The following is a 576,716-nucleotide window of genomic DNA, read 5'->3' on the forward strand; positions in this document are numbered from 1 at the left end:
CTAAGAGTTCCTTTACCTTAAGCTCTCTAATAAATTCTGGTTCATTGCACAACACCCAATCCAGAATAACTAATCCCTGAGAGGGCTGAACCTTGAGCTGCTCTAAAAAGCCATCTCATAGTCATTCTACAAATTCCTGCAGCAACCTAATTTTCCCAATGTACCTGATATTGAAATCCCCTGTGACTATCGTAACATTGCCCTTTTGATATGCATTTTCTGTCTCCCTTTGTAATTTGTAGACCACATCTTAGCTACTATTTGGACATTGAGCTCCCAACTATAATTTTCTTTTAGCCACGATTCAGTGCTGCCCACGTCATACATGTCAAGATGCAACTGTGCTACAAGTTCATCTACCTTATCCCGTATAAGTGTGCACTCAAATTTAGTGCATTCAGTACTGTATTCATCACCCTTATTGATTTTGCCCCCCTTTTACATTGCGACATCCCGTTCACTGCAATTTTGCTCTTTCATCAGCCTGTCCTTGCTAGCAGTCACATTACACGCTGCCTCTGTTTGTAAAGCAACCCTCCCCCATCCTCAGCCTATCACGTGAGTTCCCATCCTCATGCCAAATTAGATTAAATCCTTCTGAACAGCTCTAGAGACCTGCCTGCATGGATATCGGTCCCCTTCGGGTTCAGGTGTAACCCATCCCTTTTGTACATGTCATACCTTCCCCAAAAGAGATCCCAATGATCAAGAAATCCGAACCCCTGCCCACTGCACCAGTTCCTCAGCCATGCAATTATCTGCCAAATCATCCTATTCTTACCCTCACTGGTGCATGGCACAGGCAGCGATCCAGAGATCACTACATGGTGTCCTGCTTCTCAGCTTTCTAGATTATGAGAACACTCAGTCCTCTTTTCATTGTCATTTAGAAATGCATACATGCATTAAGAAATGATACAATGTTTCTCCGGAGTGATAGCACAGAAAACAGGACAAACCAAAGACTAGCACTGACAGAACCACATAATTATAACATATAGTTACAGGAGTGCAAAGCAATACCATAATTTGATGAAGAACAAACCATGAGCATGGTAAAAAAAAATCTCAAAGTCCCCGAGTCGATCGACTCCCGAGTCCCTGATAGCAGGCGGCAAAAGGGAGAAACTCCCTGCCATAAACCTCCAGGCACTGTCAACTTGCCAATGCCTTGGAAGCAGCCGACCACAGCCGGCACTGAGTCCATCCGCCCGAGAACTTCGAGCTTCCGAACAGCTTCCTGAGCGCCATCCTCTGCCGAGCGCCTTCGACCTCGCCCCGGCCGCTGAAACAAGCAAAGCCGAGGATTCGGGGCCTTCTGCTCCGGAGATTCTGGTCACCACACAGTAGCAGCGGCAGTGAAGCGGGCATTTCAGAAGTTTTCGTGATGTTCCTCTGTACTCTCACGTCCGTCTCCATCAAATCAGAATTGTGCACGATCCCCTACTTGACAGATTACAGACATCACCACCGAAGTGGCCGCGCGCGCTGCCGTCGCGCCGCCATCTTCTCCTCCTCCTCCTGCTGAGCTCCCTAAAATCTCTTCAGGACTCCCCCACTTTTCATGCCTGTGTCATTGATGCCAAGATGTACCAAGACTTCTGGCTGCTCGCCCTGCTCATTTAGAATGCCATGGACCTGATCTGAGACATCCCTGACCCTGGCCCCTGGGAGGCAGTAAACCATTCTAGGTGTCTCTATCGCATCCACAGAATCTCATATCTATTCCTCTATGGATTCTCCTATCACTACTGCAGTTCTCTTCACCTCTCTTCTCTTCGGAGCCACGGCACCGGACGCAGTGCCAGAGACCTGGTCGCTACAATTCCTCCCTCGTAGGTCATCACCCTCAACAGTATCGAAAGTGGAATACTTATTATTGAAGGGGCGGTCAACAGGGGTACTCTACACTGGCTGCCCATTTCCCTTCTTTCTCCTGACAATCACCCAGGTACCTGCTTCCTGAAACTGAGTGGTGACTACCTCCCTGTAGCTCCTATCTATCACTTCCTCAGTTTCCTGTATGACCCGAAAGCTATCGAGCTGCAGCTCCAGTTCCTTAACATGTTCTCTGAGAAGCTGCAGCTCAGAGCACCTGGTGCAGGTGTGGTTATCCATGAGGCTGGTGGTCTCCCAGAATTCCCAACGTCTCACACAGAGAACAAAACACAGTCCCAGTTTGTGCATTCCCATTCGCACTGCACTAACTATGCCATAACAGACGAGGGATGAAGAATAAAGAAGAAGAAACTTACCAGGTACTTACTTCGCTCAAGCCTGATGAGCCAAAGCCACTCCAAAACTGGCCCACTCACACAATGGCCACTCCATTTGCTCCTGCTTTATTTTTATTCACTCTTTCTAATTAATCACTTAAACTGATTGAACGTAGTGTAAAATTCTAAAATCTACTATGAAGCGCTGCCTTTTTTAAACTTCAGCAACGGGGTAAAGTGAAACTCAAACAACAAATGAAGCCACACTCAGGTTGGAGGAACAACACCTTATATTCCATCTGGGTAGCCTCCAACCTGATGTCATGAACATTGACTTCTTTAACTTCCGCTAATGCCCCACCTCCCCCTCATACCCCATCCGTTATTTATTTTTATACACACATTCTTTCTCTCACTCTTCTTTTTCTCCCTCTGTCCCTCTGACTATACCCCTTGCCCATCCTCTGGGTTTCCCCCCTCCCCCTTTTCCTTCTCCCTGGGCCTCCTGTCCCATGATCCTCTCATATCCCCTTTGCCAATCACCTGTCCAGCTCTTGGCTCCATCCCTCCCCCTCCTGTCTTCTCCTATCATTTTGGATCTCCCCCTCCCCCTCCCACTTTCAAATCTCTTACTAGCTCTTCCTTCAGTTAGTCCTGACGAAGGGTCTCGGCCCGAAACGTCAACTGTACCTCTTCCTAAAGATGCTGCCTGGCCTGCTGCGTTCACCAGCAACTTTGATGTGTGTTGCGTAAAGTGAAATTACCACTTCTTCTCATGCTGCCACTCACTGACTTGGCATAGTCTAACTCCCACTTCTAGTGTCTGCATGACTCGGTGGTAGAGAAGACCAGGCAGTTATTAATATTTCTGAGAGTTTTGTTTACCATTTACACTGAAATTTGCTTTACATACTTCAGCATTGCCTGTAAAATAATGGATATTCTGTGTATGTCATCTTATGAATCTTCCTGGGAAAAGATCAAGTCAAATTGACAATCTTTTGGAGAATAAGAGATGCTAGAGTCTGTGAAATTTTATTAATACAAGACTGTTGGAAGATACACAATGGGTGTGATGGAAAATATCTAAACAGAGCAAACTGTGGGCAAGTCAGACAGAAAAGTTATAAAAGGAAACTGTCTAACAATTGAAGGGAAGAACAATTGAAACTTTGCATGCAGCTCTGATGGGAATCATTAAATCTTCACCATTTAGTGCTATTGCTGAAATCTAGTCACAGCCATGGGTACTTCAGTAAACATTATTGTTTTAAAACTTTTTAAAAAATCTATCAATACTAAGAAAAAAAAATTCCCGGACTATAGATTCAGATTGTGAGTATAGATCCCCTTTAGAAAACGGAAGCAGGGACAGCATGCTGGTTTACAGGTACAATTGAAACGCTGAAGCCTTAGACCCTCACTCCTATTTATCCTACTGGCAAATGTACAGTCTCAGAAAAATAAAATTTAAAACCTCAGTGCAGGATTGCTGTACCAGAAGAACATTAGGGACTGCTGTGTACTTTACTTCACAGAAACATGGCTGCTCCCCGCCATTTCAGACAAAATACTGCAGCCCGACGGCTTCACTATTCTCTGCAAAGAATAGCTCAGTCCTTTAAAGAGAGAGGAGGTGGAGTATGCTTTATGATTAACTCATCATGGTGCACAGATGAGACAGTTTTGTCTCAGTCCTGCTCACCTGACATGGAACATCTAGTGGTCAAATATCATCTTTTTTATCTGCCACGGGAGTTTTACACCGTCATCCTGGTAGCAGTGTACATTCCAGCTCAGGCCGTCGTCAGGTAGGCACTGGAGAAGCTGAGCAATGTAATCAACAGCCCATTGACCTCCCTATCATTGCGTGAAATTTCAACCAGGCTAGGTTGAAGAAATCTCTGAACAACTACCACCAACATATCACCTGTGGAACCAGAGGAGCCAGTACACTTGACCACTGTTATACCAACATCAAGAACACTTACTGTACCATCCCACACCCACACTTTGGAAAATCCGATCATGAGGCCGTACTTCTTCCAGCGTATAGACAGGAACTAAAGACCACAGCACCAGTGGTGAGGACCAAGAAGGTACGGTCAAAGGAGGTGGAGGAGTGCTTATAGGACTGCGTTGAATCGGTGGACCGGACAATATTCAAGGGGATTCATATTCGAATCTGAATGAATACAACACAGTTGCCATTGACTTCATCAAGACCAGTGTGGATGAGTGTGTGCTTTTGAGAACATACCAGGCATACCCAAGCCAAAAGGTGTGGATGAACCAGGAGATTCATAGTCTGCTGAGGTCTAGATCTGTGGCCTTCAAGACTGGTGATCCAGAAGTACAGGTACGACCTACAGGAAGGCTATTTTATGAGTAAAAGAAAGAAACATTTCCAAACGTGGTTAGAGTTTGAATCAGATGCACATCAGGTCCAGCAGGTGCTCAAGGCCATTACTTCCTACAAAGCAAAACCTAATAATGTCACAAATGGCTGTGATGCCGCACTCCCAGAACAGCTCAACACCTTTCATGCACGCTTTGAAAGGGAGAATAAAACGACACCTGTGTGAATGCCTGCAGTATTTGGTGACCCTGTGATCTCTGTCTCAGAGGGCAACATCAGGACATCTTTCGAGAGGGTGAGCTCTCACTAGGCATCCAGCCCCGATGGTGTCCCTGATAGGGCTTGGAAACCCTGTGCTAACCAACTGGCAGGCGTGGTCAAGGACATCTTCAATCACACATAGCTGCATTGGATGTTTCCACCTGCTTCAAAAGGGCGACAAATTCAACCATACCAGTGCCCAAGACAGTAGGGTGAGTTGCCTGGACTGACGTCAACTGGGACAAGGTGCTTTGAGAAGTTGGTCATGGCCAAAATCAGCTCTTGCCTAAACAAGGACCTGGATCCGCTGCGTTTTGCCTATTGCAACAATTGGACTACTGTGGATGGAATCTCACTGACTCTCCATTGAGCTTTGGGTCACCTGGACAATAGTAATACCTACTACTTAATGATTGACCAGCTCAGCACACAACACAATCATACCCCCAGTTCTAATCAACAAGCCTCAAAACCTGGGTCTCTGTACCTCCCTCTGCAATTGGATCCTTGACTTCCTCACCGAGAGACCACTCTGTCTGTGCAGATCAGAAATAACTTTTCCTCCTCACTGACAATCAAATCTGTTGCCCCTCAAGGATACTTGGTTAGCTCACTTAGCCTACTCTCTCTACACACACGACTGTGTGGCTAGGCACAGCTCAAATGCCATCTATAGCTTTGCTGACAACACAACTATAGTTGATAGAATATCATATGGTGACAAGGGGGCATACAGGAGCAAGGTAGATCAGCTGGTTGAGTGGTGTCGCAACAACTTTGCACTCAATGTCAGTAAGACTGTGACGAAGGTCTGTCACGTGGCGCACTCGGTAAAACACTCATCCCCAGCAGTAATAGTGACTGGGTCTGAACCAGAACTGCTGCATGGAGCTGTCTCAGAAAGAGGCAGCAGCAACCTGCACAGGTGTGCCGATGGTGGAGGATACCATCTTTAATTGGATAATTGAGTTAATTAGCTTTTGGTTGCTCTGGGGTAGGGGCTTGGCAGTTATAAGCCTCAGGTTACCAAGGCTTTGAGGTGAGTTTCCTTTTGTGTTTAGTCTGAGGGTGGTTTTATATATATATTGTTTTTTTTTCCAATTTTTGTCTTGCTTTGAGGTAAATAAAAGCACCTCAATCTATTTTTGCGACTCAAGTCATCTGGTTATTTTTCTTGAACAATTGACCCACAGTTTTTTGTGACGAAGACTAAAGAATTGATTCAGGAAGTAGAAGTCAAGGGTCCACTTTGAGGGATGAGCGGTTTCATGTTCCTGGGTGTCAGTGTTTCTGAAGATCTATCCTGGGCCCAACATATTGATACAATTACACAGAAGGCACGATAGTGGCTATTGTTTCATGAGGAGCTTGAGGAGACTTGATATGTCACCAAAGAGACTCACAAATTTCTACAGATGTATAGTGAAGAGGATTCCTACTGGTTGCATCACTGTCTGGTGTGGTGGGGCTACCGCACAGGATCAAAATAAGCCGGCCGGCTCCTTCGTGGAAACTAGCTTCCCCAGCAACCAGTACACCTTCAAATGGCGATGCCTCAAAAAGGCAGCATCCATCATCAAGGACCCCCATCACCCAGGACATGCCCTCTTCTTATTGCTGCTTTCAAAGAGATGGTACACGAACCTGAAGAAACACACTTGACGTTTCATAAGCAGCTTCTTCCCCTCTGGATTCAGATTTCTGAATGTACATTGGATCTGTGGACAGTACCTCAATTTTTTCTGCTTTTTTTTTGCTCTGCTTATTTAAATTATATATATATTTATTGTAATTTATAGTTTATTGAAATTATTATGTACGGTGGATTCTGGTTCATTGGGACCAGTACACGTTGGCCCAATCAAACGGTTGCCCCAATTAACCAAAGGGGAGTTTGATTCATCTCTTCCATTTACAAGAAACACCAGGCAGGGTGAGCACATTGATTTTTGAGGATTTGGCATTTTTCTGATGGTTGGTATTTACTTTGAATGTATTATCTTGAGAGTAGCACATTTAAATCTTGACATATGTGGCAACTGCAAGAGGTTTTATATCCTGAATGTGCAGACGGACCAATTGATCATCATGATGGCAACTGCACGTCACTAGTTTTATTTACTGACTTCAGACTGTTGTGCCTACCATCACAGACTGGACGACACCTACTTTGAGATGTTGTACATCAGTGTAGGGTGTGCCTTCAGAAAGAGCCATGCGCTGCCCACAACCTTACTAAGCAGACTGTTAGCTTCCTCTAGAAATGAGCATCTGCTGCCCGAACCATTCTATTAGTGACTTCAGCTCTGATTTGCCTCACAATAGGAAGGACACTTACCAGAATACTATCTGGATTGGAGGGCATCTTTTATGACAATGGGTTGAGCCAGCTAGAGCTTTTCTCTTTGGAGTGAAGTTGGATGAGGGCGACTTGATAGAAGTGTACAAGGTGATAAGAGGTATAGATTGAGTGGTCAGCCAGAGACACTTTCCTGGGGCTAATAGAAGGGGGCATTACTTTTCAGGTGATTGGAGGAAAATATAGGGGGGGGATGTCAGAAGAAAGTTTTTTTTATATGAACAAAGAGGTGGAATGCACTGCCAGAGGTAATGGTCAAGGCAGGTACATTATGGACATTTAAGAGACTCTTAGACACATGGATAATTGAAAAATGGAAGGCAATGTGGAAGGGTTGGATGCTGTTAGTTATCTACCTGAGGTTACAAGGTTGACACAATATTGTGGGTCAAAGGACCTGTACTGTGCTGTAATGCTCTTTTTCTATGTCCTGCTGTATGACTTGTATACAACAGGATCCAAGTTCACAGTTAATGGCTGCATCCTCCACAAAACCTGGCAATATGTGGAGTCTATCTTCGCCAGTACTTACTGAGGAGGGGTGGTGGGGGGGGGGGGGTGGCGGGGAGGAAAGCGACAAAGTTGAGGGCCTTTCCTCTCTTCGGGATTTTGAAGTCACTTGTTCAGGCTTGTTCTCTACTCCAACACTTTTGGTGATTATTGTAATGTTCGGTAAAAAACAATAACAGAATCAAACATGTCATTCAAAACTATGTTAACGTTAACTGATCAGCCTTAAGAATGGAACAAATAGGCCTTTCAGGATTTCTAGTATCACCTCCAGTGATGATGAAAAACTTGTGATATATTTCAAAGTCACGATGGTGGGTGTCTTGTAAGGAAACTTGCAAATGCTGGTGCACTTGTTCTACTTGGTGATAGAAGTTGAGTTTGTGAGATGCTGTTAGAGTTACCTAACTAAGAACTTGCACTGTTTTTCAAGAATGGTACGTACTGCAACCATATCGTGCTGGAAGTAGAAGGAATGACTTTTCAGACTGGTGAATACATGCCAATTAAGCATGATGTTTCCTCCTAATATTTTTCTCTTGAGTGTGGTAGGGCAGCATATACCTGGGCATTGTGAGAGTATTTCATCACACTATGTCTTGTGTCTTATAGACGATGGAAGGGCTTTAAGGTGACAAGTGACAAGTCACTTTCTGCAAGAGATCCAACTCTGTTATTCACTCCACTTCAGTTTCTGGTCAGTGGTGACCCTGGATGCTGTAGTGGAAAATATAGGGATGGTAATGCCTTTGAACACCAAGGGTAAGTGGTTAGAAGCTCTCTTGTTAGATATAGGCATTGCCCCACACTTCTGTGGATGGAATTTTTTTAAACTTGCTCATTTTTGGGGGGATTTGGGTGTCACTAACAGGGTAAGCATTTATTTCCCTTCCCTAAGTGCACCTCATAAAATATAATTGAGTCAACTTTTTGTTCACTGTTATCCTTTTGGGGGAGCTACTTGACCAGTGGCATTGAAGAGAGAGTGCCAGGAAATAGACACTGCAACAATGTGATATATTTCCAAGTCAGGATGGTGTATGATTTGTAGGAGAGCCTGGAACATGGTGTTTCCATGTACCTGCTACCTCCTCTTGTTAGTTTAGGACAAAGAGTTGGGAGGTGCTTTGGAGTAGCCAATGCAAATAACTACAGTTGTCACTTAATAGACAATACCCAGAACTTGTCAAGGTAGTTGCTTTTTTTGTTGGAGACTTTTTCCTAGGGTGGAGATGGCTAATACAAGGTGGCATTATTATTAATGTTTGTTGGAGTTGCAAATAGAATTGAACATGAAACTCTCAGTAAACATCTCCACTTCCCATCTTATGGTGAAAGAAAGATCATTGACAAAGCAATCAAGATGTTGAGCCTCAGACACTACCCTGAGGAACTCGTGCAGTAATGTCCTGGTGCCGGAATGACTGGACTCCACAACCAGAGTCATTTTTGTAAGGCAATACTCCAGCCATTGGAGCTTTTCCCACTGATGTACATTAACTAGGACTCCATGATGCCATGTGCATCAAATGCTTCCTTCCGTGTTATCAAAGACAGCCACCCTCACCTTCTCACTGGATTAGAACTGTTTGGTCTATTTTGCCTTAGTGAAACTTAATTTGCTTTCCTGAGGACGTTCCTCGTGCTCACCCAATTCAATTTCGCATTCCGATGTGTCAGTCCATTGCCTCCTCTACTGCCATGATGAGGTTAAACTCAGGCTGGAGGCACAACACCTCATATTCCATCTGGGTAACCTCCATCCTGAAGGTAAGAACATTGATTTCTCTTCTGGTAATTTTTCCTTTCTCTCTCCTGTTGTTTTCTGTTCCCCATTCTGGTTACACCCTCATCCTTCTCCTCACCTCTGGTTCTCCTTCCATTCTCCCACGGTCCCCTGACTTCTCAGCCCGTTATCTCTTCCACCTACTACAAACCAGATTCTTACTCCATCCCACTCCCCCACCCACCAACCCACCTTCCCCATCATCTGATTTCACCTGTCAGCAGCCAGATTATGCTCCTTTCCCCCCCCTCCACCTTCTCACTCTGGTTTCTGTTCTCTTCCTTTCCAGTCTTGGTGATGGGTCTCATCCCAAAACATCGACTATTTATTCCCCTCTGTTGGCCAGAAAGAATGGCAGTCTACAGATCAGTGAATTTGAATGAATCAGGGACATTGGAAGCAGACAGACTAATTGTCTTCATTCTTGCCATGTTCTTGGAGATGGACACTGCCATTTTGTGAGGACACTTTGTTCTCCATTTTGTGAGCTTGACATACTTGGCTTGATCAAGGTTTTAAAAGTCACAATGATACTTCAGGTAATCTGCTGGACTAGAGATAATTTTCAAATAAGAAGTTATTTGTGAGATATTCTTTGGTTGGATATAACATGCAGGTTTGTGAATGTTGGGGTTAGTGCCTGCCTGGAATGGTTCAAGCTCGTTGCTGATTGTGAACAAAGAACCATGAATTATCGACTGTCACTTGATGGGAAGAGAGCAATAAATGGATGCTGGCTTGAAGCAGAGCCAATAACAAGGTGTTAAAGGTCAGACACATGACCTGTGGTCAATGACTCTGGAATGCAATATTTGAATTGATAAGGAATGGATATAAGATGGGATGCTTCGTGTGCTGGCAGCGGTAACTTTGAAGAATAACCATCATGCGTGAGCGACCCTGCGTGAAACATGTGGCGATTGAACTGGGACCACGAGGAACGCCTGGCCAGTGTAGACTTCTTTGCCCGGCTAACACCTTTGCTATTCTTTGACTATTCAGGAGAGTCAGGGATACTTAGCAGATGTAAACACAGTAGTAGAGCTACTAGGACTTGATGTTTCAATCCCTATGGTAAGTCACCACTCCCGATGTTGGCAGTGGGCTTGGAGAGGTGCCAAGGAGGGAGGGTAGGTACGTCATTGGGGTCACCAGGTGGGCACCCTCCTTCTTTGACATTTCGTTGATAAGCCCACGCCGTCTCCAGAGGGCTCAACAGTGCTACCTGGCGTCCCAGATACACCCCACTCAGTTCCATACCCTCCTGTCTTCATCTTGCAGCCCAGTTGTTGTCTTTCCTTTTAATACAAATCCAATTGCTGCTTGCTTCTGCTGTGTTTGACAAGGACTTGATTGCTTGTTGGAGGGAGTGACCCCTCACCCCCATCTTCTTCAATAGACTGCTCGTAGATGTAGCAACAAATCCCCTGCATCCCACTTCTACAGGGAAAATCTTGGTCTTCCAGCCATTCTGGGCAGCTTTTTAGTGGATGAATTCATGTACTTGTTAGTTTAAACAATGAAGGTACTTGTTAGTAAATACAGATCCCTCTGTGCCTCACTGGGCATTATTATAGAAGGTAAATCTTAGAACACCTCCACAGATACTGCCTGATTTGCGGTGTTCCTCCAGAATTTTGTGTGTTACTATTGATGACTCTTTTCTTTCCTGGGTAACAATTGAGATCTATTCATTTAATAATGATTAGCTAAATCAGATTTGCCCTGACCAGAAGATACCTAGCCAATTTTCCACATTTATTATGTGGACACCAATGGTGCTACTATACTAGAACAGCTTGGATAGGAGCAGGGCTAGTTCTGGCGTTTAACCCTGCTACTGCTGTAATATTGTTGGGTTCCAAAATCCTTCCTACAAACCCTTCGAAATGATTGGCTGAAGATTGGTTTCTGTATAATGTTAATCTGAAAGCATGTCAAGGTAGATGATCGATTTGATTCTTCCGGCTGAGGATGCTTGCCAATGAATCTACCTTGTTTCTAGCATTCTAATGATGGTCTTCATCACAGTTGAGGCTGGCAGTGATTTTTGCAGCCTCTCTCCTGTCAGTTAATTTTATGTCAGCGTTAGCTACCAGATACAGCAGGACTGGCAGTCTTTGTTCAGAGCTTTAGGTTGTAAGATGGCCTAGCTCTGTCTATTGCTTGGTGTTTGTCACCTGTCCTGCAGTTTACTAGAGTTGGACCCGTCTGGTGCAATGCCTGGCACTGCTCCAAGAGTAGCACCAGGCACGAGGTCCAAGTCCTTCTACACTCTTTAAACCATGGTCGATCCCCGGTTTGATTGTAACGCTAGAGTGAAGGATGTGCTTGCCATGTTATAAATCGCACTTGACTTTCTACCATCAGGCAGGAGACTCTGATGCATAAAGACAAGAATGGTCAAGATGTGAAACAGCTTTATCGCTCAGACCGTTATGCTCCTAAACTCCCTGCTGCACTGTATTTGAAGTGTCACCAGATAATTTGTACTGTGCCCTACAATATCTATTTTATGCATTTTACTTTGTGTGTAATTTATAGATTTAATACTAACTTACCCAAGTTAATGTGTGTTATGTGTACTGCTGTGCATTATACCCTGGACCAGAGAAACGTCATCTCATTTGATGGTATACATGTATATAGTTAAATGACAATTGACTTGATGGTGTACTTGCTTGGTGGAAAACTCTATTTCCTACTGAATGCAGAACAGTCCTGAAGGGTTAACAACCATGAATAGAAATCATGATAAAATAATCCATCATGATGGAACAATCAGAGGTGGACTGTGGGTAATATCAAAACTATGCAGCTAAATAGGAGGAACTTGAGCTAAAGGCAAACCCAAGAAACTTGACGAAGGGTCTCGGCCTGAAACGACGACTGTACCTCTTCCTAGAGATGCTGCCTGGCCTGCTGCGTTCACCAGCAACTTTGACGTGTGTTGCTTGAATTTCCAGCATCTGCAGAATTCCTGTTGTTTGCCCAAGAAACTTGTTCTAGGACATTAGTGAGGGATCCAAAATATGTCTGCTTCTACGTGGCTTTAGCATTAATGACCAACAATATGATCAATAGAGACATCACATGGCAAATTAAATTCAATGCAGTGTACATATAGATTCACATGGTGCAATATACTTCTGTTGACAAAAAATAAAATCATTAGATGATAAGGATGTTACTGTGCAACCAGTCAGTTCAGAAAGATGTTAAAGCAGGAGTAATTGAAAATACCAGGCAAATAAAGAAGCAGATTCAGTTTAGATAAGTTTGAAGCATTTGCAGTAAGTATAGATTGTGTATAGCATGTTTAGTAAACCTAACTAAACCAGAAAAACAAGAACGTTTTTATAAATGATACTCGGAAAGATCAGGATTTAAATTCTAATCCCAATGAAGAGTGAACCAATACAACAATGCATCATTATAATTCAAGTTAGATTATTGTTGTGATTGTGGATAGCTGTCCACAGAAAAGCTAAATAACAAAAAACCTGCAAATGCTGGGAGTTTGAAAAACTTCTCTCCCAACAAAAGATGCCTATGTCGACTATTTCCAGTATTTCCTTCATAAATATAAGTTGTCCATTCCTAGCTGCCTGAGAAGATAGTGGTAAACTATTTTAGTCACCCACCAGCCAACTGGTGTAATCAACCTGACCGAAGAAAATATTTAATTATATTCTCCTTGACCAGTTGTCAATGAGAAAATGCTATTTGGTTACAAACATTGCCATATATATTTACTTAACAATGGACATCACGTAATAATTGTAAAGCATTCAACAAACATAAAACACTCCTTTCTGACTTAGCATTTTACCAAAGTTCACATGCAAATGTATACCTAGATCACATGCACAAGAACTTCTTTCAACTCACAAGTCCATGGGGTGTGGATATCGCTGGCAATATTCACCACCAATTGTCCTTCTACTATGCAGGCAGTCATTTTGTATAGTCATTTTATTCCACTGAAGCTGAATTTAAGAATCAAGTGCTGAAATTATCTCAAATGACAATCCCTTGAATGAAAAAGTGGTGTTATAAAGTAGCTTTCACTGCTCTAAAATGTTAACAGTTAGTTTGAACCTTGCAACGTTCCACAATTATCAAGAAATATGGCTCTAAATTTTGGGAGAGATGCAGGTCAATGGGACTTTCTTTGAATGAATATTTACCTGACAGGCAAACTAAACTGATAAGAACAGAAAATGCTGGTAAATTCTCGGCAGCTGAAGCAGTACCTGTGGAACGAGAAATAGTCATAGTCATACTTTATTGATCCTGGGGGAAATTTGTTTTCATTACACTTGCACCATAAATAATTAAATAGTAATAAAACTATAAATAAGTAAATAGTAATATGTAAATTGTGCCAGGAAATAAGTCCAGGACCAGCCTATCGGCTCAGGGTGTCTGACCCTCCAAGGGAGGAGTTGTAAAGTTTGATGGCCACAGGTAGGAAAGATTTCCTATGACAGTCAGTGTTGCATCTCAGTGGAATGAGTCTCAAGGCTGAATGTACTCCTGTGCCCAACCAGTACATTACGTAGTGGATGGGAGACATTGTCCAAGATGGCATGCAACTTGGACAGCATCCTCTTTTCAGACACCACCGTCAGAGAGTCCAGTTCCATCCCCACAACATCACTGGCCTTACGAATGAGTTTGTTGATTCTGTTGGTGTCTGCTACCATCAGCCTGTTGCCCCCCAGCACACAACAGCAAACATGATCGCACTGGCCACCACAGACTCGTAGAACATCCTCAGCATCGTCCGGCAGATGTTAAAGGACCTCAGTCTCCTCAGGAAATAGAGACGGCTCTGCACTTTCTTGTAGACAGCCTCAGTGTTCTTTGACCAGTCCAGTTTATTGTCAATTTGTATCCCCAGGTATTTGTAATCCTCTACCATGTCCACACTGACTCCCTGGATGGAAACAGGCGTCACCGGTACCTTAGCTCTCTTCAGGTCTACCATCAGCTCCTTAGTCTTTTTCACATTAAGCTGCAGATAATTCTGCTCACACCATGTGACAAAGTTTCCTACTGTAGCCCTGTACTCAGCCTCATCTCCCTTGCTGATGCATCCAACTATGGCAGAGTCATCCGAAAACTTCTGAAGATGACAAGACTCTGTGCAGTAGTTGAAGTCTGAGGTGTAAATGGTGAAGAGAAAGGGAGACAAGACAGTCCCCTGTGGAACCCCGGTGCTGCTGATCACTCTGTCGGACTACATAAGGCTAACATTGCAGACACTCCCCACCCTACAAACTGCCTTTTCCGAAAGCTCCCTTCTGCAAAGTGCTAAAGGACTATTAAAACAAAAACCACGCATTCTTAAAAAGTTTCTTCCCCCAGGCAGTTAATCTGATCAACCATTTTAATCAAACCCCATCTCCCCCATCTATTAACCCTGTCACTGCACTGTAAATATTTTAAACCACTTTTTTTTATAAATAAATACATTGTGATACATACTGGTATTTATGTATTTATACACAGTTTATTCCATATCCATACTTTAACCTCTAACTTTTTTAATAATTCTTAGTAATTGTTGAATATTTTGCTTTTTGCTGCATACCACACCACAACAAATTCCTAATGCATATAAAAATATACGGCAAATAAAGTTGATACTTGATTTCATATCACTAGAGAAAGCCTTGCTCCCGTAAAGCTTATACTTTCCCCATGTGGCTGCTGATTTGACCTCCAAATGGTTCTATCCATCAATGTGCAGTCTGGATGGTAAATGTTTACATCGGAATGTTTTACAAAGCAAAGCACACAAACTGCTGGAGGAACTCAGTAAGCCAGGCAGCATCAAAGGAAAAACAGTAAACAGTTGATGTTTTGGGCTGAGATCCTTCATCAGGACTGGAGAAAAAGAAGTTGAAGAGTCAGATCTGAAAGGTGGGGAGAGGAGAGGAAGAAGCACAGGGTGATAGGCGAAACTGGAGGGGGAAGGGGTGAAGTAAAGAGCTCGAAAGTTGATTGGTGAAAGATCGAGGGCTGGAGAAGGGGGAATTTGATACGAGATTTCAGAAAGTCATGGAAGTAAGAAAAGCAGAAGGAACGCCAGAGAGAGCTGTTGAGCAGGTAAGGACACAAGGTGAGAGAGGGAAATGGGAAGGGGTATTGGTGAAGTGAAGGGGGGTATTGTCGGAAGTTCTGGGAAATTGATATTGGTGCCATCAGGTTGGAGGCTACTCAGACGGAATATAAGGTGTTGCTCCTCCAACCTGAGTGTGACTTCATCGTGACAATAGAGGCGGCCATGGACTGACACGTCAGAATGGGAAATGGGAAATAGAATTAAAGTCGGTGGCCACTGGGAGATCCCGCTCGTTCTGGTGGACGGAGCGTAGGTGCTCGGCGAAGTGGTTTCCCATTCTACGTCGGATCTCATCGATATACAGGAGGCCACATCAGGAGCACCGGATACAGTAGATGCCCCAATAGACTCACGGTGAAGTGTCAGCTCACCTGGAAGGATTGGCGGTGAGGAAGGAGGTGTAGGGGCAGGTGTAGCACTTGTTCCACTTGCAAGGATAAGTGCCAGGAGGGAGATCAGCGTGGAGGGACGATTGGACAAGGGAGTCACGTAGGGAGCAATCCCTGCAGAAAGCAGAAAGTAGGGAGGAGAGGGGAAGAAAAGATATGCTTGGTGGTGGGATCCCGTTGGAGATAGCTGAAGTTGTGGAGAATTATGTGCTGGACGCAGAGGCTGGTGGGGCGGTAGGTGAAGACAAGAAGAACTTTCTCCTTAATGGGATGGCGGGAGGATGGAGTGAGGACAGATGTGCGTGAAATGGAAAAGGTGCAGTTGATGGCAGTGTTGATAGTGGAGGAAGGGAAGCCCTTTTCTTTGAAGAAGAACATCTCCTTCATTTTGGAATGAAAAGCCTCATCCTGAGAGCAGATGTGGCAGAGACGGAGGAATTGTGAGAAGGGAATGGCATTTTTACAAGTAACAATGAGGGAAGAGGCATAGTCCAGGTAGCTGTAAGAGTCAGTAGGTTTATAGTAGCTTATCTACTGATGTCTGTCTCCAGAGACAGAGAAGTCGAGAAGGGGGCGGGAGGTGTTGGAAATGGACCAGGTAAATTTGAGGCCAGGGTGGAAGTTCGAGGCAAAGTATATGAAGTTGATGAGCTCTGCATGGGTGCAGGAAGCAGCACCAATGCAATTGTCGATGTAGCGTAGGAAAAATTGGGGAGTGATACCGGTGTAGGCTTGGAGCATGGACCTTTCCACTTAGCCGACAAAAAGGCAGGCATAGCTGGCACCCATGTGAGTGCCCACAGCTACACCTTTTGTTTGAGGAAAGTGGAAGGAGCCAAAGGAGAAATGATTGAGAATGAGGATGTTCCACCAGACCGAGGAGAGTGGTGGTGGAGGGGAACTGGTTGGGTCTGTTGTCCAGAAAGAACCGGAGAGCTCTGAGGCCTTCCTGGTGGGGCATGGAGGTGTATAGGGACTGGGCATCCATAGTGAAAACAGGATGCTCGGGGCTAGAGAACTTGAAACATTGAAAAAAATAATTGAGAGCATGTGGAGTGCCACGGATGTAGGCAGGAAGGGACTGAACTGGGGGGAATAAAACTAAGTCAAGGTATGCAGATATGAGCTCAGTGGGGCAGGAACAAGCTGAGACAATGGGTCTACCTGGACAGGCAGGTTTATGGATCTTGGGGAGGAGGTAGAAACAGGAGGTGCAGGGTGAGGGAGCTATGAGGTTGGTGGCAGTGGATGGGAGATCTCCAGAGTTAATAAGATTGGTGATGATGTGGGAGACAATGGCCCAGTGCACCTTAGTGGGATCCTGTCTGAGGGGTAAGAAAAAGGTGTCTGACAGTTGTTGAGCCTCCGCAAAGTGGAGGTCGATCCACCAGACCACTGTTTTAGTAGCTGAGCTCTGCTGATAAACTATTTTTTAAACTGTACTCCATATAACTCAATAAGATCACAGGCTGTTTTTCTTCTGTATGCTTTCAGGGAGAAAGAAAAAATTAGCAATCAGTTCATTTGCCAAAGGACTTACCTTTAACAATTTCCATGTCTGCAACTCTTTCAAGTTCCCTGTATTCCTTCAATTATGGCCTTATGCGCATCCCCATTTATGCATTGTTCCACAATAGGTCACATCCCACTCAGTCAATCAGGTGTAAAGCACTGGATTTCTTTCCCCTTTCATCGCATTACGTAACAGTTTAAAGTATAATTGACCAAGTTAGTTCTTTTGTATCCATAATGTTGCTTAGTATCAAACTGAATGTTCTCATTACGAGCCTTAGGGGGCATTTTAATGTTAAGAGAGCATATTATTGCATATTCTTGTTCATTTTATGTAAGACTATACGATATAGGAGCAGAATTAGAACCATTTGGCTCATCAAGTCTGCTCCACCATTTCGTTATGGCTGATCCATTTCCCAATCAGCCTGAATCTCCTGAATTGTCTCCATATCCCTTCATGGCCTGATTAATGAAGAATCTATTAACTTCTGATTTAAATATACCGAATGACTTGGCCTCCACTGCCTGTGGCAACGAATTCCACAGATTCATTATTCTCTGGCTAAAGAAATTCCTCATCTCCATTCTAAAAGGAAGCCCCTCTACTCTGAGGTTATGTGCTTTGGTTTTACACTCCCACACCATAGGAAACAACCTCACACATCCCCTCTATCAAGGCCTTTCAACATTCAATAGGTTTCAATGAGATCCCTCCCCCACCCACCCCTCTGCATTCTTCTGAATTCCAGTGAGTACAGGCCCAGAGCCCTCAAATGCTCCTCATATGATATCCTTTTAATCATGGAATCATTTTTGTGAATATCCTTTGAAGCCTCTCCAATGTCAGCACATCCTTTCTTAGAAAATGGCTCACAATACTTTAAATGAGCCTTCATCAATGCCTTATTAACCCCTTATAAAGGGGTTTCTGTGGCAGCAGGCGAGATTTAAGGATGGTGTGTTGCCTCCCTGGTGCCGGGATCCAGGATGTCACGGACCGATTGCAGGGAACCCTCAAGAGTGAAGGTGAGCATCTGGAAGTGGTGGTGCATGTTGGCACAAATGACGTGGGGAAGAAGAGGAAAGACATTCTACAGCGTGACTTCAGAGAACTCGGAAGAAGGCTAAAAAGCAGGACTTCGAGGGTGGTTATCTCCGGTTTGCTTCCAGTTCCTCATGCTGGAGTGGTCAAGAACAGGGAGGTAATGGATCTGAATGTGTGGTTGAGGAACTGGTGCAGGAAGCAAGGATTTACATTCTTGGACTACTGGGGTATGTTTTGGGGTAAGGATGAATTGCACAAAAGGGACAGGTTGCACCTTAATAAGCGGGGCACCAGCATTCTGGCAGCCAGGTTTGCCTCTGCAACACGGGTGTGTTTAAACTAAGTAGTGGGGGGGGGGGATGAACTGGAAACATAAGGATGTAGATAAAGGGAAAGTGAGAATAAGAAAAGTTAAGAAAGACAACAGAATCAACAGAGCAGAAAGCTCAAGAAGGGATCGTACAGTATGGCCAAGTGAAATAGGAATTGACATGGGAGGTGAGGGGAGTAATGAATTAAAAGTATTGTATATGAATGCACAGAGTATAAGAAATAAAGTGGACGAGCTTGAGGCACAGTTGGAAATTGGTAAGTGTGATGTTGTGGGAATAACAGACATGTCTTCAAGTGGACAGGGCCTGCGAAATGAATATTCAAGGTATATGTCTTATCGAAAGGACAGACTGATGGGCTGAGAGGGTGGGGTGGCTCTGTTGGTGAGGAATGATATTCAGTCCCTTGCGAGGGGGGACATAGAATCAGGAGACGTAGAGTCAGTATGGATAGAACTGAGAAATTCTAAGGGTAGAAAGACCCTAATGGGGGTTATCTACAGGCCCCCAAACAGTAGCCTGGGTGTAGGGTGTAAGTTGAATCAAGAGGTAAAATTGGCATGTCACAAAGGTAATGCTACAGTTGTTATGGGGGATTTCAACATGCAGGTAGACTGGAGGAATCAGGTTGGTACTGGACCCCAAGAAAGGGCGTTTGTGGAGTCCCTCCAAGATGGATTCTTAGAACAGCCTGTACTGGAGCCTACCAGAGAGAATGCAATTCTAGATTTAGTGTTGTGCAATGAACCGGATTTGATCAGGGACCTCGAGGTAAAGGAGCCATTAGGAGGTAGTGATCGTAATATGATAAGTTTTAATCTACAATTTGAGAGGGAGAAGGGAAACTCAGAAGTGTCAGTATTACAGTTGAACAAAGGGAACTATGGTGCTATGTTGGAGGAGCTGGCCAAAGTTCAATGGAACAATACCCTAGCAGGGATGACAGTGGAACAGCAATGGTAAATGTTTCTGGGAATAATGCAGAAGGTGCAGGATCAGTTCGTTCCAAAGAGTAAGAAAGATCCTAAGGGGAATAAGGGGAGGCCGTGGCTGACAAGGGAAGTAATGGACAGTATAAAAATAAAAGAGAAGAAGTCTGGCATAGCGGAGACGAGTGGGAAGCCGGAGGATTGGGAAACTTTTAAAGAGCAACAGAAGGTAACTAAAAAGGCAAAATGCGGAGAAAAAAATGAGCTATGAAGGTAAACTAGCCAAGAATATAAAGGAGGATAGTAAAATTAAACGCAAACAACAGGAATTCTGCAGATACTGGAAATTCAAGCAACACACATCAAAGTTGCTGGTGAACGCAGCAGGCCAGGCAGCATCTCCAGGAAGAGGCACAGTCCACGTCTCAGGCCGAGACCCTTCGTCAGGACTAAGGGTATCAGCCTGAGACGTCGACTGTGCCTCTTCCTGGAGATGCTGCCTGGCCTGCTGCGTTCACCAGCAACTTTGATGTGTATTGTGAGGATAGTAAAAGTTTCTTTAGATATGTGAAAAGGAAAAAATTAGTTAAGACCAAAATTGGGCCCTTGAAGACAGAAGCAGGTGAATTTATTATGGAGAACAAGGAAATGGCAGACAAGTTGAGCAGGTACTTTGGATCTGTCTTTACTAGGGAAGACACAAACAATCTCCCAGATGTAATAGTGGCCAAAGGACCTAGGGTAATGGATGAATTGAAGGAAATTTATATTAGGCAGGAAATGGTGTTGGATAGGCTGTTGGGTCTGAAGGCTGATAGGTCCCCGGGACCTGATGGTCTGCATCCCAGGGTACTTAACGAGGTGGCTTTAGAAATCGTGGACGCATTGGTAATCATTTTCCAATGTTCTATAGATTCAGGATCAGTTCCTGTGGATTGGAGGGTGGCTAATGTTGTCCCTCTCTTCAAGAAGGGAGGAAGAGAGAAAACATGGAATTGTAGACCGGTTAGCCTGACGTCGGTGATGGGAAAGATGCTGGAGTCAATTATAAAAGAAGAAATTACGACACATCTGGATAGCAGTAACAAGATTGGTCCAAGTCAGCATGGATTTACGAAGGGGAAATCGTGCTTGACTAATCTTCTGGAATTTTTTGAGGACATAACTATGAAAATGGACAAGGGAGACCCAGTGGATGTAGTGTATCTGGACTTTCAGAAAGCCTTTGATAAAGTCCCACATAGGGGATTAGGGGGCAAAATTAGGGCACATGGTATTGGGGGCAGAGTACTGACATGGATTGAAAATTGGCTGGCTGACAGAAAACAAAGAGTAGCGATTAATGGGTCCCTTTTGGAATGGCAGGCAGTGACCAGTGGGGTACCACAGGGTTCAGTGCTGAGACCGCAGCTGTTTACAATATATATTAATGATTTAGATGAGGGAATTAAAAGTAACATTAGCAAATTTGCTGATGACACAAAGTTGGGTGGCAGTGTGAAATGTGAGGAGGATGGTATGAGAATGCAGGGTGACTTGGACAGGCTGGGTGAGTGGACAGATGCATGGCAGATGCAGTTTAATGTGGACAAATGTGAGGTTATCCACTTTGGTGGTAAGAACAGGAAGGCAGATTATCTAAATGGAGTCAAGTTAGGAAAAGGGGAAGCACAACGAGATCTAGGTGTTCTTGTACATCAGTCACTGAAAGCAAGCATGCAAGTACAGCAGACAGTGAAGAAAGCTAATGGCATGCTGGCCTTCATAAGGGGAATTGAGTATAAGAGCAAGGAGGTCCTTCTGCAGCTGTACAGGGCCCTGGTGAGACCACACCTGGAGTACTGTGTGCGGTTTCGGTCTCCAAATTTAAGGAAGGACTTTCTTGCTATTGAGGGAGTGTAGCATAGGTTCACAAGGTTAATTACCGGGATGGCGGGACTGTCATATGTCGAAAGATTGGAGCGACTGGGCTTGTATACTCTGGAATTTAGAAGGCTGAGAGGGATCTTATTGAAACATATAAGATTATTAAGGGATTAGACATGCTGGAGGCAGGACGCATGTTCCCGCTGATGGGTGAGTCCAGAACCAGAGGACACAGTTTAAGAATAAGGGGTAGGCCATTTAGAATGGAGTTGAGGAAAAACTTTTTCATCCAGAGAGTGGTGGATGTACGGAATGCTCTGCCCCAGAAGGCTGTGGAGGCCAAGTCTCTGGATGCTTTCAAGAAAGAGATGGATAGAGCTCTTAAAGATAGTGGAATCAAAGGTTATGGGGATAAGGCAGGAACTGGATACTGATTGTGGATGATCAGCCATGATCACAGTGAATGGCAGTGCTGGCTCGAAGAGCTGAATGGCCTATTCCTGCACCTATTGTCTATTGCCTCAACATAACATCCTTGGTTTTATATTCTAGTTCTCTTGAAATGAATGCTAACATTGTATTTGCCTTCATCACCACTGAATCAACCTGCAAATTAACCTTCAGGGAAACCTTGAGTTTTCTTACATTTAGAAAATAGTCTCCACTTTTATTTCATCTATCGAAGTACATGCCCATACACTTCCTGACATTGTATTCCATCTGCCACTTTGCCCATTCCCCTAATTCAAGTCCTCTTACAGCCTCTCTGCTTCCTCAAAACTACCTGCCCCTCCACCTGTCTCTGTATTGTCTGCAAATCTAGCCACAAAGCCATCAATTCCGTCATCCAAATCATTGACATATAACATAAAAAAAGCGATCCCAACACAGAACTCCATGGAACACCATGAGTCACTGGCAGCCAACCAGAAAATGCTCCCTTCATTCCCACTCTTTGCCTCCTGCCAATCAGCCGATGCTCTATCCATGCTAGATCATTTTTGTGATACCATGGGCTCTTATCTTGTTAAGCAGCCTCATGTGTGGCACCTTGTCAAAGGCCTTCTGAAAATCCAAGTACACAACATCCACTGATTCTTTGTCTATCCTGTTTATTTTTTCCAAAGAATTTGTCGGATGTTAGGCAAGACTTTCCTTTGTGGAAACCATGTTGACTATGGCCTATTTTATCATGTACCTCCAAGTACCCTGAAATGACATGCTTAACAATTGACCCCAACATCTTCCCTACACTGACGTTCAACTAATTGGCCTAGTTTCCTTTTTTCTGCCCCCGAACACTCTTGAACTTCTGGCATACTGCCAGCGTCTTCCACAACAAAGAGCAATCAATAATACTTATTCAGTTCATCCGCCGTTTCCTTGTCCCCCATTCCTACCTCTCCAGCATCATTTTTTCAGCGTTCTGATGTCTAATTTCACCTCTTTCACACTTAATATATCTGAAGGAACTTTTCATATCCTCTTTAATTTTATTGGCTAGCTTACTTTCATATTCCATCTTTTGCTTATGGCTTAGTTGCCTTCTGCTGGTTTTTAAACACTTCCCAACCTTCCCACTAATTTTGCACTATTATATGCCTTCTCTTTGGATTTTACGTTGGTTTTGACTTCTTGTCAGCCACAGTTGCATCATCCTGCCTTTAGAATACTTGGTCTTTAGGAGGAGTGTATGGATTGTCCAGGGAGGGGTAGCACTCTGGCATAGGGACTTGTGTCCATTCTGGGGCAGCTCACTCACCTTTGGTCCCCACCAGATACCCAGCTCTCACCTGCAGCTCAAATTAGCTGTTTGCAAGCATCAGCAGCTACATCCTGGTATATTATTTCAACTGGCAGGCTAAACCAGCTGAAGGTAGCCAGCGGCCCCATACCCAGGTGAGCTAGGGACATACCTGTCCCAGCACGCAAAATCAGCTCTGGTTGACTGGGTGGATGAGACCTACAGTGAGGTCCAACGGCCAGGAAGGCAGTACTGCAAAGTTCCATGGAGAGCAAAGGCACAGATGTCATGGTCATCCACTGCTCTTGTTGGTACCACTCAATGGACTTCTGAGATGGATAGAATGGAATTGCCCCAGTGCAATAGTTTTTGCACTTTAACAATTCTCCCATACAGGTTTCCTGTCACCATCAGACAACCACCACCACACCTTCCTTGGGATACATCTATCCTGCACCTTCTGAATTGCTCCCAGAAATTCCAGCCATTGCTGCTCTACCATCATCCCTGCTAATGTTCCCTCCAATCAATTTTGGCCAGCTCCTCTCTCATGTCTCTGTAATTTTCTTTACTCCGCTGTAGTATTGATACATCTGACTTTAGCATCTCCTTCTCAAGTTGCTGCGTGAATTCCATCATATTATGATCACTTTCTCCAAAGAGTTCCTTTACATTAAGCTCTCTAATCACTTCTGGTTCATTGCACAATACCCAATCCAGAATAGCTGATCCCCTGCTGGGCTCAACCACAAGCTACTCTAAGAAGCATCTCATAGGCATTGTGCAAATTCCCCCTCTTGGGATCCAGCACCAACCTGATTTTCCCCAATCTACCTGCATTTTGAAATCCCCCATGACCGTCGTAACTGTCCTGAACAAGTTCATCTACTTTATTCCGTATACTGCGTGCATTCAAATATAACACCTGCAGTCCTATATTCATCACCCTTATTGATTTTGCCCCTTTTACATTGTAATTCATCCTGTAGCTATAATTTTGCAGTATCATCAGCCTCTCCCTGCTAGCAGTTGTACTACATGACCCCATCCTCAGTCCTATCACTCCTGTCCCAACCCTCCTGCCAAATTAGCTTAAACCCTCCCAAACAGCTCTAGAAGACCTACCTGTGAAGATATTGGTCCCCCTCAGGTTCAGGTGTAACCCATCCCTTTTGTGCAGGCTGTACCTTCCCCAGAGAATTCTGAACCCCTACCCACTGCACCAGTTCCTCAGTCATGCATTTATCTGCCAAATCATCTTATTCTTACCCTCACTGGTGTGTGGCACAAGCAGCAATCCAGAGATTACTACCCTGGAGGTCCTACTTTTCAGCTTTCTGCCTTGCTCCTTAAAATCTCTCTTCAGGACCTCCCTACTTTTTACCTATGTCATTGTTGCCATTATGTACCAAGATTTCTGGCTGCTCACCCTCCTCCTTGAGAATGCTGTGGACCCTGTCCAAGACATCCCTGGCCCTGGCACATGGGAAACAACATACCGTCTGGGTGTTGCTATCACATTCACAGAATCCTGTCTCTATTCCTCTAAATATGGAACCTCATCGCTATTGCAGTCCTCTTCACCTCTCTTCTATTCTGAACCACAGCGCTAGACTAAGTGCAGGAGACATGGTGACAGTGACACCTCCCCCCCCCCCTCAGTAGGTCAACCCACTCAACAGCATCCAGTGGCATACTTAGTACAAGAGAAATGGCCACAGGGGTACTCTGCACTGGCTGCCCATTTCCTTCTCTCGATAGTCACCCAGTGATCTGACTCCTGCAACCTAGGGGTGACTACCTCCCTGTTGCTCCTATTTATCACTTCCTCATTCTTGCGTGAGAGCCAAAGGTCATCAAGCTGTGGTTCCATTTCTTTAACACACCCTTTGAGGAGCTGCAGCTCAATGCACCTGGTGCAGATGTGGTTATCTAGGAGACTGGAGGTTTCTTAGAATTCCCACATTTCATACAAGGCACTGCCCCGCAGCCATTTTCATCGCACTAACTGTGCCTTAACAGACGAGGAATGAAAAATAAAGGAGAAGGGGAAACTTACCAGACACTTACCTTGCCCAAGCCTGATGAGCCAAAACCACTCCAGCACTGGCCCACTCCCACAATGGCCATTCTGCTTGCCCCACCTTAATTTTTATTCATCTTTCCTAATGAATCACATTCAGTCCAACTCCAAAAACTGCCACGAAGCGCTGATTTTTAAAAACTTCACCCGTGGATCTAAATGAAAGTACTGCTTCTTCTTGTGTTCCAGCTCACTGATTGGATGCAGTTAAGGGGGTATATAAATGCAAATTCTTGTTTAGCCAAATAAAGTTAACATGCACTGCTTGAAGAGTAGGAATTGATTTAATGCAGGAGGACAAACATGATGGTCTACCTACAAAATGATAATGACTCAGAAGTTAGGCTACCTCATTCAACAGATTGGGAGATTCAACACTAACATCAACTCGACAACTATTTTGGTTTGACTATCCTTTATCGTCTTCTATGCCAGCATTTCTTCCTCCATCAGTGGTAACTGCTGATGTACAACAGATCCATTTTTCAACATGAGTTTAAGAGTCTATTCTAGCTGTGCAACATCTAATTCTCATTAGATTTCATTTAGGTTTTTTTTAAACCAGTAGGGTAGTTTGAAACTGGGAGTGGGGCGAAGGTCCTGGGTCCATTCATCATGGCCACAGGTGTGGTAGCGTAATCCTATTTCACCATGTCAGCTCTTGACACTGGCTACAGAGAAGGTTTATAATTTTAAAGTGGTACAGATCTCCTCTATCCCTGTGAGTTGTTCAATTGTCCAATGGTCACACTGACCCCAGTCTTCAAATGTGTAAACCGTATCTGTCAGAGATCCTCCTAGGTGGTAGCAAGGGTGATCATGCCTACCAGTGTTGTAACGTGAAACCCAGACCAACTGTCATTGTCTATAACAGTGAACGAAGATAACCAGACAGCAACCCACTTGTTTTCTTCCACATACCATTTCATCCACTCCAATCTCCATCATAATCCCCGAGTCCCAGCTAACTGTAGGCCTCCTTTGATGACTCTGTTAATGTCACTGTGTGGATCAGAACAGTGCATAGTCTTCTGAAACAATTCTCAAGAACAAGCAGATACTCCCTCATCAGCATAGGAACAGGCTCTTTGGCCACAGTTGTTCTGTTGAAGATGGTGACAAATGGCTGCACATCAGTGAATTTTTAGATTACAAGTCTTCATACTCGAGAATTTCTACTGATGTACCGTGAAGAGCATTTTAACTGGCTAACTGTATTACCGGCTAGTATGGCGGTGGGGGGGTGGGGGTGGTGGGAGAGGGGCGATGGTGCTACTGCATAGGATCGAAGTAAGTTCCAGGGTGTTTTAAAATTAGTCAGCTTCATCATGAGCACTAGCTACCACGTATCCACGGTATCTTCAAGGAGCAGTGCCTCAAAAAGGTGGCACCCATCATTAGCGACCCCCACCACCCAGGACATGCCCTCTTCTCATTGTTACCATCAGGAAGGGGGTACAGAAGCCTGAAAGCACACACTCAGCGATTCAGGAACAGCTTTTTCCCCCCTGCCATCTAATTCCTAAATGGACATTGAACCCATGAACAGTACCATTACTTTTTATTTCTATTTTTTTTTCCACTACCTATTTAATTTAATTATTTAATATATATATATTTACTATAATTCACAGTAGTTTTTCCTGTATATTGCCATGTATTTTATCATTCTGCTGTCACAAAGTTAACAAATTTTGTGACATATGCTGGTGATTTTAAAGCCAATTCTGATTTACATTTCAAATGTAGAAGCAATATACAACATTCTCCAAATGAACCTTTGCCTTATGACATATTTGAGATGCAAGAAATAAAACAGCAAGAGAAAATGACAAATGTAAGTAATTTTACTAGATTCAAAATCAATTAAAAAATTGCTCCACTTTTTTTGCAACTGCACAGTTACCTGTCAAGCAGAGAATCTTGCTGATTACAATTTCATTCTGGAAATCCATTAATCTTTAAGCTCACCACCATTGTTTTATCTGACACGTGATACACCACTTGCCTCCCTCAATTTTGAAATTCCACTGGCAGTGTATGACTAAAAAAATTGCATTGTAGATTTAATAAAAGCAAAATACAATACAAAAAAATCTATTTTAAGATAAAAAGCAAAGCCTTTTTGGAGATTAAGAGAAAGGGAGTTATGTAATTTTTTTCTTTTTTCTAAAAAAAATCTTAACAGCATAGAATTCTGTAAAAATATTGGTGTGGATAATACTAGACTGCCAAATGTCCCATTGACTTTGCTTTATATTTGTTTCTGTGCAAGTTAATACAGTAAAAAAAATGAACACCTAATAACCGCAATTTAATTTGCAGTGACCTTCCTCATGTCCTCTTTACGCATTATCTATCCTTTCCATCCAGGTATCCATTTACTGATAAAAGGTAACAGCAAGCGGTCAACGGATGGAAGATCTTAAGAACTTAACTTTGCACCAGCCAGTCCAAACAGAGGATAAGCTCTCAAACTCTCCACTTCCTTCACCAGTCATAACTGTACTGGCGTGCCTCTCTTTCTTTTGACAGTAGCTTTTCAGGAATGCAGCAGAACTTGCTTCATTGCATGTTGTATTTCACTAGTTGCACCTTATAACTGAGGCGTGGAAGGTTACAATGGACTAAGGCAGGTGGTCAGAATGGCTGATCGAGATGTTGGCTGCCTCAAAATTATCATCCCATTGTTTCTTCCTTCAACTGATCAACAGTATTTGGATCCTTCAGTTATCATTTTGAAACATTTCAGCCTAAAAGAGCAAGTTACTATCCCTCTCTGCTGGTGCTTTTACAGCATTGGTTTAAGTACTTGTATATCAAAAAAATGAGGTAAAACAAGTGTGAGAGGAAGATCAGTATATTGAATTGTCCATGTTTCCACTCCTCTGCCTCTCTAATCTCCCTTCAACAGAGCAACTTTCCAGTCTAATTTTCCAGTTTCTTGCTGTTTGCAACCTCAGTCAGCCAATATACTGAAAAAGCATAGGCTTGACCTTGAAGGCATTAATCAACCTGGTTTACATAATGGAACCCCCTGAATGCACAATATAATGATTAAAGACACATGATAGACATTTTGAAGCGATTAGGTGAGGAAGTGGAGCAGAAGAGAGAACACCGAATGCTGTTGCTTCAAGCTTTCTTCAGACAAGCAGTACCTTTAAGCAGAGTTACCTCGGCTGATTTCTGGATTTAGTTTTTAAAGAAAGGTGCTTGAACACTGCACCATTCTGCCTGGTTGGTGATGGCATGAGGTGTGGCCTCACAAAAGGGGAAAAAAGGAGAACAATAAAAAATACAAGAGTCAGGAGGAGCCCTGATTTGAAATTCTAAAGCTGCAAAGCTCCGAGAATCACCAGCTACCCTTTCAAAAAGCTTGATGACTTCAAATTCTCTTACTCAGCTGCTAAGGACAACTACATGTTTTCAAGCTATTACCTGTTCTGCTGGCTACACTTCCAGAAAGCAACCGTATTTTATACGTAAGAGTTACTACAAACCCAAAGGGAGACAAAAAAAAGAACAATTAGAATTTGACCCAATACATCAAAATATCCTTACACTTCATAAATGATCACCACATGGGCTGTTCATTCAGCCAAGTGACCAATTCCTTTTCTAAAGACACACACATTAACTGAATGACATCTTTTAAAATGGCAATTGCACTGTAATTTGTAACATTCTAGTTCCATTGCACAACATGGTTGGTCAAAGTTTCTGAGAGCTTAGGAAAAAGTGGGAGAAGGCAGAGCAGAAAGAAGTTAACCGGAGAGTCAGTCCTCAAATTTCGTGAGACCACACCTTGCACTTTTTATATCCTGCACATTGACATTAAGCCTCTTTTATGTTGCTTTAAGCACTTTGCATTTCTTGACCAATCCTGTAGCTCATGATCTTGTTCCAATCGACTTTTGTGCGGGTTACTGGCAAGCTCCTGCGTAAGGCTTTGAAGGTGGTATCAGACATGGCATTGTAATTCTCACAGATGGCAGTCTGAAACAAGAAATAAGTGTTAAAACTCACTGGAATAACCTCAGTAGGAAAATATTTAAAAAGTGCAGAGAAAAAAAAATCATTAATCCCCTTCGCAGCAGTGCTAAAACTTTGGCAAAATCCACTGTATTTAAATGTTCACATCTTAATTTAGCCAAAACAAAATTCTATCTGTTTCTTCCAATTTATTCCTATGTCCCTGAAAAGCTTCCTTCACAGTTCCATCATCTTCCAAGTGAGTTAAAGAGATATTGCCTCATCAGAGCTTCAGCCATTTATGTAGATTATAGTACTTCTCATAATTAACCAAGGCTCATTTTCTATCGATCTTAGAACACAAGTACATAAGAAATAGGAGCAGGAGTAGGCCATCTGGCTCATCGAGCCTGCTCCACCATTCAATAAGATCATGGCTGATCTGGCCATGGACTCACCTCTACTTATCTGCCTTTTCCCCATAACTCTTATTTCCCCTACCACGCAAAAATTTATCTATCTTAATTTTTAAAAATTATTTGTCTTAAATAGATTTACTGAGGGAGCCTCCACTGCTTCAGTGGGCAGAGAATTCCACAGATTCACCACTCTCTGAGAAAAGCAGTTCTTCCTCATCTCCGTCCTAAATCTACTCCTCCGAATACTGAGGTTAAGTTCCCTAGTTCAAGTCTCACCTACCAGTGAAAATAACTTCCCTGCTTCTATTTTATCTATCCCTTTCATAATTTCACATGTTTCTATAAGATCTTCCATTCCCCGGAATTTCAGCGAGTACAGTCCCAGGCAACTCATTCTCTCCTCATGGTCTAAATGCCTCATCTCTGGAATCAAGCTGGTTGAACCTCCTCTGCACCTCCTCCAAAGCTAGCATATCCTTCCTCAAGTAAGGAGACCAGAAATGCACACAGTACTACAAGTGCAGCCTCACCACTACCCTATACAGTTGCAGCATAACCTCCCTGCTCTTAAATTCAATCCCTCTAGCAATGAAGGCCAATGTTTCATTTGCCTTCTCAATAGCCTGCTGCACCTGCAAACCAACTTCTTGTGATTCATGCACGAGCACTCCCAAGTCCCTCTGCACAGCAGCATGCCGCAATTTTTTTTACCATTTAAATAATCTGCTCTTTCATTTTTCCTTCCAAAGTGGATGACCTTACATTTACCAACATTGTATTCCATCTGCCAGACCCTTAACCATTCACCTAATCTATCTAGATCTCTCTGCAGACTCTCTGTATCTTCTGCACAATTTGCTTTTCCACTCAATTTAGTATCATCAGCAAACTTCAATTCACCACTGATTGCCAACCAGAGTAACACCCATGTATCCCATATACATGGGCCAGGAAACAAAAGTCAATAAAAAAGCTATTGGGTATGTTTAAATTTATTTCGATACTAATTTTAATGCTACATTAACAGCTAGGATTAAGTGCCATTATACTATTGACCTTGAAGTTGATGATTTTTTTTGTACCACGTAATCCATGGCACTGAAGTTTCACCAATTCTGAACTTCAAAGTTTTGATCCAAATATGATGAAATAGCCAATGTATTTCAAAGTCAGGGTGGTTTGTGACATAGAGCAAGACCTGGAGGTGGTGGTGTTTCCACATCTTTGCAGCCCTTGTCCTTGCATGTCATGTGTTGAGTGCTGTCGAAGCAGCTATGCTGAACTGCTGCAGATCATGGTGTAGGTAGCACACTACTTTTGGACAAATGAATGCTTAAGGTAATTATAGAGGATGCATTAGTGTACACTGGAGATGGGGAAGATAAAATTGTTATATTTGATCATGTTTATGCAAACAAAGCACACACCGAATAGAATCAGTTTGATCCTGACCCATTCTTACACAGAGGGCTATGGGGCAAAACACTGGTGGATGGGACGAGCTCGCTGGGCAACACAGCTGGCATGGATTACTCGGCCTGAAGCAGCGCTGGTTCCATGCCACCTGACTTTAGACTCTCATCTCAATAGACTTTACATGTTGCTAACGTGTCCACTTCAGCTAGAGCTCATTCCAAATACACACCATCTTTTGTGTGAAGAAGCTGTTCCTTTCAAATCCCTCGCCTCTCATCTTAAACCTATATCCTCCTGTTTTGAGCAAACCCTCTCCAGGAAAAAGACTACATGCTTTCATCCTGACTCTGCCCCTCATGATCTTATATACCCCTATTAGGTCACCCTTCACTCTCTTACATTTGAAGAATAAAGTCCCAGTCTGCATAACCTCTCTGGGTAACTTAGGTCCTCAAGTCCACACAACATCCTGGCAAATCTTTATTTCACTCTTTCTGGTTTAATAACAACTTTTCTACAACAAAGTGACCAAAACTGTATAGAATGCTCCAAAAGTGACCCAGCATAGCTTTTAGACCTTCATGAGGTCTCCATTGACTTGTGTTCTTCCATTATAAACCCTTTCACATTACATAACTGTGGTAAAGACTGCTCAGTGTTAGATTAGTTCCTTTTCCCTCTTTAAACTAACTGGCTGTTAGTTAAACTGATAGCACTTTATTCCCTGGAGCATATTAAAATGAGGCGAGATTTGGTGAAGGTATATAAAATTTTTGAGTGACATATATAGGGTATATGCAAGCATGCTTTTTCCTCTCAGGTTGGGCAAGACCAGAACTAGAGGTCATGGGATAAGGGTGAAAGGTGAAATGTTTATGGGGAAGAAAGGGGGAACTTCTTCACTCAGAGGGTGGTATGAGCATGGAATGAGTTCAAGTTTATTGGCATCTAACTTTACAAGTATACAACCAAATGAAACAGTGCTTCTCCGGACCATGATGCACCTACAAAACATATTATACACAGCATTTGAACCAAAATATTATACTATACAGTAAAAAGTTAATAAAATATAATTCAAAATGCATGTGGTAAAGCACAGCAAATGTAAACAGCTTGTTGTCCTTGTGACGAGACCTCAGTAGTGGTGACAGGGTGTTCATTAGTCTCACAGCCTGAGAGAAGAAACTGTTGATGCTTCTCTACCTCCTTTCTGACAGTTGTGTGTCACAAGAGATTGTGGGATGGGCTGCACCGATCCTCAACAATGCTCTGGGCCCTTTGTCTGCAACTCTCCTCATAACTGTCAGAAATAGTGAGCAGAGAGACCCTGATGATCCTTTTGGTGGTTTTTACTGTCCTCTGTAAGGTCCTGCGGCCTGGTACCTTGCAGCTTCTGTGCCACACAATAACACACCCAGATATGACACTCTCGATGGTGGTATAATGAGGCAGAGAGCCTTGCACAGCTCAGTCTCCTCAGAATGTGTAGATGTTGCTGTGTTTTTTTGACAAGTGAGGTGGTATTGTGGGTCCTGGTTAGGTTATTCGATGTGTGCACACCAAGGAACTTTGGGCTCTTCACTCCCTCTGCAGCAGAACCATTGATATGCAACGGAGAGCGGTTGATCTGTGCCTTCCTGAAGTCCACAATCATCTCTTTGGTCCACCCTGAACTCAGGTTGTTGTTCTCACACCATTTGACAAGGCTCTCTACCTTCTCACTGTATGATAACTCACCATTGTTGCTGAGGAGGCCAACCACTGTAGTATCATCAACAAACGATGATGTGGTTTGAACTGAATCTGGCTGTGCAAACATGAATCAGCAGCGGACTGATCACACAACCTTGGGGGGCACCAGTGCTCAGCATGATGAAGCTTGAGATGTTATTGCCAACTCAGACTGACTGGGCTCAAGAGGTCCAGGGTGCTGGGTCCCAATGAAGACAGTTTACCTGCCAGCCTCTGTGGGATGATCATGTTAAAGACCGAGCTGAAGTGGATGAGCAACATCCTGATGTATGAGACATCATTTTACAGGTGGGATAGGATGAAGTGATGGCCCAAGGCTATAGGAAAGTACATTGAGGTGCTTCTGTGATTAAACACTGCCAGGGAAAACCAGAAACCATGGCTGACTGCAGAGGTCCATGCACTGCTAAGGGATCAGGGTGTTGCCTTCAGATTAGGGGATAATTTTATACAATCCATTACCAGCCACTCAAAGCACTTAATGTTTGTTGAAGTCAGTACCACTGAGCAGTAATCATTTAGGCTAGTCATCATTGCTCCTTTGGGCACTGGAATGACACTGACTGCCTTGAAGCAGGGACAGTGGACCATTTCAGAGAGATTATCTGTTAAAACCTCTGCTAGCTGGGTTGCAGAGCCCATCAACACCTGACCAGGTATATTGTCCGGCCCTGCAACTTTGCATGGTTTCCCCCTGGCTAGGGTCCTTTTCACTTTGGCTGTGGCCAGACAGGGTGCTTGTTCCTCAGGAAGAGAGGGGGCTTTCCTCAATATCACATCATTCAATTGGTCAAATCGTGTATAGAAAGCATTCAGCCCATCAGGAAGGGAGGTGGCACTGTCACTGATGCACAAGGTGGACATAATCGGTTATGGTTGCATACCTTGCCACATGCGCTACATGTCCCTGGTGTCACAACAATGTCTGTGGATTCTCTGTGCATACTCACACTTTGCCTCCCTAACAGGAGAGCGTCGCTCTTGCTGTCCTAAGATTCGTCCTGTCCCCTGATCTGAAGACAACAAATGCCCTGCTCTCTAAGGCGTGCACGAACCTCTGCATTGAGCCATGGTTTCTGGTTTTCCCTGGCAGTGCAGTGTTTAATCATGGAAATGTCTTCAATGTATTTCCCTAAATGGCCAATCACCGATCGAGCATATTCATCAATGTTAACATGATGACCGTGGGTTACCACCTGCTTGAATATGCTCTAGTCCATGCTTTTGAAGCAGTTCAGCAGCATTGAGGTGGCACCTTGTGGCCAGGTCCTGATCTCCCTGTGAACTGATTTGACTTGTTCAGCCAGTGGTCTGTGTGCAGGGATTAGGAAAACGGATTTGCCAGCTAAAGTGGTGGATGTGGGTTTGATCTCAATACTTAAGTGAAGCTTTGATAAGTACATGGATGGGAGGGGTATGGAGAGCTATGGTCCAGGTACAGGTCAATGGAACCGGCAGATAGCTTGGCACAGACTAGATGAGCATAAGGGTTTGTTTCTGTGCTATGCTATGACTCTATGCTGAGAGGTATGTATACTAAATGGATCAATCATTTACTAGGAAAGGAGGTGAAATTTCTTCAGACGACTGAATATGATGTTTCCTTTGCACTGTGGGGGGGGGGGGAGAACCAAAATTTATTAAAAAAAAAAAAAGAAGCCAGCTACATACCTGGTAACCACTCTCAGCCACTTCAATCAGTTTCACAAGCTCCTTTGCAGTTTGGGACTCATTCTATAAATATGAAAAAAAAGAAAGGATTATAAAAATATTTTGAATAGCATTACATCAAACATAAATATTAGGAATAAATAATAATAATTTTCTTTATAGAGCACTTTTCATACAGATGATGCAGTTTAAAGTGCTTTACAATGGGATAAAAGTACAAACATGAAAATAAAATTTAAAAAAATATAAAAATAAGACAAAAAGACTTTAGTTAAAAGCAAGGTTAGATAAATAGGTTTTGAGCTGGCGTTTAGAATTGTCAACTGATCAGTTGTCAATTGTCATCTGCATCCCTTATAGTTTTAGGAATTGAATTCCACAGTTTAGGAGCATAGTTCAAAAAGTTGACTTGCCAATTATCTTTTGAGGGAAATTGCTTAAATTGAAGAGACAAGTGGAAGAAGGCCTGAGAACTCAAGGATTATAAATACACAGGTATTAGATTGCACACAGAGCTGATATCACACACCTACTCAAAAAATTACATGAATTGAACTGTTTTGGTAACTAAAAATAAACTTGGAATAAACATACACTTTGCCCAAATCAGCAAAGTTAGACAAAAAAAAATCTTGAGCTCTCTTATCCACTATGTTCACACTTATCCATGCAGAGACTTAATCCATAACCTAGTCAACAAACCCACTACTTACTGCATTGTACAGGACTTCCCAGTCATAACTGGCATCACGAACAAAGCCTGCCTACAGAAATGTTTTGATAGCTGGTTAAGCCCTGTTTCCAAGTAACACCAGCATTCAAAGCTGTCAACTAAATATCTTGTTTAACTTGCTCCCATTTACCAGGTACAGTTGTAAGATTCCCTGGTGCAACTGAAAATAGATACTCCATATCTGCACCCTGTAAGGATTCTAGCATTAGTCAGGACATTACTAGTGATCTGCTGGGGAGGTAAAGACCTTTCACATGCACATATGCAAAAGCAGAATCCAGAATTTTCCACTGGTTAAAGAGAGATATGCAAAAGGGCCTAGTGTTTTCCCAGTGTACATGACGAATAAACTGTTCTTGGGCTTCCAGCCAGGTACAGGTGTTGTGTTTAACTGACGTTTCGATGACAAACTCTGTCATTTTCATCAGAGATGATGCCTGGGCATGTTCGGTCCGTTGGTATTTATACCCACGCCCTTCCCTCCAGATTGATTAGTCCTCATCCAATCAGGTTTCCATTGTTCCATCTTGTTTACAATCAAATTCCAGTTCTCACATAGAATTTTAACAAAAGTAGAACAGCAGAAACTTAATTGGATGAGGACTAATCATTCAGGAGGGACAGATAACAGGGGTACGAATACCACCAGATTAGACATAACCAGGTATAATCCCTGATGAAGATGGCAGAGTTTGTCATCGAAATGTCAGTTAAAATTGATACCTGTACCCAGGTGGAAACCCAAGAAGAGTTTATTCAAAAGAAATGCACATGGAATTTTTTTTGGGGGGGGGGGAATTCATGCTGTAAATTCTGGGACCTCCAAACTGTAATTCTGCATATCCTGCCACTTTACCTACCTCTTATATTCAAGTTTGAGGACTACTCAACTGTATTTTGATTCACCTTCTTTGGAAGTTTGCTGGCATCATCTTTCATTTAAGATGCTTCCAATCTCTCCTGTAAATTTTATGTTTTGCTTGGGAAAGAAATAAATAAATGGTGGTGTGCTCAGATGCAGCAGCCACTCTGGGTCCAAACGTGTATTTGTTCATTCTTTTTTTTTAAGTCACTGCTGGACACTAAGAACATCAAGCAGGAGTATCCCATCAGCAAGTTGCCCTATAGCAATGGAGTTGGTCTGTTGGCATACTGTTGTGCCTTGACAGTGCAAGTGATGGTCTTGGACACTTCTGTTAGAATTGCAAGAACCTGGTGGACAATAGTAATGTAGTGTTCTGCAAGTCCGGTTCACTGGTGAGACTGACAGCGGGTACCGGTGTCGTGTCGTGGATTCTGCTTTTGCATATGTGCACATGAAAGGTCTTTACCTTCCCAGCAGATCACTAGTAATGCCCTAATGCTGAAATCCTCACATGGTCAGTTGTGATGCGGACTAGGCTGAAGCCACTGGCTAGCCTGTTGCAGCGGCCTAGTAGATGAGATGCCAAGGCGGTGTCGGAAAGCCTCTGTGGGTGTGCTGGAATCTACTGGGTTGGAGCTGGTGTCTCCCATCAGTACTGCTCTATGGCGTTCACTCGAGAGAAAAACAAGCTGGACCAGAGTTACAGTCGTGCCACTCAGGGACTTGAGCTATATTATTTCTTGTGACTTTTTTTCCTGAAATCATACCATATGTCCTATTTGTGCTATGTGTTGTTGGCAATGTGTGTTGCACCTTGGCCCTGGAGGAACACTATTTCATGTATGGGTGAATGATAATTAAACTTGAACTTGAAAAGGTGTTAATTTCCAGTATAATGTGGAAATCCAGATATAAAATTGAGGGAGAGTCTCCTCACTTCTTACTTCATTGGAACAATGCTGAGCTCCATATTATACCTATTGGTTCAAAATCCAGGAACTTACCATGCAATCGTGTTTTGATGGAGCCATTACAAAGATCTGCAGCTACTTCCAAATAACTTAATATCACCTCAATGAAATTTAGGGATGGGTGTTAAATTTTTCTCTTTCCAGCAATGCTCACATTCCACGAAAGGACTGGACAGATATAACAAACACAAGAAAATCTGCAGATGCTGGAAATCCAAAGCAACACACACAAGATGCTGAAGGAACTCAGCAGGCCAGACAGCATCTACGGAAAAGAGTAAACTGTTGATGTTTTGGGCCGAGACCCTTCACCTGCCCTGATGAAGGATCTGGTCAGATATAATAATCTTTCAGCTACATTTTCACTGATCATGGATGCAGACAGGCACCTCCTTGCAGTTTTTGTTTATATTTCAAGTTACAGTAGACAACAGATGAATCGAGAGCTGAACATTACAAAAAAGTACTATTCAATCTCAGTTAAAACCAGTAACTTTTTCGCATCATTCTGAGAATGTGCATTAATCTTAAATAAACTTTGACTTACTGTGATTGGCAAGGATTCCTGGATGTCTTTATGACTCATCAGTTGAACATTACCATCTTCATAATAATGAACCTTGAAAGACATTACATGTTTAATACAATGTGTTTGTTATAATTGAATTTGTACAAATACAATAACAGCAAGACACACCTGAATCTTCAGTACTCCAGTAAGCTGAGCTGATGGAGGAGTAATTGTGAACTTCCACTCTGATCGCCAACGTCCGTTCCTTTAATAAGTGGATTTTAGAAATGTACATCATTTAGTAACTAAAAAAATAGACTTGGAACAAACATTCACTGAGTCCAAATTGGCAAAGCAAGGCAAAGAAAAGTATAAAGAAACAGAAAATACAGATGGGAGCAAATTAGAAAATAGTATCAAAATAGTTTATACACCTGTTGGCACTCAAAGGAAGAGAAGGGCTAATGTAAGTATTGATCCCATGAAGATACACTGAGGAACTAAATATGAGAAAAAAAGAAATGACAGATATTCTAACACTTCCAGTGATCCTTCATGATAGCTAACACTAAAAGCTCAGATGGGCACCATAGTAGTGTACTGGTTAGCATCACACTATTACAGCTTGGGGAGTCAGAGCTCAGAGTTCAATTCTGGCGTCCTATGAAAGAAAGCTTGTACATTCTTCCCGTGTAGGCCTGCGTTTCCTTCAAGTACTCTGGTTTCCTCCCACAGTTCAAAGACGTACTGGTTAGTAGGTTAAATGGTCATTTTAAACTGCCCTGTAATTAGGTGAAGGTTAAATTGGTGGGTTTCTGGGTGCTGTGGCTCATGGGCCAGAAGGGCCTGTTCTGCACTGTATCTCTAAATAATTAATTCAAAAGTTTTCAGGCAAGAACTTAAAACAAGCTTAACATGCCTCGGTAAACTGATAAGGTGAAGACCAACAGTGCTATGCTGTTCTGTGTTCTACGTTCTACCAGTCCCTCAGATCTGAAAGCCTGCATCCTGGAGTTTAAAAGTAAATGGTTGCAGAGAATAACATACATGTTGGTTGTAATCTGATAAAATTCTTTGAATTCTACAGAATTCTCAAAGGATTAAAAAACCACAAACATAACATATTTCAGGAAAGAAGGAAAACTGAAAGCAAGATACTACCAGTCACATAGGCTAACATAAGTAATTGGAGAAATGCTGCAATACATTGTTGAAGTTAAAGCAGGACATTTGAGAATTGTAAGCCAAATCAACATGATTTACTTGGAATTCTTTGATGATATAACAAACAGAATGAATAAAGTCAAATCAAAACTTGGATTTCTGTTAAGAATCAGGTGTCACATAAAAGGTAACAGCATGGGATAACAGCACATGGGGATGGGGTAATATATTAGTATCTACTCCTGATTCTTGTGTTCTTATGCAAATCAGAAAATTAAACACTGCTCTATCATTTTATTGCTCTGAATAGTCTGCAAATTTTCTATCTAACTTCCATAACTAACACCTTTTCACCACATTCAACTGCCCAATGAAATGGCGTTAACTTCTGGAGTCATGTCAGGTACTTTGCAAACATAACTTTCATTCCTCCTTGCAACTGCGAATAAGTTCAAGGTTATGGGCGAAATATAAAATAAAACAGTCTTAAGGAGTCAATAGTTTAAAAAGTATCAGTCTGATTGGACCTTTATTCTCAAAAAAAACCTGTCAATTTACAAGCAGCACTGTGAATAAAATCTTATGATTTACTTTTGATGTGTTGATTGATGGATAAATAATTTCAACGACACCAGACAGAATTCCTTTGTTTTTTTGGTTAAAACAATAAGGAAATTGCTTCAGATGAGAGTCAACCCAGATTACACACTTGAACCCACAGCCTAGCTCAAAGATGAATGTACCACTCAAAGTAGCAAGGATTAAACACAATTTCCTCCCATCTTCTTGGTACCAATTCTCCCACTGGTTCATTATTCCACTGGCATGTCTTTCAATGTTCATTCTTCATCATTAAGGATCCCCATCACCCAGGATGTACTCTGTTTTATTACTACCAGAGAGTGCAGAAGCCTGAAGACACGCACTCAACATTTTAAGACAACTTCTACCCTTCCGCCATCAGATTTCTGAACAGACAATGAACCTATGAACAATGCCTCACTGTTTTTTCATTACCTATTTAATTTAATTCATTTTTTAAATTTAATTCAGGGGTTCCCAACGAACTCCTTGCTTAATGATATTGATCCCTGGTACAAAAAAAAAAGGATGGGAACTCCTGATTTCATTCAATTAATTTTTTATATATTTCCTATTGTAATTCATAGTATTTATGTACAGTATTACACTGTAATGCTGCTGTAAAATAACAAATTTCAACACATCAGTAATATTAAATCTTATTCTGATTCAATATTCCATTCACAGAGAAACCCCCAGCAGGCATCAATATACAACTTAACCTATCCCTAACTACCAATGCATAAACACATATCGTCCAGCAGACAAAAGTTATCAGCAGCAAGAAAACTGCCTGAACCTCTACTTCCATATTGTCCTCATTTGAGATTCAAAATACATACAACATTGTCACTAGGTTTGTGACAGGGCTAACCATAAAACAGGTGTTGAAGACGTGACCTCACTCTGCAGAAACAGCCAGACTTGCAACTAAAACCATAAGACATAGTTGCAGAATTAGGCCATTTGGCCCAGAGTCTGCTCCACTATTCCAAAGAAAAGACTAATTATTAACTTCAGGAGAGGGAAAGCAGAGGTCCATGAGCCAGTGATCATTAACTTTAAATTCCTGGATGTCACTATCTTAGAGGACCTGTCCTGGACCCATCACATAAATATCACTGTGAAGAAAGCATGGCAGCACCTCTGCTTCCTCAGGGGTCTGTGGAGGTTCGGCATGTCACTGAAAACCTCAGCTACCTTCTATAGAAGTGTGATGAAAGAATGCTAACTGGCTGCATTATGGCCTGGTATGGGAACACCAATGCCTTTGTGTGAAAAATGCTACCAAAGGTAGTAGATTTGGCCCAGTACATCACAGGAAAAAACCCTCCCAACCACTGAGCACATCTACATGAAACGGTGCTGTAGAAAAGCAGCATTCAAAGACCCTCATCACCCAGGCCATGCTCTTTTCTCACTGCTACCATCAGGTAGAAGGTACAGGTACGTCAGGACTCACACCATCAGGTTCAAGAACAGTTACTACCCCTTAACTATCAGGCTCCTGAACAAAAGGGGATAGCTACACTCGTTTAAGGGCTGTTATATTGTTATTTCATGCTTGTTATTTATTGCTATATTTATTTATATCTGCAATACACAGTTTGTTTACAGTTTATAGTTACTGATGTTTACAGTTTATAGTTACTGTTCTATAGATTGCCAAGTATGTCCGCAGAAAAAGAATCCCAGGGTTGTATGTAGTGTCAACTATGTAATCTGATAATAGATTTTACATTGAACTTTGAAAATACAAAGAAAAAAAAGACATCAGGAATGCTCCATATTGCAACATCTGCACAATTGACATGTGACTGAAATAACAAGCTTAAGTTCAGACATGACATTTCACATTGGAACTCTATTTGTTCACCTATTTTTTTGTTGTGATTTTGTCCTGTGAAATCATCACTGAAGAGGATGCTTTTTTTAATGTTTGAACTGACCGAAATAAAGTTCATTCATTCATTAAGAAAAACACTTACCAAAAATTATTTGGCTGAAACTGATGGTTTTCAATGCAAGCTATAATAGTCTGCTGGCCATTAAGCGTCTTACCATATATCTGCAAAAAAAAAGCAGGGCAGAAAAAAGACTGTCAGGTTTCTGTCACAATTGATTTTGGTCTATTTCTTGTATTAGTGTCTTGTACTAGGCATTTAATTAGCTTCCACTTGTTCAGGAAAGCAAACTATATTTTGTGTCTTTATTTATCATTGTTCTAAAATTGTGCAGTGGCAGAATGGAAAGATACTTTTTCCATAAACATATATCAGAACATGCCAGTACCTGTAGGGGAAAAAGAATGATGTTTTATGATGTATGTGAAAATAATGAAAGCTGATTTTTCTTACAGATACTAATCTCACCAATGCATAATACTCCCACATATTTGCAGCTTGCTATTACAGTGGAAGAACAGGAAAGGAGATAAAGCTATCCCAGTATCACGTCTGAACACATTCAAGCAGTGCTTTACCATGCAGAAATAGGGGAGAGGGATCTGAATAACTTGGGCATAAGGAAACAAGCTAAGGTTGGACAAGCAAAGTTCATTTGGGAGGAAGGGAGGAGATATTCATTTATAGATGCTCCATTTCGACATTATCTGTGTTGTATACAAATACATCTGAACCAAAGAGTGGATCAACAGGTAAACAGCTGATAAAACAACAGTGACACTGGCTTCAGTGTACAGGTGTTACAGTGATTCCCCCCCTCTCCAGAATTACCTATTCTGAAATATAATAAACATGAGCGTGCTAGCTGAAAGGCCCCCTGAACCAGCCAAACTATTTGATAGGTATAGCTCTGAATTTGACCTCAACTACACTTTCTTGATTTTCATAAGTCTGGATTCCCCCATAGTCTAAAAACCACAACCAGTTCTCTCTTTGAACACTCTGACCACGTGTCCCTCTCTCATCTGATGCTTGCGGACAAAGTCAACTGATTGTCTTGAGCAATAAACAGCCCATAAAACAATGATAGATTGGAAACAGGTCCTCCAGTGACTTTCTGTTGGAAAATGGAAGTTAACAAGGAAGAACAGGGCTGAGTGGCACTACACAGCACTTTCGTAGAACCAGCACAGTGGTTTGACCAGTTTCCTTCATGTGATTTAGTTTGTGATGTTTGCCGTGAGCCATATAAATGTCATCCTTGTTAAATATTTTATTAATGCAAATATCCTTTTTTTTTAAATCAAGGGCCCATTCCTCACCCATCTCCTTTTGCAAATCCTGATTTAATCATTATCTCTAATTTCCAACTCCCAAGTTTAAATGGCATTTGACATCCTAATGAAAGTAACTATCAATGTCCTAACTGACTACAAAAGTTGCCCCCAGATAGCCTTGATTTAAAAAACCAAAACTGCTGGAGGAATTCATTGGGTACACATCTGTGTTAGGAAATGGAGAGCTAGCATTTTGGGTTGAGATCTATTAGCTGGACTGAAAGATTGAGGGGGGATCTTATTGAAACGTATAAAATTCTAAAGGGATTGGACAGGCTAGATGCAGGAAGATTGTTCCCGATGTTGGAGAAGTCCAGAACGAGGGGTCACAGTTTAAGGATAAAGGGGAAGCCTTTTAGGACCGAGATGAGGAAAAACTTCTTCACACAGAGAGTGGTGAATCTATGGAATTCTCTGCCACAGGAAACAGTTGAGGCCAGATCATTGGCTATATTTAAAAGGGAGTTAGATATGGTCCTTGTGGCTAAAGGGATCAGGGGGTATGGAGAGGAGGCAGGTATAGGGTTCTGAGTTGGATGATCAGCCATGATCATATTGAATGGCGGTGCAGGTTCGAAGGGCCGAATGGCCTACTCCTGCACCTATTTTTTATGTTTCTATGTTTCTATTAGAGAGGACGTATAAAGGTTTGAACAGAATGGCATCTCACTTTCTGTCGGGGTACTCTGCAGTCTGGCAGCATAAACATCAAGTTCTTCATTTTCAGATTATCTGCTTCTCTATCCCTTTCTCTTCTTCTTTACAAGTCAGTCCCTGCCCTTCATTTTCTTTCTCCTCCCCCACCTACTGATTCTGCACATCACCTACACAGTCCACCCACTGGCTCTCTTCCTCCAAAACGCTTCCATCTGCCCACTATGCCACGCTTATTTGGTTCTCCCTCACCTTTCATTCTTATGAGATTCCATAACCCAGTTTCTTAGTGATAGTCTTTAGCTATCACTTGTCAGCCTCTGTTGCTATCTCCACCCTTTTCTTCTCCCCAATCTGACCCATCTGCCAATCAACCTGTTCTCAACTTGTTTCAAAGTTTGCTCCACTCCTCATTCTAATCTCTTTCTACGAGCTATCCCTCCCTCCATTCTTCCAGTCCAGATGATGAGTCACAATCTGAAATATCAACTGTCCATTTTCCTCCACAGACGTTGCTTGACCCGATGAGTTCCTTCAGAAGATTATTTTTGCTCCAGCCTCTGTATTTTATACTCGATGTCCTTTCTTTTATCCTTATTCTCTGGATTTCAACTGCATATTAAACGCGAGTTTTGATATTGTATGCATTGTTTTCAGTTGATGGATCAAGCCCATCCTTAATCTCACAGTTCATATGCATGTACACAGCAGGTTAATAACATATAGTAGGAACCCTACAGCCAGTTATCATCTCACGTGCATATACAAATCCAATGAAGTATTAACTAACAGATGTGAATTCTGCACTTGGTGGTTACCACCAGCAAAAATTCAGTCACACAAATTGCATTGAATTTTCAAAAGAACTTAACAGTGCAGATGCCGCAGGGATAGTGGTTTTTTATGTATGCGCGCACAGCGGTGTCACAGGCACTCCGCCATGATTCTATTGCAGCCTCGCCTGCCGTGGGCTGGATATCACTGCTTTCTTTCCTCATGTGATCATATTTGAAGGAGATTTGATTCTTTGGGTCTGCAAATCTTCCATTACCCAGATCGCCATGCTCTGTAATCAGGACCTATAATACAAAATCCCACACTTTAATACTTGTAATGTTTAAGAATAAATAGATGCATTTGTATTTAAGTACACGGATTATAAATAACTTATCTTTATACCATCCCTGTTAAAAATCATATTTTCAATCAGTATGTATATCCATGGGCTCTGCTAAGGCACTATATTTTAGCATAGTGTAAAGTACAGCAGAATATATTAAATAGGAAGAGGAGTCGCCCATCTGGCACATCAAGCCTGCTCTGCCATTCAACGACATTGGCTGATCTGGCTGTGAACTCAGTTCCACCTACCTGCCTTTTCCCAATATCCCCTATTTCCCCTGAGATGCAAAAATCAATCTAACTGTGTCTTAAGTATATTTAATGAGGCAGTCTGTACAGCTTCCCTGGACAGAGAATTCCATTTTTACTCCTCTCTGGGAAAAGCAGCTTTTCTTCATCACCATCCTTTATCCAATGCCTGCTCCAGACTTCATGCCTGTGCACTTTCGTTCTGAAGGCTATTGCTTACTTTTATTGGTTGCACGATGTGTTTTCTCCCCCTCTGTACATTGGGTGTTAGATGGTGTTCTTTTGAGGGGACAGAAGCTTTGGGGTTCTGACATTTCAGGTATTCATTCTTTGGATTTTTTTTCTCTATTTTGTGGATGTCTGAGAACAGTGTTTTCAGGTCGATACTGTACATATTCTCTGATATTAAACTGAACCCTTGAATCAAACTTTCTGTCTGTGGCCATCTGCACCATTATACAAGACCCAATGAAGGCTTGAGGAACAATAATACATCTTGTCTAGGGTCACAGCACCTTCTGAAACAGCTATTAAATTCTCTAAATCTTGGCAGTTCACTCTTTCTACCTGTTTCAGAACTGAGCATTTCTATCTGACATAATGTTGGTATTTCTTCCTTTCCTCTGCTCATGGAATCTGGCCTACTGGAAACATCCCACAGCCCCGCCATCTTCAATACATTGCAGACAAAGTAGCTTAATGCACCGGTAAGTGCTCCCACTAAGTAATTTGAACTTGCCCAGCGATATTCCCTCTTTTTAAAAAAAACATATCCTCCTACACCTTCTCTCTTACTGAAAAGTAACTTGAAAATACCCTCAGTTCTGATAAAATGCCTGTGCCTAAAATGTTAATAATTTCTTGTTCCACAGACGATACCAATATTATTGAGCATTTCCAGCATTCTCTGATCTTGATGAAAAAAACATATAGCTATCACTCTTCTGTCTATAGATTGGATATTCACAGAATTTCATTGAAACTGGTACATTGCCAACATACTTAGTCATTACTCTTGATGCACCACCTACCCTGGGGTACAGTTTCACCAACACCAACTGTCTTCTACTACCATGGTTACTCCACCAAAGCAAACTGTCCATTTATTTGCAATTAATTTTTTTTACAATCCTCAGCCCCACTCCAACAGTTATCAAGTTACCTGCTCCTCGTAGCCTTCCAGTTTCACAGGAGCGAACTGGTCCATGTTATACTGGGCAAAGGCACTGTGAGAAGAAAAGGCAGTTTATTTTTTTATTTCAGAGATACAGCACAGTAACAGACCCTTCCAGTCCAATGAGCCTGCACTGCCCAGTTACACCCATGTGACCAATTAACTTACTAACCCATACGTCTTTGTAATGTGGGAGGAAACCCATAAGATCACAGGGAGAATATACAAACTGTTTACCAGTAGTGGTGGAATTGAACCCAAGTTGTTGGCACTCTAATAGTTAGCCAATGACAATCTGCCTTTTATCATTACTTTTTACTTTGATTACAATTATCCTGGATGCACGACCATCTTAAGCAGAATGCTGATCGATATTTTCTAACATTCACAGTGATTATTCTTTGAACTACAAAGAGATACAGCACAGAAAGAGGCCCTTCAGCCCACTGAGTCCAATCTGATGATCAAAAATCAGTCAGGTTTATATTCACCAGCATGTGTCCTGAAATTTGTTAATTTAGCAGCAGCAGTATAATGCAATACCTAATAATATATAAAAAGATCAATTACAGTAAGTATTTGTTTAAAATAGTTACATTAAAATAGTGCAAAGTAGTTTGTGGTTTCAATGTTCATTTAGGAATTGTATGGTGGATGGGAAGAAGCTGTTCCTGAATCACTGAGTGTGCCCCTTCAGGCTTCTGTACCTCTTTCCCAATGGTAACAATGAAAAGAGGGCATGTCCTAGGTGATGGGGGTCTTAATGATGGACACCGCCTTTCTGAGGCACCACTGCTTAAAGATGTCTTGGATACTACAGAGGCCATTACCCAAGATGGAGCCGACTAATTTTACAACTTTCTGTTAATCTTTCGGTCCTGTGCAGTAGCCCACTCCTCTCCCCGCGCCCACCCCACATATCAGACAGTGATGTGGCCTGTCAGAATGCTCTCCACAATACATCTATACATGTTTGAATGTTTTAGGTGACGTACCAAATCTCTTCAAACTCCTAATGAAATATAGCCACTGTCTTGCCTTTATAGCTGCATCGATATGTTGGGACCAGGTTCGATCCTCAGAGATCTTCACACCCAGGAACCTGAGATTGCTCACTCTCTCCACTTCTGATCCCTCTATGAGGATTGATTCACATACCCTCGTCTTACCCTTCCCAAAGTCCACAATCAGCTCTCTCATCTTACTGACATTGACTGCAAGGCTGTTGGTACGACACCACTCAACTAGCAAGTTTATCTAGCTCCTGTACCCCCTCTCATCTCCATCTGAGATTCTACCAACAATGGTTGTAGCATCAGCAAATATATAGCCAGCATTTGCTATTACTAGCCACACAGTCATGAACATACAGGGAGAAGAATAGTGCGCTAAGCACACACCTGAGGTGTGCCAGTGTTGATTGCTAATGAGGAGATATCACAAAATGCACAGATTGTGGTCTTCTAGTTAGCAAGTCAAGGATCCAATTGCACAGGGAGCTACAGAGGCCCAGATTCTGTAGTTTATAAATCAGAAGTGTGGGAATGATGGTGTTAAACACTGAGCTATAGTCAACAAGTAGCATCCTGACATAGGTGTTTGTGTTGTCCAGGTGATCTAAAGCCATGTGAAGAGCCATTGAGATTGCATCTGCCGTTGACCTATTGTGGCGATAGATAAGTTGCAGTGGGAGTAAACCACCCATTTACAGTAATAAGAAACACAAGTAGTATCAGGAGTAGGCCATTTGGCCAATCAAGCCTGCTCTGCCATTTAATATGATCATGGCTGATCTGGTCTTGGACTCAACTCCGCCTACCTGGCATTTCCCTATAACTATTAATTCACCCACTGTGCAAAAATCTATGTTGTGTCTTAAATATATTTAATGAGATAGCGTCTACTGCTTCCTTGGGAATTAATCATTCGTTAATCTCGTTCTCCTTACATTCTATGAAACACAGTGTTGGGAAATGTATGATAGAAACAATAGTGCCAACTATCATCTAAATGGGGAGAAGGTTCAAACATCAGAGATGCAGAGGGACTTGGGAGTCTTCGTGCAAGACTCCTAGAAGGTTAATTTATAGTTGGGTCTGTGATAAAGGCGGCAAATGCAATGTTAGCATTTATTTCAAGGGGAATAGAATATAAAAGCAATGAGATAATGCTGAGCCATTATAAGACACTAGTCAGGCTGCACTTGGAGTATTGTCAACAGTTTTGGTCCCCATATCTCAGAAAGGATGTGTTGTCATTGGAGAGAGTCCAGAGGAGGTTCAGGAGGACGATTCTGGGAATGAAGAGGTTATTGCATGAGGAAAGTTTGGCAGCTTTGGGCCTGTACTCACTAGAATTCAGAAGAATGCAAGGGGTATCTCATTGAAACCTACCAAATGTTGAAAGGACTAGATAGGGTGGATGTGGAGAGGAGGTTTCCTATGGTGGGGGCATCCAGAACTAAAGGGCAGAGCCTAAAAGTTGAGGGGCAACCCTTTAGTACAGAGGTAAGGAGGAATATTATTAGCCAGGGAGTAGTGAATCTGTGGAATGCTCTGCCACAGACTACGGTGGAGGCCAAGTCCAGGGGGATACTTAAGGTGGAAGTCGATAGATTCCTGACCGGTCAGGGCATTAAAGGATATGGTGAGAAGGCAGGTGTATGGGCTTGAGTCGGATCCAAGATCAGCCATGATGGAATGGCGGAGCAGACTCGACGGGCTGAATGGCCTAATTCTGCTCCTATATCGTATGGTCTTATCAACTGTCCCCAGATTCTATCATTCACTTGCACACCAGAGCAACTTACTGTGAACAATTAACCTACCCATCCACACAGGTTCAGGCTGTAGGAGGAAACTGGATCCTCAGGAGAAACTCACACAGCTACGGAAACATGTGGACTCCCCAACAAGCAGTGCCGAGGTCTGGACTGAACCCAGGCCTCTGGCGCTGTGAGGCAGCAGCTCTGTTAACTGGGCCACTGTGCTTAAGAGACATTAACATTCCTCTAACCCTTCAAGGTCAGAGGAGCTAATGATTACTGAAACACAAATGCCTGTTTGTGATGGGGATGGGGGTTGGGTGAGATAACAATAATGGTTAATATCATACTTAGTGGCCACTTGTACACTTGCTCATTGATGTAGGACCTGGAAGTTCTTGTGCAGGATTTCCTAAAGGTTAATTTGCAGGTTGTGTTGGAGGTAAGGAAAGCAAATGTAATGTTAGCATTCATTTCAAGAGGACTAGAATATAAAATCAAGAATGCAATATTGAGGCTATATAAAGCACTGGTGGGGCCTCACTTAGAGTATTGAGAGCAGTTTTGGGCCCCCTTTTCTAAGGAAGGATGTGCTGACTTTGGAGAGGGTTCGGAGGAGGTTCACAAAATTGATTCTGAGATTCAAAGGCTTGTTATATGAAAAGCGTTTGATGGCTCTGGGACTGTATTCACTGGAATTCAGAAGAGTGAGTGGTGACCTCATTAACTCATTGAATGTTGAAGGGCCTCAATAGAGTGGACGTAGAAAGGATGTTTCCTACGGTGGGCAAGTCTAGGACCAGAGGGGACAGTCTCAGAATAGAGGGATGACTTTTTAGAATGGAGATGAAAAGGAACTTCTTTAGCCAGATGGTGGTGATTCTACGGAATTTATTGCCACATGTGGCACTGGAGGCCAAATCACTGGGTATATTTAAGGCAGAGTTAATAGATTCTTGATTAGTCAGGATGTGAAGGGATAGGGAAAGGTGGCAGGAGATTGGGGTTGAGAGGGAAAATGGATCAGCCATGATGAAATGGTGCAGCAGACCCCTTGGGCCAAATGGCCTAATTCTGCTCCTATATCTCATGGTCTTATATCTGATCAGCTAATCATGTGGCAGCACTCAATGCATAAAAGCATGCAGACGTGGTCATGAGGCTTAGCTGTTGTTCAGACCAAAATCAGAATGGGGAAGAAACATGATCTTAGTGACTTTGACTGGGAAATGATTGTTGGTGCCACACATCATGGTTTGAGTATCTCAAAAACTGCTGATCTCCTGGGATTTTCATGCACAACAGTTTATAGACGATGGTGTGAGGAACAAGAAACATCTAGTGAGTGGCAGTTCTGTGGGTGGAAATGTCTTGTGAATGAGAGAGGCCAGAGGAGTATGGGCAGACTGGTTCAAGCTGATCTAAAGGTGACAGTAACCCCAAATCCACACATTACAACAATGGTGGGCAGAAGAGCCGATCGAGCCGCTGACCTTGAAGTGGATGGGCTACAACAGAGGACAATGAACATACACAGTGGCCACTGGTTATACATCCCTCATTATATAATTTGTTGGGATAATCAGTGAAGAATCTGCTCTGACAAACGTTGAGGCATCAATCAAGTTTATTTTTGTTAAGCAAAAAGTAGACAATTTAACCACACTTTCCTCAGAATTATTTCTTCATATTTCAGGTACAAATCTTGCCTTCTTTTAAAAAACACAAACTGACAGCAGGGTTAGCAATGCAGATATTCAAGAAATGACAATGATAAAGGAGATCAGCAAATCTGTGAGCAGTCTTGGTTACAACAATTGTCTGAGCACAAACATTGATAAGGATGAAGGCACAGAGAATGTTTTGAGTTATAATTTTTACCAACATTCCTGCTGGGTGCAAACCATTTTGTATTTGACACTTATTTAGTCTATTCTCCAAAGTTGAAGGAAAAAGTACTGTTGTTATCCTCTTCCCATCTCTAACTCCTATAAGAGCAGCCACCCTTTGTGGGGATCTAATTCAAATCATTACTACTCTTGAATCTAATAAATAAAAGCAGAATTACATGATTCAGCTCCTTATGCTTGATCCACCACTCAATATGATCATGGCAAATACTCAGCAACCACACAAAATGCTGGAGGAACTCAGCAGACCAGGCAGCATTTATGGAAAAGAGTATAGTTGACATTTCTGGCCGAGACCCTTCACCAGGACTGCTTCCCCAGAACACTGTTACTTTCCTACCTCTTGTTATTCTCATTGCTAATCAGGAAAGAGGTACAGAAGCCTGAAGGCACACACTCAGCGATTCAGGAACAGCTTCTTCCCCTCTGCCATCCAATTTCTAAACGGATATTGAACCCATGAATACTACCTCACTACATTTTTATTTCTGGTTTTTTTGCACTTATTTTAACTTAACTACTTAATAGACACACACACACACACACGCATGCATACATACACACATGCACACACACATTTAGATTTATATAAAGAGAGATATTTATACTAACTGTAATTCAGGTTTTTTTTCCCTATATTTATCATTTATTCCATGTACTGCTGCCACAAATTTAACAAAATTTCAAGACATTTGCCGATGATATTAACCCAATACTGATCCAAAAATATCCTGTTTTATTACCTTTTCCACCAAATTAGACATCTCCACATTTCTTAGCAGATGATATTTTACCTGCCATTCATTTCATATATCTATATCGCTCCAATGCAGGGGTTCCCAACCATTCTCGTGCCAGGGACCCCTACTATTAACTGAGGGGTTTGTGGACTCCAGGTTGGGAAGCCTAACTCTAAAGTCTTCCTGCATCCTGCTCACAACACTGCTACCTGACTCCACATCACCAGCAAACTTGAAATATTACAACTGGTCCTTACTCCTAGACTTAAATTCTTTACAAAAATTCAGAATGAGCTTTTTTAAAAGCAATGGCATTTAAGAGGTGCAAAGATGACAAGAACACGTGGAGCTAAAAGAAAAAAGGGACAGAGCAACTAATGTAATGTAGTTAAAATGTCGCTATAGCTCTTATCAACTTTTCTCACTTGGCAATCTCATGCCTATATTTATGACAAAGCCTACCTGTTAAAGCATTACATTGTGATTATATCCTTTAACTTGTGATGGAGTTACTATTGCTCAATTTTATTCCTCCCCGCTCTGAAAAAAATTCAAGATTTTTTTTTAACCCAGGAACCAACTCCAGTTCTCTGCTTGGTTATGCATCAAACAAGGGAAGCATGCAACTCAAAATTGGAGATTAATTTATATTGCACATCCTGAATCAATCAACTGAAATGACTCCTACATAAAAGCAGACTTGAATTGAAATATTGTGACGAGCAACCAACTCCTCATTTGCAAAGGTTTCCACTGAGACACAAAGCTTTCCCCAAATCAAAGTAATGCAAAATGAAGCTCCTGACATAAAAAAGCTGCCCATTGTACATACAGCATAGAACTTAAATAGGGTTTTTATTCACAACTATCTATACTCCTCCAAGAGGACCACACCATAGGGCTTGGAGGCTTGCGTGCTGGAGTTAGGGTTGTAAGCTTTGGCTCTTGGTAGGGTCTACTGAGGAATTGAGGATATATATAAAAAAATCATTTTGAACCTCTGGCTAAAAGAATAATTGGGACTGAATAGGAATTTTTGAACTGAAGTAAACTCTGTCTTCAGCGGTTAGCTAGGACAGGTTCATTATCAGTTCTTTTTGGCTTGCAGAGAGACATTAGGAGGTTGGTAACATTATATATTATACATTGTAGCCTTGTTTGATTAGGGAGGAGAGGAAGACTCGCTGATAAGGCCAGCAATGAATATCTGTCTGTAATTAAGTCAGGGCCTTGCAAAGGGAATAACTGATAAGGACAGGACAGTACATCCATCTGTAATTAAAATCTTGATTTAGTGGACTCTCTTATCTATGTAATTAAGTTTTGCACCAACAGACTTGGTGGGCGTACTAGTTCAAATAACATCTTGCAACAGTAATGTTTGGGGCTTACTATGTATAAATATACAGCCGTAACCTGACTAAGTCAGTCTATTTGTCAGAAGGTGGCAGTGCTTACGTGCCTTCCCTTTGACAATTGGGTCTCAAACTCCTGCAGGAGAGTGCGCAATAAACTGTGGTGACGATGAGAAGCTGGTCTCCCGAGTTTTACTCAGATTCAACTTTAACACTTCCATGCCAAACAGGTCAAAAGGTAGAAAACAGACTAAGCTCAGGGCTAACAACCCTGACTAGAAAAACAAAACTGTTAAGGAAACAGTAATGAAGAATCCTTCTACATCTGAGTGTGATGGTATTCCTGAGTCTCCACCCGGGACTTGCACAAATGACAGTTGTGAAAACTTAGCGGAAACTACTGACACAAACTACTGAACACCACCAGAAATGGAGAAGCTTCAGTGCTGCCTTAAACACCAGTGGTGTAAGAGGCAGTAAGGCCAAGTTAAGCTCTATACTTCTACCAGCTGGAAAACAAAGATGTGCCTCATGATGTTGATACTACGCCCCACAAATTAAAGCACAGTTGGCCCATCACCTTGCCTTGGAAATGTTTTGATCTGAACAACTAGTGATAAAGTTCTCCAATAAAATAAATAAATGGAATCACCACCATTGGACAGTAGAAATACCTGAAGATTGGCAATATACACGAACCATTCAACCACCAAAAATAAAAGATATTGCAAATGACACGTAAAAAAATAGAAAAGAGCAACAAGTATATCAGTGCCATCCCACACGCCAATGCCAACATTTCATCTGAAAAATATGAAAAAGCTTAAGACTTACTTTGCAGTTGCTTCCTTGAGAAGGCTGTCATTATTCATTAGCACACGTACATCTGAAAATTGAAAATATTTTTTTTCAAACCATAACTGGTAATTTAAGCCAAATTATTTTAATCTCAAAATAGTTAGTGCTGAATGTAACAATTAAGATTATGAATACAGTCAATACATGTTAATACAAAAGTGTCTAATATAAATTTGTATGTTTTAAGTATCAAGGATGCTTTGAACTAACAGGAACAGACTCTGATGTTGCCATTGCAAACTAATCTGTTGGAAATCTGAAGGAAAAGGGGGAATGGATCTATTTACAAGTTTTAACTCTGAGATTCTTAAACATTGCTACCTGAACAACCCACAGTATGCCAAAGTTAAGAATACTGATTATTTAGCACTGCATAATTCAGAGTGATATTAAGGCACAAATAGTGTAGTAAGATGACTATAAAAATGTCAATTAAATATTCATTAAATCCAGCACAATATCTTAACGATAAATATGTCACTATTGGTCAAAAAGGATAGAATTTGCACACATAAGATGTACTTGTGTTCAGTTTATATTCATATGCAAGTGGGTCGAGTTTAGATGGCACCAATGGCTGCCTCTTCAAGGTCATCTGCGTAAACAGCTTAAATTCCTCTCTTTTAATGTTTCTTTTTCTCTTTTCACGGTTGTTGGGGTTCCATCAACATCACTCACACTGTAGTTTTTCCTGCTCCTGGAGCTCACCGACCGGCCATTTTCCGGCATTCCCCAGGTGTGGCATGGAAGCGCACCTCCAGGGTGTGGCCCCACGCGACCTTGTGGGCAACTGATTCCAGGCCGGTGCCACCAACTGAGGCATCGCAGGAGAAGGAACATCAGGATTTTGTGGCAGCGGATACGGCAGGCGGAGGTCTCTGTACTCGAGTGAGCACTCCCTCTCACTTTCATTTTCTCGATGGTGGGGAAAGATGGCTGTCAATTCTCAAGTCAGAGAATCTGGTCACCCCTTTCACTGTGAAATAGGTGAGACCTCTCTCTACCTTGTTAGTGAGAGACAGCCAGTAGCATGTTCAACTGTCAGGTAAACAATAACTTTTGTTGACTGCAGATCATTTGGGTGCTTTGCTATTGCTTGCTTGGTGGATGGTGGGCACATATGATTTTTGCTGGAATGGGTAGGGGGAGAGGGGGTTCGAGCAGTTTCTCTGTCGTTCATTCTTTTGGGGTCTTTCTGTTTTTCATGGATGGCTGCGAAGACTAATTTCAGGTTGTATACTGCATACATGCTCTGATAATAAATGGAAACATTTAATATATTTCTCTCAAAACAATAACCAGATGAAGCTTATTGTGATGCAATTAAATTGCAAGACAGCTCTATTAACATCATTAAGTCTTCATAAAGCACCTGTCTATTAAATGTCCCAAGGTGATTTGCAAGTGGGAAATCAGGCAAAAATTAATACCAAACCATCTAAAGATATGCAGTGAATTCTGGTTAATTGGTCCATTGGTTAATCAGTGGCAGCCACTTAACTGGGACAACTCTTAAAGAACAAAAATTAATTTAGAAAATAGGTGGGTTATTTGTAACACTATGTTGCTTAATTGGGACAGGGAACTATTATCGAACAATTTCTAATTAGCATGACTCCCGTGAACTTGCGTGGCTGTTAGACACTGTACCGTACTTAGAGCAAACAGTTTAAAAAGTAGCTGTAGTTGCATGTGTTGAGTTCAAAAAGCATTCATTTTTGTCACTGTTAGTTGGTGAGAAATAAGCAAGATAATTTAGAATTATTTTGCACACTGCGTTTTCAAGCATTCAGACTTGGAGGTGCCAGAAACAGCTGAGAGTGAAAAGGAAATTATTTTACTACTTCAACAAGTTAGGAACTATGAAGAATTTGAATATCGACAATCATCTTGAATGTTACAATGGTAAAGAAGATCTAGAAGATGCAATGATTGAAAGCATTGTATGAAGGGAGTCCATTATCTACACTAGGCGTCTGTGCTAATTTTGTTCATTTACAGTCACTCAAAAGAACTTGGCAGCATGTTGGTTGTCTATTGCATCCTGATGATGACAGTGAAAACTATGCAGGAGAGTTTTTAAAGTGGAAAAGCCATTACACTGAGACAGTTCCAATCTCTTGGCCTCAATAGTCCAGGTCCATAGTATGAGTAGTCATCACAAACTGGGGTTTTCCTTGGCTGCAGTGAATAATCATGATTTCTTCTGTGCCATATCATGCCCTTCACTCCCCATGAAGCATGGCAGAACCGCCTTCTTGGTCATTGGATCTCACTGTTCACTTCATCCGCCCAGTCCGCCAGAGCTGATTTCACGTGGAAGGGCAGGCATATTTCACCAGGATACAAGGTCCGCCGGCTAACCTGTCTGTCAAAGTGGTGTACTGGAGCGTGGCTGCTGTCGCATGCAAACAGCTACTTGGAGCCACAGATGCGAGCTGTGTGTCCAGTGGGGACCAAAGGTGAATGAGTCGGTCCAGAAAAGACAGGACAAGCCCTTCACTGAATTGTTATCCCTGGGCACCCCACACATGACAACATACTTGGATGAATTCCTCTGTCAATAACTACAGGTTTCCCCCGCCATCCAAAGGTAGAGCGTTCCTATGAAACGGTTCGTAAGCCGAAATGTCGTAAGGCGAAGAAGCAATTACCATTTATTTATATGGGAAAATTTTGTGAGCGTTCGCAGACCCAAAAATGACCTACCAAATCATGCCAAATAACACATAGAACCTAAAATAACAGTAACATATAGTAAAAGCAGGAATGATATGATAAATACACAGCCTATATGAAGTAGAAATACTTCTCTACAATGACTGCCTGCACAGATCTCTGTAGAGAAAATCTCACGCAAGCGCTCTCGGCAGAAAATCTCACGCAAGCGCTGTTGGCATAAACGTGCTCTCCAGTAACCTTTAAACTATGAAGCCGCCAAATCTACCAAATAACATATTAAAATACACAGCCTATATAAAGTAGAAATAATGTATGTACAGTGTAGTATCACTTACGGGAATTGGGAAGACATCGAGCACACTGATGATGGTGTGTTAGACTGCATCGTCACAGGCTGGGTGATGCAGTGGCCCCCACCCTCCGGGCCACCGACCGGATACATTGCCGCGAAGCATGCAGGGGTAGCCGGGAGGCACACAGCACATTGTTAAGAAAAAAGCCGAAATAAGCATGCTAATTAATTAGATGCTGCCCAGCACGGCACTGATCTGGGCCGACAATTATGTGCTAGGTGGCACCTAATTAATTAGCATGTTTATTTCGGCTTTTTTCTTAAAGATGTGCTGTGTGCCTCTCGGCTACTCCCACATTCTCCGCAAATGGGTACAGTATAAGTCCGGGGCCCAGGGGTTGGGGCGGTGGGACACGGGGGCGTCATCTCATCGTCGATCAGGGCAGGCAGCTCATCTTCTCCTATGACTGCCCGCCTCGATGTTGAAGATCGAGGTTCGTCGTCTGCTGTGGCTGATGTGGAAGGCTTGCTAGACTGAGCCTCAAGCATTTTTATATCACACAGTTGTTTGTAAACATCCTCCAAATATCCCCTAAACCTACGTACCCTTTCAAAATTAAAGTCATACTTTATCATTGCAAGGAAAATTTCACACAGTTGCTTCACCTTCTGCATTCGGTTGAATTCGGTTTCGATTGTTATCCTTCCCTCTTCCAATTGCATCAGCTCTTCTTCTATCAGTTCTTGGTCATGGGATGCCAAAACCTCTTCAACATCATCCTCATCAGCTTCCACAAGCCAAACTCACTTTGTCCTTGCTTCATTCACCACGATCGAAATGCTTAATTATGTCTAGTTTTACACTAAGTGTAACACCCTTACGAGCTCTTTCCGGCTTTTCCGACACCTTAGAACTTATCTTGCAAATGTCTGCTCACAGGCTCGTGTTTAAGCAATGCCGTCCCAAATCCGGGGGCGAGCAGCTGCTCGGGGTGCATGCTGCCTTTTATCGCTCGCTGATTTTTTCGCACGCCGATTTTTTATCGCACGCTGCCTTTCTTCGTAACAGTGAAAACACCTTCTGAAAGCGAAAACAGGGTACTAATGTAGGTCTTTCGTAACAGTGAGGTTTCATAAAGCGAACGTTCGAAAAGCGGGGGACACCTGTATTAGGAACTAGTTGTTTTATAGAGCTGCCCCTCCCTTGGCTTTGTTGTGCTCCACCGAGGGGCAGCTCATCCACCTTTAGTTCACATCTGCTCCCAGCTCTCACCAATGGCTCCAAGTAACTGTTTGCTTGTGACAGTGGCCACACCCCAGTACACTGTTCGTCAGGCGGGATAAACCAGGAGAGGGCAGCCCAGAACCTCCGATCCTGCTGAACCCAGCATGCAAAGTCAGTTCCGGTGGACTGGGAGGACGAGATCAACTACAAGATCCAACGACCAAGGCAGACAAGGCACAGCCGTCATGGCTATCCACTGCACCCAAGGAAGTCTGCAGTTTCTCATACCACTGGACCAAGGTTTTTGAGGCCAAGAGAGTGGGACTGCCCCAGTGCAATGGCTTTTCACTGTGGAACTCCTCCCCGCACAGGTTATATCATAGTAGGAAACAACAGACAACCAACACACTGTAGCAGTATTGGTAGTGTTCTAATTTGTTCTGTAATATGGCGGCTATATTTCATTAGGAGTTTGAGGAGTTTTGGAACGTTACCTAAAACACTTGAACAGTTCTGCAGATGTATTGTGGAGAGTATTCTAATTGGCTACATCACCGTCTCGTATGGCGGGGGTGGGGGAGGGGGGTTACTGCAAAGGATCAAAGTAAGCTGCAGAAAGTTGTAAAACTAGTCAGCTCCATCATGGGTACTAATCAACATAGTATCCAACTCAACTTCAAGAAGCGGTGCCTCAAAAAGGCGGTGTCCATCCATTAAGGAGCCCCACCACCCAGTACATGTCTTCTTCACACCAGTTACCATTACAAAGGAGGTACAGAAACCTGAAGGCACACACTCAGCTATTCAGGAACAGCTTATTTCCCTCTGCCACCCGATTTCCGAATGGATATTGAAACAACGAACCCTACCTCACTACATTTTTTCATTTATGTTTTTGCACTACTAATTTAACTATTTGATATACATATACATTTACTTTAATTCAGTTTTTCCTGTATTATCATGTATTGCATTGTACTGCTGCTGCAAAGTTAAATTTCATAACATATGCTGGTGATATTAAACCCAATTCTAATTGATTGAAATACATAATTTGTTACTCAGCTAAATGATAGTTTGTCTATATATATTTACATCTTTTTAAACTATTCCCAACAGCTTCTGCTAATTAGGGCATGCTTAATTAGGCCAAAATGTACTGGTCTCAATGTGTCCCAATTAACCGGAATCCACTGTATTTGTGCAAAATACCTGGGCTATTACAAAGTTCTAAGAGAGAAACTAAGTTTAGAAAATTCCAAATGGAATCAGTGCCATGCAGTCGAAGGCATAGACAGCAAAGGAAGAACAAATAAATCAGCTAAATTTAGGAAGCAGTTGTTGAAGTTGGGTATCATACCGGGTTGTCAGGATGAAGGACAGTAAATGCTGAGGCCACTGATGGATTTGAAAACAAGGATAATGATTTAAAATACAGTTAACTGTGGTGCATATCAGATAATAGAGCTTTTATTGTTCTTTAGGAGCTTCTCTTGTGCAGAAAAGCACAGCAACCAACGTGCATGCAAAAAGGCTGCATAAACAGGAAATAAATGAATCCCCAGACACTGCGATTCAAGAAGCATTCAAGAGGAGGAAACTAATGAGGGCACCAACATAACTTAGTTGCTTTCCATAAAGAAACAAATAAGATATTTGGTCTAAAAATGAAAAAAACAATTCCAGGACCTTGTTTGAATGTTTCACGTGTCTCTAACAGTGCACCCTTCCAAAGATGACAGTGTCAATCTAATAATTATAATTCATAACCTTTTGTTTTTTAAAGAATCACTTTGCTTGCAACATAGTTCCTAAGTTAAATCTAGCAAAGCAATTTAGTAACTGCCAGTACAGCATTGCAATCCTGAGAATTAAAAAATAGAGTTTTTGACCGTGACAAGTATAGACAGTGTTCCGTTTGCTGAAACAGAACAGGAAGTGATCCTGAAACTTCCTCTTGAGATGATTACTCTGTCTAAAATATTTGAACTCCTAAGTGTACAGGACGATAGGGCTTGGAGTACAAAAGCAGTAACATCTTACCACAACCATACAAGGCAACAGTAGAATTTTAGTCCACAATTGATTATCATTGTAGATAGAGGAGCTTCACCATGATGATCCTGGATATGAAGGATTATATTGAGGAAAGGATATGAAGGATTATATTGAGGAAAGGATAAACAGGGTTTGGATGCATTTGAGCTTAGAAGTACGACCAACCTAATGAAACAAGAATGATCGGGTAAACAATGGGAGGCCATTTCCATTCCTGGAAGGACTGGGAAGGACAGTCACAAAATAAGGGGGAACAAATTTAAGACTGAAAAAAGGAAGAATTTCTTCTTTCAATTAAATAAACAATCTTTGGAATTCCTTACCCCAGAAAGCCATGGGGGCAGAATCCAAGAATGCATTCTAATAGAAATACACGAGATGTTTAACTTTAAGGGTTTGATGGTAATGAAATGGGGTGGGAAGATGGATTAGACATTATGTTATGGAATGGTGGAGCAGGTTTGAGCAGTGGAATGGCTGACTACTAACCCTGTTTCTTCCACTTTTCAGCTACTACTTTATATGTTTTGCACTTCTTGCAATTACAGTTTTACTTTTTAAACATTGTGGCAAAAATTCATGGCTTTCCCACTTGAGGTTGACCATACACATATACCATCAGCCAACTTTGGTTGCTAAATTCCACAATGTTCAAAAACACCTGGAAAGTCACACTTTCAACAGAACATCCGATTAGTATATAACAGGCTTAAGGTCACTCACATAATGGGATTACAGTAAATAAATCTGCTTTCACATATACAAGATATTACTTTATAAATAAGCATGAACTTGAGAAGCTACAGAGCATGCACAAATCTTCTAAACTGGAAGGAAGCTTGATATTTGTGAGTTAATCTGTTGTTTACAAAAATGACAACTAGACTGCACGAGTATGACTGGATAAATCAGATGAATTAGAGGAGGCACACTCACAACTTTAAAAATGGAGGAGAGGAATTGGAGGTGGTCATCTGTGCCAAGTATCAGAAGGGTGTGGGATAGTGCACAATGTGGTTATAATCACATTGTGCTGTTGGTAATTCAACGTTAGCAGCAGGAGCAGCAGTCTATCCAAGGAGATGTGAAGACAGATTTGGAGAAAACACTGGCACGTATTGATAACAACATTAACCAAAATGGGCAGGGTAGATTCTTTGAAACAAAGACGTGAATAACCAGGTGGCTTAGTTTTAAGGTTAAAAAAAAGAGAAAAATAGCTTTTTCATTTTAAGAGTATTTGCAGGTCTGTAGCATATTGCATGAAAGGGGTGTTTTCAGGGAGAATTCCTGATCAAGTTCAAAAGTCAAAAGTGCTTAGATGAAACACTTAATGATCCATGAGATACAAGGTTATGCATCGAAAGCTGGAAAATGGCATTATTTTGAACAGCTTTATTCTTGGATAGCACAAAATCAATGGGTTATATGACCACCACCTGCTATAACTTTCTATGCTTTAGGATGAGCTAATTAATTCGAGTTCTGGGAAGAAAGATTGTAAATGGGCGAATAGTTAACTGGGACACAAAGGTAAAGTGAGTTTGATGAATCGTTGATGTCAGCACAACTGAAAGCAAGGAAAGGAACAGAAGGGACACCCAATGGTGTGGAATAGAGTCAAGACTGGAATAGTGTCATGAGAACGAGAGGTGGGTGTCAGGTAAGCCTGTAGAGTAGTGAACTGTTTCACAAAAGATAGGATTGCTTCCTGACTGAACACTAACATTCAAAAGAGAATTTGATAAATACTTGACGGCAGTAGACTTGCAAGCCTATAACATCAGCGAGGACTGACTGGGCAAGCTTACAGAGGAAACAGAATCAGTTTTAATATCACAGGTACATGAAACTAGTTATTTTGTGGCTGCAGTACATTGTAACACATCATAATTTGAAAAAAACTAAGTTACAATGAATATATGTATAAAAATTAAATTAATTAAGTAGTGCAAAAAGAGAGTGGGAAAAAAAGTAAGGTAATGTTTCTGGGTTCAATGTCCATTTAGAAATCTGATGGAGCAATGGGAAGATGACAAACATTTATTTATTGAGATACAGCATGGAATAGGCCCTTCTGGCCACACCGCCCAGCATCTCCGATTTAATCCAAGCCTAATCACAGTACAATTTACAATGGCCAATTAACCTACTAACCAGCACATCTTTGGACAGTAGGAAAAATCCAGAGTACCAGCAGGAGACCCACGCAGTCATGGGGAGAACTTAAAACTCCTTATGGACAAAGGAGGGAATTGACCCGAGCTACTGGTACTGTAAAACATTGTGCTGACTACTACGTTACCATGCCATCCCCAGGGTCACGGGGTTCCTTAATGATGGATGCAGCCTTTTTGAGGCATCACCTTTTGAAGATGTCCTGGATGCTGGGAAGGCTAGAGGCTATGATGGAGATGGTTAGTGTTTACAACTTCCTGTAGTTTTTTCTGATCCTGTGCAGTGGCCCTCCGCACCAGACGGTGATACCAGCCAGTTAAAATGCTCTCCTTGATACATACCAAGTCTCCTCAAACTCCTAATGGAAAATAGCCGCTTTCGTGCCCTCTTTGTGATTGCATCAATATGTTGGGCCCAGGATAGATCTTCCGAGATGCTGATATCCAGGAACTTGAAACTGCTCACCCTTTCCATTACTGATTCTTCAAAGACGACTGGTGTGTGTTCCCTTGACTTCCACATCCTGAAGTGCACAATCAATTCCTTGGTCTCACTGATGTTGAGTTCAAGGTTGTTGTTATGAGATCACTCAACCAGCAAATCTATCTCACTCTTGTAAGCCTCATCACCATCTGAAATTCTGCCAACAACAGTTATGTCATCGGCAAATTTAAAGAATGGAGCTTGAGCTGTGCTTCACCACACAATCTTGTATGCAGAGAAGAGTATAGCAGTAAGGAGGAGATGTTATTTCCGCAGACTGTGATCTCCCAGTGAGGGAGTCAAGGATCCAGATGCAGAGACCCAGGTTTTGGAGCTAGTCAACTGTGTTGAACATAACCAATAAACAGCAGCCTGAAGTAGGTATTACTATTGTCCAGGTGATCCAAGGCCAAGTGGAGAGCCAGTGAGATTCCGTCTGCTACGGACCTATTGGGTTGTTGGGCAAATTGCACGTCCATGCAGCAGGAGTTGATTCTAACCATGATCAACCTCTCAAAGCACTTCATCACAGTAGATGCGAGTGCCACTGGCCGATAGTTGTTAAATGCAATTCTCGCACTCTGGTATGTTTGTTGCCCTTTTGAAGCAGGTGGGAACTACCAACTGCAGTCATGAGAGATTGAAGATGTCCTTGAACACTCCCACCAGTTGGTCTGCACAGGTTTTCATGGCCCTACCAGGTACACCATCAGGGCCTGACATCCTAATACTGGCTTCCGAGACAGAGATTACAGGGTCTCCAGATGCTCCAGGGATTTGCACAGGTGTAGTTTTATTCTCCCTTTCAAAGTGTGCATAAAAAGGCTTTGAACTTATCTGTAGTGAAACATCATAGCCATTCATGATGTTAGTAGAACCACAAAGTTTTTTTTCTAAAACAGTGATTTGTAAAGATCTGAAAAGCACAGGCAGGGGTTATAGTGGAGACAGATTAAATTGTAGCATTCAAAAATGAGCTGGAAAATAATTTGCAGAGCTAGGGGGAGAAGGCGGGGGCTAGGGGTGTGGAACTAGCTGGAATGGTATTGCACAGAGCCTGTACAGAGTGGACCGAACAGCCTCTTACCATGCTGCAATTCAATGGCTCAATGAGCCTCCTACGGTGATAACCCCATGCACCTCATATGTCATCAGTGCTCGAGATAATGGGAATGGTGACTTAACAGCATGGATTACTCTAATTCAGACTTTAAAAGCAGCTTAAATTGTACTGTAGATTATACGTATTCTGCCTTTTATGTAGCAAGACATTTGGTTGATTCTTGTTTCAGGCTACTAGTCTGCTGAATAAGGTCAACTAATTCAATATAAGCCACAGATCTCGGTCATTAAGTTACTGACAAGTGCATTTTTGGTCATCTGAACTGTTAATCATGGTCTGTTGGTACCAATGGCAATCCAAGAAACACGAGCCTATTTCTCTTCAAATGATTTGGCTGAAGACATCCTGAAACTGCCTGCTTAATGAACAAAATCAATAGGCCAGCTGAAGAACGTAATGAATAAAAACATTTGTTCCAAATTCCACAGTAAGCAACCCTTCAGCACTGGACTAATGAAGAATTCTTACAGTTCACACTGCCAAAGGCACACAGAATATATGTACAACTGTATGTATCTTACAATCAAACTAGCAATTTAAAGGTTACAAAACAAAAAACAAGTATATTTTCATTGACTTACCATTAAATACTTCATTGAACTCTCCTGGTGGTGCATGAGTGATGAAATTGGTGGCAATTTGCACCTAAAATCAAACCAGAAATATATGTCATTAGTAATTCTACTTCATACAAGATGACAATTAACTCAAATTTTGTTTTGAAACCTTCTTCCCAACATCGTAGCCTAGCTATAAAAGCCGAAAATGCTGAAAATACTCTGCAGGATGAATAAGTTTCATCTTTGACTTGAAACATTAATGCTGTTCATCTGCACATAGATGCTGCCAGACCTACAGAATGTACACAATATTTTCTATATTTATTTCAGACTTTCAGCATCTGCACATTTCTGATTTTCATCATTCAAGTCAACAAGTTGTAGCATACAATTCTGCACTATGTTTCTCAGTGTCTATTATTGAATTTGTTCGTCATCTCTCTCATCAGCCTCTCACTAGGCGATTTCTCTCTCTGCAAGAGTCTGGCTAGTAAGTGGCATGGTGACAAGTTTATCAATCAGTTGTCACTGATATGCACCAGATACGTTTATGGCTCACCTTCCATTCCCTTGAAATAACACAAAGCTTTGTAATCAATAAATTACTTCAGCAATGCACTCTACTGTAGACAAATTGATTAGTAAATTAATAAATATATATTTAGTCTCAGCATTCAATCACCAATCTCATTCTAAAAACTGGCACAAGACATTGATACTTTATTAGATGGCATGTGATTACAGAACACAGTCCCAAAATGAATCAAGGAAAAGTGTTGTGGATCATATCCAGTCGAAATCAGATTAATAAAATGAATTCCCTGTGATAGGTTGAAAATTGGACTAAATGTCGCAGGTACAGACTAGTTAATTTGACAATGGCAGTGGAAGGAGATTATATGAATGGCTAACCATGTCATCATTTTCAGGGAACTAGAAATCTGTACTACTAATGTCTCCCTGTTGAATAACACTTCCCAGGGCATTGTCATTAATTTTTTAAAGTGCTGCCCTGGTTTAACTACCGAAAAAACATCATATTGCACTCGTCTATTCCTTTTTCCATTTTCCTAGTTAACCTAGATCCTGTTGTGACCTTAGATGACCTTCTACATCAGGGAATCCCAACCTGGGGTCCCTAGGTTGGGGATCCCTGGAATCACAATACCACTCATTTTGGTGTCATCCGCAAACACACTAATTCAGCCACCTACGTTCTCATCCAAATTGTTGACAAAAGGTGGACTCGGCACACAAACCTGCTGCACACCATTGGTCACAGGTCTCCAGTGTGATAAACATCCCTCCCAATCACTGCGTCCGTGGGTTGGTACTGGACATGCTAAGTCAATGCTGGAGGCCAGCAGCGGATGCTTCATGTGTCAATGGCCGCTAGGTCCCATTGTTTCTATGGGGCATGATAGAAACAGGAAACAACACTGCTGATCTTGTTGCAGTGAAATCACCGGGAAGATCAATGCAGTCAGAGGGGGGCAGAGAGAATAGTTAGCAGTGTGCAGTGCTGAGAGACAGCATAAGACTCAGGTGGTTTATCAACACACTGACCTGCTGCAGGTTAAGCTTAAAACATAAGAGTACAATTAGGTTGTTAGAGTGAGTTTTTCTGGGTAGGTGATTCATTTACACTTAAATGACTTTGGCCAGCAGACAAAGTACTATGGATGAGTCCACAACAATACACTTCTTAAAAAGGTGTGAATACCAGATGCTTCTGACGCCATAGTTTGACCAGATGCTGTAGTTTCAAAGACAGTATTATTTATACTTTATAAATATTAATTGTCTTCTACGTTAGCACATAAAATTCCAAATAAATGTATGGTGGATTTAACTTGCAATCCTAAAGGCTGTGGATACCAACCCAGACACGTTGGCGTCAGAAGCAAAAGATGAAGTCAGAAGATGTGATGTTTGTATGTAGCTTCAAAAGGAAGCATTGTCTGTAACTTTTTAAGTAGCGATTGCCTTTGTGTTTAGCATATAAATATCGAGCCCACATTGGGCTAGCAGACCTTTCTACCGAAAGTGTCTCCGCCTGTACCTTGTTGGGTTGAATAAAGAAGTTGCTTTGTATCTACCAGTGACAGTCTCTCCGGTGATTTCATCCACGCCACAACATTTGGTGTCAGAAGTGGGATACTTTGTGACCCGTCGTGTGGCCAGCGTTCCTAGCAGTCTAAGCTGGTGAGTATTTTTCTAAAATAACACTCACACTTGGATCTGTTCGGTCGGTGGTGCACGGGACACCAGGTATCACGAACGTGGAGAGTTGAACTGGTAGTTATAAAAGTAGTGTGTGCATGTGTGTTTATGTAAGTTATGAATCTTTGCATGTTAACTTGGTCAGACTTGGACCACCGGTTGCAAAAGGCAGTAACCAACGGTACCGTTCGAGATGCCAGAGTAGGGGCGTGTATTCTCATTTGGGGAGCTGCATTTTAGTGTATGCGTTTGCAAGTGTGATGCAAAGGAATACAGCAGGCACCATGAGTTCAGGTACTCAAAAGCGGCAGGTTGTGGAATACATACTCTGCGGTTTTAAGTATGTACTGTTTAACTGCTACCCGTCTTTGATATTTTGCGTAGTGTGGGAATTAGTGTGGGGATATCTCAGGGAGAGGATTTACCCAAACAGATCTACCAGAATGGCACCTACTGAGGTCAGGCAACGTCAGGTTGAGAACCCTGATGATCCGAGCCAGCCTTTGACCTTGATTACGACTACTCATAAGCCCTTCACGCCCGGGGAGAAACAGAGCATTTTGTCAGAGTTGCCCTCACTTAAAGTCGCCTGTGGGAATTCAGAATTCTGGCGTAAGCTCGAGGAAATGGTTGAAATTCACCAGATGCACCCTAAAGATATACACGCATTGGTAAAAGTGAAGTGCCCGAGGAATATGTGGGACAGGATGGCCCGGGGGGTGCGGGATGGTACATGGGCAACTACCGGGAGCACCAGTAATGAAGAAAGATATCGCTCTTTTAAAGGGGAAGTGAGGCAGCAGCTATTGGGAGGCGAGAGTAGCTGGGGAACAATAATGGCAGTGACCCAGAGGGCTGACGAGACAGCCATGGATTATGGTGAACGTAATTATCGAGCATACAAGGAGTATTCAGGGTTGGACAATCCAGGGAGGGATGACCCAGTCTTCCTAAAAATGCTGAAGGCAGGCCTGAGCTCAGCCCACCAGGAAGTTTTAGATTAAAGCATAACGGTAGGGTCCAACTACTCTGCAATAATTTCGTGGGCCAGTGAGATAGACCAAAGAAAAGGCAAGAGAAATCGTAAAGTGAGTATAGTGGAGGCAGCTGCTGTGATGTCCCGGAGAGTTTGTTTTACCTGCCGGCAGCCAGGGCACCTAGCAAAGGACTGCTGGACCAGGTACAAGACAGTGAAGGAGTTGATATGCTGCAGCTGTGGCCTATTGGGACATGGCTGGAGACAGTGTCCAAAAGGAAGTGGGGAAAACCCAGGCGAAGGTCACAGCAGACACCCAGCCACTCACCCCATCAGCAACCAGTCTCACTGTTGATCAGATCAAAGAGCTAGTAACGGCGCCTCTTAGGGCAGAAAAGGATGTGGCAGCAGGCTCCACTGCCAGTGCTGGTGACCCGCAGATGTACACAACGACATTGTTGTGGGGGGCGGGGTGGCAATGCAATGTATTAGTGGACACAGGGGCATCAGTATCGACAACAGGCTTACCTTACCAACAACCGGACAGGCTAGTTATATCAGGGGTGTAGGAGGAAAAACAGTAAAAGCAGAAAGAAGATAAATACTAGAAATCAGGGGAGTGCAGCTTCCAGTGTATTTTTGGGTATGTCCAAATAATGAGGACACAAGCTTTGGAATAGACATCCTAAGGAAAGCAGGAGCTGTTATAGATTCGGGAAAGGGAGAAATAATATGGACGAGTCAGGGGCAGCGAAAGCATACAAACAGCAGAATACACAACCTGCCTAGCACAGTTGCAGCTGCCCCAATCATAGGAGACTGCGGCCCGGATGGGGTCTATGGGTTACCTTGTCAGCAGTTCCCAGCAGTGTGGGTTACACACAAGCAAGATTGTGGTCGAGTAAAGATAAACCCAGTTAAGATAGAGCAGGATCTGTATAAACCCCCTAAGCAGGACCCTATACAAACTGACACACTGACCGCTGTTCAGGGTATAGCGAAGGAACAAAAACAAAATACAAAAATACTCAGAGAGACTGCGGCCACTCCAGAATATAAAGTTTTCCCAGTTCCTCCGAGGGCAGACATCACTGTGAATAAGGCAGCAGGGGAACAAGAGGCAACTGAAATTGCAAGTGTGCAGGAGGAAATGACAGAAGCCAGCTTAGTGAAATTATATGAAGAGGTAGAGGCAGAAGAAAAGGAAAAATGGAGGAGAAAAGGAGCAAAGGAGGGACCAGATGGGTGCTGGACACATGGGGAGGAAAGAGTCGCAGTGGCCCCACCCTGTATTAGACAGATACTACTAAAGTTATATCACGCAGTGATGCATCAGGGAAGGCACAGCATGATCACAACCCTCCAGTAGGACTGGTAGTGGCCAGGGATGGGTGGGGATGTAGAGAAATTTTGCCGCCGTTGTATCATTTGTACCCAGTATAACCCTGGTAAGGGCAGAAAGCTACAGCTGGCGAATCAGCCTCAGCCGAGGGGACCCTGGGAAAACATTCAGATAGACTTCTCAGGGCCCCTGCTAAAAACCAGGGGGAAAAGCTACTGTCTAGTAATTATGGATAATTTCACCCAATGGGTAGAGGCTTTCCCAACAAGGGACTGCACTGCCCGCACCGCTGCATGGATCCTAGTTTAGGAAATCCTCCCAAGGTGGGGAACCCCAGTTCAGGTGGATTCAGATCAGGGAGCACATTTCACGGGGAAAGTGATGAAGGAAATGTGCCGGTTGCTAGGGATTGGACAGCAGTTCCACGTACCCTACCACCCCCAGAGTTCAGGGATGGTAGAAAGGATGAACTGAACAATCAAGAATGCATTAGCCAAAGCTACAGCTGAGACAGGAAAGACATGGGTTGATGTATTACCAGGAACCCTGATGAGATTGCGTGCAACCCCGAACCACACGTTGGGTCTCAGCCCCTACGAATTATTGATGGGGAGAGCAATGCAACTCCCCTATGGGGTAATTACGGGTTGCGGGGAGCCTGGGGCTTAAAGGGATAGAATGCACAATATGTGAAAGACCTTTGTAACCAACTTAAAGTATTAAAGGACCGAGTGAAACAACAGCGAATCGCTGATCAGAGAGAGCTGGGGGAAAGGGGATAGTCCTTCCACAGCCCGGCGACCAAGTTATGGTGAGGGTGCTGCCGGAAAGGCCGGGGTTTGCCCCCATGTGGATAAGACCACAGATGGTACTCTTAACCAATGATACACGTGTCTGTGTACAGACTCGGCAAGGCAGCCAGTGGAAACACTGGACTCACCCTTTTGTTGCTCCCACAGACAGAGTGGGGAACCAAGTGTACCCAGTAACCATGTAATAACAGAGAACCTAAGAGAGGAACACCAGCCAGCCATTCCAGACCTGGCCACAGCTGATGAAAACATATCCAGACGAAACGCAAAGGCAGAAAGTGCCGAAAAAGTGGCAGAAGACACTGAGGACATGTTGGAAAACCATGAATAGCCTGCTAAAGTGTGATGATGACGGTACTCTGTAAAGAAGGCTGGTTGCTGAAGGTAGATGATTAATTTTATAGCATAGTATAGAAATTTATCGGGAAATAGATGGGGAGGGATTTTTGAGTTAAAGCAGAGACAGCAAGTTCCACCACTTCGATGGCATTTCAGACTGCACATGGCATCTGAAAGCAGTCACCCCGAGTCTGAGGAGCTGGGCCCTTTTCAGCAGTTGGGCCAGTGATCAACCGAACAGTTCAGAAGGGGGTGCCACTGGGGAGAGGTCCTTGCACACATTTACATAGAGGCCACCCCAACCCCTTCCTGTACATCGATGAGAGAGCCTGTGGGTGCTCCTGTAGGGAGAGTTTCAGCGGCCGGAGGATAAAGGGCTGAAGACAAAGGAACTTAACTAAGCTGCAGGGAAAGAGCTGACAGGCACACGAAAGGAGCCATATTTCTGAATACTTGGAACAGCCTCCCTGCTTAACATTTGGTAGGTAGTGATTAGGTAATGCTAGGATAGATACTGAGGTACATGAAATTGGGGGGGAATTTTGAGACAGGGCATTTTTGTGGCCCTATTTGAGCAGAGCCTCCCTCCTAGGTTGGCCTTTCCTGATACAAATTAAGTTTTTATCCAGCAGGGCCAAGAGGAGGGACTCTTAGAGTGAGTTTTTGAGTAGATGATTTGTTTACACTTAAATATCTTTGGACACCAAACTTCTATTTGACAAAGTACTGTGGATTGAGTCCACAACAATGCACTTCCTAAAAGGGTGTGAATACCAGATGCTTCTGGTGCCGTAGTTTGACCAAATGCTGTAGTTTCAAGGACAGTATTAACTATACTTTATAAATATTAATTGTCTTCTATGTTAGCATGTAAAATGCCAAATAAACATATTGTGGATTTAACTTGCAATCCTAAAGGCTGTGGATACCAACCCAGACATGTTGGCGTCGGAAGGAAAGGATGAAGTCAGAAGGTGTGATGTTTGTATGTAGCTTCAAAAGGAAGCATTGTCTGTAACTTTTTGAGTAGCGATTGCCTTTGTGCTTAGCATATAAATATCGAGCCCACATTGGGCTAGCAGACCTTTCTACCGAAAGCGTCTCCGCCTGTACTTTGTTGTGTGGAATAAAGAAGCTGCTTTTATATCTACCAGTGACTCTGTCTCTCCGGTGATTTCATCCACGCTACAACAAGATTATTCAGCCCATCAAGTTTGTTCTGGCATTCATGACCAATTTATTTTCCCTTTCAACCCCATTCCTTTTGAGGCTCTTACTAATCAAGAACCTATCAACCTTCACTTTAGATATACGCAAAGATTTGGCCTCCACTGCCGCCTGCGACAATGAATATCATCACCCTCTGGCTAAAAAAAATCCTCACCTCTGTTCTAAAGGGACGGCATTCTACTCTGAGGCTGTGTCGGGAATCCCCAGGAATGGCTGCCTCCAAGAATGCAGCCGGGCCCTGCATCACAATGCTGAGCAGCTGCTTGGCTTGCCCAAGCCTGCCCTCACCAGTGGTCCCAGCATGTTCCTCAGTGGTTTATTCCTCACTGAGTCATGCAGAGACGAGATCAAAACTGAAGGTGTGTCATTGGAGGTCAGGAATTCCTGGCACAACAACACGCAGTAGCAGCCAGTGTCTTTTTTTCAAGCAAGGCGGGTGTGCATCCATAAGAGATTTGACTCCAGTACTAAATGATGAATCAACACTGAGTCCACTAAGTATGATACACGTGTATATCAGCATGACAATTTTCAAAAGTTCACTTTATTGTCAAAACATGCATGTACGATACAACTCTGACATTTGTCAGACAGCTGGTAAATACAGAAACGCCATGGGTGTTGATGGAAGACATCAATTATCAACACCCCGCCTCCCAAAGCACGAAAAGGGACAAAACTTGCAGACCCAAAAATTCCTCCTTCCCACAATAACAAAAACAGCAACAAGAACCCCCACACTCTTTTATTGTTGTATAACTTGCATTGCAAAATGGCACTTTTTTCATAAATACAAAAGATTCTGCAGATGCTGGAAATCCAGGGTAACATCACATCATGACACACATGCATACATACGCTGGAGGAATTTGGGCAGCATCTATGGAAAGGAATCAACAGTCAATATTTTGGACTGAGACCAATCATCAGTCCTGACCTGTTGAGTTCCTCCAGCATTTTGTATGTGTTACTCAGCATTTTACATAGGTTACATTCATTCAGTATGAATTGTTGCAAAGAAATGAATCTGTGGAGGAAGGGCAAATGGGGAGTGGGGGGGGGAGAGGGAGGGTTGTGTCGAGTTTGGGGCATGGGAACCACAGGTGGGGAGATGAAGAGCAAATAGTAGAACAGAGGAAATGGAGGGAAATTTTGTTGGAAAATTTTCAGTATTCAAAACACAGATTGACAGATTGATTAGATTTCTTGAGTTAGATCTTGTTGAACACCACAGCATGGCTTGGGAGGCTACATGACCTACTCCCACAGTTACATTTTTTTTTGAAGTGGATATAAAAGCTTTAAGGCACTATTTTGATGAAGAGCAAAGGAATATTATTCCAGATTCTCACTAACCTTCCAAGAGGACCATGACCTTGTTGTGTTTAGAAGCTTGTGTGCCTCAATGACCGAGACAGCTGTGTTGGCTGGAGTCAGGGCTTTATGCTTCAGCTCTTAGTAGGATCACCCATGCCAAACAGGTCAAAGGGTACAGGCCAGACTAAGTGTCCACCAGTCCTCCAGATTCCGGGGGGGGGGGTCAGATCAGAGCTATCAACCCTGACTGGCAAAACAAAATTGCTGTAGAAACAGCAATGAAGAATCCTTCTACACCTGAGTGTGATGATACTCCTGCATATCCATTCAGAACTGGTGTGACTGACAGTAGTGAAAACCAAGGAAGCTATTGACATGATGAAGGATACCCTGAACACTGCCAGACAAGGAAGACCTTCATTGCTGCCCTAAATACCAGTGGCGTAATGGGCAGTAAGTTATCCTCACTAACAGCATATGCCTCAAAGTTACCACAAAAGAAGCAAAAGTTACTATTGTATTACTTGTTGGACTTTGCCATAGCTGAAGTTGCTATTGCATTTCCTCCATTAAAACAGTGACCATACTCCAAGAGTGTCTTCTTTGGCTCTAAAAAAATTTTAATCATGTCACAGTCAAGAAAGGCACTGCTTAGAGTTCTCCCCCTGCTTCATTTAATAATCCCACAGTATCCAGAATATTTACATTGAAATTTTAAGTGAACATTTCACAATGTTCATTCCCACCAAACCTTGAAAAAGTTAGGAATGCCCCTGCAAGCTTTACGTAAAAGATAAGAGTATCAGGTACCTTCTGCTGTGCAAAACACCAGCACAACAACTTGTCGTGGAACTGTCGCTTCCCCAGTCAACTAAAATAACCACAAGTTATTTGGATTGGTTTATAATTGTTCAGAGAATGCACCGTTAAAATTAACAGTGCAGTGTGCAGGATGTGGTTGGACACCCAACAGTATTCAGAATCCACTATATTGGTTGGTTGCTGTTGGTCATTTTGCAAAATTGACAGATTTAGTTTTGGGTTAAGATTCAGAACTAAACCACAAGCTGGTAGAAAAGCTCAGAAAACTAGGAATCTATTGCATTGGCAGAGTACAAGGGTGTAGGGGAACTATCTTCACTGCCACTTAATATAAAATAGTTTCCCAATATTACTACACATTGATTACATCATTTTGGTTAAGCCCTTACCATAGATATGATTAAATTATTACCTCTCTGGACATGCTACCAGACCTACAGAGTATTTCCACATTTTTTCTTTTTTTTTTTGCAGCATTTAGATAAATATACAACTAAAAAGTCACCTCTCAGTCCTGTATTGTGAGAAATGTCTACAACTCAGCATTCAACACTAATCACCCCCTCAAAATTCATCACTAAACTCCAAGACCTGGGCCTCAATACCTCCCTATACAACTGGATCTTCCATTTCCTCACTGAAAGACCCAACTTAGTACAGACTGGTGACAACATCTCCTTCACACTTATCATTGGCACAGGTGCACCAGAGCTGTGTGCTTAGCCTCTGGCTCTACTCACTTTGTACTTACGAGTGTGGCCAGTCCAGCTCCAATGCTATATTTAAGTTTGCTGATAGCACCTCTGTTGTTGGATGAACCAAAGGTGGTGATAAATTGGTATATAAGAGGGAGACTGAAAATTTGGCTTAATTGTGCCATAACAACCATCAAACACAACACCAGCAAAATCAAAGAACGACAGGAGGAAGAAGCCGGAGATCCAGGAGCCCGAGTTCATCAGGGGAATGGAGGTGGAGTCACTCCATAGCTTTCCTTCTTTTTTGGTGTTAACCTATCAAAGAATCTGTCTGGGAACCTGCACTTAAGTGTCATCAGAAAGATGGCATGACAGCTTTCTTAGAAGTTTGCATAGATTTGGCAGGTCACCAAAAACTGACAAATCTCTATAGCTACAAAGTAGAGAGTATCCTAACCGGTTGTACCATGGCCTGGTATGGAAACATCAATGCCCAAGAATGCAGTCTAAGGGAAGTGTTGAATATAGCCCAGTCCATCACAGCAAAGCCCACCCTACCATTCAACGGATTTACAAGAAGTTCTGCCACAAGAAAGCAGCATCCGTCAAAGACCCCCAACTTCAGCCATGCCCTTTTCTCACTACAAATGTCGGACAGGAGGTACAGAAGCCTCAAGTCTCACATCACCAGGTTCAGGAACAGCCATCACAAACATCAGGCTCCTGAATTGGCATGGATAACATTATTCACCATTATTCTGGACCCACCGACTCATTTTCAACGACTCCTTACAACTCATGTTCTCAGTATTATTTTCATTTGCACAATTTGTCTTCTTTTGCACATTGGCTGTCAATCTTTGTCTATGTACCGATTTTCATAATATTCTATTCTATTTCTTTTTTCCTGCAAATGCCAGCAAGAAAATGAATCTGAAGGTAGTATATAGCAACACATATGTAATTTGATAATAAATTTACTTTGAACTTTGAAGTATAACACTGTCAATTAAACACTTGTGCTTCCCACTGCCTGTTCAGATGGCAGTACCCAGAATCACTCTATGATAACAATTCTCTTCCATCAATAAATAAAAACTTGCATTTTTCTCAATTATATTTCTATGCAAAATCATGCTAAAGAATATATCTTGGAACACACATGGGCATTGCAAACACATTACTTGCATTTCTTCTTAATTTTGCAATATAATGACTCACTGAACAAGAAAGACAGGTTACTTTTCAAAGGGTGACCATTACTGAGGTTTATCACAGAAAGTCTGAATACTGAAATCAGAGGAAGGGATATAGATTTAGTAACACTGGTTATGAAATGATTAAACTAAGCACGGGCTCTGTAATCCTTTCGAACTGATGTGGTTAACTGAGGTTCAGACAATGCAGTGTTAACCTGAAGGAAAGAGTCTGAATTCACTTGACTCAACTTCTAATTGCATTACTCAGCTTTTCAGTCTCACCAAGTCTTAAAGGTACCGATGTTCTTTCAAAATAGAAAACTGAATTTACAGGGGATCCTTTTAGCATTTGCTTTGCAGTCAGAATATGACAATACTCTACTCTCTGATGGTAATTTAATACAACTGAGAGAGCTGGTGCACAACTTTAATAGCCATTTTGTAACCATTTTCACATCAAATGCTGCTCCAGACAGTTATCGATAGCAAATTTCATTTCACAGTTTGTTAGTGAAACAGCTGGATATTTACAGTACTTGAATGGCTTCACAATCACTTACTGTTTATCAATAAAGATTCAATTTCTTCAAGTGGTATCATGGGGATCTAACTTTACACCTTCACATTACCAGCTCTGGCTTCAAGATTATAAATTCTCCAAGTCAATAACAAATACCTGGTTCAGAATTTGCACAAGTCTTTGAAGAACATAATGGTGCTTAAAATGCTGAATTTGGTTACACGGCCATTTCCAGCTGACAACTGCACATTTGCTTCCCCAAATAGCAGCTTTCATATCGGTCAAGCTCTATCTGAATGGGGACCTCACCCAAAAGTTGCATTCTCCTTTTGTAAATGGTACAACTGCAAAATTTTATTTTAATCATGGTGGGGTGGGGGGGGGGGGGGGTGTAGACCAGGTATAAAAAGAGCCAGGGTACAAGTTCAGCTACAATGACAAAGACAGCAGATTAAATAATGTCAGATTCCCTGTGGCATAGTCACATATCAGTCTCTTCTGCGAGTTACTTGCACAGGCATATTGTGAATGCCAAAAACAATCTGGTATTCATTGAGCTTCTAATCCTGTCCTGACATGACTTTCACCCCAAAGTGAATGCACGGTTCGAGCTAAATGATGCTAAAAAAAACCACCCATAATTAAACACCCATATGAGGCAAAATGACTGACAAGAAAAAATTCATTCATATTGTATCTACTGTTGAAACCCGGGTTTGGGCATTGTTCACAGTTGGACTGTTTAATTCCTTATCTTGTCTATTTCATTTAGGGTTGGGGATATGCACCATAGTGCACAGGTTCCAAAGCAGAGTGAGCTTTAGAATTGCTCATTTAATCCAGGTGAAGGTGGTGGTGGAGGCTAGACCACTGAAATGAAGATTGCAGACCAGTTCATTCTTGACAAAAACAGTTCCATGAAGACAGTGTTTTGCTGCAGTTTGCAGTAGCAGAATAAAAAGCAGACATATCACTCCATTCATTGAGCTGGCCATCTCTTCCTCATCATCTCCCACTTAGGGTGGCCATGTCAGCATCAACCCTTCTGAGTTTGTGGGCCATGGCATCAAAGTGATGTTCAAGCCCATCAAGATTTTGAGTTCTTCCTGAAAGGGTGCTGATATTTCTGGTCCAAAGCTCCATTTCAAGTAACAGGAGATATTTGTGGCAATTTCTTTTAACAAGATGGACACTAGACATCAATCGCCACACAATCTTGACAGACCAGGGTTTGGTCCATTAACAAGGAGGTCCATATCAGAGACCAGGCTCTGCTGCAGGAACCAACATACATGCCCATTTACACTCTAAACATATGATGAAAGACTGTCATCATGCACACAGTCTTTACTCTGCTCGTTCCCCTCTCTCTTTTCCCTTTCCCCAATCCATCCTTAAACCTTTACCCATTTTTTCCTTCTCCAATCCTCTGCTCTCACTGTTCATGGTGCCATCACCCCACACCCCATTCTATCTCATTTTCTAGCTACCTGCTATTTACATGCTCATTTCCGCTTTCGGAGTGATACTCCCATCTCTGCCCATCACCCTTCTCTCTGCTCCCTGCAGCCAATGCTACTTGATTATCTTTCCTTTACAAGTCCATACTGATGATTTTACACTAACAAAAAGTTATTTGTCATACTTAGCCCACTTAGTCTAGGAACATTTTGTAGTGCTGTGCTTCTGTTTAATTTGCTGTTAATACCATTAGTAATGTGATAATCCTTACAGCTACAGGACATTGAACTGCTTGTAAGGGCATACTTTGGAGTTGGGTTGTATAGCAAAATGTTAACTTCAGCAACCAATCTTTAAGACCTGAATGTGGATTGTAGATTAAATTAAAAATGCTGCCCTGGAAATAGTTTCCTGGAGCTGTTAATTGAAAACTAGACAATGCTGATTAACATTCACTTTGGGTGTCTGGACGCAAAGTCAGGAGCAAAGGAGGAGGTGTGAAAATCATGTTATTCAAAGGAAGCATTGTAGTTACATTGTAACCATAGAATTGTCCTTCGATCTTTAGCATATGGGGCAGAGCAAAGTCAAGATGGCGCTAAACGACGACTCTGTTGCTTGCATCTTTGAAAACACTATTTCTATCTTCGATATCTTTTTTTTCCCTTTTCAAGGTTCTTTTGAAGACCCTGACCTGAAGTTACACTCTGAATGGGACCTGCTCTCAGGGCCTAATGACCGACCGCCTTTTGATATCCCAAGGACGCGGCCTGTAAGACAAGCGCGCCTTCAGGATGCTGGATTTCCATTGCTCTGGGGACGGGCTGATTCAAGGCCGGTGCTCCTGACTGAGATGTTCTGGGAGAATATGAAACATCAGGAGCAGCAGGTTGACTGCCAGCTGTGCGACCAGACACCTGAGCCTTCCCGGGGCCAAGTCTCTGGGCACAGAGCTCAGCAAAAGTGACACAACAGACCTTTAACATCAGTGAGTTGTGTGTTATGTCTCCTCTCTTGCTGTGAAATGGAGACATCTCTTTTTCCCAAAAGACAGCAAGAGATAGAGCAAGAGCGTGCCTGTGGTACGTCATTACCAGGTGAATGAGCAGTCTTTGGGGTACTGCAAGTCTGTGTCTTTATTAGTACTTTGCTGCATGCTTGAGTGCTCAGTGGAGGGCGCCAATTTTTTTGCTGGTAGGGGACAACAGGGTGGGGGTCGCTGCCTTGCTGCTGCTTGTGCGTGGGAGGGGAGAGCTCGGGGGGTGGGGGCTTTGGGGTTCTAATGTTTAACTGTCATTCATTCTTTGGGGCACTTTTTTTCGTGGATGTTTGCGAAGGAAAACTATTTCAGAGTGTATATTGTATACAGTTCTCTGACATTAAATGTGCCGACTGATAAAATGTCATGCAATGTTGGGTTGAAAAGGCCTCTTCCACCAAGAGTGCCTCATTTTGTTGAGTAAAACACTTCAATATCCACTAGCTACAGCATCTCTCTGGTGACTTTCTCAGTGCAACACTGCTTACACCTCCTGGTTAAGGCTATTGCACAGAGCAGATCCCTTCAGACTCTCTGCCCCAGTCAGTAGGTCAGTGAGAGGGTGACACTAATTGGGACGTCTAGGAATCTCTTTATAAGTACAGTGACACAAATTTCAGTCAAAATACGTTTTTTTGTTCAAGTAGCGTTGAGTACTTTTTATAGGTGGCATGCTGTACACTTCCAATTTACATGAAAAATTGCATGACTCACGACCCTAAATAGCCCCTTTAAAAAAATCGTACCCGCCTACACCGAAGTTGTGAATAATCAATCCACAGTAAATTTTCCTTTCCTTCTCAAAGCACTCAGAGACAGTATTAATTCCAAAATCTATGGCTGCATTTTCTGCAAATCCCTGTATGGGTTTTTACATTTTCCAAGGCTGTGAAACTAAATCAAAGTCACAAATTTTCTTGATAATCACAAAAGCTCATTTAAACATTCTCAACATTACACAAGAACAAACAATTTAGGAACAGAAGTAGGTCACTTGGCCTTTAAGATGTCGCCGTTATTCAACATGATCGTGGTTAACCCACCCCAGGCTTCAAATCTTCGGCCAGTTTGCCTTAACCTTTAATTCCCTGATTTTTCAAAAATTATCTAACACCACTTTAAATACTGTACTTCCATTGATCTAGCCTCCACGCCCCTCCAGGGTAGAAAATTCCGAACATTCACAACCCTCTGCAAACCTCTGGTTGAAATGACCAGTACCTTACCTTGTAAACATGTCTCCTCAATTCAGACTTTCCCAGTAGTGAAAACCACTCTACGTCTGATCAATCATGCCCCTCAGGATTCTGTACATCTCAATGAGATCACCTCTCTCTTGAAAACCCCAAACAGTACAGACCCTAACTGTTTAACCTCTCAAGCAGGTTTGGGATCTTTGATCCACAGTCAATAGACATGCTCCTGCTTTTGAAAATTAGTGATAACTTGTTGATTGTTGCAGGTTTCAATAAGATGTGACATCGATGTATTTCACAGATTACACTCTTGTTGCTGAACATAAATGGTACAGACTGGTGGCATTTTAAGCAATCTGTACCCAATGTGCACAACACAACATACAATCAGCATTGCCGGTTTCCACTCATCTAAGAGTTTTGCACAGACAGTACTTGATGATTGTTGGAACTGTACTGCAAAGTGCAGCAAGGTCTGAAAGCATCTAGGTTTGTGATGGTTAAGTGGTAACAATATTTGTGCCCACACAATTGACCTTAGTTGTTTTTATTGAATTTTCCATCTGCCCACCCATTCAATTTGAAGGGAGTTAATGATTTCAATTACCCTCTATCAACACAGGCTTTTTCAAAACACCCCAATAGTCAGGGTATTGAAAAATTGCATAACTCACCAGCCTAAAAACCCTTTAAAAGAATCTTACCCATCTACACAGAAGGTGTGAGGGTTGGTGGGGGGGGGGGCAGGGGGTGTGGACCAGGATTAGTTTTAGGGTTAGAGTGTAATTATGTGAGCAGTGGGAAAATTATCCCTTGTGTTTCTTGATCACTTTGCAGAAGATTCAATGTCATTTGACCCTGCCACTTTGATCTGGCCCACGCCTCTCACTAACCTCGTTCAACACCACCTGGCTTTATTAAGCTGGCATGCACTGAGACACAGTGTTGTAACCTTGGGTCTTGGGTGTTTCAGGTCTTTAAACAGAAGACACCATCACCTAGGTGACCCAGCAAGAATTGATCACGCCCCAACCTGTGTTTTTCAATGGAGTAAGATAATGAAAGGCACGTCACTTCATGGGTTAGGGTTAGGATATTTTAGACCTCATTGTTTGGTTTGAAGTGATAGATTTTTTCTGGACTCACTCAATGGAGAAAGTCTCAATCTTAGCACCTTTTCAAGTATGTAAAATGACCTCTTAATTCTATAAATTTAAGTTGCTATAGGATTAAGTCCAACAAATATTAATTGAATCAAGAAAAAAATAATTATAGGCCTTATACTACAAAGCTCTAAGCAGTAAGAACAGAGATACAGAGGTATGGATCCATGGGAAAACATGCAAATTTGAGTAAAATGAAAAAAAAACAAAATGATTTAAAAATTCCAGCCATATGGGTTTTGTTAAGTGGTTACATAAACAGATGTTATACAAGTTCTGCTCACTCAAACACATTTCACCATCTAAAATGATTTGACACTAGTGAACTTCCTGCCATCTCTGCTGAAGCATTTGAATATGACCATTTCAGGTAACAAATGCAGCACACAGCAGAACTCAACTTCCTTATTCATTCATGCAACTGACTTATTGCATTACTTGACTGAAACTTCACAAGCAACTGACAGTGGAAAAAAATCTAGCAGCCATTATACCAAAGTCATAGAACAATGAAACTCAGAAAATGGCCATTTTCTCTTTTGTTCCAGTTTTGTTTTTAAAAAAGAAAAATGTCATATTCATTTTCTGCTAGTTCCCCATTAACACTACAAGTTCTTATCAAAACAGCTTCCCCTTATTCTGTCAAACCCCTTTACATTTTCAGTACTATTATTAAATTTTCTCTTAATTTTCCATGCTCTGATAGCAATGCTATTTACATATGAAATAGTTGGAAATATTTAAAAATTATTTTAATTTAAGTGGTCATTGAGCATGCCAGAATATGATGAACTTTCTAAATGTTGTACAGAATTTTAAGGTTAAATGTTTTTAGCCAAAGTATTTCATTAATGAAATCTGCAAATACAATGTAAACAATCTACACCTCCAGAGCAACACACTCAGAATTCTGGAAGAATTCAGCAGGTCAGGCAGCACCTATGGAAACGAGTAAACAGTTCATGTTTCAGGCTGAGACCCTTCTCTAGAACTGAGAAGGAGGGGAGAAGATGCCAGTTCCTCCAGCGTTTTGTGTGCTGCTTTGGATCTTCAGCATCTGCAGAAATTCTTGTGTTTATAATCATCTATAACTTTTCTTTCTACACATATAATTGTCCTGTGATAAGCAAATCTCTGAAAAGGGACTCAAATTTCCAGAAAAAGGTGAATGTAAATGCCTGAGCTTATTTCCTACAAAAAAAACACGTGGAAACTTTTATCCAAACAGGGGAGATGTATATTCATTATAATTACCTAATATCTCCCAACAATTATAGTCAAAAGGATTAATTTAAAATTTTCCTATTTCTGTGTCTGAGGCGGAGTGAAGTTATCTTCTCGGTTCAAGATCGTGACGGTTGAAGAGTAATAACTGCTCCAGAACCTGGTGGTGTAGGTCCCCCCTTATCAAAACGACAAGGCCTGCCATATTTCCCTCATTACATTGCAGTCTGTAAACACAAAGCCAAGAGACTCTACAGATGCTGGAAATCCAGAGCAACGCATGTCAAATGCTGGAGGAACTCAGCAGGCAAGGTAAGACCTGATGAAGGGTCTCAACCTGACATGTTGTGTTTATTCCTCACCACAGATGATGCTTGACCTGCAAATATGGATACCAATTCTTAGCTTTTTCAATAATTGAATTAATCTGATCTGAAATGTATAAAGAGAGTACAACCTTTTAATGCTAATAGCTTTACTGATTCATCAACCGATTACAAAAACCATTATGAATTAGCAGGATTCTCACATTATAACTGGCAGTCACTCCTCCAAACAACCCCATGCCATAAAAAGGTATCGTCTTTCAAAACACAGCATCTTAATGAAGATCAAACATAGACGAGCATTAATTCATAAATTGAAATAAATTTAATGTGCCCTTTTATCAATTCAACGTTCCACTAGATGCCACCAACCATGTAACAGAACCACCTTAGTACTGTTTTGAAAAAGCTCACCTAGACTCTGAGCTCTTCAGTGGAGCATAAACACACAGCTACCCCATTCAGAAACAAAATCCAACTATTCATCAAACCATGGTTTAGTAAGCAGCCAAATAACATGGAGCACGTCCAAACTCTGGTTGGTCATGGTAAGTACTATTACATACGGGAACACAGCTAGTTTGAAATATCCTTACTACTAAATAGCCAGCTGACTCTTGCTATCAAAACTTATAGTAAATTTTATTATCAAAGGACATATATGTCACTGAGATTCACCTTCTTGTGGGCATACTCAACAAACCTACAGAATAGTAACAATATCAGGATCAATGAAAGATCAACCACAGTGCAGAAGAAAACAAACTGTGCAAATGTAAATAAATAGCAATAAATAATGAAAACATGAGATAATGAGATAGAGTCCTCAAAGTGAGATCATTGGTAAAGTGTACTTTATTCAAGTGCCTGATGGTAGAGGGGTAGTGACTGTTCTTGAACTTAGTGGTGCAAGTCCTGAGGCTCTTGTTACCTTCTACCTGATGGCAGCAACAGGAAAAGAGCATGACCTGGGTGGTGGGGATCTCTGCTTTCCTATGACAGCATTTCATGTAGATGTGCATTAATGACTGCCATTTGAGTAACAAAATCTAGTGCATCTGGAATCCTATGTAGCAACTTTAACACCTTAGGAACAGATGGCCATAGTTATAAAAGTTATGGTTGAAATAGCTGCCCCTTATATTATCATCAATGTTATGGCTTTTTTTTTTGAACATGATGAACAGTAATTCGTCAGATAATAGAAGCTTGAACAATATTAATCTTTTTTCAAGATTCTATTCCATTGCAGTTTAGAGACACAAGAAATTCTGCACATGCAGGAAATCTTGAGCAACATACCCAAAATGCTGGAGGAACTCAGCAAGTCAAGCGGCATCTACAGAGGGTTAAACATTTCAGGCCTAGACCTTTCATCACAGTCAAAAAAAGGGGGTGGAAGCCAGGGTAAGGTGGGGAGGGAGGGCTGAGGAGTACAAGCTGGCAGATGATAGGTTTATTTCCATCTATAGATGCTGCTTGACTTGCTAAGTTTTCCATTACAGTTTGTATAGCATATTAACATATGGAAACTTTCTCAGACACTTGCGCAAAGATTTACCCTGTGCTAAAGAAGAAATGTTAGCAGGGCTGGGGGGGAAGGTAAAGAGGGAAGGTGAGAGTGAAATTTGAGTCTATAATGAATTGTAGGAACATTTTAAACATGAACAGAGAGATGGAGAATTTTGGGAATGAAATGTACAATATATTTGGAAATTATTAGAACCTAATAATTAGAAAGAGCTACTGAAGTCATCGGGAAACAAAACTGTTTGTTAAATTACTCTGCATGAATATATAAAAGCAAGGATGTAATGCTGAGGCTGTATAAAGCTCTAGTGAGGCCCCACTTGGAATATTGTGAGCACCTTTGGGGCCCTTATCAGAATCACATCAAAGGCATGTCATGAAATTTGCTAACTTTGTAATAGCAGTACAATGTAATACATTACAAATATATTTAAAAACTGAATATGTATAATAAAAAGTTAAATCAGTACAAAAACAGAAATAAAAAAGTAGTGGTGCAAACACGAGGAAATCTGCAGATGCTGGAAATTCAAGCAACACACACAAAATGCTGGTGGAACCAGCAGGCCAGGCAGCATCCACAGGAAGCACAGTCGACATTTCACGCCAAGACCCTTCATCAGGACGAACTGAAAGAAGAGATAGCAAGAGATTTGAAAGTGGGAGGGGAAGGGGGAGATCCGAAATGATAGGAGAAGACAGGAAGGGAAGGGATAGAGATAAGAGCTGGAAAGTTGATTGGCAAAAGGGATACAAGGCTGGAGAAGGGAGAGGATCATGGGACAGGAGGCCTTGGGAGAAAGAAAGGGGGAGGGGAGCACCAGTGGAAGGTGGAGAGCAGGCAAGGAGTTCTTGTGAGGGACAGAGAAAGGAAAAAATAAAAAATAATAAATAAGTGATGGGATGAGAACAGGAGGAGGGGCATTAGCATCTCCCAGTGACCACACATTTTAATTCCACGTCCCATTCCCATTCTGATATGTCTATCCATGGCCTCCTCTACTGTCAAGATGAAGCCACACTCAGGTTGGAGGAACAACATCTTATATTCCGTCTGGGTAGCCTCCAACCTGATGGCATGAACATTGACTTCTCTAACTTCCGTTAATGCCCCTCCACCCGTTCTCACTCTATTATTTTTTATTTTTTCCTTTTTTTCTCTCTCTGTCCCTCTCACAATAACTCCTTGCCTTCTCTCCATCTTTCTCTGGCACTCCCCTCCTCCTTTCTTTCTCCCTAGGCCTCCTGTCCCATGATCATCTCCCTTCTCCAGCCTTGTATCCCTTTTGCCAATCAACTTTCCAGCTCTTAGCTCTATCCCTCCCCCTCCTGTCTTCTCCTATCATTTCGGATTTCCCCCTCCACCTCCCCCTTTCAAATCTCTTACTAACTCTTCTTTCAGTTAGTCCTGACGAAGGGTCTCGGCCTGAAACGTCAACTGTGTTTCTTCCTATAGATTCTGCCTGGCCTGCTGCATTCCAACAGCATTTTGTGTGTGTTGCTTAAAAAAGGAGTGGGGTAGTGTTCCTGGGTTCAATGTCCATTTAGATGGCAGAGAGGAAGAAGCTGTTTCTGAATCACTGAGTGTGTGCCTTCAAGCTTCTGTACCTCCTTCCTGATGGCAACAATAAGAAGAGGACATGGTCCTGGGTGATGGAGTCCTTCATGATGGACACCACCTTTCTGAGGCTTCCTTATTGAAGAAATGATGTGCTGACATTGGAGAGGGCTCAGAGAAGGTTCACGAGAATTATTCCGGGAATGAAAGGGTGAAAGGGTTATCATATGAGCAGCAATTGAATGCTCTAGGCTTGTACTTGCTTGAATTTAGAAGAATTGGGGGCGGTGGGGGGGGGGGGGGGAGTTATCTCACTTAAACCTATTGAATGTTGAAAGGCCTCGAACAAAGTGCATGTGAAAAGGATGTTTCCTTTGGTGGTTGAGTCTCGGGCCAGAGGGCACAGCCTCAGAATAGAGGGACATCCATTTAGAACAGAGATGAGGAGGAACTTCTTTGGCCAGAGGGTGGTGAATTGGTGGAATTCGCTGCCACAGGTGGCTGTGGAAGCCAAGTCACTGGGTGCATTTAAGGTGAAGGCTGATAGTTTCTTGTTTAGCCAGGGTGTGAATGATTATGGGGAGAATGAGGGTGAGAGGGAAATGGATCAGCCATGATGAAATGGCACAGCAAACTTGACAGGCTGACTTGCCAACTTCCGCTCCCATCTTCCATCCCATTATTGGGTATATGGCAGTAGGAATGGATACAATAAATAGTACATGACAGAAAGGACAACGAACGAAGTGCCAAGACAGTGAAATAGGCAGGCAGAGGAGTAACAGAGAAAAACAAGAGCTATACAATAATAATGATTACACAACTGGCAACCAGTGTATTTTTGGAATCCATCTCCCATCAAATTGTAACTAAATGCATCAAAACTTTTTTTCTACTTTAATTATGTAGCAGAAAGTCCTGGCTGGCAAGGGGCACTTTAATCCAGGTATTTATAAAGTGCTTTTGACAGCAAAATATCCCAAGGCCCTTCACCAAAAACAATTAAGCAAATTTGATATGTCTTGAAGGGAACTTCTGGGGAAAGCAACAAGGAATCAGTGAGAGACAGGTTTAACAAAACATCTAGTAGGGGGAGAGAGAAAAAGAAGCAAACATAAGGGAGTTGCTTTAGTTCCAGTCTTTTGAAGATAAGGCTACCAAGGGCAGAGGAGCTCAAGGAAAACGAACAAGAGATGAGAACTCGAAATGCATAGGGATCAAAGGAATGTGGAGGAGGAGGAGGATACAACGACAGGGAACTGCAAGGCCATGAAACAAGTTTAAACGAAGACTGATAAATTTATAAAACAAAGGTACGAGAGCCAAAATTGTACAACAAAAACACAAGTAGTCAGTAAATATGACTTCGTGTGACACAGAACAGTCCATGTAAATAAAAAGTCAAAATTAGAGGCCAGTCAGGAAAGTACAGGAAAATTGATTTCTAACCGTAATAAGTTTTGAGACGTAAAAAGACCTGAAATGCACAAAGCTATCAATCAAATGAAGCCACATCCTCTTAACAATAACTTTCTAAGTCACAGTAAAAGGCTCCATTTTCCGCTCACGACAGCTCATTGAGGCACCACTACGGGATGATGTAAAACTATGGTGCTATAACACAGTTTTTTTTAAACCACAATTATTTTATTTAAAAGTCTACTCAAAACTACACTGTTGAAGAACAGTTTACTAAAACGAATGGACAGGGAACCCACAAAAGGAGCATGAGCTATGTTTCTAAGTTTTAAAAATTTGTTCTGAAAGGACTGGATTACTTTCAAAGCTCTGCTGCTCACTGACAAAAGCAGAAGTAATCGTATCTGTATCACCACTCCCTGGACAACATTACTTGGTAGCTTTCAGTGTCCTGATTCCATTTTACAATACAAGGAAGTAAAGTGTTACACTGGAACTCTGAAAAAATCCAAAAGACGAAATTTGTCACCACCCTGCAAGGCGATGAGCAGACAGTTCCAGTTGCTTTCTCAAACAGAAGTCACTAGATTGAGGCGAGCCTACTATAACATATGAAGTTAGATAGTAATGAGGGAAAAGAATTGACAGCAATGTTACAATAAAAATACCATCTTTCACATTATGCATAACTTTTCAATACTCCATACTTATATCCATATCATGCAACATAAAGCATGCACGTTACCAATTATCAATTGTTGTCACGAACATCTCAATACAGTATGCTGGCCCAGGATTGAGCAAGTAGGGAGAGAGAATTTTGTGCCCTCTGGATGTCTGAAACCACATACATACATTTTCACAGCTCTGTGATAGTACTGAATGTCACATAGAAGCTCAATGGCCTTGCTCTGGTCAGTTTCCCCCAATCTCCAACCAAACATTCAGAGTCTCACAAATTTTGAATCATTCAAGACAAGGATAAATCAAGTTTATATCCGCAGAGGATACAATACAGTTTCAAGTAAAGTCAAATGTAACAGAAGTATAAAGAAGTCATGTTAATCTTCTAGTTCAGTTTAAAAGCAGATTAATACAGCAAAAGGAGTGGATATAGCAGAGAAAGAATAGGGTACATGTGGCCCCAGTAACCAGTTCCTGGTTCTCACCAACTATCCCAAACACTATCCTAATCCAATTAGCTATTAGGGAGCGGCAGAAACTTATCAGAGGAACTGACTGCACTACCATGTGTCTGATATAAAAACCCACAAATGCTGTAGTGTTTTCTTCTAGGGGGAGAGCAGATATAAACCCTTGGCAGAAGGGAAACAGGGCTTCTACCCAGGGACAACCTTGCACCAGTACTGAGATGTGAGCAATGAAGCCTGTCAGTGCACAAAGTCTTCCAAATTAAAGAACCTACAGTATGTGCCTTGATGTCTGCTGAGTACACACAATGCTCTTACCCTTGGCTAAATCTGAGTAGAGAGTGAGCACTGTCCCCTGGACGCACGCAAGCAATGAGCATGCACCCATTCTGGGTTGTTTAAGAAGCAACCATACATGGTGCCATCAATGTGAATACATTGTCCTCAGGTAGACTGCAAGAACTGTGTGGCCCCTGGCTATTTGTGAACAACTTGTGGCATTACAGCAACAAGTGTGCACCATCCCCTAACTTTAAGAGCAACATGTGCAGTATCTCTGGCCTTAACATGAGAAACAAGTGTAAGCTGTCTTGGGTTAAGAAACAAGTGCAGAATTCCCCAGGCCAAACGTCCAACAACCCCATTGTGAATGCAAGCTGAGTGTGTGCACTGTCTTGCAATGCAATGAGTTTGCACTGTCTTTGGGCTGATTACAAGCAGTCAGTGTGAACTGCCCTGAGCTGTGGACGAGAAATGTGCATGCACTATTAACAGACCAAGCATGAACAAGTGTGCACTATTAACAGACCGAGCATGAGCAACAAGTGTGCACTATTAACAGGCTGAGCATGAGCAACAAGTGTGCACTATCCCCACACCAAGCATGAGCAATGAGTGTGCAGTGCCCTAAATTAAGGGGGAACAAGCATGCACTGTCACTGAGTACAGGGTGAACAATGAGTGTGAAATGCGTGAGCAACACATGTTCACTGTATCCAGCCTGAGTGCAAGAAGCAAGTTTGTACTGCGAGCTAGTTAGGCGTGAGCAATGTGTCCCCACTGTTCCTGGGCTGAGGCTGAGAGTGAGCAGAGTGTGCAGGTTGAATGTGAGCAGTGAGTGAGCACTGAGCTTGCACTGTCCCTGGGATGCAAGTAATGAATTCACTATCCCTAGTCCAAATACAAGCAAAGTGTGTATTATCTCTGTACACTATGCCCAGGTTGTATGGGAGCAATAAGTGTGTGGCCAAAGAACAAGTGTTTGTTGTCAGGCTAAGTGCTTACAATATCAAATGAATGAGAATAATGAGTGTGCTCACACTAGGCCTCGAGGCTGTGTACTGCCCTCAAACTCAATATGAACATTGAGAATGCACCTTTGGGGACAATGGTTGTGCAATGTCCCCAGGCTGGGTGTGACCATTAAAACCACACTATCCCTGCCTAGAAGGCAAGAAACAGGGGTGAGCTGGGCAGAAGGGGAAGAACAAGTCCCTGGTCCAAGTGCAAACAAATATCCAACTGAGTGAGAGGAACAAGTGTGCACTGTCACCGTATGGGTGTGTGACTAACAAAACTGCACAGAACCAGGCCAAAGGATGAAGAACAAGTGTATACTGTCCCTGAACTGAGCATGAATGAGTGTGACCAATGAAACTGCACTGTCCCTGGCCAGAAGGGCGAGGGACCGGTGGGCACCGTCCCTGGGCAGAGGGGCGAGGGACCGGGGGGCACCGTCCCTGGGCAGAGGGGCGAGGGACCGGGGGGGGCACCGTCCCTGGGCAGAGGGGCGAGGGACCGGGGGGGGCACCGTCCCTGGGCAGAGGGGCGAGGGACCGGGGGGGGGCACCGTCCCTGGGCAGAGGGGCGAGGGACCGGGGGGGGGCACCGTCCCTGGGCAGAGGGGCGAGGGACCGGGGGGGGGCACCGTCCCTGGGCAGAGGGGCGAGGGACCGGGGGGGGCACCGTCCCTGGGCAGAGGGGCGAGGGACCGGGGGGGGGGCACCGTCCCTGGGCAGAGGGGCGAGGGACCGGGGGGGGGCACCGTCCCTGGGCAGAGGGGCGAGGGACCGGGGGGCACCGTCCCTGGGCAGAGGGGCGAGGGACCGGGGGGCACCGTCCCTGGGCAGAGGGGCGAGGGACCGGGGGGCACCGTCCCTGGGCAGAGGGGCGAGGGACCGGGGGGCACCGTCCCTGGGCAGAGGGGCGAGGGACCGGGGGGCACCGTCCCTGGGCAGAGGGGCGAGGGACCGGGGGGCACCGTCCCTGGGCAGAGGGGCGAGGGACCGGGGGGCACCGTCCCTGGGCAGAGGGGCGAGGGACCGGGGGGCACCGTCCCTGGGCAGAGGGGCGAGGGACCGGGGGGCACCGTCCCTGGGCAGAGGGGCGAGGGACCGGGGGGCACCGTCCCTGGGCAGAGGGGCGAGGGACCGGGGGGCACCGTCCCTGGGCAGAGGGGCGAGGGACCGGGGGGCACCGTCCCTGGGCAGAGGGGCGAGGGACGAGCTGCGTGTGAGCCACGAGCCTGCCTTGACCACCGCTCGAGGGGGAGTACCAGGGAAGTTCTGCTTACAACGGGACAGGAAGTTGGCGAAGGGTTCGAAGTTTAAGGCGGAGGCCCTGGAGAACTCGGGAACACCAGGGCAAAGCTCGGGCTGTGACGGACCGGGGACCACCCTCCCAGGCTGGGCCGGCCGGCCGGGACAGCAGGAGGATTACTGAAGCTCGAGCAGCCTACAGCGGGCCACGGGCCCTCCTTCCCCGCGCTCCACGCCTGTCGGCACCAGCACCATTCGGTGTCAGCAATGCCGGCAGCTCCAAAGGTGCAGCCCGCCGTTCATTCTCACCTTCTCCCTGTCGGACACCTGCTCTTCATAATCGCCCATCTTCAATCCGGCCCTTCACCACCAAGCGCGCAGCATGCCGGGAGCAGCGCGCTACTGCAGCTCTCTCTCATACCTGCGCTCTTCGGCGCCCCCTAGGCTCAGGGATGACTTGTCTTTCCTGTCCGGTCGGTCAGAGAAACGAAATCGAGTTCGTTCGCATATGCGCAAGTACGTATATATACAGATGCAATGAAAAACTTTCTTACGGCAGCATCAGAGGGGCATAGCGTCATGTAAGCAGCAGTCACGAGAAAAAACATAAATTATAAACACTTTTTACAAGAAACAAAGAGTTTGATAGGTGCAAGGTGTTTGGAAGTTGAGTTCGTTTGAGTGGAAATTTAAAATATATATATACAGTTGATGCTGAAATTCTGAAATAAAAGCATATACCAAGTTAGAAAAGAGATTAAAATCATTGGGGACTTGTTACTTCCAACAAAGGAGCACTACAGACCACCTCCTGCGCTACCATGGGCTGCCTTGTTTTTCCACATATGTCTTGTTTGTACAATCTTTGTTTAACATTGTCTTGTATTATTCATTCAGTGTGTCATTGTCTGACTCTGTGAGCCTGTGATGCTGTTGCAAGTTTTTCATTGTACCTGTACCTCACTGTACTGCTGCACCCAACAATAAACCGGGCTTGCTATGTGCTCCCATTGTACAAATTTTCTTCGTGAGAATTTCTGCAGTCAACAATCAAAATTCTGTGAGTTTTTTTTCAGGGAGCTAAAACAATGTCCTTTAATATTTTCCAGTATTTTCCCTGTACTCTGCAGACATTTTCCATGACAGAGCATGGGTACAATACTTGTCTTGGGAGTCTCATCTCAGGCATGAGAAGATGTTGCTTGCCCATCAGAGGGAGATTGGTTTCTCACTGCTGGGCTGTTCGACTGGCAGAGGACATAGACATCACTAATTTATTTGTTTATTTATTGAGATACAGTGCAGAATAAGCCCTTCTGGCCCTTCAAGCTGTGCTGCCCAGCAATCCCTCAGTTTAATCCTAGCCTAATCACAGGACAATTCACAATGACCAATTAACCTACCAGCCAGTATATTTTTGGACTGTAGGAGGAAACCAGAGCACCCGGAGGAAACCCACGCAGTCATGGGGAGAACATACAAAATCCTTGCAAGCAGTGGCAGGAATTGAATCTGGGTTGCCGGTACTGTAAAGCGTTGTGCTAATCGTTTATTTATCCTGCTAATAATGGATTTGGAGGATTTCATAGAGACAACCTGAATGATTCTTCTCCAATTACTTTGCAGTGTCCACCACAAGATGTCCATGTCTCCTTCACATGCAGGGGGGTGAGAGATCTTCATTATTCAGTAGACCATGTGCATACTGCTGGAATAGAGCCTTTGAACACTCAAATGAAGCCACTGTCAGTGCATTGGAAACAGTGATGAATTTTGGTGATATATGTCTGGATTCCTGATTATGGAAAAAGAGCATATTTTCTAGGTCCTCATCATAGATATTGATGGTCAGGGACAAGTTACTAGTATGAAGTCTTCCAGAACTTTATTATGGAGCTCAACTTTCAAGCACCAGTGAATGAGTTACTAATGACTTGGAGTTTGGTTTTTAAATGTGCACCTGTGGAACATTGCCACTCAATGCTGTTGTGAGCATGAGTGGACATGGCAAAACTTGAACAGCTTCTTGTTCCTGTGGATTAATTCCACTCCAGCTGGGAGCTTGTTGAAAACCGCAGTATTAATATGAGGAAGATTGAGAAAAGAGCTGGTGCGATGCCACAACTTTGCTTGACCCCTGCCTGCGTCGGACTGGTTCCAAGATAAACCTTTTGATTAAGATCATGATCCACACGTCATCATGTGGAAGACTGAGATTGCATCAAATGTCTGAGAGCAGTTGCAGCAGATAACATGCTATGGAATATGTTGAGAATACTAGCGTTAAAGAGATAGTTTTATTTGAGGAGATCTTTGAAATGGGACTCAGGAGACTGCACATACTGGATATATGGAGCAACACATAAAATCTGGAAAAATAATAGTGGGTTGGGCAGTATCTGTGGAGGAACTGGATGGTCAACATTTCAGGTCAATACCCTTGATTGCTTCCTTCAGTGGAGACTGACTGACTTCTATCCTTCGTTATCTCTCCTATGTTTTTGGCTCTTAGTGAAATAGGTCTTTGCTGTTTTGCATCTTTTATCATTTAACAACCGAAGAATGTGCTTTTTCCACTCACCCATTGTATTTAGGGTGCAGGCTTTCTGGTGGACTTTGGCCTTCAGAAGTGTGTCGATCTTTCTCCCTTGACACATGATGATGCTTCCAATTCAAGAATGCCTTGCAGTTACAATTAATTTTCCACCGGGTCACCTGAAACTAGTTTTGGGTATTATTGATAAAGAAGCCAAGAGAATGTCACAGGGTCTAACCATACCATGTGGGCATTGTGGGTACTCCATGGCTGTGTTGGCTGGAAGGCATCACGCTGTGATGTAAAGTTTTCTTTGCAGGGTCCTTCAACATTGATTTTCTTGTGAGAGTCTTTCCATTCCTGTGGCTGCTGAGAAATTCAGGTTGATGGAGATGGCAGAATGGATTAGGCAGCAGTTGTCAGCACTGTCATCACCTGTGCAGGGGACCACTTTCTTCCCTCAAAGGATGGGCTACCAATTGGATTGAGGGTGTTGACACCCTCATTTCATAAGGTGTAGGCACCTTATTTCTTTGACTAAACAAAGTGTTCGTTGTGAGTCTCACCAAGCCCTCCTCCTGAAAAGTTCTTGCAAATAGTGTTTGACTTCAGTAAAGATGATTTGTCCTTCTACCTGCATACAGGCAGAGGCTAAAGAGCAAAGTTCCAAAGGTAAGGACAACAAAGAGGTGGTTGTGGGAGGCAGAGAAGCGGCTATGGGATTGCTTAGAGTCAGTGAACTGGGCCGTTTTCAGGTACTCATCAGAGGATCTGAATGAATACATCATGGTCCTCAAGGATTTTACAAAATCAGTTATAGAGGAGTGTGTCCCCACAAAACCATTCAGCATCTTCCCCAACCAGAGCCATGGATGAGACATACAATGTGCTAAGGGCCGGATCAGTGGCATTCAGGCTTGATGACAATAAGGTCCAGGTATGATCTCCAGAAAGCCATCACACGGGCAAAGTGGCAATTCTCGACCAAACATGAAACACTGAAGGATGTTCAGCAGCTGAAGCAGGGCCTGAATGCTATTACTGCTTTCAAAGTGAAACCAGGCAACAAGGCTTCAACTCCCAGATGAGCTCAATGCCTTTTATGTTTGCATTGATCATTAAAACTTGAAAGAGCATTCACAAGCTCCCACAGCCCCTGATGACCCAGTGATTTCAGTCTCTGATGCCAATGTGAGAGCATCCTTCAGGAGGGTGAACCCACAGAAAGCATCTGGCTGAGATGCGGAACCTGGCCAAGTACTAAAGACCAGTGCTGATCCGCTGGCTAGAGTGTCCGCCAATATCTTTAACATCATGCTTTGGCAGTCTGAGGTCCCCACCTGCTTCAAGCAAACTTTCAATTATACTGATGCCTAAGAAGAATGTGGTAACCTCCTTAGATTTTTGTCCAGTAGCAGTTACATCCACTGTGATGAAGTGTTGTGAAAGTTTGGTGATGAAGCATATCAACTCCTGCCTAAGAAACAATTTGGATCCTCTCCAGTTTTCTCACCAGAGCAACAAGTCCATGGCAGATGCCATTTCATTGGCTCCCCACTCACCCCTGGAACCTTTGGACTGCAAAGATGCCTACATCGGGAATCTCTTTATCAACTACTCCTCAGTATTTAATAATGTCATCCCCTCTAAACTAATCAACAAGCTTCAAGACCTTGGGCTCAATACCTCCTTGTGCAATTGGATCCTCAATTTCTTCACTTGCAGACCCCAGTCATTTTTGATTGGCAATAACATCTCCTTCACAATCTCCATCAGCATAGGTGCACCACAAGGCTGCGTGCTTAGCGCCCTGCTCTACCTGCTTTACTGTTATGACTGACTGTGGGGCTAGACATGTCTCCAATGCTCAAAGATGGTGACGAGTCAGTATATAGGAGTGAGCTGATTATTGACTTCAGCGGGAGGAAACCAGAGATCCATCAGCCAGTCCTCATTGGGGGAGGGGGGGGGGTCAGAGGTGGAGAATGTTTTGTATTTAATATTTCAGTAATATTGTAAATATATTGTTTGATGAAGCATTCTTTGTTGTTTACATAATGCACTTCTGGTTTTATGTAAAAGTACATAAATGGCTTCTGTCATGATGCTATGTCATACATGCGCAACTTGCTTAAAGTAAAAAAAAAGTTGCATTCCTGGCTCCTTTGTTTTCTTTTCAATTAGTTCTTGTATTTTGGAGTTATAAAATATAACAATGGCTATGGGAAAGTTTTAATTGAGCCCAAGAGGACTACCTACCGATTAAAGCACAGCGAAATGTTAGACTTTATGAAAAGCACAGCAGGGTGTTTGAATTAAAAAAACAGCAGCAAAGCACAAGTTCTTCAGCAGGGAAGACGGTCAGGTTTTTAAAAAAAAGCAGAAATAAAACAAATTCACAAATGGTTTCATAAACATTAAATACTGGCTGATAATAATAAATTTTTAAAAAGCAGAAATGGCTGGCTACAGCAAAAAATTGATGCATTCAATTGTGCAACAGACAACTGGAATTTGTATACTGAGAGAATTGAGCAGTGTTCTACAAGCAAGTGGAACAGCCAATGAGAAGCAGGTACCAGTTTTGCTGAATGCATTGGTTTTAAAGGCATACGGTATTGCGTAGACATCTAACGGATCCAACTAAACCAGCCGAAATGAGCTTTGCTGATGGATTTTATATACTGAGAGAATTGTACAGTGTTTTAAAGGAAGTGGAATAGCCAATGAGAAGTGGGTGCCAGTTTGTTGAATGTGTTGGGTTTAAAGGCATACAGTTTGCTTAGACCGTCAACTGCTTCAACCAAACCAGCTGAAATGAGCTTTGGTAATATTATGATATAATGCAGGAACATTTAGAGCCGAAGCTATTGTTGATTGCAAAACCCTTTAGGTTTCATAAGCAGAATCAAAAGGAAGGGGAGTCCATTTCAGCATATGTGGCTGAAGTGAAGAGATTGTCTGAGCACTGTAAGACTATTTAGTAATAAATATCCAGAGCATGAGATGAAGAGACCTTTAAAGTGAGTCTATTGGTTGTAGGAACATTTCAATGATGGGGCAAGTGAAGTTATCCCCATTGGTCCAAGACCCTGATGGTTGAGGGGTAGTAACTGTTCCAGAACCTGGTGCTGTGAGTCCTGAGGCTCTTGTATCTTCTTCCTGATGGCAGCAGTGAAGAGAGAGCATGTCCTAGGTGGTGGTGGTCTCTGACGATGGATGCGGCTTTCCTGTGATAGTGGTTCATGTAGATGAATGGGAGGGCTTTGCCCTTGATGGACTGGGCCATGTCACTTACCTTTTGTAGTATTTTCTATCCAAAGGCGTTGATGTTTCCATACCTGGCTGTGATGCAGCCAGTCATTATACTCTCCACTACACATCTATCTAAGTTTATCAAAGCTTTAGATGTCATGCTGAATCTCCACAAACTCCTATGGAAGTAGAGGTGCTGTCATGCTTCTTTCATAAATGCACTTGTGTGCTGGGCCCAGGACAGATCCTCTGGAATAATAACACTGTTGAATTTAAAGTTTCTGACCCTCTCCATCTCTGGTCGCCTGGTGAAGACTGGCTGATGGATCTCTGATTTCCTTCTCCTGAACTCTATAATCAGTTCCTTGGTCTTGCTGCCATTGAGTGAAAGATTGTTGTTGTGGCACCACCCAACGAGATTTTCAATTTCCCTCCTTTATGTTGATTCATCACCATCTTTGAGTTGACCCATGACAGTGATGTCATCAGAAAACTTGAAAATGGCATTGGAGCTGTGCCTAACCACACAGTCGTAAGTGCAAAGTGAGTAGAGCAGGAGACTAAGCACACATTGTGCACCTGTGCTGATGGAGACAATGGAGGTGATGTTGTTGCCAATCCAAATTGACAGGGATCTGCAAGTGAGTAAATCCAGCATCTATTGCATAAGGAGGTGCTGATGCCAAGGTCTTGGAGCTTATTGATTAGTTTTAAGGGGATGATGGTATTGAATGCCGGGATGTAGTTGATAAAGGGTATCCTGATGTATACAGTTCTGCTGTCCAGATCATTTACTTTGTGCAATCTTACAAGAAGGCTTTCAAAAACAGCTCCTAACTGAAATAGAACTTACATTTAAAAGAGCTATGTCAATGGAAACAGCAGACAGAGATACCATTGAGTTGCAGTCAGGAATGAAAGTGAAGATGAACAAAATTTCAACATCTAAACAGAAACCGGACTGGCTAATCAAATTGTGTTACTGTTGTGGCAGGGGCTCACACACACCAGACCAAGCCACGTTTAAAGGTGAAACTTGCAGAAAATGCCACAAAGTAGGACACATATAAAGAGCATGTTGGCAGGGAAAATAAATGAACTGTACAGGAAAGAGAAAAAGATAAAAAGTCAAGTTGCAGTTTCAAAAAGAGCACTGATTTGCTGTTGTTGATGAAAAATCTGACAATGATAAGAGTGACACAGGATTGGGTAGCCTTAAGATTTACAATGTGAAAAGTTACAGGGGACAAGCGACACACATAAAATACTGGAGGAACTCAGCAGGCCAGGCAGCATCTATGGAAAAGAGCACAGTCGATGCTGAAGGGTCTCAGTCCAAAGTGTCGACTGTACTCTTTTCCATAGATGCTGTCTGGCTTGCTGAGTTCCTCTACCATTTTGTGTGTGTTGCTTGGATTTCCAGTATCTGCAAATTTTCTCTTGTTTGTGAGGAGACAAGCGATATGGCTTGCAGCAGAAGTGAACGGGCAAATTAATTAAAATGGAATTGGACACTGGTTCAGCTGTTTTAGTTGTTCCACAAAATGAGTTTGAATAGCATTTCAAAGACACTGAACTGAAGCCTGCAGATATCCAACTAAGAACTTATAGTAGGGAAAAGATAACTCCTCTGGGAATGACATTCATACCAGTGAAATACAACAACCAACAAGCCACATTGATCTTGTACGTTTTAAAAACAGGAGAGCCATTATTGTGGGGTCTTGAGTGGCTGAAATAACTACAACTTGTTTGGAAAACCATCCACAATTTGCATGCCATATTCCTTTCAAAAGGGTCCACTGAATGCGAATTAAGAAAGGTACTTGAAGATGCCACAGCAGTGTTTAAGGATGACATTGGAAAACTCAAACACAGACATCCCACCTCTCCCGGAAGTTGTGGGAGTCTCTCGCATATGAATAGTGGCTCCCTGATGCCCGCAAATTATATACAATTTCACGGAAATCAACTTTTTTTGAGAGCGAACAAACGAGAGAAAGCAAGAGAGAGCGCGAGAGCAGCCACGAGAGAGAGAGAGCACGCGTGAGAGAGAGCGAGAGCGGGCAAGCGCGCGAGTGAGAGAGCGAGAGATCACAAGAGAGAGAGAGAGCGCAATGGCGCACGCCATGGCAAAGTGTTCCAAAAAAATACGTACGTCACCCAAGACTACACTAAAGTGTACCCCTGCCTAATAGGGGTCAAAAATAATGACAGTGTTGCTCGCTGCACTGTTTGCAACAGTGACTTTTCTATTGTCCATGGTGGGTTAAGACTGTAAAAGACATGTTGAGGTGAGTTTAACAGGTGTCATTTGTTCATTAGCATAGCTAACATTATTTAAGCTAGCTGGCTAGCTGCTAAGGAGCTACTCTATTGCAGACATCCCACCTCTCCCGGAAGTTCTGGGAGTCTCCAGCAAATTGATGGTGCTACCTCCCTGAAATGAGTTTTTGCAGGGTGGGATGTCTGCAAACATATTAAGGGTAAAATAGTGTTAAATGAAAATGCCACACCCAGGTTTTGCAAAGCCCATCTGGTTCCTTATAATATCTGTGATAAAGTAACCAGTGAGCTGGATTGCACGGGGGCTGAAGGAACTCTTTCCAAGGTTGAGTGGAGCTCATGGGCAATGCTAGTGGTCCCAGTAACCAAGAAGAATGGGTCTATTAGGATCTGTGGTGATTTTAAAGTCACCATTAACCCAACACTGAAAGTTGATTAATACCCTCTGCCCAGGATAAAGGATATTTTTGCAAATCTTTCAGGAGGAAAAAACTTCATCAAAGTGGACTTAGCCAAGGCCTACCAACAGATGGAAATGGAAGAACAGTCCAAAGTATTTCTCCTGATAAACACTCAGAAAGGGCTTTATCACCGTAATATTATTTTGCACTCTGGCAGAAAGCTATGAATTAGGTGCTGCAAAGCTACCCAGGTACTCAGTGTGTTACCTGGATGACATCATTATTAATGGTAAGGATGACAAAGAACATCTCCAAAATCTCAAGGTAGTGTTAAAAAGATTGGAAGATTATGGGCTCAGAGCACGATGTAACAAGTGTGATGCTATGGTGGATGCCCCAAGGTCAAAGGACATGTTAAAGTTGTGGTCCTTTTCATGTTTCTTCAACTGCCATAACAGGTTCCTGCCAAATCTGACTACTGTGCTCCACCCCTTGAACTCATTACTACAGATCAGGGAGAAATGGCAATGACCAAAGCAGTGTGAGGTGACTTTCCAAAAGGTAAAGGAAATTGTGATGTGAGACACTGTACTCACACATTATAATCCACATTGCCCAGTGAAGCTTGCTTGCCATGCACTGTTCAGATGCCAACACATCCAGCAGAAATGTACCCAGAGCTGTCAGAACCACTTCCTGCAGTCAGAACCACTGTTAACTCCTACAACCACCATGGAGGAAGCCCCAGAACCTGAGATTGTTTCACAGCCAGAAGTCTCACCTCCTAAGCAGAGTGATACTCCTTGTCAGGAAAGACATTATTCCACAAGAGTAAGAAATCCTCCACGGCGATTAAATCATTTGGCTTGAATGAAACAATTTAAAATGTACTATGCCGAGTATGTCTTTACAGTGGTTGTATTATATACAGTAATATATTAGCTGAGATGCATTCCTGTTGTTTACATAATTCATTACAGGTTATATGTAAAAGTATACCAAGCCACCACGTCACTAAAGTTAGAGTTGCATTCCTGGCACCCTTGTTTTCCTTTCAATTTTTTTTTTTTGTTTAGGATTAAAAAACAAAACAGAGAGAGTCAGCAACTTTAAATTCCCCAATGTTATCATTTCAGAGGATCGATCCTGGTCCCAGCCATTATGAAGAAAGCGCAGCAGCACCTTTACTTCCTTAGAAGTCTGCAAAGATTCAGCATGATATCTAAAACTTTGATAAACTTCTTTATTTGTGTGCTGGAGAGTGTAATGACTGGCTGTATCATAGCCTGGTATGGAAGCACCTATATCCTTAAAAGGGAAATCCTACAAAAGGTAGTGGATACAACCCAGTTCTTTACAGGTAAAGCCCTCCCCACCATTGAGCACATCTACATGGAGTACTGTCGCAGGAAGAGAGCATCCACCACCAGGGACTCCCACCATCTTGGCCTTGCTCTCTTCTCACTGCCAGCATTGGGAAGAAGGTACAGAAGCCTCAGGACCCACAACACCAGGTTCAGGAACAGTCATTATTCCTCAACTTTCAGGCTCTTCAATCACAGATTATAACTTCACTTAACTTCGCTCACCCCAATACTAAACTGTTCCACCATATACTGAACCAATCATAAACTATGGACTAACACTCAAAGAGTCTTCAACTCACGTCTTTGATATTTATTGCTTATTTATTTCTTTCTTCTTTTATATTTGCACTGTTTCTTCTCTTTTGCACATTGGCTGTTTGTCCATCCAGTAGGGCACGGTCTTCCATTGATTGTATGGTGTTTCTTAGTTATACTGTGTATGCCCACAGAAAATGAATCCCAGGGTTGTATCTGGAGACATATATTGACTTTGATAATACATTTGCTTTGAACTTTGAACTTGTACAAACATATCTTTGAAAGGATTCAGATGGAGTTAGCTTTCCCTACCTTTACTTTGCCAATGACAACTTCTGAATGTTTGCGTCATCACTGCCATTGGTTAAGGATTATCCTGTGTCCTGTTGGGATTCAGACTGGGTGTAGAGTTCCTCCTTAGCTTCATCTGTTGCTTCCATGTTGTGGCTTGTGCATAGATGACCACTGAGTGTTGGTTTATGTTGGGTGATTACATACCAATTCAACAAAGGCCTGGTAAACAATTTTTGGGGCGTTATCTGAGGAAAGATGTACTGTCTTAATGTATGAAGGGCGCTTCATGGCTCTGGGCCTGTACTCAATAGAGTTGAGAAAGATGAGGGTGGACCTGTTGAATGCTAAAAAGCCCGGATACTGCAGATGCAGAGAGGATGTTTCCATTCAGCGAAGAGTCCAGGATCCTGGGAAACCTACTCAGAAAAAAGGGACATCCTTTTAAAGCCGAGGTGAGAGAGAGTTTCTTCTGCCAGAGGGCGTTAAATCTGTGGAATTTGTCGGTGGAGTCCAGGTCATTTGGCGTATTTAAGGCAACGATTGATAAGTTCCTGATTGGTAAAGGGGTTACGGGTTATAAGAAGAAGGCAGGAAAGGAGGGTTGTTAAAAAAATTAGCCACCAATGGGCCAAGAGGCCTGATTCTGCTCCTGTATCTTATGGTCCCATGCTCACAGGAAACTTGATCAGCAACAGAACTAGACGTAACGAGAGGAAGCAGTATTTTACACGGTGAGCTGCAATCTACTATACACCGTTGGTGGCGTGTTTCCAGTGCTTTGGGATGCCTGCTACAGGTAGTGCAGGAATAGGATGACTGGAATGGTTCAAAGAGCCAGTTCAGGTTAGATAGGGCAAATGCCTTCATTCTATGCCATTTTTTGTGATTTAGTATTGGGTCACGAGTTCAAGCAATTCCCTTTAAGAGAACCAAAGTTCATCATTTCAAATTATATTTATTATCGAAGTACCTATATGTCACCATATACTATCCTGAGATTCATTTTCTTGTGGGCATTCACAACAGAACAAAGAAATATAATAGAATCAATGACAAACTGCACACAAAAAAGACTGACAAGCAACCAATGTGAAAAAGAAGACAAAATGTGCAAATACAAAAAAAGAAATGATATTAATAACATTATTAAATAAATAGTACTGAGAAAGAGTAGTAGAATTTTGAAAGTGAGTCCATAGGTTGTGGAACCAGTTCAGAGTCGAGGTGAGTGAAGTTGACTATGCTGGTTCAGGAGCCTGATGGTTGAAGGGTAATAACTGCTCCCAAACCTGGTAACATGGGACCTGAGGCAACTGCACCTCCTTCTCGATGGCAGCATTGAGATGAGAGCATGGCCTGGATGTTAGGGTGGGGGGAGTCCTCGATGATGGATGTTGCTTTCTTGCGGCAGCGCTGCTTGTAGATGAAGTCAATGATGTGGGTTGTTTTTCTTATGATGGTCTAGACTCTATACCTGTCCAATTGTGACAGAAATTCCACCCCAAGAAAAGAACTGCATTTTTATGTGATTATATACCAGCAAAAAGCACCTTTTCTAACTGCAAATCGGATATCCACCAACACACTCATGGAACCCAGCTCCACAAACCTGCCTCAAAGTGGAATTTTAAATAAATTCCAAAGTTCTCTTGACAAACAGTGGAAAGCAAATAACCAAGAAGATTTGCTTTTCATTTATTGTTAAACCTAATTATAATCAAAGCTCAAATAACACTAACAAACCTTGCCAAATGTAACATCTAAAAGCCTAGTCTAAAAGAATGTATGAGAATATGTGCGAGTTTGCAAGCAACTGTTAAGTAAGGTTTCTTCCACTTTAAATAAGGAAGTTTGCTCTCTTTTTTTTACTTCCACAATGTCCAAAGTAAATTTTTGTTTCAGTGTTGGTCACTAGTTTGTTAGGAAGCTGTTACACTTCCCCATATGAAGGGTGGTTCAGATCTGCCTTCAAGACTTGAATCCCATTCAACATAAGGGAATGCTGCATTTTTGGAGATGATATCTTTTAGATAAGATGTTCATCTCTCAACTGAGCACAGCAGAATCTATGGCTCTTTTTCAAAGGAGGGTATGTGTTTTTACAGAATGTCCTGGCCAGTATTTTTCCTTCATCTCGGATCACAGAAAAACATTGCCTTATCTTTATTACAGTGCTGTTGTGACGGGAGTCCTAGACGAGGATGATTAGGACCCAATTGCTGAAGTATCTGAGACTGGAATCGAGACATGATACACGACTTAAACGAAGAGAGTGTTCCAAACTAGATGCTAGATGAGAATCCAAAATTGAGCTGACGATTGAGCACTGAACCTCAGTTCAGGTGCTCTTTTAATATTAAATCCTGGCGCCAAAACATGGCTGCCAATTAGTGGGGCGGCCTGAATCTTTAAAGGGGGCGTGCCACCTATCCATATTCAGGAAAGTTCGAGCTTCTGAAACCCAGAAGCTGGCGCAGTTGGGTACGTGTCATAGCAGCACCCCCCTCCCCTACGACCGACTCCTGACGACCCTGCTGCTTGGAGAGATGGTGATGGTGGTCATGGATGAGAGCCGGATCCAACACCTCCCTTTTCAGGAACTGAGCACCCTTTCTCGGGTCCGAATCCTTCCCAAGGAACCGCCAAACATCCTGAACAGTTCACGAATACAAAGTCCTACTCATGGTGAAGACCTGCTCCCCATTGACATACCTGGGTGGCAGTGGGATCTGCTGGTGGATGGTTGAGCATGTAACAAAACACATTGATGAAGGTAGAGCAGTGGATGTAGTGTATATAGATTTCAGTAAGGCATTTGATTAAGGTACCCCATGCAAGGCTCCTTAAGAAAATGAGGAGGCATGTGATCCAAGGAGACCTTGCTTTGTGGATCCAGAATTGGCTTTCCCACAGAAGGCAAAGGGTGGTTGTAGATGGTTCGTATTCAGCATGGAGGTCGGTGACCAGTGGTATTCCGCCAGGATCTGTTCTGGGACCCCTACTCTTCGTGATTTTTATAAATGACCTGAATGAAGAAGTAGAAGGGTGAGTTAGTAAGTTTGCTGATGACACAAGGGGGGTATTGTGGATAGTCTGTAGGATTGTCAGAGGTTACAGCGGGATATTGATAGGATGCAGAACTGGGCTGAGAAGTGGCATATGGAGTTCAACCCAGATAGATGTGAAGTGGCTCATTTTGGTAGGTCCAATTTGAAGACAGAATATAATATAAATGGTAAGACTCTTTGCAGTGTGGAGGATCAGTGAGATCTTGGGGTCCGAGTCGATAGGACACTCAATGTTGTTAAGAAGGCGTGTGGTGTGTTGGCATTCATCAACCATGGATTTGAGTTCAAGAGCCATGAGGTAATGTTACAGCTATATAAGACCTTGGTCAGATCCCACTGGGTAAACTGTGTTTAGTTCTGGTCACCTCACTACAGGAAGGATGTGGGTACTATAGGGAGAGTGCAGAGGAGATCTACAAGGATGTTGCCTGGATTGGAGGGCGTACCTTATGAGAATAAGTTGAGTGTACTTGGCCTTTTCTTGTTGGAGCGACGGAGGATGAGAGATTACCTGATAGAGGTGTATAAGATGATGAGGGGCATTGATCATGTGGATAGCTAGCCAGAGGGTATTTTCCAGGGCTGAAATGGCTAACACAAGGGGGCACAGTTTTAAGGTGCTTAGAAATAGGTACCAACGGGATGTCAGGAGTAAGTTTTTCACACGGAGAGTGGAGGCGTGTGGAATGCACTTCCGGCGACGGTGGTGAAAGTGGATAAAATAGGGCCTTTTAAGAGCCTCTTAGACAGGTACATGGAGCTCAGAAAAATAGAGGGCTATGTGCTAGGGAAATTCTAGGCAGTCTCTAGAGTAGGTTACATGGTCAGCACAACATTGTGGAGTGAAGGGCCTGTAATGTGCTGTAGATTTCTACGTTCCATGTTCTATGACTAAAGGGCTGGTGTTCACAGATTTTAATTTGGAAATGTGGAAAGTGGAATTTGGGAAGCTGCAAGGTGTGAGCCACTGGGTTTTGTTTCTTGAGAATCTTGAAGAATCCAATGAACTTGTGCGCCAATTACCTAGACTTCACTGTGAGAGGCAAATCCTTTGTTGACAGCCAGACAGTGTTGTCCAGGGTGAAAAACTGGTCCCTGTCTCCTCTCAGGATGAGGCTTTTCATTCCAGGACGAGGGAGATGTCCTCCTTTTTTAAAGAACGGGGCTTCCCTTCCTCCACTATCAACTCTGCTCTCAAACGCATCTCCCCCATTTCACGGACATCTGCTCTCACTCCATCCTCCTGCCACCCCACTAGGAATAGGGTTCCCCTGGTCCTCACCTACCACCCCACTAGCCTCCGGGTCCGACATATTATTCTCCGTAACTTCTGCCACCTCCAACGGGATCCCACCACTAAGCACATCTTTCCCTCCCCCCCCCCCGCTTTCCGCAGGGATCGCTCCCTACACGACTCCCTTGTCCATTCGTCCCCCCCATCCCTCCCCACTGATCTCCCTCCTGGCACTTATCCTTGTAAGCGGAACAAGTGCTACACATGCCCTTACACTTCCTCCCTTACCACCATTCAGGGCCCCAGACAGTCCTTCCAGGTGAGGCGACACTTCACCTGTGAGTCGGCTGGGGTGATATACTGCGTCCGGTGCTCCCAATGTGGCCTTCTATATATTGGCGAGACCCGACGTAGACTGGGAGACAGCTTTGCTGAACACCTACATTCTGTCCACCAGAGAAAGCAGGATCTCCCAGTGGCCACACATTTTAATTCCACAACCCATTCCTATTCTGACATGTCTATCCACGGTCTCCTCTACTGTAAAGATGAAGCCACACTCATGTTGGAGGAACAACACCTTATATTCCGTCTGGGTAGCCTCCAACCTGATGGCATGAACATTGACTTCTCTAACTTCCGCTAATGCCCCACCTCCCTGTCATACCCCATCCGTTATTTATTTTTATACACACATTCTTTCTCTCACTCTCCTTTTTCTCCCTCTGTCCCTCTGACTATACCCCTTGCCCATCCTCTGGTTCCCCCCCCACTTGTCTTTCTCCCCGGACCTCCTGTCCCATGATCCTCTCATATCCCCTTTGCCAATCATCTGTCCAGCTCTTGGTTCCATCCCTCCCCCTCCTGTCTTCTCCTATCATTTTGGATCTCCCCTCCCCCTCCCACTTCCAAATCTCTTACTAGCTCTTCCTTCAGTTAGTCCTGATGAAGGGTCTCGGCCTGAAACGTCGACTGTACCTCTTTCTAGAGATGCTGCCTGGCCTGCTGCGTTCACCAGCAACTTTGATGTGTGTTCCCTGTCTTCTCTTATAGTTAGCCTTTATGTCAACCTTGCAGGTAGAAGCTAACAAAATCTCCCTTGTCCCAATTCATTTCTCCTTGAAGCATTGGACAAGACCTTTGGCTGCTGGAGCCCAAACCTCTGCCTCCTGCTCAGGGAACAGTGGCCGAGAATACCCAAACTGGCATTCAAAAGGGGACATTCCATGTGTCAAATGCCATAAAGTGTTGTGGGCGACCTCTGTTCACATCAAATACACATCCAGTCTTTCAAAGGCCAGGCATCTTAGGGTTTGTTCCAAATCTTGGTTTATCTGCTCCATTTGGCCATTGGACTTCAGGTGAAATCCAGAGGAAAGAGTTGTTGTTCCTTCAGTCAGCTTGCAGAATGCCCTCCAAAAGCGTGATGCAAATTCTGGACTGTGATCCCATACAATGTCCATTGGAAAACCATGAATACTGATGACCTGGTGCAGGACAATTTCAGCCATCTCTGCTGCAGATGATAGTCTGTCCAAGATGAGATATTTGCATTCACAATTACCATGATAACAATCTTCTCCTTGGAAGGAGGAAGGCCTGTGACAAAGTCCATGGAGATGTGCGCCCCTGGTCTTTCTGGAACAGGCAGAGGGTGAAGGAGCCCTTGAGGTTGGGTGCAGGACTCCTTGTTCCAGGCGCACAGCACGCATGCCTGCACGTAATGATGGACCTCCCTCACCATTCCAGGCCACCAATATCTTCCCTTAATGAACAGGAGTGGCCTGGCAATCCCTGGGTGAGTGGTCATTCTTGATACATGTTCCCATTGAAGAATCTGAGACGGGGTGGAACTAGGAACAAGCAGCTGATCTGGAGGGCCATTCTGAGGAATCTCCTCTCGCACCTGGGTCTTGCAAAAAAGTGTGCTGATTCCCCAACAAATTGGCACTATCATCTTGGCTTGGGGAAAAATGACGGGACAAGGCATCTGGTTTCTGCTTCTTTGATCCTGGACGATAAATCAGGATGAAGTGAAAGAGGTTAAAGAAAAGAGACTACCTGGCCTGCCTGGAATCCAGTCTCTTGGCCTCATGAATATGAGCCAGGTTCTTGTGGTCTGTCCGTACGATAAAAGGGTTCTTGGCCCCCTCAACCAGTGACGCCATTCCTCCAGTGCCAACTTGAATGCGAGCAGCTTTCTATTTCCAACGTTGTACTTTACCTCTGCCAAGGATAGCTACCCGGAAAAGAATACACATGAGTGCAGTTTGTTGTCCAAAAGTGTCCGTTGAGACAACACTGCACCCACTCTGACGTCCGAGGTGTCCTCCTCCATGATGAAGGGAAGGTCTGGGTTAGGTGCAACCAAAATGGGTGACGTCCTGAACCGCCATTTGAGATCTGCAAATGCAGCCTCCGCTTTGGTAGTCCAAACAAAAGGGCCCATGGATCACTTAGTTAGCGCTGTCAGCAGAACCACCACTGTGCTGAAGCTTCTGATGATCTTTCGGTACCAGGAATCATTTGACTTTTTTCACACTGGATGGTTGTGACCAGTCTCCGACTGCCTGTTTCTTATTCGGGCCCATCTTGAAATTGCCATTAGAGATGGTGAAGAAGCCCAAAAATGAAATGGTGGTTCTATGAAATCTGGGCTTTTCCAGCTTGATGTAAAGTCCATGAATAGAAGCCTCTTTTGGATATCTCTGACGTGAGCGACGTGTTTCTCCACGGACTTCGAGAAAATTAGGATGTTGTCCAAGTAGACGAAGGTGTACTATGAAGAGCATCCTGGAACATGTAATTTATAAAGGCCTGGAAAACTGCTGGCAAGGCCAAAGAGCATGACCAAGTACTCACTGTGCCCTGTCAGTGAGTTGAATGCTGTCTTTTGCTCATCAGCCTCCTTATGGGAAGGAGGTTGTACACACTCTGCAAGTCTAGCTTTGAGGAAACTTGCCCTTGGAGAAGCTCTAAGGCAGTGTTCATGAGCAGAAGAGGGTAACGATTCTTCACCATTATGCAATTAGGCCTTCTATAATCAATGCATGGTCACAGGCTCCCGTCCTTTTTCTGTATGATGAAGAAGCCAGCGCCAGCTGGAGAGGTGGAGAGCCGATTGAATCCCAGGTCAGAGCCTCCTTTATATACTTCTCCATATCGCCTCTGACAGGTCCTGAGAGTGTGTATAATTGACCCCACGGAGGACAAGTACCAGGCAGTAGAGTCGTAGGGTTGGTATGGTGGAAGAGTTAAGTTCTTTCCCTTGCTGAAAACCTCTTCCAAATTCTTGTAGATGGAAGGGATTTCTCCACGCTTGGGTGCTGCAATTACCCTCGAACCTTCCTCCGAGGATGAATCCTGAGGCTCCTATGTTAGCGGTGGTGAGTCGGCAGACCCCAGAGTCTCCTCCATAGGTTTACAAGAGTCTTTAGTGAAAACAGAGGCCAAATCAAAGTCCAAGTCCTTGCCTGTATCCTCAGACATCAACAGCGAGGCCAGCTACTGGTTCTTATGCTCCTGGGACTAGGTGCCAAGGGTCTCCATTTTGGAGCCTTTTCCTTAGACGGGACCTGGCAACTGGAGATCTTTGGCCTAGCTGCTGGAGTTCCAGACTGCTTGGGCCTCTCTTTGGCTTGCTCCTGAGCTAGAGATCTAGTTCCAGCGAACTCCTGAGTGGACAGGGTCAGGACTCGCACAGACCTATTGGCTGGAGCCGGCTTGTTTGCCCTCAAAGGCAGGGCTGGGTTTCCTGAAGGCTTCAAGTTACCCCGAAGAGAAGTCTGCCCCCGCCACCCTTGTCGGCTGCTGTTCTCAGGAGAGTCTGGGGGTCGGAACACCAAGCCACAAACATGCCTACTTGCAGCGACTGGACTGTGATATGATCCTTCATTCCTTCAAGTTCACCGAAGGGTTATGCTGGGACAGCCAAAGGTCCCCAAGGATCAGGGGTATGTGAGGAGATCAATGACATAGAAACTAATGTCCTCTGCATGATCCTCTATCCTCATCTGCAAGACCAAGGTCTGCTGCAGGATCTGCTCGCAGCCAAGTGGTTGGCCATTAGGACAATTGTGGACATGGGCTGTCTCAACCCCCGCAGTGGAATGTTGAGCTGACGGGCAGTCCCCAAGTCCAGGAAATTTCCAGCTGCCCCAGAGTCCGAAAAAAGCCATTCATCTCCTGTCAGTTTTTACCCCTGGAGGTCTCTTCTCTCAGCGTGACACCAAAATCTTGTCAGGTTGGGAGTAGTGGCAGCTACTGTCACTGTCCTCCCGATACTGGATGGCCTTAACAGTTCTTCCAACAGCCGAAGCTTCGGACATCTGGCCCACAGGTGACCTGCTTCCCCGCAGTAATAGGAGCAACCTCATCTCTGACACCGGAACCTCTCATCGGCGGAGATTCTTATGCGGCAGATTTGCACGGGCTCCACAAGATCCTGTGGAGGAGACAGGCTGGTCATTGTCCGAGGTTGGGGGCAATAAGTGATGCATTGAGGCCGGGCTTGGGCTAGCCCCCTTTGACCTCTTGAGGAATTCCCACTCTTGCTCCACCTGGTGATTATCAAGGCAAATAGACTGAGCAATCTGAGGCTCTAAGTCTTCTACCAGCTGCCCAAGACAAGGGCATCCTTTAGTTCGCCTCAGAGTCAGTGGCAGTATAGGGTGACCAAGGCCTCCCCGTTCCAGCCATTCTCCTGGGCCAAAGTCCAAAACTCAATGGCGTAGTCAGCTGCCGACCAACTGCCCCGATGCACCTTCATCAGATGGCCTGAGGCTCGGTTAGCTCCATTGGGATGATGGAACACTCCCCTCGTGGTGGCCATGCACCCCTTTGAATCCGAGCAAATCTCTGACCTTTGCTTCCAATGCATGGTGACCCAGGCCAAGTTTTCCAGCCAAGAGAGAGATCATGAAGGCCACCTTCCAGGCCGGCTGGAGCTCAAATACCAATGACCATTGAGTAAGGAAGCCGCAGCAAGAGCTCAGGTCACCGCCGAATCTCTTGGGGGTCGGAAGGTAGACAGGCGCAGCAGAGTGACAGACAGCCTCACCCGAGTGACTCTGGCTTCCTCCCTGCGATCACTGGCACATGGCGACCTGGAGGCCATGCATCTACAGTCTTGAAACTTTCTCCCCGCTGGGTCCATGTTGGCTCAATTATACTGTGACGAGAGTCTTGGGTGAGGAAGGGGTAAGACCCAAGCACTGGGGTATCCAAGACCAGAGTGGAGGCACGATACTAGACTGAAATGACAAAGACAGGGCCCTAAACTAGATGCTAGGTGGAAATCCAAAACTGAGCTGACAATTGAGCACTGAACCTCAGTTCAGGTGCTCTTTAAATATTAAATCCTAGTGCCAAAACATGGCTGCTAATTAGTGGGGCGGCCTGAATCTTTAATAGGGCCATGCCAACTATCCATACTCCAGAGAGGTAGAACGTCTAAACCCTGGAAGCTGACACAGTTGCGTGCGTGTTGTAACAGCTGTTGAGAAACCCTGCCGAGCTCTACATTTCCCATGATACAACACTGACCACACAATTGTTTTGTGATGTGTTAAAGTCATGAAAGTAGCCAAACATAAACATTGGCCTTGCAAGAGGGAAGAAACATTGAGTAGTCATATGCGTATTCGGTTTTGAGCAGGAGATGTGCCTTATGAACTTGGTACAGTTATGAAGAGATAGAAAAGAAAGATATGTGTTTAAGTTTTAGGCAGTGAGGTGGTAATCCTGGGCTTGATGGAGAATGAAGGGGTGTTGTAAAGGCAACTGAATGGGTTGTTAACCTTAATGCTAATTGTTTGTGAGCTTTTTATCTTATTGCGAATGTTGAGGGTGGAGAGGGATTTTAAGGAGGTAGACTATATTGAGAAGAAAAGCCAAGAATTATCATTTCATGTTAGGATAATTAAACTTGAGTCTTCTTGTTCTGACGGATTCAATACTCTGTTTTTGTTAGGCAGTCTCTTTGAAGAATTGAAGAAAGCTTGTTGCCACTCCAGTTAGGATTCATAAGCGACTGTAAGGCCTAGCACGATCAGCTGCTTCTGCCACCGGTGTGAGTGGGGCTGGTCAGGTGGTTAGTTGGTTTGGGAGATTCTGTTCTCCCTCTGCCATTTCTGCTTGGCCTTGTCACAGAGACTTGAGATGCTCAGTTGCTTTCTCCACCTTCTCCATTATGAGTGGCCTGGAGGTTCCCATGAGATGGTGAAGCAGTTGTATTTTTTAACAGAGGCTTCAAGAAAATCTTCGAGGCATGTTTCATTCTCCTGGAAATGTGTTACAGTGCCTGCTTTGGAAAGCTAGTGTCGGGTATGCAAACAATGTGGCGTGCCAATCGAAGTTTGTTAGAGCCTCGCCGGGGGGGGGGGGGGGTTGATGTTTGTTTTCCTGCCAATGTTTACCTCTCCAGTGTTTTGGGGTTCTGCTGTAAGAAGTTCATTTCTTCAAAGGATGCAGGAGGGCAGGATGACTGTTGCCAAGGAGATTGAACCTGGAACAAGGTATGAGGTCCTGATCTTCAAACTCTCTTCTTCTCCGACAACCAAAATCTGTACCGGTACAGTGGTGGTGAGTTTTGCAGTAAACATCGGCCTTCATTGGCAGGTTTCCAAGGTATGAATTGTAACCTACATTTTTTTCCTCAGTCTCTTTATGGATTTTTATTTCATTGTTGTGTAGTGGGTGTTGATTGGAGGAGGAGCTTTGTCAAGTGGTCATTTAATGTCGTGTAGTTCAGTGAAGGAGTCAATGTTGACATGCATATATGCAAGCACTGTGTATTACACTTTAATGAATCACGTTGGAGGGACTTTGGCTCCAGAGAGGAGATGCGTGAAGATTGAACAGTTTCCCATTTATCCTGTAGATCAGCAGTCCCCAACCACCGAGCCGCGGACCGGTACCTGGCCCCAAAGCACGTGCTACCGGGCCTTGAGGAATCGATATGAGTCAGCTGCACCTTTCCTCATTCCCTGTCACGCACTGTTGAACTTGAACATAGGATTGCCAACTGTCTCGTATTTGCCAGGACATCCCCTATATTGGGCTAAATTGGTTTGTCCCGTATTTCCCCAGCTAAGATAGAGCATTCCTATGAAACCTTTCGTGCCGAAATGGCGCGAAGCAAAGAAGCAATTACCATTAATTTATATGGGAAAATTTTTTGAGCGTTCCCAGACCCAAAAAATAACCTAACAAATCATACCAAATAACACATAAAAATGAAAATAAATAACACTAACCATAGTAAAAGCAGGAATGATATGATAAATACACAGCCTATATAAAGTAGCAATAATGTATGTACAGTATAGTCGGGAAGATGAAGGCAAAACCGATTTGTAGGTGAAAAAATCGGCCCGTACACGTGCGCACACAGGTGCCTGCTCAAGGCTTCATGGTCATGGTAGTCTTCCCTGGGGTAAAGTGTCCCAGGATTTGACTGCTACTTTTGTCCCTTATTTGGGAGTAAGTAAGTTGGCAACCCTAACTGTAAAAGACATGTTGAGGTGAGTTTAACCCTACTTGAACACCACCCCCCGGTCGGCCGGTCCACAAGAATATTGTCAATATTAAACTGGTCCGCGGTGCAAAAATGGTTGGGGACCCCTGCTGTAGATTAGCTCCACTGAAGTGGGGAGCTTGTTAAAGCGCAACATTTTCACAAGAAGATAGAAGGTTTGGACAGGAAGAAAATCTTGTTTGATATCAGTCTGTACTGGGATTTGGCTTTGGTGGTCCTGTTGGCTAAAATCATGCTTTTTGTTTCATCATCAAGCAAATAACAAAAGAAGCAATGTCTCTGATTGCAGCCAAATCTGAGAAGGATTTTCCATAACCCCCAGCTTTGAGTACATTTACATGGGGCGCTGCCACAAGAAAGCAGCATCCATCATCAGGAACCTCCACTATCCAGACCACGCTCTCTTCTCACTACAAATTTTGAACAGGAGGTACAGCAGCCTTCGGTGCCACACCACTAGTTTCAGGAACAGTTATTACCCCTACAACTATCAGGCTCCTGAACCAGTGTGTATAACTTCATCCACCACTACTCTGAACTGATTTCACAACCTATGAACTCACTTTCAAAGACTCTACAGCTCATGTTCTCAAATTTATCGTCTATCCACTGTATCTATAAACCAAGATTTGCACAATTTGTCTTTTGGACATTGGTTGTCTTTGTTTTTGTATGGTTTTACATAAATTCTATTGTATATCTTTATTTTCCTGTAACTGCTGCAAGAAAATGAATCTCAAGTTAGTATATGGTGTCATAAATGCACTTTAATGATACATTTACTGATTTGACTTTTAGTTGACAAAAAACGATAGAAAGATTAACTTTATTTGTCACAAGTATATCAAAACATACAGGGAAAGGAGTTGTTTGTGTCAAAGACCAACACAGTCTGAGAATCTGCTCTGGACAGCCCACAAGTGTTGTCATGCTCTCAGTGCCAGCTGCCCACTAGTTACCAACCCATGAGCCATACGTCTTTAGAAGGTGGGAGGAAACTGGAATCAGAATCAGGTCAATCTCACTGGCATATGTGGTGAAATTTGTTGTCTCTGCGGCAGCAGTACAATGCAATACATAATAATGGAAGAAAATGTGAATTATAGTCAGAGTATATATTTTAGATAGTTAAATTAAATAAGTGGTGCAAAAATAAAAAGAAATAGTGAGAGTGAGGTACTGTTCAATGTCCATGGAGAAATTGGATGGCAGAGAGGAAGAATCTGTTTGGGAATCGTTGAGTGTGTGCCTTCAGGCTTCTGTACCTCCTTCCTGTGGTAGCAATGAGAACCTGCGTGATGGGAATCCTTAATGATGGATGCCACCTTTTTGAGGCATCGCTCCTTGAAGGTGTCTTGGATACTCTGGAGGCTAATCCTCACAATGGAGCTGACTGAGTTTACAACTCTGCAGCTTATTTCGATCCTGTGCAGTAGCACCCCTCCCCATAACAGACGGTGATGGAGCTAGTTAAAATGCTCTCTGCGGTACATCTGTAGAAATTTGTGTCTTTGGTGACATACCAAATCTCCTCAAACTCCTAATGCAAATATAACCCCTGTCGTGCCTTCTTTGTAGCTGCATCGATATGTTGCGTCCAGGTTAAATCCTCAGCGATATTGATAACCAGGAACTTGAGATTGCTCTCTCTTTCTACTTCTGATCTCTCTCTGAGGACTGGTGTGAGTTCTCTCATCTTATCCTTTCTGAAGTTCAAGATCAGTTCTTTGACCTTACTGATGTTCAGTGCAAGGGAACATCCAGAGGAAATGCACATGGTCACAGAGAGAATTTCCAAACTCCTTACAGACAGTGATGGGAATTGAAACCTGATTGCGGATCGCTTGCTAGGCTATGTTGCGTTCTGCATTTTTTATTAGTTCCAGCAAAAACAGTTACAAATTAGATTTTCTAGCAGAGAGTGTTAAATTTGACCTTGCTTCCTGGACTGCAAACTTTTTTCTTTAACCATGTCAGACTTTAGTGCCACATGGTTTACACAGGAACACAGCAGGTAGTTCTTTGAGAAAATCAGGGAAGTGGTTTTCTAACTAGCTGCTAACTATGTAAGAATCACATTCAAAGAATACCATCCATTCTCCCAATCATCAAACTAGAAATCAGTATTATTATTGACTTATTAATTATTTGCATGATTTGTGTTCTCCTGCACATTGGTTGTTTGTCAATCTTTGTAATTTACAGTTTTTCATAAGTTCTATTGTAATTCTTTATTTCTGTACATGCCAGTGAGAAAATGAATCTAAGTGGTGACATATATGTACTTTGATAATAAATTTACTTTGAACTTTTGAGTGCAAGGCCTTCTTCAAAAAAATAGTCATTACAAACTTGTTAAGAGCATTCTGGGATGATATGCTGCTACAAATTGCACGAAATGATAATTTTCCTGTATGAGGTCTGAAACTCAGAAGTATAATCGGACACTGAAATATTTGTCTAACTGGTCATCTAAACTACTAGTGGTCGTGCTTCATGACAAAGAAATGTGCATCAGCAACCTCAATCAGGTGACTTGCCAAGGCACATGCATTTCCCAGGAAAATAAAGTTGTTTCTTCCCCAGAAAAAACTGCACTGAATGATATTTTATCTTTAACTCGTCTTATGGAGGTTTACACGTATATGGGGGCAGAAGTAACTCCCGAGTCAAAGGAGAGACTATAGGGGTGATTGCTTAAAACAACACATTGAGAAAAATGAAAGGGAAAGAGAGTCAGAAGCTCAGTAATTTCCTTATAACGTACTTTCTCCCCCATTTTAAGTACTTGCAAAAACTAGCTCTTCGGCGAAGTTTTCAGATCTTTCTCCATTCTGATGCAATATTAATTGTTTACTTATTCTCGTGAGAAGAATCTTGAGACACAATATATTCTTATGTATACAATCTCAGGAATCTTTTATTGTATGTTTTCCGTCAAGGTCGCAGTGTCATCATACAGGAAGCATGAAGCCTGGAGGGAGAAGGATCTGACTTACTGCACTCTGCTGGAAAATCCAGGTTTTATTGCTGGAACTAGTCTAAATAAGAGGAGGTTGGGGTTAATATTCCCGTAAATGATCCCTAGGACAACAGGGTCTCGGCTCGAAATGTTGACTGTGCTCCTTCCTATAGATGCTGCCTGGCCTGCTGCGTTTCACCAGCATTTTGTGTGTGTTCCACGACGCTAAAGTTTGTTTTCAAATGAAAATGGCAATAGTGCTTCGATTGTTCCCTCTAGTGGCCATGTGATGCAATGGAAGCACAGGGATAAGTCATTGGTTCCTGAGCCAGCAAAATCAGGTGTATAATTCAGAATAAAAATCAGGTTTACTATCACCAGCATATGTCGTGAAACTTGTTAACTTTGCAGCAGCAGAACCATGCAATACATAATAACCAAGAGAAAAAAAACTGTGAGTTACAGTAAATATATATTAAATAGTTAAATTAAGTAAGTAGTGCAAAAACAAATAAAGTAGTGAGGTAGTGTTCACGGGTTCAATGTCCATTCAGAAATCTGATGGCAGAGGGGAAGAAGCTGTTCCTGAATCACTGTGTGTGTGCCTTCAGGCTTCTGTACCTCCTACCCGATGGTACCATGCCCTGGGTGGTGGGTGTCCTTAAAGATGGACGCTGCCTTTTTGAGGCATTGCTCCTTGAAGGTGTCCTGGGTACTTCAGAGGCCAGTGCCCATGATAGAGCTGACTAAGTTTACAACTCTCTGCAGCTTATTTCGATCTGGTGCAGTAGCCCCCTGCGCCCCCACCCCCCATACCAGAAGGTGATGCATTCAGTTAGAATGCTCTCCATGGTACATCTGTACATTTGCAAGTGTCACTGACGTATGTCGTGAAATCTGTTGTTTTGAGGCAGTGGTAGAGTGCAAGGCACATAGAAAGAAATACTATGAGTTACAATAAATAAATAGAGCAAGAGAGACATAGTGAGGTAGTGTTCGTGGCTTTAAGGAAGAAATGGAAACCTGATGCCGGAGGGGAAGAAGCTGTTCCTGAATCATTGAGTGCGCACCTCCTCCTTGATGGTAGTAATGAGCAAAGGGCATGTCCCAGATGCTGTGAGTCCTTAATGATGGATGCCTCCTTTTTGAGGCATTGCCTTTTGAAGTTGCTGGGAGGACTGTGCCCGTGATAGAGACAGCTGAGACCACAACTGGCTGCAGCCTCTTTCAATCCTGTGCATCAGAGATTCCATGCCAGGAAGTGACGTGGTCAGAATGCTCTCAACCAGACCGCTGCAGAAATTTGCAAGCGTCTTTGGTGACGTACAAAACAATGAGTGGCAGCTTCACAATGAGGCAATGGAATTGAAATTACGTGTGGCTGAGCCTGTTAATTGATCTGTTCATGAGCTATAGTATCAGTCTGTGCAAGTAGGTCCCGCTCTGTCTCAAGAAAAGCAAAAAATATATATATATACCTTCACAGTTGAGCTTATACACCACACAGCTCATTTTCTACAAATATAATCATTATACATTTGTAGTTCTCCCCTCTGACATCCAGATGAGAAGGAACAAATTATTTACGTGCGAGCATCAAGTTACAGAGGTACATGTGAACCTGACAGGGTCTGAGGAAAAGGAGTTCAATCTGGGGAAGTGTGAACTCATCCAATTTAGGATTCAAAGAAATTGGTATATTTGGAAAATAATGATCAATGCATAGCTTCAAAGTTCAAAGTAAGCTTATAATCAAAGTATATGTATACTGTTAGCCTCCGTTGGTCAGAGTGAACCATGGATATTGTGTCGTAGCTGTCTAGATAAGCAAGCCTGGGCAGTACAATATGGACAGCAAGCTGTTGCCCATGTAATAAGCTTCCCCTCTCCACGCTTCTGATGAACCCAAAGGAACAGCGGAGACCAATGTAGTTTGGTACCAGCAGCGTCGCAGGAGTTGATAGTCAGCATTTAACTCAATGTAGGATTGTCTTTAGGACTCCAGTTCCGGATTATTCCCTTGGGGTTTACTCCCAAAGCCTTCCCCATGTGTGGGTATAGCCACAAGGCAGCGGAGGTTTGAGATCAGAGTTTTCCCTTTCCTAGGTGAGCTGCCAACCATGGCTGAAGAGCCCCATTTGCCCAGAGCAACTGGTTTTAAGGCACCAGTAACCTGCATTTGCCCCTTCTCTGGTTCTGCTGGGCCTAGTAGCTAAGCCACACGTGATGGCCAGGAGATGGGCTTGGTTGTCAGAGGCTACTTGAAGTGTACACCATTGGGAGCATTTAATAGGTAGTGGGAGCTGGTCCCCATTACCACCTCCAGCTATAGCAACCTTAAGGAAGCATATATACTGTATGTCACCATATACAAAGCTGAGATTAATTTTTTGTGGGCATACTCAATAAATCAAAAATAGACTAATAAGTATAATAGAATCATAAAAAACTATACCTAGTTGGGCATTCAACCAGTGTGCAAAAGACAAACTGTGCATATACAAAAGGAGACAAATAATAATAATAAATAAGTAAGCAATTAATATTGAAACCTGATTCTAATGAGACAAAGAGTCCTTGAAAGTGAGTCTATAGGTTGTGGGAAGATTTCAATGATGGGGCAAGTGCAGTTGAGTGAAGTTATCCCCTTTGGTTCAAGATGGCTGAGGGGCAATAACTGCTTCTGAACCTGGTGGTGTGAGTCCTGAGGCTCCTGTTCCTTCTTCCTGATGGCAGCAGTGGGGAGGGAGCATGGCCTTGGCGGTGGGGGACCCTGATGATGGATACTGCTTTCCTGTGACAATGTCTATAGAGGTTTGTCAATGTAGCTGGTTGATCAGCACAGGTTGGGCAGGTACCCCTCCTGGGCCAAATGCTGCTCGTGGGTTCACCCTCCTGAAGCATTTCAGCCTCATAGACTGAAATCACAGGATCATCAGGTGCTACAGGAGTTTGTGATAGTTCCCCCATGTTTTGATGGTCAAAGTGAGCATAAAAGGCTTGAGCTCATCTGGAAGCAAAGCCCTGGTGTTGTCCATGTCGCTTGATTTTACTTTATAAGAGGTGCTAGCCCTTCCACAACTGTCAAGCATCTTCAGTTGATTCAAGTCTAGTTTAGAATTGGCATTTCGCCTGTGAGATGGCTTTCAGAAGATTGTACCTGGACATCCTATAACTTTCTTGGTCATGGGATGAGAATGCCTATGACCTGACCTTTGGACGAACAAAGATATTTGGTTTCATTGGTACAGAAATAAGCATAGAGTATAGGAACAAAATGGAATAATCGGATGCTGAATTTAAACTGGGTTGGAATACTGAGGTCATACTTCAGTAATTTACTGCCTTTAAAAGATTCCATTTGAAGTTCGGTTCAGTGTATCACATATCAGCAATATTGTGAAGGATCCCACCCACTCTGCTCTTGAATTGTTTGTCACACTTCCATCAAGGAAGAGGCTACACAACATCCATGCCAGAACGACTGGACTCAAAACAGTCTATGTATTTCACAGTTACTTGTGTATTGTGCTTTATGCAATTGCTTTGATATTTATATTTATGGTGTGTGTTTTTGTGTTCTTTATGCTTATTGCATTTATCATGCTGTATCAGATCCAGGATAACAATCACTTTGTTCTCCTTTACATTAGTGTACTGAAGAATGACAATAAACAATCTTGAATCTTGATTTTTTAAAATAAGTTACAATGCTCATTTACCAGAATTAGAACTTTGGACACATTTCTTCCATTTTGAGAACATTGAATGATCATGTATTTAACATTTAAAATATTAATAGAGAGTTAGGAAGAAAAATAGGACAATCTTATAATTAGAGCTGTATAATTCAGTAATAAAATCAATCAGCACTTTTCCCACTTAGTATGTTGGAGCAGCATTAAACATTCCCCAGAAGATTTACCTATTGCAGCCAGTATTGCTCTCGATCTGATTATTCTACATGGATCGATACAGTGCCAGAGCAGGGCTCTTTATAGAATTCATATCTGAATATTATTCATCTCTCTCACTGTATTTTATTTTGGCAAGAGGAACTCTTATTCCAAATCCACCCCCAAGAAAAACACTTAAGCAGCAGTGTTCACATTCCATGAATCCCCAGGCTTCCGCCTTCTTGAAAGGGTGGAAAGATTGATGGTAACAATGTCAGGGGCTGAGGATTGACATCAAGGATCAATGTTATTCGCTATATACATTTACAGTACGTGGTTAGGAATTTGCTGTGTTGTATTGCGACATGCAAGGAAAACATTCAACAATTATAAAGAATAAAGAATTATATAGAGTTAGCATGTATTTACAACATAAACAGCGTTATAAAAAGTGGTTTAAAGTGCAGATAGAGAGGAGTGGGGGGCTAACTAAAATGGCTGATCAGATTAAATGCCCGGGGGAAGAAACTTTTAAGATGGTGTGGGTTTTGTTTTGATAGCTCTAAAGCACTTTCCAGGAGGGAACTTTTGGAAAAGTCACTTTATAAGATGGTTAGTATCCACAGTGATTTTTCCTGCCTGCTTCTTTGTCTTGGACGCATACAGTGATTGTAGACTGAGACTGTAGCCAATGACCTTTCCTGCTGATCTGACAGTTTGCTGTAGTTTTTGTACATTGTGAGCGGATAAGGACCAAACCAGACAGTCTTCAGTAAAGAATAATAAATTGATAAAACAGGGCAGAAGGATATTTACTGTAGCTCATTGTCTGGTAGCACTTACCAATCAACCCTCCAGCTCGTTCCATATAGGAAAGGTGGCTCAGTTAGTAGCATGCTCACCTCTCGGTTTTTCTTACTCCAGACACTTCTCTTTGGAATTAAAGGTTTGGTCTATTGTGCCATTAACATTTAGAACATAGAACATTACTGTATAGTACAGGCCCTTTAGCCCACGATGTTGTGCTGACCTTTTCTAACCTAATCTAATCCTTCCCTCCCACATAACCCTTCTTTTTTTCTATCATCCATGTGCCTATCTATGCAAGAGTTTTTTTATATGTCCCTAATGTATTTGCTGCTCCACTCCCCTTGGCAGAGCATTCAAAGTACCACTACTTTGTGTAAAGAACTTACCTTTGACATCTCCTCTATACTTTCTTCCAATCTCCTTAAAATTATGCCCCCTTGTAATCGCCATTCCTGCCCTGGGAAAAAGTTTCTGGTTATGCACTTGATCTATGCCTCTTATCATCTTGCATTCCTCTATCAAGTCACCTCTCATCCTCCTTCGCTCCAAAGAGAAAAGTCCTAGCTCAGTCAACTTATTTTCATAAAGACACGCCCTTTATTCTAGGCAGCATCCTGGTGAATCTCCTCTGCACCCGCTCAAAAGCTTCCACATCCTTCATATAATGAGGCGACCAGAACTGAGCACAATATTCCGAGTGTGGTCTAACCAGGTGGGTGTATCCATCAGCAGGTGGATAAGGCTGGACACAGATGAATCTATAATCTGTGACATCACAAGCTATTTCTGCTGGAGTTTCTCAATTCAACAACTTTCATAATATTATTTCCTCAATCATAACATCAATCGCAGGAATGTTCACAGCTATTTACGGTGTTCAGTTCTATTCATAGTTCCTCAAATAGTGAAGCAAATCACGTTGACAATGAGCAGCTTTCATGCAACAGAGATTAGAGGCAACAACCTCCTCCAATCTATGAATGTGACCAGTGGTCATTGACACTCAAATGCAATACCATCACAGCAACCAATTAACATCCTAGGAGTGAGTCCCCATTGATCAGAGATTAAAGCAGACCAGGCACATAAGTGCTGAGGTGACAAAGCAAGGAAGTCGCTGACCTAAGCCACAAAGTTCTTTGCATGATCTAAATGAGATATGACGAGATACTGTCCAATGGCCGGAATGAGTGCTACTTCCAGAACGCTCTCAAAGCTCAACCCCATCCAGAAAGAAGCAGGTCATAAACACAAGAGATTCTGCAGATCCAGAATAAAACACACAAAATACTGGAGGAACTCAATAGGTCAGGCAGCATCTTTGGAAATGAACAAACAGTCAATGTTTTTGATGGAGGAACGTAAACGTTCCTTCATCAGGACCCATGTCAACCCATGAGTACTGTATCTCTCAATCTGAAACTTCCACAATATCGACCACTGGATACCTTGGCTGCAGTTTGTTCCACATGCAAGATACATTGCGGAATTTGCCAAGGGTTCTTCAAAAGTAGCAAGGTCAAATCAAATGCTACCGTTTAAAGTTTCCCTCCATGTTGCAATCATCTTGACTTGGAGTTGGATCACTCTTCCTCTTCATTGCTAGTCAGTTTCCTGGAACAAGAACTACAGGGCATAGGTTTAAGGTGAGACAAAAAGGATTTAAGAGGAACTTGAAGAACAACTTGTGTTATCCAGAGCGTGGAATGTACTGTATGTAGGATGTGCTGCCTGATGAAGTAGTTGAGGCAGGTACAATAACACCTTTTAAAAGACAGTTGGACAGGTATATGGATTAGAAAGCTTTACAGAATTATGGGCAAAACACTGGCATTAGGGACTAGTTTGGATGGAACATGGACCATTTAAGCCAAAGGGTCTGTTTCTGTGTTGTATGGCTCCATGTCTCTATGCCTCTATTTAAAGGCACTGTGGAAGCATCTTTACCTCATGAAATATATTAGCCCCAGAAGTTTGCTCACCCAGGGTGTTCAATGAATACTGTGAAAATTTTGGTATCTGATAAGTTAAGACCATAAGATATAGGAGCAGAATTAGGCCATTTGGCCCATTGAATCTACTTTACCATTTCATCAAGGCTGATCCAATTCCCTCTCAGCCCCAGTCTCATGCCTTCTCCTCGTATCCCTTCATGCCCTGAACAATCAGGAATCTATCAAACTTTACCTTAAATATACATAAGGACTTGGCTTCCATAGCTGCATGTGGCAAAGAATTCCACAGATTCACCACTCTCTGGCTAAAGAAGAATGAGTTACTAATGTTAAGTGAGATGATTTATGTCATGGGTCTTATTGTTAACCAAATTTTCAAGGAATACAATTTCAAAAAGAATAATCTTCTCAACTGTAATTTGTGATTATCAATAAATAAATTATCAATCAATAAATATGTACCTTGCCAGCAAAGCCCACTTCCGATGAACAAAGCCAAAGACTGAAGGAAACTCTTGTTGTGTTTTTAGTAATGAGTTAATTAAACCAGAGCACAATTCCATTGCTAGATATAGCGCTCACGAACAATTTTATTGGGAAAAGATAATTGTATCTTACTTTTAGCAAGTAGTTGTTTTAGCATTTCTGTTAAAAGAAAATCCCATAATGGAAGTTATATATCATGAATTTCACATACAAACTTTGTACATTTCTAATAGTTATGCCTCTTACTTGTGACTAAACTGGCAAACCATTGTACATTAGGACCTCATCTACTGTCTTATGATCCACAGATTTGTGTTCTTGTGAATCAGCTGTATATTTCTGGGTGTGTTGCTAAATACAATGCATTCCTCCAGAGCTCTCTCCTTTGATAATTGGTAATTCCTGTTGCAAGAAGTGACTAACATTCATGTCTTGCACAGGCAGATAGTAAAACATGAATTGGTGGCATGCAGTACACAAAATGCTGGGCAAACTCAGTAGATTTGGGAACAGCTTCTTTCCAACTGTGATAAGACTGCTGAACGGACTCTGACCTGGATCCGGGCCATACCCTCCAAATATCCGGACCTGCCTCTCGTTTTTTTTGCACTATCTTACTTTCCCTTTTCTAATTTCTATTTATGGTTTATAATTTAAATTTTTAATATTTACTATCGATTTGTACTCCAGGGAGTGTGAAGTGCAGAATCAAATATCGCTGTGATGATTGTACGTTCTAGTATGGATTGTCTGGCGACAATAAAGTATAAGGTGGATGAGGCAGCACCTATGGAGGGAAACAGACAGTCAACTTTTCAGACCGAGACCCATCATCAAGACTGGAAAGAAAGGACATAGAACAGGACAGTATGGGCCTTTCAACCCACAATATTGTGCTGACCTACAGTACATAAACCTACTCCTCATCAATCTAACTTTTTCCTCCTAAACTGCCACAATGCTCCATTTTTCTTATATTGTTGCACCTATCTAAGAGTCTTTTAAATGCCTCTATTGTATCAGCTTCCGTGCAAAAAAAACCTATTTCTGACATCTTTCATATACTCTCCTCTGCTCACCTTAAACAGATATTCTCTGGCATTAGCCATTGCTGCCCTAGGGAAAAGGTGCTGGCTATCCACTCTATCTATGTTCCTCATATATTTATACATAAATCATCTCTCATTCTCTGTTGCTCCAAAGAGAAAAACCCTCGTTTGCTCAATCTTTCCTCTAATCCAGCAGCATCCTGGTGAATCTCCTCTGCACCCTCTCTAAAGTCTCCACATCCTTCCTATAATGAGGCAGAAAAGAACACAAAAGGACACACTACTAAGAATGATACTCTGAGGTCAAAACAAAGTTATAAAAGTTGCATTATAAGGTTGCAACGTTACCTTACAACACTTGAAATCAATTCCCTGACTAAGTAAGGCCAACACACCATACATCTTAATCACTCTATCAACTCTGTGAGACCCATGGACATCTAAAGATCCCTCTGTTCCTCCATGAACCCTGTACTCTGCCTTCTACTTTCTAAAATGTATTACTTCACACTTTTCCAGATTGAATACCATTTGTCCAAATCTGCATCTTGCCTATATTCCATTGTAACCTATGACAAAATTCTTCACTATTCACAACACTGCAACTTTTGAGGATCTGCCAACTTGCTAACCCAATCTCCCACTTACTCATCCAAACTATTTATAAAAATTGCAAAGAGCAGGAGTCCTAGAGCAGATCCCTGCAAACCACTAGTCACGGACATCGAGGGAAAATAAGCTCTCTTTACTACCACTATCTGCCTTCTGTGGGCAAGCCAATTCCAAATCCATCTAGCCAAATTTCCATGGATCCCATGGCTCATTACTTTCTGAATGAGCCTACCAGGGAGAACCTTGTCAAACACCTTACTAAAATCCATATACACTGCATCCACCACTCTACCTGCCTCAATGTGTTTTGTCACCTCCTCAAGAAACTCAATTAGCCTTGTAAGGCACAGCCTGCCCCTCACAAAGCCATGCTGACTATCCCTAATAAGGCTATGCTTCTCCAAATGTTCTTAAATCCTGTTCCTAAGAATCATCTCCAATAACTTGCCCACCACTGACATAAGACTCATTGGTCTATAATTCCCAGAATTATTCCTGTTACCTTCCTTGAACAATGTAACATTAGCCATCCTCCAATCCTCTGATATCATTCCTATGGTCAAGAAGGACACAAAGATCATTATCTATGCTCCAGAAATCTTTTCCCTCACTTCTCCTAATGACTTGGGGTACATCCTATCCAGCCCTGGGGACTTGTTGATCCTAATGTTTTTCAGAAGCTCCAACACTACCTCTTTCATAAGCTCAATATGCTCCAGCACATTAGTGTGTTCTACACTGGCTTCACATTCATCAAAGTGCCTATCCCTAGTGAACACTGAAGCAAAGTATTCATGAAGGCCTTCCCTTCCCTCCTCCGCTTCAGGTACATTTCCTTATTTATCACCCAGCAGTCCTACCCTCATTATAGTCTTCCTCCTGTTCTTCACGTACATGTAGGATACCTTGGGGTTTTGCTTAGTTGACTCAAAAAGGTTTCCTCATGTTCCATGCTAGTTCTCCTAAGTCCATTTTCTCATAAGAGTGCTTTCTGATTTTTGCTTCCTAAACCTTAAGTATACTTCCTTTTTCCTCTTGATTAAATGTTCTACTTCTCTTGTCAATCGTAGTTCCTTTATCCTACTATCTTTTATCTGTCTCAGTGGGACAAACCTATCCAGAATCCCATGTAAGAGGTTCAAAGAGTGGAGATAGCCAGCATTAAAAGGTTGGGGAGGGGGGGAAGAGACTGGTGGAGCAAGAGCTGACGTGTAATAGGTAGGTCCACATTCAGATGAGACCACACTCAGGTTGGAGGAACAACACCTTGTATTCCTTCTGGTTAGCCTCCAACTTGAAGGCATGAACATTGATTTCTCAAACTTCTGGTAACTGCTGTCCCTTTAACATTTCTCATTTCTGTTTCCCTCTGTTACCTGCCCACCACCTCCCCCGGTGCTCCTCCCCCTTCCCTTTCTTCCATGGACTTTGATCTTCTCCTATCAGATTCCCTCTCCTCCAGTCCTTTATCTCTTTCACCAATCAGCTTTCCAGCTCTTTACTACACCCCTCCTCCCTCCCAGTTTCACCTATCACCTACCACCTTGTACTGCTTCCTCCCTTGCCCCATCCTGATTGCTTTTACTTCTCCACTCTCTTTCCAAACCTGATGAAGGGTCTTGGCCCGAAATGTTGACTGTACCATATCAGGCAGCATGTTCCAGGCATCTATAACTCTCTGAGTAAAAAACTTATCCCTCACATTCCCCTTGAACCTACCCCTCTCACCTTCAAAGCACGCCCTCTGGTATTATGGATTTCAACCCTGGGAAACAGATACTCCCTGTCTACTCTGTCTATGCTTCTCATAGTCTTGTAAACCTCTATCAGATCTCCCCTCAGCCTCTGGTGCTCCAGAGAAAACAACCCAAGTTTATCCAGTCTCTCGTGAGAGCACATGTCCTCTAAACGAGGCAGCATTCTGGTAAACCTCTTCTGCACACTCTCTAAAACCTCAACATCCTGCCTAGGGCAACCAGAACTGTATGCAGTACTCCAAATGTGGCCTAACCAGAGTCTTACAAACTTGCAACATAACCTCCTGACTTTTGAACTCAATGCCTTAACTAATAAAAGCAAGCATTCCATAAGCCTTTTTAACTACCTTATCAACCTGTGTAGCCACTTTCAAGGAGCTATGAACTTGGACCCCAAGATCTTTCTGCTCAGCAACACTGTTAATGATCTTACCCTTAATAGTGTTATGTCTGCATGCATTTGTCCTACTGAGGTGCATCACCCCACAATTATCTGGGTCATCTGCCATTTCTCAGTCCATATCTGCAACTGATGTATATCATGCCGTATTTTTTGCCAGTCTTCTACACTATCCACAATTCCAACAATCTTGGTATCATCAGCAAATTTACTAACCCACCCATCTACATTTTCACCCAGCTCATTTATATACATCAGAAACAGCAGAGGTCCCAGCATAGGTCCCTGCGGAACACCACTAATTACAGATCTTCAGTTCAAATAAGTCCCTTTAACCACTAATCTCTGTCTTCTATGCACAAGCCTGTTCTAAATCCAAGCAGACAATTCACTGTGGACACCGTGCATCTTAATCTTCTGAATTAGCCTCCTGTGAGGGACTTTGTCAAACACCTTATTAAAATCTATGCAGATAACATTCACTGCCTTACTCTCATCAATCTCTCTTGTCACCTTTTCAAAATTTGGTAAGGCATGACCTGCCATGCACAAAGCCATGCTGGCTCTTCTTAATTAGGCCATGGGTTTCCAAATGCTCATATATGCTGTCCCTAAGAATTTTCTCCAGCAATTTTCCTACAACAGACTTGACACTCACCAGTCTCTGGTTCCCAGGATTTTCCCTTGTTCCCTTCTTAAATAGAGGTAGAATATTAGCCAGTCACCAGTCCTCTGGGACCTTACTTGTGGCAAGAGAGGACACAAAGATACTGGTCAAAGGCTCAGCAATCTTGTCTTTTGTCTTCTTCAATAACCTGCTGAAAATCCCATCAGGCCCTGGGAACTTACCCACTTAAGTCATTAGGAGGCACAACACTTCTTCTTCCTTGACCTCTAAATGCCCTAACATATTAATACACTGAGCACTGATCTCCTGGTCCTTCATATCCTTTTCCTTGGTAAATACTGAAGCAAAGTACTCATTAAGTATCTCACTCACGTTATCTGCATCCAATCAAATGTTCCCCCTTTTATCCCCAGTTATCTTCTTGCTCTTGACATACATATAGAATGCCTTGGAATACACCTTAATCCTACTTGCCAAAGACTTTTCATAGCCCTTCCTGATTCCCTTCTTTAATTCTCCTCTGACTTACTTATACTCTTCATGTGCTTTGTTTGATCTTAACTTCTGAAGATTTACATACTTTTCCTTTTTCTTCTTGACTAAATTCATCACCTCTCTGGACATCCAAGGTTCTCTTATCTTTCCATCCCCATCCTTCCTTCTAACAGGAACATACCTTTCCTGCACTCTGTGCAATTGATCTTTAAACACCCACCACATGTCTGATGTGGACTTGCCAGAGAAAAGATTATCCCAATTAATGCTTCTTAGTTTCTGCCTAATGTCCTCATAATTTGCCCTACTCCAATTTAAAATTCTCTCACATGAACCATACCTATCCTTATCTATTGCTCTCCTGCAAGTTAAGGAATTGTGGACACTGTTCCTTAACTGTTCACCCACGGGGAAGTCAGTCACCTTTCCAGGTTCATTATCCAACGCAAGGTCCAGTTCAGCCCCTCCTCTTGTTGGACCATTGATTTAGTAAACCTTCCTGGATACATTTATTAAATTCTGCCCTATCTAACCCCTTACATTAAGAAGGCCCCAGTTTATATTAAGGAAGTTGAAATCCCCCCAATGACAAAAACCTTATTATTTTTACACATTTCCTTAATCTGATTACATACCTGGTGCTCAATATTCCGGTGGGTATTAGGGGGTTTGTAGTACAATCCCATCAGTGTGATTGCACCCTTCCTATTCCTGAGTTCCATCAAATGGACTCAGTGTCTGACCCCTCCATTATGTATCCCATGAATGCAGCTGTGATAGTTTCTCTGATTAGTAGTGCAATTCCCTCTCCCTTTTACCTTCTCCTCTCTCTTTTCTAAAACATCAAACAGCTGGTATATTAATCACCCATTCCTGCCCCTCTCTCAACCAAGTTTAAATGGAAGGAGGTGAAGAGGGGAACCAGAAGGATATGCATGGGTGATGGGCAGATTGGGAAGATAGGGTGGGGAAAGAGAAGGGGCGATGGGCTAAAATTCAAAATTCGAAGTAAACTTACTATCAAAGTACGCATATGTCACCATATACAATGCTGAGATTTATTTTCTTGCAGGCATACTAAGTAAATCCAGGAAACATAATAAGATCAATGAAAGACCACACCCAACAGGATTGACAACAACCATGGTGCCAAAGAAAACAAACTCAAATACTAAAGAAAAAAAGAAATAATAGTAATAATAATAATAATAATAATAAATAAGCGATACATATGAAGAACATGAGATGAAGAGTCCTTGAAAGTGAGTCCAAATGTTGTAGGAACATTTCAGTTTTGGGGTGAATGAATTTATTCCCTCTGGTTCAAGAGCCTGATGGTTGAGTGATAATAACTGCTCTTGAATCTGGTTGTGCGGGTATTATCTTCCTGATGGCAGTAGCAAGAAGAGAGTATGGCCTGAGTAGTGGATGTCCTTGATGATGGATGCTGTTTTCCTGTGATAGCACTCCATTTAAATGTGCTCAGAGGTGGGGAGGGCTTTATCCATGGTCTGTTTCCACTACTTTTTGTAGGATATTCCATTCAAAGGCATTGGTGTTTCCATACCAGTTCATGATGCAACCAGTCAACATACTTGCCACTACACATCTAAAGAGGTTTGTCAAAGTTTTAGATGTCATGCGAACTTCTAAAGAGGTAGAGGTACTGCCGTGCTTTCTTCATGATTGCATTTATGAGTTGGGCCCAGGACAGATCCTCTGAAATAATAACACTAAGGAATTTACAGTTGCTGACTCTGTGTATGTCTGATCTGCTAATGAGAACTGGCTCATGCACCTCTGGTTTCCTCCTCCTCAAGTCAATAATCAGCTCCTTGGTCTTGCTGACATTGAGTTGTTGTGGCACCACTCAGCCAGATTTTCATTCTCCTTCCTAAAAGCTGATTCATCATCACCGCTGATTCATCCAATGACAGTGGTGGCATCAGCAAACTTAAATATGGCATTGGAACTGTACTTAGCCTCAGTCATAAGTATAAAGTGAGCAGAGCAGGGGGCTAAGCACACAGCCTTATGGTGCACCTGTGCTGATGGAGATTGTGGAGGAGATGTTGTTGGCAATCCAAACTGACAGGAGTCTGCAAGAGAGGAAATCAAGGATCCAATTGCACAAGGAAGTATTGAGGCCATGTTCTTGAAGCTTGTTGATTAGTTTTAAGGGGGTGATGGTATTGCATGCCGAGCTGTATGCCTCTTTGCTGTCCAGATGTTCCCAGGATGGAGTGAAGAGCCAATGAAATGGCTGCTGTAGACCTGGTGTGTCAGTAGGTGAATTGGAGCAGATCCAATATACTTCTCAAGCAGGAGTTGATATATTTCATTAACAACCTTTCAAAGCACTTCATTAGAGTAAAGATGTAAGTGCTTTGGACGATAGTCATTGAGGCTGGTTACCACATTCTGCTTAGGCACTGGTATAAATGAAACCTGCTTGAAGCGGGTGGGTCTCTCAGTCTGTTCCCCCACCAACCTTTTAACACTGGGTGGTGGTATAAGAGAAGAAAAAGGGTTTAGAGGGGAGTAAATACTAGAAATTAGAGAAATTTATGTTTGTGTCATCGGGTTGGAGACCACAAGGTGGAATATGAGGTGCTGTTTCTCTAATCTGTGTCTATCCTCAGTTTAGCACTTGATGAGGTCATGGCATTGTGGGAATGGGAAGTGACATTAAAATGGCTGAGAATTGGGAGATCCTGTCTTTTAATAGAGAGTGTAAAGTGCTTGACAAAGTGATTTCCCAGTCTGCCTTCGATCTAACAATGTAGAGGAGGCACTGGTTACATCGGATGTAATAAATGGCACCAAAAGTTTCACACCTACAGTCAAAGGCAAGTTGACGACACAATGCAAGGTGTGTGTTAAGTCATCATGTTTATTTTTCACAAATCTGTAAATTTACCCATATCTTATGTGTTATTTTCGTATATGTGTCTCCTCAAGTCACTGTAATAAGTTAAAGCGACTCGGAGACACAAGACACAAGAGGCATCTGCAGCAACAAAGAGCTGGAAGAACTCTGTAGATTGAGCAGCATCCACGGAGGGAAATGGACGGTTAATGTTTCCGGTTGAGACTCTTCATCTGGACTGAAAGGTAAAGGAGAAATCATCATCACCATTATGTGCCGTGTCCTATGATGTGGGCGATCATGATCTATTACCATGATTGTTCCTGGCAAATTTTCCTACAGAAGTGGTTTGCCATTACCTTCCTCTGGACAGTGTCTTTACAAGATGAATGGCCTCAGCTATGATCAATACTCTTCAGAGATTGTCTGCCTGGCGTCAGTGGTCGCATAACCAGGACTTGTGATATGCACCGGCTACTCAGACGACCATCCGCCACCTGCTCCCATGGCTTCACATCACCCTGATCAGGGGGCTAAGTAGGTGCTAGACCTCGCCCAAGGGTGATCTGCAGGTTAGTGGAGGGAACGAACGCCTTTCACTTCCTTTGTAGAGATATATCTCCACCCAGCCGGTAAAAAAGGCGCCGGGAAGGGGTTGACAAAGGGCTGGAGATGAAGTTAAAGTTATAGTCACATTGCAGAATGATTAATAATGCAGCCAAAGACTGGGTCGAGATAGCTTGGGTCGGATGTATTGAGAATTTTGCTGCAGACCACTTCGGTTGTAACCAGCAGCTGCTCTGAATGGCGAGGAGTCTCAACCTCTTCACATCAAAGCTGCAGTAAATCAAAACGCACAAGAGTAAACTTGCATAGACAATGTTGCATCCATGGAGAAGTTGGCCGCTGTGTGAAATTGCAGTCCCCTGTGTCATTGCTCCTGGCCTTTGTGGTAACCGTGAATCTTGTCCATGGAAGGTCTGTATCCAGCTTCTCACAGATACATCTTGTCCATGGAAGGTCTGTATCCAGCTTCTCACAGATACATCTTGTCCATGGAAGGTCTGTATCCAGCTTCTCACAGATACATCTTGTCCATGGGAGGTTTGTATGAGGAGTCGGATACAGACCTCCCATGGACAAGATGTATCTGATAAACAGTGTAGCGAATTGGCCCCCAAACTGCTGAAAGGTCATCAACCCCTTAAACATTGGCTGTTTCTCACGGTATCTGCTCTAGTTTTTTTTTGTTTTTATTTTGGTCTTAGATAAGGAGTCGACATAACTCTGGCAGAGAAGAGCAGGATCAGATAAACAGTAGAACAACTTTGGGTGCGACAGAGAAGAAATTCTTGGCCGTAAACCACATCCCTCGAATAAGTAAAAGATAAAAAAAAGCAAAAGATAATTCCTACAAAAAAAAACACAACTCAAATCGGAAAGCATGGAAGGGGAACAACACAGCGTTCTACAGACCCGAATCAACAAGTGGTTTCAATACTAACACGTTCCCTTAATCAAACAGTTAGAACACGCGAACCGGTTAAATCTATAAATCTGAGGTGAATAACTCTATTCAAAAAGGGTAAATAGCAGTGTATTTAAATATATAGCGTATGCACTCGCGCGGGTTAGCGCTTATTAAACAAAATAATGTTAGCAGTTCTCTACGATTCCCAATACACAATTACAAGTAAAGCCTGTATCCATACATGGTACCTAGCAGTAAACACGTTTCATTTGTTCTTTCTAGAATACTAAACTATATTGTGAGATAGCTAAGATCCGACAGGGGAGATTCAATTTTAATATTCTCATCCTCAAGAAAACACTTCCCCCAAACGTGTCACGACAAGAATCCAAATTCGAAGGTTGCTTCCATCAGCTCGGGCTTAAACCTATATTCTCAGAGAAGTCAAGACAGTCGAAATAGAGCGAAATTAATTCAGCTTTAGTAGCTGGAACTAGTACAGGAGCAGTAGTCAGAAGGAAGTTGCTCAAGTTGTGCTGCGTTCAGATCAGGTACTGTATTACTTTGAAATCCTGAGCCTGAATTTCCTAACTGCAATTCAGCCCTTTAAAACTTTAAATACCAGAAAGATCTAAAAGACGCATTTTGTCTGAAAGTACATGATCAGGACATTTGTCAAAGGATAGTGTTCTCCCACACCCATCAAGACAGCGTGGAAGTTTACCGCTGCCTGTTGTGGAGGACTCCTCCTGCATCCCACAATCCTTTAGGCTAATCGGATAAATATGGCGGAAGGGGGGTCGGCTGGGTTTGTTGAGCGACTGAAGCGATGCGTCAGTTGGTCTTGGACCTATTTGTGGGCACTCTGGTTTGTTTTGGTGTTTGGCCTTCTCTACATCCTGCGGGCACCGCTCAAACTGCACGAGAATCTCAGCGCAGGTAAGCGGCTGGCCACATCCCCACTCCTGTCCCGTCCTCCCCGCCGCAGTTCACACAGACAGAGCCATCCGGCACCGGCACTCCTGTCCGCCCGCTTGTTGCGTCGGGGACCGGTCTCCCAATCCAGCGGCTGACAGCCCTGATGCGTCCATTGTCTCACCCACCCCGGAAATCTAGGCAAGTTGTGCTAAACACTGTCACTGGGATGCTGGCCGGCACGAGTACACATGGCTACTGACTCCTCAATGAGCAACCAGTAGCACACACTGTCACAGGGATCTGGTATACAATGACACACACTCTGGGATAAGCGCAGGCACTGGCATATGCTATCACTGAGATCTGGGAACGTATTAGCACATTCTCTATGATCTGAGTGAGTACTGGCACACTGTTGCAGGGATTAGATGGGCATTGGCACATGTTGATACAGACTCATGAAAGCACCATCCCTTGCTATCAAAGAGATTTAGGCAGCCACGGGCTAATACTGTTCTGTGCATGCACAGGCACTTGCTTTCGCAGGGACATGTGTGCATGCTACCACTGTAATCTGGATGCATGCTGTCATAGGGATCTGAACAGGCATTGGCAATATGCTGTCATTGGCATTTGTTCTCTCCAGGATCTCAGTAGCCACTGGCACTTGCTGTCATTGGATTAAAAGCTGACATGGTGCACAAGTGCAATATAATATAGACATCTGCAGTGCACAGGGTCATTGTAATATTGAAACAGTGTACACTAACTTAAACTCACTGGCCCACTTAGTGACTGAGCATTGAAAATGACTTACTCACCTATGTCTATGTGCTCTGAGGTGGCTAAAGGCACCAAAGTGGGTCTGCAGTGTTTGTCACAGGTTTTGCAATACTTGCTGATGCATTGGGTAAATGGAAAGTTTGGGTGGTGGTGAGGACCATCTGTTGTTTATGTAGGGTGTTTGTGCATTCCCAACAAATGGACTTGGATTCTCAGAGAATCTATGATTCGTCCAGCTACTACTTCATCCAGCAGTTCATTCCACAAACCCATCCATGTGCTTACCCAGATTTGATACCACAGCCATGTGTCCTTCTCTGACTCTGTCTCTGTCGCTGTCTTGTTCCACATGGCTTCCAGCTCCATTTTTTAGGCCACCAGTTTTGACGCACTGAGCCACTCCTTCCCTATCTTTTCCTTCTATCACCTGCCAGCTTTTCACTTCATCCTCCATCCCCCACCCAGCTACTTTCCTCCTCACCTGGCTTCACCTATAACCTGCCAGCTTGTACTCCATCGCCCCTCCCCCATTCTTATTCTGCCGCCTTCCTTCTTCCTTTTCAGTCCTGATGAACGGTCTTTGTGTGAAACATGGACACTGTATTCCTCGCAATAAATGCTCCCTGACCTGCTGAGCTCCTCCAGCATTTGGTGTGTGTTACCCTATCAGGTCTTCTTTAAATCTTTCCCCTCTCACTTTAAACCTAGGTCCAACCCTTCCCAAATGCTTGTCCTTTATTTTGAGCAGACATGAGCCAGGGATTCCCACAGGTCAGTTTGGATATTACATATTTTCAAGCAGGCTTTTAGAACATCCTTGAATTGTTCTCCTTGGTCATCTAGTAATCTATTTCCAGCCTCACTGCAGTTTGATTGTTAGTTGTTAGGTATGCAAACAACATGGAATGGACACTAGGACCAGTTGAGTGTAATTGCAGCATCATTGACCCCAACATCCTTATCCTGCCAATGGGTTTTGTTGAGGTAGTGCTATTGATACCACTCCTCTTCAATGAGGTGCCTCCAGTGGTCTTAAAGCATTAGGAAAGCAGGGATCACAGCAGCCTGATAGCTGATAAGCTTTATGCAAGGTTTAAGGAAATCATTTTGAAACACATTTTCCTTTGGAAGGCTATGGGACACATTGGAAGGACTGATGATTTTCATCATCTACATTTTCATTGTGGCATGGCTGCCAAGGTTTAGAAACTGATCTTGTCATCGACTTTATTGTTGGAGGATGATGGCAGGTTGGCAGTAGGAATTTTGTGGATTTTAATAGGAAGGCAATTCCTCTCAAATGCCTCAGTAAAGAAGTGGATGTTAATTTGGTATTTGGCCTCTAAGCGTGCATGTACTGCAGTGCATTGACTTTAGTTATGGCAGTCTTGGTTCACGTATGGAGGAAAAATAGGTTGAAGCCTACCATTTGTCCTGTAGATTAGTTCCAGCCCAGCAGGAATATCTTTGGAGTTGAGCTGCATAATTGGGAGAAAGATTGAGGAAAATATTAATATTGATACTAACTTGCAGAACACTTTTCATATAGATGATGTAGTTCGAAGTGCATTACAATGGGGTTAAGTGCAAAAATGAAAATAAAAGGCAAAAAAAATTGTTATTAAAAGGAAAATTAAATAAATAGGTTTTCAGCTGGTGTTTAAGTGTCGACTGAGTCTGCATTCCTTATAGTTTTAGGTATTGAGTTCCACCGTTTAGGGAGTGTAATTCAAAAAATGCTGGCCTGTCAATTAATTTTTGGAGGAAGACTGTTTAAATTTAAGAGACTGGCAGAGGAAGACCTGAGAACTTGAGCAGAATTATAAAACGAAAATGATTCTGTGATGTACTTCTGTCCCAGACCATAGAGAGCTTGAAAAACAAGTAAGAGAACTTTAAAGTCAATTCTAAAAGAATTGCGATATTGATGCAGTCTTGATCTACACTAACCTACACTGTTTGAGTCTACTGTGGACCTGTTGGTGAAGATCACATCACATCTTGAAGCAGATGTAAAGTGGAAACAAATTTATGTGAACTGCCAATTTGTGAAGGATTGTTGAAATCAAAAGTTTTAATGATCCACAATTAGTCATTGATACTGTTCCTGCATTTCTGTTGGAGTTTAAATTTATTGTGTTGTCTCAGCACAATTCAGAGAGCAGAGTCACCGTTCTGCCATGAGGACAGATGATTGAAGAAGATCCTCATGATACTTTCTCTATCATGGGCCACATAAAGAGCCTTTTGCAATTGCAATGATTATGTTTGTCTCTTTTCTTGAAGACAGTCAAGATGATGCCCTTCTAAGATATGAAGAAGATGTTGTGAATTTGTGACTTTAATTTGTTTCTGTCAGATTTTAGAACTTCAGTAGTGAAACTGCTTGTTCTTAGTTGGCCTGTAGCCTTAATGAATTCTGATCACGTGTCAGAGATGCTGGACAAGATATTTGCTTTGGAATAGAATCAAGGGCATTTATTCAAAGATGAGGTATTTTTCAAGTGTATGCTGACTGCCTCTCTGTCCTTCATGCATTCACTTCTATTCTCTTCTATAATGTAAGTGGCTCCCCAGGTGTATGAATTATTATTGCTCTTAGCACTGAAGCATCTGCACGTGCTATGGATGTAAACAAGTTGCAGGATCTCCAGTGCACTTTCCACCCATTGTCTGTTCTTTGGGTTGTGGGTCTTCTTTTGGACCTATAGAGCTGTTACTTTCCTCTTGAGACATAATGAAGCTTCCAATCCAAGAATACTATGTGGCAATCAGCTAGTTTAAGGTCAATTAACCTTTGGATCTCTTACTCATTCTCATGTAGCCAGTCTGACACATGAATAAAGACAGACACACTCACACACTGAAACTACTAAGACAGACACTAGCTGACTGCCACAAAAACATGGGCAGGCAGTTCCACATGTTGTCACTGGAAGATGGGAAGATACTGGTGAACATTGTCATTGGGATGTAGTCAGGCATTGGCATGCATTGTCATAGAAGTATTGAAACATCTGTACGCTATCACTAGAGTATAAGTAGTCACTGGTCCAACTTGTATAGATTAAAGCTTGCTGGAGTATGTGGGGCTGTTGTACACACTGCTTCTAAAAATACAGCTAGGTAATTGGGTGCAATGTCACTGGATCATGGGTGGGCACTGGCACACAATATTACTGGAATAAAGGCAGATTGAGATACATTGTCATGAGGCAGACTGCATACTTATTGGAAAATGGATGTGCTGTTGCTCTAACTTAAAATACCGCCATCTGTATTTTATCTCAATGACCTGTAGTATGTAGTTAGAGTTTTATTGTCATTGCTGAAGACGATAACATGCAGTGCAAAGCTGGCAATTCAATTACTAAAGGAGCAATGACTAAGTTTAAAATAATATCTGAGTTATTTAGAATGACTGAATTAAAAACAAACATGTCTAAAATTAAAAGCAACAGTGGCTGCCCCATTCAAGTATTGCACACGCCCATGTCATAAAATACAATTACTAAATGTGAAATAGCATCAAGAATTGAAGCTGGGACTTTCCCTATGATCATGGAGGTGTTGGTGGTCAAGGAGCTCCTTTATGATGTTCACTCTCGAGAACTTAAAGCTGGAGATCCTTTCTACTGCTTCACCATTTATAAGTAGTGGATCTTGTTCATGCCACCTTATTTTCCTGAAGTCCATAATAATTTCCTTGGTTTTTTGCTGTTGAGTGAAAGGATATGGTTATTGTACCATTCATACAGTTTCTACATCTCCTCTCTCTATGCTGTTTCATTGTTGTTTGTGACTAATCCAATCACTGTGGTTTCATCTGCAAATTTGATATAGAGTTGGTGGCACAGGAGGGGCACAGTCATGGGTGAAAAGAGTGTAAAGGAGTGGGTTCGGTACACATCTCTGCAGTGCACTGGTGTTCAGGGTTAGGGAGGTTGATATGCACTTGCCTGTTCTGACTGTCTAGGTGCGATTAGTAAGAAAGTCCAGAATCCAGTTGCAAATTGATGTACTGAGTCCCAGATTGTGTTGCTAATGGTCAACTTTTGGAGTATGGCATTTAAGGCAGAACTGTAGTCAATAAAAAGCAAACTCCCGAAGTTGTTTGAAAACTGTTGGGTGTTAAAATTTTTGATCTCAGCAACTTTTTCTTTCCTTTTGCTTGGACACCGAGGATGTGGGTGAAGTCCTTAATGAATACTTTACATCAGTATTTACTAAGGAGAAGGATGTGGGGGATAGAGAGATCAGTGCTGAACATATTGATATGCTAGGGCATTTCGAGGTAAAAGAGGAGATAGTGTTGGGTCTCTTAAAGAGCGTTAAGGTGGATAATTCACAAAGTACTCCGCAGATGCTGGGGTCAAAGCAACACTCACAACACCCACCTTCTTTATAGGGCCTCTGCCCCTTCTCTCTACAGTCCTGACGAAGGGTTCCGGCCCGAAACGTCGCCGATCTTTTCCACGAATGCTGCCGGACATGCTGAGTTCCTCCAGCGTGTTGTGAATGTGGATAATTCCTAAGGCTTGTTGGGGTATACCCCAGGTTGTTAGGAGAGGCAAGGGATGAGATTGCTGGGGCCTTGGCCAATATGTTTGTGTCCTCTCTAGCCACAGTTGAGGCCCTGGTGGACTGGTGAGTAGCTAATTTTGTTCATTATTCAAAACTGGAACCAGATATACTCCTGGAAACCATAGACCAATGAGTCTCATGTCAGTGGCAGGGAAGTTACTGGAGAGTATTCTGAGGAATGGGGTTTGTGAGCATTTGGGAAACCATGGCCTTGCGAGTGAGAACCAGCATGGCTTTGTGTGGGACAAGTTGTGTCTTACTAACTTGATTGAACGAGGATGATTGATGACAGTAGAGCTGTGGATGTTGTCTACTTGGATTTTAGTAAGGTGTTTGACGAGGTTCTTTATGGGAGGCTCATCCAGAAGATTAAACTGCGTGGTATCCATGGTGAATTGGCCATTTAGATAAAGAATTGGCTTGCCTGTAGAAGACAGGGCAATGGTCAAAGAGACCTATTCTAACTGCAGGTCTGTGATCAGTGGTGTTCCAAAGGGATAAGTACTGGGAACTCTGCTGTTTGTGATGTATATAAACTTCACCAGGCCGTGAAACTAACGAACTCCCTGCCACCATACAGGTCTCATCACTTATGAAGTGCATTATAGTATTTTTTTTAACTTGTGTTGTAAATGCACTTTATGCTAAATGTTAATCTTCTGGAACACTTTCGTTAATTTATTTATGGTAATATTACTTTGTGTGAGTTATATATACTGTGCTGTGCACCTTGGCCCAGAGCAACGTTGTTTCATTTGGCTATACAGGTTTCCCCCGCCATCCGAAGGTAGAGCGTTCCTATGAAACGGTTCGTAAGCTGGAATGTCATAAAGCGAAGAAGCAATTACCATTTATTTATATGGAAAAAATTTGTGAGCGTTCGCAGACCCAAAAATAACCTACCAAATCATGCCAAATAACACATTAAACCTAAAATAACAGTAACATATAGTAAAAGCAGGAATGATATGATAAATACACAGCCTATATAAAGTAGAAATACTTCTCTACAATGATTGCCTGCACAGATCTCCGTAGCGAAAATCTCACACAAGCGCTCTCGGCAGAAAATCTCACGCAAACGCTGTTGGCATAAACGCGCTCTCCAGTAACCCTTAAACTATGAAGCTGCCAAATCTACCAAATAACACGTAAAAATACACAGCCGATATAAAGTAGAAATATTGTATGTACAGTGTAGTATCACTTACCAGAATTGGGAAAACAGCGCCGAGCACACTGATGATGGTGTGCTAGACTGAGTCGTCGCAGGCTGGGTGGTGCAGTGGCCCCCACCCTCCGGGCCGCCGACCTGATACATTGCCGCGAAGAACGCAGCGGTTTGCCGATTGCATCGCCTCTGATCTGGGCCGACAATTACGTGCTAGGCGGCACCTAATTAATTAGCATGTTTATTTCAGCTTTTTTCTTAAAGATGTGCTGTGTGCCTCCCGGCTACCACTGCGTTCTTTGCGAATCAGTAGAGTATCGTCCGGGGCCCGGGTGTTGGGGTGGTAGGACACGGGGGTGTCATCTCATCGTCGATCAGGGCAGGCAGCTCATCTTCTCCTATGACTGCCCGCCTCGATATCGAAAGTTGAGGTTCGTCGGCTGATGTGGAAGGCTTGCTTGACTGCTGAGCCTCGCGCATTTTTCTATCATACAGTTGTTTGTAAGCACTGAAACCATCCTGCAAATATCCCCTAAACCTACATACTCTTTCAAAATTAAAGTCGTACTTTATCATTGCAGCGAAAATCTCATGCAGTTGCTTCACTTTCTGCATTCAGTTTCAATTGTTATCCTTCCCTCTTCCAATTGCATCAGCTCTTCATCTATCAGTTCTTGGTCATGGGATGCCAAAACCTCTTCAACATCATCTTCGTCAACTTCCACAAGCCTAACTCACTTTGTCCTTGCTTCGTTCACCACGATAGAAATGCTTAATTATGTCTAGTTTTATGCTAAGTGTAACACCCTTACTCTTTCAGGCTTTTCCAACACCTTAGAACTCATCTTGCTAACGGCCGCTCAATGCAACGTGTTTCAGCAATACCGTTCCGAATCTGGGGCAGAGCGGCTGCTCGGGGTGCGCGCTGCCTTTTATCGTGCTGATTTTTTATCGTGAGCTGCCTCTCTTCGTAATAGTGAAATCACCTTCTGAAAGTGAAAACAGGGTACTAATGTGGGTCTTTCATAACAGTGAGGTTTCGTAAAGCGAACGTTCGAAAAGCGGGGTTGTGGATGGTATCAAAGACTGGCAAAGAATATAGTGGGATATTGATCAGTTGTAGATATCCTGGCTGCTGAAAATGTGAGTAATGCTGTCTTGGGTTTTAATTATTTATTTCTTCTTGTAAGTAGAAACTTGTCATACAATGATACTAGTTTGTATCCATAACAATAGAATGTTACAAGCAGATTCTGAATCGCTAAAGCAAGTCAAGCAATTATAGTAGAACATATGGACATAGACAAAAAGTGACCAACTTGGAATAAATAACAACTCATTTGTGTTAATGGGCTAAATGGCATCTTCCCATGTTGTATGATTCTATGAAATGGCATTAACAATGTAGAAATACAAAGCTCACAGTGATGTATTAAAATGTCCCAGTTTTGCATAAATACCATCAATCTGTTTTTGAAATCCATCGTACAAGGTACTTTCTTACATGAGATATATTATGTTGGAAAATATTTCAGAGCTTTGAGCCCAGGTAGCTGAAGCAGGGCCACTGCTGACAGAAAAATTTAAAGTAGGAATTTGTCAGAAGCCAGAATTGGGCAATTGCAGAGACCATAGAGGATTGTCAAGAAAATCTGATTATTATTTGGAAGTTTGTTTCTGATAGGATATTAAAATCAAAAATATTAGCGATTCGTGGTTCAGTAATGATAAATTAAGAAAGTGTTTATTTTCTTCATTGAATGACAAGATAGGACCAGATGGCCTTTCGACCTTGGGTTGCAATTGAATCAAGGGGAGCCAAATCACACAGCAGTCACTGCTGAGGGTGGTGATGGTGGTTGGGAGGAATGAAGAGGCCAAGGTGTGGTAGGGATGGGGGCACCAGTGGGGAAGGGAACAGAAGAGTAGGGGATTGTTGTCTGGAGCAGGTGGATGTGAATTTAGGGAGAAGGGAAGAGAGCAGTGGGGGTGGATTTGAGTGTGGGGACTGAGAGGTGGAGAAAGCATTTAGAATGTGGTGGAAAGAGAGGGATATAGGATGGCTGAGAGGTGAGTTGTATTTCTTGTATCTTTGAGAATTTGATTGAAAACTTTTAAGGTATTCAAGGAACTTAAAGGAATATTATGGAAATTACTGTTTTTGTTGGCTGGAAAGGAATCTATACACTACTTCTACTTCCAGGTTTTTTGTCTGAAGCATTATAGGTTCAAACTTTGCAAGTTCTTTTTGCCTTTTTCGCATTGTTTTCAGACTCCTACGTTACAATCCTTTAGTACTGAGATATTTAAATATCCACTACACTAAGTTGTGAAGTATTTTTTTTCTCTAATTCTTCTGTTATTTGACTTGCCTCTGTTTATCAAATAATATCCAAGTAAAATGGGTACCTTGTCTAGCCATGTTACACACAATTAAACCAACCTGGTCTTTCCTGGTAACTATAACTCTCCAGCCCTTGCAATATATCTGTGGTCTTACTATTGTTCTGTCATGTTTTGTCTGTGTTTTCTTCCATGTCTCAGTTGGTAATGACAGGTATTCCATATTCACTTTGTTCCATTTATCTTTAGGGATCTTCCAACATGCATTCCAAAATAACATCATTCTTACAACACACACAAAATGCATTCCTGAAGAAGGGTCTTGCCCCAAAACATTAATTGTGTACTCTTTTCCATAGATGCTGCCTAACCTGCTGAGTTCCTCTAGTCAGTAGAGTCTAGTGTTTTGTTTATGTTGCTTTGAATTTTCAGCATCTGCAGACTTTTTTGTGTTTGTAACATTATTCTTAGATGCTCTTTAGCATCCTGCCATTTATTGTGCATTTCTTTGACATGTTTGCCCTCTTCACATACATTAGATGAAAATTCTCCCCTTGAATTTATTACCTCATCCTCTCGTAAACAGTGTGGAAATCCCCCACCCCCATCCATTAGCCTCATTGCCAGTTTTGCAATCACAGCCCCCACCAAAATGTATATGACGAAAAGTAAGCTTGGCTAAGAAGTACGCAGTAAATATTGTCCTAAAAACTATCAGTACCAGGCCTTGTAGCAAATGTCTCTATACAAAGTGGGTGATAGAAATGTGGATTGTTGATTATAATTTGGAGTTTTTTGTATTAATCCTAGTATTAAAGCAGACAAAGATTTATATAAGGGGTTAGGTTGCAGTCAGCCTTATTGGCGGAACACTGCTGCTCTTGTGAATTTTAGTTACTTTCTGACAAATCTTGTGGTTGATTATTTCATTGACTTGATTATTTTGTATCTCTTGGCACATAGGATATTCAAAAATCCTGATGCAAGTTTTTGACCTGAAATGTCAACCATCCCTTTGCCTCCTTGACCCATTAAGGTCCTCCGCAGCTTGTTTCTTGTTCTGAAATATTCATAAGATGCATGCATGATTCATTCAGTTTCATGCACACTTATTTCTTCTCTGGCATGGTATGCTCTTTAATATTTAATTATCTGACCAGCTCCATGAAATATTTCTCAGAAGACATTATAACACACTGGAACTGAAGGTAGTGTAATACAGTATATAATTGTTTCACACACACAGTGGATTCTCGTTAATTGGGCCATCGGTTAGTTAATGCGGCTGTTTATTTGGGATGACTTAAAGAACAAAAACGAATGGAGAAAATAGCTGGAGTCCCTTCATTTATGTGGGACACTGCGCTGCTTAATTGGGGCAGGAGACTGTTGCCAAACAGTTTCTAACTAGTGTCAGTCACTTGCTTGGCCATTAGACACAAGACCATGCTTTGAATGAACAGTTTTTAAATAGTATTAATTTCTATAGATATTGATTAGGACCATATTATAAAATTTGTTTATGCCTATATTTGAGTTCCAGCAAATTAAATTTTGTGCAAACCTCTTGCTATGAGCAACTTTAGAGAAATGTTTCACAGAAGGAAATTTGGTCTGTCCCCTAAAACCCTCACTAATTTTTATAGATGCACCATAGAGAGCATTCTTCTGGGGTGCATCACAACCTGGTATGGAAGTTGTCCTGCCCAAGACCAGAAGAAGCTGCAGAAGATCGTGAACACAGCCCAGCACATCACACAAACCAATCTTCCATCCTTGGACTCACTTTACACCGCACGCTATCGGAGTAGTGCTGCCAGGATAATCAAGGACACGACCCACTTAGCCAACACACTTTTCGTCCCTCTTCTCTCTGGGAGAAGGCTCAGGAGCTTGAAGACTCGTACGGCCAGATTTGGGAACAGCTTCTTTCCAACTATGATAAGACTGCTGAACAGATCCTGACCCGGATCTGAGCCATACCCTCCAAATAGCCGGACCTGCCTCTTGGTTTTTTTTGCACTACCTTACTTCCCCTTTTCTGTTTTCTATTTATGATTTATAATTTAAATTTTTAATATTTACTATCGATTTGTACTCCAGGGAGCAAGAAGAGCAGAATCAAGTATTGCTGTGATGATTGTATGCTCTAGTATCAATTGTTTGGCGACAATAAAGTATAAAGACCAAGGAACAACACAAGTATTGATTCTGGATTCTCCATGAAGAAAGAAGAAAGCCCTTAACTCTGAGTGGAGTCATCGGGATGCCGTCATGAAGGCGTATTTTTAGCAGGCTTTCTTATTTGTATGAGGTAGAGTTGCTAGCTCGACGCTCAACCTAGCACAGATGGAAAACGTGCAAGGAAGCCGGCTGGATTCAAACTCGAGAGTCTTCGCTCTGAAGTCCGGTGCTGATGCCACTACACCACCAGCCGGCTAGGATTCTCCATACTGCAGAGAATTTAATTTAACTAGTCTTGATTTTTGTTGTGGTCATTATCTAAACCAGCCTTTCTCAATCTTTTTGCCCTGGGGGAACCCTTGAAATATTTTTCAGGTCTCAAGGAAGCCCTGTGCAGTATATGTTTAATCTACTACTAATATATTTATTATATCTACAGTTCACGGTATGTTAGCACAGTCAGTAAGTTGTGGATATAATAATACAAACATAATTGTCAATGCTCTTTTGAGTAGAGAATGAATTTTTAGCCAACCTTTCTTGCGGGCGTTGGGGGGTGGGGAATCACGTAGTTAAACTTATCTTTCCTTTCTTGAAATTAATCTTTCTTTCCCTTTCATAAATTTTAAAAATGCACAAGGCAAACATAGTAAATTTCTGGCTTTAGCCACAATGGGATTTAATTTTTCTAAAGTTAGGCTCATTGGATTTAATTTAAATAAAGGTTGTAAATTTATTTTGATTAATGCTATTTACTACATGAAAATTTACTGACAATGTTTAATAGTAAAGTTACTAAAAAATGTAAGCAATGCAGTATGAATGAAAATATAGCTAAGACACAACTTTATACAAGACTTTGAAAAGACGTTTTCTTACTAATTGACATGATCACTTGTATAGACCTAGCACGTGAAACGTGTTCGTTTTTGCTGCACAAATACTCTATTCTGTGTCAGACTTGGGATAAGCACACATGGATTTCACCTTCAACTGAAATGAGATGATTTCTATCCTTGCTGTTGGTGCTTGTTAAACAAGAAAACACTTGCTCACACATGTAAGAAGTTGAAAACTGCCACAAAATGTTCATTGCTTTCTTATGAATGGCAGGATACCCTTCTTTCACAGAAATCCAGAACTTGTCCAGCAGCAGATCAGTAAGGAGTGCCCAATCAGTCTACATCTCACTAAGTTCTTCCTCTTCTCTCAAAGTCAAGTTCTCAAGCTGAGCAGAAGATTCAGAGAAAGGGTCCCTCACCCAGTTATACACTTGTGTTGAAGGAGAGGAAAAATACTGTTCAATTTTGTTCTGCAGTTCTTCTACATGGTTTTCAATAAGACTCGAAACTTTTTGATCCTTCCTCACTCTCAAGCCCAAGCAGTGGTGGAAGCATTTCAAGATTTCCTTTTGCAATGTGTTTTTTTTTCCTCCAAATATTGAGTTTCCTTTAAAATCCAAGAATTTTGTCACTTCACGTCAAAACATTTTCTCCAGGGCCTTGCAGAGACTTGTTCAACTGGTTTATATGATGAAAAATGTTTGCTAATTAAGCTAGTTTCTGCAGCCATTCTTCATCTTCAAAGCACTCAGCAAAATCTGGCCTACTATTTTCTTGAATATACTCCTACAATTTACCTTTCAGCTCAGACATCCTGTTGAGAACTCTTTCTCTGCTAAGCCACTGGATTTCTATGTGTAGCAGTAGGTTGGTGTGCTCTTTGTCCAGGTTTACAGTTTTTAAAACATTCTCAAGTGAACTGGTCTTTGTTTATTAAAGTTAACCATTTTTATTGCATCATCCAGAACTTTTTTCATTTAATCTCCAAGAATTTTTGACATCAGCACCACTCTGTGAAGAAAGCAGTGTCTTGTGACACTGTCAGGATTTTTTTTTTAAACAAGAGAAACGAAACCTCTCATGGCATCAACCATTGATGGGGCACCATCAGTTCAGATGCCAACACAGTTCCTCCAAGACAGACCTTTTGTTTCCAGATATGAAGACGAAACATTAAATATATCTTGGCCTTTGCTTGTTTCAGGCAGCTCTTTGCAACAGAAAAAGTTTTCTTGAATTTCACCATTATTTACAAATCTTACAAATGTTACAACATGACATTTATTAGTGAAATCTGTGGACTCGTCAACCTGGATAGAGAAGTTGTTGTTTTTCAGTTTATCAAACAAAACCTCTTCGGCATCATATGGCATGTCATCAATATGTTGACTTGCACACTGTTTGAGACTGGCTGCCTTTTCACCCGAACAAAAACCATGCAAGAGCCTGTTCTCGAGCTGCTATATGCAGATGACTGTGCTCTTCTCACACACATAGAGGACACACTACAGGCTGCAGTCACAGTTTGCCAAGGCTGCAAGGGCTTTCAGGTAACGGTCAGTCTGAAGAAAACAACGATCCTCCATCAGAAGCCCCCTTGTGGTGTTTACAGCCCACCTTGGATCACCATTGATAACCACCGTCTCACCATGGTTGAACAGTTCACCTACCTGGGCAACATCATCTCCGATGACTCCACGATAGTAAAAGATGTTGACAATGGTCTTGCCAAAGCTAACAATGCCCTCAGGCATCTCCAGAACTGTGTGGAAGAACCACCAGCTGCGTCTGTCCACAAAAATCCAGGTATACGGGGCTTCTGTCATCACAACACTGCTATACGGCTCAAAAGCCTGGGTCTTGTACTGCAAACAAATCCAGTTGCTGGTGCGCTTCCATCAACACTGCCTCCGCTCCATCATGGGTATCAGCTGGCAGAATCGCGTCTCCAACAATGAGGTGCTAGAGAAGGCTCAGCTTCCAAGCACTGAAGCCACTTTGCTGCTCAGGCAGCTCTGCTGGCCAGGCCACCTGTCTCACATGTACAACTCCAGGTTAACGAAAGCAGTACTCTATGGAGAACTGTCAGAGCAAGAGAGATTGTGATGCCCTGTGCAAGAAGTACAGAGACCAACATAAGCAGCAGCTTTCTCAGTCAAATGACACAAAGGAAAGATGGTTGTGGTGGTTGGAGGTCAATCATCTCATCCTCAGGACATCACTGCAGGACTTCCTCAGCGAGGTGTCCTTGGACCAACCATCTTCAGCTGCTTCATCAATGACCCTCCTTCCGTCATAAGGGCAGAAGTGGGGATGTTCGCAAATGACTGCACAATGCTCTGCACCATTCATGACTTCTCAGATTATGAAGCAGTTCATACCAAGTGCAGCAGGACCTGAACAATATCCAGGCCTGGGCTGACAACTGGCAAGTAACATTCGAGCCACGCAAGTGCCAGGCAATGATCATCTCCAACAAGAGAAGCTCTAACCATTGTTTCTTGACATCCAGTGGCATCACCATCACTGAGCCCCCTACTATCAAAATGCTGGGGGTTACCATTGACACGAAACTGAACTGGTCTAGCCATATAAACACTGTGGCTACCAGAACAGGTCAAAGGCTAGGAATCCTGCGGTTTGCAACTCACCTCCTGACTCCCCAAAGCCTGACCGCTATCTACAAGGCTCGGGTCAGGAGTGTACTGGAATACTTACCACTCGCCTGGATGAGTGCAGCTCCATGAGCACTCAAGAAGTTTGACACCATCCAGTACAAGGCAGCCCATTTGATGGTACCCCTTCGATAAGCATCTAATCCCTCCACCATTGACAAATAGTTGCAGCAGTGTGTACTATCTACAAGATGCATTGCAACAACACATCAAAGTTCCTAAGGCAGCACCTTCCAGACCCACGACCACTACCATCTAGGAGGATGAGAAGAGCAGATACCCGAGAACACCTGGGAACACCACCACTTGGAAATCCCCCTCTAAGTCACTCACCATCCTGACTTGGGTGGCAGTGTTAGCTGTGAGGAGGATGCTAAGAGGATGCAGGGTGACTTGGATAGGTTGGGTGAGTGGGCAAATTCATGGCAGATGCAATTTAATGTGGATAAATGTGAAGTTATCCACTTTGGTGGCAAAAATAGGAAAACAGATTATTATCTGAATGGTGGCCAATTAGGAAAAGGGGAGGTGCAACGAGACCTGGGTGTCATTATACACCAGTCATTGAAAGTGGGCATGCAGGTACAGCAGGCGGTGAAAAAGGCGAATGGTATGCTGGCATTTATAGCGAGAGGATTCGAGTACAGGAGCAGGGAGGTACTACTGCAGTTGTACAAGGCCTTGGTGAGACCACACCTGGAGTATTGTGTGCAGTTTTGGTCCCCTAATCTGAGGAAAGACATCCTTGCCATAGAGGGAGTACAAAGAAGGTTCACCAGATTGATTCCTGGGATGGCAGGACTTTCATATGAAGAAAGACTGGATGAACTGGGCTTGTACTCGTTGGAATTTAGAAGATTAAGGGGGGATCTAATTGAAATGTATAAGATCCTAAAGGGATTGGACAGGCTAGATGCAGGAAGATTGTTCCCAATGTTGGGGAACCAGAACGAGGGGTCACAGTTTGAGGATAGAGGGGAAGCCTTTTAGGACCGAGATGAGGAAAAACTTCTTTGCACAGAGAGTGGTGAATCTGTGGAATTCTCTGCCACAGGAAACAGTTGAGGCCAGTTCATTGGCTATATTTAAGAGGGAGTTAGATATGGCCCTTGTGGCTACGGGGGTCAGGGGGTATGGAGGGAAGGCTGGGGCGGGGTTCTGAGTTGGATGATCAGCCATGATCATAATAAATGGCGGTGCAGGCTCGAAGGGCCAAATGGCCTACTCCTGCACCTATTTTCTATGTTTCTATATCGCCATTCCTTCATTATTGATGGGTTAAAATCATGGAATTCCCAATTCCACCCCCCCCCCCAAAAGCACTGTGGGTGTACCTACACCTCAGGGACTGCAGCAGTTCAAGAAGGCAGCTCATCACCACCTTCTCGAGGGCAACTAGGGATGGGCAATAAATGCTGACTTAGCTGGCAATGCCCACATCAGGTAAAATGAATACATTTTTTAAAATATCGAGGTCAATGAGTGGCAACAGCTGGCTAGTGACGGACACTGCTGGAAAACGTTGATCCATGGCAAATAAGCAATAAACCAATTTACAGTTTATTATTCTATATGTAGATTTTGGACATTAGTAAATTCATTGACTGCTTGAGAAAGCCAAGCTTTCTTGAGATCATTTGAAATGCTGAGGCCAGTTGTTTCTCGATGCAAATATCTAATCAGCCAATCATGGCAGTAATTAAGTGCATAAAAGCATGCAGACATGGTCAAGAAATCAGTTGTTGTTCAGAGCAAACAGAATGGAGAAGTATTGTGATCGAAGTGACTTTGACTGTGGAATGATTGTTGGTGTTGGATGGGGTAGTTTGAGTATATCAAAAACTGCTGATCTCCTGGGATTTACACACTCAGCGGTCTCTAGAGTTTACAGAGAATGGTGTGAGAAACTAAAAAAGCATTTAGTCCAGCTCTGTGGGTGAAAATGCCTTGTTAATGAGAGATGTCAGCGGAGAATGTCAAGCTGACAGGAAGGTGACAGTAACTCAAGTAACCACAGGTTACTGCAGTGGTGTGCAAAAGAGCATCTCCGAACATATAACATGTTGAACCTTGAAGTGGATGGGCTACAGCAGCAGAAGACCATGAGTGTACACTCAGTGGCCACTTTATTAGTACAGGTACTGTACATGAGGTGCCTAATAAAGTGACCACTGAGAAAGGTAATTGGATTCAGAAAGAATATATTTTTATCATTTTGTTGTACATTAATATCTTCCATAATTGCTTTTGTAAAAAAAAAAGGATAGCAATGTACTGCAATGTATGGGTGTGTTACTTAAAGGTAGAGATCACTGTACCTTTAGGTAGTCAGAATAGGTCATTTTGAAGTTAACTGAGGGCTAATGAGATCACATTTGAAAAATTAGGTTCATATTAAAAAATCTACATTCTCTCAATCATGAACCTGTCCTGGTTCTCCCATTGTAATGTGAATTACTTTGCCCATTGGCTTAAATCCTTATACATGCCTTTATTATTTCCAGCTTGTGTTATTCCTGGCCAATTTCTGGCCTTTCAACTCAGCTGATTTTGAATCCATTCAAAACTTTGAAAGAAGACAATGGATCACCATCTTCTCAGGATGCTCAAGAAATGGCAATAAATAGTGTCCCAAGAATAATAAAAAAAAAGTCCACTTTTTATTCCTACTGTGTCTCATACTAAAACCTTATCCAGTTATATTTTTCCCCTCCTTCACCACGCTCTTTCAGACTCATGCTTGCCATATTATAACAACTTATGATGTCAGATTTTGTTTGTTGATGCTTTTGTGGAGCTCCTCTGGACATTTTATTATGCTGAAAGTACTAAGATTCTTGTCTTTCAAACATTTCCTTTATCCCTCTGGTTTTCTTTTTATCATACATATTTTTGTGGCCTTCTGTACTTTGTCCTTTCTCAACTTTGTATGTTTTTTTTAATGTCACATCTCTTACTTAAGGGAGTACTTGGGAAGAGAAGCAAACAGAAAAAGTGAGATCTTTTGAGATTTGTGTGGAGGAAGCTCTCAGTTTTAAAGTGCCTATACCTAGGAAAAGAAACAGTTTGAATTTTTGACCAAATACAAAATTTTACTTGATAACAAAGAGAACCAACTTAGAGTGGTTCCCAGGTGGGAATAACTTGTACTCTGGCTGTTTTGAAAATAAAACTGAAATGCAATGTTGAGTTTTGTGCAGCTAAGGGAGCATATCTATGAAGGAAATTAAATGGAGTATGCTAATATAATTTCTAAGACTATCTGTTGAGCATTGTGATTCCTTAATATAATTGCTAAGTTGGGGTAAATGATAGACATTAGGAATCTTTGCAATAATAAAGCTTTGAAAAGCAATATAAAAAGGTGGGCGGGATCAGATTATGGAGGCAGACAGTATAAGATTCCTTTTGAGCCCGACAAAATACTAGTATGCCATTATGGTGCATGGATGAAAATATCATTTTCTTTTGGAAGGAATGTTAAAGATTCAATGACACTATTTGTGAGGGAAACATCAAAGAATTTTTCCATTCTCCTGGCCACCAAAATAATTAAAGGTCATCCATCTGATTTGTGTTTATCAGACCTCTTGGACAAATTGTAGCTGTGTTTGCACATGCCAGCTATAAACTTACTTCATGCAGTTGGCAGTGAGCCAAATTCTTGTGCTTAAAATAAGATGGGTGCAATGTAAATGCAGATAACTCCAGTTTTGATATAGATCAATTGAATAGAGGCCAAAAGTGGGCAAGGTTTCTCTGATCTGTTTTCGTTAGCTACTTAAGTCCGCAAGTTTGTTTACCAATGAAAGGTCATCTAACAAGGTAAGTAAACACAGAGTACAATGTGGTAGTTGGTCAATAAATATACTTTTGTTTTCAGAAAATACTGGAAACATCGCCAAGTAGCAACTGTGGATAGAGAAACAGTTAATGTTTTAGGTCAAAGACCTTTCATTGAAATTGAGAAAGAAAAATCAAGTTAGTTGTCATTATGGATAAGACTGGCATGGATAGCTATGACAAAGGGGAATATTGGTGATTAGGTCAGGCTTAAGTTGATTGCGATTGTCATGGGACAAGGAGAGGTCAATGGTTAAAGATGGCTGTTACAGAATGATAATGCAGATAAAGGGAAGTAGACTGTTGCAAAATGCCCAACAGGTCAGACTATGCTGTTAGGCAAAGAAAAATTAAGCTAATATCTCATAAAGGTGGATGATGTACAATGGAAATGGCTAGTTTGAGAGAGAAGGTGAGTTACCTGAAATTTTGTATTATGAAACTGAATCTGGGAGGCTGCAACACACACAAGTGGAGAATGAAGTCGTATTTCTCAAGCGTGCACTAAGTCTTGTAACTGTCCCAATTGATAGTAATAGACCTTAGAACACGTGCAGGGGAGCACAGAACATCAGCATCAATAGATACAGAAATATAGGGTGCATTTGGAAGGAGCAACAAGGTAGCATTCTTCTGAGAAGATCAGGCTGGAGGAATGGAGAAGGAAACAGAATGAAAAATTTCTGGCAACTTTTGGTATAGATGTTTGAAAGACTGTATTTTGCAAAATTAAATATTAGGGTTAGGGACTGACTAAAGGTTATTCTTGGGGATATTATTGAAGGCTAGAAGAGATGGTCAAGGTAAAGAAAATAGAAAGAACTTCAGAGAACAATGGTGGAAGCTTGTAATGAAAGCGGAAGCATCCATGGTAATCCATTTTATTCCTTGGAGGGATGTCTTAAAATTGTAAGAACTTGGATTATGTTTTGGGAGAAAAAGTGCAAACAAATTGTGATTAGCGAGTCTTGAGATGTCGATCAAATCTCAGTCTGGACTCAAGCAGGTATAATTTGAATGGGCACTGGACAATTGATATCAAATAGTAAGAAATGTATGAACATAAATTCACTAACAGAAGTTTGATAGATATAAATCTGGGCAATGTTTTGGACAGGAAAGTAGAAGGATCTTGCTGATGGAGTGGATATTAGATTTGCTGCTTACTTGTATGGAGGAAGGGCATTAAGTTTACACACTGTTGGTGAGGGTGATGATGAGCAATGGTCATGTGAAGTCCAGCCTGAACGCTTTGTCCTGTTGTGTTCAATATTGGCATACATAAATTTTATGTCCCAATCCTGGATTTATTTCAACATGATATGAGATTTTGTATCCCTCAGTCAGATCATGATTAATGCTAACAACTATAAACATATCACACAAACATCTGTATAACTGCATGTTGGTTTAATCCTGGGGTTAGCAATTTAGACTATCATAAATGTTCTACTTGCATTCCATTTTTAAAACAAATTCTTAATTATTTTAATTTTAAACTTGATCATGGAATGAATGTGGGTAGATTTTTGAGATGGAGGGGTAATATTAACAATTTCAAATTGTGGACAATAAGGAATTGAAATAAATCCAATATGCCACAAGGAATAATGAGTGCCGCGAATGTTGCATATTTTTTAAAAAAAATTATATTTGGAGGAAATCAGGTTGCAGGACATCTAGACTGAGAGTACAATAGAGAGGTCAATGCAATGAGTCAGCTTGTTCCAGTAGATGGTCTGACGGATGCCCTGCACGTATAAGTTTGTGGTTCCATGATCAGCTCTACATGTGAAATTAACAGTCACCACTAATTCTAAATTTAATTAACTTTATTGCTTCAAGTAAAGCAGCCACTGCTGAGGAGCCATTGATGTGTCCAATTACAGGGTTTGAATGCATTTAAAAATTCAAGTAGATTGTACTTTGTGGGTCTATTTAAAAATTGCTGGTTCTTGGTAATCTGTTGTACGTTATCTTCTAGAACATTATCAGTATCTGTGTCACAGTAACCAAAATCTGTGGGTCAGATCATGCATTAACTAATTGGTTTTCCTTTTGCTGTCAGCTGTCTATCATGAAATCAACAGCTGCAAAAGAAGATAATTTTAGGAGATGTTTCTAACTGTCTATCTAAGTGATACTTTTAAATTTAAGTAAACAAAATGGGATTGGTTCATTTCCTTCAAATTTTATTTTCTCCTTCCTTTTGCAATGATAATGATGTTGGTAAATGACTTTCCAAATGTTGCCTGCCTATGTGGATATTCTTTGTGTATGAACACAGATGTACCATATGGACTGACTATTCCTACTTCAGGAGTGTGGCAGCTCAGCCTGTAGTATGTCCCATCAGGAAATATTCCCATGTGTTTTCTTGGTGATTATCAGCAGTGCTTTGTTTTTTCATAGGAAGGGCCAAATTTACAATTCTAATTTCCTATGAGGGCCACTCATGAGAAGCATGCTTTATTTTAAGTACATAACCAGACACTGACATTTTAAAGACATGCCATAGTTCTTGCTGTTCACCTCCAGTGCTCCTCTATAGTTTTCCAATCATGCAGCTAGCAATGTCATATTCTGGTCTGTACAATATCTGATTTTGGCTCACCTGTGCAGGACACCTGGGCCTTGAGCTGGATATGGACCTGGATCTGGTCTGGGGCACCAGAAGTGTAGATTGGACCTGAAGGTTTCTCATCCTAATGTATCTCATTCCTGCATCTGAGATGTATAGTCATTGTCAAATTCTGGTATTGATTGTGCCCTGAGGCCCAGTGCCAAGTGGATCTCAAGAGCAGCAAGGATGGCAAATGCAGGCTTTCTTAATGAAGTCTGTGGGATGCATGTTGTACATCAGGAATGTATACTGATAGATTTTAGAATCTTTACTGATAATATCCAAGATCTAGTCTAGGTGCCAGTGTAGTACTGTCAAAACCACAATTTGGTGTTCCCAGATTTTAAAAAAAATTCTAGGAGAGATAGAGATTGAGATTTAACAGAACTGTATCTCAGATGAGAGACTTCACTTATTTTCAGAGATGGGATGTTTGTAGATTGGAGAATATGGCAGGGACATTTAATTTTTAAGAAGTTTTTAAATTATAGGATTTTTCCAGTTGATTACTCTGTCAAGGAATTGTATAGCATGGAAAAAAGGCCCTTTGTTCCAACTGCTCCATGCTGACCAGGACACCCCTCTAAGTTAGCCCTATTTGCCTGGATTTTGCTCATATCCCTTGAAATCTTTCCTATCAATTTACTTGTCCAAGTGTTATTTAAATGTTTTTAGTGTACCTGTCTTAACAACGTCATCTGGCAGCAGATTCCATACATGACCATCTTCTGGGTGGAAAAAGTTGCTATTTGGGTTCCTATAAAATCTCTCCCTGCTCACCATAAACCATGTCCTCTAGTTCTGGATTGTACAAATCTGGGAAAAGACTGAGTGCCACCTTATCAATACCACTCTTGATTTTATACCCCTTTAAAATATCGCCCTTCATTCTCCGATGCCCCAATGTACAAAGCCCTGGTCTGCTCAACTTCTCTTCGTAACTCAGTCCCTTACATCTCAGCAACATTCTCCTAAACATATTATTCCTATAATAGGGTGGTCAAACTTGAATACAGTGTTCAGAATGTGGCCTCATCAGCATCCTGTGCAAGTTATTAAATGAGGGGAATTTGACCAGTTGAGCATTTGTCTGGCTAGTCTAGGGCATCTCCAAGTATGACTCGTAGTTTGGAATCCTAGTATTTGAGAGGGTCTGTTTAATCAGCATTAGCAATTCTAAGAGACAGACTGCTATTCGTGTGATAGATTCACACAGTAAATGTGGCCCCGGCGTCCTTTCCTCCCGCTTGTGTGTTTTAATGTCATGGGCTTGCCTACACAACACTCTTTGCCTTTCTGTATCAGATAATGCTTCGCTATACGTGTCACTGCCTTGGCTTGCTTTGCCAGACACTTTTTTTTTCTCTCTCTCTCTCGCAGCGAGGTTAGACGGAGTCTCTGAACTTTTGGCTCTGCCTCTTGAAGAGTGGGATGGCAAAGCAGTCATCTCTTTCCCTCCCTCTCTCGCAGTCTTTGTCCAATCTCGCTCGGTTTTCTTACATTGCTATTCAGAAGTGTGACGCCAGAGTCCTATTCCTGCGTGAAAGATCTGGAGGCTTCTGTGGCACAGAAAGAAGGTGTCTCGCATAAAGGCGATTTTTTTCCCTTCTCTCCCCTCGGTTGTAGCTTCCGGCCGGATGGTTTTTGAAAAGTGAAAGACGTCCCTGATCCAGACATGTTCAACGCTGATTCTTCCTGTACGTATTGGCCGTCGAATACGGAGCCTTTCCTTTATATTCGTTTAATGCAGTTTTATTTTATTAAGTGAGCAATCTCAGCGACTGAAGGCATATATTAAATAAATGAGTTGTGTAATATTCATTTGTACACAGCGGCGTCTATTTCAAAATGGGCTCATTTTGAGCTGACCGAAATAGAACCAGGAAAATGTGCAAGCCATGTGCTTATCTCTTGTACAGCTCCGACAGAGTGTTTTAGCCTCGAACCGTCCACATCCATGGCCGAATAGCTTCCATTTTGTGGCAAACCATTAAGGTTTAAAGAAATTTAAACCGGGGTTGGCAGTTATCTGGTTAAACGCTGGTCTCGCAAGTTGCCGATCTTTGTTCCCTCCCTTCGAAAGCTTGGCAGAAACGAATGGAAATAATGCAGGGTGTCTGCTGCAGTGTGGCAAAAGGATTTCTATAAAAGGAGTAAGGTCACTTATTGGACTGCTTCTTGAAGGGGAAAAAGAATAGCGAGATCAGAAGGGGGAAAAGTGCAAAATTTACAAAAGGGGAGGTTGTTGATTTATTATCATTTATTTTTACTTCTGTATTACTATTTTGTTATCTCCTTACATTAATGACAATACTTGTGTAAAAGTACTTGATTGGCTTTAAACCTGAAATTAAAAAAAACCTGCTGTGCTAAAAAATTGCTGGTATACCCTGCGGACTAGAAGAACATGGTTACAAATATAAGTTTGTTCTTTTTAGATAGGGAAACATTGCGTAGTGATCTGATCACCACCTTGAAAATGATCAACACCAAGGTATTTTTTTTTATCTTTGTGTTGTATCTTGAAATTTTATCCCCATTGACGTGCGTTGATGAAGGTAGAGAAGTGAACATGATATATATGGATTTTAGTAAGGTGTTTGACAATGTTTCTCATGGTAGGTTCATTCTGAAAGTCTGGGGGCTTGCGATCCAGGGAAACTTGGCTGTGTGGATTCAGAATTGGCTCACCCACAGAAGGCTGAGGGTGATAGTAGATGGAGCATATTCTGCCTGGAGGTCGGTGACCAGTGGATGTGTTCTGTAATTTTTATAAATGACTAGGATGCTGAAATGGATGAATGGGTTAGTAAGTTTGCGGATAAAACGAAGGATGGTGGCATTGTGGATAGTTTAGATGGTGGTTGTAGGTTACAACAGGACATTGACAGGATTCAGAGCTGGGCTGAGAAGTGGCAGATGGAGTTTAATCCGGAAAAGTGTGAAGTGATGCACTTTGAAAGGTCAAACTTGAAGGCAGAGTTTAGGGTTAATGGCAGGATTCTTAGTAGTGTGGAGGGATGTAACGATGGAGTCAACGTCCATAGATCCCTCAAAGTTGTTGCGCAAATTAATAAGAGTGTTTAAGAAGGCTTAAAGGTGTGTTGGTCTTCATTAGTCAGGGATCGAGCTCAAGGCCATGAGGAAATGTTGCAGGTCTATAAAACCCTAGTGAGACTACATTTGGAATATGTGTTCAGTTCTGGTTGCCTCATCATAGCAAGGATGTGGAAGCTTTATGGAGGGTGCAGTGGAGATTGACCAGGATGCTTCCTGGATTAGAGATAGTGTCTTGTGAGGAAAGGTTGACCAAGAGAGGGTGTTTCTCTTTGAAGAGAAGAAGAATGAGGGGTGACTTATTAGAGGTGTAGAATATGATAAGAGGCACTGATAGAGTGGACAGTCAGTGTCTTTTTCTTAGAGTGGAAATGGCATAATTTTAAGATGATTGGAGGGAAGTATAGGGGAATGTCAGAGTTGTTTTTTTTTTAGAGTGGTGGGCAGGTGAATTGCAGTGCCAGAGTGGTAGTAGAGGCAAATACATTAGGGACATTTAAGAGACTCCGAGATAAGCATATGGATGAGAGTAAAATGGAAGGGGTTGCGGAGGAAAGCGTTAGATTGATCTGGGAATAGGTTAAAAGGTCGACACAATATGGTTGGCCAAAGGGCCTGTACAGTGTTCTATGTTCTACATGAAAAACGGTTTCTTGAGATGAGAATTACATGTAATTGATGACACTGGAAGTTATCTGTTTGCAAGAATTTCAGAGGGAGAGCCAAGCATACTGGCAGGAAAAATAGATACACAGTTCCCTCCATAAAGTCTGTAAAACTGCTGTTGACCCCTGCAGTGACATGTAAGAGAACTGATATTCATATGAAGTTACTTGCTTTTTTTTAATAGTGGCTCCAGTCTCTTGTTTAGGTTGTTCTGAAATTGAACATTTTCTTCCATTTTGAAGACAGATGGCATGTGATACCATGAAACGCATAACGTATGTTTGTGATTTATGGTACCTCATGGGATCTGTCTTTAAAATTTGTCTGTACACATACACCTTCAAGACTTGATGAAATTTGTAAGTTTGTTTCTTAACATTTAATGCATGATGGTATTACTATATAATATTGTGTAAACTGTTAAATGATAGTACTGTCAAAGTATCAACTGATGGTGTAGTACACCCAGTGGGACTGTCATGGATGAAGGTTTAAAAATTGTTGCAGAAAATTAGTGGACTGTATAACATTGCAGCATGCCTTGGAATTTTATCTAACTGATTTTATCCACTATGTTTTTCCATTAAATTTAAGAAATCACTTTCTTAATACTATTTAGTCAGGCCACAGTTTAAAATGTGTATGCAAACTTGGGGGTGGGGGTTGGGCTGTTGGGGGCAGGATGGGGTGTGAAATCATTTATAGCCAATTACGCTTTATTCTATTGTAATATATTATTCCTGATGAAAGATGTTTTACTCATTCCAAATGCAGAACAGTTAATGACGGTTGCAGCAACTGATACTTTTGATATGATTGAGCGCATGCAAGACTTTTTCCCAGTATTTTGTTTGGCATATCATTATTAAGCCGTATCTGTTCAATTCAGAGTTATGAATAAAAATGAACTTTGTTTACTAAAGGAGAATTTGTAATGATGACAATTAGTTTTGCTTTGCGAAATGATTGCAGAGTTGTCGTTATAAATATGTGTGAGAATGAGCTTTTTCTGTGATCACACATTTGTGTTTCTAGCTGGCAATCATGTATTGTTGAAAGTTTTACTTCCCCTTTTCTGTTGGTTGTTACCAACCTCTGTTGCACAGGATTTTGGCGGTTTCCGAGCTGATGCTGGAATAAAATCTTCTCATTAAGGATTAAGGGTTCAACAAGATTAAAGAAAACAATGGTTTATATGAAAGGGAATAAAAGGTAAATCTTTTCAATTCCATGAGCCAGCCTCTTCACCTGCCAACTACAGCCATGAGTTAGGATAAAGAGTATCACCCAGTGTTAATGACCAGGATAAAGGATGTCTCAGTCCAGATATTAAATTAGCATAATCTTTCTGAATAGGTGCAACAGTAGTCTGTTTTTAACAATTTTTTTTTACAGCATTTTTTCCAAAGGTGTAATTACATAATAACATTTTGGCACGGATTAGAAGGGCCGAGATGGCCTGTTTCCGTGCTGTAATTGTTATATGTTATAATGCTGGAGAAAGATGATGCAGTTATTGAAGAGATTTTTCAAAGAGGAACAAGGGGCAGAAAAGTTCCAGCTGTTAGGTTCTTGGTCGTTGCTGGTATAAGTATATCAAAAGAGTTCCTGAGGACGAACTATGCCTCTTCATTTTCTTGGTTTATATAATAGTTAATCTTGTATGATGTTAAGAATGGAGCAGGATTGGACATTATAAAATGACTGTGATTTTAAATTCAATTCTGTCTTAAATCTTTGCGCTTAAATTGACCTGTGATATGACTTCCACAAGAGGTGACATTTCATCACCTGCTGGGGAAGAGGAAGGAGTGCAGTTATAGTGTGTCAAGTTTATATGGGAAGTGTTCATGATAAGTGTGAACATAAAATTGATAATACAAATATTGGTAGTTTATGTGTTTGGCTGCCATAGTTAAAGTCACACAGTGTGGAAACAGGCCCTTCCAACCCAACTTGTCCATGCTGATCACGATTCCCATCTGAGCTAGTTCCACTTGCCTGTGTTTGGTCCATATTCCTCTAAACCTTTCTTATCCACATCTGTCCAAGTGCCTTTTAAATGGCTGTATGGGATGTCCAGGGAGGGGTAGCACCAATGGTGAAGGGGCTTGTCATGTCCATTCCAGGGCAGTTTACTCACCTTTGATCCCTGCTGGACACTCTTCTCTCATCAGTGGCTCCAAGTAATTGTTCAAAGTTAAAAGTAAATTTATTATCAAAATTTACACATGTCAATATATTTACATCTCTTCCAAGGAAGAGGGAGTGATGAAAGAATTCTTGGCATAGTATTTCGATGATTGAACGTTGTTCATGTAATTCTCTTGAACAAAGTGATCCCAATTTATTACTAAAGATGGCTCCTTTAAGAGTCTGGCAAGTCTTAAATTGAAGCATGAGATACAGAGGTTCCCAACATTTTTTAATACCATGGACCAATAGCATTAAGCAAGGAGTCCATGGACTATAGGATGGGAACCCCTGTACTAGAAGATGAGGTGTTGATGCACATTAGAGAAATGCTAATTTTGTCTATATCTTGATTGTATTTAAGTGTTTCAGGATGCAGTACATTGACTTGGCTCATTTGCATGATTCACCTTGTTGCACTTGACAAAACTGTAGAATTGAAAGTTTTTCCACTTTGTATCCACTGTTCTTTGCATTATGTTAGGCAAAATAATAAAATGCAGTTTTCAGTTGGCAGCAGGAGTTGATGGCTTAATATCACTGGATTGTTTGCTGGGAGTATAAAATTGTACATGGTGTCATTGGAACGGTTGTAGAGTTTAGAGTTTTGAGATTCTGTATACATATTCAAAGCCCTTAAATTAATTGAGGGATTTTGTATATTAGTTATTTGGTGCTCAGTTAGAAGTTTTAAAATTTATCATCAAAAAGGAGAAATGATAATAACATGCTTGAATGAGATATCCAATTAGCTGACTTAAAGTGTATTGGGGGAAATCCCCTTTCTTCCCCAACCCACCTCCCCACATGATACGAAACATTAATCAGGTCTTTTTTGACTGCTTGTGTTTTTCATCAGAGAAGAATGGAATTGAGGAATTGAATGGTACCTTTAGTGGAAAAGTTCTACTAAAGGGGAAGATAGCATGTTGAGAACAAAATGGGATTTATGTAAGATTAATATAAATAGGTGTTTTTTAACGCAAACAACAGGAATTCTGCAGATGCTGGAAATTCAAGTAACACACATAAAAGTTGCTGGTGAACGCAGCAGGCCAGGCAGCATCTCTAGGAAGAGGTACAGTCGACGTTTCAAGCCGAGACCCTTCGACTGTACCTCTTCCTAGAGATGCTGCCTGGCCTGCTGTGTTCACCAGCAACTTTTATGTGTGTTACCTAAATAGGTGTTTGATGGTTAGCGCAGACCCTTATAACTTTCTTTGCTTTAGAGTTAAAAGGTCACAGTTTCAATTCCCACTCCTGTGTCTGCCACAGTAGCAGAGCAGTTAGTGCAATGCTGTTACAGCTTGGAGCATTCCAGAGTTTGGAATTGAATCCTGGCACCATTCTGTACGGAGCCCCTGTAGGTCTTTCCCGTGGAATACTTGTGTTTTCTTTGGTTCCTTCGGTGTCCTCCCACAATCGAAAGATGTACCTGGTAGGTTAATTGGTCATTGTAAATTGTCCGTTGATTAGGTTAGGGTCAATAGGGTTTGTTGCGTGCTGCTGGGGCAGCATGGCTCAAAGGGCTGGAACATACTCTGCGCTGTATCGCTAAATATAAATGAACACTGGAGAACAAAAATAAACGTGGTTGGCTGGTGGTGCAGTGAGATCAGCGCCGGGCTTGAGAACGGAGGTTCCCCAGTTCGATCCAGTGACAGCGCTCCTGAGCACGTGCTCCATCTGTGCCAGGTTGATGTCGAGCTGGCAACTCGACCTTGTTTAAAAAAAAAACACTGCCACCTCCAATTTAAATTCCCACATGGAATATTGTGGAGGATCAAATACCCAAATCCAAATGTGTCCATTGTGAAACTTCCAGATGTGTCCTCTTTCTTGTGGACTGTTAAATGACAATTCTGTGTATTCTCATAGGTGGATGTAGAAAAAAAAACCATGGTAGCGTTATAAAGAGGGCCATAAAATTCCTTCTGATATCAAATAACAAGCTGTCTGGTCATTGTCAGTTTTCTGTTTGTCTGAGTTCAGTGTGCAGGTTAGCTCCCATATTCATGACCTACACTATGAAAATCTTTAACCATAAAGCATGTTAAGATGTCCCAAGGTTTGAGAAGGTGCAATGGAGATACAAGTTTCTTTTCTATTATTGTCATAGACTACAGGTACTTAATCATCATCAGAGCTTGTCACACTAGACAGCCAGCCACTCTAGTGTTTGGTTGATGTTGAGCAGGTCAGTGTCAGCTAAATCAGGTGAGAGTGGGCAGTTGCACAGAACGTGTTCAATGTTCTGCACCCTTTCGCCACACTCACAGGATTCGCTGGTCTTTAAACCCCACTTCACCATATTGTCTCCCATCCTACAAACTCCCGCTCTCGCTCTGTTGAGAGTGCACCACTTCCGTCTGTCAAGCAGTGCCCCGTCTGGCAACATTTCTGTGGGGTCTTGCACTGTATTGTTTGGTGGGGTTCTGGCTTCTGTTTGTTGCCAGAGGTGAATTCTGTATGTTTGGGGGGATGTTCCGTGCGGTAGTTCCTCCACTGTAGCAAAGCTTTTCCTCGATTTGAGGCGGTTGGAAACTGGCACATGATGATGTAGTGGGTGCTGTGGATCCGAGTTCTATTTACCTTTTTCAATTTTTGTTGTAGTCTGTCTTCGGATTGCTGGGGGAGCATTGCCTGCAAGTCTGTAAATGATGTTAATGGGTGTGGGGCGCAGTGTGGCCGTGATTATTCGGCAGGCTTCGTTAAGCAACGGGTCTGTTTTCTTCGCATGGGCTGATCTGCCCCGCACAGGTGCACAGTATTCTTCAGTTCGGGTATCAATCAGGACCTTGACCTCTAAGAGTGAGATTCATGTTTTCTGTACTTGATTTTGTTGATCTCCCAAAACACTGCATTGCCTTCCTCAATAGAAAAATAACTTCATTGAGCAGCAAGGAGTTTTGCAATTAATATCATTACCAGTGGTGCTGGTGAACCACAGTGGCGTGTTGCGAGCAGTTTAGAAAACTTCTAAATATATTCTTCTGAACCGCTCTCACTGCAATCTACAGCCTGTAATTTTCTTTTAAGTAAGTAGAATACTTACGAACCATCTTAATGAACTAGCAATTTCATAAACTTCTCAAGGATTTGGTGGAATTGACTCTCAACCATGCAGGTAGAGCCTCTTTAAGCGGATGAAGGTACACCAATGTGTCTGAAAGAGGGAGGAGAGGAGGACCCCAAGTCAGACTGACATGCTGGGGAATGAAAGTTCCTCTACCCAGCATCTTTTTAAGCAAATGTTCAGTTGCTGGAGAACAAGATTGAAGACCTAAGGGCAAGATTGTTGTATCAGAGGAAAATAAGGAATTGCTGCCTTCTATGTTTCTCGTAGACGTAGCTCACTCTGGACATTATGGATTTGGTGATCAGACCAGAGGACTTTTTGATACACTGAGCTGACTGGAGAAGGCAAAAGGTGGGTGGTCTGTGTTTCATGATAAATTCTTTGTGGTGCTCGGACACAGTGGTTTTGTCATACTCTGGTTCCCCAGACCTGGAATATGTAATAATTAAGTGCCAATCATTTTACTTACCTAAAGAGTTCTCTTCTGTGATCTTGACCACAGTTTATATTGCCAACAAAGGCCGATACTAAGCAGGCACTTGAGGTACTGACTGCTGCCACCAGCAAACAAGAAACATCCTATTCTGACACCTTTCAAATCATTGTCTGGGACCTCAACCCAGCTTGTCTGGAAAAAAATCTCTGCCCAGTTATTATCAGCAGCACTGAGGATCTCAACATACTCAACCGCTGCTATACTACGATTAGGAATGCCTACCATTTTGGGAATCTGATCACTTGGCTGTATTCCTCCTACCTGCACAGGCAGAGGCTAAAGAGCAGGGCTCCAGAGATGTAGACAACAAAGAGGTGGTTATGGGAGTAGAGGAGTGGCTATGGGATTGCTTCGATTTGGTGGACTGAACCGTGTTCAATGACTCATTGGAGGATCTGAATGAATCCACCATGGTTGTCACAGACTTTATAAAAACAATTGTAGGTGGGTGTCCCCCCACAAAATCATTTAGCGTCTTCCTCAGTTATTAGTGCAGGATGAACCAAGAGATGGCACAGTCTGCTGATCAGTGTTCAGGTCTGGCAACCAAGCAAAATATAGGAGGTCCAAGTACAATCTCCAGAAAACCATGTCGCATGCAGAGTGACAGTTCCGGACCAAACTTGAATCACTGAAGGGTGCTTGACAGCTGTGGCAGGGCTTGAATGGCAGGCCTCCTATAAAGTGAAACCAAGCGACAGGGGTGACAATAAGCCTTTGCTCCCAGATAAGCTCAATGCCTGTTGTACTCCATTGACCGTGAAAAGATGGAGACCCCTTCATGAACTCCACAGCCCCCAGATGACCCTGTGATATCAGTTTCTGAGGCTGATGTGAGAGAATCCTATAGGAGGGTGAACCCGTGTAAAGTATCTGGCCCAGATGGGGTACCTAGCCAAATACTAAAGACCTGGGCTGATCAACTGGCTGGAGTGTTCACCGATATCTTTAACTCTCCTTTCAGCAGTTTGAGATGCGCACCTGCTTCAAGCAGGCTTCAGTTATATCAGTGCCTAAGAAGAACTTGGTAACCTGCCTCAATGACTATCCCTCAGTGTGAGTGTACGGTTGTGTGTGTGTGTGTGTGTGTGTGTCTCTCTCTCTCTCTCTTTCTCTTGATTTGGATCTGCTCCAATTCACCTACCATCACAATAGTTCAACAGCAGTTGCCATTTCATTGGCTCTTCACTGAACTATGAAACATCTGGACTGCTAAGATGCATATATCAGGATGGTTTTCATCGACTACAGCTCAACATTCAATACTATCATCCCATCAAAACCCATCAATGAGCTTTAAGGCCTAGTCCTCAATGTGTCCTTGTGCAATTGAATCCTCAGTTTCCTCACTTGCAGACCCCAGTCAGTTTGGATTGGCAACAGCATCTTCACAGTATACATCAGCACAGGTACACCATAATGCTGTGTGCTTAGTCATCTGCTGTACTCACTTGTTAGTATGACTGAGGTTAAGCACAGCTCCAATGGCATATTTAAGTTTGCTGACAACACTCACTATCGGCTGAATAAGAAGTGGTGACGAATCGGCATATAGGAGGAAAAATGAAAATCTGCCTGAATGTCAGCAAGACAAAGTTGATGATTATTGATTTCAGGAGGAGGAAACTGATCACTGGGGGATCAAAGGTGGAGAGGGTCAGTCATTTTAAATTCCCAGTTGTTATAATTTCAGAGGATCATTCCTGGGCCCAGTGCCAAGGGTCATTACAGAGAAAGCATAGCAGCATCTCTTGGAAGTTGGTGAAGATTTGGCATGTCAAATAAACATTGGACAAATGTCTGTAGATGTGTGGCAGAGACTATATTGACAGGTTGCATCACGACCTGGTAGGAAACATCAATGCCCTTGAATGGAAAAGCTGACAAAAAGTAGTGGATACGGTCCAGTCCATCATGGGTAAAGCCCTCCCCACCATTGAGCATATCTACATGGCGCACTGTTGCAGGAAGGCAGCATCCATCATCAAGAACCCCCAGTATCCAGGCCATGATTTCTTCTCGCTTCAGGAGTAAAGTACAGGAGCCTTAGGACACACACCACCAGTTTCAGGAACAGTTATTACCCCTCAACTGTCAAGCTGTTGAACCAGGGGGAATAATTTCACTCAACTTCACTTGCCCCATCTCTGAACTGTTCCCACAATCTATGTCCTGACGAAGGGTCTCGGCCCGAAACGTCGACTGTATCTCTTCCAATAGATGCTGCCTGGCCTGCTGCGTTCACCAGCAACTTTTATGTGTGTTGATTGAAATTCCAGCGTCTGCAGAATTCCTTGTGTTTGCCACAATCTATGTGACTCACTTTAAAGAACTCTATCGGATGTTCTAGATATTTATTGCTTATTTATTTATCATCATTATTATTACTACTTTCTCTTTATATTTACAGTTTGTTGTCTTTTGCACACTTGTTGTTTGTCCTGTTGGGTGCTGTCTGTCATTGCATTTTTTGTATTTGCTGTGATAGCCTGCAAGCAAATGAATCCCAGGGTTATAAATGTAATCTATATGTGCTTTGAATTTTACTGCAGGCACCCGTGTTATTTCCTTAACTAGATTGATTTTTTTTTCTGATGGATCAGGCTTTTGTTTGGTACTAGGGATTTTGCAAAGAATATGCTGGTGACATTCATGCATGCACCGACTAGATGTGAAAAAGTGGGTCTGAAGCATTAGTACTAGAATAGAACAGTTGGTTGACTAGCTGATTAACATCATGTAACATGATATTGGGTATATAACACAGATGTGCAATTTCCTTTTGAGAATGTATTGAAGTGCAAAGTGCTGTTGTGTCAGAGTACAGTATATGGTGATATTCATGCAATATGTATAAACTGGTACAGTGCATCAGTTTATTGAGATATATCACCACAGTGTGTAGTTTGCTACTTCCATATAAAGTGGTAATAGAAAGTTTGTTGCCTTTTGCTTTTGTAGCCTTTCCAGCTTCATGCATCTCTACAATTCTTCTAAGGACCTCTGAAAATTGTTTTGACTGAGGGATGGTGCATATAAACATATCTTTCTTGAAAGAGCAGGCTCTGTCAAGTAACCTGGCTTTATGTGTCATTTTACAGAGCAGAGCATCTCTACAACCCACACCAATCTCATCTCATTGATTGGAATACCTGACTCTAATAGCTTTGGTAGAAGGTATTACCCCAGAGGTTCACAATCTTTTTCCAACAAATGCATGTAATATTGCATCATTTTTCTCAATAAATAAATGAACAAGTTTAATTTTTTTCTGTTATGGGTTCTCCTTATCTATTTTTAGGACTTGCGTGAAGATTTGATCACATTTTAGGTCATATTTAATGCAGAAATAGAGAAAATTTTAGTGTTCACAAACTTTTAGCAGCACTGTATTACAACACCATGCAGTTTGGAAGGGTATTTCATGACATTGTGTATTAACACATTGGTATGTATCACACATGGTGCAGTAATATAGTAATATGTATTATTACACTGTCCATTGTGTTATTTTTTTGTTATTCACCGCACAGTATTGAATTCATTTATCATATCTCACAACATTATATAATATTGCCCTGGCTTGTCGAAGCCCCTTGCTGTATTGTGTTGATGTACTTTGAATCCTTTGACTATATACTTATTATCAAAGTATGTGGAAATTGTACAACCTTGCGATTCATCTGCTCACAAGCAGCCACAAAACAGGAACCTCGAAAGAACCCAATTTAAAAAGAAGAGCAGCACCCAGTGTGCAGAGAAAGAGGAGACAAAACTCACCATGTAAACAATAAAAGCAAGCAATCGCATTCTAAACCAAATTAAGGCCATCGACCTGAATCCCAGAGCAAGCCCATAGCCTTGGTCTCAGTTCATCGTATAGTGAGGTAAAATGCCGTGAAGCTCGCAGACTCCATTCATTGTTATACTGGTGTGCATATTGACTCCATGCAATACTGTACGTGACAGCACCATGTAATGCCATACTGTTTATTTGCAATACTGTATTGGAGGGAACGAAGCAAACTTTGTGTCATTAGTAACAATCAGTAAGTATGACATTGCAGTTAGGTGCTTAGGCATTCCCACATCACAAAAGCTGATACATAAATTCAAGTTTTGTTTAGTCATACTGTACTGTGAAATGAAATTATGAAGTATTGTATGCTAATGCAACAAAATGCCTTGCAGTGCTATATTCCTACATGAAGCAATATATTCCTGAATGGTACTCAGTCTAGTTAGTAATTTCCAGAAAAATTAACAATACCTAGTAATTCAGCCAAACTACTTGGACAGATATAATTGGACCATAAGACTTAGGAACAGAATTAGACCATTTGACCCATTGATTCTGCTCCACTATTTCATCGTGGCTGATTTATTATGCCTCTCAACCCCATTCTCCTGTCTTCTGACCATAACTTTTTAAGTCTGGACTAATCAAGAATCCAGCAACTTCCACTTTAAATACACTCAATGATTAGGCCTCCACAGCCATCTGTAGCAATGAATTCCACAGATTTGCCATCCTCTGGCTAAAGAAATTTCTCCTGATCTGTTTTAAATAGACATCCCTCTATTCTGAGGCTATGCCTTTTGATCAGAGACTCACCCACTATAGGAAATATTCTTTCCATATTTACTCTATCTTGGCCTTTTAATATTCAATAGCTTTCGGTGAGTTCCCTCCCTTTTTCTTCTAAACTCCAGCGAGTACAGGCACAAAGCCATCAAACGCTCTTCATACATTAACCCTTGCATTCCTGGAGTCATTCTTGTGAACCTCCTGTCAACCCTCTCCAATGCCAACACATCTTTTCTTAGATAGAGTCCAAAACTGCTCACGATACTCCGAAGTGCAGTATGACCAATGGCTTATAAAGCCTCAGCATCACATCCTTGCTCTTGTATTTTAGTCCTCCTTGAAATGAATGCTAACATTGCATTTGCCTTCCTTACCTTCGATTCAACCTGCAAGTTAACCTTTGGAAAGCCTGCACAAGTTCTCCCAAGTCCCCTTGCACCTCCTGATCTTTGAATTTTCTCCTTGTTTAGAAAAGAATCTTACACCTTTCATTCTTTGTACCAAAGTGCACGACCATACACTTCCCTACACTATACAGTGGCGCTAGTAAGTTTGTGAACCCTGTGGAATTTTCTCTATTTCTGCATAAATATGTCCTAAAATGTGATCAGATCTTCATGCAAGCTAGTTAAAGAGAACCCAATTAAATAAATTTTTATTTATTGAGAAAAATTATCCAATAATACATGTATTTGTTGGAAAAAGTATGTAAACCTCTGGGGTAATGCCTTCTACAAAAGCTGTTTGGAGTCGTGTGTTCCAATCAATGAGATGAGATTGGAGGTGTGGCTTGTAGAGGTGCCCTGCCCTATAGAAAAGACACCAAGTCAGGTTACTGACAGAGCCTGCTCTTCTGAAGAAGCACCCTTAGCCTCCCATTGTTCCTGCCAAAGCCTTAGCACTGCTCTAACTCTGGTCCACTCACACTACAGCCATTCTGCTTACACTTTCCTTTTTATTAGCTCAAATAGGACTCACTCCTGATGAGACTTGCTATTTTCAAATGGCTTCTACCCCGCAAAATATCGCTGTCTCACTTGCTACTTCAAACAATGACTCACTCCCACCAAGACTTTGTTTTCAATTGGCTCCCACCCTACAAGATGTCGCTCTCTCATTCGGTACTTCAACCAATGACTCACTGCCAACAAGATTTGCTGTTTTCAAATGACTTCACCCTGCAAGATGTTGCTCTCTCACTTGCTACTGCCTGTATGTCAATCTATTTTCACTGTATTATTTGTTGGGTGTGTCAATAATATGTCATATGATATTCAACTTTAATTGTTCAGTGACATGAAACCTGGATTGGTTTGGTGATGGGAGTTAACTGGGTTAGTACTGAGATCTGAATTGTTGTTGGCAGGAGTAGAATTTAAGAGCAAAAGGGGAATACAGTATCTTCCTTTACATGCCATCCATAGATAACAAATGGATTCTATTTTTTATAAATGTCCTTAAATTGATATTGTCCATGAGTCAGAGGATGCACAAAAATTACTCTGTATGACAACCTATAGTATTGTAATAAATGGCATCAAAAGACTAATAAGAAAAACACTTACTAAAAGTAGAGAGAAAAAAGAAGACAAATTCTGTGGTACAAAAGTTTTTTAAACTTAATATGATGGGAACTGCCCATAAGTCTAGTATTTGTAAGTTGGGGATGGTCTATATATTTACAAATTTTAAAATCGGGTTCTATGTGTAGAAGTAGGAAGATGATCAAAGCTAATAGGGTCTGAGGTTTCCAAGTGGGGTTACAGGAGACAAAAACAATCGGGCAATGACAGATTTAGTCCAATCATTGCTCAAGTCATAATTTAAAATATTCCATCCTGGTTTGATTGTCTTCACTGACAAGATTAAGGGTTGGGCAAAGTACAGTAGACAATGATGTGGATAGGAATCTTTTGCCATGAGAAGAGATTAGAAAAATTAGGATTCTTTATGTGAGAGCATATTTTTAATGGTTTTTTGAAGTTAGTAACTGAATCAAAAAGATTTAACTTTATGAATGTTTCTTATTACTAATTTGAATTATGAATACCATGGGGAAGAACAGGGCAAATAGAATAACCAGATAATTCTCCAGCAAACGGATCGCACCATTGGCCGTTTTCTTTAATGTTCTATTCTAGAGGTCTCTGATTTATTTTCTCTTCATTTATCCCAAAGGTGCACCACTAGATTGAGTGTCATCCAATGGCCATATCCACTTCTCCCCGGGACCTCACTCCAATGACCATTCATCATGTGTGAGCTTGTACCATTATCATCTGTAAAGACAAATTGATAGGAATGCATGGAAAAGCCAGACTTCTAAATTTCAGTTGAATTATGTAGCTACTATTGCAGATCCTTGGTCTGCTGAAGGGATCAGGAATGCTTACTATTTTATGAAACTAGTTTCACCATGGACCAGTACAAAAATTGAAAGATAAGAGTGCCTTTCACGGTTTTTGGACAGCCCAAAGCTCTTGCTGGACAGTGAAATACTTTTGATATGTTATTATTGTTTTAGTGCAGGAAGTGTAACTGAAATTAGGTTTGGATTTATCACATGTACATGGAAACGTACAGTAAAATACATTGTTTGAATGTGCTGGGGGCAGCCCACAGATGTTGCCACACATTCCAGCGCCAACATATCATGTCCACAAGCTGAATCTGTCCAAATCCATAGGTCCTTGAAAGTGGCAACATTGGTAGAGGGGTGGTAGAGAAGGCATATGCCATGCCTGCCTTCGTAGGTTGAGGCACAGGATATAGGAGTTGGGGCATCATTTTCCAACTTTACACAACTGATCAGATTGCACTTAGAAATACCATGTGTCGTTCTAGTTGCCACTCCAGAGGAATGATGTGGAGGCACTGGAGAGGGTGCAGAAACAATTCATCAGGATCTAGCCTGGATTGGAGGACTTTGATTATGACTAAGATTGGATAGGCTAAGCTGTGTCCCCTGGAGTGACCTGAAGGAAGTATGTAGGACTATGAGAGATATAGATGGTTAAAAACTTTTTCTGATGATAGGTGTATCAAAAATAAAAGAATATAATTTTAAGGTGAGGGGAAGGAGTTATAAAACGGATATGAGGAGTACATTTTTCACAAGGCAGTGCTTTATATCTGCAACTTGTGCCAGATGGGAATAGTGGAATTGGATACAATTATTGTTTATAAGTAGTATTTTGACAAATTCTTAGATGGGCAAGGTGTAGAAGGACACGGTCATAATGGAGGTAGATGGCATTAATGTAGAGGGGCAAAAAGCTCTGGAGTAGGTTCTGTGCTGTACAGCTAGCTGAATTGTTACTTGCTGAAGAGGATTCCAAATTTGTTTCACTTTTTGCAATTAGAAATGTTTAATAAAATGTTCATGAAAGAAATGCATTGTATTCTTCAGCTCTCAGCCAGAGGAAATAGTTTGTCTTTATCTACGTTAAGTCTCCCTCTTAGTAACAAAAACTTAAATTACTTCTCAACTTTCTAAATTCAAGGAACAGGCTTTAGTTCCTATAATCTCTTCTTGTAAGTTGATCCCTATATCCCAGAAAACATTCTGGTTTATCTATGCTATGTTGATTGTAAGGCCAATATTGTCTATGCTGGGATATATTGCGTAGGTATAAGAAGTGGACTGCGTAAAGTAGAATTGAAAAATAGATTAAAAGGTTAGCCAGAAGGAAAAAAACAATGGCAGTCATTCAAAGAAAAGCCTCTAACTTTTCAATAATGGACATTCCATTGAGGAATAAAAGAAATTTGATCCATTCATTCCTAACTGAGAATGTAAAAGATAATAGATTTAAATAAAAATGATTGTGTTGCCAAAAATGTAGAAAGTTAGAAAGATTGTGAGCTTTAAAGGAAGCAGCAAAGATTAACAAGAAAAATGATGACCATGGCAATATATCTTGAATAGAAAATAAAATTAAATCTGTGAAAGTTTTGTATGCATTAAAAAAGGGTTTTTGAAATAACTGGATCTCTTGGAGACAAATGTAGGTGAAATTATAATGGGGAAATGGGGAGTTGTCTAAGGTACTGATTACATGTTTTGGATTTACAAGTTTCCCCTGCCATCCGAAGTTAGAGCGTTCCTATGAAACGGTTCATAAGCCGGAATGTTGTAAAGCAAAGAAGCAATTACCGTTTATTTATATGGGAAAATTTTGTGAGTGTTCGCAGACCCAAAAATAACCTACCAAATCATGCCAAATAACACATAAAACCTAAAATTAACAGTAACTTATAGTAAAAGCAGGAATGATATGATAAATACACAGCCTATATAAAGTAGAAATGCTTTTTCACAATCACTGCTGCACTGTTCTCCGTAGCGAAAATCTCATGCAAGCGCCGTCGGCAAAAACACGGCACAAGCACTCTTGGCAGAAAATTTCACGCAAGCGCTGTTGGCAAGAACACTCTCCAGTAACCTTTAAGCTGTGAAGCTGCCAAATCATACCAAATAACACGTAAAAGTACACAGCCTATATAAAGTGGAAATAATGTATGTACAGTGTAGTATCACTTACCGGAATTGGGACAGCGCCGAGCACACTGATGATGGTGTGTTAGGCTGAGTCGTCGCAGGTTGGGGTGATGTAGTGGCCCTCACCCTCCGGGCTGCCGACTGACACTGATCTGCGAAGCGTGCAGCGGTGGCCGGGACGCACCCAGCACATATTTAAGAAAAAAGCCGAAATAAACATGCTAATTAATTAGGTGCCGCCCGGCACTTAATTGTCGGCCCAGATCAGAGACGATTGCCAATTGCGTCGCCTCTGATCTGGGCCGACAATTACGTGTCGGGTGGCATCTAATTAATTAGCATGTTTATTTCGGCCTTTTTCTTAAAGATGTGCTGTGTGCCTCCCGGCTGCCACTGCATTCTCCGCGAATCGGTATCTGTCCACGGCCTGGGGGTTGGGGTGGTGGGACACTGGGGTGACATCTCATCGTCGTCTGTTCCATTAGGGCAGGCAGCTCACCTTCTCCTATGACTGCCCGCCTCGATGTCGAAGGTCGAGGTTCGTCGTCTGCTGTGGCTGATGTGGAAGGCTTTCTTGACTGCTGAGCCTCGTGCATTTTTCTATCATACAGTTCTTTGTAAGGACTCAAACCATCTTGCAGATATCCCCTAAACTGACATACCCTTTCAAAATTAAAGTTGTACTTTATCATTGCAGCGAAAATCTCACGCTGTTGCTTCACATTCAGTTCGCTGCTGCATTCAGTTTCGATTGTTATCCTTTCCTCTTCCAATTGCATCAGCTCTTCATCTATCAGTTCTTGGTCATGGGATGCTAAAACCTCTTCAACATCATCTTCGTCAACTTCCACAAGCCAAACTTAACGTTGTCCTTACTTCGTTCACCACGATCAAAATGCTTAATTATGTCTAGTTTTACGCTAAGTGCAACACCCTTACGAGCTCTTTTAGGCTTTTCCAATACCTTAGAGCTCACCTTGCTAACGGCTGCTCACAGGCACGTGTTTAAGCAATGCTGGTGAGAATTCTGTTCCGAATCCGGGGGAGAGCGGCTGCTCGGGGCATGCGCTGCCTTTTATCGCATGCTGATTTTTTTCGCGCACTGCTTTTTTTTCGTGACAGTGAAAACACTTTCTGAAAGCGAAAACAGGGAACTAATGTAGGTCTTTCGTAACAGTGAGGTTTCGTAAAGCGAACATTCGAAAAGTGGGAGACACCTATATAGTAAACATAAAGCACAACAACTCTGTTTTTCTCCTTTCTCCAACATCCTTGCCAGCTGGTTAGAAATCCATTTTACTGTGGTACCAGATTAACACCATACCATGTGCCACTCAATCTAGTTTATAATGGATGCCCTTTGCCTTCTTTATTATGGAATTACCTAGAGCCACGATAGTACTCTTCCCCAAAATAAATACTGTCCAGGACACCAGGAATAATTCCCTTGCTCTGAAGCACAACATCTTTTAACTTACCAAAGATGTTAGCTTGACACCAGGGAAAGGTTATGATACTTTGGCCAGTACATTCATCTATTATGGTTGGTATCCCTTTTCCTAGCAGGCCCACATAGAAACCTGCTAGAGATTTCTTGCATTAGTTAATAGACTGAACATTATTCTCACAGTGCAAGAGATGATTTTCTTGTACCTTTCACCTTCTGAGTTCAAGGTCTACCCAGACTGATCAGATGAAGATCCCTCCATTCATGATATGAACAAATCCTCCACGAAATTCATCTAGCCCCCACTGTGTTTGTGGAGAGAAGTAGCTCTCATTTGTAATGATTGGCAACCCCATGCATCAAGATACAATTAGAAAAAATCCTTCACATTCACCATCTTCATTGTTCCAAAGGACTTAATTATTGTAATGCTACTGCAGTTTGCAGCAAGGTTAATGTAATGTGCTGTGGTTTGATTCATATGACATTTGCTTGATACTGCTAATATACATCCCATCCTCAGTGTATTTCATGATCAAGGACAACTTCAGTCTCTCAGTGCTGTGGTTGGAGGTTCCCACCTGCTTCAAAAGGGTGACAATTATATCAGTGCTTAAGAAGAGCAGGGTGAGATGCCTTCACGACTATTGGCCAGTGGCGCTCACATCTACTGAGATGAAGTGTGTTGAGAGGTTGGCCATGGCTCCCTAAGCAAGGACCTAGACCTGCTGCAATGTGCCTATTGCCACAATGGGCCTACAGTGGATACATACTCACTGGATTCTCCACTTGGCTTTGGATCATCTGGACAATAGTAATACCTACGTCAGGCTGCTGTTTATTGATCATGGCTCAGTATTCAACACACTCATACCCTCAGTTCAAATCAACAAGCTCCAAAACCTGAGCCTGTGTACCTTACACTGCAACAGGATCCTTGACGTCCTGACCAGGTCTCCACAGTCTGTGCAGATTAGAACATCTCCTCGCTGACAATCAACACTGGCTCCTACTCTCTCTACACGCATGACTGTATGGCTAGGCACAGCTGAAATACCATCTATAAATTTGCTGATGACACAACAGTTGGCAGAATTTCATTTGGTGATCAGGAGGTGTATTGTTTTAGGAGTTTGATTAGACTTAGTATGTTACTAAAGACACTCCTAGTCCTGCTGAAGGGTCTTGACCTGAAACGTCAACTGTATTCTTTTCCATTGATGCTGCCTGGCCTGTTGAGTTCCTCTTCTGTGTGTGATCCTTTTACTCTCCATTTTCTTTGCCACTTTTTTTGCTTCCATCTTTTTCTTATTTGGCAGAAAAAGAACAGTGGAAGAACTTGAGAAATAGCTGCAGGAGTAAGCAAGTTGGTCCTTTATCTCTGTTCTGTCGTTTGGTAAGATTATGGCCGATCTTTTTATCCAAGTGCCTCATTCATGTCCCTTTAATGTATAAAACTCTTTCAATCCCTCTTTTGACTATGCTGAGTGACTCAGCTATCACTCTCCTCTTGGGTGGAGAATTGCAAAGATTCACAACTCTGGGATGGAGAAATGTCTTGTTATCTTGGTTTAAATTGTGGACTCCTTATTTTGCGTCTCTGAATCCCAGTTCTAGACACTGCAGCTAGAAGCACCTTGAACTACCCACCATCCTCAGTAAGTTCACCGTTCATTCTTCCAAATTTGAGTATATAGCAAATTGGTTAATTTCCCCTCTAATGTCTGGCTAACTGGTATTTTGTCTTTTTGTTTAAGTATTTGGGGGATTATGTTTGCCTCTTTCAAGTCTGTGAGCTGGTTTAGAATCTTTGAAATCTTCAAAGATGTCAACTAGTCTATCTATTGTAGGGTTCCCATCCTCTTTTATGCCATGGACCTCTACCATTAACCAAGGGGGTCTGTGGGCCCCAGGATGGAAACCCTTGATCTACTGCCTTATGGTTTTTATACACTCAGTGGCCACTTTGTTGGGTATATGAATGGAACCCAGTGTGGTTTTCTGTTGCTGTCGTCAGTTCACTTCGGAGTTCGATGTATTGTCTGTTCAGAGATGCCCTTCTGTACACCACTGATGTAATGTGTGTTTATTTGAGTTACTGTCACCTTCCTGTCAGCTTGAACTAGTTTGGCTATTCTTCTTTGACCTCTCTCATTAACACATTAACAAGATGTTTTTGCTCACTAAAATGCCATTCACTGTATGTTTTTTTGTTTTCGGCATCATTTTCTGTAAGCTCTAGAGATTGTTGCGCATGAAAATCTCAGGAGATCAGCAGTTACTGTGATACTCAAACCACCCCATCTGCCACCAGTAATCATTCCACAATCAAACTCACTTGGATCACATTTCTTCCCCATTTTGAAGTTTGGTCTGAACAGCAAATGAACCTCTTGATCATGTAGGCATGCTTTCTAACACTGAGTTGCTGCCACATGATTGGCTGATTAAGATATTTACATTAATGAGCAGGTGTACAGGTGAATGTAATAAAGTGACCACTGAGTGTGTGTATATAATTAAGTAGATAATTTGCCCTGGTCTCATAAACCTTAACATGATAAACGGTCTCTCAAAGGAGTAGATTAGCTTGCTTTAATAAAATGTAAACTTGCTAGAATTACTCCAGAGTCTGACCACTAGCTACTGACCAGAAGGGAGTGATTGGTGAATTGATAGAGGGTTGTTAGAAATTGGAGAAAATCAGACATTTACATTCATAACTTTTGTTATAGACATCTAGATGTATGTACATCAGAGATCCATTATCAATTCAGTATTTGAATTTTCCCTGTCATTCTTAAAACTTTCTCTAAGTGATTTATTTTCTATGGGACTGCTCATGTGAAGTCTAGACCAAGTGTAATTCTCAAGTGAAGCTGTGAAAAATAATATTACTTGTCAGAATATCTATAGTTGTTTTAATACCCTATACCCCATCCTCATATGCTGTTTGATTTTATACAGTAGTTAAGTTGCAAGATCCAGAAGCAGTAACCAAATATATTTGGTGTATTGGAGTTTCCCTGGAGATTAGTTTGAAGAGGTGGTGGATGCAGAGAACAGTTCATCAATGTCTGAAGATCTATTTGGGCAGTAATTAATTCACATACTAAAATTCCCCATTTTAATTTCAAAGTAAATTAATGATCAAATTATGTAAATGTTATCATATACTACTTTTTTGGAATTAATATTCTTGCAGGCAATTGCAGGGGAAAAAATGTAATGGAATTTTACGAAAAACTTTACATTGACAATGACCAACAAGCAACCAGTGTGCAAAGGAAGACAAAAAGTTCACATAAAAAAATTAGTAATGCTGAGAACATGAGTTGCCAGTACAAGAGTAGCGTACACAATGTTGGAGGAACTCAGCAGGTCAGGTAGCATGTATGGACGGAATAAACAGTTGACATTTCAGGCCGAGACTCAAATGAAGGGATTTAGCCTGAAACATCAACTGTGTATTCCCCTCCAAGGCTGCTGCTTGACTTGCTGATTTCTTCTAGCATTTTGTGCGTTGTTCAAGATTTCCAGCACCTGCAGCATACCTTGTATTTATAAGTAAAATAGTTTGACAAGAAGTCCATTAAGGTGAAATATTCCTTTTGTAACTTGTAGGAATTTTACTATTTTATACTCTTGCAGTATGGTATTGTATCCATGGTTTATTGAATGCACTACTGGGCTCAAGCAGCTAACCTACATCATTAAACTGAGAACTGTTGGAGTTAGTAATAGCCATGTTTACAGTTGTTTTCTCAGATGGTTATAGCCGATGCGTTGGCATTATTTATCAAAACATAGAGAAATTCTCCGTGGTTAATAGCTATCACGCAATCAGCATAATGTTAACTGCTTGCTGTGCACAAAATGGCTAACAATATCTCATTGGGTAGGAGCTGCTTTGTCACGTGATAAAGTTTTTGATAGATGCTTTCCAGAGGTGTCATGTCTCAGTGGGTTATGGTACTATTTGGCACAAATTTGTTTTGTTACTGGAAGTAGTATGATGTGCATAATCTGAGATAACAAATTAAACTCGCATTGCATCAAAGTGTGATTCTTAATACATGTTAAACTCAGATAATGATTTTGAGGAATAAAAACTTTGGTTCTAAAAACCTTCATCGATGTATGTTAATTTTAAATGATTAATTTACATTGGACTGTTTGAATATTTAAAAACAAATCATGAAATAGACATATAGCTAAATATGCAGGCAAACAAACTATCTCAAATCCCAGAAGCCAAAGAATGAGAAAAATCAGAGCACTCTGTCTGATGTGGTTCTCATGGCATTTTGTCTCATGGATTGCTGTCTGACCCTACTAGGTCGTTAATGCCATTGGCAGTTTTCTCATGAAAGCCTATAAATATAAACTAAGATCTGGCCAGCTGCCAGTGATTCTTTTGATTCTGTTCTTACCTCAGAGTAGGAAAGACATAGATCTGTGGTCCACTGCAAGGACTGAAGCAGAAGAGCATGAAATACATTTCTGTGGCGGGCCAATAGGAGCACTATGTTGTTGTAGTTGTCACCTTTTGGATTGAAAAAGATAGTGCTTTCCTGGTACCGGTGGCCCCCGTTTTTCGAACGTTCACTTTATGACAGCTCGCTGTTACGAAAGACCTGCATTAGTACCTGTTTTCACTAACCAAAGAGGAATTCCATTTTTATGAAAAAAAGACGCCCGCTTTATACGTATGTTTACCCTGGGAAAGACTACCATGACCGTGAAGCCTTGTGCATTCAGTTGTGTGCGCATGCATGTACGTGCCAATTATTTTTTTCTCTCTCCAAATCAATTTTGGCTCACTGTCTTCCCGATTTTGATAAGTGAAACTACACCGTACATACATTACTTCTACTATAGATAGCCTGTGTATTTATCATATCATTCTTGCTTTTACTATATGTTCATGTTATTTTAGGTTTTATGTGTTATCTGTTATGATTTGGTAGGTTATTTTTTGAGTCTGGGAACGCTCAAAAATATTTCCCATATAAATTAATGGTAATTACTTCTTCGCTTTACGACATTTCGGCTTACAAACAGTTTCATAGGAACGCTCTACCTTCGGATAGCGGGGGAAACATGTATATATGATGCACTTCTTGGGCTTCCAGCCGGGTATAGGTGTCGATTTTTAACTGATGCTTCGATGACAAACTCCGCCATCTTCATCAGGGATGATGCCTAGGCACATCTAGTCCAGTGGTATACATTTCAATGGCTTCTTCACCAGGCAGTTCCAAAGCCATTGGTGTGGCACAATAGTTTTGTGCTATCGAAATCAATCCAAAACTCATTGTGTATGCAGTGTTCTGCTACCGCCAATTTCTCCAGGTAACCCAAATTGATACACCTCCTGTGCTCCTTGTTGCGGGTTTCCACTGTGCACCCCAGCTGGCCATAGTCGCTGCTCCACATTCACAGAGAATCCTGTAAACGCCAGTCATCCTGAGTCCCAGGTAATCTGACCCACACAAGCTGGGATTTGAGCTACCTTGTGGGCTTGTATATGGTATTAATGTGGTATTTCTTCAGGATCCTGGGGATCCTTCCAGAAACCGTGGAAATAACGGAAGACAGACAGTAGCGATCAGTCCTTCCTCGTTGTTGGGTTTTCTAGTTTTTTTTTCTGTCAACCCTTTTAAGGGCCGATTGATTCCCTCTGCCTCTTAGCCAAGTCGAGTGTAATCATCTTATTTCCTTGTGGAGACTCCCCAGGTCCGAAATGGTTTTTGCACGGTTAATCAAAGTAGAAAGAACTGCTCCACGTTGTGAGACATGGTGGTGACAGTTATTGTTGATGTAGAAGTCCATGTTAGTGGACTTCTGATAGACACCATGTCCGAGGCTGGCGTCCAGTTTACGACGTATTAGAATGTATAGGAATGGGAGGCAACCATTCTCCTCCATCTCTATCCTAAGTTGGATGTTTGGGTGTATAGTTATTCAGATGGTCATGGAACTGTTGGGAATGCCTGGAGTCCATGTGGCTACACTATGAAGGTGTCATTGATGTATCCGAAGAAGCATTTGCGGCATAAGGGTGATGAGCTCAGCATTCTCCCCTCAAATTCCTCCATGTAGAAATTAGCAATAGCCGGCAACAAGGGCAACCCATGGCCACTCCGTCCGTTTGTTCATAGTAGTTCCCCTTTAGAGGAAGTATGTTGAAGTAAAGGTGTGTTCAGAAAGGTCAGTGGTACCCATATTAAACCTTGACCACAGGAGGACCGAGGTGTCCTTGATGGGAACTCTCGTGAACCAGGATACCATGTCGAAACTGACCATTATGTCCGCTGGTGTCAGCTGAATGTTGATTATTGTTTTTACGAAGTCAGTCGAATTTGTGATGTGATGCTCAGAGCCCCCAACAGAGGGAGACAGCATGGTTGTTAAATCCTTAGCAAGGTAGTAAGTCCGAGAATCTATTGCACTGATGATAGGGGGAACCCTGCTTGTATACCTTTAGGGAGTCTGTAAAGCCTTGGTGGTACTGACGCCGGAGGTAGGGGTGGCTTGCATATGACTGTTGGCAGTCTGGATTTTTTTCAGTAAAGTGAAGGTCTTCCTCGCAATCAAATCTGTGGGATCTCGTTGTACAACTCTAAGTGGGATCATCCAGAATCTGTTGAACTTTTCTGTCGTATTCCTCTGAGGACATCAGGACCATTGGATTTTCTTTGTCTGCTGGTAAAATCATGATGGCTGGGTTTTGCCATTATGTCTGGAGGGCCAGTTGCTCTCATTTTGTAATGTTTGGCTTAAAGGCCCTTTTTGAGGCCATGCAGGCCTGTATCCTTGCCTCCTCCACGGTATCCGGTGGTAGAAACCTAACAATGAGGAGGAACCAGTTGCTACTGCCTGTCTTCCCTATATTTCCACAGGTTCTGGAAGGATTGCCATGGTCCTGAAGGTATGCCAGATTAATACCATCCAGAAACCTGGTAAGGAAGCTCAAATCCCAGCTTAAGTGGGTCAAAGGTGGCCTAGGACTCAGGACGGCTGGCGTTTATAGGATTCCCTGTGAATGTGCAAAGGCGTATATCGGCCAGACGGGGTACACGGAGGAAACCCACATCAAAGAGCATAGGAGGTGTATCAGTTTGGGTTACCCGGAGAAATCGGTGGTAACAGAATGTTGCATATGCAATGGCCACAGGATTGACTTTGCCACAAAACTACTGCAGTGCCAATGGCTTTTGGGACTGCCTGGTGAAGAAGTCATTGAAATAAGACTAGAGAATAAGAATCTTAACAAAGTCAAAGGTCTTGCTTTAAGTAAGAACTGGAATATCATTGTAAATAAAATGGGACAGCAGAAACCTGATTGGTTGAAGGCTAACCAGTTAGGAGGGACAGATGACGAGGGTATATATACCTTCAGACTAGACGTGCCTAGGCATCTCTGATGAAGGTGGTGGAGTTTGTCATTGAGATGTTGATTAAAATCAACACCTGTACCCGGCTGGAACCCTGAGAAGAGTTTATGCATCTTTTGGATACCACCTCTAATCAGACTCTTATCTGCTGTATGAGATACAGCTACCTTTGTTGCAATTTACAGGAGAGCTGGAGAATTTCCCCATTATCCTGGCTAATATTTGTCTTGCAGTTTCACTAAAAACAAAATGCCCATTATTTGATTGCTTATTTGTAAAAGCTTGCTAAAATTGTTAGTTGCTTTCCTACTTCCAGTGTTACTGTTATTGTAGTGTTGCTCCACCATCAAATGAGTGACAGCACTTCAAAAATGCTAACTTGGCTTTAAGGTACTTCAAGGAGACATGAAAGACTGTAGATATGAGGAAATCTGCAGAGGCTGGAATTTCAGGCAACACACATAAAAGTTGCTGGTGAACGCAGCAGGCCAGGCAGCATCTCTCGGAAGAGGTGCAGTCGACGTTAGTCCTGACGAGGGGTCTCGGCCCGAAACGTTGACTGTACCTCTTCCTAGAGATGCTGCCTGGCCTGCACCGAAAGACTGTAGATGCTGTGATCTGGAGCAAGAAACAATCTGCTGGAGGAACAGTAGTTTATGAACGTGGCAATCCCCTGTTCCCTTTTGGCAGAAGATTCCTGCTCAGCTGGCAAATCCAACCCAATATGAGACCTCCAAACTGCTGGTACAGCGGCTTGTCACTAAGGGTCACTTAATTTGTTCCAAAAAATGTTTAAAAATTCACTGGAGTGTGTGAGTGTGTACCTTTTATAGTTTGCCAATGGAAGTTTAAGAAGGCCCTCTGGTGCCACCTTATGGCAATCTACTGCCATTGAGTCTTGCTATGACATTTCTTTTACCATTGCAGCTTTTATAATGCAAAATGCTTCAGTGCTTCACAATCAATGTATTAGATTTGAAGTTTAACCACTTGTAATATTGAAAATGCCACAGCAAGGGAAAAACAAAGAAGTATTGTTACTGTAAATCGATGGAAAGCCAGAAAATTACTTGAATTAGCAGGTTAGACAGCGACAGGAGAGGGGAGCAGATTTCATACTTTAGGTCAGTGAGTTTTGATCAGAACACTTGAAAGATCAACAATTGGGCATGCAGATTCTGTGTTTCTCTCTGTAGATGCTGCCTGACTTTTTTTTTTCTTTTGTTGCTGTGGTTCTGCTGGACATGGTGGGTGTGCTATGTTGGCGCCAGAATGTGCAGTGATAATCATGGGCTGCCCCCAGCACAGCCTTGGGTTGTGCTGGTTGTTAAGCAAACAACGCGTTTCACTGTATGGTTGAACATGCGTCTGATAAATAAATTTGAATATTTTGAATCTTTTTGTTTTTCTGTTTACAGCAAAGTTTGAGGGGTGAAGATAGGCCAGGATACTAGAATTCCACTAGTGATCTTAGAGTAGAGCCAGTGGGCATCTTGGAATTTCTGTGAACAGATAAATATATGCATGGTTTAATATTTCACCTGAGTGGAAATAGTTTGGAAAGTGTTTCACTCTTGTGGTACTGGTACTGAAAGAATTGGCTTGGACTATGTGCTCAAGTATGTGGTGTGGAGGCCGTGTCATAGTGTGTATATAAAGTGGAGGTTAATAGGATCAGTAAGGGTGTCAAAGGTTACAGGGAGAAGACAGGAAAATGGGGTTGAGAGGGATGGTAAGTCAGCCATAATGGTCATACTTGTTGGGCCAAATGGCCTAATTCTGTTCCTATGTTTTGTGTCAAGTGGGAATGTGAATGTATCTTCTGACAAAAATACTGCTTATTAAACCATGGCTGACAAGGATAATTATTCTCAATCTTATTTATGAAGTTAAGTACAACTGGACAGAATGAATAAGAAAGTGATACTAAATAGATAGTAAGTACCAGCTATTACCCCCCCCCCCACTATCTTTTAAGTCCAGATGAGTGAAATGTTGACTTTCCATTTCCTTTCACAGATACTGCCTGATCCACTGAGTTTATCCAGCAGGTTGATTTTTCCCTTTGTCCGCCTGCTAGACTGAAGAAATGATTTGCAATATTTTCTTGCGCTTGCATTGTTTTTGGAATTTGTTTACCTATAAATTATTTTTGTTCGTTTCAGTAACTGCATTTCTCAACACATTGACTCCGAAGTTCTATGTGGCATTAACAGGGACATCCTCTCTCATATCAGGACTCATATTAGTAAGTATTAAATCCATTATTTAAAAGCAAAATCTCTTTCCTCCCATCGTACTGTAATTCTGCACCAGATTGCTGTGCACCCACTGAGATTCCCAGGGAGGAAAATCTCTATTAGAAGGTTCAAGTAAAATATCTTGGTTTCCTTTAATGAATGTCTTTTCCATTTTCAAAGTAGTTGACAGTTTATAGATTATCTTGTGTTTACGACAACATTTAAGGCATTGCCTTTACCTGTATGAATTGATTAAAACCTTAAAATATTCAGCATTCACAGAAAAACTCAGTGAAGAAAGGTTAAAATGAATCTGTGCGTGAAAACAAAATGGTCTTTTTTCATATGAAAGAAGTGTTGCCGTTGGTAACATTTTCCTCCAAATGACATTGGATGCTGATGGAGTTTTAAATCACAAGCACTAGAAAGGCTGCAGATGCTGGAAATCCAAAGCAATACACATAGACAATGCTGGAGGAACTCTGCAGGTTGGGCAGCATCTATGGAAAAGAGTTTCAAGCTGAGACCCTTCTTCAGAACTGAGAAGGAAGGGGGAGAATGCCAGAATAAAAAGGTAAGAGGTTAGCTAGAAGGTGATGGGTGAAGCCAGGTGGGTGGGAAAGATAAAGGGCTGGAGAAGAAAGAATCTGATAGGACAGAAGAGTGAACAATAGGAGAAAGAGAAGGAGGAAGGTACCCAGTGGGATATAATAGGCATATGAGAGGAAGTGAAGGGTCAGAGTGAGGAAGGGAGTGAGAGAAAGAAGTTTGTTCACTGGAAGGAGAAATTGAGATTCATGTCATCAGGTTGGAGGCTACCCAGACGGAATATAAGGTGTTGCTCCTCCAGCCTGAGGGTGGCCTCATCTTGGCACAAGAGGAGGCCATGGATTGACACACCAGAATGGGAAACAGAATTAAAATATTTGGCTAATAGGAAGTCCCGGCTTGTGGCAGATGTTGCGGAGGTGCTCGATGAAGCAATTCCCCCAATTTTCAACGGGTCTCTCCAATGTAGAGGATGCTGCATAGGGAGCACTGGACACAATAGATGACCTCAGCAGATTTGCAGGTGAAGTGTTACCTCCCCTGGAAGGACTGTTTGGGGCCGTGAATGGAGGTGAGGGAGGAGGTGTATGGGCAGTGTAGCATTTAGGCCCATGGCAGGGATAAGTGGAGGAGAGCTTTTATACAGATGTAAACTGTTTATATATTTATGTAAAAATCAACAGAGGCATCTGATAAAAAGTTGGAAATAAAGGGGTGTGAAAGTAAGCAACAGAACAAGGACGATGGCTTATTCTGTGCCTTGTTTCAATTCTGTGTGTTATTCAGAGATCCAGTGTATTTGCAATTGGGAAACACTAGCTCCATAACCAAGTAATCTTTGTTAACATTTACTCTTTGCTTAGACAAAGTTCTAATCAAGTTAATCCATCCTGTCCTTTCAAAATCACCACTTTCCTTTTTTCTTACTTAAACAATCTAAAGTTAATGTCTACATCAGCTATCGTCACACTCTCTACATTACAAAGCTTGTTCCATTCTCTTCCAAATAGCATGCACTCAATCTTTACCCTGTGGTATTCATTCCTCATCCCCAACTCTGAAAATGCTTGCTGCAATTGGTATTAATGAAACTAATAGCGTTGAAAACATTAGTTGAGGAACTGGAATGTTGCTTGTCTTACGGATTATGGACGAGTTTCTGAGTCTGATCAGTGAAGTTTTCTGTGGTGGTCTTTCCAGAAAAAGCAACATGAGCATATTCTGCAGGTGAACAGTAGCAGGGATGCCTGACCTTGTGTAGGTTGCTCTGTTTTAACTCTGCAAATACATTGATGTGCATACTGCCGCACGTTCATCTGTAAACCTTGTTCCTACTGTAAGCAGTAATAATTTTACAAGAGTGACTGGAACTGTAAATGTCCTTTGCTCCTCCTTTATTCTTGCAGGCTACTCCTGGACAGCCACTTACATAAATAGGGTAAATGCAATTAACGTTAGCTGAGTTGTTAACTGCTACAGCCCAAGGCTCTGAAATTCTGCTTCCTTCTCCCCTTTTAAGGTGCTCATTAAAATTTACTATTTGATCAAGATTTTGTTTACTTGTTTCTTCCCTACGGCAGTATTACCTGCCAACTGGATGTTTTGCAGCGACTTGCCAAGATATATTCATCAGAACTTTCCTCTACTATCCTCTGCACAACCTTTGCAAAGTCAGGATATACACAGAGAAAATAACTAATCAATTCTGTTCCATAAAGTCTCATACAGTCCCAGTGTGGCAATACATGGCTGTTCCTTTATCATCCTTTGTTCACTTAATGGATCTAATTACCTGACAACATTGTGCAGTCCCATGTATTATCACACAGGGTGTAAGAAGGCCCTCGCATCTTGATGGTATCTTGAGAAAAGGGCGTTAAATTCCATTCTTGACAGTAATAACCATGATCTCATTAATTAACTTAAAAATGAAGATCTGGATTTTTTTTTTACTATGTTACCCATGCAGTCTTTCTAAATATGTGAACCTAGAGGTACGTGTAAACACCTGTATGGATGAAGTGTGTGGAGAAACAGCTTGCTTCTGCTTTTGTTCAATTTTCCATTCATAATCTTGAGTCAGGATGTTTTTCTTGGAGCTGAATAGAAACTGGTATAAATGCTAGATATTCCTTGCCACAGCTAAGCTGGCTAAGAATGCATAACATGGAATTAAGTAGTTTATGTGACCAGTGCATTTCATAGAGGAAGGCTGATGCTAATGTCATTAGAAGGGCTCATTTGTTATATTGGTGGAGACTGTGGAGTTCAATTGCTTTTGGAGTCCAATTACTGATAACATTGTTGATTTGCATGGCCTTTTTTTATCTGAATGTTCGCACAGAAATTTATATTGCAACTTTGTGTAATCATAAGGCAGTAGGCCATTATTTAAGAACACCAGAAAATGCTGTTTTGTAAATTTAGCAGAAGATCCTTTGATTTTTGGTTTCACAAGCATATTTCCTCTACTAGAAGCCTTTTATGAAGCCTCTGCTAGTTTCCCAGCTGCTCATCAGCTCAGTTTCCTAAGTTTTTTTTTCTAATTTTTATTTTTATTGAAGGAATGACACAATACAGAATATATAATGGATTACATTTCCCTCCATTTTGCTTTAGTATCGTACCCCCAAAACAAACCTCCCCCACCCGCCCTCCCCCAACATATCATGGCAGCTAATATATCTACAACACAACAAATCACAAATACAAGTACGGACATTTCACAACCGTACCCCCACACTACTTCAATACGACAGCTCATACACATCTGCAACATGTCAGATGATCCAAAATACACTCATATTTACAATTCATCAACCACCCTGTGAGGTAAATTATAAGTGTGTTAAATGGGAGGCAACTTCCTAAGTACAATCAAATGCCCTCAACTAGTAGGTAATTCCTTAAGACTCCCAAAATATGATAAGAAAGGTCCCCATTTCGAATAGAACTTTTTCACAGATACCCTCAAAGTGAATTTAATCTTTTCTAATTTCAGAAAAAACATTACATCTTCTAACCAAGCAGCAGCAGTTGGGGGAGTGGCAGATTTCCAAACCAGCAAAATTCTCCTATGGGCCAATAGTGATGTAAATGCAATGATATCCGACTGGCTTGCATTTAAACCCAAATCATCATCTGCCACACCAAATACAGCTATAAGCGGGCAAGGTCTCAGTGTCACTCCCAAAACCTCACTGATAATTTTAAAAACCAGTGCCCAATAGTCATCAAGCCGAGGGCATGACCAAAATGCATGTATTAAACCAGCTGGAGAGAAGGAACACCTGTCACTGTCAGCGTCTGTCCCAGGGTATATGTCTGCCAGTCTGGCTTTACTTAAATGTACCCTGTGTAAAACTTTGAATTGTATGAGCCCCAGTCTAGCACATGATGATGAGAAATGAACCCTATTCAATACTTTTGCCCAATATTCTTCCGCAAGGTCCATACCGAGGTCGTCCTCCCACCTACTCTTAGTTTTGTTTAGATCTTGAACTCCCAAAGACATCAGCTGAGAGTATAGTTCAGAAATCAGCCCCTTATTGTTAAAGCTAAGAGTGAATTTTTCCCATAACATAGCAGGTGGTAGAACAGGAAAAGAGGGAAATTTTTTCTTGACAAAGTGGCGAATCTGCAGGTATTTAAAAAAATGATTATGCGGAAGGCCATACTTACTGCGCAGGTTATCAAAACTATCAAATATGTTATCAGTATACAAATCCTTAATGCACATAAGACCGTTCAAACCCCATTGTCTAAAAGCTGAATCGAATGTCGAGGGAGGAAATAAATGGTTTTTATGAATGGGGCCCAAAACTGAAGCTGATATGAACTTATAGTGGCAGCGAAATTGATTAAAAATTTTGAGGGTGGAGAGCACGACCGGGTTAGATGTGAATTGAGAGGATTTCAATGGTAAGGAAGAATACACCAAAGCTGGGAGAGACGAGGAGTGGCAAGACCGTGACTCAAGCAGGCACCAGATTATATCTGGCCGGTGAAGCCAAAATAATACTTTTTGAATGTTCAATGCCCAGTAATAATGAATAAAGCTGGGAAGATCCATTCCACCTACGTCACGACCTCTTTGAAGAATGCGCTTATTAACCCTTGGGACCTTATTTTCCCAAATAAAGGAGGTTATAGCTTGATCAACTGATTTAAAAAATAACTTAGATAAGAAAACTGGCAAGCACTGAAACAAATAGAGAAATCTAGGAAGTATAGTCATTTTCACTGACTGAATTCTCCCAGCTATAGTAGGGGGTAAACTGCGCCATCTCTTGAAATCAGCCTTCATTTGGCTAACCTGAAGCCTGTAGTTAGCTTCAAACAGAGATGTAAAAGAGCGAGTAATATGTATTCCTAGGTATACAAAACCATCTTGAGATAAAGGAAAGGGCAAGGATTCCTGTTGGATCTGTAGGGCCAAGTTATTAATGGGAAAGCATTTGCTTTTTTGAAAGTTCAGTTTATAGCCAGAGAAGGCTGCAAATTGACCTAATAATGACACAATAGCAGGACTACTACCTACAGGGTCGCTAACATAAAGTAAGAGGTCATCAGCATATAGGGAAACACGGTGTTCCATGTCCCCTCTTCTAACACCTTGAAATAATGTAGTTGACTTAATTGCAATAGAAAGAGGCTCAATTGCAATTGCAAAAAGAAGAGGGGACAGTGGGCAGCCTTGGCGAGTGCCACCTGTTAATGGGAAATAGATCGAAAATAATTTGTCTGTATACACGCTAAAGGCGAGTGGTATAATAGCTTAACCCAAGCTATAAATATTCTGCCAAATCCAAATTTCTCCAAAACACTAAATAAGTATACCCATTCCACTCTATCAAATGCCTCCTCCGCGTCCAAGGCGATAACAACCTCTGGACTTGGAGAATCACTCGGTGAATAAACCACATCAGTCAGTCGACGGATATTAAAAAAAGAATAGCGATTTTTAATAAAACCTGTTTGATCATCTGAAATGATCTTGGGAAGGGGACGTTCTAAACAACATGCAAGCACTTTAGCCAAAATTTTCACATCTACATTCAAAAGTGAGATGGGGCGATATGATCCACATTGAGTCGGGTCCTTGTCCTTTTTAAGAAGTAGTGAAATAAATGCCTGTGAAAGAGAAGGGGGTAAGGAGCCATTCTCCAAAGATTCCTGAAACACTTCTAGAAGGACTGGTGTGAGCTTATCCTTAAATTTCTTATAAAATTCTATTGGATAACCATCAGGACCTGGGGACTTACCATTCTGCATAGCCATAATGGCATTATTAATCTCTTCCTGCCCAAGAGCCCGATCTAGGTTCTCCACTTCCTCTGGTTCAAGAGTTGGTATTTCCAAATTATCTAAAAAAGGTTCCATATTTGTTTTATCTGAGGGGAACTCTGAGGCATACAGAGAGGAATAAAAGGTTGCAAAGATGTTATTAATCTCTTTTGGATTGCTTGTCAAGTTCTGGTGCATGTCTCTTACCTGGGGAATAAGTCGTGATGCAGCTTGACATTTCAACTGATGAGCCATAAGCCGGCTCGCCTTGTCACCATATTCATAATAGAGGCCACGTGTCTTAAGAATTAATTGTTCTGATAGGTTTGTAGATAGAAGATTAAACTTCGCTTGCAAATCAACCCGGCTTTTATATAATTCCGCAGTGGGTGCCTCAGAGTATTTTCTATCCAGGTCCCAAATAGATTTCAATAACACTTGCATTTCCGTCCTACGCTCTTTATTGGCATGTGAAGTATAAGATATTATTTGACCCCTCAAGTAAGCTTTTAAAGTTTCCTAAAGTAAAGAGTACGATACCGACTCAGTTTTGTTAGTCTCGAAGAATATGTCAATGTTAGCCGATATATAACTACAAAATTTCTCATTAGAAAGCAAAAGGGGGTTAAGTCTCCACAGAGGCCGTTCTCTAACATTTAAAGGAAAACATAGGTCCAGTTTCACAGGCGAGTGATCAGATATAACTATAGCAGTGTATTCAATTTGTCTAATCATAGGTATCAAGGAATTATCTATAAAGAAATAGTCTAGCCTGGAATAGGAGTGGTGAACATGAGAGAAGAAAGAGAATTGCCTAACTGATGGATTCAAAAATCTCCAAGGATCCATATAACCATTTTGTTGCATAAACATCGAGAAGGCCTTTGCCATTACCAGAAAATGTTCCCCTAGGGCAAGACCTGTCAAGCAGTGGGTCAATAGCACAGTTCAAATCTCTGGAAAAGATTAGCTTATGTGTATTCAGGTTAGGTATTAATGACAAAACCTTATTTTCAAATTTTACATCGTCCCAATTAGGAGCATAAACATTTACCAAAATGACAGGTATCTGAAAGAGAGAGCCAGAGACTATAATAAAGCGACCATTAGGGTCACTGATTACATCAGGTGGTGTGAACTGCATTCTTTTGGTGATTAATATTGCCACCCCCTTGGACCTACTATTAAATCTGGAATGAAAAACCTGACTAATCCATGCTTTACGAAGTCTATTATGGTCCTCCACTCTTAAATGTGTCTCTTGTAGAAATAGTATATCTGCTTTTAATTGTTTCAGATGAGAGAAAACTTTAGCTCTTTTAACTGGACCATTGAGCCCCTTTACATTCCAAGAAATAAACCTCACAGGGTGGCTTCCATCAGCAGCACTCACGTTAACCATATCAAAAGGCACACAGGGCCTACAATCCAAAACAGTGCAAGGGTATAAGTTGCACACAATAACACACAATGAAAAGAAAGTCTGATCAATCCGTAACACACAAAAGAATAAATTGCCATGGTAATCCCCCAAAACACTCCCCCCACCCCTTTACACAAACAAAAAAAAACCAATTAACCCCCGAAACCTAGATCTACCTCCCCAATTGAGGATGATCGCAGGCAGTACCCAACAAAAAACTTCCAAGGTGTTCCCCATACAACCCAACTTTCAATCTAATCTAGGGCGGCTCCCCTTCTTAAAATTTATCCTATCACTTATACTACCTTTAATATAACATATAGGCTAAAGGTGACACAGGTCAAGCTAAGCATTAAAAACAAAAAAAAACACACTGGGCAACTTAAACGCCCGAGATATAAATCCCAAATATTTACATTTTGCTGGTTGAAAGTTTTTGTTAATCAGTTTCGGCAGCATAGCAGTTCGACCCGATCGCGTTCCACAAATTAAACTGGAAAAAATGAACAAAGAAGTGGATTGTGAAAATTAACAGTTTGCTTCGGCATGAGACCCCTTCCATGCTGCATGAATAACCTTAAAAAAAAAGTCATTGCTCTTCTTGTTCTTCTTCTCCCCAGCGCGAATGGTAAAACTCTTTGGCCGCCTCTGGTGTATCGAAATAATGTTTTTTACCTTCATGCATGACCCAGAGCTGGGCAGGATACAAGAGGCCAAACCTGACCCCTTTCCCGTAAAGCAGGGATTTCATCTCCTTGAAAGCTGCTCGTTTTTTATCCAGCTCCGCACTAACATCTTCATAAAAAAACACGCGGTGTCCGCGGAAATACAGCTCCTGCTTCCGTCTGTTGATGATGCGTTGCTTATCTTGAAAGGAGTGACAGCAAACCAGGAACATTCTTGGTCTCGTTTGCTTGGCTCCAGAGACACTGGATGGTTTACGTCCGACTCGGTGAGCACGCGAAACTACGAGAGGACTTGGGGAAAAAATCTGTCCCCAGCATTTCGTCAAAAAACTCGGTCATAAATTTAACAGGGTCCGAACCTTCCAAATTTTCAGGAATGCCGACCACTCTCAAATTGGATCTCCGCGACCGATTTTCGAGGTCATCTAGCTTTCCCTTCAGAACTGCGTTTTCGCTCTGCAACGCTGCAACGGCGGCTTCGGCGCTCACCAGTCGGTCACTGTAATCATTCAGGCCGTCTTCAACCCCACGAATGCGTTCGTCGTGTGTCTCGTAAGCAGACATAATTTGTCCCATGGTAGTAGTCACTGGTGATAAAGCATCTTCAAGTTCTCTTTTTAGGACAGAATGCACTGCTTGCGTCATGTCAGTAATAAGTACTAAACGAAGCCTCTCCAAGTCGTCGGGTAGCGCAGGTCTGGGTCCAGCTCCAGCAGCGTGCAACGGCGCCATTACTGTAACATCCACCTTCTTGCTCGAGGCTTCACTATCTTTTTCCCCAGTTTTACTTCGAAGGTACATTCTACTTGCCATTTCAATGTCCAGCTATGTCCCGCGTTGTTCACAGTGGTAAATATCCAGTTATCTCGAGCATACGGCAAAGATAAACAGGTAGATTTTCAATAAAAATCAGGAGCCCCACTCACACGCACCAACTCACTCCATACTCGACCCCGGAAGTCCGTTTCCTAAGTTTTACCCCCTAATTTTATACATTTGCTCTGGCAGTTCTTTGTTTAATTTGGCCACCTGTTTGGTGCCTTTTGCAAGTGCAAACATCCTTGTTTAACTTCATTTTCAGATCATAATGTAACCACTGATGGATCATGAATTAGAACGTCCATTTGTGGATCCATCCTAACTCAGCCTTGGTGTAGCCTTATCAAATTTTCCAGCTGAAAATGTTATTCTTTAAGCCCCGCTGTCTATTTCCCAACTTGCACCCATTTCTGTTCATCCTGTGTGCGATGACCTACTGTGGCTTCCAATCTGGCAGTGCCTTGGTCTTGATATTCTCATCCTTGTCCCTCATTGGCTGCATCCTTCTCTATCTTTGTAAACTGCACCTATTCTTTCACCTTTAAATTTCTGCAAACTTAAGTATTTCGTCCTTCGTTGTCCCCAGTCTTTATCTCTGTATCCTTAGTTCACGTGCCTTCATAACTTAGACCCCACTTTCTAGGGCCTTCCGTTGGTCAGGGTTAACCATGGCTGTTGCAACCCAGATGTCCTTGTGATATGCAAGCCAAAGTAACACGGTAAGGAGAGCAAGCTGTTGCCCATGTAGCAGGCTCCCCTTCTCCATGCAGCTGATGAACCCAAAGAATAGCAGAGACCCAATATAGTTAGGCATCAGCAGTGTTGCAGGACCATAAGACCATCAGGAGTTGCCTGTCAGCGTAGGACTGCCTTCGGGACTCCAGCTCCAAAGTTTTACGGGGGTTACTCCTGAAGCCTTGCCCAGGAGTGAGTACAGCTGCAAGGCAGCAGAGATTTGAGATTGGAGATTTCTTTCTCCTAGATGAACTGTCAAATGTGACTGACAAGCCCCATCTGCCTGAAGCTACTGGTTTTGAGGCACCAGTAACCCACCTTTGCCCCCTCTCCTGTCGGTAGAAACGGTCTCAACAAGCTTAGTAGCTAAGCTGCATGTAAAGGCCATGAGCTGGACTTAGTTGTCAGAGGCTATTTGAGACGCATGCATTGGGCGTATGTATTAGGCAGTGGGGTTTTATCTGAACTACCACCCTTGGCTATAACAACCTTAAGGAACCAAGTTCTAGAATACTCTTCTAAGTTGGTTACTGGTACTGATATCTGTTTGTGTAGATCAGTGCCCAATTTTGTCTCACTGATTCTAACCCACAAATTAGGAGCAAGAGTAGATCATAACTGCTCCTTAGTCTAGTTCACTAATAAAAAGGATCGTGATGAAGGGTCTTGGCCCAAAATGTCGAATCCATGGATGCTGCCTAACCTGCTGAGTTCTTGCTTTTGTTGTGTGTTGCTCTGGACTTTCAACATCAGCAGAGTCTCTTGTTTTTTTTTAAAATCATTTTTCATTTTTCCACTCTCTATCCCTTCATTCTGTTTGTGTCCAGCTGTTCAGCACTATATTGAATATGTTCAACGACTGAGCATTTACAGCTCCCTATTAAAGTATTTTCCCCTGTTAATGTTGCTACCCAGAAACAAGTTCCCGTACTTTTCTGATGGTCTTTGTATACTTTTTACAGGTTTGTACAATGTTAACTTCTATTTATTGATCACTATTATTGTTTCTAGTTGGCAACACTGAGCTGATGAATTGAAAATCTGCTGAACTGTTGGATTGTACTGCTTCTGAATTGTACATGGCTTTAAAGAGTATTGTAGCAATGTGACTCCATTTGTGTCAGGACTGATTTGCAAGTGAGCAGTTATCTGTTTCAATTTGGGTTTTAAAAAAGTTGGGTTCCTTTTTATTCCCAGTGTCAGGTAAGTTTCTAAGTGGGATTCTTATTTTCTTCAGAGTGACCCTTTTTTTTTGAGCACACATCAAGTCAGCCAGTGAGAGGCGCCTGTTGCCTGTGGGTTGTGAAGCAGAGAATACAAGGCTTCTGTTACATGGTCTGCACACTTCACCACAAAGCAGCTTGCTACAGCCCGTGCACTTCCATTACAAATTATTACAAACACATTTTCAAATCGTGCATAAAGTCATCACAAAGCACAAATTGACTCGTTGCTCCTAGCACGAAAACATTACCTTTTTAACTAATATACTTTTTGACAACATTTTAAAAAAAAACCTTGCTTAAATCATGATGATAGATGATTTGACGGGGGAAGCCTCAGGATGAGGTCTAAGCCTCGGCTGTTGACTGGGAATTTTTATGTTGGGTTCTTCAGGGCATATTGGAACCAACTCAGGGACACCACATGTGGAAGCTGCACATCCACCATATGGATCCCTACGTGTTACAGTCATGAATTGTTACAGCATGTAACAAGACATGAGTTTTACATACAATTTCCAAAATATCCTAACACCAGAATGGAACAAAAAACATCATCCACTCATCAGCAGAGACAACATTGAGCTCCCGGTGAATCAGACTTTGTGGAGTGGGAGCTATCAATGGTCCATCCTCTGCAATGGCTCCTTATAATTCAACCTACCCTGTTTGTGAGCTGGTGAAAGGATGATAAGACCATAAAAGTTAAGAGCAGAATTAGGCCATTCAGCCCATCAAGTGTGCTTTGCCATTCCATCATGGCTGATCCCCGATTCCACTCAACCAGATACACTTGAAATATATCCACTGACTTGGCCTCCACTGCAGTCTGTGGCAGAGCATTTCACAGATTCTGGCTAAATAAAAAATCCTCCTTGCCTCTGTTCTAAAAGGTTGCCTCTCAATTTTGAGACTGTGCCCTCTAGTTCTGGATACTCCCACCATAGGACACATCGTCTCCACATCCACCTTATCTAGTCCTTTCATTTGGTAAGTTTCAATGAGATTCCTCCCACCCTGCATTCTTCTAAATTCCAGTGAGTACAGGCCCAAAGCTGCCAAACACTCCTTGTATATTAACCCCTTCTTTCCAGGAATCATCCTCGTGAACCTCCTCTGAACTTTTTCCAATGACAACATATCCTTTCTAAGATATGTGGCCCAAAACTGTTGACAATACTCCAAGTGCAGCCTGACTAGTGTCCTAGAAAGCCTCAGCATTATTTCCTTGCTTTTGAATTCTATTCCCCTTGAAATGAATGCCAACACTGCTTTTGCCTTTTGGGCCTCAGACTCAACCTGTTGGTTAATTTTCTGGGAGTCTTGCATGAGGACTCCTAAGTCCCTCTGCACCTTTGATGTTTGAACCTTCTCCCCATTTAGATAATAGTCTGCACTATTATTCGTTTTGCCAAAATGCATTCTCATATATTTGCCAACACTATATTCCACGTGCCACTTTTTTGCTCATTCTTCCAGTTTCAGAATCGGGTTTATTATCACTGGCATGTGGTGTGAAATTTGTTAACTTGGCAACAGTTCAATGCCAGACATAATATAGAAGAGAAAAAAATCAATATAATAATAAATAAGTAAATCAATTATAGTACACGTATATTGAATAGATTAAAAAAGTTTAAAAAAATGGAAATACTATATATTTTTTTAAAAAGTGAGATAGTGTCCAAGGGTTCAGTATCCATTTAGGAATTTGATGGCAGAGGGGAAGAAGCTGTTCCTGAATCGCCTTCAGGCTTCTGTACCTCCTACCTGATGGTAACAATGAGAAAAGGCAAGCCCTAGGTAGTGGCAGTCAATAATGGATGCTGCCTTTCTGAGACACTACTCCCTGAAGATTTTCTGGGTACTTTGTAGACTGGTACCCAAGATGGGCCGATTAGATTTACAACCCTCTGCAGCTTCTTCCAGTCCTGTGTAGTAGTAGCTTCCTTCACCGCCCCCCCCCCCACCACCCCCACCACCCGAATACCAGGCAGTCAGATAGCCTGTCAGAATGTTCTCCACGGTACATCTATAGAAGTTTTTGAGTGTACTTGTTGACATGCGAAGTCTCTTTAAACTCCTAATGAAGTATAGCGATGGTCTTGCCTTCTTTATAACTACATTGATATGTTGGGACCAGGTTAAATCCTCAGAGATCTTGACACACAGGAACTTGAAGCTGCTCACCCTCTCCACTTCTGATCCCTCTGAGGATTGGTATGTGTTCCTCAGTTGTATGATGCTGCAAGCTGAATTAAAATACCTTTGTAGCCCCCCCGGCCACCCTCAGGGTCGCTCGGCTCGCTGTCGTCTAGGGAAACAGCCTCGGCCCCGCCAAACTGGATAATTCATTTGTGTGGACGCTGTGTGAGGTACCCCACCCCGCCCAAATAACAGACAATACACCAGATACGATTAAATGATTTACAGTTTACAGCCACTCTCCTTGCCTCATAGTCCCCCCAGGCGAATCCAAGCTCTAGGCGATCATCCACATGCATCAAAACTCCACACACACCTTCACTTCCCCCATGGTCTTTCTCTTGCCCCGCGGGAAGGATGCAGGGGCTCCGGATATGCCCTTGGGCATCTTTTCGGATCGGAAGAATCCTAGGGAACTAGTAATGGCCGTCTTTGGCTTAACAGCCGCACTCCTCGGGATCTGGCAACATCCACCCCTCAGATGCAGCACATTAAACCACATCGCATCATCCCCACACATGCTGCCTTCATCTTTCATGTCGCTAGGGTCCAGTTGCCGCGACCTCTCTCTCACTGAGGTGTCTTCAGCGGTCATCTCCCCTCCCTCGTGGTAGTTCGGAGCATCTACTAAGAGGGTCTCACCCTCAGCTACTTTCCCCAAGCTGTACCACCGCTGGGTCTCGTTTAAATTCGGTACTGGCTCAAGGCTGCTACACGCGCTCTCAGAAGCAACTTGACACGCTGGGTGCCCAGAAAATGCCTCCATGACTTCCAGGGTCATTAACCAATCATCGTCTTCTGGATAACTACTGCCACTAGTACCCAAAGTCTCCGGTCAAGGGTAAATGCTTCAGACACCGGTTGTAAAACAAACTGTACAACAACTTGATCTGTGCCCCGGAGCCGAGGATAGCTTTAGCATTGCTTCCCTCTATCCATAGCGACACCCTGGGGCGTGGCCCCTCTAAGCCTTCAGGAATAGGGTCTTTTCCTTTTGGAAGTTCATCGGTACATTGCTGGGAACGTGCTTCCCCAGAGACCCCAAGCCGTTCCCCCACTGGGCCTCCACTAAGTTTCCCGACACCTCTCTGATCAGCTGAACAACTGATCCCCTGAAATGATCCCCCGGCACTGCAAGCAGTTTAGCCGCCCTCCTAGCCAGAGAAGACACACTGAAAACTTTCCCCCCTCTTTCAAATAACTGACAGCTGTCTCTACAGTGTAAGTGAGCCTGACAGCTCTAACACCGTCACCAGCCCGCCTACTCAAACTTTCAACCAATCCCTGTCGCTCTCCCTCAACCGAGCACTGCCACTCATCTAACAACTGCGAGATCCGCTCCGCCCACGTCTCGCACGTCTCCGCCCCTCTTGAGGTGGACACTATCCCAAGTGCCAGGCGGAGCCTGCCAGAGCTAGAACATTTATTCGCAGACCCTACCTCCAAATCAGACCACTCTTTCCTTTCTCTCCCAACCGCATGGACAGCCCCAAGTGTCACCTCCAATTCGTCAATGCTAGTCTGAACTTGAACAAAGACCTCACCCACCACGCATACAGTAATCACCAGCAAATAACCCACAGAGAGACGCATTACAGATTTAAACAGGGCACCCACACAGCATACCAGCAGACTCAATCCCGGACGAGCCCCCACAATGTAGCTCCCCCCGGCCACCCTCAGGGTCGCTCGGCTTGCTATCGTCTGGGGAAACAGCCTCGGCCCTGCCAAACTCGATAATTCGTTTGTGTGGATGCTGTGTGAGGTACCCCACCCCACCCAAATAACAGACAATACACCAGATACGATTAAATGATTTACAGTTTATAGATATTACTGGAACTATATAATTAATAGAGAATAAAATATAAAAGGAAAATAAAAGGCGCCACACTTATCAAAATTCAATCTCTTTGTGCACAAAACAGTTGGAGCTCAAGGACCTTCTTCTTCACCCTGCGACCCCTCGGACCACCTCGACCGGCCGCCTGGGACCACCAACAGTGGTCGACCAGACGCTCCACAGGAGTCCGTCTCAGTCTCCTCGCCAAAAGCCCTCCTCGGGGTCCGACCCCATTAGCGGACATCACAGCACCTCGTCCATCCTCTGTCTCGCTCTCCCTCCTTCTGCCCCAAAACCCCGTGCATACAGTATCTTCAAATAAACCAAAAACGTAACAACTATCCCAATTGGTTAATAACGTATTTCTTATCACACTCTAAATGAAAACAAGCTGTTAGCGCAAACTTACTCAGCGTTTAACACAACAAAGCCGCATTCCCCAGATTAACATAACAAAGATGCCATTTTAATTACCCCCTGCAGTAACATAAAAGTCGAAAACCCCTTACACCTTTTATTCTATTTCACTGGAAAGACTCATTCTTTAGTTACAGTAAGCCTGGTATTGCTGAGAGATGAGTAAATGTATGCCATCAGACTCCTTTTCCTGACTGGGGAAAAAAAAACTAATATAACCAATACATTTCCATTATTAAGGACCCCCATCACCCAGGACATACCCTCTTCCTCATTGTTACCATCAGGAAGGAGGTACAGAAGCCTGAAGGCACACACTCAGTGATTCAGGAACAGCTTCTTCCCCTCTGCCATCCGATTTCTAAATGGACATCGAACCCATGAATACTACCTCACTACCTTTTTTATTTCTGCTTTTTTTGCACTACTTATATTAACTTGCCTAATAAATATTACTGTATACTGTAATTCAGTTTTTCTCTATATTATGTATTTCATTGTTCTGCTGCTGTAAAGTTAACAAATTTCATGACATATGCTGGTGATATTAAATCTGATTTTCTGAACTTACAGAGAAATACCCCCAAATCACTTGTATTAAATAGAATATTTTACAACTTCAGGACTGTGACTAAAATTTCAAACATTCTCTATTTCTTGCACAGTCCTAATGGAGGGAGATGCAATAAAAGGGGGCAAGTGATTTGGAGGTAAATGCACCAGCGAAGAATCACATGCTTGTCTTTGCAGTGCTCACCTATGAGAACAAATAGGTTTAACTTATCAGCTGAAAGATGGCACCTGCAACAATGCTGCAATTGTTGAGATTACACTGGAGGGTACTCCAATATTGTGTACTTGCACTTATGATTTTTTAACCCCAAAATGACAGAGTCACAGCTGACACCAGGCACTTACCAAGTAATGTCACTTGGCTAAAAATATGCAAGAGGATTAGCAGTCTAATAAATTCTCTGCCTCTGTATGTCTGATTTACTGTTTCAGATTTTTGAATGGTGGTATTTTCGGAAATACGGCACGTCCTTCATTGAGCAGGTCTCTGTGAGCCATTTGCGGCCACTTCTTGGCGCAGTGGATAATAACACGCCTACGATCAATTTTACTGCCAGCAATGGAGAAGCTGAGTCGAATAGGCAAAATGTTTCAGGTAAATTCTTGATTATTTTTGTGCAGCAAAGAACAGTTTTATAAATTGAAAAGAATCTGAGCTTGATACAGGAAATACCCTTACAATATCACCTTCTATTGGAATCTCAAAAGGAAAATCCTGCATTGGGAATGCCATAATGGAATTATATCACTTTACTAAGAATGTTGTTTTTGTATCATTCCTATATGTTGGGAAAGCTATTGTAGAATCATCCTGTTTATTGGGAATTTCATTATGAAATCATCCCTGAATGTTGGGAGTACCAGCATAGAATTGTCTATATGTTACAACCTCTGACAGGTTTATATTAATAAATCTAGGTAAGATCATTCTCCTGACTCCTTAATGAAAATGGAGTACAGATTCTCGACCCACTATAATAATCTGCTGCATTAAGAGCCCTTAGAAAAAATATTTTGTAGTTTATAGTAGGTCTTTTATTATAAAATAGCCCCCAGTGCTTTGGTCCTGGATATAATTTGAGTCTCTTAAGCATGCTAAAAGGTTGTTGTACATTGGTTTGTTCCATGTGCTGCATGAGACTGTTAATTAACGGACCCCGGAACAGCACATTTTTCAACTGCAATTTTGTCCGTTTACCCATACATGTAAATTTTAACATAGAACATGAGGTAATTCCCTCTTCTCTATATGCTATAAAAAGAGTTGGATATTATGAGAAGCTGCTGAACCCCAGCACTTCATTTAATAGGATCATTATCTCACATGCTGCTGTTGCAGGAGAGCACTTTGGTGTAGGATATTAGGATAGCTGGGAAGAGGAGATGCTTGGAAATCCAGAGCTATGGCAGCACATTTGCAGGTGAGAAGGAACAATTGGAAGAGTGCATTGCTGTGTGGAAATACAGTGGGAAAGGCACGAGTGGAGCAAGATGAATTGCATCACAGCACTGCTCGTGTAGTATTGCAAATAGATAAGTTTGGCAATGTGTGTCTCTAGCCCCACCAGTCTGATTCACTGTTAACTGTCTTTTCAGTTATATGGCATGAAAAAGGAAACAAAAGTCATGTTTAGCCTCTAATTCCCTTCTTAACACTTTAAATAAATGTCCATAGATTAAGGACTGGTTGGACATGGACACAAGAGATTCTGCAGGCACTGGAAATCCAGAGCAACACACACAAAATGCTCGAGGAGCTCAGCAGGTCAGGCAGCCTCTATGGAAATGAATAAACAGTTGATGTTTTGGCTGAGACACTTCTTCAAGACTGGAAAGGAAGGAGGAAGATGCCAGAGTAAGAAGGTGAAGGGAGGATTGCCAGAAGGTGATTGGTGAAGCCAGGTGGGATGGAAAGGTAAAGAGCTGGAGATGAAGGAATCTGATAGGAGGGTGGACTGTTTGTTGCCAAAGGCACCTGTGGAGGCCAAGTCATTTGGGTATATTTAAGGCAGAGGTTGATAGATTCTCGATTAGTCAGGGCTGAAAGGATACACGGAGAAGGCAGGAAATTGAGACTGAGTAAGAAAGTGGATCAGCCATGATGAAATGGCAAAGCAGTATTGATGGGCCACATGGCCTAATTCTGCTGCTATATCTTGTGGTCTTGTAGGCAATGGGAGGAGGGAAGGAGGGTACCGGGGAAGGTGATAGGCAGGAGGAAAAGAGCTAAGAGACCAGAGTGTAGACTAGAAGAAGGAAGGATGAGGAAAAAGAACTACCAAAAGGAGAAATTGATGTTTATTATCATCAATGGAATATGAGGTGTTATTCCTCCACCCTGAGAGTGGCCTTGTCGTGGCAAAAGAGGAGACCATGGAACAACGTGTTGGAACTGGAATTGAATAGGAATTAAAATGGTTGCCCACTGGGAAATTCCACTTTTGGCAGATAGAGCGATCTTGATGTGAGGCTCACTATATTTTAATGTATAAATCTAAGCATTAATCTGCTTTTGAGATAAATTAACTATTAACCATTAATTTTTGCATGGTCATAACAGAGAATAAAAGAAGCAAAGTAAACATCAATGTCTTCCATCTTTGGCCACTATTGTCAAATTTGAGCACTGAGTGCTGGAGAATTTTTGTAATTTCCATTTTGATATTTAGTTTGATTATCAACCTTCAATCTAATCTGTTTTGATCATAAAATTTAATCTCTTTTTGTACTAATGTGTTTTTTTTAAAAAGTTCTTGAACTAACTTCCTCTAAATGAGATTGTGCTTGTTGGCTGCAGCTACCAATGTCCTCACATTCACTGTCCCATTCAGGGATTGACAATGTCTCATCAACCATGAGCAGGCAAAGTTAGGACTGGGGAACTAAGACTCTGAGTCCTAGAAGTTATTTCCTTATGGTTAAACATAGCACCAAACTCACCACAAGCTGACCCTAACTGCACCTTTACTAAATATATTTTCACTTGGCACTGTTCATTTGGGGTAGCATGGTGGGTACTTTACTGGGCTAGATTTCAGATCACAACTTAGTCATAGAATTTAATTGCAAGTAATTAAGTAATTATTAAAGATAATATCAATGGAGCCACAAAGCTACCAGTTGCTATGAAACTCCAATTGCTTTCCCAATGGCAAAAGATTTGCGGTCCTAAACCCAGTCTGGCATATATGTGGTCCAGCACCACCTGCGAGAATGCCACTACACTGAAGAAACAGTTAAGAGTTAATGAAGGATGCCCAAAAATTCTGGTATTGACTGCAATGTCCACACGGCACGAACAAGGAAATAAAATTCCCTCCGGAACTCCTCCATCTCCATGAAACCTTTCTCTTTCTCCCACTTCCCCTCATGCAGGTTTTAAGATTTGTTTTAGAAGTTCTTATTCTCTGGCACAAATCCCCCTTTGAATCATTGTCATCATTGGACATCATACTCATGTTAACCTGGGGACATTTTGTAACACTATGGGCAGCGTACATACAAGTACAATTGGTCTTGTCATTGAAAAACACTTTGGATTAAGTATAGATTTAGGTTACCCTGGGCTTTAACAGCCACCTGATAGAAGGTGTTTTATTTCCTCTGTTCATTCATTAAAATTATTTCTGCTCAAGTTGAAGAGGTGAAAAGCCTCTTGCTTAACACTCTGCTGCACCAACCAGTCTTGTTAAGAAATGCGTTCATCTTTCAACATTTTAGATCAAATTCTTGTCCATTCTTTTACCATTAATTAATGTTTGAAAATTTGTCCTGGCAGAATGTAAGGTATGGAGAAACCCACTGAACCTATTTAGAGGAGCTGAGTACAACAGGTATGTCAATATTGACTAAAAATGGTGTTTAATGCAAAATTTGCGTGTGTGTGCGCGCATTTGTGGGGATGAAGTGGATGGAGAGAGAATGAGAGAAGTTGCAGTGCTTCCTCTTCACTGAAAATAAAGCTGTTGAAACTTCTACAATGGTTAGTGCTGTCAAGTATTGTACTTGTGCATGAGCAAAGAGTTTCTATAGTTCATGCTATTGAGACCCCAAAGTCATACAGATATTTCATTTAGAATCTTAAACCTATTGCCACCACTATGTGCCTAAATTATGACTGAAAGCGGCACTTTTTACTGTTATGGATTCTTTGCTTTGCAGCCAACAAAGTTAGTAATGTTCAGTGTGTTTGGGAATTTATTCAAAGCCTGAAATGTGTCATCTACCCTGTCAGTGCTTGAGGTGGTATAAAGGGATCTTTACTCTGTATGTAATCTTGTTGGAACTGGCACCTGGGAATATTTGGTGGATTTGATTTGTGGTAATTTTACTCCTTGCCTGTTTGGTATCTCAGCCATGTATGCGTGAATTTGACCATTAGACAAGTGAATCTTTTGGTTTTTAACAGAAATGTTGCACAACTCCAAAAGCACATTAATTGACACTGATATCAAAGGCATTGCTAATTATTTTGACAGTAGCTTTGGATTAATATGTTGTACACATGAATGAGCACAGAGTGATGGAATACTACAACACAGAAACTGGCTGTTCAGCCCTCCATGTCAATGCCCATGTTTTTACCTAAAAACACTAATCCTATTTGCCCATATTGGAATTGTATCTGTCTATTCCTTGCTTATTTACTTGCCAGTGTAAAATCTCTTATACTAGTAATTGTACCTGATTCCTGCAGCAGTTGGATTTTTTGCTCCAGATTCTAGCATCTTCAGTCTCTTGTGTCTTCATACGTTTTGATGCACTTGGGCTTCAGCCAGATGTGTGAATGAGGCTGACACATTTCTGGCTGCAGCCCAATCACAGTATTATTTTGTGGATTTACTGTTTGATAATCCAATTTCTTTTGTTTCTTAAGATACACATGGGTCACAGGAAGAGAGCCTTTGACATATTATGATATGAATCTGTCTGCACAGGATCATCAGACATTTTTTACGTGTGATACAGATCATGCCAGACCCGCAGATGCAGGTGAGTCTGAAGTACTAGCAAACAGAGAAATCCGATAGCATTTGGATGCAGTAATGCTGTCACTGTGACACATCTTTTGTGAAACATAAAACATGGACTTCAGGGCAGAATGTGGCCATTCAGCCCATTCGAGTCTGAATTAAGACATTTAACTTTTTTTTTACGAATGTGTTAGGCGTTGGTTGGGTGTGAGTGGTGTTATGCAAGAAATGATTACTTGTGAGAGTCTGGGTTTTCAAAGTCCCTGTATCTTAGACTAGTTATGCACACCTGTGCTGGCATGCTTTTCACATGAGAAATTCTTTGCGAATCAGACCCTGTGACTGCTGAGTTCAGATAGCTACAGTATAAACGTACTCTTAAGGTATTACAATGCACAAGCACATTTAATGGAGGTTATCAAAGCTTTCAGGTATGTAATTACGAGGCTCGGTTCCTGTTGGATTAACTTGTTATTACATTCTTTTGTTAACATCCCCATTCCAATTACACTCAGTTCACTGAAGCTTTATGATTGAGGGCATTTTAAATTTTTTAACAGTAAGAAGTCAAACTGCCAGGTGAAATTTGAAAGGGTTTGGCCTAGTTTTTTATTAAATAAACATTGTTTCGTGTCCCATTTTCTAACCAGCACCCTGGTGTTAGTTATCGCTCCTTAGGAGATACTATTTCAGTCAAATTCCTTGTATACCCTAGGGGGGATATATGTAGGCTTTGAGTTGCTTTTCTGCCAGTTTACCTTGTATTTTGGAAGTTTAGCAGAGTCTTTTATGAAGTAGAGTGAAATTTGCACCCTTTTTCTGTTTAACAATTATATCAGTTATATCTTTCACTTTTAAATCTAGTTTTCTCCTTGGTATGCTCTGTTTCCCAGCAATGTTAGCTGATTCTATTTCATTCATGGTGAAGACTTAATTAGATAGTAGTTGAAACCATCTAATGGCCTATCACTAGTGTAAATTGTATTTCTGCTTCTTGCATTATAAATCTTTGCAAGAAGATATAACTTCCTAGTGTCTGCTGTGAGTTAGCATTTATGTTCTGCAATGCACGAGGCCTCAGTGATTAGGCTGATGAAAATCCAGCAAATGTTTCTCTCTACTTTGGATTGGTAAGCCTGAATTTGTAACTAGCAATCTGGCAGGTGAAAATGAATCGGATGATGCCTTCTATGGGGCATTGATCTTGTGGCACATTGCTGAAGTGCTTCTGTGAATACTGGCACCTTCAGGAAAAAAGAGCACTGTTTGCATATAATCAATTCAAGACAAGTGGGAAAGAAGCCTCTTGGGACAGCAGTGTCTCCCCCCCCCCCCCCCCCCCCGGATAAATCATTGTATATTTCTGGTGGTGAAATATTTCTTTAAGTACATGTGCAGAACATTATTCTGTAATTAGTGTCAGAGTTTCCTTTCATTATTTTCATATTGTTCCTGTTTCCTGAAGTGTTTTCACCTAGGGGTACTTCTGGCATCTGTGGGAAGGAACTGAGGGCCTACTGTTCCTTTTCACTATGAGATAAACATAAAACCAAGGTATTGATGGTTCAGCAAGTTGGGCAACATCTGTTGAAGGAGAAATAAATGTTAATTTCTTGAGCATGATTCTCAGTAGAGATTGCACTTGTAACTTCATTAAGATCAGACCTTTTTGCACTGAAGTCATGCAATGAATCCAAGTTCTTCCATTTGATAGATTTCTAGAGGAAGTTCATTGTACTTGTAGTCCATTTTATTTAGCACAGTGCTAACATGAACCTTCTTATCTTTTCTCCAATTGATGCATACTGTTCTAAATGTCACTTGTAGTTTTGGAACTCGTATTTGCAAAACACCTTTTATGACAGGCCATCCCAAAATGCTTTAAAACAATTGGTTAGTTCTGAGCTATAGTCATTGCTGGGAAAAACTGGGAACATGGACAATGAAAAATTGCACAAATAGAAATGCCCATCTGCTTTAATTACAGACTTACAGAAAAAAAGTATTGAGTAAGCCCTTGCAGCTTTTTTCCAACATTTTCATGACAGTTTTGCAAATAGTTGAGATTAAGTAGACAGGACATGGGTGTAACAAAGGACTACACCTTCATCAGTGAGAAATTGGTCAGTACTTTATTTTAAAATATTCTAGTATAAACCCCTCTGTCGATTGTTTCAGTGGAAATTACCTGTCACCTTGCAACACAGTAATTGCATCCTTCCTTTGTAGTTACTGCAGGGCCACTGATGTGATACCGTAGTTGTTTTGGGTTACTTACATTGATGGTTTTAGTAGGAAAACAAAGTGTAAAATAAATGCTCAGTGTTGAACATTTATGTCTGTTCAGTTCTATTGCCATGCATTGGTTAAATTATTTTCCATCCACTAAACATGTGGACTGCCAGAAGTCAAAATTAGAAACATCACACCTACCAGGATGTGGCTTGCCTTTGCTTTTGAGGATGGAACTCTGAGCCCAACTTGTATATGTGCTATCCTTCTGATGACAGCAGATTTAGCACAAACCAGGGATTTGGGAGTGCCTTGACTTGAGTGCTTAATTACCGCAACAGTCCAGGTTTTCACCAAACAAAAGCTGATGGAGTAAACATTTTGATTTTTCTTCAACATCTGCCGTGTTTCATGTGAAGAAGCATTAGACTGACATCTTTCTATTGATGTGTCAGATGGCATTTTTAAGATGCCATGTGTAACATTCTAAACTTGTATCCTTGGGATCATGTGGCTGTTGGCAACGCAGCATGAATCATTGTTTTAATAGTATTAATTTTTAAATTCCTGTCTATTGAGTTGCACCTATCCATCTTAGAACATTTGTCTTTTCTAGCTGGAAAGAATTAATGACTTTCTAATCAAATGAGGGCTTAAATAATGTGATTTTTTTTTTCTCCCTGTCCATTTTTTCTTCTGCTATGCTGGTGAGTGTCAGATGTAAATAAACATTTTATTGACATTTATTTTTCTTAACAGTGATGCAGAAAGCTTGGCGAGAGAGGAATGCTCAAGCTAGAATGAAGGCAGCGTATCAAGCATTGGAATTAAACAATGAGTATGTTCTGTACTGCCAAATGTGATTCTCTAATTTCAATTACACACTCTTCCTATGTTGTCTACATCAAACTCTTGAAGCTCCTTTGATCCACTTGACTGTTCAACCCAATTTTCTTTTAATTCAGTTGCTTCAGTGTGTGATCTCCTTATTCTTATGTCTGTCTTGAACTTAATGAATGTTGCATTTTATATCTTAAAGTGGGATTGCTACCAAGTGTATGACTTTTGAAATAGTGAAACTGTAAATTGCTTAAAGGTTGTATTAATGTATTGCTGAGGAAAGTTCAGTAAGTTGAATAGTGCATTAAAAAGGTGCTCAATTTACACTGGAAATCACTTGTAGCATAAAGGTATATGAGTTTCAGGTTGCATTTTCATATTTTGAAGGGTTTTTTTTAGAACTTTTACTTAAATTGCATTTAGACAAACAGTTGTTTGACTGTTTCTGGGGTGGCTGGAAGGATCTACATAAAAATGCTGATAAAGAACAAGGTGGGTCTAATTTGTATAGCTTTCAGAGATCCTGAAGGTGTGATAAGTGAACGTCCTTTATGTTGTAATACTTAAGGAAGTGTAACTGGTGGAACACAGAGTCTGGTAAAAGATGTGAAATTGACACAGTGAACGCAGCAAAAATGGAAAGCACTGGATGTAACCCTGACTCTAAATTCTGCAGCCGTCTTATTAAAAAAAATGTAACATTTTGCTCCAAGTACCTAATCTTATGGTATAAAAATGTGCTTAAATTAATACAAAAGCAATAAAGAGTGTGAGCAAAGTGGTAATGGCCAATGATGATAAGAATCTATGGCGATGTGAATAAAAAAAAATATAAGAAGGGAAACTATCCTGCATCCTGTGAAGACCAACTTTTATCCTAATATCCTCTACCCTCTGGACAGGATCAGCAGTTTCCATCTTGATTCTGGAGAAAGGGCCATATCCATTTGTAGCATCTGAAGCTTTGCTCTCTGACCAAAACCATTGTTGGTCCCCTGTCCTATTAGGATGCTATTGAATTTATAGTCAGAAGAATTGAAATTCTCAAATGCAATAATGAGATAGTGACAAGCATGTGTTTCCAAAAATTGAGTTTTAGAAGAAAAGCTTTAATTGGATGAGGTTCTTTGCTGTGAAATGAGGACATTTTACTCTGCATGCTTTTGTCCGGATTAGAATGTGAATGGGATGCTGCATCAGGAGTTCTGACCATGGTATACCTTTATGCAAGATGAATAAGGATCTTGGACAAGTGGTAGAGCATCTCTGACTCTTGGCCCTCAAATATTTTACTATGGTAATGGTCACGTTGCACTCAATCGGTATCCCTACTCATCTCACCACTTCAAACCTTTAAGGCGATTTTTCAGGTTGTTTACTTGTGAAGTTGAATTACGTGTTTTGCTCTAATTGAAAAACAGGTGCAGAAAGGAGTGTGAGATTTCTGGAGATTTGAACTGCTGAAAAGTTTCATCCAGTGAACTTAAGATGCTATGCCTGTCGGCTAAATAGCTAATCTGCTCCAAAACAAAATCAAGATTCAGCCTGTTTAATGTAATTCGTGCAGTTGTCCGATCCTCAGTATTTGTGGGGATTGAGGGAAAGCCTCTTCAGTTAACTTCAATTTAAAAAAGGTTATAGTGTCAGGATGGAATTAGTTTTGCACAATTTCCAAAGCTTGCCTCTGAAGTGATTGCATTTTGTAAATTAGCTTATCCTAATTAGAAAATTAAACTGTAAGGTATTGTAATCCTCTTTCTTCATTTATTTCAAGCCATGTCCAGAAAATTAGTTTGTTTATTAACTTATTGTATTTTTTTTAAGGACACCTGTATATGAGAAGGGAATTCAGGGAATCTGCTTTCAGCTCTTTTTAAAAGGTGGCAGGGTGGGACAGCAATTAGTACTGTTGATACAGAGCTCCAGCAATCTTGGTTCAATCCTATCCTTGGGCACTATCTTGTGGAAATAAGTAGGACTGATTGAATGGCCATGTGAGCTGGCATTAAATTAATGGGCAGAATGGCCTTTCTCTTTGGCATAACAGATGGTGAGGAAATATTTGAAAGGGTGTCAGCTGTAGGCAAACGTAACAAAAGATGTGAACTTGACTGGATAATTCCTTCAAGGAGTTAATATAGGCACAATAGCCTTCATATTTATGTCGCGTTATAGCTCTCGAAATACTAGTTTTTCGAGAAATAACTATTGTATCACAAGCACTGGAAAATCTACAGATGCTGGAAATCAAAGTAATACACACAAAATGCTGGAGGAACTCAGCAGGCCAGGCAACATCTATGGAAAAGAGTAAACAGTCAACGTTTTGGGCGAGACCCTTCATCAGGATTGTACGGGTGTTCACTTTGGGTCATAGTTGTATCCCTCGGAGCAAGATGAAACTGTCGAATTTCTAATCACCTCCATCTCATCTCAAGTGAATGTGTTGTAAGGATAAACTAGCTAAATTTTTTAAAGGTTTGATGTGCACAATTCTAAACGGATATACGTGCCGACTATAGTGTGTCAACTGTTTCTTTTCCACCTAGGTGTGCCACTGCATATGTTCTCCTGGCCGAGGAAGAGACGACGACAATACTTGAAGCTGAGAAACTATTTAAGCAGGCACTGAAAGCTGGTGAGGTGTGCTACAGGAGGAGCCAGCAGCTTCAGCACCATGGTCCACAGCAAGAAGCACAGCACAGTAAGCTCCCTAACTATGCCATAGCTTTTGATGTGTTGCTGTATAAATACATTAAGGGAAGTTCCTGCAACACTTCCCCACTTGTGCCAGCATTTCACAGTGAGTTGCAGTATACTAAAGGAATATAATAGTTTTATTGACAAGCAATAAAAGAAAAACTGCAACTGGAAATGAAAAACTGGAGGAATTCAGCAAGTTGAGCTGCATCTGTGAGAGCAAAGGAATTGTTGACATTTTGGGTCAAAACTGTTATCTGGGTGAGTGTGGAAAGGTGAGATGGTCAGAATAAAGAGAAGGGGGAAGGTGAGACAGAAGTCTGAGGTGATTTGTGGACTGGAGAGGGGTTTAAGGGGTTTAAGGCCAGTTGTGCCATTTGGGGGAAAGGAGTAGGGAGTAGGGACCCACTGAGTTCTTCTAACATTTTGTTTGTTGCTCCAGAATCTAGGCTTTTGTCTCTCTGCTGTAGTAATCCACTGTGTCCAGCTCCACCCAGATAGTGTCATTCGAGATGTGTTGAAATGTGAAAGTTACATTGGAAAATGTTTCAGTGTGATCTGATTTGTAACATTTTGGTTCTTATGGTTTACATTGACTTGATAAAAGAACAATACTGATATTTCTTAACTGCATTTGTGCAATATTTTGAATGTGATTTAATTACTGTAAGTTTGTACATTTTGATTCCACTGAGGGTTGTAATAGAGTGGTCAGAGGATTGAACTCTGGAGATCGGCAGGCATCATTCCCAAGAAAACAAAGTGTGACAAGTTTACACTGTTACAATATTAACAACCACTCCTTGTGTTTATATTGTTTGCGTAGCTGAATGAAATAACCAAAGGTTTTCATAGAACTTGTAGCAAAGTTCAAAGTAAACTTATTATCAAAGAACATATGTACGTCACCATACACAACCCTGAGATTCATTTTCTTGTGGGCATGCACAATAAATCCATAATTGAAAATGATCATAATAGAATCAGTGAAAGACCACATCTGCTAGGGTGTTCAACCAGTGTGCAAAAGACAACAAACTGCAAATACAAAAAGAGGGGAAATAATAATAAATAATTAAATAAGCAATAAATATTAAGAACATGAGATGAAGAGTCCTTGAAAATGAGTCCGTAAGTTGTGGGAATATTTCAAAGATGGGGCAAGTGAAGTTGAGTGAAGTTATCCCCTTTGGTTCAAGAATCTGATGGTTGAAGGGTAATAACCATTTCTGAACCTGGTGATGTGAATCCTGAGGCTCCTGTACCACCTTCCTGATGGCAGCATCAAGAAGAGAGCATAACTTGGGTAGCTGGTGTCCCTGATGATGGATGCTGCTTTTCTGTATCAGTACTCCATGCAGATGTGCTCAGTGGTGGGAAGGGCTTTACCCATAATGGCCTGGGCTGTATCCACTACTTTTTGTAGGATTTTCCATTCAACGGCATTGGTATTTCCATACCAGGCTGTGAAGCAGCCAGTCATTATACTCTCCAGCATACTTCTGTAGAAGTTTGTCTAAATTTTAGATGTCATGTCGAATCTTCACAAACTCCTACTAGAGGCACTGCTGTACTTTCATCATAATTACATGCTGGGCCCAGGACAGGTCCTCCAAAATGATGATAACAAGGAATTTCAAGTTGCTGACCCTCTCTACCTTTGATCCTCTGAGGACTGGCTCATAAACCTCTGGTTTCCTCCTCCTGAAGTCAACGATCGGCTCCTTGATCTTGCTGATATTGAGTAAGAGGTTGTTGTGGCACCACTCAGCCAGATTTTCAATCTCCTTCCTATGTGCTGATTCATCACCACCTTTGACTTGGCCTATGACAGTACACATTAAAAGATAATGGGATGAGCAACCTAAGGTTTGATCAGGGAGAGGTTTTCCCAAGCTACTTAAATGACTAAGTCTAATGTCATAGGGGCACTACGATAGTGTAGTGGTTAGCAAATCACTATTAAGCTCGGCATCAGAATTCACAGCTCAGTTTCAGTGCTATCTGTAACGAGTATGTGTCCCTGTGACCATGTAGGTCTCCTCCGGGTGCATCAGTTTCCTCCCACAGTCCAAAGACGTACTGGTTAGTAGGTTAATTAGTCATTGTAAATTGTCCTGTGATAAGGCTAGGGTGAAATAGATGGGTTGCTAGGTCGTACAGCTCATTAAACCGAAAGGGCCTGTTCCGTGCTGAATCTCTAAATAATTGAAATAAATCTTTGAGAGGAAATTTGATAAGTTAGACTGGAATAACTGAAGGCTTGACTGGCAGAGGTGGAGCGATTTTAACTGTAAAGATTAGAATAGCAAGAACTCAGTAGTTTGCAAGAATGGAGGGAGCTACAGAGCTAGAGAGGGGCCAAGGCCAAGAATAGATTTGAAATCCAGGATTAGAATTACAAAATTTAATTGTAATACCAGACTAAGATTCCTTGTACCATTTAATTGAAGGTTGAAGCTGATTTTCATATGGTCATCTGACATTAATAACTCACTTTCATTTTAAAATGGTGTGAACTTTAATAAGAACTCCATCTTATTTTGTCAGGGCGAGACACAAATGTCTTAGTTTACATCAAACGAAGGCTTGCAATGTGTGCGAGAAAACTGGGAAGAATACGAGAAGCAGTGAAACTAATGAGAGATGTACGTAACAAGGCAATACTTTCTTCACAGAGCTGCAGAAACAACTGCATCTCAGCATCATCTGTGTCTTTCACTTGTAATGGTCAAGCCTACCTTAAATCTCTTGTATAGCCTTACTTTGGCCCAAAGTTTTAATTTCAAGGTGAACTAGAATTAGATGCATTCCCACTTGTCTGCTGTTTTGGGATATCTTGTGCTTGGGTTTGGGCAGTTCTGTTGAAACAGCAGTGGTGAATGGTCTCTTTGTACTGGGAGAACCTAAGGTCCCTTGGCTACTTGAAGAATGAATAGCTATCCCCATACCCTGACTAACATTGAAGCAGATGAAAAGCATACATCTCCCTAGCAACGCCTGCAACCTGGTGGCCCATGGATTTAAAAGGCACTACAACTGACGAACATCAAATCGCTCTGTGTCAGTGATAAATTCCAGTAGATAGAATTGATCTTATCTCATCTTTACACAGGTTTAATACAAGGGCTTACCAATCATAGTTGTGATGCTTTTATGAACACATGCTAAGTTTTCTTTTCTACACATTATCAGCCTTTTACAGGACAGTCTGTTTATACATGGAAAGGAAGGGTTCGTCTCCATGATGTGAACCAGTTTGCCAGATTTTCCTTTCTCTGTAGAGAGAACCTGGATAACTTACTGATTATACCATTCAAATAACATTAGTGCACACAACCTTACATAACATGGATGTAGACACAATATTAAATGATTAGCTTTGTTATTTTCATTACATGGCATTTGATAATCAATTCTATTTACCATATTCTTTTGCAGTTAATGAAAGAGTTTCCACTCCTTAGTATGTTGAATATCCATGAAAATTTATTAGAAGCTCTTTTGGAGCTTCAGGCATATGCTGATGTACAGGTAGTCTTGGCCAAATATGATGGTAAGTATCTAAAATTAAGGCAAAAATATAATTACAAAACTTGAAGTCTGTTCAGTACCATGTGTTTGCATTTGTTTCTCTTCGGCACCAGAGCTTATTGTTCACCTTGTCAAGTGCTTTTTTCCAAACACATTATTTTCCTTCACGCTTGTTGTAGAGCACATTCTGAAACTCATCTGCTGATATCAAAGAATTTCTTCAACAGAATGCCTTCAAGTGATTGTACTTCTTTCATTGTAGTGCAGCTTTAGCCACTTCAGAAGTATGAGCAAAGGACACCTTTTAGGTAGTTACATTTGCATTACAATGGGAGAAGAGGGCATCTTCTAGGGGTCTCCAACCTCTTTTATGCCTTGACCAACACCATCAAACAAGGGGTTTGTGAATCCAAGGTTGGGAACCCCTGTTCAGTATGAACATAGAACATACAACTTTTCAGCACAATGTTGTGCCAACCTTTTAACCTACTGTAAGAATCAGTCTAGCTCTTCCTTCCTGTATAACCCTCCATCCAGGTGTCCTTTGCTCATACTCCTTATGTTTTTTCTTATTAATCATAGTCTACCACAGTTTTGCCCATTTGCCAAATCTGTTTTTTAACTTCCTGACCCTGTGTGTATTGTACCGTAGGATTGAACAGTTACTTGTTAACTTGAGTACACAACTTTATGCAAATCATAAATGTATATGGTTAAATGCTGAGTACAGAGTATAGTCTGAAGAGATCAGAGCTTGCTACACTCTGCCTATGGGAGGGCATTTCCTTTATCCCTTATCTGTCTGCTACCTCCCAACAGTAGTGTAGTGGTTAGTGTGGTGTCATCACAGCTCAGGACCTTGGAGTCTGGAATTCAATTCCAATGCTGTCCATAAGAAGTTTGTACATGCTTGTTCTGAGTGTGTGGGTTTCCTCAAGAGTGCTCTGATTTCCTCCCACAATCCCAAGAGATACTGGTTAGAAGGTTATTTGGTCATTGTAAATTGTCCTGTGATTAGGTAGGTTGCTGGGTGGTGCAGTTTGTTTTTCCGGGAGGGCCTGTTCTGTACCGTTTCTCTAAAATAAAATTAAAAACCTCACAAAAACCTTCATGATTCAGTTTATGAACAGCAACTATTTTCAGACCTTTTGAAAAGTTGCTTTTAACTGCAGAGAAAACCTGTATCGTTCAAAAATCCTATCTTAGTTTGTTTCTTCAATACCTTCCTCATTGAAGAAATACACTAAACCTTGTCAGCTTGTATTTATCTGTTTTACAGATGCTATCATTGTTCGTACAGTATTTGGTTCTGTTGTTTGAGGCTAATTCCTTTGCATGCATTCTTGGATTTATTTTGTCAGAGTGAAAATAGCTTCATGAACTGCAGCAAAGTAGACATTTATTTTTGGATTAGTGTAGTAGCGTAAAGAAAATTACAAAACCGCACTTAGTTTTTACCTAAGTAGCTTTATTGGTGGATGTTAAAGTAATTGATATGAGTTTTGGGGCACAGTTTCAGATAGTTTGCATAGAAAACTGAGTCCAGGGAGTTATTGGTAGCTCATTTACATGGACTTTGTTGTGATAAAGCTGAATATCATCTTGTATAGAATATGTATCCTGAATTATCTTGTCTTTGATTGCAGATATTAGCTTGCCAAAGTCAGCAACTATATGCTATACAGCCGCACTGCTAAAAGCACGAGCTGTTTCAGACAAGTGAGTACCTAACCTTCCCTATCCCTGTAATCTCTTCCACTGCTGCAATGCCCTGAGAAGACGTGCTCACTGCCTATGAGAGATTTTAGAAATATATTTTTAAGTTACAGTACTCTGCAAAAGTCTTTAAGTTACAGTACTCTGCAAAAGTCTTGGGCACATATATGGATGCCTAAGACTTTTGCGCATTACTGTATCTACCCAAAAGTGGTATTTCTGGAAATTATGACTGCCCCTGAACAACAGAATAAGTAAGTAAAGTTACCAACTTAAACGTATCTTGTGTGCAAAGATTTAATTCTTTTGGTTTTTCTTTATGAACCTGCCAATTTTATTTAAATACAAGAGAATGTGCAGGTGCTGGAAACCCAGAGCAACACACACAAGTGCTGGAGGAACTCAGCAGGTCTGGCAGCAACTGTGGAAATGAATAAACAGTTGACATTTGGGGCCGAGACTTTCAGGTCCTGAAGACCTGCTGAATTCCTCCAGCATTTTGTATGTTGCTATATATAAAATTTAATTTTTAAAATCTTACTTAAAATTTTGAATTTAGCCTCTGCCTTGATTTCATTTAATCAAGCAAACCCCGATAAACCTTATCAGGACAATATCACTCTGAGCATTTGAGGAAGGTTCTGTGTGCTACATTCAACAAAATAAAATATTAGAGATTCAATATCAGCAGTCTCTTAATTTATTTCTTTTCAATTAGCCTAGTAAGACTGAAAGAATGCATACTTTAGCCCCTGAATAAAATAATCTATTTTTATAGTGAATATAACTGCTATTATTAAATGTTTTGTGTGCTCTCTTTCCATAAGGAACATGATGAGAAATTAATAATGTAGTCTTCAAATGGTATTAAAATAGTTGTACATTGTGTATTATTCTTTGAGCTGGCTTTGAGCATTGGTATGTTATATATTTGTCATGATCTGAGTTGTAGTAGAGGTTTTGTGGACTGTTCCTTTGTATTAAACCTTTTTAACTGTTACAATCTTGAGAGTGCTCAGTGTCCTGCAGTGCAATATGTCACTGATTTCACGCAAAGTACTGCAGTAGAATTAATAGATGAATGCAAAACTGAGAAACTTTTCAGAATGCCCATGTAGTATAACTGACTTGGACCCATTTCAAGGCCATTGTACACTGTTAGCTCTTGGGTGTTGGCTATTAATAACTGGTGCTCTCTTTCACAGTTTCTGACCTTGTCTGTATCCCCTAAATAATCAGAATCGCAAATGCTACCTATATATTCGTGTATATGTTAAATATTAACATGGTGTTGCATGAAAGGAAAATGTGACATAAATGTTAATTTTTTTTGTTACCACCTATAATGAGGTGAATGACTATGGTGTACTATCAGCATTATCCTCTGCATATATTACTTTCTAAATCATTGTTAAACAACTATAAAATGCAATGGGAACAATTCTAGTAGTGAAAAGGAGCCTGAAAAGCAGGGATTGTAATTATCTGTATGACATGCTTTGTAGCAGAAAGGTATTGATTCCTAAGATTCAGAAAATGATGAAAACCATTGTGGCATTTTTGTTGCTAATTATGATGTTTTAAGTTATTGATTGACATCTTATTCTCACCCATCTTTCACCTTTTAACTAACAAATCTAGAATCTGCAATTTGATGTACTTTGTGTGGATCATGTATTGGAACACAAATCATCCAAATTTACATATTTCTCAGCTGTTTAAAACCAATCAACACTTTGATTTGATTCTTAACATACCCCTGGGAGTTTTAAAGTATGCCAATGACTGTACGAAGGAGTATTACACGCAGAAAATAATTATGTTTGGATTGATCTCTGGAATTGTTATAAAAGATGTTTTAAAGGATGAAAATAAATTTGAGATAAAAAGATCACACTGGGGTTATTGCAGTGAATTACGACTGACAGAGCAAAAGGATGATGAGACGCAGGAGGCAGAAGACGTTTGCAGTCAGAAAATTAAGGGGAACAAGCTGTAATGTTCAGATTCAGTGCAAAGCTGGAGATTTGATTTATAGTCAAAGGCAAGGATTTTACATTTGATTTGTAATAGATGATAGCCCAGTAATCATGACAGAGTAATTAAAGTAATGTTGAAGATAATTAGGACAGGTGATGTCTATTTTCTAGGCTTGTTTTGGAAAAGCTGAAATTATATTACAGGCCCTGATGATGAGTGACAGTAAATTCAAGATATATTTAGACTTGTGGGTAGTGGCTCATGTGAATATAACCTTGCACAGTCCTTAATGTAGACCTTAGTTATGCTTAACTCATCCTGGTTATCAGTTGGTCAGTTTATCTCTCATCATAACAATCTTTAATATTATTTTGTGTTTTTATACTCCTTATAAATCCATGGATGCTAGACTCTTTTTTTTTAGACTGTAATACATCAGATTCATTTACTCTGTATTTAAATTATCTCACTGTTTGGTTAGGTTCCAGCCTGTACTGAGGCTGTGAATATCTGTAATCCCAAACATAGGCAGTGAAAATCCCTCAATCAAGTCTCCATGCTGCAAAACAGATGAAGAACTTTTATCACAGTTTTTTTCCCAAGATCACATTGTTTTTCAGACACACTTGTTCTTTTATTACCTGAACCCATATAGTACAGGTTGTCTTGGGTTACATTGCTAATAATACGATTATCATACTTGGATAACTCGATCAATATTTTTGTAGAACACCAACCATTGCAACATTTCTGTCCAAGGTTTTATTGTGGATTTATATACAGCTAATGTGGCAATCTGTTTGTATTAGTTAGGTAAAAGGCAATTTTCATCTGCCTATGTTGGGCAAAATTTTGGCCGAATTCATATTAATTTAGTCATTTGAGTTTGATTTGGGTTTTTAGCGCTGGAAATAGTTACATCCCGACACGCGGGACAGAAGCATGGTCGCATTGTTCATTCCAGGGACCAGCTGCTTGCGCTAATGCCGGCCGGTTTAGCGAGCAGAGCGGCGGACACCCCTGCTGAAATCTGGAGGAAAACACACAGGGGATGCAGAGGGGGATCACAAAGTCAAGGAAAGAGGACCGGGTTGAGACAACAGAGACTTACTGAGAAGAGGAGTTCGGTGGGTAATAAAATAGACGAGTTCACAGCGCTAGCCAGGCGTGAGAGAACATTTCGGGAGTGCAGTGTTATGTGTTTCACTGGAACGGGGCTGCACGAGGACATACCCGATCAAAACTTCTCCATGGACGGCTTCCAGACCGTTCCGGCTGACTGGAAGTGCACCGAGAGCGGTAAGCGTAAAGTAGTTGGGTGCTTACTGTTCTGGTTAACAACGGATGGTGCAATCTGGGTCATATTACAATCGAGAAACGTGTTTGTAGACCGGATATAAAACTTTTTACCGTTGGACTTCGGCCACATTCCACCGAGATTCAACACTGGGCGGCACGGGAGGTCGTTCCTGCCTGTGGCCATCGAACGTGCAGCTCCTCCCGTGGAGGGTCAGACACCCTGAGCCAATAGACTGGTCCTGGACTTTTTTCCATCTGGCATAGTTTACATTTTGTTGTTTGATTGTTTGTGGTTTTTGTATTTCTATATTTATGCTCTATTCTTGGTTGGTGCGGCTGTAACATAACCCAATTTCCCTCAAGATCAATAAAGTATATCTGTCTATCCCTCCATAAAGTCATCTGTGCATGAAGGAAATGATGCCTAAAATTGTGTTATTGATTAATAGGGTCCTCATTCTATCAGTATATGTGATCCTCTTCTGATCATATCACTATGCAATGTGAAATTTCAACAACCTATCAAATTTAGGTCGCACCTTTTTAAAGACTCCTGGCCTTCACGTGTGGCCTGATAGAACTGTTTCTACTGACAGGAGAAGGGGCAAAGGCAAGTTACTGGCAACATAAAGCCAGTCACTTTGGGCAGATGAGGCTTGGTAGCTGTGGTTGGCAGCTGATCTAGGAGAAGGAAAACTCTGATCTCAAACTTCTGCTGCCTTGCTGCTATACCCACTCATGGGGAAGGCTTCGGGAATAAACCCCGAGGAGAAAAATTCTGGAGCTCGAGCCCCTAAGGCAGTCCTACATTGAGTTCAATGCTGACTCGCAATTCCTGCAATGCTGCTAGTACCAAACTGTACCGGTCTCTGCGTGTTCCTTTGGGTTTACGAGGGGTCACAGTTTGAGGATAAAGGGGAAGCCTTTTAGGACCGAGAAACTTCTTCACACAGAGAGTGGTGAATCTGTGGAATTCTCTGCCACAGGAAACAGTTGAGGCCAGTTCATTGGCTATATTTAAGAGGGAGTTAGATATGGCCCTTGTGGCTAAAGGGATCGGGGGTATGGAGGGAAGGTTGGTGCAGGGTTCTGAGTTGGAGGATCAGCCATGATCATACTGAATGGCGGTGCAGGCTCGAAGGGCCGAATGGCCTACTCCACCTATTTTCTACGTTTCTATGTTATCAGATGCATGGTGGGGGGGGGGGGTGCTTGCTACATGGGCAACAGCTTGCTCTCCATTTTGTACTCCCCAGGCTTGAGTATGTAGACAGCTAGAACGCATATCCATGGTCAACTCTGATTGATGGAGGCCTACTACAAAATCTTCTTTAAAGGACCTTCTCAGAGTTAATTGACAAAATGTACCACCATCCCTTGTGTAAGCTCGTGAACGGATGGTTTAATGGCGGTGGTGTTTAGAGAGCCATTTGCAATTCTTGGGATCAAGACACAGCTAAGCATGGTGGATTGATTCAAAATCAGGGATACACAACAACTCTGAAATAATGCAGAGAACATGAGTTCAGTCTCACAAGAGTTTTAGCTACCTTTTGTTTCCCTATTGTGTAGAGATCTAAACTCAAAATATCTTCAGGGCTGTCATTTCTACACATTGACTTTGGATGTAAATTTTAATGAACCTTGAAATTGTATTTCTGGGACTTCCTCAGGGCACAGCATTTGTTCTGCATCTGGGCAACTATGTTATGCCTTTGAAGAAAATAACAGCTGTAGTGTGAATCTTCAAGCCGGCTGGTGGCGTAGTGGCATCAGCGCAGGACTTCGGAGGGAGAGGTCCCAAGTTCAAATCTGGCAGGCTCCTTTGCACACTCTCCATATGTGCCTGGGTTGAGTGTTGAGCAAATACCTCGAACTGTTATTTAAAAAAAACAACACCTGGAGAGGGAAACATGAGGAATTCTGCAGATGCTGGAAATTCAAGCAACACACGTCAAAGTTGCTGGTGAACGCAGCAGGCCAGGTAGCATCTCTAGGAAAAGGTACAGTCGACGTTTCAGGCCGGAACCCTTCGTCAGGACTGTAGAGGGAAGGGGCAGAGGCCCTATAAAGAAGGTGGGGGAGGGTGGGAAGCAGAAGGCTGGTAGGTTCCAGGTGAAAAACCAGTAAGGGGAAAGATAAAGGGGTGGGGGAGGGGAAGCAGGGAGGTGATAGGCAGGAAAGGTGAAGAAGGAATAGGGGAAAACACAATGGGTAGTAGAAGGAGGTGGAACCATGAGGGAGGTGATAGGCAGCTGGGGGAGGGGGCAGAGTGAGACAGGGAAGGCATGTTAGTCTTCCAGGCTGTGTCTTTGGGATATCAAAAGGCGGCCAGTCATGGTTCCGCCTTCTACTACCTGTTGTGTTTTCCCCTATTCCTTCTTCACCTTTCCTGCTTATCCCCTCCCTGCTTCCCCTCCCCCACCCCCTTACCTTTCCCCTTACTGGTTTTTCACCTGGAACCCACCAGCCTTCTTCCCACCCTCCCCCCACCTTCTTTATAGAGCCTCTGCCCCTTCCGTCTACAGTCCTGATGAAGGGTTCCAGCCCGAAACGTCGACCGTACCTCTTCCTAGAGATGCTGCCTGGCCTGCTGCGTTCACCAGCAACTTTGATGTGTGTTACCTGGAGAGGGATCTGAAACTACCAGGACACTCCGTACGATGAGCATAAAAGCTTGTCATGATGGCGGCCCAACGACTCCATCAGGAGTTAAGGACACAGACACACACACAAGACACAGTGTGAATCTTACCACTATGAAGATGCTGTAGCTCTGTTCCCAGTTCAATGAAGTTCAGGTAGAAATGGATGAGTGTTAGCTCCCAGCTGATGTGTTCTAATCTTTGCCCATTGCAGACAGTAAAACTGGATACAATTAGTCACTTAACTTGTGGACTGTTGCCAGTTTATAATTTTATTTATAATGAAATCCTTGAAGTTACCTGTAGATAGTTGTGAAAAATATAATTACTTATTATTCTTCGGAAGGGAAGAAGGTTTGCAGTGTGCACGCACTTACAACTCTGTACTTTCCCCAAGGCTGATCAATACCTCCACCTGCTAACCCACTCCTCCATAATTCCAAACAGTACTATTTTATCATTTCCTGTGAGTCACCTTTATGTACAGACACTCTTGTGCCTAGTGTCACTTTATGGACAAGCAATCCGTCTATGTATACAAGTTTTTTTAAGTAATTATTTATTGTTGTGTTCTTTATCTTAATGGATTTTTTTATGCTGCATGATCTTGAGTTACAATTATTTTGTTCTCCTTTGCACTTGTGTACTGGAAATGACATTAAAGAATCTTGAATCTTAATGGATTCTTTGAATCTTGGGATCACTCCCCCAGATGGTCAGTATGTATGACCCTACCATTAGAGTGCACATGCCAAAATGAGTATTTTTTTTAAGATGTATTACAGCAGTCTGGTCTTAACAGATATTAGACACAACCATGTTTCATGATCGCAAAGAATGCCAGTAAAACAGGATATGTAACAGTAAAATTTATAGGTGGCATAGGATTGTGTTTGGCAATGCTGAGGTAAATGTTTGTATTGCTTAATTGCATGTCAGTAAAGGCATCTGTTTGTTGTCACTCTCCGTGTTTCCAGATCTTGTAAAATTATCACTTGCTTTTGGGATACAATTGTTCCAGGTCATTTGTGAAATGCTCTGTTTAATGAAGCCCAGGTTTAGCTCTTGGCTTGCGTACTTGGTCGACAGAGGTGTTGCATGGAATTGCAAAAAAATTTAAAATACAAGTAATAGGATATTTTGCTCAATGGTTTATGTTGTGTTTATGCTTCATACAAACCAGTTTCACACAATTCCATCACTATAATTTTTAATTCTTTTTCATATTTACTAGCTTCCACTTAAATGCATTTGCATGATTATTTCAAATCCTGTTTCAGATGTTAGCACCCACATTTTAACCACCCACTGGATAAAGAAATACATCCTACATTTCCTGTTAGGTTTTTATAGTAACTACTGTATATTTATGGTTGTTGGTATTCAACAGCTTCACAAGTGTAAATGTCCTTGCTGTGCTTAGCATATCCTTCATAACTTTCAGGAAATGGTCCTTTGCTTTTTTATAAAGAACCCTGGTCTTTCTCATAAAAGAATGAGGTGTTTATGAATGGAGGAATTTGTATTTTAAATTTCTGTTTTTAATAGCTCGACTTTACACTGAAGTTCACTTTGCTTGCCTGATAACAGGTTCTCACCAGAGGCAGCCTCTCGGCGAGGACTCAGCACAGCAGAAATGAATGCTGTGGAAGCAATACACAGAGCAGTGGAGTTTAACCCACATGTGCCAAAGGTAAGTGTGACAGATACCATTCAGTTCCATTAATTCAGATAACTTGAGTAGTTAGTAATACACGCTTATTCCAGAGTTCGAATGTGGATTCAGGATGCACTCCAGAGATTCCATACTGCTCTGGAAAAATAAAGCAATTTTTCAAAATGAAATGTTACAATGGGGTCCTTATTTGCCTATTCAGGTAGAACCATTTGTTCTCTTGCTCTGCAAAGGCAAATGAGTTCTCTCAGTTTTCCTACTATTCTTTTGTCGTAACCCAACAGCACCAATATAGATTGTCATTAATTACTCTGCTGTTTACAAGATCTTCCTGTGCATAAATTGGCTGCTGCAAATCATCGGGACACGAAAGGCACTTTTAATGCAAGTGCTTTCTTTTACATTCAGTTGTTTAGTAAGGTAGCAGTGTCAAATGGAGCTCTCAAAATGAAATTGATGGGCACTTGAATTAAGATCATTTGCAGGCTCTAAGTGATGTAATCTTCATCTGTGCTATATCAGTTCAGCAAGGTGATGTAAAATGAATGCACACCAGTAAATAGGATTGGTATTTTCCATTAATTTGGCACTTATATTTTGTTTTAAGAATACTCTATACATTTCCAATTAAATGTGAATATTAACTCAGGAGTAGTTTACAAATATGACTTAGTAGTATTTAGTCAGAATTTAGCTTTTGAACATATTCATAGCATATTCTTTACCAGTTTAAAATCGCATATATTCAGTCTGCTATTAGTGTCATGACCTAAGAGAGAGTGAAAACCAAAATTTTTATTTTTTTATATAGGTAGTTTTGCATTGAGTTGCAACCACATGTTTGGCTGATTAGATATTGCCTTAATGAGCAGGTGTACCTAATAAAATGGCTACTGAGCATATATTTCAATGTAAAATCACAGTTGTGTTTAAATACAAAACACCTTCTTTAGTTTTTTTGTCTTTTTTATGTTTTTCCTATCTGTTCTGGGAATACTATGGAATAATAGGCAGTTTAAATTTAATAATATGTGGAAATTTCACAAAGTGCAACAAAAAAAATCATTAAACCATATGGTACTTCAGTTCAACATACCTGTTTGATATCCATTTAGTGTTGCTGTTTTGAATTATGATTATTAATGAAAGCATTTAGGCATTAACGTACAAGGCTGTGGAAAGCACCCAAGGTAACAGGAGTAAGCTGCACTTAAAGGATAATTCTTGACAATGGCTCATACAAGCGTTGTACTGATTTTTATTCCCATTCTGCTCTGCATATTAAAGTATGAAGCCTTAGGGAGAGAACAGGGAGTTTTCAAATGAAGCCTTTACCTCGATAGGAACAACATGTTCTGTAAGGAGCAATTAAAATGGAGGAAAAGGTAGTCGTTAATCAAAATTGTCATTGAGCTCAATTCAAAATATAAGTTAATTCTGTTAGAACAAATTGGAATTTTAATCATATTTTAGTTCCTTAGCATCCAGATTAAAAAAAAAATGTTTTAGCAACAGTTGAGAACTTCTGGATTGTTCAAATTTATGTAAAAATGATTTTGAAATTTTTTTTTTAGCTAAACATAATTTTTTTTTAGCATTTCCTAATGAGTGTTATGAGATAACTGAAAGAACAAAGGGAGCTTTTAAGAATCTACTGAAGATTTTCTGATGATTGGAATGGAGACAGAATTGAAAATTTTCATGTTTTCTATTTCTTCCTTAAACCTTTTCACCTCACCTCCTTCATTTACTCTTAACAAATTGAGAAAACTTAGTCAGTTCTCCTAAAGTTTACTTTTATTTGATCTGTGAAGTTGGTTGTGATATTTTACTGCATGGAAGTAGCCAAATAAATGAAAGCTCTTGAATTTAACAGAAGAAGAAAAGTAGAACCAGTGTAATGGTGCACCGTTTCTTTTCAGACTGGAAGAAAATTTTCATTAGCATTGACAGGGGTTGTTACTAGAGCCCTTAATATATATTAGTGATAAGGCATTGAGTGTGTGAGCCCTAATTTCAAAGATTGCAGTGCATAACATTTGAACAGTAGTAAACCCAAGATGAAAAATTTCTACCTTTTGGTAGAATTTTCACCTTCTGTTTGTTAAGTTCTGACAGTGTGAAGGCCCTTCCAACTTCCCAATCGACCATTATATAATAAAATCAAAATATCTTGTCTAGTATGGACTGCCACTCTCTCTGCTGGAGCCCCAATACACTGCAGTTCTCTGTTATACCAAGTTTTTCCAAATCTCTCATCTCCTTTCTGGTTTTAATGTAAATAAATTTCTCAAGCTACCTTTTAATTTGGTAAAATTATATATTACTATGAGTGAAGCACTCAATCACACAATAACTTGAGTGTTCTCTGCTGACATTTCATGCATATGTATTTTCCCACAGGGTTACTAGGTTGTGATGAGCTCTTCTAGGGAAAATTTTACTCGTGCAACTCTCCTTGGTCCTGTTTTGGAGCCCTGTTGCCCCCATGACTGAAACTCGTTCTTGTGGGATTTTAAAATTCCCACATTATTTCTGATTGAAGATGCATGTGCGCTGTTCTTGTATCTGACTTCTCTTTCCATTTTGCCCCAAGTGAAGTTGGTGAATTTACACCTGCTGCTTGTATGTGATCAACATTTCAAAAGTATTTCGACATTAGGCAATGTTCAAAGTCTTTGTTTTTCAAAATTAATTAGAGTGTGGATTGAATCAAATTCTCCCAGCAGAACAGATGGGTAGTGTTTAAGCTTATTTAACCCTAAATAAAATCCTGCGCATTCCATGCCAAGAAATATCATTTGTTTTGATTTGTAACCCTGAAACCATGGCTAACTTTTGCCTGAAGGGGTAATATTCATGGCACTGGGCCATGTTGGTACATTATGGGAACAAGGGTCTGAAGTACAGGGCTTTCACATAAATTAAGATGAGGGAACTGACATGAGATGAAGTGTTTAACCATAGTTTCCTTTTGTGTGTTGAGGTTGCTGAAGTATGAACATGACAAAGTCCAAAAGAGTCCCCCATGTTCACTTAGATTGATTCATGCTTCTCCATCTTGTTTTCAAATCACTTTGAGACTCTGTACACATTCACTCAATGTATAATGAAGATTGTAACCTCCTCTACGTAAATTCTGGGTACTGCATTTTCCTCTATTTCATCCAATGCATCAAAAGTAAAGTGGGACGGAACATCAGCGGTTAGCGCCACGATTTGTAGCACCAGCTGTAAGATGTTCAATTCTTGTTGCTGTCTGTAAGGAGTTTGTATCTTCTCATGATCCTGTGGGTTTTCTCTGGGTACTCTGGCTTCTTTCCACATTCTAAGGGTTAATGAGTGGTCTGCATTCTACATTGACTGCAGAAGTATACTGACACACACAGCACAGTTCTCATTGATTTGATTTGTATGTATGCTGGTTTCACTGTATATTTCAATGTACATGTGATAAAGCTAATTTTTGTTATTTTTGTTTGAATAGTGCAATTTTTATATATTAATATGCACCATTGGAGACCGATCTTTTTGGCATTAGATTCCTGCTATTATTGACTTCCTCACTAATGTCATATGACATTTCCCCATTCCTCCTCAAAGATAACCGTATTGTTATCTTTATCTTTTCTCTGCTTTCCTCACTCAGTCTTTTTGAAACCTTGGAGCACATTCACCAATGCTTCTCTTAAGGTAGCTTCTCTCAGCGTAGCTTTAGAAACAAACTAAGAATCTTCTGAACTGTGTGGCTCACTCTTTGATAATTATCAGTTCACCTTCATACTGTTTTAAATAGCCTATTGTGTGATCTTTGATTCTCTGGGTACAACCTCTGAATCATAGAACTGTAAAGGCAGAAGAGAAGGTCAGTCTGCCCATTCACTTTGTACTGCTCCTGTCAGAGCATTAAATTAGTCCCTTGCTCCTCTTCTTTCTACACAGCCCTGCACATTATTTTCACTCATGCCCTTTATTTTCCTCTTGAAAGCCCCACTTGATTCTGTTTACACTATCCCAACGGACTGAGGTCTAAATCATTAACTCATTGTTCTGAGTGGAAGGCTTGGATTGAAACCTCATGTCAGAACAAAAACTGAACTTGGTCCTTCCATTGAGTACAAAGAGAATTCTGCACTGTCTAACTTCTTTTAGATTACACCAAGCTGCTAACTAGATATAGACAACTGCGTTCTTCCCAGTTGTCCAGGTCAATGTTTAAATTTCAATTAATATGACTCAAAATGAAGATTATTTAGTCATGATCACAATGCTGCTTGTGGAGTTTGTTGTTCACACATTATCCATTGCTCCTTTACAACTGTGACCATATCTCAAAAGTAGGAAAGTGTAGGGGATTTATCAGGCACACTGCTGGGGGTGGTGATAGATGCTAATGCATTAGGGACATTTAAGAGACTCTTAGATAGGCATATGGATTAAAGAAAAATAGAGGGTAATGGGCTGTGTAGAAGGGAAATGGTAGATTGATAGAACAGTTCAGCACAGTAGAGGCCATGATGTGTCGACCTATATAAAACTAAGTTACTTTATTGCTATTAAGTGCTCTGGTATCTTCTGAGTTGTGGAAAGTTCTGTAAAATGGCATTTCATTCTTCATCTACTTGTAGTTCAGCCGTGCATATTCAGAACATAGTTTTGGGGAAAGTGTTATCAATTATAGATGTAAATCTTGAAACTGTATGTAACAGAATTATTTTCCCTGGAAGGACACCTTAGTTCAAGATGGTTTATAACCACCATCATTCAGGGTAATTAGGCATGGACATGTAAAAACTGACCACTCAGAGAATGTTAAAAATGTATAGGAAAATCATGGTTCTACCCTTTGTAGGAAATCCATATATTCAGTGGCTAAGTTGCCCCCATATAAACACTGCTGTAACTTTTAACTGGTTCTTTTAACTCTTGCCTTAAATATGGAAATAATCTTACTTGTGGGTGGTGGGGTGGAGATGCGTTCCTACCAAAGGAAGTGTTAGGCACTCCTTCCGTTCACTAGTCTGCATGTCACCTTGGGCAAGGTGTAGTACCTGCCTAGCCCCCCAATCAGGGTCACATGAAGCCATAGGAACAGGTAAACAGTCGTATGAGAAGCTGGTGCATATCACAATTCATGGTTACATGACCACTGACACCTGGCAGACAATCCCTGAGTATTGATAGTAGCTTGGGTCACCTGTCTTGTAAAGACACTGCCCAGAAGGCGGCGATGACAAACCCTGGGACCATGATTGCCCATGTCATATGACACGGCACATAACGAGTGAACAAATCTTACTGTAGGCTTCATTGCTTTATCACCAAAGAATATAGGGACTGGAGGAGCCTGTTCATCTTTCAATATTGATTATTGCTTATCTGTACCCCAATTTTTACCAATCTTGATTCTATAACCTGTAATACCCTATCTAAAAAAAAATTATCAGTCTCTGTTTAGAATTTCTGTAACTACTCTGCAACTTTAATACTATTTTGATGGGAAAGAGTCACAGACCAATATGAATTTACATGAATATGTAAATACTACTTCACATACACCCTATCCTATACCCATATCACCTCTGAACAAACCTGCTCTAATATTAGATCTATGTTATGTATGTTCAAGACTCTCAGCAGAGGAAGTATCCTATCAACTTTGTATTACTTTAATTTTCTCTGTATGATCCCCCTTTATTCCCAGATTTGATAAAAGGGGATACAAACGGAGTCAATGCAACTTGTTCAAGTAATGTAACCCTTAAAACCCAGATATTAACAGCCATCAGGATTATATAAAATGTGTTCAGAAGATTGATTTTTGTAAAGCATTAATTGTGTAGTTATGAGCAGAAAACAGCTTTTAAAACAAAATTGTGTGCGAAAGCTCTTGTATCATTTAGCAATATTACTGAAGATTTTGATGTAGTCCAGCAGATGTCAGCCTTGAGCTATTTATCTAATCTAAAACTTCGGTATGAATTGCCTTGATATGCGTTTCTTGGACCTTTACTGTTTCTGTAGGAAAAAAAAGTCAGGTTTATGAAAGCTTTTAACTATGGCGATGCATCCAGAACTTTTACCTCGCTTTGGGGGGAAAAAAGGCTTTAAATGCTTGTGTGTAGGATTTATTTTAGAGAACTCTATTCTGTCAGAACAGGCAAATTTGAGGGCATCCAACATTGAGGCCGAAGAGTGAGGCTGATATCTTAATGTAAAGGTTTTTAATACTTGGGTTATGCTGAAGCAACTCTGAAAGGGGCGCTTTTGCCCAACCTGTCTAGTCTGACCATGAAATTCATTGCGAACTTAATCCATTTACCAGCACTTAGTCTGTAGCCTTCTATGCCTTGACAATTCAAGTGGTGCTTCTTGAACTTTGAGAGTCTGCTCCCACCATTCCCTCAGGCAACATGTTCCTGATCCCATCCACCCTCTGAGTAAAAAAAAATATATATTGCTCAGATCCCTTCTACACCTCTTGCTCCTCAACTCAAACTGATGCCTTCTGGTCTTGGACATTTAGAGCATTAGAGCAATACAGCATGGTAACAGGCCCTTTCTCCTGACCAAGGTGCTCACCTAAGCTGTTTGCATTCGTCCTTGTTTGGTCCATATCCCTCAACCTTTCATACCCATGTACCCGTCCAAATGTTATTTAAATGTTGTTATGTCACTTGTCTCAAGCATTTCCACAGTTCATTCCGTTTATCTACCACCCTTGTGTGAAGAAGTTGCCCCTTGGATTTCTTTTAAATCTTTCCCCTCTCCCACTTTGACTCTGTGCGCTCTAGTCTTTGATTTCCTTTCATTGGAGGGAAAAAATTCTGCCATAGAGAAAAAAACTTTAATTCATTCTGCCTGTCTTTGGATTCTTGTATCCCATTGCTAGGTCCCCCTTCAGTTCCCTGTGCTTCAAGATTACAAGGTCAGCCCACCCAGACTTTACTCATGACTGAAGTGTTCCATCCCAGGCAACATCCTGGTGAATCTCCTCTGCACTCTCTCCAGAGCAATCACATCTCCCTGTACTTTGGCATGCAGAATTGCACATAGTCTTCCAGCTGTGGCCCAAGTAACGTTTTCTGAAGTTGTACTGAGACCTCCCTGCTCTCACTTCCTAAACCCCTGATCGATGAAGTCAAGCATCCCGTGTGCTATGTAAGCAGCCTGTATAAAATGCCACTTTCAGAGACATTTGGCCTTGTACGTCAAGATCACTTTGTTCCTCAGTGCTCCATAGGGCCCTATCATTCATTCATGGTGTATGTCCTACCCTTATTTGATATTTGTATTGCCAGTCACATTTTAGAAGTGTGCAGCTAAGTTCAGTTATCAGGCTGCTTAAGCAAGGATTTGGGATGACTGAGTGAGTGTGGTTTGGAGAGCTTCCACAACATATCATTGAATTAATTAAAAATGCAAACTTTGAGACAGTAAATTTTTTTGTTTTTTTAATTTGTAGGAGGTATATGCATAAAATGCACTTCACTTTTGTCGGTGGAGCTGGGTTATGGTGAGACATCCTCAATGCACAGAGAGTAGAAGTTGAACTCTCCATGAACCAGCTTTAAATTTCTCATTATAGCTTCAACCTGTTTTCCATAAAATTGCATCTGCATGTTAAAAATCTGTTCCTAAAACAGAATTTATAGAAATAATAATTATTCTTAGCAATATTATTGCTGTTATTTATAAAATGCTCAAAATACACTTTCCTCAGGGGAATTGCATACAATAATGGGATACATGGGAATGATTACTGCTGCGTAATCTAATCAAGCCATTCCAATTTTGTCATGGACGGCCACTTGATCCCTTCCGTTGGATTATTGGCTTGGAGTTGCTCTGTCATATCTTTTGTTGTTTATTACGTGTTGTTTTAATTCTGATTTTTTTTTCCTTCTTGGCGGCAGTAGCTCATTAGAGTGGACGCCAGCTGTCAGTACATAGAATTGGCTCGGCCTTACTGTTGGCGCAAAATCAAAACAACAAACTCATTTAGACTGCAGTGCAAGAAAGTTTGGGCAATAGGAATATATACTAATGAAGCACAAATTATTTCTCTTGTCTGTAGTGAGGATGAAATAATTTACCAGGATTGTATTTATACGTAGCATCTTGCTAACATTTTAAAGTAGATTAGATGCTGTATTTGTTTATAAAACTGAAAAGGTGGTAATTGCAACTTATTTGAACTATTCAGAGCAAGTCATCAGTGTTCTGTTAAGTGGTCTCGGCCTGAAACGTTGACTGTTTATTTCCATCCATAGATGCTGCCTGACCACCTGAGCACCTCCAGCACATTGTGTGTGTGTGTGTGTGTGTGTGTGTGTGTGTGTGTGGCTCTAGATTCCTGGCATCTTCAGTACCTCATACCTCTTGTGTCTATAGTGTTCCACATATCCCAATTGAAACCAATCAGGATGAGATGCAGACTCTTCTAGATTTTAAAGTGGGGTACATTCAGCAAAGAAAATTCATTGTGTTGAGTAGTTTCCAGCTGCAGACTATAGCAAAGGTTTACTGTATGGAAGTTGATTTTTTTCCCCCTACTGAACAGGATTGCTTTAAAGGTTATTGCATTTAAAAAATGGAAGTACTTTTCCCTGAAGAGTACATTGTGTGATTTTTTAAAAAATGGATTATTACAGACTGGCTCAGTACTGCATTGCCCCTTCACTCCCCTCCCTAAGGGAAAAGTAGATAAATATTTCAAATCTGAGGAAGATACGGGCTTCTTTGGATTGGTTTTGAATTTCCCAAGGAAAAATGTTAAATGGAGATGTTTGAGCTGAATGGCCTCCTTTTATGTATATAAATTTTTCTGGATTAGCTTGCTGCAGTTACTGGAATAACTAATCCGTTAATTTCAACTTTACTTCCTACAATGTTAGAAGTTAAGATATTCAAAACACATAATTTTTTGAGGCAAAGGCTCAATAAAATTTGTATTTAACTCAGGATATCAACTCTAGTGATATTGAACTGTTAGATGAAGAATCTATGTCTACTATGTTGGGTAACTCCAGAGGCAGGTGCCTTGTCCTTTGAAGGATTATCTTCAGTTGTTTCTAGTAAAAGGCAGAAGATCTGTTACAGTTGTCATTTACCCTCAGTGGTTTCTTTATTAGGTACACCTGTACCCTTGCTTAGTATTGTAAATACCTAATCAGGCAATCGTGGCAGCAACTCAATGCTTGAAAGCATGTAGACATGGTCAAGAGGTTCAGTTGCTGTTAAGACCAAACATCAGAATGGGGAAGAAATGTGACCTAAGTGACTTTGACTGTGGAATGATTGTTGATGCCAGACAGGGTGGTTTGAGTATCTGAGAAACTGCTGATCCTTTGGAATTTTCATGCACAAAAGTCTCTGGTTTACAGGGAATGGTGCAGAAAACAAAAATAAAAAAATCTAGAGAGTGGCAGTTGTGTGGGTGAAAACACCTTGTTAATGAGAGAGCTCTGAGGAGAATGGCCAGACTGGTTCAAACTGCCAGGGAGGCAGGGAGGCAACAATAAATCGAATAACCACTTATTGCAACTGTGGTATGTAGAAGAGCATCTCTGAATGCACAACACATCAAACTTTGAAGTGGATGGGCTACAGTAGCAGAAGAGCACACTGGGTTCCACTCCTGTACCTGATAAAGTGGCCAGTGAGTATATATTGTGTAAGGTGGTTATGCATGAGTGAGTGGGGAAAGTGTGAGGTCATGCACTTTGATGTGAGATTCAAAAAATAGATCATTAACTCATTATTAAGAGGCTGAGGAGTGAAATATAGAGGGACCTAGCTGTTCTTGTACATGAATCTCAAAAAAAACGTTAGCTGGCAGACATGCAAGTAGTTAAGAGAGCAAATAGCATTGGCCTTTATTGCAGGAGCTGGATTCTAGAAATAGGTAAGTTCCTTTTCAGTTGCACCTCAAGTACCACATACTGTTTCGGGCTTCCTATCTCAGAATCAGGTTTTGAAATTTGTTGTTTTGCAGCAGCAGTACAATTACTTTTATACTATAAATTACAATAAGAATAATTAATAAATAGTGCAAAAAGTGAGTAAAATAATGTACATGGGTTCATGAACCGCTCAGAACTCTGGTGGTGGTGGGGAAGAAGCTGTTCCTAAAACGTTGAGTATGTGTCTTCAGGCTGCTGCTCCTCCTCCCTGATGGAAGTAATGAGGAGAGGATGTGTCTTGGATGGTGAGGGTCCTTAATGATGAATGCTGTCTTGAGGAATCGTCTTTTAAGAATATCCTTCATGGTGATGGTGCTGATACTAGAAGCAGTCCAAAAGAGATTCAAAAGGCTGATAGCTGGGATGAGAGGATTATCTATCAATATAAGCTAATCAGGTTGGTTTGTATTCCTTGGAGTTTAAAAGAATACTGGGTGATCTACTGAACCTATAAGATCCTAAAGGGGTATGACAGAATAGGCACTGAGATATTTTCAATAGTGAGAGTCTTGAATGAGGGGACATGATTATCTAAAACTGAGGTACATAAAAATTTCTTCGTCTGGAATCTCAGAACTGGTCTCTTTGGCCTGTTGCTAATTTAGGAATAGCTTCTGCAGAAAGGATGGGTTGGATTGAGCTGGATGTTTCCAAAGACCTGTGCAACAAACAGGAAAAAATACCACACCATTGCAACTGTACCTAGTGAAAGGGATTTCGTCCCCACGTGCTTATGAGGTGCTTAGTTAATCCAGCTGTGAAACTGTTTCAAGAAAGCATTACCGCTCTCATGATATTACTCGAACCAGCTATTCATCTCAGTGTTGATTTTTTTTTTCCCTCTGGTACTCATTGCCAGTCTCAAATCCTTTTACATGATGTGCTTTATTTTTGGAGTGGCTGGTGTAATCTGCTGTGTAGTAGCCACAGCAGGAGCTGGGGCTCAACATCAATAGGGCTGCCAGCACCTGTGCCTCAGCTTAATGTGGACTCTGCTCCCCACCCCTTACCACACCCCTCCTCCACCACTTGCTCAATAACCAAGAGCAAATTGGTCTAAAGAGAATTATTTGATCTTTATCCATCCAGCTACTAATAGCTTCCAGCTTTAGCTTGTGTTGCACAGGCATAGTCCATCAGCTTTAAAGTTACACCATGCAAAATACTGCACAATTGCTTTTCAATAATTCCATCTAGTGCTTGATTATTTTTGTTGAATGTAAGATTTATATAAAACAGCAATGGGTAAATGTATGGAAATTTTAATGTAATTCTTTTTGGTTCTGCAGGAAAGTAAAAGTACATCAAGTAGTTATCCTCATAGTGTTCTAATTTGCAGTTCAAAATCGGAAATGAGCATTTGGTGCAACTTGGGTTGTGTGTGAGTTTAACTTGTTAGTCTTGAAGTTCCACTTCGTTCAGTGAATGTTGGTGTCCCATTGGATGACTGTTGTTTGTTTTCCTCTTTCTACAGCTTTCTTGGTGACCCTAACCTATTTATTTCATTGCTGTCTCTGAAATAACATCAATCTTCTCAAATCGTTACTGGCAAAAGAGCCAGAGGGAGATTCTTTTTATTGATAGGTTGTTATAATCATGGTTGCATAGACTGAAAGGAAGGCATATTCAGTAATAACTTTCTAAAGGGAAGTGGATAAATTCTCAAAGGGGGAAAAAATTACAGGGTCATTGTGTGGATCAGAAGTTGGTTGGGATGTAGGAAGCCCAGACTAATTGGGAAAACTCTTTCCAGAAGCTGACACAAGTATGAGGGGTGAATGGCCTGCAGTTGAGCTGAAATATTCTATGATGCCAAAAAACGATTGTGATGTGTGTTGGACATCATGGTAGCAGATAAAAAGAAAAGTGACCAAGTTGCTTTCCAGAGGGGAAAACCTAATTGATGTCGGTGGTACTACTTTTTAAATAGTTTGTTTGAATGGTCCTACTGACTGCATTAGCACCAGAAGATGCCACTAGCTTTGATGCGCATTAAGTTTGAAGAAATGGAAGGCTACTAAGCATTTGGGGAATATGAAAAGAGAGCCTCTGCCAATTTAAAGCAAACATCTTCTCATCCTTGTGGAACGAGCTTCAAAAAAATTAGAAATATACCACAAAATATTTATAATGACTTGATAATCATTTGATTTAAAGTGGTGAGTCAAAAATTCCATCGAATCTACTGAGTCATGACTCCAATTTTTTCATTGCTTCTACATCTGATTCTAATTCAGAGCCTGAGATTTGAAGGCCCAGGTTTCCTCAGCTCCTGTGCTCAAGTGTGAGGAGTGAGCCAAATAGCCAGAGGATTCAAGCTTGTCAAGCTCGATCCATTCTTAGTGAATTACACCACACAAAGTCCTGCAGAATTTCTCTTCAGGGTTTCCATTAAATAGTTCTATCTTGTGTACTTTTCTCTAGTTATTTTGCTGAACTCCGAACTTGGGTAAACCCATATCAGAACACATCTGAGATATTTTAATTTTATAACTCTTGACTTTTCTGTTTGGTTCTGTTGCTAAAATTACAAAGAACTTTTGCATTGGTTCTCTTCCTAATTCTAATTTGTGAAGAGAGATTTAAAGAATCCTTGTTTTCCCCAGAAGCTCCTGGGGCTAAGTAAGAGCATTGTGCCAAATAGCCAAAGAATCTCTGGTTGTCAGGCCTTTCCTAATACATTCAACCATGCAAAGTCCTATGCAATTTTTCCTTGAGTTTTCATTAAATGATTCTGTCTTGTGCATTACTTATCGATACTAGTAAGGTGAAGTTGCACATTAATTTTCCTGTGACTAGTATCCTACTCTGATCTGCAAAGACATTTTATTTTATTAATTTTATGGACTGCTCTCTGCTCTTTGGAAGGAGAACTTTATGTAGCATGCTGCATGAGAAAAACATGTTTCAAATGTGAACTTGGGTAGGTCCATCAGAATCAGATTTATTATCACCGGCATGTGACGTGAAATTTGTTAACTTAGCAGCAGCAGTTCAATGCAATACATAATCTAGCAGAGAGAGAAAAAAAAAATAAAATAAGACATAATAAACAAACAAGCAAATCAATTATGTATATTGAATAGATTTTAAAAAACATGCCAAAACAGAAATACTGTATTTTTTTTAAAACTGAGGTAGTGTCCAAAGCTTCAATGTCCATTTAGAAATCGGAATGCAGAGGGAAAGAAGCTGTTCCTGAATTGCTGAGTGTGTGCCTTCAGGCTTCGTACCTCCTACCTGATGGTAACAGTGAGAAAAGGGCATGCCCTGGGTGCTGGAGGTCCTTCATAATGGACACTGCCTTTCTGAGACACCGCTCCCTAAAGGTATCCTGGGTACTTTGTAGACTAGTGCCCAAGATGGAGCGGACTAGATTTACAACCTTATGTGCAGTAGCCCCTCCATACCAAACAGTGATGCAGCCTGTCAGAATGCTCTCCACAGTACAACTATAGAAGTTTTTGAGTGTATTTGTTGACATGCTCTTCAAGCTCATCACAAAGTGTAGCCCTTGTCTTGCCTTCTTTATAACTACATTGATATGTTGGGACCAGGTTAGATACTCAGATCTTGACACCCAGGAACTTGAAGCTGCTCACTCTGTCCACGTCTGATTTCTCTGAGGATTGGTATGTGTTCCTTCGTCTTGCCCTTCCTGAAGCTCTTTCGTCTTACTGACGTTCAGTACCAGGTTGTTGCTGCAGCACCACTCCACTAGTTGGTATATCTCACACCTGTTCACCTTCTCGTCCCCACCTGAGACTCTACCAACAATGGTTGTATTGTTATCAAATTTATAGATGGTATTTGAGCTATACCTAGCCACACAGTCATGTGTATATAGAGAGTAGAGCAGTGGGCTAAGCACACGCCCCTGAGGTGCGCCAGTGTTGATTGTCAGGAAGATATATTATCACCGATTCGCACAGACTGTGATTTTCTGGTTAGGAAGTCGAGGATTCAATTGTATTTGCATAGTGGTTGTTAAAAGTTGGCAGATCATAGGTCCTAACTCCAGCAAGTTCAAGGTGGAAACCCTTAGACCAGTGGTCCCCAACCTCCGGGCCGCCAAGCATGCAGGGGTACAACGGTAGCCGGGATGCACTCAGCACATCTTTAAGAAAAAAACTAAAATAAACAAGCCAATTAATTAGGTGCCGCCCGGCATGTAAATGTCGGCTCAGATCAGAGGCGATTGCCGATTGCGTCGCCTCTGATCTGGGCCGACATTTACGTGCCGGGCGGCACCTAATTAACTAGCTTGTTTATTTTGGGCTTTTCTCTTAAAGATGTGCTGAGCGCGTCCCAGCTACCGCGGCACCCCTGCATGCTTCGCGGATCGCTATCAGTCCGTGGCCTGGAGGTTGGGGACCACTGTCTTAGACTAAGCTTTCTTTCGGCTGCCAGCTTGTAGCTGGGTATAACACTAACAATGATTGTCTTGTATTCATTCATTTTGGAGGATGTGACGGTCCAAGATCTGCGCTTATTGGACATGACCAGTTCCCCGATTCCATACCAATTCGGAGATCAGAGGATATTGTTCTGAGTCATAGGTGTTGGTTTAGAATATAAAACAGATTGAAATTCTGATTGTAAACATGATTGAAATTCATGATCTAATATGGTAGGATTGGTACATGTATTCTCTGGATTAGTTCAGTAGTATAACCAGCAGTTTCCAATACCTAGTTTGACAACATCCAGAATCGAAACAAGATAATTTCTCAAAGATGTTTGCATGAAGTGGGTGGATGGTGAACATTGCGTCTGATTTTCCTTCCTTTCAAAATCCAAAAGTGCTGTAACCATTTTTGACATCTATCCTGTTGGCCCAATTGAACTCAGAACAGCCAGCAAATGAAACTTGGAACCTTCAGAGTTTATTATCATTCAATGTCCACTGAACAAATCTGAATTTTAGGGACGCAAACACAAGGAATTCTGCAGATGCTGGAATTTCAAGCAACACACATCAAAGTTGCTGGTGAAGGCAGCAGGCCAGGCAGCATCTCTAGGAAGAGGTACAGTTGACGTTTCAGGCTGAGACCCTTTGTCAGGACTAACTGAAGAAAGAGCTAGTAAGAGATTTAAAAGTGGGAAGGGGAGGGGGAGATCCAAAATGATAGGAGAAGACAGGAGGGCGAGGGATGGAGCCAAGAGCCGGACAGGTGATTGGCAAGAGGGGTATGAGAGGATCATGGAAGAGGAGGCCCAGGAGACGGGACATCAACTGTCTCGACTTCACCACATCTTGTTCCAATTCCAACCTCACTCCTTCCGAACACTCTGCTCTCCACTCCTTCCGCACTACTCCTAACCTTACTATTAAACCCGCCGATAAGGGGGGTGCTGTTGTAGTCTGGCGCACTGACCTCTACCTTGCCGAGGCACAGCGACAACTCGCGGATACCTCCTCTTATTTACCCCTCGATCGTGACCCCACTAAGGAGCACCAGGCCATTGTCTCCCACACCATCACCGACTTTATCCACTCAGGGGATCTCCCATCCACTGCTACCAACCTTATAGTTCCCACACCTCGCACTTCCCGTTTCTACCTCCTACCCAAGATCCACAAACTTGTCTGTCCTGGCAGACCTATTGTCTCAGCTTGCTCCTACCCCACCGAACTCGTTTCTGCATACCTCGCACGGTTTTATCCCCCCTTGTTCAATCCCTTCCTACCTATGTTCGTGACACTTCTCACGCTCTTAAACTTTTCGATGATTTTAAGTTCCCTGGCCCCCACCGCTTTATTTTCACCATGGATGACCAGTCCCTATATACTTCCATCCCCCATCAGGAAGGTCTCAAAGCTCTACACTTCTTTTTGGATTCCAGACCTAATCAGTTCCCCTCTACCACCACTCTGCTCCGTCTAGCGGAATTAGTCCTTACTCTTAATAATTTTTCCTTTGGCTCCTCCCACTTCCTCCAAACTAAAGGTGTAGCTATGGGCACCCGTATGGGTCCGAGCTATGCCTGCCTTTTTCTTGGCTTTGTGGAACAATCTATGTTCCGTACCTATTCTGGTATCTGTCTCCCACTTTTCCTTCGCTACATCGACGACTGAATTGGTGCTGCTTCCTGCACGCATGCTGAGCTCGTTGACTTTATTGACTTTGCCTCCAACTTTCACCCTGCCCTCAAGTTTACCTGGTCCATTTCCGACACCTCCCTCCCCTTTCTAGATCTTTCTGTCTCTATCTCTGGAGACAGCTTATCTACTGATGTCTACTATAAGCCTACTGATTCTCACAGCTATCTGGACTATTCCTCTTCTCACCCTGTCTCTTGCAAAAATGCCATCCCCTTCTCGCAATTCCTCCGTCTCCGCCGCATCTGCTCTCAGGATGAGGCGTTTCATTCCAGGACCAGGGAGATGTCCTTTTTTAAAGAAAGGGGCTTCCCTCCCTCCACCATCAACTCTTCTCTCAAACACATCTCCCCCATTTCACGCACATCTGCTCTCACTCCATCCTCCCGCCACCTCACTAGGAATAGGGTTGCCCTGGTCCTCACCTACCACCCCACCAGCATCCGGGTCCAACATATTATTCTCCGTAACTGCCGCCACCTCCAACGGGATCCCACCACTAAGCACATCTTTCCCTCCCCACCTCTCTCTGCTTTCTGCAGGGATCGCTCCCTACGCGACTCCCTTGTCCATTTGTCCCCCCCATCCCTCCCCACTGATCTTCCTCCTGGCACTTATCCTTGTAGGCGGAACAAGTGCTACACATGCCCTTACACTTCCTCCCTTACCACCATTCAAGGCCCCAGACAGTCCTTCCAGGTGAGGCGACACTTCACCTGTGAGTCGGCTGGGGTGATATACTGCGTCCGGTGCTCCCGATGTGGCCTTCTATATATTGGCGAGACCTGACACAGACTGGAAGATCATTTTGCTGAACACCTACGCTCTGTCCGCCAGAGAAAGCAGGATATCCCAGTGGCCACACATTTTAATTCCACATCCCATTCCCATTCTGACATATCTATCCACGGCCTCCTCTACTGTAAAGATGAAACCACACTCAGGTTGGAGGAACACCACCTTATATTCCGTCTGGGTAGCCTCCAACCTGATGGCATGAACATTGACTTCTCTAACTTCTGCTAATACTCCACCTCTCCCTCGTACCCCATCCATTATTTATATACACACATTCTTTCTCTCACTCTCCTTTTTCTCCCTCTGTCCCTCTGACTATACCCCTTGCCCATCCTCTGTTTTCCCCCCCCCCCCTTTCCTTCTCCCTGGCCTCCTGTCCTGTGATCCTCTCATATCCCCTTTTGCCAATCACCTGTCCAGCTCTTGGCTCCATCCCTCCCCCTCCTGTCCTCTCCTATCATTTTGGATCTCCCCTTCCCCCTTCCACTTTTAAATCTCTTACTAGCTCTTTCTTCAGTTAGTCCTGACGAAGGGATCTCGGCCTGAAATGTCGACTGTACCTCTTCCCAGAGATGCTGCCCGGCCTGCTGCGTTCACCAGCAACTTTGATGTGTGTTGCCTGAATTTTAGGGAGATGAGAGGAAATTATTAAGTGTTATCCATTATTTTTGACCTGTCTGAACCACTTTTTGATTGAGGCTTTTAGCATGATTATCATCGCTCTAATGAAGCACTCGTGGGAAACACAGTTGGGGAAATATTTATTCCATTATTATCACTGCAAGGCAACACATAGAAAACGCTGGAGGAACTCAGCAGGCCAGGTAGCATCTATGGAAAAGAATAAACAGTCAATGTTTCGGGGCAAGACCCTTCATCAGGACTATTAGTGCAAGTAAGCTTTACTTCCATGCAGTGCTTTGCACGTTAGGAGAACGGGAGCAATAAGGGATCGCTATCAATTGAAAGTTCCCCTTAAATCTCAGTGGGAGTACCTTTACCAGATGGGCTGCAGGATCAAAGTGGTGGCTAATCATGTCCTTCTGAAGGACAGTAGGAAAATGCATGTTCAATACTACACTCAATAGTGGGGCCAGAATAATAATGAAGTAATTTAAAAGTCTTTTTCAATCTGAGGGTAGCTTTTTCAAATTTTTAATAAGTGTTTTGTTATATTCTTTCCTGTTGGCAGCAGTTCTGTGGACCACCCTCCATTTTCATCCAGTCTACCCCATAGGGATATGCTGTAGTTCAGCCCAACTGGGCTATGGTCCATGCAAATATCATCTTTATTTAACCCCAATCAGTGTGCAGTTCTTAATTCTTCCGAGAGTATTTTTCAAATTTCCTATTGCTATTCATTTAAGTTATTCCATATGGTAACACATTCCATATTCTCATGATAAAAACAATTTTTTTCTGAATTCCTTTTGGATTATTGATCACCCTGATTTAGATAACATCCAAAGACAACATTTTTGTATATTTATCCTATCATATCCTTCTGTTAGCTTTAAAAACCTCAACTCCCTCTTTTCTAGAGAAAACAGCCGCTGTGTATTCAGTCTTTTTGATGAGTATGTTCTCTCAGTTGTCATATTACCCATGTCAATCTTTTTGCAGCTTCTTAAGTAGCCTCATAATCTTTTTATAATATGTTGCCTGGACTGAGTGCCTGTGTCTAGCTCCTTTAGCCCTGATTGTCATCTTGTAATGTGATGAAACTGCTGATGGTTTGAAGTGACTGTGCAATAATAAAATCTGATTTGTACTTGATACTGCTAATTAATTGAAGATCAAAACTAGGCACTATAAAACAGCTTGTTGATCTAATACAGCTGATGAAGACCAGTCCTTTGCTTCTGCACCCCTCCTTGCCCCTCACCAACCTAAACTGGTATAATAGCAAAATAAAAAGGGAATAGTAAAGGGAGCGAGTAATTAGTGAGCTTACTACACACATTCAGGCAAAGAGCACAAGTCATTGACACAGTATCTCAGTCAGTGTTTTCTCACAGCTTTGTTCTTTTCCCCTAACCTATGTGTCTGTTTATCACTGACTTTTCAAGGATGTGAAAATAACACAGTATGTAGGAGGTCATGAGATATGCCCTTTGGGAGCCCCTCTTGGTGGTTTTAGACATCTGTGGTAATAAGGTATATAGTAGGGAAGCAGCAGCCTTGAGAGTCAGAGCATGGATTTGAGTGTCTAATCTTTGACAAATACAGCTGTTTCATTAAGTAGATATGAATGACTGTAACCTTGAAGGGTCTGTGTTTATCCCAGTGTGTGCCCGTCTCTCAATACAGTGTTAGCAGAGAAAGCTAATTGCAGAGTGAAATTGGTACTGCGTGCATGACTGATCAAGCACTGCACATCTTTGGTCATAAACGCTCAGATGGTGTCTTACTCCTCGCCCACTGTGCTGCCTTTAGGGAGAAAAGAGCTTACAAGGGAAAAGTTATTTTTTCTCTTAAAATGTATACACATAATATTGCAAAACTTTTAAATGTTTCCATTTGGAGCCCCTTTATCTTGTGATCTCAGTGGATGCTTTTGTTTCTGATTAAATCAGTAACTGTAAAATTGGCATTCTTATAGCATTAATAATTCAGCAATTGAAGTGCATTTTTTTATGAGTGGTCTAATATATTTTCATAAATATTCCTTACCCCCCTCACCAGGGTGCTGTATTTTGTTGAGCCTAATTAAGCAAATATGAGGGGTTTTTTTTGGCTTGCGTTCTCAAGAAAATGGCATAATGCAGTCAAAGGCACAAGCACTGGGAAGCGGGTGAGGAGTCAGACCAGAGGTCAGGCATTCAGGCAGGTTTTCCCACAACAACTTAAATGTCCGTCAGTGATCCTTGGTCTGTAAAACAGACTGAAGGGGGATTAGCAAGGATCAGCGTCAGTATTAGCCACCTGAGTGTAAGACTTAATGCTCCAAGGGAATTTACTGAGGCAGTAAATCTACTTTATCTAAAGGGGGTCTAAGAAACCTTGAGTGCATTCCTTCAGAAAATGAATCTGGAAACCTCTCAGTGTGAAAAACGGATTAGTAAATAATCCTGTCGCTTGTGACATTTTCCAAAACAAGATGCATTAGTCAAAAATCAAAAAAATATTGCAAATGCTGGAAACGTGAAGTTAAAAAAAAATAAAAACAGAATATGGTGGAAACACACTGCAGGCCAGGCTGCAGCTATATGAAGAGAAACAAAGTTAGCTTATCAGGTCAAAGGCCCTTCATCAGACTGCTGGAAGAGAAATGCCAGTGCATTCAACAAATGCATAATAAAAAAGCAGATTCTGGAAATCTTAAATAAAACAAAAATGGCAGGAAATAATCACTGGGTCAGGCCACATCTGTGAAAAGAGAAAGGGAGTTAATATTTTAGTTGGATGATCCATCTTGCATTATTCAAAGCTGTCAGTTTAGATTATTCAACTGATATCATGACCCAACCTACATAACCAAAAGCAAAGGAGGTAGATGTGATTGAGGCATAAAAGAGGCTTTTAGATAAGCACATGGAAAATGTGAAGTTTGCTTTCTTTAATCTTTGAAACTGGTTTGACATATAATTTGATAGTTAACTATTTATTTGGCATCACACCTCGTTTAATCTTCAGATTTTCAAAGTTTGGTGCCATTAAAGCAACTCTAAAGCGGAGCAGTATCTGGCTTTGCAGTCTGAAAAATGGTACCTATTATGAATGTAAAACATTGTTAACCTCAGCTCTAAGTCGGAAGAGCATGGCTATTGGCCATCAACCAAAGAAACTTAAGGAGGATGTAATCCTTCTCTGCAGTATTAGAATTGAAGGTAATGTCAGATAGAAGCATAAACAAGTACATTACAGAAGAAGGTGTTTCAGTTCATAAATATTCCTTCCTTTGTAGTACATTAGAAGTATTTTATTGGATGCAAAGTGTTTTGATTTGACCAAAGTGATTTAAAAAATGTAACAGATGAATAAATATTTTTCCCGACTGTGTGCCAACTCTTTTGAAGAAAAAAATACCTAGTTAGATAGTTCACTTGTCTACCTTGCCCACATTTCCACATAACACCCACATAATTTTCACTTTTTAATATTTATCCAACTTCATTTTGTCAAGAGAATGCTGCACTCAGAGGTCAGGAATTTTGGATGATTTTGGAGTACTAAGTTTTGAAGAATAGAGGACTGTCCTAATGTCCTGACCAATGTTTAACTCTCAGTCAATGGAGCTAAAACAAGTTTTGTGACAATTTATCTCATTGCAATTTAGTAGAATTTTGTTCTGTCAAAATTTGCTGTTATGATTGCTACACTACAGCAGTGATTGAACTTCAAAGTAGTTAATTGGCTTTCAAGGGCTTGGAAGTCTCACAGGAAGCATAGTGTTAGATAAATGCAAATTCACTTTCAAACTCTATTTCTCCCTTGTAATTCCTCCTCTAATGCTGCACAGTGCCACCTTCTCAAAGATGCTGCCAGTTGAGAGACTATAATGGCAAAGTAGTCCATAGGTGAGGATCCAAACAATGAACCTTGGGACTTGGTGACAGATTAAAATGTTATGAAAACTTAGAAATTTATTCAGGCAGCCAGTATAGAGATTCAGGTGGCAGATGCTGTAATCTGGAGTAAAAACAACAAACTACTGGGGGAACTCGTGGGACAAGCAACATCTGGAGGCAGAGGGACAATCAATGTTTCAGATCAAGACCCTGCATCAGTTCTGAGAGTGTAGAGGAGAGATGTCCAGTATAGGAGGTGAGAGCGCAGGGTGAGACAGGCGCTGGTAGGTGATAGTTAAGAATCAGATGAGGAGTGGGATGATGGGCAGGTGGAGCCAAGTGGGGTAGAGTGGGAGACGCTGGCTGCTGGTGAAAAGTAGTGACAGGTAAGGAGAGGGGGCAGGTGGAACAAGGTGGGGTGGGGGGAGGAAGGAGGTAGAGATGGGCTGGAAGATTGTATTCTGCCACAGGGACTATTGAGGGCAAACCGTGAAATTGGCATAGTTTTCCAATGAAATGCATGGTTGATGGAGGGAGGATTACAGCATTAAACATTCCAGCAGCAGAAATTGGAAAGCTGTAAGTAAATTGCTGCATTCTATAGGACTGGCACACAGTACAATGCTATGCTGTAATTTTAACAAAACTCTGCGTAGGTGTCATACAAATTTTGCACAGTTTATGCTTTAATTTTAATGCACTTTGCCTAAACACATTGTGCCGATATGTTTAATGTTGCAAAGTTTGCATAGCTTAGTTTTGCAGTAGTAAGGAAATTGATGACCCATATAAACCTTTTGATATATTCATGAGTTCAGTTTAGATGGAAGGTGGAACCACTGCCCATACCGAGTAAAAGTCTGATTTTTACTTTTATCCATTTTGTCATTATCTAAAATGATGTCGTATAAAATAAGACATTCAGTACATTCATATTACTGCTGTTTTCTGTATGCTTTGCAAGATCAAATAAATTTTTTAGGGATTACTGTACTGGTACTGTATCTCTACTTAATGTAGTCCTTGGTAGCAACCCAGAACCTCGATGGATATATGGAACGATGTGAGGAACAGGAGAGTGATGAAAAGTGGCAAAATACAGATCTGGAAAAGTGAACCTGCTGGGAAAAATTAGAAAACCAGAGAGGGTGAAGGAATATGGTGACATGGTGGTGTAGCTGTTAGCACAATCTCTTTACCACACCAGCAATCACCAGTAGGAGTTCAGTTCCAGGTGCTATCTGTAAGGGGTTTGTATGTTCTCCCCATGACTACGTGGGTTTCCTTCAGGTGTTCCGGTTTTCTCTCACATCCCAAAGGTGAATGGTTCAGTTTAGTGAGTTTTGGGCACGCTATGTTGGTGTTGGAAGTGTGGCGACATTTGTGGGCTGCCCCAGCGTCATCCTCGTACTGTGGTTGTTGATGCAGAATGATGAATTTCACTGTATGTTTTAATGTTTCGATGTGCATGTGACAAAGCTAATCATATTGGCTCAAAATTGTAGATGTTAATTTTTCACTGTAGCAAAGTTGCAGTTGTACCACAGAAGTGTAATAATTGTCCAAAATATCCACAATGAAGTTAGGACTTTAAGTTTTGTGTGAAAATTGGTGAAAGTAATCTTTTAATATTCAGATCTTCTGAAGTTCTCCCTCTTCATAATATCTCCTGTCTTTGAAAGTTATTACCGCTTACCAATTTTTCTATTCTTTATTTTTCCATAGTATTTACTAGAAATGAAAAGTTTAATTTTGCCACCGGAACACATTCTGAAGCGGGGAGACAGTGAAGCAATAGCATATGCTTTCTTTCACCTTCAGCACTGGAAGAGAGTGGAGGGAGCCCTTAACCTATTGCACTGCACATGGGAAGGCAGTAAGTATCCTTTTGCGGTTTGTGCCAAAACTAATTCAGTGTGATTTTCAAGTGATCTTGTTTAATTGGATCGTCTGAGCACGACGAGTCTCATGCTGTTTTTGTAATGAAGATTAACTGAATGCAAAGGGTTTCTCTGCTTTCTAAACCTGCCTGGTGTGATTATTTTCCAGCATGTGATTCTTTATTTGGAGATTTGTAGGTTAGGAGATAATCTTGATCGAGACTTAAGACCTTCTTTTGGTTGGAAAAAGTAAGCTAGTAGTTTACTTTTGGTTCCCACCTTCCTGGCTATTGACATTTGAACCGCAATAAACACCCAGTGGCGACTCTATTAGGTACAGGAGTGGAGTCCGGTCTGGTCTTCTGCTGCTGCAGCCCAACTACTCTAAGGATCAATGTGTTGTGTGTTCAAAGATGCTCTTCCGTTGTGACACATGATTATTTGAGTTACTGTCGCCCTCATGTCAGCTTGAACCAGTCTGGCCATTCTCCTGACTTTTCTCATTTAAAAGGCATTTTCACCCACAGAACCGCCACTCACTAAAAGTTTATTGCTCCTTGCATCATTCTGTGTAAATTCTAGAGACTGTTGCATGTGTGAGAGGATCCCAGGAGATCAGCAGTTTCTGAGGTGCTCAAACCACCCCATCTGGCACCAACCATCATTCCACAGTCAAAATCACTTGGATTGCATTTCTTCCCCATTTTGAAGTTTAGTCTGAATAACAACTGAACCTCTTGACCGTGTCTGCATGCTTTTATGCACTGAGTTGTTGGCACATGATTAACTATTTGTATTTATGAGCTGGTGTACAGGTGTACCAAATAAAGTGGGCACTAAATACATAGAGATGCAATTTGCTTGTTGATTTTGATGAGCTTGGAACTGATGGTGTGGATGGTGCTATTGCAACTGCTGTACGGTTACTAACTTACTCTTGTTATACTTTCACCCCTTCTAAATATTGGACATTTCCACTCTCCAGTGCTCTCATCTTAGCTGACCCACCCTTTATTATTCATAGACGGTAGTTTTAATCTCTGTCATTGGTCACCATGCACATCATTTGTAATAGTCATAGAATGTAAGATTCAAATACTGGAAACCTTGCTAACATCTCACTTGTCATTTCACAGGTTTCAAATCTAATTGTATTTAAAAAGGAAAGTGAGGTGGTAAGTCTCACTTACCCGCAAGTGAGCCACAGAAGTTTGATAGCAGTAGTACGTCTAGAAACTGTAACCACTTCAACAGTTGATATCATGAAATGATAAATCGACAAAGTTGAGGCTTTCAATTTAGGATATTCTTAAATTTGTTTTTTGGGAAATAGGTGACTGGATAAAGCTAGTTTTTATTATTCACCTTCTTGGAAGAATTTAAGAGTAATTACTCAGAACAGGATTACACTTAGACCTGAGAGATTTGAATATTATTTTTTCCTGGTAACTTCTGAAATTTAAAACACAAGAGATTCTGCAGATGCTGCAAATCCAAAGCAACACACACAAAATGCTGGAGGAACTCAGCAGGTCGGGCAGCATCTATGGAAATGAATGAACAGTTGACATTTCAGGGACTGGAAAAGAAGGGGGAGGATGTCAGAATAAGAAGGTGGAGGAAGGGAAAGGAATACAAACTAGAAGGTAATGAGTGAAACCATGTGGATGGGGGAGGGGGGAACAAAGTAAGTACTGGGAGGTAATAGATGGAAAAAGGAGCTGGAGAAAAAGTCTGATAGAAGAGGAGAAAGGGAAGTTGGAGGGGAAGGGGAGGCAATAAGCAGGTTTACCTTAAGTTGGGTAAATCGAAGTTCATGCCATTGGGTTGGATGCGACCTAGACAGAATATGAGCTGTTGCTCCTCCAATTTGAGAGTAGCCTCATCATGGCAGAAGTGGAGGCTGTGGATTGACATGTCAGAATGTGAATGGGGATTGCAATTGAAATGGTTGGCCACCGAGAAATTGTCTTTTGCTGATGGAGACAAAGCGGTCCCCAATCTACATTGGATATCAGCAATGTAGAGGAGGTCGCATCGAGAGCACTGGATACAGTAGATGACCCTAACAGATTAGCAGATGAAGTGTTGCCTCACCTGGAAGGACCGTTTGGGACACTGAATGGAGGTGAGGGAGGAGGTGAATGGACAGGTGTAGCACTTTTGCTATGTGCCAGGAGGGACTTGTGAATCAGTGATCACTTTCTAGTGCTTGGTTTATTGAATATTGTTGCACATTTTGTTTTGATGTGGTGTTTTGGCTTCTATCACACTGCTGAAAGAGGAGAACTGATGTAAGATGTGTGCATGAAGAGAAGCTTTTTATCCCATCCTGCCTTGTGACCCCCTTGGATACCTGAGTAAATGCTCCCCATTGATAAGGCAGGGATTGTATACATCCCTGTCTGACACCTCTGAACAGACTGCCACTGGGACTGATTGCCTGTGACCAGGAACAAAAGAGATGAAATGAAGTGGCTATGTTATTGAATTAATGCCAGGGCAATTATCCAGAGTACCATTGAGTGAATTTGTAGTCATTTAATAGCAATGAAATACAGAGCTGGTGTTTGCACAATTAACTGATTCCGGCTTTAAAAAAATTATGCACTAGTATCCTTTAGGAAAGAAACCTATCACCCTAGCCTTACTTGGTCTAAATGTTGCTCTTTTCATCTTTTGAACTGGAATATCTTTAAGATAGCCTCCCTTTTATAATTGTAAACCTTATCGATGATGGATACCTTAAACAAGTAATGATTTATTAAAAAAAATGTAACATGAAATTAAGGTTCCCTGGATAAAACTCTGTCAATACTAATCAGAGAAAAGCTTTTTAAATATATAAACTTTTATCTTCTGATTACTTGTATCATAGAAGAAAATTATTTGCATACGTTGTGTATTGTGTCACAAATATCAAAGTGCATCACATGAATTAATTATGTCAAAGTCCATTAACCATTATCCTGTAGACGATCTTGGCAGTCATTTTTGGAAATAGCAGAATCCCCAAACAGGGATGAATTAATTCAGCTGGTGGTATTGGCCAGGACAATAAATGAAATGATTTTGGTCAGCTCGCTGAGGGAACTTTTAGGCCCTTTTTGATTGAATAATTCCATGGGATCCATTACACTGATATGCGTATGTGCAAAGAACCAGAATTTAAGAAGAATGTAATTGCATTTATATTCAGTCTTTCATAACCCCAGGATGTCTCACAAGCAATGTGGCACTTTTGAAGAGAAGTTATTGTGGGAAACAGTGGTAAATCTCAGTACATCTTGGTTCCACATACAGAAAGAAGCAGATAAGCTACTTTAGTGATGGTGACTGAAGGATAATTATTGGCCTGGGGACTAAGAAAACCACCTCCACTGAAAATAAAATTGGATCTTGTTACACTTGTTTTGTCAACCTTAAGTTTATTAAGTCATCAGAAAGGCAATGGATCTGGGAAAAGAAATATCAACTGAAAGAATATTCATGTTAAACATTTTAAAAATTCTAAAATCTCCCCTGGAGGAGGGGAAGAGCTGTGATAATACACCTAAACTGTTTTTATATCGTCTCTCCAAATATTCACCTTAGCCCCTTTCTTGTAAACAAATAATCATAAATCACTATTGCTCAGGCAGTCCCATCAGTACCGATCCACTCTTCGCCACATAAACACACTTCTATTTCCTTCCTGTACACAAAGCCCAAGGGCACTGTAAACATGGGCCTCAAAACCTTGATTGAAGGTAACTTTAGCTGGTTGGGGATGGGTGGGTGGATGATTGCCTTGGAGGATGGGGAGACTTTATTTTTAGAATGTAAATTTCATTGCCTTTTCTTCTTAATCCTAATTACTGATAATCAACTGCTGTTTAAAAAAAATCTAGAAGTATTTCTTTAGAATAGATTAGTTTTATTGGGAGGATTTCAGTACGTGCTAAAAGGTACAATGTATGTGGACTGCATTTGTTAGAGTCTTGTTATGTACACATGAATTAGTTGGAATTTGTACATATTCAGTGGTAGAATGTTGCATTTGTACAATCTGACCAGTCTATTAAGGAAATTTTAAATCTGTGTGTTTCCTCAAGAAAAACTGCTAGGTAATAAAGTTCCTATAATTTGTAATGTGAATTAGTATATCCACCGGGATTTACTTAAGAAAAGATTTGATTGTTAGTTGCCCTTGTACATACAGTGGCATGCAAAAGTTTGGGCACCCCGGTCAAAACTTCTGTTACTGTGAATAGCTAAGTGAGTAAAAGATGACCGGATTTCCAAAAGGCATAAAGTTGAGGATGACACATTTCTTTAAGATTTTAAGCAAGATTACTTTTTTATTTCCATCTTTTACAGTTTCAAAATAACAAAAAAAGGAAAAGGGCCCGAAGCAAAAGTTGGGCACCCTGCATGGTCAGTACTTAGTAACACCCCCTTTGGCTAGTATTATAGCTTGTAAACACTTTCTGTAGCTAGCTAAGAGTCTTTCAATTCTTGGGGGATTTTCGCCCATTCTTCCTTGCAAAAGGCTTCTAGTTCTGTGAGATTCTTGGGCCGTCTTGCATGCACTGCTCTTTTGAAGTCTATCCACAGATTTTCGATGATGTTCAGGTCAGGGGACTGTGAGGGCCATGGCAAAACCTTCAGTTTGCGCCTCTTGAGGTAGTCCATTGTGGATTTTGAGTTGTGTTTAGGATCATTATCCTGTTGTAGAAGCCATCCTGTTTTCACCTTCAGCTTTTTTACAGGCGGTGTGATGTTTGCTTCCAGAATTTGCAGGTATTTAATTGAATTCATTCTTCCCTCTACCAGTGAACTGTTCCTCGTGCCACTGACTGCAACACAAGCCCAAAGCATGATCGATCCACCCCCGTGCTTAACAGTTGGAGAGGTGTTCTTTTCATGAAATTCTGCACCCTTTTTTCTCCAAACATACCTTTGCTGATTGCGGCCAAAAAGTTTTATTTTAACTTCATCAGTCCACAGGACTTGTTTTCAAAATGCATTAGGCTTGTTTAGATGTTCCTTTGCAAACTTTTGATGCTGAATTTTGTGGTGAGGACACAGGAAAGTTTTTCTTCTGATGACTCTTCCATGAAGGTCATAATTGTGCCAGTGTCGCTGCACAGTAGAACAGTGCACCACCACTCCAGAGTCTGCTAAATCTTCCTGAAGGTCTTTTGCAGTCAAACGGGGGATTTAATTTGCCTTTCTAACAATCCAATGAGCAGTTCTCTCAGAAAGTTTGCGTGGTCTTCCAGACCTCAATTTGACCTCCACTGTTCCTGTTAACTGCCATTTCTTAATTACATTACGAACTGAGGAAATGGCTACCTGAAAACATTTTGCTATCTTCTTATAGCCTTCTCCTGCTTTGTGGGCATCATTTATTTTAATGTTCAGAGTGCTAGGCAGATGCTTAGAGGAACCCATGGCTGCTGATTGTTGGGACAAGGTTTGAGGAGTCGGGGTATTTATAAAGCTTTGAAATTAGCATCACCTGGCCTTTCCTAACAATGACTGTGAACAAGCCATAGCCCTAACAAGCTAATTAAGGTCTGAGACCTTGGTAAAAGTTATCTGAGAGCTCAAATCTCTTGGGGTGCCCAAACTTTTGCATGGTGCTCCTTTCCTTTTTTCACTCTAAAATTGTACACAATGAAAATAATACACTAATCTTGAAATGTTGAAAAGAATGTTTCATCTTTAACTTTATGACTTTTGGAGATCAGTTCATCTTCTACTCACTTAACTATTCACAGTAACAGAAATTTTGACCAGGGGTGCCCAAACCTTTGTATACCACTGTATTTGCAGTCCTTTTTTTTTTATCCTTTCTCATAGCTCCTATATATTAGGTATTCACTCTTTTCTTCCCCTATAGCAATGAATTGGAATCCAGTTCCTAAGTCTTTTCTTTTTGCCGTTTAGCCTGCTACACTCCATGGTCTGCAATCAAGTACTTAAATCTCTTTCCCTCCCTGTCCCCAAAATCCTCCTTTTTTTATTTCCCATACTGAGTTGCATGTAAACTAGGCCTCAATAGAGAAAATGCACAAAATCAATCAGTAGGGAGCATCTTAAAGTGATTTCTTATTTCGTTTTATGACATATAGTGGATTCTGTTTCCCTAGTGCCTCAAAGACTGTATAATTGTACTTCAACCTTGCTATAGTTTTGTTCTCTGTACCTCTGCAACCAGATGTTTGCAAACCTTGTCCCATGCTTTGTCTGAATTCCGATATATTATACATTCCTTTTTCCTTTCTTCCTTCCATTAGGGGAAAGTTTGTTCAATCAGCCTACCTCATGATTGAGGATCTACTTTTATAAAACTTTCTCTCACTGCCTCTGTTCTCTTAAACCTCACTGTAGCTAATCATCAGTGTTCACTTGATTGGAAAAGCCTTTCCTGGACATCAGGGGATCTCCACTCAATAGCTTCCCGATGCCAAGTGCAGAAGTGGATTGCCTCTGCAATGGATCTTAATGATGTGATTTTTGTATCACAATGTGGAAGTCATGGCCAAAGTGCAGTGACCAGGCATGGCATAGCCACCTACCTCACAAACAGAAGCTGTCCAATGGCACAAAATGCAAAGTTAATTCTGGGTAGTTCACTGTATCAGAGGAGCCTCTGATAGATCAGTGAGGATTTGATGCCAGCAAAGTTGAAGTCTGTAAATTTATTATCAAATACATGTACGTCACCATATGCTATCATGAGGTTCCTTTTCTTGCAGATATTTACAGGAAAATAAAGAAATACAATAGAATTTATGAAAACCTATACATAAACTAATGACTGACAACCAATGTGCAAATAAAACAAATAGAGATAGATATATAAATAATACTGAGAACATAAATTTTAGAGTCCTTGAAAGTGTGTCTGTAGGTTATGGAATGAATTCAAATGAATGAAGTTATGGTTGTTGGATAATAATTACTGTTCCCGAACCTGGTGGTATGGACCCAAAGTTCCTATACCTTCTGCCTGATGGTAGTAGCGAGAAGAGAGCATGGCTTGAATGGTGGGGGTCCTCGATGGATGCTGCTTTTTTGTGGCAGTGCTCTTTGTAAGTGTGCTCAATAGTTGGGAAAGATTTATCTGTGACAGACTGGGCTGTATCTGTCACTTCCTGTACCATTCCTGGGCATTGGTGTTTCCATGCCAGGCCTCAATGGATATGCCATGGTATGGACATAGCTGTAGTTTCCCAGGACTTTAAACAGTGTAATAGTATTTTGTAAATCGTTAAGGAAGTGGAGGCTGATGTTGCCTGCAACCCTTTTTTAATCTTGTGGGTGATATTGACGTCACAGTGAATGACAGGCAGAGCAAATGTGAGCTTGGACTAGTATCCACTGTGTTGGAATGAGCTTAAGGATCCCTGTCACTGCCATATACTCTTTGTGTGGCACCTGCAGGATCATAAGCCAGAGCAGTACTCTGGAGTGGAATTTCAAGATGAGCTTACCCTTGTTTTGACTTTCTGACCAGTTTTAGTGAATTGTAGCTTATATGAGAGAGTCTTGTCTCTGATAATGCCCAAGATTTTTGGATGAGACTCGTGGACAAGACATCATGTACATATCAAAATTTTAAGTTCTTTCCTAGCTTCTCTGCTGTTCAGTTTTCTCTGGAGTAGGCTGTAAGCTAATAGCTATAATTTATAATTTTTCCAAGTTTGGTGGACTGGGAAGATTTTCTTTCATGTTAAGTATCTAACTGGACACGGAACATGAGATGGTGGGAACAACAATTCAACATAGCAGATGTCTCAAGTTTTCTCTTGGGGAAATTATCCAAAAATTAACACTGAGTTGTATGTAGCTTGCAAAACTTTTAGTTCAGAGATGGCTAGCTGGAATTACACTGATTGCACCCTTGTCCTGCTCTCTGGACACATTGATGCCTCAACAATGTGATGCATTGGGTGCAAATGCTAAAATCTTATTAAAAGTCTGAATTCTCCACACAGATGTACTGTCAAATTTGGTGCATAAATCCTAATATGAGAACCTTGTGGGAACATGAGTCCAGGAAAGTGTGCTTCTTGAAACAAGGTAGCATTCTTTCACAACTCTTTTCTGTTCACATGACTCGGAGCTCTAACTTTACAAACAGTGCAAACTGCTCAGATTTCAAGGTGTGAAACTTGCATTTTTATCTGCAGTTAGTAGAAGTTGGCAGATTAGGCAAATATGAACTTTTGCTATTAAAGTAGTGAGAGTGGAGAAGTGGTGTGATTGTGGAAGACCTTTCTCCAGAAGCCTCTTTATAACTCCTTCCTATTCTCTGTCACACTTGGTTTTGTGTCAACAAATCTGGAAAAATAAAACCTGCTCCCCTCAACAAAATTGTTGATCTGGATTCTGACTAGCTGGGTTATAGGCACCAATTCCTGTGGTACCCACTAGTTACAACCTGACAACTTGAGAAAGATCCTTTTATTTTTATTCTTTCTCTCTGTCAATAATCAGCTCTCAATCTATGTCAATATATTATCTCTAGCTCCGTGTACTCTTACCTGTTGACCACATAGCATAGATAATTTGATCTGCATGCAAACTTTTGGAACCAGATCTGTGTGCTGCAATTAGAGAGTAAATGCATCTAATTGATTGTTACATTGGGAAATTGGATGTGGCCATTCCTACTCAAAGTACAATTTTGTATACTTCGTTTATGTAGCATCCACACCATCATATTTAAATTTCTGTGTGTGTGTGTGTGTGTGTGTGTGTAGTCCCTGTTTTCTGTCATCTAGCCTTCCATCATTCTAATTCTAACTATCCGTTTTCCTCTATCTCATTCATGCAGTGCATATTCCACAGGGTGTCAAGATGCCATGGATAACCATGAGTTGCTTGCTCTGGAGGGGGAGATGAAAATTAGCCTGCTCTGTCCATTCTAGGATAGTTGGCTGAAAGCATTGCTTTTCATTCTTTACTCTCAGATCAACTATTTGCCTGTGGTGATTTCTTCAATCAGCTGTTCAGTGGGGCATGTGAAATCCTGAAACTAATTTAAAGTATCTTGTAGACTGGATAAACTTAGTTTTTAGGTAAATCTTCCTGTTGTATGCCACACTGCTGTGTTTCACTGTAAGCCTACAGGATAGTATGAGCAAGATAAAATTAATGTGTGCAATAACTGACTTCGGTATTGCGATTGGTTCCTTGATTACATCAAATTGTGTAGACAGTGTATGATCAATTATTCACAAACACACATGGCCTATGTCAAGTTTACCTCATCTGAGGGTCAGTTATGTAAAACCAGACCCTTTTTTTTTTCAAACTCTGATCACTAATACCCAGAATCTCACAAGAAGAGAAACATTCACACTGGAGATTGTGGCAGTGAATAAACATCTGTAGTTTATTATACTGAATACTGTATATCTTATCTGTGTTACTGTTCTGCTTTCAGCTTTTCGAATGATCCCATATCCCTTGGAGAAAGGTCATCTTTTCTATCCATATCCCAGCTGCACAGAAACAGCAGACCGAGAGTTATTGCCATGTATGTTTTATGATTCAACCTTTATACCTTGATGAAGATTGTTGCTTTTCTGTCTAATTTAGCAGAACCTTGAATAGTTTTAAATAAAAGTCATGCTTTAATAAAGTAATGAAATGTTATTGTGTTCCTTCTTCACCTGCACCCTTCCCAGCTTCAACACTGCTGAAACCCCAATTCATAACTTTCTCATCTCATGATTTAACTTGCCAAAATTTCCTTAAGCTGCTTCTATTCTCTACAAACTCCACTCTGTTTAAAATCTTATAAAATTTGTTCTCTTTTTTTTTGCAAATTTTCACAATCCCCTCATTCTTTTTCCTCAGCACTCAGCATATGATCTATGCTAAACACACGAGAGTAGTATTGAGGGTATCAAACTGTGGGACATATCTTTTAGATGATGTTGAATTGTCTTGTCTTTATCAGTGAACAAAAAAAACTGGCTGGACTTCATAAATTATAGGGGGCACTCCCCTGCAACTTGAACAACATTTAATCTTTTACCAATACCACAAATAAAAACACAGAAAAGTAGTACCGGTGAAAGAGAAACTGAGTTAACGTCTTGAGATGATGACCCGAAATAGAAACTTCTTCCCTCCGTCCACAGATGCTAGCGGAAGATTTTTAGCATCTTCTATTTTTTAAATTCAGATTCTTATTATCTGCAGTATTTTATTTATGAACCCAAAATATGCAGATTCACTGGTCATTCTTCTTTTGCAAACTCTTGCTATGTGCAAATTGTTTGCCCAGTTTACCAGAGTACACTTAAAAAGTAATTCATTGGCTGGAAAGTAAATGAATACTGTAGTGCTGCACTATGTCACATAATAGTCCTAGAATGGAAGGAGGCTGTTCCATCCATTGAGTCTGTACCGGCTCTATGTAAGAACTATGTACTGTTGCCACAAAACAACAAATTTCACAACATATGCTGGGGATACTAAAGCTGATTCTGATTTTTGCTAGTTCTGCTCCCACATTCTTCTCATAGCCATACTAATTCTTTCCTTTCCATCTTTGCCAGTTATTCTGGAACATAGCAATTAAATCTGTCTTCACCACCATCCCAACAGTGCATTCTAAACTTTAACCACTTCATAATTTTTTTCTCATGTCATTTTAAGTTATTTTGCCTTTGTTCTTGTCCCTCCATACCTTTCTCGTCCAAATGCCTTTTAAACATTGTAATAGTATGTGCCTCCATTACCTCCTAAGGCAGCTGTTACTAAATATTTACAAGTCTTTGGAAATCTCCTCCTTGAAGGCAGAAGCAGAAATCTCGGAATATTTTTAAGGCAGAGTAGTTAGATAATTGGAAAAACAAGGAAATTAAAGATTAATGTGACTAAAAATGTGGTGTTGAGACTATAATCAAGCCAAGATATTATTAAATGGCATTGATATCAATGTTGTTAAAGTTGCTCATCCACTAGTCCGCTTCTGTGTCCTCTCTGACCTTGCATCTTTCTGAAACTGCAGATACAATGCTATAATATTGGACATTAAAAACTATCTGGGCCTTGTACATTTTCCCTGGGTCCCTTGGGCTTTTTCAACAGCTTTCTCAACCGCTTTTCCCCCCACTTCCAATGAACTATGCACACATACCCACAGATAGGTCTGTTCTTGTACCTGTTTTAGAACATTGCCCTTTAGCTTTTATTGTTTCTAATCATTCTCCAATTAAAATGTAACATTTGCATTTCTCAGCATTAAACATCATGTGTTACTTATCAGCCTGTTCAATACTGTCATATTCCCTTGAAGTCAACACCTCCATGTTTTATATCATTTCCAGTTTCCTATTTTGTACTGTACACCCAAGTCCATGTCATTATTATAGATGGAGAGAAGCAGTGATCTCTTTATTAAATCCAAGGGCATCCCACTCTCTATACTTTCCTCCAGTTCTAAAACATTCAATCTGTTTCTCTGTTTACTATCACTAAGCCAATCTTCCATCCATGTTCTTATAGTTCCATTTACTCTGTGGACATGCTCCTCCATTCCCTTCTATTCCATTGACTTCAATCTTAATTAAAAGCCTATTATACAGAACTTTATCATACACCTTTTCCAAGTCCACGTATCCCATGTCTGCTACGTTTTTCCCCATTGTTTCTCTCTTTTGGTTACTTCATTGAAAAATAATTAACAAGTCTATATAGATCTAATCAGTGCACAAATGGAATTTCTTTCTGAATTTTCTAAATTCTGCTTGAGCACGTGCCCTCAAAATCACAGAATGGTCATAACATGGAAGTAAGCCATTCAGCCTGTTGAGTTTTCACTGGCTGTACATTAGAGTAATTTAACTAATTTCCTTTCCTTTTAGCACTGTAAATTCTTTCCTTTTGGAAAATTACTCAGCTTCATGCTACAATTGTCTCGTACTACCCTTGGCAGTGTATTCCAGGCTACTCGCTTTCATTGACTGTGCCTAGATTTGACCCTTCCTTCAGTGGGAACACTTCCTCATCACTCTGATATACACCTTCCATGATTTTAAGATAGCTCAACCAGATCTCACAATATCCCCCCCTTTTCTGAGGATAACGATCCCACCTTCTCTAGTTTATCCACATACTCCTTCTGCCCTGGAATTGTTTTGGTAAATCTCTTTTGTATCCTGTCTAAAGCTTTCACATTTTTCCTGTTCCACAGTGCCCTGAACTGGACACAATGAACATAAAAAATAGGTTACTTTCTGCTCTTCCATTTAATATGATAATCTGACTTTAATCTTAACCCTGCATTGCAATCTACCCTTGATAGTTCCTTGATAAGTATTGACTGTGTCTACCTGTAGTGTTGAGGAAGAGTTTTCTAACATTAAAAAAAACAACTCCTGTTTGTCTTAAATCCCTATTTCTTGATTTGCCACAAAGTGGACGTCTCAGTGAATGCCCCACAAAGCCAGAAATCCAGGTTCAATCTTGACGCTGGGTGCTGACTGCGGAATTTGCACATTCTCCCTGTGACCATTTTGGTTTCCTTGCACATCTAAAGATGTGTGGTTTGATAAGTTAATTGGGCAATATTAAATTGCCGCTGGTGTGTAGGTTAGTGGTAGGATCTAAGGGGAGGTGATGAGAATGTGGCGACAATAAAAACTAGGATGAATGTAGGATATTTTGAATGGGTGTTGGATGATAGCATAAACTTGATGGGCCAAAGAGCCTAGTTCAGTGCTCTATGACTCTAGGTCTTTTACTTTATACATTTAGCCTAGATCCCACATACTTTTGTAATACCCTTCAGAACCCATATACAACAAAGTACAGTACTGTGCAAAGGTCTTAGGCACATATATATTGCTCGGGTGCCTAAGACTTCTGAACAGTACTGTACTTGTCAATGTGGAGTGGAAAATGCGTTTATAAATCTGGCTGGAGCAAAGGATGTTGGGAATGGTGAGGCTGGAGCGCTGTGGGAGGGTAGTGGGACAGGTGGCAGAGGAGTGTCAGGAGCAAGGGGGTGGTGCTGGTGCAGACACACCCAGCCCTGAGGTACCAAGCAAGTCATTTGATTCCAAAATTTGGTTTAGTGGTCATTACTGAATATATCTCTGGCGCTTCACGTTCCCTCCCCTCTCCCTTCCCCTTTTCCCAACCAGAATTCCCCTCTCTCTGCCTCTTTCACACTCTCAGTTCACAATAGAAACCCATATCAGAATTCGGGTTTATCATCACTCACATATGTCATGATTTTTTTGCAGCAACAGTACAATGCAATACAGGCAATTACTATAGTACTGTGCAAAAGTCTTGGGCAGTATATACATGTGCTTAAGACTTTTGCACAGTACTGTTTGTACATATATCACCAGGTGCCTTTGTTCCAGCATCTATTTTAGAATTACATCTTCATTCCTCAACTCCAGTGCACACTGCTAGCACATTGCTCTTTTAAACAATGTGCCCCCAAGTCCATCCTAATTTCCCTCACTTTTACATCTCCTCAGAATTCAACCTTGCTTTTGATTGCACACCTTTACTTTTCCCCTCTCTCTTGGCTTCTGGTCCACTTCTCCCTAGTTCTGGATTGTCCCGCATGAAAGGACACAGTTAAAGTTAAAGTTTATCAAGTTCGGAAGAAATGACTGATAAATGCAGTTTCCACGATAATATCTAAAGCTTTAGCTTTGAATTTTTCTTTAGTAATTAAGTAAAAAAAAATGAGACAATTCATGTTGAAAATTCTTGGCATACTGCAGCAGTAAAAGGGTTTTTGGTTTTACTGTTGAATGTAAAATTGTGCTCAGCTAAGTGAACATTTTAATCGCTGAATGAGTGAGGTAGAATTCAGGGTGGGGGGTGCCTTCGTAAAACCCAGGTTATTTTAAATGCTTAATGTATTATTATGAAGCTTAAAAACTGTGCCTTATCAGTCCCGGAGCTGGGTGCTGTGCTTCAGTTTGTAAAGGAAATGCTTCAGGGCACAGGTACACACTACAGGAAAGATCGGGGGTACTTTCTGTATTAACCATACATTGTATTTGCTATAGCCTCGGTGTTCAAAGGTTATATTTGTTTTTATTCAAACAGTTGCTCAGCTCTTGCTGCTTGTATACTGTGGCTGAGTGTGTGTGTGTCTGAGGATGACTTTCAGAGCCATCTACAAAAAACATGTTGGGAAGCTGTATTTTTTATTTTGAAATAGTGACTGGCTGGCAAAAAATGAATTCCTTTCTGAGACATTGAGTCATACGGTCACTTGATTAAGAATTTAATCTCAGTGCTTAGAAAGAATATTTTTGGAATCGGCTTACTGATCGAGAATGAAAGTGCAGCAGCAGTATCTTGAGATTCAATAGAAAATGCTTGTGAACTTCTTCATACCAGACAAAAACACCATCATCAACTGATGTATAATTCAACGCTCAGAAAGTGGCCATTTGACTCCTTTGATCCTTGTTTCAAAAGTTCCTCCTCTCAACAAGCTTCATCTCACTGCCTCACCACATCTTTTCCTTTCGCTCTTTTACACTTTCATTGTTTCCCCTTAAACACATCTTTGTTACATGTCATAGATATCCACATTCTAACCATGATGGCTAAAAGAAGATTTATTTCTTGAAAAGTAAATTGTGGTGCCCTACACCACTGTCCCCGTTTCTAAAACACCTACATTTTAAAAAATGCAACCATAGACAAATATGTAAAAGAAAACGATGTTGATCTTTCTGTCATTTATTTTTCTTGAATGTGTAGCCATTTTAACCACTGAAAATGAAATGCAGGCCAGTAGTTCAGATACATTTTTCTCATTAGGGAGAGGTGTATAAATGCCTCATGATGTCCTTTCCTGTTTAATATAGACCACTACCTCATCACCATAGCTCACAATACTTTAGCTTGCAGCACTGTATAAGCACTGGCTCTTGTGCCTATGCTAGCTTAATGAAAGAATTATTTCTTTAGCTGCATTTTATCCCCCATTCCTATTTAAACATTTCCATTGTCTTAGGTCTAGGTTTATATACCCCAAAAAATAAGTTTTCTGTTCACTTTATTGTTGTTGACAGGTACAGGGAGTTTATTTTTTAATCTTACTTATTAAACTTCCCATAATTCTGAAAATTTATAGTTGATCACCTCTTTATTCTTCCTGAAAGGAAGAATGGTGGCCCAGTTTCTCTGGTCTCGCCTAATAACCAAAACACCTCACCTCTGTCCTTTATACGTTTTAATTAAAATGCTAGAGCCAACTTGATTTTTGTTTACAACTCAATCAGCTCAACATACTTTAAAAAAAATTCATGGATCTCAATCTGAAGTCTCTGCTTCACTATTCCTGTAATGGCTCCTGTTATTCTTATTCTTCTTATTTAGTATTGCCCCACACATCCCTAGTTAAATTCCAATGGACATTGTTTTTACTTTTTTAATTTAATAATAATATACCTAAGCCTTCCTGGGTTGGTACTATGTGATATGGTGTTGTGGGTCTCAACATTTTACATTCATCTTCAATATTGATTACTATGGTCAATTATTAACACACCAGCCTTGAACTGTAAGAGAAGTAATCTGCATCTGTATATCACATCAAGCCTCTACTGCCATTGAACATCTTAAGTTAGTGCAGTAAGGTAGGAAACATCTAGTAGTTCATACACGCTATGGTTTATGCTCTCCCATTAAGACTATCTGTCAGAAACCTTGATGATCTGAAAATTAAGTAATCTTGGGTTGCTGTGTTTTTTGCAACACACATAAAAGTTGCTGGTGAACGCAGCAGGCCAGGCAGCATCTCTAGGAAGAGGTACAGTTGACGTTTTGGGCCGAGACCCTTCCAGTATTTGTTTTTTTTTAGTTTTAAGTCCTCCTGCACGAGAGCCAAGAGCAATTCCTTTTAAGTTTTTCTACTCTGTAGCTGGACAAACGCGCACCAAGTATATCGTTTTCTCTTCGCCTGCTTTCTGTGCGTGTCCTGCGCTTGCCCAGTAGAGGAGATTCGCCCAAATATCCGTGTTAGTGTAAACAGAGGTATATTGAAAAACGCTTAGTGTGGACGCTTATCGTTTTTACTCGAAACCGGCGTTTTCAAAATTATCCGGTGTAGCGTAGACGTAGCCTAAGTAGCCTACTTCCGTCAAGGATCTAGACAGTCACTTTGTTGCTCATTGTTTAACTTGGCTCCAGAAAGGTGTCAAAAAAGAAAGGATGGGGGGAAGGGGAAAAGAGAACACAAGCCAGTGAAAGTAAAGAGGCTCAAACAATAAAGCATGTGTTGAGGAGGTTTCAAAATTTAAGCTAGATTTCTGATTTAAATATTTTAATATTTGTTGCTGCATATTAAATTGAATGACTACAGTCCCATTCCCCAAAACACACAAGATCATCCCTTCCTTCCCTCTGCACCCTCAGTTTGAATTGTATGACTCTTCCTCATTTGGACCAAACTACCACATACCAATTTATTTCTCCAGGCTTTGCCCTTATCCTCTGTCCTGCCCCAGTCTATCAGACATGTGATCTACATCACACCCTATCATTCCCTCACCATCTCTTTCACCCAGCTCCCAGGTGCAATCTTCCTGCCCCACAGATCTGTCTATTTGCCAGAAAGCAGTTAGAACAATTAAACCTGATTGTGGACTTTGAAATTATGTCCCACTATTATATTCAGTTTTTCTCTGAAAATACCTGAACCAGAAATGGAAAAGAAAAATGGTTTGAAGGTAATTTATAATTTTATCAGCGATTATGAGACGATACTTTCATGCAATCAAGAAAAATTAAGGAGTCAAAAGAAATCCAATAGTCTTGGACATAAATAATCAGTTCATTGGCATCTGGAAGATAAGATTCAGGTCAACATTTCAGGTGTGTGTGGCGTATTGTTTAGAGGGTAAAGGAATGGAAACAATTTGTTCCTATTTGATTGTGTTCCCATCATAGCAATCTACAGGGAGATTCTGATTATGATATGGTAGTACCGCAGACCAGAACATGACTGTGGCTCACACCAGGAATTGTTTTGTGCTTGCATTGAGAAATGATTTATGGCAGAAAATTTAGTACAGTGATCTGATTTAGAGCTAGTGGGGTTGCTGCCTCACTGCAACAGCGACCTTTGTTCAATTCTGATCTGTAGGGGTTTGCACGCTCTCTCTGTGACCACATGGGTTTCCTCCAGGTGCTCGAGTTTCCTCCCACATCCCAAAGATGTGCTGGTTAGTAGGTTAATTGGCTGCTATAAATCGCCCCTAATATGTGGGCAAGAGTTGAAAAAATGTGGGAAGAATGAAAACAAAACCGGATTATTGTAGGATTAGTGTATGGAGGACATGGACTGACATGTCAGAATGGGAATGGGAAATAGAATTGAAATGGGTGGCTGAGCACCTTCATTCCCTTTGCTGCAAAAAGTGGGATCTCCTGGTGGCCACCCATTTTAATTTTATTTCCCATTCCAATTCCGACATGGCAGTCCATGGCCTCCTCTACTTCTTTGAGGCCACACTCCGGTTGGAGGTCCCATCTGGGTAGCCTCCAACCTGATGGCATGAACATTGACTACTCGAACTTCCGATAATTGTACCCCCTCCCTTCACCGTTCCCCATTCCTGTTTTCTTCTCACCTTATCTCCTTACCCTCCCACCTTCTCCCTCTGGTGCTCCTCCTCTTTCCTTCCTTCCACGGTCTTTTGTCCTCTCCTATCCGATTTCTTCTCCCCCCTCCCCCACCTTCTCCAGCGCTTTATCTCTTTCACTAGGCAACTTTCCAACTCTTTATCCCCCTCCCCTTCTCCTGGTTTCAGCCATCACCTGCCACCTTGTACTACTTCCTCTCCTCCCCTCCCAGCCCCACTTGTGAACTCTGACCTCTCCCCTTCCTTTCCAGTTCTGATGAAGGGTCTCAGCTCAAAGTCAATCGTTTGCTCTTTTCCATAGATACAGCCTGGCCTGCTGAGTTCCTCCAGCATTTTGTGTGTATTACTTTGCAAGTGGCTGACAAATAATCTAGGCCACCAATATCCTTTATTAGTGACTGTGCATACAAACTAATGAATAATAGTGATAGAGTGTTAGCCTTTATAACTAGAGGATTAGTAAATAAAGTACAGGAGCCTCACAACCTGCACATCACCATACCTATCTCTAACTGGTTCCCCACTTCCTTTCCTTTATTCTGTGTTCCACTGTCTTCAGTCAGATTGCATCTTCTTCAGCCCTTTATTATATCTGAGCTTCTCACATCCTTCCCATTCCACCCCCACTCCACCTATCTACCAAACCCTCTCAACAGAATTCCGGTAATTGTACCCCCTCCCCTGCCTGTGCATGCTCCTCACTCTCCCCCCTCTCCCTACCACTTCATCCATGCTTCTATCCTCTTTCTTTCGGTCCTGATGGAGGGTGTCAGCCCAAAACATTGACAGCTTATTTCCCTCCATTAATGCTGCCTAACTTCCTGAGTTCCTCCAGCATTTGTGAGTTGCTGCCTGAGGTTTTGTTACCATTTTGTAAAGTCCTAAGTACATCTGGAATATTGTGTATGGTTCTAAAAGGATTAATTGGCCGTGGAAAAAGGACATTGTAGATTTACAGCATGTTACCAAAGCTCCCAGGGTTAGGTTATGAACAGAAATTGCATGAGCTCAGCCTGTATTCTCTGGAATATAAAAGGATAAGTATTTGTTTGACTGCGATTTTATACTTACATTTTGAAAGGGTAATAGTTTTCCAAGTCTAAAGGACATTAGACCAGAAATAGGCCATTGAGGAGCCCTATTCCAGGCATACTGGATGGAAGAATGGGTCTCTCCTCCACAGAAAGCAGTAGTTGTAAGCTGAAATAATTTTATATTTGTTTGTTGGTGAGTTGTACTTGCTAGTCATCATCCCAAGGACTAAACTAGTTCAATGAGGAAATGCAAGAACTTGAAAGCCCCCACTCATTGATTGAGAAAAACTTCATCCCTCTGCCATCAGATTTCCAGTCCATGAACATTACCTCATTCATCCTTTTTGAACTTTTTATTTATTTTTGCAACTTAATTAATTTGGGGTGACTTCACTGTCCTCCTGCGGGAAACACATTGCACATTATATAAATTAGTGATAATAAATCTGATTCTGAGACGTTCCATCCTTAGGTTTCACTAGAAATGGGCAATAAATGAGCCTTCTTAATGTAACTCAGCCCTATGGCCAGATGTCTTTGTTTATAAACAGAATACGTTAGTCAAAGAAGCAAATTGAAATGCATTTTTTAAATGAATTACTGTTTTTGCTTTGCTTCCATCTCCTCAGCTTTCCATGAAGTTTCAGTGTATCCAAAGAAGGAGCTCCCGTTCTTCATCCTGTTCACAGCCGGGCTGTGTTCATTCACTGCCATGTTGGCACTTCTCACGCACCAGTTTCCAGAACTTATGGGGGTCTTTGCTAAAGCTGTAAGTACTCCTATCTGAGCTTCCAGCTGTTTATCCTTAACGTCTTGCTTGTGAGCATACCATATTTTCTGAAGTATATCATGGAAAACAGGCAGCTGAAATCATATAGGAAATTTGAATCACTAAACCAGGAGTCCATGGACCCCTGCTTAATGGTATTGGCCCAAGGCATAAAGTTTGGGAACCCTTGCACTAAACTAACAGGAGATTACCGGCATCTGAAAGGGAAAAGTAAAGGTAATATTTTGACTTCTGTAATTTCGAAAAAGAAGAGGCCGTTGCACTCTTGGTGTTGTCCCAGCTATTTATCAAAATTAAACTTAACACGAAGTATATTGATACAGCAGAATCAATGAAAATCTACAAAGACAGACAAGCAACCGATGTGCAAAAGAAGTCAAACACTGCAAATACAAAAAACACAATAATAAATACATAAGTAAATTTGGGTGGCAGGGTGGAGATACGTCTCCACCAAAGGAGGTGTAAGGCGCTGCTTCCCTCTGCTAGCCTGCAGGTCACCCATGGGAGCAGGTAACGGATGGTTGTACAAGCAGCCGGTGCATATCATCGGTCCAGGTTATGCAACCATTGACGCCAGGCAGACAATCTCTGAAGGGTCTTGATAATGGCTGGAGTCACCGTCTTAAAAAGACACCGCCCAGAAGAAGGCAATGGCAAACCACTTCTGTAGAAAAATTTGCTAAGAGCAGTCATGGTCATGGACTATGATTACCCACGTCATAAAACGTGGCACATAATGATGATGGTAAGTAAATATGTAATACTGAGAACATGAGTTATAGAGCCATAGGTTGTGTACAGTGATCAGTTCAAGGCTGAGGTGAGATACACTAAAGTTTGCTAAGTTTCTCCTGCATTTTCATTGATTCTATTGTGTTTTTGTTCTACGGTGAATGTCTACAAGGAAAATTAATCTGAAGGTAGTATATGGTAACATATACATACCTTGATAATAAATTTACTTTGAGCTTTAAAGTCAGGCAGTATCGATAGAGCAGAATAAATAGTCGACATTTCGACTGACCTGGACCTGATGAAGGGTCTTGGCTTGAAATGTAGACTAATTATTGTCCTCTGTAGATGCTGCATGACTTGCTGAGTTCATCCAACATTTGTGTGTGTTGCTCAAGATTCTTGAGCATTTGCGGAATCTCTTGTTTTTAACTCATGAGTTTTCACTCCACATCTTGCATAGAATTCTGGTATTAGATTGAAAATCATTTCCTAATCTAGATGTTTCAGTTTCCATCTCCCAAGTCTCCCCATCATATTATAGAATTACCAAAAGCCACACGTGCATTGGCCCTCTGTTTTATTTCACTCTGTAAAGCACTTTACAACATGCACTGAATATTGATCAAAATTTGAGTCTCACACACAAAATGCTGGAGGAACTCAGTAAGTCATGTAGCATCCATTGAGGGGAATAACTCCCACAGATGTTGCCAGAGTTGCTCAAGATTTTCAGCGTATGCAGAATTTCTTGTGTTTATGGATTGCCAAAATATTGACTGCTTCATCCACACTAAATGTAAACTCACTGATGCCTCCTTGCTGTTTAATACTGTGAGATGTTGGCTACTGCTTTGTAATAAGCTTTGCTTTAATTTATAAAGTATGGCTCTATTGGTCACACTTCCCAGGGTCATTATCAGGTTGAATTGCTTGTTCATTACTTTAATTATTAGATTTTCCTGTAATTCCATAGACCTGGGTTCAATTCCCACTGCTACCTGTAGGGAGTTTGTACATTCTCGTTGTGATTGCGTGGGTTTCTTCCAGGTGCTCCAATTTCCTCCTACAGTACAAAGGCAGATTAACTGGCCACTGTAAATTGTCTCGTGATTGGGCTCAGATTAAATTGGGGATTGCTGAGCAGTGTGGCTCGAAGGGCTGGAAGGGCCTTTTCTGCACTGTATCTGAATTTTTTTTAAAAATTCACTTTCTGCCTAGAATAGTTGTACAGGGGTATCTTGCTGCATCTGTGCAGCGTAGAACCAGAGTGCTACAGTCTCAGGCTAAATGGTTCAGAAATAGAAAGAAGACCCTTCAGATTTTTGGACCTTTGGAACTCTCTGTCCCAGGTGCTCTGCTATGAGTAAATTAACTAGGATTGATTGATTTCAATAAGAAAGTTGAAGGGTTAGGCTGGAGAAAATGCTTTTGGGTAAGCAGTGATCTTGGGAAAGAAAGCATGTTTAAGAGGTAGTTTGGCATCTTAAAGATGGAAATATATTGGAACATGGGAATATATTGGAAAATAGGAATAAACCCTGTAACATGTATTTAATTGTCTACTACCATTCACATCTAGATATGGTGTGGTTACAAAGCTGCTTTATGATTTTTTGGTTGTGAAATTACTCATTTTTGTATTTTATTCTTACAGTGGGTCAGGGTGGATTGTTTTGTGTTGCTGGGTATAGCCAGTTAACTCAAATACGACTCAGTCATGGAAGTGTATACATGGGTAAGAATGTATACATGGAACTGGCATGGGCTGCCATTCTGGAGCTTGCTGAGAGTTTGATGTGGATTGTTAGCAAAGAAAAATCAATTAAGGTACTGCTTTATACATTAAAGCAGTAGCCAGCATCTCACAGTATTAACGGCAAGAAGATACCATTGAGTTTACATTTAGTATAGATGCCAATATTTTAGCAATGTTCAGCGTATGTTGTAATATGAATCGCAGTGTGAAATAAAACAGAGGGTCAATGTATGTGTGGCTGTGGGTAATTCTCTAATAAATCTTCTGTCTTCACAGGGAGTATTAAGAGCAGGGTGGCAGCGGTGGTTAATAGCTGAGTCCTGCAATCCAGAGGGGGTGGGAGGGTGGGTAAAGAGGAAGAGAAGTTTCTAGAATGTGCTGACTCCACTAGTTAGCCAGTGTGAAACTAACCAGAGCAGTGTCGGGAGCAGGGAACCAGAATCATGTAAACTCCCACTGCCTTTTGCGAGCGTGTTTTGTGGAATGACATTACCGCACATAATGCAGCATAGAATAATTGGTTTGTCCCTGCACTCTTTAGGTCAAGGCCTTCTGTGATTAATGGGAAAACAATGGCCTCCTTTGCTCTGTGCCATTAACAGTTAAGTTCTGTTAAATATAAGTACATATTTCAGTACAAAAGAATGCTTTGGATGAAACAACTGTGATAGGGCTGGTAAGTTAGTGTACCAGCACGTGAACAGGTTTAAGTAAGGCCATCTGTTTATTTTAAGTATGAATCCCATTACAGTTGGATAATTACTGTAGTATAACCTCAGTGGCCACTTTATTAGGTACAGGACTAGAACACTGTCTCTTCTGTTGCTGAAGCCCATCCACTTGAAGGTTTGATGTGTTGTATGTTCAGAGATGCTCTTCTGCACACCACTGTTGTTAGCGTGGTTATTTGAGTTACTGTCTCCTTCCTGATAGCTTCAACACGTGAACCAGTCTGGCCATTTTCCTCTGACCTCTCTCAATAATAAGGCGTTTTTGCTCACAGAACAGCCACTCACTGGATGTGTTTTTTGTTTCTCACACCACTGTCTGTAAACTCTATAAGTGCTCAAACTACCCTGTCTGGCACCAACAGTCATTCCATGATCAGTCACTTAGATCACACTTTCTCCCCCTAACTAAACTCCTTGACCATGTTTGCATGCTTTTAAGCATTGAGTTACTGTCATATGATTGGCTGATTAGATATTTGCATTAATAAGCAGATGTACTGGTGTACCTAATAAAGTGGCCACTGAGTGCATAATGAATTTAGTCATAAAGTCATAGAACACTGAACCAGGTCCTTCAGCCCATCTAGTCCTATCAACCTGTACTCAGTCCATAGCCCTCCGTAACCCTCCCATCTATGTACCTATCCAGGTTTCTCATCAATGTTGAAATTGAACCTGTGCTGGAAACTCATTTCACACTCTCACCACCCTCTGATTGTGGTGGCATTAGTAATGATCTTAAAAGAATCACTAGATTCGGGAATGATTCTTGGGGACTGGAAAGTTGCAAATGTCACTCCACTTGCTAAGGGAGGGAGGCAGAAGAAAGCAAATTACAGACCAGTTGACCCGATTTCAGTGGACAGAAAGATATTGGAGTCTTATTAAGGATACGGCTTCAGGGTACTTGGAGACGCATTTTAAATAGGCCAAAGTCAGCATGGTTTCCTTAAGGGGAAATTTTGCCTGACAGTTCTGTTGAATAGACAAAAGAGAGTCAGTGGATGTTATTTATTTGGATTTTCAAAAGGACCTTGACAAGGTGCCGCACATGAGGCTGCTTAACAAGGTAGGAGCCTGTGGCATTACAGGAAAGATACTAGCATGGATAGAAGATTGGCTGACTGGCAGCAGGCAAAGACTTGGAATAAAGTAGGCCTTTTCTGGTTGGCTGCCTGTGACTAGTGATGTTCTGCAGGGGTCGGTGTTGGGACCGCTTCTTTTCATGTTATATGTCAGTGATTTAGATGAAGGAATTGATGGCCTTATGGCCAAGTTTGTGGACCATACGAGGATAGGTGGAAGGGCAGATAGTGTTAGGGAAGCAGTGTCTGCTGATTGCAGAAATGGGCCAAGGCATAGCAGATGGAATGTAGTGTAGGGAAATACATGATCATGCACTTTTGTAGAAAGAAGAAAGGCTAGAATACAAAAGCTAGATGTAATGCTGAGGCTTTATAAGGCATTGGTTAGACTGCGTGGAGTATTGTGAGTAATTCCGGACCCCTTATCTAAGAAAAGATATGCTGCCATTGGAGATAGGCCAGAGAAGGTTCACCAGGATGGTACCAGGTGTGGGTTAACATATGAAGAGTGTTTGATGTCTTTGGGCCTGCACATACTGGAGTTTAGAAGAATGAGGGGACCTAATTGAAACCTATCACATATTGAAAGGCCAAGATAGAGTGGATATGGAGAGGATGTTTCCTATAGTGGGAGAGTCTAGGACCAGAGGACACAGCCTCAGAATAGAGGGACATCCACTTAGAACAGAGATGAGTAAAGATTTCTTAAGCCAGAGGGTGGTGAATCTGTGGAATTTATTGCCACAGACAGCTGTGAAGACCAAGTCTATGGGTATACTTAAGGTGGAGGTTGATAGATTCTTAATAAATAGGGTATCAAAGGTTAGAGGAAGGTAGGAGAAAGGGGTTGAGCGGAATAATAAATCAGCCAAGATGGAATAGTGGAGCAGACTCGATGGGCCAGATGACCTAATTCTTCTGCTATGCCTTATGGTCTGTAAGTGAAGAAGTTCCCTCTCATGTTGCCTCTTAAACATTTCACCTTTCAACCTTAATCCATACCCTTTAGTTGTAGTCTCACCCAACCAGTTGAAAAGCCTGCTTGCATTTACCCTATCTATACTGCTCATAATTTTGTATACCTCTGTCAAATCTCCCCTCCATCTTCTACATACCAGGGAATAAAGTCTGAAACTGTTCAACCTTTCCCTTTAACTCATGTCCTCAGGTTCTGGCAACATCCCTGCACTCTTTCAATCTTATTTCAATTGCTTAGCTTTTATAAGTCTTGTCTGTTTTCTCCATAGAAAAGTTTTCTGGCAATCCTCAATTTTATTTACATTCTTCAAGGGACAAATATTTCAGGTGTAAACACTGGTTTAATAGGATAACTGACACTGCAATTTGGATAGCTGCAACAAGAGGTTGACATAGTCCATCTTCTGCAATTTATTGTTGCACCATCCTATGAGTTCATGGTCTGGGCACTGAATCCTCAATGAGGTTCAAGTTCAGGACATATGTCAATGAGTAATTCTTTCAATAAAGGGTGCTCTTTGGCTGAAATTTTCATTTGTGCCTTTGTCACTGCTAAACCCAATAGTTCTAACACATTCCTGCCCGAGTAGCCATTGACCAGCCGTCGTAAACTTTAACTTTATTTAAAACACTGTCCTTATGTAACATACACTAAGCCTATTTCACTCATTGCTCCTGTACACATTGACCCACATTAACCTCCCTGTTAAGTCGCATCTAGAATTTCAGATCGCTCCAAGGCTTTGCCTCCCTAGCTCTGGAACCCCTTACAACCTTCCGAAATCACTGTGCTGCCAATGTTAGCCTGGTATGCATCACTGATTTTAATTACTCTCTCTTTGGAGGCCGTGGCTTCAATGGCCAAGGCCCCATGCTCTGGAATTCCCTCCCTTAAAGCTGTCGTTCTTTTGACTGTCTTTCCGCCTTTGAGACAGTCTGCATAACATAGCTATGTGACCAAGCTTTAAGCCACAGATTTAATATTTCCTTGTCTGGCTCAGTGCAGAGTGCTGTCTGATAAGGCTGCTGTGTAATGTTTTGGGTTACTTAATACGTTAATGCTACTTTATAAATTCAGCTTGTTGGTTAAGACTAAGTCTTCGAATAGCAGTTTTTCTTGGCTGAGATCAATATGCTTTCCTAACACCTAGATATCAGGCAAGGCATTATCAAGGGCCATTCCACAGAAAGTCTTACTTTTGTTGGTGTTTTAGTTACAAATTAATTTATTTCCAAACAGGGCAAACTCTTCATTTTAATCTTCTTTTCCCTAAGGTGCAATCAGACTCATTGGAATTAATGCAAACTAGTCAGACGAGCAGTGATCTGTAATTCAAAAGCACACCTGAAGCATGTTTCGCAGTTGTCACACATCAATGAAACAAAATGGCCAAGTGTGGTTAACCATTCCTGAGCAGTGAAAATCATTTCAATGTATATTTTTCACCTCTTCACAAATATTGCTGCTTATCCTCCTGAAAGCAAAAGTAACCATGTTACACCGTAGACCCCTGCCACTATTTGTGTCCCCGTATCTTTGCATACTATTTCATGTAATCCTATCAGTGCATCTTTCAATACCTCATTCTCCCACACAATTATCTATCTTTCCCTTTGTTTAGCTGTATTTATGACCTGCCACATCCACTGCATGTTGTAGAAAGTTCCATGCTGTCACACTTTTTGAATCGAGGTTTCTCCTGATTTATTTTTAGATTTAATAGTCCCTAATTTTGGACATCTGATAAGTGCTCAGTCATTCTCTTGATTACTGTACTACCATTTGGACTTCTTAAAAGAGCATTTACTTTGAAGTACATGATCACCCTCCTGGGTGAGGCTTGATCAAAGATTGTACTTTCAAATCCTAATGCTGCTACTAAGTTGAAGCAAAGCTCTTACTGCGGGTTTCCTGTAAAAACAAGAAATGAGAGTAGGAATTGTTCATGTGGCCTGTCAAGTTTTCTCCACCATTCATTAAGATCATGGTTGATCTGTAGTTGGACTTATCTCCACCTACCTGTTCCCATAACACTTACTTCTCCTACGATGCAAAAATCTAATCATGTCCTCAATACATTTAATGAGGTGGCCTCGACACTTTCTCCAGGCAGAGAACTCTCTGGGAAGAGCAATTTCCTCTTCACCTTCATCCTAAATCTACTCCCGCAAATTTTGAGGCTATGTCCCCTTGTTCTAGTCTCACCTATTGGTGGGAACACCCTCCCTGCCTTAATCTGAAAGTTCAAGTTCACGGTAAATTCATGATCAACGTACATGGATGTCACCATCCACAAGCCCTGAGATTCACTTTCTTGATGGCCATGCTTTCTTCGTAATGGCACTTGTGTGCAGAACCCAAGACAGAGCCTCAAAAATGATAACACTGAGGAATTTAAAGATGAGAGGTTTCTCATCTATCCTTTTCATTATCTTGTAGGGTTTTATAAGATCTCCTCACATTCTAAAAAATTCTACTGAATATACTCCCAGGGTCTGTCCTCATAAGCTAACCCCCTCATTTCCAGGATCAACCTGGAATCAGAATCTGGTTAACTATCACTGACATACAGTGCCTTCTAAAAGTATTCAATCGTTTGTTTATATAATACAACCAGGGATTTTGATAAATTTAACTGAGAATTTTTATTTGTGAATCACATGCTCCTTTTTTCACAATAGGAACCAAAAAAAACCAGGGAAAATTGTAAAGTATGAAAAACTAAAAATTCAAAACCTGAAATGTCAGCAGTTCAAAAGTATTCATCTCCCTTTGGTCAGTACTTAATTTGAATCACCTCTTGCAGGTATTACAGCTGGTAGTCTTTTTGGATAAGTTTCCACTAGCTTTGCAAAATGTGATGGAGGGAGATTTGGCTGTTCCTCCTTGCAACATTGCTCAATCTATGCCAGCTTAGTTGGGAAGCGGCAGTGAACAGCAGTCTTGGTCTTGCCAAAGACATTTGATCGTGTTAAGGTCAGGATTCTGTTTGGGCCATTCAAGGACGTCCGTTTCTTCATTTTTATCCACTCTTGGCAGTGCGCTTTGGGTCATTGTCCTGCTGAAAGATAAACCTCCTCCCCAGTTTAAGACTTGAGAATCAGAATCAGGTTTATCATCACCAGCATGTGACGTGAAATTTGTTAACTTAGCAGCAGCAGTTCAGTGCAATACATAATCTAGCAGAGAGAAAAAAAAATAAAATAAAACATGATAATAATAAACAAGTAAATCAATTATGTATATTGAATAGATTTTAAAAAGTGCAGAAACAGAAATACTGTATATTTTTTAAAAAAGAGGTAGTGTCCAAAGCTTCAATGTCCATTTAAGAATCAGGTGGCAGAGGGGAAGAAGCTGTTCCTGAATTGCTTAGTGTGTGCCTTCAGGCATCTGTACCTCCTACCTGATGGTTACAGTGAGGAAAAAGGCATGCCCTGGGTGCTGGAGGTCCTTAATAATGAACGCTGCCTTTCTGAGACACTGCTCCCTAAAGATGTCCTGGGTACTTTGTAGGCTAGTGCCCAAGATGCAGCTGACTAGATTTACACCCTTCTGCAGCTTCTTTTGGTCCTGTGCAGTAGCCCTTCCATACCAGACAGTGATGCAACCTGTTAGAATGCTCGCCAAGGTACAACTATAGAAGACTTTGAGTGTATTTGTTGACAGACCAAATCTCTTCAAGCTCCTAATAAAGTATAGCCGCTGTCTTGCCTTCTTTATGACTACATCGATATGTCGGGATCAGGTTAGATCCTCAGAGATCTTGACACCCAGGAACTCGAAGCTGCTCACTCTCTCCACTTCTGATCCCTCTATGAGGATTGATATGTGTTGCTTTGTCTTACCCTTCCTGAAGTCCACAATCAGCTCTTTAGTCTTACCGACGTTGAGTGCCAGGTTGTTGCTGCGGCACCACTCCACTAGTTGGCATATCTCACTCCTGTACGCCCTCTTGTCACCACCTGAGGCTCTACCAACAATGGTTGTATCGTCAGCAAATTTATAGATGGTATTTGAGCTACACCTAGCCACACAGTCGTGTATATAGAGAGTAGAGCAGTGGGCTAAGCACACACCCCTGAGGTGCGCCAGTGTTGATCGTCAGCGAGGAGGATATGTTATCACCAATCTGCACAGACTGTGGCCTTCCAGTTAGGAAGTCGAGGATCCAATTGCAGAGGAAGGTACAGAGGCCCAAGTTCTGCAACTTCTCAATCAGGATTGTGGGAATGATGGTATTAAATGCTGAGCTATAGTCGATGAACAGCATCCTGATGTAGGTGTTTATATTGTTTAGGTGGACTAAAGCCATGTGGCAGAGGCAGAGGCCAGCAGATTTTTATCCAGGATCTCTCTGTATTTAGCAGCGTTCATCTTCCCACCAATTCTGACTATATTTCTAGTCCCTGCTGCAGGAAAGCATCCCCATAACATGGACTACCAGCATACCTTACAGTCCGGACGGTGTTACCTCGCTGATGCACAGTATTACATTTATGCCACAGGAACCACTTAGTGTTGAGGCCAAAAAGTTCCACTTTAATCTCATCCAATTATAAGACCTTCTTCCACGTCTTTACAGTATCCTTTAAGTAATGGTTTGATAAGCCCTTATGGGCAAGGATATGCCTTTTTTTTAAGCTAGGGTTTCTTCCTTGCCACTCTTTCATAAACACTCTTTTTACGCAAGATCTTGGAGATTATGAAGTTCATTTCCAGTTGCAGCCACTGACTTCTGCAGCTCAGTCAGAGTTACTGTTGCGTCACAGTAGCCTCTCTTACAAGTGCCATTCTTCTCTGGCAACTAAGTTTAGAGGGGCGGCCTGACCTAGGCAGTGTGGCTGTGGTTTCATTTTTTTTTTCCAATTTTGACCAAGATGTTGGAAGATTTGAAGTGAGTATTTTTTACAATGTTTTGTTATTAGGATCTTCCTAATACAACCTGAAGGGCTGAGGAAAGCGGAAACTATCTCCACTGTGCTGTGAGATTGGATTGGACATTGATCACTTCCACTTTCTTTCTGATACACCAGGAGTTCTATATGGATGTGTAACAAGAGTTTATTTAGGAGTGAGATTCAGTTACAGACCTGCCAGAGGAGGTCAAGGGGTTCCTGCTGGTTCTGGACACTAGTTTAACTCATGCTGACCATCACACATCGCCATATGCCTCATCATGTATCTGTCTCAAATAAAGCTCTTACATGCATTTCAGCCTAAGGAATAAAGTTGTTATTGTTTAAGAAGAATTCCAATTGAAACAAAGTTATGTTCTATGTTCAACATTAGGGGCATTTAAGAAACTCTTAGATCAGCACATGGATGATAGAAAAATGGAGGGCTGTACAGGAGGAAGTTTTAGATTGATCTTAGAGTCGGTTAAAAGGGCGGCACAATATTGTGGGCTAAAGGGCCTTTTACAGTGCTGTGATGTTCTCTGTTCTACTTCAGAACAATTTAAAATCATTCTCCCACCTCTTCACTTTGAAAAAATTATCTACATTTCCTTTGAAATACTTTCTTCTCTATCTTCACTTCCCACGACATAATGTTCCACTTACCAACTTGGGCTTTAAAATACACGACCTGTGCATAATGCACAACTTACTGTTCTGAAGCCCCAGTGGTTCAGCATGTAGCTCACTAAGTAACGTGCTTCGGGTTTGCTGCCATGCTCACTTCCCACTTTCTGGGGCTCTGGTTCCTGTTCTCCTACTCCACCCTTCAGGGCCTCAGCTCCTGTGTTCCCTCTCCACTCCATTTCTTTCGCTCTCTTTCAGCCCACCTGATTCACTGCAAAATTTATTTGCAAGCTGTGTAACATCCAAAGGGAGAGAATTAAAACAGAGTTGAGTATTAATAACGATAACACCTAATATTCTGTGATATTCTGGCATATTCAGTTCATTTTTTTCAGATCTTAGAGTTTTAGTCCATATCTATGAGTTGTATTCCTCGGTATTCACTGCTATTTAACTTTTCTGTCATTGAACAACATTGATAAAAAACAATTATAAAAAGTGTAAATCTAAAATCCAAAAGGCTCTAGAAAGTGGATCAGGAGGACACATTATCATGAAGGTTGCCAGCTGTGACGAAGGGCCAAGCTCTTCTGGCAAAATCTAATTTTTGCTTTGAAATGCAAACCAATTTTCATAAAGAGGAGTTGGCTTTACATTCCAGTAGGGAAATAAAGTAAGCTCTTAATCAGAGCCACGAACAAAACAGAGAATGCTGGATGAACGCAGGAAGTTGGGTAGCTTCTATGGAGGAAAGTAAACTGTCAATATTTCAGACCAAGACCCTTAATCAGGATGTGTTAGCTCCATAGATGCTACCTGACTTGCTGAGTTCTGCCAGCATTTTGTGTGGGCTGCTCAAGATCTTCAGCATCTACATAGTCTCTTGTGCTTCTGTAATCACTGCCTGCCTGTTTTATATATCTTTTCCATTATTTACTCAGTGTAGATTGGAGTCCATGTCCCTAAGCTAAGCCCACAGAACTTAACCATGTGTTTTGGATCCGGGTTCAATATAAAAAATACTTGAGCTCAGTTCTGATTAGGCCAGATTTTTATATACAAGTACATCAGGCTTTGTTGATAAACTTCATGACCACAAATTCAACATTTAATTCACACTGACACAAATGTATTTTCTAAACTATATTGATTGTTCTGTTGTATGTACTACAGTATTTACTACAAATTACTATAAATTGCACATTCAGATGGAGATGTAACGTAAAGATTTTTACTCGTGTATGTGAAGGATGTAAGAAATGAAGTGGATTCAATTCATTTTGGAATGTGAATCAAAAGGAATTCAACAAGAATTAGTGATGAGGTGACAGAACTTGGTGTGAGTTTTGGTATCGTTCAAAGTACGGATGAATTAACTCCTGGAGGTTGTGAGGAGGGAGACTAGTCAGATCATGCCATATCCTTCAGCCTTCATCAAAACTTGCACGAAACATACACTCCTTTTAACTTAATGCCAAAGCATGGTGAATATTTGAAATAAATCAAAGACTGGTGTATTTTCCTGCCACTGTTTCAGGGCACTTGAGTAACAATTTACACTGAACTTGATCTAGAGAGAAGCTACTCAAATATTCAGTCTCAGACAATTTCAATGTTAAAGTTGCAGACCACACTCTTAGTTCATTTTTCACTGCTTCTTAATTTTCCTGTCTTAAACAACATTGATACAAGCCAGTTATAGAAAGTGTAAATTCGAAAATCCGAAAGGCTCTAGAAAGTGGATCAGGAGGGCACATTATCATGAAGGTTACCAGTTGTGACCAAGGGCCAAGCTTTTCTGGCAAAGTCTATTTTTTGTTTTGAAATGCAAACCAATTTTCATAATGAGGAGCTGGCTTTACATTCCAGCACATCAGTAACTCATCTCACACTCCATACTCAAACTTTCATTGCTAATGGCTAATCAGGAACAGAGGAATTTAGTGATGTTTTGAACTGACTCACAGCTGAAAAACACATTATTTGCTAATATTGTGAATATCCTTGTATAATTCTATAAGCTTAACTCCGTAAAAAAGATTTTTTTTCTTATTTGCAACATTTCAATCATCAAAAAAGCTTTATGATCAATAACCTGCATATGGTATCTAACCTGACCCTGGAACCTAAAAGAATCCGAATAATTTTTCTTCATTCTCAGTTCAATACTTTTATTGAGAAACCTACCATTCATCTTCCCGTCACAGCATCCGATAATCTTAAATTAAAAGGAATAATTTAAGCCTCCTGCCAAGAAGATCTTTTGTGCAAAGAATATTACACTAAGCAGATCAGCTTATAATTTCTGGTCAATTTTATAATTGTGCTATTAGAGTACAGCAAGGTTAATGCTTTTGATCCTTGTGTCCAATAGAATATTGATAGTCAGAACAAAAATGTTCCATTAGCCTTGAACTGCTTGTATCTCAGTTTATTATAGACTGACATTATTTTTATAATGGTCATGTTTGCTGCAAATTCATCCCAGAACAGTAATTATGCAGTTTTTCATTGTCATTTAACAATCTGGAGCTGATATTTTTGCAAATAAATTTGATGCTTCCCTCAGAAGTATGGAATGACATGTCTACAAGAGGTTTTGTGGTTTTGTATTTGTGGTTTTATAACACTGCTTCTGTACATGAATCATACCTCTAATCTCCATTTCCTTACTGTTTAATGTCTTACAGTTCTTCAGCACACTCTTTGCACCCTTCAACTTTGTGATGGAGAAGATCGAGAGTGTCTTACCCTCCAGCTTCTGGCACCTGCTGACCCGAATCTGACAGAAATAGTTCATAATAAACAGATCCAGCTCTTCTTTTTTTCCCCTAATCCAGCAACACCACAACTACCCCCACCCTCCTGCTTCCCTCCCCCTCCACCCCACCCCCATCCCAACCCTTCTCTGTGGATCTGTCAGTTGCAACAGAACACTGGCCAGGCTGAGGCATAGGAAGGGAGAAGCCAAGGAGAAAGCTACTACTGCAAGTCGAGACACTGTTATTTTTGCCAGGTCTGGGTACGTTAACCTTTTATCAAAGAACTGAGGAGAAATTCAGTTTTTTCTCACAGAAGTGGAGAGATGGACAGAAAATCAAAAGGAGAAAAAAAAATAAAGTTAAATTTGTGCAATGTCTCTGTGTGCCTGAACCCTGTTTTTTTTAAAATCACAAAGTCATAAAGATTATAAATAAATTAGGCATTCAATCTATCTTATTTTCTTTCCAATGAATTTCTGTTGTGCCTTTACTTCGGATCTGATTGTATCTCCAATAATTCCAAGATTTTCACCTGGACAACATTCTCTGGAAGTTTATTCCAACTGTTGATCAATATTTTTACAAATAATGTTATTGATGCCAATTCTGATTTTGAGGCTGTCACTTTTTGTCTGATGTTACAATTGAATTTAACTTTCTCCGTACTACATAGTATTTGAAAGTGGGTAGGATTTGATTAATTGAAGCAAAATCAAATTGAGTTCTCTCTGGCACTTTGCCCTTTTCCTCTGGATTCCAGCACCTGCGGTCTCCGGTGTTGCTTTTTATTCATTGAAGTTACCTGGAGTTGTCGAGCAGGACCAGTTGAATATAACATCCAAAGCCAATGGACCAGGTCAAATGCCACGGACCAAACAATTGCCCTAAGTAGTCTAAAATTCTGTGATAATCAAATGAAGAATGCCTTTTCTCACTAAGGGTGTAGTAGCAGAATATTTTGAAAATTTTATAACTTAAGCAGATTGAATAAATTTTATGAAGGGAATAGTCTAGTTGACACATGCACTCAGTGGGCAATCATTATGTATCTCTTGAACCTAATAAAGTGGCCACTGAGTGTACGTCCATGGTGTTCTGCTGTAGTACATCCGCTTCAAGATTCAACATGTTTTGCATTCAGAGATGCTCCTCTGCATACCATTGTGGTAATGCATGTTTAGTTGAGTTACTATTGCCTTCCTGTCAGCTTGAACAAGTCTGACCATTCTCCTCTGAACTTCTCTCATTAACGAGGCATCTTCACCCAAAGAACTGCTGCTCACTGGATGTTTTGGATTTTCACACCATTCCCTGTAAACTGTAGAGACTGTTGTGCGTGAAAATCCTAGGAGATCAGTAATTTCTGAGATAGTCAAACCACCTTGTCTGGTACCAGCAAGCATTCCATGCTCAGTCGTTTTGATCATATTTCTTCCCAGTTCAGATATTTGGTCTGAACAATATCTGAACCTCTTGACCGTGTCTGCATGCTTTTATGCACAGAGTTGCTGCCACTTGATTGGCTGATTAGATAATTGCATTAATGTGCATGTGTACCCTTAAAAGGTGGCCACTGAGTTCTTACAGGTTGAAAGGATGTTTTGCTGCAGTCATAGAACAAAACCCACACTTGGGTAGCAGGTATGGTTTCAACTTGTTAGGATGGAATATAATTGTGTTAGAAGCAGTTCAAGTGGGCATTCTAGATTGATTGCTGGGATGAAAGAATCAGTTGATGGGGAAAGATTGAACGAGTTGGCTTATACTGATTTAGAGGTTTTGAAGAATGAGGGGTAATCTTACTGAAACAGAAAGATTCCAAGGTACTTGACAATTGGTGCTGATAGGGTAATTTACTCTCTACAGTAAATAAAAATGAGAGGCATAATTTCAGAAAAATGAATTGCCCATTTAATATGGAGATGAATGGGGAATTCTTCCTTTCAGAGCATTGTGAATCCTTGGATTCCTCAATCCCAGACAGATGTGGAAGCTGCATATGTTGTATACATTCAAGGCTGAGAGAAGATAGCTCTTTAAACTCTTGGGAAGCTGAGGTTTATGGGGAACAAGGAATTTGATACCATGACATTATTAAATAATGGAGCAGGCTGTGAAGGGGCTCTTTGATTAAATTTTCTTTCCAAAACTCAAATGTTCCCTCATAACAGCCTGTTGGAAAGCAATGAGCAACATGCAGTTTTGCAAGGGTTTTGTATTTATCTATCTCTAGATTCCTATAGTTTATTATTAATTTGAATTTGAGATGAGGGGTTGGTGAAGAGGTTTATAGAGAAGACACAAAAGCTAAAGGATTCCTGCATGTTCAACTACGGGCCTTGCTGGTAAGATATTGATAACAATTTTCCCACTTGAAAACAGTAGGCAGCTTGGCATCAATTGAAAGTGCCAGGGAACATATGGGGAGGAATCAGCTGAAAGTGGGGGTACAATATATCATGAGTAGCTTAAAAGATGAGGTTGGTTATTGCAGGGAAGTGTTCTTTTGATGCAGTATGCACCCAAATCATTGACAGGGACCTTCTTACCTATTGTCATTCAGCTAGATCCCTGAAATTGGGAAGCTTGCAGAAACACATCGTCTTTATTAATAAATTTAGTGATGGACTTATTTCCTCAGAACAAATGTGCTACATGTACTGCATCCCTTTGTTGCCATGCCCAAAAGAAAACCTGATTTGTGAAACCAAAAGTGGGCAGTCGGGGTTGGGTCTGGATTTTCTATGCTTCTATATTTATTCTCCCCTACTTAAGGTTTGGGAATTGGTGAAATTAACCCTCTCACTTGTTACAGATGTATACTAGGGATTTGATTTTTTTTTAAATCAATTATCCTGAGTGATTATAGACATCAAGGATTTGTGGTTGAGTAATGATGGTTTGGATGTTCAAAACTATGTCCTAAGTGACTGGGATCAACTCCTTGAAAATAATCTGCATGATGTTACTTGCACTTTGTGGAAAAATAATGTATTTGAATAATGCAACTCCGCTTTATTCTTCTAAAGAATTTATCCAGCTTTTATCTGGATCCGGCGAAGTGAACATGTACTTCGCTGTAAAATTGCATGATTGATCAGAGTTCTGTTGTAACCCACACCATTCCAACTCTATTACACATTCTGGATCTATTAGCCAATACTTTTCCCCTTTCCAAATCTGCTTCCCCCCCCCCCCCCCTTGAAGTGTACTGCATTGGAAAGTAGAAATCAATCTAAGAATTGTCTGCTATAATTTAGTTGGTGGGATTCTTTAAGTCAGAGGCATGAATCTATTTTAGGTGCCCCTTCAAATACTTCAACAACATCTGGATTAATGCTCCATTTTCAGATGTGGTAATGTTGTAATTTAATTCTCATGAATTGCTGATCTTATATTTTTTGTTATATTCCCTCTTAATATCACTTCACATTATTTACGTGTGCAACTAGATAAAGTAATATTACATTATCTTGGTTGTAATTCTGTACTCTTATTTTCCAGCTGCATTAGTTTATTTTTCTCTTTGATAATCAAGGCAGTCAAAAATCCATTGGCACTTTAAAAAGAAAACACACATATACAGTGAATGGACATTGAACTCATGAACAATACCTCACTACTTCTTTGCACTACTTATTTAATTGAATATACATAATATATATTTTATTTCTCTTTCTCTCTATTATCATGTATTACATTGTAGTGCTGCCCAAAGTTAACAAAATTCACAACATATGCTGGTGATATTAAACCTGATTCTGAATTCCAGTTAATTAGGTCACATCAGGGCTAGTACATTTTGGACCAATAAAGCCGCTGCCCCAATTAGCCAAAGCTTCATGGAAATATTTTAAAAGGTATGTTTAAAAAAAAAGACATTACCATTTAACTAAGTAACAAATTCTATATTTAAATGAAAAAAAGAAAGACAAATTAGAACACTAGTTTTGTAGTACTACAGTATTATAAAACTATTAGTTCCTAACAGTTATCCATGGAGCAATTAATACAGTGTACTTGTTCTTTTGATTGTCTGTAAATGAACAAAAATGAGCGCAGGTACCTAGTGCAGATAATGGACTGCTATCATACTATTGACGATTGCATCTTCCAAATCTTAATTTTAATTGTAACATTCAAGATGACTGGCGATACCTTTAAATTCTTTGTAGTACCTAACTGTTGAAGTCATGAAATTGCTTCATTTTCTCTCCTGGCTGTATCTGTCATCTCCAAGTTTGAATGCTTGAAAATGCAGTGAGCAAAACTGTTCTGAATTGTCTTGCTGCTTATTTCTCACCAACTATCAGTGACAAAAAATATTTTTTGAACAAAAACACATGCAATATGATGCAATTTAAAAATGATTCACTCTAAGTACAGTGTAGTATCTAATGGCCATGTCAAGTGCACACTGCTGATACTAGTTAGAAACCGTCTGATAACAGTTTCCTGTCCCAATTAAATGGCATAGTATCCAAAATAAATGAAGAGAATCCTGGATATTTTCTCAATTAGTTTTTCTTTTTTAAGAGTTGGCCCAAATAAGCAGCTGCCCTGAATAGCTGATGGCCCAATTAACTGGAATACACTGTACTTCACACTGAATTGGCTAATATTGTCTCTGAACCAAAGTTGTGCTCCTTCCCCTCCCCCATATTATTCTGTTTTTTTTTCTCTTTTATTTCCAGTCCTAATAAAGGGTCTCAGTTCAAAATGCCGACAGCTCATTTCCCTCCATAGATGTTGCCTGACCTGCTGAGTTCCACCAGCAATTTGTGTGTGGTCCTCAAGATTTCCAGCATCTGCAGAATTTCTTGTGTTACATATTATCTGGTAATTTATAGATCAACACTTCCAATTCCTCTGTTTTATTACTAACACACATTTAGCTTGGATTCTGTCCCTCAATGTTTTTCACACTGTTTAACTTTACACCTGTACATTTTGTTAATGCAAATATCAGTCATGTGGCAGCAACTCAACATGCAAACATGGTCAAGAGGTTCAGTTGTTCAGCCTAAGCATCAGAATAGGGTAGTAATGTGACTGACTAAGTGGTTGTTGGTGCCAGATGGGGTGGTTTGAATATCTCAGAAATTGCTGATCTCCTGGGATTTTCATGCACAACAAGCACAAAGGCAAAAAGTGAGTAGCAGTTCTTTGGGCTAAAATGCCTTGTTAATGAGGGAGGTCTAGGGAGAATGGCAGACTGATTCAAGCTGACAGAAAGATGACAGTAAATCAAATAACCAAGCATTGCAACAGTGGTGTGCAGAAGACCAATGGAAAACCCAAAACACATCAAACCATGAAGTGGATGGGCTGCAGAAGCACAAGGCCACAAACATTCAGTGACCAATTTATTAAGTACAGGAGATACCCAATAAAGTGACCACTGAGTATTGTTTCGTTTTGGAAGTATCAAACTGGCAGGCAAAGGTTAGAAATTAAATGGTGGTCAAGACACACGCAAAGATAATCTCGAAACAAATATCATTGGGATCTGACCCAATCTGTGTTACTGATTTGAATTCAGGATCCTAAAGGAAACTAGTACAGTATCATCAACAAACAACCAAATCATAATGGCTGATTAACAATGTGATACTGTGCTCAATGTCGTACTTTGTTCCTATTGCCCAATCAATCGTTCCTTGGTAATTTGAACTCGCCTGTAACAACTGCATCTGTTCTGATTAAGATTCTTTTTGTGACTAGTGCTTTCCAACAGATGTTCAGAGCTTCCTTCCTCTGACATGCCTTATTTCTACCCAAAGGACATCCACCCTCATCTCTGCTATAGTTATATTCTCATCCTTGTTCCTTGGCAATTGTGAAATATTTTGTGTCCTTGTATAGTCTGTAAAGGTGTATATTCATCTGCTTGACTATTCAACTACTAAGATGGCTATAATTTAAAATGTCCCTTTCCATAAGTTTCTTTGATGTATTTTTGATCTTTTTAGATAGATTTGTGGATAGCACCAAGATTGGGGGCGTAGTGGACAACGAGGACGGCTATCAAGGCTTGCAGTGGGATCTCTACCAGTTGGAAAAATGGGCTGAAAAATAGCAGATGGAATGTAATGAAGACAGGTGTGAGGTATTTCACTTTGGGAGGACAAACCAGTGTAGGACTTGCATGATGAATGGTAGGACACTGAGGATTGTCACAGAACAGAGGGATCTGGGAATACAGATCCATAATTCCTTGAAAATGGCATCACAGATAGACAGGGTAGTAAACAGAGTTTTTTGACACATTGGCCTTCATAAATCGAAGTATTGACTACAGAGTTGCTGCACAACCCAGCAACCCTCAATTTAACCCTAACCTAATTATTGGACAATTTACTATGACCTATTAACCAACCGATACATCTTTGGTCTGTGGGAGGAAACCAGAGCACCCAGAGGAAATCCACGCAGTTACGGGGCAAATGTACAAACTCCTTATAGACAGCGGCAGGAATTGAACCTGTGTCGCTGGTACTATGAAGTGTGCTAACTGCTACACTACAGTGGTAGAAGCAAACCATAAATATGATTAGTCAGTCAACATGATAGGGAATTCCTGCCACTAAATATGTCATTTGCTTGTACAGTAGATTAAAAAGAAAGGGCAATTTTCAGACATTATTTGATAATGTGACTCATGGAAAGTTACTTGTGGTGTGGGTAGAGTAATTTATTAGCTTGGATAGAGGTCTCAGAAAATGCTAATTAGTAATTTTTTTTGTCACATATACCAAGAGACGGTGACATTGACAGTGACAAGAGACATTGTTTGCATGCCATCCAGACAGATTGTGCCATATGTAAGTTCATCAAGGTAGTACAAAAGAAAAACAAAACAGAACGCACAATACAATGTTACAGAGGAAGTATAGTGCAGGCAGACAGATAAACTGCAAGGACCATGATATAGAACATAGAACATAGAACATTACAGCACAGAAACAGGCCTTTTGGCCCTTCTTGGCTGTGCTGAACCATTTTTCTGCCCAGTCCCACTGACCTGCAGCTGGACCATATCCTTCCATACACCTCTCATCCATGTACCTGTCCAATTTACCACTTCATCTGGCAGCTCATTCCACACTCCCACCACTCTCTGTGTGAAGAAGCCCCCCCACCCCAATGTTGACAATGTAGATTAAGAGATTTTTGATTATTAAGAAGCCTGCTCCAAGAGTGATTAGAGTGGGGTAGAAACTGTTCTTTAGCCTGGTGGTACATGTTCTCAAGCTTTTATCTCTTCTGCCCGATAGGAGGGAGAGAAGAGAGAATGACTGGGTGCATGGTGCCCTTGATTATGTTGGCTGCTTTCCTAAAGTAAGGGGTAAGTGTAGACAGAGTCAGTGGAGGATAGGATGGTTTGAGTATTGGGCTGGGTTCACAAATCTCTGCAATTTCTTGGGTCTTGGCTGAGCAGTGATGCATCTGGATAGGATACTTCCAATGCTGCATCTGTTAAAAAGTTGTGAGGGTAATCAGGATCATGCGGTATTTCGTTAGAATTCTGAGCAAGTAGAGGCACTGGTGTGCTTTCTTGGCCATAGTATTTACATGGCCGCGTCAGGACAAATTGTTGGTGATATTTGTATCTAGGAACATGAAACTCTCAAGCACCAGCACCTGGGATTTGGAGGGGTGGGAATGACTTTTTCCATCAAATCAGACACCATGAAAGTATATCGGGAATTTAACCTCAGCATAGTTGATGCAGACTGGGTTGTGTACTCCATTCTCCTCCCTGAAGTCAACGGGCAGTGATGATAATGCCTTTTTCAGATTTATAAATTATTGAGATCTAGTGCCACAAAGATGAGTGCAGAGCCTTCAGCTGGCTATAACGTAAAGACTTAAATGAAGCGACTGCATTTAATATCTCCAAGTTTGTTGACAGTACAAAGCTATGTAGAAAAGTGAACCAAGGGGGACACAAAATATATGCAAAATAATAGAAGAGTCAACAAGAAGGTGGCAGATGGCGTATAATCTCAGAAAATATTACTAACTCAGGTAGGAAATAAAGAAGAAACATGTTTTTAAGATGGTGACAGGCTATTAAATATTGGTATTCAGAGTGAATGCATTTTAGTCAAATTACAGATACAATGAAAATATTACACTTTTTTTACAATATATTGAAGTCCAAGAACAAGGAAGGCTTTCTGCATTTGTCAATGGGTCTGGTGTGAATATATGTGAAACACTGTATGAAATTTTGACCTCCGTGCTGAAAGTGGCAATATTTGCCTAAGGGACTTGTAGTAAAGTTTTATTAGATTGATTCCTGGGATTGGGCAGGGTGGGTTGTCAGGTGAGGAGAATCCTAATAGGATGTGTTTACAATCTCTACATTTCAGAAGAATGAGGTTTAAGTATGAAGTATGCTTCTTGACCTGATGGGTACAGGTGAGTTATTTCACCTACCGGAAAATCTACAATGTAGGGGGTATCTTGGATGACTTGACTGTTTATGTACAATTTCTTTACCAAAAGAATTCCCCGTGTCAGAAAATGCTCAGTCATTGAGTATATTCAAGGCTGAGGTTAATAGATTTTTGGATACAAAGGGAATTAAGGGATTGGGAATGTAGTTTGAGGATCTGCTGATTGGTGGATCAGGTTTAAGGGACCAGATGGTCTGCTGCTCCTGTTTCTTCTGTTGTTAAATGCAGGGGAGTAAAAGATCAGTACATTGTTATGGTAAAAGCATAAATGGACCAGTCTCTAATTGCTTAGTGAGAGAACCTTGGAATAATCAGCCTTCGTTTTATAGGAGAACCATAACAGATCAATACCGGCAAAACAGAGGAACTGTAGGGCAATTAGTGCTTGCATTGCAGAGAAACCATTAACAGATTAGTGGTCATATTGTAGGAGAACCTGAGGTTGATAAGTACTCACTGTAACAGGAACCATTGACAGACCAGTACTTGCAATTCTTCCAGCTTTACTGGAACCAATTTGCAGAAGAGTAAGAGTTCCAGTAAAATAACAATCTATATAGCAGATGTTAAAAATTAATATAGTAAAATAGAATACATTATGAAGTCCCCTGAGATGTGATTTATATTCCTCATGGCTCCAAATGTAAGTCTCACACAGCTTCAGTGGTCATGAGTTATAAGACCATAATACCATAAGACAAAGGAGCAGAAGTAGGCCATTCGGCCCATCGAGTCTGCTCCGCCATTTTATCATGAGCTGATCCATTTTATCCTATTTAGTCCCACTGCCCCGCCTTCTCACCATAACCTTTGATGCCCTGGCTACTCAGATACCTATCAATCTCTGCCTTAAATACACCCAATGACTTGGCCTCCACTGCTGCCCGTGGCAACAAATTCCATAGATTCACCACCCTCTGACTAAAAAAATTTTTTCGCATTTCTGTTCTGAAAGGGCGCCCTTCAATCCTGAAGTCATGCCCTCTCGTACTAGATTCCCCCATCATGGGAAACAACTTTGCCACATCCACTCTGTCCATGCCTTTTAACATTCGAAATGTTTCTATGAGGTCTCCCCTCATTCTTCTAAACTCCAGGGAATACAGTCCAAGAGCGGACAAACGTTCCTCATATGTTAACCCTCTCATTCCCGGAATCATTCTAGTGAATCTTCTCTGTACCCTCTCCAACGTCAGCACATCCTTTCTTAAATAAGGATCCCAAAACTGCCCACAGTACTCCAAGTGAGGTCTCACCAGCACCTTATAGAGCCTCAACATCACATCCCTGCTCCTATACTCTATTCCTCTAGAAATGAATGCCAACATTGCATTCGCCTTCTTCACTACTGACTCAACCTGGAGGTTAACTTTAAGGGAATCCTGTACGAGGACTCCCAAGTCCCGTTGCATCTCAGAACTTTGAATTCTTTCCCCATTTAAATAATAGTCTGCCCGTTTATTTTTTCTGCCAACACTTTCCAACATTGTACTTCATTTGCCACTTCTCTGCCCATTCTTCCAACCTATCCAAGTCTCTCTGCAGACTCTCTGTTTCCTCAGCACTACCGGCCCCTTCACCTATCTTCGTATCGTCAGCAAACTTAGCCACAAAGCCATCTATTCCATAATCCAAATCGTTGATGTACAATGTAAAAAGAAGCAGCCCCAACACTGATCCCTGTGGAACCGGTCAGTTCACTTGTGGGGTATAAATTATATCCCCTGGGTCTTCATAATGTACTGTTCATTTACAGCCGCTGATCGACTCTTCTCCAGACCATTTGCTTACCTCAAATGCAAGTCAGGGATAAAAGAAAAATGTCCCTTCAGCTCACTCATCAGGGAATGGAATAACTTCTTTTTGTAAATGTTCACTAAGTGGTAAGTGCTTTCAACAAAAGAGACATTTTAAATCTTTCTATGGACTGTGAGGGTTAGACGCTGAAGACCCAAGCACTTGGTTGATGCTGTGTTCATCTACTAATGTGAGTGCCACAAGCACGGTTGGCTATTATTGATTATTATTTACCCTTGAGAAGATGGTGATCAGTCACTTTTAACCATTACATTTCACAAAGTGAAGGTGCTGCCAGTGCTATTAGGTAGGGAGCTCCATGTTCTCAGCAGTGGTAGTGCAGGCATGGTGATGGCATAGAAACATAGAAAACCAATGCTGTGCCAAACATGTACTTACTTCAGAAATTACCTATGGTTACCCGTAGCCCTCTATTTTTCTAAGCTCCATGTACCTATCCAGGAGTCTCTTAAAAGACCCTATTGTATCTGCCTCCACCGTCGCCGGCAGCCCATTCCACACACTCACCACTCCCTGCATTTAAAAAAAAAACAACTTACCCCTGACATCTCCTCTGTACCCTACTTCCAAGCACCTTAAAACTGTGCCCTCTCGTGATGCATTGAGGTGGGACATTATTTGAAGATGTTATTCTGCCTAGTCCCATTGACATGCATTAATCATGATAATTTGCTATCAACTGGGATAGCCCACCCTCTTTTCTTGGACCTGACAATCCAGTTAGTCCTGCTCCTGTGCTCTTCTCCCCACCCCCCAACCCCACAGTCTTCTTTTCAGGCATCCAATCTGCTTTATAGTTTTTGCTATTATCAAACTTTCAGACAAAGGTTTGTAGGCCTCAGTCTCTGCCACTTTTAAAAATAAGAAAGAAATTGTCTTCATTTTTGCCAATCGGTTTGGGTCTCAGTAGGGGGGATAAAAGTGAACAGCAGCATAATCATCATTATGTGCTGTGTCATATGATGAGGGTGAACGTGGTCTTCCAATGACCATGATTGTTCTGGGCAAACTTTTCGACAGAAGAGTTTTTCTTCTGGGCAGTATCTTTGCAAGGCAGGTGACACCAGCCATTACCACTACTCTTCAGAGATTGTCTGCCTGGTGCCAGTGGTCACGTAACTAGTACTTGTGATATGCACTGGCTGCTCATACGACCATCCACCACCTTCTCCCATGGCTTCACATGACCCTGATCAGGTGGCTAAGCAGGTATTACACCTTTCCAAGAGTGACCTGCAGGCTAGCGGAGGGAAAGAGCGCCTTGCACCTCCTTTGGTAGAGACATATCTCCACTCCGCTACCCTGTAATAGTCATAGTCATATTTTATTGATCCCGGGGGAAATTGGTTTTTGTTACAGTTGCACCATAAATAATAAATAGTAACAAAACCATAAATAGTTAAATAGTAATATGTAAATTATGCCAGGAAATAAGTCCAGGACCAGCCTATTGGCTCAGGGTGTCTGACCCTCCTAGGGAGGAGTTGTAAAGTTTGATGGCCACAGGCAGGAATGACTTCCTGTGACGCTCTGTGCTGCATCTCGGTGGAATGAGTCTCTGGCTGAATGTACTCCTGTGCCCACCCAGTACATTATGTAGTGGATGGGAGACATCGTCCAAGATGGCATGCAACTTGGACAGCATCCTGTTTTCAGACACCACCGTCAGAGAGTCCAGTTCCATCCCCACAACATCACTGGCCTTACGAATGAGTTTGTTGATTCTGTTGGTGTCTGCCACCCTCAGCCTGCTGCCCCAGCACACAACAGCAAACATGATAGCACTGGCCACCACAGACTCGTAGAACATCCTCAGCATCGTCCGGCAGATGTTAAAGGACCTCAGTCTCCTCAGGAAATAGAGACGGCTCTGACCCTTCTTGTAGACAGCCTCAGTGTTCTTTGACCAGTCCAGTTTATTGTCAATAGCGACAGATCGGGGAAGTTGATGTACAAGGAATCTGATGACCCTGTACATGAATCACTGAAAGCATGTAGCAAAGGTTAGGAAGGCAATAGTCTCATGGCCCTCATTCTAAGTGTTTTGAATACAGTTCAAAGGTAAACACAATATCTTCTTACAATTATACAGGACCTTGATAAAACTATACCTGGATTATTATTGCATTTTGTCCCCTTAGCTAAGAAAGGACATACTGTACTTGTGAAAGATTGAGTGTCCCAAAGGCTAATCGGGTTGATGAAAGGGATGATGGATCTTTTGTATCGGGAGAGATTGACTAGGCCTGTAACTTACAAGTCAGAATAAATTATTGTCAAAGTATGTATAAGCTACATTGAGAAATAGTTTTGCAGGCACTTACAGGAAAATAAATACAAAATAAATTATGAAAATCTACATAAAGACTGCCAAACAACAAATGTGCAAAACAAGACAAATAGTGCAAATAAAAATGAATAATACTGAGAACATGAGTTGTAATTGAAAGTGAGTCTGTAGGCTGTGGGATCGGTATTCATTAGACCTTAGAAGAATGAGAGGTGATCTAATTGAAAGCTACAAAGCTGTGACAGGGATTGACAGGCTGGATACAGGGAGATTAATATGAAATATGATGCTACAAGGTAGAGATCATCATCTGCACAAACAAGATTGTGTTAATAGCACAAAGAAAAATCCTTCAAATATTGGGCAAAGCTTGTGTAGCTACAATACTGTTCAAAAGTCTTAGGCACATGTATATAGGTAGGGTGCCCAAGACTTTCACATTGCACTGTAAGCTGCCGCAAAAAAAACTAACAAATTTCATGACGTGTGAATGATGATAAACCTGATTCTGATATAGGTCTGTATTGAGGACAGAGTGGGAAGGAGGCAGGGAGGGGAGAATCATGTTTTGGAAAAGGAGAAGGAGTGGGAAACACCAGAAGGGCATTCTGTAATGATCAATTGTTTTGAATCAAATAACCTTGCCTGGTGTCTCAGGGCTGGTTGTGACTGTACCCGTGCCACCCTCAGCCCCTGGCATTCCTTCTCTGCCACCTTTCCCACATCCTCCCGCGGTGCTCCACTCTCGGCATTCCCACCAGATTTACAAACTCGCTCTCACGTTGACAAATAGAGTACTGTACAAAAGTCTTGGACACCCTAGCTATATATGTGTGCCTAAAACCTTTTCACAGTACTAAAGAAAACAACGTAAAATTCAATAGAAGCAAATGTGCATTGCTACAGAAAGTAGTAGTTCAGCTTATCTAAAAGTGAGGGGGGATCTCATTGAAACCTATTGAATATTGAAAAGCCTAGACAGTGTGGGCGTAGAGAGGATTTTTCCTACAATGGGGAAATATAGGACCAGTGGTCACAGCCTCAGAATAGAAGAACATCCCATTAGAATAGAGGTAAGGAGGAATTTCTTTAGCCAAAGGGTAGTAAATCTGGAAGCTGTCTGAGTATATTTAAAGTGGAGGTTCATAGGTTCTTGATTAGTACGTTTGTCAAAAGTTGCTGATAGAAGGCAGGAAAATGGGGCTGAGAGGTATAATATATCAGCCATAATGTAATAATAAAGCAGACACGATGGGCTGTATGGCCTAATACTGCTCCTATGTCTTATGGATATAGATGGACTGTATCCAACTCTGATGGATAAATCATGTCATTTGGGTGCCTAACTCACATCTCCCTGAACAGATACTTTACTCCCAGCTAAATGAAGATCAGAGAACCCCTGGTGGGCAAAGGAAACACTTCAAAGGAATCATCAAAATCAGCCTGAAGGAACTCAAACATGACATCTAAAGACTGGAGTAAATCTGTTCAAGAAGAAGCTACACTACATGAGAACGACCTCTGCTGTGCCACAGAGAACAAGCGGAGGCTACGAGAGAAGAGACTGAACAACCAAACGACCCAACCACTAACCACAGCCACCACTTGCTTCTGCCCACTGCCCCAGAGTATGTGGATCTCTGATTGGCCTCCACAACAACCTAAGTCCCACCAATGGACAACCCCTTTGGAGAACATCATATTCGACTCGAGTGGTTGCACTACCTCTATAAATGGATTGTAGAGTGGAAGTAATTTTGAAGACAAGGAAAAGCTGAAGACATCACAGAATGTTACATATTTGCAACTTTACCTATAGCATTACTGAAGAAAAGGTGGCATTTGAATGTGGAACGGCAAAAGTCGTCTGACATGAGAAGTGTGGGTCTTTGCTTTTGATATATAAATGCATTTTTGTCACGTGACAGCTGATGCTTTTCAACCAGGGGTGATGCGAACTGGGGTCATCTGTATTTAGAAACAATTTACTGCCCTATATTTATGCTGTACTTTTCCCACAAGTGTTGGGTTTGACAGATGCCTGTTAACCCTTATTTGTCAAAGCACTGTTGTGATTAATTGGTCTGTTGTGCTCATTTAGTTTTAAACAAAGCCTCATAATATGCGGCTCAAATGCTTTTGTGGATTGGGCGAGCTCCAGGACTGATGTGCAGGGTTATAAATGGAAAGTTCCCGGCCGTGCATTGTCCAGCTTTGCATTCATCTGCTATGACAGGGATGCTGCAACTAAGCAGATCACTTTCAGCACAAGTCCTTAAAGCCAGGGTTCTTTGGATGAATGAGAAGCTCACACGTATTACAGGCACTGTAAGTGACTCAGTCCCTTGAGGGAGTATGATGATCTATTCTCATGTTAGCACGTAGAGATAGTTGCAGTTATTATTTTCTCAGTGTTGCATTACAAGTCAAATCAATTCAGCTACCAGTTTTGCAAGTCAAAATCAAAAGATCAGCAAGTAGTTAATCATTAATCTTCTGAGAGAGAATGGAACTTGTCTTCTGCCTTTATATTCTTTTGAACCATCGTTATCATTATGTGACATCTTGTATGGCGTGGAGGATCATGGTCTTTGATCTTGGCAAATTTTTCCACAGAAGTGGTTTGCCATTGCCGCCTTCTGGGCAGTGTCTTTACAAGATGGGTGACCCCGGCCGTTATCAATACTCTTCAGAGACAGTTTGCCTGGTCGCACAACCAGGACTTGTGATGCACCAGCTGCTCAAATAATCATCCACCACCTGGTCCCATGGCTTCACATGACCCTGACTGGGGGGCTAAGTAGGTGCTACACCTTGCTGAAAAATGACCTGTAGACTAGCGGAGGGAAGGAGCGCCTTACACCTCTTTTCGTAGAAATGTCTGTCAACCCCACCGCTTGTGCGTTTTTTTTAGATCAGATTAGAAGACACGCAGTCCTCTTTTATTGTCATTTAGTAATGCATACATTAAGAAATGATACAATATTTCTCCAGAATGATATCACAGAAACACACGACAAACCGACTGGAAAAACTGACAAAAAACACATAATTATAACATATAGTTACAACAGTGCAAAGCAATACCGTAATTTGATAAAGAACAGACCATGGGCACGGTAAAAAGTCTCAAAGTCTCTTGAAAGTCCCATCATCTCACGCAGACGGTGAACCTCCAGCGCCGCAAACTTGCCAATGCGGCATCCTGGAAGCATCCGACCACAGTCCGACTCAGAGTCCGTCCGAAAACTCCGAGCCTCTGACCAGCTCTCCAACACCGAGCACCATCTCTGCCGAGCGCTTCAACCCCGGCCCCGGCAACAGGCAATAGGCAAAGCCGAGGATTTGGGGCCTTCCCCTCCGGAGATTCTTGATCGCACAGTAGCAGCGGCAGCGAAGCGGGCATTTCAGAAGTTTCTCCAGGTGTTCCTCCGTGCTTGTCACAGCTGTCTCCATCAACTCAGGATTGTGCACGGCCCTGTAGTTAACACATACGATATCATTCGGAACGGCCGCGTGTGCTGCGTCGTACCACCATCTTCTCCTCCCTCCTGCTCAGAGAGCATGTCTATCAAAAATCTATCTTTCTCTCAGTGCCAGTCTGAGAGAATACAACATTAGTATGTTCAGATGAAGAGTCTCGGCCCGAAACATCGGCTTTTTATTCCTCTCCATAGATGCTGCCAGACCTGCTGAGTTCCTCCACCACTTTGTGTGTGTTGCTCTGGATTTCCAGTATCTGCAGAATCTCTTGTGCTTGGTATGTTCAAGCCTTTCGTATGCAGTAGCTCCAACCCCTCATACCCAGTCACCTCCTCCAGGTAAATGACTTGGCCTTCCTATGAAAGGTTTATCTATCACTTATTCTAGTGAGGGACCCAAACAGTGAACATTATTCTGTGATGCTAAACCCTTTATTAATAACTTGCAGTGAAATATGGCCAACCTGCTTAATGCCTTGCTGATCTCTGATCTACTCCTTGTACTTTTATCTTTGATTGTGGTTTTACATAATTCACCTACCCATGATAATAAGCTGAAGCTTTATAAGACATTGGCTTTAATAGCTATGTTGACTTTATACTGGGTCACCATGAACTCTCTGCTTTTGCATTCTATGTAGTTTTCCTTTGGCTCTGAACTTATTTTTAAGGATTTTCTCTATCATAGTGGGAATGTACCATATGACATGCATTTTCATTTAAAAGAAATTCTCGCTTAACTTTTCCATTACTTCACGTTAAACTTACCCATTTTCACCTAACCTCCCTCATTTCTTTCGACAGCGTGGTGCTGCGCCCAGTTTGGCTTTATCAACTAAATAAGACCATAACAGATGGGACAGTCTCCCTTTCAATGTCTGCTGTGACATTGTCTCTCCATCCATGCTGACTGGGCCTCCTCAGTCTGTAATTTCTCCACTGATTTCTCATGCAACATTGTCAAGTGCGTTCTATGTATTGACAGAAACTGAATCTATTTCACCGCTACCCCTTTAATAAACAACTTGCAGTGACATATGGCCAAACTGCTTAATGGTTTGCTGATCTCTGATCAATCTACTACCTTGCTCTTTTATCTTTGATTGTGGTCTTTCATAATTCTCCTACCCATGATAGTAAGCTGATGGTGCTGAGGCCTTATAAGACATTGGTCAGACCACAGTATTGTGACAACACACATAAAAGTTGCTGGTGAACGCAGCAGGCCAGGCAGCAGCTCCAGGAAGAGGTGCAGTCGACGTTTCAGGCCGAGACCCTTCGTCAGGACTAACTGAAGGAAGAGTGAGTAAGGGATTTGAGAGTTGGAGGGGGAGGGGGAGATCCAAAATGATAGGAGAAGACAGGAGGGGGAGGGATGGAGCCAAGAGCTGGACAGGTGATAGGTAAAAGGGATACGAGAGGATCATGGGACAGGAGGTCCGGGAAGAAAGACAAGGGGTGGGGGGACCCAGAGGATGGGCAAGGGGTATATTCAGAGGGACAGAGGGAGAAAAAGGAGAGTGAGAGAAAGAATGTGTGTATAAAAATAAGTAACAGATGGGGTACGAGGGAGAGGTGGGGCATTAGCGGAAGTTAGAGAAGTCGATGTTCATGCCATCAGGTTGGAGGCTACCCAGACGGAATATAAGGTGTTGTTCCTCCAACCTGAGTGTGGCTTCATCTTTACAGTAGAGGAGGCCGTGGATAGACATGTTAGAATGGGAATGGGATGTGGGATTAAAATGTGTGGCCACTGGGAGATCCTGCTTTCTCTGGCGGACAGAGCGTAGGTGTTCAGCAAAGCGGTCTCCCAGTCTGCGTCGGGTCTCGCCAATATATAAAAGGCCACATCGGGAGCACCGGATGCAGTATATCACCCCAGCCGACTCACAGGTGAAGTGTTGCCTCACCTGGAAGGACTGTTTGGGGCCCTGACTGGTGGTAAGAGAGGAAGTGTAAGGGCATGTGTAGCACTTGTTCCGCTTACAAGGATAAGTGCCAGGAGGGAGATCAGTGGGGAGGGATGGGGGGGATGAATGGACAAGGGAGTTGCGTAGGGAGCGATCCCTGCGGAATGCAGAGAGAGGGGGGGAGGGAAAGATGTGCTTAGTGGGGGGATCCCATTGGAGGTGGCGGAAGTTACGGAGAATAATATGTTGGACCCGGAGGCTGGTGGGGTGGTAGGTGAGGACCAGGGGAACCCTATTCCTCGTGGGGTGGCGGGAGGATGGAGTGAGAGCAGATGTACGTGAAATGGGGGAGATGCGTTTAAGAGCAGAGTTGATAGTGGAGGAAGGGAAGCCCCTTTCTTTAAAAAAGGAAGACATCTCCCTCATCCTGGAATGAAAAGCCTCATCCTCAGAGCAGACGGAGATGGAGGAATTGCGAGAAGGGGATCCCCTTCTCCTCCGTCTCTGCCGCATCTGCTCTCAGGATGAGGCTTTTCATTCCAGGACGAGGGAGATGTCTTCCTTTTTTAAAGAAAGGGGCTTCCCTTCCTCCACTATCAACTCTGCTCTTAAACGCATCTCCCCCATTTCACGTACATCTGCTCTCACTCCATCCTCCCACCACCCCACTAGGAATAGGGTTCCCCTGGTCCTCACCTACCACCCCACCAGCCTCCGGGTCCAACATATTATTCTCCGTAACTTCCGCCACCTCCAACGGGATCCCACCACTAAGCACATCTTTCCCTCCCCCCCCCCCCCCGCATTCCGCAGGGATCGCTCTCTACGCAATTCCCTTGTCCATTCATCCCCCCCATCCCTCCCCACTGATCTCCCTCCTGGCACTTATCCATGTAAGCAGAACAAGTGCTACACATGCCCTTACACTTCCTCCCTTACCACCATTCTGGGCCCCAAACAGTCCTTCCAGGTGAGGCAACACCTCACCTGTGAGTCGGCTGGGGTGATATACTGCGTCCGGTGCTCCCGATGTGGCCTTTTATATATTGGCGAGACCCGACGCAGACTGGGAGATCGCTTTGCTGAACACCTACGCTCTGTCCGCAGAGAAAGCAGGATCTCCCAGTGGCCACACATTTTAATCCCACATCCCATTCCCATTCTGACATGTCTATCCACGGCCTCCTCTACTGTAAAGATGAAGCCACACTCAGGTTGGAGGAACAACACCTTATATTCCGTCTGAGTAGCCTCCAACCTGATGGCATGAACATCGACTTCTCTAACTTCCGCTAATGCCCCACCTCTCCCTCATACCCCATCTGTTACTTATCTTTATACACACATTCTTTCTCTCACTCTCCTTTTTCTCCCTCTGTCCCTCTGAATATACCCCTTGCCCATCCTCTGGATCCCCCCACCCGTTGTCTTTCTTCCCAGACCTCCTGTCCCATGATCCTCTCGTATCCCTTTTGCCTATCACCTGTCCAGCTCTTGGCTCCATCCCTCCCCCTCCTGTCTTCTCCTATCATTTTGGATCTCCCCCTCCCCCTCCAACTTTCAAATCCCTACTCACTCTTCCTTCAGTTAGTCCTGACGAAGGGTCTCGGCCCTTACCTCTTCCTAGAGATGCTGCCTGGCCTGCTGCGTTCACCAGCAACTTTTATGTGTGTTGCTTGAATTTCCAGCATCTGCAGAATTCCTGTTGTTCACAGTATCGTGAGCAGTTTTGAGCCCCTCATCCAAGGAAGAATGTGCTGGCATTGGAGAAGGCCTGGAGGATGTTGACAAAAATGATCTCAGAAAAGAAAGGGCTAATATATGAGAAGCATTTGATGGTTCTGGGTCTGTACTCTCTGGAGTTTAGAAGGATGTGGCCTGAATAGAGCGGTCATGGAGAGGATGTTTCCTATAGTGGGAGAGTCTGGGACCAGAGGGCATAGCCTCGGAATAGAAGGATGTTCTTTTAGATCAGAGATCAGGAGGAATTTTGTTAGCTGGAGGGTGATGAATTTGTGGAATTCATTGTCACAGATTCACCGCCCTCTGCCTAAAGAAATATACCAGACAACTTGGCTCTGAAGGCCGAGCAATTGGGTATATTTAAATTGGAGATTGATATGGTCTTGATTAGTAAGGGCATCAAAGTTTACAGGGGAAAGGTAGGAGAATGGGATTGAGAGGAATTATATCAGCCATGATCAAATGGCGTAGCAGATTCGAGAGGCTAAATGTCCCAATTCTGCTCCTATGTCCTTGGGTGCTGAGAGAGACGTATCTGCTGTTTGGTTGGGGGTTGAATTCGATAATGTACATCACACAGGATCAAAACAGACTGTGTAACTAATAAATGGCTGGCAATGATTATTATACTCGACTGAACTGAAATGGAACAGGGTTATGTGAACAGCAGCTTATTTTGTCTCACACCTTCAGCACTGCACAGTTCCCAAGACATTTCATCATTAAACTTGGAACTGAGACATATATGAAAAAAAGTGTCCATAAGATTGGTTTTATTAACAGCACTAAATGAGATGATAAAAAGCAGAACTGCACAAGTTAGGGAGAGAATTCCAGAGTTAAGCTTTGGGGCCACCAAAAAGCACAGCCATCAATGGAAAATATCGGCACAAACTTGGTAATGTCTAAAGGTAAATTGTTGTTGGGGAGCTTTAACTCCTTCTGTCCAATGGACTTTGTCTTATGCATGGCTTTCTAATGGATGGTTGAGACACCCCAGATCTGGCCTTTTCCACCTATTGAAATAGGAGATACTGTCAGGGTATGCAGGTTATCTTAGCTGAGTGGAATGAGGGGAAAGTAAAGCTTTGCTGTGCTGTGCTGTGCAAGGGCTCTGGGTTGTTACCTCTTCAACCTATCCCTCAAAATTATAATCATCTTCCACATGCAGAAGGTCTCTGAGCCAACCTATTAGCGAGCTTCTCCTTTTTCCTCTTTCTAAAGTAGCCTGACCCACTGAATGACTCCATCATTCTTCATCCACCAGGAACTAGCCTCTCACAAGCACAAGTAACCACAGAGAGTTTCCATAACACCCAGAACCCAAACAAACCACCAGGTTCAGGAACAGTTATTACACTATATCAATCAGGCTCCTGAACCAGTGTGAAGAACTCCAATCACCACTACTCTGAACTGATTCTGAACTGATTCCATGACCTACATACTCACTTTCAAGGATCCTCAGAATTATATTTTGTTTGCACACTTCGTTATCTTTTCCAATAGTCTGTCAGTCTATGTCTTTCTATGTATGTTTTTTTGTAAATTTTAACATGGAACATTACAGCACAGTACAGGTTCTTCAGTCCCTGATGCTGTGCTGACCTTTTAATCTATTCTAAGAACAATCTAACCCTTCCATCCAACAGAGACCTCAATTTTTCCATCATCCATGTGCTTTTCTAAGAGTTTCTTATATGCCCCTAATGTATCTGCCTCTACCAGTACCCCTGGCAAAATGTTCCATGCACCCACCACCCTTTGTGTAACAAACCTACATCTGATACCCCTCATACTTTCTCCCAAATACCTTAAAGTTATGATCCATTTCAACCCTGGGAAAAAGTTTCTGGGGATCTACTCGATCTATACCTCATCAACTTGCTCACCTCTATCAAGTCATCTCTTATCCTCCTTCACTCCAAAGAGAACAGCCCTAGCTTGCTTAACCAATTCTCCAAAGATATGTTCCCTATTCCAGGCAGCATTCTGTTAAATCTCCTCTGCACCCTCTCTAAAGCTTCCACATCCTTCCTATTACAACGTGACCAGAACTGAACACAATATGCAAAGTGTGGCCTAACCAGAGTTTTATAGAGCTGCAATATTACTTCATGGCTGTTGAACTCAATCCCTCTACTAATGAAGGCCAATACACCATCTGTATTTTTAACAACGATATCAACTTGCATGGCAACTTCGAAGCACCAATGGAAATGGGCCCCAAGATCCCTCTGTTCCTCTACACTGCTAAGAATACTGCTTTAAACCCTGTATTCTGCCTTCAAATTCAACCTTCCAAAGTGACTCACTTCACACCTTTCTAGGTTGCACTAAACCTGCCACTTCTCAGTCCAGCTCTACATCCTGTCAATGTCCTGTTGCAACCTACAGCAACTCCACCAACCTTCGTGTCATCTGCAATCTTACTAACACGCCCTTCTACTTCCCCCTCATCCAAGTCATTTATAAAAATCACAAGGAGCAGTGGTCCTAGAACAGATCCCTGTAGAACACCACTGGTCAACAGCCTCCAGGCAGGATAAGTACCATCTACAACCACCCTCTGCCTTCTATTGCATTTCTAATTTTCCCCTGTAAATGCCTGCAAGGAAATTATTCTCAATATTGAATATGGTAACATATGTACTCAAAAATAAATTTACTTTGAAAGTTCCAAGTCGTTTAAGATGTCAGGGAATTAGGGTATTCTTAGAATGTTTTGAGAAGAAACCTTAGCGAGTAGGAAGCAAGCTCTGACATGTTATGGTGGGGGGGGGGGGTCTGGGCAGATGAGGAAAGGTCCAGAATGCTTTATCAGCAAGTGGACCTTTTCTTGAAATGCAAAGTGATTTGACAAGGTAAATGTTGGGGGAAACTAAGGGTTCAGAATAGAGGTTTTTAAACTAAGATTGAGATCAGGAGAACTTCATCTCTGATAGGATCAAGGATATTTGAAATTCTCCATCTCAGAGAACTGTAACGCTTGAATCAGAGAGTCATAAAGTTATACAGCACAGAAACAGACCCTAAGGCCCAATTAACCATGTCGACCATGAAGCCCCATCTAAGCTTGTCCCATCTGCCTGCATTTGGTCCATAATGTTCTAAAGCTTTCCACTCCATGTACCTGTCCAAGTGCTTTTTTTTCTTAAACGTGTTATTGTACCTACCTCAACCACTTCCTCTGAAAGCTCATTTCACATAACATACCACAAAAAAAGTTACCCCTCAAGTTCCTATATAATCTTTCTCCACTCACCTTAAATCTGTTCTCTTTTGTTCACGATTTCCCAACCCTGTGAAAAAGATAGAGTGCCTTCACCCTATCCAGGATCTTCATGATCCTTTATAAGATCGCCTCTCAATCTCCTACACTCCAAGAGATAAAATTTTAGACTGTCCACCCTCCTCATGAAACTTAGTCCCTCAAGTCCTGGAAACACCCTTGTAAATCATTTTCTGCTCTCTTTCCACTTTAATCGACATCAGTACTGTAGCAGGGTGACCAAAAACTGAACACAATACTCTAAGTGTAGCTTGACCAACTACCCCATGATCTCTCAACTTTTATACTCAGTGCCCTGACTTACGTAAGTCACATTCACCCACCCTATCTACCTGTGACTCTACTTTCAGTGAACCAAGGTCCTTGAATTAAACTCCATATGCCATTCCTTGGCCCGCTTACACAACTGATTAAGATTCCCCCTGACAAGGCATTCCAAGACAAGGCAGCTTTTTGATCTACAAGGGAGTTGAGAATTATTGGGAAAAAGCCACCATCAGTGACATGGGTGGTAGATTAGGCTCCAGTGGTCACTTTGCTACAACGCCTTGTATTCCATCTGGGTAGCCTCCAACCTGATAGCATGAACATCGATTTCTTGAATTTCCGGTAATTACCCACCCCCCCCACCATTCCCATTCCTATTTCCCTCTCTCACCTTATCTCCTTACCTACCCATCACCTCCCTCTGGTGCTCCTCCTCCTTCCCTTTTCTCCATGTTCTTCTATCCTCTCCTGTCAGATTTGCCCTCCGCTAGCCCCTTATCTTCTTCAACAGTCAACTTCCCAGCTCTTTACTTCACCCTCTCCCCTTCTCCTGGTTTTACCTATGCCATGTGCTTCTTCCTCTCCTCCCCCTACCTTTTTACTCTGACTTCTCATCTTTCTTTCCAGTCCTGTTGAAGGGTTTCAGCCCAAAACATTGACGGTTTACTCCTTTCCAGAGATGCTGCCTGGCCTGATGAGTTCCTCCAGCATCTTGTCTGTGTTGTTTTGGATTTCCAGCATCTGCAGACTTTCTCCTGTTTGTGACAATTTTTGGTGGCCAATAGTGAGACAATATGGGTTTAGTGTAATAGTTAAGCCAGATTGGAAATAAAATGGGAATTATTTTCCATCCTGAGGTGTTGACAATCAGGAACATGAGGTGGGGGGGGGGTGATTGATAAGTTTGTGGCCTAAGGTAGAAGGAGTCGATTTTAGAAAGCCAAGCACATTTATGCTTCGTGAAGCATACGGATCTGGGACCTCCAGAAAGTGTCCACAGCAGGAGTGATTGATAAGTTCGTGGCCTAAGGTAGAAGGAGATGAGTTATACAGCTCTCATTACATGCGCATGCAGTTCAACACTTTGAGTGATTATGCAGAAAGTTTGCATTTAATAACTCATCTCCTTCTACCTTAGGCCATGAACTTATCAATCACCCCTGATGAGTTATTAACTTCAAACTTTCTGCATAATCACTCAAAAAGTTGACCTGCATGTACATGTAACGAGAGCCGTGTAACTTATCAATCACCCCACCTGTGGACACTTTCTGGAGGTCCAAGATCCGTATGCTCCACGACTGCTGGACGATGTAGGAGGGGACTATGTTGAAAAATAAATGTGCTTGGTTTTCTAAAATTGACTCCTTCTACCCTAGGTCACGAACTTATCAATCACCCCTCGTACTTTGCTTGAAAGAATGGTTGAACAAAAAAAGCTAAAAAAACTACCTGTACGAACTTGGAGGTAAGGTGTATAAACTCAGCTGCAAAGAGAAGGTTGAGTGTATTGCCATATGCATGTATGCACAGGTGTATTAAGAATGCTGCATCACAGGCAGATAATATCAGAAAAGCAACATCCATAAGAAAAAAACAAATTTAACATAAATTACAGTACACCCAATTTTTACATGAAAGAACACAATTACCACAAAAAAGTAAATTCGGTTGCAGAGCAAGATGATCAAAATGCCCCTGGTGTTGCTAGACTGAGGCGGTGATTAGGTTTGTGCAGGTTTGTTTCAGATTTGTTGGTTGAAGGTATGTAGCTGTTCTTGAACTTGGTGGTGTGGGACTTCAGGCTTCTGTAGCTCCTGTCAGTTGATAGCTACAAGAAGATGGCACGGCTAGGATGAGGGGGATCCCTGATAACAGATGGACACAATGCACTGAATAATGTTCTTCTGTTCAAAATAAATATTATAAAGCCAATTCCATGGAAAACACAATTTCAAATCATTAACTCATATCCCTTTTGCCAATCACCTGTCCAGCTCTTGGCTCCATCCCTCCCCCTCCTGTCTTCTCCCATCATTTTGGATTCTCCCCATCCCCCTCCCACTTTCAAATCTTTTACTAGCTCTTCCTTCAGTTAGTCCTGATGAAGGGTCTCGGCCTGAAACGTCGACTGTACCTCTTCCTAGAGATGCTGCCTGGCCTGCTGCGTTCACCAGCAACTTTGATGTGTGTTCAAATCATCAAAATTGATTGATTCAAATCAGCAGAATCTTCTTGACAGAATTATGGTAAAAAAGAGAACCAAATTCATTCTGGCAACTCATCTGCCCATTTTGGATCCTATGTGGAACTATAATTCCTTCTAAATTCAATAATTTCGTAAATGGATGGGTCAACCCAGGAGCATGATTGCACAACATTCAATCCCACAGCCAGGTGCCAACAAGCTAAGGGAATGTGTATCGAGAGCTGACAGTACATTAGCACCATAGAGCAGATGCACTGTAGCTTTCCTTCCAAGTTCTTTGAAGATCAAATATCTCAGTCATATTTATTTTGTGTAGATGTTTCAAATAAGGTATCTGTAAAAGCAAAAACCATTAGAAGAATGTGAGTGAGCGGAAGTACATCATAGTTTCTTTTGCTTTTAAGGACCTGTGTAGGTTGGAGATTTGAGTTGAATTGGTTGCCTTATTAGTTTTTGAAACCCATCACTTTAAGTGATAAGAGGCCAGGGTACGATGTGTTCTCTATTTTCAAATGGTCTAAAGGGGTCAAAGGGCCACATAACAAGCTGATTACTAACACGCTGGGTACCTTGTGCTTTATGGGAAACGTGTGGCTTTTTCCCACTTGGTAATTTTGCTCGAGGGGATGGGTTTGTGATCTGCTCACCCGTGTGGTTCCTGGCCATTCCTGGCTTTGCTAATTATGCTGCTGCTGTGAATTTTCCAAATTACTCTCGCATGTTGTAATGCTGTGGTGATACTCGCTGCATATTTGTCTCTGATCATGAAAAATGTGCACAGCCCTTCCCTCTACTCTCCGCTCACACTCCCTTGCCGAGTCTCACCTGTCCAGTTTGCAAACAGCTCACCAGATGTGGGATATGAAAGAAAAGCACAAAAGTTTTTGATTTATGATGTTCGCAAGTACCACTTTTGTTTAAAGCAAAAGCTAGCTTCATTAGTGGTAGGCAGTAAGCTACCGTATTGTCTTAAAAACCTACACAGCTTTTCACTGGATTTTATTTGCGTTATTCAGAATCAGAATTGGGTTTGGTATCACCGGCATACATCATGTAATTTGTTTAACTTTACGACGGCAGTACAATGAAATACATGATCAATATATATGAAAAAAAACTGAATTACAGTAAATATTTTATATATAAAATGTCTCAAATAGTTAAGTTTAAAAAATGTAGTGAGGTAGTGTTCGATATTCATTCAGAAATCAGATGGCAGAGGGGAAGAAGCTGTTCCTGAATCACTGAGTGTGTGCCTTCAGGTTTCTGTACCTCCTTCCTGACAGTAACAATGAGAGGGAGGCATTCCCTGGGTGGTGGTGGGGGGGTCATTAATGATAGTTGCTGCCTTCCTAGGGCATTGGTCCTTGAAGATGTCTTGGATACTACAGAGGCTAGTACCCATGATGGAGCTAACTACTTTTACAAGTTCCGGTTCCATTTTACTTTGATGTTGTGTAGTAACCCCCCGCACACCCTCCCCCCCCCCCCCACATACACACATACTAAATGTTGATGCAGCCATTTAAAGAGGTTTGGGCATCTGTGGTAAGCAAACATTTAGAAGCACTTTTTGACTTGCCCTTCTGAGGGAGCAGAGAGCTGGCCTGAATCACTGCCATTGTTCTGCTGAAAGATCGATAATTGATTTACTATCATCAAACGCACTGAGATACAGTGAAAAGCATTTTTTTGCATGTTATCCAGACAAATGGAGTGGCAGGGTAGCGTAGTACTTTACCACACAATGCTCTACAACAGCACAAGCAACCCGGTTCGATTCCCGCTGCTGTCCGCAAGGCGTTTGTACGTTCTCCCCGTGACTGCTTGTGTTTCCTCTGGGTGCCCCAGGTCCCTCCCACAGTCCAAAGATGTACTGATTGGTAGGTTAATCAGTCGTTGTAAATTGCCCCGTGATTAGGCTAGGATTAAATCGTGGAATTGCTGGGCGGCATGGCTCAAAGGCCTGGAAGTGTCTATTATGAGCTGTGACTCAACAAAATAAAAAATAAACAAATGATGCCATACATAAGTACACTTTTGTAGAACAAAAGGGAAAAAGAACACAGAAGGATGACCAGTTTCCCACCTTCACCCTTGGGGGGGGGAGGGGGCTCAGGTGCAAAATAAAAATCCCTTTATAATTTTACATGGGCACTCTATCCCAGCAAGGGCACAACAGGTTGGCAATGAAGAATCATAAAACAGATATAGTATCTGCTGAACTTTCCTCACTATAAAATGCAGATATGACCTTTTGCTTTTATCTAACCATCTATTAAGCGAAAGAAGTGTCACGACAGAAAACGTCAATAGAGATTAGAAAGCTGGTAATTTATGCACTAATTCTCTCAAGCAGGATACAATAAAATAGATCACTTGTTTTGGTGTCAGTGGATGATTAAAACCTGGGATATTTTGATGCTCTTCCTCCAAATAACAGCATGGGATATTCATGCCTATCCAAGATTCTATACAGAGCTCCAGTTAACTACCTTTCCTGAAAAACAAGTAGGCATTTAGTCCTCCTTTAGGATTGCTGAAGAAGGTTTAGGTTGGACATTATGCTGTAATGGTATTGAATACCCAACATTCTGGGTCAAAGGGAAAAAAATGCACCGAGTGGCCTCTTTATTAGGTACACCTTGACACCTCATTAATGCAAATATCCAATCAATCGTGACAGCAATTCAATGCATAAAAGCATGCAGATGTGGTTGAGAGGTCCAGTTGTTGTTCAGACCAAACATCAGAATTAGGAAGAAATGTGATCTAAGTGACTTTGACCATTGAATGACCATTGCTGCCAGCTGGGGTGGTTTGAGTATCTCAGAAACTGTTGATCTCCTGGGATTTTCACCCACAACTGTCTCTAGAGTTCACAGAGAATGGTGAGAAAAACAAAAAAAAATCTAGAGAGCGGTAGTTCCATGGATGAAAATGCCCTGTTAATGAGAGAGGTCAGAGATAAATGGTCAGACCGGTTCAAGCTGACAATAATCACACATTACAACAGTGGTGTGCAGAAGAGCATCTTTGAATGTACAACATGTAGAACCTTTAAGTGGATGGGCTACCGCAGCAGATGACCACAAATATACACGCAGTAGTCAATTTATTAGGTACTGGAGATAGCATTTGACCAAAGGCTGGTTTATAGAGCGCAAGGGCTCTATAACTATAACTGGGCTGGATCAAGTCTGACCAAAACTGAGGTCAGAGGCACAGCAGAAATCCTATCATTGATATCATCCTTGATACCCAGGTACAGTGAGCAATTGTAACAATAGCATTATTGTCTCAGCTTTGGCAAAATCATTCAAACTTTCCCAAAACAGTGAAATTTTACACTAAATGAAGAAGTACAATTAGTGATGAATTCTGTAATATGATAAATTAACTGGTAAGACCAGAATGGTCTAATATAAACTGGCATTGTTTAGCAAATGTTTAGAAATATTGGAAATGTATGTGATGGAAAAGTACAGATTGTGGAGGGTGTGTGGGCAGGAGATATTGGGGAAGGGGTGAACACTTTGGGGAGAGTATTGTACATGACCTTTTTAGCACCACTGCCAGTCATTTGACGAGCTCAAAATGCACAAGAATAGTAATGTGAGGAGCTATTTTAGTTAATGCCACCAGTGTATGCACTGACACTGCTAGTACTGTACTAGGTTAGGTCAAGTGCAGAGAGATAAGCTGCTGCATTATTTTTAATATCACAACACTACCCCTCCTCCATTATTCTGACATCTGCTTGCTAAACTCAAAGCTTGTCTCCCATGTTTCACTCATTTATTTTAATTAGCTTATTCAATGGAATGGCTGGCAATAGCCTGCCCCTAATAATGCCAAAAGTTTAAAGTAAAGTTTATTATCAAAGTAAGCGTACACTTGCTGGCCACTTTATTAGGTACCTCTTGTAGCTAATAAAGTAGCCACTGAGTATACATTCATGGTCTTCTGCTGCTGTAGCCCATCCACTTCAAGGTTAAACATGTTGTGCATTCAGAGATGCTCTTCCGCACACCACTGTTGTTACACATGGTTATTGAGTGACTGTTGCCTTCCTGTCAGCTTGAACCAGTCTGGCCATTCTCTTCTGACCTCTCATTAACAATGTGTTTTCACCCACAGAACTGCCAATCACTGGATTTTTTTTTCTTTGCACCATTCTCTGTAAACTCTGGAAGACTGTCGTGTGTGAAAATCCCAGGAGAGCAGCAGTTTCTCAGACCATCCAGTCTGACACCTGCAATCATTTCGTGGTCAAAGTCACTTAGATTATATTTCTTCCCCATTCTGATATTTGGCCAGAACAACAAATGAACCTCTTGACCATGTCTGCATGCTTTTATGCATTGAGTTATCGCCACATAATTGGCTGATTAGTTATTTGCATTAACAAACAGGTGTACAGATGTATCTAATAAAGTGGCCACTGAGTATATGTTACCCATATACTACTTTGATTATTTTCCTGCAAATGCCTGAAAGAAAATGAAAGGAATATAATAGAAATTATGAAAACTATCTATTAACAAAGACTGACAAACTAACAATGTGCAAAAGACAAACTATGCAAATAAAAAATAAATCCTGAGAACATGAGTTGCAAAGAGTCCTTAAAAATGAGCCTGGAGGTTGTAGAATCAGATCAGGGTTGTGTTGAGTGTAGTTACCCCCATTGGTTCAAGAGCTCAGCAGGATGTGCTTTATTGACCACAGCTCGGCATTAAACACTACCATCCCCTCGAACTCCTCACTAAGTTCTAAGACTGGGCCTTGATACTTCGCCATGCAACAGCATCCTTGATCTCCTCACTTGCAGACCCCAGTCAGTACAGATTGGCACGAACACCACCCCCAAAATCACCATCAGCAACAGGTACACCACAAGGCTGTAAGCTTCGTCCCCTTGTACTAGTCACTTTATACCTATGTTTGTGTGGCTAAGTCTAGCTCCAATGCCATATTTAAGATTGCTGACTATTGTTGGACGAATCAAAGCAGTTGATGAATTGATAAATAACCACATAAAGGCAGGAGATAAATACGAAAAGGTTGCCTTGAAAGAGCACTTCTCATGGCCTCAGGGCAGCACAAACTTCAGATACTTTTGTGCTGAAGTGAAGATTAAGAGTGAGGCCAGGTGAAATGAGCTGATTTTAGCGAGAATCTCAAAATCAGATGAGGTACTAAATTTAAAGAATTGATTTTTCACAGACAAGGGAAGTTCCAAATAAAACACCCAGCAGGTCAGTCAACATCTAAGGAAAGTGAGTGATCTTAGACCTGAAACATTAGTTTTGTTTCAGATGCTGCCTGAGCTGCTTTCTGCCTCACACATATTTTGTTTCTTATGTCAGATTTCCAGCTTCCACAGTTTGGGTTTTGATTTTTTTTTGGGAGGGGGATCCCATAAGACATAGGGACAGAATTAGGCCATTCCATCATGGTTAATTTATTATCCCTCTCAACCCATTCTCCTGCTTTCTCCCCGTAGCCTTTGATGCCTTTACCATAAACTTCCACTTTAAATATATCCAACATCTTGATCTCCACGACCATCTGTGGCAATGAATTCCAAGGGATTCACCAGCCGCTGGCTAAAGAAATTTCTCCTTATCTCTGGTCTAAAAGGACGTCCTTGTATTCAGAGGCTGTGCCCTCTGGTCCTTGATTTAGTGATACAGTCTACAGTAGGCCCTTCTTGTCCTTCGAGTCACGTTGTCCCAGCAACCCCGATTAACTCTAACCTAATCACGGGACAATTTACAATTATATAGCCTTCCAAGTCACCTCACAACCAATAAAGTAAGTTTGAAATGTTACCCCTGTAGGGAAATGCTAAAACCAATCATCTGACAGCTAGCTACCTTAAAAAACTATGATTGTAACAATAATATTCTTTGCATTTAAACACTGCTCTTCATTCAGCTAGTGCCCTGGGTGTTAGTCTGCAAAGGATGCACCTTTAACAATTTGCCACTCCCTCAGTTCTGATGGCATAATCCCTACTATTCCAGACATCCCACCCTGCAAAAACCCATTTCAGGGAGGTAGCACCCCTGCCCCCCGCAACCCCATATCACCCCCCCCACCCCCGTCGACCTCCAAGGGTGTATGTAATACTTTGTTTAGAGGTTTTGTCTAATCTGTAAACCAAGTTGGGTATATGCAGCAAATGTGACATTAAAATATATTATATCATGTTTATTCTATTACAACTTTAAGCAAGTCTACAGGGAGTTTGGCCTCACCACGTAGGACATCAATAGCGTAGCTCCTTGGCAGCTAGCCACCTAGTTTAAATCAGGGTTCCCCAACCTTTTTTGCACCGCGGACCGGCCGACGGGTTGTGGGGGGTGGTTAGACACTACCAGAATATGGGTGAAAAGTCAACTATAAGTCACTTGTAAGTGGCTAATACACTCAATTTCGATTCTAAAGGGGTTTATCTAACAAAATTAATATTAAGCACACAGTGCATATTTTCCTCGCATGAATGTAGTGATAAGTCAATTATAACAGTGGTCCCAAACCTCCGGGCCGCGAAGAATGCAGCGGTACAGCGGTGGCTGCAATGCACCCAGCACAACTTTAAGAAAAACCCGAAATAAACAAGCTAATTAATTACGCAAACAACAGGAATTCTGCAGTTGCTGGAAGTTCAAGCAACACACATCAAAATTGCTGGTGAACGCAGCAGGCCAGGCAGCATCTCTAGGAAGGAGGTACAGTTGACATTTCAGGCCGAGACTCTTCGTCAGGACCCATGATTTAAACTAGCTGGCTAGCTGCCAAGGAGCTACGCTATTGATGTCCTACGTGGTGAGGCCAAACTCCCTGTAGACTTGCTTAAAGCTGTGATAGAATAAACATGATATAAGTACATAATTTAATATCCTGACGAAGGGTCTCGGCCTGAAACGTCGACTGTACCTCTTCCTAGAGATGCTGCCTGGCCTGTTGTGTTCACCAGCAACTTTGATGTGTGAAGCTAATTAATTAAGTGCCACCCGGCACGTAAATGTCGGCCCAGATCAGAGACAATGCAATCGGCAATCGGCTTCACAGAAATATGTTGGAAATGGAAGCAACATTTTCCGTGCTTTCGTGGCTATCTCAGGATATTCAGCCCTGACTTTGATCGAGAATGCCAGCAGAGATGTTATGTCAAACATACTTTTCAGCCCGCCATCATTTGCAAGCTCGAGGAGTTGATCTTTTTCCCGCGCTGACAAGGATGATTCACCAGGAACATTCACAAATGGGTCACGGACCCATTCCTTCGCACGTCTTGGGTCACTGATGACCTCGCGTGCGTTAAAGTTCAACAGTGCGTGACGGAATGAGGAAAGGTGCAGCTGACTCATATTGTTTCACATTGCCAAATCATATTGTTTCCTCGCGACCTGGTGGTTGGGGACCACTCTTAGCACGAAGAGAGACCAATCAGGATGCTAGCTCTCCCTCTCAAAAAAATCTATTTCCGGGATATTGTATATAATTTCCGGGCGTCAGGGAGCCACTATCGATATGCGGGAGACTCCCGGAACTTCCGGGAGAGGTGGGATGTCTGCTATTCAGACCACGAGCCAAGGTTAAACAGTTGAAAAATCAAGTGTCTATCTAAGTTTGTTAAAAAACTGCTCCTAAAAAATACACTGGGTTCCAATAAGATTGTTAGGTATGTCCAGGAAAGATTTCTCAAGCAATGTGTTATTGCTCTTACTAGAGAGGAGACAACACTTGAATTGATATTGGGAAATGAGTAACTAGCGTGTCAGTGGGTGGGGGGGTGTGTGGGGGAAGCACTTTGGGAAGAGTGATCATATTGACAAGGACAGGGTGGAAGACATTGTCCATATGGATCTTAGCAAGGCCCTTTGACAAGCTCCTGCAGAGTAAACTTGTCTGGAAGGTGATTACATTGGGATATAGGGTGAGGTGGCCAGTTGGACATAAAATTGACTTGGTGGAAGGGGTTGAAAGGTGGTAGTGGAGAGTTTTTTTTAAATCAGAAGGGAGGCCTGTGACCAGTGTGTGCTGCAGTGATCTATGCTGCATTCCCTGTTGTTCGTCATTTATATTAGAATCAGAATCATACCAGTTATAATAAACCTGACTATGCAATGAAATTTATTTTGCAGCAGCAGTACAGTGCAATACATATAAAATTACTAGAGGTTACAGTAAGAAATATACAAATAAGCAAAATAAATGAAGCTGCCAGAAGCAATGGTAGAGGTGCGTACAACTACAACGTTTAGAAATCATTTGGACAGGTTCATGAATAGGAAAAGTTTAGAGCAGGGATTCCCAACCCGGGTCCTTGCTTAATGGTATTGGTCCATGGCAGAAAAATGGTTGAACACCCCTGGTTTAGAGGGATATGGACAAATGCAGGCTCAGGAAGGCATCTTGGTCAGCATGGACAAGTTTCCATGTTGTATCACCCCATCAGTCTGTGACCCGGTGACAAGGTGGACTTGGATATGTATTGTATGTGCCTTTGAGGCCAAATATGACACAAGTTATCTCCCAGCCAATGAAATATTAATTTTTCTGAAATGCAGCAGCCAATTTGTGTCCAGACAGTTACCATGAGAAACAAGTTGAAAGTAAACACGAGAAAGTCTGCAGATGCTGGAAATCCAGACCAACACACATACACAATGCTGGAGGAACTCAGCAGGTCAGGCAGAATCTACAGAAATGTTTCGGCCTAGACCCTTCTTCAGGACAATCTGTTTTATTAAAATATTGCCTGAGTAATAAATGCCCATGTCATGAAGCTGTTGTTTAAAATTGTGCCAGGGTTTAATGTATTTAATATTAATTTAATAAGGGTTAAATATTTTGCTGAAGCAATTATGCTTTTTTCTGCTACATATAAGAAAAAAAAGCCCAGTTAGTCTGTGTAAAGCACGGTTACAGAAGTAGCACTATAGTAATGATAATCAGTGGGTTCATGTACCATGATGCACTAAGCAAACTCAACCTAGAGGTTCAAAGCAAGTCCATCAAAGATGAGAGGACAAGGGTAAATACTGTATCCTGAAAATAAGGACTCATTTAGAGCACAGGAAAGACAAATGAAATGTATAATGACCAAGGAACCAATGCAGATGAACAGTAGATTGGAGCCAGCAATTTAGGCTATTTGTTCTACTTGGCAAGAAGTGATCAATATCTCAACTCCCCAGTGATGCCATTGCTGCACTTGTAGTGAAACTCTTCCCTAAATAATCTATAGCCTCATCATCAGAGGCTCCAAATGACCCCGAGGAGTAACAAATTCACGACTGCCACTAACATTTTGGGAAAATGTGATTAGTGATCACAATATCGAACAGCCAAGCTACGAGATGGTGCTCCACGACGGCAAGGCAGTCGTGAAAAGAATCATCTACAAGGCAAAATCCAACCAGAATGTTGGAAATCTTAAATAAATAACAAAGTCCCACCTGGTCAGGCAGCAACTGAAGAGGAAGAAGCAGGTAACCTTCCACCATCAGAGGACATCTTCAAAAGGTGATGCCTCAAAAAGACAGCATCCACCATTAAGGACCCTACCCACAGTGAGGAGGTATTGCAGCCTGTAGACACACTCTTGACATTTTAGGAACAGGTTCTTTCCCCTCCACAATCAGATTCCTGAATTGGCAATGAGAATTTCTTTTTATAAATTGATAGTATATTTTATGTATTGTGCTGCCCTGGTGCCACAAAACAAATTTGATCACGTATAAAATTGATAATAAACCTAATTCTTATTCTGAATATTGACTGGAAATATTATCTCTTTTTCTCTTCACAGAAGCTGTCTGACCTGCTAATTATTTTCAATGCCTCCCATTTTTTACACAGATAAATTGCACCTATCATATGGTACGTCCTCCAGAACTGTACACAATATTCCAGGTTTGGTCACACCAATAAATAGTATTTTGAAATTAGCTTGGTGGATAGGAAATTTCAGAATAGTTTAACAAACACTTTGCTAGAGCTGAGTGAGCAAACTCCTTGAGGAAAATAAAACAGAAGAGTAATCAACAGGTGCGTATATAGAGCAGGAAATGATTTCCATCCTTACCCACTCCCACAATGTTAACATCACTGGGCTGGAACTAACATAGGCAGATGGAGTTAAGATATTGACCAACTATGAACTAACTAAATGATGGAGCAGGCTTTTGAGTTGCCAGATAGCCTCCATCTCTTCACTGCAGGCCTGACCGCATCTACAGGAAGAGAAGCAAAGTCAATGTTTCAGGCTGGAGGCCCTTTGTCAGAACTTGACAAAAGTTCTCACGGACATGGCCCGACCTGCTGAGTACTTCCAGCATTTTCCATTTTTGTTTTGGTTTGCAGTTTTTTTGACCTTTTCCCCCCTGTTGTTCTTGTTTATATGTAAATGGCTGACTCAGTTTTATACACAATCATGTTGGTATTGGAAGTAAGAACAAAGGATGAAGTTATGCATTTGAAGTCGTACATCGCGTTCCATGGTGGTTAAGGAAAGAATGTGGTTGTTCAGTTACCACTGTTGCCTTGAAAGTGATTGGAGTGATAAAGACCAGTCATTCGTGAAAATAGGAAAGTGGGGTTCATATCAGGGGAAATATGAGCCCATAATCAGTGCATTCTTAGATTGGATCTGCAAAATTACGCTGAGTTGTTAGGCACTTCATTATAGAAGGGATTGAACATTACCGGATAGAGATTCAGATATGGAACACAAAACATAGAACACTACAGCACAGTGCAGGCTCTTTCACCCACGATGTTGTGCCGATCTTTTAGCCTACTCCATGATTAATCTAACCTTTCCCTCCCATATCTTTTCATTTTTCCTTTATCCACATGCTGATCTAAAAGTCTCTCAAATGCCCCTCTACCACCATCCCTGGCAGGGCATTCCGCACACTCACCACTCTGTGTAAAAATCTGACCGCAGTTAACATATCACCAGCGGACAACTATCGTCGAGCGCTTGAGATACTGCATGATGCTGTTTCTAAACAAGAACCAGTACATCCTGAAACGTTTCAAATCATAGTTGGGGACTTCAACCAGGCTTGTGTGGAGAAATTCCTGCCCATTTCCCATCAGCATTTTACCTGTAGCGCCAGAGGTCCCAGCACAAAAGACTGCTGTTATACTAAAATAAGGAATGCCTACCGTTCCATGCCCAGACCGCACTTTAGTAGATCTGATCACTTGGCTGTCCTTCTACCGGCATACAGGCAGAGGCTAAAGAGCAAAGTTCCAGAGATTAGGACAACAAGGAAGTGGTTGTGACAAGCAGAAGAGCAGCTATGGAACAGCTTTGAGTTGGTGACTTGATTAAGGACTCGTCTGTGGATTTGAAAGAATACACCATAGTTGACACAGACTTGATTGAAACAGTTGTAGACAAGGGTGTCCCCACAAAATCATTCAGAGTCTTCCCCAGCCAGAAGCCCTGCCTGAACCATGTGATCTGCAATCTGCTACAGGCCTGGTCAGCGGCACTGAAGTCTGGTAACCAAAAAAGTTACACGAGGTCCAGGTATAATCTCCGGAAAACCATCTCATGGGTGAAGTGGCAATTCCAGACTAAACTTGAATCAACAAAGGATGCTCGACAGTTGTGGCAGAGCTTGAATGCTATCACCGCTTATAAAGAATGATCAAACAGCATAATAGGCAACAACAGGGCTTCACTTCCAAATGAGCTCAATACCTTTTATGCTCAGTTTAACCATCAAAACATGGAAGAAACATCACAAACCCCCAAAATCCTGTAATTTCAGTCTCTGAGGCCAACATGTGGGCATCCTTCAGGATGGTGAACCCACAAAAAGCATCCAGCCCAGACAGGATATATGACTAACTACTAAAGACCTATGGAGTGTTCTGGCTGGAGTGTTCAATGAGATCTTTAACTTCTCTCCTTAGCATTCTGAGGTATCCACCTGCTTCAAGCAGGCTTCTCTTGTACCGGTGCTCAAGAAGTACATGGTAGGCTGCTTCAATGACTATCATCCATTAGCACTTACAGCCACAGTGATGAAGTGTTCTGACAGGTTAGTGATGATACATTTCTACTCCTGCCTCAGAAGCAACTAGGATCCACTCCAATGCCAACTTGCCTACTGGAGCAACAGGTCCACAGCAGATGCCATTTCATTGGCTCTTCACCCAACCTTGGAACCTTTGGACCAGTGGTCCCCAACCTCTGGGCTGCGGACCGATGCTGGGTTGCAGAGCATGCAGGGGTGCAGCGGTAGCCGGGACACACCCAGCACATCTTTAAGAAAAAAGCTGTAATAAACAAGCCAATTAATTGCGCGTCCTGGCTACCGTTGCACCCCTGCATGCTTCATGGCCCGGTATCAGTCCGTGGCCCGGAGGTTGGGGACCACTGCTTTGGACCGTAAAGATGCATACATCAGGATGCTCTTTATTGACTATTGCTTGGTATTCAATACTATCATCCCCTCAAAACTAATCACTAAGCTTCAAGACCTTGGCCTCAGTACCTTCTTGTGCCTCATTGGATCCTTGATTTCCTTACTTGCATACGGTTCATATTGGATTGGCAACAACATTTCCTTCACAATCTTCATTAGCACAGATATACCACAAGGCTGTGAGCTTGGCCCCCCACTCTACTCGTTTTACACTTATAAAAGTGTGGATAAGCACAACTCTGTATTCATGTTTGCTAATTGATTGCAGAATCAATGGTGGTGATGAATTAGCATATAGGAGGGAGTTTGAAAATCTGAGTGGTGCCACAACAACAAACTCTTACTCAATGTCAGCAAGACTAACGAGCTGATCATTGACTTCAGGGGGAGGAAACCAGAGGTCCATGAGCCAATCCTAATGGGAGAAACAGAGGTAGAGAGGGTTAGCAACTTTAAATTCATGGGTGTTATCTCTTCGAAGGACCTGTCATGGCCCCCGCATGCAGTATACAATTACAAAGAACGCATGGTAGTGCTCGACTTCCTTAGGAGTTTGCAAAGGTTTGGCATGGCATCTAAGACTTTGCTGCACTTCTCTAGAGGTGTTGTGGAGAGTAGATTGACTGGCTGCATCACAGCCTGGTATGGAATCATCAATGCCCTTGAACAGAAAATCCTGCAAAAAGTAATGGATATGGCCCAGTCCATCACAGAGAAAGTACCCCCCCACCCCCCACCATTGAGCACATCCCCATGAAGCATTGTCATAGGAAAGCAGCGTCCATCACCAGAAGCCTCAGGACTCACACCAGCAGGTTCAGGAACAGTTATTACCCCTCAACCATCAGGCACTTGAACCAGAGGCGGTAACCTCATTCAACTTCACTTGCCCCATCACTGAACTGTTCCCACAATCTATACACTCACTTTCAAGGACTCTTCCTTTCATGTTCTCAATATTCATTTCTTATTTATTTATTATTATTATTTATTTTTTGTATTTTCATAGTTTGTCATCTTCTGCACACTGGTTGAATGCCCAAGACGGTGCAGTCTTTCAATGATTCTATGATGGTCATTATTCTATTACGGATTTGTTGAGTATGCCCACATGAAAATAAATCTCAGGGCTGTATATGTACTTCGATAATAAGTTTACTTTGAACTTTGTACCTACCTCTGACATTACATTTATACTTTTCTCCACTTCCCTTAAAGTTATTTTATTTTTATTTAGAGATACAGTGCAGAACAGGCCCTTCCAGCCCACTGAGCCGCGCCGCCCAGTAACCCCCGATTTAATCTAATCACAGGACAGTTTACAATGACCAATTGACCTACTAACCAGTATGGCTTTGGACTGCGGGAGGAAACCAGGAAGCCCATGCAGTCACAGGCAGAACGTACAAACTCCCTACATGCTTCAAGCATACAAAACCATGAAGTGCAACGTGTTATTAAAAATTCACTTTCTGTTTGTCGATTTAGACTTCTTTCCTGCAAATCCCGATGTTGTCAGTGACGAGCGTGGTGAAAGGTCTTGCCAGGACATTGTGGTCACGGTGAAAGGTCTCACTGGGACACTGTGGTCACGGTGAAAGGTTTCGCTGGGACATTATGGTCACGGTGAAAGGTTTCGCTGGGACATTATGGTCACGGTGAAAGGTCTCACCGGGATATTATGGTCATGGTGAAAGGTTTCGTTGGGACATTGTGGGCATGGCAACTGGAATCCATCAATGGTGGCTGACTATTGTTGGAGCAGCCATGAATTTTGAGGAATCCAAAACAGCGACTACTGAAGAGAAGAGGAGACGCAGGAAGGATCTTACTACCCAAGCGCCTGTATCCAAGCTGTTCCTGTATCCCTACTGTTCCAGAGTCTGCAGATCCAGAATTGGTCTCGACAGTCACCAACGACTGTGCCTTCGCTCCTGAGGACTCTTCTTCCCTCCTGATCTTCACAAGCGAAGAACCAGCCGTCATCATCATTGTTGGATGCTTGAGCAAGAAACCTCAGCCTCTGAGTACAAGCAAAAATCACCAACAGAACGTTCCCAGCTCTTGGTTGAACTACTGCAAAGCATCAGCACCGTTCCGCAATTAAACGCATAAAATTCAATAGAAGTTACTTTCTTGTTTTTCCAAATTCTTACATGAAACAAGTAGTGTGAAATTATATTTGTGTTCAGCTTCAAGTGGTCTAACATAACCATAAAAAAAATTTCCAAGGAAGCAATACTTCCAAAAACATCTGCTCTCCAGTTTAGGTAGGGTCCAGACAGGAGATTCCATGGATGTGAAACAGAAGCCAGGATGGTGTGTTGTCTCCCAGGTACTAAGGTGCAGGATGTCTCAGAGCAGCTGCACAAGATTCGCAAGAGGGAGGGTGAGTAGCCAGAGCTGGTGGTTCACATTGACACCAATGATATACGATAGGTAGAAAGGCAGGAGGAGGTCCTGCACAATCTGTGTAGGGAGTTAGAAAAGAGGCTGAAGGGCAGGACCTTCTGGACTACTCCCAGTACCACGTGATGGTTAGGGCAGGAATACGATGGTAGTACAGATGAATGAGTAGCAGAGGAAGTGGTGGGGTGGGAGATAGGGTTTCAGAATTCCGGATCATTGCGATCTCTTCTGTGGAAGGTATAACGTGTACAAAAAGGACAGGTAACACATGAACCTGTGGGAAAACCAAAATCCTTACAGGCGGGATTGCTACAGCTGTTGGGGAAGGTTTAAACTAACTTGGCAGGGGGGTGGGGACTGAAGTGATGGGGCAGTTGATATACAAGTTGATGCGGTGTGTAGTGAGACTGAGAGGATGGAGAGGCAGATGACAGTGCAAAATTGCAGTTGGTGGGATGAGGTGAAGTGTAGCATAGGGAAAAACTGAAAAAAGGTAATGAATACAAGACTGAAGGTGTTATATTTGAATGCACTCAATATATGGAATAAGATAGATTATCTTGTAGCGCAGCAAGAGACCGGCATCTATAACATTGTGGGCATCACTGAGACGTGGCTGAAGGAAGATCATATTTGGGAGCTTAACATCCAAGTGGTGCCAACATCATCCATATTCACCCCAAATGGATCCACCACCCAATCTGGAATATTTATCTCCAGCAGGTTTCAAAACCGAAATTCCATATTGGTGTGCAGTTGTTTCAAATGATCAAGATATACAATCAGATCATCATCTTGAAATTCTGGTTTAAGAGTAGCCAGTGATGGAAACTGTATAATATAGCTGCTGAAAAACCCGAATTTTCCAAGAAAAGCGGTAATAGCCTCTTCACATATGAAATTGCCACTTTTTTCTTGCAACTATTTGATTAATAAATTCAGCTTTTCAAGTATATCAACAACTTGCTCTCCAAGCTGCATATCACCTAGAAATGCCAGAGTGCTAACCCAAAATGTACCAAAGGGATGAAGGCAATTACCTTTTGATAACCTTCGTACCTCTGTATGCATTAATAGCCGTTCAAAATCATCTTCGTGTTCCTCAAAAAGTTGTTGATCTTGAAGTGCATTTGACTTGATGAAGTTGACAGCCATGATCACAACAGCAACAGTATCGTGCAAGCATCTTCCCAATTTTGTTTTTGGAACCAAATGCTGATGATAGATGACATAGTGTATTCAAAAAGCTTCAGGCACAGCATTTTTTAAAGAAGCAATGAATCCTCTGTATCTTTGAACCATAGAAGCAGCACTAGCAGTTGTAAACACGAGGAAATCTGCAGATGCTGGAATTTCACACACAAAAAATGCTGGTGAACGCAGCAGACCAGGCAGCATCTATAGGAAGAGGTACAGTCGACGTGTCCGGCTGAGACCCTTCATCAGGATTCAGGACTAGCAGTTGCACAAGCTAATACAGTTTCACTGTTGGCATCTGTCTGAAGCTTTTGAGTGAAAAGCATTCCTTGCTGGTCTGTCATCCTTCAAAAACCTAACATACTGTATGTCATCGGAAAGGCTTCATTATCACACAATGTGCTTTCATCAATTTCCAGGGCAAACTTCTTAACTTGCAGTCATGCAACTAATTTTCCACATCATCTGACATTTCATTAATATGCCTTGATACTGATGAGCTTTTCAAGGGGATGGCTTGCATAGTTTTTATGCATTCTTATTCATAACGATAGAAATTACAACAGAAACAACAGGCAGAATCAATGACTCGCCTATATATTTTGTGGCTTGCCAGCTTTTGCAATTAAGTTTGAAATCTCATAGGATGCAAGTAAACCTTCTCCACAGAACATTTGCTTTACTGTCTGCCTGGATTGAAAATTATCTTGTAGTTTTTTAAAGTAATCCAGTATCTTGTTCTCATGTGCTATCTCCAAGTGCTTCCTCAGCTTACATGGCCGCATACTTTCATATGAAATGTTGCCATACAAATTTGACATGGTGGCATCCTTTTGCCCTTTAGGATGGAATAAAACTATTGGCAAGATACTCAATGGAATATTGCTGACATTCTTTGTTTGCTGTAATAGCCATGGGTAATCTTATCTAAAAAAAAGGAAACTTAAATATTATATATATATTTTTCCATGTTGTCCAGTCTCATCCGTGGAAGAAATGCGAAATATCCATGAGTATGTGAGGAAGGTGGTCTCTAAGGACGACCTGTTAGTCGAATACCTCAGACAGCAGGTGGGGGATATAGAAATGGAAGTGGGTGAAGCAGAGCCAGAGGACCAGAGGCCATGGCAGGACAATGCTGTACTCTATGACATGATGTGCTGCTTTGTAAAATAAGAATAAATAAAAATAAAAATTTGAATTACAAAAAAAAGAGGTGGCCGACAGAGGAAAGTCCTACCAATGGCTGGAAATGACAGGGCTGAGGGACAGCACAGAGGCACTGCTCATGGCTGCACAAGAACAGGTGCTGAGCACAAGAGCAATAGAAGCAGGGGTCTATCACACCAGGCAAGACCCAAGATGCAGACTGTGCAAGGAATCCACTGCAACCATCCAGCACGGAGTAGCAGGGTGCAAGATGCAGGCAGGGATAGCCTACACTGACCAAGTTGCAGGAATTGTGTACAGGAACATCTACGCTGAGTATGGATCGGACACTCCCAAATCCAAATGGGAAACACTCGAGACGCTAGTGGAGAATGACAGAGCTAAAATCCTGTGGGACTTCCACATACAGACTGATGATCAGGTACTGGCCAACTAACCAGACATAGCAATACTGAACAAGGAACAGAAGAAAGCAATAGTCATAGATGTGGCAATCCCAAATGACAGTAACCTCAGGAAGAAAGAATGTGAGAAGCTGGAGAAATAGCAGGGCTTGAAGGAGCAGATAGAAAGGAGCTGGAAGGTAAAGCCAAAGTAATCCCAGTGGTGATAGGAGCTCTTGGAGTTGTGACTCTGGACTGGGAGAGTGGCTCCAACAAATCCCAGGAACAATATCTGAGATCTCAGTCCAGAAAGCCCGTTACTAGGAACAGCAAGGGTACTGTGGCAAACCCTCAAGCTCCCAGCCCTCTGATAGAGAACCCGAGATTGAAGGGAAAATGCCCGTAAGGGATGAGAAAAAAATTGTGTGTGTGTGGTGTTGAGTGATAACAACGGTAACAACAATACAACTGTGTGAGTAGGCTCAACAGAAAATTAGCAAACGTCAAAGAATTGTAATAAGTATAATCTCACATGGAAAGGTATCAGTATTTTATATACATGTAAAAATAAAACTAGCTTTTTAGGCACTTCACACAAAATGCTGGATGAACTCAGCAGGTCAGCAAAATTCCTCCAGCATTTTGTGTGTGTTGCTTGGGATTTCCAGTATCTACAGATTTTCTCATGTTTTTAGGCAGTTCTTAAATATATGTCATAAATATATTGTTTTAAAAATGCTATTATACAGTACTGTGCAAAAGTCCTAGGAACTCTAGATTTTTAAATATAAATTTTGCATTAGGTTTTTTTTGTCCTCTGCATGAGTGTGTCAGTCAAATAGAGCAAACTTAGATTTTCAAAAGTTCATTTTACAAAAAAAGTGTTACAGAGAAATTTTTGTAGTTCGTTAGAGAAAGTAACATAGCCCTGAAGAAGCACAAAAAAAAACAGGCAAGGTTGACAACCAGAAATGCAGTGCTCAGCCATGGAAACTGAGTGTAGCAGATGAGAAATACATGAAATTGATGTCTCATCTAAATCGGAAGAAGTCCAGAACTACTTTCAGCTTTGAATTCACAGAAACCACTGGAACCCAAGTACACCCCTCTACAGTCCAGAGGGGTCTTGTCAGAAGTGCTCTTCGTGGAAGAGATGCTGCCCAAAGGCCATTTCTCCAATGGAGTCACCCACGCACAAAAAAAATACAAGGACTAGGGTTAAGTGCTCTGGACTGACGAATCAAAATTTGAAATTCTTGGCTCAAGCAGGAGGCAGTTTGTCTGTCAAAGAGCTGGAGAGCGCTACATGGATGAGAGTCTGCAGGCAACAGTGAAGCACAGTGGAGTTTCACTGCAGGTTTGAGGGCTGAATTTCTGCAAATGGAATTGGTGATCTGGTCAGAATTAGTGGAATCCTCAATGCTGAGAAGTACATGCAGGTTTGCATCCATCACACAATACCAACAGGAAGGCATCTGATTGGTCCCAACTTTATTCTGCAGCAGGACAATGACCCCAAACACATAGCCAAGGTCATAAAGAACTATTTTCAGCAGAATGAAGAACAAGGAGGTCTACAATAGATGGTATGGGCTCTGTTGATCGCAACACCATTGAAGCTGCCTGGGATTACTTGGAGAGCAAAAGCAAGTGAGACAGCCAAAGTCTGCAGAAAAACTGTTGCAAGTTCTCTGAGATGCTTGGAAAAACCTACCAGTCAATTTTCTTGTAAAACTGCACGCCAGAGAGTTAATACAGTTTTAAAGGCAAAGAGTGGTCACATCGAAAATTGATTTGATTTAGTTTCTTTTACTATTTACTGTTCTTCATAGTAACTTTTTTGATATTTAGAAACTTGCCATAATTTTTGAAAGCATTTTCGCTTTGCAGAGATTTGTTTTACATATGCTAAAACTTTTGCACAGTAAAGTAAATGCAAACTCTATGTGGCAATAAAGAGCATGTACTCATAAAGTGAATTGAACTTCCTTTCAGAATATGATAAGTATCAGGGATTTAATGGAAGTTGTAGTGGTAGATAGTGATGCAGTGAGAGACTTTACACGTTCTTGCCTCTCGGCAGCTTAGACATTTCTGGAGGATAACGCCACTGCATTAACTGCAGGCTTCCTGTCACGTTTTCTAAGTATTATAACATGCATGGGTCAATGGAGGACCCACAGAACCAGCCTCCTGCTGCACACTCATTAATAGCCTTGCTGAAGACAACCCCGTCCAATCTGCAGTTTACGCGTGATACAATATTCATAACTGTTTTAACGAGATTACTACAACACCAGCCATGCCAGACTTTCCATATTAATCCCCTTCTGATAAGAGGTTTGATATGGAAAACCAGGCAACTTCTGACAGACTTTTAGTTGGAATTAGATGGTTCCTTATTAATATGTAATTATCTATATAAAATAATCATAATCACTAGCTGGTGGTGCACACCGCAGGGAATCGTGCTCACTGTATAATCAGTGGTTTAGGGGTGGATATGGAGAGGGGCTCTGTGGACCACAATGCAGGGTGGGAACAGTGATTTGTGCATGGTCAAACAGGAGCAGAGATAACGATTGATGTGACACCCCCCACCCCAGGCTAAGCTGTTTGCTGCCTCACTTGCATTAGCTAGCAAGCTTTCCCATTCATTTCATTCAGGGTTCCAACTAAATTACATATATTCATTTCTCTCTTATTTATATATTTTAGTAATATTTCATTAAAACAATGAACTTATCATAGCCTTCTCAGAAGTTCCTGTGGCCCCCAGTTTCTTGTTGTTTTACTTGTGGCCTCTATGAAATCTGGCATGGCCCACGTTGAGAACTACTGACCTAGAAAGTGTGTATGTGGAAAGGACGTTTCCTAGGGTGGGGGAAGTCTAGGACCAGAGGGCACAGCCTCAGAATAAAGGGACATCCACTTAGAACAGAGATGAGAAGCCAGAGAGTGGTGAATCTGTGCAATTCATTGCCACAGATGCCCTTGGAGGCCAAGTTATTGAGTATATTTAAAACAAAGTTTGATAAGTTCTTGATTAGTCAAGGTATTAAAGGTTACTGGGAGAAGGAGGGGGAATGGGGTTGAGAGGAATAAATCAGCCATCATGGAATGGCGGAGTAGTCTCGATGGGCCAAGTATGCTAATTCTGCTCCTATGTCTTATGGTCTTTCCATATCAGACATGTCCTCTAATCCAGGTCATCTTTCCTCTTTGCCTGCATCCTGGTATATCTCCGCTGCATCCTCAGAATCAGAGTCATTTTTAGTATAACCAGTAGATGCTGTGAAATTTGTTAACTTAGTGGTAGCAGTACAATGCAATACCTGCTAATATAGAGAGAAAAAAATAAGTAAATTACAGTGAGTATATATATTTTTTTAGGCATCCGTTAGTCTCATGAGACCATGGATTTGCGCCTTGGAAGGTTTCCAGGGCGCAGGCCTGGGCAAGGTTGTATGGAAGATCGGCAGTTGCCCATGCTGCAAGTCTCCCCTCTCCACGCCACCGATGTTGTCCAAGGGAAGGGCACTAGGGCCGATACAGCTTGGCACCGGTGTCGTTGCAGAGCAATGTGTGGTTAAGTGCCTTGCTCAAGGACACACACGCTGCCTCAGCCAAGGCTCGAACTAGTGACCTTCAGATCACTAGATGAACACCTTAACCACTTGGCCACGCACCAACATGAGTATATATATGTATATTAAATAATTGAATTAAAAATAGTGCAAATACAGAAATAAAATTTTAAAAAAAGGTGAGGTTCAATGTCCATTTTGGAATCGGATGGCAGAGGGGAAGAATCCGTTCTTTAATTACTGAGTGTGTGTCTTCAGGCTTTTGTACTTTCTTCCCAACAGTAACAATGAGAAGAGGGCATGTCCTGGGTGATGGCGATCCTTAATAATGGATACTGCCTTTCTGAGGCACTGCTCTTTGAAAATGTCTTGGATACTACAGAGGAGGAGGAGAAGATGGTGACATGACGCAGCTTGCGCGGCCACTCCGGTGAATGATATCTGTAATCTGTCAAGTAGGGGGCCATGCACAATCCTGATTTGATGGAGACAGACGTGAAAGAACGGAGGAACATCTGGTGAAACTTCTGAAATGCCTTTTTCGCTGACACTGTTACTGTGTGATCCAGAATCTCCGGAGGGCAAGGCCCCGAGTCCTCAGCATTGCTTGTTGCTCGGCAGTCGGGACGGGGTCGAAGCGCTCCGCAGAGATGGTGCTCGATGTCGACGGCTCGAAGGTTTCGGACGGACTCAGAGTCGGCTCTGGTCGGGTGCTTCCAATGCATCGACAATTGTCAGTGCCTGGAGTTTCTCCCTTCTGCTGCCTGCTATCGGGGACTATCAGGAGTTGATCGGGACTTTGAGACTTTTTTTTAACCATACCCATAGTCTGCTCTTTATCAAATTACGGTATTGCTTTGCACTGCTGTAACTATATGTTATAATTATGTGGTCTTGTCAGTGTTAGTCTTTGTTTTTTTTGTGATATCACTCTGAAGGAACATTGTATCATTTCTTAATGCATACATGCATTTCAAAATGACAATAAACGAGGACTGAGTGTCCTCATAACCTAATCTAGTACCCAAGATGGAACTGACTAATTTTACAACTTTTTGTAGCTTCTTTCAATCCTATGCATTAGCATCACCCCCCCCCCCACCCCAAGCCACAATACTAGACAGTGTTTCAGCCTGTCAGAGTCTTCTCCACCATACATCTGTAGAAGTTTTCGAATGTAGAAGTTTCCTCTCTCAAGCTTCCACATCCTTCTGGAAATGAGGCCACTAGAACTGACGCAATACCCCAAGTGTGGTCGAACCAAAGTTTTATAGATCTGCAAAATTATCTCCCGGCTCTTGAACTTAATCCCCTAATAAGTGCCAATACACCATACCACTCCTTAATCATCCTATTACCTTGCCTGACAATTCTGAAGGCTCTATGGACATGAACCCCAAGATCCCTCTGTTCCTCCACACTGCTAAGAATCCTGCCACCCAAAGTTCAACATTCCAAAGTGCATCACTTCACTCTTTCCCAGGTTGAACTCCATTTGTCATTTCTCAGCCAAGCTCTGCATCCTATCAATGTCCCACCGTATCCTACAATGGCCTTCTACACTATCCACCAAATCCCCAACCTTCGTGTCATGTATGTAGAAGACATGCAGGTTTTAGGATATGGTGAAGAATCAAAGTTGCAAGAGAAGAGAAGTGTTATCCTCACATCGGAAGGCGGCCTAGAGATGGGTGTTGTATGGAAGGTTCAAGGGGAAGGGATATTTGGAAGTATGTATGCTTAACCTGAGTTCGGCTTCACCAGGTCTCAAGTTAAGCAGAGGTGGATAAACACGATGAAGAAGCCATGATGTCACTGTAATCAATGGATTAGGTGAAACCTCATCACACAGAGGGTAAAATGTGATAAGCTGCATTGGAAATTGCAGTCAAGGCTTCGCAGGTTACTGAACTGAAAAAAAAAATTAACTGACAGAATAACTGAGGGTAAGGGTTTAAAAAGAATATATCAATGTAAAATTAATCTTCTTTCACACCTGCAAAGGGCTTCAAGTTTACACGTGGGGTTGGGGGTGGGGTAAGGTTCAAAGTCTTCCTAATATTGCAAGCTTTCTCTAAGCTTTAGTGGTGCCAAAATTGTGACTGTCAAAATTGTAATCAGTTTTGAAATATGAAATTGTCAGGAGGTGATCCTTGTCCCTGAGACTGTTCCGGTAGACTGATTTGGACTGGATTTATGACTGTTCTGCTGTAGCAGAGCATTTTTTTTTGAGGCGGAGAGAAACATTCTGCATTAATTAACAAACTGAAGTTTGTTGGCTTGGACGCAACTCATCCTGAAGACCTTTACACTCTCTATCGCATGAGAATTAGCCCGGAACTGGAACAGACCAACAAGCTCATCCATTTTTTTGAGCAAATCTTTCGCCCTCTGTTATACCTCACTCTCAGATCTCCAAAGCTTGTCTGGTCCCATAAATCTGGGTCTTTCAGCATTTGCACCACTGACTGAAGTTTGAATTATCTGTCTGGACCCTATGAATGGAATTCCATCCATAAATCTTTCCATCCTCTCTAATACACTTTCCTCCTTTAAAATACTTCCCAAAACCTACTACTTTGACCAAGAGTTACTGATTCACAAAAACAAGTTTCAGTCCCACTACAGCACCAAGTAATTAAGTATATTTGGGATGAAAACCTGGGATTAGAAATGATTACCTTAAACCCAACAGATCGTTGTAAAAGTCCACCTTGTTCATTTGTGTCACTCAGGGAAGACCATCTATTTGAGTGATACAGGAGTCCAGACACATTATAAGACCATATGACATAGGAGCAGAATTAGGCCACTTGGCCCGTCGAGTCTGCTCCGCCATTCAATCATGGCTGATCCGTTTTCCCCCTCTCCATCTCCACTCCCCGTAACCTTTGATGCTGTGTCCAATTAACAGCCTATCAAGCTCGGCCTTAAACACACCTAACGACTTGGCCTCTACATCTGCCTGTGGCAATAAATTCCACAAATTCACAACCCTCTGTCTATAGAAATGTTTCCACATCTCTGTTTTGAATGGACCCCCCCCCCCATCCTGAGGCTGTGTCCTTTTGTCCTGGACACCCCCAGCATGGGAAACGTTCTTTCCACATCTACTCTGTCTAGGCCTTTCAACATTCGAAAGGTTTCAATGAGACCCCCAGCATCCTCCTAAATTCCAGCGAGTACAGACCCAGAGCTATCAAATGTTCCTCGTATGATAACACTTCCATTCCTGGAATCATCCTTATGAACCTCCTCTGAACCCTCTGAACACTAGTGAGATTGACTTTAGTTGTCTTTGAGAAAAATACTCACATCAGAGGTAAATAGGGACGGACGATGAATGCTGGCCTTTCCAGCAATTCCCTCGTAAAGCAAGACAGCTTTGTCATGTAGTAGATTTAGATTAGCTTTATTTGTCACACGTCCATCAAACATCGAAACACACAGTGAAATGCGTCGTTTGTGTCAACGACCATCACAGTCCGAGCATTGTGCTGGGGGCAGCCCATGTGTGTCAAAGTCAAAGTAAATTTGTTATCAAAGTATGGATAGTATATGTCACCATATCCTACCCCGAGATTCATTTTCTTCAGCCACTCACAGCAGAGCAAAGAAATACAATTAATTAAAAAAACTAAGTACAAAGACTGACAAACCAACGTGTAAAAGAAGACAATCTGTGGAAATACAGTAATAATGGCAAATTAATAATTCAAAGAACGTGTGTTGTAGAATCCTTGAAAGTGAGCCCATGGGTTGTGTTCAGTGTTGAGGTGAGTGAAGCTGTCCGCACTGGTTCAGGAGCCTGTTGGCTAAGGGGTGATAACTGTTCCTGAACCTGGTGGTGTGGGACCCAAGGCTCCCGTACCTCCTTCCTGACGGCTGCAGTGAGAAGAGCGCATGGCCTGGATGGTGGGGGTCCTTGAAGGTGGATGCTGCTTTCCTGTGGCAGCACTCCCTGGAGATGTGCTCATTAGTGGGGATGGCTTTACCAGCGTTAGGTTGAATCAGAACCAGGTTTAATATCACCAGCATATTGTGAAATTTGTTGTTTTGTGGGAGCAATACAAACTAATAAAATCTGTGAATCACAGTTTTATATATACATTTATATTAGTGTAAAACATTAAGTTAAGTAGTGTTCATGGGTTAAGTGTAAACCTTCAGGCTCCTGTACCTCCTCCCTGAGGGTAGCAATAGGAAGAGGGCATGTCCTGGGGGGATGGGTATCCTTAATGATGGATATTGCCTCTTTGAGGCATTGTTCCTCGAAGATGTCCTGCAGGTTAGAGAGGCTCGTGCCTATCATTGAGTTTACAACTTTCTGCAGCTTATCTTGATCCTGCAGTGCCCCCACCCCACCACCATACTAGACAGTGATGCAGCCAGTTTGAATGCTCTCCACAATCTCTCTGGAGAAATTTGTGAATGTCTTCGGTGACATGCCAAATCTCCTCAAACTTCTAATGAAATATGGCTGCTGTTGTGCATTCTTTTTTTAATTGCATCAATATGTTGGGCCCAGGATAGACCTACAGAGAAGTTGCCACCCAGGAACTTGAAATTGTTCACACTCTCCACTTCTGATCACTCTATGAGGACTTGTGTGTGTTCCCTTGTCTTACCCTTTCTGAAGTCCTCAATCAGTTCTTTGGTATTACTGACATTGAGTGCAGGGTTGTTGCCGTGACACCACTCCACTAGCTCATATATCTTGCTCCTGTACACCTTCACGTCACCATCTGAAACTGTGCCAACGTTCACTGCATTGTCAGCAAATTCACAGATGGCATTTGAGCTGTGCCTAGCCACACAGTCATGCGTGTAGAGAGAGTAGAGCAGTGGGTTAAGCGCACAGTTTTGAAGTACGCCTGTATCGATTATCAGCGAGGTAGAGGTGTTATTTCTGACCCACACAGATTCTGATCTTCCTGTGAGAAAGTCGAGGATCCAGTTGCAGAGGGAGGTCGAGAGCCCCAGGTTTTGGAGCTTTTTGATCAGACTGGTAGGAATGATTGTATAAAATGCTAAGCTGTATTCAATAAACAGCAGTCTAACACAAGTATTAATATTATCCTATTTTGGATGTGAATTCTTGCCTGGGCTGCATCCACTACTTTCTGTCACCACGGTTCTGGCACCGACATAGCAATTAATATCTTCTTCTTAAGTTCAATGCCAAACCTTGTCTGATGACACTTCTTGAATTATAGAGTTAAAGAGACCTTCAGACTGACCTGTCCACACTGACCAAGCTGCCTTCCTGGGCCAATCCTATTTACCTGCATTTAACCTATATTCCTCTAAATCGTTCCCATTGATAAACATCCAAATGCTCTTTTAAAACATAGTTGCTTCTGCCTCTACCACCTCCTCTGACTTGTGCTATGTAGCTACTGCCCTCTGCCTCACTCCTTAAACCCGTACCCTCTAGTTTTACACTCCACTCCCCTTGAAAAAACTTACCCAAGTCCTTCATGACTTTATATACCTCCGTTATATCATCCCTCAGCCTCTTCCTCCAGAGAAAATCGTCCTAGTCCCAGCCTGTCCAGTCTCTCATAACTCAAGCCTTTTAGTCTCAGCAATGCCTATGGGAAACTTTTCTGTACCCTAATTTAATCACATCTATTCTTACATACAGAACTGTACACAATATTCCAAGTGTGGTCACATACAGCCATATATAGCTATGAAATGACAATGAAGGGTCCTGAGTCCAGGCCCTTCAGTCCTGATGAAGGATCACGCTCGAAACATCGACCGTTTATTCCTCTCCATAAATGCCGCCCGACTTGCTGAGTTCCTCCAGATTTTGTGGATTTCCAGCATCCGCAGAATGTCTTGTGTTTATAACATGACATTTCAACTCATGTTTTCAGTGCCCTAGCTGCTGAAGGCAGCTTCTTCCTTTGTCCATCTACGTTGACAATTTCAGGAATCTATTCAGTTACACCCCAAGGCCTCTCTGTTCTACAACACTAGCCAGGGCCCTGTTTAATGTGCAAGTTCTGTCCTGGTTTAATTTGCTAAAACACTTGACACTGTCTGAGTTAAATTCCATCTGCCACTCCTTTGCCCATTTTTCCAGTTGATCTAGATCCTGTTGTAACTTTAGGGAACCTTCCTCACTGTCATCTGCCAACTTCCTGAACATGCCACCTAAATTCTCATCCAAATTGTTATTGATATACTTGACAAACAGCAGGAGACGCAACGCCAATCCCTGAGGCACATCTCTCGTCACTGGCCTGCATTCAGGAGAGTGCCTCAGATGCTTTTATGAAGATGTGATATTCTCTTTGGGTGGCGAAGTGGAGATATGTCTCTACCAAAGGAGGTGTAAGATGCTCTTTGTCTTCATTACCCTGCAGGTCACCCTTGGGCAAGGTGTAGCCCTGTGAAGACCCCCTCCCTGCATCAGGGTCACATGAAGCAGGTGGTGGATGACCGTATGAGCAAGCCAGTGCATGTCACAAGTCCTGGATATGCCACTACTGACACCAGGAAGACAATCTCTGAAGAGTACTGATAATGGCTGGGGTCATCTGTCTTGTAAAGACACTCCCTAGAGGAAGGCGAAGGCAAACTACTTCTGTAGAAAAATTTGCCAAGAATAATCATGATCACAGATAGAGCACGGGCAACGATCCCTCGCTTGGTACACAGATTAAAGACAGAAGGAAGACCATGATCACCCACATCATACAACATGGCACATAATAATGATATTCTCTTTGGTCTATCTTGTCAACTAGGGTAATCACTTCACATCCTATGTTCTATGACTTCATCATATGCAATCTCACCAGCCAAAGTTGTATTGCCAAAGCCTGGCCTTAATATGAGGTATAACTGGAGTGATGAGTTCAGTTGCTGCTATTTCACTTTGGGGGTGGGGGAGGGAGGCATGTGAAGGTCCCATGAGGGTACAAAAAAAACCTAGAATACTTCCAACGATGGGAGAATTTACAACAAGGTTAGAATGAAGATGTGAGGTTTCCATTACAGTGAAGACAACAGAAAGGGAATTTGTTGGTAGTGTATGTACAACATTTTTTTAAAACTTCATATAACAGAACACTACAGCACAGTACAAACCCTTTGACGCATGATGTTGTGTCAACCTCCTAACCAGATCAATTTAACTCTTCTTTCCAACATACCCTTTATTTTTCTATTATCCATGTGCTTATCTAAGAGTTTCTTACATGTCCCTAATGTATCTAATGTATGTCAGATTTATTACATCTGCAATATTTTTGCTTTCAGTGTACAACATCATCTGGCATTTAGGTAGGTAATTCCACTGGCAGCTAGCTCAGGGACTAGAGGGCGCAGATTGAAAGTGAAGGGCAAAACCAGCAGAGGAAGAGAGGTGGAAAACTTTTCTTCATCTTGCAGTGTGTTTTATGACTTGGAAGTCGATGTTTGTAAGAATGGTCAATCAGACAGATAGTCATATTCCCCAGAAAGGCAGTTGGATTCAGATGCTCCGCTGTTTATGCACTTTGTTAGAGATAGAAGCATTGCAGAAGGGAGAGGTCCCTTGATGCTGCAGGTAGTAGAGTCTCTACTTGGCTGTGTCAGAGACCCACCCTCAACCCTGACCTCTGGTACTGCTTGTGATGTCATTTGTACGTTTTCCCTCCAACCAGAGAGGATCCTGCTTTCTCCCACATCCCAAAGGTGTGCGTGTTGGTAGGTTCATTGCAAAGTGGCCCAAATCTGTAGGTGAGTGGTAACATCTGGAGGGGAACTGTTGAAAAGGTGTGAAAGATAAAAATTGGATTACAGTACTATGGGATGAGTGTAAATGGGTGCTCAATGGTCAACATGGGCTCAGTGAGCCAAAGGGCCTATTCCCATGCTGCGTGATGCTATGACTCCATGAGATAGTATTACATGCAACTGGACTTGATGGAGCGAATGGCCTCCATCCATGCCGCAATAGCTTTCAGGTTCTGTTCCACAAAACCTGCCTCTCTACACTCACGTGGAATGCAAAAAAATGCATTCCCCTTTCTCTTTCCCTCTCCAGAAATGGACGACAATGAGACCAAACACAATTGCAAATACAAGAAAACCTGGCAGCAAGATGTTCAGTGAATATTTTTTGTTTTTTGTGCATCTTGTTTCTCTCCCCATTCATCTGAAACATGCTGGAGAAATTTTATCTGCTTCAATTTATTTGGAAATGTGGCTCATTTTACACAGTTATCAGCTTCATTTTGTGAGATTAAAGGAGACACTTGCAAAACCTGTTAATCTGCTTTCAACATTGAATGTAATGGGATATAATTTTTTTTATTTCCTTCTCTCATGGTATAGACATTTGCTTTAAACTTTCAGATTTGTCCAGAGTTGCTACTCAGGGAGTTTTTTTTTTAATATCACTTCCAGTACTACAATAATCTCCTGCTGGAATATACTCTTCCCCTGTCTCTGCCGATTTAAGTGAGGAATGTCAAAGGTGGAGAGCAGTGATGAGATTGGGAACTGAGGCGGAAAATGGGAAACTTTCCACTTTGCAAGTGTTTGTGAACCTGCTGCCCTTTTTCAACTCCCCCGGCACCTCGAAGGGGGTTCAAGATCCAGACAAGAGCCATTATTGGTCGGCCTGCCTTCTGATGCTCCGCGGCAAAGTGCACGACAGGAGCAGGCATCCGCTGGGCACGGTGTGAAGCCAACAACCTATCGGGGAATCTGTCTGTCAAGTTGGCTCCAGCCGTTATTGTCTGAATGCAGAGATCATTTGTTCAATCTCATTCACCAGGGCTCCAATTAACAGAGATCCAGGCTGCTCAGAGTCCATAGGCGTCTTGTGTACATTTATTGAGAGATATAATCTTTATTCCAGATCATACAATGCCCCAAATGTGATGACCAAAGCAATTTTTTCCCAACATCATTGACTGCCAATAGAATCAGCTGTTAAGCAGCTGCAAGTTCTATTCCTGCCAATGGTCTCCAGTTCCCATCTCTGTTCTGGAAGAAGCACTCTCTTAGAGCAATGGACCTCCATTCCAATTCTCCACATTGTCACCTTTATAGTACAGGTGGGACTGCCAGTTTAGAGCAATGCGTGCATGGTTTCTCCAAGGGCTGTAGCTATGGAAGTCAACCCTAAGTGGACTGTTGCTGGAGATTTTGTCTCCAGCTCAGCACTTCACCACTGGCCCATTATTTTAAGTTCAAAGTACGTAAATGTTACCATATACTACCTTGAGATTCATTTTCTTGCAGGCATTGACAGTAGAACAGAGAAATGGATTAGAATCAATGAAAAACTACACACAAAGACAGACAAGTAACTAATGTGCAAAAGAAGACAAATGTGCAAATACAATACATAATAAATAACACCGAGAATATGAGCTGTAGAGTCCTTGAAAGTAAGTCCAAGATGTCTATCCTACCACAGTGTCGCCATCTCACACGAGTAATTCTGCAATTCTGTTTAAGGTTGCTATGACTTCCCTCCAACTTTCATTCAACTATCTCCGGTTCCTAACAGGGAGATGCCAAATGTTACTGGGATGGAAGCAGAGTCATTAGAAGGTGGGTGGACTAAGGAAAGGCTGTACTTTAACATGCAGGTGTGCTGTCAATAAGCAAATGTGTTCCAGAACCTAGAAGTGAAGTGTGTCTACCTGTGGCTCATTAGCATTTGGTTTCTTGGTCTCCTGAGCAACTGGTGTCAGTGAATGTGGTATCTCTGCTTTGAGGCAAAGGGATTGAGATGGACCATCCTGCTGGTGGTGAACATCCCAACTGCAACATCCAAGTGGTGGACTGCATCACCATCATCCAGTTGGGAACGAGGGAACTCTTAATTTGCTGTAGGACGGTACAACAAGCTAAAAGTGAACTTTGTAAGTGACAGATTGACAGACTGCGGGTGTGGGCAGCCAGTTAATGAAACTTCACGGAATAGTTCAAACAAAGAGGTTCGAGAATGCTTTGATGAGTCCTACTTTGGACATTAGTACAGAGAAGCAAAGGGACACAGCCGTTTAGTACATACAGCCCAACCCTTAGCATCACGCACGAACACACAAAGTGCTAGAGGAACTCAGCAAGACAGACATTATCTATGGAAGGGGATAAACAGTTGATGTTTTGGGCCAAGACCCTTCATCAGAACTGGAAAAGAAGGGGGAAGAAGCCAGGAAAAGAAGGTACGGACCACTCCTTAGTCAGGAGAACTATTTAGGAGCACGATGAGTGAAAATATATAACTGGTCATAGAATCAATTGCTGGAATGAGGCCATTTTGACCACTATACATATTCCTGCTCTGAGCAAGTTTCCCCGCTGGCCTCACTCCGCCACCATGCTTTCAGCTGGGATTGTATGTTTACCCAGCTCTCTTTAGAAAGGTGGTAATGCATTTTCTTCCACTGCCATTTCAGGCGGTGCATTCCTGATTGTAGTAAGTGGTCATCTGAATAAACGACATCAAGGTACGATGTTGTACCCTAAGGAGGTTCAGACTGTCTGTGTTTATGTTTGTTTTGGCCTGACTGAGGGTTAACCTCGGGAAGCTGCAATTAATGGATTTCTTTCAGGTGAATGGGGGGCAGATGCAGAGGTTTGTGAAGTGCAGGTGAATTACAGAGGATCCCATTTCATGGCCACCCCCTTCAGCTACCGCAACCATCAGCAGAGATCTGACTCGCCGACGGTATGCTTCTCATCACTTGTCCTCGTTAACAAGCTGCCTGCCTGCCAAGTACCCACTGGAGGATGGGAAAGGGAGCAAGTTTGAGAAATGCTGTCAAACAGCCTCAGTTACCTTTCTGCCTCTGGCTGACAACATAGACGCACTCAGGTTTTGGATGAAACACCTCAGGGCAAAGCATATGATGCATTTTTACTGCTGACATCTTTTGTCAAGCTTCGACTCCCAGCTTGTCACCTTCCCCATATCATCCCCATCCCATCTTCCATCAGCACCTCCGGTAAATGAACAGACCTGGACAAGAAGGTAACTGAGGAGCCATCTTAAACATCAGCGTTAATCTTAAGTGAGGCGCAATTGTCTGAAGACACATAATGAATGGCAGAGATGTTACAAAACAGCTCTGTTCTGTCTTTTTTATCGTCATCTACCAACTTCATCTTTTTTTAGTCCATTCCTCTCATAGAACATAAAACACTACAGCACAGCACGAGCCCTTTGACCCACGATGCTGTGCCAACATTTAATCTTCTCCAAAATCAAACTAGCTCCTCCTTCCCACATTGTCGTTCCTTTTCACGCTTTGTGGCACATCGAGTGGCATTTCTGCCGTTTCCATAGCATTTGACTGTTTTTTTTTACGAGGCTAAGTTGCTAGCTTGATGCTCAACCCAGCACGGATGGAAAGCGTGCAAGGAGCTGGCTGGATTCGAACTCATGACCATTCGCCTCCAAGTCCATTGCAGACGTCACTACACCACTGGTCAGCTAGTCTTTCCCACATAACCCTTCATTTTTTCTATCATCCATGTGTCTAACTAATATATCTGAGTCTACTACCTCTCTTAGCAGGGTGTTCCACACAACCAACAGTCTTTGTGTTAAAAAAAACCTCTGATATACCCCCTGTACTTTCCTCCAATCACCTTAAAATCATGCCGCTTGAAGAAACTCCTTGAAGCATTGACTCCTGTGGTTACAGTTTAAGTTGGTGTCAGTGACACCTCTGTACCCAAGGTGCTTGCTTATCATTTTGAAAACTTGCTCACTGAATTGCAGAGAGCAGTCGGTTCAGCTAATTCTTGACCTTAAAATTCAAATCATTGAATTGCAAATATTCAGTGGCTTCATCTCTGTAACTCCTTCCTGGTCCACAATCCCCAGAGAAGTTCAGGCTCCTGAGTCATAGACAGAAACAGACCCTTTACAGCATGGGTTCCAACCCTTTTTTATGCCATGGACGCCTACCATTAACCAAGGGGTCTATGGACCTCAGGTTGGGAACCCCTGCTTTCGAGTCATAGAGTACTACAGCAGAGAAACAGCTCCTCCAGATATATCTAGTCCATGCCCAACTATTATTCTGCCTAATCCCCAACGACCCACAGCTGGACCTTAGCCCTCCATACCCCTACCTAAATTTCTCTTAAATGTTGAAATTGAACCTGCATCCACCACTTCTGCTGGCAGCTCGTTCCACACTCTCACCACCCCCTGAGTGAAGAAGCTTCTCCTCAGGTTCCCATTAGATATTTCACCTTTCATCCTTAACCCATGACCTATAGTCTCACCCATTTCTAGTAATAATAATTCTAGTCTCACCCAACCTCAGTGGAAAAAAGCCTGCTAGCATTTACCTGATCTATGATTTTGAATATCCCTATCATTCTCCTGGGAATAAAGTCCTAACATATTCAATCTTTCCCTGTAACTTCTTTTGATCGACCAAATCCAGTCACTGACAGTCAATGTCAAGTTACACTCAGCCCATACCCAACCCGGGGATTCCCAACCCGAGGTCCAAGGACCCCTCGGTTAATGGTAGGGGTCCACGGCATTAAAAAAAAGGGTTAGGAACATCTGGCCTACACTGATCCTATTCTCCTCTTTCTTCACCTCAACTCTAACTCATCAACATAAAAGTGGAAATTTACAGTGGCTCATTTATTGTATGGCCCACATATTTTTAGGAAAGAGGAGACTAGCACCCAACGAGGAAATGACCACAGCCACAGGGAGAACGTGACAATCCACAAAGACGGTGCCAGAGGTTAGGAGTGAACCTGGACCATCAGCAGCTCAACCAACTGCCCCTCTGCGCCATCCACTGCACCACTTCTGGCGTCTTTTCAAAGCTCCTCCTTGTTGCTGAAACATCAGGGCATGAGCCTTTGACAGTCCAGGCCCGAAGCCCGTGAATTCCCTCTCCAAACTACTTCATCCTCCCCCCCTCGCTAAACCTTAACCAAACACACAAATCTTCTTGTCACTGGTCCTTATAACTCTCCGTATAACACATCTGTGAGGAACCTTGGGACGCTCTGCTATTTTGAAGAGACAAAATGAAATGTTGAAGTTATTATTATAAACTCCATGAACCTCATCAGTCTATAGCCTTCTCCCCAATGCCTGTTCATCTACATATGAGTCATCTGAACATGATTAGATTACCATCCTGCTGTGTGTCGCACTAGTCTGCTCCAATTACGCCAGACACTGTCCACCGACCCTAACTGAAAATTAATCAATTTCGATTAGCCAGTATTTCAAATTCCCACAATTAAAATTATTGGATAAATCCAATTTACTGGAAAATAGATGACTTTAATATACAGAGGAGATCTGATATTTTACCAAACTTCTACAGATGTACTGAGAACATTCGTAGTAGCTGCATCACCGTCGGTATGGACACCCCGAGCACAGGATTGTAAGAGGCTTCAGAGGTTTGTAGACCCAGCCAGCTTCATCACTGGCAACAAGCTTCCACACCATGAGGGTTCCCTTCAAAGGTGCTGCCTCAAGCAGGTGGCATCTGTCCCCGAGGACACTCACCACCTAGGACATGCCCTCTTCTGGTCACTACCATCTGGGAGCAGGTACAAGAGTCTGAAGACACACACTCAACGCCTTCGGAGCATCCTCTTCCCCTCCGCCATCAGATTTCTGAACGGTCCATGAACGTTACGTCGCTCTTCCTCTTTTGCACTATTTATTATTTATTGCAACTTATAATAATTTGTTGTGCCTGCACTGTGCTGCCGTCACAAAGGACAAATTTCTCAACTAATGTCAGTGAGAATAAACCTGATTCTGATCCAATGTAACCACACCTGTTCTCATGATTCCAAATCACTGATATGTTGCTTTGCTTCGGGTGCGATGAGTAGTCTGTCAATGATTACTACCGCCATGCTCACATAACAGCCTATATTATTTAGTGCTCATCATTCGTCCAATTTTACATAATCAGATTATCTAATCTACATCTGTGATTGCAGTATGCAAACCTACATACCAACTACGTTAGTCTTTTGGTTGTTTCTCAGTCTCTATGTATAGTTTTTCATAAATTCTGTTGTATTTCTTTATTTTCCTGTAGATGCCTGCAAGAAAATGAACCTCAGGGTAGCATTTGATGACATACACATACTTTGATTCTAGATGTAGTTGGACTTTGACTCACTTAAGTCACGCAGTTCAATGTTCAACTGAGGGGTGTAGGGATGGGGTTGGATTGGATAATTTTCTTCATCAGAGCACCTGGACAACTAAACCTCTGCCTACGTCTTTAATATCTGCTCTGCAGATGTGGCAGAAACTTCAACCTCTATTAAATCCCTTTAACCACTTCTGAAAGTGTGAAAATATTTGCAATGTGCTACTCTTTTCATTCTATGATGAATTGCCTTCTTTGCTGAGAGGGGACTTCAACTTCTCTCCTACTGATGGAGAAGAGGCTCAGAGTTAAACCTTTTTGTTGGAAGAAGTTTCTGCTCATCCACTGCTGGATGTTAGACAGCGAGACTGACCATTTCACACCTTGTTAATCCTGTGATGTACTGTTGGAAGCTCCAAGTTGCTTTTTGCTGCGACTAAAATTTTTTAAATATTTAATACAATGGCTTTTTATCAGACAAATAAACTGTAAATATAGATTTGTACTCAAATACAAGATCCAATGTTGAATCTTGTATTCGAGAAAAGAAAATACAAACTTAAGTACAAGTGCTATTGCTTTAATGTCTAAGTGTCTGGTGGAGTGATCCAAATAGCTGGATAGGAAGAGGTTGCATTAACCAGACAAGCTCCAGAATGAAGTGGACATCTGACGCACTGTTATTTCTCAGATGAAACTGGGCTGATTCAGGAGCAATTGCCTTGTCCAAGTTCAACAGCTATCCAAAAATTACTGGAGCTGCAAAAGGCCACAGATGCTGGAACCTGGAACAAAAGACAAACTGCTGGGTCAGGTAGAATCTATGGAGCATAGATGGTTGAAATTTCCAGTCAAGACCTTTCATGAGGATTGGATGCCCACTTTTAAGAAATTTTCTGCTCACTTTGACAGTTGCTCTGTGAGACCCTCTCTCAATACTGCCCCTTTGTGACGTCTACTGCTGTAGTCAAGATGAGCCCCAAAACACTGTCTGTCCACCTCCCTCCAAAGATGTAGCTTGACCTGCTGAGTTCCTTCAATATTAAAAAATCATCCCCATATCACAATTCCCAATTTCAAAATTTCATCCTCTCAAAATCAGCAATTGGTATTTACACTTAATGGCCAGTTTATTAGGCACCTCCTGTACCTAGTGAAGTTGCCACTGAGAGTGTGTACGTGGTCTTCAGCTGCTGTAGCCCACCTGCATCAAGGTTCGATGTGTTGTGCGTTCAGAGATGCTCTTCTACACACCATTATTATATTGCGTGGTTAATTGAGCTATTATCCCCCTTCCTGTCAGCTTGAAGCAGACTGGTCATTCTGCTCTGACCTCCCTCAATGACGAGGGATTTTGCTCGCAGAGCTGCCACTCACTGGATGTCTTTTTGTTTCTCACACCATTCTCTATAAACTCTAGAGACTGTTGTGCGTGAAAATCCCAGGAGAACAGCAGCTTTTGATATACTCTGACCACCCTGTCTGGCACCAACGATCATTCCACGGTCTAAGTCACCGAGATCACATTTCTTCTCCATTCTGATGTTTGGTCTCAACAACAACTGAACCTCATGATCACGTCTGAATGCTTTTATGCGCTGAATTGCTGCCACATGATTGGCTGATTAGATATCCACATTAACGAGGTGTACCTAATAAAGTAGACTGAGTACATACAGTGGTTTATGCTTAGTAAATTTTCCCAAGGCACTTTAGAGGAATAATTTCCGAAAGAGTTTAACCTTCAAGCCACAGATGCAGATATTTTAAAGCTTGATGCAAGAGGCAGGTTTCCAGAACTTTTGAGGTGAAGGGGAGATCAACAAGAGGCAGGTTTCCAGAACTTTCTGGGTGAAGGGGAGATCAACAAGGTTTTGGGATTCCTACACACGGCATAAGAATAGAAGCCTAGACAGTGATTAAAACCAGGATGCCCAGAGGGCTAATGCTGGTACACAGAGGTTAGAGTCTTGGAAGGATGTGGAAAGATACACAAGAGAAAGAAGGACAAAGGTACGGATTTGGAAGCAAGGATGATGATTTTTTTTTATTAGACACAAGAAGTACTGCAGATGCTGGAAATCTAGAGCATTACACACAATGTGCTAGAGGAGTTCAGCAGGTCAGGCAGCATCTAAGGATGGGAATAAATAGTCGATGATTTGGGCCAAGACCTTTCGTCAGGACTGGGAAGGAAGGGGGAAGAAGTCAGAATAAGTGGAATAAGTGGGGGGGGGGGGAGGAAAAAGTACAAGGTGACAGGTGATATGTGAAACAGGGGCAGGGGAGAAGTGGAGGTGGGGAGGGGAAGGTGGGGGAGTGAAGTAAAGAGCTGGGAAATTGATTGGTGGAAGATATAAAGAGCTGGAGAAAGGGGAAGTTGATAGGAGAGGACCGAAGACCATGGAAGAAAGGGAAGAGGGGGGAGCATCAGAGGGAGGAGATGGGCAGGTAAGAAGGGAAGGTGTGAGAGGGAAGCAAGGATGGGGAATGGTGAAGAAGAGGAGCAGGGGTGGGTGGGGGTAATTACCGGATGTTCGAGAAATCAACGCTCATGCCATCAGGTTGGAGGCTACCCAGATAGAATATAAAGTGTTGCTCCTCCAACCTGAGCATAATTCTGTGCACACAGCAGTGATGAGTGAACACTTAATGTGTGGGTAGGAAAGGTCAAGGCTATGCAGGGTCCAGGAGTTGTGTCCTGGTTAATACAGGCATGGATGGGGGTTGGGTGGGGTATCGGCAGCACTTGAACTGAGGACAAGACTGAAATTGGGCGTGGTATGGAGATGAAGCGAGTAACCTTTCTGATAACACAGATATGTGGTTGGAAGGATATCTGGGCTTCGAGTGCTTTACCAAAGTACTGAAAGTTTCGCTTGCAGAGAGATGGCCGGAGAAGAGGAAGGGAGGGATAGATAATGAAGCTGGAGTCCAAAGCAATGACATTGGCTTCCCATTGGATTCTACTGGAGAAAGTCTCTCCTGATCTGAAACTTTATATTAGTTAACAACGTGTGAAATTGTCAGTCTTGTCATTTTTTTTTGTCTGTCCTGTGATAAACTGAGAAAAAATTCCAACTACACTTTGTCAGAAAAAGATCTATTAAAACAGCCTCTTATCAGATATAATTACAGAATGAAAAATGGTTAGGCCAGGAAACTTTTTTCTCCACTTTTTAAAAAAAAAGTCTTAGTGGAATTAATTGGACATATTGTGTTGCACAGAAGACTTCAAGAAGAATTAGTTTTGGCAAAGGAAACAATTAAGTAACCAGGAGAACTGTGCAGCGTTGCTTTGTTGTGATACAGCATCATCAATCAAACCTTGACTAATCCAAACAATATGAATTTAAATTCTTAAACAAAAATTAAAAGAAATAGCAGATGCCGGAAATCTGAAATAAAGACAGAAAATGATGGAAACATGCAGTTCTGATGGAGGGCCTTCACCTAAGCATAAACTGTATCTCGTTCCATAAACTGCTGAGTGTTTCCAGCATTTTCTGGGTTTAATTCAAATCCTTAGATGCTAAAGACAAAGATGAGCTTTATTTGTCAAAACGTACAATGACATGTGGCATTTGCGTCCACAACCAACACAATCAAAATAAGTGCCGGGGCAGCCCACAAGTGTAGCTATGCTTCTGGTGCCAACATGGCTTGCCCACAACTTACTAACCCTAATTCACACATCTTTTGAGTAAACTGGAGCACCCAGAGGAAACCAATGCAGTCACAGGGAGAACGTACATGCAGGAATTGAACCTGACCTTACTGAAAAGCGTATGCTAACCACTATGCTACCATGCTGTCAGATGTTAAACTCAGGTTAAGATATAATTTAAAAAGAAGCCCTATTGCTCCAATTTAATGTAGCCTATAAGTGACTCTAGTTCCACAGCTGTGTGATTGACCTCCAAATGTCCTTTACAATGACATGCCAACCAGCACTTAGATCATAAAACATAGGAGCAGAATTAGGCCTTGGCCTATTGAATCTGCTTCGCAATTCCATCATGGCTGAATTATTATCCATCTCAACCCCATTCTTCTGCCTTCTCCCCATAATCTTTGACGCCCTTTCTAATCGTGGATTAATCAACCTCCGCTTTAAGTATACTCCACAACCATCTGTGACAATGAATTCCACAGATTCACCAACCTCTGGCTGATTAAATTCTTCTTCATCCCTGTTCTGCATGAAAGACCCTCTATTCTGAGGCGGTGCCCTCTGGTCCTAGTCTCCTCCACTGTATGAAACATCCTCTCCACGTCTACTCTATTTAGGCCTTTTAATATTCAGTAGCTTTCTAATGAGATTCCCCATCCATTATTCTAAACTACAGCAAGTACAGGCCCAGAGCCATCAAATTAAACCATAAGACATAACAGCAGAATTAGGCCATTTGGCCCTTCCAGTATGCTCTGTCATTTCATCATGGCTGACCAGTTTTCCTCAGAGTCTCAATCTCCTGCCTTCTCCTCATATCCCTCCATGCCCTGACCAATCAAGAATCTATCAATCTCTGCCTTAAACATACATAAAGACTTGGCCTCTGCAGCTGCCTGTGGCAAAGGATTCCACCGATTCACCACTCTCTGGCTAAAGAAATGCTCCTAATACGTTAACCCTTTCATTCCTGGGAGCATTCTCGTGAACCTCCTCTGGACCCTCTCCAATGCCAGTACATCTTTTCTTAGATAAGGGGCCCAAAACCGGTCACACTACTCTACTGCAGTCTCAAGGAGCCACCTATGTTAGGCAATAAATGTTCCCTTTTCCCTGAATGGCAGACATCTCTGCCAACCCATAACTTGGGAAAGAAAACAGGTGTGCCAGGGCCACTTAAAATAGTGAAACAAAACTATTGGAAGTTATAAGGTAAACAGAGAAGTTAAAAATTATTAAAAAGATACAGATGCCTTTTCTATCATTTCTACAATAACATGTAGTTCACTTCTGTTTGTGAATTATCCTCTCTCATGTTTTCTTCAGTCACACTACTCTGTCATATGAAGTTTTCAGAACGAGACCTTTGACATCACAATACCTGATAGGGATACAGTTACCAGGAACACAGTGGCAATACTCACAGTCTATAAACAATGAACGGATAAGCAGGAGAAATGATTGCGGCTTTGTGTTGGGGACAGCGGAGGTGGGCGTTGCTGCCGATAGTAGTTGTGTTGGGGAGATGCAAAGGGAGAACGTAGAGCTGTTTGGGGTTAGGAACAACTGAGTGACAAGACAACCTTTCACCCCCCCCCCCCCCACAATCTCCTTCACTGCCCAGGGGCTAACGAATGGAGGAATTTTTCCTCGAGGCAGGCCGGAATAGAAGTTGTAATGTATGCTGGGTGGTCTGAAACAATGCGTGTGCCTCCGTACTGTGACCCCATCAGCAACAGACGAGTGATCCACAGTAATGAATGAGAAGCCCACAGGCTTCTTCATCTCCAACTGGGTTCCAGTCACACCAACCACCTACCGCCGCGCCTGCATTTCAGTTTCAGCCCCTGCTGCACTTTTAATGTGGGACAGGATTACGGATCGTCCATTTATCACTTCATCCCAGATCTTTCCTTTTATTCCCTTCTCTCTCACCCTGACCTTTCCCTTGGCTCAGTGCTTAATTAAAAAATGATTAAATCTCTCTGACTTTCCAATCTGATGAACGATCATTGGCCTGACATGTTAACCCTCTTGACAGAGAGATTGTTTGTAGAATTTTATGTTTTTGTTGAGGACGGAACAGGACATTTTGTCCAATTAGTCTCGGCCAATGTTTATACTCCACATGAGCTTCTTCCCACTCTAACTGTATCTCTTCATCCTGCCCTTCCCTTGACTTTTCTCTCATATCTACATCAAGCTCTCTGCTTCAATAATTCCTGCATTAAGAAATTCACCCTTTTTAAATTCTGATTTTCAGTGACTAATTATTTAAATACTCTGGCTCTGGATTCCGTCACAATGAGAACTAGTTCCCCCTCATCCGTTAAATGGAAAAGTCTACAGTAAGTAGTGAATACAGCCCAGTCCATCACAGGCAAAGGCCTCCCCATCATTCAGCACACTTACATGGAGTTCTATCCCATCATCAAGAACTCGCTACTACCATCAGCCAGGAGGTTCAGGAGCCTTAGGTCCCACACCATCAGGCTCAGGAACAGTTATTGCCCTTCAATCATCAAGCTTCTGGACCAGTGCAGATAACTTCACTCACCTCAGCAATGAACTTACTCCACCACCTATGGACTCACTTTCAAGGACTCTACAACTCATATTCTCAGTATCATTTATTTTTATTTGCACAGTTTTCCTTCTTTTTGCACATTGGTTGTGTAACTTCTTATGTGGAACTTTATCATGGGCACGTGGCCAAGTGGTTAAGGCGTTCGACTAGCGATCTGAAGGTTGCGAGTTCGACCCCCGGCCGAGGCAGTGTGTTGTGTCCTTGAGCAAGGCACTTAATCACACATTGCTCTGTGACAACACTGGTGCCAAGCTGTATGGGTCCTAATGCCCTTCCCTTGGACAACATCGGTGTAGTAGAGAGGGGAGACTTGTAGCATGGGCAACTGCTGGTCTTCCATACAACCTTGCCCAGGCCTGCGCCCTGGAGAGTGAGGACTTTCCAGGCGCAGATCCATGGTCTCGCAAGACAAACGGTTGCCTTTACTACGTGGAACTTTATCATGGGCCTCTTAAAAAACACCATATGCACTAGTTTTTTGGTGTGGGTTCTTCCAGTTACATCTTCAAAAATCACCAGGTCATATTTCATAAATCCATTGATTCGAAGGAGTCTGAGAGTCTGAGTGGGAGTGCCGAGAAAGACATTTTTGAAATTTTCGTTTTTTTTTTTTCTCCAACGGCGTTCTGAGAGGCGGGACTGCGCAGGCGTGTGACGTCGGGCTGTGCAGCGCGGCAGATTTAAAAGGAACAGAGCCTCATAGAGCGGGCAGCGTAGTTTGCGGGCTGCAGAGTGAGCCGGGAGCAGAGTGAAGACTTAAGGGCTTCGGCTCAACGGGCTTAGGCGGAAACAGGCGAGGAAGGTTTGGCATTCATTTTCTGTTGTTATTTGAGGAGAGGGGCAGTATGAGTGTGAGGGCAGTTTGCTGCTCTCGGTGTCAGATGTGGGAGGCCCTGGAGTCTCCAAGCCTCCCGGACATCTACATCTGCGCCAAGTGCATCGAGATGCAGCTCCTAAGGGACCGCGTTATGGAACTGGAGCTGCAGCTCGATGACCTTTGTCTGGTCAGGGAGAGTGAGGAGGTGATAGAGAGGAGTTGCAGGCAGGTGGTCACGCCGGGGCCACGGGAGGCAGGCAAGTGGGTCATGGTTAGGAGGGGGAAGGAGAAAACTCAGGTAATAGGGAGTACCCCAGTGGCTGTGCCCCTTAACAACAGGTACTCCTGTTTGAGTACTGCTGGGGGGGACAGCTTACCCGGGGGAAGCGACAGTGGCCGTGCCTCCGGCACAGAGTCTGGCCCTGTAGCTCAGAAGGGTAGGGCAAGGAAGAGGAGGGCAGTTGTGATAGGGGACTCGATAGTAAGGGGGTCAGATAGGCGATTCTGTGGACGCAGTCCAGAGACCCGGATGGTAGTTTGCCTCCCTGGTGCCAGTGTCTGGGATATTTCTGATCATGTCCAAGATATCCTGAAGTGGGAGGGTGAGGAGCCAGAGGTCGTGGTACATATAGGTACCAATGACATAGGTAGGAAAAGGGATGAGGTCCTGAAAGGAGAATATAGGGAGCTAGGAAGGGAGTTGAGAAAAAGGACCGCAAAGGTAGTAATCTTGGGATTACTGCCTGTGCCACGCGACAGTGAGAGTAGGAATGTGATGAGGTGGAGGATAAATGCGTGGCTGAGGGATTGGAGCAGGGGGCAGGGATTCAAGTTTTTGGATCATTGGGACCTCTTTTGGCGCAGGCGTGACCTGTACAAAAAGGACGGGTTACACTTGAATCCTAGGGGGACCAATATCCTGGCAGGGAGATTAGCGGGGGCTACTGAGGTGACTTTAAACTAGAATGGTTGGGGGGTGGGAATCAAATTAAAGAGGCTAGGCGTGAGGAGGTTAGTTCACAACAGGGGGATGGGAACCAGTGCAGAGAGACAGAGGGGTGTAAAGTGAGGGTAGAAGCAAAAAGTACTAAGGAGAAAAGTAAAAGTGGCAGGCCGACAAATCCAGGGCAAGCATTAAAAAGGGCCACTTTTCAGCATAATTGTATAAGGGCTAAGAGAGTTGTAAAAGCGAGCCTGAAGGCTTTGTGTGTCAATGCAAGGAGCATTCGTAATAAGGTGGATGAATTGAAAGTGCAGATTGTTATTAATGATTATGATATAGTTGGGATCACAGAGACATGGCTCCAGGGTGACCAGGGATGGGAGCTCAACGTTCAGGGATATTCAATATTCAGGAGGGATAGACATGAAGGAAGGGGAGGTGGGGTGGCGTTGCTGGTTAAAGAAGAGATTAACGCAATAGAAAGGAAGGACATAAGCCGGGAAGATGTGGAATCGATATGGGTAGAGCTGCGTAACACTAAGGGGCAGAAGACGCTGGTGGGAGTTGTGTACAGGCCACCTAACAGTAGTAGTGAGGTCAGAGATGGTATTAAACAGGAAATTAGAAATGTGTGCAATAAAGGAACAGCAGTTATAATGGGTGACTTCAATCTACATGTAGATTGGGTGAACCAAATTGGTAAAGGTGCTGAGGAAGAGGATTTCTTGAAATGTATGCGGGATGGTTTTTTGAACCAACATGTCGAGGAACCGACTAGAGAGCAGGCTATTCTGGATTGGGTTTTGAGCAATGAGGAAGGGTTAATTAGCAATCTTGTCGTGAGAGGCCCCTTGGGTAAGAGTGACCATAATATGGTGGAATTCTTCATTAAGATGGAGAGTGACATAGTTAATTCAGAAACAAAGGTTCTGAACTTAAAGAGGGGTAACTTTGAAGGTATGAGACATGAATTAGCTAAGATAGACTGGCAAATGACACTTAAAGGATTGACGGTGGATATGCAATGGCAAGCATTCAAAGGTTGCATGGATGAACTACAACAATTGTTCATCCCAGTTTGGTAAAAGAATAAATCAAGGAAGGTAGTGCACCCATGGCTGACAAGAGAAATTAGGGATAGTATCAATTCCAAAGAAGAAGCATACAAATTAGCCAGAGAAAGTGGCTCACCTGAGGACTGGGAGAAATTCAGAGTTCAGCAGAGGAGGACAAAGGGCTTAATTAGGAAGGGGAAAAAAGATTATGAGAGAAAACTGGCAGGGAACATAAAAACAGACTGTAAAAGCTTTTATAGATATGTAAAAAGGAAAAGACTGGTAAAGACAAATGTAGGTCCCCTGCAGACAGAAACAGGTGAATTGATTATGGGGAGCAAGGACATGGCAGACCAATTGAATAATTACTTTGGTTCTGTCTTCACTAAGGAGGACATGAATAATCTTCCAGAAATAGTAGGGAACAGAGGGTCCAGTGAGATGGAGGAACTGAGCGAAATACATGTTAGTAGGGAAGTGGTGTTAGGTAAATTGAAGGGATTGAAGGCAGATAGATCCCCAGGGCCAGATGGTCTGCATCCCAAAGTGCTTAAGGAAGTAGCCCAAGAAATAGTGGATGCATTAGTGATAATTTTTCAAAACTAGTTAGATTCTGGACTAGTTCCTGAGGATTGGAGGGTGGCTAATGTAACTCCACTTTTTAAAAAAGGAGGGAGAGAGAAACCGGGGAATTATAGACCGGTTAGCCTAACGTCGGTGGTGGGGAAACTGCTGGAGTCAGTTATCAAGGATGTGATAACAGCACATTTGGAAAGCGGTGAAATGATCCGACAAAGTCAGCATGGATTTGTGAAAGGAAAATCATGTCTGACGAATCTCATAGAATTTTTTGAGGATGTAACTAGTAGAGTGGATAGGGGAGAACCTGTGGATGTGGTATATTTGGATTTTCAGAAGGCTTTTGACAAGGTCCCACACAGGAGATTAGTGTGCAAACTTAAAGCACACGGTATTGGGGGTAAGGTATTGGTGTGGGTGGAGAGTTGGTTAGCAGACAGGAAGCAAAGAGTGGGAATAAACGGGACCTTTTCAGAATGGCAGGCGGTGACTAGTGGGGTACCGCAAGGCTCAGTGCTGGGACCCCAGTTGTTTACAATATATATTAATGACTTGGATGAGGGAATTAAATGCAACATCTCCAAGTTTGCGGATGACACGAAGCTGGGGGGCAGTGTTAGCTGTGAGGAGGATGCTAAGAGGATGCAGGGTAACTTGGATAGGTTGGGTGAGTGGGCAAATTCATGGCAGATGCAATTTAATGTGGATAAATGTGAAGTTATCCACTTTGGTGGCAAAAATAGGAAAACAGATTATTATCTGAATGGTGGCCGATTAGGAAAAGGGGAGGTGCAACGAGACCTGGGTGTCATTATACACCAGTCATTGAAAGTGGGCATGCAGGTACGGCAGGTGGTGAAAAAGGCAAATGGTATGCTGGCATTTATAGCGAGAGGATTCGAGTACAGGAGCAGGGAGGTACTACTGCAGTTGTACAAGGCCTTGGTGAGACCACACCTGGAGTATTGTGTGCAGTTTTGGTCCCCTAATCTGAGGAAAGGCATCCTTGCCATAGAGGGAGTACAAAGAAGGTTCACCAGATTGATTCCTGGGATGGCAGAACTTTCATATGAAGAAAGACTGAATGAACTGGGCTTGTACTTGTTGGAATTTAGAAGATCGAGGGGGGATCTGATTGAAACGTATAAGATCCTAAAGGGATTGGACAGGCTAGATGCAGGAAGATTGTTCCTGATGTTGGGGAAGTCCAGAACGAGGGGCCACAGTTTGCGGATAGAGGGGAAGCCTTTTAGGACCGAGATTAGGAAAAACTTCTTCACACAGAGAGTGGTGAATCTGTGGAATTCTCTGCCACAGGAAGCAGTTGAGGCCAGTTCATTGGCTATATTTAAGAGGGAGTTAGATATGGCCCTTGTGGCTACGGGGGTCAGGGGGTATGGAAGGAAGGCTGGGGCGGGGTTCTGAGTTGGATGATCAGCCATGAACATAATAAATGGCGGTGCAGGCTCGAAGGGCCGAATGGCCTACTCCTGCACCTATTTTCTATGTTTCTATGTTTCTATGTCAATTTTGTCTAGTCAATTTGATATTTGTTCGATATTGGCTCCTGAACCAAAGTGGATAACTTCACTCACTCCAACACTGCACTGATTCCACAACCAATGGGCTCACTTTCAAGGGATCCACAACTCATGTTTCCCAGTATTTTTAAATTTATTATTTGCACATTTGTCTTCTTTTGCACAATGGTTGTTTATCACCCTCTATGAAAACTTTTTCATAAATTCTATTGTATTTCTTTTTATCCTGTAAATGCCTGCAAGAAAATGAATCTCAAGGTAGTAGAGTAAATTTACTTTGAACATGTCTGGTATGTTAAAGAGTTTATCAGTACCAAGCTTAATCATCTCTCTTCCAGTGACATGATGCTCTCCATTTATCCAACCCTTCCTGACATTGAACCCTCTCAATTGTAGTCACTCTGCAATCACTCTTTCTCTGGCAACCCACTAACATTTTTATGTAGCATTATAGGGACAATGTTTGGGTCAATTACCATTGGAGAGAATAACTATATTGTTCATCGTCAGCAAAAATCCTTGTCACCCTGTGTCAGGTTTAAATCAGTACACAAGAGTCAGATTCTATATTGAGGGGAGCTGTTTATTTAATAGGTTCCGTATTGTGTTTAGACTTGGTAAGTTCACACCAGCACTATCATTTACATCCAGCCTCCCACCAGTGGAATGGAAACCTCCTCGACGTGCGATCATGAAATGATATAGGAGCAAGCCCAAATTCATGGCAGTGGACTTGTACTTCAAAAAGATGCATTACCTCAGCAGCAGTGGCCTCTGAATCAGAATGTCAGTGGTGTAAAAGCTGGGCTTACTTTCCAAGGTTGGTATGGTCATTCCAACGAACCTTTGGAGTGGGCCACCTACCTAACACTACCAGAGAAGAGTATTATTCCGATTCTGAATCCTTTAATTAAACCATTTCACCCCAAGATCTCTTTTAGGAGCTTCATCCAAAGACAGAACCCATTAAATGCACAGCTCCATCTTTATGCAGAATATATACACGATAAAGCACCAAACTTGAAATTTATACAGAAATGCAAGAAAGAAACAGGCAACAGCAATGCTTGAGGCAAGTTAATGGTACTTGCTGACCTCTTTATGAGAAACCAGATTTGCTATTACATATTTAGTTTGAAAATGAAAATGATTAGATAACAATAATAATAATCCTGTGTAGTTCCAGCCATTCTCTAGAAGCCTGGGTCTTGAACAATATTAAGGTTTTTTTTTTGGTGGGAATGAAGTTAGCATCTCCTTCCTGATCCATCACTCCAGCCAAATGGTTACTGGCTACCACTGGGGGAGAAGGTCCCAGGTTTTCAATAGTCATTCTGTGAAAATGTGCTTTGTTATTTCACTCATGAGGCTCACTCGGTTTTAAAGTTCATTCCCTTGACTAACCTACAAGGGGGTCACAGAACTTTAAATAATCAGAACATGGGGTCCATCCCAATTTTTTCTCTCTCATTTTAATTAGAAAAAAACATTTCTTGGTGGAATTACAAACAAGATACTTAGGTGGGGTGATTGAAAAGTACAGTACAGTGTATTATGCAACTTTTTGCATCAACTTAGACTGCAGAAACAGCATTTGGAGTCTGCCAAACATTAACATACCGGTAGCAGTGTAAGAATTATAACAATATTTTATAAAATATTTAACCATAAAAAAGTACAGGTGAGTTTGCACTAATGAAACCAGCAGCAGCAAGCCAGAGCTGAACCTTATTCCAAAATGTCTTCACAGACATCCCTTTACAGTTGAAGGCTGTAGCTCCTGACGCGAATTCAAATCAACAGATAGTCATATCCCAGTAAGTCGCTTTCTCTCCCGCTGTCTCTCACACCCACTCTCTGCTATACCCACGTAGCTAAAGTCCATAGTGCAGGTTGTCTTGTCAATACAGTTATACAACTGCCTTTAGAAAGTGCAGGCCCTTGTTTTCTGGTACAGCTTCACATCCCTCTGAATAATCTTAAGGAGCAGTCAGCAGCTTGTCCACTTAATAATAAGGCATTGACATACCAATAATAAAAAATAAGAAATACCAGACTGGAGATATTAGTCGCATGCAGCGGATGCTACAGAGCGGTCCTCATTACGACAGCTATAGAGGCCACGTTCTTCACTTTATAAAGTCTCTCATTCAATGGCAGTTGCACCGTTCGGCTTAAAATAGTACATCGCAAATTGTATCGGATTTACTCTTAGACTGCCATTCCCCCCATTGATAAGGAATATGCGGAGATTTACTGAACATGTCCAATGGTTTCGAAATGGTCCCCTGGGAGGTGTAGTCCACCTTGGTGCTTTGTTTGCAGAGTATTAATGAAAAAAATGACAAGCCATGCAGCTAAACTACAACTCCCAAAACGCCACGCGCTTCCACGCATCGTTGAGGCGGCGCTGCTCGCTGCGATCAAGTCTGGTCCAGCCACTCGGCGCGTTTCGGCGCTTTGCAGGTGTGGAAGTCGACCGTCTCCTGGCATTCCTTGCACTTGACCGCACAGCACCAGTGGAACTTGCACTCGCACTTGGTAACGCGTGCGACCCGCGTCGTGTCGTAGCCCCGGCCGCAGCACATCACCTCGCAGCCGTCCATGCCGCGGGAGGACTTGTTGCACACTCGCCCAGCCGTGCCCAGAGATCCTGGAAAACGACAGTGAAGATGAGGTGGTTAGAGGGCAGATCTTAATGAGGTAGACGATATATATTGCACTGGTATCACACTACTAACCAGCCCTTTTGCAGAACTTCTATAATAAATAGAAGAGCTTGCATTGGTATGGTACAAATTTATTATTCAAAATTCAAAGTGACTTTATTATCAAAGTATGCATATGTCTCCATATTCTGCCTGAGATTCATTTTCTTGCAGGCATTCACAGTAGAACAAAGACATACAATAGAATCAGTGAAAAGCTACAAAGACTGACAATCCTTGTGCAACAGAAGACAGGCTGTGCAAATAAAAACAATAGTAATAATAATAAATTTATGCAACTTAAAACTTTTAAGGATATATTTTCATCAACTAAAACAAGATTCAGCACTCCATGCAAGCATTTGGAATTCTTGATAAGAAGTACAGAGCACTAAACTAAAATGAAAGCACAACCCAGAAAAGAATTTTAGTGAAGAATATGTCACCAAAGAAGAAAAAGTTAACTAATGGAAGAACATGACCCTCCATGGAAGACAGCTCCACGATCTGAGCAGACTACATGTCGACAAGGACGCATCGAACGACTGGCTCAGAGTTGGAGACCTCTTTGCAGAAGCAGAAGGGTTCCTAGTGACAATACAGGACCAGGTGGCTAACACAAAAAATAATCCAAAATACATAATAGAAGACGAACAAATTCAAGAATATAAATGCAAAAAATACCAAGAGAAACCAGAAACAATCCAACACATTACAGGATCCTGTAGCAGTTTAACACAAACTGATTACTTATACAGGCACAATAATGTGGCAAAGATCATTCTCCATATCTTGCTTTAAAATACAAAACTCATAAAACACACCATACCTTACTATAAATATAAGCCCAATCCAGTTTTAGAGTCCAAATCCCACAAATTATATTATGACTGATCTATTATTACAATTAGGACAATCCGTAATAACCATCCAGATAAAATATTAAAGGATAAACAATAAAGAACAACTTATAATGCATCTATTCCAAACACACACAACATTCAGAAATGAGTAAGATAGACAGCAAGAGAAAATCTGAGGATGCTGGAAGTCTGAACAACTCACACAAAATACTGGAGGAACTCAGAGGCCAGGCAGCATCTACGGGAAAAAAATACAGCTGAAGTTTCAGGCTGAAACTCGGCAGAACTGGAGAAAAAAAGCTGAGGTGTAGATTTGAAAGGTGGGGGGATGGGAGAGAGAAACACCAGGTGACAGGTGAAATATAGGGGGAGGAATGAAGCAAAGAGATAAGGAAGTTGATTGGTGAAAGAGACAGAAGGCCATGGAAGAAAGAATAAGTGGGGGGGGGTGGGAATGAGCACCAGAGGGAGGTGATGGGTGGGCAAGGAAATAACATAAGAGAGGGACAAGGGGATGGGAAATGGTGAAGGATGGGGAGGTATTACTGGAAGTTTGAAGCCATCAGATTGGAGGCTACCCAAACAAAATATAAAGTGGTGTTCCTCCAACCTAAGGGTGGCCATATCCCGACAGTGGAGAAGGCCATGGATGGACATATCGGAATGGGAATGAGAAGTGGAATTAAAATGGGTGGCCACTGGGAGATCCTGCTTGTTTTGGTGGACGGAGCATAGATGTGTGGCGAAGCAGTCCGCCAATCTTCGCTTGGTATCACCGATATACAGGAGACCATACTGGGAGCACCGGGCACAGTATATGATCCCAACAGACTCAGGTGAAGTCTCACCTCACATGGAAGGAGTGATGGGGCTGTAAATGGTAGTGAGGGAGGAGGTGCGGCACTCGTTCTGCTTGCATGGATAAGTGCCAGGAGGGAAATCTGTAGGGAGGGACGAATGGACAAGGGAGTGGCATAGGGAGTGATCCCTGTGGAAAGCAGAAAGTGGGGGGGGGAGGTGGAGGGAGGGAAAGGTGTGTTTAGTGGTGGGATCCAGTTGGAGACAATGGAAGTTTCAGAGAATTATGTGCTAGACACGGAGGCTGGTGGGGTAGTAGGTAAAGACAAGAGGAACCCTATCCCTGGTAATGTGGCAGGAGGATGGGGTAAGAGCAGACGTGCATGAAATGGAAGAGATGTGGTTCAGGGCAGCATTGATGGTGGAGGAAGGGAAGCCCCTTTCTTTGAAAAAGGAGGACATCTCATTTGTTGTAGAATGAAAACCTCATCCTGAGAGACGTAGATAGATAGATAGGTAGATACTTTATCGAACCCAAAGGAAATTACAGTGACACAGTAGCATTACAAGTGCAGATATAAATATTAGAAGAGAAATAGAAAGAATAAAAAATAAGTTATCTCAAACAGTTTAACAGGAAGGGGTCTTCGCTCCCCCAGTTATAGGTTGACTCATTATAGAGCCTAATTGCCAAAGGTAAGAATGACCTCATATAGCAGTCTTTGGAACAACACAGTTGTCTTAGACTATTACTAAAAGTGCTCCTTTGTTCAGCCAAGGTGGCATGCAGAGGGTGGGAAACATTGTCCAGAATTCCCAGGATTTTCTGTAGGGTCCTTTGTTCTACCATAGTCTCCAGTGAGCCCAGTTTGACTCCTATAACAGAGCCAGCCATTCTAATCAGTTTATTAAGCCTGCTGGCATCACCCATGTTATGCCATTGCCCCAGCACACCAATGCAGAGAGGATTGTACTGGCAACAACAGACTGGTAGAACGTGTGAAGGAGAGGCTCCAAAGGACTCCATTCTCCTCAGAAAGTAGAGGCAACTCTGGCCCTTGTACACAGCCTCTGTGTTGGTGAAAAACACTAGAAATATGCGGAGTTAAAAGAGGAAATGGAATGACCATGGAATATGAACAGGGTATATAGACTGTCCCATTGGTAATACCTACAACAGGTATCGCCCCAAAGTCACTACGCAATTACTTTAAATGATTAGGTCTACACAGCATTATTTATGGAAATCTTCAGAAAGCTGCAATACCAGCCACCACTAGAATAGTGCGAAAGTTCCTAAGAATTGATAAAATGATGGGAAATAATAAAGTCATGGTGGAGTTAGTGGGTGGAGGTGTTGGTCATTCTTAGTGCTTGGAAAAGTAACTGTTTTTGAGTCTGATGGCCCTGGTGTGAGTGGAAGAAACAGTCCATGAACAGGGTGGGAGGGATCCTTCATGATGTTACTGGCCCTTTTCCAGAATCTTTATGTACATATGCCCTTGATGGTAGGTAGGTCATTGCCTGTGATGCATTGGACAGTTTTGACTACCCATTGTAGAGCCTTCCTGTCTGCCACAGTGCAGTTTCCATACCAGGCAGTAATGAGCATGTTGGGATGCTCTCTAGTATGCACCTGTAGAATAACGTGAGTATGGATGTGCAAACTTCAGTTCTCTTCAGCCTCCTCAGAAAGTAGAGGTGTTGGTGAGCCTTCTTGACTGTGTTCTGAGACTATGAAAGATTATGCATGATGTGCACTCCAAGCAGTTTGAAACAGCTGTTGCCCCGATGTAACTGGGGGTGAGTTCTCCTGATGTCTATAACTATCTCCTTTGTCATGTTGACATTAAGGAAGAGGTTATTTGCCTGGCTTCTCCGTGGATTGTCATCTTGTCGTGGTGGAGAGGCTTGTGTGGTCCTGAGATCCCGAGAGCGATGCCGTCTGGAGCTATGCTCCTGGTAGGGTCACCCATGGCGGTAAGATCGAGGGTGAGGTCCCTGACAAAGAACAATCCAACCAGACCTCAATGGTGGAACAGGCTGATGAAGTTACTTCGAACTCAATGGCTGTGAAGGCGTACAAAGGCTGCAACAAATCCATCAGCTCCAATCATCGTGGTTTCCATGCCATTGGAATCAGTTGGTTGATTTGTGAAGTATCGTGTGCCTCTTGGAGTGCAACATCAAGTACACGTTAAACAAATACACGCACATTCTGTAACAGAATGAAGATCATCATCCATGACCTCGAGGGATAGCCACGACGATTTGCCTGGCACAAGCTCTTCCAGCTCATCTGTATGTGGGCTGCCTCAAAATTGTTGGTGATGTGTCCCACCACTGTCACGTCATTGGCGAACTTGACGATGTGTTTGCTCGGGTGTTTGGCCGAGCAGTCATGTGTGAGCAATGGGCTCAGTACGCAGCCCGTGTTGAGGTAATAGTCAGTTAAGTAGTCTGTATTGTTATGTAGGGAATTGTCCTGATTTAGCACTGCAAGTGCCCACAAGCAGCAGTTTGATAATGACCAGGCAATTTACTCTACTAAATTTAGCCGAGGGATACGACACCATAGATAACTGGACTGACCTACTTTGAAATAGTTCTGTGGGATTGTTTACTCTCACCTGAGAGGACAGATGTGATAGCTGTTCAATGACTGAAAAAGGCAGCTCTTTAGTTACTGCCGTTGGTCAGGATTTGTCTCCAGTTTTCGAGAGGGGATACTTGAGTCCCCGTAATTCCAAGCAAGAGTCTTATTACTGATACAGAGACAGGCAGAGAACATCGAGGTTAATATACTGTGCTGCAGACCTGCGGTATCCACGCTTCATAAGCTCTTCAGTATGGGCATAACTGAACATTGATATGGATGGCAAACTTTCTGTTAAACATCAATCCATAAAAACATCATTGGCAATTAGTCAAGGCTGAATAGTACTTAGTAAAACATTTCTCTGGGATCTAAATGTAATCAGAACACGAAAGTATATGACATTGGAGGATCAAGAAAGGCTATTTCTCCCATAACTAATCCTCCCTCATTCTACAGTACCTCCATTCCAAATATCCTTTTGTGTCTCATAAATTGTTCATTTAATTATGTCAACACTTTCACATTGACATTCTTCCTAATCATACCTCCTAAACAGGGGTTCCCAATCTGGGGCCCATGGACCCCTTGGTTAATGGTAGGGGCCCATGGCATAAAAAAGGTTAAAAAAGAATGAAAAAGAATAAATAATAAATATTGAGAACGTGATTTGTAGAGTCTGTGAAAGTGAGTCCATGTGTTGTGGAAGCAGTTCTATGTAGGGGTGGTTCAGGAGCCGAATACCAAGCAAATATCAAATGGGTTAGACAAAATTGATGTGGATTTATGAAATACAACCTGCTGGTGATTTTTGAGGGTGTAACTGAAAGAACAGAAACAGAGAAAACAGTGGAAATGGTGTTTTTACATTTTCAAGAGGCCCTTAATAAAGGGCCCACATTAAGAAGTTAATGCACATAGGATTGGGGGGCTTCAAGGTGATTTAGACAACTTCTTTTCTGCTCTGTATGTTTACTGCTCTCTTATATGTGCCATATGTGCCTTATGCTATGTCTGACTGTTGGTAATGTGCTTTGCACCTTTGGTCTGTACAAATGCTGTTTCATTTGGCTGTATTCGTGGGTATTCATGTTCCTTTCCACACCCTGTGGCACCTCAGGCAGTAACCTTGATGTTCCTTTAGCAGTTTTTGTCTGTTTTTGATGAGGCTGAGTTGCTAGCTTGAACTCAACCCAGCAGGATAGAAAGCGTGCAAGGAGACGGCCAGATTTGAACCCAAGACCACTCGCCTTGAAGTCCAGTGAGGATGCCACTATACCACCAGCTGGCATATTCATGTATGGTTGAATAACAATTAATCTTGAACTTCAGTGAATGGGCAAATACTTGACTAATGCAGTATAATATACATAAATGTGAAATTTCTCACTTTGGCAGGAAGTATAAACAAGGCAGAATATTACTTAAATGGTGGCAGATATAAAGGAATCTGAGTGTCCTATACCAGTAATGAAAGGAAACATGAATTTGCAACAGAAAGTTAAGAAGGCAAATGACATAGTGGATACAATAAACCAGAAAAGGCTGGAAATACTCAGTGGGTCAGGATGCATCTGTTGGAAGAGAAACAGAGCCAATGTGACAGGTTGAAGACAAAGGTTCATAATGGTCTCAATAGAATGAATGGTTAGTATACTGTACATTCACAAGAGGGTCTGAGTAAATGAATAAGGGAGCCTGACTACAATGATACTGGATTTCGATGAGATCATGCTTGAAGTATATTGTGCAGTATTGATCTCCTTACTTAAGAAGGATATACTTGCTATAGTGTGGGGGTTCTTAACCATTTTTATGCCTTGGACCCCTTTGGCAGTCCAATCTCAAAATAATGAATTTAAATACATAAAGTAAAATGCTTAGGGTTACAAAAGAAACCAATTATATTGAAATACAGTTATCAAAATATTTTTAAAAACTAATTTATGATAGAATCATATATATGCTTCTTTATTAACAAATTAAATGGCAAAACTATACACTTAAATATAGGTAAGTTAAGATAAAAATTGATCTTTTAAAGACATATCAGTGTGGAGGCTGTTGTTGCTTTGCTTGAATAAGAACCTTAAACTGTGGGGTGGTCTTTAAAAAAGTGACACACACATCATGTCGGACATTCAACTGCAGAGCTGCCTGACAGTCAGCCAGCTACGTTGCACAAGCGTCTGCAGACAGAGACTGTGATGAGTTCAATCTAGCGACGGGACTAATAACTACCATAATTCTGAAGTAGTCTTGAGCATGTCGTAAGTGATATTTTGAGATATTTGTAACAACTGTTGTTTGATCTTGCTGTTGCTGTTTTTGTTTGCGTGGGAAGTTTGGGGGTTTGGGTTTCGCTAGTTTTGTTTCTTTTTCTTTTTGGTGTGGGGGGGTGGGGTTGATGTCCTTTCTTTTAACTACTTCCATGATTTTTCTGTATTTCATGGCTATCTGGAGAAGACGAATCTCAGAGTTGTATTCCGAGTAAATACTTTGATATTAAAATGAAGCTTTGAACCTTTGAACTGTAATGTGATATGAAAGTATCTGTGGTTTCTATTGCTGACAAAGTCACAGGGGCTGCTAATGCTTCTGTGGTTTGTTGCCTACATTCATAATTGAAGAAAATTCAAAAATTTCACTTAGAGGTTAGTGAAAATAAAGATGTAAATTTTTTCCTGTTCGAGTTTGTGGAAATACAGAAAAACCATGGAAGTTCGCGGACCCCCTAGAATCTATCCACACACCCTCTAGGTGTCCATGGACTCCAGGTTAAGAACCTTTGCCATAGAGGGAGTGAAATGATTGTTCACCTGGTAGATTCCTGGATTGACAGGATTGTCATGTGAGGAGTGATCAGATCAACAATGCCTGTAATCACTAGAATTTTGAAGAATGGGAGAAAAGATCTCATGGGGAAAAACACCATTCTGACAGAGATTGCCATACTAGATATGGGGATGATGTCTCTCCTAACTGGGCATCTAGAACTAGAAATCTTCAACTCAAGATGCTTAGAAAGTTCTTCAATATGGATTTTTCTCCCTCATGGAAGGTGGCGGAAATCAAGTCGCTGAAGGAAATTGATAAATTTCTGGACATAAAAGGCATTAAGGGGTGTGGAGAAAGAACAAGAATGTGGCATGAAATTAGCCACAATAATACTAAAGAGTGGCAGAGGCCGGAAGGACCAAATTTCCTGTTCTTGCCTCTATTTAATGTTTCTAAGTCTAAGTATCATGCATATGTTCTGTTTTAATAAACTAAAGAAAGATAAAACAAGGACTAGCTTTCTTTGTCACATGTACGTCGAAACATTGAAACATACAGTGAAATGCATCATTTAAGTCAACGACTAACCCAGTCTGAGGATGTGCTGGGGGCAGTCCGCGTGTGCCGCCATGCTTGTAGTGCCAGCATAGCATGCCCACAACTTACCAATCCTGACCCGCACATCTTCAGAATGTGGGAGAAAACTGGAGCACCCAAAGGAAACCTACATAGTCATGGGGAGAACATGTGAACTCCTTACAGAGAGGGATGGGAGTTGAACCCCATCCTTCCTTTACATACACTCAGCGGTCACCTTATTAGGCAGCCTATGGTCTTCTGCAGCTGTACCCATCCATTCCAAAGTTTGACTTGTGCATCCAGAGATAGTCTTCTGCATACCACTGTTGTAATGCATGGTTATTTGAGTTTCTGTTGTCTTTCTGTCAGCTTGAACCAATCTGGCCATTCTCCTCCGACCTCTCTCATTAACATGCCATTTTTTCACCCACAGAACCGCTGCTCACTGGTCATCTTTATTTGTCTTTTTGCACCATTCTCTGTAAACTCTAGAGACAGTTGAGCATGGAAAATCCAAGGAGATCGGCAGTTTCTGAGATACTCAAATCACCCCATCTGGCACCGACAACCATTCCACGGTCAAAGTCACTTAAATCGCATTTCTTCCCCATTCTGATATTTGGTCTGAACAACAACTGAACCTCTTGACCATGTCTGAATGCTTTTAAGCATTGAGTTGTTTCCACATGATTGGCTGATTTGATATTTACATTAACGAGCACGTGTTCAGGTGTACCTAATAAAGTGGCCACTGAGTGTAGCTCAACCTCACACTCTCCCCTTCACTTTTATTTAATTATGACTTGAAGGCAGAATTGAAGAACTCAAGATTGGAACCAAGTAACATGAAGAGAAAGTACAAATAGGATTTTATCAAATCTAAAGAGGTGATGGTAGTTAGCAGTTGAGAATGGGATAGTGATCGCAGTGATTGCAGATGTAAAGGTTTCTCCATACTGTTGACACTTTAGAAACTGTTGTTAATGGAAAGTAATTGATTTGGACTCTAAAACTGAGATGGTGTGGTTCGATAATTTTTCCGCAAAAGCAAATTGTCAATGGATTTAATGGCGTGGAAAGTAAATCAGGACTGGGTATAAACTAAATGGATTGCTGGCTGTTGGCCATTTGAATCTCCCAACCAGAACCTATGTCACCTATTGAAGTGCCTGAGCAGAGACCTGGATGGAGACACATGTAGGCAGACTAGGTTTGCTGGGAGCAGAGACTCTTTTTCATAACGTGCTTTGTTCTTCCTCGTGCACTCGTTGGCTATTTCTGAATATTCACACAGACTCCCATTTTTATGTTTTCTGAAAGCTCATTTTCCAAATTGAAGCAACATGTGTTTAAATTTAAACATGAGAAATTCAACATCTGGAGCTGAGTGCATTTTTGTGTGATGTAAAATCTTTGATCTAACACTTGAATTGATCAGTTGCCTCTATGTGGGCCACTCTTGAGAAGGTGCTTTACATTCAAAGCCTGCAAAACCTGATGGAATTGTTTGATATACCAAACGCTCCCCACGGTGGTCCTGTGAACATAATGACTCCAATTCTTGCACTTGTGCCAATTTATCATAAGAACCAGTAAATTACAAAGGTTACACGCCAGATGCCGTGAATGGAACCGATCAAGCAGATAGAAGTGTAGGTCTCAATAATTCTAACACAAATTCTTCAGCGCTCCGGTAATTTCTAGCTGATGCTCTGATCTAGGTGTGCAGATAATAACATATGAAGATAAGAAACAGGACCAAGGGCAGGCTAGTCAACTCCTTGATCCACCTCTGTCATTCAATGAGATCGAGGGTAATCCAAATTTTGCCGCTCTCTCTCCCCGTACCCCGTGACACCTTGACTGTCAATTTTAACCTGGAATACCAAGACAACAAGAAATTGCAGAGAGTTGTGAATGTTGCCCAGTCCATCGTACAAACCAACCTCTCCTTCACTCAAGCAACACACATCAAAGTTGCTGGTGAATGCAGCAGGCCAGGCAGCATCTCTAGGAAGAGGTACAGTTGATTTTTCAGGCCGAGACCCTTCATCAGGACCAACTGAAGGAAGAGCTAGTAAGAGATGCCTAGAGATGCTGCCTGGCCTGCTGCGTTCACCAGCAACTTTGGTGTGTGTTACTTGAATTTCCAGCATCTGCAGAATTCCTCGTGTTTGCGCTCTCCTTCCCTCACCCTGTCTACACTTCCCACTGCCTCAGGAAGGAAGTGAACACAATCAAGGATGTTTCCCACTTTGGTCAATCTCTCTTTTCCTCTTTCCTGTCAGGCAGAAGATACTAAAGCCCAAGAGCATGTACCACCAAACTCAAGGGCAGATTCTATGCTACTGTTATCAGGTATTTAAACAGACCTTTTAAATGCTAAAAGATGAACTCTTGATCTTCAAATCCACCAGTCATGACCCTTGCACTTTATTTGTCTATTTGTTTTCTTTATAACTACAACACTATATTCTAAATTCTGTTGTATTGTTACTACTTTGATGTCATTGTGTACCTTCATAAAGACCATAAGACATAGGAATAGAAACAGGTGATTTGGCCCATCAAGTCTGCTCCATCATTCCAACATGGCTCATTTATTATGCCTCTCAACCCAATATTTCTGCTTTCTCCCCATAACATTTGATGCTCTGAATAATCAAGGACCTTGCAACCTCAGATTGTCTCTGGCAATGGATTCCACAGATTCACTACCGCCTTGCTAAAGAAATTCCTCCTCATCTCTGTTCTAAAAGGATGCTCCTCTATTCTGAGGCAGTGTCCTCTGGTCCTAGTCTTCCCTACTATAGGAAACATCCACTCCACATCCACTATATCCCAACCTTTCAAAATTTGATAGGTTTCAATGAGATCTGCCTTCATTTTTCTAACCTTCAGCAAGTACAGGTCCAGAGCCATCAAATGCTTCTCTTAACTGCTACATTCCTGGGATAATTCTTGTGAATCTCCTCTGGACCCTCTCCAATGCCAGCACATCTTTTCTTAGATGAAAGGTACCCAAAGCTGCTCACAATACGCCAAGTGTGAGCTGACCAATGCCTTATAAAGCTTCAGCATTACATTCTTGCTTTTATGATGAGATGAATGCTAACATTGCATTTGCTTTCCCTAGCACTGACTCAACCTGCAAGTTAACCTTTAGAGAATCCTGCACGAGGTCTCCCAAGTCCCTTTGCACCAATGGTTTTGGAATTTTCTCCATGTTTAGAAAATAGTCTGCATCTTTATTCCTTCTACCAAGGTGCATGACCATTCACTTCCCTACACTATATTCCAACTGCCACTTCTTTGTCCATTCTCCCAAACTGTATATTCACTTGTCACTGGCAACCAACCAACCAGTAAAGCTTCCTTTATTCAAAGTCTTTGCCTCCTGCCAGTCAGCCAATCCTCTATCCATGCTAGTATCTGTCTTGTAATACCAAGGGCTCTTATATTGTTTAGCAGCTTCATGTGTGGTATCTTGTCAGAGACCTGAAAATCCTATTAAGCAAATCTACTTACTGTTCTTTCTCTATTGTGCTTGTTATTTCCTCAAATGGCAGCAACTCAATGCATAAAATAATGCAGTTATGGTCAAGAGGTTCAGTTATTGTTTAGACCAAACATCAGAAGGGAGAAGAAATGTGATCTATGTGACCTTGACTGTGGAATGATTGTTGGTATCAGACAGAGTAGCTTGAGTATCTCAGAGTTTATAGAGAATGGCGCGGAAAACGAAAAAAACATCTAGTGGGGTTTAGAGATACAAATTTGTAGTGAGATCACAAACAGTAGTAAGAAACGTAAGTTTATTATAATAGGTGATTTTAACTTTCCACATATTGATTGGGACTGCCATACCGCAAAAGGACTAGGTGGGATAAAATTTGTCAAATGTGTTCAAATGTGTTCCTTAATCAATGCATAGAAATCCCAAAGAGAGAGTGTGCAATACGTGATCTGTTATTACACCACTCAGCCAGATTTTCAATCTCCCCCCTGAGTCTGGAGATCTTGAGTTATAAGGAAAGATTAAATAGGTTAGGACTTTATTCCTTAGAATTGAGAAGAGATTTGATAGAAGTATACAAAATTATGATACGGTAAATACAAGGAGGCTTTTTCCACCGAGCTTGGGTGTGACTACAGCTAGAGGTCATGGGTTAAGGGTGAAAGGTGAAAAAAGGTGAAAAGTTTAAGGGAAACATGAGGGGAAACTTCTCTGCTCAGAGGATCATGAAAGTGTGGAATGAGCTGCCAGTGGAGGTGGTGCGTGCAATTTTGATTTCAATGTTTAAGAGAAGTTTGGATAGCTACATGGAAGGTAGGGGTATGGCGGTCTATGGGCCGGGTGCAGGTTGATAGGAGTAGGCAGTATAAATGGGTTGGCATGGAATAGATTGCCAAAGGTCCTATTTCTGTGCTGTATTTTTCTATGATTCTAGTAACTCAAATAACCAAGCATTAGGACAATGGATGCAGAAGAACCTCTCTGAATGCACAACATATTCACAACATTCTACAGATGCACAGTATGTGTGAATTGAATACGTCATCACAGTACCATGTGATACGTGCGCACATCGCTTAAAGAACTAACTTAAGCCTCGTATCTCTCAGCTCTCTTGATTTCCTTTGAATAAGTGCAATGCTTTGAGGTTACAAAACATAACAATGGTGACGAAGTATTTTTAAAATGAACTCGAGACGGCTACCGACCTGTTGAAATGCAGCGAGGAATGGCAAGTAAATAAAAGCAAAGCACACCACGTGCAGAGGTGCTTGAGTTAAAAAAAGGCAGAAAGTGGAAGAAATCACAGGTTCATAAACTGAGTACCAGGTGATAATGTCAAAAAAATGAGCAGAGATGGCTGGCTATATCAGAAAGATAGACGTGTTCAGTTGCTCAATGGGTAACTGACTCATGTGTAGTGATCTAAATGAACATTATTTTGAAGCAAATGAAATAGCCAAAGAGAAACAAGTACCAATTTTCCTGAGTGCATTGGGTTTTAAAGCATACAGCTTCAAAATTTAACTGCTCCAACAAAACAAGCAGAAATGAGCTATGCTGATATCGTGAAAGCAATGCAGGAACATTTAAAACCAAAACCATTGGTGACTGTAGAATGCTTTAGGTTTCATTAACAGAATCAAAAGGAAGTGGAGTCCATTTCATTGTACGTGGCTGAATTGTAGAGATTGAGCATTGACAATTCGGTAAATATGGTCTTAATGATGCACTGAAAAATTGTTTAGTTTGTGGGATCTTACAAGGAAGCAGTCAAAATTGGCTTCTAACAGAAGCACAACTTACATTTAAAAGACCAGTTGAAATTGCTATATCAATGGAAACAGCAGATAGAGATGCAATTGAGTTGCAGTCAGGAATTAAAGTAAACGTGAACAAAATTGCAATGTCTAAACAGAAACCGACCTGGCTGAACAAATTTTGTTACCATTGCAGCCGGGAATCACAAACTAATGCTGATTTAAGGGCAAAAGTTGCAGAAAATGCCGCAAAGTAGGACATAGGCAATGAGCATGTTGGGCAGACAAAAATAAATGGACTGCACAGAGAAAAGAAAAACGTCATAGTTCAAGTTGCAGCTTCAAAATAAATAGTAATCTGCATGCTGCTCATGAAAAATCTGATAATGATGAGAGTGACACAGGACTGAGTAGCCTTGGGATTTAAAATATGAAAACTAGTAATAGACAAACAATATAGCTTACACGCAGAAGTGAATGGCAAATGAATTAAAATGAAATTAGGCACTGGTTCAGCTGTTTCAGTCATTCCACAAAATGAGTTTGAATGGCATTCTAAAGATACTAAACTGAAGCCTCCAGATATCTAACTAAGAACTGACACTGGAAAAAAAGATAAATCCTGTGGGGATGACATTCATAACAGTGAAATACAACAACCAACAAGCCACATTAATCTTGTATTTGGTAAAAACAGGAGGCCCAGACTTGTGGGAGTGTGATTGGCTGAGACAACTACAACTTGATTGGAGCTCCATCCGTCATTTGCATGCCAGATCCCTTGAAATGGAATCAATTGTTTCTCCCACTCCCATCATCGAGGGGGGCTACTTAGTATCTATGCGAGGACCACCCAACTCAAAAACAGCTACTTTCCCAAAGCTGCAAGACTGATCAACACCTCTACCCACTACCTCCACCATTATTATTTCCCATCAGTTACCTTACGTACAACTGAGCATCACTTTATGGCCATATATACATAAGGTATCATATTTATTTATATTTATTGTTTATTATTATTATTGTGTTCTTTATCTTTTGTGTTTTTTTGTGCTGCATTGGATTCGGAGGACCAAATATTTTGTTCTCCTTACACTTGTGTACAGGAAATGAAATTAAACAATCTTCAGCAACACACACAAAATGCCAAAGGAACTCAGCAGGCCAGGCAGCATCTATGGGAAAAAAGTACAGTCGACGTTTTGGGCCGAAACCCATCGGCAGAACTGGAAAAAGAAAGCTGAGGAGTAGATTTGAAAGATGGGAGGAGGGGAGAGAGAAACACCAGGCGATAGGTGAATCATTGAGGGGGAGGAATGAAGCAAAGAGCTAGGAAGTTGATTGGTGAAAGAGACAGAAAGCCATTGAAGAAAGAAAAAAAGGGGGAGCGAGGAGAACCAGAGGGAGGCGATGGGCAGACAAGGAGATAACATGAGAGAGGGAAAGGGGATGGGAAATAGTGAAGGGGAGGCATTACTGGAAGTTTGAGAAATCGATGTTGATGCCATCATGTTGGAGGCTACCCAAATGGAATATAAGGTGTTATATTCCTAAGTGTGGCTTTATCCCAACAGTGGAGGAGGCCATGGATGGACATATCGGAATGAGAATGGGAAGAGGAATTAAAATGGGTAGCCACTGGGAGATCCTGCTTTTTCTGGCGGATGGAACATGGAAGCTGGGTGAAGAGATCTTCCAATCTACGTCGGGTTTCACCAATATACAAGACACCACACCGGGAGCACTGAACACAGTATATGATCCCAACAGACTCACAGGTGAAGTGTTGCCTCACCTGGAAGGACTGTTTGGAGCTGTGAATGGTAGTGAGTGAGGAGGTGTCACACTTGTTCCATTTGCAAGGATAAGTGCCAGGAGGGAGATCTGTGAGGAGGGACGAATAGACATGGGAGTTGTGCAGGGAGTGATCCCTGCAGAAAGCAGAAAGTTGGGGGGAGGGAAAGATGTGTTTGGTGGTGGGATCCAGTTGGAGGTGGCAGAAGTTTCAGAGAATTACGTGCTGGATGCAGAGGATGGTGGGGTCGTAGGTGAGGACAAGAGGAACCCTATCCCTGGTAGTGTAGCAGGAGGATGAGTTAAGAGCAGACTTGCGTGAAATGGAAGAGATGCAGTTGAGGGCAACGTTGATGGTGGAGGAAGGGAAGCCTCATCCTGAGAGCAGATGCGGCGGAACCAGAGGAATTGAGAGAAGTGGATGGCGTTTTACAAGTAGCAGGGTGGGACGAGGTATAGTCCAGACAGATGTGAGAGTTCATTGGTTTATAAACAGTCCCTATGCGACTCTCTTAGAGTATGTTTGTAATTTGTGATGCTATAATTTATAAGGACAGATATTCTGTTTAAGGGTATGATGTGCTCTGACTTTAAGGCAAAAATGCTCTGAAACAGGGATACTGTTGCTCTGACCTATGTGAGCATTTGGTCTGATGGAGAGGTTCAGCTAGTCTTCTTGAAGGGAGCAAACACTTTCAATGTAGAGGATCAGTCAATCTGACGTAGGTGAGTGGGTACTCTAACCTATGAGTGCTCTGATCCACACATTTACATGTTCTCATCAGAACAAGGACATTGCCTGATTTTAGGGTGCAGACTCTCTCCTCTGCTGATGGAAGTGTCCCGGCAGGGGAGCAAAGATTCTGATGTAAATACGTATGATGTAAAAGTCACAGTCTTTTTGTGTGCACGGTCTATTTTCCTAGGATTGGGGCAACATGAACTAGAAGGCTTATGGTGAGACTTGAGAGATTTAATAAGAACCATATGGCCAACTTTTTCAGCCAGAGCTCAGCATATGGAATGAGATGCCAGAGGAAATGGTTGAGGCAACATTAGCAACTTGAGAAAAAACACGTGGACAGGTACAAAGATTGGAAAGGTTTAGAGAAGGGGATACCAACCTTTTTTATGCACGGACGAACTCCATTAAGCAAGGTGTCCATGAACCCCAGGTTGAGGGGGATGTTGGCCAAACATGGGCAAATGGGCCTGGTGTAGATGGGAATCTTTGTCAGCATGGACCAGTTGAGCCGAAGTGCCTGTTTCCATTCTGCACGGCTCCATGAGAGCGATTCACGCTAGGTGAGGAGATGATGTGGCCATGTGTCACTGATACGGTGATATAGTGGAGATGTACAGATGCTCTGAGTTAGGATGCTTTCATCTTGGGGAGCACATATCTTGCTGTCAGTATATAAAGATTCTGATCGAGGGCTGCATGCACTGTGAACTTTGGAATCAGCTACTCTGATGTGAAGGTGAAGTTTCTCGGATTTGAGGGAGAAGATTCTCTGTCTTAAGGGGTATGCATCTTCCTGTCAAGTGTCGTTGATGTTCTGATACAGATAAACTGAGGAGATCTTGTGAGTGTCTCCAGGCTGATCAAGGGGTGGAGAAACTTTGAGCTTGTGGAGCGGTGGTCTTATCGACGGGATACATATTTTGCAGAAACTCTGTTTTAAGGCTGCAAATGCTCTGCTCTAGAAGTTTGGGTACTGTGATATAGAGAAACACATTAGCTGATCTAGGCAGACAGTTGTATCAAGCTAGACGTGCAGTGACAAAAGTCTAGGGGAACGAATGTTCTCATTGAGGAGAGAAAATGCTCTGATATCTATCACCAAACTTTCTGATCTAGAGTACAGATTCTCTGTCCTACAGGTGCAAACTTTGTGTTCTGATGCCCTGATGTTAGGATGCAACTACTTAGGGTATCGCTGCTTTGATCCATGGGAACAGATAATCTGATCTGTTGGAACAATGATCTAATCTAGAGTGTTCTTACTGAGGGGAGCACATTCTGTGATCAATGTTTACAGATACTTTGCTCAAAAGGTTTACATTCTTTGATGCTTTAGATATCTTGATCTTGGGTGTGGGTGCCTTTTGCTAGGGAAGAGATTTAAAGACAGAAAAATGCAGCTGAATTCAGTTTCTTCAGCCCAATTTGTTCATGCCAACCATGGTGCCCACCAAGCTGGTAGTATTTACCTGCATTTTGCCCATTTCCCTCTTAGCCCCTCCCTTCCATGAATTTATCCAAATATCTTTTAAGTGTTGCATTGTACCTGCCTCAACTCCTAAATGGCAGCTTTTTCCAATTATGCACCACCCTCTGCATGAAATTGCCCCTCTAATCACTTTTAAATCTTTAACCCCTCACCTTAGACCTATGCCTTCTAGTTTACTAGTTTTTAGTTCCACTTCCCTGGGGATAAATCCATGTGTGTTCACCCTGTCTGTATGCCTCTTGATTTTATACACCTCTACAAGTTCACCCCTCATTCTCCAATAATCTAAGGAAATATATATTTTTTGTTCTTGAGTAGTAGAAACCCTGATAAAGAGGATTATTTCATTTTATTTTTTTTAGAGATACAGCACGGTATCTCTAAAGAGCCTGAGGCACCTAATTACATCAATGTGACCAATTAACCTACTAACCCATACATCTTTGGAACGAGGGAGGAAACTGGAGCGCCCGGAGGAAATCCATGTGGTCACGGGGAGAACGTACAATCTCCTTGCAGACAGTGGTGGAATTAAACCGGAGTTACTGTCTGTAGTAACATTACACTAACCAGACATTGAATGGGAGCATTCAACTTACGAATGCTTCCATCGGTTAGAGTAGCTCAATTGTGCTAGATTGAGATACTCTAACTGATAGGAGCATTCACACTGGTCTTAGCGTGGATGGTGGTGGGGCAAACAACGATACGATTGAGTGGAGCTGGTGCTTTGAACCAGTGGAGTAGATCTTCTGGCTGAAGTATGAAGTTGCTCTGATGGAAGGGGATTAAAAACTTTGATTGAGGAGTGGCGATGGTCTGATCCAGGGGATCAGACAATGTGAACCAGGGAAGCAGACCCCAGCCCCTCTGATCTGGGTCAGGTTCACAGATCTAGAGGAGTGGGACTGCAGGAATCACTGGGGTGCAGTTACTCTGGACTGTGGGAGCAGATGCTCAGATTCAGTAGTGTTGTTGCTCTGATCTAGGTGAGGACCTCATCTCAGCCTAATGGTGCATATGCACTGTGGGGTGCTCCTGTTCTGATCTAGTGAGATAATTTCTTGTATCCAGGTGAGGACCTCATCTGAGCCTAGTGGTGTGGGTGCAATATGAGGAGATCATGTTCTGATCTAGTGGGACAACGCCTTGTATCCAGGTGAGGACATCATCTGAGCCTAGTGATGTGGGTGCACTGTGGGGTTCTCCTGTTCTGATCTAGTGAGATAATTCCTTGTATCTAGGTGAGGACCTCAACTGAGCCTAGTAGTGCAGGTGTATTGTGAGGAGATCATGTTCTGATCTAGTGGGACAACTCCTGTACCTAGGTGAGGACCTCATCTGAGCCTAGTGATGCAGGTGTATTTTGAGGAGATCATGCTCTGATCCAGTGGGACAACTCCTTGTATCTAGGAAGGCACAAGCACAGATCCAGTTGTGCAGCTTTGTTTATCTCGAGGAATCGACAGTCTAACATGGGAGAAGTTGTTCTGTTTTAAGTTACAGATTGCTTAGATTTAGTGTTGGGCGGGGTGGGGTGGGGAAGAAACACCTGATCTATGGTACAGATGTTCTGATCTGGGAATGCAGATGGTAGAACCAAAGGGACATGGGGGGGGTGAATACAATGTGAGCTTGTTGGGAGGTTCAGAAGCCACAGATCCACACCACCAGGTGCAAAAACAGTCATTATCCCTCAACCATCAGGCTCTTGAACCAGAGGGAATAACTTCACTCAACCTAACACTGAATTGTTTCCACAACCTATGGACTCACTTTCAAGTATTCTAAAATGCATGTTCTTGATATGTATTATTTATTGATTTATTATCATTATTTTTGTTCCTGTTTTGTATTTGCACAATGTGTTGTCTTTTCAATGTCAGTTGTTTGCCTGTCAGTTGTGAGCAGTTTTTCACTGAATTTTTTTAATGTTTCTTTGTCTTCACTGTGAATGCCCACAAGAAAATTAAACTCAGGGTAGTATATGGTGGCATATATGAACTTTGATAATACATTTCTTTGAACTTTTGAACTTTGAACCATTTCATTTGTCTATGGGCAGCAAGCGGAAACCAGAGACAGTAGAGAAAATCCCCATAGAGTCACAGGGAAAATATGCAAGCTCAACACGGGCAGCACCAAAAGCCAGGATTAAATCTGAGTCTCTAGCACTACAAGGGAATGGCTCTACTGACTGCATGATTGTGCCACCCCAGTGGTGTTCTGACTGACTGGTGGAAGTACTTTGACCTTGGGTTGCAGGTGCCTTCAGCTGGGGTGCAGGTAGTTCTGATCTAGAGGAGAAAGTCCTTTTACCTAGCTGGGTAGGAGCACAGGAAACAGATGACCTGAATTAGGCAAAAAAGTGTTCTGAACTTGGGTTTGAAATGCCCTGAATCGCAGGTTCAGATGCACTAATCTAGAAATGCTGGTGTCCTGAATATATGCTCAGAACTTGGCGTGAGGTGGCTGAGATGTGGTGCTGCACAGTCTCTGGTCTAGGGAAGATGTTCTAAGCTTGGGGTTCAGATGGTCCGATCTAAGGGCTCTAGTGCTCTGATGTAAAGGCTCTCGTGCCCTGATCTGGGAGCACATGTGCTCTTATCTACTGGTGTAGATTTTCTGATTGAGGTGCGAGTACTCTGATTCTCTTATTTAGATATTCAGAGAGTCTGATTTTATGACGCCAACACTATAATCTGTAGAACAGATACAGTTATCTTCAAGCAGGAGTCACAAGTGTTTGAAAGCAAGATTACAATGTATAAAATATTACAAAATGTCAGTTGACATCAGTACATTATACCTAGAGCTGATAAATTCTTTGGTTCACTAGTTGTCTGGGATGACTACTGCTGTTATCAGTCTTTCAGACCTATGTGTGATGATTTGCCTATAATTCCCGGAACCTAACGATCTCATCACACAACGCAAGTTCTAAAAACACGATCTTATTTCTATCTTCAATCATGATCTAACCTTTTTATGTGCAAATCTTCAATATTTTAAATGTGGACTGAGAAAATACTTAAAAGATAAGGCTAGTAACAAATTGCTGCATAGTTGTATCACCTGGAAAGTTAAAATACGTGGCAACAAATTATCAAATTTACTTTACCAATAAAACTTCCTTTAATTAAAAATAGTGAATGTCCTGATTTCCCTAACACAATAGTTGTTTGACATACGTAGACTCCTATACTGTATACATAAATTATACTCCTAACTACTTTCTGTATTCCTCTGCTAAAAATGAACAAACCATTCCATTGCTAGGTTTCATTTTAAAATAAGGTGGACCCTGTCTTGTCTGACTTTGCTTTAAGTCTTTCACTTTGTATTTAGCTCCCTATTCATAGCCAGAATCTAACAGCATAGTGGGAGTGAGTAGCTTAGCAATTGCTCAGGAAGCTTCATAGCTTATTATTTGGTCAAAGCTTATTTTCCGCCTTCTACCCTTGTGTTATCTTAATTTTACATATGCAAACACTACCATGTAAAAATACAGCAAAGATATTTTCCCCAGATCACTTCCTCGCACAAAGTTATGGTTAGGGATGAATTTTAAGATTTATTAAAGAATTTGAGAGGATAAATACATTCTTCATTTTGTCAGACAGCACTGGGTTGACTCTGAAAGAACTACCTAATAGCCCCACATGCAAGGCCCTGCAAAAGTTTATCTTTTGCATTTATATCCAATGCACCTTTTAAATTACATTAACTTCTCAGACAGAGCACGCCAGATCATAACATTACATTGAAAGAATTCTCTTCATTTCCCCTTGGGTTCTTTTGGAGATTATCTTTAATTTGTATCATCAGGTTATTGATCCTCAGGCCACTAGGAACAGTTTCTTTATTAAACCCCTCTTAAAAATCCATTCCTTTAGATGGATAAGCTATGGTAACATAATAATATGATTATTTGCTCTGGTTCATGAATTAGTAACAAAGGGACACCAACTCAGGATTAGTGGGGGAAATATAAAGGGAAAGTTTCCTTTCTAATGACTAAGAAGTTTGAAAACCAATCCCAGCTTTAGTACACATGACCCGTTCAAATAAGGGCTAAATCTGGCCTAGATCCATAGAGTGAGCAATAACCTGTCACTCAGCTACTTCTCCATGGCTCAATGCCCACTGACATCGATAACAATTCCTTCTTCTCTAGCATTGTCCTCTGTTCTCCAAACACAGCCCTTTAAGTAAAAGTACAGCCTGGATCTCTCCCAACTCTCCCTCTTTGATTTGCTTCAGTTACTTTGCATCTCCCTCATTATATCACAAAAAAGTCCTAGTCAGTAATTAATGACACCACAGAATCGGAGAACTGTACAGGTCACAAGGAGGCTGTTCAGTCCATCGATCTTAAGTTGATTCCCAGCAAAGCAATCTTGTCAGTCCCCCTTGCCTGCTCTCCTTGTAACCCTAAAGACTGTTCAGTCTTGTGCCTTTTTTAAGGCACAAAAATTAATTGGGTTTCTCTCTATCTAAAACAGTTTTCCTTATATCTACCCATGTTAATAATCCCTCACTTTAAACATATGACTCCTGGCCCTTAAATATCAGTGAATAGAAACAACTTTGCTCTATTTTCATTATCTAAACCAATCACATTCAGTGGGATCTTCCTTTACTCTGCCCGAAAGTGGCATCCTAAAATGTACATTTCATTGAAATGGAAAATAAATCCAGAGAAGACATTTTCCAATTGGAGGAGTGCAGGTTAGAAGATTTTAGAGACTCTCTAGTTTCTCTCAGTTTTATCTTTCCTGCAAACAACATGAATTCTGCAGATGCTGGAAATTCAAGCAACACACATCAAAGTTGCTGGTGAACGCAGCAGGCCAGGCAGCATCTCTAGGAAGAGGAACAGTCGACGTTTCAGGCTGAGACCCTTTTTGGATCTCCCCCTCCCCCTCCCACTTTCAAATCTCTTACTAACTCTTCCTTCAGTTGGTCCTGACGAAGGGTCTCGGCCTGAAACGTCGACTGTACTTCTTCCTAGAGATGCTGCCTGGCCTGCTGCGTTCACCAGCAACTTTGATGTGTGTTGCTTTATCTTTCCTGCATACTTTTCCTACAAATCTTCAAGTAATTTGATCCATGTAAGTCTGTGCTCTGAATTTAAATGGTCTCCTTCCATAGATTATTGTTTCCCAACATCAGAAAACTATGGAGTATTTTCACTTTATATCCTCCAGTCTCTATGTGCAGAAAGAATGAACGACAGAGTATTATAAAGTTAATAAATAAATAATATTATTCAATTAATTTTATTTGTTATTATATGCTTTTGGTTGTGTTACACCGGCTCGTTAATGAAAATATCCAATCAGCCAATCATGTGGCAGAAAATCAATACAAAAAAGCATGCAAATATGGTCAAGAGGTTCAGCTGTTGTTCAGACTAAATATCAGAATGGGGAAGAAACATGATCTAAGTGACTCTGACTGTGGAATTATTGTTGGTGCCAGACAGGTTGGTTTGAGTAACTGCTTTCTTCCTAGCGTGTTGCACCAGACAGTCAGCCATTCTTGTCTGGCGCGTAGTGTCAGGATTGGTCTCCTTTCGGATTAACCGGCTCATGATATGAACGTTCCTGACTTGGTCTTAGTTTTTTATGAGGCTGGCACTGATGCCACTGCCCCACCAGCCGGCCCAGTAACTGCTAATCTTCTGAGATTTTCACGCACAACAGTCTCTAAGGTTTACAGAGAATGGTTTCAAAGGTTCCAAAGGTACATTTAATGTCAGAGAAATGTATACAATATACATCCTGAAGTGCTTTTTCTTTGCAACCATCCACGAAAACAGAGAAGTTCCCTCAAAGAATGAATGAGAGTTAAATGTTAGAACCCCAATGTCCCCCCCCAGCTCCCCTCCCTCCCGCGCGTAAGCAACAGCAAGCATCAATCACCCCTCGCCCCACCGGCAAAAAGAAAAGCAGCGGCACCCACCACGGAGCACTCAAGCGTGAGCAAAGCAACAGCAAGGACACAGACTTGCGGTAACCCAAAGACTACTAGTTCACCCGGTATTTGACATACCACAGGCTCTCTCTCTCCCTCTAATAAGGGAGAAAGAGGTGTCTCCCAATGGCGTAAAAAACAAACCAAAAAAATCCATTGAGCAGCAGTTCTCTGGGTGAAAACACCCTTATTGATGGGAGAGGTCAGTGGAAAATACTGGTTCAAACTGACAGGAAAGCAACAGTAACTCAAATAACCATGTGTTACAACAGTGGTGTACAGAAGAGCATCTCTGAACGCACAACACTTCGAACTTTGAAGCGGATGGGCCACAGCAGGAGAAGAGCACTGAGTGTACGGACTTTGATAATAAGTTTACTTTGAACTTCTGTAAGAACTCAATCATGAACGTAGCTCTTCAGATCTAATGAGGTACAGTCACTATTGTTGGGATTGTAACAGGCTATAATACTCAGCAAGATCCCAACAGCATTAGATTTATTGTTTAAAGATTCTATTTTTAATTGTTCATGGGAGAATAAATGATGGCCAGGAGATCAGGGAGAATTTCTTTGTACACCTTTCGAGTAGTACAGTAGGATTGCTTTTCACTTGTCTGGTAATCACTGAAACACTGCTCACACACTCAAACTTAGCACCACCCTGTTGATAGCTCTGAGTCACCTCAACAATTAGTCTTTCCAGCTGCACAGTTTAAGAGTTAACAATCTGAAATATTATTTAGTTTAATTAAATACGATTAATCCCCCAGTTTTAGATGGAAAATCCAAAATGATATGTAAGATATTTTCATTGCAAGTTCTGTTTGGTCTCTATGGATGTTGAGTTTAAGTTGACAGAGTCCAGTGATGGGATCTGACATACGCTATTGCTGTGGCGTGTTGCTAGGATTTATTAAGGTCCTGGAGATGTATCATAGCAGCTGCAAGGTCATTGTCATTGTGTAACATGCCCAATCTTACCACAGAAACATAATCATGCTTCATGTTTTGGGAACTTCAGTTACTGTTGTATTTAGAAAGAGAGAACAGAATGTATTTAATTAACGGAAATATTTCCAAATTATGTTTAACTTTTTGCCCTATCTTTAATTCTCAGGGATACCTGCAGTTTGGGAGCAGAAGGATTTCATTCTACGCCTACTAAATCAAAGACTCTTAAACCAGGAGAGCATTAATTAGCTGCAACTGTTCGGCTTCGGCCTTGATCGGACGGCCCTGATCTGACCGCACTCTGTCCATTTAGAGTACTTTCTATCCAAGAAGCCGGTACTTGAAGTAGAGTCAGTGAGACCAGATATCAGCTGCTGTATTCTGTGGGGAATTTGCCACGGGAATGTGGGCTCAGATGATAACCCTTGCTGCTATTCTCTGTTATCGATGTTTCTATAACCATTTATGGACATTCTGGATCCATCATTTCTTTGTCCTATCACTACCCACTTTTGTGTTGGGACTATTATCCCTTTTTTTTAATTATTGACGCCTCCATCCCCTCTTGGGTGTTCCTCTAACCAATCTCCCCCTTCCCTGATTCTATCCATGCCTACTTAATGTTAGTTAAATCTCCATTTATTTTTCTGAAGGAAGATCACTGATTTCAAACATTAACTCTAATTTCTTCCCCACAGATGCAGCCTGACCATTTTGGTGTTTTCCAGCATAACCAGTTTGTATTTTGGATTCTGCCCAGTTGTCATAGAGACAGGCCCAAGTGTTTCTCAGCACTGAACATGTGTGGTAACCTCTGCATTGATAACAATCCTTGCTGCACCCTCCTAGGGTTTATCATGCAGTGCTCAGTATTCACTCTTTTTTTCTCTCACTTAATCATTTTGCCAATGTCTCAAACAGTCCTATGGTGACTTTGATTTGCTCACTGTAGTAAAGTGCTTAACAAAGAGGTATAAACAGGTGAAGAAGTTGGCATCAGTGAACAATGAACCAACAGCGACTTCCTTCAGACAGTTCACAAAACGACTTCCTTTTCTTCTTCCTCTTCTTCATTTAAATATGATCAGTTATTATTGGAACCTGTGATGTACATTCTGAAGGTGTGTTTTTGGGCCGACTGGGTGACATGGTGCTTTGCTGTCTAAGAGGGAGTTCGGAGAGGTTTAGAGCGGAGCGTACAGCCTGGGGGTGGGGTGTGAGCCCATGAGCGACTCCATTTCTCACCAATTTTGCCAATTAAGGTGTCAAACAAGCTGCTTTAAACTGGTGTGGACGAGAGCAGTAGGTGAGCGTGTGTTCACTGCTGTCTGCCTGTGTTTGACTGGTCTCTCTCTCTTTCTCTCTCACTACTGCCAGAGGAAGGTGTCTGCATTTGACCGGTCTCCCTCTCTCTCGCTCTTAATCAATACTGCTTGAGGAGGGCGCCTGAATGAGACCGGTCTCCCTTTCACAGTTGCTCGCTGCTCCCAGAGGAAGGTGCCTGCATTTGATCGGTCTCTCTCTCCATCTGGCTTGATGCTCCCAGAGGATGGTGCCGGGGTCTTGGACAAGGCTTAATCAGTGCAGTTTGTGGACTGGACTCTGCAGTTCATGTTATGATGTGTTTCTGGTTTCTGGTTACTCTATTTTTTATTGCTATTTTATGCAATTTGGATTGGGGTGGACTGGTTCTGCAGCCTCCAGTCGATGAACGACACAGCACGAAGTAGAAATGAACTGAACTAAGCTGAACATTCCTAGACGATGTTTTACAGATTCTGTGGTTTGAGGTTTTATATTCTGTGGGTTTTGCCATTTGCGTGATTGGTACTTTTTTTGCGTGTTTGCTTTCTTTTTCTCGTGACTGTCTTTTGGAAGATGAATCTCAGGGATATATCACATACCTACTTCGATAATAAATGTACTTTGAACTTTGAAATTATAAATGAGGTAAAAGGGGATAAAAGTTGTAAAGAAATTCAAAGACAAAGTAAGACAATCTACTTCTCCTTCCAACACTTCTATCCATGTTCCTGTCCAAGTATCTTTTAAATGTGGATCCTGACTGGTTGCACCACCACCTAATATGGAAATGCCAATGCACAGGATGGCAAGTGGGGACTATGACTATGCAAGAAGGGGGCTAGTGAAGGAAGTCACCAAGATACCTATGACAATTCTGGAGGAGTTACAATCTTCAGTGGCTGAAATAGGAGAGACTGTGCATACAACACTGTTGCCTGGGTGCTTAACCAGCTTTATGGGAGAGTGGCAAATAGAAAGCCACTTGTTGAAAAAAACTCACATGAAATCTCTGCTATAGTTTGCCAGAAGGCATGTGGGAGACACTGAAGTCAGCTGGAAGAAGGTTCTATGGTTTAATGAAACCAAAATCGAGCCTTTTGGCTATCAGACTAATTGCACATCAACTAAAACACACCATCCTTACCGAGAAGCATGGTGGTGGCTGCATCATGCCGTGGGGTTGCTTCACTGCGGCAAACCTTGGAAGGCTTGTGAAGGTAGAGGGTAAAGTGAATACAGCAAAATACAGGGAAATCCTGGAGGAAGACCTGAGTCTGCAAGCGAACTGCAACTTGGGAGAAGATTTGTTTTCCAGCAATACAATGACAATGACTGGAATGGCTTAAAAACAATAAAGTTAATGTCCTGGAGCGGCCAAGTCAGAGTCCAGACCTCAATCCAATTGCAAATTTATGGCTGGACTTGAAAAGGGCTCTTCACTCATGATCCCTATGCAATCTGACAGAGCTTGAGCAGTTTTGTAAAGAAGAATGGGGAAAAAATTGCAGTGCCCAGATGTGCAAAGCTGACAGAGACCAATCCACACAGACTGAAGGCTGTAATTGCTGCCAAAGGTGCATCTACTAAATTACTGACTTGAAGGGGATGAGTAATTATGCAATCCATTATTTTGTGTTTAATATTTGTAATAAATTTACACCAATTTGTAGAAATCTGTTTTCACTTTGACACAAAAGAGTCTTTTCTGTTAATCAGTGTCAAAAATCTAAATTAAATCCACTGTGATTCAATGTTGTGAAACAATAAAACATGAAAACTTCCGGGGGTGGGGGGGGGTGAATACTTTTTATAGGCTCTGTATATGTCTGTGACAATAAACCTGATTCAGAGAAATCTGAAGACAAGTAAAGGCTGTCTACTTCTCCTCGTAAAATTCTTACCCATGTACCTGTCCAAGTACCTTTTAAAAGTTGTTTTTTGGCATTTCCCTCAGCCACTGCCTCCAACAGCAAGCTTCAATGGTAACAGCAAATGTGACCAATCATACCAATGGATGTATAATGGGCACAAGGTGGGCAGTTGACATGGCAATAGGAAATAGCCATGCTTGAAAAAGTGTGCCCACTTGTACGGCAGCTGCTGTGATTTGCTGGTTACGGGAGGAATTTATTGCGCAATGAACAAAACTATTTATCAATTCATCGTCGCATTGATTGTGTGAACTTATTGTGTTTAGTCAGATTGCTACATTCCCCTACACTACAACACTGGTACATTTTCTAAGGCAATTCTGGCTGTGACGCACTTGGGACCTGTGATTTCATGAATATCATCACTCTCAAGACCCGTATAATTTTAACATGTGGTGGGATTGTAGTTCAGTGCCCTGTTCATTGTGATCTTGTCGATGCCGGGGAGACAAACTACATGTGTCAGCCCCCACTCTTTTGTAGAAGAGGACAGCGGGTGGATGGGGGTGTACCCTCTCTCAGCAATATCTGGTGTTAAAGTCCAGCGTGTTCACTGGCAGCAGGCACGTCATCTCTATAGTCATAGATATCTATTGGTGACTCTTGCCAGAAAGGCAAGATGACTTCCTTAATGTATATCATTGACTTCCTGTGTATTGAGGTTGATTGTAGCTTTCATGACAAATGGCTAAAGTGGAAAGGAGTGATTGAAAAGGGCCTGAAGCTGCACGAATATAAGATCACATTCATTCCTTCTCATAAACATACAGCCTGGATCCTTCTCTCTCGAGACCTAGTCACCTCTAATCTGACCAGTTGAGATGCTAGATTGCATCGTTCCTTCCTTTGCAATTTCATTTTCATTTCATTGCAGCATTTTAGTTTTCTGAGTGACTTGAATGAAAGCATTGCCTTGGGTAAGTCTTTAATGATATGACTTTGACCATTGTTTCAACAATTGGCTCTCATTACCCTCGTCACTGTTGCTCTCGGCTTTCCTCCACCTTCTCTCACCAATGATATTTCTCCATTGCTCCTACACCTGGATTTCAGAATTTATCATCTTTACAATTTTCATTCCTTTCAGTTTCTGGCAATAAGGTCTGTCCTCAGCTTTGCCATGCTCTCTAGACAGTTGCCTCATGATAAACACTACATGCCCCCGGTCTCATTTCTCTATTCTTTCTCCCCCACTGCATTCATCCCCATCAGTTGCTCCTCTTCCCCATGATTTCAAGACTCTAGTCCATGCCTGGCATCTGTCCCTCCAGTGTCAGCTGCTGACTCTGGTGACACAGTCTAGAACTTGAGCACCACATGCATACAAAATGCTAGAAGAACTCAGCAAGTCAGGCAGCATCTATGGTGGGGAATAAAAAGTTGATGTTTTGGGCTGAGACCTTTCAACAGACCCTTATTCCCCCTCCATAGATGCTGCCTGACTTATAAACACAAAATACTGGAGGAATTCAGCAAGTCAGGCAGCATCTATGGGGGGAATAAACAGTTGATAGTTTGGGCCAAGACCCTTCATCAGACACTTAGTTCCCACCATGTCCTGCCTGACTTGCTGAGTTCTTTCCCCCTTTCGTTTATGTTAGTCAAGATTTCCAGCATCCGCAGAACCTTTTGTGTTTACAGTCCAGCTCTTACCTGCTGCCTTGTCCATGACGCAGTAATCAGGTGAGTTTTCAAAGTACACCAGCTCGTTTTTGATCAGCCTGCCCGAGTGTCTGTTGGTGACAGTGAAACCTGTTCCGTCCTGGTTCATAGTAACTTGGATTGCCAGGTTATATTTTTTCCTCAGGTAATCTCCAGTTTTCCTAAAGTCCGACATTGCTAACCAACAAGTCCGCAGTGTACAGGAACCACTGACTCCGTGGCATTTACACTCCAGCTTCATGAACCGCTTTACAGCCTATGAGGGAGAAGACAGCCAGAATTATAACAATGAACCTCTCGTCAACTTCAATAACTTTCAAGAGTACATCATTCTAACAGGTGGGCCTGTCCAGGTGTTGATAGGACAATGTAAGTGGAACTTTACTCTAAATATAATCTGGTATATAACCATATAACAATTACAGCATGGAAATAGGCCATCTCGGCCCTTCTAGTCCGTGCTGGAATGTCACCAATCCTCCTAGTGGACCACAACCTTGTCATTGGGTTTGGAGGCTTGTGTGTCTGAATGACCCAAGGCTTTATGCTTTGGCTCCTGGTAGGGTCACCCATGTCAAACAGGTCAAAGGGTAGAGGGCAAACTAAGAGTGACCCACTAGTCCTCCAGGTTCGGGAGTTCAGCTCAAGGCTAACAACCCTGACTGGTCTAACAAAACTGTTATGGAAACAGCAACAAAGAATCCTCCTACGTCTGAGTGTGACAGTATTCCTGAGTTCCACCCGGGACTTGCATGACTGACAGCAAAAACCAAGAGGAAGCTACTGACGTGATGAAAGAAGCCCTGAATGTGGCCAGAGATTGAGAATCTTCATTGCTGCCCTAAATGCCCGTGGGTATAATGGGCAGTAAGTACTGCAATCAAGAATAGGACAAGTAGTATTGGGAATAACTTTCAGCCAGCCTTCCAGAGTGATGCACTGAGGATGAGATCACAATGCAATGTAGATCCCATCTCATCCCTGTCCAATTGAAATCAAATGGACAGGAGGTGAATGAATTCTATAACAGGTAGGACATCTGAACAATTGTTTTAATAATAAACAACAGAAATGCAGGAAACCTCATTAAGTATGCAGTACCTGTAGTTAAAATTTCAAGTTGCATGAGAACTTAGAAAGAGAGAGAACAAGTTAGTTTTAGGTTGCCGAGAAGGTGGGGTGGGGGATAGCGTTGGATAGGACAAAGGTAATATCTCTGATATTGAGTAACACAAACAAAATTCTGGAGGAACTCAGCAAGTCAAGCAGCATCTATGGAGAGGAATAAACAGTTTGAGGTCAGGGGAATAAGTTGCAGTGGGGGATTGGTTAATGGGGCAGTTAGAGGGAGATGAAAATGAACTATGAGATGGGGGCAGTTAGCATTGAGAATGCACACAAAGGAAGGTAAAAACTGTGAAATTTAGGGTTATAGGACATGTCCAGCTGTGACTGATTTGTTGAGTGATTCAATTTTTGGTCTGTATATTAGATTTCCAATACCTACAGTTTTTTGGTGTCCAGTGGCATTAACATCTGTGTTGTGAAACTATCAAGTACTGCCTGTGTTAACGTAGATTTTGGTCCATTATTTTTCACTAATCTCACTTTTTTAACTCTTCTTCAGTTGAATATCAACCAAAAATGCCCGAGGACAACTTAAGCAACTGCCTTTCACCACAATGACTTTATTTCCAGTATACGTCATGTGTCAGTATGTCATATATCAGACTAACATTCTTGTTCTGTATCAGGAAGTTGTGATTTCAGATCTCATTCAAGATATTTGAATGCATATGTCATTCTGGTCCCCCTAATGCACTGCTGTCAGGTGCTGTACTACAGGAAGTGCTGATTTTAGGGTCAGACTTAAGGCTGATTTATACTTGTGCGTCAACTTGACGCTGTAAGTACAGCATCGCCGCAAAACCTACGCAGAGCTTATGTGGATCCCTATGCTGTAGCCTGACGCGCACCTCTCCCAAAATGTAACTACGCGTCGCAGCAACGCAGACCGCAACAACTGTGATTGGTCCGCCTGGTAGCATTGCATTTCCTCCTAGCTGCAATAGCTTCCCACTGGGCGGCCGAAAGGCAGGGAAGGAACTCTGGCTGCAATGCTTTCCATAAAGCTTTACAGACCTCTGAAATTATGGAGGACACATTTCGCTTTTACGAAAAAAGACGCTTGCTTTAAACTTGTTTACCCCAAGACAGACTACCATGACCATGAAGCCTTGCACAGGCAGGTGTGTGCGCATGCGCGACGTTCCCGAATTGCAGAGTGATGCAGACACACCAACGCACAAGTATAAATGCTCACAACGCGTGTAGGCCACTTGCGTAGGTTACGGTGTCAAGTTGACGCACAAATATAAATCAGCCTTTAGAACTAATACTGGTCTCTCAAGCGGATAGAAAAGATCCTACAGGAGCATTTCAAAGAACAGCAGGGAATTATCTATGATGTCATGCCTAATATTCACCCTTCTATAAATATTTCCAAAATAACAGATTATCTGAGGAATAGAATTTTATCTATGAAGGGAATCAAAGGATAAGGGATTGCTATATAAAAATGGCATTGAGTTAAAAGATTAGCCACAGTGGACCAGGTGTGAGGATCTGAGGGAGACCTTCTTCACTCAGAAGGAGGAGTGAGTGGAATCAGCTGCAGTGGAAGTGATCGGCACTGGTTCAGTTGTAGTATTTGAGAGAAATTTAAATGCAAGAGGCAAATGAAGGGCAATGGTCTGGATGCAGGCAGATGGGACTATGCAGAAGACCTGGGTACACGTAAACTATAGGTGTCACGAGCCCTGTGGGCCTCTGGTGGCGTGTCACAGAACTTTGGGTTTCTCGGTTGTTCGAGCACCTCCCTTTACTGAATGTCTTAACTAGAGTCGTTAATCTCTTGTGCTTTCTGTTTAATCTTGTCAAGTTAATTGTGACTGGCACGGGTTTTCCGCTTTCTATGATTTTATGCGGACTCTTGTTTAGCGCTGATCACAGAATCCTTGGGTTTTGATATTTGTCTTGTGGCGTTGCTCAGTCGTTTCACCGATGCTCTGTTGGTATTCCTATGTTTCTTGTTTCCGTCTCTACGTTGAAGTCCACCATTTCTTCGCACCTCAGTTCAGTCATTTTCCTGGGCTCACCATGACAGAACCTGATGATCCTCCACACTTGGGTTGAGTCATTGCCAACGCTCACCATGGCAGAGTCTGCCATTCTTCTGCACCTGAGTTCAGTCATTGCCAGTGTTCACCATGACAATAGGGGAATGGTAATTTTGGATTGTGTGTTATGTCATGACTCAGGTTTGATTAGGAAGCTGAAAGTAAAGGAACCTTTAGGAGGCAATGATCATAATATAATAGAATTCACCCTGCAGCTTGAGAAGGAGAAGCTAAAATCAGATGTATCGGTGTCGCAGTGGAGTAAAGAAATTACAGACACATGAGAGAGGAGCTGGAAGGGGACACTGGCAGGGATGATGGCAGAAGAGCAATGGCTGGTGCTTCTGGGGGAAATTCAGAAGGTGCAGGAAAGATACATGCCAGAAATGAAGAGGTATCCTAAAGAGAGGATGAGACTGACTATGGCTGACCAGGGAAGTCAAAGAACAACATGAAAGCAAAAGAAAAATATTGCAACAATTAGTGGGAAGGTAGAAAATTGGGAAGCTTTTAAAAACCAAGAGAAGACAATTAAAAAGCCGTAAAGAGAGAAAAGATGAATTGTGAAGGTAAGCTAGTCAATAATATAAAAGATAATATAATTTTTTTCATATATAAAAAGTAAAAGAGAGACAACTTCCAAGAGGGCCTCAACCTTGTCATGGTTTGGAGGCTTGTGTGCCTCAGTGACATGGAGAGCTACAGTTATTGAGGCTGTAGTCAGAGCTTTATGCTTTGGCTATTGGTAGGGTCACCCGTGCCAAACAGGTCAAAGGGTAGAGGACAGGCTAAGAGTGGTCCACCATTCTAACAGGTTTGGGGGTTCAGCTCAGGGCTAACAACCCTGACTGGTAAAACAAAATTGTTAAGGAAACAGCAATGAAGAATCCTTCTACATCTGAGTGTGATGGTATTCCTGAGTCTCCACCCAGTACTTATATGACTGACAGTAGTGAAAACCAAGAGGAAGCAACTTACATGATGAAAGAAGCCCTGAACACTGCCAGAGATGGGGGACCTTCATTGCTGCCCGAAATGCTAACAGCGTAACATTTCCAAATTCCCTGCCTGCTGTCTGAGGTATTCTCCTAACAGGTTGTCCTTAGGTGCCATCTTCCTGGCATACTCATGGATGTTTTGCATGTCTTCCAGGACTGTGGCCTTGACACTTACAAGTCCCATCCTCCTTCATTCTGGCGGGTGTACAGTTGCTTGACATTGGACTTTGGGCGGAATCCTCCATGCATTGTTAGTAATTTCCAGGTCTTGATGTCAGTGGTTTCCAGTTTATTCCTAGGCCAGCACACTATTGCAGCTGGGTATCTGATGACTGGTAGGGTGAATCTGTTGATGGCTCTGATCTTGTTCTTCCAATTCTGCTGGCTTTTTAAGGACCTGCCTCACTCTTTGGAGGTACTTGGATGTTGCAGCCTTCCTTGTGTCCACATTGTGGCTTTCATTGGCCTGCAAGATCCCCAGGTATCTGTAGCTGTCCTGTACACCTGGTATGTGGCCTTCAGGTAACTCTACTCCTTCAGTCTTGATGAATTTGCCTCTTTTCACTACCATCCAGCTGTACTTTTCCAGTCCAAATGGCATCCCAATGTCTCTGCTGTACACCCTTGACTGGTGGTTTAGTGAGTCAAAGTCTTTTTCATTTCTGGCATACAGCTTGATGTCATCCATGTGCAGGAGGTGGCTGATGGTCACTCCACTCTTGAACCTGTACCCATATCCACTCTTTGAGATGATCTGGCTGAGGAGGTTCAAGCCTATGCAGAGCAGCAGTGGGGATGGTGCATCACCTGGTATGTTCCACATCTGATGATTACTTGTGTTATTGGCTTTGAGTTAACTTCTAGCATTGTCCTCCGACAGCCCACTGAGTTCTTGATGAAGGTCCTTAGTGTCTTCTTGACCTTGTGCAGAGACGGGCATTCCAGGATCCACGTGTGGGGCTTTGAGTCTTACGCTTTCTGGTAGTCGATCCAGGCTCTGTTTCGGTTGGTTTGCTTGGTCTTCCGAGTCTCGCATGACTGGTTTGTCTATCAGTAGTTGGTGCTTGGAGCCGCTGGTTCCATTACCAATCCCCCTCTGAGCAGGGCTCAGGAATTTACACACGTTTCTTCAGCTTGGTGGCTATGATGCCTGATGGGAGCTTCCATGTTGTTGACTGGCAGGTTATAGGCTGGTAGTTTGATGGTGTTGCTCTTTTGTGGGGATCCTTCTTTATGAGTACTGTTCTTCCTTGAGTTAGCCAGTCAGGATGGGAGCCTTCTTCAAGCAGCTGGTTCATTTGAGCTGCTAGCTGTGTATGTAATGCTGTTAGTTTCTTCAGCCAATAGGTGTGGATCATGTCAGGCCCTGGTGATGTCCAGTTCTTCATACTTTCTACCCATTGCTGAACATCTTCTGCAGTGATGGTGACTGGTTCCGCCTCTGGGAGGTTGCAGAGGCTTACTTGTAGGTCTTTCAGCCATTGGGCACTGGTGTTCTGTGATGCTTCTTTCTCCCATGTACTCTTCTAGTACTCCTCAGTTGCTGCTTTGGTTGGTTCAGGTATGGCATGTTGTCACTCTGGAACTGTGTGAATACTTTTCCTGGTTCCTTGGAGAAGAGGACATTTATTCGTTTGGCGTCTGCATCCTTAGTGTACTTCTGTAGTGTGGTATCCAGAGCTGTTAGCCGTTGCTGGGCAGTTTCCAGGGCTTCAACTATGAGCATACCACTGTACTTCCTGAGACGAGGTGAGTCTTTGGTCTTCCCACCTTTCTACAACTCAGTTAGTCTGTTAACCTCCACCCTTGTGAATTTTATCTTGGCTTCTAATCATCATTTACTGGGGGGGGCGGGGGGAGAATTATAACAGTACTCTTCACTGTATTTCATCTTGTAGCCCAGCATTTCTAGGACTGCTGCTGCCAATGCATATATCAGGTTATTGGTGTCGGTTACATTGCAGGTTGCAATTGTGAGGAGAGGGAGAGGGATTGCTATTACTCAGGAGAAGGTGCTTGGGAAGCTGTAAAGTCTGAAGATAGATAAGTCACCTGGATCAGATGGAGTTCTCCCCAGGGTTCTGAAAGAGGTAGCTGAAGATATTGTGGAGGCCTAAGTAATAATCTTTCAAGAATAACTAGATTCTGGAATGGTTCCTGGAAAATTACAAATGTCACTTCACTCTTTATGAAGTGAGGGAGGCAGAAGAAAGGAAATTACAGCAGACAACAAATTTTTCAAAAGTGTTGCTTCCTTAGAATTATTATTTTTGTTTATGATAGCTTGAAACTGAACACAAATAATTTCAGAGTACTTGTATCACGTAAGATTTTGGAGAAACAAGAAATTAACTTTTATTGAATATAATGTGTTTAATTGTATAATGGTGCTGATGCTTTGCAATAGTTCAACTAAGCTAAAAATGTTTTATTGATGATTTTCATTTGTACTCAGTGTCTGAGGCTTCTTGCTTAAGTGTTCAGTAATGGATTCCAGTTGCTCCGATACCATCTCTCTGTGACTGCAATGTCCTGGTGAAACCTTTCACTGTGCTCTTCTCTGAGAGTGCCATGGTTTGCAGGGAAGAGTCTAAATGCAATGCAGAAAATGAATCTTTAGTGACACGTTGCGCTTCATGGTTTTGTATGCATGAAGCAAGTTGTCAACCTGCTGCATGTAGTTTAGTGCTCCGTAGCGGCCAAGAAAATTTTCAACAACATTCTTGAATGCCTTCCATGCAATTTTCTCCGGTGCCATTAGAAGCTCTTCAAATTGCCTCTCAAGGATGACTTGCTTGATTTGTGGACCAACAAAAATGCCTTCCTTAATTTTGGCATCACTTGTTCTGGGAAACATCTGCCACAAATATCGAAATCCTTCACAGGAAGTTTTGTGTCTGATGACAACAGGTTTCATCCTTGCAGTCCTGAACCCAATAATTCTTCTTTTACCTTTAACAAACCCAAGGCTCTGACCAGGTCATTTAACTCAGATTGAGTAATCAGACAAGGCTCACTTAATATAATGGATTCAAAATTTGTATCTGTATCCGTCTCCCATGCCTCCTCCTTTGTTTGCCTCCTCCAGACTCCTAGTCCTGTTTTTCCAAAATCTGTCCTGCCATGCAGCAATCATCCATTCTAAGCATGCCCTAGCATGCCTGGACAAGATAGAAAACTTCTCAGCTTACATTGTGGGCAACATTTTAATTGACTTGAATTATCAATTGAAATAAAAAATATAGGTGATTTAAAAAAAAGGTGCATGATAGCAAAATGTCATGGTGACTTTCATGATAAGCAGCCCAAATACCATAAGATACACCCAGAAGTATTCAGGAAACAAAATCTTTGTCCAGCGTTATACGTCAGTTAGCCTGACTTCAGTGGTTGGAAAGATGTTGGAGTTTATTATTAAGAATGAGGTTTTGGGGTACAATAAAGTAGGCCAAAGTCAGAATGGTTTTCTAAAAGTGAATCTTGCCTGACAAATCTGCTGGAAATCTTTGAGAGAATAACAGACTGGATAGAGAAAGGAGGTTCGGTAAATGTCGTTTATTTGGGTTTTCTGAAGATCTTTGATAAGGTCCCGCCCATGAGGCTGCTTACCAAAATAAGAGCCCATGGTATTATGGGAAAGGTAGTAGAATGGACGGAAGATTGGCTGACTGGCAGGAGGCAAAGAGTGGAATAAAGGGGACTGGCTGCAAGTGACCAGCGTTGTGCCACAGGGGTCAGTGTTAGGACTGCTTTTCACATTGTACGTCAATGATTTGGATGATGGAATTGGCGGCTTTGTGGCCACAGTTGTGGACGATACGATGATGGGGGGAGGAAAATTTCTGTTGCAGAAGGACTTTGACATTTTTGGGGAACGGGTAAAAGAGTGGTAGGTGCAAAATAATGTGGGGAACTGCATGGTCATACACTTTGGGAGAAGGAATAAAAGTGTGGACCATCTTGTAAGTAGGAAGAATGTCCAAAAATCAGAGCTGTAGCAGGTCTTGGGAGTCCTCATATACGACTCCTCAAAGGATAACTTGCAGGTTGTGCTGATGGTATGCAAGGCAAATGTAATGTTAGCATTCATTTTGAGAGCACTAGAATACCAAAGCTAGGATGTAATGGTGAGGCTTTATAATGCATTGGTTAGACTGGACTTGGTGTATTGTGAGCAATTTTGGACCTCTTATCTAAAAAAACAATGTGCTGGTCCAAAGGATGCTCTCAAGAATGATCCCAGGAATGAAAAGGTTTGTGGTTTCACCCTTTTTCAGTAAAAGCTAGCTGAACTCCCAATTACAACTTTATCTCATAACTTCAATCTCAGAGATCAATGATGTTTCTCTTTCCACAGATGCCACCTGACCTGCTAGATTTTTCCAGCATTTTTATTCCAGATTCGAAACATGTGCAGTTTCTTTATGATTTTTAGAGGTCCTAACAGTCCAACCTGCAGCTCCAACCACCCTTCCCCTTCCCACCATCTCTGCCAAAAAAATTATTAGGGATGAAAAAGGAAGACATCTCTTTTGATGGACTATGGTCACCTTTTTATTCAGATCCTGGTTATTAACTCACAACTGACCATGTGGCGAATAGAAAGGAGGCCTTTCCCTATCTATTACAGTTATATTTCACCAGTTTACAACAATTACCTGAAAATAATGCATAAGACAATCTAACAGGACAGCGGAGTGAGTGAAATATACCTTTATATTTCCTTTGAGACTTATTTGAGTATTTTATATATGGCCTACGCTATAAAATTGCTGATGAAATACTGTTCACTGTGATAACTGATGCAAATTGATTTAAAAGTTATTAACCCCTTGAGGGTTGTGTTTCCTTTGCATGTTTTGAACATGTGCCTGTTGTCTCTTCTGCATCTGATACCAATCTCACTCCACTGGCGCGTTGCCTGATACAGAAATCAACAGCTGTTTTTCTTTTAATTCTGTTAAATGCTATTTGTGTCTCTTGTTAAATGACAAAATGTTAAAGGTTTGGCAGGCAAAGTCTCTCGGCAAAGTGATGCAGGATAATGTGTGTGCAGCAACAGGAGGGGGCTATTTACTCCCTCTGTTTTTTGAGATCATAACTTTTCTCCATAGCTTTGCACATATCCCTAAAGAAAGTCAAAGTAAGTTTATTATCAAAGTACGTACACTCACTGGCCACTTTATTAGCTACTTCCCGTACTGAACAAAGTGGCCACTGAGTGTATGCTCGTCATTTTTCTGCTGCTGCAGCCCATCCACGTCAATGTTCGACGTGTTGTACGTTTAGAGATGCTCTCCTGCACACCACTGTTGTGTCATTATTTGAATTACTGTCATCTTCCTGTTGGCTTGAACCAGCCTGGCCACTCTCTCCTGACCTCTCTCATTAACAAGACATTTTCACCCACAGAACTGCCGCTCAATGCATGTTTTTCTTTGCGCCATTTTCTGTAAACTCTAGGGACTGTTATGCGTGAAAATCCCAGGAGATCAGCAGTTTCTGAGAAACTCAAACCAACCTGTCCGGCACCAACAATCATTCCACAGTCAAAGTCGCTTGGATCACATTTCTTCTCCATTCTGATGTTTGGTCTGAACAATAACTGAACCTCTTGACCATGTCTGCATGCTTTTATGCATTGAGTTGCTCCCACATGATTGGCTGATTAGATTGCACGAAGTGCATGAATGAGCACATGTACGGGTGATTTAATAAAGTGGCCACTGCGTGTTTATGTCCCCATATGCTACCCTGGGATTAATTTTCTTGCAGGCATTCACAATGCTACAAAGAAATACAATAGAATCAATGAAACCCTACACAGACACTGCCAAACAGTCAATGTGCAAAATAAAGCAAACTGTGCTAATAGAGAAAAAATAGTAGGTAAGTAGTAGATAAATAATGCTGAGAATATGAACTGTAGAGTCCTTGAAAATTAGTTGATAGTTGTGGAATTAGTGTTGAGGTGAGTGAGGTTGTCCATACTGGTTCAGCAGCCTGATGGTTAAAGGGTAATAACTTCCTGAACCTGGTGGTGTGCGTCCTGAGGCTCCTGTAACTCCTTCCTGATGGCAACAGCGAGAAGAAAGGCCCTGAATGGCGGGGGACCTTGCTGATAGGCGCTGCCTTCTAGTGGCAGTGCTCTGGGTAGATGTGCTCGATGGCCAGAAGGACTTTTCCTGCAGTGGTCTTGGCCATATCCACTACTTTTTGTAGGCTTTTCCCTTCATGGGCAGTGGTGTTTTCATATCAGGCCATGCCAAATTTTTGGCTCTTAACAGTTGATCAGGTGTCCCCTAATGGTGCAGTTTATAACAGGTACTGTTGGAACTGTGGTCATGCTGGCAAACCGAGTATTCAATTAAGCTTCTGATTTGCGCCTTGTAGTTGGTTGTCCATTGTATCCATTTGGCTGGTCAAGTTCCATTATATAATGGATTCCCATAGAAGTTTTCTCTCCCTCCTTGTCTTGGCTCCATCATGTTCAATACATGATCACTTTACAGCTATTTATTCTCTGGGGAATCAAACAAACTTTTTACAATCTATCATACTTAAACTGTGTAAGCAAACCTTTTTATCAATAAGTGGTCAATTGGAGAATGGGAACATTCATCTGTGGGAAGTGAAGGAAATTGAGTGTAAATACATTGTCACCATTGCACCAATGGCACAGATAGGACTAGCCAAGTATAAGAGATCTGATCTGATCTATCTGATGTTGAATTGTGTAACTCCTGAGGGAGGAAACCTTCAATTAGAAGAAAATTAGACACAGACAGGAGACAAACTGGGACAAGAAGGCAACCATAATTCAGCATGCAATCTTGGCTTAGATTTGAAAATTATTTGCAGATTGGTATTTCCAACAGCAAATAATGCTTTTATCTCACTAAGGGATTCACTTACAGTATATCTGTAACTAATAAATATTGATAGTTATTTTCTTTATAGCAATGGCATTTTACCTTTCAGATAATTAATTGCCTTGATATCAATAAATAATTAGTCTGGATACTAATAACTATTAAATAATATTAGTTCATCTAATAATGTTAATTGCATCAATTATTTATGCTGTTCATTTATAGCTCTATCAAAAACTTTTAAATCATGCCTTATCCCAATAATTAATGATCTTCAATAATTAAGTCATATCAAATCTTCTCTGAATAAATAAAGCCTTGACATCAATAACTAATAGCTACCCATCAATAATTAAGATCTTGAGATCGACGACTGCTAAGTTACTCTAAATAATTAATACATTTTTACTGATAGCTAATAGCTTTTCCTCAATAATGAATCCATTTGCTTAATAATTAGTTCTTTTCTATCAATTATTAATCTCATTACTTCAAGGATTGCTCTTCCATTAATAACTAACTTGCTTATACCACCAAACACAGCAATAAATGGGGAAAGAGTTAAGGGCTGAAAAAGAAAACAGATTTTTGCTGAATGGTTGACAAATTTTAAATCTCGAGCTGGCTCCTTCAATCATTAGACTGGTCGAGTAGACCACAGGGCTACAGTGTTACTTTTCTCTGGATTTAAGCATAATATTACAATTATTCCAATACTAGTTCTGCTAATGTTGCTTCATGGCTCACCGTCCTGCCGCATCGATTATTGTGGAGATTCATCAGTGCCCTGGCATCTTTCTCCTTCTTCTCCTTGGCATCCACAAAGGCTTTGGAAAACTTTATTCCATAGTTTATGTTGTCGCTGCAGCCTCCCCAGTCGAATTCCCCTCTCGAGTCGCGGGCCTTGCCCCTCTTCCGTGGGTCACAGCCGCAGGTATTCAGGTCCCCTTGGCTACAGGCTCGTGTGATGGCATACACAACCCCAGCAGAGGATATGGCATAGACAAAAGCAGCCTCCCGGCTACCTGAAGCGGAGAGGAGGAAATAGTGAGAACAATGTTAGATTTAGACTGTAGCAATTAACCGTGCCTTCTTCCTGTACAGCAAGGCAGAGGAACAATTAGTCCTGGCTTGATATCTATTACGAGGGGTGATTGATAAGTTTGTGGCCTACGGTAGACGGAGTCAATTTTAGAAAACCGAGCACATATATTTTTCAACATAGTCCCCTCCTACATTTACACACTTAGTCCAGCGGTCGTGGAGCATACGGATCCCTTCTTTGTAGAAGTCGGCATCTTGGACCTCCAGAAATTGGTCCACAGCAGGGGTGATTGACACGTTCGTGGCTTAAGGTAGAAGGAGATGTTATTAACTTCAAACTTTCTGCATAATCACTCAAAGAGTTGAACTGCAAATGCATGTAACGAAAGCTGTATAACTCACCTCCTTCTACCTTAGGCCACAAACTTATCAATCACCCCTGCTGTGGACCACTTTCTGGAGGTCCAAGATACCGACTGCTACAAAGAAGGGCTCCACGACTGCTGGACTAAGTGTGTAAATGTAGGAGGGGACTATGTTGAAAAATAAATGTGCTAGGTTTTCTAAAATTGACTCCTTCTACCTTAGGCCACGAACTTATCAATCACCCCTCGCATTTTATTCACAGATATGAGCAGCACTACCAAGGTCAGCACGTAGTATCTATCCCTGGCAGTCATTGAGAAGATGTTGGAGGGGCTTCTTGAACTTTTGCCATTTGTCGGATGATCTGATCCAGCTGGTAACAGTGTAAATAAGCTTTGGTAGACCAGCGATGATCAGGCTACTTCTAAATGTGCAAAAGTAAAAAGTAAGAAGACATAAAATTAAAGCTACACCAATCTGCCATAACATCAGGAAGCTGTGATTGTTGGGATACTGAAGCAATCCTGGAAGAGGCTTTGTTTTTTGTTTGGCTCCATATCCCTTTAAACCCCTCCAATCTAATGTGGTAATGTGAACACAGTCACTGGAGAGACGCAGCTTGTAGATATGAAGTAGTCTTTTATTCGACAAAAGGAGACACAGCAGGCATGGTACTGAGATCCTTTCAGAGGAAGAGATCTATTCAACCCAACATTACATGACATTTTATATGTTAAAGATCAAAGGACAATTCTATATTTACAATATATCTACAATACTTCCTTTGAATTGCTTATAAGTTTCATACCTCCTCCTTCGCACCCACACTATAGACACCCAAAATGAATGCTAAATCAATATAGTCTAGTTTTTTAATTAACTGCTGTTCATACCCCTAGGAAACTATTGTCCAGAGCTACATTTTAAAATTAATCTACAGTCCACATTCAGGTCTAAACATTGTTTACTGAAGTTAGCTGCTGAAGTTAATATTTTGCCATGAATATGCTATATGAATAGTCTAGAATATGCTCTAACATCCAAACGCCTTTTAAATGTTATTAAATTATTGGCCTAACGCAGGCAAGTGGGACCACCTTAGTGGACACCATGGTCAGTATAATGTTTTGTAACTCCAAAATATTAAACTGTTTCCATGCTGTAAGACACTATGACCAGGGAAAATGAACACTTGAAAGATTAATAACTTGAAATATTAACTCCTTTTCTTCTTTTACAAATGGTGTTTGACCTGCTGTGTACTTTTACTCTTGATTTTGTTTTAATTTTTGGCTTTGTGGGTTGGAACCAAGGCAGAGAAACTATGTGGAAGGCCTAGAGCAGCCTTGATCTGTTTGAATTGTGGAGTAAGATTAAGTTGCTGGATTGTCTTCACCCGTTCTTGGATGTAGTGTTAGCAGGGCTCTTTTGTGTTGTTGCATCTCTAAGTAAAGAGACAAAAATAGACTATAAACACAACATTCTTTATGGAAGACAGTAATTTTCAACTAAACGGCCATATCTATGTGCCATTATGGATCATTAGTTATACTGGGGATAGATGTCAGTTCTTATAGATTATCCAAATGAATGAACCATCTCAACTTGTGAGATGATTCACAGTGCTCTTAGGTAGGGAGTTCTGGGACACTTTCTCAATGTCAAAGTATTCAGTGGCTCAGAGGACAGGAGATGATTGAAATGGGACCTTTTCTGGTTTGCTTCTGGTGACTCGTGTATTGCCACATGGGTCGGTGTCGGGACTGCTTCTTTTCACGTTGGATGTCAACGATTTGGTTGAAGGAACTGATCGCTTTGTGGCCAAGTTTGTGGACGATATGAAGATAAGTGGAAGGACAGTTCGTGCTGAGGAAGCAGGGAATCTGAAAAAGGACATAGACACTGGAGAGTGTAAAAAGAAATGGCAGATGGAATATAGTATAGGGAAATGCATGTCCATTCACTTTGGCAGAAGGAATAAAGGTGTGGACTATTTTGTAAAATGGGAAGAAAATTCAAAAATCCAATGTGCAGAGGGACTTGTGAGTCCTTGTGCAGGATTCCTTGAAGGTTAACTTGTTGGTTAAATCAGTGGTAAGGAAGGCAAATGCAATGTTAGCATCTATTTTAAGAGGACTGGAACATAAAACAAGGATGTAATGCTAAGGCTTTATAAGGCATTGGTCTGGTAGCACTTGGAGTATTGAGAGCAGTTTTGGGCCCCTTATCTAAGGATGTGCTGGCAGATGTGAAAGGATGTGTTGGAGAGGGCCCAGAGGAGGTTCACAAGAATGATCCCCGTAATGAAAGGGTCAACATTTGAGGAATGTTTAGCTCTGGGCTGGTATTCATTAGAGTTCAGCAGGCTGAGAGCAGATCTCATTGAAACCTATCGAATATTGAAAGGTCTGGATAGAGAGGATGTGGAGAGAATGTTTCCTATGGTGGCGAGTCTAGGACCAGAGGGCACAGCCTCAGAGTTGAAGGATGTCCATTTACAACAAAGATGAGGAAAAATTTCTTTAGCCAGAGCGTGGTGAATCAGTGGAATTATTTGCCACATACAGCTGGGCAGGCCAAGTCATTGGGGATGTTTAAGGCAGAGGTTGATAGATTCCTAAGTAATCAGGAAGTCAAAAGTTATGGGGAGAAGGCGGAATGGAGTTGAGAGGGGTAATAGATCAGCCATGTGAAATGGCAGAGCAGACCTGATGGGCTGAATGGCCTAATTCTACTCCTCGGTCTTATTATGGTCTTAAAGGTCATCAACCTGTAGCATTAACAGTTTCCTTCTCCACGGGTGCCGTCTGCCCTGTTGAGTATCTGCGGTATTCTCTGTTTTTATTTTAGATGTGATGATATTTCCTTGCACCTGCTGCACTTGCACTTCTTTGTGGTAGAGGTCAGGGATTTGAGAGGCGCTGCCAAAGAGTCTCTGACAGGGAGGGAAGTGAAACTTTCACAGGGATAGATGGATTACTCTGCAAGGTTATGGGCACCATGAAGCAGTTTTCTTGTTCTCATTAACCACAATCATACTGTCTCCTTCTCACAGGGCTGGAGGACAAAGTCATTAGGCCTAAAAAAAGAGGTGGCTGACACCAGGAGAAGGGATACGGTTTCTTCTATCTATTTAAACTTGACCTGCAATAATTTCAACAGTGTTTTCAAAACCGCAAAAATATTGACCACAATCAGAAGCCAGAAAACTGAGCATCAAAGGCATTGACCAATTATTCCCGATCAGAGTGATAAAGAAACCTGTAACGTAACTCATTATTACTTATTTGCATTTCAGGATTTGAGCCTTTACTGACAAGGCCAATGTCCATTGCCTATCCCGCCCTGATCTTGATCTTGCCAGCCATCGCAGAATTAACTACATTGATCTGTTTGAAGTCATAGAATAGACCAGGTAAGGAGAGCAGGTTCCCTCTTAGGAAAAACATTAATGAATTAATTGTGTTTTTTTAAAAAACATTTTTCATATGATTAGCTTTGAAGAAAACTACTTCTTAAGTACCATGGGTGGCACTGTAGGAAAGCAGTTAGTAACACTATGGTAGCGCCAGTGACCCAGGTTCAATTCCTCCCTGCTGTCTGTAAAGAGCTTGTACGTTTACCCCATGCCCATGTGGTTTCCTCCGGGTGCTCTGGTTTCCTCCCACATTCCAAAGGCATACAGGTTAGGGTTAGTAAGTTGTGGGCGTGCTACACTGACATCGGAAACATGGCGACACTTGCGGTCTCCCTCCGGCACGTCCTCAGACTGCGTTGGTTGTTGCTGCAAATGACCCATGAAACAGTAAGTTTTGATGTTTCATTGTATAATAAAACTAATCTTTAAATTATTAATTGAAGTTCAGTTCCACAGTTTCCGTGGCTGGATTTGAATGCTAATCTGGATTATTTATTCTATAATCCTGACTCCACTGTTTGCTTTAAACACAGGCATAGGTTCAAAATCTTTCAGCATAGAAACACTAAGGTGCAATTTAATATTTAACACTGGAATTACAAGGGCATCTATAAACTGAAATGTTTAATAGCATTTGTTTTAACCAGCACTTAAACCGGGGCATTAGAGACATTTAATTTCTTTCCATTTTTCCCACACACAGAGCTTCACCATTTATTTTCTCATGAAAGGTGTCAAGCTGCACTTACATAATTTATTGAAGGCATCTAACTGTTAACATAGAAGCGTAAACAGCAGTAAATCTGTGGCAGTGCCTCATTCACTGCGAGGCATGTTATGTCACGCCCTGATTCCACATCGCATTCTGGGCTTTGCTGCACCGTGCTAACACTATAATTTCACCCAGTTCCACTCTCACCATCTTTTATTCCTTATTCACTCCCTTTATGTGCAGGATCGCTGGAAAAGGCTGATATTTATTGTCCATCCTTAATCGCATTTGTGAAAGTAGCCATGAGCCACTTTGCTGAACCATTGAACCTCATCTGGAGAGGATATTCCCACAGTCAGTCAGGAGTTCCAGGATTTAGTCCTAAGGGCAATGAAGGAGGAATAAAATATTCCCATGTCTGGGTGATGTGGTAGTCCTGACGAAGGGCCTTGGCCCAATATATCGACCGTTTCTTCCTCTCTAGATGTGGCCTGGCCTGCTGTGTTCCTCCAGCTTTTTGTGTGTTGCCCTGGATTTCCAGCATCTGCAGGATCTCTTGTGCCTATGATGTGGTGACCTGAGTGTGGACCTGCAACAGGCCCTGGGTAGAGTCCCCCCTCCTGTGTTGTTGCTGAGTGATAAGTTCTGGGAGGTTGCTGCAGTGTATCTTATAGATGGTGCCCACTGCATCCATGATGCATCGGTGACGAAAGGAGTTAATGCTCGGGGAGTGAATCACCTTCTCGGTTGTAGCTTCTATCCTGTACTGTAGCTGCTACATGTTTGTTTCCAGGTGTTAGCTACAGAACCAGCAAAAACTGCCTTTTTAACATCTTCCCTTTCCCCTTTTTCTTATTACCTTGCATTCCTAATGTAAAAGCCTTTCCATGAAACAGTAACTTATTTTGCATCATCCAGGAAACAACAGGCCTTCTATGTAATTTCATTTTATGTTTGTATTCTTCGGGAGTTTTCTTTTGAAGACACGGAGCACACCTACAAGGAGTGCTGCTGTAAGAAAGCAGCATCCATTATTAAGGGCACCTACCATCCAAGCCAAGCTCTTTTCTCACTACTGCCATTGGGAAGGAGGTACCAGAGCCTTGGGTCCCACTCCATCAGCTTTAGGCAACACTCACAACATGCTGGAGGAACTCAGCAGGTCGGGCAGCATCCGTGGAAACGATCAGTCAATGTTTTGGGCTGGAGCCCTTCGTCAGGACCTGCTGACTGATCGTTTCCACGAATGCTGCCCGACCTGCTGAGTTCCTCCAGCGTGTTGTGAGTGTTGCTTTGACCCCAGCATCTGTAGATTATTTTGTGTTTACCATCAGGTTTAAGAACAGTTACTACCTTCCAACCATTAGGCTCCTGAACCAGCATGGATAACTTCCTTCTCCTCACAAACTACAGACTCACTTTCAAGGTCTCTACGACTCATGTCGCCAAAATTAGAGTTAGAGTTATGATCTATATATGTCTTTTTTTGTATTTGCACAGTTTGTCTTTTGCATATTGATCGTTTGTTTATGTTTGTGTGTAACTTTTAATTGATTCTATTGTATTTCTTTGTTCTACTGTGAATGTCTGCAAGAAAATCAATCTCAGGGTAGTATGTGGTAACATACATGTACTTTGGTAATAAACTTCCTTTGAACTTTGAACATTTTTCCTCTGAATGTATTATCAGACTCCTGTTGATACCTCACTTAGTTTGCTGTTCTACACTTTTGTGTGACAACATAGTTAATGTAGAAATAAATTTGTTATCACACTATGTCACTATATACTACCCTGAGATTCATTTTCTTACAGGCATTTATAGGAAAATAAAAAAAAATGATAGAATTTATGAAAAGCTATAAATGCACTAAGCCTGACAAACAACCAATGTGCAAAAGACAAATTTTGCAAATACCTGTAATTAAAAAAAATAAGAACACAAGTTGTAGAGTCCTTGAAAGTAAGTCTGTAGGTTGTGGAATTGGTTTAGTGTTGTGGTGAGTGAGGTTGCCTACAGTGATTCAGGAGCCTGATGGTTGTAGGGTAATAACTGTTCCTGAACTTGGTGTTGTGGGATCTAAGGCTCCTGTACCTCCTGCCTGATGGTGGTAGTGAGAAGACAGCATGGCCTGGTTGGTAGGGGTCCTTGATGATGGATGATGCTTGCAGTGCTCCATGTAAATGTGCTCAGTGGTGAGAAGGGTGTTTCCTGTGACGGACTGGGCTGTATTCACTACTTTTTCTCTCTATTCTGGGGCATTGATGTTTCCATACCAACCCATGATACAACCAGTTAGGATACTCTCTACTGTGCACTTATAGAAGTTCATCAAAGTTTTTGGTGACATGGCAAACCTAAGCAAACCTCTAAGAAAGTAGAGATGCTGTTGACAGTTAAATGACAAAAGACTTTTTGTTTGCAAGGAACCTTCATTATGAAGCCACAGGTTTCTCTCACCCAGAATTTGTCACTTATTCTCAGCATCTGTTATCATTGACCAATCAAGGAGAGTAAACTCAAAAGTTATTCCACAGAGACAGTCGTTGAGTGGGAACGTGGTCGGTCTGTGGAATTAAATATGCTTAATTTAAATATGTGGGTAGATTTCTCTCAGGTAATAACATATTGGAATGCAGATGTGTGTAGTTCTGGTCACCTACCTACAGAAAGACATTTATTTAATTATTTATTGGAAATAGCCCCTTCCGGCCCTTCGAGCCACGCTGCCCAGCAATCCCCCAATTTAATCCGCGCCAAATCATGGGACAATTTACAATGACCAATTAGCCTACCAACTGGTACGTCTTTGGACTGTGGGAGGAAACTGGAGCACCCGGAGGAAACCCATGCAGTCACGGGGAGAACGTACAAACTGCTTTCAGGCAGCGGTTGGATTGAAAAATAAGATTGAAAAAGTAAAATTGAAAAAGAGAAAATTTGCAAGATGTTGACAGTTCTTGTGGACCTGAATTATAGGGAGAGGTTAAATAGGTTTGGTCTTTATTCCCTGGAACGTAGGAGAATGAGGGAAGATCTTCTATTGAGGTACTATACAAAATTATGAAGGATATAGATAGGGTAAGTGCAAGAAGGCTTTTTCCACTGATGTTGGGTGAGACTAAAACTAGAGGTCATAGGTACTGAATGAAAGGTGAAATATTTAAGGGGAATCTGAAGGGGAAACGTCTTCACTTAGTGGGTGGTGCAAGTGTGGAACCAGCTGCCAGAGGAAATGGTGGATGAACTGTACGTTTGATTGCAAAATTTAAAAGTATTTTTGCTAGGTACATGGATAGGAGGGGCCTGAAGGGCTTTGGTCCAGGTGCGGATCAATGGGACGAGGTAGAATAACAATCTGGCACAGACTAGGTATACTTAAAGGCCTGTTTCTGTGCTGTGGTGCTCTATGGCTCTATAACGCTATGTAGGTTGAGACATATAACTTGCAGTCAATGTTGGTGCTTGTGATTTCTTAGCCAAAAATGGGTTGGAGTGATTAATAAGGCATTTCCTAAGGGCACTTTTTCATTGTCCAGAACCCCACCACCAACAAACACAGAAGGCGTGGGCAAACCCTTCAGGAGAGGACACGTGAATGGTACTAATGAATGGATTGAATTAATAGTACAATGAATGTAGAGAAAAACATATCCCAATTGCATTTACTGCATGTGTTATGAACCAAATATATTTTTGGAAAAAGAATTTAAGCTGTTTTCTAAGGAACAGAGATAGATAATTTAGTGAGGGAAATTCAGAAATTAGAAGCCTGGCAACCATAGGGAAGACCCTACTGCAGGGAGAGCGAATTGAAGGAAAAGTTCATGAATATGCAGAGTAGGGAGGTATATCACCAATGTGTGGAGACGAGGGATTAGACTGATTAGAAGTCATTGGTTTAATTAGTTCAACACAACATTGTGGGCCAAATGGCCTGCGTTGAGCTGTACTGTTCAATGACAGGAGAGAGAATTGGAGGAAATAAAAGAGCACTTGGAAATTTTCAAGGCAAGAGGATGTTACAGAGAGGGAGGGATGGGGCTTTGGATAGATTGAACACAAGAACCTGAATTTTAAACTACTTTTTCTTCCTACCATCGCCAACAGTGATGAGACGGCCTACAGAGAGGATTTGGAAGAGCTTGAAGCCTGGTACCAGACAAAAAACCTCTTCCTCAATGTTAACAAGATAAAGGAGATGGTTATCAACTTCAGGAGAACTCTCAGCACTCACACCCTTCTTTACATTGGTTTCAAACTCCTGGGAGTGCACATCTCGTACAACCTCTCATGGTCCCGGAACACATCCTACACAATCAAGAAAGCTCACCAGCACCTCTGCTTTCTGAGGAGGCTGAAGAGAGCTAGACTATGCACTTCCATACTGATGTCTGCGCAGTAGCGAGTATCCTAACATACTGTATTACAGCATAGTATGGAAACAGCACTGCGACGGACAGGAAGGCTCTACAGCAGGTAGTCAGAGCTGCCCTATGCATCACCAGCACCACCTTACCACCTCCCCCCCCAATCAATGACATATGTACAGAAAGGTAGCAGAAGTAAGCCAGCAATGTAATGAAGGATCCCACCTTCCCTGCTCATGGACTGTTTGTCCCACTCCCATCAGGGAGGAGGCTACATAGCATCCATACCAGGGCCACCAGACTCAAAAACAGTTACTTTCTCCAAGCACTAAAGCTGATCTACACCTCCACCCACTAACCCACCCCACCACCACTACCTTATCATTTCCTGTCCGAGTCAACTTTTGTACACGCTCTAAACATTCTTGAATTGAATCAGAGAGGAGGGATAGGAGTTTGAAGGCACACTGTCAACGTTATAGGAACAGCTTGTTCCTCTCCACCACCAGATGTCTGAATGGACAATGAACCAACCCATGAACACTACCTCACTATTTTTGCTCTCTTTTTGCATTACCTATCAATTAAAAATGTTATCTATTTGTTAATGTTTCATAGTATTTTTTTATGTATTGCACTGTACTGCTGCTTCAAAACAAATTTCATGTCGTATGTTAGTGATATTAAACCTGACTGTGATTCATATCTTTAGATATCCACCAAAGCAAAAATGCCAGGCTTGAAAATTCTGACCGACTCCGACATGCACAGCCATCCGAAGGAGAAAGCTGCAGGTTCCCAAACCTCATTCGGTGAAGAAAGTGCTTGGTGATTTCAATCCTGGGAAATGCATTTCCGATGTCCCTCAAGTGAGTTTCACTCAGAGAGGAAATCATCTATACTATCGACTCCCTTTATCATTTTGAACATCTCGATTTGATTAATCTGAAACCCCCGTTTTGCCTGGTTTAGATGTCACTGTGCTTGGCCATAGCAACCCTTAAAGAAATATAAAGTGAGGACTAACACTGGGGTAGCATTAAAGCCTTTACCTTCGTGGTTTCTGACTGGGCCCTATGCAAATCACTTCAGCCAGTTACTGCTTGAATTATCTCTGTTTGACTTTTCACCAGTTTGCCTCTGGAAATATTTACATCTCTTATTACTGTTTACACATCTCGACACAAAGGCATGCTCCAACCAGTGACTTTAGGAGATGAGTCCTCTGCCTGAGCGCTTGTAAAGCATGTATTCTCTCTCTTGCCCTGTTCAGATCTGTTTACTCAGTGATGAAACTACAGTTGTTGATCAAAACAGTACTGACGAAGCATTCTTGGTGTTTTTTTCCACTGGACTTACCCATACATGGAACCAAAATTTTTGTGTCTCTGGACTTTCCTCTGGAAAACAACATGATCCCCTTAAGGTCTAAACAACAAAGATTTTCATTTATATAGTGCTGTTCATGACATTGTACTCAAGTCTTTTACACTTATAAAGAACTACTTGGGTGAAGTCATTACTATAACATAGCAAATACAAAGGTTGATTTGCGCTTAGCAAGATTTCATAAACCCACTCACTGGGCCTGATGAAGGGTCTCAGCCTGAAATGTTGACTGTTTATTCCTCTCCATAGATGCTGCCTGACCTGCTGAGTTCCTTCAGCAGTTTGTGTGTGTGACAGTCAAAATAAGTTTTCATCTATTCTCTTCCTTTTTGTTATCTAGCTTCCTATTAAATACACTGACATTAATTTCTCAAATACTCAGTTTAGCTCTATTTCTTTAGTCCCCTTGCTCCATCATTCTCCAGATAAAGAAATTTCCTTTGAAAATAACGTTTTAATACTTCCCCACTGATCATTTGACAAAGTGGAGGTTCTTGCTCTGCTAACTCAGTCATGAATCAGAAACTTCCACCAAATTTCTCAAACATTTATTTAGTATGTGTGCACTTTTTCATGTGCAGGGAGGGGGATTTGGGAGTCGATGTGCCTGTTCCATTTTTGTTCATTTCTTTGTGCGGGGAGGGGTGTTTGGAGGTAGATGATCGTGCTCCCATTCTTTTATTCTTTTCTTTCTTGGTTTCGCAGCTATCTAGAGAAGAAAAGTTTCAGAGTTGTATATTTTGATAATGTGTGTGTGTGTGTTCTAATTCATGATGTTATCTTTCCAGAAGTAGTTTTCCAGGAATTGGCTTGATGGCAAGTACTAAACGCCCAGCAGTTCGACAGGAAAGCTGACATACTGCAGAAGGCTGGCTCTTGCTGCCGCACTTAAAATGCACAGACAGCAATTCTAGCCAAGGATCTGTGCAATGTGCCTCTAACTGCAGAAGGTCTGTGGCAGTGTGCAGAACGAACAGCCCGCAGTTGGGTACAGTCTCTGGGGTTGGCACTGGATCCAGCCCCTTGGTTACAGGACAAATTCATAACAAAAGATCTGAATAATTTTACTTTGTACATTTATGTACCTTCCTTCACTTCCTCTGGACATGCCATTGCGTTCAAAAATAATGAATTACGTTTTGAGTTCCATCAATTCTTCCTTCACATGACATGGGAAACTTTAATCTTAGACACCCACTTTGATGTAAGCTGAGATGTAAAGTAGAGTCACTGATCTTGGTTCTGCTTCTTCTTCCCATAGCATCACTGACATTCTTTTATGGTAACCAGAGTGGTCTTTCTTCTTGATCCATATCTCTGTAACTTCTATCCATTCTACAAAACCTCCCTTCTGGCATCTGTAACCTCCCAGGAACTTCCTTCCCTCCACATCCTGCCCCCTGAGGACCTTTGCCTTGTTCCACCAGTTATGCCTTCATGTGCCTAGGGCCTATGACCCTGATAGTCTCTCTCTGATGCTCTTTTACTCCGAAATTCGTCTTTGATAGGTAGCTCCAAGCATTTGACGTGGACATAGTACTGCAATCAATTCCACCTTAGAGAGATCCAGTCAAACCTCAGCAAATAACTTCATCTCAAGCAACTATTTTGACACAGCTTTTCAACTATCCTCATGCCAATTCCTTTGGTTCAATGGCCATGCTTGTCAGATTCTGCTAATATAACAAGCACATTGTAAACTTTATCAGCATTAATATTACTATTTAAATACTAGCTATTCTGATGCATAACAACATTTTTAATATTGTTATAATTTGCCTCAAAACATTTAGCAGACATGATCTCATTGTAAAGTATTTTTTTATTTTTTCCTCCAGTTATTCATTTGGCAGTTCCAGAGAATAACAAGCTGAATGATCGCAAAATTAGTTTTGGTAATAGACGAACAATGTCCTTTCTAAATTAATACCATGGAATGCTTTACATCCATCTGAACACTCAGACGATTGTTTAGTATTGTAAGGAAGCATAAGGTAGAGAAGAGATTCCTTCCTTAATGCTCCAAAACATTCATGATAATAATATAATTAATGTGATTCTCAACTTTGAATGCACACAATCTAATCATATTATCATAGAAGACAAATTACTTGAAGCACAAAAGTGTAAGACTTCCAAATTCCCACAAATTTGCAAGTCATCTCCATCGAAACAAGCTGCAGAAAGTTGTGAACTCAGTCAGCTCCACCATGGACACCCGCCTCTCCAGCATCCAGGACACCTCAAAAAGGCGGCGTTCATCATTAAGGACCCCCATCACCCAGGACATGCCCTCCTCTCATTGTTACCATCAGGAATGAGGTACATGACCCTGAAGGCACACATTTAATGATTCAGGAATACCTTCTTCCCCTCTGCTGTCCAATTTCTGAATGGACATTGAATTCATGAACACTACCTCACTACTTTTTTGCACAACTTATTTAATTTAACATATATACTTCTTACAATAATTCAGTTTTTATTACTATGTATTGCAAGGTACTTCAACAAATTTCACAATATATGCTGGTAATATTAAACTGGATTCTAATTCTGATGCAGAGAAGCATGAATTCTTGTTAGTATTAGGGATTCCAGGAATGAAAGGGTTACTGTATGAGGAACGTCTGGCAGCTCTTGGGCTGTATTCCCTGGAGTTCAGGAGAATGAGGGGGGATCTCATAGAAACATTCTGAATGTTAAAAGGCCTGAACAGATTAGATATGGCAAAGTTATTTCCCATGGTAGGGGATTCTAGGACAAGAGGGCAAGACTTCAAAGTTGAAAGACGTCCATTTAGAACTGAGATGTGGAGAGATTACTTTAGTCTGAGGGTGGTAGATCTGTGGAATTTATTGCCACGAGCGGCTGTGGAGGCCAAGACTTTGGGTATATTTAAGGCAGAGATAGATAGGTTCTTGATTAGCCAGGGCATCAAAGGTTATGGGGTGAAGGCAGGGGAGAGGGGATGACTGGAAGAATTGGATCAGCCCATGATTGAATGATGGAGCAGACTCGATGGCCTGAATGACCTACTTCTGCTCCTATATCTTAAGATCTTATAGATTCCAATGAAGGTTGAAGATTTCATCACTAGAATTCCTGCTTCTTAGGCATTAGAAAGTTATTGGTTTTTTTTATCCTTTCATTTTTCTTGACTGACAGACAAATGGCCTTTTAATCCACCACATACAATTCATATCATGCTCAAAGAAATTAAATAAGCACATTCAGTTTATAAAGCCACCGTAATTTTCTTTTGCAGATAGTTCAGCATCTTTGAGGCTCCACGAAAATCCTAAGGGTTAGAGGCTACCCTAATTATTAAAACTCTAGTAGAAATTTACAATTGGAACTCATCATCTCTTATTGACATCATTATGTAAACGTGTGTATGAGATCAAATAGGATAAAGGAACACATTAAATTGGCATGTGCACCCCTTCTCACTTCAGCTATGGAATCCTTCTGCTGTTTAACTTCCTTACCATTTTAAACCAGGAAAGTTTCTTTAAAAAAAAACTTACTACGTAACATTACTTTGCCAAATACAGTGTGGTCCCGGGCCAGGGTGCTACAGTTCCACCTGTGGTGCCGGAATTGGTGCTGACATTCCCGGATCCACTCCTTGGCTCCTTCCCCTATTGACTGCATGATATCCGGATGCTTCTGGCACAGCTGCCGTTGCTTGTTCACCAGTCCTGGGATGTTGTCACAGATCACACGGGCTCCCAGAGCCCCAATGTACCTGTGGGAGAGATCAGCTCAATTAGATCACATCAACACAGTAAACTATCACAGATACAGTTTCAAGTAAATTGTTTGGAATCACGCAATCATGAAGTAAGTTCTTCGATCCACCCTGTGGATTCCAGAAGCTTGGAAATATTATTACTTTTGGTCACCCCACTATAGGAAGGATGTTGAGGCTTCGGAGAGAGTGCAGAAGAGGTTTACCTGGTTTAGAGGGCATGTGAGTCTGGATAAACTTGGGTTGTTTTCTGTGGATCATCAGAGGCTAAGGGGAGATCTGATAGAGGTTTACAAGATTATGAGAGGCATAGACAGAGTAGACAGGGAGTATCTGTTTCCCAGGGTTGAAATATCTAATACCAGAGGGCGTGCATTGAAGGTGAGAGGGGGTAGGTTCAAGAGGGATGAGGGGTAAGTTTTCACTCAGAGTGGTGGGTGCCTGGAATGCGCTTCCTGGTATGGTGGTAGAGCACATAGATAAGCACATAGAGATAAGGAAGATGAAGGGATATGGACATGGTGTAGGTAGGAGGGATTAGTACTAAGTTGTTTTTGATTTACTTTTTAGCTGATTCAGCACACCATTGTGGGCTGAAGGACCTGTTCTGTGCTGTACTGTTCCATGTTCTATAGTTCTTTTCCCGACAAGAGAGAGAGAAATATTACTAATGGAATAAATAATCTCGAACACTCTCCCCTACAAAATGTCTTTTTGTATGTATTTATTTGGTTCTCGTGTGCAACTTTCTGCACAATCTAATTTACTTTCGGCATGCATTCCAGATCAAATTCTCTTCAGTCCTTCCCGGGTCCTTCTGTCAAATATCTGACGAGTGAAGCCTCTGAATTCCCTGATTTGGAAAGGATTCTTCTTATTTACAATGTAGAGTTTTGTTTATCTAGTCATTTAATCTTCTGATTAAGTTTCATTTATCACATGTACAGTAGATGAAAGTAGACAGTGAGATGTGTTGTCTGCGTGTGGGGCCAGCCCACAAGTGCCGCCACACACTCTGGTACAAGCAACATACATAGCAACAGCAACAAAACAAAACAAGGTAGCAACAGGAAAGCAAGTCCCTTTCACAGACAAGCAGGTCTCCAAGCCCACGATAGGCCAGCTTCAGCCCTCCAGTGCTTGGCCCTGTTCACAGATATTGGGCCTCCAACCTCAGGCTTCCCCCAAAGACTCACCGATCACTGGCTTGACCTTCGGGCTCAGATCCTTGCTCTCCGAACACGAGTTTGACCTTTGAGCTTCAACTTCCAAACCCACATTGTCTTCTGACCCGGTGACTCCTTTGGTCTTCAACATTTAGGCTTCTACATCTGGATTCTCCGTGCTCTGGACTTTGACCTTTGGTTTTGCCCTTGGACCTCACCAACATCTGGACTATCCACGGGTTTGACATTTGGGCCTCGACCTCTTGGCTCCAGCCCCGGTGACCTGGAGAATCACTGGCACTCGTAACTCCCACCTGTACCAGGACTAAACCTTCTTATCAGAAGGTTTACCTTCTGCTAAAACGTTTTTAGTTTCAGGGAGAACTAAACTGTGATAAAACACTTGGTTAAATGTTTATATTCAACAGATAAATAAAGGGTGTTGATAATGAAGTAACTGCCCATTACACAGGCAGTTCAGAATGTGGGGGTGGTTAATGTGTCTTCACCCATTGATCTCTGCTGTTACCAGGGAAAACTTGCCATCTTAAAGTTCTTAAGCTCTTGTTAACTGATTTCTACTTTCATCTCTCATGCCTCCTTTTTCTAATGGAGGATCATTAGGTAAAAGTTAACAAGCTCTGATTCCTAACCCCCAAAACGCCCCCCGCAGTGGCGATGCAGTATGAGAATATTATTATGGAACATTAAATAATACAGCCCATGAACATGATCTTTACACCACTGTATCTGTGCCAATCACAATGCCAATCGATCAAATTCCATCTGTCTGTATCCCTCTGTGCTCTGCTGGTTCATATGTCTAAATGCCTCTTAAGCAAAGGAATCACTTCTGCTACTATGTCACTCCTTACAATGCATTCCAGGCAATTACCATTCTCTGTGTAAAAAAACAGTACCTTGCAAATCTCCTCCCTTCTCATCTTAGACCTATGCTGTCTGGTATTTGACAATTCCATCCAGGAACAACCTATCCTGTTCATGCCTCTCATCAATTTGTGTAATTCTATCAGGTTGCTGCTCAACCCTCTCAGACTTATCTCTTCCTTGCTACCTAATGTGCTGCATCTGGTTAAAGCCAATGTCGGGATTAGACACTAGGACCACCCTTTCCAGCTCCTTGCTCAGGTTCACCATTCAGATACCTTCAGGAAAGATCAGTTTTCTGAATCTGTTTGTTCTCTTTCGGTGGATGGAGAGCAAGGCAGAAGAAATCTATGTTAGCCTAGTTCCTCCACCAGCATCAGAACTAGCACTTCGATCCCCACAGCTGCACCAGCCACCACATAACCATCTCTGCTGCTTCAGATTCCAACTGTCCTCTGGGTTAAAAAAAAGTTCTCCCTCAGATCCTCTCGAACAGTCTCACCGCTTACTCTAAACCCATGAGCTCTGTCCTTGGCACCTCAGCCAAAGCAAATGTTTCTCACTATCTCATCCTACACACGTCTCCGTAATTTTGGAAACAACAAATGCCCAAGGCTTCTCTGCTCCAAGGATCTACCCAGCCAATCCTGTCATTCCTCATAAATGAGACTCTCCATTCCAAGCAATACACTGGAGAATCTCCTTTTCACCCCTCCAATAGATTCACTCCCCTCCTCCCCTCCTACAGGAGGGGACCGGGAGTGCACACTGTACTTCAGCTAAAGCCCAACTAATAATTTATGTAGCTGTAGCATAATCTCCCTGTCCTACTTAATGAAGGCAAACATTCCTGATGCCTCTTTAACTACCTTAGGATAAAAAATTAACTTTATTCCCCATATGCATTTAATTGCATGCATTTCTAGTTGTCCCGTTGTAGTAAGGATGTCGAACTTTGGAGGGAATACAGAAGATGTTTTCCAGGATGTTGCCTGGATTAGTGAGCAAGTGCTATGATGAGAGGATGGACCAACTTGGGTTGTTTCCTCTGGAGTGGAGGAGGCTGAGGGGAGATCTGACAGAGGCTTATTAGGTTGAGAGAGGCATAGATAGAGCAGACAGATAGTATCTTTTTCCCATAATTGAAATGTCTAATACCAGAGAGCATGCACGTAAGGTGAGAGGGGGTAATTTCCAAGGAGATGTGAGGAGCAGTTTTTACACAGAGTGGCAGGTGTCTGGGATGGTGGTAGAGGCAGATTCATTAGGGAATTTTAAGAGACGTGCAGATAGGCACATAAATGTGAGGGAATTAGAAGGATATGGACATTGTGTAGGGAGAAAAGATTAGTTTAGTTCAGCACAATATTGCTGGCCGAAGGGCCTGTTTCTGTGCTGTACTGATCTATGTGTCAGGAATTTGTTATGGTGTCTGGACATGACATGGAACAAAAGAAACCAACAACATTCACCAATCATAAAGAATTGAGAATTATATAAAATAAATTAGAGATTAACATATGGAAATGGAATAAAATGGGCATTAGTACATAAATACCATCATGTACTTAAAATGTAAACAGCTTTATAAAACTGGTTTTAAATGATTACAATGCAGTGCCGTGACTGAGGTAATAGCGGGGAATGGGGGAGGGGCAGCTGGAATGGTTGATCAGATTAACTGGCTGAGGGAAGAAACGTTTAAGATTGCATGAAGTTTTTGTTTTAATAGACTATAGTGCTTTCCAGAAGGGAGCTTTTGGACAAGGCAGTTCTGTTGAGTGAGTCGTGTCCACAATGATGAGCTGTTATTTACCTGCGCAGCCTTCAATAACCATGGACAAGTCCCTATCCCTATCCTTCATTGGGTTCTAGGTCCCTATCATTCCTATCCTTATTTATCCTCCCAAAATGTATCACCTCATATTTTTAGGATTACATTTCATCTGCTATTTCTCTGACTATTGTACTAAATGATTCAATGTGGCTCTGTAGTTGAAGAATAACCTCCCCACTATCAACAATGCTAGCAATAAAAATGCCAGATCTAATAGAATAAATTTTTGAAAATCGAAGCTCATAAACTTCAAATTCAGGAAAGATATTAAATTTCCAGGAAGGATAATAAACAGCTCCAATGCTCAGGCTGTCATAATGTCCCAAATTAAAGATAAGATGAAGGAATGAGAATGAACTCAAACCTTTCTCCAACGTTTGGTAAGGGTGGCCGGGCAGTGCAGGAGATAGTGTAATGCTATTACTCTGCTAGCCGTAGGACTGGAGTTCAATTCCTGCCGCTGTCGGTAAGGAGTTTGTACGTTCTCCCTGTGACCGCGTGGGCTTTCTCCAGGTGTTCCAGGTTTCCTCCCACGTTCTGAAGATGTACAAGTTAAGATGAGTACGTTGTGGGCATGCAATGTTGGCGTTGGAATCGTGGCGACACTTCAGGACTGCCCAGCACAATCCTAGCTGATTTGATCTGACGCAGACCCAGAGACCAAAAGGTATTGGAGCAGAATTAAGCCATTTGGCCCATTGAGTCTGCTCCACTATTTTATCATGGCTGATCCATTTTTCCTTTCAGCCCCCATATCCTGCCTTCTCCCCGCATACCTTCATGCCCTGGCCAATCAAGAATCTATAAAGCTCTGCCTTAAATATATGTAAAGATTTGGCAAAAAAAAACAATGTTTTACTGTATGTTCGAAAGTACAAGTGATAAATAAAACTAACTTTATCCTAATCATAAGATGTTGGTCAGTCTTTTACCTCACAACTATCTTCTGCCTGTTTCCCCTGTCTTAATGAGCATCTATCAGTCTCGGCTCTGAATACGCTTAAAACAACTGATTATCTCCAGACATTGTGAGCAGTGTATTCCAAAGAGCGAGAACACTCCGAATGAAAAAATGCTTGCCTTGAAATTCACCCATATTCTGGACCACTAGTCACGTCAACAAGCTTTTCTCTTCCTCTGAAGCTCACTGCATTGATAAAAGCATTGTGCTGTGCTAAAGCATTTCCAGTCCCCAAAACTACTGTTCACCAATAGCTGGCTTTATCTAAACCCTCCAACTGCGGTTGTCCCATTTTCCTTCTTTCTAACACCAGTCAAAATGCATCCTGTTACCACTTGATTAGGTACACCTGTACACCTCCTTGTTAATGCAAATATCTAATCATGCAGCAGCAACGCAATGTATAAAAGCATGCAGACATGGTCAAGACGTTCATTTGTTGTTCAGACCAAACAGGAGAATGGGGAAAAAATCTGATCTAAGCGACTTTGACTGTGGAATGATTGTTGGTGCCAGATGGGGTGGTTTGAGTATCTCAAAAACCGTTGATCTTCAAAGATTTTCATGCACAACAGTCTCTAGAGTTTACAGAGAATGGTGCAAAAAAAAAAACCCATTAAAAAATCCGGTGAGCTGCAGTTCTCTGGGTGAAAATGCCTTGCTAATGAGAGAGGTCAGAAGAGAATGGCCAGACTGGCTCAAAATGACAGAAAGGTGACAGTAACTCAAATAACCACACGTTACAACAGTGGTGTGCAGAAGAGCATCTCTGAATGCACAATACGTTGAACCTTGAAGTGGATGGGCTACAGCAGCAGAAAACCATGAACATACACCCAGTGGCCACTTTATTAGGTAAAGAAGGTACCTAATAAAGTGGCAGCTGAGTGTAGCTTGTAAACCCTAGCCCTTAAGTACAACATGTAATATTCTAAATTGATACCCAGTACAACTGATGCATACAAATTCTAAACAGCAACTGTACCAAGGACAGCATGTAAAGTAAGCCTAAATATGGAATGCGTAATATGCTCTCAACATAACCAACTCTCTTATTACGGAAAGGCAGATGCTAAGACCACCAGGTACAGGATTAACTCCCCTTCCTAAAAATACTTATAAACATATAATACATCTTAAATGTTTTTAATAAATCCAACATACAGACTTTCAATGATTCCCCAACAATGGATGTTTTCATACACGGACTTAGCCTTGTAGACGTGAACGCACGTGCAGAATCTGTGCTTTTGTGCGTTTAAATATGTGCATAAAAATACACACAAATATACAAGCTCAGACTGGGAAGCACAAGTGGGGCTTTACATGTTTCAGGTGCGGTGTAGTAAATGTTTATAGTAAGTGTTATTATACATTATGTTGGAGTATGTATTATATTCTGTTTTCATAGTTTATCACACATGCAAACTTAACCAGATAAAGTGAAGATAAAATTAAACTTCCAGAATTGTCATCTCTATTAAAGCAGCTTGAGCATAAATGAAAAGTGTTGAAATTTCTTAACGGTTTGAGAAGGGAGGACTGACAATACAGCTCAAGGTGATTTTGCTCAAGGGATCTCCAAGCATTTGATGGTCAGAAATTATCAACAATATCAGAGCCTGGGTTATCTCTGAAATGACCTGAAATTTAATCACCTGTCATGGGTGTAGGTTATATGGATACTGCATTATACACAAACAGAAGGACATCAAGGGCACTTAAGGGCTGTGTCATTGATAATCCTAAACTAGCCTACAAGCTGGAACTCTTGAAGGTTTGAATATACTCTTTAATTAAAGGAATTTTCCTGTTGCTTTAACTATCAGAGTCTTGACCATAGTAACATTTGAGAATAATGTTTCTGTTTGGAGAATAAAATAAGGCAATATGGCATAAAGTAAAGCAGAGAAAGTCAAATGAGATTGATAGCTTTGGAGATTATATGCACTTTAAGAAACTTAAGGTGAAGTGCAATAGTAGGTTGATGAGGTATGTTAAAACCATAAAACATAGGAGAAGAACTAAGTTATTCAGCCCATTGAGTCTTCTCCTCCATTCCATTATGGCTTATTTATTATCCTCTCCAACCTGTTCTCCTGCCTTAGCCCCATAACATTTGATTCCCTGACTAATCAAGACCTTACCAACCTCTGCTTCAATTACACCCAGTGACTTGGCCTCCACAGCCATTTGTGGCAATGAATTCCACAAATTCACTACCCTGTAGCTAAATAAATTCATCCTCATCTGTTCTAAATGGACATCACTATTCTGAAGCTGTGCCCTTTAGTCCCAGACTCCCCCACTGTAGGAAGCGTCCTTTCTACATCCACCATCCAGAACTTTCAATATTGGAAAGGTTTCAGTAAGTTTCCCCTCATTCTTCTAAACTCCAAGCACAGGCCTAGAGCCATCAAACACTCCTCAACCATTAACCCTTTCATTCCCCAGATCATTCTTGTAAACCTCCTCTGGACACTCAAATGCCAAAACATCTTTTCTTAAATAAGAGCCCAAAACTGCTCAAAAAAATTCAAGTGTAGTCTGATCAATGCCTTATAAAGTCTCAGCATTACATCCTTACTTTTCTGTTCTAGCCCTCTCAAAATGAATGCTAACATTGCATTTGCCTTCTTTACCACAGACTTCGTCCTGCAAGGGCCTGACCAAAACAGTGCAGCAGAGATGATTTAGTGGTGAGTGATAACGGCATTAATAAACTGAAACATAAGAAGCCACAAGGGGCCCCAAAATACTTAGTGCAACAAGGTAAATGATGTCTGAGAGCAACTGGTTGAAGCTGGCAGGTTCAAATGAGTGAACAAGGATTATGGATGAGAGCTGGGTTTAAATAGGCTGCAGGTAATGACTTGGAAATGAGTGGCAGGTGGATTTTTGCTAGCTGGTTGGAGACATAGAGGTGCCTGAGTGGAAGTTAGCCTTTAGGGATTCCTGGCCAAGGACTCTCATGTCTGTTTGCATCTCTGATTTAAAAAAAAATTTCTCCCCATTTAGAAAATAGTCTATGCCTTTATTCCTTCTAACTAGGTGCATTTCTATACACTTCCCTACACTTTATTCCATTTGCCACTTCTTTGCCCATTCTTCCAATCTGTCTAAGTCCTTCTGCAGACTCCCTGAGTCCTCAACACTCCCACCCCTCCACCTATCTTTGTATCATCAGCAAACTTGGTCTCAAAGTTGTCAAGTCCATCATCCAAATCATTGGCATAAAACATAAAAAGAAGCGGTCCCAACACCACTAGCCAACCAGAAAAGACTCCCTTTATTCTCACTTTCTGCCTCCTGCCAGTCAGCCTATCTTCTATCCATGCTAATTTCTTTCCTGTAACACTATAGACTCTTATCTTGTTAAGTTGCTTCATATGTGGCACCTTGTCTATCCTGCTTATTATTTCCTTAAGGAATTCCAACAGATTCGTCAGGTAAAATTTCCTCTGAAAGAAGCCATGCTGATTTTGGCCTAACTTATCATGTGCCTCCAAGTACCCCAAAACCTTACCCTTAATAATGGACCACAACATCTTCCCAACCATGGAGGTCAGACTAACTGGCCTATAATTTCCTTTCTCCTGCCTCCCTCCCTTCTTAAAGAGTGGAGTGATATTTACAATTTTCCATTCCTCTGGAACTATTCCTGAATCTAATGATTCTTGAAGGATCTTTATTAATGCCTCCACAATCTCTTCAGCTACTTATTTCAGAACCCCGAGCTGGGGTGTAGTCTGTCTGGTCCAGGTGACAATGACATATCTATCTTCAGGAAGGCGACAGTAACTGAAATAACCGTTTGTTACAACAGTGATGTGCAGAAGAGCATCTCTGAATGCACGGCACATTCAACCTTGAAGTGGATGTGCTGCAGCAGCAGAAGATCATGAACGTACACTCAGTGGCCTCTTTGTTAAGTACAGGAGTTACTTAATAAAGTGGCCATTGTGTGTATTTGTGGATGGACTTTTGCATGCTGAGAGTTAGTAGAGGTGAATGTCATCAGGAATAAGGAACAAGAGATTGTTACTGAGGGATCCTTTGTGAGTCAGAGAAGAGGAGGAATCTCTACCATTTGGTGCTATTGGAATAATTTAGGGGGGAGGAGGGTACAACCAAGAAGAATGCTAAAACAATCAAATTCGAAGTGAAGGAGAAAGTATTGGAAATGAATGATCCTTCTCGTGGCGCAAGTGTGGATTGGAAGATCACTTACTGGGTGAACAGTGTACACTCTCATTTAAGCAAGTGAGTGCTGGGCTGTGAGGGAATCACTGTGGGCCACAAATTGTGGGTTATAGACTTAAACACAAGAGGTTCTGCAAACGCTGGAAATCCAGAGCAACACGCACAAAGTGTTGGAGGAAATCAGCAGGCTGGGCAGCATCTATGGAGAGGAAGAAAGAATCGATGTTTCAGGCCAAAACGTTGCCTGTATTTTATTTTTGTCTTCATAGAGGCTGCCTGATCTGCCGAGTTCCTCGAGAATTTTGTGTGGGTTATAAACTTATTACCATAGCTCTCTCCAAAACCCCAACAGTATAGACGTGCTGCCACAAACAGCAATATGAAAATAATCATCCAATCAAATTTAAAGAATGCCAGGTGAGGATATTGGGAAGGAACCTATAGGAAATACTGGGCAAGAATATATGGGAAATTACCTGTACTTCTTCAAAACAGAGCTCTTTTATGTAGAGGGCAAATGGATTTCCATTTTACAACTCATTAGATCGACAGCACCTCTAACACAAGAGCTCTCCCTCAGATTGGCACTGGGCATATCAACACAGCTGATGCAGTCGAGTCTCAGTAGTGCCACTTGAACCCATGACCTGCTTCAGAGGCAAGCGTGCTACTGACTAAACCATGAAAAAAAAGGTCGGGAGGATGAGGAGAATCAGGCACCGTGGCCCCAGTCAAAGATTGGCTATTTATGGTTTTGTCCTGAGATGTCACAGGCACAGTGGACAGAGGATCAAAATATTTTCGAACAATGAGTTGGAAACATTATAGAGAATCACCTGAGTTAACAGCATGAGGTCAGGCCAATTGGTTCAATCTGAATCCGCATCAAAATTATTGTCACTGATTTACTTTGTGAAATTTGCTTTTTGTGGCTGCAGCGCAGTGTGGGCATAACAAATGACAATAAAATTAATTAATTCATTGGATAAGTAAGTGGATTGATGAATAGATAATAAATATATAAACAGATAAATAGATAAAAACAAAATAAATAAATAACGAGAACAATAGAGACAGTGAGGTAGTTTTTATGAGTTCATGGATCAGAGGGGAAGAGAATCAACTAGTCTATTTAAACTTTATATGAAAGAACCTTCTGCACTTCAACAATTCTAGATCATCAGTTCCTTTCTCCTTACACATCTGAGTTCCCCACAAAGGTAATGCACTACAACTCCCTACCAGCAAGTTTTAAGTTTTTGACCATATATTTGGTAAGGATGTTATTTCAGAATTCTGCATTGGTTTCATCAGTGAGAAGCTTATTGTAATCACAATTTCTTGCGGTGTTCTTCTCCACAAACGCAAACATCTCTGTGTCTGCTCTGTCGAGACCTTTCATAAATTTTAAAGAACTCTGTCAGGTCACAGTCAAGACAAATCTTAAGCCATTTAGTCTTTATAGGTAAAACTTCTCTGTCTGGGATTAGCCATTCAGATTTCTTTGGCATCTTTACTCGTGCTTCGAAGTAGTTTTAATAATACAGAGATCATTTTACAATAATAGGAATGTCTACCTGTAAACCTGTCAACTTAAAAAAAAGCAAAAGGGGACTCTCTTGATGAATTTGAATGAAATAGACTTACCACCAGGAAGAGTCCACTCGTGGTGTCAATGTGAGTAGTATTAATATAAAGGCAAGATAAAGTCTGGAGCAGGTTTTAGTCCCATTGCTGCTGGTTGTCCTGTTAATCTGTTTTACACCTTCCGTGCCTGAGATATGGGATGCTTTACAGTACAGTCCAGACTCTTCAGCTCTGCCTAGCCCAGACATTGTGTTTTAAAAAATTGAAAGGCAATCTTGCAGAAAATTGACAAGGTTTGTGCACAGACAATACTTCCCGGTGTCTTCTAGTTGTCAACGGTCATGTTTTTGTCTAGCATCTTAAATCCATCTTCCGATTTGGCTGCATTTTCATCCTGAACAGTGTCATCTCAAATTAATCTGTAAATTCCCTTTGTAAAGTCAAAGCTGAGACGGGTGAACATTGCTTTTAACTGAAAGCTCTCTCCTTTTCTCTCTGCCACTCTCTCTCTTCTCTCTTTGCGTTCTTGCTGTCTGGGGACTGGGAACACCTCGGTCAGGTCTGCTGTGGAGTACTTGCAATCTGTAACCGTCTCCGTTGCTCTCCTATTGGATCAAGCCAATAACAGTGCTGTGAGACAGAGGAGACCTGGCACTCTCGGTTGTCGACTGGTTATCCACTTACTGACACCAGGGCTGAACTGCAGCTTCCAAGAGGCACCACATCCCCACCTGCTGGAGCAGAATCACACACTCCCTCTCTCTGTCTCACACACACACACACACACACACACACACACACACACACACACACTCTCTCTCACACACTCACACACACACACACTCTCTCTCTCTCTCACACACTCTCTCACACACTCACACACACACATACACACACACATTCACACACACACACACACTCTCATGCACACACACACAAACTCATACAATCACACACACTCATGTATACACACACAGATGCACAGACACACACACACACACACACACACACAAACTGATGTATACACGCACACAGACACACACACAGATACACAAACACAGACACACACACACGCATACACCTACACAGATGCATAGACACACACTTACACACACACACACGCACGCGCGCATGCATAAATATGCATACACACATGTGCGCATGCATACACTCACAAGCTCATGCACGCATGTCCATATGCACATACATGCATACATGACATGCATACATACAATGGCCACAGGTATACATATTTGCGCGCACACACACACACACATACACACACACACACACACACACACACACACACACACACACACACACACACTTTCCTAGAGACAAGCACTCACATTCACACTCCCTCATACTTACCCCTCACACAGACATACACAGTTGCTGCACACACACACACACACACACACACACACACAGTTCAGGAGATGTACAAAGGCTTATAGTAATCAAATACCAACTAGTAAACTGCTAAACCTGGGTCATATGACCCTTTGATTTTTCTCTACTATATGATTACAAACATTACTTGTTAAAGTTGCTAACTCACAATGTGGTATTGATTTTTTAAAATTCCATACAGTTAAAAGACTTACATTTTATATCAGATGACCTCAGGATGTCACATAGTGTTTTACAGAGTAATGAAGTACTTTAAAGTACAAATGTTTGTATATTATAATAAACATGACACTCAATTTGGGACTATGGGCTCCCAAAAGTAACCACAATCAGCTGGTCTGTTTTTGTTTAGTGACATTGGCTGAGGGATAACTATCACTCAGGATACAGGGGAATTCCTCTGGTCTCCTTCGAAACAGTGACATGGGATCCTTCCCATCCAAAGAGGGTGGCAGACACCTGCTTCGAAATTCCATCATAGAGCGCCGTTTTATCAGTCTAATACATTTGAAAAGTGATATTTTCCAGACTTGAGTCATGACAACAACAATTTTTTAGTTGTTTCCTGTCACTTCAATGTTTCACTGGGCCATGAGAGGCAGCAGATGCTGGAAACTGAGCAACAAACAATCAGTAGGAAAAACTCAGCGGGTTGAGCAGCATCTGTGGGTGGAAAGGAATTGTTAACGTTTCGGGACAAAACTCTGCATCTGGACTGATAATTCAGTAATTTGTTCTAAAATGTCAACAATTCTTTCCATCCCATAGATGCTGCTCAGGCTCAGGAAACATCCTCTCCACACCCTCTCTATCAAGGCCTTTCACTATTCGATAGGTCACCCCTCATTCTTCTGAATTCGAGTGAATACAGGCCCAGAGCCATCAAATGCTCTTCATATGACACACCGTTCAATCCTGGAATAATTTTTGTGAACCTCCTTTGAACCCTCTCCAGTTTCAACACATCCTTTCTAAGATAGGGGCCCAAATCTGCTCACAATACCCTAAGAGAGGCCTCACCAGTGCTTTATAATGTCTCAACATTACATCATTGCTTTTATATTCTAGTCCTCTTGAAATGAATACTAACATTGCAGTTGTCTTCCTCACCACAGACTCAACCTACAAATTATCCTTTAGGAAATCCTGCACAAGGACTCCCAATTCCCTTTGCATCTCAGTTTTTTTTAATTTTCTCTCCACTTAGAAAATAGTCAACCCTTTCATTTCTTCTACCAAAGTGCATGACCATCCACTTCCCAACATTGTATTCCATCTGCCATTTCTTTGCAGATTCTCCTAATCAAAGTCCTCTTGCAGCCTCCCTACTTCCTCAAAACTACCGCCCTCCACCTAACTTCATGATGTCTGTAAAGTCATCAATTCCATCACTCAAATCATTGACAATAACGTAAAAAGAATCAGTTCCAACACAGACTCCTGTAGGACACCACTAATCACTGGCCAGTCAGTCAGAAAAACCTCCCTCTATTCCCTCTCTTTGCCTCCTGCCAATCAGACACTGATTTATCCAGGTTAGAATATTTCCTGTAATACCATGGCACATAGTTTGTTAAGCACCTTGTCAAAGGCCTTCTGAAAATCCAAGTATACAACATTAATGAATTCTCCTTTGTCTATCCTGCTTGTTATTTTTTCAACGAATTCCAACAGATTTGTCAGGTAAGACTTTCCCTTAAGGAAACCATGCTGACTACAGCCTATTTTATCATGACCCTCTAAGTACCCTGAGACCTCATCCTTAATAATTGACTCCAACATGTTCCCAACCTCTGAGGTCAGACTCAGTAGCCTATAGTTTCCTTTCTTCTGCCTCTCTTCCTTCTTGAAGACTGGAGTGACATTTGCAATTTTCCAGTTTCTCGGAACCATTCCAGAATCCAGTGATTCTTGAAGGATCATTACTAATACCTCCACAATCTCTTCAGCCACCTCTTTCAGAACTCTGGTGTGTACACCGTCTGGTTCAGGTGACTTATCTACCTTCAGACCTTTCAGTTTGCCAAGAACCTTCTCTCTAGTTATGGTAACTTCACACACTTCATGCTCTTTCACACCTGGAACTTCCACCATACTGCAGGTATCTTCCACAGTGAAGATTGATGCAAAATACTTATTCCGTTTGTCTGCCATTTCCTTGTCCCCCATTACTACCCCTCCAGCATCATTTTCCAGTGGCCCAATATCCACTCTTGCCTCACTTTTACACTTTATGTATCTGAAGATACTTTTGGTATTCCCCTTAATATTATTGGCTAGCTTACTTTCATATTGACTTTTACCTTCTTAATGACTTTTTTAGTTGCCTTTTGTTGGTTTTTAAAGCTTCCCAAACCTCTAACTTAGCACTAATTTTTGCTCTATTATATACCCTTTCTTTGGGTTTTATGTTGGCTTTGACTTCTTTTGTTAGCAATGGTTGTGTCATCTTTCTTTCCTTTAGAATACTTCTTCCTCATGGGGTGTACATATCCTGTACCTTCCGAATAGCTTCCAGAAAGTTCAGCCATTGCTGCTCTGCCATCATCCCTGCCAGTGTTCTTTTCCAATCAATTCTGGCCAACTTCTCTCTTGTGCCTTTATAAAGCACCTTGTGTACGGCCTCCATCAGTCGTGATCGACGATGGGTACTGCGCCTCTGGTAGTCTCTGGGGAGTGGCCACTCCAGGGCGCAAGCCAAGGCAGGGTTGCTATGGAAATCCGTCTGTTGGCCATGCAGTGGGATCCCCCTCTCCATGCTGATGACAGGTCCAAAGGAACGATGAAAGTCGATACAGTCTGGTGTCAGCAGCGTGGCAGGAGTTGCCGTGCCCGGTGCTGGGTCCAGCAGTCAGCCGCCTTCGGGACTCCGACTCCAGATTTTCCCTCGGGGTTTACCCCCAAAGCCTTTCCCGTGAGCGGGTATAGCCGCAAGGCAGCGGAGGTTTGAAGTCGGAGTTTTCCCTCTCCTAGATGAGCTACCATCCGTGGTTAAGGAGAACCATCTGCCCGGAGCAACTGGTTTTAAGGCGCCAGTGGCCCGCCTTTACCCCTTCTCCTGTCAGTGAGATCAGCTCCGCCGGGCTTAAGAATTATTCCACACGTGAAGACCAGGAATTGGACTTGGTTGTCGGAGGCTGTTTGAGATGTACGCCATGAAGAGCATTTGTTTAGCAGTGGGAGCTCGTCCCCACTACCACCTTACTCCACTGTTATTCTGATAGATCTATTTCCAAAGACGTTGTCTGACTTGGTGAGTTCCTCCACCATGTTGTGTGTGTTTCTTTGGAGTTCCAGCATCTGCAGACTTTCTTGTGTTCATTGTAGATTAATGTGGTGTTTGCAGCACAGAATGGACTGGGAAGCCAATCTGCAATATAAATTATTAAGCCCCATCATTCGGGATCCCAACTCTCTACTTCTTTTCACCTTCACTACTGGCCCCCACATCCAGCTCCATCTCAGACCTCAAGTGCCTCCTTCTAACCCTACAATTGCCAACAGCATATTTCCTTCTGATCTCAACCACACCATCCAAGCTTCTGGGCTGGTCTCCTCTCAACAATCATGTAAACTGCTGGTCTGATCATCTTCCTACCTTTCGCATTCCCCAATGTTTTTCCTATCCTAATCTGAAAAGGGTATGTGTTGGTTTTGTGCCTTGAAAGTAAGCACGTAACCTCCAACAATGGCCGTTGGCACCCACTTGGCCTACTGTATACAATGGACAAGGGATCTCAAGCCTAAGTGAGCAGCCTAGCGCTATGCCAAAGGCAATACAGACCTCCTCCGACACAGCATTAGGCCATACTCAGATACCTGAAGAGGATTCTATTGATTCCTAAAAGACAATACCAGCCGTTGTATGACACTGACATCTAGAGGAACAAATAGAGAGATATAATTATCTTCTACCACTTGAATGCTGATAATCTGAATGTTGAAATTGTTGCAGATTGCAAGGACCTTGGAAGCATAAAATACTTCACTTTCTCAAAAACATGGCTGAGCAGTTATATCCAATACACTGCCTATGAAATTACTGTGTGCTTTGTTGAATCCATTAAGTAGACATTGTCCTTAATGTAAGCTTCAGGCAGGAGAGCTAAATGGTATAAAAGTACAATAAAACTGAGTGTTATACTTTCTTTTTTTCACTACCATAATGACAAAGAAACCTTGCAAATTTTAAGGTATTTCTTGACATTGGGATGTCCTGGAGTGTTTCACAGGCAAAGATGCACTCTCTGATTTGTAATCACTGTTGTGATATAAAGCAGGAGTTCTTTAGCGATTCAATGGATTCCCAGCTAAAGTAGCTGTTTTATCATTGTAGCATGGATAAGATCTTGCCAGTAAATCACAACAGCCCAAGGCAGTATTATAAGGAACCAAGCCAGGTAAGGAGATAACAGGATAGGATGACTAAAAGCTTGTATAAGGGTGTGTTTAATGGAGAGGCCTTAAAGAAGAAGAGCTGATCAGGTGGGGAAGTAGTCTTAAAGTGGAGATTCCGGAGCCAAAATGGCTGTAGCTCAGCTGTGGGTGAAGGAGATGCACTTCTGGAGACACAGGACACCCGGGACGGTGTATGAGTCAAGCTCTCGCAGGCAAAGGATGTCATTTTTTTTTCCAGAAAGAACTCAGTGGGTGGTATGGCGGCGCAGCACTTAGCTAAATGCCTCACAGCGCCAGCTCGAAGCTCAGGTTCGACTCCTGCTGCTGCCTGTACATTCTCCCCATGTTGGCACGGGCCTCCTCCAGCTGCCCTGGTTTCCTCCCACATTCCAGAGACGTACAGTTAGTGTTAATGAGCTGTGGGCGTGCTTTGCTGGCACCACTTGCTGGTCGCCCAGTACAACCCTCGCTGATTTGATTTGACCCAAACAATGCATTTCACTGTGTGTTTTGATGTACTTGTGACAAATTAAGCTAATCTTAAAAAAGGCTAAGGCATGGACAATACCTCACTAAGTTTTCATTTCTAGTTTTGCATTACTTATTTAATTCAACTATTATATATACACACACTTACTGTAATTCACAGTTTTTTCTATTATCATGTATTGCATTGAACTGCTGCTGCAAAGACTTAACAAATTTCATGACATATGCCTGTAATATTAAACCTGATTCCAATTCTAACATCCTTACTTGTAACATTTTATGAAATTGACGCCACGTTCTGACCATCTGAGAAGGAAAGCCAAAGAGGGGAATGAATGATGCATTAGAATTGCTGAGCTATTTAATGCTACGGACATACTTAGCTGATTGACGTATACGGACAATCTAAGCACTGAAAACAATGTCAAGCTTTCACCAAATAACTGATAGATTATGTGCAGGAGCGGGCGCAGCCAAAGCAGACAGCTGCTGCTGAGTTAGTCTTATGAGATCCCGAGCTTAGAATACAAATAAAGGGGCGCAGTTATTCCCTGGCTGGTCAAGTCTGCTGGGAATAGAACCGTAACAAAACCTGTTTTAGGATTGTTCAATCTAACCGCAGTGTATTCTTCCAGACACCAGGGGGTGGAATACTAGGAATATTTCTGTATAATTAGCAACTTGCCCTGAAGATCAATAATCTCTGTTTACGACTAATGTAACCCACCAGCCTTGGATACAGCTAACAGATTTCTCAAGCTGGCAGCTGTGGCTCAGTGGGTTACATTCGCACCTCTGAGAACAGCACGCAACTTCTAGGCTAACACTCCTTGTATGTAGACAGGGTGATGAGCTGTTGGACTGATGTCTTTTATGTGAGCTATTAAAATGATTTGCTGCCTGTCGTCTCAGGTGGACCCTTAAAAATCCCATTGCAATAATTTAAAGAAGAGCACGCTGGCCAATATTTATTCAGCCAATACTACCAAAGATCAGATTACCTGATCAACACTTTCTGTGGGATTTTGCTGTGACTAGGTTGACTGATTGATTTTCTGGTGATAGTGATAGTGATATTAACTGCTTTGTAAAAGCAGCTCATGTAAGGCACTATAACAATTTAAGTTTTTGAAACAAAAGTGACTCAAGGATAATGTAAGTGTTTTAAGGATTAATTAAAGATATTAGTAAGCACACAAACTTTGCTTTACAGTATGTCTGTGCATGTTCAAAATTCAAAGTAAATTTATTATCAAAGTATGTGTATATCACTATATACTACCCAGAGATTCATTTTCTTGCAGGCATTCATAGTAGAACAAAGAAATACAGTAGAACCAGCGAAAAACTGCACTCACAGACTGACAACCGATGTGTAAAAGAAGCTAAACTGCAAATACGAAAAGAAGCAAATAAATAGATTTATAAGTAAATAAATAGATAGATAGATAGAGAGAGAGTGTGATAAATAAATAAATAGGAAGACAGACAAACAAACAAATAAATAAATATATAAATAATACTGAGAACATGAGTTGCAAGGTCCTTGAAAGTGAGTCCAAAGGTTGTGGAAACAGTTCAATGTTGAGGTGAGTGAAGTCACCCATGTGGTTCAGGAGCCTGGTGGTTGTGGGTTAAGAACTGCTCCTGAAGCTGGTGCTGTGGGACCTCGGGCTCCTGTGCTTCCTTCCCAATGGCAGCAGTGAGAAGGGAGCACGGCCTGGATGGTGAAGATCCTTGATGATGGATGCCGCTTTCTTGTGGCAGCATTCCTCGTAGATCTGCTCAGTGCTGGGGAAGACTGGGCTGCATCCACTACTTGTTATAGGCTTTTCCAATCATGGGCATTGGTGTTTCCATACCTAACTCAAGAAGAGCCAGGAACCATAGATTCAATGTACCTAAATAAAATAAAATTTCACTGGTCATAAGATTTATGGGTTGCACATAAATCTCCAATGATCTGATAAATGATAACACTCTAGTCCTTCCAGATGTAAGTATGGTTCACCTCAGTGAAGCAGGGCTTTGAAATCAGTAAACCCACACCAGGAGAAAACTTTAATGATTCCCCTTGTTGGGGAAGAAAATGTACTTAGTGTATTCCATCCACCAGAGGTGGTGTTAATCTGAGTTTTGTACAACTTTGTGAGAAAACACAAATTCTGAAGGTTTGATGGGAAACTGTTCAGTTTATGGCAGCTTCATTCTAGAACCAAGGTCACCCAAATCTCAGCAGTCTAGCATAAAGGTGGCACTTTTATTTGCCCATGCTGAGAGGTCAAACCATGGTTGACTTACTTACTGAATAATATCAGAGATGGACCTTCTATTTAATGCCTACAAGGCCAACCTGTACCTGCCACACTATGTATCCTGCAAAATAAGGGTTCATGGTGAGACCCTGGAAAATCAAGCTGCTTTCCCAATCCGGAGAATTCAATCACCTTTTAAAGAAAGTCATCACCACCTTCAATTTGTCACCACAGCTGAATGAAGAAAAGGGTACCTGGTGTTCAAGCCTTCAAACCAAGCATTAACCTCAAGGTCTTCGGATAGCAGGGGCCTGCACTCTTATATTCTCTGAAACTTGGTGAACCAAGGTACTGGAATAATGCCACCGATACGGCCTCTGCAAAGCTCTCCAAGTTCACTGGAAGAGGAAGCGATCAACGTCAGCATCCTCTCCCAGGCCTACGTCCCCAACACCGAGGCTGTAGTTAGTCAGCTTAGCTGGGCAAGATATAATATTCTACACATTTTGTTTATTAGTGTGTTATCTATCTATCTATCTATCTATCCATTTATTTATTGTCATGAATAGCAATTTTTTGCAATATGATTTATGATTTATTTGCTGCCACAAAACAGCAAATTTCATGGCATATGTCAGTAATAATAAATCTGATTCCGCTGATTCTGCTTGCTAACTCAACAGCAGGCATTCAATTCTGAGCTTTCTCATGAGAGGAATTTGCCCCGTGAGCAGGGATGGGGATTCAAAAAGATGAGGAAAGTATCCTTGGAGAAGTGCCACATCCCCCCAATGACTCCCGAGACTGTCCGGGCCATTGCAACACAAACTGGAGACTCAGCACCTGGGCTGCGATTGAGAAACCTGGATGCATTCATCACGAACCCATGGAGGCTGCATAAATGGTGGAAGGAGCACACCACATCTGCCACCACCTGTCTTTCTGTGGACATGTTGGCAGTTCCAAGTCACTTGGTGAAGCGCCTTCAATAGTTCCAAAAGACTGAAGTAGGGTAGATACTGAAAGGCTTTTATTCGCAGTAAAATACGACTTCCATGCTGAGTGTCTGCCCCCAGACTGAGGGGGAGGGGAAAGGCGAAATCACCTTTATTTAGGGGTCTGTGGGAGGAGCCACAGGGGCAGTCAGCAGAGGGGCGTCTCCAGACAGTTAACCCAGTTGCAACATATATATGGTTTACCGCACTTGGGACGCACAAAATTGGAGGGAAGTAAATTGGATGGGACTGTCTAAGAAGATAAGAATGAAAAAAATCAAAGGAGCTATTTGAAGAAAACCCTGGGAACTGCTCCCTGATGCTGAGACTGATTTAGCACTCAACCAATACCTCAAAGAGATAATTTGACCACTTGCACTTGGCTTTTTGTAGGGGTTTGCAGGGTCTGAATTGGCTGCTGTACATCCTACTTTACAATCTTCAGAAATACTTCACTGGCAGTAAAGGGTTCCACATAAATGTTTCTCCTTCCTGTTCTATTCATAGATGACTAGTTATTACATACTATCTAGATATAGTAAGTTAAGTGCTCTACAGTTAAGATTTCCTTTGGATCTACTCCTGCTGGAACGCTGTAAACTCGAGTTTAACACAAAATAATGGCAATTTGGTGCGTTCCGATGGAATTTTGGTTGTACACCAAAGCAACACTGAAGTTTGCTGCCTGCAAAATCAAATCAAAGATTTTTTATACATATGCAAAGAATAATTTTGCTTCAAAATCCTTTATTACATATCTTTAAGATATTATCAATACATTTTCTTAAAATCATTCTTTGTGCTTTTTCCAGTTTTTACTGTCATCTTATATGTTCCCATCTTGATTCTGTGAAATCTTTGAAATGTTAATTAAAAATTGTAATTTTAGCTCTCTGGCTTGAAGGCTCAATATTGTTCAATGTGATTGGTTGTTCAACCAGTTTGATGACAGTATTCTTGCTGGAGTGCTGACAACTTGACACTAACTGATGTAAAAGAAACCCGTGCCGTGGATCAGCTAAATCTTCTGTGACAGCTTCATTTGAAGTCCAAAAAAAAATGAGCATCTTCATTTCCCCATTGACCGCAAACTCCAAGCCATTATCGGTTCGGTCAATTTTGAAGATAGCTTTTCACATCCAAAAATTGATTCTCTCCTTTATTAAGCTTTCCCCAATCTATATGTTCAAATTTCTTCACAGTTTAAAAATCTTAATAGGGTAGTTACATTGGCTCTTCCCTAAGGATGAAGTCCAGTCTTTATCTAAGTCTTTATCTAAGGCCTTGGTGAGACCACACCTGGAGTATTGTGTGCAGTTTTGGTCCCCTAATCTGAGGAAAGACATCCTTGCCATAGAGGAGGTACAAAGAAGGTTCACCAGATTGATTCCTGGGATGGCAGGACTTTCATATGATGAAAGACTGGATGAACTAGGCTTATACTCGTTGGAATTTAGAAGATTGAGGGGGAGTCTTATTGAAATGTATAAAATCCTAAAGGGATTGGACAGGCTAGATGCAGGAAGATTGTTCCCGATGTTGGGGAAGTCCAGAACGAGGGGCCACGGTTTAAGGATAAAGGGGAAGCCTTTTAGGACCGAGATTAGGAAAAACTTCTTCACACAGAGAGTGGTGAATCTGTGGAATTCTCTGCCACAGGAAACAGTTGAGGCCAGTTCATTGGCTATATTTAAGAGGGAGTTAGATATGGCCCTTGTGGCTAAAGGGATCAGGGGGTATGGAGGGAAGGCTGGTACAGGGTTCTGAGTTGAATGATCAGCCATGATCATACTGAATGGCGGTGCAGCCTCGAAGGGCCGAATGGCCTACTCCTGCACCTATTTTCTATGTTTTCTATGTTTTCTATGCTATCCACTTCCTGGTGGTGAAGGCAAGTACTAACAGAGTAAAGTATTACCTTATAATTCAAAACCTTTAAAACCCGGGAATTAAAAAAATTTCAATGTATTTTGATCTATTATACATGATTATAATTAACTATTTAATTATCTAGCTGTCATTCTATTTTCCCATCTGTCATTGTAATTCTCCAACTAAATATTGATCTATTGATTTATCCTTTCATCTTTCAATACAATGATCAATTTCCATACTGTATCTGTCTACTAACTATCTGGCTATCTGTAAATCTGTTCATCAATCTGGTAATTACTAATGATCTTTTAAAAAAATTTTTCAACTACCCTGTTAACTGCTTCTGCTTTATTCTTTCCATTCCTGCCTGAAAATAAATATTTATCCTATGTCAGCACAGCACTTTTCCAGTGTGATACCATTCTCCCAGACTCCGCATCACTCTCTCCCAGTCTCAGTGTCTCTTTCCCAGAGTCAGTGCTCTCCCTCAGTCTTGGTGTTACATCATTCTCCAGTGGTTATTCATCACTCTCCTGGTGTCAGCGTCACTCGTAGATTCAGTGTTAATCTCTCTCAGTGTCACAGCATTCTACCGTGCTGTGCCATCTCTCTCTATTTCCATGATACCACTCTCTCCCAATGTTAGAGCCGCTCTCTTTCACTCACTTTCAGTGCCAATATCAATCAGTGAGTATATTTACTGTCAGCAACCTGCTCCAACTTTCCTTGTTTAGCTTCACCCCACACAGTCACACGCACATCAACGGACAGAAATAAGGGGAGCACATTGGAGAGTGAGAGGTATATTTCTAGAAACAGAAAGGGACCCTCGTGGAGCATGGGAGGGATGATAGTGAGGGTGGGAAAGAAAATGGATATGAAGGTGGATGATAGATAGAGTGATGTGAAGAAATAGTGAGATATAGTGGGTGAGAAAGACAAGAGAACAGTGGAGGGAGGGTGAGATGAAGGGCCTGAGATGAGATAAAGAGGATTTCAATATCATTTGGAAATAGTAAGCACACACAAAGGCATAAAATGGTAGACATACAACATGGCAAACAGGCCCTTCAGCCCATCCTCTCCATACTGACCAAGATGTTTGAAATAATCTACTTGTCTGCGTTTGGTCCATGTCACTCTAGATCTTTTCATTTCATGTACCCGTTGAAAGGTTATTTTAAGCATCAAAATTGAACCTACTCTACAGCTTCCTCTGACAACTCATTCCATTTACCCCATGTGGAAGTGTTGCTCGTCAGGTCCCTTTTAAATCTTTCCTCTCTTGCTTTAAACCTATGCCCACTACATACCATGGTCTGTACCTATTGGCTCTGTGGTGAAAAAGGCACAACAGCACCTCTTTCACCTCAGACGGTTGAAGAAGTTTGGTATGGCCCCCCCAAATTCTATGAACTTTCTGTAGGGGCATGACTGAGAGCATCCTAACTGACTGCATCACTGCCGGGCATGGGAACTGTACTTCCCTCAATCGCAGGACTCTGCAGAGAGTGGTGCGGACAGCCCAGCGCATCTGTAGATGTGAACTTCCCATAATTTAGGGCATTTACAAAGACAGGTGTGTAAAAAGGGCCCGAACGATCATCGGGGACCTGAGTCACCCCAACCACAATCTATTCCAGCTGCTACCATCTGGGAAATGGTACCGCGGCATAAAAGCCAGGACCAACAGGACAGCTTCTTCCACCAGGCCATCAGACTGATTTATTCATGCTGTTATATGTTGTATTGACTGTCCTGTTGAACACACTATTTATTATAAATTATTATAAATTGCACATTATAATAAATTACAATAAATTGCACATTACTCATTTAGACGGAGGCATAACATAAAGATTTTCACACCTCATGTATATGAGGGGTGTAAGTAAAAAAGTCAATTCAACTCTTGTTTTAGATTCCTCTGCCCTGGGAAAAGAATTGTGACCATCCACCTTATGATTGCTTCTGCGACCAAGTACTCTGGAGGTACAGGAACATCAGGACTAGGAGAGCCAGACTGGGTAACAGCTTCTTTCCTCAGGCTGTGAGACTAATGAATACCCTGCCACCACCAAGGCCTCGTCGCTGTTTACTGTTCATTGTTTATCTGTGTTGTGCACTACATGCTCTTTGAATTATATTTTAATAACTTATTTGTGGTAATATTTAGTTTTATGTGCTGTTTATGTGTATGTTTTGTAGTGCACTGTGGTCCATAAGACCATAATATATAGGAGTTGTTTCTTTAGGGGTTTTTTTTGCTTATTTTAAGTTAATTATTCAATAGACATGTAAATATACACATACTTGCTGTAATTCAGTCTTGTCTCTATATTTATTTATCATGTATTTCATTGTACTGCTGCCGTAAAGTTAACGGATTTCACAGCATATGCCGGTGATATTAAACCTGATTCTGATTCTGATTCCGATTCAAAATCAGGCCATTTGGCCCATCGAGTCTGCTCCACCATTTCATCATGGTTGATCCATTTCCCTCTCAGCTCCAGTCTCCTGCCTTCTCCCCATAACCCTTCATGCCCTGACTAATCAGGAATCTATCAACCACTGCATTAAATATACCTTGGACTCCATAGCTACCCACGGCAACAAATTTCACAGATTCATCATTCTCTGGCTAAAGAAATTCCTCTTCATCTCCGTTCTAAATGGATGTCCTTCTATTCTGAGGCTGTGCCCTTTGGTTCTAGATTACTCCACCATAGGAAACATCTAGAGGAACATTGTTTCATTTGATTGTGTGTGCATGTATACACAGTCAGATGACAGTAAACATGAACTTGAAAGATATGCTAGCGGGCGGGGCAACTGACCACTCCAGTTGCCTCTCATATGCGGATAAGTGGTGGAATCTGGCTGGGGGAGCTGAAAGAAATGATAGGAGACAGGGCTACAGGGAAATTTAGTGGGGAAAGGAATTGCTCTGTGAGCTCTGGAATCAATGGGCCGAAAGGCTTCCTTCTCTGTCATAAAGAAATATGGGATGTTGCAACATGAGTCGAAGGGGAGAGTTGCTTTATTTTTGACTTGGCCGGGAATTCACTCAGGTCCCAGCTGCTACCATTCAACCTGCACCTCATAAAGGGCATTGACTTACTAACCTCATTGTTGGATTGGAATCAGCTTCTCCCTTCCGTACAGGACTGCGATCAGCTGTCGGACTGTACAGGGCAATTGGACTGTTGCAAATAGCCTGAAGTCCAAACGCCTCCCACTGCTGGTAATATAATCCCATTCACAGCCTTCCCTGGCTCAGAGGGAAGGAAATAGAAACAGGCCACAAATCTGATCTGGACTAAACCCAGTCCGTGATGGCCAAGGACTATTGTTAATGTAATACTGGAGAGAACTTGGGAGAGAAGGCTCATGGTGGGGGGGGGGGGGTGCAGTTGGGGGACAGTGACAGACAGGGTGAGAATTGTAAAGCAGTCAGAGAGCAAAGGAGGTGGCTTGACTGACAATGTGAATGGTGGAGCCCCGGACAGTATTGAAGAACAGAGGACAGAAGGACCTTGGGATAAAGCTGCATTTTATCCATGGGCTAGAGGATGCATCCTATCTGGATGCGTTACAGCTTGGGATAGGAACTGCTCTGCATGTGACTGCACAGAACTGTAGAGATGTGGACACAGCTCAGCACATCACAGAAAGCAGCCTCCCCTCCATAAACTCTGTCTACATTTACACTGCCTTCGTTAGCAGTCAGCATAATCAAAGACACACACACACACACACACACACACATGCACACACACACACACATACACAAAACGCTGGAGGGGCTCAGCAGGTCAGGCAGCATCTGTGGAAAACAATGAACAGTCGGCGCTTTTGGCCGAGACCCTTCTTCAGGACTGAGAAGGAAGTGGGAAGACACCAGATTAAAAAGGTGAGGGGGAAGAGGGGAAAGAGGCTAGCTGGAAGGTGATAGTGGAAACCAGGGGGTAGGAAAGGTGAAGAGCTGGAGAAGGAAGTATCTGATAGGAGAGGAGAGTGGACCATAGGAGAAAGGGAAGGAGGTGAGGACCCAGCGGGAAGTAGTAGGCAGGTGAGAAGAAGTAGAAGGTCAGAGTGGGGAATAGCCGGGGGGGGGGGGTGGATTCTGGATATTCTTCTTCCTCCTCCTCCCACTAGGCAAAGATACAAATGCCTGAAAGCATGTACCACCAAGCTCGAACAGCTTCTATCACACTGTTCTAAGATGATTGAATGTTTCCCTAGTACAATAAGATGGACACTTGCTCTTATAATCTACCTGGTTATGATCTTGCTCCATACTGTCTACCTGCACTGCACTTTCCCTACACTGTAGCCCTCTATTCTGCACTCTTCTTGTTGTTTATCTTGTACTACTTCGATATGGGTGGCAGGACGGAGACACGTCGCTACCAAAGGAGGGGTAAGGTGCTCCTTCCCTCCACCAGCCTGCAGATTACCCTTGGGCAAGGTGTAGTACCTGCTTAGCCCCCCGATCAGGGTCACGTGAAGCCAAGGGAGTGGGTGGTGGATGGTCGTAGGAGCAGCTGGTCCCAGCAAACCACTGACGCCAGGCAGACAATCTCTGAAGAGTATTGATAATGGCCGGGTCACCTGTCTTGTAAAGGCACTGGCCAGAAGAAGGCAATGGCAAACTACCTCTGTAGAAAAAATTGTCAGGAGCAATCATGGTCTTAAGACCATGATCACCCATTTCATTTGACACGGCACATGATGTTGATGAGGACTACGTCAATGCACTGATGTAATGAATTGATCTGTATTGATGGCATGCCTGTCAGGGTTTTCACTGAACTTTGTTGCATGTGGCAATAATTAACAGATTTGCTAATTTCCCAATTTTCATACCTTACTGAAAGTGGAGGCAGGGCGATGAAGTACCCTGGCCTTAATCAGTCAGAACCCTGAGTACATGAGCTGGGACTTCATGTTGCAACTGTAAAATTCATTGGTAACTGCACAACAGTGTTCAGTTCTGGTCACCCTGCGCTAGGAAGGATGTCATTTGTTTGGAATGAGTGCAGAAAAAAATTCACAAGGATGTTATCAGGACTGGAGGGCTTGAACTTTTAGGGGGGGCTGAAAGACAGAGAGATTTTTCTACAGAGCTGAGGATGCTGAGGGGTGAGAGGTATATAAAATCATGAGGGGTATAGATAAGGTGGATTATCTCAGTCATTCTCTCAGGGAAAGGGTATCTAAAACCAAAGCATATGTATTGAAGGTGAGAGGGAAAGATTTAAAAGGGAACTTTTCACACAGAGGACAGTGGAACTGGCTGTCAGAGGATTCTGAAGAGGAGGATACAATTCTTCTTCTTCTTAAACCTATCACACCTACTGGGGCATAGGGCTGCTGACTGTAGCTCACCCAGAGTCCTCTGTCCTGGGATAGTCTTTCAAGTAGTCCCCTGGTGTAGCCCATCTTTTCATCTTTGAAGCCAAGATCCTTCCACTCACGTGGATGAGGTATTTGGAGCTTCTGTTGGCAGTTCTGTACCTCTGTACCTTCCTCCATTTGCAGCTGGGCTTGGGACCATCCATGGCGGATGTTGCGGGTACAATTACAGTGAATAAAAGACATCGAGACAGGAAATGTTACGAGGGATGTGAACCAAACACAGGCAAGTGGAACTAGCTCAGCAAGGCACCTTGGTCTGCATGGATGAGGAACCAAAAGGCCCGTTTTCCATGCTGGTACAAGCGGTGGACAGGCAGGGTAAGAGAGAGTGAGAGAAAGTTACACTGGCCGAGAATCCATCAACAATTTGATACAAAATTCTCATTCTTATTTTCAAATCCTGAGTTTGAGTGCTGAGCTCCTCCAGTCCTCCAGCATTTTGTGTGGTTTACTCTGGATTTCTAGCACCTGCAGAATCTCCTGTGTTTCATATCCTTCAGTGCCATTGCCTTCCAAGTTTATACATCCCCATCTTTCAAGGTCTCAAAATTTGTCCATTTGGACCTACCATATCCAGTTGGTCCCACCATTATCATCTGTGTCTTTGACAACACTAAGGTCTGGAATTCCCTTCCTAAACCTCTCTCATCTCCACTGTTGGTCCTCAGAACCATCTTTTTGCCAAGTTTAGGGTCACTTGTCATCCTAGCACCTTCAAATGGGCCGTGCATCAGACTTAATTCTGATCCTGTGGAGCACCATGGCTAATGCTGAAGGAGTTATATAAGCCGGTTATTTCTGTAGACCATACACAGGGGGAAATGTTAACATTATTTAAGTATCTATAACATGAGGCGTTTTGGATTATGACATTGATGGATCTGGATAAATCAGGATTTAAACAATCAAATTAATTCTAATTCAAAGTATTTTCCAGACCTGATTTAAACTGAAAGCGTATAATCACGGAATGCCCCAGTGAAGGGTTTTGGTCCAAAAGGTTGACTGTTTATTCCGTTCCATACATGTTGTATGAATTGCACAGTTCCTCCGGCATTGTGTGTGCGTTGCTAATAATGGAATTCATCCTTGTGAAGAACTCATGTTTTTTAGCAGGATAGAAAAGTAAAAAAAAACAAAATTGTGCATCTTCAGTGGAAGTCGTCACCCTGACACAGCGATGTCAAGAAAATAACCTCTCCCTCAATGTCGCAAGATCAAAGGAGCTGGTTGTGGACTACAGGAGGAACAGAGGCAGGCTCACCCCTATTGATATTAATAGATCTCTAGGGTTGAAAGGGTGAACAGCTTTAAGTTCCCCAGCATACACATTACAGAGGACCTCACATAATCTATACATACCAGTTGTGTGGTGAAACAAGCACAACAGCGCCTTTTTCGCCTCAGAAGGTTGAAGAAGTTTGGCCTGAGTCCCCCAGATCCTAAGAGCTTTCTATAGGGGTACAATTGAGAGCATCCTGACTGGCTGCATCACTGCCTGGTATGGGAACTGTACCTCCCTTAATCACAGGACTCTGCAGAGAGTGGTGCAGACAGCCCAGCGCATCTGTAGATGTGAACTTCCCATTATTCAGGACATTTACAGTGACAGGTGCATAAAAAGGGCCAGAAGGATCACTGGGGACCTGAGTCACCCCAACCACAAACTGTTCCAGCTGCTACCATGCAGGAAATTGTGCCGCAGCATAAAGCCAGGACCAACAGGCTCTGGGACAGCTTCTTCCATCAGGCCATCAGACTGATTAATTCACGCTGATACAATTGTATTTCTATGCTATATTGACTGTTCTGTTGTACATACTATTTATTACAAATTACTATGAATTACACATTGCACATTCAGATGGAGATGTTATGTAAAGACTTTTACTCCTCATGTATGTGAAGAATATAAGAAAAACAGTCAATTCAATTCATGTCTTCAATCCGATTTTAGACCCAATTATGAAATCGCCTTCTTTGATATCAAACAATTGTTCCTTCTCTACTGCACCAAGCATCAACATGATACAAACAGCAGCTTGCTCACAGATGTCAACAGATAAAGTTAGTTAATAAGAATTTCTTGCTCAACATCTTGGCTTGTAAGTGGGACATTCCTGACTTAGCACAGTGTTTATAGTTTATACATTAGAACCATTTGAGCTGCTGGAAGCTTATAGTGACCCATCTTTACCCAGTTTTAGTCAAGATTCAACAAAATGTTTATGTTAATCTAAGCCTTGCAAACTTTCAGTGTATTTAGTCAAAGAATTTGTAGCAGAATAACCACTTTTTTTGGTTTGTTGGAGGACCCAGATTAACTCTACAAATCCTAAATTCAACAGGAACTTCAAAACGTGGGAACAAGTCCTTGTCAGGCATTGAAAACCTTAAGCTTTATAATGAGGCTTCCTAAAGCCAACGAACAGAGGCTGAAGGGATGATTAGAAACTTCTAGAAGACAGGTGAACATTGAAAGATCAGGGGACTTGAGGTGCATGTATTGCCATAGGCTGCCACAGACCCATATAGTCAAGACAATCTAGGAGAGGAAGAGAGGGGAAGAGGAAGGAAGGAAGGTTTGTAGGAAGAAAGGATGGAGGAAGGGAAAGAGATAGAGTGGAAGAAAGGAATGATTGGAGGAAAGGAAGGAGAGAGAGCAAAGGAAGAAAGATGAGGAAGAGTAGAAGAAGAGAAAAAAGGAAGGAAGGAAAGAGGAAAGGAGCAAAGAAGAAGTTTCTTGTGGTGCTATTCATAGCTTTAGTATATCCCTATGGTTTCAGTACAATTAAGTACCCTTGAAATGTCACTATGGTAACATTGGAAGTGCAATTTGCACACATCAATGTACTATAAACAGTAAAGTGAATATCCAGATAATCTGCATTTATTAATGTCAGTTGCGGGAATAGGTTTACTCTTGGCAACAGGGTGAACTTGCCTGCTGTCCTTGAAACTGAGCTAAGCGAGTTTCAACATCTCATCCAAAAGATGGCACATGTGACAGTGAGGCCCTGAATTCTGATGCCAATGTCCATGTAGACAATTCCCAGCATTCTGTCCTGCCCAATATTCTTGGTCGCCTCCACAAAAACTGAATAACATTTGTGACATATGATCTCCCACAAGAAAAACCATACTGACCATCTCTAATCAGTCCTTTCTTTTCCAAATGCAAATAAATTCCATTTCCAAATGGAAATAAGCAGACTAGATAACTACAATACACCTTTTATTGGCCTTCCAAAGAAACCCGTTGACCAATTTCAGCTAATTTAAAACATTGCTGCTGGATTTTTAACTAAAACCAGGACAAGGAAGCATATCAACCGCACCCTAGCTGCTCTGTCCTGCTTGGTGGCTCAATAATATCAGCACCGGACTCCGGAGCGAAGGTTCCCGAGTTCGAATCCAAGTCGAGTTGAGCGTTGAGCTAGCAACACGGCCTCATAAAAACAAGAATAGCTTGCTATGGAAACACTGCGAAAAGACGGTGCCCCGATAACTCCACTGCCAAGTTAAGGGCTACTCTTCTTCTTCTTCTTCTTCTTCTATCTGCTCTACATTGGCTTCCTGTATCATTTAGAATTGATTTTAGAGTTGTTTTACTTGTTTTTAAAGCCCTTCCTGGAACTAGAGTACATCACGTAATAGCTTTCATTTTATAATCCTGTTCGAGCTCTCAGGTCTTCATCCGCCAGTCTCTTAAACTTAAACAATGTCCATCAAAAGATAATTGGCAGGTCAGCTTTTTTGAACTGCATTCCTGAACTGTGGAATCCAATACCTAAAACTATAAGGGATGTAGACTCAGTTGACCCTTTTAAACACCAGCACAAAACCTTTTCATTTAACCTTGCTTTTAACTAACATCTTTTTGTCTTTTATAATCATGTTTATTTTAATTTTTATTTTATAATACTTTTATCTTTAATTTATTTTCATATTTACACCTTATCCCATTGTAAAGCACTTTGAACTGTATCATCCGTATGGAAAGTGCTCTATAAATAAGATATTATTATTAATATCAGTGAGTTTCCTGGGATCCAAGTGTACATTAAAACTCTTGCTCCTGTGCAGAACTTCAGCTGCTACCCTGTCTGTGTTTTAAGTGGAGGAAATGTAACACATTAGGCAATTGGCTGAGCCATGGGTCCATTGTTACTTCACTCCCTGAATGTTGTGGGTTGACCTACAGCTGTTTAGCTTGGGGGTAGGATGGCATACACAGCAGACATGAAAGGCTTCCCTTCCATTCAGGGTAAGCTGAAGCATGATTTGCCAGTTCATTTAAAGAGGAACTTTACAGGTATCCTAGTTAACATTCCTTCCTCATCCACCAACTCTGAAGGTCTCGTTATTCCTTAATTTTTAGAAATTTGCCCTGTACAAATTAGCTGTCATGCTTCCTACGATACAACAGTGAATATATGCCAGAATTATTTCAGTATGTATGAAGAAATTTGAAATACAAGAACATCAATTGGATGTCACCAACAAAGCTACTTTCTCCAAAGGTTTGTGCAGCAACGGCAGTACTAGCTCGGGTTTGACAGTGCTGTTGCTTCTCAGCAGATTCCTTCAGATGTGTGGACTTCTTGCCTGGTCCAATAGAGAACATTGAGAACTCTGAGAAGAGTGTGAGACAAAGCAGCAGAGGTCTAAGAGTGGGATTATCAACCAATGCAGGAAGGTCATGATAGAAGTGAATATTTAGACCAGCACGGGAGAACTCTGTTCAGCACAGGGAAAACCTTCCAACCATTGAGCATATTTACAAGGAGCACTGCTACAAGAAAGCAGCATCCATTATCAAGGACCCCCACCATCCAGGCCGTGCTCTCTTCTTGCTGCTGCCATGGGGAGTGAGGTGTAGGAGTGTTAAGTCGCAGAGCACTAGTTTCAGGAACAGTTATTACCAATCAACCATCAGGATCCCGAAACAGTGTGGATAACTTCACTCACGCCAACTCTGAACTGATTCCACGACCTACTGACTCACTTTCAAGAACACTACAACTCAAGCTCTCAATATTATTTATATATATATTTGTTTGTTTATCTGGCTGTCTGTTAGTTTATTTATTTGTTTACTTCTTTTTTTTGTATTTGCAGTGTCTTTTGCATGTTGGTTGTTTGCCAGTCTTTCTGTGCTCACTGATTCATTGATTCTATTGTATTTCTTTGTTCTACTGTGACTATCTGCAATAAAATGACTCTCAGGGAAGTATATGGTGACATACACACACTTTGATAGTAAGGTCACTTGGATCTTTGAATTTCCTTTGGAACAAATAGGCTGAGGGGAAATATAATTGAGGTGTATAAAATTATAACTGACTTTGACAAGGTGAACCAGAAAGCCTAATCCCATTAGCAGAAAAGTTAGAAATAGCTGGAAGGACTAAAGAAGAGATAGATTTTTTTTAACCTACTGTATGAGTAGACAGGGGTCTGGAACTCAAACTGGCTGAACAGAAATTGCAGGCAGAAACCCTCATCATGTTTAAAAATATATCTGACTGAGCACTTGAAGTCCCATAACTCACCCACCCATGGAGCGGGAGCAGGGAAGTCCAATCAATCTAACCAGCTCTTTTGTTGTCATGGACACCAGAGGCCATTTGGTTCCCTCCCACGTTGTAAACTTCCATATATGTTTCTCACATTAAAGTAAAATTGGATGCATCAGATGTGCAAAACAACAAAGCTTTTTTTTTGTAAGTAGAAAATTAATTTAGCAACCAGAATAATAGTGCCTTGACTTCAACTTTTTAAATAATGTTTACACACAGTAAAACAATGTGGTTTGTCTGAATTAAATGGAGTGAGTGAGAGGAGGCGATACCGCTGGGAGGTATGATAATAATACCAAGACTGTGCATAGAAAATAATATCAATAAATTGATGAAAACACTCTCAAACTAGATAATAACATTAAACCCCAGTAGAAGATAGAATAGTACACCTGCTCGTTAATGCAAGTATCTAATCAGCCAATCACGTGGCAGCAACTCATGCATAAAAGCATGCAGACATAGTCAAGAGGTTCAGCTGTTGTTCAGACCAAACATCAGAATGGGGTAGAAATGTGATCTAAGTGAGTTTGACTGTGCCAGCTGGGGTAGTTTGAGTATCTCAGAAACTGCTGATCTCCTGGGATTTTCACGCATCATAGTCTCCAGAGTTTACGGAGAATGATACGAGAAACAAAAACAAACATCCAGTGAGCGGCTGTTCTGTGGGTGAAAATGCCTTGTTTGTGAGAGAGGTCAGAGGAAAATGGCCAGACTGGTTCAATCAGACAGGAAGGTAGCAGTAACTGAAATAACCATGCGTTACAGCAGTGGTGTGCAGAAGAGCATCACTGAATGCACAACACATTGAACCTTGAAGTGGATGGGCTGGAGCAACAGCAGACCAAGGACATATACTCGGTGGCCACTTTATTAAGTACAGGAGATACCTAATAAAGTGGCTACTGAGTGAATGCATTCAGTTTAGTGAAAACACAGCTGAAAACTCTGTGCTAGCATAGCTTAGGAGCGCAGAAGGAATTCCAGAACACTGTTTTGGTATTAGTCTTTGATGCTCCAGCTGATACAGAGACTGAGATATTATAACGGCTGTACTTTCCTTGTCGGAGTTGTGAGTGCATCTCCCTCTCTTTACTTCAAAGGAACAGGGTGGGGGTGAGGGAAGTTTGGCGGGGGCTAGCATCAGTCCGAGCCCGTGAGGAGGCTCTGCATGCCAGTGGCCTGCACCCCTATCCTGCGACCGCGCTGACCTTCACCTTGGGCCTCTGCCGCCTCAGGTACTCACCGTGCTTCCGGCCCCAGGTTGGCGTCCGCACAGGGTCGACGTGTCATCACCCGGCTGGGGGAGGAGCTGCCCCGGAACACATGACTGGACTGATTCACGCTAATCGTCACAAATCCGCCAGCATTAATCATAAACACAACTGAAGGGCCAGAGACAATGCCGCGCCATAAAAATAACTCCAGTCCCATCGGCTGAAAATAATTAGATTCCTGTTTCTGCTTTTATTCCACATGTCCACCTACTCAATCCCATCACTGAGTCCCAACAATCGCCCCTACCAGCTTAGTTTGCGGTGAGTGTGATGATAAAGGATAACAAACAAAAACAACTGCTGGCCTGAAAACTAACCCAACTGTTGAACCCTTCCCGAGAACAAAGCTTGCAGTCCGGCCTCCAGCTATTCATTATGTCTGTCACCAGAGCCCTATGAGCACATTGTATACTTACAGTAGGCACTACCGACTCCCTGGGATGCTGCTGGTAACTGGATTGTGGATATCCATGTAATACCAATTTGAAACACAATGATGGCTTACGGGTTGACAGATTCCGACAGCAGCCAAGCAGCCAGGCATTTCAGCAGAAGTATGGCAGAGTTCAAAAGCTCTCACAATGTTCAGATGTCCAGCGGTCGGCCGCCAGGAAGTGGTGTCCTGTCGATTGCAAAATGCCATGCATTGCTGGATGTTCAGTCTTGCAAAAGCAAGCTGGCCATGAGTTCCGTGAAATCACTGCATTTGCACATTAATTGCCCATTAATCTCGTCAGTCTGGTGTTCAGCAGCACAACATCTCAAAGAGGAGATTGTTCCTGCAATGCCACTTAATCCATCTGCCCAGGAAAGGGAAAATTTGAAATAGTTTCAAGGTAAATTGTTTCAGCAAGTTTAAAAACTTTAAACTACTAATAAATCTAATTTTTCCTATCATTTTACCTCTGTGGCTTAACCAAACCTTAGAACATAGAACAGAACATTGAAAACTGTAGTCCAGAACAGGCCCTTTGCCCTCTATTTTTCTATCATCCATGTGTCATTCTCCCTTTTCCTCTTTTTATTTCTCTTTCTGCCTCTAACTCCATTTCACCCTTTGCTCTTCAACTTGTTTGGAATTCTTAAATCTCATTGATTCAAGAAATGGACAAACTGTTCTATCATTGGGCTGCACATATCCTGTTGTCTTCCCTGAGCTGTTTCCAGTGCACATCACCAGTGGCAAACACAGTACCACAGCTCTTTGAGCTGGAGGGTGAAGGGTTCTGGGGTCATACACTTTCGCTTTTCCTGAAAATACTTATTAAAAAGAAGACTTCCCGGCAATCATATTGGAAAATCGAGCTCTTCCCTAATCATCGTCGACCAGTTTGCCTCTGAACCAGGAAAAGTATAATGCTGGAGAGTGTTAGGATACATAGCTTCATGGTTAGGAGGCTTATGGAAGGCTATGGTCCAGGTACAATTTAATGGGACTAGGTGGAATAATAGTTCAGCACAGACTAGATGGGATGACGGACCTGTTTCTGCGCTGTAATGTTCTATGACACTATGACATGCACAATCTGACCTGCTGGTCATATTCCATCCCCCTCCCTCCCCCCATGCCCCCATCTACATTTCAACACTCCTGCATTCTTCTGCCTGTCCTCTCACTCTCTAACAGCTCCCATTCATACATTGATCAAATAGCGTCGCTTCCAACTCATCCCCATGGTTTTATCCTGTCAGAAATGCCCCCTTCACCCACCCTCCCTGCAGCTTACAGACGTGATTAATCTCCTTCCCAGTTCTGATGACTGGCCTTCGACCAGGAATGTTACCCTCTGTTCCTCCTCCCACTGATGTGGCCTGATCTGCTGAGTACATCCAGCATTTTCAACCTTTTAATTTATTCAAGATACAGAGTGGGACAATTCTATTACGGATAAATTGAAGATGACTATTTAAATTAAAGGAATAAATTCACCTTCCCCAATTGTAAGGAAAAAGCAATTTGAAGAAAGCAGTGACACTGTCAAAGATTCATAGACTCTGACAACATTGAAACAGGTCCTTCAGCCCAACTTGTCCATGCTGACTGTGTTTGCCACCAAGCTAGGCTCTTCTGCCAGCATTTGACACATAGCCCTCTAAACCTGTCCTGCCCAAGCTCTTCCCTAAATGACTTTTAAACGTTGTTAATGTGCCTGTCACAAACATATTTAATGGGCGCTACAGTATCTGTGATCAGGTTCAATTCCCACCACTGTCTGTAAGGAGTTTGTACATTCTACCCGAGACCGCGTGAGCTTCCTCTTGGTGCTCCATTTCTCCCCCACAGTCCAAAGACTTAGCTGTTGATAAGTTAATTGGTCATTGTAAATTATCCCATGATATGGCTAGGATAAAATCGGGGATTGTAGGGCCTACTCCACGCTGTATCTCAATAAATAAAAAAACTAAACAACTATTCTTCATGGCAGTTCATTCCAAATACACACCACCCTTTGTGTGAAGTAGCTGTCCTTGATATCTCTTTAAATCTATTGCTTTTATAGACAATAGACAATAGACAATAGTGCACAAGTAGGCCATTCGGCCCTTTGAGCCAGCACCATCATTCACTGTGATCATGGCTGATCACCCACAATCAATTCCCTGTTCCTGCCTTCTCCCCATATCCCTTGACTCCGCTATCTTTAAGAACTCTATCTAACTCTTTCTTGAAAGAATCCAGAGAACTGGCCTCCACTGCCTTCTGAGGCAGAGCATTCCACAGATCCACAACCCTCTGTGTGAAAAAGTTTTTCCTCAGCTCTGTTCTAAATGGTCGACCCCTTATTCTTAAACTGTGGCCGCTGGTTCTGGACTCCCCCAACATCGGGAACGTGTTCCCTGCCTCTAGCGTGTCCAATCCCTTAATAATCTTGCAAACATGAGGAACTCTGCAGATGCTGGAAATTCAAGCAACACACATCAAAGATGCTGGTGAACACAGCAGGCCAGGCAGCATCTCTAGGAAGAGGTACAGTCGACGTCTCAGGCCGAGACCCTTCGTCAGGACTAACTGAAGGAAGAGCTAGTAAGAGATTTGAAAGTGGGAGATCCAAAATGATAGGAGAAGACAGGAGGGGGAGGGATGGAGCCAAGAGCTGGACAGGTGATTGGCAAAAGGGATATAAGAGGATCATGGGACAGGAGGCCCAGGGAGAAGGAAAAGTGGGGGGGGAGGTACCCAGAGGATGGGCAAGGGGTATAGTCAGAGGGAGAGAGGGAGAAAAAGGAGAGTGAGAGAAAGAATGTGTATATATAAATAAATAACGGATGGGGTACGAGGGGGAGGTGGAGCATTAGCGGAAGTTAGAGAAGTCAATGTTCATGCCATCAGGTTGGAGGCTACGCAGACGGAATATAAGGTGTTGTTCCTCCAACCTGAGTGTGACTTCATCTTTACAGTAGAGGAGGTCGTGGATAGACATGTCAGAATGGGAATGGGATGTGGAATTAAAATGTGTGGCCACTGGGAGATCCTGCTTTCTCTGGCGGACAGAGCGTAGGTGTTCAGCAAAGCGGTCTCCCAGTCTGTGTCGGGTCTCGCCAATATATAAAAGGCCACATTGGGAGCACCAGATGCAGTATATCACCCCAAAAAGTTGCGTTTTTGAGAGGAATTGAATCTGAGGGACAGTAACACAGAGTTCAGGGAAGAGAGTAAGAGGAAGAGAGGATGAGAATGTAGGCAGGGGAATTAGACAGAGAGAAGAGAAAGAAATGAAGGGAGGTTCTGACGGTTGGTCAAATTGTCCCTGATAGGCAGTGTGTGTGTGGAGACTGGATGGAGCCAGAATAGGATACAGCTAAAGAGTCTCTAAAAGATTGTTGGACTTTTCCATCCAGGGGAATGATCACTTGAGCAACATATCATTAGATTCTTTATACAAACAAAATGTTTCCAGTCACCTCTTGACAACTTTGTGGGGAAGTGTTGAAAATAACTAGAGCAAAATTAACAAGAGAGGCAAATAAAGAGAACCTTTTTGAATTCACTTCATTGCTTTCATGTAATCTTTAATTCCTGTCGGATTCCCTCCATGTCCCTCAAGCGAAAGGTTGGTTTAAGCTTTTGACATGGTTGCCACTAGGTGGCAAAATGGGATTCTCCAATTTCTTCTATTGTTGTAAACCACTAAGTCTAGGAATCCAATAAACGGGGAATAGTGAGTTGGGTTTAGGCTGAAGAGTCAGACTGACACTTCCTGTAAAATCAACAAAGAGTCTTTCTTGCAATACAAAATTCCAAAGTATGCTTCATTATCAGACAGAAACTTAACTCCAAAATATATCGTGAAATGTCAGGACAAGTGAGAGAATTTGTTGAGTTTTAAGAAGATTTAATGGAGAGTAGAGTGACAGAGCGATAGCTGAGAGGCAATTAGGCATTTTTGTCAGAATGCAGAGATCCACAAGAGATTCTGCTGATGCTGGAAATCAAGAGCAACACACACCCAGAATGCTGGAGGAACTTAGCAGGTCAGGCAGCATCTATGAAGGGGAAGTCCTATGAATCTAAGGAAATCCTAATGAAAGGTCTTGGCCCAAAACATTAACTCTTTATTCCCCTCCATAGATGCTCCCCAATTTACTGTGTTTCAACAAGGCTTGTAGAGGCAGAGAAGTTGAAATAAAATGGGAAAGGGAAAAAAAAATTCTAAAGAATTTGTAGACCTGGAAGGAGAATTTAAAATGTGACACACTTTTGAGTTGGGAGCCACGTTACAACAGTGACCAGAGGAATGATTGTTAACTTGGGCTTCGTCCAAGCTGCAAATATGGGCAAACCAGGAAGCCAAAATCCAAGTCAGAGTCACAGTAAATTCATTATCAAGGACTGTAAATGTTGCCATATACTACCTTGAGATTCATTTTCTTACAGGATTTTACAGGCGTTTTCAAGAGAACCACCTCTTCATTTCTGTATTTGGCATGGCCATCACTTGTTTAGTAACTTAAGCATTTAAAACATACACAGTCTGGAACTGGGGAGTTTATAAGAGTTATTACAGCTTGGAAGTGTCAGCAGACAAATCAGCAGAGTGGGTGTATATATCTAAGTTCAAGATTCTGAGAGGAAAACTGATTTTGATTAGAGTTTTGATATTACTTAGAAAAGAATTAAAACTTTTCCATTGCATCATCACTAATCACTCTTATAACAAAAGATTTGCATGTATCAACAAGTTATAAGGACCTCTCACAGAAACAGAATTTGTCCTCTGTAAAAGCTACAATGAATCTGCCGGGACAGGCTATCTAAAATGAGGGCAAAGCATTTACCGCTCCACAGAATCTCAATTAATCATGGGGCAAAATTTAAAAACAAATAAGTTAAAAACCTCATTTAAGATTGTGTGCTCTTGTAAAAAGGAGTATAGCAATATGGCAAAGCCAGCCGGTAGTGTTGTGGTATTCGCACCAGTCCTGGGAATCCCTACACACCGGCTCCCTACACACTTTCCATCCGTGCTGTGTAGAACGTCAAGCTAGCAACTCGGCCTCGTAAAAATAACAAAGGCCAAGGAAGCGGCAAAGATTGCCACCTGATGTGCCACAAGGCATGGAGAGGAACAACTGACTCTGGTTGGATGTACTCCTGTATATTTCAAGATGGCCTTTCAACCTTAACAAGTTTCCTAAGTGCCATCATTGTTTCATATGAGAATTGGAAATAGTGAACATACAATGTTTACAATTTCTAATTCTCAAATGAAACAAGGTGGCACCGGCAACTTTCTGTGTGCTGTAGAAAATTTAATTTGAACTTTGAACTTTGAAGCAACATGTGGTAAGTTTTGCTGCAGTTGCATAGAATTTTAGTGGGATCATTCTTGAAATGTTGCGTTCAGTTTTTATCATCATATCTAAGAAAAGGTGTATTTCCCTCAGAGTGCTGTGTAAATGTTTGACTTCGGAGATGCGGGTTGGTGGTACTGCAAGGGGAATGGGCAGGATTGAATTCCATGAGGAGTTATACTAGCTTATACTAAGTGAACGAAAAGTGACCTTATTGAAACATATAAATTGTGAAATGCTTTGAGAGGTCAGTTGCTGTAAGATATTATAAAGTGATAAATTTGCTCATTTAACTGATTACAGCAGCTTTGTACATCTTATGATTATGAAAAGTACTACTGGAATCTTAGTTGCTTTCATTTTCAGTAGGTCTTAGAAAAGAAAACCACTGATCTAATGTTTCAAGACTGCTATTTTTCTGTAACACTGTTGCTTTCTTATTCATAAAGTTTAATGGCCAATTAAACCTTGTCCATTCTCACTATGCGAAAAACCTCCTTAGATTTTTGCATCAATTATTTAATCTACACACGCTGTTAATCTCCACCAATAAATTGGAACTTGCCCCACATTTCATAAAATGGTATTTATTTGAACAAATTGGATCTTCATGGATGTAACCTGAATCACTTAGCTGTGGAGTTTACTTCTTAAGTATAATTTCATGAGTCACATAATGATTTGTTTTGGAGCCTAATCATTAGCAATACCATGTGACATTGTGGATCAGGTTACCCGAACAGGTCTTGGGAGTTGCTGCATTATTTTTGGGGGCCAATTCAGAATCAAAATTGAGTGATATATTACAAAGTGTATCCACATTTTGTTAGGCCTGTAACAGGGGATAAGGATTGGGATATTTGGTTTCATTCAGTACCATCCCAAGTGCAAAAATGATGTTTGGCACGGGCAGCCAGGAGGAATTGAGTTCGCAGCTTAGCTAAAGTGTGAAAGCAGATACTCCAGGGAAAAACTCAGCAACAACCTGGCACTAGTACTCTCCCATATAATCTTTTTTCGTCATGATAAATTTCCTTTCAGACTTTTCTGTGGCTTGCTACAACCTTTGAATCCGTTCCATCATTCACATTGATTATCGTGGAACTTTATCACAGGTTCCCTTATCCAATACTGTTTCTAACTTAACTCTTGTTCGTTTATTGATGCTGGCTAACTCTAGGTTACTGAATTGAAATGATAACCATTCTAAACCATTATCCAATAAGCCCTATTCATGTTCATTGCTTCTCTAACTCTGTTTCCTCCTTTATTAAGTCCCTTAAGGTCCAACTCTCTGGTCAAGCTTTTGATTACCTGTTCTAACATCTCCTAATATAGCTTTGAGTCAACCTTCATTTGATAGTGCCTTCAGATATTGTACTCCAATAAAGGTGATATCTAAATGCTGGTTAATGTCAGGGTGGGCAGGTGGCAGAGACTGAAAGTAGAATGGGACTGTGTTCCCATTGCCAGACAAGATTTGTGGCTAAAGGAATCATCTAAGGTGAAGCTTTAGAACAGGTATTCCCAATCTGGGGTCCAAGGACCCCTCAGTCAATGGTAGGGGTCCATGACATAACAAAGGCCTTCATGGGAAATGGGAATAAACGGAAGGAAAAGCCAGCATCATCTCATCCAAGTGTTCTAATTATTTAGATATGAAGCAATGACTGGTGACCGGGGTGCATTGAACTGGTCATGCGCCACATGACCTGAGCATAGGTCTTGGCAGATGACAATTATTTCCAGTTTCCAGTTCATCTCATGGAATGAGGACATTAGTGGCAAGGACAGCTTTATTTGACCATTATTAAAATACCAAATATACCTGGGTGGTAAAGAGCCACCTTCTTGAATTTGTAGTTCCTGTGGCTCACATAATGTTGTTTGTTAGAGGCAGGTGTTTGAGCATTTCGTCGTCGTCGTGACTATCCCTTGAGGTCGAGGATGATGGTCTTCATTCTGAAGAAGTGACCCACAGAGCAAGACGCCTGTGCATGTATTTGTTTAATGTGTACTTGATGTTGCACTCCAAGAAGCACACGATACTTCACAAACCAACCAACTGATTCCAGTGGCATGGAAACCACGACGACTGGAGCTGATGGATTTGTCGCAGCCTTCATCCGCCTTCACAGCCGTTCAAAGTAACTTCGTCCACCTGTTCCGCCGTTGAGGTCTTGGTTGGATTGTTCTTTGTCAGGGACTTCACCCTCGACCTTACCACCATGGGTGACTCTACCAGGAGCATAGCTCCAGACGGCATTGCTCTCGGGATCACAGGACCACACAAGCTTCTCCACCACAACAAGGTGACAATCCACGGAGAAGAGCATTTAGATCCATGATGAAAACACTCTATTGTTCTAACTTAGGTTGGTATGTGACTAGGAAGGGAAGGCAGTTGAGGTTACATTTTCTCAGACTGTTATCCGATGATTGAAGCTGCAGGTTTAGGAGGAGCAGCCTAAGAAACGCTAATGAATTGCAACAATGCATTTTCTGCACAGTGCAACATGCAGCCTGGCTGTGCAGTGGTAGAGAGTACGTGAGATGACAGTTGCCATATTAATTAACAAGTTGCTTTTTCCAAGAAGATGTTGAGTCTCTTGATTGCATTTGGAGTTGTGGAGAGAAGTGGAGAGTTCCACTGCTGTCAATAAAGAGTTTGTACAATCTTTCCGTGACTCTGTGGCTTTGCTCCAGATGCTCCACTTTCCTCCCACGTTCCAATAAGGCATGGGTTAGGGTTAGTGAATTGTGGGCATGCTATGTTGGCACCAGAAACATGGCAACACTGGTGGGCTGCCCTCAGAAACCCCCCGAATGTGTTGGTCATTGACACAAATGACGCATTCTCACTGTATGTTATGACACACACGTAACAAGTAAAGTCAAATTTTTCTTTAGATCATTTCTAGCTCAAACTATTAAAAATGTTAGAATGTGGTCAGGTTTCTGAGAATAGGTATGAGTCTTTCGTTATAGAGCATCCTCTGCCGATCCTCACTTGAAACCACAATCTCAATTGTCAAGCTTAGATAATAGAACATAGAATAGTACAGCACAGCACAGGCCCCTCGGCCCATAATGTTGTGCCGACCCTCAAACGCTGCCTCCCATATAAGCCCCGACTTTAGATTCCCCCATACACCTGTCTAGTAGTCTCTTAAACTTCACTAGTGTATCTGCCTCCACCACTGACTCAGGCAGTGCATTCCATGCACCAACCACTCTCTGAGTAAAAAACCTTCCTCTAATATCCCCCTTGAACTTCCCACCCCTTACCTTAAAGCCATGTCCTCTTGTATTGAGCAGTGGTGCCCTGGGGAAGAGGCGCTGGCTATCCACTCTATCTATTCCTCTTATTATCTTGTACACCTCTATCATGTCTCCTCTCATCCTCCTTCTCTCCAAAGAGTAAAGCCCTAGCTCCCTTAATCTCTGATCATAATGCATACTTTCTGAATCAGGCAGCATCCTGGTAAATCTCCTCTGTACCCTTTCCAATGCTTCCACATCCTTCCTATAGTGAGGTGACCAGAACTGGACACAGTACTCCAAGTGTGGCCTAACCAGAGTTTTATAGAACTGCATCATTACATCGCGACTCTTAAACTCTATCCCTCGACTTATGAAAGCTAACACCCCATAAGCTTTCTTAACTACCCTATCCACCTGTGAGGCACTTTCAGGGATCTGTGGACATGTACCCCGAGATCCCTCTGCTCCTCCACACTACCAAGTATCCTGCCATTTACTTTGTACTCTGCCTTGGAGTTTGTCCTTCCAAAGTGTACCACCTCACACTTCTCCAGGTTGCACTCCATCTGCCACTTCTCAGCCTACTTCTGCATCCTATCAATGTCTCCCTGCAATCTTTGACAATCCTCTACACTATCTACAACACCACCAACCTTTGTGTCGTCTGCAAACTTGCCAACCCACCCTTCTACCCCCACATCCAGGTCGTTAATAAAAATCAATGGTGACCCCAATGTTTTGAAGAGAGGAGAGGGAGGGGTTGGGGGGCAAGGGGAAGATGGGTGATATAGAGGGAGCTCTGGGTGTGGGCCTGAGCCCACTGGATTTATCTGTGTCCTTGTGTTGACATTGATGTGCATCTGTGCTTATTACTGTTTGTGTCATTATAAGCCTCTCCATAGATGTGGATGTGTTTGCATTTTTGTTCAATAAACAAGCTTTACTTCTCTGTCTGATTGAGAGGCTAAGGGAGTAATCAAGCTCTAATGACACCCTCCCTTGTTGTCACCATTACGAAACACTTGTCCCTGAGTTGCATTTATTTTGACTTTCCGTTGGATCCTGGTGATGAGAGGTTCTTCAGAAGTCAAGAATGATGCACAAATCTAATTATAGCTGTTTTATTAGGAGTACTTAACAATTAAAAAAAATAGCAGCAACGTATTATTGACTATTGACTGATTAATTTTCAGTGGACCTGGACATCACTGGCAAGGACACCTGATGTGGTAATTTAGCACCTTAGTAGTAAATTTGTGCATTTGGAAGGTGGTGATGCAGTAGTGCTTTACTGCAAAGAGAAAGAGAAAGCAAAGGAGGGTGTATGAGCCAGATATCTGTTCTCGATCTGCTTTCTATCCCGTGTTGAGCATTTATTATGGTAACTAGTCACATGAGCGGGGGTATGGCAAAAGCAAAGGGAATAAGTTATATCATTTTGCTTTGTTCATTGCTCCAAGATTGTATGTTTGCTAATTGCTAATAAAGGATCGAATGCACATCCCTGACTTTTGGAGCAATCATTTTGGAAGAAGGGTCTCGGCCTGAAACGTCCACTGTACTCTTTACCATAGATGCTGCCTGGCCTGCTGAGTTCCTCCAGTGTTTTCTGTGTGTTGCAATCATTTTGGAGTGGGGCACGTCATGCAAGTGTAACAAATCCAGAAGGTTGCTGCCAGCCCCAATTGTTTTAGTTTGATTTGGTGGCTAAAGAGGAGAACAAAGAAAAAGGAAGAAAATTCTTTGTAATTTTATGCTACAAACTATCTCAAACTAGAAAGATATCAAGATATTCTGTGACAACAAATAACCCATGAAATGGTGTGAGACACCTGCTGCAGAAAAGCTAAGGAGCTTCTAGAAAAATAAAGTATCAGCTAAAGTACAATTACTGAAAATTCGCTGGACAATTACACACATGTAGGTGATTATATAAAAATACAAGCATGCTAAGGAGAAGTTAAAATATGAGAAAAATAATTTTGCACTAAAATCCAACACTTTCCACCTAATGAGGCCTCTTTTCCTCCAAAAGGAACCTGGAAGCACGTCAATGTCAAATCGCCAGATGACCGTTACGACTATCTATCGGCTGATTATTTTCAATGGATCTGGGCATCACTGGTTAGGCCACCTGATGTCCTTATCCTGCTTGGCGGTAAAAGTCCGCGCATTTGGAAGGTGCTCTTTGACCCACTACCGGTGCAGGAGCAACAGGACTAGGACTGCCAGATTTGGGTAGCAGCTTCTTCCCTCAGGCCGTAAGGCTAATAAAAACCTTGCCATCACCAAGATCTTGTCACTAGGTCTGTGAGCTGTTTACTGTTGACTGTACTATTTATTGTTTTCCTGCACTGCGCACCACATGCGTTTTGAATAATATTTATTCACTTACTTGTGGTAGTATTTTGTTTCATGTGCTGTGTATGATATATGTTTTGTGGGTGCACTGTGGTCCAGAGGAATGTTGTTTTGTTTGGTTGTGTACATGTGCAGTCTGATGAGAGTAAACTTGAACTTCAGTAACTGCAGTGCATTTTGAAGATGCTACTCGCTATAGTCATTATGTTAAGAGAATAAATACTTAGTGTAATGCGGAGAATACCAGTCAAGTGAGCTCCTTTTCTCTGGCTGGTATCACACTTATTGAATGTTGGTGAAGCTGTGTTCAGCCAGACAAGTGGAGAGTGTTCCATCACACTTTTGACTTGTGCCTTGTAAAAGTAGAAATTTACTTTGAACTTTGAGTATATTGACATATCAGTAAGTACAAGTGCAATGAAAACCTTACTTGCAGCAGCATCATAGACACATAGCTTCATATAAGCAGCATTCACAAGAAAAGCATAAATTATACATAAATTATATGCAATTTTGTACAAGAAAGAACACAATTGGAACTAATAAAAAGAAGTCCATTGTAGTGCAAAAGAATCATAGATTTGCTATACTGTGGTCATGATTAGGATTGTGCAGGTGGGTTCAAAAAACTGAATGGTTGAAGAGAAGTCGTTGTTCTTGAACCTGCTACAAAACATAATGGAGACTGTCCCCAGTATGAAAATGGTTATTTGTTCCAACAAGAATATATAAGAAAATAGGAGCAGTAGTCCTCCTGGCCCTTCAAGCCTGCCCTACCATTGAATATGGTCATGACTGATCTATAATGGGCTCATTTCCTCCTCTCTTCCAGATACACATAGCCTTCAATTGACCAAACCACTTCCACCTTGAATACTCCTACTAATCTGGTCTTAACAGCTGGCTGGAGAAGAAAATTCCATATGTTTACCATACTTTGAGAAGAGAAAATTTTATGCACCTCCATTTAAAATGACTGGTCCATTATCTTGTGACAATGTCCTCTTAATCAGAACCTTTCCAGTAATAAAACCATCTCAATATCCACCCTGTCATGCCCCTTGAGATCTTATATATCTCAATAAGATCTCCCCTTTTTCTTCTAAAGTCCAAAGAATACAGATCCAAACTGTTTAACAATAATTGATATCCTCTCAACCTCCTAACCCAGGAATTAACCTTGTGAATCTCTTATGGACTGCCTCCATGCTATGTCCTTTTTTAACATAAGAGTGGCTGTACTCAACATGCAGCTTCACTTACTGTCATGGTCCAGTCCGTGAAATCCGCATTCCGGTTCACAGTCCGGTCCATCGTTCCTTAATCCAGGTTTTCTGGTTTTCCCTTGTTCTGTTGGGCGCTCTGATTGAGGCAGCTGATTCACGTTTTGGGCTGGCTACATAAATAGCTCCTTGGTTCAGCTTCAGTGGCTGAGGTTGGTCGATTGTGGAGCTCACTGGAAAATGGGAAAATGGGAAAATGGGAGGATGGGAGAGAGAGAGAGAGAGAGAGAGAGAATGAAAGAAAGAGAATGAATATATATGAGTGAATGAGCTAAGCTGTTGAAGGAAGTTTTTGGTGACAGTGGAAGTGAACTAGAGATGGAGGTTGGTGGGAAAGAGGAATGGAATGGAAAAAAGAAAAGAAAGCAGAGGTATGGGATATCAAACTCTGAGGAGTCAGTGGATGATCAAAACAGGACAGCAAAATAATGGAAAGAAGATGAGATTAAAGCAATTATAAAACTAAGTGGAGATGGGGCAGCTGATTTGTTTGATGAAGATGCTCAACAAAATTATAGGTGAGATTAAAAAAGTAAAGATTTTATGAAATGGATTGCTATTAGTGATTTGTTGGGATAGTGCTCAGCAAGGCAAAGTGATAAGATTAAGTGAAATAGATGGCAAAGAAGTACAATGCTCAATACCCAACAATAGAAAGTGGACTAGAGGTGTTATTTTGGGGATGCCAACAAAAGTTATTATGGATGAGATTAAACAGAACATAAAAGGAGCAAAAATTATTGAGGCCAAATGTTTGAAAGTTACAAGGAATGGGGAAAAAGTTGATAGTTTATTGGTAATGATTAACTTTAATGAAGAGAGATTGCTGACTAACATGTTCTTAGGGTATATGTGTTATGTGGTTAGAATATATATCCCACTGCCTTTAAGATGCTATAAATGTCAGAAATTTGGGCACATTGCGGCGGTCTGCAGAGGAAAACAAAGATGTGGGAGATGCGCTGGAGAACACGAATATGGGAAATGTGAAGCGGGAGCTAGGCTGAAATGCTGCAAATGTGGCGAGGAACACAGGCAGCTTATCGAGGGTGCATTTATAGCAAGAAGGTGGCTGAGATAAAATATGTAAAAGTAACTCAAGGAATCAGTTATGCAGAGGCTGTGAAAGAATTCACTGAAAGAAAGGCTGTCAAGCAAACAAATACAGGTAATAATAAACTGGTGAATTGTGAGGGCTGTAATATGAAAAATAAGGATACACTATTAATGAGTAGAAAGGGTTTTGTACTTTTTATGGTGGATGCAATGAATCGTTCAGTGCAAACAAGCAAATGCACTGAAAAAATTAATATTATAGTCAAGTCTGCAGAAAAGTATCTTGGTATTAAAGGTATTAGGTGGAAGAAGTCAAAGAAATGCTGAATGGAGGATCCAACAGTTCACAGGCAGGGGAGATGGAATCTTAATGGCAGTATATTTATCGCAAATGGTCAAGAATTTAAGAAATATGTTTCAGAACTTAAGGAAAATCCTCAGATTTTATGGTTGAAGCCCAGGGTAAATATGCAGAACTCCAACAACAAATAGAAGTACCCGACAAGAACAACTGTGAGTTGGAAAAGAGATTGGAAAATGGAGGAAATTATTACAAGGATACGAAAGGAAAAGGAATTTGTTGCAAAGTAAATTATCTACATTCAGATTATAAAATGAAAACATGGAAGCAAATGAAGAAGAACTTCGAGGTCTCAGTAAACAACTGCAGGCTACGATCCAAGAAAAGGAAAACCTGAAAAAGCAGATAGACTTGGTAAAGCAACAATTTCAAAAGTATAACTTACGATAACTACTATTCTTTAACAAGACAATTTTAGACTTACAAGTGATGTAGATGAAATCAATGTAATTGAGGTAATTCAACTACATGAAAACATGTGACAAAATTAGGGAAGAATAGCAGTTTGCGGCATTATTTAATAAGCGCATTAAGCATTCACGAGGAATTGCAACTACAGAGTGATGCTAATAGAGAACTGCAGGCTGAACTAGATTGTCTAAAGTAGAGAACTTCAGGACATATTTGGTTCGAACACAAGTCTAACAGGTAGCGGTAATGCACTGAAAAACTAGTTGCCAACAGCCATAAAACAAAGAAGAAAAAGAATAAGCTTCAGTGGCTGGACTGTTCCCTTCACTTTCTTGCCTGAAACCTTGCCTGCAACCTCTGCCTGAAGCCTTAGCCTGAAGACTTGCCTGCAACCTTGCCTGTATCGCTGTCAAGTTCTACTGCTGAAGCAAGACTGGAACCTTGCTGTGTCTAGATAAGGAACTGCCTATTGTTGTTTGGAACTGTCTCTGTGTCCGTGCTTTTGTTAGGTAGGTCTGGCTGTTTGCCGTTACCTTGTGTTGGGAACCATCTGTGTCCATGCCTTTGCTAGGTAGATCTGGCTGTTTGCCACTACCTTGTGTTGGGAACGGTCACTGTGTCCATGCCTTTGCTCGGTAGGTCTGACTGTTTGCCGCTACCTTGTGTTGGGAACCGTCTCTGTCCACGCCTTTGCTAGGTAGGTCTGGCTGTTTGCCACTACCTTGTGTTGGGAACTGTCTCTCTGTGTTCTGTGTATAAGTCCCAGCCCTACGTCCTGTTCCCAAGGAGGGATCCTGGCTCTGTGTTCTGCGTTCCTGTCTCCCAAGACCAAGTCAAGGCTTTGGGGTCTCATCCTGTCCTTGTGCCTCGCCCAGCCCAGGAGTACCTCGTCTAGTCCAAGCCATGTCCATGTGCCTCATCTAGTCCAAGCCAAGGCTGTGCAGGAGTTCCACGTCCAGTCCTGTAGCCATGTCTTGTCTTCGCCTAGATCTGGAGTCCGAGCCCAAGTCAAGACCCAGGTTCTGGGTCCTTGTCCAGTCTCTGGCTGGGAGTCCAAGCACAGGATCCTAGTTCCTAGTTCCTCGTCCAGGTCCCGCTTTCCTAGCCAAGTCCTAGCCCAAGTCTGTGTCGTGTCATGTCCTTAACTCTATTCCTAGCCCTGTTCCTAGTACTTCAGTGTCTGTGTCTTGCATTTTGGTCCACTCTCAACGCCCCCATTATGACACTTACATAGTGTACAATTGTAACATATCCCTATTTCTGATCTTCAATTCCTTTGCAATAGTCCCATCATCTAAACTCCAAACACTTCAATCAACCCTATTATGGTTAGTTGTGTCTGCCACAGGTAAACTGGTGAGGAAGAGATAAGTAGGTTGTATTTTGTTAGTTAGCTATATTTCATTAGGAACTCAAGGAGACTTGGATCGTCACCAAAGACTCTAGCAAATTTCTATAGTTCTACCATGGGGAGTATTCTGACTGGTCGCATCACCGTCTGATATGGAGGCACCAACGCACAGGTTTGGAAAAAAACTGCAGGCAGCTGTAGACTCAGCCAGCTCCATTATGGGTTCCAGTGTCCTCACCATCGAGGACTTCTTCAACAGACAATGCCTCAAGAAGGCGACATCCATCATTAAGGACAATTATCATCCTGGATGCCCTTTTCTCATTGCTACCATCGGGGGCAGGCTGAAGATAAACACTCAACATTTTACTCAGCAAATACTCAACGTTTCCTCTCCTCCGCCATCAAGTCTCTGAAAAGCCTTTGAACCCATGAACACTACTTCACTATTCTGCTGCTTTTTGCATTACTTTTTAAAATCTATCTATCCATCCATTTATTATATTTCATACTCCAACTTGAGGAAATTTTTTATATATTGCACTGTACTGCTCCTGCAAAACAATACATTTCACAACATATGTCAGTGATGATAAACCTGATTCTGAAGTTAGTTTCTCCATTATGCTGGTTCACTCATTGCGTTCCAGAGGGCCAGTCCTTTAGGACATGCTCAATTCAGTCAAAGGTGAGCTGCAAATCCATTCTTGGTGAATGTCCTCACCCAGAGTGCTTACACTGTCCTTGCCTCTTCCAGTGCTGCTTCCAAGATGTTTGACAGGGAGCTTCTCTGATTCACCAGCCCGAGGGCGCACAGCAGGTAGCAATCAGGAGTAACTTGCCTTGTCCATGTTTGACCCAGGGCCATGGCATTTGGTGGTGAAGGATTCAATCAAAAAAAAACAAGCCATTCCATTAATTTGTTGATATCATGCTAATACTTATAGGGAAAAATTCAGTGGAAAATCTTATGTGAGATTCTAGCAGCTTCCATTTTAGCAACCACATCTGCAATTGTAAAATGCCTTCCATCTGAAGAACGTAAAAAACAAAAATTTAAGTCTTATAAGGAGATGTGGCGATAAGTGATCAAAAGCTGGAAATAAACCTATTTCCTAAGAGGATTTTAAAGGAAGGCGGGGGTGGAAAAGTTTAGAGAGAAAATTCCAGAGCTTTGGCTCCAGGTTGCTAAAGGCACGGCTGCCAATACGAGAGAGAAGGAAGCTAGGGATAAACACGAGCAGAGTCATGATCAAGTATGCTGACTTTTGGAGGGCCACACACTTGTGTACTTAATGTTATGTAAGGAGAATAAATCTTTGCTTGCATTGCATCCTAACCCATTCAACACCGTATGCATTGCTGAGCATATCAGAGCTGGAGGAATCTTCTAGTAAAATCACTGCCTCACAGCTTCAGAGATCCAGGTTCAATCCTGACCTTGGATGCTGTCTGGAGTTTTTCCGTGACTTTGTAAGTTTACTCCAGGTGATCCAGTTTTCCCTCATATCCCAAAGGTATTCAGATCAGTAGGTTAAGTGGCCACTGTGAATTGCCCTTGGTATGGAGTCCAGTGGAATTGTTAGCAGTCTGCAGAGAATGAAAAATTATTTTAAAAACAGGATTAGTGTAGGATTCATGTGAGTGGGTGCCTGTTTTTTTCGTGGCATCTCTCTATGACACTACAGGCCAATGACTTTTGTGTGGCTGAATTGAAGAAACAAAATTAGCTGAAGAAAATGAGAATCTCTGTCACGTTATAGCACGTTGCTAGCAATTAAATCTCTACAAAGCACGATGGCAAAAGATCCTGATTTTTGTAAGCACCTATTTAATGTGGGAACAAATATGTACGTAGGACCTTTGTGGTTATATGGCCTGTGGTTCGATGAGGGTGCTGTTAGACAGGGAAATTCAAGATGGATTAGGTTTCAAAGGTACATTTAAAGTCAGAGAAGTGTATACAATGTTCATCCTGAAATGCTTTTTCTTTGCAACCATCCACAAAAACAGAGGAGTGCCCCAAAGAATAAATGACAGTTAAATGTTAGAACCCCAAAGTTCCCCGCCCCCCAGCTTCCCTCCCTCCCACACGTAAGCGGCAGCAAGCAACAATTCCCCCTCCCCCACCAGCAAAAAAAGCATTGGCACCCGAGCACAGACTTGCAGTTACCCCAAAGACTACATTGTTCAGCCGGCATTCAACATACCACAGGCTCCCTCTGTCCTTAATAAGGGAGAAAGACGTGTCTCCATTTCACAGCGAGCGGGGAGACATAACAAACGACTCACTGGTTTACAATGTTAAAAGTCCATTACGTTGTTTTTTTTTGAGCTCTGTGCCCAAAGATCTCAAGTTTATGGGCACACAGCCATAGATATTCCGACTCCCCCGATGACACACAGGTCTCCTGCCATGACACTGACCTTCGATCTGCCTGTCTCCAGGGCCCCGAGATCCTGGACTCCCAAAGCCAAGCTGAACTCTTACGTTGAGCCCTTGGTGTGCCAAGCAACGGCCAGTTATGAAACCCCGAGAGCAGGTCCCATTCCCGCAAAGAAATGTAGTCAGTGCGTAACTCCAGGTCAGGGTCTTCAAAAGAACCATGAAAGGGAAAAATAAATATATCATAGATGGAAATAGAGTTGTTTCTGAAGATGCAAGCAAAGGAGACACCGTTTAGCGCCATCGTCACTTCGCTCCACCTCCGACAGGGCTTGATTCTGTGCTGCCATGATCTGTTGCCCAATAACTGAGAGAGGAATGTATACGAGGAGCTGTCATTGAAGGGTGTTTCAGAGAAAGAGCAGACAATGAAAGGAGTTTGAAAACAAGGATGTAAAAGTTAAAATCAGTGCATTGCTGCGTTGGAATACAATGGATGACGGAGGTAATGACTCAGGATGGAATATTAGATTAACAACAATGCTTAATATGTGAGGATATGATACTCAGTTAATAAAATAAATGCATAGGGAATTATCACAAAAGTCATTAATGGACAAATCATTAATATGCACGTATCCGGCATGGTGAAATTTCAATACTGGATAGTTTTGTTTATACAATCTAAGAATCTGCTATGAGATCAACATAAATCTTAATATCTTATTCTAAAGTAGCTAAAGTTCCCAGGGACTTGGAGAGAAACTGTCAGACATTAGAAGCCTGCAAGAGTCTTTTTGCTTTGTAATAAGTCTTGATGTTGCAATCAAAAGCCCTCTTGCACAAGATGTCAGGGCAACTTAATAAATTTAGCTAAACCTGGGCAGTCAGTCCAAGTTTTTATTAGAAATTGATTTATGAGAGGTCAGTCCGGTGTAACTTGACACAATGGAATGATGAGCAGAGCCTTACATTTGTTTCACTAAAGCTCCGCATCTCCATCAAAGACTTGTACAACAGATTCTTTGAGAAACCTAACAGGCTGGACTTTGACAAATGCAAAAAGATTCTGTAGATGCTAGAAATATAGAGCAACACCCACAAAATGCCGGAGGAACTCTAGAGGTCAGGCATCATCATTGGGGGTGACTAAACAGCTCACACTTCAGGCCAAACTCCTTCATCAGGAATTGTGTTCATTCCACTGCATAGGTACTGCCCTGCCCTGCTGAGACGCTCCAACATTTTGTGCATGCTGCCTGGACTTTGTGCTAATAATAAGACCAAGCAACACGCACAAAATGTTGGAGGAACTCAGCAGGCCAGGCAGCATCTATGGAAAAAAGTACAGTCGACGTTTCAGGCCGAAACCCTTCAGCAGGACCGGTGGAAAATAGTTGAGGAGTAGATTTGAAAGGTGGGAGGATGCCAAGCGATAGGTGAAACTTGGAGGAGGAAGGATGAAGCAAAGAGCTAGGAAGTTGATTGGTGAAAGAGACAGAAGGCCATGGAAGAAAAAAAAGGGGGAGGGGAGGAGCACCAGAGGGAGGCACTGGGCGGGCAAATATATAACATGAGAGAGGGACACTTCACTGGAAATTTGAGAAATCGATGTTCATGCCATCAGGTTGGAGGCTACCCAGATGGATTATAAAGTGTTGTTAATCCAACCTAAGTGTGGCCTTATTCCAAAAGTGAAGGAGGCTATGGATGGACATATTGGAATGGGAAGTGGAATTAAAATGGATGGCCACTGGAAGATTCGGCTTGTTCTGGTGGAGAGAGCGTAGATGCTCGGCGAAGCGGTCTCCCAGTCGATTTCAGGTCTGACCGATGTACAGGAGGCCACACTGGGAGCACCGAACACAGTATATGACCCCAGCAGATTCTCAGGTGAAGTGTCGCCTCACCTGGAAGGATTGTTTGGGGTGCTGAATGGTGGTGAGGGAGGAGGTGTAGGGACAGGTGTAGCACTTGTTCCACTTGCAAGGATAAGTGCCAGGAGGGAGATCAGTGGGGAGGGACGAATGGAAAAGGGAGTCGCATGGGGAGTGATCCCTGTGGAATGCAGAAAGTGGGAGGGAGGGAAAGATGGCTTGGTGGTGAGATCCTTTTGGAAGTTATGTGCTGGATGTGGAGACTGGTGGGGTGGTAGGTGAGGACAAGAGGAGCCCTATCCCTGGTAGCGTGGCGGGAGGATGAGGTAAGAGCAGAAGTGCATGAAATGCGGTTGAGGGTAGCGTTGATAGTGTAGGAAAGGAAGCTCCTTTCTTTGAAAAAGGAGGACACCTCCTTCATTCTAGAATGAAAAGCCTCATCCTGAGAACAGATGTGGTAGAGTCAGAGGAATTCAGAGAAGGGGATGGCGTTTTTACAAGTAACAGGATGGGACGAGGTATGGTCCAGGTAGCTGTGAGCGTCCATTGGTGTTTAATAGACATCAGTGGATAAGCTGTCTCCAGAGATAGAGACAGTGAGATCGAGAAGGGGAAGGGAGGTGTTGGAAATGAACTAGGTGAATTTGAGGGCAGGGTGGAAGTTGGAGGCAAAGTGGATGAAATTGACGAGTTCAGCACAGGTGCAGGTAGCAGCATCAATGCAGTCGTCGATTTCCATCCCTTGTCCCTCTCTCATGTTATCTCCTCACCCGCCCATTGCCTCCCTTTGGTGCTCCTCCCCCTGTTTTTTTGTTCTTTCGTGGCCTTCTGTCTCTTCCACCAATCAACTTTCTAGCTCTTTGCTGCATCCCTCCACCTCCAAGTTTCACCTATCGCCTGACGTTTCTCTCTCCCCTCCCCCACCTTTCAAATCTACTCCTCAGCTTTTTCTCTCCAGTCCTGCTGAACGGTTTCGGCCTGAAACATTGACTGTACTTTTTCCCATAGATGCTGCTGAGTTCCTCCAGCATTTTGTGTGTGTTGCTCAGACTTCCAGCATCTGCAGATTTTTCTCTTGTTTGGGATTTGAGTAACACTGAGGAGCTCAGTATTCAGAGTTGTCCTGGAGCGACACAGACAGAAACTAATGCAGATACATGGCCCAGTGTGGTAATCCAGAACTCTAGGTTGAGAAAATATCTAGTGATTGTTCTGATCGCAACCAAATCTCCTCGTTGCTACCTGCACCCAATAATCTCTCACCCAGATGTTCAAAGATTAAAGATTAAAGAGTAGCTTTATTTCTCACATGCATGTTGAAACATCCAGGGAAATGCAGCCCCAGTGTATCACCAGGATTCTGGTGGCAAAATAGCATGCCCACAACTTACTAATTCCAAGCCCTACATCTTTGGAATATGGGAGGTAACTGGAGCACCCTGAGGAAACACGCACAGTCACGGAGCGAACATAGAACCTCCTTATGGACAGTGACGGGAACTGACCCTTGATCGCTGGTGCTGTAAAGCATTGTGCTAACCACAGAATTTTGGGGAGAAGATGATGGTGGTGGATACTAATTTGAAACAAGAGAATTTAGACTTTTCTAAAATCAAAGTCAATAAGGTGGCTTACTGTTTATCAGAAGTTCTATATGCTTCTGCGTTAAAAATATGTGGAGACTCTGTTTTGACTGCTCTTTGTTTGGTTATTTAGAGATACAGCCCTGTAACCGGCCCTTCTGACCCAATGAGCCCGCGCCACCCAATTACACCCTTGTGACCCAATTAACTTACTAACCCCTCTGTACACCTTTGGAATGTGGGAGGAAACCAGAGCACCCGGAGAAAACCCATGCAGTCGTGGGGAGAACGTACAAATGTGGGAAATGAACTGCAATAGCACTGTTCTAACTGCTACACCAGAGTGCTGCCCATGAGATAGCTCCAAAGTCACCTCATCTCTGTTATTCTTACACAGTGCAGCTTAAGTTATGGTGGTTACCTACTGAACTCACACAAATAAAATACGCGCTGAGGGATGTTTTAAATGAAGCAGTAACTACAATTGGTGTTGAAATTTCCAGGTCTTTGAGGTTCACTCACTCATTTTGAAGCATTGGGAAAGTGATGACTAACTTGTTGCTAAAACATTAGTTGTTTTCTCATCTTCTCAGTGGTTCAAAATGCATCTGGACCTTCACCCATCCCAATGAAGAGTCTTGACCTGAACTGCCGACTATCCATTTCCCTCCACAGATGCTGCCTGCTCCACTGCGTTTCTCCTCCAGTTTGTTTTTACTCCAGATTCCATCATCTGTAGTCTCCAGTTAACTTGTGGCTAATCAAGGACACGACCCACCCAGCCAACACACTTTTCGTCCCTCTTCCCTCCAGGAGAAGGCTCAGGAGCTTGAAGACTCGTACGGCCAGATTTGGGAACAGCTTCTTTCCAACTGTGATAAGACTGCTGAACGGATCCTGACCCGGATCTGGGCCGTACCCTCCAAATATCCGGACCTGCCTCTAGGTTTTTTTGCACTACCTTACTTTCCACTTTTCTATTTTCTAGTTATGATTTATAATTTAAATTTTTAATATTTACTATCGATTTGTAATCCAAGGAGTGGGAAGCACAGAATCAAATATCACTGTGATGATTGTACATTCTAGTATAAACTATTTGGCGACAATAAAGTATAAAGTAATCTGTTGAATGTTTCTAGCAGTTTCTGCTCTATTTCAGAGTTGCAGAATTGGCAAGGGTTTTATTTGATTATCATATATGATATCACTCTTGTTTCCTGAGGCAAAGCTCTCTGTGTTTCAGCTGTGCTCCAGAGACCTCAAGATAACAAACTAGGTTGACAATGTATGTTGCTCCAAGAGGATGTTGCTTTGTTAAGGTACCGTCTTTTAGATCAGCAGTTAAGTCAAAAAGCAGTTTGTGTATTTAAGGGGAAATAAAGGTAGTTTGGTACAAAGTGAAGGAAAAGCAGAGAAGCTGCCCCTGATGTCAGTGCACACACACACACACACACACACACACACACACACACACACACACACACACATACACATATATATATGTTATGTAAGTTATATATACAACAAAGCTGCCTAAGACTTTGCATAGTACAGTACTGTATCAATAAAAGAGATTATAATGCTACATTTGAGAGTTCGTTGGCTGCTGTGTTTCCAAATTCATTATTGGAATTGTACTTCAAAAAATGTATTTCATTGGGTGTTTGATGCTTTGAGACATGAAGAGGGTGAAAGTGGGATCTAAACACTTCTCTGCCCATGGTCATTGCTATTAGTGAGTATATCCCCACCATTGGGTACATCTTCAAAAGGAGATACCTGAAAAAGGTGCCACCTGTCATTAAGGACCTCCACTACCCAGGGCTACCATCGGAGGGGACGTAAAAGAGACTGAAGACATACAATGTTTTAGGAACAGCTTCTTCACCTCAGCTATCAGATTTCTGAATGGACAATGAACCAACCCATGGATACAACCTCATTATTTGAGCCCTCTTTTTGTACTACTTATTTCTCTTTATATACAGTTTATATATATATAACTTAATTGGGATATATATATATAAAAACTTAAGTCCACTTAATTGGACCATCAATTAATCATGGCAGCTGCTTATTCGGGGCAACTCTGAAAGAACAAAAACTAATTGAGAAAATTGCCGGGATTTATTTGGGACTCTATGCCTGTTAATTGGGACAGAAGACTGTTGCCGACAAGACTCTAACTAGCATCAGTCACGCCCATGTCGGTGTGCAGAAGAGTATCTCTGAATGCACAACACGTTGAGCCTTGAGGAGGATGGGCCGCAAAGGCAGAGCAGGAACATGTACTCAGTGGCCATTTTATTAGCTAGAGGAGGTACCTAATAAAGTGGCCACTGAGTGTATGGTATATTTTACGATTTGCAATGTACTGCTGCTGCAAAACAGATTTCACAACATATGTCAGGGATAATGAACCTGATTCTGATTCTAGTCCTATTTTCTCTCTGGGTTAATTCATGCACATATAATAGTACTCTTTTATTTCTGCTCCTACTATTAACCACCCATAGGTGGTGGGTCAGCAGTCTTTCTTTCACTTATAAAGTTTATTAGAGATGGAAGTGAAAGAATAATTGCAGTATTCAGACATTATTAAGGAAGTTACTGCAGGTCAGAGGATAGAACAGTCTGATCTGTCTGAAAAATATACTTGTCTAATTCTAACTTGTCAGCAAAATGAATCGTTTATAAATTTATTTGCAACCGTCCTCATCAACTTCCCACCCACCCGATGTCAGAAAACAAAAACACTGCTCTGCCTTCCATTATCCAGTTTGTATAAAGGATCTTCAAGGAACCGTTCAGCTGAATCAAGATCAAGATCAGCTTTATTATCACTGACTCAGGATGTGAAACTTATAGGTTTGCAATACAGTGCAAAGGCATAGAATCACTATAAACTAGAATACAGTGCAGGAAAGCGGAATAATGAGGTGGTGCTTGTGGGTTCATGGGTTGTCCAGGCAGAGGGGAAGTCTAAGAGATGGTGCTTGCGTGCTTGAGCTTGTAATATGTTCAGATTTTCCGGTCACTGTTTTGTAGTTGACATGAGCCCTACACTTTCAGATGGAGTCGGCTCCATCTTGGGTACTAGCCTACGAAGTACCCAGGACATCTTCAAGGAGCGGTGTCTCAGAAGGGCAGCGTCCATTATTAAGGACCCCCCAGCACCCAGAGCATGCCCTTTTCTCACTGTTACCATCAGGTAGGAGGTACAGAATCCTGAAGGCACATACTCAGCGATTCAGGTACAGCTTCTTCTCCTCTGCCATCTGTTTCCTAAATGGACATTGAAGGCTTGAACACTACCTCACTTTTTTAGTTAAAGTTAAAGCCTACTCTGAGTCTTATAGGCTCATCAAGCTGGTGCTTATGCCGGTTTCCGTGGTGTGAAGCCACTGAGAGTACAACACTCCCCCGCCCCCCCCAACCCTGATAGGACGCCAGTCTATCATGAGGTTAACCCCCAGCATTTTGCCAGTACACATTTTTCAGCTGGATGGACTGGAGCAGTATGTGGTTAAGTGCCTTGCTCAAGGACACAACAGGCTGCCTTGGCCAAGACTCGAACCCACGACCTTCAGATCACGAGCCCAACACCTTAACCACTTGGCCACATGCCACACACCTCACTTTTTTAATACGTACTATTTCTGTTTTTTGCACGATTTTTAATCTATTCAATATACGTATATTGTAATTGATTTACTTATTTTTTCTTCTATACTATGTATTGCATTGAACTGCCGCTGCTAAGTTAACAAATTTCACAACACATGCCAATAATTCTGATTCTGATTCTTGCTGTAGAGTGTTGAGATGCTAGGGTCCTTAAGCACCTGTATTTACTAATTGTTATCTTAACTAGAGCTGTTAGCCCCCTATGCTTTTGTTTTAATCTTATCAAGTTAATTGTGACTCGCATGGGTTTTCTGCATACTATGATTATTTAAAGAGGGCTCTCAGTTAGTGCCTTAGTGGAGTCATTGTGTTGGAGAGGATGATTTGACTTGCAGGGTTGCTCAGTTGCTTCTATGAGGCTCTGTTAGTATTCCTATGTTTAACATTGTTTCAGTCTCCTCTGAGCTTTCTGTCCTCAGCTTCTGGGTTGAGTTGATTGCAGCAACTCCCATGACAGAGAAAGCCTGCTGTTCCTCTGCACTTGGATCGAGCCCTCTAAGAGCACACTGTGATAGTAGTAGCCCTCATATGAATATGTTCCTTTACTACTATTCCCTAAACAGCAGAGGAATCTTCTATGTTCTATTTTCAAGCGGACCTTTGTTGATGTCTGTTCATTCACTGGAGATGCAAGAGACTGCAGATGCTGGAATCTGGAGTGACAAACAGCCTACAGGAAGAAATCAGTGGGTCACGCAACGTTCGTGGGAGGGAAGGAACAGTTGGCACTGCAAGTTTCAGCACTGTCCTGGTGCAGCGTTTTGACTCAATGATGACAATCCCTTCCCTTGCACAGATGGTACTTGATCTGCTAGGTTTTCCAGGAGATTGTTTCTTTCTCCATTCCTTCACTCTTCAGCTCATAAGTTTTTCAATGCTCATCTCCATCTCTAAGATCTCACACTCTTTTCCTGTACTTCTGGCCAATCTGAACATTCCTTGCTTAATTTCCTGCTTCTTTGACTTGAGCTACAATCCTCTACTTGAACTCCTCTAAGCATGGACTATGTGTGCCCTGGTTTTCATCGAATCTTCAGATCATGTGCACACATCTTCCTGTGGGCTGCAGAATATCTTCCTTGAACTTCTGTAACTCTCTTCCCCTCTGGACTCCTTTAAGACACTCACTAAACCTATCTCTTTGATCAAGCATTTGTCTTTTTATCCAAATTACTCTTTGCACGGCTTATTGCTGAATTTTATTTTTTTTTTGCATCTGTGAAGACCTTGTTTTTCTGCACAAATGCTATATATCAGATTGTTACTCTAATTTAATTCATGACGACTTTGGCTATTTTTCATGGAGCTACAAAACAATAGATAAGTGCCAACTCATTAGGTACAGAGACATTTAAGGCCATTGGCTGTTAAGGATCTTTGAGATGAATGAGGATGACAAATAGTGAATTTCCTTATTAGTGGTTCCCCTGAGGCCATCGTGTAGAATTTTTCTGTGGTCAAAGGACTTTCTAATTGGATCCACTGCCTGTGTAGTACAGGTCAACCACAGGGCTTTCTGTGTTAGAAACCCATGTATTTTTGGCCTAGTGATGTTTGAAATGAGGATGGCAATTAATAATCCTAATTAATGCTGAGGGATGGCATGTTGTTAGAATAATGGATTGGGGCCTTGAGCTGTTTGAAGTATTTGGCTGTGTAAATGTGTGTGAGTCAAAACTGAGCCCTCGTTTCCACTATAAATCACAACACTGTTCTTTTAGTCAGGATGCTCCTCAGCACACAAGTAGATTGGAGGAAGAACTATGCCGTCTTTGATGAAGGAAATATCTGGCAGAAATGGAGCCAACATTTGGTGTTATTTTTGATTCATAATCCTCAAATTTCAAACTGGAAGAAGGTCCACATTACAACCCTTTCCCTCACGTGTTAATTATCAAACAGGTTCTGAATTATTGAAAATAGGTAGCTTCTCCATGCTGAGATACTTGTATTGGGGATATTAATATCTGATATAAATACCAAGCTCAACAGAGTCTAACCATGGTTTAGCTGAATTGCCCATTTTCCCAGAGAGTTGCATAATCTATCAATGCTCTTCGTGACAACAGAGTGGGGATTATACCAGTCATTGCTTGTAAGAAAGCTTGGAGATGTAAAGGATCAGCCCAATTTAGCAACAGAAGGTTGGACAGATCACATTGAGGTGGACTTGTTGTGAGCCTATGACTACAATTCTCCCTTCATGATCCAAGTGAATAGCATAAGGGACAGTACAACACTTGGAGCATTCAGCTTGTTACCATGACAAATATGAATGGAAGTACTTGAGTTTGATGGTAAGAATCTGGAAGGGAATGTCACTGACTATATGAATCAGAGGTCAAGTGTTATTCTAAATTAGGCAAACTTATGGAAGCAATGGTGATTGTCATCCAATAAGTCACAAATGTGGTCTTCCAATCTTCACTTCCTAGTCAGTCCCTTGGAACTCAGGATGACTTACTTCAACTCCAATGTTGGAACTCCTGATGGAGCCACATATGGTGTAGGGTAAATCAGATGGAGTAGTTTGTCAGGTGAATTACTTACACAAAACTTCTGCGTGTTCCTCCTGCATGGACTTGAGATTCTCAATGTTATCTTGAATGTTCCTTCTTCACTTTGAGCCTCCATGCACCAGGGATTCTCAGAAGTCAGTGCTGTTATACTTTTTTTTCATGGAGGCTTCAACTGCATCCTTGAATCTTTCCATTGTCTGTCTGTTTATCTCTTTCCACAACAAAGTTTGGAGTAAAGTGATTGTATTGGGAGTCTAGAACATTTTCTTCCCTGTTTCCACCTCATTACATACTCTCCAAATTGCAATCCAAGTGCAGTCTAACAAAATTTTCACTTGTCTTTTAGACAACCTCTACTGTATGTTTTCAACTCTGTTCCTCTGAAAACAATCCCCAGTTTTAACCCCTTCACAGTTATAGCAGAACCTTAACTCCAAAGATCATGTATTTACAAAGCAGATATTTCTTGAGGGCAACGCAGGAGAGCAAGAAACAGTGGCTGGAACTTCAGAAACCCACTGCAGATCCCACAAATAATAATTAGCAGGAGGGTTGCAAATTAGATTAGTTAAAACAAAACGGTAGGGCAATTTATTTGGTGGCTGGAAGCGGGCAGTGGGTTCCCCTGGGGTTCAGTTCTGGGACTAGCTCTGCTCCCTGCAAATGCCAATAATTTGGAGAAGGCCTAGCAACAAAAGAGCCCATGCTTGCAAATGGCACATAGAACAAAGGGCAGTAAATAATTCACTGGGGTCCTCCTCTGACGCCCTAAAACTTCGTATGGTCTTATGGTCCTAGAACAATGTAGGACATTAGAATGCTCACTGTGTGGGCATTCCAGGGAACAGCTTTTGCCTCTGTATATGGTCTTTAACTTCACAAAAATCTTTGACTCCTTCAATCAGCAGGGAATATGGAGTAGGTGCATCACTGCCTCAACACGCTTTGCAGTTTATCTTGCCTTAAAGTGACATATCCTCTTCCAAAAAGCTTCAGTGGGATTGGAGAAAATCTTCAGAACTAATGTGAGTCTGATCATCGGATGGTGATTGCACTTTAGAGCCAAGGTAATCTAAGCCTCAGTCAAGGGAGACACTTGCATTTGTATAGTGTTGGAGGCCAAGACCCAAGTTATTCGGCAAAGCGCTCGAGAGGGTGGACCTTACAACCTCCACGAGAGCAAGGTCCTCTATGTATCTGTCCCCACTGCAGCACCTTGCCCTCCAAGACCCTAGAAGCCATGGACAACTTCCATATCTTGGGAACCACACCACGTCACAGCAGAAATTACTGATGGAACTTGACGTCACCCTCAATACACGAGTTCATATTGTTGTAGATTGATGTGTTGGTCTTCAATAGTTGGATTAAGTTAGGTAATGTTGCAGCTCTATAAAACTCTGGTTCGACCAGACTTGAAGCATTGTGTCCAGGTCTTGGGGGCCCCTTTATAGGAAGGATGTGGAAGCTTTAGAGATGGTGCAGAGGAGATTTACCCAGATCAGGGCGCACGTCTTATGGTTGAGCAAGCTAGGGCTTTTCTCTGTGGAGGGAAGGAAGGATGAGAAGTGACTTGATAGCGGTGTATCCGATAATGAGGTATGTATAGAGTGGACAACCAGAAACATCTTCCCAGGACAGAAATGGCCGATACAAAAGGGCATAGTTTTAGGGTGACTGGAGGAAAGTGTAGAGGAGATGTCAGAGGTAGGTTTTTTATACAGAGAATGGTAGGTGCGTGGAACACACTGCCGGGAGTGGGGTGGTAGGAGTGGATACGAAAGGGACATTTAAGGGACGGTTAGCAACCCATATGAAAGAAAAATGCAGAGTTATGTAGGAGGGAAAGGTTAGATTGATCTTGGACTAAGTTACGAAGGTGACGAGATATTGTGGGCTGAAGACTCTGCACTGTGCTGTCCTGTTCTGTGTTACTTGAAGATCAGGATCTCAGATTTGACACAGAACTTATGGTATCCATAAAGTAGTGATACTTCCCTCTTATATACTTCAGTGATGCAGACAACAGGCACTGAAAAATACCATCCATGCAGTCTGTGCTAACCTGCAGGGGATAAAGTCAACCCGGATCATATGGAATTGACTAAGTGGTGACGAGAGTGATATTTATCTGGCTAGCACTTCTACCCAGGCCTGTGGAACTCTCCTAAAAATTTGCTGTTGAAAAGGCTTGGGCCAGATTGTCAAACAGAATATCCATTATATCGACGTTCTTTAGCAGAGATAGGGTGAAATAAATTCTGTTGTCAGGTCTATAATAAAGTAAAGGCATCCATTAGTCTTTCAAGACCATGGATCTGCGCCTGCAAAGTCTTCACTCTCCAGGCCGCAGGCCTGGGCAAGGTTGTATGGAAGGTCGGCAGTTGCCCATGCTGCAAGTCTCCTCTCTCCACGACACCGATGTTATCCAAGGGAAGGGCAGAGGCCAATACAGCTTGGCACCAGTGTCGTCGTGGAGAACTGTGGTTAAGTGCCTTGCTCAAGGACACAACACGCTGCCTCGGCTGGGGCTTGAACTCACGACCTTCAGATCACTAGTCCAATCCCTTAACAACTTGGCCACGTGCCCACACCAGATCTATAATAGAATTGTAGGAAAAATTATAAAACTAATTTTCAGTTCAGCATGGACTAAATGGGCAAAAGGTCCTTTTTCTGTTCTGTACTTTTCCATGACTCTATGATTTACAATGACCTAAAGGCATGTTCAAACTCCACTAAGATATATGTGGAATTATAGTTCAGTAGTTAAAAAATAAACTCTGGAATAAAGCTTCTATTTAGCAGTGCTAGAGACGACTGGATTTTCATTAAAAAATAATTAAATTAATTAGCATCTTTTAGTGAAGGAAATCTGTCATCCTTATTTGGTCAGGCCGGAGGTGACTTCAGATTTTTGACCGTCAGTAATGAGGTTGACCCTCGTTAGTGGGCCAGTCAGCTCAAGGGTTGGGCATTAGGTGCAAGTCTCACATGATGCATTCTACATTCTGTGAATGAATGAATGCTGAAAAGAGTGTAGTTTTGCAAACAGTTATATTATGCTTAGATAATGTCAACCTTTACATCAGACATGATGAGAAAAGTTATGGCAAATTGGTTTATTATTGTCTCGTGTACAAAGGCACAATGAAAAACTTTAAATGCAAGAGATTCTGGAGATCTAGAGCAATGCACACAAAATGCTGGAGGAACTCAGCAGGTCTGAGGAAAAAACAGTTGACGTTTCCCCCTTCATCAGGACTGGACAGGAAGCCAGGACAAGAGGAGGGATGGGTGGGGAAGGAGTATAAGTTGGCAGGTGATAAGTGAGGGGGAAGGTGGGTGGGCGGAGGAAGGGGGAATGGGGTAGGAAGCTGGGAGGGAGAGGTGGAACAGATAATGAGCTGAAGAGAAAGGAGTCTAATAGGAGAGGAGAGTAAATTGTCCTGTGATGAGGCTAGGGTTAAATCGGTGGGTTGCTGGGTGGCGTGGCTAAGTGGGCCAGAAGGGCCTGTTCTGCATTGTATCTCAAAATAAATAAATAAACAAATAATCTTTACTAACATAAACATCATATTTGACAGCAATTAAACAGAGAAACTGGTTGTGGAAGCTGGAGGAATAATAACCTAAGTCATAGATTATGAATAATTGGAAAGTGAAGTGGGTGGGAGAAATTTTTTTTATGCAGTAAGCTGTCATGATTAAGATGGAGAGCTGGTTATAGCATTGATCTAGAACAAAAGTTCCGAACTTGGGGTCCATGGACTCCTTGGTTAATCGTAGGAGTCCATGGCATAAAAAAGGTTGGTGAACCCCTGTTCTAGAGAAAACTTCATTTATTGCTGACAGGGAATAGAAAATCAGCAGGGCTATAGAAAAGGGCAGGAGAACTGGGGCCAATCAAATGCTATTTTCAAAGACCCAGCACAGTCTTGATGGGCTGAACAATCTCCTTTGCTGCTGAAAGTCTCTGGAAAAATGATAACGCTTCTTCCTTCCAAGCGACTTGTTCATGTGGCTTTGAATGAGATTGCCCTGTGCCAAATTTTGAGCAATTTTGTGTAGAGACCGCCCAGCAGAGAAGATTCTATCAACCATTAAACGTGGCAACTGTGAACTTACAAGGCTTTGGCCTGTTGTTGCATGTGGAGATGGTCCAGAGAAAAGAATTCCTGCAGCCACGACACATGGCTACAAAGTGCGGGAATCACGCATGGCCAAACACTGATCCAGCTGTAGCATCTGTGCCCAAAGTGTGAGAGCTAAAAGTCTTCTGCTGGAACAAAGTAGATATCATTCATTGCGTGACTCTTAATCAGAATCCAACCATCCTAACTGACAGGATAGATGTTCCAAGGTTATAGGATAATTATGTCCAAATGCACTCAAACATTGCGTGTTAGTCCCTCCTTGTTTTATTTGTGCTACTGACAAAATAATAAACAGCAAATTGTAAAAAAAAATGAAAGAGAATTTCATGGCATCTTGCTGGTTCTCCCCCAAAAAAAGTAAAAGTCTCAGAGAATGGAATGACCTGCCTGTTGACCAGTTCTCCCAGAGGAATTACTGAGCATCTCATTGGCAGGGGTAAGGAGAAACAATGACACTGCCAATATTTATTTGCCTATTGCAAGGCCAAACTTAAAGAAGAAGGCAGTCAACTATACCTGTATAGTTGGAACTGGGTAAAAACCTTACGTAGATCTGTGTCTGGGCTTCAGTAGAATACAGACAAAGGCAAATTTCATAGCTTTGAAGTTTTGTCAAGGAATGAGTTAATGGGGGAGATAATGCCTGTGCCTTAATTTCAGCCAAAAGGTTACAGACACAGGGTGGGGAGAAGCACAGGGACATTTACAAAAGGGTGCCAATTTATTTGTATAATACAGAGGAATGCAGTCAATTGGGCTTTAGGCGAATCGGGTCAGCCACTTGTTTGGGACAACTTTTAAAGAACAAAAACAATTTGAGGAAATAGCTGGGGTTCCCTTTGTTTAGTTGGGACACTATGCCACCTAAGCAGGGCAGGAGACTGTTGCTGAACATCTTCTAACTAGTGTCAGTCGTGTGGCCGTTAGACACTGCGCCGTGCTTAGAGCGAGCAGTTTTTAAAGAGTGACGCTTGGGTACTTGTGTTCAAGTATCAGTAAGTTTTGTCACTGATAGTGGCAACTAATAGATAGTAAGACAACTCACAACTGTTTTGCTCACTGCAGTTTCAAGCATTCGGACTTGGAGATGCCAGGAACGGCTGGGAGTGAAAATGAAATGATTTCACTACCTCAGCATGTTAGGAACTGCAAGCAGTTTGAAGGTATCAACAAACGTCTTGAATGTTACAATAAAAATTAAGATCTTCTTCTTCTTCTCCATCTTGTTTTATGGTGGTTGGCACCCAGCTTAATGGTGATCTCTGGAGGATGCAATCATCAAGCACTGTTTGAAGACAGTCCACTATCTGCCCTGGATGTCTGCACCGGTTTTGTTCACTTGCAGTCAATCAAAACAACTTCATGGCGATTGATGATTGTGTCCATAAGGAACATGAATTCCTTCTAAATGAAATCATGTTTATCTTAAATGCACCCAGTAACCTTAGAATGAAGAGCAGGACCCTTGTGGTATGTGTTTACATACAGGATCGTTGTCACTGACCAGAACCAAAAGTAATCCACAGTGTATGTTAATCCATCCCGTGCTTCTCACTCCAGAGTCCCTCCTGACATCTCCTTCAAAGTTAAATCACTGGCAGTCCTTCTCCTCGAACTACATCCTCTGGGAAATACTGATCAGCTCCCGTTTGGTAAACCATGTTTCAAAAATCAGCCCAGCAATATCCTTCATCCTTTGCTTCTGTTCAGCCAATACTGAATGAAAACTAAGAGCCCATATTGAACATGGATTTCTCAAACTCCTGGTAATTACCACCCCCCTCCCACTCTGCTTCACCATTTCTCATTCATGGCTCCCTCTCTCACCTTATCTGCCCATCACCTCCCTCTGGTGCTCCTCCCCCTTCCCTTTACTCCACGGTCTTCTACCCTCTCCTATCAGATTCCCTCTTCTCCAACCATTTATCTCTTTCAGGGTCTCAACGTCCCTGCTCTTTAATTCACCCCTCCCCCTCCTGGTTTCACCCATCACGTTGTGCTTCTTATTCCCCTTTCCCACTTTCTTACTCTGACTTCTTATCTTTCTTTTCTAGTCCTGATGAAGGGTCTCAGCCCGAAACGTCGACTGTTTATTCTTTTCCATAAATGCTGCCTGGCCTGCTAAGTTCCTCCAGCATTTTGTGTGTGTGTGTTGCTTTGGATTTCCAGCATCCACAGATTTTCTCGTGTTTGTAAGAACTCATAGACATTTCCAACGGCCTTTGTAGATTGTGGAGCAGATCTGAAGACAAATGAAGCAGCAACCAAAGAATGAGTGGAAGAGCACTTAGAACCTTTACCTGAGATGTATGTCTAAGATTTATTTATTGATTGATTGAGATACAGTGTGGAATAGGCCCTTCTGGTCCTCCGAGGAAACCCACGTGGTTACAGGGAGAACATACAAACTCCTTACATGCAGTGGTGGGAATTGAACCCAGGTCACTGGTACTGTAAAGCATGTTATTAATGAAATTGCTAATGCCTTCAAAAGTCTGGTAACTCTGATGAAGGACGGCATGTGAAGATACATAGCCTGTGCATATTATATTGTCGATCAGAAGTCCAGTAGTCCAGAATGCTGCAGTCCTCGGTCTGCGACTCTGAAGTCCAGTGGAGAAGACAGAGACATAAGAACATAAGGTTAAGAAGCAGGAGTCGGCCATCTGGCTCGTTGAGCCTGCTCCGCCATTCGATAAGATCATGGCTGATCTGGCCATGGACTCATCTGCACCTACCTGCATTTTCCCTGTAACCCTTAATTCCCCTACTATGCAGAAATCTATCCAACCTTGTCTTAGATGTATTTACTGTGGGAGCCTCCACTGCTTCATTGGGCAGAGAATTCCACAGATTAGATTAGATTAGATTAGATACAACTTTATTGTCATTGTGCCGAGTACAGATACAAAGCCAATGAAACGCAGTTAGCATCTGACCAGAAATGCAAAGAGTAGTGCTATTTACAAAATAACTACGGATAAGAAGTAAGTGCTACAGCACACAAATATAAAAGTACTGAGACAGTACAATATGGGTGCAATACTGCTTAGTGCCGTGATGTGAGGTTCAGCAGGGTCACAGCCTCAGGGAATAAGCTCTTCCTGTGCCTGCTGGTGCGGGAGCAGAGGCTCCTGTAGCACCTACTGGATGGGAGGAGAGTAAAAAGTCCATGATTAGGGTGCGATGCATCCTTGATAATGCTTTTCGCCCTGCCCAGGCAGCATTTATGGTAGATGTTCTCATGGTGGGAAATTGGGTGTGGATAATCCGCTGGGCAGTTTTCACCACGCGCTGGAGTGCTTCGCGGTCCGATACAACTCTTTGGGAAAAGCAGTTCCTCCTCATTTCTGTCCTAAATTTACTCCCCTAGTTTTAGTCTCACCTACCAATGGAAACAACTTTCCTGCCTCTAATTATCCATTCCTTTCATAGTTTTATGTTTCTATAAGATCTCCTCTCATTCTTCTGAATTCCATTGAGTACAGTCCCAGGCGACTCAATCTCTCCTCATTGTCTAACCCCTTCATCTCTGGAATCAACCTGGTAAACCTCCTCTGCACTGCCTCCAAAGCCAGTATATCTTTCCTCAAGTAAGGAGACCAGAACTGCATGCAGTACTCCAGGTGCGGTATCACCAGTACCCTGTACAGTTGCAGAATAACCTCCCTGCTCTTAAACCTTTGCATGTAAGTCCTGGGGGACTGCCTCTTGGGTAGGAGGAAGGGAGGAAAAGGGCTTGTTTTCCTGAGACATCGACTGCACCTCTTCCTAGAGATGCTGCCTGGCCTGCTGCCTTCACCAGCAACTTTGATGTGTGTTGCTTGTTTTGCTGTTGTTGTTTTGTTGCTTGTTGTGTTCTGTGTTAGTCTGCTGAAAATTGTAGGGAGGCTATGCTGGTGCCAGAATGTGTGGCAACTCTTAGAGTGTGCTGGTTGTGAACACAAATGACATATTTCACTACATGTTTTGACGCACATCTGGTAAACAAATGAATCTGAATGCGTTACTTTCACATTGACTGATTTTCATCCATTTGATGTTTCAGGATTAATGCTCCGTGCACACTAATTTCATGCTAATTAATTCACCTTCATCTCCTAACACTCAACAAGTCAAGAACATCCATCATGGAGTCTCCACCAGCTTCTATTAAAGCACTTTGTCAAAAGTTTCAGCATAGTCTTTCCCTCCCCCCCTCTCTCCGCATTCCGCAGGGATCGCTCCCTACGCAACTCCCTTGTCCATTCGTCCCCCCAATCCCTCCCCACTGATCTCCCTCCTGGCACTTATCCTTGTAAGCGGAACAAGTGCTATGCACGCCCTTACACTTCCTCCCTTACCACCATTCAGGGCCCCAAACAGTCCTTCCAGGTGAGGCAACACTTCACCTGTGAGTCGACTGGGGTGATATACTGCGTCCGGTGCTCCCGATGTGGCCTTTTATATATTGGCGAGACCTGAAGCAGACTGGGAGACCGCTTTGCTGAACATCTACGCTCTGTCCGCCAGAGAAAGCAGGATCTCCCAGTGGCCACACATTTTAATTCCACATCCCATTCCCATTCTGACATGTCTATCCATGGCCTCCTCTACTGTAAAGATGAAGCCACACTCAGGTTGGAGGAACAACACTTTATATTCCATCTGGGTAGCTTCCAACCTGATGGCATGAACATTGACTTCTCTAACTTCCGCTAAGGCCCCACCTCCCCCTCGTACCCCATCTGTTACTTATTTTTATGCACACATCCTTTCTCTCACTCTCCTTTTTCTCCCTCTGTCCCTCTGAATATACCTCTTGCCCATCCTCTGGGTCCCCCCCCCCCCGGTCTTTCTTTCCGGACCTCCTGCCCATGATCCTCTCGTATCCCCTTTTGCCTATCACCTGTCCAGCTCTTGGCTCTATCCCTCCCCCTCCTGTCTTCTCCTATCATTTTGGATCTCCCCCTCCCCCTCCAATTTTCAAATCCCTTACTCACTCTTCCTTCAGTTAGTCCTGACGAAGGGTCTTGGCCTGAAATGTCGACTGCACCTCTTCCTACAGATGCTGCCTGGCCTGCTGCGTTCACCAGCAACTTTGATGTATGTAGCATAGTTTTCAAATAGCTTTCTAACTCTGTTACCTCCTACAACCTTTATTTCTCTTTGGGACCCTTTGCATCATGATTAACAGCTGAGTCTTTGTTGACTGTGTCCTAAACTCTGGAATAAACTTCTCCAACAGTCTACTTTCTACCCTTCTTGTGTCCTCAAGCCTAAATCTTTGATCAAGCTTTTGATCACCTTTCCTAATATTTATGAGACTCATGACAAATCTTGTTTGAAAATACTCTTTTCTTGGGAGGTTTAATTATGTCCATTTTGGGAACAGTTCAGAGACATAAACCCAGCAAGTATTGGCTTTGAAATGAGGAGCATCAGTACAAAGTGAGATTGGACACGTGACACAGGGACCGTAGAAATGCAGAGCGATCTACACACAGTGGTCACTTTATAGGTACCTGCTTTACCCAATAAAGTAGTCACTGAGTGTATGTTCGCCGTCTTCTGCTGCTGTCACCCAACCACTTCAGGGATCGACATGTTGTGCATTCAGAGCTGCTCTTCTGCACATCACTGTTGTAACATGTGGTTATTTGAGTTAGTCTCCTTCCTGTCAGTTTGAACCAATCTTGCCATTCTCTTTTGATCTCTCTCATTAACAAGGCATTTTCGCCCACTAAACTGCTTCTCACTGGATGTTTTATTTGTTTTTGTGCCATTCTCTGTAAAATCTAGGGATGGCTGTGGTGACAATCTTAGGAGATCAGCGGTTTCTGAGATACCCAAACCACCCCATCTGGCACCAACAATCATATTCTACAGTCAAAGTCACATTGATCACATTTCTCCTCCATTCTGATATTTGATCTGAACAACAAACGAACCTCTTGACCATGTCTATGTGCTTTTATGGTTTGAATTGTTGTCACAAGATTGGCTGATTAGATATTTGCATTAATAAGCAGGTGAACAGGTGTACCTAATAAAGTGGCCACTGAGTGTAGTTCCATTGCAGCCTTTTCTATATTTTTTTATTTGATCAAAGAAGGAGTCGGTCATTGAACCTCCTCCGTCCATCATCAAGATCATGACTAATCTCTCCTTTCTTCAGTAAGGACATCAAATTTATACTCAATGCTACAGGTGCGACTTCCTCTGCACCCTCTCCAGTGCAATCACAGCATTCCTTCTGGAAGATGTGTGCACGACCTCACGCTCCTTCAGGTTGTCCAAACCCTTTTACATCCTCACAATCCACCCACAAAGGCACATTGTTAAGTAATACACATTACAGAGAATGGAAACAGATAACAGCATTACAGATCTACAAACTATGAGAACAGTTTTGCAAGTCATGAAAAGGAAGTGAAATATCAGAAGAGTTGGTATTGAGCAAATCAAGTCAAGTTTATTGTCATGTAACTATATACATGTATACCGTCACACAAGACAATGTTTCTCTGCTCTAGGGCACATAACACACATATAACACACAATAACTTAGGAAAGTAAGGATAAAATCTACAGATGAGTTACACATACAGTAAATAAACAAACATGCATAAGTTAAATATTGTAATTAACCTGTGACACTTCAAATGCAATTGCAGCAGGGAGTTCAGAAGCCTAATGGCCTGAGGGAAGAAACTATTTCCCATCCTGACTGTTCATGTCTTTATGGATTGGAGTCTCCTGCCTAATGCTGGATGGGGCCCTTGATAATACTAAAGGCCCTGTGTACACAGCACTCCTGATAAATGTCCTGATCATAGGGATAAGGAGACCCCCATGCTCTTCTCAGCCGTTCTCTCAGTCCTTTGTAGGGACTTCTGGTCCGATGTTTGGCTTCTGCTATACCACAGAGACATGCAGCTTGTGCTTCCGTAACTGGACTCCTTAACAGAAAGGCCACAGTCAGATATTGTAATTTAAAGTACAAACAACCTAATTTCTGGGTTCTTTGAGGATTTGCTGTGCTGTTCCCAGATGTCATCATTTGAAAGTCCAGATAAGGCTATAGAAACTGATTTTGGTTATTCCACGCAGTGAAACGGGGAGGAGTGGGGTGTTGGTGGAGATGGTAATAGGGTGACCTATGGCAGTAGGGAGAGAACTTGGCAAGCAACAGGGAATGAAGAGAGAGAGAAGAAATCCCTCAGGAATATACAGTATCTGACTAAAGCTGGCGACCAATAAGGTTAAGGGATAAATGAAGGCAATCAGGCGGGAGAGGCAGAGAGTGATTTGAAGGCTTGATGAGAGTTAGTCAGGAACCTGGTGCTTCTATTTATGTATTGCCTGAAAGGCAGATGCTATCTGACTGCCTGTCATTATTCTATGCTGAAGGAAAGTCATTGCTGATGGCATGCATTTTTTCCCTCAAAATCCCCAGAAAATATTACCACCAGCAGCAAGGAATAAAACAGATGACTGCACGCACATGAAGCCCAGTGTAGCACAAAAGCTGTCAGCTCAATGAAGATTAATGCCTCTCTAGAGCAAACAAATTTCTGAGCTGACTTGGGAGAGCTTCATCTGCATCCACACGGCTAATATGAGCGTAGGGGGAGAAGGATGAAACGAAATCAGATGTGAACTTCACAAATTTACACTTGGAAAAGCATTCCATCCCCCCCATCACTGTGTTAGGAAAAGGCTAAAAGCAGACACAAAGTAGTTCAGTAAAAAATGTGATGGAACCGCACTGAGCTGATGATAAGGGCTGAGCTTGCCGAGAGTAACATGCGTTGTCCTCAATTAGAACAGCACATTCTGGTAAATCAGGACTAACTGCACCTGCAAGATTTCAGGGGCAGATCCCCGCTTCACTTATTACTTTGGCCAGAGATAAATACTTTAAAAATTGCCTGGTTCCCAGTAGGAACAATCACACAGAACAGCGCTAAACATACTCATCAAATCGCATTGCAGCAGGATTTTAGATTATTGATCTGAGTACCATTGTGCTTGTGCAGCGAACATAATGGAGCTCAAGCCTCAGTGGCTCTTTCTCCATGAAGCACAGATCACTGCTCCAAGTGGTGGTGATATAACAATTATGGCAGGTGGAGAGGCAGGTTAGAGAATGGAGGGTGTCTGTCTGCTGTTTTCCTGGCCTGTTTTCCAGCTCTTAAGAGATTCACACTCTTTGGTTAGAGGTCTAGTGGGGCGATCAGAAGAAGATGGCAGGAGGTGAGGTCAGAAGTACTTGCAAGTACAACTTCGCTCCACAACATGGGACAATGCCGGTAGAAATACTTGGCTCTGACAAGATAAGTGAAAGTGAGGCTCTTCACTTCTAGGGGTACCTCAAGCATGCCTTCTTCATCATTCAGAGCTTTTCAACACCGGTCACAGAGCCCAGCATATTCACTCACTTAATGGCAGGCAACTACAATTGCTCCCCTCCAAAGTCTTAACCAGAGGTTCCCAACCCGGGAGTCCGTGGACCCATCAGTTAATGGTAGGGGTCCATGGCATAATTAAAGGTTGGGAAACCCTGGTCTAAACAGGCTCTGACACATAGCCATAGTCATAGTCATAGTCATACTTTATTGATCCCGGGGAGAAACACACTCACAAACATGCCAAACAGTGAAAAATATTATCCTTTTGTGCTCAAGGTCAAAGTCACAAGGAACCATCACTGGGCCCCAATGTGATTATATCTTTCTTCAGCCTGCCTGGCTCATGGAAAGAGTTTTCTCCTGAGGGCAATAAGATAATGCTGCAGGTACTACTGTTGAATCTTCAAGTGTCTTTTCATTCTCGGGATCCTTCTTGTAAACCTCATCTGGATCCTCTCCAATGCCAGCATATCTATACTTAGATATGGGGCCCCAAAGTCAGAGGAAGACGGCTCACACCAATTTCGCAAGGATGATTACAGATAACCAGTGAATGCTGGCACAAGACACGGTAGTTGCTGGAATCTGCAAGAACAATCAATCTGCTGAAGGAGCTCAGCATATCGAGCAGGGGGAAGGAACATTCAATGTTTCGAGTCGAATCCCTGCATCAGCAATAAAGACTAACTTTGCCGGTGAATCCCAGATCCGAGTAAAGCTTAAATGAATTAAAATGAGAGTACTTCTTTCACTGCTTTAACATCTTTTTTTTCAAATGTGGTTCTGCTACCGTTGGAGCCTGTGATCCTTTTGGAGGATGTGTGAACGATCTCACATTATATTCCACTCCCTCAGCTTGTCCAAGCCTCTTTACATCCCCCAGAAAGGCACACTTTTAAGTATTGCAGATTACGGAGAATAGATACAGATTACAGCATTATGAGAACAATTTCACAAATTCAGTAAAAAGAAATGAAATCTCAGAAGAGTTGGCAAGGTTTAAAATAAACTCTGGAATAAACTTCTCCATGGGTTCCATGGTTTCTTTGTTACCTGACTGTCTGTGGGAAGATAAAACTCAGGGTTGTAAACTGTATACACATTTTGATAATAAGTGTGCTTTGAATCTTTGAACATGATAAATGGTTTCTGCAAACATGATTTGCAATGAAGTATTGGGTCTAATTTATCAGAGTTACATGATCTAACCAATAAAATATGTTCTACTCTGGAAAATATCGATGATCTTCATCCTAACACTGAAAAAAAATCAAGGCTGCTCAAAACCCTATCTTTACAGAGATATATTGTTGATTTATTTTGAGATGGATAATCTAATAACAAATTACAATTTACTTTGCTGTGGAGTGCTGTGTTGACTCGGGAAGAATTCAAAAGTATCTTTTGTCTGAATGTGTCTATTTCTTGCAGCCTGGATTGTGAGTTAAAAAAAAATATATATGTAAAGATATTGATAAGCCACACTACCCAACAACCCCCCTAACCCACCTATATAACACTTGCCTAAATCACTGGACAATTTACAATGACCAATTAACCTACTAATTGGTACGTCTTCGGACTGTGGGAGGAAACCAGAGCACGCAGAGGAAACCCACATGCTCACAGTAAGGAATGTACAAATTTCTTACAGAGGACACTGGAATTGAACCCCAGGCTCCAACACCCTGATCTGCAACAGCGTCACACTGACTGCTATGCTACTGTGATGCCCTGTAAAGCTACAACAGCTAAATTTGATTTGCTTCTGATCTAAGAGGTTTCAGACAAAGGTCTATCACTTGTAGCTAGTTAGGTGGAACAGTTGTTTAACCAGGAGAAAATAATTTTATTTCTCAATATAGATTATATCATCAGGTCTAAATTCCTACAATGAACAAAAAAATCACTATTTCCTTTATTAAAATGATTAGTATTTGTCAATAATATATACTGCAGATGCTGGAAATCTGAAATAAAAACAGAAAATGCTGGAAACCCTCAGCAGGGAGCATCTGTGGAAAGATTAACTGTTCTAACCTTTCAAGTCAGATGCTGTTTACTCTGCTGAATATTTGCAGCACTTTCTGCTTTTATTTCAGGCTTGGAATATGTTCTGGTCCTTAAATTACTTATGTTTACAATCAATATGTTCTTTTCATTTATTCCATTAGAAAGTAAGTGTACCCTTGTCATACAGGAAAAGGAAGAAGAACTTTGGGGAGTCTTGGCCAAGTCTCTCGGTTGTCTTGTAGTTAAATGCAAAGCCGAGCACTAATGCTGAAATCAATGTTTCCAGAAATATCCATTTTCAAATCCCTACTGTGCTAAAAAGCACATCAGAGAAAATTCAGTCAGATATGCAATCTCTTTTTCTTATCTATTCAATTGCCATCCAAATCCTGCCCCCTCACCCCCACTCTCCTGTGGTTGGAAAGTGTGATAGGTTGTTGGTTAGTAAGGACATCACAGGTTATGGGGAGAAGGCAGGAGAATGTGGTTGAGGGGGTTAATAAATCAACCATGATGCAATGGCGGTGCAGACTCGATGGGCCGAATGGACCATCATTCAGCTCCTATGTCTTATGGTCTAATCTCAGATAAAACCAATAGCAAGGATCTCATCGTATCATTGTCACATGTACTGAGATTCAGTGAAAAACATTTTGTCTGTGTGTCATCCAAAGTCAAAGTAAATTTATTATCAAAGTATGTAGAAAGATAAATAGATAGATGGATAGATGAATACTTTATTGATCCCAAAGGAAACTACACTGTTATGGTAGCATTACTCGTGCACAGATATACAAATATTGGAAGAGAAGTAGAAAGAATAAAAAATAAGTTACCTCAAACAATCTAATTGGAGCGAGTCATCACTTTCCCGGTTGTAGGTTGACTCATTACAGAGCCTAGTGGCCGAGGGTAAGAATGACCTCATATAGCGCTCTTTGGAGCAGTGCAGTTGTCTTAGTCTATTACTAAAGGTGCTCCAAGGTGGCATGCAGAGGGTGAGAAACATTGTCCAGAATTGCCAGGATTTTCAGTAGGGTCCTTTGTTCTACCAGAGCCTCCAGCGTGCCCAGTTTGACTCCTATAACTGAGCCAGCCTTTCTAATCAGTTTATTGAGCCTGTTGGCATCACCGTGTGTTTTTTTAAAAACTATTTTAACTATTTCCTTAACTGAGGGGGTTTCTGCTAAATTCACTATTAAATTTGTGACCATCTTATATTTTTGACACTTAATCCTCACGTCACCTGCAAGTAAGAACAAATTTTCATCAATTGTCTCTACCAGTAACATTTTCTTGTAGATAGTTCCTTTGCCTAGTTTCTACAATGTTTCTATAGCTTTATATAGGACATGATTATCAAGATTAGTCACAAGCCAAAGTGTGATCTGTGTAAGACTTTAAGCAAACATAACATCCTTTCTCTTCAATTTTTTGCCCTGATCTGGGGATGCTTTTCTTTATTTATTTTGTTTGTATTTATTGAGATATGGAGCAGAGTAGGCCTTTCAGCCCTTCAAGCCATGCAATCCCCAATTCAATCCTAGCCTGATAATTTACTATGGCCAATTAACCTACCAACGATTCATCTTTGGACTGTGGGGGGAAACCCACATCGTCATGGGGAGAACGTACAAACTCCTTACAGACAGTTTTGCTAATGTAATGACTACTGGATCAAATTTGCATTAATTTAACCCTTCAATTATGCCACAATTGTTTTCACCCCTATTGTCCTGAGTTGCAGTGATATCTTGTTTTTACATTACTGATCTACTATAATATATGTTTCCAAAACACCAGTTGGTTATAATTGCAATAAATTCTGTAAATCTAGAGCAATACACAAAATGCTGGAGGAACTCAGCAGGTTGGGCAGCATCTATGGAGGGGAATAAACAGGTGACATTTTGGGCTGATACCCTTCATCAGGACTGGAAAAGAAGAGGTAGGTAGCCAGAGAAAGAACATGGTGGGGGGATGGAGTGGGGGGTGGTGGGGGGGAATGTGTACAAGCTGGTGGGTGGTAGGTGAAACCCAGTGGGAGGGAAGGTGTGGGTTGAAGTGAGAAGCTGGCAGGTGATAGGTGGAAAAGGTTAAGGGCTGAAGAAGGAATCTGATAGGAGAAGTGAATTAGACCATGGGAGAAAGGGAAGGGAGAGGGGTGCCAGAGGGAGGTGATAGGCTGGTGAGGAGAAGGGGTAAGTGGGGAGTCTGAATGGGGAATGGAAAAAAAGAGAAGGGGAGGGACAGTTGACTGTAATATTAGATGAGGAAATATTTATATTTCTCAGGCATCATTGATTATGGTGCAACCATGTTTGGCAAATCTGTTTAAATCTGTGATTTGAAAGCAACTAAAGCTTGTCTACTCTAAGATGACTTTCTACAACATGATGTTTAGAACATAGAACAGCACAGTACAGTACTGGCCCTTTGGCCCACAATGTTGTGCCAACCTATATAAACATACTCTATGATTGATCTAGCCCTTTCCTGCTACACAGCCCATAACCTCTATTTTGCTTTCACCCATGTGCCTATCAAAGAGTGTTTAAGTGTCCCTATTGCATCAGCCTCTGCCGCTATCCCCAGCAGTGCATTCCTGGAAACCACCACACTCCGTTTAAAAAAATGACATCTCCCTTAAATTTTCTGTCACTCCCCTTAAAAGGATGCCCTTTGGCTTTGGCTATTGCCCCTCAGAGAAAGAGGTGCCAGCTGTCCATAACCTTGTACGCTTCTATCAAGTTGTCCCCTCTACAAAGAGAAAAGTCCTAGCTAACACTCACACCTTTCGCTCCAGGTCCCATCTCCTGATAAGTGAAACTTACCAACAAGTCCCGTGACCTTCTTCATTTAAACACTGTGCCTCTCACTCCATGTGCTGTCTTCTGATAAGTGTAACTTATCGGTGAGTAAGTAACTCGGAGGTTTCTTTGGAACATAAGTATCGCACTATAGCAGAGCTGCCTGAACTGTCTTCTCTCCTTAACAGCGGAAGATGGTTCTCACTTTTTCTATTAACACTGTCCCTCATAATTTGTGCATAGTTCCCTGAAGGTGGAATCTCATGTGGATAGGGTGGTGAAGAAAGCTTTTGATATGCTGGCCTTTATAAATCAAAGCATTGAGTATAGAAATTGGGATGTAATGTTAAAATTGTACAAGGCATTGGTAAAGCCAAATTTGGAGTATTGTGTACAGTTCTAGTCACCAAATTATAGGAAAGATGTCAACAAAATAGAGACAGCACAGAGAAAATTTACTAGAATGTTACCTGGGTTTCAGCACCTAAGTTACAGAGAAAGGTTGAACAAGTTGGGTCTTTATTCTTTGGAGCATAGAAGATTGAGGGGGGACTTGATAGAGGTATTTAAAATTATGAGGGGGATAGATAGAGTTGACGTGGATAGGCTTTTTCCATTGAGAGTAGGGGAGATTCAAACAAGAGGACATGAGTTGAGAGTTAGGGAGCAAAAGTTTAGGGGTAACATGAGGGGGAACTTCTTTACTCAGAGAGTGGTAGCTGTGTGGAACGAGCTTCCAGTAGAAGTGGTTGAGGCAGGTTCGATATTGTCATTTAAGGTTAAATTGGATAGCTATATGGACAGGAAAGGAATGGAGGGTTATTGGCTGAGTGCAGGTCGGTGGGACTAGGTGAGAGTAAGCGTTCGGCACGGACTAGAAGGGCCGAGATGGCCTGTTTCCGTGCTGTAATTGTTATATGGTTAGAATTTTGTTCACCTCAAACAGATCTTCCGTCAGGCATCTCTGTTCCAACTCACCTTTCCTCATTGTTAAAAGTTTCCATCCTAGTTAACACACTGGTGGATCTCCTTTGCATTCTGTCCAGTGCAATCAGTGTATGTGTATGTCCATACGCCAGTGTGCTAATTCCAATTATCAAAGCTTCAAAGTACATTTATTACCAAAGTATGTGTGCAGAATACAACCCTGAGATTCGTCTTCCCCACAGACAGCATTAAACAAAGAAAACCATGAAACTCATTCAAAGAAAAACAACGGCAAATGGCAAAAGAAGAGGTAAAACACAGAATATAAAACACCAAATCACAAAGTTATCAGAAGGGTCTGCTTTATTCATTTATTTTATTGAGATACAGTGCAGAATAGACCCTACCGGCCTGTCGAGCCACACCACCCAGCAACCCCTGATTTAACACTGGTCTACTCACGGGACAATTTACAATGGCCTATTAACTTACCAACCAGTACGTCTTTGAACTATGGGAGGAAACCAGAGCACCCAGAGGAAACCCACACGGTCACGGGGAGAACGTATAAGCTCCTTACAGACGGTGGCAAGAATTGAACCCAGGTCACTGGTACTGTAAAGCGTTGTGCTAACCATTACACTACCGTGCCGCCCTATACCTGCATCTCTTGATGAGGGATTTGTGATGTTGAAGTGTGATTGTGCATTGGCCATCTCCGGTAATGAACCATTTCTGGAACATTTTAGCTTTAATTCTGCCATTGGTCTTTCTGCCCAGCCTAGACTGGGACACAAGCTGCCTTGTCACTCTTTACATCTTACCCTTGGAACTGAAATTATTTCTGATATCACCAGAAATAGCAAACAGACACATTTACAATGTGACTACACATTGTGACCGGGTGTTATGTATGCACCAGTCACTTGGTGCACCCCTTTTATATCTCTCTGCATTGTTTTTGCAATAATTCCTCGACTTTTGCATAAACAACCAGAATTCAGCTGAGTAGAGTAATGATATCCATATGGATCTCCTTTCAAACTGTTTATAAATTCTGATCCCTGCCATTTTAAACACACATGCTTTTTAAAACATTCCAATGCGATTGCTGCTCACTGCCCCACAGACAGGATCACCTTCCAATCAGCTTCAGGCTTCTTTCAAGTAAGCAAATTGTCCGTGGGATATGAGCAGCAAAGGTTATATAAACTATGGAAAGTTCATCCTAAAATACAAGATGCGTTATTGGGATAAATATTTCATTAGGGAACTCCATAAACAGCGCGGTAACAGTACTGGTATACTTGGCTTAAAACTCTAACATCGTTCCTCAAGAATCTAAAACTCGCCTCTTTCAACATCTCTTACTTACAGTCCACAAGCCTTTAAATCCTTAGCTTGGAGTGATTTAATCGCTAGGGTAGAAAGCAGCTTTTACACTGGAACTCTTCACATTGGCACCATCAGGGAGGAGGCGTAGAAGCCTAAAGCCACAAACTCAACTTTTTAGGAACAGTTTCTCCTCTACCATCAGATTTCTGAACGGACCATGAACTCACGAGCACTCTCTCATTTTGTTCTCTGTTTGCATTACCTATTTATTTATATAATTATTTTTGCAACTTAAATTATGTTTGTATGATTCACACTGCACTGCAAAACAGCAAATTTGATATTAGACACTAAGTGGCCACTTTATGAGGTACACCTGCTCGTTAATGCAAATATCTAATCAGCCAATCATGTGGCAGCAACTCAATGCATAAAAGCATGCAGACATGATCAAAAGGTTCAGTTGTTGTTCAGACCAAACATCAGAATGGGATGTGATCTAAGTGACTTTGACCATGGAATGATTGTTGGTGCGGGATGGGGTGGTTTTAGTATCTCCGAAATTGCTGATCTCCTGGGATTTTCATACACAACAGTCTCTAGAGTTCTAGAGAATCTGTGGAATTCTCTGCCCAATGAAGCAGAGGCGACTACATCAGTAAATATATTTAAGACAAGATTAGATAGATTCTTGCATAGTAGGGGAATTAGGGGTTATGGGGAAAAGGCAGGTAGGTGGAGATGAGTCCATGGCCAAATCAGCCATGATCTTATTGAAAGGCGGATCAGGCTTAACGGACCAGATGGCTGACTTCTGCTCCTATTTCTTATCTTCTTGTGAGTTTACAGAGAATGATGCAAAAACCAAAATGCATAGAGTGAGTGGCAGTTCTGCAGGCGAAAACAGCTTGTTATTAAGAGAGATCAGAGGAGAATGGCCGGACTGGTTCAAGCTGACAGGAAGGCGACAGTAATTCAAATAACCGCTTGTTGCAACAGTGGTGTACAGAAAAGCATCTCTGAATGCACAACATGTCAAATCATGAAGCGGATGGGCTACAGCAACAGTAGACAACAAGCATACAACCAATGGCCGCTTTATTAGTTACCTCCTGTACCTAATAAAGTGGCCACTGAGTGTACGTCAGTGATTCTGGTACTGACTCGGAAACTGCCACTCTCACTCCTGAATTATGAGCGACGGGAATACAAATCTGCACTGACATACCCTGAGTGCATGGACTATCTTATAAGAACAGGCCATCCCGGAACTTAGAACAGTAAGAGGGTGTTTATTAAAATAGACAAGATCCTGAGGTCTTGATAACTGGGTGTGGAGAGGATGTTTCTTCTTGTGGGAAAACCTAGGTCTAAGAATAACCAGTTAAAATCAGGATTGCTCATTTAAAATAGAAATAGCCCCAGATGGTCATGAGTTTTTGGTACTTTCTTCTTCTAAGGGCGGTGGAATGAGACAGGGCAGTAGAACTTTATAAGCAAGAAAGTGCAGAAGAGGTTTACCTGGATGTTGCTTCAATTGGATGTCATGAGCTATATGGAGATGTTGGACATATTTGATTTGTTTTCTCTGGAGTGCCGGAGGGTGAGGGGAGACCTTATTGAATTGTGAGAAGTCTAGATGAAGTATATAGCCAATATCTTTTTCCCGGGATTGGAAACGTTTAAAATGCATTCAAGGTGAAAGGGGAAAATTCAAAGGAGATATGCAGGGCGAGTTTCTTTTATGTAGAGGGCATAGGTGCCTGGAATGCACTGCCAGGGTGGAGGCAGATATGAAAAAGGCATTTAAGAAGTTCTCAGATGAGCACATGAGTGTGCAGAGAATGGGAGGTTGTGGACTATGTGCAACAAATGGGATTAGGTGACATTAATTTACTTATTTTGGCACAACATCACAGGTTGGAGGGTCTGTTCCTGCTCGATATTGTTCTATGTTCTGTGTTCAAAATGGAGTGTATTGCTTCTGCTGGTAGACAAGCATATTGAGCTGAGATTAGGACCAGTTGGTCATGATCTTACTAAATGTTAGTATAGCCACAAAGTGGCTGAGTGGCTTATTACTGTTCCTAGCCTGAAAGCTCATGTACAAAATCTTTGGTCAGCTCAGGATATCCATGTGACCTGATTGCATTTAGGTCGATTGTCTGCAACCATTCCACAGAGACAGTGACGGAACTCCTGAATTCCCAGAAAAACTTTCCTTCCTCTGTATTCTGATAAAACTTAACAATATTCTTTTTTAGATTATGAGGACACTCAGTCCTCGTTTATTGTCATTTAGAAATGCATGCATTAAAAATGATACAATATTCCTCCAGTATGATATCACAGAAACACAGGACAGACCAAGACTGAAACTGACAAAAACCACATAATTACAACATATAGTTACAACAGTGCAAAACAATACTGTAATTTGATAAGAGCAGACCATGGGCACGATAAAAAAAAGTCTCAAAGTCTCGATAGCCCCAACATCTCACGCAGACGGTAGAAGGGAGAAACTCTCCCTGCCATGAGCTTCCAGCATTGCAAAGCTGCCGATACAGCATCCTGGAAGCACCCGACCACAGTCCGACTCTGAGTCCGTCCGAAAACTTCGAGCCTTCAACCAGCCCTCCGACACCGAGCACCATTTCTGCCGAGCGCTTCGACCCTGGCCCCAGCCACCAAGCAACAGGCAAAACTGAGGATTCGGGGCATTCCCCTCCGGAGATTCTGGATCATACAGTAGCGGCGGCAGCGAAACAGGTATTTCAGAAGTTTCACCAGATGTTCCTCCGTGCTCTCACATCAGTCTCCATCAAATCAGGATTGTTCACGGCCTTCTACTTGACAGATAACAGATATTCATCACCGGAGAGGCCGCGCGCGCTGCGTCGTGCCGCCATCTTCTCCTCCCGCCAATATTTCCAACAACAACATGAATGTATATATGTATAATGCACGAGGCAGTTTGCAGGTGCTTTATAAATCTAAGTGCAGCTTTATAAAGCTCTAGTTCATCCTCCTCTGGAGCTTTGCAACCATTTCCGGTTGCCCCATTATAGAAAGGACAAGAAGACCTTGTGGAGTGTTTGGAGGAGGTTTATGCTGCCTGGATTAGAGGGCATGTGCTATAAGGAGAGGTTGGGCAAACTTCATTTGTTTTCTCTGCAAAGGCAGAGGCTGAGGAGAGAGCTGATAGAAGTTTATAAGATTATGCGAGGCATAGATAGACAGCTGGTATCTTTATTCCAGGATCAAAATACCTAATACAGGAGGACATGCTTTTAAGCTGAGAGGGGGCAAGTAGAGGGGAGACGTGTGGGGCAAGTTCTTTTACAATGAGAATGAAGGATGCCTGGAATGTGCTACCAGGGGTGACGTCGGAGGCCAATATGACAGAGGTTTTTAAAAGTCTCTTAGACACATGGCATGCAGAAAATGGTGGGATATAGACATAAGGGATTAGTTTAATTGGGCATTTCATTATTAGTTTAATTAATTCGGTACAATATCGTGAGCCGAACAGCCTGTTGTGCTGTTGGACTGGTCTATGTTCTATGTTCTAAAATGTAATGTAAGGAGCAAATGAGATGAGCAAAAGGAAAATTTTCAAGGAGCTGACTTAAAAAAATGTAGAGATAGGGAGGAATGAGGGTATGGAGGGTTTATAAAGAAGGATAGGAATTTTAAAGTTCATGGATTGCTTTATTTGGAGCCAATCCAGGTCAGTCAGGACGGGGAATAAATGAACAGGATCGTGCAGTCTCAAGCTTAGACTGGTTCCCTGTGCAGTGTGGGAATTCAGGGACTGCTCGATTGTGCATCAGGATAGTTAAGTCTGGTTTTCTATCAAAGGTGAACTGAGGCAGGGTTGTGGCTGGCCAAAATCAATGTTTTGTAGAACCTGTTTCAACCTCAGGTAATTGCCGAAGAGAGGAATGGAGTCTATTTAAAGTCTGTCACAAGCCTTGTGGCCCATCAGGCCGGTGCTTATGTTGGTTTCTGTGGCGTTAAGCGACCGAGAGTATGAGACTCCCCCCACCCCCCACCCTGGATAGGACACCAGTCTATAGCGAGGTTAACCCCTAGCATTTGCCGGTACCCATTTTCAGCTGGGTGGACTGGAGCAGTGTGTGGTTAAGTGCCTTGCTCAAAGACACAACACGCTGCCTTGGCCGAGACTTGAACCCACGACCTTCAGATCGTGAGCCCAACACCCTAACCACCTGGCCACACGCCACACGGAATGGAATCTATAGGCTGTGGAAAGTAGACAGATATAGTGACAGAAGACAAGTAGACAAGTACTCTTGCGCCCATCAGAATCAAGAATCACCCAATTCCCCAATCTCATACACATATTCTGAAGGTTTATTATCTAAAACAAAAGAAAATGCAAGGAACAGATCTAAACTTTCACTGTGTCTATCATTCAAAGGAGCAAAATAAGCACAGATCTGGGGCAGCTCTGGGCCTCTGGATCTAACATTCCAAGCAGAACATTCCTCAGAAGAACAAAAAGGGAAAGAAAGAAACTCCAGTTTAATATTGAATGTAAAAAAAAATTAACACCCTTTGACCTTGTTCCACATGGAAATAATCATTCCCAAACTTTCTAACTCAAAGTAAGGCACCTGAAGAATGTGACAGATTAGAAGTTGCACATTGACATCCATTTTAAAATGAAAATGTTTCAAATGCATTATCAAAGAATTGTGCCCCTTTGTTGTAAAGTTTTTAAAGCATTGCTTTTGAATTCAAGACACCAAATGGCATTCAGTATATGATAAAAGGCCATGTGATTTGCTTTTATTTCAGAAGACAAGCTGAATGATTTCTTGGGGGTGAGAATAATATGATTTCTCTGAGCAATCATTAGAACTCTGTGCACTTATTTCATGTTGGAATTTCTATATAGATGCACCCAACTGATGTGATAGATAGAGTGATGGTGGTTGCTACTTTTCTGAATGGAAGCAGCTAATTTAGCGTAGATTCATAAATGTTGGGACGATCCTGCTGCCTACACTGGGATGCACATCCTTGAGGACTTTAAAGAGAGCAGGGTGAATGGAAATAGATGCATTCTGTTTGGAAATATGTTGTGATCCAAACTATAGCTGAAACCATGTGATACAGACTACCGCTAATTGCAGTGGAAATCTGAAACTCCCCCTGCCCCCACCCCAATCGATGCCTGGGGGTGGCGCAGGGATGAGAACAATTGATATTTTCAAGGCTGAGAGTGATAGCCTATTTTTTTTTGAATAAGGACATCAGTGCATATAGAGCACAGAAACATAAAGTTAAGAGACCGATTTGTCATGAGCTAATCGTAAGGCTGCGCACGACTGAATACTACCCTCTTGTGAATAAAAACAGTTGAGAGAAACACCAGGTACATGTCAAAATATTAAATTGCATTTTAATTCCCTCCAGAACAAGGGTGAAACAACCTTATGTGCCCTCCTGACTGGAACAAGTAATTACAAAGACGGAATGATCCCAGATGGGTTTAAGAATTTGCGGCCAGCTGTGGTTAATTCCACACATGACTCTTATCTGCTGTTAGAGGGCACCTTGCCACCCAGGAGTGGCAGTCTGTGCCAAGAAATTACCTCTCATTTAAGGTGGTGGTAGGATGTATTGTGGCATCTGGAGGGTCACATGAGTGCTTCTATCCTATTATAGGGCAAATGTGTTTATCCATGAAGGTATTTATTGTGGGGGCCTGTATCCCCAGCTTAACAACATCCTGGTATAGACGACCTTTAACAGTTAAATGCCGCAGGGTGCCTCACAGGAGTGAAATGGAAGGAGACTTCACAGTGAGCCACATACTAGGACAGGTGTCCAAAAACCAAACCGATGGCATTAAATATTGAGCAATGCACACAAGATGCTGGAGGAACTTGGCAAGCTCCTCCAGCGTTGCATACGTGTGTGGCTGAAGATTTCCAGCATCTGCAGAATCCCTTGCATCAGATATTGAGATAAGTCATGATAGAGGAGATGAAAAGGTAATGAGACAGTTCAGGAGAGACTTCCAGCATTTGCAGTTTAGAAACATGGCTCGCATTGGTAGGGTGTTGAAGATCAGAGCTTCATTGAGCAGGCAGGAAATTAGAAGCATATAATGGATTATAAGGCTGCAGGAGGTTGCTGAGGATTAAGTCATGTAGGAATCTGCAATAAAGGATGAAAGCTTGAAAATCTGACTGCTACCAGTCTGGGAACTGAGGTCAGTGAAAATCCACAGACAATAACGTGCAGACTTGGTGAACTAGGAAACGGCAGTGGAATTCTAGATGAGCTCATGGTCGCAAAGGATGGGTAGTTGGCAGGGCAGTAGGGTGTGGTAATAGTTAATTCTCCATGCAATGTGACATCTGAAGCTAATCTCCCTAAAGGAAACAAATGCTCAATCTAGAGAGAACTGTGGAGGAAGTGGATTTGACACAGTACTAACGATCGATACACTTTGGTGTGTGGATCAACACAGGAGTGGTCACATGGGACTAAGGAACGTTTTGTAATCCTTCATCGGATAGCTGTATTGTACCACTGATGACTGTCCTCCAATAACTCGATCAATCTTCCTCAGCTCCTTCGTATGGCCTGATGCTTTTAGTGAAGGTAAGCTGTTCAGTTGTAGAGATCCCTTTACCAAAACCCGGTAACCAAGCAGAACTGCAGTGTTATATAAAAGCTGATACTGATATGATTGGTCTCCTTCAGGGTCGTGGTTCTTTAAGATTGTTATAGCCTGGGGTGGTAATGGGAACAAGCTCCCACTACCTATTAAAGGCACCTAATGGCGTGTGCCTCAAATAGGCTAGGGCAATCAAGTCCAGCTCCTGGCCTTCTTGTGTGGCTTAGTTACTGAGCCTGGCAGAACCGTTTCTACTGACAGGAGAAGGGGCAAAGGCGGTTTACTGGCTCCTTAAAATCAGTTGCTTCGGGCAGATGGAGCTTGTCAGCCATGGTTGACAGCTCATCTTGGAGAAGGAAAACTCTGATCTCAAACCTCCGCACCCACTATGGGGAGTGCTTTGGGAGTAAACCCCAAGGGAAAAGTCCGGAGCTGGAGTCCCTAAGACAGTTCTACATTGAGTTCAATCCTTACTAGCAACTCCTGTGACGCTGCTGGTACCAAACTGTATTGGTCTCTGCCATTCCTTTGGGTTCATCCGATGTGTGGAGAGGGGGAGCTTGCCACATGGGCAACAGCTTGCTCTCCATTTTGTGCTGCCCAGGCTTGCTTATCTAGACAGCTAGGACGCAGTATCCGTGGTGCACTGTGACTGACAGAGACCTTTGCATGTATGCCTTTAGTGTCATAGACATTTAGAATTCTGCCAATCTAACTTTGTTTGAGAATAAGTAAGTTTATCACAACATTATAAAAGGGGAATGAGAGGTCACTTGATAGAGATATACAAGATGGCAAGAGCAGAGAGTGAATGGATAGCCAGGGACTTTTTCTTAGGGTGGAAATGGCTAACACAAAAGGGGCATAATTTTAAGGTGACTGGAGGACAGAATGGGAATTACTGTGTAATACCCTGCTGGGTTCCTCCAGCATTTTCTGTGTGTTGCAAAGCATAGGGACCGATGTCAGAGCTAAGTTTTTTTGCAACAAGGAGTGGTGAGTGCATGGAATGCTCTGGTAGGGTTGGTGGAAGAGGCAGCTGCATAAGGGACATTTAATAAACTCTTATATAGGCACATGGAATATAGAAAAATAGAGGGTTATGTAGGAGGAAAGGGTTAGATTGATCTTAGGGTAGGTTAAAAAGTTGGCACAAAATTGTGGGCCAAAGGGCCTGTACTGTGCTACGATGTTCTATAAACTATTTGTACCTGTATCTTATCAACATATGTAACACCTCTAACATAGCAAAAATGTTTCAAGGCATTAACTGCTTTTGATTGAACTACCCTGGCACCAAGAGGCTCCTGGATTCAGCAGAATTTAGGGGAAAAGACAGAGAGAAAGATCTGTCTCCATGGTTACTCAAGGTTTTTCTCCTCACTATAGATGCAAACACTTGTTAGACTCAGATCATGGAATGGGGGACTGGTGTTCTATAAATACCATCTTCACTACAGGGATAAATAGAGATCTCAATTACTGGGTAGAAGCTATAAATAACTATTCACAAATGGCCATAAAATCTCTCTGCCACAGACTTTGTACTGTCTGCGTGTGCTTTATCACAATGAGGCACAGAGATTTCCAGAAGTCTCATAACTGCAGCTAAAATACGAGGGGTGATTGATAAGTTCGTGGCCTAAGGTAGAAGGAGTTAATTTTAGAAAATTTAGCACATTTACTTTTCCTACATTTACACACTTAGTCCAGAGGTCGTGGAGCATACGGATCCCTTCTTTGTAGAGGTTGGCGTCTTGGACCTCCAGAAGTGGACCACAGAAAGGGTGATTGATAAGTTCGTGGCTGAAGGTAGAAGGAGATGAGTTATTAACTTCAATCTTTCTGCATAATCACTCAAAGAGTTGAACTGCACATGTATGTAACAAGAGCTGTATCTCCTTCTACCGCAGGCCACGAACTTATCAATCACCCCTCGTAGATGGAGTGATGAAGCAGATCCTATAGTTTAAAAGTAGCAATGCCTTCTTAGCGCAAAATAGAAAATACTGTTTTTTTACTTATTCGTGGGATGTAGGTGTCACCAGCTAAGCCAGCATTTATTGCCCATCCCTAGTTGCCCTTGAGAAGGTGGTGATGGGCTGCCTTCTTGAACCACTGCAGTCCCCGAGGTGTAGGCACACCCACAGTGCTGTTAGGTAGGGAATTCCATGATTTTGACCCAGCAACGATGAAGGAGCGGCGATGTGTTTCCAAGTCAGGGTGGTGCGTGACTTGGAGGGGGATTTCCAAGTGGTGGTGTTCTGCTGGTGTCGTCCTTCTAGATGGTCGTGGTTGTGGGTCTGGAAGGTGCTGCCTTAGGAACTTTGGTGTGTTGTTGCAGTGCATTTTGTAGATAGTACACACTGTTGTAAGGTTACTGAAGATGGTTCAAAGTCTTATACAGAAAGTTATTTTTTAACACTGGGAAAGATATTGGTGTTTCGGATTTATTATTGTCACATGTATCAAGATACAATGAGAAGCTTTTACTTGTGTTCCATGCAAATAGATCATTCAATATAGGAGTATGTTGAGGCACAAAATAAAAACAAAACAGAATGCAGAATATAGTGTTACAGAATGTACAATACAGGAGGAAAGTAAAGTGCAAGGCCACAATGAGGTAGAATGGAAGATCAGGAGTTCATCTTCTCTTGACTGATCCATACAAGAGTCTGGTAACAGAAGAATAGAAACTGTCCTTGAGCCTGAGCGTTCTGAAGATTTTGTACCTTCTACCCGATGGGAGAGGAGAGAAGAAAGAACATCCAGGCTGGGAAGGGATCCCTGGTTATGTTCGATGTTTTCCCAAGGCAGCAGGAAGTGTAGATGGAGTCACTAGAAGGGAGGGTAGTTTGCATTGTAGTCTGGGCTGAGTTCATAACGCTGCAAATTCTTCTGATCTTGGGCAGATCAGTTGCCGTACCAAGTTGAGACGGATCTGGATTAGATGCTTTCCATGGTGCAACTCTGGAAAATTGCAAGGGTCATCGAGGAGATGCTAAATTTGCTTAGTCTCATGAATAGAGATGTTGGTGAGGCTTCTTGGCCGGTGCTGTACAGAAGAGTGCGTCTTTGTTCACCTTAGGATTTCATTTCCTAAATTCTTCTCCTGTTCTTCTGTCTGTTTGGATGCAATCTAAATCCTACTCCTTTGATAAACCACTTGCAAGCTGTTCTAACAGCTCCTGACTTGGTGTCAAATTTATTTAACTTTTGTTGAGTGGATATATAAAAGATTAAAGGGTTCTTTTATTTCATGTGGACTAAAATTAACGATCATGAATGAATATCTATCTAACCAACTTATGAATCATCAATCTCAATACAAAGACCACATTTGTTCCATCATGGGCAAAAGTTTGGTTATAGTTTCAAAGTTCAAAGTAAATTTACTCTCAAAGTACTTATATATGTATAAGTACGTAAATAACCCAAGATTCATTTTCTTGCGGGCATTCACAGTAGAACAAAGAAATATAATAGAATCAATTTTAAAAAAACTATGCACACTTCTCCTAGTCCAGCTGTGAAACAGTTTAAATTCTTCTTCCCTCTAATGCCTCTCCTTTTCAAGGTGGCTGGGGTCTGTGATCTGCAGCTGCACTCAAACTGCGGTTCTTCACTGCGCTGGGTACTCACTCTGGGAGCTCGCCGAGCGGCAGTTTTCGATATTTCCAGGAGCAGCCTGGAAGATGTGCACCTTCAGGTTGTGGCCTTGTGCAGCCCTGTGGACCTGATTCCTCACTGGCGTCACCAACTGAAACGTCACAGGAGAATGGAACATCGGGGCAGCTGGTCAGCAGTCGGGGGTCTCAGCACTCAAGCGTCCTCTCTCTCTCTCTCTCTCTCTCTTTCTTTCTTTCTTTTACTTTTGATGGTGAGAGAGAGTTTGCGGTCGATTCTCAAGCCCGGGATTTCAAAATGAAAGCAAAGACTGTAAAATTGAAACAATGAGCTGTTGCTCTCCCTTCTCGCTGTGGCAGGAGTGATAACTCTCTCTCCCTTGCTTGTGAGAGAGAGCATGTGGATGTTGAACTCTTGGGTGAGTAGTGGTTTTTGATGGACCCTAGATCATGGTCTCTTTGGAGGCTTTGTGATTGCTTGCATGGTGGCTGATGCGGATGCTAATGCTTTTTGCTGGAATAAGTGGGGGGAGGGAGAGGAGGAGGGTTGATGCTTTGCTGCTGCTTGTGTGTGGGAAGGGGAGGGGGCTTTGAAGTTCTAGCATTTTTCCTGTCATTCATCCTTTGGGGTTTTTCTTCAGTTTCATGGATTCTGTGGAGAGTGAGAATTGCGGGCTGTATATTGTATACATTCTCAGATATTAATTGGAACCATTGAACAAACAAAGATGGACAAACAACTAATGTGCAAAAGAAGACAAACTGTGCAAATATTAGAAAATAATAAATAGATAATTAAATAAATAATACTGCAAACATGAGTTGTAGGGTCCTTGAAAGTGAGTCCATAGGTTGTAGCATCAGTTCAGTGTTGAGGTGAGTGAGTGCTTCATATATCAATGGAGAAATACTGGGGTTCATGAGTTAAATATCAGAAGCTTCCAGTTGCTTTCTAGGTTGTCATCATCATCATCAGGTGCTATGCCCAGTTTGAGCTTTGACTGCCATTGCCCACACACTCCTGTTTTGGGTCAAGTGCATCAATTCATTGGTATTCATTTCCAGTTCTCTGGCTGCTGTCTCCATCACCATTTGTCTTTGTCTTCCTCTTGCTTTCTTCCCTTCAATCTTTCCCATAATTACCGTGCATTCTAACTCCTCTTTCCTAATCACATGTCCAATGAAGTTACGTTGCCTTTTCATGACCTCATACATGATTTCTCTTTTTGTGTTTGCTCTGTTCATGACATCTTCATTAGATATTTGTTTCATCCATGATATTCTTTGCATCCTCTTCAAAGACCACATCTAGGTTGTGCTTAACATAATTATTATGTTGTTTGGCTTACTGAAATGAGTAGAACCAGGCAAGACCCATTCCACATTGATAGATATTCCCCACCAAGTCTCATTAGTGAATCAGGTTACTGCTCAGTTGTCAACAGAGACCTGGAAGACATTGAACATCGAACATAATACAGTGCAGGAGAAACAGGCCCTTCAACCCACTATGTTGTGCCAAACTAATTAAATTAGTGATTTCCTTACCTGCATGTACCTATTTAATGATCCTGCCTCTACTACCACTCCATTGCGTTCCAGGCACCCACTACACTTTGTGTAAAAAACCTGCCTCCCACAGTTCCTTTGAAATTACCTCCACTCACCTCAGATGCATGCCCTCTGGTATTAGATACTTCAACCCTTGGGAAAAGATATTATGTGTCTACTCTATCTATACACCTCATAATCTTCTTTCAGATCTGCTCTCGGCCAGCACTGAAAACAACCCAGATTTGTGCAACTTCTCGTTATTGCACATACCCTCTAATCCAGGCAACACCTTGGGAAATCCCTCCAAAGTCTCAACATCCTTCCTATAATGGGGCGAGCAGAATAGATGGACTGATGTCACCCAGCAGATGGATGACTTGTACCCACCATCACTGGGGTGATATCACGAAGGCACTTGTCATCAAAGGTAGACTTGAAGTGGTGTTTATCAAGGCTTCAATCACCAGGCACAAAGCTCTAAGATGTTGCTAATCACAACTTTCTCAGAAGCCATCAAATAATGCAGAGAAGTTTGAATTACTATAAATAAATCTTCATTTACCTCAGCACTCAGGAATCCATACAGCCTTCTTCCTTCTGAAAATGTAATCCAATTATCTTCTTGTTCTCTCCCAAGTAATTTTCATTTAAATCAAAAACAACTTCCTTTTGCACTTTACTATGCACTTTGCTCCTACCATTGTTTCTAGACAGGCAGCTACTTAAGACTACACCTCTTCCTACCTTATCTCTTGTAAGGATGCAATTCCTTTCTCCCAGTTCCTCCGTCTCTGCCGTATCTGCTCTCAAGAGGGGGCTTTCTGTTCCAGGACATCTGAAATGTCCTCCTTTATCAGGAAACTTGTCTTCCCTTCTGCTATGGTTGTTGGAGCTCGATCTCGCATCTTCTCTGTTTCCATTACTTCTGCTCCTACTCTTCCTCCTCCCAGACAGAACACCTTTCTTGCATCTCCTCCATTTCTTCTACTTCCTCCTAGTGCTTACCCTTCACCCAATGAACCTCTGTAACCAGCTAATCAACCTTCATGGACAGTGAAGCACCTAACATATTGCACATTGCAAACCCCACCATTATTGTTAATAAACACAAGAGAGTCTGCAGATGCTGGAAACCTAGAGTAACACATATAAAATGCAGAGGAACTCAGCTGGTCGGACAGCATCTATGGAAATGAATAAGCAATCGCCATTTTGGGCCGAGAAGGAGGAGCTCCAAAGGGACTTGATAGTGAAGAGAAGAGGTAAGAGGCAAAAGTGGGGAACAGAAGAAGAGGGGAGGGGAGGGAAAAAGGTTACCGGTTAGACAAAATTTATGGTCATGCCATCAGGTTGGAGACTACCTCAGCAGAATTTGAAGTTTTGCTCCTCTGCTCTGAGAGTGGCCTCATCATGATTAAATTGATGAGCTTAGCATGGATGCGTGAAGCAGCACCAATGCAGTCATCAGTATAATGCAGGAAGAGTTGGGGAGCGTTACCATGGAAGGCTTAGAACATGGACTCTTCTATGTAGCCAACAGAAAGGCTGGCATAGCAGGGGTCCACATGGGTGCCCATGGCTACCCGTAGAGTTTGGAGAAAGTGGGAGGAGCCAAAGGAGAAATTGTTGAGGGAGAGGACCAGTTCCACCAGACACACGAGGGCGGTGGAGGAAGAATGGGTGAAAATGAGGCAGTCAGGGCCAGGGAGTTGAAAGTTATTGAGGAGACTGAGGGCACAAGAAGTGATGCTGATGTTGGTGGGAAGGAACTGAACCAAGGGGGATAGAACGGAATTGAGATATGAGGACACGTTCAGTGGGGCAGGAGAAGACAGAGACAACAGGCCTACTCAAACAGTCCATTTTGTGGATCTTGGGTAGGAGGTAGAAACAAGGGAGCTATGAGCTTGGTGGCAGTGTATGGGGGTTCTCTAGAATTGATGAGGTCAGTGATGGTGTCAGAGACAGTTTTTGATGGGCTGGAATGGGGTCCTATTCAAGGGATAGGTATTGAGGAGGTGTCTGAGAGTTGCTGCCTGGCCACAGAAAGGTAGAGGTCAGTGCGACAGACTACAAGAGCACCCCCTTTGTCTGTGTGTTTGACGGTGAGGTTGGGATTGGTGTGGAGAGGATGGAGGGCAGTGCATACACAGGGGATAAAGCTGGAAGAGGACAGAGGAGTGCTGAAGTTGAGAAGGTTGGTGTCTCGTCGGCAATTCAAGATGAGAAGATCCAAAGCAGGCAGAGAATCAGGGCCAGGTGTCCAAGAAGAGAAGGAACATTGAAAATGGGAGAAGGGGGTCATCATCATGGGATGGGAAACTTTTGCCAAAGAAGTGAGCTTGTTGAAGGAGTTAATGGGATAACAACTCAGCACAGGGTGACATGCAAAGGGGGACAAAGGTAAGGCTCTTTCTGAGGTCAGAATGTTCCATCTCAGAGAGGGGAAGATCAGAGGGAATGGGGAAGAAATGGGAGGGATTAGAGCTGGGATCGGGGTGGGGGGGGAAGGAGAGTTGGTGGTACCAGAGGTGTGTTCAGGGAAGTTAGGGTGGGAGAAAGATGAAGGCTCAAGAGTTGACGAGGGGGCCTGAGGGTCCTGGGGTTGGAGAATGGTGGTGGGGGGTAAAGAGAGCCCAGTGGCCTAGCAGCAGCGAGGAAGATCCCAGCCTGGAGCTGGTGGCAGACCCTGGGTCCCCACCTTCTTCCCTTTCTCCCATGGTCCACTCTCCTTTCCAATGGGATTCCTTCTTCTGCAGCCCTTTACCTTTCCCACACACCTGACTTCGCCATTCGCCATCCTTCTTCCCCCTCCCCCACCTTTTTATTCTGGTGTCTTCCTCCTTCCCTTCCAGTCCTGAAGAAAGGTCCCGGCCCGAAATGTCGACTGTTTATTCACTTCCATAGATGTTGCCTGACCTGCTGAGTTTCTGCAGCGTTTTGTGTGTGTTGCTCTTATAATCGTTAATGCCTAGGGAGCTTTGCTGTCTGCTTCTGGGAGCCCGAACACATGGTTACAATTTTCAAGCACCCGTGCCACATTTGTAAATATCGGCAGGAGGCCGGCGTGATGTGTTCCTTGTTCCCTTTTCTCCTCCTTGCCATTGGAAACAAAAAGGTTTAATCTGGCCAACCCATCATTTTGATAGAGGCTGTGCAAATTGTTCACACGCATTAATAAAATGTCAACTCCCTGGGTGTTCTGATATAACGTTTCTGAATATTCAGAATCCTGTTATTTCTCTGGATCCCCAATTTCCATTTATTACTCGAAAGAAGAATGAGCTCACATCGAAAATTAGGTGCTAATTTATTCCAAAATTATTTCAGGCGTGAAACCCTCCTGGTTCACTTCATTGGTGTCAAAATATAGCACATGGGCTGAGTGTTTCCGTGGATGCATCACCTACTTCAAAGTGTCCCCAAACCACTTACCACATCATCACCAACCTCCTGTTCCCCAAAATCATTCCTCTACAGGGATTTCCATGGTATGATTACAGGATTTGGAACCTTTCGACATGATGGATCAGCAGAGAAACCAAGCCCATCTGAAGTTTAAGATGGAGTATCCTCAGTCTCAGTTTCCTATTTAATACCAGCTCAAGGAGTTGAATGGCCACAGCCATTTTTAACAATAGACTGTCACTGGACACACTTGGTCTACATTAGACCTTGAGGCAAAGGCACATGGAGGTAATGCTCGTAATAATCAGTCTGTCGATCTTTCCGGCTGCCCTGTGGTCTCACAAGTGTGAAGATTGATCATTAAGGCATTGCAATTTGTAACTTTAGAAGCATGAAAACAGCGAGCATTTTTTCTTTCATTTTTTTTGAACATACAGTACTTGATTACCAGTTTTAAACATATTGAACTTGGAGGACCATGAGACCATAAGACAAAGGAGCAGAAGTAGGCCATTCAGCCCATCAAGTCTGCTCCGCCATTTTATCATGAGCTGATCCATTCTCCCATTTAGTCCCACTCTCCCACCTTCTCACCATAACCTTTGATGCCCTGGCTACTCAGATACCTATCAATCTCTGCCTTAAATACACCCAATGACTTGGCCTCCACTGCTGCCCATGGCAACAAATTCCATAGATTCACCACCCTCTGACTAAAAAAATTTCTTCGCATTTCTGTTCTGAATGGGCGCCCTTCAATCCTTAGGTCATGCCCTCTCGTACTAGACTCCCCCATCATGGGAAACAACTTTGCCACATCCACTCTGTCCATGCCTTTTAACATTCGAAATGTTTCTATGAGGTCTCCCCTCATTCTTCTAAACTCTAAGGAATACAGTCCAAGAGCAGACAAACGTTCCTCATATGTTAACCCTTTCATTCCTGGAATCATTCTAGTGAATCTCTTATGTACCGTCTCCAACGTCAGCACATCCTTTCTTAAATAAGGAGACCAAAACTGCCCACAGTACTCCAAGTGAGGTCTCACCAGCACCTTATAGAGCCTCAACATCACATCCCTGCTCCTATACTCTATTCCTCTAGAAATGAATGCCAACATTGCATTTGCCTTCTTCACTACTGACTCAACCTGGAGGTTAACTTTAAGGGTATCCTGTATGAGGACTCCCAAGTCCCGTTGCATCTCAGAACTTTGAATTCTTTCCCCATTTAAATAATAGTCTGCCCGTTTATTTTTTCTGCTGAAGTGCATAACCATACACTTTCCAACATTTTACTTCATTTGCCACTTCTCTGCCCATTCTTCCAACCTATCCAAGTCTCTCTGCAGACTCTCCGTTTCCTCAGCACTACCGGCCCCTTCACCTATCTTCGTATCGTCAGCAAACTTAGCCACAAAGCCCTCTATTCCATAATCCAAATCGTTGATGTACAATGTAAAAAGAAGTGGCCCCAACACTGATCCCTGTGGAACACCACTGGTAACCGGCAGCCAACCAGAATAGGATCCCTTTATTCCCACTCTCTGTTTCCTGCCAATCAGCCAATGGTCTATCCATGTATGTAACTTTCCTGTAATTCCATGGGCTCTTATCTTGTTAAGTAGCCTCACGTGTGGCACCTTGTCAAAGGCCTTCTGAAAATCTAAATATACAACATCCACTGAATCTCCCTTGTCTAGCCTACTGGTAATTTCCTCAAAAAATTGTAATAGGTTTGTTAGGCAGGATTTTCCTTTAAGGAATCCATGCTGAGTTCTGCCTATCTTGTCATATGCCTCCAGGTATTCTGTAACCTCATCCTTGACAATCGATTCCAACAACTTCCCAACCACCGATGTCAAGCTAACAGGTCTATAGTTTCCTTTTTGCTTCCTTGCCCCCTTCTTAAATAGTGGAGTGACATTTGCAATCTTCCAGTCTTCCGGAACCATGCCAGAATCTATCGTCTTTTGAAAGATCATCGCTAATGCCTCCGCAATCTCCACAGCTACTTCCTTCAGAACACAAGGGTGCATTCCATCTGGTCCAGGAGATTTATCTACCTTTAGCCTATTCAGCTATTTCTCTATAGTAATTGTGACTGTGCACACTTCTCTTCCCTGCCACCCTTGAGTGTCCGGTATACTGCTGATGTTTTCCTCAGTGAAGACTGATGCAGAATACTCGTTCAGTTCCTCTGCCATCTCCTTATCTCCCATTGCAATTTCTCCAGCAACATTTTCTATCTGTCCTATATCTACTCTCACCTGTCTTTTACTCTTTATATACTTGAAAAAACTTTTAGTATCCTTTGATATTATTTGCTAGCTTCCTTTCACAGTCAATTTTTTCTCTCTTAATGACCTTCTTGATTTCCTTTTGTAAGGTTTTAAAAACTTCCCAATCCTCTGTCTTCCCACTAATTTTTGCTTCCTTGTATGCCCTCTCCTTTGCTTTAACTTTGGCTTTGACTTCTCTTGTCAACCACGGTTGCATCCTTTTTCCACTCGAAAATTTCTTCTTTTTTGGAATATATCTGTCTTGCACATTCCTCATTTCTCGCATAAACTCCAGCCACTGCTGCTCTGCTGTCTTTCCCGCCAGTGTCCCTTTCCAGTCAACTTTGGCCAGTTCCTCTCTCAAGCCACTGTAATTTCCTTTACTCCACTGAAATACCGATACATCAGATTTCGGCTTCGCTTTTTCTAATTTCACAGTGAACTCAATCATGTTATGATCACTGCCTCCTAAGGGTTCCTTCACCTCAATCTCTCTAGTCACCTCCGGTTCATTACACAATACCCAATCCAGTACAGCCGGTCCCCTAGTGGGCTCAACAACAAGCTGTTCTAAAAAGCCATCTCGCAGACATTCTACAAATTCTCTCTCTTGAGATCCAGTGCTGACCTGATTTTCCTAATCTACTCGCATGTTAAAATCCCCCACAATTATCATAACACTGCCCTTCTGACAAGTCTTTTCTATTTCCAGTTGTAATTTATAGTCCACATCCCTGCAGCTGTTTGGAGGCCTATAAATAATTGCCATCAGGATCCTTTTACCCCGATATTTCTTAGCTCAACTCATAAAGATTCTGCACCTTCCGATCCTATATCACCTCTTTCTAATGATTTAATATCATTTCTTACCAATAAAGCCACGCCTCCCCCTCTGCCTACCTTCCTATCCTTCTGATACACCGTGTATCCTTGGACGTTCAGCTCCCAGAGACATGCATCCTTTAGCCAGGTCTCAGTGATGGCCACAATATCATACCTGCCAATCAAGGACAAAGGTTGTTTCGATAATTATTCCTTACCTAGTTGTATAGCAAGGAGAAATTGCTTTCTTACTGGAATAATAAGATGGGGTGATATGTTGAAGGACCAATAGCAGGGGATTGGGAGTAGGAGAGTGAGAAATGGGAGATGATGAAATAACTCCCCCCCCCCCCCCGCCCAGAGTAGGTGGTGACATTATGGGCCACCAATGTCAAGGCCACCTTCAATGTGCTGGAGAAACACAATGAGTCAGGCAGCATCTGTGGGTGTCATAGAGTCATAGAAAAGAACAGCACAGAATCGGTCCCTTTGGCCCATCTAGACTATGCCAAGCAACTTAAACTGCCTACTCCCAACAACCAGCACCGGGACCATTGCCCTCCGTACCCCTACCATCCATGTGTAAGGGGGGGCTACATTGTGGGGGCTCGTCCGGGATTTGAACCCGGGACTTCCCGCACAATGTAGCCCCCCCTTACACTGCGTAAGGGGAGGCTACACATGTACCTATCCAACCTTCTCTTAAATGTCAAAATCGAGCTTGCATGCACCACTTGCACTAGTATCTCTTTCCACACTCTCGCAACCCTCTGAGTGAAGGAGTTTCCCCTCCTGATCCCTTTAAAGTATTCACCTTTCACCCTTGACCCACGACCTCTAATTGCAGATTCATCGAACATCAGTGGAAAAAGCCTGCTTGCATTTGTCCTATCTATACCCCTGATATTTTTGTATATCAAGTCTGCCCTTAATTTTCTATGTTCCAAGGAATAAAGTCCTAACCTCTTCAATCTTTCTTTATAACTCTGGTCCTCCAGTCCTGATAGCATCTTTGTAAATTGTTGATGTTTAATAGATTGATACTTTATTGATCCCAAAGGAAATTACAGTGTCACGGTAGCATTACAAGTGTACAGATATAAATATTTAAAGTAGAAAGAATAAAAAAATCAGTTACCTCAAACAATCTAACAGGTCATCACTTCCATGGCTATAGGCTGACTCATTATAGAGCTAATGGCCGAGGGTAAGAATGACCTCATATAGCGCTCTTTGGAGCAACACAGTTGTCTTAGTCTACTACTGAAAGAGCTCCTCCGTTCAGCCAAGGTGGCATGCAGACAGTGAGAAGCATTGTCCAGAATTGCCAGGATTTTCTGTAGGGTCCTTTGATCTACCACAGCCTCCATCATGTCCAGTTTGACTCCTTTAACAGAGCCAGCCTTTCCAGTCAGTGTATTGAGCCTGTTGGCATCAGCCATTTGAGGTTGAAGCCCTGCATCAGGACTGAGAGCGGAGATATGAGATAGCTGGTATAAAGAGGAGAAGGGATTCTGAAGCGGACTGTGGAGAGTGTAAAATGACATGCAGGCTATACCAGGTAGGGGAGGAGAGTGGAGGTGGATTTGGAAGCCTGAGGCGGAAGTGGATTTAGAAGACTTTTAACCATCTGTCTTAGGAAAATTCTTATTTTTTTCAATAATGCCTCAAGGCATTTTTCTACAATGAAGACACTATATGATTACATTGTACTTGTGAAACTAACCTTCCTCAAATGAACCAAACATATTCTTCAAGGATTTCTCAGGAGAGAAGTTATAAACTACCGCACCGAAATTACTGTGTGCAAGAGTTCACTAAATTCAGAATAATGTTTACCAAAAGAATAAATGTTGTTGAGATTTTATTATAGTTTTATGCAACATTGTTCCTGAAACGGAGATTGTGAAATTTCTCAGTGAAGGCTGATTTTCATGCTCTGGGTAAACAACTTTTCTTACATGCTTCATTATTTTTGATGTTTCATTTATGAATCTCAGCCAAAGTAAAGAACCTTCAACAGTGTAGCCTTCCCTCAGTACTCGCCTGGGAGTGTCAACCTAGATTATGTTCTCGGGTCTCCAGAATGAGGCTGAAATCCATGACCTTCTAAGCTGGAAACAATAATTAATGTGTATGAGAAATTCACCCTTGACTGTTCAACTCTCTGCCTAAGTTGACAGAGATTCTTCAAAACTGCTTAGTTTCCTATTCCACTTAAGATTATGGAAAAACTTGATAGGACATTAGAGCTAAAGCCTTTCCATTTATGGAGAATTCTAAAGGTAGTAAAAATGAGGCAGGCACAAATACATTCAACAGGGAATTCAGGGGAAACTTCCTTTACCCAGAGACTTCAGATATTCAAAGATTCAAAGCACATTTATTATCACAAAATGTATAATTATACACCTTGAAATTTGTCTGCTTGAAGGCAGCCACAAAGCAAGAAACCCAAATAACCCAATTTGAGAAAAAAGACCAAAAACCACTGAACAGAGAAAGATTTTGCTACAAGCTGGGAGCAATTGAGGCAAATAGTAGAGGGCAAAGTATGGGATAGTGAAATGAAAGGATACACTGATAGGATTAGATAGGGAGGAGGCTTATTTGTGAACACAAACACGAGGAAATCTGAAGATGCTGGAAATTCAAGCAACACACATCAAAGTTGCTGGTGAACGCAGCAGGCTAGGCAGCATCTCTAGGAAGAGGTACAGTCGACATTTCGGGCCGAGACCCTTCGTCAAGACTAACTGAAAGAAGAGCTAGTAAGAGATTTGAAAGTGGGAGGGGGAGGGGGAGATCCGAAATGATAGGAGAAGACAGGTGGGGGAGGGATGGAGCCAAGAGCTGGACAGGTGATTGGCAAAAGGGATATGAAAGGATCATGGGACAGGAGGCCTAGGGAGAAAGAAAAGGGGGAGGGGGGAAAATCCAGAGGATGGGCAAAGGGTATAGTCAGAGGGACAGAGGGAGTAAAAGGAGAAAGAGAAAAAGAAAAATAATGTGTGTATATAAATAAATAACGGATGGGGTACGAGGGGGAGGTGGGGCATTAGCGGAAGTTTGAGAAGTCAATGTTCATGCCATCAGGTTGGAGGCTACTCAGACAGAATATAAGGCTTATTTGTGACCTGGATATGTAGGGTGAAATAGCTTGCTTTAGTGCTGTGCACTATGACCTCATTATCAATACCTCACTCTTTATGGACCTGTGTACTTGCAAATTCACCAAAAGGTCTGCTTCAAATTTTTTTCCAGAGGCACTAAAAAATTGGGACTGGGTACCTGCACTCATGAGATCTGTTGAGATTGTGGGTCAGGCTGAAACGTACGAACTGACAAGCTGAAGCTTGCATACAAGTTGTCACTGCCAATGTCCTATGTTCAAGTCTTTTGTCATTCACCCATATACATGTATACAGCTAAACGAGACATCGTTCCTCCAGACCAGGCTGCACAACACAGTACATGTAATTCACACACACAACACATAAAGTAATCCTGCCACAAATAAATTAACAAATAATAAGGTACATATACTATAGGAGTTAAAAAGTAAACAGTATAATGCTGCTGACGCTTCATACCTGATGAGACCAGGGTGGTAGCAGGGAGTTCAGTAGTCTTACAGCCTGGGGGAAGAAGCTGTTTCTCATCCTAACAGTTCTTATCCTATGGCTATGGTACCTCTTGCCTGATGGGTCAAAGAGATTGCAAGACAGCTGGAGAGATCATTGGCAATGCTAAAGGCCCGGCATACTCATTGTTCCTGATAACTATCCCTGCTGAACTCCCTGCTACCACCCAGGTCTCATCGGGTATGAAGAGAGACCCCAGTGATCCTCTCAGCAGACTGTGCAATCCTTCATAGGGGCTCGTGGTCAGAGGCCTTGCAATTCCTGTACGAGACAGCAATGCAACTTGTCAGGACGCACTTGATGGTAACTGATTAAAATGTGATGGTGGGGGCGGGGGGGGGGCAGTTTCAATCAGCTCAATCTCCTCAGGAAATGGAGATATTATTGCGCTTGCCTGACCAAAGAGGTGGTGTTGAGGGACCAGGTGAGATTGTCTGTTATGTGCACTCCCAGATGCTCCTAATTCTCTCCACAGTGGAGCCGTGTATCTCAATGAGGAGAGGTCAGCCTGCGCCTTCCTAAAGTCCACAATCATTTCTTTGATCGTGTCCATGTTGAGACTCAAGTCGCTGTGCATGCACCATTCTACCAGCCATTCTTCTTCCTCTCTGTTTACCGTCTCATCATCATTGTTGATGAGGGCAACCACTGTTGTGTCTTTAGCGAACTTGTTGACTCGGTTTGAACCGGACCTATCAATGCAGTCATGTGTCAGCAGCGTGAAGAGCTGTGGGCTCAGCTCGCAGCCCTGGGGAGCACTGGTGCTAAGCATGATGGAACCAGAGATGTTTCTACCAACACAAATTGACTGTGGCTTTTCTCTCAAGGAATCCAGAATCCAGTTACAGTTACATTAGTCCTGTCTTAGACCAGGGGCCATGGACCTAACCCTCACAAATAACAAGGACCTAATATATATCATGTATTCTATCTGGTTCAGTTCTCTACCTTTCCATGTTCAGCCCACCTTTTGATGCCATCAAGTAAGGGAAGAAGGGGCCAAGAATGAAGAATCTAATAATAAAAGGGTTATGGTTCAGTATAGGGAAAGGTAATACCAAACCTTCTTTAATTGGTGCTTAATGGAATTTACCCAGAGCTCAGTGGAACTTTTAGCTTCACTTATGTCAGGTAAAGGTATTTTATTCAACAGGGCGGTGCCAATATTCATTCCTGCTATTCCAATCTTATCACCAATTTTTCTGTTAATCAAATACCAATGGCATAAATGAAGAAACGATATAACAAGCGGAATTAGGGTCAAGTGCTTGAAATCATGCTGACTGCTAATAAACTGTTGAGTTTCTCTGTCCAAAAAAACGTTGCCCAGAGGAAATTTAGACAGGAGCAAATTCAAGGGGGAAATCAGTCAATTCCTCAGTTTCAACAGTAAACTTCAAAAATATATTAAATAAAATTTCAAAGTATATTGTCACAACTTAAGTGTGGGAGGCATCATGCAGATATCCCTGCCTGGGGCTACTGTTGAACTGCACAGCACAGTAGGCCATTTGGCCCATACAACTCCTGCTCTCACAATTTTTTGCTCAGCTTATGCTCATTGGTTGTTTGTAAAGATTGCCTCTGTATAGTTTTTTCTGTGAAATTTTATTGTATTTTTTTTCTCTGTAAATGCCTGCAAGAAAATGAATCACAAGATAGGATGTGGGTAACATACATATACCTTGATAATAAATTTACTTTGAACTTTGAAATTTAAAATCTGGTGTAGAGCTTCCCAGTTAGTTGCAATCTCCATTTTACTGTCTCTGCAATTTTTAACCTTCAGCAATCAATCCATTCCCCTTATATAAATTACTACTATCAGACAACGTTTTCTAAATCCAAAACTTAAAAAAAGGTTCCTTTGTGAAATTCTAGTTGTTTATCAATCACCTTAAGTACATGCTTTCTGATTACTGGGAAACTGACACTGGCCCATTGGCCTTTTTTCTTTCCATAAATCCTTGATGATTTTCAACACCTTTCCCTTTTTCCAGTTGATCCATGCATGGCACGGGGTTGAAAAATGATCATGCCCATCCACCCAGAGAGAAATGCTGTCTTTGACTATAAATGTGATCATTGCCTTGATCCTACCTACTGTATTTTACTGCAAAACACACGCAAAATGCTGGAGGAACTCAGCAGGTCAAGCAGTATGTGTGGAAAAGAATAAACAGCATTGCTTCCACTCAAGACATTTCCCGTTGGTCCTCTAACCTAATATCTTTGTAAAGCAGAAAGAAGATCACTGGTGCTCCTTTCGGTCGGGGTGGGGGTTGCAGTTCTTAACCTTCTCCATGGAATGTTGTTGCCAAGGGAGGGAGGAGTGCAATGCTACAGAGTGAAAGGATTACCACATGCAAAGGGCAATTGGCTTTGGAAGCCTATCATCTCAATCTTTGGGAAAAGACTTATTTCAGTGCATGGTACCAGTTACTTATTATGCGTGTTTAATGTGTGCACCCCAGGAAGCTGTCATTATGTTTTTGTCATGCATCAATCCACAAATATCGCTCACGAAGATTCAGAGCTATGTTGTTGATTGGTAATTAGGGATATTCCCTGCAGTCACGGATTTATGACTCCAGTAATATAGAAGAAATATAATGAAGCCCAGGGGACTGCAGGAATTTTAATAGGGCACGCAATAGCTCTTTGAAGTCTGACTTTGGATGCCTGAATACATCTGGTGGGGGCCCAGCAGGACGTCCAACAGACAGTTCCGGAATGATTGCTGCTTGATGCATGCTGCATATTCAAAGAAGACGTCAACTTGAAGGAAGACCATTCGGCCCATTGTATCTATCCCAGTTCAACGAAAGATCATCCAGTAAAGCCTACTTCCTTCCTGCTCTGTCCCTGTGGTCCTGTAGGCTTGACTTCTGCAGTGGACATGTGCACAGTTGAATGACAATAAACGGAGCTTTTTGTGAGTAAATGAGCAAAGGTCAGGATTGGTGATCCCTGATACAGAAGGCAGAGGCAGTGATGATGATCAAGAGGATGTAGCTTATTAATTCCCAAGTCAGTAGGAACAGGTTTCCACCAATAAAGAAGAGGTACTCTCCTTGGCGGGCTTAAAGGTTAATAAATTCCCCAGGAGTGAATGGGACTTATCTCAAGCTGTTGTGGGAGACAAGGAAAGTGCTGGGACTCTAGTTGAGATCATTAAGTCTTTGCTGGGTACAGGGCAGGTACCAGATGACTGGATGACAGCAACCATTGCCTCCCATTTTAAGAAAGCATTAGGGGAAGGCGGGGACTAATTAGAGACAGCCATCATGGGAAGATCCTGTCTGACCAATTTGACTGAATTCTGTCAGAAGTGTAATTCAAACTGGATTCAGAACTGGCTTGACACGAGGTGATGGTAGAGGGTTGTCTTTGTGATTGGATGCCTATGTACGGTGGTCTAATGGATCTGTGCCAAGGTCATTGTTGTTTGGGGTGTATGTGAAGGACTTAATGTGGATGTGGGAGGCTTGGTCAGTAATTTGTAAATGACATGAAGATTAGCGGAATTTTTGACAGGAATGTTAGACAGCATGCTGATAATTTAAACACTTAATGTTAACAGCATTTAACTAAACTGAATACTAGTGGACTCCCGGTTTGGTGTTTGATATTCTATCTTTGTCCACTTGCTTTTTGCCCTGTGCACAATCTGTTCTTTTTCTGCACATTGGGTGTTTGATTTTTATCTTTAATGGGTTTCATGGTGTTTCTTTGTTTTGTGGCTGCCTGCGTAAGGATGAAACTCAGAGTTGTACTCTGTATACAAACTTTGATAATAAATGTACTGTGAATCTGTGAATTTAAAAGATATTAGGATAAGTATATGAATAGAAAAACGTTAGATGATATATGCCAAATGGGACAAGGTTAGACGTGCATCTTGGTTGGCATGGACATGTTACACACAGTGGCCACTTTATTGGGTACACCTGCTCATTAATGCGAATATCTAATCAGCCAATCCTGTCGCTACAACTCATTGCACAAAAAACTTGCAGACATGGCCAAGAATTTCATGTGTTGCTCCTACAAGACATCAGAATGGGGAAGAAATGTGATCTAAGTGAGTTTGACCATGGAATAATTGTTGGTGCCAGACGGGGTGGTTTGAGTATCTCAGAAACTGCTGATCTCCTGGCATTTTCACATACAACAGTGTCTAGAGTTTACAGAGAATCATGCAAAAAACAAAAAAAAGCATCCAGTGAGTGGCAGTACTATGGGCAAATATGCCGTGTTAATAAGAGAGGTCAGGGGAGAATGGCCAGACTAGTTCAAGCTGACAGGAAGGTGACAGTGACTCAAACACGTTACAACAGTGGTGTGCAGAAGAGCTTTCCTAAACATACATCATGTTAGACCTTGAAGCAGATAGGCTACAGCAGCAGAAGGCCATGAATGTACACTCATTGGTCACTTTATTAGGTACAGGAGGTATCTAATAAAGTGGCCACCGATTGCAGTTTTAATGAAGAAAAATTGTACTTGATGATTATTTTATGAGGTTGAAATGAGCAAAGGAGATGAGGGAAGGTCATGGATTGGTATAAGTACCCATTGGGAGTATTCTATAGGCTCCCTGGTAGCAGCAGAGATACCGAGGAGCAGATTGGGAAGCAGATTTTGGAAAGGTGCAAAAATAACAAGGTTGTTATCATGGGTGACTAGTATAATATTGATTGGCACCTGATTAGTTCCAATGTTTAGATGGGGCAGAGTTTCTTAAGTGTGTCCAGGACGGATTCCTGTCACAGTATGTGGACAGGCCAACTAGGAGGAATGCCATACTAGATCTAGTATTATGTAACGAACCGGGTCAGGTCACAGATCGCTCTGTGGGTGGGCATCTGGGGGACAGTGACCACCACTCCCTGGCCTTTAGCATCATCATGGAAAAGGACAGAATCAGAGAGTACAGGAAAATTTTTAATTGGGAAGGGCAAATTATGAGGCTATAAGGCCAGAACTTGCGGGTGTGAATTGGGATGATGTTTTTGCAGGAAAATGTACTATGGACATGTGGTCGATGTTTAGGGATCTCTTGCAGGATGTTAGGGATAAATTTGTCCCGGTGAGGAAGATAAAGAATGGTAGGGTGAAGGAACCATGGGTGACAAGAGAGGTGGAAAATCTAGTCAGGTGGAAGAAGGCAGCATACATGAGGTTTAGGAAGCAAAGATCAGATGGGTCTATTGAGGAATATAGGGAAGCAAGAAAGGAGCTTAAGAAGGGGCTGAGGAGAGCAAGAAGGGGGCATGAGAAGGGTAAAGTAGGGTAAAGGAAAGCCCCAAGGAATTCTTCAATTATGTGAAGAACAAAAGGATGACAGGAGTGAAGGTAGGCCTGATTAGAGATAAAGATGGGAAGATGTGCCTGGAGGCTGTGGAAGTGAGTGAGGTCCTCAATGAATACTTCTCTTCCGTATTCACCAATGAGAGGGAACTTGATGACGGTGAGGACAATATGAGGGAGGTTGATGTTCTGGAGCATGTTGATATTAAGGGAGAGGAGGTGTTGGAGTTGTTAAAATACATTAGGATGGATAAGTCCCTGGGGCTTGACAGAATATTCCCTAGGCTGCCCCACGAGGCAAGGGAAGAGATTGCTGAGCCTCTGGCTAGGATCTTTATGTCCTCGTTGTCCATGGAAATGGTACCGGAGGGTTGGAGGGGGGCGAATGTTGTCCCCATTTTCAAAAAAGGTAGTAGGGATAGTCCGGGTAATTATCTACGAGTCTGTGGTGGCCAGTGCTATCATGTTTGCTGTTATGTGCTGGGGCAGCAGGCTGAGGGTAGCAGACACCAACAGAATCAACAAACTCATTCATAAGGCCAGTGATGTTGTGGGGATGGAACTGGACTCTCTGATGGTGGTGTCTGAAAAGAGGATGCTGTCCAAGTTGCATGCCATCTTGGACAATATCTCCCATCCACTACATAACGTACTGGTTGGGCACAGGAGTACATTCAGCCAGAGACTCATTCCACCGAGATGCAACACAGAGTGTCATAAGAAGTCATTCCTGCCTGTGGCCATCAAACTTTACAACTCCTCCCTTGGAGGGTCAGACACCCTGAGCCAATAGGCTGGTCCTGGACTTATTTCCTGGCATAATTTACATATTACTATTTAACTATTTATGGTTTTATTACTATTTATTATTTATGTGCAACTGTAACAAAAACCAATTTCCCCCGGGATCAATAAAGCATGACTATGACTACTATACTACTATAGACCAGTGAGCCTTTCGTCTGTGGTGGGAAAGCGGTTAGAAAAGATTCTTAGAGATAGGATCTATGGGCATTTAGAGAATCATGGTCTGATCAGGGACAGTCAGAATGGCTTTGTGAAGGGCAGATCGTGTCTAACACGCCTGATAGAGTTCTTTGAGGAGGTGACCAGGCATATAGATGAGGGTAGTGCAGTGGATGTGATCTATATGGATCTTAGTAAGGCGTTTGACAAGGTTCCATATGGTAGGCTTATTCAGAAAGTCAGAAGGCATGGGATCCAGGGAAGTTTAGCCAGGTGGATTCAGAATTGGCTTGCCTGCAGAAGGCAGAGGGTCGTGGTGGAGGGAGTACATTCAGATTGGAGGGTTGTGACTAGTGGTGTCCCACAAGGTTCAGTTCTGGGACCTCTACTTTTCGTGATTTTTATTAACGACCTGGATGTGGGGGTAGAAGAGTGGGTTGGCAAGTTCACGGACGACACAAAGGTTGGTGGTGTTGTGGATAGTGTAGGGATTGTCGAAGGTTGCAGAGAGACATTGCTAGGATGCAGAAGTGGGCTGAGAATTAGCAAATGGAGTTCAACCCGGAGAAGTGTGAAGTGGTGCACTTTGGAAGGACAAACTCCAAGGCAGAGTACAAAGTAAATGGCAGGATACTTCGAAGTGTGGAAGAACACAGGGATCTGAGGGTACAAGTCCACAGATCACTGAAAGTTGCCTCACAGGTAGATAGGATAGTTAAGAAAGCTTATGGGGTGTTAGCTTTCATAAGTCGAGGGATAGAGTTTAAGAGTCGCGAGGTAATGATGCAGCTCTATAAAACTCTGGTTAGGCCACACTTGGAGTACTGTGTCCAGTTCTGGTCACTTCACTATAGGAAGGATGTGGAAGCATTGGAAAGGGTACAGAGGAGATTTACCAGGATGCTGCCTGGTTTAGAGAGTATGCATTATGATCAGAGATTAAGGGAGCTAGGGCTTTACTCTTTGGAGAGAAGGAGGATGAGAGGAGATAAGATAGAGGTATACAAGATATTAAGAGGAATAGATAGAGTGCACAGCCAGCGCCTCTTCCCCAGGGCACCACTGCTCAATACAAGAGGACATGGCTTTAAGGTAAGGGATGGGAAGTTCAAGGGGGATATTAGAGGAAGGTTTTTTACTCAGAGTGGTTGGTGCGTGGAATACCCTGCCTGAGTCAGTGGTGAAGGCAGATACGAGTGAAATTTAAGAGACTACTAGACAGGTATATGGAGGAACTTAAGGTAGGGGGTTATATGGGAGGCAGGGTTTAAGGGTCAGCACAACATTGTGGACCAAAGGGCCTGTACTGTGCTGTACTATTCTATGTTCTACGTTCTAAGTATAGTTTTTCAAAAGACATTTCGGGTTATCATGTTAAAGATTATTCCATGAAATAAGGGCTCACATGGTTTGTGGTTGAAAGGAACAAAGAAACCTGCAGAGATTAGCATTCTGTTAAAGATCAGCACCAGTACTTTAACTGTTCTGGCACTTTGTTAATGGATATATCCAATCCTTATGTCATGAAATGATCTTTACTGTGACAACCCAAAACATCTTTAGAAAGTTTTTCTATCCAAAATAATCTCCAGGGAAGATGCAAATAATTTGCAAAGTGTAAATGACTGAAAGATGGCAGATGGAGTATTCTTTATGTAAAATTGAGATTATTATTTACAAGAGGATACATAATAGATAAAGAAAATACAGCTATGCCCAGGTTAAGAATGTCCAAATTTTAGACACCCCATGCATAAATAAGCTTCCTGAGTATCAAATTCAAAAGCCTGACATGTGTACCTACTGTATTTGTTTGTAGGGTTGTTTTGCCGAGCCTGGAGGTTAGGTCGCAAACATTTCATCACCTGTCGAGGTGACACCATCAATGGGTGTTGCTTCTGTGGAGTGTTGGTGTTTATATTGGTCTGATTCATTGTTCAGATTGGTAAGCTGTTCAGCTCACTGCTAGCCTCTGCTGGGTCCAGGCCAGCTGGGTAGCTGAGTGATCCCACTGCTCAATATCCCTGATTATCAATCGCTGTGAGCGTTGGTTCCTCGGGTGTCTGTGGCTCACCTCTCGGCCTCGATCCCACATGTATATATGCTTTTTCCTACAAGCAGTAGAACTCTCACTTTCTTTCTCTATTTTTAGTCATTGCTCTTTCTAATCAGTCTTATAAGTCAGTGAGGGTTAGTAAGTTGTGGGCATGCTTTATTGATTCTGGAGGCATGGCGACAATTGCAAGCTGCCCCCTGCACATCCTCGGACTGCGTTAATCATTGGTGCAAATGATGCATTTCACTATATGCTTTGACGTACAAATATAGTTAATCTTTAATCTTTTTGTGATTTTGATGTCATTCATTATAAAACTGTGGAGGTATGGTTGCAATATTGAGTGATTTTTTTTGTGTGTATTTTCAGACTAAGGCCAAAATCAACTGACAGACGTCTGTAAAAGCAGAATCCACTCATTACCTGTGTACAGCCTGTGCATAGAGTGAGAAACTAAAAAAAGTTAAAGTATACAAGGACCTAGGTGAGCCAGTTCATGATATTCAGAAAAATGCAGGCACAGAAGTCATTAGGAAGGTAAGAAAAATGTTTAGTCAAAAAGTGGTTGGTGTATAAAAGTATGCGAATCATAGGAATCATACAGAAATTGGAGTAGCGTGCGGTTTAGATCATTGCAGCTACAACATTTCCACATAGTGAGGGCACTTTAAGAATATGGTGAAAGTGTTATTATAATCACAGTCTAATGATGGGTATACAGAAGATCAAAATGGCTATTGATTGACAGCTGAACTCTGGGTGTTGTTTTTTTATTCACTGTTTGGGTACATTGAATGATGCTTCACTACCTGGCAACAAGGTTGGATGAAAATTAATCAGGGTGGTTTCAGACTAAATGTTGCCTGTCAATCCTTTGCTGTGGGACTGTGACCTGTGGTTTCGGGCTCATTATCCAGGGCAGCCCTCCCTGCAGCTATCCTCATGTATAGGCTCAGCTCATTTTCCATCTGGGTGCATTGTGGCATTCTGGACTTAATATTTAGTTCTGCATGGCTCACTTTCTCTGCTTGTGTCTGAACATTGGTTCTGATGCTGGTCAACCACTTGCTCACGACGTGGCCTCCTCTGCAATGGTGAGACCCCATCATAGATTGGGGGACAGCTTCATCGAGAATTTCCGCATCATCTGCCACAAGCAGGACTTCCTGTGGCCAACTATTTTATATCCAGTTCCAATTCCCGTTCTGACATTGTCAGTCTATGGCCTCCTCTTGTGCCAAGATGAGGCCACCCTCAGGGTGGAGGAGCAACACCTGATATTCTGTCTGGGTCGCCTCTTACCTGATAGCACAAATATCAATTTTTCCTAGTGGTTAAAAAAAACCCTCCTTCCCTGTTCTTCTATTCCCCACTCTCACCTCTTCTCACCTGTATTTCACTTCCCCCTGGGTCCCCTCCTCCTTCCCTTTCACCTATGGACCACTCTCTTCTCCAATTAGATTCCTTTTTCTCCAGCTCTTGACCTTTTCCACCCATCTGGCTTCACCTATCACCTTCGAACTATCCTACTTCCACTCCTCTCACCTTGTTACTCTGGCATCTTCCCTCTTCTTTCTCAGTCCTGAAGAAGACTCCCGGCCCGAAGAGTCTATTCATTTCCATAGTAGCTGCCTGACCTGCTGAACTCCTCGAGCGTTTTGTGTGTGCTTCATTTATGATATTGCTCAGTTTTTCCCTCTGTAAACTGGACGATTTCTACAGCACCATGTTTTACAACTTTGTAATCATTTGTTTTTATTTTCTTTTTCTTACCAATCTTATTTCATAACTTTATGTTTTTTTATTCAAACTTTCTCCTTCCCATCTCCTTTGCTCAACTATCGATCAGAAGACTTCACCTACAACTTAACTCCTTGGCAAATCTGACCTTACACTATCAAATGAATTTCCTTTGTCCTATCCACACCTCTCCAACTCCCCTAACTCAAAACTGATTTATTTTCTCCTTTTCCCAATTCTAATAAAGAATTTCCTCTGATGATGCGTGCTTCCATCATTTTCTGCTTTTTTTTAACTTTGTGTTTTCAGCCACTGCATCTTCACATTTTTATTTGCCCATGAATTCCTCTCAGTGGAATTCGGCGGGGGTGGGAGTCTCCTCTCGGTGCTTAGAGCTAACATTTGAGGATACATCTAGATATTGTATTTCCATTCATAGGAAAATTGATCACCATTGTAGTGGATTTATATTCTAAGTGGGATAGGGAACATATTGGGGTGTCACTGTAGCATAGCAATTAGTGCGATGCTATTACCGCTGAGGGTGTCGCAGTTCCGAGTTCAATCCCGGCGTCCCCTGTAAGCAAGTTTGTACGTTCCTTCCTGTGCAGGTGCTTGGATTTCCTCCAGGTGCTCCAGTTTCCTTCCAGAGTCCAAAAACATACCTGTTAGTTGCTCATTGTAAATTTGCCCCATGATTAGGTTAGGGTTATGTTGTTGGGTCGCTGGGTGATGCAGCTTGAAGGGGCAGCAGGTCGAAATAAAAAAAGTAAATATTTACGTAGGTCCCAGGACAGGGCTGTGTTCGCAACTCTCTGCAAGTCCTTGCAGCCTTTGGCAGAGCATTTGCCGTACCGAGCATTGATGCATTCAGATAAGATGGTTTCCATAGTGTTAAAATTAGTAAGAGTCATTGGGGACATGCAGAATTTCCTTAGACATCTGAGTAAGTAGAGGCAATAGTGTGCTTTCTGATACATTTTCTTGTGAACCCATCAGATTTAACAGAAGCAGGAAATAGAATGGCAGTTGATAAGCACGCAAGAATAAAAAATGCTTTTTCTCATCGTGTGTGGTTTGGCTGCTAGATTTTGAGTGTTATTTTGTGGTCAATGTTTGCTCAATACATTGGTCTTATGATGACAATGTTGTTTTTTTTTACCTGCATCATTGTGTGGCTAGAAAGCGAAATTTGTGACTTACAGATCAACACCTTCAGTAACTGAAAGATTGAAGCTAAATAAAGTTTCTTCCTTGCTCCTCCCTCCTTTTCAACCATCACACAAAGACCTGTGCTCCGGGAGATCAGAACTGTACCTCAATAAGCATCCCACAACCCGTCACAGCAATAACTTCTGAAATGTTCATACCAGCCCCTTGCTTTTGACATAGTCAACTACCCCAGCACGCCTCACAGACGTCTTAATCAAATATATTTCACATCTAGCTACAAACTAAGTGATCATAGTCAAAGATTAAAGATTAGCTTTATTTGTCATATGTAAATTGAAACATTGAAACATTGAAACGTACAATGAAATGTAATATATGCATCAAGAACCAACACAGTTTGAGGATATGCCAGGGAGCAGCCCGCAAGTCGCCATGCTTTCAGCGCCAACATATCATGCCCACAACTTGGTAACTCACATGACTTTTTTTGGAATGTGGAACGAAACAGGAGCACCCAGAGGAAACCCACGAGGTCAAGGGGAGAACGTATGCCTACTGACAACGGTGGGAATTGAACTCGAGCTGCTAGCACTGTGAAGCGTTACACTAGCTCCCAAGGACCATTTTAAATTAAGGAGGTTTAATGAGGAATTTCATGGCTAAGGACAGGGTTGCAGATTGCTGGGAATCTAGAGCAACACTCACAAAATGCTGGAGAAACTCAGCATGTCAGGCAGTATCTATAGAAAGGAACAAACAGTTGACGTTTCGGGCTAAGTTCTGAAGAAGGGTCCTGGCCTGAAACGTCAACTGTTTATTGATTTGCATAAACGCTGCCTGACCTGTTGAGTTCCTACAGCATTTTGTGTGTGTTGCTCTGATTGGATGCATCTATGCTGGTTTCATCATATGGCCTCCTCCCTAAATATTTTGGCTGACCGATATCAAAGTGACATGATTCTAATTAACTTATTGTAAGATTTCTAACTGATGGTCAAGTTGGGTGTTTTTTTTTTACCCTGTCTCCAATATTACTAAAACTAATAAAGCAAAAGTGTTCAAGAAAATGAAGAATTGATGTATTTTTGAGTGTCTTTATCAGATCTTTTCAGAGTTCTCTCATATCAATGCCCTTGGGGTTAAACCATAGCTCTTGAACACACCAGGAAATGGAGAGTTTGAAAAATATTAAAGAATAAGTCACATTGTCATCGTCTTGTTGAATTGTCCAAAAAGACAAACACATTTTAACCATAGATACCTCAAATCGTTTCTGGCCAATGAAGTGCTTGAAAAAATACTTGCTGTTATAATATACACAATGTGGCACCCACTTTTTTACACAGCAAAGTTCCACAAACAATAATGTAAAAATGACTAGATATTTTTGAATGAGGTTGGTTGAGGGTTTAAAGTTTGGCAGAACACCAAGGAGAATTCCTTCAGCCTTCTTTGAAAAATATGCCATGAGTTTTTTTACATCTACCGGGCAGAAAATTGTATCTCACTGATCTTTCAAATGGCAAATTACTCATTCTTTTATTTCAAAAAAACAAACCTGGAATTTGACTTTATGAGATGTCGACATGGACACAAGAACTTGGTGTGTTTATATCTACTGTTATAACTTAATTCATTCCTGGGGGTTCAATTTTTGATTCTAAAACAAAAGACTCATAACATTTCTGTCAGAACTAAACCTTGGAACTCTGCAAACATCACCTGCTCAGCTTCTAAAATCTTCATTATTTGCTAAGAAGGGTAGTTAGTTCATTGAAAAATGGAATGCGCTTAAGAGACTGAATGGCCTTCTCTTCTTTGCCAATGTTAAGGTTCCATCCAGGTCAAAAACAATGAATAACCCCAATATGACAATATTATTTCGTTTGGTGATGTGGTGCTCACCAAGCTTGACAATTTGCTTGCAGTCAATGTGACATCCTCAGTGTACAGTTGTTGGTGTTCCTCTCAGGGAGTGCTCACATTTATATAGGCCCCTGTTCGCTTACCTCAGTCCTGATTGGCTACCCTTCGATTGACCTTTGAATTCTATTGGCTTGCACTTCTTTGGCTGTTAGGGGTTTGCAGATAATGTCGATTTTGACGTGTTTGTTTATGGAATTATCAGAAGAGAACCACGCTTCTACAGATACTGATGCCTGCGCCAGAACCTCCGCAGTATCCCAGTTAACGTGGTGTCCTTCTTGGTCTTCATGTACCGAGACAAGCTTTTATCATTTCCAAACTTGGTTTGCTTGACTGCTGGATGCCATTAAACCAAATCTCTGTTTGAGGAGGAATGAAACAATCAGAGACTAATGCAATCCAGCTGGGGAAATGAATGGGCTTTCTGAACTAGGCAATTATTTAACTTGCTGGAGAGAGAACAGTTAAATGGGGGTTTGTGGTGCTTCGGTATGTTGATTACCTTGTCTGATAGTGATTAAACTATCAAATAAGGTCAGAGCACAAAGTCCCACTAAGACCTGATGAGCTTTCATCTCCATCCATCACTTCTGAGCAATGTGACCCTAAATAGCTGCCCAGGTTCTAAGCTTGTGTTCCGTGAACCATATGTGATGCATGGAAACCTTTGCATCCATTGGATCAGTCTAGCACCCTCTGCCAAATATACATGAAATCCACACATACAGACACACACGTGCATTCACATACTACCTTAAAACTCACAAATACACACGCACACACAAAGAATATAGTTGCTTATAGTAAAAGCTCACAGACAAAGAATATAGAATTGTTATGTCTTTCCTGATTTGGATTGTTATTTTATTTCTAATTACTAGATCTCACTGCTTACCTGTGGTTTTGCAGCTGTTGTTGATTACTCAATATTGCATTGTTAAGCAATTAGCTTTGGTCATCAGTGTGGCCATGTTATATCATTTGTACACTTCACTTAGTAGTTAGAAGCACTTGCTAGAAGTTGAAGGGATTTCAGTCAATATTTGAACCTGCCTTTCATTAGAACACTGAGAAGTACTGCCTTTTTATACTGGCTCCTAGTGTACTGTAACACATTGGTGAATAATTAAACCACCTTCAACTACAGCTCGCTGGGACTGGAGTTATCTGCCTGTCTAGCTTAAGAAAACTGGGAAAAACTCTTGAGTGAGAGCAGAATAAGAATATAATCACAAAGAATGTGACTGAAACCTCACTTGCACTAGCTGGAACCTGAGAGCCTTCCACTGCTGATTCCCTCTGCTGATGTGGTCATCTTTTGAGATTGTAACATTAGATCGCTGCTCTTTTGGTAATGCTATTCTATTGGCAAGAGGTGAACAGCAGCATCTCCTTGAAATAAATGGTGCATCAGCACAATTCCACATGGATGGTTTGACAAAGGCCAAATGATGCTGTCCCGAAGGATCAAGTGGCAAATGAAGCTTGGACAGTGTCTACTTTCATTGCTATAATCAGTAGTGTTCTTCATCAGGGACTGATTTAACAGTCCATCAGCTTCTTTAAGCCGGGAGATCTGATTAAGATTTTGCCTGTTAAACCTGTAGAAAGGGCAAGGTCACAAGGCATATGGTCAGTGGCCACTTTAATAGATACAGGAGGTTGTAACACATGATTATTTTTGCTACTGTCAGCTTGAGCTGGCCTGGCCATTCTCCTCTGACCTTTCTCATTAACAAGGCATTTTCAACCACAGAACTGCTGCTCACTGGATGTTTCTTATTTCTCACCCCATTCTCTGTAAACTCTAGAGCAGGGGTTCCCAACCTTTTTGATGCCATAGACCACTACCATTAACCGAGGAGTCCCTGAATCCCAGGAAACCAGTAGTTTCTGAGATACCCAAACCACTCCAACTAGCACCAACCCTGGTCAAAGTCACTTAGATCATATTCCTTCCCTATTCTGATGTTTAGTCTGAACAATAACTGAACCTCTTGACCATGTCTGCATGTTTTTATGCATTGGGTTGTTGCCAAGTGATTAGCTAATTAGATATTTTCATTAACAAGCAGTGGTACAAGTGTACCAAATAAAGTGGCCACAGTGTGTACACTGCTTTTTCCTTAAAAAAAGACATTCTTTCCTGCAACACTTTGCAGAAAACAAAATCTCTGCAGACCACGGGCTGCTGTTGGCAGAGTTTTAGTGTAAACTCGTAGCAGTCACTTTAAATTCACCAACATCTCGTGGATGTGAAAATGATCAGGCAATCTTTTTAAAGGTTGTTCATCAAGGCATATGATAAGAATAGGTTAGGACACTAGAACAAACTCAGGGGCACCGGGAAATCACACAAAATAATCTCATAATGGGAAGCGAAAATTCCAAAAGATCCCAAAACACTCCCTCTACCATTCCTGTTACTGAACACTGACTGGAAGGGTCAGGAGACTGATTTCTAAGGTAGTGGATTGTCCCAGAAGGAGAGATTGAGTAGACAAAGTTATATTCCCTGGGCTTTAGAAGTCCCAGAGATCTCGCCGAAGCTTATAAACTGCTTAAGGTGCTTGACTGGAGCAGCCCATATGGAACTTTGTAATAAGATTATTTGAATTTAGTATTCTCTTGAACCATTAACCATTGTTATGGTTCGATATGATCACCTTACATTTTTCTAAACTCAAGGGAACAGTGCAAGTTTACTAAATCTTTCTTCATGAAAACAAGGGATTCTGCTGATGCTAGAAATCCAGAGTAACACACACACAAAATGCTGGAGGAACTCAGCAGGTCAGGCAGCATCTCTGGAGAGGAATAAACAGTTGATCAGTCTTAATGAAGAATCTCGGTCCAAAATATCGACTGTTTATTCCTCACCATGGATGCTACCTGACCTGTTGAGTTCCTCCAGCATTTTGTGTGTGTCAATCTTTTCTCATATTGCTTACTGCAGAAATCAGATGCAAGTGGATACATTGAGGATGTTTTGCCTGCCGTAGGAATACAAAACTAAGAGTGATCGTTCCTGGATTGTTGTTCCTTTTCACACCTTGTGGCACGTCAGATGGCAACACTTCTTTAGCTTTTTGTCTGTTTTTTTTAACGAGGCCAAGCAGCTAGCTTGACGCTCAACTGGAAAAAATGCAAGGAGTCAGCTGGATTTGAACCCAGGATGACTCACCTCGTAGTCTAGTGCAGATGCTACTACACCACCAGCCAGCCTACCTTTCAGGATAACTGTTGGTTAATTAACACTGAGGCGAAGGTAAATTCCTTCACTCAATAAGATTGTAAATCATTAGGCATTCCTGTAGCAGAGTGTAAATGATTCATTGTTGTCTATTTTCAAGGCTTGGGACAATAGATCTTTGGATGCGAAGGGAATCAAAGAACGGGGGAATTGTATATGAACAGAGAAAATAAATGAGTTTCTAACTTCCGGTCAGGTGCCGGCACGTTTGGACACATTAGCCTCTCTGGGGTCAACCAAAGGTGTTTTTGTCCTTTTAAAACACTGCTTTTATGATTACAAGGCATTGCTGGACATTAAGAACTTGAAGTACTGCAGGTGTCGTTGGCGGAGGAGCTGGATTTGGTATGGACTATGTTGCAGCCTGCTGCAGAGATGCACAAAAGCAGTGGATGATCATTCTCTTGGACGTTTCTCTTGTGACCGCAGGACCCTGCTGGGCATTGGTCATGTTGATGGTGAGACAGATGTTGGGGGAGCTGCTCCGCCTCAGTTGTAGTGTGGACGCGGCCTCAAGCCTTGGACTTACCTGTTGCAGCAGTCCAGGAGTGGCACCTCAGAGGCAGTGTAGTGTGGTATCCATGCTAGGTTGGGACTGACTCCTCCTGTTGGTGCTGCCCCCCAGTGTCCATTTGGTGTAGGGACAGGTGCAGCACTTGTTCTGCTTGCAAGGATAAATGCCCTTCAGTATCCATTCAGTGGAAGACAAACTGGATTTTTGTGCACGTGTGTGTGTACATTCATCTGCAGACTGCTGAGGCTGGCTTGTTCTTGCCAATAACACCTATGCACCATCAGTTTATAGGGGATGTCACTCAGGGACTTGGGCTATACGGCGACTCCTTTCCTTGCATCTTCGGAAACAGCTCTATTTCCATCTTTCTTATCTCTATTTTTCCCTTTCAGGGTTCTTTTGAAGACCCTGACCTGGAGTTACGGGCTGACTATGGTTCTTTGCGGGAATGGGACCCGCTCTCGGGGGTTTCGTGACTTGCCATTATTCGGCACGCCAAGGGCTCGGCCTAAGAGCTCAGCTCGCCTTCGGAGGACCGAGATCTCGTGGCTCTGGAGACTGGCAGATCGAAGGTCGGTGTCATGGCAGGAGATCAGGGTGTTGTTGGGGAGTTTGGAAGATCTACAGCTGTGTGCCCAGAGATCCGAGCTCTTTGGGCGCAGAGCTCGGAAAAAGCGATGCAACGGACTTTTAACATCGTAAACCAGCAAGTTATTTGTTATGTCTCCCTGCTCGCTGTGAAATGGAGACATCTCTTTCTCCCTTATTAGGGAGAGAGAGAGAGAGAGCCTGTGGTATGTCGAATACCGGGTGAACAAGTAGTCTTTAGGTAACTGCAAGTCTGTGTCTTTGCTGTTGCTTTGCTCACACTTGAGTGCTTGGTGGTGGGTGCTGGTGCTTTTTTTTTGCTGGTGGGGGGAGGGGGAATTGTAGCTTGCTGCTGCTTTTGCACTGGAGGGAGGGGAGCTTGGGGGGGATTTTTGAGGTTCTAACATTTAACTGTCATTCTTTGGGGGCACTCTTCTGTTTTCATGGATGGTTGTGAAGAAAAAGCATTTCAGGATGTATATTGTATATACACTCTGACATTAAATGTACCTTTGAAACCTATATATATTTCTTATGTGACTGTATGTTTAATTGCTACCTTACATGTGCTAAATATGCCTCATGCTGCATATGACCATTGGTACTGTGTTTTGTATCTGGTCTTGGAGGAAAGCTGTATTCATGGATATTCATGAATGGTTGCATGACAATTAAACTTGAACTAAACTAACATTACTAAATGATTGGACCAAAGAGATGACTTCTTCTATCATGTTACTTTCTTGGGAGAGGGAATCAGTGGGTGGCATGTGAGCTGGAGAGAACTGGGAGAAGAGGAGGGTGCAATCTTTTGCTGGTAAAGTGAAAAATCCGTGCCCTAAGAACAACAAAAAAACAAGACTTGCATTGTATTTTAAGGAAATAGGGTCAAGATGAATCTATCAAATATGACTGTTGGACACCTCAGCACAACAAATGTGAAGATGAAGAGCAGAAAACTGTCATCATTATGAGGTTGTAGGGTAGGTCATAAACAACATGGAAACAGGCCCTTCAGCCTGTTGAGTCTGTGCTGACCACCAGCTCCCTTTTACACTCATCCTATATTAATCTCAATCTGTTTCATGCTCCCCGCATTCACATTAACCGCCCCTGGATTCCCTCACTTGCCGAGACTCTGAGAGTAGTTTGCAGTGGCCAGTTAACCTACCAGCCACATGTGTTTGGGATGTGAGTGGAAAACAGAGCACCTGGAGGAAGCCTGAAGTGCAAACTCTGCACCGACAGCACCCGAGATCAGGACTGAATCCACGTCTCAGACACTGCGAGGCCACGGCTGTACTAACTTTGCCACCAATAGGTTCCAGATAACTAGTTAATGAAGAATATATTAGATAATCAGTGAAGACAACAGGAAAAGGGAGTCACAGAACAGGAAAATGACTGTGTAAGATCTGTCTAAACTGGAGAAAGATAGGGCAAATTGCCTTTCGTTGCTAAAGCATACTTATGTTCCCAGGATCCCCTGAGAATGTACACAATAAAGCAATGTTGTGACAAAACACGATTTCAATGAACCAGGTATTTGCTATGACAAGCCCCTCGGCTAACCGCATCTTTCAAACACATCTCTAATGGAAACCAGCTGACAAGCGAACAAAGGTTATTGAAACAGCTCTCCATTTTTCTACTAATATGACTTGAAGAGCAAGTCATGGAAAAGAAATTTATCGTTGAAAAAGTATTTCTTCATATGGGGATATCTGGATGAACTACATTCAAAATACTTCAAATGCGTAGCTCACTCTTGAGTGGAGTAATCGATATTAAAAAGCACAGATCTATTTGAGGGGAGCTAGAAGCTGCAAGGAGTACGGGGTAATTCTGATAGGGTTCGATGATCTCAAAAAATTGGGAGACATGCGTGGAGAACGATCACCACCAAGGATCATGATACATTACTGCACGAATTAATAAGAATTTGTATAGTAATTGATGCAAATAATATTTGGTCTTATTGAACCATACCACTTTCAAGTACACTATCTAATGTGTCCAAAACACACTATCTTTCAAAAGCATATGGTGTCGGGACTCCTTAGGCAGAATTCACCCAGACTGTTAAGGGTTAAGTTCACCTTGTATGTTACGTTTTATATATATACGCACATACTACATCGCCATTTGTTGGGGGAGGAATAAGGTGTATGTTAGAAGTAATTCCAGCCATGTCGATTTTTGTCGCCACTCCCACAATGGCCTGTATCACAAGGTGAGCCACAGATATGCATTTTATAAAGTGATCAAGAAATAAGGTTTGGAACTAGGTGTCATGGGCTGGTTATGCAGAGCGTAGAACATCTCACAATGTTATGCTGACCCTTTATCTTACCCTACAATCATCTTAACCCTTCCCTCCCTTATATATCTGCCTCTACCACCATCACTGGCAGCACACTCGACACACCCACCACTCTCTGTATAAAAAACTACCTCTGAGGTCCCCCCCATACTCTCCTCCAAGCACCTTCAAATCATGCTCCCTTCATATTAGTCATTTCCTCCTTGGGGAAAGGTCTGGCTGTCCACTCTATCAATGCCTCTTATCATCTTGCAACTGCTATTAAGTCACTTCTCATCTCCTATGCTGCAAAGAAAAGTATCCCTCGCTCAATCAATCTGTCCTCATAAGACATGCTCCCTAATCCTGGGAAATCTCATCTATATCCTTCCTAATGCTTCCACATCCTTCCTATAATGAGGCGACCAGATCTGAACAAATTACTCCAAGTGTGAGACTCACCATGGTTTTATAGAGCTGCAACATCACCTCATGGCTCTTGAACTCAATCCCCTGACTAATGAAGGCCAATACATCGTATGCCTTCTGAACCTTCCTATCAACACGTCCCACAATTTTGAGGCATCTATGGGCGTGGGCCCCAAGATCCCTCTGTTCCTCCACAATAGTGAGAATCCTGCCATTAACCCTGTATTCTGAAATGTATGTGCGTTGTGCATTTTATATAATTATTTTCCACTTTTTCACCACCTTTCTACACCTTCAGCTCTCTTGACACTTTTGTGATGTTAGGTTAAATCTAATTCTTATCCCACACTTTTTTTCATGTGAACCTATTCCCTGGCGAATTGAAATTTAACCATGTGGGAACATCTATTTTTATCCTCTTAAGTTGCCTCAGGATTGAGAAGTTCCTTTACTGACCTGTTGATGCATGTGCCATCACGTTTTTCTAGTCTCCATGTTGAAGGTTAAATTTTTTTTCAGTCAAAACAACCAATAGTAGGAGAGTCTGGGATCTGAATGCACAGTTCCAAATAAAGGGATGTTTCTTTAATACTGAGGTGAGAAGTTTCTTCAGCCAGAGGTGGTGAATCTGTGGAATTTATTGGAATTGGTTTATTATTGTCATATAAACCAAGATACTGGGGCAAGCTGGTCTTGTATACTGATCATACAGATCAAATCATCACATAGCGCATTGATGTAGTAATGTAATCGTAATTGGTATTGGAATTGCTTCATTATTGTCCATTGTTCAGAAGTACAGCGAAAAGCTTGTCTTGCATACTGTTCAATAGATTAAATCATTACACAATGCATTGAGGTAGAAGAAGAACAGAATGCAGAATAACGTGTAACAGCTACAGAGAAAGTGCAATGTAGGTAGGCAATAAGGTGCAATATCAAAATGAGGTGGATTGTAAGGTAAAGATTCCATCTTAGTATACTTTGGAACCATTCGATAGTCTTATAACAGCAGGACAGAAGCTGCCTGTGGGTCTGGTGCAATTTGCTCTCAGGCTTTTGTTTCTTCTGCCTGACGGGAGGGGAGAGAGGACAGAATGTCCGGGGTGGGACGGGTCTTTGATGATGCTGGCTGCGTTACCGAGGCAGCGAGAAATATAGTCAGAGCCCATGAAGGCCTTGGCACAGAGGGCAGTGGAAGCCAAGTCATTGGATGTACTTAAGGCAAAGATCGATAGGTTCCTGATTGATAAGAGGGTTAAGTGTTAGAGGGAGAATGTGTTGAAAAAAAATTTCAGCTATGATTAGCCGCGAAGGGATTAATAACCTAATTAGAAAATCATAGAAAACCTGCAGCACGATACAGGCCCTTCAGCCCACAAAGCTGTGCCGAACATGTCCCTACCTTAGAACTACCTAGGCTTACCCATAGCCCTCTATTTTTCTAAGCTCCATGTAGCCATCCAGGAGTCTCTTAAAAGACCCTATCGTTTCCGCCTCCACCAACGCCGCCAGCAGCCCATTCCACGCACTCACCACTCTCTGCATTAAAAAATTACCCCTGACATCTCCTCTGTACCTACTTCCAAGCACCTTAAAACTATACCCTTTCGTGCTAGCCATTTCAGCCCCGGGGAGAAGCCTCTGACTATCCACACGATCAATGCCTCTCATTATCTTGTACACCTCTATCAGGTCACCTCTCATCCTCTGTCGCTCCAAGGAGAAAAGGCCAGGTTCACTCAACCTATTCTCATAAGGCATGCTCCCCAGTCCAGGCAACATCCTTGTAAATCTCCTCTGCACCCTTTCTATGGTTTCCATGTCCTTCCTGTAGTGAGGCGACTGGAACTGAGCACAGTTCTTCTATATTTTATGGTTTTATGGTCCATTCAACAGTCTACAAGAGCCATAAATTGTCCAAATCCTTTGGGCTGCTGTGAAGTCTACCATAATTTTGGGACATTGTCTCCTCTCAAGGAAACACTTGAACAGGTTTGATGAGAATCACCAGGGGTTACTGAATCACAAAATGAGCAACTCGTGGACTGGAAGCTCCACTTTTCCTCAAAGGGGAAGAAACAGCTGTAGAGACACCCAAAGACAAAGGCTCAGCAGTAAACCTGGAAACCACAAAACAGATGGTTGCAAGGGAGGGGTGGGGCGTATTGTCAAGGTGAGGGAGGCTCTGCAACTTGCTGGCAGCCATGACATACACAGGTTTATTATTGTAAATGCCATCTAAAGCCCCAAAGGCTCTTGGATCCAGCCCACTGAGCGGCAAGAAGCAGAGAGAACTCATCATGGACAGAGAAGTAGTCGGCAGCGTTGCAAGGAATACTTCGAAAATCTTCCATGTCCTTGATGTGATCGCCCTCAATTCTAGCCCAAAGCAGCTTACCTAGCCATCATTCCCTTCCAACAGGATATTGGGGAAGTCGCAACCTAACACAAAAATAACTTGCCTTTGGAAGCAGATGGCAAAATCCTAAAAACTGTCAGTGAAGAGCTTCCATTGCAACTCCGCGGCTTTGGCGCCCACATCTGGGAAGAGGGGCATGTTCCAGAGGTCCACGAGGTACTGTAGTTGTGATCAGTATCTGAAAAAGGAAAACAAGTCTGACTGTGGTAACTACAGAGCAATTTCGCCACAAGGAAGGTCATTATTGAGATCCTCCTCAGTTACATCCTGTCTGGAACGTGCCCTCCTTTTATTATGACCATCAGGGAGGAGGTACAGGAGCCTGAAGCCCCACATTCAATGTTTCAGGAACAGCTTCTTTCCCTCCACCATCAGATTTCAGAACAGCCCATGAGCATTAGTACCTCATTATTCCTGTGTATTGCACTCTATATTTATTTTGTAATTTATAGTAATTTTATGCCTTGGCACTGCAACGCTGCTGTAAAACAACAAATTGCACATCAGATAAGAAATAAGAGTCAAATTTCACTCCAGGTTTTCAAAGATATTTCACCAAAATAAGAAGACATAATATCCCCTGAGTCACAGCTAGTACTTCTGTTCATGTTAATAAAGCCAAATTTCCACTGGGAAGCCCATTGTTGCAATGGTTCCATGGAACTTGGCATAAAATTTCCTGGCAACCAAGTTTTGATAGAAGGACTTGGCAGATTGAGAGTGCTATGACCAAGCAAAGTTTAGATGGTTGAGCAATGCACATAACGATCAAGTTTATTGCCCTCAGTGATGGAACTAACTGAGATGGTTTTTATACCCAAGATCTAAACGCATCACTGTATTAACCTGTGTGTTAGTTTTCCCTGCTCTTTGAATAGGGCTATATTTACTAAATAAAATAGCCCTGTATAATATTCCATTTGCTGCAAATCGTCTACCCTACTCCATTCATTAGTCTGATAAAGGCTTCAGGGAAGGATTCAGAAATACTCTGGATTCCATTTTATGGGAGCATGCAAGAAATCCTGGAAGGTATTAGAGTATTTAATGGGAAGTTGGGATCTAAAATAACTTCAATAAAAATGTTGACCATTCCAATATCAACGTAATTCCAGATAGACTGGATTGGGACCAGAGGCAAGAGTAGGGCCACTTGCGCACTGAGGCTGTGTGACTTCCCTGGCTGCTGTGCTTTGTATCTGCAAGCTTCATCGTGATATGATGAACTGAGACCAAGGCTTCTGGATTACTGCAGGCTGCTCCGGGGACTTGGATCTAAGGACCCAATTTGGTTCAGAATGCTGTTGCTTGTTTCTACTGAGTGCATATTCTGTTGTGTTTTTTTGCACATTGGGTGTTGGTCTTTATTTTTTTAATTGGATTCTTTTGGGTTCCTTGCTTTGTAGCTGCCTGTAAGCAGACAAATCTCTAGTCTGTATAATTTATACATACTTTAGAAACATAGAAAACATACAGTACAATACAGGCCCTTCGGCCCACAAAACTGTGCTGAACATGTCCCTGCCTTAGAACTACTTAGGCTTTACCCATAGCCCTCTATTTTTCTAAGCTTCATGTATCCATCCAGGAGTCTCTTAAGAGACCTTATCGTTTCTGCCTCCACCGCCACTGCTGGCAGCCCATTCCACGCTCTCACCACTCTCTGCGTAAAAAAATTACCCCCTGACATCTCCTCTGTACCTGCTTCCAAGCACCTTAAAACTATGCCCTCTCATGCTAGCCATGTCAGCCCTGGGGAAAAGCCTCTGACTATCCACACAATGAATGCCTCTCATCATCTTGTACACCTCTGTCAAGTGACCTCTCATCCTCCGTCGACCAAGGAGAAAAGGCCAAGTTCACTCAACTGATTCTCATAAGGCATGCTCCCCAATCCAGGCAACATCCTTGTAAATCTCCTCTGCACCCTTTCTATGGTTTCCACATCCTTCCTATAGTGAGGCGACCAAAATTGAGCACAGTTCTCCAAGTGGGGTCTGACCAGAGTCCTATATAGCTGTAACATTACCTCTCGGCTCTTAAACTCAATCCCATGATTGATGAAGGCCAATGCACCGTATGCCTTCTTAACCACAGAGTCAACCTGTGCAGCAGCTTTGAGCCTCCTATGGACTCGGACTCCCAGATCCCTCTGATCCTCCACACTGCCAAGAGTCATAAATTAATTGTATATTCTGTCATCATATTTGACCTACCGAAATGAACCACCTCACACTTATCTGGGTCGAACTCCATCTGCCACTTCTCAGCCCAGTTTTGCATCCTATCAATATCCCGTTGTAACCTCTAACAGCCCTCCACACTATCCACAACACCCCCAACCTTTGTGTCATCAGCAAATTTACTAACCCATCCCTCCACTTCTTCACCCAGTTCATTTATAAAAATCCAAAGAGTAGGTGTCCCAGAACAGATCCCTAAGGCACACCACTGGTCACCGGCCTCCATGCAGAATTTTGACAAGTAATTTGGATGGAGAAAAATGCATTTTTGCATCAGCTCTGATTGAGATGGCAGCACTTCCTCCTCGGACATACACAGCCTCAAGGTCAAGATCTTTGTGCACAAAGATCTAGGCTGACACGTTGGTGAAGGATTAAAGGAGCAGCTGACTATATAGTCTTCTGGAGATCTCACTTAAGACCTCATTTGCAGTATCACATGAAATTAAAGGATCCATGGCATTATTTGAAGAAAAGCAGTCCAGTCAATCAGAGCATCTTTTTCTAATGTTAATCCCTTAAACAATATTTCTAAAGCAAATTATCTAGACAATAGAATTTGTGACAGCTTGCTTTGCTGAAAATTATTTTCTAAATAACAGTGTCTACACTTCAAGAGTACTTGGCTGCTAAAGAGTCTGGGGACATTTGGAAAATGTTGAGAAAGGTCTTTAGAAATGCAAGCCTTTCATCGATGATCCCTTTTAATTTTGATGTTCGTATCTACTTATGTCTGTTATTGGGATAACACAGAAAATCTCTTTGAAGTACTCAATGTTTTCTTCCTAACTCCCATATGAATCAAACAGATCTGTTACTATCGTTGATCGTCATCTAATTTGACAGTTACCAACTCTGTTACTTTTAAAAGTTATCAATGGATCTAAATTAACAACCTTTACTTCTGCACTTCACCATTTTGGGGGTAAGCACATGACTGGATTGAGAATTCATTCTGACTGTCGTGGAATATTTTGGAACATTCACAATCCTTCGTAAGGGCCTGAGCTTCAATAAGGCAGGGTTTGTTAACTTACTTACCAGAGGAAATTTGTAAGAAAACAGCGGCACAGTCAACAAATCGGATAGCAGCCATCTCGAAACAGTAAATATCTATACTTAAAATCCATTTCTTGAAATTATCCTTTTTGTTAGAAAGGTGGAAAAAAGGAATGACATGTATTTACCAAGTGCCCCTTAAGATATTGTAGACATCCTACATAATAACTAGTATTATTTTTTATTACTTTGTCAGATACAGCATGGAATAGGCCCTCCTGGCACTTCAAGCCACACTGACCAGCAATCCCCGAACTTAATCTTAGCCTAATCACCGGACAATTTTCATTTAACCTACTAACCGATAACGTCTTTGGACTGTGGGAGGAAACCAGAGCACCTGGAGTAAAGCCATGCAGTCACGGGGAAAACATGCAAACTCCTTACAGGCAGTGGTGGGACACACATCCGCTCACCTGTACTGTAAAGTGTTGTGCTAACCACAATGCTACCGTGCCACATCCAAATAACGGGTCATTCTAAAATTAATGATGGATGATCTGAAAGGATCTTTTCTATCTTTCTATGATTCCATGACAATATAATGATTTTGAGCCATGGTTGGTGTTATAGCCCAATTTGTATACAACAAAGTGGGAAGTAACAGCGAAAATATGTCTCCGTTCTTCTGTCCATTTCTTGTTAAAAATATCACTTTCAGTTTTGATCACACCAATGCTTTCCTGACAATTCCTATTCTTTCCTCTTGATTAAACCACTGCCCAACTGGATTTTGCACTCCACGTCCTATCCTGCTCTATTTTGCTTGCTTGCTGCTCTCGTTCTTTCTGAAATAATGAAGAGTGAGGGAGAAATTGCTTTCTCTTAGGAGATTACAATTACTTTTCTTGAGCTTCTTGAATTGTTCCCGTGAACCACAACTTAAAGATGAATCGCGAAGTACAGGGACGTGCTGAGGTGGACGTAAAGCAAATACACTCGACCTTCTAACATTCATTAGGGACTCCTGCATATTAATACTTCTCCTTCAAAAGTCGTAAGATCTGAATTCCTGCACACATCCCATAGTGACCAACGATGGTTTGGGTACGTATGCTTGCTCACGCAGTACTCCCTCTCTCGACCGTGTAATGAATGGCTGCACTGGACTGCACTTCAATTGCAATTGACGATGTCCCCGAGTACAATAACCTCCCACGGTTCAACAGCGCCACCAGCAGGTACCTGTTGGTATTGGACCCATTAGTACCTCATTCCCTCTCAGTATCTTCTCCCTTTTTTCATCTATCTATTTAAACCCTCTCGCTCTCTCTGACCCCTTATCATTCTGTCATCTTTCCCCCATCATCCTTTTCATTCTTTTATTGTCTTTCATCATCATCATCATCATCAGATGCCGTGCCCAGTTTGAGCTTTGACTGCCATGGCCCACACACTCCTGTTTCGGGTCAAGTGGATCAATTCATTGGTATTCATTTCCAGTTCGCTGGCTGCTGTCTCCATCATCATTTGTCTTTGTCTTCCTCTTGCTTTCTTCCCTTCAATCTTTCCCATAATTACTGTGCATTCTAACTCCTCTTTCCTAATCACATGTCCAATGAAGTTACGTTGCCTTTTCATGATCTGATACATTATTTCTGTTTTTGTGTTTGCTCTGTTCATGACATCCTCATTAGATATTCATTTCGTCCATGATATTCTTTGCATCTTCCTCAAAAACCACATCTCTGCTGCTTCAATTCGTTTCCTCATGTTACTAGATATTGTCCAACATTCTGAGCCATATAACATAACTGGATAAACGTAACATTTCAGTACTCTGAGGAGGGTTGTCATATCTAGTTTAGTATTGGTCAGTATACTCTTCATTCTCGTAAAGGTGTCTTTTGCCATCCCTATCCTTCTTTTGATGACCATGTCGCACCTGCCATCTGATGTCACCCAGCTTCCTAAGTAGCAAAAGTTCTGTACTTGTTTTATGTCTTCCCCGTTTATTCTCAGCCTGCAGATAGGATTCTCCTTCTTTTTGGATGTCACCATACATCCTGTCTTTTTTCAATTGATAGATAGACCCATTTTTGCACTTTCTTCAACAACTATATCAATTAAGTTTTGTAGTTCTTCCTCCGTACTTGCAATTAACACAGTGTCATCTGCATATCTGAAATTATTGATGTTTTCACCACCAACTTCGATTCCCAAGATGTCTCTGTAATATTGTTTCACTGTACACATTAAATAAATCAGGAGAGAAAACACACCCTTGTCTAACGCCTCTCTTGATTTTCGTAAACTGACTCACTTCTCCGTCTATTCTTACAGCAGCAGTTTGTTCCCAGTACAGATTTCTGATTAGGCAGAGGTCTTTCCAATCTAGATCTAGAGTTTCCTGTAATATTTCAGATAATTTACTGTGCTTCACTTTATCAAATGCTTTTGTGCAGTCAATAAAACAAACAAATCTTTTTGCACTTGAATAGCTGGTTCTGGTAGTATCCTTAACATCAATATGGCATTTCTTGTACCTTTGTCTTTCACAACACCACATCGTTCTTTACCTATTTCAGCTTGTATCTTATTTTTAGCTCTTGTCATCAAAATTCTTGGAAGTATCTTGGTGATATGACTCATTAAACTTATGGTCCTATGTAATTCATATTCTATTGCTTTATTGTCTTTCCCTCGCCCATTTTTGGTCTTTCTCTTGTCACCGTTTCTTTCTTTTCCATCTTCAATCTTTCTCCACTCTCTTCTCTCATCTTTCTCTCCTCATTCTCACTTTAAGAGGGGTTTCTGTGTGTCTGGGCGAGCAACAGCAGAATAAATGAAAATTAATTTAAAAATCTGAAACGAGGAGGTACAGGGGCCTTGGGTCCCACACCACAAGGTTCAGGAACAGTTATGTGGACAACTTTATTCACCTCAACACTAAACTGATTGCACTTTGAAGGACTCTACAAATCATGTTCACAATATTATTATTGATGTATTTATTTGTTTTGTGTGTATTTGCAGAGTTTGGCTTCCTTTGCACATTGGTAGTTTGCCCGTCTTTGTGTGTAGCTTTTCACTGATTCTATTGTGCTTCTTTGTATCTACTGAGAAAGCAACAAGAAAATTAATCTCAGGGTGGTGTATGCTGACATATATGTACTTTGATAATCAATTTATTTGAACTTTGAATCATAAATCAGCACTTAAATCTGGGCAGATAAGTCATTCTATATCAATAAAGTATTTTGTTCCGCTGGGCCTCTTACACATGCAGTTCAGCACAGCCAGATTCTACATTGTGAGGAGGTTGACATTTGCATACACACTAAAAACAGAAACAAGTTCTGCATTCCTAGAGGTGTTCACAACTTCCCAATACCTCCTTCTCTGCATGCACATTCTCACTCTCTTGGCCTATCACTCTCTCATCATGAGTCTCTATCCAGTTCCCCCAATCCTTTAATCTTTTGTTGGTTCAATCTGTGTTGTCAACCTATGATTTAATCATATTCCACTATTCTCCATCTCTCTCCCTGTCTCCCTTTTCAATTCCCTCTTCCATGTTTCCTCAAACTTTTCTCAACTCTTTTTGTTAAGCTAAGCATTCTCCCATTTATAAGTCTTGCCTGACCACCAAGTCCACATTTAAGAGTAATCTGTTGTTAGCTTCAAACGTTGGTGAGCCATTGTGCTAGTAGTTTCAGGACCTTAATGACTTTCACTGTATGTTCAGGTCAGGATGATTTGGAGGTGATTTTACCCCGTAGCTTAGCTGCTTCTTCCTTGCACTGAAGCATTAGCAGTGGAGGTTTACATCAGTAAAGCATCATGTAAGTCATATTGCGTCAGTGCTGGAAGCATTGGACTGGCCTTCATTGTATTGGAATTCTTGCCACGTGTGAATGTTGGCCATCAATCCTAAACCTCTAACTCCTGCTGTGAGTTTATAAAAAGAGAAAAGGATAGAAAGATCAGCTTTATTTGTTACAGGTACATTGAAATAGTCAGTAAAAATCATTATTTCCATCAAATAAAATCTGTGAAGTTTGTGCTGGGCCGCCCACAAGTGCCACCACATTTCTGGCACCAATGTAGCATACCCAAAATTCACTCGCCCTACCCATACATCTTTATGTTACAACATCACTATTGTCTATTTGTTTATCTATTTATTTATTATTGGTTCTTTCTTTGTAGTTGCAGTTTGTCTTCTTTTGCACATTGATTGTTTGTCAGTCTTTTGTTTATGTGCAGTTTTTTTATTGACTCTATTGTATTTCTTTGTTCTGCTGTCAATGCCCACAAGAAAATAAATCTCAGGGTGGTAACTGGTGTCAAATTACTTACGCACTTTGATAATAAATTTACTTTGAACTTTGGAATGTGGGAGGAAACTGCACCCCAGTGAAACCCATGTGGTCATCGAAAGAACGTACAAACTCCTTACAGAAGACTTTGACAAACTTCAATGGATGTGTAGTAGAGTATATGTTGACTAGCTCCATCGCAGCCTGGTATGGAAGCAATAATGTCCTTGAATGGAAAATCCTACAAAATGTAGTGGATACAACAAAATCCATCATAGGTAAAACCCTCCCAACTATTGAGCACATCTACATGAAACAGTCAAAGGAAAGCAGCTTCCAAAATCAGGGACCCCCAACACCCAGGTCATGCTCTCTTCTCGCTGCTGCCATTGGGAAGAAGGTACAGGAGCCTTAGGACTAACACCACTGGGTTAAGGAACAGTTATTACCCCTCAACCATCAGGCTCTTGAACCAAAGGAGATACCTTCACTCTACTTCATGCTGTTTCAAGAAATAACATTTTTTTAAAATTCACTTGCCCAACCATTGAAATGTTCCCACAACTAAAAGACTCACTTTCAAGGACTCTTCATATCATGTTCTCGATATTTATTGTTTATTTATTTATTATTATTATTTCTTCTTTTTGCATTGACACATCTTGTTGGCTTCTGCACTCTGGTTGAATACCCTAGTTGGGTGGTCTTTCATTGATTCTGTTATGGTAATTATTCTATAGATTTATTGAGTATGCCCGCAAGAAAATGAATCTCAGGGTTGTATATGGTGACAAGTACGTACCTTGATAATAAAATTTACTTTGAACTTTGGAAATTGAACCCTGATGTTATAGCTGGCACTGTAATAGTGTTACGTTATTAGCCCAGGCATAAGCCAAAGGTCGTGATCACATGGCCAAGTGGTTAAGGCATTCGACTAGTGATCTGAAGGTTGTGAGTTCGAGCCCCAGCCGAGGCAGTGCATTGTGTCCTTGAGGAAAGCACTTAACCACACAGTGCTCCATGACGGCACCAGTGCCAAGCTGTATCGGCCCATGCCCTTCCCTTGGACAACATCGGTGTCATGGAGAGGGGAGACTTGCAGCATAGACAACTGCCAGTCTTACATACAACCTTGCCGAGGCCTGCACCCTGGAGAGTGAAGACTTTCCAGGTGCAGATCCATGGTCTCGCAAGACTGACGGATGCCTAAAAGCCAAAGGTCAGGTACTCTAAGATAAAATGTACTTACCGTTAAGGTACCATTTGGTCAATGAGCTCTGGCAAAAAAAAAACGTGCTAAGAAGAATTGAAGAGAAGATTCCAGAAGTACAGAGTTGGTCTTGGTCACAGTAGGTCAATATTTGTCATGTGAGCTCCTCAGTCTAGGTATCTTCCCTGGCATGAATGATGCTTCATCAGGTCTGGTAGCAAGAGAAGTAGATTAAATAAACTGGGGGCAGAACCGTAACGTAGTGCTTTAACAGAGCGAACAACCAGGGTTCAGTGCCCACTGCTGTCTGTAAGGAGCTTATATCTACTGCTCCGGTTTCCTCCCACAACCGAAGACGTATGGGTTAGGTTAATTGGTCAAGTGGGTGTAATTGGGCAAGACAGGCTCACTGGAGCAGAAGGTCCCGTTACTGAGTCGTATCGCTAAACAAAAGTAGATAAGCTGCTGGGTCCTGGAAGAAGTTGAACTTCTCCATCCAGCTGCATTCATTCCAGCCCTGTGTGGTGAGATTTCAATTGGTTGTACGGAGTAGAAATCGGCCCTTTGGCTGGCCTTGCCCAGATCTGGCATGTCCTGTTATGGAAACACCAATGCCCAAGAACAGAAAGTATTGGATGCAGCCCAGTCCATTACGGAAGCCCTCCCCATTATTGAGCATATCTACAAGGAGCCCTGCCACAAGGAAGCAGCATCCGTTATCAAGGACTCTCACCATTCAGGCCGTGCTCTCTGTTCACTGCTGCTGGTTGTGTGGCTGCCTACTGTAGGCCCGCTGTTACTTCCTTCACAACTGTCTTCACAACAAATTCTTTCAGGACATAGAGCAGTATGGCAGAATGAGGACTGCACTGAACTTGCAGTCTAGTGTCCCTCGTGGCAGAGTCGCCCGCTGGCATCTGCCTGTATGCTCTCTACAGTGTTAAGCAAGGAGTGAATGGTGCCAAGAGTCAAGAATCCACACACCAGAAAGTCTTAGTGCTTTCCATTTTATCAAAGAGGATGAGGCGTGAGGGAGAAAGATTTTAGAGAACATAGACCAGTACGGGCCATTCAGCTCACAATCTCGTGCTGACCCTTTAACCTACTCTACGATAAATCTAACCCTTCTCTCCCACGTGGCCCTCCATTTTTCTATCATCCATATGCCTATCTAAGAGCCTCTTAAATATCCCTAATGTCTCTGCCTCTACCACCACCCGTGTTCCATGCACCCACCACTCTGTGTAAAATATCCCCCTCTGACATCCCCACTATACTTTCCTGCAATCACCTTAAAATTATACCCTCACGTATTAGTCACTTCTGCCTTTGGAAATGGCACTGGCTGCCCACTCTATCAATGCCTCTTATCAAGTCACCTCCTATCCTCCTTTGCCCCAAAGAGAAAAGCCCGAACTTGCTCAGTCCAAGCTCACAGGATGCGCTTTTTAATTCAGGCAGCATCAGTTTTCCAAAAGAAATGGCTCATTGAACCACCGTAGGAAGGGAATGAGGACAGCACCTCTGTGTATGACAGATCACACATGTGCAGTGTGGGCTGCCTTTCATGTCTGATGGGCTAATCTTGATACTATTAATTCTAATGTACATGTCAGCTTAAAGGGTCTGTGCAAGATCATGCAAACAACTTGCATTCACATAGGACCTTCCATAACTTCAGGATATCAGAGTGCGCTTTTCAACCACTGAGGTACTTTTCATAAAGTACCTGTCTTTTGAGGATAGGCTGAGCAAGCTAGGACTTTACTCTTTGGAGTGAAGGAGGATGAGATTTGACTTGATCGAGGTGTGCTAGATGATAAGACAGAGATCGAGTGGATAGCCAGAGACTTTCTCTCAGGACACAAATGGTTAATAATAGGAAGGGGCTTAATTTAAGGTGATTGGAGGAAAGTATAGGTGGGGGGGTGTCAGAGGTAAGTTTTTTTACACAGAGAGTGGTGGATGCATGGCACACGTTGCTGGGGTGGTGGCAGAAGCAGATACATTAGGGGCACTTAACTAGTCACATGGAAGAAAGAAAACTGGAGGGCTTAGATTGATCTTAGAATAGGTCAAATATTCTGCACAATATCATGGGCTGAAGGGCCTGTACTGTGCTGTAATGTTTTACACTCTCAAAGTAGCTGCATTTGTAAGACAGCCATTTTGCACATAGCATAGACCAGATAATCAAAGGACAAAGATCAGCAAAGTTATTCGGGATAATTCCTTTGCACTTTTTCAATATAGGGAATGGGACTGCTACATTGTTAAAGGTGACATATTTCAGATCTGATGTTAAACTAAGGTGTCCATTGTCCAGTCAAGTGAGGGCGAAAGGATTGCTGGGCATAATTTTTTTTGGACAAAGAGGGCCAGCATTTATCCCAATTCCTTCTTTGAGGTGGATATAGAGTTTATAGAGTCATATAACATAGAAAGAGACCTAATGTGACCAAACGGATGTAGAGTTGAGTTGTAGTCCATGAAGTATATTACTCCCACAGTTCAAATGTTCTGGGATTTCTCAGCGACTGAGAATGAATGAATATAGGAAATTACACCACAGGAACAAGCTCTTCAGCTCACAATGTTGTTCTTAACTAATTTAAATAGTGATTACAATCTGCAACAAAATTAATCCCTTCACCTATACTATATCCATATCCTTTCATTCTCTGCACATTCATGTCCCTATCTAAGAGCCTCTTCAACACTTACATCATATCTGCCTCCACCGCCACCTCAGACAACACATTCCAGGCACCCACTGCTATCTGCGTAAAAATATTTGCCCCGCACACCTCCTTTGAATTCATCCCCTCACCTAAATGCATGCTCTTAATCCCCTCCACCTAAGTGATGCAAAACTACATTTAAAAAAATGAAACAACACTTTCACATGTTGTGATCAGCAATTCTTTTAATAGACTATCAAACAAAGATGATTACTACAATAGGGAGCACAACAAACTCAGACAAATACTGTATTTCCAACAAATTCATTAACATTCATTCCACTTTCAGCAACGTCGAAACTTTAAACTCCATTTAAAGCAGAATCATACGTCTGCAAAGTAAACTAAATGCCGACAAAGCACCGGAACTTATCAGGACATAGAATTCAAAAGCTTATGTTAAACTTATACAGGTCATCTTTCAGGCTGTGCTCTGTGTGCACAGCACAGTAATAGTTCCCAAGCGTCAGTGTTGCTGGACTGAGAAGTTATAGTTGTCTCTAATGATCAGAGAGGTTCCGTAATTCACATTCACTAAAGACAATTAACCTGATGAAGGTCTTTAAGCTTGAATGGGTTGGAGATTTACTGCAGAGGAGGCCACTGAACCACAGACGCCCATGTCAGAATTATTTCCACACGTAGAATAACACAAAACTAAGAGCTGTACATATAAGACAATGACAAGTTAATACAATAGAACAGGGAGACTTCTTCACTCAAAACACTTAAAATGTGCAACCCATAGACACAGGAAACAGGCAAAGGAACATATTACATAATTAGTGGAGTAACTGACCACAATATTGAATCAGTACGATTAGGTAGATGAAATGCCAGCAGCCACATGTGGACTGTAACTAGCCCAAGACAGTTGGACATAATGGTCTATTTCTGTGAAATAACTTCTACAAAGTACGTAAGGTAAGAATATGATGCTGGGTCCCTCAGCAACAACAAAAACAGTTCATTTGCATTTATACAATAACTTTTCATATCCCCAAAACCCAAACAGCTACTCAAGACAACACTTGACAACAAGCAACATAAGAAATTAAAATACGACTGAAGGTTATTTTAAGAGGTAGGCGCCTTAAAAGGAGAAAAGGGAAGTAGAGAAGTAGACGGGTTAATGTCAGCAATTCCATTTTTTAGTGTACTAGAATCTGAAGGTACTGCCGAGAGCTGATATGGTAAATTCAAAAGAGGTCAAATTAAAGGGGGTAGTGATATGGGAGGGTTGTATGGCTGGAGGATGTCACAAAGGGAGGGATTTGAAATCAAGGGTGAGAACTTTGCATTTTGAGACACTGCTTTAACGTGAAGCAGAGGAACATAGCTTAGTGTAAGGACGGGATGGTGTGATACATTGGTCATGCTGTCGAGCTGCTGCTTCACAGTGACAGAGATCTGGCTTCATTCCTGACCTCTGTTGCTGTCTGTGTGCAGTCTGCATGTTTTCCCTGCAGTGCCCAAATTTCCCCCAGGGTGTCAGAGTAATACAGTACAGAAACATATCCTTCAGCCCATCTCATCTTTGCCGACCCAAGCTAGTCCCAACCTTTCCTGTCTATATTTTTATCAAAATGTCTTTTACACATTATTATTGTATGTGCATCAACTGCTTTCTCTGGCAGCTCATTCCATACACACACCACCTCGGTACATGTGAAAATATTTCCCCTTAGCCTTTTTAAACCTTTCCTCCACTTCCTTTAATTCTACTTCTTGATTCCCTTTCCCTAGGGGGAAAAATCTGTGTGATGTTGGAAACCACTTTTTTTAATAATACTTTTTATAAGATGTGTAATTTTTAACAAACTCCTGTATTTTTCACACTCACTGGCAGAAAGTGGTACAGCAGCTAAACTCAAACAAGAAAATCTGCAGATGCTGGAAGCCTAAGTAACACAAACAAAATGCTGGAGAAACTCAGCAGGCCAGGCAGCATCCGGGGAAAATGAGTACAGTCAAAGTTTCGGGCCGAGACCCTTCAGCAGGACTGGAGAAAAAAAAAGATGAGGAGTCTGAGGTAGAGGGTCAGGGGGGCAGGGAGAGATAAACACAAGGTGACAGGTGAAATCGGGAGGGGAAGAGGTGAAGTAAAGAGTTGGGAGGTTGATTGGTGAAGGAGATACAGGGCTGGAGAAGGGGGGGGATCTGATAGGAGAGGACAGAAGGCCATGGAAGAAAGAAAAAGGGGGAGGAGCACCAGAGGGAGGCGATGGGCAGGCGAGGAGATAAGGTGAGAGAGAGAAAAGGGGATGGGAAATAGAGAAGGAGATGGGGGGGCGCATTACTGGAAGTTCGAGATATCGATGTTCATGCCATCGGGTTGGAGGCTACCCAGACAGAATATAAGGTGTTGCTCCTCCAACCTGAGTGTGGCCTCATCGCAAAAGTAGAGGAGGCCATGGATGGACCATGCCAGCAGGTTGGAGGCCACCCAGACTAGCCAATCAGGAGGGATGGACGACGGGGGTCTATATACCACCGAACTAGGCGTGACTAGACATCATCCCTGATGAAGATGGCGGAATCTGTCACTGAAATGTTGGATAAAATCAATACCTGTGCCCAGCTGGAAGCTCAAGAAGGGTTTATCTGTCAGACACGCCGGGAAAGCGCTGGATCCTTTCTCCTTATCTTATTATAAAAGTGAAGGATTTTTCAGAGGCGCCATCTTAGCTTCCTTATTCTCTTGTCTCCACATTCATCCTACCTCTCAGCATCGGTTCTCAGCTCTTCATTTAGTTTGATAAGGAGTTGTATATTTATTTGTACTCTAAAATAAACTGAAGCATTGGAATTCATACGGCCCATCGTTCCTGACTCCCGTAAGGACCAGAAGATAGACAGAGAACCAGCTGTGCACTCACCCTATCTATGCCCCCTCATGATCTTATAACCCTCTACAAGGTTCCGCTCAGATTCTTACACTCTAAACAATAAAGTGCAGGCCTGCCCAACCTCTCCCTGTAAGTCAGGCCCCGGGGGGGGGGGGTCTCAGCAGCATTCTCATAAATAGTTTCACGTAGTCTCTGTGGCGTCTTTGTTTCCTGGCACATTCCAGAGGAGGGTGGATTGGTAGGATAAATAAGTGCTGTAAAGTGTATGAAGGTGAATGGAAAACCCTGGGAATGCGGGGGGGGGGAGGACGCAGGAGCAGGTTGGCAGGGTCAGGGAACTGGGGGGTGGGGGGGGGGGAAGGAGTGGCAGGATCAGTGTAGGACTGGTGTAAATGGGTGCCCAATGGTCAGTATGGACTCAGTGGGCAAAAGTGCCTTTTCCTTGCTGTAGACTCCACGAAGGTTGTAACTTGGGGGAGAAGGAGGGAGGACAGTTCAACCTCACTCTTTTGCCTCCCGCTCCGGCAGGCCGGCACACCGGTGCTTCGCCAGGTAACTGGCCAGCACGAAGCCCTTGCCGCAGAGCGGGCACCGGTGGGGCCGCTCCCCGCTGTGGTGGTACTGGTGCAGCTTCAGGCTGAAGGCCTGTGTGAAGCCCTTTCCGCAGTCGGCACACTTGAAGGGGCGCTCGCCCGAGTGGATGCGCTGGTGGATGCGCAGTGTGGCCGAGTAGGCCAGCGCCTTGCCACAAACAGGGCAGACGAAGGGCCGCCGCTCGCCGTGCACGCGCCGGTGCTGCGCCAGGTTGCGCGAGGCACGGAACCGCTTGCCACAGGCCGCACACTCGAAGGCCTTGTCGGCCCGGTGGATCTGCCGGTGCTCGGCCAGCTTGTTGGAGGCGCAGAAGCGCTTGCCGCAGCCGGCGCAGGCGAAGGGCTTCTCTCCGGTGTGGATGCGCTCGTGCTTGGCCAGGTAGCCGGCCGCCCGGAAGGCCTTGTGGCAGACGGAGCAGGAGAACGGTCGCTCGCCACTGTGAAGACGCCCGTGCTTGGCCAGGTAGCTGGCTGTCCAGAAGCGCTTGTGGCAGACGCCGCACTCAAATGGCCGGCCGCCGGTGTGCGAGGCCCGGTGCCGGGCCATCTCGCCGGGCGTGCAGAAACCTTGCCCGCAAACAGGGCACGGGTGGAGCTGCTCGTGCGTGTGGCCCCGGGCATGCCTAGCGAGTTCACCTGAGGTATAGAAGCGTTTCTCGCAGGCCGAACAGCCGAATGGCCTCTCCTCGCTGTGAATGCGCTGGTGCCGGGTCAGGTTGCTACAGCTGTAGAAACTCTTGTCACACACAGGGCACTCAAACGGTCTCTCCCCGGTGTGCACCCGCAAGTGCCTCTCCAGGCCTGAGGGGGACCTGAAGCCTTTGCCACACTCGGGGCAGTAGTAGTGGTACCAAGACCTCGGCGTCTCAGGAGACTGTGGCTCACCCACTGCATCGCCGACCTCTTTCTTCAGCTCCACGTTCAGGGCTGCCATGGAGGTCACTCCCGACACCAGGCCGTGCTGCAAAGAGAGCGACACTTTAAACTCACGGAAAAGGTCGTGAAATGTCTACTTGGAATTCCATCTTCTCCAACATCGCTAATCTCCTCTGCCTGTACTATGTGTTGTAGCTATCTACACTAATCTCCTCTGCCTGTACTACCTGTGTACTTGCCTACACTGATCTCTTCTCTTCTCATTAGATCCACAGCCTCTGCGCCTTGTCTAGGTGTACCTTTAGTGTTTGTGAGAGTTTCTCCCGCCACCACCTCTTCAAGCAGTGCACTCCAGACCACCTATCGGTTCTGTTGAAAACACTTCCTTTCAGATCCACTCTAAATGTCCAACCTCTCATCTTAAACCAATGCTTCCTTGCCTTAGTTACCCCCACCATGCAAACAGATCTTTATTATCTACTCCATATGTTCTGACAGTATTATGGATGTATCCCATGGTCCTGCTGTTAACCGACACTCCTTTGAATCCCACCATTCACTATATACACCCTACCCTTGTTTCATCATCATTATATGCCATGTCACATGACATGCGCGATCATGGTGACCATGATTTTTCCTGGCGATTCTTTCTACAGAAGTGGTTTCTATTGCCTTCTTCTGGGCAGTGTCCTTACAAGATGGGTGACCCCAGCCATTATCAACACTCTTCAGAAATTGTCTGCTGGGCATAACCAGGACTTGTGATGTGCACCAACTGCTCATACGACCGTCCACCACCTGCTCCCATGGCTTCACATAACACTGATCAGGGGGCCTAAGCAGGTGCTATACCTTGCCAAGGGTGACCTGCAGGCTAGTGGAAGGACAGAACGTCTTGCAGCTCCTTTGGTAGAGACATATCTCCACTCTGCCACCCTGGTTTGCCTTCTCAAAATGCATTGCCTTGCATTTGTTAGGATTAAATTCCATTTACCATTCCTCCACCCAACTTTCAAGCTGATCTGTATCACACTGTAGTCTCAGCCAACCTTCCTCTCAATCTATACACCACCAATTTTTGTATCGTCCGCACATTTGCTTGTCATATCTCGTACATCCACATCTAGTCAGGAGTATACATTACAAACATCAAAGCACATCCTCGTGCTATCAGAATTTCCTGTACTGATCGATGTCCTCTTCTGTCATGAGTTATTTGACTTTAAGACCTTTTTGGATCGAAGTGAATATTCACAAGTTTGTATGTTGTGCTGTGATTAGTGTACTGGTCTGGTAATCCTTCAAATGCAGGCTTAAATCCCACCTTAGGACTTTCTGAACAATTCATAAAAGCAACAATGAGGTTGTGGGGTTTGCAAAGACCTAAATGTTAAATCATGTTCTGTTGGGAGGGAGACCATGTTTTTTCCAATTTGCTTCTATGGGTGTCTTTCATCCCACGCTAACACTTAATTTTCCCGCTATTGTGGTCTTGGTATGCTTGTATCAGCATCTGCTCTGAGTAAATATTCGGTTAAAATATTTACTCAGAGCAGATGAGTGTTATCACTTGCTAATATACAGTGGCATGCAAAAGTTGGGGCACTCCTGGTCAAAATTTCTGTTACTGTGAATAGCTAAGCGAGTAAAAGATGAACTGATTTCCCAAAGGCATAAAGTTAAAGACGACACATTTCTTTAATATTTTAAGCAAGAAAACTTTTCTATTTCCCTCTTTTACAGTTTCAAAATAACAAAAAAGGAAAAGGGCCTGAAGTAAAAGTTGGGCACCCTGCATGGTCGGTACTTAGTAACACCCCCTTTGGCAAGTATCACAGCTTGTAAACACCTTTTGTAGCCAGCTAAGTGTCTTTCAATTCTTGTTTGGGGAATTTTCACCCATTCTTCCTTGCAAAAGGCTTCTAGTTCTGTGAGATTCTTGGGCCATCTTGCATGCACTGCTCTTTTGAGGTCTATCCACAAATTCTCGATGTTTGGGTCAGGGGACTGTGAGGGCCATGGCAAAACCTTCAGCTTGCATCTCTTGAGGTAGTCCACTGTGGATTTTGAGGTGTGCTTAGATTCATTATCCTGTTGTAGAAGCCATCCTCTTTTCATCTTCGGCTTTTTTTACAGATGGTGTGATGTTTGCTTCCAGAATTTGCTGGTATTTAATTGAATTCATTTTTCCCTCTACCAGTTAATGTTCCCCATGCCACTGGCTGCAACACAAGCCCAAAGCATGATCGATCCACCCCCATGCTTAACAGTTGGAGAGGGGTTCTTTTCATGAAATTCTGCACCCCTTTTTCTCCAAACATACCATTGCTCATTGCGGCCAAAAAGTTCTATTTTAACTTCATCAGTCCACAGGACTTGTTTCCAAAATGCATCAGGCTTGTTTAGATGTTCCTTTGAATCTTTTGCATAGAATGTTTTGGCTTCAATGAGAAAAAGGTATGTTTGGAGAAAAAAGGGTGTAGAATTTCATGAAAAGAACCCCTCTCCAACTGCTAAGCATGGGGGTGGATCGATCATGCTTTGGGTTTGTGTTGCAGCCAGTGGCACAAGGAACATTTACTGGTAAGGGGAAGAATGAATTCAATTAAATACCAGCAAATTCCGGAAGCAAACATCACACCGTCTGTAAAAAAGCCGAAGATGAAAAGAGGATGGCTTCTACAACAGGATAATGAACCTAAACACACCTCAAAATCCACAATGGACTACCTCAAGAGGCGCAAGCTGAAGATTTTACAATGGCCCACACAGTCCCCTGACCTAAACATCATCGAGAATCTGTGGATAGACCTCAAAAGAGCAGTGCATGCAAGACGGCCCAATAATCTCAACGAACTTGAAGCCTTTTGCAAGGAAGAATGGGTGAAAATCCCCCAAACAAGAATTGAAAGATTCTTAGCTGGCTACAAAGAGCATTTACAAGCTGTGATACTTGCCAAAGGGGGTGTTACTAAGTACTGCCATGCAGGGTGCCCAAACATTTGCTTTGGGCCCTCTTCTTTTTTTGCTATTTTGAAACTGTAAAACATGGAAATAAAAAAGTTTTCTTGATTAAAATATTGAAGAAATGTGTCATCTTTAACTTTAAGCCTTTTGGAAATCAGTTCATCTTTTACTTGCTCAGCTATTCACAGTAACAGAAATTTTGACCAAGGGTGCCCAAACCTTTGCATGCCACTGTACTTATTCAGATAACTGCCGGAAATCACAAAGACAAGGGACTCTGCAGATGCTGGAAACTGTGGGCGACATACGCAAAATAGAGGAACTTAGCAAGTCAGGCAATATCTATGTTGAGGAATAAACAGAAGTTCAGGTTAGCAGTTTCATCAGGACTGGAAAGGAAGGGAACAGAAGCCAGAATAAGTAAGTGGGGACGGGGGATGGGTAGGAGTACAAGCTGGGTGTGAGTGATAGAAGATACATTAGGGACATTTAAGAAACTCTTAGATGGGCACATGGATGATAGAAAAGTGGAGGGTATGTGAGACGGAAAGGTTAGTTTGATCTTAGAGTAGGTTATAAAGTCAGCACAGCATTGTGGGCTGGAGGGCCACTAATACGCTATAATGCTCTATCTAGTCATAGTCATATTTTACTGATCCCAGGGGAAATTGGTTTTCCTTACAGTTGCATCATAAATAATTAAATAGTAATAAAACCATAAATAATTAAATAGTAATATGTAAATTATGCCAGGAAATAAGTCCAGGAACAGCCTATTGGCTCAGGGTGTCTGACCCTCCAAGGGAGGAGTTGTAAAGTTTGACGGCCACAGGCAGGAATGACTTCCTATGACGCTCTGTGTTGCATCTTGGTGGAATGAGTCTCTGGCTGAATATATTCCTGTGCCCAACCAGTACATTATGTAGTGGATGGGAGACATTGTCCAAGATGGCATGAAACTTGGACAGCATCCTCTTTTCAGACACCACCGTGAGAGAGTCCAGTTCCATCCCCACAACATCACTGGTCTTACGAATGAGTTTGTTGATTCTGTTGGTGTCTGCTACCCTCAGCCTGTTGCCCCCCAGCACACAACAGCAAATATGATCGCACTGGCCACCACGGACTTGTAGAACATCCTCAGCATCTTCCGACAGATGTTAAAGGACCTCAGTCTCCTCAGGAAATAGAGACGGCTCTGACCCTTCTCGTGGACAGCCTCAGTGTTCTTTGACCAGTCCAGTTTATTGTCAATTCATATCCCCAGCTATTTGTAATCCTCCACCATGTCCACACTGACCCCCTGGATGGAAACAGGGGTCACCGGTGCCTTAGCTCTCCTCAGGTCTACCACCAGCTCCTTAGTCTTCTTCACATTAAGCTGCAGATAATTCTGCTCACACCATGTGACAAAGTTTCCTACCGTAGCCCTGTACTCAGCCTCATCTCCCTTGTTGATGCATCCAACTGTGGCAGAGTCATCAGAAAACTTCTGAAGATGACAAGACTCTGTGCAGTAGTTGAAGTCCGAGGTGTAAATGGTGAAGAGAAAGGGAGACAAGCCCCAGTGCTGCTGATCACTCTGTCGGACACACAGTGTTGCAAGCACACGTACTGTGGTCTGCCAGTCAGGCTATCAAGAATCCATGACACCAGGAAAGCATCCACCTGCATCGCTGTCAGCTTCTCCCCCAGCAGAGCAGGGAGGATGGTGTTGAACGCACTGGAGAAGTCAAAAAACATGACCCTCACAGTGTTTGCTGGCTTGTCCAGGTGGGCGTAGACACGGTTCAGCAGGTGGGCGTAGACACGGTTCAGCAGGTAGACGATGGCATCGTCAACTCCTAGTCAGGGCTGGTAGGCGAACTGGAGGGGATCTAAGTGTGGCCAGACCATAGGCCGGAGCAGCTCCAGAACAAGTCTCTCCAGGGTCTTCATGATGTGGGAGGTCAATGCCACCGGTCTGTAGTCATTGAGGCCGCTGGGGCGTGGCGTCTTCGGCACAGGGACGAGGCAGGACGTCTTCCGTAGCACAGGAACCCACCGGAGCCTCAGGCTCAGGTTGAAGACATATCTTCTCTATTCTAAGCATCTAATACTCAGACATGTGGTATGACCACTTCCTTCCACATTGGCCCTAATCAAGTGCCCTATCCCAAAATCTCTAGGTTATTTAAGGTAGAACTTAACTAAAATAAACATCATATTTGACAGCATATGAAGAAGGAAACTGACTGTGGAGGCCAGAGGAATAATAATAGGAAGCCGTTTGCTGATGACACCACTGTCGTTAGCCAAATCAAAGGTGGTGATGAATCAGCATACAGGAGGGAGACTGAAAATCTGGCTGAATGGTGCCACAACAACAACCTCTCACTCAGTGTCAGCTAGACCAAGAAGAAGGTTATTGCCTTCAGGAGGAGCAAACCAGTGGAGAGGGTCAGCAACTTTAAATTCCTCTGTGTTTTCATTTCGGAGGATATGTCCTGGGTCCGGCATGTAAATGCAATTACGAAGAAAGCAAAGCAGTACCTCTACTTCCTTAGAAGTTTGCAAAGATTCGACATGACATCTAAAACGTTTACAAACTTCTACAATGAGTGGTAGACAGCATACTGACTGTCTGCATCACAGCCTGGTATGGAAACATCAATGCCTTTGAATGGAAAATCCATCAAAAAGTAGTGGATACAGCCCAGTCTATCAACAGTAAAGCCCTCTCCACCACTGAGCCCATCTACAAGGACTGCAGCATCCATTATCAAGGTCCTCCACCACCCCGGCCATGTTTTCTTCTCACTGCTGCCAACAGGAAGAAAGTACAGGAGCCTCAGGACCCACACCACCAGGTTCAGGTACAGTTATTACCCCTCATCCATCAGACTCCTAAACCAGTGGGGATAACTTCACTCAACTTCACTTGTCCCATCACTAAAATGTTCCCACAACCTATGGCCTCACTTTCAAGGACTCTTCATCTCACGTCCTCGATACTTATTGCTTGTTTATTTATTATTATTACTTCTTCTGTATTTGCAAAGTTTGTTGTCTTTTGCACACTGATTGCTTGGGTGCGGTCTTTCACTGATTCACTATAGTTCCTGGATTTACTGAGTATGCCCACAAGGAAACAAACCTCGGGTTTGTATAGGGTGACAAATATGTACTTTGATAATAAATTTACTTTGAACTTTGAACCTAAGACATTAATTGCAACAGGTATCACCAGAAAATATACACTTCTATCCATTGTGATTCTAAAAGATCTCTCTGAAATATTTTTGTAATATTAATGATCCCAATATACTTCTAATAATCACAGCTCTAAATGTCTCACTAGCTTCAAACTTCCTCAAACCTTAGTAAACATGCCATGCATCTGTTCTATTTCCTCAACATCCTTCTTTTTGTACAAAAAAGTAAAGCTGCCACGTTCCAGCTAAAGTTCCACTATGTTGATTCAGTTCCACATTTTGGAAGTAACGCTTGTAACTGCTTGCTGCCCCATTGAGAAAACATCACTCTCCTGCCTTGCACGCTCAAAAGGCAGCTTGCCTGTATCTTTTGGAGGCAGTGAGAGGCAGCCACTGGGTGTTGGCCTTGAGAGATAAATCATCTCACAGAGGATTTTGCTACTGGCACTTCACGGAAGATCTAGGCTCGACTACCTCCCTGTATATGGACGAGCCAACTAATTAATTTTGAAGTGCCTTCAGAGACAGGTAAGGACGGGCAATTGCACATAAGTTGAACCTGCCCGATAACATAACAGGAACAGCCCGATAACACCAACGTTTCGAAAGGGGTGTAAACCTTAATTATGTACTCAGTATTATTTATATTTTTTTTAGTATTTGTTTTTGTATTTGCACAGTTTGGCTTATTTTGCACATTGGTTGCTAGTCAGTCTTTGTGTATCATTTTCCAATGATTCTACTGTAGTTCTTTGTTCTACTGTGAATGTCTGTAAGAAAATGAATCTCAGGGTCGGATTTGGTGATATGGACATTCTTTGATAAATCTACTTTGATCCTTAAGCCATCAGACCAGGAGCTCAAACACGAGGAAATCTGCATATGCTGGAATTTCAAGCAACACACATAAAAGTTGCTGGTGAACGCGGCAGGCCAGGCAGCACCTCTAGGAAGAGGTACCAGGAGCTCCCTTGTTCCAAGGGACAGTGGGAGTCTTTTTCCCACCTTTATGAGCAGTCAGCTGGGGCTTAAGGCACAGCAGCTCGAATGGTACGGCGCTATCTGGCTGTCAGTTTGCATTCAGTGGGCAAATGGGACACCAACCCATCAATTCCTGATGTAATGAAAAAGATCTGACAGCTTTTGTCAGCCTAACAGCTAACACACACCATCAAGGACGATAACAGAAAGGTCAGCAACTTCGTGAAGGCTCCCACCCACCCTGCTCTTGAACTGTCTGTCCCACTCCATCAGGGAGGGCCAGGCCAGGACCACCAGACTCAAAAACAGCTACTTCCCCAAGCAGTAGGGCTGATTAATACTTCCACCCACAAACCTTCCTCTGCCCCACCCCACTACTTACATTTTCTGTCAGAGTCGCCCTGTGTACAGAGATTCCTGTGCCCAGCATCACCCTATGGACATACAATGTATATAAACTATCTTATGTATTTATATTGATGTGTTTTTATTAGTGTGTCCTTATCCAATTGTTTTGTTTGTACTGCATCGGAGCCGGAGCAACAATTATTTCATTCCACTTTACACTCGCGTACTGGAAATGGCATTAAACAAATCTGAATCGTGAATCTTAAGCTGCAGCGGAGGTTGGTTCGTGGAAACAGCAGGAGCAAAGGAGCGGCAACCAAGGCCCGGGGAGACGCCGTGAGCTTGACAGATCCCCTATCACCCTCGATCGTGTCGCCCCCCTCCCTCCCTCCCTCCCAAGTACAAACACCGGGCTGGAAAGGGAGGCGATCCCCTCTGACATCCCCACGGAGCCTCCAGCAGAACCAGGGATGATACAAACTAGCCGCACGCTTAGGAGCCCCGAAGGCGAACCTTTTCCAACTCGTTACTCACGGCCATCTAGGGAAGGCTGTGGGTGGGTGATCCGGCAATCCGTGCCCCGCGGCCGGCAGCAGTTTCACCGCCGCCCTGTCAGTTCCCCGATCACCGTCTCCGGCAGCGGAGCAGGGCGATTCAACCATAATACAAAGAGATGTGAGCCCCTGCCATGCGCATGCACAGACCCACTCTCCTTTCCCCGGCTATGGGTTCTGGGTAAACACTTTCCCCCAATCTTCACTTAAAACCCGTGCCCCAGCTGCTCTCTGCTTAAGAACTTGCACCTAAATTCAGGAAACCCATAGTTGCCCATTAAATATTTTCTCTGCAAGCAATGGATTACTTCCAGTGTGTTTGCTAACAATTAATAACGTTTAGTAATACGCATAGTAAGATCCCACAAATGGAGATAAACCAACACGTCAGGGCTGGGCAACTGATTTTGAAGTTATAAAGTCCAAAACCAGAGGCCGCAGTTTCAGAATAAGGGGTAGACAATTTAGAACGGAGTTGAGGAAAAGCTTTTTCACACAGAGGGTTGTGGTTCTGTGGAATGCTCTGCCTCAGAAGGCACTGGAAGCCAATTCTCTGGATTCTTTCAAGAAAAAGTTAGATAGAGCTCTTAAAGATAGCGGAGTGAAGGGAAATGGGGAGAAGGCAGGAACGGGGTACTGATTGTGGATGATTAGCCACGATCACAGTGAATGGTGGTGCTGGCTGGAAGGGCTGAATGGCCTACTCCTGCACCTATTGTCTATTGTCTATTGAGAATGCAATTGCCACTTTGTACACAAGCTTGCCCCATGAACCGCAACAGCCAGGTAACATTATTTAGGTAGCTGCTAGAGTTGTAAGGAAAAATGGAAGAGCTATGGGGAGAGAAGAGTTAGATTGATCTTACAGTAGGGTCAAAGGTCAGGTCGGTGCAACATCATGGGCCGAAGGGCCTGTATTCCGCTGTAATGTTCTGTGTTCTACATGCTATAAATATTCAGCCTGGTTTATTTTTATTTGTTTTTCACTGGAAGATGAAATGCTGGCTTCTCCGAGGACTGCCACCTTGTTGTGGTGGAGAGCTTGGTGAATTCCAGTGATCCTGAGAGCGATTCCCTTAGCTCCTGTTAGGGTCACCCATGGTGGTAAAGTCAAGCCAGAAGCTCCAGAGAGCAATCCTACCAAGACCTCAATGTGTGAGCTGGCGGAAGATAATGACTCATCACACTGGCAGTGAAAGCAAAGGAAACTGGACTGTGACCACAATCTGTCAAGGACCTTGTGGTGGCTGCCCATGCATCATCCTCCCCACGTTAAACAAAGTCCCGCACAGGCAATCTCTGTTAAGGGAATCCACCTTAACATCCTGGATTAAGACCATATGTCACAGGAGCAGAATTAGGCCATTTGGCCCCTTGAGTTTGCTCCGCCATTCAATCATGACCAATCCATTTCCCTCTCAACCCCATCCTCCTGCTCCTTCCTCATAACTGTTCACACCCTGACTTATCAAGAATCTATTAACCTCCGCCTTAAATCCACCCAATGACCTGGCTTCCACAGCCACCTGTGGCAACAAATTCCACAGATTCACCACCCTCTGGCTAAAGAAATTCCTCCTCAACTCCATTCTAAACGGACTTCCTTCTGTTCTGAGGCTGTGCCCTCTAGTCTTAGACTCTTCCACCATAGGAAACATCCTCTCCACATCCTCTCTGTCTGGGCCTTTCAACATTCAGTCCCCCTTCATTCTTCTAAATTCCAGCGAGTATGGGGCCACAGCCATCAAACACACCTCATATGATGAACCTTTCATTCCTGAGATCAATTTTGAGAACCTCCTTTGAACCCTGTCCGATGTCAGCACATCCTTTCTTAGGTAAACGTCCCAAACTGCTCACAATACTCAAAGTGAGACCTCACTAGTGACTTATAAAGCCTCAGTATTACATCCTTGTTTTTATATTCTAGCCCTCTCAAAATGAATTCTAACATTGCACTTGACTTCCTCACTGCCAACTCAACTTGCAAATTAACCTTTAGAAAATCCTGCATGAGGACTCTGAAGCCCCTCTTCACCTCTGATTTTTGAATTTTCTCCCCATTTATAAAATAGTCCACTCCTTTATTCCTTCTGCCAAAATGTACAACCCTACACTTCCCTACAATATATTCTATCTGCTACTCCTCTGCGCATTCTCCCAATCTGTCTAAGTCATTCTGCAGACACCCTGCTTCCTCAACACTACCTGCCCTTCCACATAATTTCATATCATCCACAAACTTGGCCACAAAGCCATCAATTCCACCAACCATATCATTGACATATAGTGTGAAAAGGAGCAGCCCCAACACTGACCCCTGTGGAACACCACTAGTCACTAGGAGCCAACCAAAAATGACTCCCTTTATCTTCCTGCCAATCAGCCAATGCTGTATGCATGCTAATATGTCTTTCCTGTAATACCATGGGTTCTTATCTTGTTAAGCAGCCTCATGTGCTGCAGCTTGTCAAAGACCTTCTAAAAATCCAAGTACACAACATCCACTGATTCTCCTTTGTCTCTCTAACTTGTTACTTCCTCAAATAATTCCAACAGATTTGTCAGGCAGGATTCCCCCTTAAGGAAAGCATGTTGACTTTGGCCTATTTTATCATGTGCCTCTGAGTACCCCAAAACCCCATTCTTAACCATCGACTCCAACATCTTCCCAACCACTGGGGTCAGGTTAACTGGCCTATAATTTCCTTTCTTCTGCCTCCCTCTAATGATGAGTGGAGTGATGTTTGCCATTTTTCAGTCCTCTCGAACCATTCCAGTATCTAGTGATTCTGGAAGGACCATTAACTATGCCTCCGCAATCTCTTCAGCCACCTCTTTCAGAATCCTGTGGGGTAGTCCATCTGGTCCAGGTGACTTTTCTATCTTCAGTCCTTTCAGCTTCCCAGGCACCTTCTCCCTAGTAATACCAACTGCGCTCACTGCTGTCCACTGACACTTTCGAACCTCCGACTTACTGCTAGTGTCTTTCACAGTGAAGACTGATGCAAGATACTTATTCATTTCATCTGCCATTTCCTTGTCCCCTATTACTACCTCTCCAGCATCATCTTCCAGTGGTCTGATATCTACTCTCACCTTTCTTTTACTCTTTATGTATCCAAAAAAACTTTTGTATCGTCTTTGATATTATTGGCTATCTTACATTCATATTTCATCTTATCCTTCCTTATTGCTTTTTTAGTTGCCTTCTGTTGGTTTCTAAAAACTTCCCAATCCTCTAAATTCACACTAATTTTTGCACTATTATATGCCCTCTTTTTTGCTTTTATGTTGGCTTTGATTTCCTTTGTCAGCCATGGTTGCATTTAGAATACTTCTTCTTTGGGATGTATTTATCCTGTGTATTCTGAATTGCTCCCAGAAACTTTAGCCATTGCTGCTCTGCTGTCAACCCTGCTATAGTCCCCTTCCAATTAACTCTGGCCAGTTCCTCTCTCTGTAATTCATTTTACTCCACCTTAATACTGATGCATTTGACTTTAGCTTCTCCCTCTCAAACTGCAGGGTGAATCCTATTATATCATGATCACTGTCTCCTGAGGGGACCTTTACCTTAAGCTCCTTAAACAAATCAGATACATTACACAACATCCAATCCAAATTAGCTGATTCCCTAGTGGTCTCAAAAGCTGCTCTAAAAAGCCATCTCATAGATATTCTACAAATACTCTCTCTTGGGATCCAAAGTCAGCACCAACCTGATTTTCCTAATCTACCTATACATTGAAATCCCCCATGACTATTGTAACATTGTCCTTTTAACATGCATTTTCTATCTCCAGTTGTAATTTGTAGCCCACAGCTTGGCTACTGTTTGGAGGCCTGTATATATCTGCCATCAGAGTCCTTTTGCTCTTGTAGTTCCTTAGATCTGTCGACAACGATTCTATATCTTCCAATCCTATGTTACCTCTTTCTAAGGATTTGATTTCAATTTTTACCAACAGAGACACGCCATCCACTCTGCCTACCTGCCTGCCCTTTCAATATAATGTGTATCCTTAGATATTTAGCTCCCAACTATAATTTTCTTTCAGCCACAACTCAGTTACGCCCACAATGTCATACCTGCCAATTTCTAACTGCACTACAAGATCATCTACCTTACTCCATGTACTTTGTGATTTCAAGTATGTCACCTTCATTCCTGTATCTGTCACCCTTTTTGATTTTGTCCCTCTGTTGCACTGCAACTCATCCCACTGACTGCAATTTTGCCTAATCATCTGCCTGTCCTTCCTGACAGTCTCACTACTCACTGCCTCTGCTCGTATACTAGCTGTCCCATCCTTAGCCCTATCAGTCAGTTTCCCATCCCACTGCCAAGTTATTTAAAACCCTCCAGAACAGCTCTAGACAATCTGGCCACAGTGATATCGGTCCCCTTGGGTTCAGGCGTAACCCATCCCTTTTGAACAGGTCATACCTTCCTCAGAAGGAGATCCCAATGATTCAAAACTCTGAAACCTTGCCCCCACACCAGTCCTCAGTCATGCGTTCATCTGCCAAATCATCCTATTCTTACTCTCACTGGCATGTGACACAGACAGCAATCCAGAGATGACTACCTTTTCAACTTTTCTGCTTTTTAACCGGCTCCCTAAATTCTCTCTTCAGGACCTCCTCCTTTTTCCTACCTATGTCATTGGTGCTGATGTTTACCTGGACTTCTGGCTGCTCACCCTCCCCCTTTAGAATGCTACGGACCCGATCCAAGATATTCCTGACCCTGGCCCTTCAGAGGCAATATGCCATCTCAGTGTCAGTACCTCCAGTTGAACTCTGTCTTTTTGTGTGTTTTTCCCCTAGCTGTCAGTCTGTGGTTTTGTATTGCCATGTGCTCCTGTCCCTGCTCCTGCTCTACTCCGGCCCCTGTATTACTGAGTACTCCGTCTCTCACCTGTTTCTCATTATTACCAGTTTTGCTGCCACTTCTGTCTCATTGTGCTCCACCTATCATCTGCCTCTCTGTTTTATTGATCTGTGTATTTCAGTCCTGGGTTTTCCCCCGTTTGTTGCCAGATTGTGCCAGTGAATTTTCCTGAGCCTTTCCAGCATTTGTACCTGTACTCTGTCAGTCTGAAGATCAACTCTGCCTGTTTCCTGATTCTGGTCTTTGGACTCCTCTGGATGTTTTGATCTCTGCCTGAACTTTGTTTGCACCTTGGGATTTGTTACTCAATTAATATCATTGTGTGCACAGTACTGGGTCTGCGATTGGATCCCTGCTCCAGTGACCTGACCCTAGGTGTCTCTATCATGTCCACAGAATCTCATCCATATTCCTCTGACTGTGGATCCCCGATCACCTACAGCAGTCCTCTTCTCCTCCCTTCCCTTCTGAGCCACAGTGCCAGACCCAGTGTGCTGCGGCTTTCCCCGATAGATTGTCCCCCCAACAGTATCCAAAGTGGTAAACTTATTATTGAGGGGAATGATCACAGGGGTACTCTGCACCAGCTGCCCATTTCCTTTCCCTCTCCTGTCAGTCACACAGCTACCTGCCTCCCGGAACTTAGGGATGACTATCTCTCTGCAGCTCCTATCTATCACCTCCTCAGCTTCCCGTATGAGCCGAAGATCATCAAGCTGCAGCTCCAGTTCCTTAACACATTCTCTCAGGATCTGCAGCTCAGAGCACCTGGTGCAGATGTGGTTATCCAGGAGGCTGGAAGTCTCCCAGCATTCCTAAATCTCACATAAAGAACACTACACAGCCCCTGGAGCCATCCTCACTGCTCTAACTATGTACTAACAGATGAAGAATGAAGAAGAAGAAACGTACCAGATACGTACCTTGTCCAAACCTGTTCTCGCAGAAGCTTGATGATCCAAAGCTTTCCGCACTCTAACACTGGTCCACTCCCACTATGGCCACTCTGCTTGTCCCAACTTTACCTTTATTTTCCCTTGCTAATGAATCACTAGTTGAATGGGCTGCTGGAAAATGTCAAAAGCCCACACCCGCTCCTTATTAAATCTCACTCACAGACTTGTGAGTTGCCTCCTCTCTCGCTTTCAATCAGATTGGGCCACTGGAAAAACACCAAATGCCCACGAACAATCCATTTTCAATTTAAGTCCTGTGGCAAGTGATGGTGGGGGCGGGGGGAATCGGTCAGAATTGTGTCCAGATCAGCATCTCCAACCATCTGAAAACCCACCAATAGACAATCCCTTAGGAGAGCTTAAATGTTTGCAGTACTACTGCTAAATGATGGCCAAGGGTAAACTATTTTGCCTTCTTCATAAAATATCTTTTATATATTGAGAGAGCACTGGTCTAATAATGGAGTCAAATGATATAACCTTCACCAGTGAGGCAGTCCTTTAGATCTGTCTTGGGAGTGTAGGGTGTACTGTGTGTTCAGGTCTCCAGGGAGAGCACAGGATTAGTCACAAGTTTTCAATGGCACAGACATAAGATATAAATAGACATATAAAATGGTGTTTAGTAATAGCTTTTAAGTTCTGCGGTGAAGAGAAGGCTGGACAATGACAGGTAGAGTTATTTAAAATAGGCGAGGTTGAGATACATCCTAGGATGCGCTGGGACGCATCACCGGTGATGCAACCTGATGGGTGTTTCGGGTCTTTCATCACCAGACACCCTCAGCCGGGGTTGGTCAGGCTCTGGCTTATGTCCCAGGAGCATTGGTCCAGGCATCACACCTCCCGATCCACGGCCATCTGGAGGCTTGCTCTGCAACCCCCCTGTGACGGTCCTGATGGCCCTTCACTTTGCAGCCCCCATAAAGCCAAGGAGAGAGCAGGTTCTGCAGAGCCAGCGGCCAGCACACCTCCATAGGCTCGTGACCTACAAGAAAGGTGTGGGAGGTAAGTTTCCTTGTGGAGCAGACGGAAGCTAAGGATACATAGAGCTGAGGTAATTAATCCAAATGCAGGACTTAGGGATAATAGGAGTGGTTGAGATGTGGAACTGGTTGTCATCTAAGGTGTTAGGGGAAGTTGGATAAAATTGAAAAAGATACTCTAGGAGAGTTACAGGAAATGTAGAGGGGGGAGGAGTTCATGGTGTCATAGAGAATCATAGAGCAATATAGCATGGATAAAGACACTTCAGCCCACCAAATCTATGCTGACCATGGTGCCCACCCAACTGGTCCCAATGTCCATGTAAGTCCCACCCTTCTATATACCAATCTAAGTGTTTTCTAGATGATTCTGTTCAGGGATCCCCACCATCCGGGCCGTGCTGTCTTCTCGCTGCGGCCACCAGGTGGGGAGGGTGGTGCAAGAACCTCAGGACTCGCGTCACTGAGTTCGGAAACAGTCGCTTCCCCTCAACCATCAGGCTCTTGAGTAAAAGCGAACGGCTGCACTCAACTTTGCTTGCCCCAACATTGAAGTATTCCCATGGCCAGGACTCCTTGTCTCATTATCTCATGTTCTCGTTATTTACCACTGTTTATTCATATTTGTGTTTGCACAGTTTGTTGTCTTCCACACTCTGGCTGGTTGATCTTCCATTGATCCAGTTATAGTTACTATTCTATAGATTTGCTGAGTATGCCCACAAGAAGATAATCTCAGGGTCGTATATGGTGACATATATGTATGTTGATCATAAAATTTACTTTGAACTTTGAACTCTACTCCAATAAGTCCTCACCAGTGCTTTATGAAGCCTCAGCATTACATCCTTGCTTTTATATTCTTGTCCTCTCAAAATGAATGCTAACATTGTATTTGCCTTCTTCACCACTGACTCAATCTGCAATTTAAATCTTTAGGGAATCCTGCACGAGGAATCCCAAGTCCCATTGCACCTGGGAGTTTTGAATTTTTTTCCCATTTAGAAGATCGTCTACGCTTTTATTCCTTCTATCAAAGTGGATGACTACACACTTCCCGACACTGTATTCCAACTGCCACTTCTTTGCCCATCCTCCCATCTATCTAACTCCTTATGCAGTCTCCCTGCTTCCTCAACACTACCTGCCCCTCCACCTATCTTCGTATTGTCTGCAAACCTGGCCACAAAGCCAACAACTCCATCATCCGAATCATTGACATACAACGTAAAAAGAAGCAGCCTCAACACTGATCCCTGCAGAACACCACTAGTGCTGGCGGAAAAGGAGTTCTTTATTCCCATGCTTTGCCTCCTGCTAATCTGCCACTGCTCCAGCAATGCCAGTATCTGTCCTGTAATACCCCGGGCACATATCTTGTTAAGCAGCCTTGAGTGCGGCACCTTGTCAAAGACCTTCTGAAAATCCAAGTACACAACCTCCACCAATTCTCCTTTGTTTATCCTGCCTGTCATTTCCTCAAAGAATTACAACAGATTTCTCAGGCAAGATCTTCCTTTAAGAAAAACCATGCTGACTATGGCCTACTTTATCATGTGTCTCCAAGTACCCCAAAATCACATCCATAGCATCGACTCCAACATCTTCCCAACCACTAAATTCAGGCTAACCGGCATATAATTTCCTTTTTTTTGCCTCCCTTCCTTCTTGATGAGTGGAGTGACATCTATCTCTTCCTCTGGATGCTCGTTCCATAAACCTACCACCCTCTGCGTGAAAAACCCACCCCTCAGCTCTCTTTCTAAATCTTTCCCCGTTTAACTTCAACCTATATCCTGTAAACACTTCTACTCTTGCAAAAGAATGGCAATGACCTTTTTCAAAATAACTCCTTGAAAGATTATGAAGAGGTTCACTTTATTTGTCACATGTACGCGGAAATGTGTCGTCCCGTGTCAAATCAAATCAGCGAGAATTTTGCTGGGCAGCCTACAAGTGTTACCATGCTTACAGCACCAACATACTATGCTTACAACTCACTATCTCTAATTGTACATCTTTCCAGTGTGGGAGGAAACCACAGCACCAGAAAGAAACCCAAGCTGTCTGTCACTGTGCGGTGATTACCTATATCCTTTGTGAATTGATGCAGCAATGTCATAGAAAAGTACAGCACAGCCACGGGCCCTTCAGCCCATGCCAAATCATTTAAACTACCTAATCCCATTGACCTGCACCGAGATTATAGCCCTCCATCCATATACCTATCCAAACCTTGCTTTAATATTGAAATTGAGCTTGAATGTGTCATTTGCACTGGCAGCTCACTCCACACTTTCTCCACCGTCTGAGTGAAGAACTTCCCCCTCATGTTTCCCTTAAGCTACTCATTTTTCACCCTTAGCTCATGACCTCCATTTGGAGTCCCACCCAACCTCAGTGGAAAAGCCTGCTTGCATTTACCCTATCTATACCCTTCATAATTTTGTATATCTAACCCAAAGACCACAATCTGTGAGGATTGGAAATAACGTCTCCACCTCTCTGACAATCAACATTGGCGCCTCACAGAGATGTGTGCTTCCCCGCTCCCCTACTCTCTCTATGCCCATGACTGTGTGGCTTGCCATAGCTCAAATGCCATCTATAAATTTTCTGATAATATAACCACTGTTGGCAGAGTACCAGATGGTGATGAATGGGTGTACAGGAGCGAGATATACCTGCGAGATTAGTGTGCAAACTTAAAGCACACGGTATTGGGGGTAAGGTATTGATGTGGATAGAGAATTGGTTAGCAGACAGGAAGCAAAGAGTGGGAATAAACGGGACCTTTTCAGAATGGCAGGCAGTGACTAGTGGGGTACCGCAACGCTCAGTGCTGGGACCCCAGTTGTTTACAATATATATTAATGACTTGGATGAGGGAATTAAATGCAGCATCTCCAAGTCTGCGGATGACACGAAGCTGGGCGGCAGTGTTAGCTGTGAGGAGGATGCTAAGAGGATGCAGGGTGACTTGGATAGGTTGGGTGAGTGGGCAAGTTCATGGCAGATGCAATTTAATGTGGATAAATGTGAAGTTATCCACTTTGGTGGCAAAAACAGAAAAACAGATTATTAATTGAATGATGGCCGATTAGGAAAAGGGGAGGTGCAACGAGACCTGGGTGTCATTATACACCAGTCATTGAAAGTGGGCATGCAGGTACAGCAGGCGGTGAAAAAGGCGAATGGTATGCTGGCATTTATAGCGAGAGGATTCGAGTACAGGAGCAGGAAGGTACTACTGCAGTTGTACAAGGCCTTGGTGAGACCACACCTGGAGTATTGTGTGCAGTTTTGGTCCCCTAATCTGAGCAAAGACATCCTTGCCATAGAGGGAGTACAAAGAAGATTCACCAGATTGATTCCTGGGATGGCAGGACTTTCATATGAAGAAAAACTGGATGAACTAGGCTTGTACTCGTTGGAATTTAGAAGATTGAGGGGGGATCTTATTGAAACATATAAAATCCTAAAGGGATTGGACAGGCTAGATGCAGGAAGATTGTTCCCGATGTTGGGGAAGTCCAGAACGAGGGGTCACAGTTTGAGGATAAAGGGGAAGCCTTTTAGGACCGAGATTAGGAAAAACTTCTTCACACAGAGAGTGGTGAATCTGTGGAATTCTCTGCCACAGGAAACAATTGAGGCCAGTTCATTGGCTATATTTAAGAGGGAGTTAGATATGGCCCTTGTGGCTACGGGGATCAGGGGGTACGGAGAGAAGGCAGGTATAGGGTTCTGAGTTGGATGATCAGCCATGATCATACTGAATGGCAGTGCAGGCTCGAAGGGCCGAATGGCCTACTCCTGCACCTATTTTCTTTGTTTCTATGTTAGTTGAGTGTTGTCGCAGCAAAAACTTTGCACTCATTGTCAGCAAGACCAAAGAGCTGATTGTGGACTTCAGAAAGGGTAAGATGAGGGAACCCAAACCAATCCTCATAGAGGGATCAGAAGTGGAGAGAGTGAGTATTTTCAAGTTCCTGGGTGTCAATGTCACTGAGGACCTAACCTGGATGCAACATATTGATGCATCTACAAAGGAGGCAAGTCAGTGACTATATTTCATTAGGAATTTGAGGAGATTTGGTTTGTCAACTACAGCTCTCGAAAGCTTCTACAAATGTACCATGGAGAGCATTCTGACTGGCTGCATCACCGCCTGGTATAGGGTGGGGAAGACCACTGCACAGGATCCAGGGAAGTGGCAGAAACTTGTAAAATTAGTCACCTCCGTGGTATCCAAGACATCTTCAAGGAGTGATACCTTAGGAAGGCAGTGTTCAGCATTAAGAATCCCCGCCACCACCCCCTTCTCATTGTTACTGTCAGGAGGGAGGTACAGAAGCCTAAAGACACATACTTAGCAATTCAGGAACAGCTTCTTCCTCTCTGTCACCCAATTTCTACCTCACTACTTTTATTTTTTACTTCTGTTTTTTTAATGCACTAGTTATTTTAACTTAACTATTTAATAGACAGATATAGATATACTTAATGCAGTATTTTTTCTCTGTATTTCATTGTACTACAGTTGTAAAGTTAACAAATTGCAGGCGCGGCCTCTCCGGTGAATGATATCTGTTATCTGTCAAGTAGGGGACCATGCACAATTCTGATTTGATGGAGACAGACGTGAGAGCACGGAGGAACATCTGGAGAAACTTCTGAAATGCCCGCTTCGCTGCCGCTGCTACTGTGTGGTAACTGGAATCTCCAGAGCAGAAGGCCCCGAATCTTCGTCTTTGCTTGTTTCAGCGGCCGGGGTGGGGTTGAAGGTGCTTGGCAGGGGATGGCGCTCGGGAGGCTGTATCGGAGGGGCTGGTCGGAGGCTCGAAGTTTTCGGACTGACGGATTCAGTGTCGGCTGTGGTCGGATGCTTCCAAGGCATCGGCAAGTTGACGGTGCCTGGAGGTTTTTGGCAGGGAGTTTCTCCCTTTTGCCGCCTGTTATCGGGGTATCGGGAGTCGATCGACTCGGGGACTTTGAAACTTTTTTTACCGTGCCCATGGTCTGTTCTTTATCAAATTATGGTATTGCTTTGCACTGCTGTAACTATATGTTATAATTAATGTGGTTCTGTCAGTGTTAGTCTTTGGTTTGTCCTGTTTTTCTGTGATATCACTCTGGAGAAACATTGTATCATTTCTTAATGCATGTTTGCGTTTCTAAATGACAATAAAAGAGGACTGAGTGCTCTCATAATCTTAAAAAGAAAATTCTACAACATATTGCCGGTGATACTAAACCTGTTTATGATTCAGATTCTCTATCAAATCTCCCCTCAACCTTCTACCTTCACTGCAGGGTGCTTTTAAAGCCTCCTGTACTCTTGGGGGAAAAACACCCCAGCCTCTTTAGCCTTTCTAGTTTTGGTAACATATTCATAAACCCTTCCACAGTGCAGTTCCTCTAACATCTGGAATCAGTCGATTTCCTCTTACACAATACGACTTTTCGAAATAACCCGGTGTGATGAGGACAACCATAATTAAGATGCAAATTTGCACAATATATGTATGGTATGTGGAATCATTTTCCTTCTTTTAAAGCAGAATCAAAAGCTCGCAGCGGGATTCGCAGCGCAGGAACCTCTGCAACTGTGCAGGTACGGAAACTTTAAATACAAACCAAGGTACCTTCTGTTGACCCAGTTCATGCCCCCAAGATGATGATGGTGTCTGTCGAGATTAATATGGAAATTGCTCAATTAATTGTGAGAAGAGATACCTAACTGATTACAAATGTCTCCCTTGCTGGATGAGTTGTTTAGTCTGTTTTAACAGTAATAATACACCCTCAAACTCGCTGTAAGCCTTGCAAATTTGTCAGAATTTTTGTATCAATTGTTTCACTTCAGACGGTTGAGGAATTGTTTTTGCCGGTGGGGGCAGGGGGGATTGTTGTTCGCTGCTGCTTATGTGCAGGAGGGAGGGGAGCCGTGGCGGGAGGGGTACTTTGGGGTTCTTGCGTTTATCTGTCATTCATTCTTTGGGGCACTTCTCTGTTTTTGTTGATGGTTGCGAAGAAAAAGCACTTCAGGATGTATATTGTACACATTTCTCTGACATTAAGTTGGACCTTTGAACCTTTCAAGTTTGGTATGGGCCCCCAAATCCTAAGAACTTTCTACAGGGCCACAATTGAGAGCATCCTGACTGGCTGCATCACTGCCTGGTACGGGAACTGTACCTCCCTTAATCGCAGGACTCTGCAGAGAGTGGTGCGGACAGCTCAGCACTTCTGTAGTTGAGAACTTCCCATGATTCAGGACATTTACAAAGACAGGTGTGTAAAAGGGGCCCACAGGATCATTGGGGATCATTCCAGCTACTACCATCTGGGAAGAAGTACCACGGCAAAAAAGCCAAGACCAACAGGCTCCAGGACAGCTTCTTCCACCAGGCCGTCAGACTGATTAACTCACACTGATTTGAGTATATTCTATGTTACATTGACTATTATTATTTATTATAAATTATTATAAATTACTATGATTGTACGTGGCACATTTAGATGGAGACGTAACGTAAAGATTTTTATTCCTCATGTATGTGAAGGATGTAAGAAATAAAGTCAATTCTATTCACCAAAACCACCCAGAATGTGAGGGCTGGAACTTACAGGAGGGTTTTGGCAATGACACTCAGTGATTCTGGGTCAAAATAGGAATATTGCCTCTTGCTTTGATCCTGTACCTAGTGTGCAGTGGACTTCAGTTCCTTGTGCTGTGTCGCAGGGTATTGTGGTAGGGTATGGAAGAAACAGGCTGGTGGTGGTGGCGTTGATGGTGGTGGTATCAAGTCACATGATGGAATAAATTGGGAAAATGGTAAAGTTTGGAGTGGGATGTTCTTCAATGTTGTGCGTAGGTTTTGTTTTCCAAAGAAATGTAATAAGAAAGCACAACATGAATGTAAGCTAAAACTGAAAGCTGTGACCGCAGTATTGGCTAGAAAACCTTAAACAGAGTGCAGTATGGAAATGAAACAGACAATGCTGGAATTGTTTAGCAGTCTAAGCAGAACTTTACCGTTTATTTCAGTGTAGACATGATAAATGAATGAATCTGAATCTGAATTTACACAGAGGTACAGTGAAAATCCCAGGCATCCATACAGATCATTTCGATCATCAGTACATTGAGGTAGCAGAAGGGAAAAGCAACGACAGATAGCAAAATATAGTGCTACTGTTACAGAAAAGGGGCCGTGCAGGAAGATTGCGAGCTCAGAATCAGTTGGATATCTTCAAAGTTCAACGTACAAAGTAAATTTATTATCAAAGAACATGTATGTCACTAATCACTATGCTGAGTTTCATTTTCCTGCAAGCATTCACAGTAGGACAAAGAAATACAAAAAAAAATCCATATAGAAGTGCATACAAAGACTGACAAACAAAGTGTAAAAGAAGGCAAACTGTGCAAGTAGAAAAAAATAATAATAATGATTATAATTGAAGGCCAGAAGTTTCAATGGATTTGATAAAAGCAGTTATAAAAATACGCACAACTGGAAAAGTACCAGCAGTGATAATATTCATAATTATTGGTATAAAAATTTACTTGCCTTCATCCATACCTATTAATACATTTCAACAATTTTCTTAAAAATCCTGAAAATGTGCCCACATTTTTGACAGAAGGTAAAGATTCAAAGTATATTTATTATCGAAGTATGCAAGCAGTATACAACCCTGAGATTTGTCTTCCTCACAGACAGCTACAAAACAAAGAAACACCATGGAACCGGTTCAAAGAAAATATCAAGCACACAATGCCTGGAAAAATGAACAAATTGTGCAAACCACAAAATTCAAGTGAAAAACACAGACTATAAAACATCAAACCACATTCATCGAAACAGTCTAGGTATGTTTAGATTGTGTGGGCACGTGGCCAAGTGGTTAAGGCATTGGACTAGCGACCTGGAGGTCGTGAGTTCGAGCCCCAGCCGAGGGAACGTGTTGTGTCCTTGAGCAAGGCATGTAACCACATATTGCTCTGCGACGACACTGGTGCCAAGCTGTATGGGTCCTAATGCCCTTCCCTTAGACAACATTGGTGTCGTGGAGAGGGGAGACTTGCAGCATGGGCAACTGGCGGTCTTCCATACAACCTTGCCCAGGCCTGTGCCCTGGAGAGTGAAGAATTTCCAGGCGCAGATCCATGGTCTCGCAAGACTAATGGATGCCTTTATTTTACCATGTTTAGATTAGTTCACTTCACTTCACTGTGCCATCTATTGACAGCAGACCGCAGAGACTGTCTGCCCAGATCAAAAATGCACAAAATGACAATAAAAAAAAGGAACAAGAAACCAGAAACACATATAATGTGAACTGCAGAGTCCAATCCACGAGGCGTGTCAATTAAACCTTGTCCAACACCCAAGACTCTAGCACTATCCTGTTGCAGTAGCTAGCAAGAAGGAGAGAGGGACCACTCAAATGCTGGCAGATGGCACTGAACGCCCACATATCATCCGCTCTTGGCCTCATTGACTTCAATCTTGCTCGGTCCTTTCATCGGCGAGATCGGCAAGAAATGAAATCGATCACGGGCTCACGCCTGTCTCCAGGCCACACACTCCGCTTGAAACCTCTCCAAACTCCCTTAAAGACAGCACAGCACCAGATCGCGCAATCGGGCAGAAAACACACCATCAAAATGCTGCTTTCTTGTGACAGTGTTCCTTGTAGATATGGTCAATGGTGTGGAAGCCTTTTCCTATGATGGACTGGGCTGTATCCACTTGTCTGTGCTTGGGCATTGGTGTTTCCATAGAAGACCGTGATACAACCAGTCAGTATACTCTCCACTTTTATGAATTGCTGGCGATCTTTCATGATGTATCTTCCTTTCTCTTTCCTTCTGTACTTACTTGGCCTCGTGATTCCAGCCAGCCACATCTATTGTGAGCTGCAGAACAGAAGGCCTATACAACAGAACGGTTGATGGGCAGATTAGTCTGATTCTCATGCAGCCTGCCTCTAAGCCTAATTTCCTGATTCCAGTGCACAATCCTCAGATGTTGCACTTGTTTCAAATTGCCAGCCTTCCAGAATATTCAGGGAGCTGGGTTACGGGGTACTGATCTGTGAGGGGCTACTGGCGGGGGTACAGAAAAAGAAAGTGCTGAAAACACTCAGCAGGTCAATCAGCATCTGTGGAGGGAGAAACTATCAATGCTTTAATTGTTTCTCCTTCCGTGGTTATAATTTAAATTGAAGTAATTGAACAAATCTGGAATCAAAAGCATTTGGTTCATTAGGATGTCTCAGAGAAGAAAATGTACTACCCTTGCCTGTAGTAGCCTAAGCACAATAGGTTCTACGGATGCTAGAGGTTCGGAGCAACAAACCCCACATACTGGAGGAACTCATCAGGTCAGGCAGCATCTATGGGGAAGAACAAAGAATCGATGTTTTGGGCTAACTCCAGTTCTGATGAAGGGGCTCGGCTCAAAACATCAACTGTTTATTCCTCAACCTGACCTGCTGAGATCCTCCAGCATTTTGAATGTGTTTCCATAGTGACCTAAGTATGACTTAAGACCTGTGAATAAGCTTGCTACTGGCCTGGTCGGCGATACCTATGTCCCAGGAATATATAATTTAGAAAAATAATTAAAGATTCCTTCCACCTTGGTCATTCTCTCCTCCCCTCCCTTCTATCAGGCAGAAGATACAAAATCTTGAAATCATGCACTACCAGACTCTGGGACAGCATCTAAGACTCTTGAATGGTATTGGTATTGGTTTATGATTGTCGCATGCACTGAGAAACACACTATTCATGCATATCTTTTCACTACACAGTGCATTGAGCTAGAATAAGGTAAAACAATAACGATTCGGAATAAAGTGTAAAAGCTACCAAGAAATGCAGTGCAGGCGAATGACAAAGTGCAAGATCATAAGAGGTCATTTGTGAGGTCAAGAGTCCAACTTATTGTACCAGAGCCTGATGATATTGAGATAGACTCTGTCCTTGAGCCTGCTGGTATGTGCTTTCAGATTGTTGTATCTTCTCCCCAGTGGGATTGGGGAAGAGAGGAGGCCTGGGGTGGGTGCGGTCTGGCTGGTAGAGTATATGAGAATGGTGAGCTCTTGATCTCTCAATTTACCTTGTCATGGCCCCCGTACATTATCTGTCTGCACTTCAACTGTAACTGCAACCCCAACACTACTTTCTCCATTTTATTATTGTGTTTCCCTTTGTATTATCTTGAACTGCTTATCTTTTGAAATTATCTCTAAGAAATGACAGGCAGAACTAAATTTTCACTGTATCCCAGTACACGTAAAGGCATCCGTTAGTCTTGCGAGACCATGGAACTGCGCCTGGAAAGTCTTCACTCTCCAGAGCACAGACCTGGGCAAGGTTGTATGGAAGACCAGCAGTTGCCCATGCTGCAAGTCTCCCCTCTCCACGACACTAATGTTGTCTAAGGAAAGGGCATTAGGACCCATACAGCTTGCCACCAGTGTCGTCGCAGAGCAATGTGTGATTAAGTGCCTTGCTCAAAGACACAACACGTTCCCTCGGCTGGGG

At 42.2% G+C, this 576,716-nt stretch overlaps 4 protein-coding genes across 9 annotated transcripts; 1 reads left to right on the forward strand and 3 right to left on the reverse strand.

Moving 5' to 3' along the window:
- Positions 1–27,354: 27,354 nt before the first annotated feature.
- On the reverse strand, positions 27,355–90,749 carry capza1b (capping actin protein of muscle Z-line subunit alpha 1b). The gene is made up of 10 exons (XM_072278729.1): positions 90,649–90,749; positions 64,279–64,342; positions 53,633–53,684; positions 46,018–46,081; positions 44,357–44,563; positions 41,578–41,657; positions 38,030–38,108; positions 37,880–37,951; positions 34,764–34,826; positions 27,355–29,526 (listed from the first exon to the last, which is right to left on the reverse strand). Exons 1-10 carry the CDS (start codon positions 90,685–90,687, stop codon positions 29,386–29,388), a joined length of 861 nt encoding a protein of 286 aa, XP_072134830.1. The 5' UTR covers positions 90,688–90,749; the 3' UTR covers positions 27,355–29,385.
- A 41,998-nt stretch (positions 90,750–132,747) lies between these two features.
- LOC140210002 (suppressor of tumorigenicity 7 protein homolog) lies at positions 132,748–279,661 on the forward strand. Of its 5 annotated transcripts, XM_072278726.1 has the most exons (16): positions 155,333–155,628; positions 170,189–170,268; positions 183,524–183,606; positions 199,790–199,952; positions 203,136–203,190; positions 204,234–204,349; positions 207,322–207,400; positions 209,952–210,106; positions 212,653–212,750; positions 213,544–213,658; positions 215,283–215,355; positions 222,867–222,969; positions 246,054–246,204; positions 255,651–255,743; positions 265,514–265,653; positions 279,179–279,658. In XM_072278726.1, the coding sequence occupies exons 2-16, from the start codon at positions 170,265–170,267 to the stop codon at positions 279,272–279,274; spliced, it is 1,524 nt and encodes a 507-aa protein (XP_072134827.1). In that variant the 5' UTR covers positions 155,333–155,628; positions 170,189–170,264; the 3' UTR covers positions 279,275–279,658. The 5 variants fall into 5 exon arrangements, with proteins under 5 accessions (XP_072134823.1, XP_072134824.1, XP_072134827.1 ...); XM_072278722.1 differs by lacking the exons at positions 155,333–155,628; positions 170,189–170,268 and adding an exon at positions 132,748–132,904 and having other exon boundaries at positions 279,179–279,659; XM_072278725.1 differs by lacking the exon at positions 170,189–170,268.
- A 24,651-nt stretch (positions 279,662–304,312) lies between these two features.
- Positions 304,313–420,066, reverse strand: wnt2bb (wingless-type MMTV integration site family, member 2Bb). Of its 2 annotated transcripts, XR_011889120.1 has the most exons (6): positions 419,529–420,066; positions 408,603–408,823; positions 394,520–394,797; positions 382,715–382,979; positions 353,316–353,916; positions 304,313–304,388 (listed from the first exon to the last, which is right to left on the reverse strand). XR_011889120.1 is itself a non-coding variant. In XM_072278728.1 (5 exons), the coding sequence occupies exons 1-5, from the start codon at positions 419,714–419,716 to the stop codon at positions 353,687–353,689; spliced, it is 1,182 nt and encodes a 393-aa protein (XP_072134829.1). In that variant the 5' UTR covers positions 419,717–420,066; the 3' UTR covers positions 352,766–353,686. The 2 variants fall into 2 exon arrangements, 1 of the variants encoding a protein (XP_072134829.1); XM_072278728.1 differs by lacking the exon at positions 304,313–304,388 and having other exon boundaries at positions 352,766–353,916.
- Positions 420,067–547,145: 127,079 nt separating this feature from the next.
- LOC140210005 (uncharacterized) lies at positions 547,146–559,410 on the reverse strand. The gene is made up of 2 exons (XM_072278730.1): positions 559,291–559,410; positions 547,146–551,348 (listed from the first exon to the last, which is right to left on the reverse strand). The coding sequence occupies exons 1-2, from the start codon at positions 559,294–559,296 to the stop codon at positions 550,296–550,298; spliced, it is 1,059 nt and encodes a 352-aa protein (XP_072134831.1). The 5' UTR covers positions 559,297–559,410; the 3' UTR covers positions 547,146–550,295.
- Positions 559,411–576,716: the final 17,306 nt, after the last annotated feature.

This window comes from Mobula birostris, chromosome 14 (assembly GCF_030028105.1).
Source record: "Mobula birostris isolate sMobBir1 chromosome 14, sMobBir1.hap1, whole genome shotgun sequence".
NCBI classification, from domain to species: domain Eukaryota; kingdom Metazoa; phylum Chordata; class Chondrichthyes; order Myliobatiformes; family Myliobatidae; genus Mobula; species Mobula birostris.

What these genes read in the sequence shown, in the direction of transcription:
- LOC140210002 (XM_072278722.1), top strand. Translation starts at nt 132,751, where the DNA reads ATGGCGGAAGGGGGGTCGGCTGGGTTTGTTGAGCGACTGAAGCGATGC. An exon ending in TGCCAGACCCGCAGATGCAG is followed by an intron (nt 204,350 to 207,321) that starts GTGAGTCTGAAG and finishes TTTTCTTAACAG; the next exon opens with TGATGCAGAAAGCTTGGCGA. An exon ending in GCACTGCACATGGGAAGGCA is followed by an intron (nt 246,205 to 255,650) that starts GTAAGTATCCTT and finishes TTCTGCTTTCAG; the next exon opens with CTTTTCGAATGATCCCATAT.
- capza1b (XM_072278729.1), bottom strand. Translation starts at nt 90,687, where the DNA reads ATGGGCGATTATGAAGAGCAGGTGTCCGACAGGGAGAAG. An exon ending in TGGAAGGCTACGAGGAGCAG is followed by an intron (nt 44,564 to 46,017) that starts GTAACTTGATAA and finishes TTTGTATTATAG; the next exon opens with GTCCTGATTACAGAGCATGG. An exon ending in TTTCAGCCAAATAATTTTTG is followed by an intron (nt 38,109 to 41,577) that starts GTAAGTGTTTTT and finishes CACTTATTAAAG; the next exon opens with GAACGGACGTTGGCGATCAG.
- wnt2bb (XM_072278728.1), bottom strand. Translation starts at nt 419,716, where the DNA reads ATGTCTGGGCTAGGCAGAGCTGAAGAGTCTGGACTGTACTGTAAAGCA. An exon ending in ATAATCGATGCGGCAGGACG is followed by an intron (nt 382,980 to 394,519) that starts GTGAGCCATGAA and finishes TCTCCCTCATAG; the next exon opens with GCTGTAAAGCGGTTCATGAA. An exon ending in CGTCATGGACAAGGCAGCAG is followed by an intron (nt 353,917 to 382,714) that starts GTAAGAGCTGGA and finishes GTCGTTTTCCAG; the next exon opens with GATCTCTGGGCACGGCTGGG.